General features: G+C 42.5%; 6 protein-coding genes, 3 long non-coding RNA genes and 2 other non-coding genes across 38 annotated transcripts; 6 read left to right on the plus strand and 5 right to left on the minus strand.

Moving 5' to 3' along the window:
* Positions 1-8,928: 8,928 nt before the first annotated feature.
* Positions 8,929-91,231, minus strand: MCCC1 (methylcrotonyl-CoA carboxylase subunit 1). 11 transcript variants are annotated; one of them, XM_045386562.3, is made up of 20 exons: positions 91,039-91,231; positions 89,503-89,520; positions 86,571-86,617; positions 84,400-84,536; positions 79,156-79,251; positions 64,790-64,911; positions 63,641-63,788; positions 63,430-63,551; positions 49,807-49,918; positions 44,971-45,052; positions 38,195-38,322; positions 34,349-34,532; positions 31,817-31,926; positions 30,007-30,223; positions 26,901-26,987; positions 18,622-18,671; positions 14,956-15,093; positions 12,674-12,781; positions 10,537-10,608; positions 8,929-9,259 (listed from the first exon to the last, which is right to left on the minus strand). In XM_045386562.3, exons 1-20 carry the CDS (start codon positions 91,125-91,127, stop codon positions 9,131-9,133), a joined length of 2,196 nt encoding a protein of 731 aa, XP_045242497.2. In that variant the 5' UTR covers positions 91,128-91,231; the 3' UTR covers positions 8,929-9,130. The 11 variants fall into 11 exon arrangements, 9 of the variants coding, with proteins under 9 accessions (XP_045242497.2, XP_005546543.3, XP_073887580.1 ...); XR_012430893.1 differs by lacking the exon at positions 18,622-18,671; XM_005546486.5 differs by lacking the exon at positions 89,503-89,520.
* A 13,559-nt stretch (positions 91,232-104,790) lies between these two features.
* On the minus strand, positions 104,791-164,874 carry LAMP3 (lysosomal associated membrane protein 3). Of its 4 annotated transcripts, none has more exons than XM_065540254.1 (6): positions 164,747-164,874; positions 155,497-156,206; positions 154,156-154,284; positions 142,064-142,121; positions 137,226-137,396; positions 104,791-105,068 (listed from the first exon to the last, which is right to left on the minus strand). In XM_065540254.1, exons 1-6 carry the CDS (start codon positions 164,793-164,795, stop codon positions 104,806-104,808), a joined length of 1,380 nt encoding a protein of 459 aa, XP_065396326.1. In that variant the 5' UTR covers positions 164,796-164,874; the 3' UTR covers positions 104,791-104,805. The 4 variants fall into 4 exon arrangements, with proteins under 4 accessions (XP_065396326.1, XP_005546546.3, XP_005546545.3 ...); XM_005546489.5 differs by lacking the exon at positions 104,791-105,068 and adding an exon at positions 109,386-109,813; XM_005546488.4 differs by lacking the exon at positions 104,791-105,068 and adding an exon at positions 122,354-124,400.
* LOC102118535 (non-histone chromosomal protein HMG-17) lies at positions 129,350-130,530 on the plus strand. The gene has a single exon (XM_045386560.3). It carries the CDS (start codon positions 129,437-129,439, stop codon positions 129,707-129,709), a length of 273 nt encoding a protein of 90 aa, XP_045242495.2. The 5' UTR covers positions 129,350-129,436; the 3' UTR covers positions 129,710-130,530.
* Positions 164,875-184,838: 19,964 nt separating the features above from the next.
* Positions 184,839-438,859, minus strand: MCF2L2 (MCF.2 cell line derived transforming sequence-like 2). 9 transcript variants are annotated; one of them, XR_012430895.1, is made up of 31 exons: positions 438,326-438,859; positions 399,343-399,426; positions 388,138-388,252; positions 341,712-341,802; positions 338,950-339,069; positions 325,438-325,554; positions 320,265-320,414; positions 313,445-313,569; positions 312,713-312,827; positions 311,498-311,617; positions 302,082-302,273; positions 299,087-299,278; positions 297,142-297,319; positions 290,920-291,020; positions 278,749-278,834; positions 236,283-236,349; positions 234,994-235,109; positions 233,611-233,680; positions 230,945-231,037; positions 230,171-230,263; positions 227,660-227,820; positions 226,310-226,378; positions 222,580-222,705; positions 213,960-214,175; positions 212,246-212,338; positions 211,994-212,072; positions 201,234-201,267; positions 199,016-199,113; positions 186,523-186,611; positions 186,050-186,165; positions 184,839-185,976 (listed from the first exon to the last, which is right to left on the minus strand). XR_012430895.1 is itself a non-coding variant. In XM_045386555.3 (30 exons), exons 1-30 carry the CDS (start codon positions 438,399-438,401, stop codon positions 185,853-185,855), a joined length of 3,345 nt encoding a protein of 1,114 aa, XP_045242490.2. In that variant the 5' UTR covers positions 438,402-438,859; the 3' UTR covers positions 184,839-185,852. The 9 variants fall into 9 exon arrangements, 6 of the variants coding, with proteins under 6 accessions (XP_045242490.2, XP_065396327.1, XP_065396328.1 ...); XM_045386555.3 differs by lacking the exon at positions 227,660-227,820; XM_065540255.2 differs by lacking the exons at positions 227,660-227,820; positions 320,265-320,414.
* Positions 254,588-275,266, plus strand: B3GNT5 (UDP-GlcNAc:betaGal beta-1,3-N-acetylglucosaminyltransferase 5). Of its 6 annotated transcripts, none has more exons than XM_005546492.5 (3): positions 254,588-254,843; positions 264,293-264,474; positions 271,379-275,266. In XM_005546492.5, the coding sequence occupies exon 3, from the start codon at positions 271,673-271,675 to the stop codon at positions 272,804-272,806; it is 1,134 nt and encodes a 377-aa protein (XP_005546549.1). In that variant the 5' UTR covers positions 254,588-254,843; positions 264,293-264,474; positions 271,379-271,672; the 3' UTR covers positions 272,807-275,266. The 6 variants fall into 6 exon arrangements, with proteins under 6 accessions (XP_005546549.1, XP_005546548.1, XP_065396330.1 ...); XM_065540258.2 differs by lacking the exon at positions 254,588-254,843 and adding an exon at positions 255,517-255,651; XM_005546491.5 differs by lacking the exon at positions 264,293-264,474.
* Positions 289,490-319,460, plus strand: LOC102118918 (uncharacterized). The gene is made up of 4 exons (XR_001488701.4): positions 289,490-289,639; positions 309,916-310,042; positions 316,332-316,461; positions 318,173-319,460. It is a non-coding gene; the product is annotated as an uncharacterized lncRNA (long non-coding RNA).
* On the minus strand, positions 405,235-410,244 carry LOC141409655 (uncharacterized). Its single transcript, XR_012430898.1, has 2 exons — positions 410,047-410,244; positions 405,235-406,038 (listed from the first exon to the last, which is right to left on the minus strand). It is a non-coding gene; the product is annotated as an uncharacterized lncRNA (long non-coding RNA).
* LOC141409654 (uncharacterized) lies at positions 438,519-439,774 on the minus strand. The gene is made up of 2 exons (XM_074031486.1): positions 438,897-439,774; positions 438,519-438,654 (listed from the first exon to the last, which is right to left on the minus strand). Exons 1-2 carry the CDS (start codon positions 439,535-439,537, stop codon positions 438,528-438,530), a joined length of 768 nt encoding a protein of 255 aa, XP_073887587.1. The 5' UTR covers positions 439,538-439,774; the 3' UTR covers positions 438,519-438,527.
* A 28,758-nt stretch (positions 439,775-468,532) lies between these two features.
* LOC102121452 (uncharacterized) lies at positions 468,533-478,956 on the plus strand. 2 transcript variants are annotated; one of them, XR_010585052.1, is made up of 4 exons: positions 468,533-468,720; positions 472,976-473,411; positions 475,174-475,255; positions 478,145-478,956. It is a non-coding gene; the product is annotated as an uncharacterized lncRNA (long non-coding RNA). The 2 variants fall into 2 exon arrangements; XR_010585051.1 differs by having other exon boundaries at positions 468,533-468,691.
* On the plus strand, positions 473,466-473,654 carry LOC123572119 (small nucleolar RNA SNORA81). Its single transcript, XR_006696452.1, has one exon. It is a non-coding gene; the product is annotated as a small nucleolar RNA SNORA81 (small nucleolar RNA).
* Positions 474,976-475,106, plus strand: LOC123572051 (small nucleolar RNA SNORA63). The gene has a single exon (XR_006696391.1). It is a non-coding gene; the product is annotated as a small nucleolar RNA SNORA63 (small nucleolar RNA).
* Positions 478,957-513,236: the final 34,280 nt, after the last annotated feature.

Genomic DNA, 513,236 nt, shown 5'->3' on the forward strand with positions numbered 1-513,236 from the left:
AGCCTGGGGGACAGAGTGAGACTATGTCTCAAAAAACAAAAACAAACAAAAAACAGAAAGCAAAGGACTCCTGGGGAAAGTGTCCAAGGGAGAGAAGGGAACTCTCATATGTAAATTAATTCTTATGAAAACCCCAGAAGTAAGTAATAGTGTTGTGGGAAAGGGGTCTCAATCCAGTCCCCAAGAGAGGGTTCTTGGATCTCACGCAAGAAAGAATTCAGGACGAATCTATAAAGTGAAAGCAAGTTTATTAAGAAAGTAAAGAAACAAAAGAACCACTACTCCATAGGCAGAGCAGCCTTGGCTTGCTTCTTTGTGAGGGTGACCCATGGAGGGGCAGCAAGGCTGGTGAATCATCTCCCCAGCTAGTTCCTCCAAGGCAGAGCTGCCGACCAAGGCCAACTTGGTTAGGCACACGGAATATTTACCATGAATCTAAGAGTTGGCCAAAATTTCAAAATCAGGAGATTTCACGCAAAAAGTTGGAAGATGTGACCGCCCTGAGCCCACATTCCCGCCTAGCCTGGCACTAGCTGGGTGGGGCTGAGGAGTAGCTGCTCTCCAAGGTCCAAAGCTCACCAAACCTCTCCTCCCCTTTACCCCATGCTGCCTCACTCACTGCTGTCTGTGTGCTTGTCCCTTTCCCATTTGCATTTGCAAAGCCTGTTCTAACCTAACGCGGTTTCCGTAGTGATCTTTAAACATTAAATTTGAAGCCAACAAGGAACAGTTTCCCCCAAAATACCCCAAGATGACTTTCTTGCCAATATTCCCTGAACTCTTTACGAAGGGGCTAGCAAGGCACCTCCCCAAGTGGAGTTAAACTACGTAAATGTACACAAAACGAATAAGATTAGAAATATTCAAAGGTTTATCTCCAGTGAAATAACTTTCCAGCCAGAAGCAGTAAGAAGCAGCTAAGCCTAACTAACTACAGATCTGATCTGTGGTTCTTGATTTTTCATATGTATAAAAATCTCTCCAGACGTCTTGCTCAGCCTCACCCGCGAGATTCTGATGCCGGAGATGTAGGGTGGGGCTGAGAATTTGCATTTCTAATAACTTCCCAGGTAGTGCTGCTGCTGCTGGCCCTGGACCACCTTTTGAGAATCACTGATGCATGTCCCTCAAAATGCAGTCCTCGGGCTGGGCGCGGTGGCTCATACTTGTAATCCTAGCATTTTGGGAGGCTGAGGCGGGCGGATTACCTGAGGTCGGGAGTTCGGACTGACCAACATGGAGAAACCCTGTCTCTACTAAAAATACAAAATCAGCTGGGGATGGTGGCGCATGCTTGTAATCCCAGCTACTCGGGAGGCTAAGGCAGCAGAATCGGTTAAACCTAGGAGGCGGAGGTTGCAGTGAGCCGAGATCACACCATTGCCCTCCAACCTGGGCAACAAGAGCAAAACTCCCTCTCAAAATAAAATAAACGCAGTCCTCGGGCTGCAAGCCTGGCAGCTTGTTAGAAATGGAGACTCTCTCAGCCCTTCTCCACACCAGTGGAATCGGTAGCTGCAGGTGATTAGTAGGAATGTTAAATTTTGAGATGCACTAGACCAACTCATTGTTCCCAAACCTTCCTGGTCAGAACAACTTGGGGCATTTGTTAAGTATACAGAATGCCAGGCCTTTCCCTTAGAGATTCTAATTCAGAAATCTACTTTTGGCAAGCACTCCAGGTGATTCCTGTCATCAGACAATTTTAGGGAAAACAGGCTAATGGTATTAATACATCTAAAGAAAGAATATGTCAACAAAATGGAGATGAGCAAGTGAAGGAGAAAAATGGGAACTCTGCAGGGAGAGAACTCCTAGCATGTATCTTCAACCTGTAGCCCCCGTATGCATTCCTTTTGTGGAGAGACATGTATCAAATTGTCATATCCTCTGCAGAACAAAACCATGCACCATCTTCCTTTTATTTGGGTCCCTGCTCATCAAGAAACCTCATCATTATAATTTGGCTTCCATCCTCTTTTCACTCAGGAGAAACACACAAGTCAGATCAATATAAATATTCTGATCTGAACGAGAGGTACATTTCTCGCTGTGAAGTCATAAAAAGGCCAGGCACAATGGCTCATGCCTGTAATCTCAACACTTTGGGAGTCCGAGGTGGGAGCATCGCTTGAGACCCAGAGTTCAAGACCAGCCTGGTCAAAAAAGTGAGACTACAAAAATAAATAATAAATAAATAAAAAATAGCTGGGCATGGTAGTGCATGCCTGTGGTTTCAGCTACTTGTGGGGCTGAGGTGGGAGGGCCACTTGAGCCCAGGAGGCTGAGGCTGATGTAAGCTGTGATGATGACCATTGCACTCTAGCCTGGGTGACAGAGCAAGATCCTGTCTAAAAATATATATATATAAAAGAAGAAATCATAACTAAAGTGTTGATACATTATACTGTTTGTTTTATTAGTGTATCTAAGAAATCAAGTCACTTTGTTTTAACAGCAACATGAAATTTCTGTTTGAGGAAGAGACAAATATTTCTGCTCATAAAGGAGTTTCCTAAATGTGGATTCCACTGTGCAGTTTTTAACTTCTTTAAACATTCACTTAAGCAAGTCAGATTTTTTTTTGGAAAGGAGAATTACATTAGCAAATAATAAAAATGTGCAAAAAATACAAGAATAAAAACATCTGAAAAAGCAGGGTTGATGATAAGAGTTTCTAAACTGGTATATTCTTTCAGTGTTTATAAATGTAATATTACCCTTGGTGAGTCACATCTTTCTCATTAATCCATCTCCCTGATGTTCTAGGAGGAGGGTGAAATTTTGTCCTTGTGTATATAAGACCTAAACTGTCACAGACCCCACCTCCTAAGTACATTTCTCCAAATTTCAGATACTTCCAAAGCCCTTTCATGAAATGCAAACCTCTGAATGTTGGCCCTCACTGCCTGTTTCTCTACTCACCACCTAATCCCAGAATTTTCATCTGGGAAGTTAACAAATTCCTCAGCAATGTTGAAACATATTATTTCTATTAAGGTTTCAAGTGATTAGTCGTCTTCTGTAAGTTAAGCAATCAGAGGATCAGTTAGTCTGGAGAAATGTTTTAATATAAACTCCCATTCTAAATAGATTTTTATTTATTTTTTTTTTTTTTGGCAGAGTTTCGCTCTGTCGCTCAGTGGCGCGATCACGGCTCACCGCAGCCTCAAACTCCTAAGTTCAGCCAATCCTCCTACTTCAGCTTCCCAAGTAGCTGATACCACAGGTGCCTGCCACTATGCTTAGTTAATTTTTTAAATTATTTGTAGGGATAGGGTCTCCCTACCAGGCTGGTCTCTAACTCCTGAACTCCTGGGCTCAAGCAATCCTCCTGCCTCCTCCTTCCAAAGTTCTGGGATTACAGGCGTGAGCCACTGCTCCTAGCCTGGCGGTTTCACCTTCTTATCATTTATGTGTTCACTGGAGTAGCACTTTTAACTGCCTGCTTTCAATAATGGAAAAAAACCATAATACTTTTATGACATAGTTGGTAATGATAAAGGAATAACTGGGAAGAGGGAGAAGTCCCAAATTACCCTGTTTTTGTTAGTGGATTTTTGTTTCTGGGGGAGGCTGGTTTTGGACTAAGAATTATGTCTAATCTAATCTAACAGTTTAGCAAAATGGTAATGAGGGGTGGTATACATACAGAGAATGCCATCAGCCATTCTTAGCAGGGAGGGAGCTGACGTCTGTGCTGTGGCTTGGAGGTGGCAGAGGAGAGTGCACACTTCACTTGGAACTCGCTGCAGGAGACTGAGCCAGTTAGAGGCACCAAGGCATTTTGAGTCCCCAGGGATCCAGCAAATGGGAGACAAATGTCAGGGTGACAAGGTAATCATCGGTATCAGGGGTATAATCTCCTCAAGGCCCAGGCACCATCCAGAAGGAATGGTGTCGCCAGGGACATTCCCAGGGGTTGGGGGAGGATGGGCAAGAGTGTTTCCACTCCGCCTGCGGCAGAGAGCTGAGAGCTGCGGGCAGGGCCTCTTGGGATGCCCTATACTCCCAGTCTGGTGGGGAAAAACTACTAACCTCTAGGGGCAGCACCCTGGGGTCAGCCCTCAGGGAACAGTGTTTTATTAGCAGGAGGAGACTGGTACCCTAAGGTTCTTTGTACTAAGCAAGGAGTAAAGCATCTGGGGACAGCCATCTCTTCTACCACACAGTTTAAATCGCATTTTCCTCTTCCGGGGTATTTTGAAGCCTAGTGTGAAAATCTAGAAGTGTGGTTTTTTTTTTTTTTTTTTTTTGAGACAAAGTCTTGCTCTGTCACCCAGGCTGGAGTGCAGTGGCACAACCTAGGCTCACGGCAACCTCCGCCTCCCAGGCTCAAGCAATTCTCCTGCCTCAGCCTCCCAAGTAGCTGGGACTACAGGCGCCCCCCCCCCCCCCCCCCGCCACCATGCCCGGCTAATTTTCGTATCTTTTTTTTAGTAGAGACAGGATTTCACCATATCAGCCAGGTTGGTCTCGAACTCCTGACCTCAGGTGAAACGCCCACCTTGGCCTCCCAAAGTGCTGGAATTACAGACGTGAGCCACCACTCCCCGCCTAGAAGTGCTTTTTTGAGATCTTCTGATGAAAGATGTAATAGACATGCAAACATTACTGTCAACACTGTAAATACTTTCATGACAACAGCAGAAGAGCCCTGGCTAGGCAGGGCACAGATGCACATTTCACCTTCTAATATTCCTAAGAGGACTAGTTGAGGGTTAACAGTAAGTGTGCAGGAGTGAGAAGTCGATTGTGGAGGAGGAAAAGGGGGAAAGAGTTCAGCTAAATGAAAGACCGCCCTACTCTGCTGCCCAGCAGCAAGTGTGATGCCTGCCCACACTGAGGCGCAAGCCAGACACAGGCTTCCTCTCCAGCACCAGCTACACACATGTGACAACTGATGGTGGCAGGTGGAGCAAGTCCAGACCCAGCCTTCATGCAAGTGAGTTGTTCCAAGTGAGTTGTTCCTCAGTTGACCCAGCCTTCATGCAAATGGGTGGGCTGCTGTCCCACCAGCACACAGTTCTACCTACTGACGGAGGCTTCCCCCGACAGTCCGGCAGCAACACAGTCTGTCAGTGGTTGACAGGTTCCTGGGTCACACTGGAGCAGGCTACAGCTGGGGAAGGGAGGGGAGAGAGGGGTCAGGGTGATGCATGTCCAAGCAGGATTTTTCACCATCCTGGGACCTGGGATTTTTCCTGGCAAGAGTAACCAGCTAGGCTGAATTTACGGCAGTTTCTTAATTGCTCCCTAGCAAGAACCAGAGTTGGCAATAACTACCAGGCAAGTATAAATGATTTTCCAGGTACAATGCTAAAGGCAACCTCTACATTTTCTCCTTTAATCTCCAAAACAAGCCTGTGAGGTAGTGCTGCCACCTCAGATTTTACAAATAAAGCTGAGAGAGGTTAAATGACTTGCCCAAGGCAATACAGCTAATTAGTGACAAAGCTAGGGTCTGAATGCAAGAATTTTAACTGCTGTATTTCAACTACAATGCTATGTGTTCTCCCCTGTGATCAAAAAGCAATCATTGGGGTTCTTAAATGTTGTTCTTCTCTTGGTTATTAAATATCTGAGCCACGCTGCTATCAAAGAGAAGGTAGTTAGCTGCTTTTTTCCAACCAATGACTGTTTTGGTCCATGCCTGTAATGGGTCTTATCCAAGGGAGAAGTACTTTTAAGTCACGATGTGCACCATAGTCTGTTTTCCCCACCCTGACCTGTACTTTTTCTTTTTCTTTTTGAGACAGGGTCTCACTCTATTGTCCAGGCTGGAGTGCAGTGACGTGTGATCATAGAGCAATGTAACCTCGAACTCCTGGGCTCACGCAATCCTCCCACCCCAGCCTCCCAAGTAGCTGGGACTACAGGGATGCGCCACCATGCCTAATTTTTAAATTTTTTGTAGAGACCTGGGGCAGGCGGTGTGGGGTTGGTCTCCAACTCCTGGTGTCAAGTGATCCTCCAGACTCTGCCTCCCAAAGTGCTGGGATTATAGGCTTGAGCCGCTGCAGCCAGCCTGGCCCACATACCTGGTGTCTGGGACTGTCTCCAGCCTCTCTTCACTTTCCAGCCTGTACTCCAGACTGTGGACATTATACAACTTGAAAAACTCAAGTTGGTTGAAAATCTCCAGCAGCTCCTCACTGCCTCCAGAATGAAGTCCTCTGGGACAAGAGAAGGCCTTTTACTGCTAGGCAGCTGCATCCTTTGCTTGCCCTTCTCTGCCTAGTGGCCTGAGCCATCCACTCTGTGCCCCCAACACGTTGCATGCCTTCATGCCTTACTGTCCTAGACCTTGTGAGTCCCTCTGCCTGCAACGGCCTGGACTCACCACCTTTCTCCATCTGGCAAACGGCTATCCTCCAAAGCCCAGTTCAAACATCACTGCCTCTCCCTCAGCCTCCTGACCCAAAGCAGAATTTAGTACCTCACTCACCTGACCGCACATGGCACCTAGTAGACAGGTATATTATACCACTTATTGTCAATTATATTACTTTTTTTTTTTGAGATGGAGTCTCACTCCATTGCCCAGGCTGGAGTGCAGTGGCACGATCTTGGCTCGCTGCCATCTCTGCCTCCAGGGTTCAAGCAATTCTCCTGCCTCAGCCTTCTGCGTAGCTGGGACCACAGGCATGTGCCACCATGCCCGACTAATTTTAGTAATTTTACTAAGGATGGGGTTTCACCATGTTGGCCAGGCTGGTCTCCAACTCCTGACCTCAGGTGATCCACCTGCCTCGGTCTCCCAAAGTGCTGGGATTACAGATGTGAGCCACCATGCCTGGCCTATATTACATTTTTCTATGCAGCTGGATCCTGTTTCCCATTAGATAGGGCAAGGGCAGAGGTCATTTATTACCATCTTTGTTTCCAGAGGCCCTAGTATACAGCAAATGCTCTGTAAGTGTCTGTAGCAGAAACAGATGCATTCATGTGCAAAACAACTCTGCTCACACAGCACCAGACCTGGCAAAGATCCTAAAGAAAGAATTCTACCAATATGTGGGTAATTGGGCAGGCTGGCTTCGAATTCCTTCAATACACATATCCCCAACACAGTCACTTAACAATGCAACAGTGAACTCAACCATGTTCCACTGAAGGATACAAACAGCATTCTCCAAAAGGGGGCAAACAGCAATGTGAAATTTCCATCACATCACCTTTGCTTTTCCGTCTTTTTTTTTGGAGACAGAGTCTCACTCTGTTACCAGGCTGGAGTGCAGTGGCACGATCTCAGCTCACTGCAACCTCCAACTCCCTGGTTCAAGCAATTCTCCTGCCTCAGCTTCCCGAGTAGCTGGGACTACAGGCGCGCACCATCATGCCCAGTTAATCTTTGTATTTTCAGTAGAGACGCGTTTCACCATGTTGGCCAGGATGGTCTCGATCTCTTGACCTCGTGATCTGCCCACCTCGGCCTCCCAAAGTGCTGGGATTACAAGCATGAGTCACTGTGCCCAGCCGCTTTTCTGTCTCTTAAACAGAGAAAATTTTGTTTGGAAAGGGGAAAAGGCTCCCTTGCTAAAACTGTAACTTCTGACATTGTCATGCTCTGTTTTGCATTGCTAAAACAGAGTATCACAGACTGGATAATTTATGAAGAAATTTATTTCTTACAGTTATGAAGTCTGGGAAGTTCAAGATCAAGGGACCAGTGTCTGCTGAGGGACTTTTTCCTGTGTCATAACATGGTATAGGGCATCACATGGCAAGAGGGCAAGAGCAAGCCAGCTCAGGTCTCTCTTTCTCTTTTAAAGCCACCAGTCCCATCATGGGGGCCCCACCCTGATGACCATATCCAATCCTAATTACTTCCCGAAGGTCCTACCTGTAATCAACACACGAACTTGGGGATTAAGTTTTTAACACGTGAAATATAGGGCACACATTCTCATCATAGCAGACATGATTATGTTTTACTTTCCCAATTATAGGCATCTTAAAGTACGGAGACCATCTTTTATATTTCTCTGTATTTTCCACAACATTTAGCATAGTCTTATGTATTCAACAAGAACTCAATTCAACAAATATTTAACACTTCAATGAATATATAAAAATGCAAAAGGCTGCACATCTGTTAGTAAAAGTAACACGGAATCTAGACAAAAGTAAACTGAATGGTTTTTCTTCATAATGAAAAAAGTATTTCTAAAAAAAAAGTATTCAGCAGGCTCAGGCTTTTAATTCTTATCTTTTTCTGTAAAATTATGCTTTTCAAATTTACCAAACATTTATATTAATATATTTTAGCATGTAATAGATATAAAATACATGTATTTTTATAAGCTTAGAAAGTACAATAAAGGCAGAGGCAACCTAGATAGAAACTTTCTAATCACAAACACTAGAAACAATATCCATGTCTTTCCTTATTTATATTTATATATTTGTTTTGAGATGGAGTCTCACTTTGTCACCCAGGTTGAAGTGCAGTGGTGCGGTCTTGACTTACCTCAACCTCTGCCTCCCAGGTTCAAGCGATTCTCCCGCCTCAGCCTCCCAAATAGCTGGGGCTACAGGTGTACACCACCACACCCGGCTTATTTTTTGTAGAGACGGGGTTTCACTATATTGGCCAGGCTGGTCTTGAACTCCTGAACTCAAGTGATCCGCCTGCCTCAGCCTCCCAAAGTGCTGGGATTACAGATGAAAGCCACTGTGCCCAGCTAATATCCATGTATTTTAAACTACCTAGTAAGTTACTTTTTGGCCAGACAAAACCTTAGTTGTTGAACTCCAGGGCATCTCTGAAACATGTTACTGCCCGTTTTCTTCATAACAGCAACTGGAAAGTAATTCATTTAATTAAATGTCCCTTTCTCTTCCTCCCTTCCTAAAAGAGACTACAGTGTATAAAATTTGAGGCAGAAATAAACATTGGTTTCCAATAAAAAAGAATAATTCAACTTTATTAGTATGAAATATTTTGAGATAATTTATTATATTTGTGATCCAAATGCATGATTCTCAAATATGAAAGGCATTCAGCACAAGCACACAATCATTTAGTAAAACTGCTTTTTATGAGACCCCGAGAAAAGCAGGAGGCACTTTCTCTTTTTGGTGGAGAGAGAAGACACTACTTAATTGGCCATTTCCTTGCTGGAGTTTATTCTGATTCCCTTTTGTCTGACTCTTCCTCCTCAAACTCCACTAAAGGAGTGTGTCTGTTGGCCTGAGCACCTTCTCTGTAGAACACTTTCTTTATTGTGCCATCCTTTGGAGCCTTTATGGTATGCTGCAGAGACACAAGACAGGACAAAAGACAGCTGCAATACTAATGAGGACAGTATACACCAAGTCAAGAAAGGGAGACCAAAAATGACAACTGTAGCCAACTTTGATGTTTTGTTGTCTCTCAGTGCTTTCCAACACTTTGTTGTTGTTGTTTTTATTTTTAACATCACAGCACACAGGGAGAACGGTAACAAGTTGAGAGGAATTAACACTAGGACACAGCAGTGACCATTCAACGATATGACTGGGAAGCTCTGGTGTAGCTCTCAGTTCTCAACTTGAGCTTCATGTTAGAATTGCACCTAGGAAGCTTTCAACAGTTGTTCTTGTTTTTTTTGTTGTTGTTGTTTGTTTTTTTAAATTGAGACAGAGTCTTGCTCTGTCACCCAGGCTGGAGTGCAGTGGCAAGATCTCAGCTCACTGCAACTTCTGCCTCCCAGGTTCAAGCAATTCTCCTGCCTCAGCCTCCCGAGTAGCTGGGATTACAGGCATGCACCACCATGCCCAGCTAATTTTTGTATTTTTAATAGAGATGGGGTCTCACCATGTTGGCCAAGCTGGTTGTGAACTCCTGACCTCAAATGATCCACCTGCCTCGGCCTCCCAAAGTGCTGGGATTACAGGCATGAGCCACTGTGCCCGGCCTTTCAAAAGTATTGATCCTTGGGCTTTATCCTGGAGATCGCAATTCAATGGGTCTGGGGAAGCAGTTTTTAAAATCTCCCCTGGTGACTGTACACATGCTCCTTGACTTACAATGGGGTCAGGTCCAGATAAATTCAATGTAAGTTGAGGAGTACATTCAACGTGTATGGTTTTACACTATTGTCAAGCTAAAAAATCCTTAATTGAACCACTCTAAGTTAAGGACTGCAACATTCAGCCTAAGAATCACTGACCTACCATTTGAACCGGCTAAAAACCTAAACAGCTAATTTAATTTGATTCAGGTTTTCACTTTGAAACTGATGCCTGGTATCCTTGATTCGGCCTTAGAAAACACCAACAGTTAACATTCAGTTGGGTTACTACCTGATTCCAAGCTATTGATAATTTCATTAATTTCAGAATCAGAAATGACAGGTACAATTTCACAAAATTAAAATAAAAATCTTTTTACAAGAAAGATAGTTTGGTTTTGTTTCCTACAATTAATGCTTTGTCAATTCATTGCTCTTCATATTTAAGGTGGTATTAAGTTACAAAATAAGCCAAAGGAACAATTAGGTCTGATTGCTCCCGAAGTCCTCTTAGCAACTGAACTCATAATTTCCTTACCTCCATCTTCATGGCGATCATAACCATGAGGGAATCTCCCGCTTTCACTTTGTCTCCAGCTTTGACAAACACCTTGAGATTCAGTGTGACAGGTTAATATTTGAAAACACAGAGGTCCTAGATATGTTAATCTGCTTCATTACAGTAACCATTTTACTGTCTATATGTACTCACAACATGTTGTAAACCACGAATATACACAATAATACATCAATTAAAAGAAAAAAAAAAAAAAACACACACAGAGGTCCTTTGTGGTCCATAGAGTTGTTATATAAACTTACAGGCAGAAGTAGTATGTGGTTGTGCTATCTGCCAAATGTACTGGTCGAATCAGAGGCCTACAGCCCAAATGTACTGGTCAAATCAAAGGCCTGCAGCCCAAATGTACTAGTCAAATCAGAGGCCTGCAGATCAAATGTACTGGTCAAATCAGAGGCCTGCAGGTCAAATGTACTGGTCAAATCAGAGGCCTGCAGGTCAAATGTACTGGTCAAATCAGAGGCCTGCAGGTCAAATGTACTGGTCAAATCAGAGGCCTACAGGTCAATGTGGCATTGCTGGCACTGTCGTTGACGGGTAGCACTGCTTAGTCCCCTGTCCCCACCCCCAAAACCACTTAGTTTTGCTTGAATCACATGAATATACTCCATATATTTTGATATCCTTTCATTTTTTTCAAGAATGTAGAAACAAGACACATTGCCTACTGTAGGGAAGGACTAATATACTTAAATGTCTTCACCAGACAGGGAAGAGGGATGAGGGTCTTGACTGGTTTTCTTGTTTTGGGGTTGTCTAGGGCCAAGTATAGTAAGTGTGTCTGAAGTCTTCAGAGTCCTGTGTAGTAAATGTGAAAACAACCTTCATGCAACAGAATTAAACTTATTAGCGACCCCAGAAAGCGATTTCTGTTTTCCTTTGTATACATATGAGTGGACTCATAGATCCTGTATGGTCTCACTTTCATTGTGGTTAACATGGCTACTAAGTGGGAGACTAACAGAGTTGTGCAGAGATGCCTACACTATGAGAGGCCATGGGAATGAAATCCAATGAGCTAACGGCAGATCCAGGTCTCCTAGCTCATACCCACTTGGGGTAAATATGTCCAAAGGAGAATGGTGGCTGAAATCACCCACGCTATTTAAGTAGTTATTTTCTTCTTCTTCTTTTTTTTGTTTCAAGCATATACAGTTGAGTTTTTATGACTTAAATGGATTTGAGGAGACTCTACTGTATTCAAGTATATAAAAGGAGACAACGGATACTGATCTATCACCAGTTGATGTTATATCAATACGTGCTACGGTATAAATGTCTATATCCCCCCAGAATTCATTTGTTGAAATCCTGACCTCCAGGATGATGGTATTTGGAGGTGGGGCCTTTAGAAGGTGATTAGGTCATGAGGGATCTGACCTCATGAATGACATTAGTGCCCTTATGAAAGAGGCCTGAAGAGAGGTCCCTTGTCCTTTCCACCACGTGAGGACACAGAGAAAAAATGGCTGTATATGAAATCGGTAAGTAGAATCTCACCAGACACCTAATCTGCTGGTGCTTTGATGGATTTCCCAGCCTCTAGCATCGTGAGAAATAAACTTCTATTGTTTAAAAGTCACCCAGTCTATGGTATTCTGTTCTAGCAGCCCGAACTGACTTAGACAGTATGGATTGCAACTGTGAATTATACACTGCATTCAACACAAAACCGTATCGTTCTTCACCGATACCAGCCTTTTACATTAACACAGATGCAACTATGTACACTAAAGAAAATGTCACTATTTCATGAAAAATTTGTTGCTATTAAATTTAACATTCAAAACCAGCTTTTTTGAATAATGCTTAATGAATGCTCAGTTTTAATCATAAAAAGACAATTTAGATTATTTGTACTTTGATGCAAATGCCTGCCTTCAAAAACAGCAGTCTTTTTCATAAATGAGGTAAATGGGTATTTTCAGAGAGGACTGTGATAAAACATTTGAATCTGTAATAGATCCTCTTGTTTTTGTGAAGTGGATGCTTGCCAGTGGGCAAGGTTTAGAAAGGGAAAAGGCCATAAATGACAAAGTTCAACAAAGCCACGTATTAAAACTTACTGAACACTCTACAGATGCTATGTCATTACCTTTTCAATGGTTCCAGTCATAGGAGCTAGGGGGCCTCCCTGAGTTCCTTCTGAGCTCACAGAAGATAAGTATTTGGGGACTGGAATGTCAATCTCAATACTTCCTTCCTAGAAACAGAAAACAAACTGAAAATGGAATCAAGATCCTATCACTATATTTTTACTAACATACCTGAGGTAATTGTTTCCCACTATTTGTTAAATATTAGTCATCATGGCTGGGCGCAGTGGCTCACACTTGTAATCCCAGCACTTTGGGAGGCCAAGGCAGGCAGATAGCTTGAGTCCAGGAGTTTGAGACAAGCCTGGGCAACATAGCAAAACCTCATCTCTACAAAAAATACAAAAATCAGCCCAGTGTGGTGGTACGCGCCTATAGTCCCAGCTATTCGGGAGCTGAGGCAGGAGGATCACTTGAACCTGGGAGGTAGAGGCTGTAGTGAGCTGAGACTACGCCACTACACTCCAGCCTGGGTGACAGAGACTCTGACTCACACATACACACACAAAAATTAGTCACCATTAATACCAGGGTTCTAATCTAGCTTTATGACCTTGAGCAAATTATTAAACCCCTCTCAGCCTTGGTTTCCAACTGTAAAGAGGTAACGGTATACATGCCTCACAGTATATTAAAAGATTTAGGCCAGGTGCCGTGGCTCACGCCTGTAATCCCAGCACTTTAGGAGGCCGAGGCGGGTGGATCATGAGGTCAGGAGATCAAGACTATCCTGGCTAACACGGTGAAACCCCGTCTCTACTAAAAAATACAAACAATTAGCCGGGCGACGTGGCAGGCGCCCGCAGTCTCAACTACTCGGGAGGCCGAGGCAGGAGAATGCAGTGAACCTGGGAGGTGGAGCTTGCAGTGAGCCGAGATTGCGCCACTGCACTCCAGCCTGGGTGTCAGAGCGAGACTCCATCTCAAAAAATAAAATAAAAATAAAGCATTAACTGTAGACAACAAGTAGCCACTGTCTGGTAGCCATTTTCAGTAGCACCCCCACTCTCAGATGCTCAGTATGCTAGAAATTGGTTTTAACACACATATATTATATCATTAATCATCACAACAACTCTATGAGGAAGGTACTATTATTAATATTTTTTAGAGGCAGGGTCTTGCTCTGCCACCCAGGCTGGAATACAGTGGCACAATCATAGCTCACTGCAACCTTGAACTCCTAAGCCTATTAATAATCCTGCATTAGCCTCCTGGGTAGCTAGGATTACAGGCACACACCACCACGCCTGGCTAATGTTTAAAATTTTTTGTAGAGATGGGGTCTCACTATGTTACCCAGACTGGTCTCAAACTCCTGGTCTCAAGCAATCTGCTTGCCGTGGCCTCCCAAAGTGTTGGGACTACAGGCACAAGCCACTGCAACTATTATTATTACTGTTATTGCTGTTATTATTACTGTTTATAGATAGGAGAACTAAAGCCCAGAGAGTTTAACAGCCAAGGTCACACGGCTGTTAAGTGGCAAGGCCAGGATTTGAACCAAAGCATCTTCACATTTTAGAACTGTGCTCTTCACCATTCCATTATACTGCCTCTATCATCATATAACTATAGCACAATTGGCTATGGAAAGGAATGCCTGGCAAAGTGGGATCATCCTCAACTCCATATATAGTAGTTTACTTACTAGACTACCAAAGGAATCTCATCACAAAGCACTGTGAGGCCACAGCATATTTGATAATGCATTATCCTCCTCTGCCCAGGCAGAAGGTTACAGACTCACTGGCCAGCAGGCTCCTAACCAAAACCATGCAAAGCCTGCCTTGGCTCTGACTGTCAAGAGACCACCACTAATGCCATCCACCTTCCTATTGTCCACCTTCCCCACAAGGAACATCTGGTCCACAGACTCCTCTCTCAGTGGTCACCTCCTCCAAAGTCACCAGGATTCCAGTTGTCAGGGTGATGGTGGGTGGGGAAAAGTGTTCAGACATCAAAGCCCTGAGACAATAACACCCACTGAGCAGGGAGATACTCTCTGACAAAGAAAATGTAAGGATTTGTTTCAGAATTCAGGAAGAAAATGGATATGTGTCTATCAATGAGCATCTGTGTGAATGAGAGAAGTGAATGGGAAACTAGAGAGGGCAGGAATTCGGCAAAGAAACACAGAATGGCGAGGGAAACTGAGGGAAAAGGGTCACAGCAATGGTCGAAGGAAGCTGGATCTTTCTAATCTCTTTCAGTGAAATGTCTCGGGCCAAACAGTTTTTTCCCATGCCCCAGGAGTGATATTATAAAGAAGACACATTACCTTGGAAAATAGGTAAATAGTGTTTTCCAGGATAATCAACTTAGCTTTACTAGCAACTCCATTAACAGAACATTTCAGGTAAGTGCAGTCTTCCTCGCTGTAAAGATCGCCAAGGACCTGGAAAGTTTTATCTTCAATCTGAAAAAAATGAAAATAAGATCTTTAAAATAAATGAACAACCCTACAGAATTAATAAGATCAGAATCAATTCTTCACTATTGGTAGTTTTAAAACATAAAATACGTCTTAAACATATATATATATTTTAAAAAGTCATGGAACTTTTCCCCTATTCCTAACCAAGATACTTCATATAGAAATGACAGGAAGATAATTAAAAGGGGAAAAAAAGTTATATAACTTATCCATAATGCTATAGATTAAGGTTCATGTAAATATATAAAGATAGCACTAAAAATATGAAACAAAAATACAAATCAAGTTATGCAAAATTATTAAAATTCATTTGCATATATTACGTTTGTAATACAAAATTATTTCTGAGTATTTGAAGTCAAATTTAGTTTTCCTGTGCCAAAGTCAGTCACCAAAAAAAAGCCAGAACCACATAATTAGATGATATTCTTTTATCAATACATAGGCCCAATTCATGGGTTTCAGTTATGATTTAAGAACATAAATTAGCTGGAGATTGGCCATAATTTTCTCACTTTAAGAGACCATACGCCAAAGAACAAAGTTCACAATGTTTCAAGGAAGCTGATAAAAGGACATGGAACCTTTCTGTTTTAAAATTTCCCTTAGGTAAAAACTCCATTTAAATCTTCTCTCTATAGTCTTCATTTCAATTCCCATAATGCTAGTGTAGAAGTTAAATGGCTATTCTTTTCAAATATATTACGTAGACTAAGGTGAAATAGGTCATACTGCAATATTTATACATTGGTTCTCATCTATCCTAAGTTAAATATGACATTTTACTATGCTTTGTAACCTACTAAAACAGCCATTTGAATGTTTGTGGAATTCTTAGGACAAAGGTTAGATTGGAAACTGTTTTGTTTAAAGATTCATGAAAACACATTTTAAAATTGTGAATGTAGTTCCATGAGCAGATAAGAACAAATTGGCAATCTACTTTACCAGCTACCATAGGACAAGAAATTATCTCAAACCAGAGGCATTAATATGAATTATAGCCCTTATACCCAAGTAGGCAGACTTTCCATGGTTTTTCTGAATCTCAGAGAAAGAAAATCTATGTGTCTCAAAGTGTTGGGAGGTCTAATACATATCACTGACAAATCTTTTTTTTTTTTTTTTTTTTTTTTTTTGAGATGGAGTCTCGCTCTGTCACCCAGGCTGGAGTGCAGTGGCCGGATCTCAGCTCACTGCAAGCTTCGCCTCCCAGGTTTACGCCATTCTCCTGCCTCAGCCTCCCGAGTAGCTGGGACTGCAGGCGCCCGCCACCTCGCCCGGCTAGTTTTTTTGTATTTTTTAGTAGAGACGGGGTTTCACGGGGTTAGCCAGGATGGTCTCGATCTCCTGACCTTATAATCTGCCCGTCTCGGCCTCCCAAAGTGCTGGGATTACAGGCTTGAGCCACCACGCCCGGCCTCATATCACTGACAAATCTATTCTGCAGGATTTGACATCTCTTAGCTCATATTAAAAATGAGTTATTCTATTTCCTGAAGTTGTACCTTACTATAGGAATTTGATTGAATTCCCACTTTTTAAAAACCATTTAAGCATTCCATTTTGCCAATGTAATGGTCTTCTTCTAATTGAGGATTACCATGAACTTTACACTAGAGGTTCTCAAAATATGACCTGTGTGTTCCTTGGGGTCCCTAATACCCTTTTAGGGCATCCACAAATCATAACAAGACTAAGAAGGCCAGGCGTGATGGCTCATGCCCATAATCCCAGCACTTTGGGAGGCGGAGGTGGGCGGATCACCTGAGAGGTTGGGAGTTCGAGACCAGCCTGACCAATATGGTGAAACCCTGTCTCTACTGAAAACACAAAACTAGCCAGGCATGGTGGCGCATGCCTGTTATCCCAGTTACTTGGGAGGCTGAGGCAGGAGAATCACTTGAACCCGGGAGGCAGGGGTGGTGGTGAGCTGAGATCACGCCATTGCACTCCAGCCTGGGCAACAAGAGCATAACTCCATCTCCAAAAAAAAAAAAAAAAAAGATTAAGGTATTGTTTTTTATAACCTCATTCTCTCATAAGTACACAACGGAATTTTCGAGAGGCTACTGAACGTGTGATAATGTTATCACTGTGATGGCTAATGGAATGTGTACTTGTGATTAGGTTTTAAATTTTTTTCGATTTATCCTACAACTCAACAACAACGATAAAACAACCAGATTAAGAAATTGGCAGAGGACTCGAATACAGATTTTTCTAACAAGATATACAAATGGCCAATAAGTACATGAAAAGATGCTCAACATCATTAGTCATTATGGAAATGCAAGTCAAAGTCACGGTGAGATACTACTACCTCACACTCATTAGTATTGCTATTATAAAACAAAAAAATAAAACCCCAGAAAATAATAAGTAGTGGCAAGGATGTGAAAAGACTGGAGCCACTGTGTACTGTTGATGGGACTGCAAACCGCTGCAGCTGCGATGGAAAACACTATGGTGGTTTCTCAAAGAATCAGAATCACCATATGATCTAGCAATTCCACTACTGGATATATACCCAAAAGGACAAAAAACAGAGTCTTAAAGAAGTATTTGTACACCCCTGTTCATAGCAGCATTATTCACAATAGCCAAAAGCTAGAAACAACCTGAATGTTCATTAATGGCTGAATGGATAATGAATATGTGGTATATACATACAACAGAGTATTTTTCAGCCTTAAAACAAAACAAAACAAAACAAAAAAACAGGAAATTCTCACATATGCTACACCATGGAAGAACCTTGAAGATACTGTACCAAGTGAAATAAGCCAGTTACAAAAGGACAAATACCACATTATTCCGCTTTTATCAGGTACCTAGAATAGTCAAATTCATAGAGACAGAGAGTAGAATCGTGGTTCTCAGGGGATGGGGGAAGAAGGAATGGAGTGTAACTGTTTAATCAGTGAGTACAGAATTCTAGTTTCACAAGAAGAAAGAAGTTCTGGAGATGGATGGTTGTGATGGTTACATAACAACTTGAATGCACTGAATGCAAATAGTTAAAATGGTAAATTCTATATTATGTGTATTTCACCACAATTAAAAACTAATAATAAATTAGTTCTTCTCAGTTAAATTGTCTAAATGGTAAATATCAAGAGATATAATTAACACAAACAAAAGTGCTCTGGTGGGTATTTTAAAGAGTGTACAGGGTTCCTGAGACAAAAAATTTGAGAGAACTGCTGCTTTTGATGTAAATACATGCACATACTTTAGGGGCTTGTGAATGTCTGATTCAAGCTTTTACTTTTTGCCAAGTTTTTATTCTTAAAGGAATAACAGCCCAACTGAGTAAACAATCAGTTAGAAACTGTATGGGGGTAATTTCCCCAAATTGGGTCTGAAATAAAAGCATAAGTTATTCTCGTAACTACAGTCATAATAGTCAAAGGCTTAAGAGAAACCAGAGAGTGAAAAAATACCCTATTCAGTATAAAAGAGGTCAGATTCAGCTCTGCACTGTAGAACAAAACCAATAAGGCTTACCTGCATGCTATAAGACCCATCATGGTTATACGTTACAGCTATGGCTACATCTTTACGGAAAAAGGGAAAAAAATGAAGAAAAATTAGAAAACATTCATTTATTTAATAACTGAGATATAACGAATCTTATGCTCAACCTGAAGACAACCAACTATTCAAAGGAAAGTCAATATCTTTGAACTTCTTGGAAATATTTTGTTAGAAAAGCATCTGTCAAATTAGTACCAATAAAGATGAATTTCAAACTTTTCTTTTTTAAAATGGAATTTCAGGGGTTTTATTTTCATTTTTATTTATTTTTTAAGACAGAGTCTCACTCTGGCTGGAGTGCAGTGGTATAATCACGGCTCACTGCAGCCTTAATCTCCTGGGGTCAGGTGATCCCCTCACCTCAGCCTCCCAAGTAGCTGGGACTACAGGCGTGCCACTATGCCTGGCTAATTTTTTGATTTTTTTTAGAGATGAGGTTTCACCATGTTGCCCAGGCTGGTCTTGAACTCCTGGACTCAAGTGATCCACCTGCCTGGGCCTCCCAAAGTGCTGGAATTACAGGCATGAGTCACCACATCCAGCCTTGAGTTTTAGATATTTTAAGGCTGTCAAATATTTTACGTATTTTTCCCTCAACAAAAAGGCTACAGTATTATAATTTTAAAAATGCAGGCCGGGTGTGGTGGCTCATGCCTGTAATCCCAGCACTTTGGGAGGCCGAGGCAGGGGGATCATGAGATCAGGTATTTAAGACCAGCCTGACCAACATGGTGAAACCCCATCTCTACTAAAAATACAAAAATGAGCCAGGCATGGTGGCACGCGCCTGTAATCCCAGCTACTCAGGAGGCTGAGGCAGGAGAATAGCTTGAACCCGCAAGGCGGAGGTTGCAGTAATCCAAGATCGCACCACTGCACTCCAGCCTGGGCGACAGAGCAAGACTCCATCTCAAGAAAAAAAAAAAAAAAAAAAAGCAATGAATTGGTAAAGAGAAGTTTTTGGTTGAGAATGGCATCTGCCACCTGATCACCTCTGTCATCTTGACTCACTAAATCTCTGAGCCTTGATTTTTCTGAGTCATTAAATGGGTATAAAATGTAATAATTATTAAATAAATGTGAAAATGCTTTATAAATGGTAAGACTATACACACCTAATAAATTATTCATGTTACAGGCCCATCTCACTTTATTGCACTCTGCAGACATTATGTTTTTTACATACTGAGTTTGTGGCAACACCATGTCAAGCATATTTTTCCATCAGCATGTGTTCACCTTGTGTCTCTAGATCACATTCTTGTAATTCTTACAATATTTAAAACTTTTAAATTATTATATCTGTTATGGTGATCTGTGATCTCTGATATTACTACTATATAATAGTTTTACGGTGCCTCAATCTGTGCCCATGTAAGATAAAGAACTTCCTCAATCAACATTGTGTGTATTCTTACTGCTCCATTGACCAGCCATTCCCCTGTCTCTCTCCCTCTCTATGGGTCTCCCTATTCCCCGAGACACTACAATATTGAAATTAGACTAATTAGTAACCCTACAATGGCCTATAAGTGGTCAAATGAAGAGTTACATGTCTCTAACTTTAAATCAAAAGCTAGAAGTGATTAAGCTTAGCAAGGAAAGAATGTCAAAAGCTGAGATAAGCCAAAAGTTAGGCTTCTGATGCCAAACCACCAAGTTGTGAATGCAAAGAAAAGTTCTTCAAGGAAGTTAAAAGTGCTACTCCAGTGAACACATGAATGATAAAAAGGTGAAACAGCTGGGCTGGGAGCAGTGACTCATGCCTGTAATCCCAGTGCTTTGGGAGGCCAAAGCAGGACTGCTTGAGCCTGGGAGTTTGAGACCACCCTAGGAAACATAGCAAGACCCCATCTCTAAAATAATAATAATGATAATAATAAATAGTGTGAAACAGCCTTGTTGCTGATATGGAGAAAGTTTTAGTGGTCTGGATAGAAGATCAAACCAGCCACAACATTCCCTTAAGCCAAAGTCAATCCAGAGCAAGGCCCTAACTCTCTTCAATTCAATTAAGGCCAAGAGAAGTGAGGAAGCTGCAGAAAAAATACTTGAAGCTAGCAGAGGCTGGTTCATGAGGTTCAAGATAAAGCAGAAAGTGCTGATGGAGGAGCTGCAGCAAGTTATCCAGGAGATCTAGCTAAGATAATTGATAAATGTGGCTACAAAAAACAATAGACTTTTAATGGAGACAAAACAGTCTTCTATTGGAAGAAGATGTCATCTAGGACTTTCATAGCTGGAGAGGAGAAGTCAATACCTGGTTTCAAAGCTTCAAAGGACAGGCTGACTCTCTTGCTAGGGGTTAATGCAGCCAGTGACTTTAAGTTGAATTAAATGCTCATTTACCATTCTGAAAATCGTAGGGCCTTTAAGAATGATGCTAAATCAACCTATGCCCTATAAATGGAACAACAAAGCCTGAATGACAGCACTTCTGTTTACATCATGGTTTACTGAATATTTTAAGCCCACTGTTGAGACCTACTCAATAGTGCTCAGATAAAAAAGATTCCTTTCAAAATATTATCACTCAGTGACAATGCACATAGTCACCACCCAACAGCTCTGATGGAGATATACAAGGAGATTAATGCTTTCATGCCTGCTAACACAACATCCTTTTTGCAGCCCATGGATCAAGGAGTAATTTCAACTTTCAAGTCTTGTTAAGAAATATATTTTGTAAGGCAATAGCTGCCATAGATTGTGAGTCTTCTGACGGATCTGGTCAAAGTAAATTGAAAACCTTCTAGATGCCATTAAGAACATTTGTGATTCATGGCAGGAGGTTGGATTATCAACATTAACAAGAGTTTGGAAGACGTTAATGACTCATGGATGACTTTCAGGGGTTTGAAACTTTAGCGGAGGAAGTAACTGCAGATGTGGTAGAAATAGCAAGGGACCTAGGATTAGAAGTGGAGCCTGAAGTTGTGACCGAATTGCTACATCTCAACAGTACTGCATGCTGCAGAGAAATCTTCATGAAAGGAAGTCACCTGAAGCAGCAAACCTCCTTGGTGTCTTATTTTACAAAATCTACTACAGTCACCCCAAACTTCAGCAACCACCACTCTAAATCAATCACAGTAATCAACACTAAGGCAAGAGCCTTCGCCAGCAACAAGATTACAACTCACTGGAGGCTTAGATAATCATTAGTATTTTTTTTAGCCATAAAGCATTTCTTAATTAAGGTATATACATTTTTTTTTAGACATAATGTTATTGGCACACAATAAACTAAAGTATAATATAAACATAACTTTTATATGCATGAGGAAACCAAAAACTTTGACTCACTTTATTGCAGTGGTCTGGAACCAAACCTGCAATAACTCCAGAGTATGCCTAGATTACATGAGTATGGAACTGGTTGACTATCCGAGGAGATGAAAATCTAAAGTTTTGTGGAGTAGAGTATATAGATCAAAATCAATTTGTCTGCTTCTGATACTTCAGTACTCATTTTGATGCTGCCAGCTCACATCTGTTTCCAGCCCCGACGTTTCTTCTCTAGGTGACCTCTGATTATTATTATCATTACCAGCTGGATGCTCCACTGACAACTTAAGATGAACACGGCGGGGCCAACCAATCTTCTCCCTCTACCTTCTTCTCCTCCAGACCTGTGAGCTCCCTGACTGGCACCCCGATGCTCCTTGTCATCCAGGCTTAAAACCTGTCATCCTTGCCTCCTCCTCCTTTGTTTTCCACATGCAACATCCTTGCCTCATCCTCTTTGCTTTCCACATGCAACAGTCTCCACTGCTGGGTTCTGTGAAACACAGCCTCTAGTAGCAAAGTAAGAATAGCTTGCAAGTCTTGAATACTTAAAATAGTTGGTCATTCTCACTGAGGTCACTGGAAGTTGCTTCTGCTTTAGACTCATAAATGCTTCTGGCATCTTATTTTTTTCCTTTTTAAAAATTTTCATTTTATAAATAGGGACAGTTACTACAATGCTGCCAAATTCTTCCCTGTCCTATGCATCTCTTCCTTCCATTCCTACTGCTCTACCCTGCCTCGGGCCCCACTGCTTCAGGCCTGGCTGAATCTGAGGAGGTCCTCTGGGGTCTTCCTGCTTCTCATCTCAACACTCAGAGCTGATGTCCTGACCCCATTCCAAATACTTCGCCTGATATTGGAGGCCCCAACCTCTCAGTCTTATTTCCTACCATTCTCCTCCATGGACGGCCTGATGCTCCACCCAAATGGGAAAGTGGGACAATTAACATTCCCTAGGCCGTGCACGGTGGCTCACACCTGTAATCCCAGTACTTTGGGAGGCCGAGGTGGGAGGATCGCCTGAGGTCAGGAATTGGAGACCAGCCTGGCCAACATGGTGAAACCCCATCTCTACTAAAAACACAAATATTAGCTGGGCGTGGTGGCACTCACCTATAGTCCCAGCTACTTGGGAGACTAAGGCAGGAGAATCGCTTGAACGCGGGAGGCAGAGATTGCAGTAAGCTGAGATCACACCACTGCACTCCTGCCTGGGCGACAGAGCGGGCCTCTGTCTCAGAAAAAAAACCCCAAAAAACCACACACACACAAAAACATTCCCCATGTATGCCCCCAGCTTTCCCTGCACTGTGGCTCTATGCTCACACTTCTCTTTCACTACGCTGCTGGTGCCCTGCCACAGCACAGAAACCTCACTGCCCATTCACATCAGGCTCACTGTCCTTGGGAAGAGTCAGCCTGGGCAGAGTAAATTCTCCCTCCTCTGAACATTTAGCCTTCTGCATACAAAACACCCACTATGATTCTCCTCTCATCCTGGTTTATAAAGAGTGATTTTCCTCTCTATCAGTTGTTCCAGAAAAATTATCAAAATTAAAATGTTCACAAAAGTCAAATACTAAAGTACAAGAACTCCAGGGCCCACACTCTTGACCACTATGCTCTCCATCTTCTCAACATACACACTTCCAAATGGCAAATTCCTTAACAGAAAAAAAGCAGGGACAAAGACATTTCCTTCTCTTCTCCACATCACTTGGCATATCTATTTTATCAAAAACTTTGTACTGAATGTATGAATGAATAAAACTTCTCCACCCTATATCACGTTGACAGGCTTTAACTCTTCTTATCACAAAGTGCCTCCAATTACACCACAGCCATTTTCTTTGAATTTATAAAATATGACATGTATTTAACTGGCACGAATGCCAACAGATCACAGTAAAGACACTACCAAAAAAAATCCTACCCTAGGTATCTCTTGTCACCTACAAGAGAACCTTAAACATCCTCTTATACATTTAATAAGGTATGCAAGTGTGGCACTTGCAGTATTCGGTCAGCACATGGATCCTGGAGTGTGGGTTCAAATCCCAACTCCACCAATTACTTTTGGTGTAACTTTTTGGAAAATTACTCATTTCTCTGAGCCTTGACGTTGGCTTAGAGAGATTAGTAATTTATAAAGTTCACACTAATAATAACACCAATCTCATTGGCCAGTTCTGAAAATGCAAATGAAATAATCTTTGGAAAGTGTTTAATACAGTAACTGACATATACCAAATACTCAATAAATTTTAGACATTATTATCATTGAGGTTGGGCAGGGTTCTGTGAAACATGGCCTCTAGTAGCAAAGTAAGAATAGCTTGCAAGTCTTGAATACTTAAAATAGTTGGTCATTCTCACTGAGTTCACTAGAAGGTGCTTCTGCTTTTGACTCATAAATGCTTCTGGTATCTTTTTGTTGTTGTTGTTGTTTTTTGAGATGGAGTCCTGCTCTTCTGGTATCTTTTTTTTCCCCCCTTTTTAAAAATTTTTATTTTATAAATAGGGGCAGGATCTCACTATGTCACCTAGGCTGATCTCGAACTCCTGCCCTCAAGCAATCCTCCCACCTTGGCCTCCCAAAGTGCTGAGATTACAGGTGTGAGCCACTGTGGCCAGCCTGGTCTCTTAAGCTTCCTATTTCATGCATTCCATTTAATTGTGGTCATGGCTTATTAGCATTTTTTTGAGACTTAGCAATATAACATTTTCTGAAAGCTGTTACATATAGACTTGGATTATTTTCATAGAATATTGCCAAAAGGATATAGTGAACAGCAATCATGTTGGCTTTTCAATTATGTACTCATTTTTTAATGAAAACATTTTTTAATTCCAAAAAACACAGCATACTTCCAATCAGTGCTTGCTGCTTTAGTGAAGAGCCATGCCAAATAACACAGTTGGCTTATATGAATTACAATCACACATGCAATTCTTCTGTTTAATTCAGGTTGAAGAAGCCAGTGAAACTTTACCACTTTTGATACTTGTATTTAGCATATAGGAGTCTAGAGTAAGATACTTCCAGATTTGGGGGGCTGTATTTCTTAGGATGAAATGAGCATAAATGGATGGGTTAACCATTTGCAGAATGCTACTATATAAAGGATGTTTGCAAATTTTCATTATAAAGGCTTGACAATATGCCCAAGGCACTTAAGGTAATGACCATCTAGGCTCAGAATTGAAAAATAACTGAAGAGCTATAACCCAATAAACTTGTGTGAACAAAATATTTGTTACTGGCCGGGCACGGTGGCTCATGCCTGTAATCTCAGCACTTTGGGAGGCTGAGGTGGGCGGATCACGAGGTCAAGAGATAGAGACCATCCTGGCTAACACAGTGAAACCCCGTATCTACTAAAAATACAAAAAATTAGCCGGGCGTGGTGGTGGGCACCTGTAGTCCCAGCTACTCTGGAGGCTGAGGCAGGAGAATGGTGTGAACCCGGGGGGCGGAGCTTGCAGTGAGCCGACATTGTGCCACTGCACTCCAGCCTGGGCAACAGAGACTCTGTGTCAAAAAACAAAACAAAAAAATTGTTACTGAGTTAGTGTCTTCATAGAGGTGAAGTGAAAAAGATTTTCCTCTGTCCAAGGAAGAGGATTCTGTCATCAGCTGACAAAAGTATTCTGCCCTACCTGGGAGGCATATTTTTATAACAGAACTGTCACAGTTCAATGACATCTCACATTCAAGGTTAGCCAGGACTCTGAGCTCTGACTCCACCCATTGGGCTTCCCACACAAACTGTCTTACAGCAGAAGGGATACAGTGACCAGCTATAGAATTCTGGTCCTGCTGCTACACTGCTCCAGCCAGAAGTTTATAAACTTCCTTCTGGCTTAAGCATCAGCCTCTTTCGACTTCAGTTAAAGAAAGTCAGTCCCTAAGTTGAGTCAACTCAAATTAGTTGACAATCAAAAATCAATTTTCTATTGGAAAACTGGTGGAAATAGCCTAAGAGTCAATGTCACAAAGAGTGGGTGTGAATCCTAGCTCGGCCACTCACTAGCCTTGACAAAATTACTTCACTTCTGTGCCTTATCATCCATGCTTTCATCATCCATACGTGGGTATAACAGTGACTCCCCCTCATTTATGTTGTGAAGATAAAAACTTACATGAGATAAGGCACTTAATAAATTATAGCTCTGCAGTGACCCACTTCCACTTGAACCCCTGAAACACTGCCTGGGCAGTGGGTAATCGTCCCTCTCTGACATAGTTTTGAAAACTGTTTTTCTTTTTTTTTTTGTGATGGAGTCTTGCTCTGTCGCCCAGGCTGGAGTGCAGTGGTGTGATCTCAGCTCATTGCAAGCTCCGCCTCCCTGGTTCACGCCATTCTCCTGCCTCAGCCTCCTGAGTAGCTGGGACTACAGGCACCCGCCACTACGCCCCACTAATCTTTTGTATTTTTAGTAGAGACAGGGTTTCACCATGTTAGCCAGGATGGTCTCAATCTCCTGACCTCGTGATCTGCCTGCCTCAGCCTCCCAAAGTGCTGGGACCAGAGGCGTGAGCCACCGCGCCCAGCTGAAAACTGTTTTTCTTATTTAAAAGTAATACACTCTCGCTGCAGAAGAATTGCAAAGCAAGAAAAAAAGTACAAAGGAATAGGGAAAAAGAGGTGGTTTTTTTTTTTGCATATTTCTAACATTCTGGCATATTTCATTTCAGCTGTTTTGCTACGTTTATTTTATGACATATTTTTAGAATATTTACAAAATATTTAAAAAGTGCAAAGAAGAAAAGCAAATATGATCAACTCTACTACCCAGAGCCAATCAATTCTATTATTTTGGCATATTTCCTTCCAATGTTTAGCCTAGGCATTTAAAAAACGTAACTGATCATGACCAGGCTGGAATCCTCTTTTTCAGACTAATGTGATACATTTGTATGACTCACATTTCTCTTTTAATGAAACATTACTTACTGTTTTTACCATCTTTAAGAGTCATGTTTCTGGTATAAGAGATATTCAGTCTTCTTCCACTGCTAGATGAAAATGGAGAGAATTGATCTAGAAAAAATTTAAAATTCAGTAACAAATTTATGAGCATCAAGCCTATGAAATTTACACCTTACAAAAGAAAACATAAAACGCAAGTCCTGGTCAGGCACGGTGGCTCACACCTGTAATTCCACCACTTTGGGAGGCCAAGGCAGGGAGATCATGAGGTCAGGAGATCGAGACCATCCTGGTTAACACAGTGAAACCCTGTCTCTACTAAAAATACAAAAAAATTAGCCGGGCATGGTGGTGGGCGCCTATAGTCCCAGCTCCCTGGGAGGTTGAGGCAAGAGAATGGCGTGAACCTGGGAGGCGGAGCTTGCAGTGAGCCAAGATTGTGCCACCATACTGGGTGACAGGGCGAGACTCCATCTCAAAAAAAAAAAAAAGAAAGAAAAAAAAACATGCAAGTCCTAAACTGGCAGCTCAGATGTGCTGTTTTTGTTCTTCTTGTTGTTTTAAGTTTAAAGGGATACTTTTGTTTACATCTTATGAAATTTCATATGAAAAATTCTAGCTTCTACTGAAGAATCTGACTATTTGCAACCTAAACTCTAATCCTACAGTGGCATAAACGTACCATGGTCACCCCCTTTTGATGGGGCAAATTCATTCCAGGTCACTAAAGTCTCTACTGCTCACTATTTTTCTTTCACCTGGCCTCTTTTACTCTTTTATGTTGTTGGCTCAGCCCTTATAGCCTTTTTTTTTTTCTTTTTGAGACGAGTCTCATTCTGTTGCCCAGGCTGGAGAGCAGTGGCATGATCTCAGCTCACTGCAACCTCCACCTCCTGGGTTCAAGTGATTCTCCTGCCTCAGCCTCCTGAGTAGCTGGGATTACAGGTGCATGCCACCATAGCCGGTTAATTTTGTATTTTTAGTGGAGACGGGGTTTCACCATGTTGGCCAGGCTGACTTAAGGTCAAACTCCTGACCTTAAGTGATCCACCTGCCCTGGGCCTCCCAAAGTGTTGGGATTACAGGCGTGAGCCACCGTGCCTGGCCCCTTATGGGCATTTGGGTGTATATCCTCTATTGGACAATATCCAGGTGCTTCAGCATAGCTAAGCTGATGCAATTTATTCTGAACCTCATATCTGTACCAATTATAAACTTTTAAAAGGAAGGTCACAGTAAGAGAACACTCCATTCTAAAAATGTTAAGTTCAGGCTCAGGAATACCACATGGGACATATTTAGATGCATTTTCATTCAATGTAAAAGGATAAAATGAGGATAGAGCACAAATCTTCTAAAGATGTAGTTTTCAGCACTTAAAACATGTTACATTTTAAGCTTTCAAAATAGCTATCTTGAATGAATCTAAATGATATAGAAATTAAAGATTCTAATGATAGGATCGTATAATAATATAGGTTCAGTATCACTTATCCAAAATGCTTGGGACCAGAAGTGTTTTGAATTTCAGATTTTTTTTTTTTTGGATTATTTGCATTATATTTAACTGGCTTAGCATCCCTGATCTAAATATCTGGAATCTGAAATGTTCCAATGAGCATTTCCTTTGAGCATCATGTTAGCGCTGAAAAAGCTTCCGATTCTGGAGCATTTTGGATTTGGGGATTTGGGATGCTCAAACTGTATAGGGTAATACAGTAATTACCAATAAAAGAGAAAAATAGATGAGATTTTTAAAAATTCTGTTTGCTCTGAAGGTCAGAGCTAGCCTGAAATGCAAAAAGTATGTGAGAGCTGAGATTCTGTATCAATTTAAAGGGCAGAATTTTTTTTTTTAATACTTTAAGTTCTAGGGTACATGTGCACAACGTGCAGGTTTGTTACATATGTATACATGTGCCATGTTTGTGTGCTGCACCCATTAACTTGTCATTTACATTAGGCATTTCTCCTAATGCTATCTCTTCCCCTTCCCCTTCCCCCAACCCCACAACAGGCCCTGGTGTGTGATGTTCCCCACCCTGTGTCCAAGTGTTCTCATTGTTCAATTCCCACCTATGAGTGAGAACATGCGGTGTTTGGTTTAAGGGCAGAACTTTCTAATGGAGAACTGACTGAAAGTATCAACTACCCGATGAAGTAATGAACTTTTAGTTTCCCAAGGTGTTAGGAAGAAGTTGGGCAACAGCTTAGTGGGTGTGCTGGGGTAGGGATGCAATGCATGTGTGTGGTAGCCAGGATGAACCCCTGTTATGGCCCTTCCTACGCTTGGATACTATGACACTATGAAGTCTCTAGGTAGACATCCAATCACAGGATGGAAAAAGAGGAAGAAGTAATTCGACAATAAGTCATGGGTAACCCAAGAGAATCTAAGTCTCTGGTGTTCTGTCTTGAGACTCTGGGACAAAGGGAGTTCCTGCAGGTACAAAGGACATAACAAAGTAGGGCCATGAGGAGTGGTGAACAAAAGAAGTGGTAAGAAATTAGCATAGGATGTGGGGAAAACAAGTGCTTGACTGAAAAGAGATCCATTTCTTTCTTTTTTTTTTTTTTCAAGATGGAGTCTTGCCCTCTTGCCCAGGCTGGCGTGATCTCGGTTCACTGCAACCTCCGCCTCCTGGGTTCAAGCGATTCTCTTGCCTCAGTCTCCCAAGTAGCTGGGACTACAGGCGTGTGCCACCACGCCCGGCTTATTTTTTGTATTTTTAGTAGAGATGGGGTTTCACTGTGTTAGCCAGGATGGTCTTGATCTCCTGACATCATGATCCACCTGCCCTGGCCTCCCAAAGTGCTGGGATTACAGACGTAAGCCACCGTGCTCACGTCTGTAAAATAAGAGATCCATTTCTACAATGTTAGGTGATTAGTTACACTCCAGTTAACGGGTTAAATAGTGTTTATGGGTGCATCCATGGCAAGTGAAGAGCTTTCCTTCATACTAAAAAACATGTCTGCAAACTTCATACTACAAAAGAAAGAATGCAAAGAATGATGTCAGTCACTGAGAGGAGAAAAGAGAGGCAAGGGTGCCATACAGAAAGAAAAGCATGTTCAGTGATGATTTGCAAAACTTGACAAGCAGAGGAAAGAGAAAAGCCGTCCGTACCATGTGCCCGAAGAGTGAAAGCGTCGGTCATGGCTTTCTCCTTGAGGATGAGACCCAGGGCTGCCTGGCATAAAGACTCTTTGGCTGCAGCCTTCCGACTAAGCAACAATTCTTTGTGGTGTTGAGGGATGAAATCAGTGTGCACGTTCCCAGCTTCAAACTCTGGGTGGCCAGACAGATTGAGTAAGAAGTCAATGTTGGTGTGCAGTCCAATAATCTAGGAAGAGAATAAAGCCCCAGTTCCTCCTGAGTGGGAAAAACAGTATGTTCAGAAAACCATCTGCTCTTTTTATCTAAGCATTTTCTACTGTGAACAACTCTTACGAAAAATAAAAAACCTACTAAGGTACCATGTGGCAACAGGACAACTCTCAGGAAAAAAAACCACAAAAAACCATCTCACTATCACTATGTCCATCCACTATTACTATATCCATCTGGACTTGACACTCAAAATTACATTTTAATATGACAAAGAGGATACTGGAAATACCGAGGCACTTACTTGACTCAGGTTAGGAACATAATAAATGTTAAGAAACATAAATGAAATTCATTTGCAAGGTATTGAAGACTTGCTGCTCAGAACGCTTCCACAGAATAGGAAGACTGCAAACAGCAAGCTGGATTGCTATACTGAGGAGAGGATAGGATTAAATGACCTCAAAAGAGCTTCCTTCCAACAATAAAATCCAAATTTTATATACTGATACAAAAATTTTAAAAGGTATAAAATTAACCCAAATACACCAATAAATGGGATCAAAAGTAAAACCAGCTATCTGAGCTTTGGGTTCATTCATTCACTCATCCATTCCTTCATTCATTTAACAGCCATTTCCTGAGCATCTCTTAAGTGACAGGCTCTGATCCAGGCACTGGGGATAGAGTGAGGAACAAAAGGTATGAAGTCCCTGCCTTCACAGTCTCTGCTGACATTCTAGGGCAACAAGTAACAATATCTGTAAACAGGTATTGAATATAATGTCACATGCTATGAAGAAAATGAAGGCTGGCTACAAGGATAAAGAATAACAAAAGGTCATACTTTAAATGCGGCAGCCTGGGAAAGGGTTCAGAGCAGGAGAGCGGGGTAGTCAGGAGGGAGCCCTGCAATCATGTAGGGGAAGAACATTCTGGAAGATTGGACAGGAATGCATGGCTGCATGCTGAGTGAGTCTCAGAAGCGGCAAGGCAGCCAGTGTGGTTGAAGCCACAGAAACCAGAGCTTTGATCAATTATTAACACAAAACAAGTTGAATAACTGGGTGAATAAATCCTTCTATGGGCCAAATCAATGTGATATGGGACTTTCTGCACCAAGGAAATTAATGTTCTACAGAAAAATAACAAACTCTATTAAAGGGATGAAACTGAACATAATTATTTTACTTTAGAGAAAGTAAACCCAGACTGCAGGCATACTGGGTAGCGAAAACAACATTCAGGAAAACATCTGCTTTTATTTCCTAAGTATTTTCTACTGTGGACAGCTCTTAGGAAAAATAAAAAACCTACTAAGGTACCATGTATAGCTAGATTTATCTACAGAGTGAATAGGATTTCACCGAAACATAGCACTGACACTAACAATTTTATTTCTGCAATCTTTCTTTTGTAACTGAAATGAAGAAGTCCTCAAACCCTGCTCTGGCCCTTGCAAAATTCTCCCATATGAAACTATTTTGTTTGGGCAATTGATGGAAATAGAGAATACGCTGACAAGACCAAGGCCTTGCCAAAGACAAAGGCTGAACTCTGGTGCTGAGCAAACACATCAAGGTCACTGGCACGGTCTCAGATCACTCACATTGTACTGACGAAGGCTGTACCTCAGTTTTGTCAATGCTGCCTGGCGATCTGCAGCCCACACGACCAGCTTTGCAATCATGGGGTCGTAATGCACGGAAACTTCATCTCCTGAAATTGAAAACCACGATAACCTCTTCAAGTCAAAACATAAAGGAATAAAATACAACAAGCAAGACGTTTTGTTACGTACATTTCACGCTTAATCCTCATAAACCCCTGCATGATAAATAACATCGACACAAATTTATTCATAAGGACCCTGAGGTTCAGAGGGCTTTGAAAACTTGCCAGGTGTAACAAGGGTGGGTCACCCAATAGCACCAGGCCCTAATGTGGTGATTCAATGGCACACAAGCTGGCTTTCCCTCTCCTATCTTCTTCTGAAGCTTCTTTTCCCTTTTCATTTTCAAAGTCAACACAATCTTCCTCCACCCTCTCACATTCCCCTTATTTCTGCCCTTAGCATTCCCCACCCTCCACTCCTTCAGTTTCCACACCAGTCAAGCAAGTTTAATAATTCCTCTGTCCTGCAGGGTTGCTGGGAGGAGTGATAATAAAGTGACAGGTGCCATACCTGGCAAAGCTGATAAACCAATGGCAGCTATCATCACTAGGATGGTTACAGTCCTAGAGAACAAGAATCTGAACCAGGGCGCATTCCACTAGTTAGAAATGGTTCAAGTAGAAAGGATGTAGCGTGTTGTAAAGAATGTTGTTGTAGGGTCTTTCCATGATTTTGGCAGGTCACTTGACCTCTTTGAACCCCAGAGTCCTCACTGGTAAGATTAGATGCCTACAGGTGGCTCACGCCAGTACTCCCAAGACATTGGGAGGCCAAGGTGGGCAGATCACAAGGTCAGGAGTTTGAGACCAGTCTGGCCAACATAGTGAAACCCCGTCTCTACTAAAAATACAAAAAATTAGCCGGGCATGGTGGTGGGTGCCTATAATTCCAGCTACTCAGGAGGCTGAGGAAGGAGAATAATTTGAACCTGGGAAGCAGAGGTTGCAGTGAGCCAAAATTGTGCCATTGCACTCCAGCCTGGTCGACAAGAGTGAAACTCTGTCTCAAAAAAAAAAAAAAAAAAAAAAAAAAGAAGGAACCAGTGGGGCAAGCAGAGTTAAGATGCTTTGCTAAGTTAAAGAGTCTACTAACTACCAAATCTTGCTGTGGCTTATCCAGAGCTCTCAAAATGCTACCAATTTATTTTTAAGAAGACCTAAATCCTCATTTTGGCTTTCAGGACACTAGGATTTGCCTTCAACCCATGTCTCCAGCCACATATTTTCTTACTATTCTTCGAACATACCTTTCTCTCTTTTCTTCACTCTTCATTATGTTGTTAAATCTACCTATCTAAATCTATTCCAGACATCCATTTAAAAACTTGTCCTGGCCAGGCACGGTGGTTCACCCCTGTAATCCCAGCACCTTGAGAGGCCGAGGCAGGCAGATCACTTGAGGCTAGGAGTTTGAGACCAGCCTAGCCAATATAGTGAAAATCTGTCTCTACTAAAAATATAAAAAACAAAAAAAAATTAGCCAGGCATGGTGGTATACACCTGTAATCCCAGCTACTCGGGAGGCTGAGGCCGAGAATCACTTAACTCAGGGAGATAAAGGTTGTAATGAGCCAAGATCACACCACTGTACTCCAGCCTGGCCACAGAGCGAGACCATCTCAAAAACAAAACAAAAACAAACAAAAAAACAAACAAAAAAATCTGTCCTGATTATATTAGTCTAGCGTGACCTCTTACCCCTGAAAATTGCTATATCCCATCACTGTATAACTTATTCCAGCAACTGAAATTAAGATGACAGGAGAGGCTCAGAGCACTGACTCTGGAGCTAGACTGTCTGGGTCTGAATCTTGGCTCCAAGGATGACCTTGGACAAGTCACTTAACTCTTCTGTGTTCCAGTTTCCTCATCTAGAAAACAGGGATGATAATAATGTCTACTCACAGGGTAGTTCTCATGGTGAAAGGAACACATGTAGAAAAATCACCTAGAGCAGTGCCTGTAAGTAGGAAGTCCTAAATAATCACTAGTTATGACCACTCTTATTAATCATATGCTGAACTGTGATAACTCTTCCACTGTTTCTTTACTGTAATTTTTTTATTATTGTTTAGCTTACACTAAGTTTATGTATTAATTCTCCAACTTATACTTTATGTACCTTGAAGGCAGTCTGCCTTGTGCATAGCAGATATCAGTCATCTTAAATCAGTTTTGTAATGAGGCAAGGTCAAAAACAGTACGCACAAAATATTTCCTGGTTAGGTTTGACCAAATACTGCTGAATTTCAAAGAAAAGGAGTTCACTGTTTAAAAATACTCGCTATTCTTTAAAAATAACAATTCCAGAGGGAAAAAGTAATGGTTACTGAGAAATCACTTAAATTCTTTATTTTAAAATATGCTAGACAGTTCCGTAAGACTCAGGGATCAGAATTTGTCCAAAAATAATAATGTACTAAAAACTTAAAAATTGAGTGAGACTTTTCATTTTCTTTGACTTTACCTTGCCGCACTCCAGTTTCAATCCTGGTGGAAGGATCTGCTCGAGGGGTAGAGAGGTGCACTAATGGGCCAGCCCCAGGCATGAAGTTATTACTAGGATCTTCTGCATATATTCTAGCTTCGAAGGCATGGCCCTGCAGAGTTATTTCTTCCTGGCTCAAAGGAATCTTCTCTCCTGCTGCAATCTGGTAACAGAATAGCGTTTCTTATGAAATCTACCATATAGCGGCTCCCAGACTTAGGAGATCAATGGTCTTGCTTTTTTTCGAGGTAAAACGTACATCTAGGTTTTGCAATGCAGCCAAATAAAAACTATTATTTTGTCTACTCATTTGAGTATTGGGCAAAACAAAAATAAATTAAAAAACAGATGCAGCTTGGCAACAGTCTATCATTTGGGCATCAGAGTTTTTAAATGGCAAAAGCAGGCAAAGTGATGGCTAACTTACTAATATAAAAATCAGTGTTTGTTCAATATAATCAAAACCAAAATTTCTTACTGGCAACATACTCTCAGTTTTCATTGAAAACATTAGCACTCAATTCCCAAATCAATTTTTTTAAAAAATAGTACATTATTAGTGTTTACGACTAGATTCACAGCCAAGCAAAAAGTGTGGCTGGCGTTGTCATCCTATGCTGTAATCTTCATCAGCAAGTGGGTGATAAAGCAAAACAGAAAGGGGAAAATTATGGTTTTTCAATTTTGTTATGCTGATGTGTACTGTATGATACCAGATTACAAACAGGGTGATCACCACAGTTTGTTGTTACTATAATTATTACTATTTTGGCTATTATGTACCAATACAACAAATCACTCTCTTCAATTAACTAGTATAAACTGGAAATGGCTATTGGAGGACACACTGCACTTTTCTCTATTTACTCTCAAGTTTTTTTCCAAGATGAGAAAATGACAACCTAAAAAAGCAATCTAGATACAGGAAAAAAGACTCTAAGTAACTTAGCATGACATTGAACTACACCGGTTAAGTATAAAACAGAGGCAAAAGTTTCATTTTTCTGAATCTGTAAATATGAAAGATCAGGATGCACGGCAGTTAAGAATGAAAGGAAACGGAACTAAGTTAAATGCCTTTATGGCAGTATATTTTGAAAATACCTCAGGTTCTGCAGCCAGATTGCCTAGGTTCAAATTTTGTCTCTATATTTACTTTGTCATGTAGACAAGTTTCTTAAGCCTTCCATGCTTCAGAGAAAAGTGTCTGGCACACAGTAAGCATTATGTTACCTATTATCATTCCATCCTTAGGATCTAGAACCAAAAATTCCATTTGACCCAGCAATCACATTACTGGGTATACACCCAAAGGATTATAAATCATTCTACTAAAAAGATGCATGCACACGTATGTTTATTGCAGCACTGTTCACAATAGACTTGGAACAAATTCTTTAATATTTTAATAAAGAATTCTGGGCCAGGCGCAGTGGCTCATGCCTGTAATCCTAGCAATTTGGGAGGCCGAGGCAGGTGGATCACCTGAGGTCAGTAGTTCAAGACCAGCGGCCAACATGGTAAAATCCCGTCTCTACTAAAAACACAAAAATTAGCTGGGCATGGTGGTGCACGCCTGTAATCCCAGCTACACGGGAGGCTGAGGCAGGAGAATAGCTTGAACCTGGGAGGTGGAGGTTGAGGTGAGCTGAGATCACGCCATTGCACTCTAGCACACTCCAGCCTGGGCAAAAAGAGCAAAACTCCGTCTCTTATGTTCACCTTGACTTGTCTTTGCCTGTCCATTTTCCTCCAAGCTTGGCATCCACTTGAGTGTCGCTGGGTCTTTGGAGATAGTGCCATTTGAGTTCTCTCAGGCTGACATTGGCTCTCTGGAACCCCTAACCTTGACATTTTCACCAGCTTTCCCTGAACACTGTTAACTATCTGTATCTGTAGCCTGAACCCGGGACACTCACATCAGTCACTGTTCAACCCTTGTTCTAGGAAGGCTTGACTACACAGGCAGGTCCTCAAGCTTGGACTCTTGACTTGTGAGCCCCTTTGTTTTACCTCTGTTTAAAGGCCAGATGCCAAATGCCTTGAACTGTATATAAACCAGGTCCAGCAGCTTCCCTGAGTTCTAGTGTCCCTCCCCAGATGATAAAAGCTGGCTTCTCTTTCCGAAGAGCCTTGACAAGCTCTTACAAAAAATAAATGTCTGTTGGTTTCCCTAATGCCCAAAAGCTTTCTCCTTCCTTAATCCTTAGAAATCTTTTTTTCTCTTATGATTTCCAAAGTCTAAACTCTCTTGATTTACTGCTTCAGAAAAATTGTCCTCCTTTTCCTTGAATTCTGGAAATATAAACACTCTTTCCAGAAGTTTCCAAAGCCATTACAGTTTTTCTTGACACTCACTAAAACTTACTAGCTTGCTGTGCCTGGTTTTCATTAGCGCCCTAGGATATACAGCCCCAGAAGAACCTTTTGGCTCAATTAAAACCACCAATCACCCCCAAGGAACCAACAAAAGGAGTATTATATTATTATTTACAGAAGTTCTGAAAAGATAAAATTATCAAAATAATCAAGACTTTAGCATCACACCATAAAAAAACAATTTAGATTCAGGATATATAAGGAACCGAGAATCCTACAGATATCAGGAATGTCTATATTACTTAACCAACTTTTTTCATGTTAAGAAAAAGAAGGCTAAAGTAAAATCTGTTGTTCTTACGAGAACAAAAACAGACTAAGCTATTATTAATATTTGAGAAGTATGTTTTGTGGAATTCTGGTTTATACCAGTGCTTCTCAAACTATCCACAGTAAAAGAACAGTTATAACCTTACGTGTTTGAAAAATACAGTAGACATGTCATAGCAATGCCAAAATGCTTTATAAGTTTCCAAACAATTACTCTGAATGAACATTTACTCATGGGCCAGCAATAGCCATAAATCCGCACTTTACTTGGATCATTCTAGACCATCTCCTTGGCTCTTCATTCCCAACTCTGCCTTAGCTCATTTCATCTTGTCTAGCATCTGCCCTGCCTCTAAAATCGAATGATGGCCTGGCCCAGAATGCTGAGGCTTTAGGTAGACCATGAGGCTTTTCCCTTGAGGTGATGTGGTTGTGAGCAAGCCTCTGTGACAGAATCTCACCTGCTGGCTGCCCATGCCTAAGGGGAAATGAATCTGAGTCCTTAATGTGCCAAAAAAAGCTACAGCATCAAATGTGGCTTCACTTTTTATGTCCCATCTTCCTGTCCTCATCACAACCACCAAGAACTGAACCCTGTCCAAAATGACACCTGCATTAGGAGGTCAGAAGGTAGTAACCTATTCTCAAGACTGTGTTGTTGCTGTTGTTGTTTTTGGATTTTGTAAATTATAGATTCAGGTGGAACACGTGAACGTTTGCTACACGGGTATTTTGCATAATGCTGGGGTTTGAGCTCCTGGTGCACCCATCATTCAAACAGTGAACATGGAACCATTTAGGTAGTTTTTCAACCCTCGCCTCCCTCCCATCAAGACTGATTATTTTTTCTTTTCTTTTATTAAGATGGAGTCTCACTCTGTCACCCAGGCTGGAATGCAGCAGTGTGATCTCGGCTCACTGCAACCTCTGCCTCCCCAGCTCAAGCGATTCTCCTGCCTCAGCCTCCTGAGTACCAGCGACTACAGGCACCTGGCACCACGCCCAGCTAATTTTTGTATTTTTAGTAGAGACAGGGTTTCACCATGTTGGCCAGGCTGGTATTGAACTTCTGACCTCAGGTGATCCACCTGCCTTGGCCTGCCAAAGTGTTGGGACTATAGGCGTGAGCCACCACACCCAGCCAAGGCTGATCTTTAATAGAAAAAATATTCGCACTCTAAGCTGCCACTCCACCAAGTCAGTTCCTGTGATCATCTCAGTAACAGGATGTTCCACTTGCAGCCTTGTATTCATCTCCATGAAATAGAAATTATGTTTCGAGTCCATAATAAACTCCACAGTCCCTAAAAGATAAAAAACAATGGTCATATTCAATAGTGTATAATCAATCAGTAGCAAACCAAAATCTCCCATGATGCATCACATCAAGTTTTACTGCTGCCTTCATTCAATGGTAACACTTTGCATTTCATGAAGAAAACATCTCACATTTGCAGCAGCATGAGTCTTAGTCAAAAATAGAGAGCTGTATGAAATTTGGCAACGAAAAGGTATATTCGGGGTTGTGAGCAAATGGTAAGCCCAAATTATGAATCCGTTTCAGCTGCTGTAACAGTGAGAACAAGGGTGGACCACATGTTACTGCCTCAGAGCACCAAGATCCTGGGAGCCTCATAGCATGACATCCCATCTCACCTTAACCCCATGGAGAAAAAGAAAACTTTTTTTCCATGATTGTGGGCTCCAGGAATTTCCTTTTAAAGTCCTTTGTCTGGTAACCCATTGAAAGATTGTTTGGCAACTAAACCTTATGTTAATATCTATTGGCATTCTATTAAGCTCTAAAAAATTTCCCCTAACTTTATTAAGGTTCAATTTTAGACAACAAACTGTAACTATTTGAAGTGTAAGTGTGTGATTTAGCAATTGAATACAATCATAGAACCACAATGAAACTATAGAACATTTCCATTATAAAAAAAGTTCCCTTGTTCCCATTTGGAATCAGTCCCTTCACTAAACCCTGGGATCCAGGAAACCACCAATCTGCTTTCTGTCACTATAGTTTTCCTAGAATTTTATATAAATGAAATCATATAGTTTGTAGTCTTCTGTGTTTCTGTGTTTGTGTGTTTTTCTCTTAGCTTAAAGTGAACACAATGTAAAATTGTTTTTAAAAGTGTGGTCACAACCCATTAGTGGATTTTAAAATCAATTCTTTTTTTTTTTTTAAAGACGGAATCTCACTCTGTCACCCAGGCTGGGGTGCAATGGCGCGATCTCGGCTCACTGCAACCTCTGCCTCCTGGGTTCAAGCAATTCTTCTACCTCACCCTCCCTGTACATGGGAACACAGGCGCACGCCACTATGTCCGGCTAATTTTTTGTATTTTTAGTAGAGATGGGGTTTCACCATGTTGGCCAGGCTGGTCTCGAACTCCTGACCTCAAGTGATCTGCCTGCCTTGGCCTCCCAAAGTGCTGGGGTTACAGGTGTGAGCCACTGTGCCCAGCTTAAAATCAATTTGAAGACTCTTGGCATCTGATCTGGCATCAAGGAGCTTAGAAGTTGCCACTCTGTCCTATCAAGTAAAAAGCTGAACAAGCTGAAAATCAACAATTTTTAAATTTGTCAGAGAAATCAGGTCACAGGGCAAGCTGCTTGTCCACAGAACCAGAGAGACAGACAACTGACAGGCAGATACAGAGATGCCATGAGGATAAGCCTGAGCTGTAATTGACAAATTCCTGGCAGCTCAGTGTGGACAACTCTGAGAGTTAAAAACTCCAAGGCGACCCAGTTACAGGAGGACCCCACACTTCCGTGAGTTTTACCTCTAGGAGCTCTGCCAGACCTTCACAGTGAATATCAGAGAAAAATCCTCCCATGCTTCCAGCATCAGAAGAAGGGAAATGCAACCAGTTTGAAGTACACCAAAACATTCAAGGTTTGCCCTTGAGAAAAACTATTTTATCAGAGCCTAAACGATTGGGATTTTATCAGAGCCTAACCTCACTGGGGGAGGAGAAATACTCAACCCCAGCCTTTGCCAGACATCCTGTCCAATCTAAGGGGTGGAGGAGAACAAAACAAAAACATACCGGGAAGCGCTGGTGAAGTTCACACACCAGGGGCACAGGCTCAGCAAGACTGACATCCAATCATGGGACAGTAGAACACGCCCCCTCCAGCCTTATCACATTACAAAAGGCCTGTTTAGCAAAATTCTCTTTACCCAGTACACCAGGTCCATCTTTCAACAAAAAATTACAAGGCATACTAAAAGGCAAAAAACACAGTTCGAAGAGACTGAAGAAGCATCAGGTATGGCAGGAATGTTAGAATTATCAGACACAGAAATTCTAAACTGTGATTAACAGGCTAAGGGCTTTAATGAAAAAAGTAGACAACATGCAAGAACAGATGGACAATGTAAGCAGAGAAGTGAAAATTCTAAGAAAGAATAAAAAGGAAATGCTAGAATTGAAAAAAAAAAAACACCAAAACCATAACCCTAATAGAAACGAAGCATGCTTTGTGGGGGGCTCATTAGCACATTGGGTATGGCAGGGGAAAGAACCTCTGAACTTGAGGATATGACAACAGAAACTTCCAATTCTGAAAAACAATGAGAAAAAAACCTTAAACAGAACAATACCTAGCACTGTAAGCCAACTACAAAAGGTATAACTACACAGAATGAGAAAACCAGAAGGAGAAGAAAGGAAGGAACGGAAGTAATATTTGAAACAATAATAATATGTTACTGCATACTGTAGGCAACTGTAATACAGTGGTAAGTATTTGTATATCTAAATATATCTAAACCTAAAAAAAGTAATGCATTGTACTATAATGTTGCAGTGGCCACAATGTCACTAGATAGGAATTTTTCAGCTGCATTTCAATCTTACGGAACCACTGTTATATTGAACAAAATGGTGTTATGCAGCATATGACCATACTTGATATGCTAAAACAGGAGAGGAAATTGGATCATATAAGATGCTCAATTAAAACCATGAAAGGCAGAAAAAGTCTGAAAGATAAAAATAGGAAAAAGGGGAATAAACAGAAAACAATAATAAATATGGTAAATATTAATCAAAGTATATTAACAATCACTTTAAATGTTGAGGTCTGAATATACCAATTAAAGGACAGAGGTTGTTCGAGCAGATAAAAAAGCAACAGACAAATATATGTTATCTACAAGAAATCCACTTTAAATATAAAGACTTGTAGATTTAAAGTAAAACAGAGAAAGATAGAATATGCTAACACCAAAGAGAGTGGGAGTAGCCATCTTAATTTTAGAGCAAATTTCAGAGCAGGAAAAGTTATCAGGGATGAGGGGTATTAAACAATGATAAAGGGGTAGACATAACAATTTTTAACATGCATGTACCTAACAACAGAGCATAAAATATATGTGGCAAAAAAGAATTGTAAGGAGAAATAGATTAATTCACTATTATAGTTAATTCACTATTATAGTTGGAGACTTTAACACCTATCTGTTATTAAATAAATATGGATGATCCAGCAGGCAGAAAGTCAATAAGGACATAGTTGAACTCAACAGCACCATCAATCAACTGGATACAACTGTCATCTATAGACTATTTCATCCAACAACAGCAGAACACATTCTCAAACTAGAAAGGAATATTCACCAGGATAGACCACATTCTGTAACATAAACCACGTCTTAACAAATTTAAAAGAATAGAAATCATACAGTGTCTGCACTCAGAACATAACAGAATTAAACTAGAAATCACTAACAGAAGGATATCCGGAAAATCCTAAGATATTTGGATATTAAACAACACACTTCTAAATGACACCTGAATCAATAAAGAAATCTCAAGAAAAAATTTAAAATATTTTGAATTAAATAAAAATACAACTTTCAAAATATGAAGAATGTATCAAAAGCAGTGCATAGTGGGAAATTTATAGCATTGAATGTATATATTAGAAAAGAAGAAAATACCAAAATCGATAATCTAAGCTTATATTTTAATTAATGAGAACAGCAAATTAAATCCAAAGTAAGCAGAAGGAATAATAAAAGTTAAAGCAAAAATTAATGAAATTGAAAATGGAAAATCAATAGAAAAAAATCACCAAAACCCAAATTGGTTCCTTGAAAAGATCAATAAAATCAATAACGTTGGCTGCGGTGGGCAGATCACGAGGTCAAGAGATCAAGACCATCCTGGCCAAGATGGTGAAACCCCGTTTCTACTAAAAATACAAAAACTGAGCTGGGTGTGGTGGTGCGCGCCTGTAGTCCCAGCTACTCAGGAGGCTGAGGCAGGAGAATCACTTGAACCCCAGTGGGTGGAGGTTGCAGTGAGCCAAGATCTCGCCACTGCACTCCAGCCTGGTGACAGAGTGAGAATCTGTTTCAAAAACAAAACAAAACAAAAACACAGTAACCTTTAGCCAGGTTAACCAAGAAAAAAAGAAGAGAGAAAACACAAATTGCTAGTAACGGAACAAAAAGAGAGCTATCACTACAGATCCCATGGACATTAAAATGATAATAAAGAAATACGAATAATTCTATGCCCACAAATGTGATAACCTAGATGAAATGAACTGATTCCTTCAAAGACACAATCTGTCAAAACTCATACAAGAAAGAGAGAACCTAGGGCCAGCTCATGTGTGTAATCCCAACACTTTGGGAGGCCAAGGTGGGAGGAATGCTTGAGCTCAGGGGTTTGAGACCAGCCTTGGCAATATGGGGGGACCCTGTCTCTACTAAAAGTTTAAAAATTAGCTGAGTGTTGTGGCACATGCCTGTAGTTCCAGCTACTTGGGAGGCTGAGGTGGGAAGACTGCTCGAGTTCAGGAAGTGGAGGTTGCAGTGAGGATAGGCCAGCATGGTGGCTCATGCCTATAATCCCAGCACTTTGGGAGGCTAAGGCAGGAGGATCTCTTGAGGCCAAGAGTCTAAGACCAGCCTGGGCAATATAATGAGACCCTGTCTCTATAAAGAGAAATAATCTGAATAGCTATGTTTATTAAAGAGATTGAATCAATAATTAATAACCTTTCAAAAGAGCACAAGGCCAGCCGAGTATAATATAACCTAGACAAGCTTGAATATGGTGATGACTTTTTATATACAACACCAAAGGCATGATCTACAAATAATTGATATGCTGGACTTCATTAAAACTTAAAACTTCTGCTCTGTGAAAAGAAAGTCAGCCGGGTGTGGTGGCTCATGCCTGTAATCCCAGCACTTTGGGAGGCCAAGGTGGGCGAATCACCTGAGGTCAAGAGTTCAAGATCAGCCTGGCTCACGTGGTGAAACTCTATCTCTACCTAAAATGCAAAAAAGTAGCTGGGTGTGTGATGGCGCATGCCCATAATCGCAGCTACTTGGGGGGCTGGGATAGGAGAATAGCTTGAACCTGGGAGATGGAGGTTGCAGTGAGCTGAGATCGCGCCACTACACTCCAGCCTGGGAGACAGAGTGAGACTCTCTCTCAAAAAAAAAAAAAAAAAAAAGAAAAGAAAAAAAAGAAAGGGAAAGTCAAGAGAAGTGAAGACAAGCCTCAGACGGACAGGTTTGAAAAGGCACATCTGATAAATAACTGTTATTCAAAATATACAAAGAACTCTTAAAACTCAACAATAGGAAAACAAACTACCTGATTAAAAATGGGTGAAAGACCTGAACAGACACTTTATTAAAGAAGATATACAGATGGCAAGTATGCATATGAAAATATGTTCAATATTGTATGTCATTAGCGAAATGCAAATTAAAACAATGAGATACCAAATGACCCGAATCCAAAACACTGACATCACCAAAAGCTGTTGAGGATTTGGAGCAACAGGAAACCTCTTTTGTAGCTGGTAGGAATGCAAAATAGTACAGTCACTCTAGAAGACAGTTTGTCAGTTTCTTCCAAAACTAAACATTCTCTCACCATATGACCCAGTAGCACGCTCCTTAGTATTCACCCAAATAAACTAAAAAATTATGTCCATACAAAAGCCTGTTTGTTTCCAGGGCGTTTATAGCAGCTTTATTCATAATTGCCAAAACTTGGAAGCAACCAACACGTCCTTCAGTAGCTGAATGGATAATAAACTCTGGGACATCGAGACAACAAAATATTATTCAGCATAAAAAAGAAATGAACTATCAAGCCGTGAAAAGACATGGAGGAAACTTAAATGCATATTATAAAGAAACCAATCTGAAAAGGCTAAATACTGTAGGATTCCAGCTATATGACATTCTTGAAAAGGCAAAACTAGGGAGGCAGTAAAAACATGAATGGCTGCCGGGGTTTAGGGGGAATGGAGGGATGAATAGACAGAGCACAGAGGATATTTAGGGCACTGAAACTATTCTATACCATAGTACAATGGCGGATACATTTCATTACATTTCATACATTTCATGTCAAAACTCACAGAATGTACACCACCAAGAGTGAGCCCTAATGTCAACTACGGACTTGGGTGATAATGATATGTCACTGTAGGGTCACTGACTTTAACAAACGTTACCACTCTGGTACAGGGATGCTGATACTGTGGGAGCTTGTGTGTTGGGAAGTGTCAGCGGGGGACGGGGGTATATGGGAACTCTCTGTACTTTTTGCTCAATTTTGCTGTAGGCTTAAAACTGCTCTAAAAAATAAAGTTTATTAACTATAAAGAAGTAAAAAAAAATCAATCAATCTAGTGATTTTAAAATAGAATACAAAATATCAAAACTCATATAATTAAGACAGGTACTGTTTAATGAAACATTTGTTTCAAATATATATGTATGTAAAAATAAACATTTATGTGTACATACCAGTCTCAATATCAAACGTATTTCTTACTGTGAATATGGTCAAAACAGCTTGAAAGCGACTGATTTAAAACTTGTGTTTCTCTTGCCTTCTAAAACATAAATTAATCACTGTTAATGTCTCTTCCATTAGAAGCAAATCTTAACATACCTGCTCCAACATAATTTACAGCTTTAGCAGCTCTGACTGCAGCTTCTCCCAGCTTTTTTCTTACTTCAGGTTTAATACCAGGCTATGAAAAAGATATTTAAATAAATCTCCATTAGTAGCTTGCCTTACTAGAAATTCCATTAAAATTCAATTCAGTCAGGTGTCACGTAATGATGTTTCTCAGTCAACGACAGATCACACATACAACAGTTGTCCCATAAGATTATAATGGAGCTGAAAAATCCCTATCACCTAGTGACACTGTAGGTGCCATAACATCACAGCACAGTCATTAGTCATGTGTTTTGTGGTGAGGCTGGTGTAAACAAAACGACTTCACTGCCAGTATACAAAAGTATAGCACATTCGGCCGGCCACAGTGGCTCACGCCTATAATCCCAGCACTTTGGGAGGTTGAGGCAGGCAGATCATGAGGTCAGGAGATCCAGACCATCCTGGCTAACACGGTGAAACCCTGTCTCTACTAAAAATACAAAGAAAATTAGCCGAGTGTGGTGGCGGGCGCCTGTTGTCCCAGCTACTCGGGAGGCTGAGGCAGGAAAATGATGTGAACCCAGGAGGTGGAGCTTGCAGTGAGCAGAGATCGTGCCACTGCATTCTAGCCTGGGTGACAGAGCGAGATTCCGTCTCAAAAAAAAAAAAAAAGTATAGCACAATGATGCGCTGCATATAATACTTTATAATACAACTACTTTTTTTTTTTTTAATTTACTATACTATACAATTCTAATAGTTACTTTAAAGTGTATCCCTTTTACTGAAAAAAATAAGTCACCTGTAAAACAGCCTCAGGCAGGTCCTTCAGGAGGTATTTCAGAAGGCGGCATTGTTATCATAGAATATGACAGCTCCAAAGATGTTATTGATCCTGAAAACTTTTAGTGGGACAAGATGTGGAGAAAAGAAAGTGACATTGATGATCCTGACTCTGTTTAGGTCTAATGGGTGTGATTGTGTCTTCATTTTTAATAGAAAAGTTTAAAAAGTTAAAACAGGCCAGGTGTGGTGGCTCACCCCTGTAATCCCAACATTTTGGGAGGCCGAGATGGGTGAAGCACTTGAGCCCAGGAGACTGATAACAGCCTGGCGAGAATCAAACCATAGAGCAACACGGTAAGCCCTCGTCTCTAAAAAATAAAAAAAATTGGCCAGGCATGATAGCACACCCCTATAGTTTCAGTCACTCAGGAGGCTGAGGTGGGAGGATCACTTGAGCCCAAGACGTCAGGGGTCTAGTGAGCCATGTTTGTGCCACTGCACTCCATCCAGCCTGGGTGACACAGCAAGACCCTGTCTTGAAAAAATTTAATTTAATTTAATTTAAAAATTTTAAAATAGGGGCCGGGTGCAGTGGCTTACGCCTGTAATCCCAGTACTTTGGGAGGCTGAGGTGGGCGGATCATGACGTCAAGAGTTCGAGACCAGCCTGGCCAACATAGTGAAACCCCGTATCTAATAAAAATACAAAAATTAGCCGGGTGTGATGGCCAGTGCCAGTAGTCCCAGCTACTCTGGAGGCTGAGGCACGAGAATCACTTGAACTCAGGAGGCAGAGGCTGCACTGAGTCAAGACTGTACCACTGCACTCCAGCCTAGGCTACAGAGTGAGACTCTGTCTCAAAAAAAAAAAAAAAAAAAATTAAAAAACAGGAAAAAGGTTATAGAATAAGGCTATAAATAATTTTTTTTTTTTTTTTTTTTTTTTTTTTTGAGATGGAGTCTCACTCTGTTGCCCAGGCTGGAGTGCAGTGGTGTGATCTCGGCTCATTGTAACCTCTGCCTCCTGGGTTTTTTAAAGCAATTCTGTCTCAGCCTCCTGAGCAGCTGGGATTACAGGTGCCTGCTACCACACCCAGATAATTCTTATATTTTTAGTAAATACAGGGTTTCAGCATGTTGGCCAGGCTGGTCTCAAACTCCTGACCTCAAGTGACCCACCCGTCTCAGCCTCCTAGAGCCCTGGGATTACAGGTATGAGCCACCACACCTAGCCAAGAAAGAATATTTTTGTATGTCTGTATAATGTGTTTGTGTTTTAAGCTAAGTATTATGAAAAAAGAGTCAGAAAGTGAAAAAAAAATTTGAAAGTTTATAAAGTAAAAAAGTTACAGTAAGTTAAGGCTAATTTATTAAATATTTTTTATAAATTTAATTGAGTGTAAGTGTACAGTGTTTACCAAGTGTACAGTGATGTACTAGGTCTTCACATTCACTCACTGTCCCACCCAGAGCAACTGAAAATCTTGCAGGCTCAATTCATGGTAAGTATTCCATACAGGTGTATCATTTTAATAATCTTTTATACTGTATTTTTACTGTACCTTTTCTATGTTTATATATGTTTAGATACACAAATACTTACCACTGTGTTACAACTGCCTACAGTATTCAGTACAGTAACATGCTGTATAGGTTTGTAACCTAGGAGCAATGGGCTCTACTAGCAGCCTAGGTGTGTGGTAGGCTTTGCTATTTAGGTTTAAATACACTCTATGATGTTCACACGATTACAAAATAACCTAAGGACGCATTTCTCAGAATGTATTCCTATTGTTAAGCAATGCATGACTGTATTATATTTCTATGTATCAAATTCTGCATGAAAAAGGATAAAAAGTTGGCCGGGTGCGGTGGCTCACGCCTGTAATCCCAGCACTTTGGGAGGTCAAGGTGGGTTGATCATGAGGTTAGGAGTTCAAGATCAGCCTGGCCAAGATGGTGAAACCCTGTCTCTATTAAAAAATACAAAACAAAAATTAGCCGAGTGTGGTGGTGGGTGCCTGTAATCCCAGCTACTTGGGAGGCTGAGGCAGAGAACTGCTTAAACCCACGAGGCGGAGGATGCAGTGAGCCAAGGTAGCGCCACTGCACTCCAGCCTGGGTGATAGAGCAAAACTCCGTCTCAAAAAAAAAAAAAAAAGAAGGATAAAAAGCTAATATTATATACTTCATCAAGAACTGTCCTATGCTAGTTTAACTATCAATATACCAAAGTTTAATGATTCTGCTACTAATTTCTATGCATTGCAGATATTACTCAGCATAATTACATATCTTTGTCCATTGTATCTACATGACAGCTTTTATAGCTATATGTCCACTTAAAATTATGTCTCAGGCTGAGCACAGTGGCTCGGGCCTGTAATCCAAGTGCTTGGGAGGCTGAGGTTAAAGGATCACTTGAAGCCAGAAGTTTGACACCAGCATGGTCAACACAGTAAGACCCCATCTCTACAATAAATTTAAAAAAAATTAGCCAGGCATGGTGGCATGCGCTTGTAGTCCCAAGTACTCTGGAGGCTGAGGGGAGGACAGCTTGAGCCCAGGAGTTGGAGACTGCAATAAGCTATGATCACGCCACTGCACTCCAGCCTGGATGACAAAGCCAGACCTTGTCTCAAAAAAACAAAACAAAACTATATGTATCAATATGGTAACTTTTAACAGTCCTTATTTTGTTTCAGGATGATAAGCAATCTGAGTGATGTGCCTAATGATTACCTTAAAATAATGGGAAACCTTGAGATTCCAAGTTAATAAGAAAGGTACATAAAAAGAAATATATGTCAAGAAGTAAACAAAGTTTTTAACTTTTTAAAAACAGTGCTATACAGATATAAATTTAAGTAATCACCACTTGAAAATAAGGCTTTACTGCAATTTCTATTGACATTTAATATGTCAATATTCATGGCACAACATATTCTGGTATAATATAGAATGGTATAATATATTCTACAACAGAAGTTAATATATTCTGCAACATAAATTAAAATTTGAATATGGTATAAGAATAATGTACTGATTAACCAGAAACCTCTGATCCCTGACTTTTTGGAAATAAATATATATTTAAAAAAACATCTATATAACATTGAACAAGAATCCATGGCAGTAGCAATCTCCACAGAAATGTAAATCCAAAATTAGGTAGTCCTAGTTGCAGGCTTTGACCCAGGTAATCACCTCAACCAATCAGGGGTAAGGCTCAAAGAGATGTAAACAAATAATGTTAAGCGAGCAAGCGCTGCCAAATGAGAGACCCTCTCATCTCTATAATATAACCAATAAGGCAGGAAAATCTCTCACATATTTTGGGAACATATAAAATGGTAATTAAAAAAGCCTTCTCCACAAAAAATACATTCAATTAACCAGACCATTCCATTGCAGTAAGTAATTCTAGTTCATTACGATTTTCTGTATTTTTTTTTTTTGAGACGGAGTTTTGCTCATTGCCCAGGCTGGAGTGCAATGGCGTGATCTCGGCTCACCGCAACCTCCGCCTCCCAGGTTCAAGCAATTCTCCTGCCTCAGCCTTCACGAGTAGCTGGGATTATAGGCACACGCCACCAAACCTGGCTAATTTTGTATTTTTAGTAGAGATGGGGGTTTCTCCATGTGGGTCTAGCTGGTCTTGAACTCCCGACCTCAGGTGATCCACGCACCTTGGCCTCCCAAAGTGCTGGGAATACAGGCGTGAGCCACCACACCCAGCCGTTCATTACAATTTAAAATGTGCACTGAAACCTCACTATACAGCTTTTCACTGTAAATCAGATAGGTGAATCAGAGTAGATTTTCCCATATTTTATCCAGAAGGAACACGGCCCTGTTGTGTCTATCCCCAGAACATCAGTCTCCTCCTCATCCCCAATACCGCAGGAGGTCTTTTCATTACACCGCTATTAGGAAACAGCTGTCCAGCAGGAGTTTGAGGGGTGAGAGACACCAGATTCGCAGACTTCTGATGTGAAAATCAGAGTAAGATTCACATTATAGAGAAGCTTAGAAATTTCTTTCCAAGGTGCTTACCGCTGGGGCCTCCTCAATGATCTTCTGATGTCGTCTCTGCACACTACAGTCTCTTTCAAACAAGTACACAGCATTGCCATGGTGGTCACCAAACACCTGGACTTCTACATGCCTATATAAAAGCAAACACATGTTAATATATTTGTTAGGGGTGATAAATATCACATTCGTTAAGCTAAACTGTTAGGTACAATCACCAGGATTTCTCCACTTTTATTTTATTTAAGTAAGATCTGATATTTTGACCTCAAATTAGAGGTTATAGACTTAGAAAAAAACCACAGGTCAAATGAGATGGCTTACGCCTGTAATCCCAGCACTTCAGTGCCAAGGCAGGCAGAATGCTCGAGCCCAGGAGTTCAAGATGAGCCTGGGCAACATGGTGAAACCCCAATCTCTACAAAAAAAAACTAGCCAGGCATGGTAGCACATGCCTGCAGTCCCAGCTACCCAGGAGGCTGCGGTGGGAGGATCATCTGAGCCCAGAAGGTTGTGGCTGCAGTAAGCTGAGATTGTGCCACAGCACTCCAACGTAGGTGACAGAGTGAGAGACCCTGTCAAAACAAAGAAACTGTAATCTTGTAAAACTCAGTGAAAACATTACCATTTGCAGGATGAATATTAAAGAGAAAAAAATCTCACTACATAAAATGGCAAATAATAAAAGACATTTCTCCAACCTGAAGGAGAATGAATAAATGAATGAATATTTTTAAAGGACAGAAAATAGAGACTAAAGTAGGGATACGTAACAAAAAGAACAAACTGTCAAAGAAAAGACTGATAAGTTTGACTACATTAATATTACAAATTATAGTCACTTCATATATTGTCAAAAGACCAATGAAAAATTTTTGTGACCTTTTGTTTTTAAGCAACTCTTACAGTTAAATTTTATGAAAATAGAAGACTGAAATTAAAATGGCTCATCCAGAAAAGTTAAATATATTAAATTAATATGGACCATTAGTATCTTAGAAACATACTAATAAAAAATCATAATAAAACCCAAAAAAGGGCCGGGCACAGTGCCTCACACTTATAAATCCCAGCACTTTGGGAGGCCGAGGCAGGAGGACTGCTTGAACCCAGGAGTTCAAGACCAGCCTGGGCAACATAGTGAGACTGTTTCTTAAAAAAATTTTTTAAAAAATAAATTAGCCAGGCATGGTGGTACATGCTTGTAGTCCTAGCCACTCAGGAGGCTCAGGCGGGAGGATTCCTCAAGCCCAGGAATTCAAGGCGGCAGTGAGCTACGATTGTGCCACTGCATTCCAGCCTGGCTGATAAAGTCAGACCCCATCTCTAAGGAAAAAACAACAACAACCAACAAAGGTACTTACATGTTGATTATAAAATAGTAAAATTATGATAAATCATATTAAGAGTGAATGTACATAACCTTTGTGGAAATAAGGCTAATACGGTCTATTTGGTGAACATGGAAGCATTCTTCTCGGTACATTTGTGATACGGTCACACTGTAGTTCACTTCACCTATTCACTATCATAATACAGGGGTGATCAGCAAATATGTTTTCCTGTTGATTTTTTAAAATAAAAACTGTCAAACATAGAAGAGGCAAAAAAAAAAAAAAAAAAAAAAAAAAAGGCCAGAAAGTCGTATAAATGTATTGCTTCAGTACAATAGGTCATTTCTATTCTTGTTTACTTCATGAAGTATGTTATTTAACCACTTCAAAGAATTTCTCTTCTTGTTGGGCACGGTTGGTGCACACTTGTAATCCCAGCACTTTGGGAAGCCAAGGCGGGCAGATCACCTGAGGCCAGGAGTTCGAGACCAGCTGGGCAACATGGTGAAATCCCGTCTCTACTAAAAATACAAAAATTAGCCAGGTGTGGTAGTGCACACCTGTAATCCCAGCTAATCAGGAGGCTGAGGCATGAGAATCACTTGAACCTGGGAGGTGGAGGCTGCAGAGGGCCGAAATCGTGCCATTGCACTCCAGTCTGGGTGACAGAGTAAAACTCTGTCTCAAAAATAAAAAAAAAATTTATCTTCTTGATATATCAACTTTTCTGAAAGTTCCCGTTTTGAATTTTCTAACCTGTCCAATACATTCTCTTAATAAAATTCTTGGAGCTGATTTTTTTGTTTTGGATTTCTTGCCTTGTTGACTTTTCCTCTTTATCCATAAGCTATATAATCACCAAATACATTGTTGCCATTATTTTGAACAAACTGTTATCTGTTAAATCCATTCAGAATAGGAAAATATTCCTATGTTAGAACAGGAAAATATTTTACTTCCACCTATTCCTTCTCTAATTCTTTTCTATTCTTTATGTAGCTCCAAGTTTCTGACCAAAAACATTTTATTTCACTCTAAAGAACATCTACTAATATGTCCTGCAAGGCAGGTCTACTGGTGACAAATTCTCTTAATTTCTGTTTGTCTAAGAAAGTCTTTATTGCTCCTTCATACTTGAAGCATAATTTCATTGGATACAGAAGACTAGCTTAGTTGTTTTTCTCTGAACACTTTATATGTCACTCCACTCTGTTCTTGCATGGTTTCTGGTAAGATTTCTTATCTTTATTCCTCTAGTATTGTCCTTCCTTGTGGTTTCTTTCAGTATTTTCTATTTGTCTTTCTTTTCCTGCATTTGAAGATGATGTGCATAGGTGTACATATCTTGGTATTTATTCTTCTTGGTGTCCTCTAAGCTTCCTGGTTCTGTAGTTTTGCATCTGTCACTAATTTTGGAAAATTCTTGGCCATTACTACTTTAAATATCTCTCCTGCTGCTAATTCTTGTGGTATTCAAATAACGTGTTACATCCTTTTAAATTGTCCCAGAGTTCTTGGACATTCTGTCCTTTTTACTTTCATTTTCGTTTCTCCTTGCATGTCCGTTTGGGAAAGTTCTATTTATCTATGTTCAGGATCACTGATTCTTTTTGTAGCTGTGTCTAATCCACTGATGAGCCCAACAAAGGCATTCTTCATTTCTATTACAGTGTTTTTTATTTCTAGCATTTTCTTTTGATTCATTTTCAGTGTTCCCATCTCTCTGCCTGCATTATGCATCTGTTCTTGCAGGTTGTCTATTTGTTCTATTACAGCTTTTAATATATTAATCAGTTACTTTAAATTCCTTATCTGATAATTCCTAAATTTGTATCATATCCGTCTAGTACTGCTTACTTTGTTTTAGTCCGTTTTTTTCCCTTGCCTTTTAGCATGCTTTGTAATTGCTAAAAGTAGAACATGATGTATTAGGTAATAGGATCTGAGGTAAACAGTCTTTTAAAGTGAGGCCTTAGGGCAATCTGGCTAGAAAGGAGGCTGTGTTTAATGTCTGCAGTAGTTGTAGATGCCAGATGTTTCCGTTTCCTCTAGTGTCCTTGTTGTGTTTTGTTTTTAATACCAGTGCCTCTGGTTTCCCTAAGAACTCCTTATTACATAGTTACAGCTCCTCCATTTGTAATCCATTGTTACTATATGGGAGTCTTGAAGACATGTGTCTTAGTCTTTTTATGCTGCTATAACAGAATACCTTAAATTGTGTAACTTATAAACAACAGAAAATTATGTCTTACAGTTTTCAGGCTGAGAAATCCAAGATCAAGGTACTGGCAGATTCAGTGTCTGGTGAGGGTCCGTTCCTCATAGATGGCATCATGTTGCTGTGTCCTCACATGGAGGAAGAGGGAAGGGGCAAATAGGTTCCTCAAGCTCTTTTATTGGGGGAACTAATTCCATTCATCAGGGCAGAACACTCAGGACCTAACACCCACCAAAGGCCCCACCTCTTAATACATTAGGGATGGGGGTTAGGTTTCAACATGTAAATTTTGGAGGGATACAAACATTTAGACCATTGCAACCTGGTAGTGGGGTGTGGGGCAGGGAAGCACTCTATAAACTTATGATTAAATCTCAAGTCTTTTAGTGGTTCTGTGTTTGTGCTGTGAAGTGTTTCTAAGTTGTTGTTTTTTTTTCCCTCCCCTTAGGTGAAATGGGAAGGCTAAATGTGGTTGGCTAACTACCTTCCCCCTGAACAAAAAAGGCTCTGGCAACATCTCCTTGGAGTTACGATTTCTTTTGTTATGGAGAATAGAATGCTCTATATCTCTTTCAGATTGGTTACTTTTCCCTTCTCAATGCTGTAAAACACGAGGGATTTTTTTTCTTCTTGGATTTTTACTGTGGGAAGCTGATGAGGTTCTTGGAGGCAAACCCCATGAAAGTAAGAGGTTCCTCTAAGACTGGGTCCCAAGGAGTTTCTCCCTTCCACACTGGCCCACACTTAGCCTCAGCCATTTTTCAAAATTCCCACGTAAGTGTTAGGGCTCCAGCAGCTTCTGCTCCAGGTAAACTGATCTGGCTGTGACTCACTGTACTTGCATGCTTGTCCAGATTTTAGAGTGAAGGCTTGTCCCATGGCCTCGATTCTCTGATGGTTCTAAAGCCACAGACTTTCATTTTGGTTAGCCTTTTTCTTGCTTTTTGGATGTGACTGATGACTTTCAAGCTCTTTACATGTTAGAGCTGAAATGTCTGTTTTTCTAATTCCAATTGTAAAATTCTACCATGATATGGTTTGGCTGTGTCCCCACGCAAATCTCATCTTGAATTGTAGCTCCCCATAATCCCCATGTGTGGTGGGTAGGACCTGGTGGGAGGTAACTGAATCATGGGGGTAGGTTTTTCCCATGTTGTTCTCGTGATAGTAAGTCTCATGAGATCTGATGGTTTTATAAATGGTAGTTTCCCTGCACAGGCTCTCTTGCTTGCTGTCATGTAAGACATGCCTTTGCTCCTCCTTTGCCTCCTGCCATGATTGTGAGGCCTCCCCAGCCATGTGGAACTGTGAGTCCATTAAACCTCTTTCCTTTAATAAATTACCCAGTCACAGGTATGTCTTTATAACAGCATGAGAACAGACTAACACATACCACTTCTGACTCTCCCTCATCTTTTAGCTGTTCCAGGTAAGAGGAAACACTACAGTAGGGATTCCAGGTTATGAAGGGAATGTGTGGGGGCCACATCAAGAGCACAGAGCAATTCTTGCCTGAGTTTTGTTTTGTTTTGTTTTGAGATGGAGTCTCACTCTGCTACCCAGGCTGGAGTGTAATGGTGCGATCTCGGCTCGCTGCAACCTCCACCTTCCAGGTTCAAGCGATTCTCCTGCCTCAGCCTTCCGAGTAGCTGGGACTACAAGCGCATGCCGCCATGCCTGGCTAATTTTTTGTATTTCAGTAGAGACGGGGTTTCACTGTGTTGCCCAGGCTGGTCTCGAACTCCTGAGCTCAGGCAATCCACCCTCCTTGAACTCCCAAAGTGCTGGGATTACAGGCATAAGCCATCGTGGTCAGCCTTGTCTGAGGTCTTAGAAGTTGGAAACACTTTTCCTTTGGCTGCTTATAAGGGAAGTTCAATGAAGATCTGTGTTCTGTTAAGATTTCTGTAGTTATTAAATCAGTCTTATTTACCTTTTTCTGATTGACCCTTTTCTGTGCAGCTTTATCTAACTTAGAGTTTCTGGAGCACAGCGTCTAGAAGTGTCTGAGAACCAGGCAGTGCATCAAATCCCAGCTGCCCTAATTCAGCCACTGTCAGAGTATGGCCAAAGAGACAGACAGATGCAGCTGAGTCCTATCATGAGCGCCTTGATATTTTCTAAGAGTCTTAACATTTTCATTTTCATATTTATTTTATTTATTTATTTATTTTTAAGACGGAGTCTTGCTCCGTCGCCCAGGCTATAGTGCAATGGTGTGATCTTGGCTCACTGAAAGCTCCGCCTCCTGGGTTCATGCCATTCTCCTGCCTCAGCCTCCCGAGTATCTGGGACTACACGTGCCCAACACCACACCTCGCTAATTTTTTGTATTTTTAGTAGAGACGGGGTTTCACTGTGTTAGCCAAGATGGTCTTGATCTCCTGACCTCGTGATCCGCCCACCTCGGCCTCCTGAAGTGCTGTGATTACAGGCGTAAGCCACCGTGCCTGGCCCCTATTTACATTTTTAATCCATCTAGAATATGTATTATATATGAACTGAGGAAGAAATCTGATTTCTGTTTTTTCTTCCCAAATAGTATACTTCAAAGGTGGTTTCTTATCCCAGTCTTTAAGATGTATTAAACAGTTTTGATAAGATTTGTGAAATATCTTGATATCACTCTTCTCCGTTATCAGCACCATTTTGACAATCTTCTGGCACTGCATTAGTTCAACAGGTAATTATTTAGCAGGACATAAAGGACACACGGTATGATTATCAGGATATTTAAATGTTATTACTAGAGGCTATTCTCTCTATGGAGTAGCCATTCTTTATTCCTTTACTTTCTTAATAAACTTGTTTTCACTTTACCGTATGAACTCACCCTGAATTCCTTCTTGTGTGAGAGCCAAGAATCCTCTCTTGGGGTCTGGATCAGGACCCCTGTCTGGTAACATCTTTCTGGTGACCACAGAAGGAACAATACTAAGGAAATCCTGACCCAAAGGCTAACTTTGGGTAAGTACTGGGGTCTGGTAACGTCTTTCTGATGAACCATGGAAGGGATGATACTGAGGAGACCCTCCAACCCAAAGACTGCAGCACTGATTGGCCAACTGTGGGTAAGTGGGGTGCATATACCTGGGTAAAGAATGGGATTGGGTTACAGGCTCAACTTAGTGGAGTTAAAGTCTCTCCTAAGACAGAGTGGGTTAAAGGCCCCTCTCAATAAAAGGCAAGGATGCTTGACTGAACTTGGGTTTGAAGCCCAACTTAGGAAGGTTAGATTCCTTCCTAAGATTTAGGGGGTTAGAGTCCCAACTTAGGAAGGTTAGATTCCTTCCTAAGATTTAGAGGGTTAGAGGCTCCTCTCAGTAAAATTTCTCTTGGCTAAGAATGGGTTTGGCACTACGGATGTTAACTGCTATTCTGTTTGTATTAATCTGCCTTGCACTCTTTGCTGATGGTGGTAGGTGACAGGATTAGGCATGTACAGGATGGTGGGATATGGGGAGCTTTTACCTCCCCAAAAGGAGAAACTTGAGAACTGAAGGAACTGCTAGAAAAGATCCCTTCTTAACTGACAAATGGCCACCTGAACTTTTGATTTAGTGTCAGTTGCAATGGGTGGGTCTTTCTCTGGCCTCTCTGAGCACCTTGCCTTTCCCGTCCTGCCACAAAGCAATGCTTTTCTTCTTTCCCTTCCCTTTCTCTTTCTGTGCAAACTGATTGAATGAATGGCAAAAATCACTGTTTATCTCCTCTGTAAAGTTTTGATTAATAAAAAAAGGATTTGTGAGGCTAGTCTTAAGCTGTAGTGAATCTGGTGTGCTTTGTGTGTCTTTCTGTATTGTTCTGTCATAGAGATGGGTACCTTAGGATAAAACACAGGCTTAGAGCCCCATAAGCCCACTGTTTAAGATGGCCCAGCAAACTAGTCAGTTATAAACTTTGCTGCAGGTCCCTGGGAAAAAAACTGGATGAGGTTTCCCTCTTGTCTTCTATGTCCTTGGGACATGTAACCATGTAACCATGTGGCCTAGCTTTGTCTTTTCACAATGGTGGTCTGGGTTCAGGGTTCAATTCCTGGCTTAGGGAATGAGTCCTTTTTTTCTGTTTGTCTTTGTATTTATATGTGTTGTATGTGTAATATGAAAGAGCTTTGATTAACTGGTTTAAAAATAAGTGCTTATATCAATTATTTTGTCAGAAAAGCAAAAAGTATAATGTCTTTTAGTTTACGTGATTTAAGTAATTTTTGAGAAATTGAAACAATTCTACACGTAAGGTGTGTATAGAAAGTGAAATGCGTTTTTGGTAAAAGATTATAAGAAGGCATAGGAATGTGGATTTTTTTTTTGTCTAGATTAAAAAGTTAAAGGATTGTTTTAAGTTAGATAAGATAAAGCTTAAGGTTTAAGCAAGTTGTGGAAGGTTTGCAAAAAATTAATCTTTGTAAAAGAAATTGTGTGTGTGAACATATTGTCTAAAGTTAAAGGGGTATTCAGGTTTTCTGTAAATTGAACATTGGAATAAAAGCACAACAGGTTTTTCTTAGAGCACTAATCTGCTCTTTAACAAAAATTTGTAAAGGGTTATAAAAGGTTTATGAGAACCTCACTTTATGGTCAAACATTAAAATTGGGTAGATATGTCTATAAGGTTTTATTGAAAATTGGGTTTAACATTAACAGTACAGTTATGTAAAGGTGAAATATGGCATAAAAGTCATACAGGAAGCAGTGTCAAATGTGAAACAGTGTTTAGCTTTCCTCGGGCTATATTTGTATAAATATGTTATTAGTATGTGTTCCAAAATAATGGGAAACTCCTATAATTCTGATATGACTTAGTGCACCTTATCAGTATAATTATAATTGTTACACAAAACCATTGTATGCAACAGAGGTAACCAAATTTCTTTGTCAATTGTGTTTTTAACTGTGGCTGTCCTAAAACTTTTTGTTATCCATAGACAATTATTTTGTTTTGATCCTCTTCAAAAGGAGATTATTATTATTATTATTATTATTATTATTATTATTATTTTGAGAGTGAGTCTCACTCTGTTGCCCAAGCTGGAATGCAGTGGTACAATCTCAGTTCACTGCAACCTCTGCCTCCCAGGTTCAAGCAATTCTCGTGCCTCAGCCTCCCAAGTAGCTGGGATTACAGGAGCGTGCCACCATGCCTGGCTAATTTTTGTGTTTTTATTAGAGACAGTGTTTCACCATGTTGGTCAGGCTCCTGACCTCAAGTGATCCACTTGCCTCAGTCTCCCAAAGTGCTGGGATTACAGGCATGAGCCACCAAGCCCCAAAAGGTGATTTATAATCAACTATACAACTCTAATAGGTGTTCTTGAATGCAGGTTTCATTTAACTTTGGAGATTGTGACATTAGAAAAGGGAAAGAGAAACTTTCAGGACTGTCATGGAAAGTTGAAATGTTCATGTATGTCAAGCAAAACAGAAGTTAACCATATGGACTAAACTAATAGAAGTCTGAAGTAACCTTTTTTGACTTGTTGCTTAAAACATTGCTGATCCTGTTTTGTTCTTCAGAGTCAAGGAAACTTTTAAGTTATTCACAGCTTTTTAAACAAGTAATGTACATACTCATAAACAAAATTTGGAGCATATTTGTTCCTCTCTGATTTCTCCAGAATTTGGAAATTACTTATGAGTATCTTAACTTATGGCAATATAGTTATTTGCATAAATGCAGTAAGAATCTGCTTTCCTTTGCAACGGGGCACAATTGGAGAAACTACTGGTTATTTTGCCAAGGCTTTGACTGGAATGGCATGCTTTCCTTTAAGGAATCAAACTTGACTTGTAAAGCTAATAAAAGCCCCTGGGGAAAACTGGCCTCGTACCTTGTCTACACAGTCTCTATACAGGGTTCCTAACCTGTAGTAAGTAAAGAATGTCACTTTCTGACAGACTCAGGAGCCCCAAGTTATCATGAGACCTCAAGAGGAGAGAAATTTACCCAACTCATAGGTATTTGAGGGTATAAATCCATGGCTGGGCTTGGCTTAAAAAAAAAAAAGGTCTTCTCTAAGGTTTCTTATGGAAGAGTTCTATCAAAACTAATTTTAAAAGCCTATATGGCAATTATTCTTGCTGCACTTTGTACAAATAATCAGGCCATGTATAATAAAGCAAATCAGCCTTACCATGATTTGTCTTTAGTAAAAATGGGAAACTGGAGAGAGAAAAATTGTGTTTCAAGAACTATGGTACATTTGTTATTGAATTCTGGTTTCATCAGTTGTTTTTGAGATTTCCTGCAATTTAGACTAACCCTGCTTATTCCTGTGGACCAACCAGTGATCTCTGGATGCTACTGAGAAGAAACAGGAGGGATTGGTAAAGCAAAAATCTGGATCAATATTCTAATCCTGGGCGTGTATTGGAATCACCTAGCAACCCCATATCAGCTTGGTTCCAATAGTTGCCCAGTTCGTGGAAAGTCTTCTAATTTAGTTAACTTGGGATAATCTTGCTTATTTTGCTTTACTGTTGTGGAATATATTACTGTTGTACTCTTTGTGTAGAAATGCAGGATAAGCTTACCAAATGTTTTTTTAAAAAACATGCATTAATCTTCCAGACATCACCTTTTGTTGGAACTCAAGAGTTATGAGTGGCTCTCGACATACTGATGCTTTCTAACTAAGCTCCTCTCTATCCTGAACACAAGAGATCCTAATAGTTAGGCAGGAATATCATCGCCCCATTCAGCCTGAAGAAGTTACAGAAGATGGATCTTTGTCCCTCTGCAACCCTTAGGATTAAGCGTTCTCTTACAAAAGGGAATGGGGAAATGTCAGAGGCATTTGAACTGGAGCAACTCCCATCTTGAATAGGAGCTGGGTAAAATAAGGCTAAGACCTGCTGGGCTGCATTCCCAGTGGCAAGTTAAGGCATTTTTAATCACAGAAAGAGATAGAAGGTCAGCAAAAGATACAGGTCATATGGACCTTGCAGATAAAACAGGTTGTGGTAAAGAAGTTGGTTAAATCCCACTAAAACCAAGATGGTAACGACAGTGACCTCTGGTCGTCTTCACTGCTACACTCCCACCAGCGCCATGACAGTTTACAAATGCCATGGCAACGTCAGGAAGGTACCCTATACGGTCTAAAAAGGGGAGGCATGAATACTCCACCCCTTGTTTCGCATATCATCAAGAAATAACCATAAAAATGGGCAACCAGCAGCCCTTGGGGCTCCTCTGTCTATGGAGTAGCCATTCTTTATTCCTTTACTTTCTTAATAAACTTGCTTTTAATTAAAAAAAATTATTAATAGAAATACAGAATAGAAATAGAGTCACACAATGTGCCACACAATGACATTCAGTCAATGCCAGACTGCATATATAATGGTGATTTCATAAGATTATGATGGAGCTGAAAAATTCCTATCATTTAGTGACATAATAGCACAATACATTACCTTTCCTATGTTTTGAGATGTTTAGATACATAAATACTTACCACTGTGTTACAAATGCCTACAGTATTCAATACAGAAACCTGTTGTACAGGTTTGTAGCTCAGGAGCAACAGGCTATACCACAGCTTAGGTGTGTAGTTGGCTATACTATCGCAGTTTGTGTAAGTACACTCTATGATGTATGCACAACAATGAAATTGCCTAACAATGCATTTCTCAGAATGTATCTTGTCATTAAGCAACATGACTGTATATAGAAATATTAATAATTATTAGGAGAATACAATTATGGGCTATTTTCCATCTTCTGCCTTTTCCAAAAGTTTGTAATGTATTCATATTATTTCTACAGTTCAAAAAATATTACTGATGCCTGTTACAAGGAAAGTGGTATGCCAGGCAATACATACAAAAAAGTAAAAATGTATATACTACCAGGTCTTTGATTCCCAGGGGCTTTCCAGCTATTGGGGAAATAAATTACAATGTGAGGCAATGTATGGCTAACATTTCATAAGTAAAGAACTTACATATTCAAAAAATGTTGCAGGCATTGAGTTACATAGTTACTGAAATAAGCTATTGATATCTCCACAATTCTAACTTAAGAGCATACTAATTTGGATGGCTAGCCTATTCCTTCTTGAAAGGAAGCCTTCAATTTACCTCAGAAATGCCTTTTTTTTGTCTTACTTCCCAATAACAGATGGCATAGGCTGTGTTCTCCTCATCAATTTACCCATTTTAAGACTGACTTCTTTTTTTTTTTTTTTTACTATCAAATTCTAATCGAATTTCATTTACTATGCCATGCTCAGGACAGTTCTCAGTTTTATAGGGCCTGAAACGAAAAACAATTTGGGGGTCTCCTTCAAGGAGAAGAATACAAAACTGCAAATACAAAATTAGGTCAGGGTCTTAGAAGAGGTTAATGCCAAAGAAGGGCCTGAAAGCTTCAAGTCTGTTACCTTTAAGGTAAATCTCTTTCCAGTCACGGTTCCCAAATGAATTATTCTTTTCATTTGACTTACAGGTCAAAAAAAAAAAAAAATATATATATATATATATATATATATATATATGAAATTTTTTTAACAACTGTCATAAAAATCTATGAAATAAGAAACTTTATAATCAGCATCTTAAACAACAAACATGAAAATAAAATTCCAGAAAAAAAAATAGGGATTCACATTGCATTTGCTATAGTGGTACCCAGAGAAGTAGCTTAGTGCAGTGGCTTAGATATGAACTCTGGAGTCAAACTGCCTGGGTTCAAATCTCAGCTTTACTACTTAACAGCTGAATGACCTCAGACAAGTAACACAACACAACTACTCTGTAGCTTAGTGTCCTCACCTGTAAAATGAAAACAGTACTTACCTAATGAGATTGTTGTAAGAATTATATTAGAATTATAAGGACAGCAAGATTATTTAGCATGTGTAAAATACTTAAAATCTGGCACATGGTAAGTGCAATATAAGTGTTAGCTCCTATTATTATTAGTATATCACTTATAATTCAATTTAGAAAATTACTTCCATTTCCTGAGCATCTCAACTGACAGAGTTCTATAAATATAGCTGAATTTATTACAATAATTTGCTAATATTGAAAAAACTCTAAATTTCATCAACAAGAAACATACTGAATGAATTAATGGTATATTAAGATCATAGAACCACTAGGTCACCAACAAAAAGAATGAGGCTGATCTATAATTACTGACATGGAAAGATGTCTGTGATAATAGTATTAGTAAATAATATTAGTGTATAAGATTCTATTCACTGGCCGGGCATGGTGGCTCACGCCTGTAATCTCAGCATTTTGGGAGGCTGAGGCAGGCAAATCACAAGGTCAGGAGTTTGAGACCTGCCTGACCAACATGGTAAAATCCCATCTCTACTAAAAACACACAAATTAGCCAGGCATGGTGGTGTGTGCCTGTGATTCCAGCTACTTAGGAGGTTGAGGCAGGATGACCACTTGAACTTGGGAGGCAGAGGTTGCAATGAGTCGAGATCATGCTACTGCACTCCAGCCTGGGCAACAGAATGAGAGACTCCATCTCAAAAAAAAAAAAAAAGAAAAAGAAAGATTCTATTCACTGTTCTCAAGTATGTATTTTGTTTGCTGTATGTGTATATATATATATATATAGGTTTCCTTTTTTTTTTTTTTTTTTGAGATGGAGTCTCCCTCTGTCGCCCAGGCTGGAGTGCAGTGGCCAGATCTCAGCTCACTGCAAGCTCCGCCTCCCGGGTTTACGCCATTCTCCTGCCTCAGCCTCCCGAGTAGCTGGGACTACAGGCGCCCGCCACCTCACCCGGCTAATTTTTTGTATTTTTTTTGATAGAGATGGGGTTTCACTGTGTTAGCCAGGATGGTCTCGATCTCCTGACCTCGTGATCCGCCCGTCTCGGCCTCCCAAAGTGCTGGGATTACAGGCTTGAGCCACTGTGCCCGGCCACTATAGGTTTCTATTCATATAGAAAATGCCTGGAAGAATGCATACCGTCCTACAATCAGTGGTTACATCACAGGACAGAACTGGGAAACTTATAATAATAATCTTATATACTATTATAGTTTTATATTTTATAGAACGTGCATGCATTATTTTTATAATTTAATTTTTCAACTCTGAGTCAGAAAAATAAGGTCAGCCCACCTCGGTGTGTCTACAAACTTCTCGATCAGCACAGCATCATCATTGAAAGACTTCTTAGCTTCTCTCCGCGCTGATTCTAACTGTTCTTGAAATTCTTGCTCCGATCTAACGATCCTCATTCCCTAAGAGAGAAAAGATGATTATGACCACAACATAAATAAAACAAAGAAGAGGAGCCTGAATTGGCAAACACAAGCATGCACAGTCTTACTTTTCCTCCTCCACCCCGGACGGCTTTAATCATGACAGGATAGCCAATTCTCCCGGCGTGTTCCTTCAGGCACTGATCTGATTGGTCCTCACCATGATAACCCTCCACAACAGGTACTCCAGCAGCAGCCATTATGGATTTGGATGTGCTTTAGAGTGGGAAAGCAAACAACATGCCCCAAATTCTATAAACTGTTTCATTCAAGAGAAACACAAATATAGCCCAGTCTATAAATTACGATGGAACCCTTTAAAGAAAACATCAAGTCTGAGATGACAAAATAATACAAATTCAAGATGTCTATTAGTTAGTTTCCCCCAATTCATGTGGTAGCTCATCTCACCCTATTTTTAATCCCAAAATACTAATATATTGATTAGAAACATTAAGTATTTTCTGTAACTCAATGGAATTTCCCTGTCGCAGATAAATAACTTACGCCTATGACAACAGAAGGGTAGAATTAAAATATCTATTATGGGTAAAACAAGCTATTTTTTTTTTTAAGAGACAGGGTCTCACAATGTTGCCCATGCCAGAGTGCAGTGGTGCAATTACACCTCACTACAGCCTTAAACTCCTGAGCTCAAGTGATCCTTCTGCCTCAGCCTCCTAAGCAGCTGGGACTACAGGTGTGTGTCACCACACCCAGCTGAAATCTTTTTTTTTTTTGAGATGGGGTCTTACTCTGTCGCCCAGACTGAAGTATGATGGTGTGATCACAGCTCACCGCAGCCTTGATTTCCTGGGCTCAACCAATCCTCCTACCTTAGCATCCCAAGATGTTGGACCCACAGGCATGTGCCACCAAGCCTGGAATTTTTAAAAAATGTTGTAGAGACAAGGTCTCCCTATGTTGCCCAGGCTGGTCTTAAACTTTTGGGCTCAAGCGATCCTCCCACCTTTTCCTCCCAAAGTGCTAGATTACAGGTGTGAGCCACTGTGCCCAGGCCTGGCTGAATTAAAAAAAAAAATTTAGAGACAAGGTCTCAATATGTTGCCCAGGCTGGTCTTGAATTCCTGGCCTCAAGCTATCCTCCTGCCTCAGTCTCCCAAAACACTGATATTACAGGCATAGCCACCATGCCTGGCCCAAACTATTTCAACTGACCTTTACACAGTTATATTTTAAAAGATATAAACTCATACCTCTTTATACCCATGTCTCTAATTGCAGATGGAGGAGGGCCTATAAAAATAATTCCTTCTTGCTTACAAAGTTCAGCAAATTCCATGTTTTCTGAAAGAAAACCATATCCTGGATGGATAGCCTAGAAATGAGAAATAAAATAAAAAACTTACTCATTAGTGCTCAACTGGCAACACCTTAATGCAGGTGAAGCTGTCTTCCTCTGGGAGGCCTCTCCCTACACTGCTAATAGTATGATTTCTATTAAAATCTGTTTCCAAAGAAATATCTGAAATATTCATGTGAAAGCTCTGAAGCCTTACCTAAACCAGATGAATCTATATTCTTTTTATTGTGATAATATATACATAGCAAAACATTGACCATTTTAGTTACTTTTAAGTATGTAATTCAGTGGCATTAAGTACGCTCACAATGTTGGGCAATTGTCATTACCATCCATCCTCAGGATGTTTTAATCTCCAAACATAATTCTCCGTTCCCTCCCTTTCCTTAGTGCCTGGTAACCAGCATTTTACTTTCTGTGTTTATGAATTTGTCTAGCCAAAGTACCTCATGTAAGTGGAAGTGTATAATAATTTGTCTGAGTTTGGCTTATTTCACCTGCATAATGTTTTCAAGGTTCATTCATGTAACATGTATCAGAATTCCATTTGTTTTTAAGGTCGAATAATATCCAGTTTGTATACATATTGTTTACCCATTCATCTCTTGATGGACATTGTTATTTCTACACATTGTGCATACTGCTGCTATGAAAAACAAGTATTGGTATACAAGTATCTGTTTGAGTCCCCGCTTTAAATTCTTCTAGTTGTATACCAAAAGTGGAATTGCTAGATCATATGGTACAGAAGTTTCTGTATACTTAAATTTAAAACAACACTGCAATTACGGTAGAATGTCAAGGAGTAAAGAGCTTCAGAGTGGTAAGGGAAATTTGTCTATTCTGTCTCTGTAAAACTGGCCTAGAATTAAAATCATGGCATCCAAAAATCCCAAAGAGAACACTAGCTCAATAAATACCTCACTTATCTTCAGGTCACTATCTATCAATGTCATCTTTCCAGAAAAAAGCTAAGAAGCAAATGAAAGTCATGTATTAAAGTCTATAGGAGTGCCCTTTATCCAGGGGGGATATATTCCAAGATCCCTAGTGGATGCCTGAAACTATGAATACTACAGAACTGGACTGATAACAATTGGACCATGATTCTGTTCATGTCTTCTAAACACAAATTTAATGCCTTTCCCATCTTAACTAAGCACTTGCCATGCACTGTGGCCGTAACTTTTGCAGTTTGAGGTGCAACAGGAAAATAACATGAATTTGTTTTTTCTTCTTCACAATTTCACAGATAGAAACTTGGTCCTTACCAAGAACCAAGAAATCTCAACATACATATATATATTTTTCTTTCCTTGAGAATGTTCACCTTTTCACTTAGAAGAAGCATTTTACGGCTTCTCTTTGGCATAAGTGAATTGCTACCATCATTACTCTTGCATTTTGAGGCCATGATTTAAATAAAATAAGGGTGGCTTGAACACAAGCATGGTGGTACCATGACAGTCGATTTGATAACCTAGATGGCTCCTGAGTGACTATGTTGGGGAGTGTAGACAGCGTGGAGACACCGGACAAAGGGACGATTCGCATCCTGGGAGGGACAAAGCAGACCGTGCAAGATCTCACTGTGCAATTCAGAATGGCGTGCAATTTAAAACTTATCAATTGTTGATTACTGGAATTTTCCATTTAATATTTTCAAACCATAGTAGACTGCAGGCAACTGAAACCACTCAAAGAGAAACCTTGGATAAAGGGGGACAACTGTATGTGTACTTTTAGTGAAAAGGGCATCCCTCAGACTTCAGCCTAGTTACTTCTAATGTACTCAGAATTTTAACGAACATACTTACTCGGTTGTTAGCCCACAGAACAGGAAATTCAGTAACTGAAGGACAGCAAGATTTCTAAGAGCAAACACACTGACAGCAAAAAGGGAAGAAACAGAAGAAGGCAAAAGGCAGAGTGGGCTTGGATGATTTCATGAGTGATGAAGTCACTCCCTCTCCAGTATCAGTAGCCCTGAGGGGATTTGTTCTTCTAACATGTATTATAATTATGACCAAAACAATATAAAAAGACAAACGCTTCGCCAATACTATTTGAAAATAGTTACACTCAAAGAACATTTCAAAATTAAAGGGGCAAGCTTCAGATATCTGGGAAACTCATACGAATAGAAAAACCCACATCCTAGTGACAGGAAACAATAAAATGCCAGATACAGATAAAATGCTGGATAGTCACAAGTTGCAGCCAGTGTGGAGTTTTATTTCTTTTAAACCAAAGTTCAATTTTATTTTATTAACTTTTATTTTAGGTTTGGGGTGCATGTGAAGATTACACAGGTGAATACATGTCACAGAGGTTTGTTGTACAGATTATTTCATCATCCAGGTATTAAGCCTAGTACTCAATAGTTATCTTTTCAGCTCCTCTCCCTCCCACCTTCCCCACTCAAGTATACCCTAATGTCTTTTGTTTCCTTCTTTGTGTTCATAACTTCTTACTATTCAGCTCCCACTTCTAAGTGAGAACATGCAGTATTTGATTTTCTTTTCCTGTGTGAGTTTGCTAAGGATAATAGCTTCCAGCTCCATCCATGTTCCTGCAAAAGATGTGATCTCATGCTTTATTATGGCTGCATAGTATTCCGTGGTGTTTATGTACCAACTTTTCTTTATCCAATCTGTCACTCATGGGCATTTAGGCTGATTCAATGACTTTGCTATTGTGAATGATGCAATGAACATACATGCACATGTGTCTTTATGGCAGAATGATTTACATTCCTCTGGGTATACAACCAGTAATGGGATTGCTGCATTGAACGGCAGTTTTGCTTTTAGCTCTCTGAGGTATCACCCTGCTGCTTTCCACAATGGTTGAACTAATTTACATTCCCACCAACAGCATATAAATGTTACCTTTTCTCCACAACCTCCTGGCATCTATTATTTTTCTGACTTCTTAATAATAGCCATTCTGACTGGTGTGAGATGGTATCTCACTGTGGTTTTGATTTGCATTTCTTAATGATCAGTGATATTGAGCTTTCTTTCATATGTTTGTTGGTTGCATGTATGTCTTCTTTTGAGAAGTGCCTGTTCATGTCCTTTGCCCACTTTTTTTTTTTTTTTTTTTTTTTAGACGGAGTCTTGCTCTGTTGCCCAGGCTGGAGTGCAGTGGCGTGATCTCAGCTCACTGCAACCTCCACCTCCCAGGTTCACGCCATTCTCCTGCCTCAGCCTCCCAAGTAGCTGGGACTACAGGCGCCCGCCACCACGCCCTGCTAATTTTTTTGTGTTTTTAGTAGAGACAGGGTTTCACCATGTCAGCCAGGATGGTCTCGATCTCCTGACCTTGTGATCCCCCTGCCTCAGCCTCCCAAAGTTATGGGATTACAGGCATGAGCCATCGTGCCCACCTGTCCTTTGCCCACTTTTTAATGGGGTTGTTTTTCTCTTGTACATCTGTTTAAGTTCCTTATAGATACTAGATATTAGACTTTTGTCAGATGCAAAGTTTGCAAATATTTTCTCTCACAATTTGGGTATTTTGTATAAAATGGTCAAACATCTACACTATGAAAACGAACAGGTCTATGTCCTAGTCCTCCCTGGTTTGGGTTTTCTTTTGAGATATGATTTATAATACATAGCATTCATTCATTTATAGTTTGGTGAATTTAGTAAATCTATACAATTGTGCAACTATCACTACAATCCAGTTTGAGAACACTTGCATCACTAGAAAAAGTTCCCATGTGCCCACCTGCAATCTGTTCCCACACCCAAGCAACAACTGAGTTGCTGTCTCTAAGGTTTTGCCTTTAAAAAAATTCATATAAACAGAATCATACAGTATTATGTGTCTGGCTTCTTCAACTGCACATAATTTTTCAAGGTTTATTCATGTTGTGGAGTGTGTCAGTAGATGATTTCTTTTTATAATATGGATTCTGTTATATGGATATACCACATTTTGTTTACCCATTCATTTGAATTGTTTTCCAGTTTGTGGTTATTATGAATAACGGTGTTATAAACATTCACAGACAAGTCTGTGTGAAAATATTTTTCATTTCTCTTGGGAAAATACCCAGGAGTGCAATTGTTTGTCATAATATGGTAAGAATACATTTAACTTTTCTAAAGGGATGATATTATTTTGCATTTCCACCAGCAATTTATGATGCTTTCAAGGATATCCATATCCCTGCCCACATATTGTATTGTCAGTCTTTTTGATTTTGGCCAATCTAGTGGGTGCATAGTGTTACTGCACTTTTTAAACATAGTTGTTGAGATACAATTCATATACCGTAAAACTCGGCCAACCCAATGATTTGTAGTATACTCATAGTTGCACAATTATCACTATAATCTAAAATACCAAGATCTAATAATGTAAGTTTTTAACACTGCAAAAAGAAATCCTGTGCCTATTAGCCATTTCTCATTCCCCATAAACCCCCAGCCCTAGGCAACTGTGAATCTACTTTCTGTCTCTATAGATTTACCTATATGAACATTTCATATAAATGGAATCATATAATATATGCAGTCTTTTGTGACCAGCTCTGTCACTGAACATAATGTTTTCAAGGTTCAGCCATTTTTTTTTTTAACACAAATCAGTAATCCATTCCTTTTTGATGGCAAAATAATACTCCATTGTATGGCTATGCTGCATTTTATTTATGCATTCATCAGTTGATAGACATTTGCGTTGCTCCTACTTTTTTGGCTACTATAAATAATGCTGCTATGAACGTTGAGGCATAAATTTCTGTGCGGATGTGTTTTCATTTCTTTTGGATACATACTGAAGAAGTAGAGTTACTAGTTCATAAAGTAACTCTACGTTTAACATTTTGAGAAACTGCAAAACTGTTTTCCAAAGTGGCTGCTCCAGGTTACATTCCCATCAATAACATAGAAGGGTTCCAATTTCTCTAAATCCTCACCAATACTTGTTATCATCTCTTTTTGATTATAGCATCCTAGTGAGTATGAAGTGGTATCTCATTGAGGTTTTGATTTGTATTTCCCTAACAGCTAATATGTTGAACATCTTTTAATGGGCTTTCTGGTAATTTGTGTACCTTCTTTGGTGCAGGATCTATTCAAATATTTTGTTCATTTTTTAAAAATTGGGTTTCTTAGCAACAGTTTCAAGCTTTGAAGTCAATTTACCATATTTTTTATTTCACGAACCTTTCTTATAGTATTATGTCTAAGAAATCTTTGCCTAATCAAGGTCTCAAAGATTTTCTCCTATGTTTTCGTCTAGAAGTTTTAGTTTTAGTTCTCACATTTAGGTCTATGATATATTGTAAGTTAATTTTTTTGTTTAAGATGTAAGAATCTAGGGCCTAGGCTTCAGGTTCATCTTTTTACAAAGAGATATCAAATTACTCCAGCAACATTTGTTTAAAAAACTCTCCTCTATTGAACTACTTTAGCATCTTTATTCAAAAATCAATTGACTACATATGTGTGAGTTTATTTTTGGATTTTCTATCCTGTTCTACTGACCTATGTTTTTATCCTTATACAAATACCACACTGTTTTGGTTATTGTAGATACATTTATTGATTGATTGATTGATTGATTGAGATAGAGCCTTGTTCTGTCACCCAGGCTGGAGTACAATGCCACGATCTTGGCTCACTGCAACCTCCATCTCCTGGGTTCCAGCAATTCTCCTGCCTCAGCTTCCCAAGTAGCTGGGATTACAGGCACCTGCTGCCATGCCTGGCTAATTTTTGTATTTTTAGTAGAGACAAGGTTTCACCATGTTGGCCAGGCTGGTCTTGAACTCCTGACCTCAAGTGATCTGCCCACCTTGGCCTCCCAAAATGCTGGGATTACAGGCATGAGCCACTGCACCCGGCATAATGAGTTCTGAGACAGTCTAAACCCTACAAATGAGTTAAGCTTTTCAAAAATTGTTTTAGGTATATATTAGGCTCTTGAGCTATTTTAGGATTAGCTTGTCAATTTCTACTTTAAAAAAAAAAGAAGCCTTCTGGGATTTTTATAAAGATTGCATTAAATATATAATGCCACCTGAATAATATTGAGTGTTCTGATGAAATATGTTTCTTTAGAATTTCTTTAGTATCTCTCAGCAATGTTTTACAGTTTTCAGTAAATATGTCTTGAACTGCTTTTGCTAACTTTTTTCCTAAGTATTTGATTGCTATTGTGAATGTAACCGTTTCCTTAATTTCATTTCCAGAGTATGTATTACTACTAGTCTCCTTTCTTTTTAACAGATACTGAATTCGATGGAATTTTTTGGTACACTAGATAAATGTTCTCCTTTCATAACTGTATTAGTCTGTTTTCACACTGCTGATAAAGACATATCCAAGACTGGGCAATTTATAAAAGAAAGAAGTTTATTGGACTCACAGTTCCACATGGCTGGGGAGGCCTCACAATCATGGCAGAAGGTAGGGAGGAGGAATTCATGTCTTACATGGATAGCGGCAGGCCAAGAGAGCTTGTGCAGGGAAACTCCCATTTTTAAAACCATCAGATCTCATGAGACTCATTCACTACTATGAGAACAGTGCAGGAAAGACCTGTCCCCATAATTCAATTACCTCCCACTGGGTTCCTCCCACGATACGTGGGAATTATAAGAGTTACAATTGAAGATGAGATGTGGGTGGGGACACAGAGCCAAACCATATCATTTTGCTCTGGGCCCCTCCCAAATCTCAAGTCTTCACATTTCAAAACCAATCATGCCTTCCCACAGCCCCCCAAAGTCTTAACTCATTTTAGCATTAACTCAAAAGTCCACAGTCCAACGTCTCATCTGAGACAAGGCAAGTCCCCTCCACTTAAGAGCCTGTAAAATCAAAAGCAAGCTATTTACTTCCCAGATACAATGGGGGTATAGGCATTGGGTAAATACAGCCATTCCACATGTGAGAAACTGGCTAAAACATAAGGGCTACAGGCTCCATGCCAGTCTGAAATCCAGCAGGGCAGTCAAATCTTAAAGCTCCAAAATGATCTCCTTTGATCCCATGTCTTGCATCTGGATCACATGGATGCAAGAGGTAGGTTCCCATGGTCTTGGGCAGCTCCACCCTGTGGCTTTGCAGGGTAGAGCCCCTCTCCTGGCTACTTTCACAGGCTGGTGTTGAGTGTCTGTGGCTTTTCCAGGTACATGGCGCAAGCTGTCAGTGGACCTACCATTCTGGGGTCTGGAGGATGGTGGACCTCTTCTCACAGCTCCACTAGGCAGTGCCCCAAAAGGGACTGTGTGTGGGAGCTCTGACCCCACATTTCCCTTCTGCACTGCCCTAACAGAGGTTCTCCATGAGGGATCCACTCCTGCAGCAAACTTCTGCCTGGACATCCTCTGAAATCTAGGCGGAGGTTCTCAAACCTCAATTCTTGACTTTTGTGCACCCACAGGCTCCACAACACGTGGAAGCTGCCAAGGCTTGGGGCTTTCACCCTCTGAAGCAACATCCCAAGTAATACCTTGGCCCTTTTTAGTCACAGCTGGAGCAGCTGGGACTGAGGGTACCAAATTCCTAGACTGCACACAGCAGTCTAGCCTGGCCCAAGGAACCATTTTTTCCCTCCTGGGCCTCCGGGCCTGTGATGGGAGGGGCTGCCACGAAGACCTCTGACATGCCCTGGAGACATTTTCCCCATTGTCTTGGGGATTAACATTTGGCTTTTTGTTACTTACGCAAATTTCTGCAGCCAGCTTGAATTTCTCCTCAAAAAATGGGATTTTCTTTTCTATCACATTGTCAGGCTGCACATTTTCTGAACTTTTATGCTCTGCTTCCCTTATAAAACTGAATCCCTTTAATAGCATCCAGTTGAATGCTTTGCTGCTTAGAAATTTCTTCTGCTAGATTCCCTAAATCATCTCTCTCAAGTTTGAAGGTCCACAAATCTCTAGGGCAGGAGCAAAATGCTGCCAGTCTCTTTGCTAAAACATAACAAGAGTCACCTTTGCTCCAGTTCCTAACAAGTTTCTCATCTCCGTCTGAGACCACCTCAGCCTGGACTTCACTGTCCACACTGCTATCAGCATTTTGGGCAAAGCCATTCAACAAGTCTCTAGGAAGTTCCAAACTTTACTACGTTTTCCTGTCTTCTTCTGAGCCCTCCAAACTGTTTCAATGTCTGCCTGTTACCCAGTTCCAAAGTCACTTGCACAGTTTTAAGTATCTTTTCAGCAGCACCCCACTCTACTAGAACCAATTTTCTGTATTAGTCTGTTTTCATGCTGCTGATAAAGATATACCTGACACTGGGCAATTTACAAAAGAAAGAGGTTTAGGCCTCACAACCATGGTGGAAAGGCAAGGAGGAGCAAGTCACAACTTACATGGATGGCGGCAGGCAAAGAGCTTGTGCAGGGAAACTCCTGTTTCTTAAAACCATCAGACCTCATGAGACTCATTCACTATCATGAGAACAGCACAGTAAAGATCCACCCCCATAATTTAATCACCTCCTACCGGGTTCCTCCCATGATATGTCAGAATTGTAGGAGTTGCAATTCAAGATGAGATTTGGGTGGGGACACAGCAAAACCATATCAATAACTAAAAACAAAAGGAGCTATCTCCTTGCGAAGATAAAATTCAGTCGTACACTCTGGGAACAGCCTTAAGAAGTTTAACTAATTTCTCTTAGGAAGAAAAATTTAATATACCCAAACCATGATGTTCTTGAGCATCTGAATGGATTAAAAGGGAAAACAACAGCACCACTACTATTACCAGTGGGCTAATTCCCTTGCTTCAGGCATGTATTGAGCTGCCACTTCACCCTGGTGGGTCACAGGATTGCAAACCTGTTGAGATTGTTCATTGCACAGTACTAACATGTCTTTATTAGTAAACACAGAAAACTATTATCTCTTGTCCTCCTTAAATCTCTGCCAAAATAATTTCTTCCAAACTTTTAGTTTGTATTTACTTTGCTCTGTAACTTGTTCAAGAAGACACATACAAGCAAAGTTGCTGGTTCTACCCTCAAGCAGAGTTTGCCAAAAACTTCAAGCAAAAATGAGAAGTGTCCTTTCCATGGTGAAGCGGACAAGTCATGGTCTTTAAATTCTTATTACCAAGTGTAAGGTACATGGATGTGCTCTGGTCAAGGAATAGGCTGAGGTGGATATCCAGGCCTGCATGACTCAGCAAATTTACAGCGCAGGCACATACTGCACTTGTTATATAACTGTTTGTGTAAGCTCATACTTGGCTTTATGCCACTATTGTCTGTAAAAGGTATAATTGCCTGGCTAACGCTGTTCAGGGGCTCTTGGGGCTCAGCTCGGCTCAACATGGCTTGACATGGTGGGAGTGTTGGCGCCCAGAGAGAGAGAGAGAGAGAGAGAGAGAGAGAGAGAGAGAGAGAGAGAGAGGGGGAGAGCCAAAGTTGTCCGTCTTGCAGCCGGACAGGTGGGAGCCAGGACACAGCTTGGCTTGCTCATGCCCAGAGAGAAAAAGAGTTAAGCTGCTGACCCTGAAGGCAAGGGAGAGCCAGCTATGCAGCAGCAAGCATGGGAGTGGCAGGAGCCACAGAGCCAGAGCAGACAGCTAAGATAAAGGTGAACAGTGTGAGAGAGCTGGTGTAACTAAGCTGCTAATAAGAGCCACTGCTGAATAAAACCATGTTCACCTGCCTATGGCCCCCTAAGTCTTTTTTCTGCTCATCCACCCACTCTCCTCAGACTTCAGCATGGGTTGGACAGACCCTGAGACCTGACACCAAGAATTTCCTACCTTCATCTGTGATACTTAAAACATATGGGCTTCCTTTTGGTCAACCACAGAGTACCTGTATTTAGTAAATAACTTGCTATATGCATTTAAGTTACTTGTCACCGATTTTCTAGTACCTGTAATAAAGTTCCTAACTCTTGGTAGCACAGAAAAAAAAAAATGGAGCACTTTTATAAAACATTCATGCTCAGGAGCTACTTCAGATAACTGAGGGGACTAAAGTATAATATACATATAGAAAACTGCATTTGCCTTAAGTGTACAGCTCTTATGTCCACAGTTTACTTAAACTGAATACACCTGTGCAGCCAGTACTCAGCTCAAGCATCAGAACATCACAAGCATTCCAGAGACCGCTTTATGCTCCTTTGCAGTTACTACAGACCTCTTCTACAAGGCAGTACAACAGTCTCTTTAAAAGCTCAGGTGGTTCTAACCTGCAGACAGGGTTAACTACGGCCTCTTTCCCAACCAGAGAAGACTGAAGACAACCGGCAATCGAGAGAACTAGTGTGGCCAGAGTGGTGGCTCACGTCGGTAACCCCAACACGTTGGGAGGCCAAGAGGGAAGGATCACTTGAGCCCAGGAGTTTGAGACCAGCCTGGGAAACATAGTGAGACTTTGTTTCAAAAACAAACAAATAAACAAAAAATTAGCTGGGCATAGTGACGTGTGCCTACAGTCCCATCACAGCTACTTGGGAGGCTGAGGTGGCAGGATCACTTGAATCTGTGAGTTCAAGGCTGCAGTGAGCCATGATCATAACACTGCACTCCAGCCTGGGAGACAGAGTGAGACATCATCTTAAAAAAAAAAAAAAAAAAAGCACTAGCCTAAAACATATTTACATCTTCTTGAGTTTCTCATTATAGCTATATCACCAGGCATCACCAGAAATTTAGCTGACTTGTAAACTTTAATTTCTATAAAAGTGCTTATGTCAAAATGGCCACATTAAGAACAATTCTAGAGTTTTAGAAAACTTCTTTCAAATCACTGTACAAGTGTTATTCAATGTCCTTTACTAGATGGCCAATAAGTTTCTTCTTTAAAGTCGACATTAAAGGAAGGTTTGCTCTCCTAATTGGCAAGTATCTTTTTATTAGAGGAGAACTTTGTAAATTATAACCCATCAAATTTCCTTTCTGATCAGGTCTGTCCCAAAGAGCTAAATAGCTTTACTTAGGCTAAATTTTCTGATTTAATTCCAATGTTCACTCACTCATGTTACTTGGCTTCTGTTCTTTTATCCTTTGTTTTCACCACTAATTTTTGCAAGACACTCCAAATCTTCAATATTCAGGCAAAATGAATATTTTTTGAAAATATTTTATTCTTTTAAAAATACTGTCTAAAAATATTTTATTATTTTTAAATATTCTTTGGAACATACTTCAAAATAAGTATTATTCCTTTCTCATTGTTTGTGTTATAGCAACTAACATGATACTATTCTAAATAGGTACAAGCTTGATAAAGTCCCTGGAATTAGAATATCATATATTTGCTAGAGGGTTGTTATTTAAACTAAAAAAATGGTCTCAGAAAAATGGCCATTAAAAAGAAAGTGGATTTTCAACTCTTGAGGAGGCAGCTTAGAAGAGAAAGCAATAATAAAATAAAAAGGAAGCTCACTGACCTACAAGAAGTAATTTTTAATTAATAAAAATTTCTAATTAAACAACACCTTCCCTTTTTCCAAAATGCTGGGCAAGAAAGTTCTACTGCTCAGTCTGGTCCAATGAATAGGGAATAGGGCTGGGAGTCAGAATACTCTTGTTTAATCCTTTTCTCTTTCAGTGATTAGACACGTTTTGATATCAGATCACTGGGGTATCTTGATAAAAATGCAAATTTTGCATAAAATGCAAATTACAGTGGGTTTAGGGTAGGACTTAAAGGCTGTTATTGTTTTTTATTTAGAGATGGGGTCTTGCTATCTTCTACCGGCTGGCCTCAAACTCCTGGGTTCAAGCAATCCTCCTGCCTCAGCCTTCTGAGTAGCTGGGATTACAGATGTGAGCCACTGTGCCCAGTTTAAAAGTCTGAATTTCCGACAAGTTCACGAGTAATGTCAAACCTGCTGTCCATGGACCACACTTTGACGCAAGATTTAGATGATCTGGAATAACATCATGCAACCTTCTGTGCATTAGATGTTATGCCCATAAGATGAAGGTAATAATACCATGGCATTTATGCTTAAACACATGATAAATACATAAAGTGATGTTTATGTTAAAGGGCCTGAATGCCTAAGGACATGTGAGAGAGATATATATATGTATCTCCATGTATTATTATCATCTTCTTACCCTCCTAAGGACCTTTTACTTCAAGCTATAACCAAAAAAGCTTTATAAACAAGCATATTTTAAATATGCATTTGTATAAATTAATACCTATTCAGTTTAAGAACTCTATTTTAAAGTAGAGAACACTGATTTAGGGACACATCAATACAAAACAACTATACATATTCACTAATTTGAGTTAAGGACTTGGCTGGGTGCAGTAGATTACACTTGTAATCCCAACACTTTGGGAGGCTGAGGTGGGAGGATGACTTGAGGCCAGGAGTTTGAGACCAGTCTGGGCAACATAGGGAGGCTCCATCTCTACAAAAATTTAAAAAATCAGCTGGGCATGGTGATGCAAGCCTGTAGCTCTAGTTACTTGGGGGGCTGAGGTGGGGGGATCGCTTGAACCCTCACTGCTGCACTCCAACCTGGATAAGTGAACCCCTGTCTTAAAAAACAAAAATAAAAACAAATTGAGGACTGTGTACAAGCTCACTGGGTTGCTAGGAGGTATGCTAAAAAAAACGGTGTAAGATATGAGTTCTTCCCTTAGGAGAGCACAAAGGAGTTATGGAGGAGCCAATATCTATATTAAACTTGTTAAACAAAGCACTAATTAAGTATAAATATGACTAGAACAGGAAATCAAATGCTGAATGATCAATGTGCTAGAGGAGACAACGAAGAATTTCTAAGGAGCAGGAATTCAGGTGAGGGTGATGGGCAACACTATAGCAATTTACTTTTAATTGTTTTGCCTTCTTTCAATGTTGCTGTCCCTACCTTTGCCCCCACTCCAATCATCCATTTCCCTGCCCAGAAGCCACAATGATTTTATTAAAAAGTAAAGCCGATGGCTTTACTCCTCAGCTTTAAAAAACCCCCCAATGGCTACTCAGAATGAAATACGAACTCCTTATCAAGACCTATAATGTTCTCACTTTGGGAGGCTGAGGCAGGCAGAACGCTTGAGCCCAGAAGTTCAAGACCAGCCTGGGCAACAGGCAGAAAGCCCATTCCCTATAAAAAATAAAAAATTAGCCAGGTGTGGTGGTGTGCACCTGTGGTCCCAGATACTTGGGAGGCTGAAGTGGGAGCCTGGGAGTTGGAAGCTGCAGTGAGCCATGATTGTGCCACTGCACTGCAGCCTGGGCAGCAGAGCAAAGACCCTGTCAAAAACAAGCAAACAACACTTGTAATGCTCTAAATGATGCTGCATCATCTCCTACCACTTTCTTCCTGTAAGCTGGTTCTCCCAGCTGCAAACCCAACCTTCTACCTGGTGCCTTGTGAAGGAGCTCTGCCTGTTTGCCAGTGGGCTTCCTGTTAGGTTTCGCCAGTAGGGGTCACTGTAGGCAAACCTGAACAAGGAAGCTTTCCTACTCCTTGACGCCAGGAAGCGGCGATTGGTTCCAGTCTTCAGGTTCTTTTGGAACTCCAAGAACTAGCCTCATTAAGCCCCCTGCAGCCAGGTAGGGCCCCTCCACAGATCTCAGAACAGCTGCAGAAGGTCCCTCCACCAGTCTCTCCTACAGCCCAAAGGGTGGTTGTCAATTTCTGTTATTATTATGGGGCAATTTCAACATCCCCGGCCTGCCTTCAGCTCTCTAACACTAGTGGAACTAATTCCTCAACTAAGTTCCTTCTGCTGAAATGTCAAATGGAATTTTGGTTTTACTGACTATACCTGAATGACACAGCCCCTTACTGCCTTCACTCCAACCACACTGAACACTTTTCTCCCTTGAACGCCAGCTTGTTTTCATCTCAGAGTCTTGGCAATTCCATTTGCCTGAACCGTCTTCCTTAAGTTCCCCATGTGGCCCTAGAATGAGACTGGGAAGTTGGGGTAGAAAAATATTTCTTTCTTGCTTATATTTTACCTTGTAATTTAGAGCCCTACCTACCTATTTCTCCCAAAGGATTTGAGCATGTAGTTTTGAAGACAGAAGAGCTGAATTCTCTCCTAATTTTAACTTATAATTTAGACCCTCTTTCCACCTATTTCCCAAAGTATCTAAAGTACACAGGAGCCAGTAAAAAGGCAGACTGGCTGAGAAATGAGATGGGACATACCTAGTTTACAATGATAATCCAATAATCAAATGTAAAGATCTTGCGAAGGGCTAAAAATAGAAAATTTCTATAAGTAACTGCATCAGTTGCACAAAACGTATTCCTTTTGCACTGCAAATCTCTTCACAACCCTCACCTGTGCAGCAGAGGTCTTGGCCACTTGAATGATTTTCTCCATAGATAGGTAGCTCTGCTGGGAGGGAGCAGGACCGATGGAATATGCTTCATCTGCCTGTTTAAGAAACATCACATGTTTAAAAGACTTTGTGGCTAGTACATACTCATACACTATACAGAACTGCTTTGGGGTCATTTTATTATTGTAAATAAAAATGCCACTCCCTCAAAAACAGTGCAAGAATTGAAAAACTGAAGTACCAGCATATGTCTATGCTATAAAAATAAGCCAGTCTTAGAATCTTTTGCAGGAAGAGGGTAACAAAACTTTGTTTTCATGCACAAGCCACACACTGGTGTGAAACTAAAGTGTCTCAGGATAGAAAGCAACAGACATTAGTCATGATATTATTACAAAAACAATAATAACCTTAAATGTATTCAATGCCAAAAATTTATATTTGGTAATAGAAACAAAATATGTGACAGATGTACACAAAGAAACAAGCTTACAAAGTTGATTAAAGTTTATATAATTATCAGAGTATGATGATAATGCTCCTTTCATACATCTGTGAATTATTTTATATCATTCCTTAAAACTTTCACATAATCATAGCATCCCTTGAAGTAGACCACTTACAGCACATCATTCATTCATCCCAAGACTTACTGAAGGCCTACTATGTGCCACACTTTGAGGTGGGAGCTGCCTGTACCATAGTGAACAAATGTCCCTGTCTAGGGAGAGAGACAGACATTAAACATACACTCACACACTTAATGACAACTGTGATGAACGTCATGGAGGAAAAACCAAGGGCATAAAGGCTACAGGAGGAATGCCTGATCTGGTCTGAAGGTGGTCAGGAAATGCCTAGGAGGGAAGTCAGGGGAGGCTCCTCAAGGATGATCAAGATTTTGCCTGGCAAACAGATCAAGAATGTGGAGTTGGGAACAGGAATGGAGCTGAGGTTGAGGCTCTCAGGCAGAGAAAACAACCTACAAAAAGGTGGGAGGAAAACTGGTCCATTTGAGCGACCGAAGAAAGGTTTGTGTGGCTGGAACACAATGAGCAAGGGGTCCAGAGGCCAGAGAGGATGCTGGACAGAAAGCTGGGCACAGGTTTCAAAGGGCCTATAAGACGTTAAAAAGCTTTGGGCTTTCTCCTAAGTAAGCACACAAAGAGACCATTTTAAATGTTTTTTTTGTTGTTGTTGCTGTTTTATGTTTTTTTTTTTTTTTTTTTTTTTGAGGTAAGTCTTGCTCTGTCGCCCAGGCTGGAGTGTAGTGGTGCAATCTCGGCTAACTGCAACCTCTGCCTCCCGGGTTCAAGTGATTCTCTTGCCTCAGCCTCCCGAGTAGCTGGGATTACAGGTGCATGCCACCACACCCAGTTAATTTTTGTATTTGTAGAGACAGAGCCTCACCATGTTAGCCACGACCTCAGGTGATCTGCCTGCCTGGGCCTCTCAAAGTGCTGGGATTACAGGCATGAGCCACGGCACCCAGCCTGTTTTTTACTTTTAACTCCACAAAACACAAATCTATTCTCATTCTAAAGAACGCGAATTATAATACAAATGCAAAGTAGCCCTTTTGTACTCCCCCCACTGCAGTCTCCTTCCAGATAGAACATCCACTATAATCAACTTGAGACATATTGTTCCATATCCATATTCCTAACTAGTCATATATGTTTATATAAACACATGCAGTTTTAGTTCTTGTTTTTACATAAATAGGATCATACTATATAATTATCTTCTGCAACTGCTTTTTCCATTAACAGTATGTCTTGGGAGCTCTTTTTCTTGCTAGTACACATGTCTATACCTTATTTTGTATAACATTTGCAAAATATTCCATAGTATGGCGGTATTACAGTTCATTTAATCATGTAGCTCTTAATGCGCACCTAGGTTATAACAGCAAAAAACTGGATGTGGGCAAGGCTAAAGCAGACATTCCCGTACACACTTCTCTTAGCACATATATGTGAGCATGCCTGAAGGACAGAAACCTACAAGAATGTTTGCAGGGTTGGGTTGAAGGATATGCATAGTTTAATAACTTCTGGTTAATCAGCCTTGAAATGGTTTTATCAATATATATATTTCCATCAACATACCAGTTTCTAACCACCCTCATCAACAATGAATATTATCCACCTTTTAAATTACTGATAAGCTGGTGGACCATATAAAGGTTTAAAGCATTTAAGAAGAGGAGTAACTTAAGTACATTTTTATTTCATACTCTCAGTCTGACTGAAAAGCAGAAAACAGATTGTTGGCTGGGGATGGGGGACAGTTAAGAGTGGAGGTAGAGAGGCTACTTAGGAGGCTGCAGCATTTGGTCAAGCAAGGGGTGATAAGTGGGGCCGGGCATGGTGGCTTATGCCTATAATCCCTATAATCCCAGCACTTTGGGACAACATAGTGAGACATTATCTCTACAAAAAAATTTTAAAAATTAGCCGGCCATGGTAGCAAGTGCCTGTAGTTCAAGCTACTCAGGAGGCTGAGGTGGGAGGATTGCTTGAGTCTGGGGGGTTGAGACTGCAGTGAGCTGTGATTGTGCCACTGCACTTCAGCCTAAGTGACAGAGTGAGACCCTGGCTCAAAAAAAAAGAAGGTGATTGTGGCTTTGAGTTAAGTTATAGGTGGGACAGGGTGGAAAGAAGTGGAAAGAAATGTTTGGGAAATACAATTAACAGTACTTGGTCATTTACTAGATGAGGGGGGAAGGATGTAGAGTGCAAAAGAAGACAGAAAAATGTTCAAAGACTTCTAGATCTTTGACATTATTGTTTTTATTAGCAATGGTGTTGTCCGCTACGGGGTTAGGGAATTCTGTAAGAAATGCAGGTTCAGTACAGGTGAAGGGTCATGAGTTCAATTTCAGTCACACTAGTTTGGTATCTGTGACAATAGCAAAGTGGAGATGTTGAATGGGCAGTTGGATATACATGTATCATGCTCAAAAGAAAGTCTGGGCTACAAATAGAAATTTGTTTCTCAAAGCGACAGGAGTATTTAAAATGATCCAGAATGAGAGTATACACTGAGAAAAGAGGGCCAAGGACCAAGTCCCAAGAAACTTCAACATAAGGTTCTGGTAGATGGGTAGGGTCCAGAGAAAGGATACTGAGAGAACACAAGAAGGCAAGAAGCTGAGAAAGCCATGAGAACTTATTTCTAAAAGAAGGGAGCAGTGTACAAGTTGTTAAATGCTGCTGAGGGGTAGAGTCAGCTCAGTCCTGGAGACTCCACTGGATTTTGGGACACGGATATTATCAGTCTAGTAGAGAGTGGTTGAAGACCCATCATTGAAAAATGGAAGATCCTTTTCTTTTTGACATAGGAATGTCTCCTTTTGCTTTATGTTTTATTAATACTGTTAATTGATAAATCATAATTGTATGCATTTATGGGGTACAATGTGATGTTTTGCCACATGCAATGTGGAATGATTGAATCAAGCCAATTAACCTAGCCATCATCTCACTTACCTACTATTTTTCACGGTAATACACTTAAAATTTACTCTCTTATTTTGGGAAATTTTTTTTCTTTGACATGGAGTTTCACTCTTGTTGCCCAGGCTGGAGTGCAATGATACGATCTCAGTTCACTGCAACCTCCGCCTCCCGGGTTCAAGCGATTCTCCTGCCTCAGCCTCCCAAGTAGCTGGGATTACAGGCATGTGACACCATGCCCAGCTAATTTTGTATTTTTAGTAGAGACGGGATTTCTCCATGTTGGTCAGGCTGGTCTCGAACTCCTGACCTCAGGTGATTCACCTGCCTTGGCTTCCCAAAGTGCTGGGATTACAGGCGTGAGCCACTGTGCCCAGCGGGGGAAATTCTTAAAAAGACAAGAGAAGGGATCCAGAGGGACTGACCTTCGATGGGAAAAGATGGATGCAGATGTAACTAAGTCAGCAGATTCTGTGTCAGGAAGCTCAATTTTATTTTCTCTGTGAAATCAAGATCATCTGCTGCAAGTAGGTGGGTGGAGGGAGAATTGGAGGTTGGAATGAAGAGAAACACGTTTGAAATACTCATTGGACAGAATGAGAAAAAAAGTGGCTAGAGAGCCACAAGGGCCTGCTGTACAGTGATAAAAGCCCGGGTGAGGCTGCTCATCATGAATTGATGCTAGTGCTTGGAGTCTTGCTGCAGGCATAATGAAGGCCAACAGTTGAATTCACCCATACTTGGAGTTATTTCTGGTGGATAAAAGCTAGTGATAGGCTGGGCGCAGCGGCTCACACCTGTAACTCAGCACTCTGGGAGGCCAAGGTGGGTGGATCATTTGAGGCCAGGAGTTCGAGACCATTTTGGCCAATGTGGCGAAATCCTGTCTCTACTAAAAATACAAAAAATTAGCCGGGCATGGTGGTGCATGTCTGTAATCCAGCTACTCAGGAGGCTGAGGCATGAGAATCACTTGAACCTGGGAGGTGGAGGTTGCAGTGAGCCAAGAACACCCCACTACACTCCAGCCTGGGCAATAGAGTGAGACTCTGTCAAAAACAAAAACAAAACGAAAAAAAACTAGTAATAACTCACTCATAACATTCACGAACTTCAGGGAGTTGGGTCTTTTTAGTTATAATTTTACAGATGAAGCAAAGCTGAGAAACATGAAGTGACTTGGCTAAGATCACTCAGCCAGTAAGTAGCAGTTGCTAAGAACAGAGCCTGGATTGGCCGGGTGTGGTGGCTCACGCCTGTAATCCCAGCACTTTGGGAGGCTGAGGCGGGCGGATCATGAGGTCAGCAGATCAAGACCATCCTGACTAACATGGTGAAATCCTGTCTCTACTAAAAATACAAAAAATTAGCTGGTCATGGTGGTGGGTGCCTATAGTCCCAGCTACTCAAGAGGTTGAGGCAGGAGAATGGAGGCAAGAGAATCGCTTGAACCTGAGAGGTGGAGCTTGCAGTGAGCTGAGATCAGGCCACTGCACTCCAGCCTGGGCAAAAGAGCAAGACTCAGTCACAAAAAAAAAAAAAAAAGGAATAGAGCCTGGATCTTTCTCCTTGTATATAGGGAATGTGGACATGAGCTACTCAAAGTGTAATCAGTGGATCATGTATCTGAAAAATGTTCCCAAGAATTATCAGTGAGAGTTTGAACTTACCTACTTCAACCCTGTTAACACTAGCAAATATCAACTGTCATCATAAAGAACTGAAATACTGACACAGTAAATGAATAAACGTAAGACGTGGCTTCCAATTTTTAACACATACCATATCTACATGCATGGAATTCCTGTCAGCCTCACTATAAACTGCCACAGACTGTACACCCAGTTTTCTGGCTGTGCGCATCACCCTGCAGGCAATTTCTCCTCTGTTTGCAATGAGGACCTTGGTAATGTTTCTTCCTGTTTAAAACACCATGAAAATCACACAGAAATGTTACTGGAGAGCAAAGAACGAGAATGAGAATACGATATTAACTGGCTAATAAGGACTCGAACTGGTAAGTTCAGACTTTTTGGTAAAACTAGTATAACTGAGCCCAAAATGACCATTTTAACTAATATTAAACAGTGCACTTCAACAGTACACTTCTTTTCACTGAAATTCAAGGTACTCATTAACATAAATTACTCAGCCTTTTTAACTTAAAATACAAAGCAACACAAAATAAAATTAAAAGATGCTTTGTTATGCCAAGGATCAAATTATAATAGTGCTAAAAAATATCATTAATAATAACGAATCTTTATTTTATTTATTTATTTATTTATTTATTTTTTATTTATTTTTGAGACAGTGTTTTGCTCTTGTCCCCCAGGCTGGAGTGCAATGGTGCGATCTTAGCTCACTGCAACCCCCACCTCCCAGGGTCAAGCAATTCTCCTGCTTCAGCCTCCTGAGTAGCTGAAATTACAAGTGCCCACCACCACGCCCAGCTAATTTTTATATTTTTAGTAGAGATAGGGTTTCACCATATTGGCCAGGCTGGTCTTGAACTCCTGACCTCAGGTGATCCACCCGCCTTGGCCTCCCAAAGTGCTGGGATTACAGGTGTGAGCCACCACACCCGGCCAATAATAACTAATCTTCAATAAGCACTTTCTGTGCCTCAGGTCCTGTGCTAAAGACTCAACATTGACTTAAATTTTTACAATAATCCTAATGAAATAGATACTATCATTGTTATCTCAATTTTAAAGATGAAGAAACTAATGCTAAAAGAGTTATTATTTTCCCAAAATTACACAGCTAAAGGAAGAATTCAGGATTTCAACCTAGATCTGCGTCACTCCAGAATTTAAGGTCTCAGTTACTCTGCTTCTCTGCCTCTACCCCTGTGTACACAGGTGTGTGTGGTTCTCCTGCAACACAAGTGACTCTTGTACCAGTCTACTGGCATGGCACCATAATGACAAGCTACTGCATATATAAAATGTACTTCTAATATCACACATGAAATAAATGTTCTTTGACAGTTCATAATAAAGTTATTTATTAAATAGAATCCATAGGCTCAACATAATAAAGTTATTTCTTCTTTAAAAAAAAAATAAGGTTGCACCTAATTCAAAAGTGTTTTTCCATGGGGCTCTATAGAGCCCAAGAGTTGTCACAGGGGCTGATAGATGACATATGTATGACTGTGGGCAGGGGAGGGAGAGCAGGGTAGGGAAAGGGTTATACCCAATCAGCTGGAAGTTATACTTTATTACACTTTTATATGTTTTATAGTTGGGAATTTCATGTTAAAGTTTATTTGGAAAAAAACGTTTTGCTACTTAAAACAGCTTTTCCAAAGCACTGCTTTAGACCATCGTAGTTATGATTTTCCAATGCAATACACTAAGAGGGTCAAACAGACAGAAAGAACAACACGAATATAAAATGTTCTCCATTATTGCCCTCTGTATTTTATTTATTTATTTATTTTACGTTTTTTTTTTGAGACGGAGTCTTGCACTGTCACCCAGGCTGGAATGCAGTGGCATGATCTTGGCTCACTGCAACTGACGCCTCCCGGGTTCAAGTGATTCTCCTGCCTCAGCCTCCCAAGTAGCTGGGATTACAGGCACCCCCCACCACACCTGGCTAATTTTTGTATTTTGTAGTAGACACAGGGTTTCGCCATGTTGTCCAGGCTGGTCTCGAACTCCTGACCTCAGGTGATCCACCCACCTCAGCCTCCCAAAGTGCTGGGATACAGGCATGAGCCACTGCACCCGGCTGCCCTCTGTATTTTAGACTTAAGAGCAAGAGAGATTTGATATAAAAGAGGTGAAAACCATGACTTAACACTTCCTAGAAAACTATCATGAAAATCCAAATTTTATGATAACTAATTCTACTATGCACATATTAAGGGATTAAACAGTTCCCTTTCTTAAACACTTCCAATCTGAAGCAAAATCAAATAGAACAACAAAGTCTGTCAGTACCTGTGGTTGTTGTGTACTTCATGGTTCTTTGCCTCCACACCCATGTCCTATAACATAAATCCACAAGGAATTATAATTAAACAGAATAGGCAACGCAATTGTTCTTTCAAAAGAATTTCAGTTTCTTAAAACACGAAACCTTAAGTCAACTAACAGTGCTTTAGTAAGGCTTTCTTAGTGGGTAGAAAACTAATCTAGAACTCAAGAGTTAGAGATCTGGCTGTTTTCCCTCGTACTACCTGTCCTTGAATGAGTCACCTAGCTGCTTGTTCCTGAAGCTGGCATAAGACCACAGAGTCAGAGATGATTAAACAACCAAGGTATACTAACATCATCTAGTTTAGTTTTTTTGAAACCTTTTTGGCTACTACTCACAATACAAACCACCAAGGACACACACTTAATGAAAACAGATGTTTTGTTAAAAATGACTTATTCTGCCTTTTGGCACTTTCAGTTGTATCCTATTTTATTAAAATACGTTGGTCAATCTACAGTTGGAAAAATACCAATCAAGTTGAAACATGAGACATGTTTAAAAAGTAAGACCAGAGAAATAAACGGAAGTTAAACAGGGGCAGCAGAAAGAATGTTGGCTGTGGGACCAGAAGAGCTGCGTTCTCATCCGAGTCCCTCCAATGACCAGCTTGCCCAGAGTCGAGTCACTTTACATCAGTGTTTCTCAAACTTTTTTTCATTATTACTCTCCTAATGAGAAAACTTGTAAAAGATTTTATTCCTTGCAGGAAGGGTGGGGTAAGGTTGAGCTTAGGTAAGCCGTAAACCATGAAAAAAATGTAAGATTTTCTGGCTCTCCCAAGAATCAATTTCTACCCTTCAGCGGTGATATCATCCCAGTTGAGGATGCAAGATTTAATATCTTAGGCTTCAGTGTTCTCACACACGAGATGAGACTGTAAGAGGTGATCTTGAAGGTACCTCTCAGTTCTACAAGGATTATACAATGCTATTCCAAGTCCTTGTACTAAAATGAAATGAAGAAATGGGGAGACAAGATGACTTGAGGTGTCTCAACGAGGTAGAAATCTCAACAATTTTTAAGTTTCATGATACCTGTTTATAAAATAAGGTAAAAATGAACCATTAACCAAGAGCTGACAGAAAACAGGCCAGATTCACTTTAGGAACAAAAAAGTATAACGTCTATTAAGTTTCAGCTAAAGAGGATAAGCGGGCTGGGCGCGGTGGCTCACGCCTGTAATCTCACCACTTTGGGAGGCTGAGGCTGGGGGATCACCTGAGGTCAGGAGTTCGAGACCAGCCTAGTCAATATGGTGAAACCCCATCTCTACTAACAACACAAAAATTAGCCAGGTGTGGTGGTGTGTGCCTGTAATCCCAGCTACTTGGGAGGCTGAGGTAGGAGAATCACTTGAACTTGGGAGGCAGGGGTTGCAGTGAGTGAAGATCACACCACTACACTCTAGCCTGGGCGACAGAGTTAGACTCTGTTTCAAAAATAAATAAATAAATAAAAATTTAAAAAATTTAAAAAAGCATAGGCAGGGAAACCAACAAATTACAGATGCAATTCCACCTATCTTTTTGTCTATACCTGGAAGATGTGGTTATAAAGGACTAACTAACCATTTTAGATTATTCACAAAGCACAAGATAAAAGCACAGCATGTGCATTAGAAACTATGTAACTAGGCAGTAGTATATACATACTATGTACATGACTATGTAGTTGAGCAGGACTAGTATTTCACTGGAGCCAAGATGTGGGAGACACCTACACATCTATATGCATCTATACACTCACTGCCCTACAATGCACACTTAGATGCTGCCATCCATGAGGAGCTGCTGGGAAGACCCACAGCTTTGGCAGGAGAGTTCCATGAGCTGGCTTCCTCAGGAGGCTGCTGCTTTCCCATAGCTTTCCATTTGAGCTGACCTTACTTTCTTGATCATGAAGGAGGGGGATCATCTTTTCTGATCTTTATGAGGTATTTTCTAGCTCATAGCATCATCTTCCCTTCACATTCTTCAGATAGGCTTCTGATACGTTTCAAGGCCTATTCTGGGCAGATTTATCTATTAAATCGTTGTTGGTTGGTAAAGGTAGCTTAAGACTGATTAAGTTTCAAGGCTACTGTTGACCTAAAGCTTTCTTTTGCAATCTTCTAGTGAAGACAGAAGAAGGGAGGCAGTGAGAAAGAGGGGGAGGGAGGGAGGAGGAGGGGGGTGGGAGAGAGAGAGAGAGAGAGAGAGAAAAAGAGAGAGAGAGAGAGAGAGAGAGAGAGCCCACTTAACTATTATCCTCTATCCCAACAATGTTCTGATCATCTATTCCATTTTTCACAATTATCTAAGTTGCAACTTAAAAACAATGGCTTAAACAAGATTAAGAAGCTGCTTCCCTGATTCAAGGTGGCTCTATACCAGCTTATTGTCATGTAATTCTGCCACTAGAAATTATTTTCTCTGAGCTACTAGAGATTCATAACATAAAAATAGTGTAAACTATCTGCACTATTAAGATTTTTTTTTTTTGAGATGGGATGTTACCCAGGATGGAGTACAGTGGTGTGATCATGGCTCGCTATGGCCTGGAACCCCTGGGCTCAAGCCATCCTTGCCCTCCTCATCTTCCCAAGTAGCTGTGGCTACAAGTGTGTGCCACTATGCCTGACTAATTTTTTAACGTTTTGTAGAGATGAAGCCTCACTATGTTGCCCAGGCTCGTCTTGAACTCTTGAGCTCAAGCAATCCTCCCACCTTGGATCTCACAGTGCTGAGAAAGTGCTAAGAATACAGGCATGAACCAACTCTCCTGGTGAAGAGTTTTACTTCTATAAGCCATTAACAACTCTAACACTCTCCACAGTGACATACTTGAGGACAGTTCTATAGACAATAGCTAAGCTTTGAAAGGGAAGAGAGAAAATGGGTCTATGGTACTAACCTGAAGAGCCCTGGAAACCTAAGAAAAGAAAAACCAGAAGAACAAGAACATTAACATTACTTTCACCAACTTTTTTGTTTGTTTGTTTGTTTTAGATGGAGTCTCACTCTGTCGCCCAGGCTGGAGTACAGTGGCGCGATCTCAGCTCACTGCAAGCTCCGCCTCCTGGGTTCACGCCATTCCCCTGCCTCAGCCTCCTGAGTAGCTGGGACTACAGGCGGGGCTACAGGACTACAGGCGCGCACCACCACGACCGGCTAATTTTTTTGTTTTTGTTTTTGTTTTTGTTTTTTTTAGTAGAGACGGGGTTTCACCGTGTTAGCCAGGATGGTCTTGATCTCCTGACCTTGTGATCTGCCCGTCTCGGCCTCCCAAAGTGCTGGGATTACAGGCGTGAGCCACTGCGCCCAGCCAACTTGCCACAACTTTCTTATGTTTCTCCTGAGCACTCCTAAAATTAAGTAACTAAAAAGGGTATCTACAATATTTCTGGAAAAAGCAAGCAAATGTTCATTTAAATGGTTGAGTTTGCGTTTATAGACTGATTTTATGTACGAGATTGTGCTTAAATCTCATTCCATGAGTTAATTCATTTAATTTTCACAACCCAAGGTACTAGTATCATCTCCAAGGTGAGAAAACTAAAGAAGAAATATTGAGTAACTTACCCAAAGTCACACACCTACTGAGTAGCTAACTAAGCTAAGACCCCAGCCTTGACTGCAGAGTCTGTGCCGTTGAACACTAAACTGTCAATCTTTCCAGAATGATGGAGGATGATAACCATGAAGCAAAAGAAGACAAAGAAGCAAGCTATCTACAAGCCTGAGGGTGTTTCCACTGCCAGAGTAATTGCCACCAAAGCTTAGAGCTCAAAATTTGAAACAGAGCTGGAGTCAGGTGAGCTAGACTGTGTCATCTAATAGTGTTGTTCAAACTTGGGTACAAGAGTTTTTGACAAAATAATTTCCCAGCTCTGTGGAAGGTACATTTGCTCTTCTTGACAACTTCATTCCTTCTAACAATGAGAATGAACTCCAAGAGTCTTTCTCTGAACTGGACACCTGATGGGGCACAACTGAACTGAAAAACGCTTTGAGGGCATCCTGGCCCCATTTCTTAATAGCTGTGTTCCACTGAGCAAGTCGTTGAGCCCTTCGGGCTTCCCCGGAACCGGATTATAACAACACTCCCACCTAAGAGGTGCTGCGAAAGCCCGATGCAAACGGCTACGAGCTGCAGCGACGGCGAGGTGAGCCTGGAGGATGGTGGGCCCAGTCCTCAGAAATGGAAAACCGAAGCCAACGGCGCGCTGAAGCGTGGATGTGCGGAAGCGGGGAGAAAGGGAAGGACTGGTGGGGATGTCTTCCTCCCGACGCCGTGACTGCCAGCAGACCCGCCCCCCGAAAGTGGCTGGGGTTTTTCTACCGTCCTCCCCACCCCGACCCTGGGTCCTGCCGCACCTCCCACCGCTCACTCGGGTCAGTGCACCCTCGCTCCCGCTTCTGCCCACTGCGCCACGGCCCCTCCACCCACCTCGGCGGCAGGAGCAGGCTCGGGAGACGATGCCACCGGTTCCTCTCCGCCGCCACCAGCAGCACCGACACCGCAGAGGCTGCCGCCATGTCCCTGGAGCCCGGCCGCGCAGCGACTCCCCAGCACAGAGGCGGCTGCGTCCCACAAGCCAAACCCTCCTCTTCACTCCGAAGCCTCGTGACCCCCACCGGCCACCGTCGGAGTCTGAGCCTAGCTTTGGGCTGATCCAAGAATGTGAGGGAGTCTCCAGGAACACCAATCAAAGACCAGAGCCCAGCTTCAGTAGCGACGATTGGACAGTCTGGCCACGTGCTCGTGGGGGTGTGGCCTTTATTTCTGCGCCCCGTGGGGCCTGGGCCGACTTAGGCAAGGGTGTTCACCGTCCTCCGCCTCCTGGTGCCCTGTCACTGTTTCTTACTGCAGCCCGTGTAGTTCTTTTCTCTCGTCAGCTTCTGGAAGAAGAACCCTGGGGAAGAAGCCAAATGCGGATGGAGAGCAGGATACACAATTCTCTAGTGCTCTCGGGGATGAAAAAATAAATAAATAAGCTAAAGTGAAAATCTTTAAACCACCTGAGCTTAAAACAGGTGTTCTAACGGACTATTGGGAAAAAAAGGACGTCAAAGAGCAAACTGAGGAATATCGAGAGAATAAAGAAACTGTAAACACTACATGCAGATGCTTCATGAGGAAAGCAGGAGGGAGAAATTAGGGAAGATAAATGAAGAAATAAATGAATTCAGGAAACCGATTTCAAAGGACTAGTAAACCCACAGGTTCACAAAAAATAAAATAGTTATCTAATCAGAAATAGAGAAAAATGTACATTTGACATGATTTAAAAAACATAAGCGGGGTAAAATCACAGACATAGAAAACAAATTATAGACTTGTAAGATGCTAATTTTGCTTAACTTCAAGTGAACTTAAAACTCTGGATGACCGAGGCGGGAGGATCACGAGATCAGGAGATCGAGACCATCCTGGCTAACATGGTGAAACCCCGTCTCTATTAAAAATACAAAAAATTAGCCGGGCTTGGTGGCAGGCGCCTGTAGTCCCAGCTACTCAGGAGGCTGAGGTGAGAGAATGGCGGGAACCCGGGAGGCGGAGCTTGCAGTGAGTCGAGATCGCGCCACTGCACTCCAGCCTGGGCGACAGAGCCAGACTCCGTCTCAAAAAAAAAAACAAGAGAAAAAGAAAAATAGGAAAAAAAAAACTCTGGATGAAATGGATGATGTTACAAGAAAATACAATTTATCGACCGGGCGCGGTGGTTCACGCCTGTAATCCCAGCACTTTGGGAGGCCAAGGGGGGTGGATCACGAGGTCAGGAGATCGAGACCATCCTGGTGAACACAGTGAAACCCCGTCTCTACTAAAAATACAAAAATTAGCCGGGCGTGGTGACGGGCGCCTATAGTCCCAGCTACTCGGGAGGCTGAGGCAGGAGAATGACCTGAACCCGGGAGGCAGAGGTTGCAGTGAGCCAAGATCGCGTCACTGCGCTCCAGCCTGGGCGACAGAGCCAGACTCCGTCTCAAAAAAATAAATAAATAAATAAATAAAATAAAAATACAATTTATCAAAATAGATCCTGGAAGAGACAAAATTTAAGCAAACCATTACCATAGAAAAAATAGAGAAGTTTATCAAAGAACTATCCTTGCTACCACCACGACCCACTTTCACTTTCACCTTCACCCCTAAAAGTTACAAAAGCCCTCCATGTCTTGCAAGAAAATTCCACACAAATGAGTAGTTGACTAAAATGCTATTAATTCTGTCAGAGCACAAAAAAGATGGAAGTCTTCCAAATTCTTTTAAAAAAGTAAACATAACTTTGATACCAAAATCAACAAAGATACCATGCACACACACACGACAGACCAGTTTCACTTGTAAGTATCAGTGGAAAAATTCTAAATAAAATATTAACTGCTCTGGGTGCTGTGGCTTATGTCTTGTAACCCCATCACTTTGGGAAGCCAAGGTGGGAGGACTGCTTAAGCCTAAGAGTTTGAGACCAGCCTGGGCAACATAGTGAGACCCCCATCTGTACAAGAAATTTTTTTAAAAACTGGGCGTGATGAGGCACACCTGTAGTCCCAGCTACTCGGGAGACTGAGGCAGGATCAATTGAGCCCAGGAGTTTGAAGCTGCAATGAGCTCTTATCATGCCACTATACTCCAGCCTGGGTAACAGAGTGAGAGAACATCTCTAAAAAAAAAGCAAAAAAATTAACTGAAGTATCCTGTAGCGTATGAAAAGAATAACACACTGTAAATAGGCAAGGTTTATTCCAGAAGTGTAAGGATGATTCACTATTAAGAAATCAATTAATAAAATGAATCATATTAATAGTTTAAAAGAGAAAAAAATCTTATTATATTCACAGATGCTTAACAGATCATTGACAAAATCCGACATTCATTCTAGATTTTAAAACTCAGTAACTCAAAAAGTGATTGGGACCAGTGATTAGCCCTTTGGGAAAAAAAGTTGGATCCCTACTCACTTCTTACGCCTAACACCAAAATACTCCAAGTGGATAAAAGATTAAATATAAAAGGTGAAAGCATAAAAGTGCTAGAAGACATTATGGGCGGTCTTAGAGCAGAGAAAGTTTTTCCTCTTCTTCTTCTTCTTTTTTTTTTTTTTTTTTTTTGAGAGTGTCGCCCAGGTTGGAGTGCAATGGCATGATCTCGGCTCTCTGCAACCTCCACCTCCCAAGTTCAAATCATTCTCCTGTCTCAGCCTCCCGAATAACTAGGATTACAGGCATCCGCCACCATGCCTAGCTAATTTTTTGTATTTTTAGTAGAGACGGGGTTTCACCATGTTGGCCAGGCTGGTCTCGAACTCCTGACTTCAAGTGATCCACCTGCCTTGGCCTCCCAAAGTGCTGGGATTACAGGCATGAGCCACTATGCCCAGCCAGAGAAAGCTTCTCTAAATATAACACAATACTCGGAGGCTATAATGGAAAAAAAAGGAAGGATAACTTCAACTACATGAAAAAGTTTTAAAATCTGCACAGCAAAACATACACATAAAGTCAAACAGCAAACAGAATAATTCTGCAACTCTTATCACAGATGAAAGGCTACTTTCCTTAATATATAAAGAACTATAAATCAATAAGAAAAAATCTATAATGAAAGAGAAAATGGTCAAAGAATATGAGGAATTCACAGAATAGAAAAAGTAAGTAAATATAAAACCCACTTAATCTCATACCATAAAAGAGAAATACAAAATAAAACTATAATGATACACCACACTTCACCTATCATATTAGCAGATAACATAAAGTTAAGCACACTGTAATTAGTGAGGGGTGTGGGAATATTATTACACTTTACTGTTGCAAGTAAAATTTGGCACAACCATTCTGCATAGCACTTTTACAATATTTATCAAAAATGCAAATTCACAAACTCTTTGATCTAGCAAAAGTATTTCTTGGAATTCACCTACAGTTATACCCATAGATGTTTGAAATGATATATGATTAAGGAAATTTTTTATAGCGTTGTTGGAAATAGCAAACTAATTAAAGAAACTAGTTACATAATGTATATGCAGGCCAGGCATAGTGGCTCACGCCTGTAATCCCAGCACTTTGGGAGGCTAAGGTAGGCGAATCACCTGAGGTCAGGAGTTCGAGACCATCCTGACCAACATGGAGAAACCCCATCTCTAGTAAAAATACAAAATTAGCTGGGCGTGGTGGCGCATGCCTGTAATCCCAGCTACTCGGGAGGCTGAGGCAGGAGAATTGCTTGAACTCGGGAGGCGAAAGTTGTGGTGAGGTGAGATCATGCCATTGCCCTCCAGCCTGGGCAACAAGAGCAAAATTCCATTTCAAAAAAAAAAAAGTACATGCAGAAAAACAATGAATTACTATGCAGTAATTGAAAAAGAATGAGAGAGCAATATGTACTCATAAAACACTGATGAGTGAAAAAAGCAAAATAAAAAACTGTGATTATTATTTCATCGTTTATGTAAAAGTAGGAGAAAGAAAATTCCCATATGCTTATACATGTGGAAATATCCTCTAGGCAAGAAAAGTTGTTGTCTTGAGGACAGAAATGATGGAGGTGAACATTTACTGTACACATTTTTGCATCTTTTGCATTTCGTACCTTAGGCCTGTATTAGCTATTGTGAAAGTTGTCATAATCAAAATGGAGTCACTAATGGTAAAAAGAAAAAAGAAAAAAAAAAAAAAAAAAAAAACTCTTACAAATAGAGCTGGGGAAGGCTACGAAGAGAGTGTTTTCATGCTTGTATTCCTGATAACAAAAAGTGTCACAAAAGACCGCCAAAACTGGCCTGGCGTGGTGGCTAACGCCTGTAATCCAAGCACTTTGGGAGTCTCAGGTAGGTGGATCACCTGAGGTCCGGAGTTCAAGACCAGCCTGACCAATATGGTGAAACCCTGTCTCTACTAAATACAAAAATTAGCCGGGTATGGTGACGGGTGCTCATAATCCCAGCTACTTGGGAGGTTGAGGCAGGAGAATAACTTGAACCTGGGAGGTGGAGGTTGCAGTGAGCTGAGATCGCGCCATTGCACTCCAGTCTGAGCAACAGAGTGAGACTCTGTCTCATTAAAAAAAAAAAAAAAAAAAAAAAAAGACTGCCAAAAACCACAACCTTGCACAAAGGCCATCACAACCTTACACAAAAATTACTTCTGCAAGAACATGTGTCCAGCAACTGCCTATGAAACCCTGGACTGGCATTACCCATGTTATTCATCTTTGTAGCCGAGGATAATTATTTCAAAACAATTACATAATACTCTTCATGTTTTCCTTTAAAACGCTTACTCCCATTGCAATGGCTTATTCCAAAATAAATCTTTTTCTTTTATAAAACCTCTCTCTGTTCCTTATTTAGGCTGATACTATAGAAAAATACATAATTTTAAAATGTTTTGTTTTGCTATAACTTCAAACTTACAGAAAAGCTGCAAGAATAGTACCCTTCACCTAGATTTCCCAAATGTTTCTTTTTTCTTTTCTTTCTTTTTTTTTTCGTTCGAAACAGAGTCTTGCTCTGTCGCCCAGGCTGGAGTGCAGTGGTGCAATCTCGGCTCACTGCAACCTCAGCCTCCCAAGTTCAAGCAATTCTCCTGCCTCAGCCTCCTGAGTAGCTGGGATTGCAGGCGAGTGCCACCATGCCAGGCTAAATTTTGTATTTTTAGTAGAGGTGGAGTTTCACCATGTTGGCCAGGCTGGTCTCGAACTCCTGACCTCAGGTGATCCACCCGCTGTAGCCTCCCAAAGTGCTGGGATTACAGGCGTGAGCCACCACGCCCAACCCAAATGTTTCTATTTTATCGCATTTGCTTTATCTTTCTCTCTCTCTCCCTCTCCTCATACAGATATATATATGTGTACATATACACACTCACACATGCATATACTCACATTTTCTTTTGGAACCATTTGAAAGCAAGCTGCAGACATGATGCCTTTTTTTTTTTTTTTTTTACCTCTAACTATGTCACTGCATATTTCCTAAAACAAGGAAATTTTATCATTTGCCTGCAGAATATTTTTGAAGATTGTGAAGTTAACACTGATACATACTATTATTTATTCTACAGACCTACTTCGACTTTCAACAATTGTTCCAAAAGAAAACATTGTAGTGGCTGGGTGCGGTGGCTCATGCCTGTAATCCCAGCACTTTGGGAGGCTGAGGCAGATGGATCATTTGAGGTCAGGAGTTTGAGACCAGCCTGGCCAACATGGTAAAATCCCATCTCTACTAAAAATACAAAAAAATAAAAAAGTAGCCTGGCATGGTGGCACTCACCTGTAGTCCCAGCCACTGGGGAGGCTGGGGCAGGAGAATCGCTTGAACCCAGGAGATGGAGGTTGCAGTGAGCTGAGATGGTGCCATTGCACTCCAGCCTAGGCAACAAGAGCGAAACTCCATCTCAAAAAAAAAAAAGAAAGAAAGAAAAAGAAAACACTGTAGTACATATTGCATTGACTCTTAGGTCACTTAATTTGGAATGATTCCTCTGTTTTGTTTTTATTATTATTATTATTATTTGTTGTTGTTGTTGTTGAAATGAAGTCTCACTGTGTCTCCCAGGCTGGAGTTCAGTGGCGTAATCTCGGCTTACTGCAACCTCTGCCTCCTGTATTCAAGTGATTCTCGTGCCTCAGCCTCTCGAGTAGCTGGGATTGCAGGCACACACCACCAAGCCTAGCTAATTTTTTTTTCTTTTCTTTTTTTTTTTTTTGTAGAAACGGGGGTTTCACCATGTTGGCCAGGCTGGTCTCAAACTCCTGACCTCAAGTGATCTACCCGCCTCAGCCTCCCAAAGTGCTGGGATTACAGATGTGAGTCACTGCACCCAGTCTGATTCCTTCGTTTTTAAAAAGATGCTCATGATGCTGACATTTTTTATGAGCACAGGCCGGTTGTTTTGTACAATATCCTTGAATTTGGGTTTGTCTAAAATAAAATCAGATCAAATTTAAATTTTTAAAAAGATTATTGAGCATACAAAACAACAGTTCCCCAACTAGAGAGCTCTGTGCAGCTTCCTAAATGAGGAAGTACATTGATCTCTGTTGTGCAAATAAAGCTGCATAAACTTGTTTGTATTGGCTTAATGTTATTATACTGACAAGGAGGAAAAAGTGTGTTATGGTTAGAGCTAGCATTTTCAGGGAAATTAGGATAGTTTAATTTTTGACTATACATGGCTGTGGGTTGTTGGCCTAGGGAAATATCCAAACTGTGGCCTCTAATTTTATTTTTCTTTAACAGGTTCATCTGGTATTTCTTCATGATTCGATTAGGTAATTAGATTCCTCCCTTTGGGCAGGAACACCACAGAAGTGACATCATACCCATTTCAGTGCATCGTATCTGGAGGTACATAATGTGAGTTTGTTCCATCACTGCTGATGTTCACTTTATCACTTGATTAAATTGGTGTCTGCCAGGTTTCCTCACTGTAAATATATATATATTTTTACATTCCATATGGTTTTGTCTCTGAGAGGTAGAATTGTGTTTCATTCTCTACCACTCCTTCTCAACATTACTTCTTAATAATCTTCTGCACTTTGCAAAGTTCCACAAGAAACAGACATGACTTTAATAACAAGTAATGTTTAAATCTGATTGAAGAAAATATTGGTGGGAAGGAAGCAGAAGTGGAGGTACAGAGTTAGAAGCTGGTGTGCTGTTCTCTCTATAACTCCACCCACTGGTCCTGTTTTAGAGCAAGTATGATTATTTCCAATTTCTGGGGCAAGGGCAGTGATATTAATCCGTCATCCTCACAATTGCTCCAACAGAAGTGTAGAACAGCCCGAGTAGCCTCTTGGGTGTTCAATAGGTGTATCTGGGATAAAACTAAAGCCCAAAGGAATAACCCATTATACCATCAGATGTATTGAAGGACTTTGCATGCTGTTTTTTTTTTTTTAATTTTTATTTTAGGTTTTGGGGTACACGTGCAAGTTTGCGGTTTTCTGTTTTGTTTTGCTTTGTTTTGTTTTGTTTTTTGAGACGAAGCTTCTCTCTTTGTTGCCCAGGCTGGAGTGCAGTGGTGCGATCTCTGCTCACTACAACCTCCGCCTCCTGGGTCCAAATGATTCTTCTGTCTCAGCTTCCCAAGTAGCTGGGATTACAGGCACTGGCCACCGTGCCCAGCTAATTTTTGTATTTTTAGTAGAGGCTGGGTTTCACCATTTTGTCCAGGCTGGTCTCGAACTCTTGACCTCAGGTGACCTGCCCGCCTCAGCCTCCCAAAGTGCTAGGATTACAGGCGTGAGCCACCGTGCTTGGCCACGTGTAGGTTTTTTATATGGGTATATTGCATGTTGCTGAGGTTTAGTGTACAAATGATCCCGTCACCCAAGTGAGCATAGTACCTGATAGTTCTTCAACTATTGCCTCCCTCCCACCATCTCTCCTCTAGTGGTACCCAGTGTCTATTGTTCTAATGTCTGTATAGATGTGTACTCAACGTTTACCTCCCACTTGTACATGAGAACATGTGGTATTTGGTTTTCTGTTCCTGTGTTAATTCGCTTAGGATAATGGCCTCTAGCTGCATCCATGTTGCTGCAAAGGACATGATTTCTTTCTTTTTTGATGGTTGTGTAGTATTCCATAGTATATGTGTATCACATTTTCTCTTCCAGTCCACTGTTGATGGGCATCTAGGTTGACTCCATGTCTTTGCTATTGTGAATAGTGCTATGATGAACATACTAGTGTGTGTGTCTCTTTGGTAGAATGATTTATATTCCTTTGGGTATATGCCCAGTAATGGGATTGGTGGGTCATATGGTAGTTCTGTTTTAAGTTCTTTGAGAAATCTCCAAACTGCTTTCCACAGTGGCTGAACTAATTTACATTTCCACTAGCAGTGTATAAACATTCTCTTTTCTCTACAACCTCACTGTCTGTTATGTTTTTGACTTTTTAATAATAGCCATTCTGATTGGTACAAGATGGATCTCATTGTGATTTTGATTTGTATTTCTCTAATGATTAGTGACATTGAGAATTTTTTTCATATGTTTGTTGGCTGCATGTATGTCCTCTTTTGAGAAGTGTCTGTTCATGTCCTTTGCCCATTTTTAATAGGATTATTTGTCTTTTGCTTGTTGAATTAAGTTCCCTATAGATTCTGGGTACTAGACCTTTGTCAGATGCATAATTTGCAAATATTTTCTCCCATTCTGTAGGTTATCTGTGCATTCTGTTGATGGTTTATTTTGCTGTGTGGAAGCTCTGTAGCTTAATTAGGTCCCAACTGTTGATTTTTGGTTTTGCTGCCATTGCTTTTGGAGACCTAGTCACAAATTTTTTACCAAGGCTGATGTTCAGAATGGTATTTTCTAGGTATTTTTCTAGGACTTTTAGGACTTTTATAGTTTTAGATCCCTTTAGTCACAATTTTTTTTTTTTTCTTTTTGAGACAGAGTCTCACTCTGTTGCCCAGGCTGGAGTGTAGTGCCACGATCTCGGCTCACTGCAAGCTCCTCCTACCAGGTTCACGCCATTCTCCTGCCTCAGCCTCCCGAGTAGCTGGGACAACAGGCTCCCGCCACCATGCCCGGCTAACTTTTTTGTATTTTTTAGTGTAGATGGGGTTTCACCGTGTTAACCAGGATGGTCTCGATCTCCTGACCTCGTGATGTACCTGCCTCAGCCTCCCAAAGTGTTGGGATTACAGGCGTGAGCCACGACACCCGGCATAGTCACAAATTTTTTGGCAAGGCTGATGTTCAGAATGGTATTTTCTAGGTAGTCTTCTAGGACTTTTATAGTTATAGATCTTATATTTAAGTTTTTAATCCATCTTGGGTTAATTTTTGTATATGGAGAAAGGTAGGGATCTAGTTTCAATCTTCTGCATCTGGCTAGCCGGTTATCAGCACCATTTATTGAATAGGGAGTTCTTTCCCCAATGCTTATTATTATCAACTCTGTTGAAGATCAGATGATTGTAGGTGTGTAGCTTTATTTCCAGATTCTCTATTCTGCTCCATTGGTCTATGCGTCTTGTTTTTGTACCAGTACCATTTGACATGCTTTTTAATGGTGATAAAGATGTTTACATATGTATTATATCACAGGACTGCTCTTTGCTTGTGTCTCTTTGGGAAAATTCCATAAAAGTTCCTTATTCTCCTGAAACAGGCAAACTCAGGACAGGATACACAGCATGGTAAGTCGAGTACAAGTCTGGATTTTGGCTTCCATCAACCCCCTCGGCTGGGAACCCCAGTGCAATAAGCAGCACCCTGTATTTCTGTTACCTCAAAGGGTCATTGTGAAGATTAAATAAGTTATGTCAAATGACCTTTTTTTTTCTTTTGAGATGGAGTCTCGCTCTGTCGCTCAGGCTGGAGTGCAGTGGCGTGATCTCGGTTCACTGCAAACTTTGCCTCCCAGGCTCAAGTGATTCTCCTGCCTCAGTCTCCCGAGTAGCTGGGATTATAGGTGCCTACCACCACGCCTGGCTAATTTTGGTATTTTTAGTAGAGACGGAGTTTTGCCATGTTGGCCAGGCTGGTTTTGAACTCCTGACCTCAGGTGATCTGCCCACCTTGGCATCTCAAAGTGCTAGGATTACAGGTGTGAGCCACCACGCCCGGCCTTCAAATGACCTTTGAAGACTGTAAAGTGATACATACATGTGAGTTATTCTTAGGCCTATTGCAGGAAAGACCAGGAGGTCCAGGAGGGCTGTCAACCCAGACTTTGCACTTAAAAAGGGTTTTAAATTTAAACCTTCTCCGAATGAAGTCATTCATGTAGTCCCAGCAACACAGTGATCAGACGGACAGAAATTTGAACCTGTGCCTCAGTGCGGGACCACACTCCCTACACTGTGCCATGAATTGATATTTTATTTTTGTCTTATAATTATCCTATGAATAGCCACAACTTTGCGTTGTAATTTTTGTGTTAAAATGTTATTTTGTTATATGTCAACATGTAAAATATACCATCATTTTTGAAACATTGTTTTGGCTTTCCTAAATTAAAAAAATACATTGCTCAATAAATGGAAGTGCTCCGAGTCTCTCCGGTCTTCTGAAAATCCATTTTGTAAAACAGAGCAAGGCTCAGTGGTTCTGAAAACAAATGTATGCCAGCTCAGCTTTCTAATACCTAAAAAGGGCCCAGGCGTTTTCCTTATCATCAATCTCATTATTTTAAATGAAACTCTATGACTCCGTTAGTCCTACAAATTTCTTGTTGTTCCCCATGTCAGTTAAGATGTTTTTGCCTGTAACTCACAGAACATCCAACTGAAAATGAGGGAAACTTATTTCACACAACAAGGATAGAAGGTAGGGTGTTTCCAGGACTGGTTAACTCAATAGCTCAATGTTATCACCAAGGATGTGGCCATGTGCTTTCTATCCTGCTCTGCCATTTTCAGCAAGTGTCAAAAGAAGGCTGCAGTGGCTCCTGCCATCACAGCAGACACAACATCAAGCAAAGAAAAGACATTTTCTCTCATGCATATGAGTTTTTCTCCCCCGGTTTAAAAAACCTTTTATTATGGAAAAGCTTTACTATTACAAGAGTGGGTAGAATTATAGAATTATATAATAAATCCCTGTACCCATTACACAATTTTAAAAATTATCAACTCACGATTAACCTTTTTCATCTATATCCCACCTATCACCACTTCCTATAGATCTTTCTGAGGCAAATTTCAACCATCATTTAATTTCATCCATAAATATTTCAGCATATATATATTCAAAAGTAATAACTCTTTAAAAAATAATCAAGGCTAGATATGGCTCACATCTGTAATCCTAGCACTTTGGGAAGCCAAGACAGGAGGATCACTTGAGGCCAGGAGTTCAAACCAGCCTGGACAACATAGTGAGACCCTGTCTCTACAAAAAATTTTTAAAGATTAGCCAGGTGTGGTGTTCACCTGTAATCCCAGTTACTAGGGAGGCTGAGGTGAGAGGATCACTTGAGCTCAAGAGGTCAAGGCTGCAGTGAACCATGATCACACAACTGCACTCCAGCCTGGGTGACAGAGTGAGACCCTGTCTCTAAAAAAAAAAAAAAAAAATCATAATCACACCTAAAAGTATTAACAATAATTGCTTAATATTATAAAATATACTTAGTTTTTGCATTTCCCTAATTGCCTTATGAATACTCTTTTTTAATTTATATATATATATATTTTTTGAGACAGAGTCTCACTCTATAGCCCAGGCTGGAAGGCAGTGGCATGATCATGGTACACTATAACCTGATGGTACACTTGATCCTGGGCTCAAGTGATCCTCCTCCATCAACCTCCCAAAGTATTGGAATTATCGGCATGAGCCACCCCAACTGGACTATTTTTTTCTTTCTTTTTAACTGTATAAAATGTATTATTTGCAGTTTCTTTGAACCGCCTTCCAAAAAAGTTTCAAACTTTACAGTCGGTGGGTGAATTTCTTGTGATTCTCCCAATCTATAGGTTCTTCTGTCTCATTTTCTTTTTTGAGACAGAGTCTTGCTCTGTTGCCCAAGCTGGAGTGCAGTGGCACGACCTTTGCTCACTGCAACCTCCATCTCCCAGGTTCAGGCGATTCTCCTGCCATAGCCTCCTGAGTAGCTGGGATTACAGGTGTGTGCCACCACACCCGGCTAATCTTTGTATTTTTAGTAGAGACAGGATTTCACCATGTTGACCAGGCTGGTCTCAAACTCCTGACCTCATGATCCCCCTGCCTCGGCCTCCCAAAGTGCTGGGATTACAGGTGTGAGCCACTGCACCCAGCTCTTCTATCTCTCTTTTAATTCCCTTGACTACTTTTTCTAAAGAATTTAAATTGTTCTCTAGTTCCCTGAAGTTCAGATTTTGCTACTGTCTCCTCTTGGTCTCTTTGAATATGATCATCTGTTCTTTGCATTTCCCATAAATTGGTGGTTGTACCAGCCAGCGCCTGCTGGGTCAGACTGCAGACGCATGAGTGCACCTGGCCAAGATCAGAAATACAGCCTTTGCTGGTTAACATTAGGTGTCAGCCTGACTAGATTAAAGAACACCTAGATAACTGGTAAAGCATTATGCATTAGTCAGGGTTCTCTAGAGGGACAGAACTAGTGGAATATACATATATTATAAATATGTATTTATATATATATAAAGGAAATTTTATTAAGTATTCACTCACATGGTCACAAGGTCCCACAAAAGTCTGTCTGTCTGTCTGTAGGCTGAGGAGCAAGGAGAGCCAGTCCGAGTTCCAAAACTGAAGAACTTGGAGTCTGATGTGCAAGGGCAGAAGCATCCAGCATGGGAGAAAGATGTAGGCTGGGAGGCTAAGCCAGTCTCTCTTTCCACATTTTTCTGCCTGCTTATATTCTAGCTGTGCTGGCAGCTGATTAGATGGTGCCCACCCATATTAAGGGTGGGTCTGCCTTTCCCAGCCCACAGACTCAAATGTTAATCTCCTTTGGCAACACCCTCACAGACACGCCCAGGATCAATATTTTGTACCCTTCAATCCAGTCAAGTTGACACTCAGTATTAGCCGTCACACATTATTTTGGGGTGTGTCTATGAGGGTGTTTCCAGAGGAGATTGGCATGTGGGTCTCAGTGGACTAAGTGAGGAAGATCCACCTCAACTATCCAATCCACCGGGAACCCAGAGAGAACAAAAACAGAGGAAAAGCTAGTTGGTCTCTCTTTCTCCTGGAGCTGGTATACACACTTCTCCTGCCCTGGGACATGAGAACTCCAGGCTCTCCTGTCTTTGGACTCGAGGACTTACATCAGTCTCCTCTCATCCCCTGCACTCTCGCCCTGGGCTCTTAGGCCTTTGGACTTGGACTGACCCATGCCATGAAGCATCCTGGGGTCCTCTCCAGCTTGCAGACAGACTGCCATGGGACTTGTCAGTCTCTATAATCACATGAGCCAATTTTAATAAATCCCTTCTCATATATCTATATATATCCTATTGGTTTTGTCTCTGGAGAACGCTGACTAATACATAACCTAGCAAACCCAGACCATATTGCTGACCGACAGAATCATGAACTGAATAAATAGCTGTTATTTTAAGCCACTAAGTTTTGGGGTGATTTGCTATACAGCAAAAGATAACTGATACACAGAATGAACTCTTTTGTGGTGGACTTGTTTAACTTAACATAACGTCTGAATTTTATTCATGTTTTTGTATTTGTTACATGAAAATACCACAATTGACCTGGCATGGTGACTCACGCCTGTAATCCCAGCACTTCGGGAGGCAAGGTGGGTGGATCACTTGAGGTTAGGAGTTTGAGATCGACCTGGCCAACATGGTGAACCCTAGTCTCGACTAAAAAAAAACTTAGCCAGCCATGGTGGTGGGCACCCATAATCCCAGCTACTTGGGAGGTTGAGGCAGGAGACTCATTTGAACCTGGGAGGCAGAGGTTGCAGTGAGCCAGATCACAGCACTTCACTCCACTCCAGCTTGGGTGACAGAACGAGACTTCGTCTAAAAAAAAAAAAGAAAAGAAAAAGAAAAGAAGAGAAAATACCATAATTTGTTCTCCTGATGATACACCTTTGGATTGCTTCCAGGTTTGGATGATTTTGAATAAAGCTACTATGAGTATTTTTTGCCTCCTTCTGTGAACATACGTACCCATTTATTGTGCATGTATACCTAGCTGTTGAATTTCTAGGTAAGAGAACAGCAAACTAGAGCTCATAGCCCAGCTACCTTCTTTTTTTTTTTTTTGAGATGGAGTCTCACTCTGTCACCCAGGCTGGAGTGCAGTGGCATGATCTCGGCTCACTGCAACCTCCGCCTCCCAGGTTCAAGCGATTCTCCTGCCTCAGCCTCCTGAGTAGCTGGGATTACAGGTGCGTGCCACCACGCCTGGGTAATTTTCGTATTTTTAGTAGAGATGGGGTTTCACCATGTTGGTCAGGCTGGTCTCGAACTCCTGACCTTGTGATCTGCCCGCCTCAGTCTCCCAAAGTGTTGGGATTACAGGCATGAGCCACTGCGCCCAGCCCACCTACCTATTTTTATAAATTAAGTTTTCTGAATATGGAATATAGACAAGCCTATATTTTTACTTGTTGTCTGTAGTTGCTTTTCATGCTACAACAGCTGAGTAGAATAGTTGCCATAGAAACCATCTGGCCCACAAAACCTAAAATGTTTACTATCTTTCCCTTTACAGGAAAGTGTTGGGACAGTTATATGTTTAAGTTTACAAGAAACTGCCAAAAACTTTTTCTATAATGATTGTATCTTTTTTCTACCAGCAATAAATAGCATTTCCTCATCAATACTTGGTATTGCCCGTCTTTTAAATTGTATCAATTTTGGAGGTTGTGGAATGATGTCTCACTGTGGTTTTAATTTGCAATAGCTAGACTGGCCTTGGCAAGTGGGAAGTCATGCCACCATGTTCACCTATTCACACGCGCATTGTGCAAACACTGTTGTCATTTATGACAAAGCCTAGCTAACTCACTGGCTGAGTTAATTTGTTGACTTGTTTAGGCCAAGTGTGGTGGCTCACACCTGTAATCTTGCACTTTGTCAGGCCAAGATGGGAGGATTACTCGAGTCCAGGATTTTGAGACCAGCCTGGGCAACACGGTAAGATCCCATCTCTACAAAATTAAAAAAATTAGATGGGGGCGGGCACAGTGGCTTATGCCTGTAATCCCAGCACTTTGGGAGGCAGAGATGGGCCAATCACCTGAGGTCAAGAGCTCAAGACCAGCCTGACCAACATGGTGAAACCCCATCTCTACTAAAAATACAAAAATTAGCCGGCATGGTGGTGGGTGCCTGTAATCCCAGCCACTTGGGAGGCTGAGGCAGAAGAATGGCTTGAACCTGGGAGGCAGAAGTTGCGGTGAGCTGAGATCACGCCACTGCACTCCAGCCTGAGCAACAGAGTGAGACTCCATCTCAAAACAAAACAAAACAAAACAAATTAGCCGGGTGTGGTGGTGCATGCCTGTGTGTGGTCACAGCTACTCAGGAGGCTGAGGCAGGAGGATCACTTCCATCCAGGAGTTTGAGGCTGCAGTAAGCTATATTCATACCATTGCACTCCAGCCTGGGTGACACAGTGAGAACTTGTCTCAAAAAAAAAAAAAATTGCTGACTTGTTTGTTCAGTGACTCTTTTATGGTGGATACTTTCTCGTGGACATTAACATGTGATGCAAAAATATTTACACTTTATAGCTGCCCTAATATGTCCATCCACATACCTCTACCCCAGACCTCCTTGTCTCTGATGTTCCAGTCTCTTTCTCCAGACCCTTGGCCAGATGACCAGGCCACAGCACTGTCCAAGAATTTGTGTCTTTTCTCATCCCGCGCCACTTTTCCTGCAGTGTCCTGCTTGCTACTCTGCCCATTGGGAAGATTTTCTTTCCCCACTGTGTTTCAGGGGCATCTCTGAATGTGACTGTAATACAGCTGCTGCCCACTTTTGGCTTATACCCACAAACCAAGCCAACTTGTGTGTAAACCAATGTGTGCTTTTCCTCCGTTTTCAACTTCTTACCTGTTCCCTCCTGCTGGCCCCTAATAAAATTGATGCAAGCTAGGGGAGGGGCACTGCTGGGTGACATGGGGGCTGGACTGCCTTCTCAAGAAACCTATTCATGCCCTCTGGTCCTGCATGTACTTGATACTGGATGTACCATTTCCTTCTCACAGTTGACTACTGCTGAACCCACCTGACTTTATTACTCAGTGGGTTTGACAGAATCTACCTCAAAACGGGCAGTGCTCCAGGACCCAGTCACATGTCAACAGCAATTTCTCAAAAGTATATATCTCTGTCTGCTACAAATGGCAGCATGGCCTCGACCTTGCTCAAAACATCTGGGGTCTGTGTTATGATTCTTCCGCTGGAGTTTGCCAAATATTCCATACTGCACCTTTTCTCACCACTGACACCTTCAACACTGTAAGGTCTGCCTACCTGGCTCAGGCAGCAGGGCTGACTGCACCGTGGCCTGGACCTGCTGTACTGCTCTTTCCTAACTCTGGCCACATCAAAAGTGGTAACTTTCTATGTCACCTGGTAAATGAACCAGAGGAATTTTCCCAGGTATGAAACGTAGCCTCCAGAGCCTAAAGAGGCCTACCATCCTCTGGTGCTTCCTTCCTTGTGGAAGGGATGCAAGATGCAAAAAATATGTACTTTAATTTTGGGGGGGATATTCTGGAAAGCCTCTGACCTCCTGGGCCCCTAAAAACATCACAGAAACAGTCAATCCCTGAATCTTCTACCTCCTGGAACATATGTATCTCACCAAGGCCTCCGGCATACTAACCACTTCTTCCTTATCTGTCCAGTTAGCATAATGTCAATGTCATGGATCAGAGTACTGTCCCTATGGGATGCCTGTGTGGTGCCAATCTCTTTGGACTATATGATAGAGGGCAGGAGAGTTAACAAAGCTCTGAGGCAAAACTGCAGATGAATACTGCTGTCCATTCCATGTGAATGAGAACTGGTTTTGATGCTTTTTTTAGCTGGAATGGAAAAGAGCATATTTTCTAAATCAATGGCTGCATACCATGTACCAGAGGCCTTCGTAATCTGCTCCAGCAATGATACCACATCAGACACAGCAGCTGCAATCAGTCTGCTATTTAAGTTTGTAGGAATCTACAAACTGAGATTCATCCTGTTTCCACAGGGCCTAGACTAATGAATATGGAGAGATGACTGAGAATTCTCTAGGTCTTTAATGGTGATACCGATTCCAACCATCGTGTTCCAGAATATTATATTATTTTTTCATTTACTGTCTTGGTGGAGACAAGGAAGAAGGCATTTCAGTGATTCCCACTTGGCCTTTCCTACAATAGTAGCTCTTACTCTACAGACTGGGCACCCAATATGAAGGTTACTCCAACTGCCAAATGTATTAATCCTTGTTGCTCATTGATACTGTGGAAATGACCACTGAATAGGTCCACGGAACCCATGGACCTATTCTTGGGGTCCAAGGAGCCCACTACGAGCCAGACTTTAGCCAGGACTCCGTTTTTTTCTTTTTCTTTCTTTTTTTTTTTGAGATGGAGTCTTGCTCTGGTGGCCAGGCTGGAGTGCAGTGGTGTGATCTCGGCTCACTGTAACCTCTGCCTCCCAGGTTCAAGCGATTCTCCTGCCTCAGCCTCCCGAGTAGCTGGGATTACAGGCACGCACCACTATGCCTGGTTAACTTTTGTATTTTTAGTAGAGATGGGGTTTCACCATGTTGGCAGTCTGGTCTGGAACTCCTGAACTCATGATCTACCCACCTCAGCCTCCCAAAGTACTGGGATTACAGGCGTGAGCCACTGTGCCTGGTCTGAGGACTCCATTTTCTACTTGGTTCCTATAAGCCCGGAATTTATCAGGAGTGTCATGATGACAGTTTGGGTCTCTGGGAATCAATGTCAGCTCAGACCCTGTATCCAATAGTGCCTGAAACACGTGGTTCTTTCCTTCTCCTGGTGTACCGTCAGTCAATAAATGGCCATAGGTCATGCAATACTGTGAAATATATATCACCCTTTGTCCCTGTTTCCTGGCATACAACTCCTGAAATCCTTAGGATCTCCACAGTGACAGTTTATTGTATGCTAATGAGCTGACTGATGGCTGGCCCCCGCTAGGTAGCTCCAGGATGGGGGCTGGTCACTGGAAGAACCGAGGCAGGATTAGAAGAAGGTCAGGACTTTGGGTCTCTCTTGCTTAGAGTTTCGATTAGCCTAATCGTGCCAACTCCCACAGGGGTACCCAAGAGGTTTCACAGTGACTCAATGGCCACTTAAGTGATTACGAATTCACAGTTTATTGCAAGTTTCACACACCAACAGTCATGCAAATATACTTGGCACACACACATGCAGTAATAACAGAGAGTGGGAGGAACCACAGCAAGTAGCTCAGGAGACCAGCAGGCTGACTTACAACGCTTGGGGCTGGTTTTTCTCAGAATGTCGCCAGGGTGGGGTCCATTGCCTCATGGAAAAGAGGCCTCAGAGTTCTCATCGGCAGAGCTTCTGCAGGCATCTTAGCCATGGTCAGTTTCTTTGCAGTTTTTATGGTCCTCCACAGGAGTGTCCTTAACTGTTAACTCAGCGGTCTTTTAGCTCCGCTTTCTTGTCAGGTCTCAGGGGTGCCTGGCCACACAGGCATCTTCACCTCAGAACACCATGCATATGCTTAGGGGTCAGCAGTTTCATGGTAGGCTGAGTAACCTGTCACAAGTGATTCCATTTTGAGACATTTAGAGTCACAAAACTTTATTATAAATCACAGTCCCACCCCGCAACCCCCAGGGAGGGAGGGGGCTGAAGGTTAAGCTGATCATCAATGGCCAATGTTAATTAATCATGTCTACACAAGAAAGTTTTTGTAAAAATACAACAGGGACAAGGTTTGGGAGCTTGCAGCTAGCCAAACATATACGGGCTTACGCATCTGTGTGCCCAGAGGGTGGTGCGCCCCAACTCCATGGAGACAAAAGCTCCTGCATTCTGGACCCTTCCGACTTTGCCCTATGTATCTCTTCATCTGTCTGTGTATTTGTATCCTTTAAAACATCCTTTGAAGGCTGGGCGCATTGGCTCACACCTGTAATCTCAGCACTTTGGGAGCTGAGACAGGAGGATTGCTTGAGACCAGAAGTTGGAGACCAGCCTGGCAATGTAGTGAGACCCCATCTTAAAAAAAAAAAAAAAAAAAAATTGGCCGGGCACGGTGGCTCACACCTGTAATCCCACCCCTTTGGGAGGCCAAGGGGGGCGAATCACGAGGTCCAGAGATAGAGACCATCCTGACTAAGATGGTGAAACTCCGTCTCTACTAAAAATACAAAAATTAGCCGGGCATGGTGGCAGGTGCCTGTAATCCCAGCTACTCAGGAGGCTGAGGCAGGAGAATCGCTTGAACCCAGAAGGGGAGGTTGCAGTGAGCCAAGATGGCGCCACTGCACTCCAACCTGGTGACAGAGTGAGACTCCGTCTAAAAAAATAAAAGAAAGAAAAAAATTAGCTGGGCTTAGTGGTGCGAGCCTATGGTTCCAGCTACTTAGAAAGCTGAGGTGGGGAAAAAAAAAAAAAAAAAGAATGAAAGCAAGCTGAGGTGGGAGGTTCCCTCGAGTCCAGGAGGTCAAGGCTGCAAGGAGCTGTGGTCACACCACTGTGGTCCAACCTGGATGACAGAAGAAGACTCTGTCTTTAAAAAAAAATGTCCTTTATAATAAACTGGTAAAAGTGTTTCCCTGAGTTCTGGAAGCCACTCTAGCAAATTAATAGAACCCGAGGAGGGAGGGAGTTGTGGAAACCCTGATTTTTAGCCGGTGGGTCAAAAGCATAGGCAAAATAGCCCAGGGCTTACAATTGGCATTGGAAGTGCAGAGAGGGTGGGGAGCAGTCTTGGGGAGTGAGTCCTCAACCCGTGGGATCTGATGCTGCCTCCAGGTAGTGTCAGAATTGAACTGAAGGAACCCATGTGGTGTCCACTGCAGAACAGATGGCTTGCTTGGTATTTGGGGGTGGGGAGAAACATACACATTTGGTCACAGCAGTTTTCCATGTTGATTGTTGTGGTGTAAAAGAAGACGTAAAACAGTTTTTTCCTCTCAAGTCCCTTTGGGGGAAGAAGGGGAAGAATCTTCATAGGCTCTTCCTCTTAGAGCCAAGCCACTTCTTCAGGCAGTGGGCTCCAGATCTAAAAATTGCCTTGGTTCTGGAAACCGAGCAAGGATTCGTGGTATTTTATTGGAGTGACCACCCTTAGCCTCCTGCCTCTCCACTGTCTGTTGTCATTGCTGTTGCTTTAGATGTTAAGCAGGACCCGTGCTGGCTGGCCCTCTATTTTGCTCCTTGGGATTCCCTACTCCATTAACCACATCCACGAACGCTGCAAACCGTGCTCCTTTGGATGTCCCTCTACCTTGCCAGTTGTTATGGTAATGACAGTCTCCCAGCTTGTGGTGGCTAAATCTGCCACCTGGCTTTGTTTCAGGGGACCCATAGTCCCAGCTTTGGGACCTCTCTCCTACCATCTGTGTTACAAAAGAGCCACACCAATGTGCTCAGGAATGCTGGCACCCCTCTGACGGCCTTAGTAAAAGATGTATCCTGAGCCCTCTCATGGAAAACAATCCTCTAGCGTGTCTTCTGACCTTATTAAAATACATCTACTCAACACTCTCCTCAACCTCCTTATTCCTTCCTCTGCTGTCTGCCAGGGCCACTCAGGCATCTCCGCTTTGCTTAGAATTGGATATCATTTCTTCCAGGCTTCTCAGAGCCATCTCATAGCAAGTGTCCATTCCCTGGAATACTTGCTGGGTGTTAAATACCATGTTCAAGAATCTACCCTCAGGTCAGTGAATTCTTGCTTACCCAGATTTACCTTCTGGCTCTATTGATCAAGCACCTTCAAAATCCAGCCCCAGGAGTATTCACCTGGGTCCAGCCTGTCCGTGCCAGCGGATTCTTGCCGTTTTGTGTGTGTGTAGTCTCTTTCCCCACTTATCATGTTACCAGATAGAAGGTCCTAAATGTGGCCAGGCAAAGTGGCCCATGCCCATAATACCAGCACTTTGGGAGGTCGAGGTGGGTGGATCACCTGAGGTCAGGAGTTCGAGACAAGCCTGGCCAACACGGTGAAACCCCGTCTCTACTAAAATTACAAAAATTAGCTGGACGTGGTGTGGGACACCTGTAATCCCAGCTACTCAAGAGGCTGAGGAAGAAGAATCGCTTGAACCCTGGAGGCGAAGGTTGCAGTGAGCTAAGATCGTGCCATTGCACTCCAGCCTAAGCGACAAGGATAAGACTCTATCTCAAAAAAAAAAAAAAAAAAAAAAAAAAAGTCCTAATTGTGATGTCCAGGTTCTTGGCATATTGGACAAAGAATTGAACACAACGCCACGGAGTGGGCACAGATTTATCGAAGACAATTCACAGAGTGGGAGCAGGCTTAAGCAAGCAGCTGCTGAAGAGCCCCCTCAGTTAGGGTTTTTATTCAGCTAGAAAGAACCCAGCAAAACCCCTAGGAAACCCTTAGAGGCCTCCAATTGGCCACATCCCATGAAGGACTGGCCGGTGGCCAATCGGGGGCTGAAGTGGCTTGTCACAGAGACAAGGATGTGACCTATATGCTGCACCTGCAGCTCTCCTGCTCATGCGCACTGGCTGCACCTGCTGCTCCCCTGCCCGTGCGGACTGGCTGCACCCGCTGTTCCCCTGCCCATGCTGACTGGCTGCACTTGCTGAAACCCTGCTAACCCCAGCTTCCCTATTCTCCTGCCTCAATCAGGCCAAGCATGTGTTCAGTTGCATTTTAATCCTAGTTCTCAGCCTGGCAAGGAGGAGAGGAGGGGGGTCACCTCTTGCCTTGTGAGAGAGGCTTCAGTAGCATCTTCCAGAAAACTGACTTGCTAGCACCAAGTAGGGAAGGCTGGGCTACATCTGAAATCCCAGATGTTCTGGGCTTTTGCAGAGTCAAATATCACTGGTGGAATCCATCTCAGTGCCCCTGCGCTGTGGTTCAGGATCCCAGATTTCCCCACCAGGGCCCTGCACTTTCTATACCGGACCTGCGTGCACCGGACACTCAAATCTCTTTGAAGCTCTGTAGACTTGCAATCTTTTTTTTTTTTTTTTGAGACAAGGTCTTGCTCTGTCAGCCAGGCTAGAGTGCAGTGGTGAGATCACTGCTCACTGCAGCCTTGACCTCCTGGGCTCAAGCTATCCTCCCATCCCAGCCTCCCGAATAGCTGGGACCATAGGTGAGCACGAGCATGCCCAGCTAATTTTTTAAATTTTTGTAGAGACAGGAGTCTCTCTATGTTGCCACACTGGTCTCAAACTCCTGGGCTCAAGCAGTCCTCCCACCTCGGCCACCCAAGGTGCTGGTATTACAGGCATGAGCCATCAAGCCCAGCTTGCAATTAGATTTTTGACCGGCTGTTAAAAACTGAGTCTATCTTGCCACTACGGAAGATAATGCCTGTTATGTAAGCTACCTCTAGGCTCTCCTACTCTCATACTTGGTGATTCACTGCTTGTTAACAGCCCTCAGTCTCTGTTATTCCCCTGAAGGGCTATCAACACAATTTAGTAGGACAGCCCATTTTGCTATGGTAGGCATTGTTCTCCCATATTGTTAAATGCTTGTGAAATCACACCTGCCACAACATTCCCCTCCAACAGCATCTTTTCTCAGGTCACCACCAATGAAATCTTTAGCAACTGAGCTGCCACCCAGGGCCAGGGACTATCTGTGCCTACCTATCAACCAGGACAACATCCCCTCTGTCTGCTGGGTGATGGGTGAGCCAGTTCCAAATCCCCTTCTTACTGCCTCTTTTCTTGGGCCACTTTCAGCACCACTTACGTTAGTCCGGGACTTTTAAGAAAAAGATGCCAAGATGGGATTAACCATACCAGATTTTATCAGGGGAAAAGTCTGTGGGAGAAAATGGCGAGGGAGCCAAGGTGCTGGAGAGTTTTTAGACCATGATGCCAGCTTGAATCTGCATGAAGGGGAAAGTGAAGGAGCACTGGGCAGAAGCATTTCTGTCGTGCAGTCTAAGGAAGGTCTGGCAGTTGAGAAGTCCTCAAGCCAAAGTCAGCTATCAGATCAGCTCTGTGTGTCCTGGGAATGGTTTCACCTTAGTATCCCTGCACGCTCAGTCCTTGTCTGGGAGCTGCCTGTGGAAGATGCTTGTGGCTTTGGGGCAAACGTGGCAATAGCTCTGTCTCTTTTTTTGAGATGGAGTCTTGCTCTGTCACCAAGGCTGGAGTGCAGTGGCACTATCTTGACTCACTGCAACCTCCGCCTCCCAGGTTCAAGCAATTCTCCTGCCTCAGCCTCCTGAGTAGCTAGGATTACAGGTGTGCACCACCATGCCTGGCTAATTTTATTTTATTTTATTATTTTTTTTTTTGAGATGGAGTCTCGCTCTGTCATCAGGCTGGAGTGCAGTGGTGCGATCTCAGCTCACTGCAACCTCTGCCTCCCGGGTTCAAGAGATTCTCCTGCCTCAGCCTCCCAAGTAGCTGGGACTACAGGCACACACCACCACACTTGGATAATTTTTGTATTTTTAGTAGTGATGGGGTTTCACCATGTTGGCCAGGCTGGTCTTGAACTCCTGACCTGGTGATCTGCCCACCTCGGCCTCCCAAAGTGCTGGGATTATAGGCGTGAGCCACTGTGGCTGGCCAGTAATAGCTTTCAAAGCACAGCAGCTGGGGCCTTTGGCCAATGACACGTCCTGTAGTTGGAGGTCTGTATGGCACATTCTCACAGCCACCACAGGCTGAAACATGCCACTCCCCTGTGCTGCCTCCATCTGCCCGTCATGAAACGTACAGGACAGTTGGGCGGCAGAAAAGAGACAAGATCCTTTCCATTAGGGATTGAGTGTATGATGAAAATGAGCAGGGTAGTAAGACAAGAGTGACCAGGCACACGGGGTGGGTCTACTTTAGGTAGGGAAACCCCAGAAAGCCTCTCTGTGTTGTCCCCTGAATGAAAAGGAGTGAGACGTAATATCTGGAGAAGTTAACGTCGAGGACCAGAAGCAAGTTGGCGTGGCTTGCCTGTGGTGAGTCAAGGGGAGGGAAGCAGGACCCACGAGGAGGGAGGAATATGGGGACCAGACAGGCGGGTCTCTGAAGGCCAAAGTAGGAGGCCATCAAAAGGGGTTTTACCAGAAGGGCAATGTGATCTGACCTATGTTTCAATGAGTGGACTCAGTGAGCCAGAAGAGAGGACTGCTAGCCTCCTGTAGCCTGGGAGAGAGGCTTTGACTGCAGCAGTAGTGGTAGAGATAGTAAGAAGTGATTGGTACGGCTGGGCATGGTGGCTCACGCCTGTAATCCCAGCACTTTGGGAGGCCGAGGCGGGTGGATCACGAGGTCAGGAGATCAAGACAATCCTGGCTAACATGACGAAACCCCGTCTCTACTAAAAATACAAAAAATTAGCTGGGCGTGATGGCGCATGCCTGTAATCCCAGCTACTCGGGAGGCTGAGGCAGGAGAATTGCTTGAACCAGGGAGGTGGAGGTTGCAGTGAGCCGAGATCATGCCACTGCACTCCAGCCTTCGTGACAGAGTAAGACTCCATTTCAAAAAAAAAAAAAAAGAAGTGATTGGATTCTGGTCTGGATATATTTTAAAGGCAACACTGACAAGACTTGCTGATGGACTGTGTACAGAAGGTGAGGGAAAGAGAAGGATCAAGGATACCTGCAAAGTTTTTGAAATCAAAACTAGAGGCTTGCCTAGCACAGTGGCTCACACCTTTAATCCCAGCTACTTGGGGAATCAGGAAGATCTCTGGAGACCAGCAGCTGGAGACCAACCTGGGCAATATAGCAAGACCTCGTCTCTAATAAAATGAGGGGAAAAGTAGCCAGGCATGGTGGCAAGTGCATGTAATCCCCGCTACTCGGGAAGGCTGAGGCAGGAGGATCACTTGAGCCCAGAAATTCCAGGCTTCAATGAACTATGATGGCACCACTGCATACCACTCCAGCCTGGGTGACAGAGGGAGGACTATCTCTAAAAAACAAAGCAATAGATTAGGCGTGGGGACTCATGACTGTAATCCCAGCACTTTGGGAGGTCGAGGTGGGCAGCCTGTTTGAGACCAGCCTGGCCAACATAGTGAAACCCCATCTCTACTAAAAATACAAAAAATTAGCCAGGCATTGTGGCACATGCCTGTAGTCCTAGCTACTCAGGAGGCTGAGGCAGGAGAATTGTTTGAACCCGGGAGACAGAGGTTGCAGCAAGCCAAGATAGCGCCTGGATGACAGAGCAAGACTCCATCTCAAAAAAAAAAAAAAAAAAAAAAAAAATATATATATATATATATATATATATATATATATATAAAACAAAGAAACAAAAAATCACAAGAGGCTTTGATATGGGAGGAAGGAGCTGATTTGAGGGTCTGGTGGGTGAAAGGTGGGGATTCATACTTTGTTTTCAGTTGGTTAGGTTTGAGATCTGTCTGCTCCACTTCCATGTGGGTCACGGAGGGAGAAGATTTTGAGAAAAAGTGGCTAAGGAGAGAATTAGGGGGAAAGTCTATGTTTTGTTTCCCCCAAAGCATGTGTAGTTTTATGTGTCAACTTGACTAGGCTATCGCATGCAGTTATTTAATCAAACACTATTTGAGGTGTTACTATGAAAATATTTTGTAGAAGCTGGGCGTGGTGGCTCACGCCTGAAATCCCAGCACTTTGGGAGGCTGGGGTGTGCAGATCACCTGAGGTCAGGAGTTCAACACCACCCTGGCCAACAGGGCGAAACCCCATCTCTACTAAAAAACACAAAAATTAGCCGAGCGTGGTGGCATGCACCTGTAATCCCAGCTACTGAGGAGGCCGAGGCAGGAGAATTGCTTGAACTTGTGAGGCGGAGGTTGCAGTGAGCTGAGATTGTGCCACTGGACTCCAGCCTGGACAATAGAGCGAGACTCCATCTCAAATTATATATATATATATATATGTTTTGTAGATGTGGTTAATATCTACAGTCGGTTGGCTTTAAGTAAAGGAGACTCTCCTTGATAAGGTGAATGGGCCTTGTCAAAATAAGTGAAGGCCTTAGAGCAAAACCGGAGGGTTTACAGAGAAAAGGTGATTCTACCTCAAGACTGCAATATTAATTCCTGCCGGAGATTCCAGACCTAATCACACACGCGCGCGCACGTGCACACACACACACACACACACATGTCTCCTATCGGTTCTGTTTCTCTGGAGAACCCTGAGTGCTACAGCCTATATTTAAGGAATCGGAGGAAAGCAGAAGAGCCAAGAAAGATGACAGCAGAGGAGGGCTGCGCAGTGCGAAGTGGAGACTTTGGAGTGTGATGGATCAGAGTTCATGGATAAGAGTTTCAAGAAAATATTTATTTATTTATTTATTGAGACAGAGTCTTGCTCTGTCGCCCAGGCTGGAGTGCAGTGGCGCTATCTTGGCTCATTGCAACCTCTGTCTCCCAGGTTCACGGGATTCTCCTGCCTCAGCCTCCTGAGTAGCCAGGACTACAAGCGTGTGCCACCATGCCAGGCTAATTTTTGTATTTTCAGTAGAGACAGGGTTTCGCCATGTCGTCCAGGCTCGTCTCAAACTCCTGACCTCAAGTGATCTACCTGCCTAAGCCTCTCAAAGTGCTGAGATTATAGGTTGAGCCACCACAGCCAGTTGAGTTTCAAGGAAATCTTAATAAACAGTTTCAAATCATAAGTCAAACAAGATGGAAAGTCTGATCTTAAAAAAATTCTGCATTCTGGCTAGGTGTGGTGTGGTTCACACCCGTGATCTCAGTGGTTTGGGAGGCCAAAGTGAGTGAATTGCTTGAGGACAGGAATTTAAGACCAGCCTGGGCAACACAGCAAGACCCTGTCCCTACAGAAAGAAAGCTGGGTGTGGTGGGGCATGCCTGTAGTTCCAACTACTTGGGAGGTTGAGATGGGAGGATCACTTGAGCCCAAGAATTCAAGGTTACAGTAAGCCATAAGCACGCCACTTTACTCCAGCCTGGGCAACAGGGCCACACCCCATCTTAAAACAAAATTCTGTATTCAAATATCTGCATATCATCTGGATATCTATTATTTACAACTCACCTATTTCTGGAAGAAAATTGGAGGTAATGTCTTTTTTTTTTTTTTTTTTTTTTTTTTTTTTTTTTTTTTTGAGATGGAGTCTTGCTCTGTCACCTAGGCTGGAGTGCAGTGGCTCAATCTTGGCTCACTGCAACCTCCACCTCCCGAGTTCAAGTTATTCTCCCGCCTCAGCCTTCCAAGCAGCTGAGATTATAGGTGCCCGCCACCATGCCTGGCTAATTTTTATATTTGTAGTAGAGACAGGGTCTCAACCATGTTGGCCAAGATGGTCTCGAACTCCTGACCTCAAATGATCCGCCATCCTCGGCCTCCCAAAGTGCTGGGGTTATAGGCGTGAGCCACTCTGCTCAGCCGGTAATGTCTTTTAAAACTGTCCAATTAAAAGTGTCCATCCAGTAGCTAGTGAAGCTACAGAGGCATGTCAATATAAAACAAGCTTACTATCAGAGCTGTCTTAACAGGAAGTGTGGGTAGGGACTCCTGGCAGGTGCTGAGAATAGATGGAGGCCAGGAGATCCTGCTGCCTTGAAAGATTCCTCTTGCAAATCTTGTGCTCAGGCCTAAAACCTCAAACATAAAGCTTTATGCCTTTGTTTTCGTTGTTGATGTTGTTTGAGACAGAGTCTCACTCTGTCACCCAGGCTGGAGTGCAGTGGTGCCATCTCAACTCACTGTAACCTCCGCCTCTTGGGTTCAAGCGATTCTCATGCCCCCCCATCCCGAGTAGCTGGGACTACAGGCGCGTGTCACCATGCCCAGCCAATTTTTGTATTTTTAGTAGAGATGGGGTTTTGCCATATTGGCCAGGCTGGTTTCGGACTCCTGGCCTCAAATGATCTGCCTGCGCTGGCCTCCCAAAGTGCTGGGATTACAGGTATGAGCCATTGCACCCAGCTGAAGCTTTATGCCTTTGGATTAAGGTAATGTCTTTTGACAAAATACATGTGGCTTTGGGAGAGATAAAAGACAACTCCACAATGGGTCACTAACACACGATAATGAGCCAGGAGTGGTGCTTCATGCTTGTAATCCCAGCACTTTGGGAGGCAGAGGTGAGTGGATCACTTGAGCCCAGAAATTTAGACCAACTGGGGCAACATAGCAAGACCCCATATGTATAGAAAAATAAAATAAAAATTAGTTGGGTGTGATAGCACACACCTATAGTCCTAGCTACCTTTGAGGCTGAAGTGGGAGGGTCACCGGAGCCTGGGAAGTTGAAGCTACAGTAAGCCATGATCACATCACCGCATTCCAGCGTGGGTGACAGAGGAAGACCCTGTCTCAAAAAAAAAAAAAAAAATGACTGGGTGCAGTGGCTCATGCTTGTAATCACAGCACGCTGCGAGGCTGAGGAGGGCGGGTCACGTGAGGTCAGGAGCTTGAAACTACCTTGGCCAATATGGAAAAACCCCATCTCCACAAAGAATACAAAATTAGCCGGGCATGGTGGTGCATGTGCAATCCCAGCAACTCGGGAGGCTGAGGCAGGAGAATTGCTTGAACCCAGGAGACAGAGGTTGCAGTGAGCCGAGACAGTGCCATTGCACTCCAGTCTGGGTGACAGAGTGAGACTCCGTTAAAAAAAAAAATGGTATTGAGTGAGTGAATAAAATTGCGGGGATCAGCTGAAGTATGTTGGGGTGGGGTGGTGGGGCTGGTGGAGATATGAGGAAGTTAGAATACATGAGCACTTAAGAAGAAAGTTTGCCAAGACAGCATGAGGGAATATCTGGAAAGCAAAAGAGATTTTAGAATTTTGACAACAGAATTTATTTCACAAATTTATCCATACTCAATCTTGGTTTTAATACAGAACTAGTTAAGTTAAAAACAAAATAAAACATCTTTTTTCTTTTCTTTTTTTTTTTTTTTGAGACAGAGTCTCACTCTGTTGCCCAGGCTAGAGTGCAGTGCTGCCATCTTGGCTCACTGCAACCTCTGCCTTCCAGGTTCAAATGATTCTCCTGCCTCAGCCTTCCAAATAGCTGGGATTACAGGCGCCCGCCACCATGTCTGGCTAATTTTTATATTTTTAGTAGAGATGGGGTTTCACGATATTGGCCAGGCTGGTCTCAAACTCCTGACCTCAGGTGATCCAACGGCCTCAGCCTCCCAAAGTGCTGGGATTACAGGTGTAAGCCATGGTGCCTAGCCTAAACATCTCTTCTTCATGCCTGCCAACACTTGACCAAAATTGGCATCTCTTGGAGGCACTAAGGTGGGGTGAAGGGACTTGTTGATGAGGGAGGGGTCGGAGTATTATAAAATGAAACTCTTTTTTCATTGGCAGAGATTCTTCTTCAATCCCTTTTTATCGTTTATACTTCTCTTACTTAGTGGGCAGAGGGAAACCTCACAGCAAATCATCCTAGAGAACCAAGTCCCGGGCCAGGAAGGAGTGGCTCATGTATTTGTGTCCTCAGACCTTCCTGGCCTTCAAGCTTAGAGCCCCAAACAGGAGTCCAGAGGAGGATCTAGGACCTTACAAAGCAAGAAAGTGTGAGAAGAACAAAGGTGGGGCAGATTGGGTAGGAGCTGGAGCCATCCTGGGTACTTGCTTTGAGGAAGGTGAAACCGTGACGTCAGTGCTATAGACAAATGGGTCAACACCAGCCCCTGTGGTCGATGGACCTTCATCACCAGGGTCGGGAGGCTGTGCTCCTGAGGAGGTGCTACACCTGGGGTAGGTTTGGAAGCAGGCTGGAAAGGGCCTTGCTCTCATCGTCCCTTGTATATGTTCCTATTAATCCACTTCTCTTAGTATGTATACTGGAATTAATTTACCCAAGTTCTCTCCAAAAAGTAAACCACTAATTCCACAATGTGCACCTTAACGGTAGGCACCTGGGGTAGGCAGCACCCACAATGCCTCCAGGAGTTCCTCCCTTTCCTGGCGCTGTGGTTTGCAGATGTCCCCTAAACCATATGTTGGAAACTTAATGTACAATTCAAAAGTGTGAATGAAACTTAATCTATGATGCGACAGTGTTGAGGAGTGGAACTTTTCAGAGGCAATGAGGTCATGACGGCTCTGCCCTCATGGATGGACTAATGCTATTATTACAAGTGTGGGCCCCTCTTGCTCTCTCTTCTGTGTCCTCGCATCATGTGATGCCTTAACCATCTTACAATGCAGCAAGAAGACGCACATCAGATTTGGCCCTTCCATCTTGGACTTCCCAGCCTCCAGAACCATGACCAAATCAACTTCTATTGCTTGTAAGTTATCCCAAAATCTGTGGTATTCTGTGATAACAGCACAAAATGGACTAAGAAATCTGGTATTCAAGCCCTTGTGTAGTCCCCTTCCAAAGCGTACCAGGGATGTTCTATGTGAACCATAAAAAAAACAGAGAAATGATAGTATGTTTCTTCTGTGATTAGGTTTTAAAGGATATGACAGCTTTCATCTTGGTCAGTCTCTCTCTCTCTCTCTCTCTCTCTCTCTCTTTTTTTTTTTTGAGACGGAGTCTTGCTCTGTCGCCCACGCTGGAGTGCAGTGGCAGAATCTCGGCCCACTGCAACCTCCACCTCCCGGGTTCAAGCGATTCTTCTGCCTCAGGCTCCCCAGTAGCTGGGACTACAGGGGCGCACCACCATGCCCAGCTAATTTGTTTGTATTTTTAATAGAGACAGAGTTTCACCATATTGGCCAGGCTGGTCTCAAACTCCTGACCTCGTGACCTGCCCGCCTTGGCCTCCCAAAGTGCTGGGATTACAAGCGTGAGCCACCGCGCCCGGCCCTCTCTCTCTCTTTCTCTCTGATCACTGTAGGTAACTAATACAGGACCTCTTACTCATCTCAGCTCCTACAAGAGTATCTGACATTTAGCAAATTCTTAATCAATGGTGATGAAATGAATGAATGAACAAATGTGGCTACACTTAAGTAAACTAGCAATGCAGTCAGTCTAAGCTAAGAGTTGAGACATTTCATATGTAACTTTAATGTGGTTTATCTTCTTAGGAATTCCTACCAAGTGATAATGTGGCAATGGAGAATAGAATAAACTATAGAAAGATGATTTAACTTATTGATCTGAGCAAAAATCTAAGATGATTGTAAACAAAATTTTATACAGCACAAAAATGAATCCTAAAAAATAAATGACATGCACAAATCTCCAAAGTAAGTTTTTATTACAAAAACTTTTAATACAATTCAATGTTTTATTAAGGTTAAAGTCAGGACCTTGACAACCTACTGAGTTGTAAGGAAACACATGAGGAAAGTCAACATGTCTCTAGGCTGACTTGAATTATTCCTTGACTAAAAATTCTAGGGTTATGTGGACTTTTCTGTTATCCTGACTTAACTCCTTTCTTTAACAGCAAAAAAAACCCAGCAGGAATAAAATTCTTGGCAGACTGCTCTACAGAATAAAGTGAACAACAGAAAATATAGATATGAAGTGCAGAAGCAGCAAGTTACCACAAGAGGGGGCTATACACTCAAGAAAGAATAGTTGGTTAGCGAAGTTTCTCTATTATCGGAAAAAATTAAAAATACTTTGAGAAGTTTATTCCATGCCTTCATCTTTATAGCCCAGCTAAATAATCCCACAAAAATGAGAAACTAATGTTTTACAAAGCCCCTCAGTCTCCTTCAAGAGAGTGGAGGATTTATTAAGGATAGGCTATTTTGTTGTCTGCAAAGCTCTCCTTTCATCTACCCTAATGCCTCAAGATGCAAAGCTCTCCTTTAATCTACTCTAAAGTCTCAAGATGCTGGATAAAGCCATTTCCCCGTAAGGTGAGCATATGCTTGCAGGCAGGTGTGAGCCTTCAGGCAGAGTGTGCTGTCATTGTTTTTGTAGGCAACTTGGTGTATTGAGAAGACCAAAGACCTTGGTGTCAGACCAACATGAGTTCAAGCTCTGGCTCTGCCATCAGTCAGGCAGGTGACATTTAAGTGATTTAGTTCCCTTCAGTCTCAGTTTACTCATTCACCTATAAGTTGTGAGAATGAAATGAGATGTAGGTAAAGTGCTTAGCCTAGAGTCTGGCGCTTATGTTAACAATTAAGGGCCATTATTATTGTCTCTTATTTATTATTTAGTTCTATCATCTGTAGCCACCTAATTCTTAGTCTAGCAATTGTGGAGCAGGAGTCATCAAGATAAAAAATGTAATCTGATTTGTTCTTTTTGTTGGTTTTACTAAAAAACCTTAGATAACCTGAGATATGTTGTTCTTTTTGATGATTAAAAAAAAAACATTTAAGGCCGGGCACGATGGCTCATGCCTATAATCCTAGCACTTTGGGAGCTGAGGTGGGTGGATCACCTGAGGTCAGGAGTTCAAGACCAGCCTGGCCAACATGGTGAAACCCCATCTCTACTAAAAACACAAAAATTAGCCAGGCACGGTGGGGTGTGCCTGTAGTCCCAGCTACTTGGGAAGTTGAAGCAGGAGAATCACTTGAACCTGGGAGGCAGAGGTTGCCGTGAGCCAAGATTGCACCATTGTACTCCAGCGTGGGTGACAAGAGTGAAACTCCGTCTCAAAAAACAAAAACAAAAAATGTAAAGTGGAAAAAGAGAGATAAGTGCTACACCAGGAATATGCATGTTACATGAAACCATAAAACACAGATAGTAAAAGCACTGAAAGTCCATTTGATAAACAAAGCAAGGGCATTTGTTTTAAGATCAAGGGTAAAATAAAATCTTCAATGCAAACACAGGTAATATTAGTTACAACTGACCCTTGGTTTATAATTTGAAGGCTTATTCTACTTTACATGTATTATGCTAATTCAACATACCTCAAATGTTGACTTTGAGTGGTTAAAATATTCTAAAGGAAACTAGAAAATAAACAGCTTACTACATCTTTCATAAAATAAACAAAAAGTATTTAGAAATTGATAGGCTGCCTGAACTTAAATCACACATGACTCACTTGGTTTGAGTAGAAGATGGTGGTTTACATTGTCTGAAGGACCCACACTCTAAGGGAACTTCCCAACATCCATCCTGGAAGTGATGAAATAATTCTCTAAATTCCATTATTTTCATTTCCCCTGGGCAACAATTAGATTCTCTGGTATCCAGATGATTGACACCTGAGGCGGATTTTATAGACACCCATACCCACAAGGCAGAGACCAACCACGATGGCCCCAATCACAGGAAGCACAATTGTGTAGTCAGACGAGCACTCATCCACTAAGAGAGAAAACAAATACAATACAGTGGGTAAGGTTTGGTGATGCAGTCCAGAAAGTAGGCTAGAGGGGAAAGAAGATGAGCTTTGGCATCAAACAAAGCTTGACTTTTAACTCCACCATTAACTAGCTTTGTGACCTTGGACAGGTAATTTACCTTTGCAATTTCCTAATTTATAAAGTCAGCAAATAATATGTAAGACTGTTAGAAGATTAAATAACCATATTTTCTCAGTAATTAACATTCAATAATCATAATCCTCATTTCCTGAACTGAGTAAGAAGTCACTCCAGGCATACTGCCTGCTAAGTGGGATATGCTTACAAAAAAGAGACCAGCTGGGCGCGGTGGCTCATGCCTGCAATCCCAGCACTTTGGGAGGCTGAGGTGGGCAGATCACCTGAGGTCAGGAGTTAGAGACCAGCCTGACCAACTTGGAGAAACCCCATCTCTACTAAGAATACAAAATTAGCCGGGCACGTGACACATGTGTAATCCCAGCTACTCGGGAGGCTGAGGCAGGAGAATCGCTTGAACCCGGGAGGCAGAGGTTGTGGTAAGCCGAGATCACACCATTGCACTCCAGCCTGGGCAACAAGAATGAAACTCCATCTCAAAAAAACAAAAACAAAAACAAAAAACAAAAACAAAACAAAGACCATTTGGTGACCAGTGACCAGATTACAGATGATCTCTTGAGAAACATGATTTTTATCCATTTTATAAAACAATTTTGTCACTCCTAAGGTTTTATTGTATTACTTTTAGCTAATATTAGAAAACAGATCAAATTATTTATGAGAGCTTAAAAGTGAGAGTTTACAAACTTATCAAAACTGTTTTTTCTTTATACCATTAGAAAGCGCTTACTCAATTCATCTAAATGTAATTGATTGAGTCAGAGACTAATAAATCTCAACTGAGGAAAGACGGAGGGGTCTGGGGAAAAGGGGGAAGTTGATAGAATAATGAAGAGACTGGGAGAAAAGGGCAAATAAATGAAGAACCATGTGTTAGTCATAGATAGCTAAAAAGATACATGTGTGAGGTCGTTGTATGAACCAACACTGAAATTATGTCCTGAACCAAGGATCGCCATCAACGCAATTCAGTGTACCTGAGATCCAAGAATAAAAGGATCAGAAGAGGTCAGAGAAGACAGAGTGGCAATCAGAGATTCCAGGAAAAAGAAAATTGGACAGGAAAGAAACTGTGCTTGTAGTACACTACTCGGCTTGACAGCAGCCAATATTTATAAAACTATAATAATGCATGCCTTAATACCTTACTGATTTAACCAAAAATAGTTGTGTAACCACAAATCTTTATGTGCCATAGCAGGAAGTCTAAAATGGATCAATTAGGAACTATCATGATAAACCTTTTACTTTTTAGAGTTATGGAGATGGCAATCAGAAGAAACTGTTAAAATTAGTTAAATGTATTTTGTATCTTGGGGCAGGGAGGCAGGGGGACAGAGATATGTTGCTTTCCATGATAAGACCTTTTGGAGTACATGAAACTTTGTTACTTATATATGCTTCTCTTTTTTTGCAGCCTGGAACTCCTGAGTTCAAGCCATCCTCCCACCCTGTCCTCCTGAGTAGCTGGGACTAGGGGTGTGTGCCACCATGCCGGGTTAATTTTTTATTTTTTAGAGATGAGGTCTTGCTATGTGGCCCAGGCTGGTTTCAAACTCCTGGGCTCACACAGTCCTTGACTTCCCAAAGTGCTGGGATTACAGGCATAAACCACCATGCCTGGCCTATATTTCTTAAATAAAAAAAGAACTTTGACAAGTTTTAAGGAATTAAAATGAGTGGGAAAAAATACAAAAAGTTAAAACAAAAGGTAAAGCACACAACTGTTGACCCAATAATTCCATCTCTAGGAAATTATCCCAAAGATATATTTGCACAACTATGCAAAGATATATTACAGCACTGCTCATTTTATGAGAGACAATTTAAATATACGTAAAAACTAAAATAGTGTTCAGACAATAGAAAATAATATGGCCATTAAAAAAGAACGTGGCAGGTCTCCGCGTTCTATAACAGAAGTTCCCTAAGATCCATGAAGCATCGTGTGAACCCAAACCCATGTGCTGGTGGGTCCGGTGTGCAAAGATACACCAAAAACTGGGAGGAGGACTGGGAGGGAAGTGGAGGGCAACTTTTACTGTCTATACAGTTTTGTTAAATGATTAAATTATTTAACATTGTTTAAACATTTCTAAAATGCAAAAGAGTACACAAAGAAAAGTAGTGACTGATCCAATCACCACATTTCTTCTATTTGAATCAATCACTATAAACCTTTTTGGGCATGTGGTTCCCCTGTGAATATGTGTGTGTGTGTGCGCGCGTGCACGCGCACATGTGCAAACTCACGTGCGTGCTTAAAGCAAAATCACTCTATTTTAAATAGTCTATGCTCATTATAACTAAAATAGTAGAGAAAATCACAAACAAAAAAGTGAAACCAGTTACCCCAGGGCCATCCACCCAGAAATGTCATTGCTAACATGGAGAAACATTATTTCAGGCATCTTTCTTTGAACTACAAGGATAGATAGGTTAGAAAAATAAATAGAAATACTTTTATTAAGATAGGATCATACAAGTACTATTTTAATACATTTGTTAATTTCAATTTTACTTGCACTTAATAGAAGAAAAAAACTTAAACTGAAGGAATTATCACACACCAATGTCATGGGAAATATTGGTTCATAAGGGGCCCCTTTAAAGTTGTAGAAAGAGATTCTGAAGTATGCATTAAACAATTATAAAAGACATTAAGAGGTTATGAAGTAAATTGGACTTGTGCTTGCTAAACCTTGTTTCCAGTTTAAACATTATCTATTGATACTGTTTTGAACGACTAGCACTAACAGATTCCCTTGCATCTCCCCTCTCTTCAACTCCAAAAAAAATTTTTTTTTTGAGACACAGTCTTGCTCTGTTGCCCAGGCTGGGGTGCAGTGGTATAATCATAGCTCACTGAAGCCTCAAACTCCTGAGGTCAGCCATCCTCCCACCTCAACTTCTCAAGTAACTAGTAGTACAGGCAAATGCCACCCCACTCAGCAAGTTTTTAAATTTTTTGGAGAGATGGGGTCTTACTATGTTGCCTAGGCTGGTCTTGAACTCCTGGCCTCAAGTGATCCTTCAACCTCAGCCTCCCAAAATTTCAGGCGTGAGACACTGTGCCCAGACAACTCCAAATTTTGAATAGTTATGTTACTGTTTTTAACATTGTCTGGGTTTGTTTCATTTTGTTTTATTTTTTTACAAAGTAAACTGATTTTATTGTGAAATTCTCACAGACAGAAAATTAAATCAAATATTTATTCTGTCCATTTCATTTTACAATAACCTTATCACTTATTTTTGTACCATGCATTTCAATTGCCTGCTAAGTAAAAAATGTTTTAAAAACTATTAATTTTTGAAGTTTTTAGCTTAAATTTTATCATCAAGAAGCCCACAATAAAATACGTTGCCAGCAGCCACCCACCAAGCCCCTGTGTGAAGAATGTTTTGGTTGCTATTTCAACTTAAGGAAACAATCTTTGACCTTGATCCATTGTATAGGTTTATAACACTTCAATTCTATTTGATAACTATCATTCCTGTAATCTTTAAAAATATGTTCTGACTGGCTGGGCATGGGCTCACGCTTGTAATCCCAGCACTTTGGGAGGCCGAGGTGGACGGATCATGAGATCAGGAAATCGAGACCATTCTGGCTAACATGGTGAAACCCCGTCTCTACTAAAAATACGAAATAAATAAATAAATAAATAACCAGGCCTGGTGGCGGGCACCTGTAGTCCCAGCTACTCGGGAGGCCGAGGCAGGAGAATGGCGTGAACCCGGGAGGGGGAGCTTGCAGTGAGCCGAGATTGTGCCACTGCACTCCAGCCTGGGCGACAGAGCAAGACTCTGTCTCAAAAAAAAAAAAAAAAAAAAAAAAAAAAGTGTTCTGACTATTTAACACATTCATATGATTTAAAAAGTCAAAATAATAAAAGATGCTGTACATTGAGAAGTTTCACTTCCACCCTTGCCCCTTCTTCTTAGTTCTTCCTGTCCCCTATTAGATAATTATTTTCCTTAGTTCTTGTTTATATTTCTGATGTTTCTTTGTGCAGATAGGACAATAATGAATATACTATTATGCACTATACTTTTTTGATATAATATATTTTGGAACTCTTTCCTTAAACATACATAGCATCCTCATTCTTCTTGAAGCTGTTTAAGGATTCCATTGTGGGATGAATCAGTTTTAAAATCTGGCCCCTACTGATGGACCCTTGGCTTGTTTTCATTTTTTTGCTATTACAAATAATGTTGTAATGAATAACCATGTACAAATATCATTTCATATATGAGAAAGTGTGTTTGTATTCCCAGACCCATAATTGTTTGGTACATTTTATATGTAAACGGATCCACTATTCACCAGCATCAGTCTTTTTTTTCCACTTATTTTATTTGTTGATTTAGAGACAGGGTCTCACTCTGTCACCCAGGCTGGAGTGCAGTGGCGATCGCAGCTCACTGCAGCCTGGACCTCCTAGGCTCGAGTCATCCTCCCATCTCAGCCTTCCAAGTAGTTTGGAACTACAGTCATGCACCACCATGCCCAGCTAATTTTTGTATTTTTTGTAGAGATGGGGTTTTGCTATGTTGCCTAGGCTGGTCTTAAACTCCTTGGCTCAAGCAATCCTCCTGCCTCAGTCTCCCAAAGAGTTGGGATTACAGGTATGAGCTGCTACACCAGGCCTACTGTGACTTTTCTATTCCTAAAGGCTGCTTATTTCCTTGTTTATATTGCGACTCATTTCCTCTCTCAGTGAATTTCATTGTCAAGCAATATTTTTTAGAAGGGCTTACTTGTGCTGTATCCTTTGAATTATTTCATAGTTAAGAATATCTAAGAAGAAGAGGCGAGAACGACCCCCGGACCGACCAAAGCCCGCGCGCGCTGCATCCCGCGTCCAGCACCTACGTCCCGCCGCCACCATGCCCAAGAGAAAGGCTGAAGGGGATGCTAAAGGAGATAAAGCCAAGGTGAAGGACGAACCACAGAGAAGATCCGCGAGGTTGTCTGCTAAACCTGCTCCTCCAAAGCTAGAGCCCAAGCCTAAAAAGGCCCCTGCAAAGAAGGGAGAGAAGGTACCCAAAGGGAAAAAGGGAAAAGCTGATGCTGGCAAGGAGGGGAATAACCCTGCAGAAAACGGAGATGCCAAAACAGACCAGGCACAGAAAGCTGAAGGTGCTGGAGATGCCAAGTGAAGTGTGTGCATTTTTGATAACTGTGTACTTCTGGTGACTGTACAGTTTGAAATACTATTTTTTATCAAGTTTTATAAAAATGCAGAATTTTATTTTACTTTTTTTTTTTTTTTTTTTTTTAAGCTATGTTGTTAGCACACAGAACACTTCATTGTTGTTTTTGGGGGAAGGGGCATATGTCACTAACAGAATGTCACTGAAGCTGGATTGATGTGGGGAAAACACCGTTCCTTCCTAGTTTTGAGAGACTTCCTCTTGGCTCCCAGGAGGAGGGAGTCCCTGACTTTGACACACATGGCCACCTTGGCACAAAAGCCTTGTGGTATGGAAAAACAAATTTGTTTTTATGTCCTCTTCTCCCTTTCCATCTTTCAGCATAGACTTAACTCCCTTAAGCCCAGACATCTGTTGGGACCTGACCCGTAGTCATTGGTTACCAGTGTGTCAGGCAATCTGGACTTTCCAGTGATGCCACTGAGATGGCACCTGTCAAAACAGCATTGGTTCCATTTCTAGATTGTGGATCTTCAGATAAATTCTGCCATTTTCATTTCACTTCCTGAAAGTCAGGGTCGGCTTGTGAAAAGTTGTTAAACAACATGCTAAATGTGAAATGTCAACCCTCACTCTAAACTTTCCCTGTTCAGAGCATCAGATGAAGACTTCATTGGGTTTTATAGTGGCTTTCTGATTTTTGGTAGTCCATTGAAGAAGGGAGTTTGAAAGTTGTTGTATACTGTTAACGATTGTCTGCCCATGTCCTGCCTGAAATACCATGATTGTTTATGGAAAGTATCTTTAATAAAGCTGGATACAGTTTGGCTTGGAAAAAAAAAAAAAAAAAAAGAATATCTGCCTGGTGACAGAGCAAGACTGTCTCAAAACAAACAAACAAACAAAAGAATATCTGCCTATTGTCTTTATACTTGATATTTTTGGGTCATACTTTTTTTTCTTAGATCATTGTAGAAATTATTTGCTGGTTTTAAATGTTGTTGTGAAGAAATTGGAGGTCAACTTTAACTTTCCTGTTTACAGGTGATTTTATTTTATTTTCCATAAAGGCCTAAAGACTTCTTTATGTTTGAAGTTTTATAGCTTGTTTCTGATATGTCCCAGTGTTAAACTTTTGGTATCAATTCTTTTTTGGGACATGCTCTTTTAATCCCAACTTCAATGATTTATCTCAAGGAAATGTCCTTAAATCTTCAAATATATTGTCATTCTATTTTTGAGGTCTCTATGTCAGAGTAGCTTGTATATCTAGTAGCTTCCCTGTAATGCTTTAATCATAAGGTTTATCTGTATTACCTGTAATGATCTCAGTCATTCTCTCTATGAAAATAATATAATTTCCTCCCTATTTATTCTGCCTCTTACTGTTTCTATACATTATGTAGTGTATTGCTTTGACATTCCTCTTGTTTTCTTACTCTTTCATTTTAACATCTTATCTTTAAACTCTGATTATCTGGAATTCACATTAAGTGATTCTCAGCATCAAGCAATTGTCAGGAATTTCTTTCTGTTCCTTGAATTATGTTTTCTTTGTATTTTACTATTTTCATTTCTAACTTTCTGTTATGGACTAAATTGTCTCCCCTCCCTTCCCCCAAATTTACATGGTGAAGTCCTAACTTCCAGGAGCACAGAACATGTATTAGGACACAGGGTGTCTCAAGAAGTCAATAAGTGAAAATGAGGTCAATAGGGTGGGCCTCTACCCAATATGAATGGTATCCTTACACAAAGAGGACACATGGATACAGACAGGTACAGAAGGAAGACCACATGAAGACACAGGCCATCTACAGCCAAGGAGAGAAGTTTCAGAAAAACCAATGCTGTGGACACCTTGACCTTGAATTTCTAGCCTCCAGAACTGTGGGAATACACATTTCTGTTATTTAAGGCATCCAGACTGTAGTATGTTCCTAAGATAGTCTTAGCAAACTAATACACCCTCACTCCTTTTCTTAATTTATTTATTTATTTATTTTTTGAGACAGAGTCTTGCTCTGTCGCCCAGGCTGGGGTGCAGTGGTCGGATCTCAGCTCACTGCAAGCTCCGCCTCCCGGGTTTAGACCATTCTCCTGCCTCAGCCTCCCGAGTAGCTGGGACTACAGGCGCCCGCCACCTCGCCCGGCTAGTTTTTTGTATTTTTTTAGTAGAGACGGGGTTTCACCGTGTTAGCCAGGATGGTCTCGATCTCCTGACCTCTTGATCCGCCCGTCTCGGCCTCCCAAAGTGCTGGGATTACAGGCTTGAGCCACCGCGCCCGGCCTCCTTTTCTTAATTTAATTTCATACTATTCTGATTTTGCTGCAGTATTTTGGCACAGTGACCATGCAGTTGGTTTTCATTTTGCTTATGCTTGAGCATGTCAGTCCAAATACTCCATTTCCTATGATGCCATTTGGGTGAATTACGGTCTTTCTTTCCATGGCATCTGACTTCAGTTGATGTTTCCCTTTGGGCTAGATATTTGGATTCTATTCTCTTTTTTGTAGCATGGAAACTAGCTGCAGCCTGGAGCGATCTTCAGCCCTGGGGTTGCTTCCCCAGTTCGCCGCCACCAGTCCCTACCTTTACTCTTCCCAGTCTTCCTGGGAGCCATTTTCACTATCCTAGGTTAGTAAAGGAAGAAGATAAAGCAACCCACTCTTTTTTTTTCCTCCAGATTTAGTAACGGAGGAGTTCACCGAATTTTTTTTCCCTCTCATCACAGGCTTCTTAGGGTGGATGTGTGAGTGGTAAGGAGGGGAGGCAGATGAGGAGCCCATCTCGGCTGCCCCTCTCCTCTCCACCTGGAAAGTGGGCAGGACTGTGAGTAAATCACACATCCAAGCGTTTATTTACTGGCCAGTCCAATGAAACCTTTGCTTTTTGTGTTACCAGAATGCCAATTCAAATTAATTCTACGAATAACTGGTACTGGGGTGGGGGGAATAGATAGCAGGAGTCCAAGCAGTGGCCATCATCCAAAAGAACTCCCTGAAGAAGGTAGGAAGGAAAATTAAATTTAAGTGAATGGTCATATCCCTCTACACTTGATTTTAAATTCTGCTTCTGTTTCATCTGCGAGGGGAGGGATTTCCACATGCTAGAAGGTAAATCTTACATTAATCATTCTGCAGAAGGGTGAGTGGCCGGTGAATAAACACCTTGTCCTCTGCCCTACAGAACTTTCAAGTGCCCTTAACACTGGACACAGGGGAGCCTGGAGCAGGAGACAGTTTAAAGGAGGAGGTGGAAGGAGATCGCAGCTCTCCAAAGCCAAGCTCTTGCTGTTAAGCCTGAGTCACTTGGGGGAACTCCTGGGTCCTCATATCAGATTGTCATCAACGTCTCCTGTTTTAAGAGGGCAACAGACATTTCCTGACACTCTGGATGTCTTCAGGGGCTCTTAGCGCTCTTTTGAAGCTGCGGTGTTCCCTCGCCCACAGCCCCACTTCTAAGAAAACAAGGAGAGCAAAAATGCCTCCTGGGGAGTCAGTACATTTCCCAAATAAGCAGTAGTTTTAGAGTTGTCAAATTTCATAAACGTCATGTTAAAAATAATGAATGGCACCTCTGGAAAATTTGGAAAAACAAGAAAACTTCCAGTCAGTAGAATCAATTAAGAACATTCCTCTCCCCTCTCTCTGAATCAATTAAGAACATTCCTCTCCCTTTTCTCTGAACCCCCATCAATGTAATAGGAAACCATGAATAACATCCTAAGCCATATTTTAATAGCATTTTTCCTCAGATATCAACCGTCCGCCATCAGGAATGTACTGCTTTTGGTGAATGTTTGCATAAAAGGGAAGTGAGTGATCCTGCAGGCGGGTCTACCTCTTCCTGCTTGCCATTCCGGATTGTTTCCCTGCTCTGCCTCCCTCCTCTCCTGCAATGGTCCAAATGGACACATTTACAAGAATAAAACAGCATCAAAGAAAAGCCGACAAACCAGGAAAAAAGTAGCTAAGAAGGCAGACAACACATGAAGCTGAAGGAACAGAAGAGCTAATATTTATTGAGCTCCTCCTTTTTTGCCATGATCTTTGATATGTGCTTCAAATTAAAAAAATGAAATAGGCAGTTACCTAATTTTTTAAACGGATAATACATTACCATAGAGTAGGATATGCTTTTTAAAAAAATAATAGTATACTAAGATCATCTATAATTTAAGTAAACCAAATGTTGGTAAAATCCAGGAGTTTAAAATCATTTTGTAACCAACTTTGAAATGCATTGATTTTTTTAAAAGTAATGTTTTTGAAAACTGAAAATCAGGACTCTTGAAAATGTCTAAGAAAAAATCAGTCAATTTGCAAATGTCTTCGCCACGATTCTCCCTCCAGGTTTTTGCTGCCTCCCTTCTCACAAGCACCCCGCTCATGTCTCTGCCTATTGCCTCTAATTCCGGAAGCCAGCACTGGTATATTCAGGTGTGGCAGAGGGTGTCAAGCACACCTGGCATGGCCTCCCCAAGGTAACAGGAGGAAGTGGGGAGGTGCCGTTTCCTAGCCCTGGGGTAGCCCTTTGGTGGGAAGTTAGGTTTCCTAATCAGCTCTGGAGGGTGCAACAAGCAACGAGACAGATCAATCCTTTCACTTCAGGCTGAATATGAGGCCGGAATTCCCAAGACCTTAACCTTGCACGTTTTGAAGAAAGTGGGGCTTTACATGCGTTCATATCCTCTACTGGGCCTCTTTCTGGCCACCAGACATGCGGTTAGCAAAATGACAAGCAGTCCTGTGATACTCAGGCCCATGGCCACAGGGATTTCTCTCCTGTTTCTGTCACTGAAGCATTCATCCGCTGTAATTGAAGTCAGAGTAACAAGTGTTACAGACTGGCCACAAATGCTGGGAAGTGGCACTGCCACATCTGCCTCAGCTTTGGAGAGGAGACTGAGGGAGAGATGGAGCTGCCGGGGCTCAGACCACAGTGGGTGAAAATGAGAGGGAAAGAGATCTTTCCTTCTCAGATCCTCTCAGAGCCACAGTGGCTCTGACATGTGTAGCACTGGTAATTAGTTAGGGAGCTTATTAAATTGCAGATCTCCAGACACATGCCCAGGAAATTATAATTCAGTGGTCTGAGCTGGGGCCGGTGGGATTCTGATGCTGCTTCCAGGCAGATCCAGCTTTGAGAAAATATGCTAGTTTGGCCTAGAGGGTTGTGATCAGAGTTATGTCTTGATTCTCAACTTAGAGTAATTCCTGGAGCCATATTGTCCAACTCTAGTAATAGTTTGAGACAGAGTCCCACTGTGTCACCCAGGCCAGAATGCAGTGACACAATCTCGGCTCACTGCAACCTCTGCCTCCTGGTTTCAAGTGATTCTCATCCCTCAGCCTCCCGAGTAGCTGGGATTACAGGCATATGCCACCATGCCGGGCTAATTTTTTGTATGTTTAGTAGAGATGGGGTTTTGCTATGTTGGCCAGGCTGGTCTCAAAGTCCTGGCCTCAAGTGATCTGCCTGCCTTGACCTCCCAAAGTGCTGGGATTACAGGAGTCAACCAACACACCTGGCCCTAACTCTGTGTTTCTTAAAGGGGCTGCTCAGATAGCTTGGGGCTGCTAAAACAGCATAATAAACAGCCAAAGGAAAGGACAGCAAAAACCCTAAAACTCAATAAACAAAAAACAATGTATGCAGGCTCCAGGATTTTAGGGAGGAGGGGATTTTAGGATTTAGGAGTCTACTGTTTGGGATGACCATTATCTTTTACAAGTCTCAGCTTTGACACTTGCTGGATTCCTCTCCAGTTCTTCAAGCCCCTGTTTAAAAATCGCCCATCAGTCAAGACTTCTTTAGTCCACCCTCTCATCAGCAATGCTGTCAATCACAGCTTCCTCTGGGCTCCCATAACCCTCTGCACATGTATCTTTTAAACACCATATGGTATGGTAACCTGCTCCTCTTTTCCCCCTTCTCTTACTCTCTGCTAGAAAATCCTATTTACAGAATGACATGCCTCTTTGCATTTGAGCATCTTTAGTGAAATTTGAAGTGCAAACACTAGGAAGATGGCATTGAGTTGACAGGGTGACAGTGGGAGAACAAGGGGAACATTTTGGAAGTGGAATTGTTAGGGCTTTGTGACTATTTGTATGAGAGGCTGCTGGAGGGAAAGGAGTTAAGGAGAACTCTGAAGTCTGTTGTTTGGAAAACTATCCAATTAATGATGCTTTTAAGGAAAAAAAATGTAAAGACAAGAGAGCTTTTCTATGCATCCCTGTGAACACTGCTAATAGGAGGCCAGGCACGTCCTGCTGAAAGGTTTTATTTCCCACCTCTGCCACTAAGAGATTTCCCAGACCTGATCACTTCCTGCTTCACAGAGCTTCTGAAGGGGAAGAAGAGCAAGTGTGTACCTTTTTTTTAGGATCACACGATTACAGAAGTTTTTCAAACCTTCATAATGATTGTAAAAGAAAGAAATAGTTTTCTAACACTAGAAGTTTTGAGAGTGGATGACAAATGGGGGCAACCCCTACTGGCAAATTTTCATATGACTGTGGGACTCCGACAAAGCCTACAGAAACCAGGGGACCCAAGGCAAGCAACGCCCAGTCCTTCCTCTGCCAAATGCCTCCCACTGAGTACCTGCGGAGAAGTTTTCTGCTACACGCATCTGCCATTTCATGATGGAACCCAAAGCAAAATCAGATTCATATTGTAGACATTTAAAAGATGGCTAAACTTCTAGCTAAATCTATTTTTGATAACTGGGAAGGTGTGAGCACATTTTTTAGTTATTATGAGAGGGATGTTTTAGAAATTGAAGTACATGACCCTCCTGGGCATATGTAGAAATCCTCGTAACACTGTGTTCCTGGGAGGGAGAAGAGGGCTGTTCTGGAAAGTCACCCTGGTCGGCTCCTGGCCCTGGCCCAGGGATCTGTTTTCCTCCAGGGCAGTCATCAGGCAAGCTCTGCCTGTGATGGTCAGAACTCAAAGCAGAATTTAGAGGGAAACTAAAACCAACTCTGAGGAAACACTGTTGGGTGCAACAGCTTGTAATTGAGATGAGGGGTTCCAACAGCTTGTAATTGAGAAGAGGGGGTTTCCTTCTATCTTGAATTGCTCCATTTTGCTCTTTTCCCTCTGCGGTGGGAAAGAAACTATCCTCAAATCTTGATTTTAGACATTACTGATACTGAGGATCTTTAAAGTGTTCTCCAAACATATCTGAATTTACACCCACCAGGACATAAAGGGAAGTCGTAGGTGGTATTTTCTGTTTTGATTGAGCGCATGAGTGTTTAAATGAATGAGAATGTGTGAGAGTCTAAGAGAATGTAATCTGCTGTAGGACAGCCGTGACTGGGTGGGTGCAGGTGCCTGATTCTGAGGTGGCCAGAGGAGCCTGGCCCTGTGAGCTGTGTGGAATCATACTGTCCCAGGAAGCTCATGACATGCTGGCTCCTTGGACATCTGCAGACAGAAAACCATTTGGATCTACCCTGGGGACTCTAAAGTGTATGTTTGCAACCCAATCCATCTTTAACTTACCATTTCCGAAGTGGTCATCTTCAAAATCAAAGGCTTGAAGTTGGACATTGGTTGTTTTCAGCTGCAGGTGGGCTGACAGCTGGAGGCTCTGTTCACTCACGCACTTGAAGGAATGCCCGACCACTGTCTGGAACATCACCACTGCATGCTTCATTCCTTGGTAAATTGTCTCTGAAAAGGTGACATATAGATTTCTTAAGAGTCCTGATAGGCATCCACCGAGCTCCAGCTGTGGCTGGGCTGCCCATGTGCAGCTAAATGGACTTCCTTCTGAGTGGCTCTCTGGGGGTTCTGCCACCTTCTCCCCATGAAAAAACACCCTGGTGCGGTTTGGAGACTTTTTCAGCTGCTCTGTTTGGGGTATAAGGGAGACACCTCACATAAACTGGAATGCGCAAACACTGAAATGAGAACTTTTGAGAATGTGTTCTTTGGTTATTTTAAATCACTGGGGACAGAGTGGGTGGGAACTAGTCAGTACTTGGGGGCTACAGAGAGGTGCCTCCAAAATTTTAGAGGTAAGAGAAGATTGCTTTCTGAGACTTAGAAAGTCACAGAACCCTTAATGAATCAGTGAAGGGACACACAGTCAGCAAATGCAGCACTTGCCTATCGCCAGGCTGAATGTATTAGACGAGCAGGGTCAAGAACTCATTAAGGGTCGGGCACAGTGGCTCTTGCCTGTAATCTCAGCACTTTGGGAGGCCGAGGCAGGCGGATCACCTAAGGTCGGGAGTTCAAGACCAGCCTGACCAACATGGAGAAACCCCGTCTCTACTAAGACTACAAAATTAGCCAGGCGTGGTGGCACATGCCTGTAATCCCAGCTACTTGGGAGGCTGACACAGGAGAATCGCTTGAACCCAGGAGGTGGAGGTTGTGGTGAGCCGAGATTGCGCCATCGCACTCCAGCCTGGGCAACAAGAGTGAAATTTCATCTCAAAAAAAAAAAAAAGAACTCATTAGGAGGAGTTGTTGCATCCATCCACAGAAACAGAGAGAAGGGAGAGGCCCATCTCTTCCCATCTGAGTGCCGTCTGGGTAGAGGAACCTGCTCAAGGACTGGCCCTGTCTTATGACAGGTACACCCTGCTCAAGGAAGTGGAGGCTTCATCAGCAGATGAAGTTAAACATTTTAATTATTGAGGCCAGGCATGGTGGTACGTGCCTGTGGTCCCAAGCACTTGGGAGGCTGAAGTGGGAGGATCATCTGAGCCCAGGAGTTCAAGGTTGCAATGACCTATGATTACGCCACTGCACTCCAGCCTGGGACACAGAGTAAGACTGTCTCTAAAATAAATAAATAAATAAATAAATAGGCTGGGCATGGTGGTTCACGCCTGTAATTCCAGCATTTTGGGAGGCTGAGCTGGGCAGATCACTTGAGGTCTGGAGTTTGAAACCAGTCTGGCCAACATGGTGAAACACTGTCTCTACTAAAAATACAAAAATTAGCCAGGCGTGGAAGTGGGTGCATGTAATCCCAGCTACTCAGGGAGGCTGAGGCAGGAGAATTGCTTGAACCCGAAAGGTGGAGGTTACAGTAAGGTGAGATCGTGCCACTGCACTCCAGCCTGGGCAATGGAGCGAGACTCTGTCTCAAAAATAAATAGATAATAATAATAAAAGAAAAATAATTAATCATACAATGAACTCCATTTTCTCTAATTCCATGCTTACTAAGCACTCTTCTGACTACACTATAGCTTCTTGAATGGTAGAAATTTCACTGGTCAGAGGACCCAACTGTCTGGTCCGCTTAGTAGTTACAGTAAGGAATAGTCCCAGGATGAATTAACAAGGTGGCATTAATGCCAGTGTCTGTACATGCAAATGCCCTAGACAACATACTGAATTCTCTGTGTACACGACCGTATCATGTGTTATATCCTGGGATAGTCTGCTACTACCATCCCCACTAACATTACAACTGTCACTACTGTAATTACAACTGATTACTATTCTTAATACCCCCATTAACATGAAAATCATCATTACTGTGACTCCTTAAGCTCCTGCTCAGCCATTAGGATCAGGACCTAGAATTGATTTTCCCACACCCTCAGCTCTAAATTAATTTTTGATCAGTCTTTCACTTCCCCTGTCTTTTTTTTTTTTTTTTTTTGAGACGGAGTCTCACTCTATTGCCCAGGCTGGAGTGCAGTGGTGCGATCTTGGATCACTGCGACCTCTGCCTTCTAGGTTCAAGCAATTCTTCTGCCTCAAACTCCTGAATAGCTGGGATTACAGGCGATCGCCATCACGCCCGGCTAATTTTTTTTGTATTTCTAGTAGAGACGGGATTTAGCCATGTTGGCCAGGCTGGTCTTGAACCCTGACCTCAGGTGATCTGCCTGCCTCAGCCTCCCAAAGTGCTAGTATTACAGGCGTGAACCCCTGCACCCAGCCTCCCTTGCCTCTTAAGAGATTGCTACTCTATTGCTGGCTAAAATCTGGTCCATACCTAGTGATAATATTAGCTAACTGATGTTAGCACTCACAATATTTATTCTCTATCCTAAATGAGACAGGTCTAAGTGAATTAACATATATGAAAATGAGTTGTCAACTATGCTATCTTACTTACATTTAACAATCATTGGCAAATCTCCCTGAACATACCAATACAATGTAGCTGATATTTTAAGTAGATATTACTCCACATTTTCAATTCTTGGCAAGTTTCTTCGGCATAAATTCCTTAACTGGTAAAATAATGTTTAAGCTAGTCAAAGGATAGAGCTTTGAAAAGGAGAAAACAGACATGAAAACTCTTAGTACAGTACCTGGCACAGGGGGATACAAGAAAATAAAAGTTATTTAACTTTGCAGGGAAACATTTGATGCCTCTGAGAGACATCTAGTGTGAGCGGGAGCTTTGCTTCTCTGGAAGTGAACACTGTAGGAGTTCTCTGAATTTACCCCACTAGAGTCATTGTCCATATAGCAACCAAAGTGAACCTTTATAAATGTAAATCTGAGGTATCATTTTCCTCTCTCCCCCAGACCCCCTGGTGGCATCCTTTCACACTTTAGAATACAGTCCAAAGTCCTGACCCTTGCCTTGCCCACTGGCCCTACATGCTCTGGCCTGGCTGTCTGTCCCTTGACCACATTTGCTGCTTGTTCTCTCTCCGGGCACACTGGCACCCTGCAGGTCCTTGAACACACTAGCCAGCTCACCCCTTAGGGCCTGTGCATCTGTTCTTCTGGCCATCTGGAAAGAGCTTCCCTAGGCCCAGATATCCCCAAAGAGGTGAATCTCTCTTCTCAAACTTCACCTCTTCAAAGGGCCTTTCTCCCCTGAGGGCTTCCCTAAGATATAAGGGATAGACTCACCTAAAATAGCTTTCAATTCCTCTCCACTCCTCCTGCTTGTGTTTGTTCATAGAATTTATCACTACTGGGCCGGGTGCAGTGGCTCATGCCTGTAATCCCAGCACTCTGGGAGGCCGAGGTGCATGGATCACCTGAGGTCAGGTGCTCGAAACCAGCCTGGCCAACGTGGAGAAACCCCATCTTTACTAAAAATACAAAAATTAGCCAGGTGTGGTGACAGGTGCCTGTAATCCCAGCTACTGAGGAGCCTGAAGCAGGAGAATCGCTTGAACCTGGGAGGCAGAGATTGCAGTGAGCCAAGACCAAGCCACTGCACTCCAGCCTGGGCAACAGAGCGAGACTGTCTCAAAAAAAAAAGAAATGATCACTACTTAACAGAGCACAGGAGTCCCCCTTATCCTTGGGGGATACATCCCAAGACCCCCAGTGTACCAGTGTATGCCTGAAGCCATGGATAGTACTGAACTCTAGATATACTATGTTTTTTCCTGCATATACATATATACCTGTGATGAAGTTTAATGTATAAATTGGTCACAGTAAGATATTAAAAACAATAACTAATGATAACATAGAAAAATTGTCACACCATAACAAAAGTGATGTGCATGCGATCTCTCTCTCTCAGAAACTCTAACTGTACTGTACTCACCTGTTTTTGCACCAACCATGAAAGGTGAAACCGTGAATAAGGTGGGGGGGGGGGTTACTGTATTATCATTTAACGTGTTGTTGCACTCTTCCTCTTCTAGAATGTAAACTCCATGAGGGTAAGATCTATTAGTCTGAAATATTATGGATCCGCAATGCCTAATACAGGGCTTAGCACCTAGCAGGCACTAACTACATTTTAGTAGAGTGAATGTATGATTCCCAGAGTATAGAATCAGCTGCACTATCAACAGCAGATCTGTCAAAAAGCCACTAAACTCTTTATTGTTGCCAATCATGATCTCTGACATCATACTAGTCTAGCCTCATTTACGAGCAGATGGGCAAATTACAAGCACACAGAGGCATAGTAAAGTCCCCCAAAATCACATTGCTGGCTGCTTTCTTAGCCTATTCCTTAAAAGCAGCATTGGCTGGGTGCAGTGGCTCACACTTGTAATCCCAGCACTGTGTGGGACCGAGGTGGACGAATCGCCTGAGGTCAGGAGTTGGAGACCAGTCTCGGCAATGTGGTGAAATCCCATCTCTACTAAAAATACAAAAATTACTGGGTGTGGTAGCACACATCTGTAATCCCAGCTACTTAGGAGGCTGAGACAGGATAATGGCTTGAACCCAGGAGGCAGAGGTTGTAGTGAGCCAAGATGGTGCCACTACACTCCAGCCTGAGAAATAGAGCAGACTCTATCTCAAAAAAAAAAAAAAAAAAAAAACAACAACAACAACAAAAAAGCAGCATCAAACATGAGCAGATTCAATAGCATGAAAGGTGAGCTAACCAGAAACAGTGTCATGGCTGGTAGAACGGGCATTCTGTAATTACTAACCTGGATCCGAGACAGTCAAACAGGCTCCCACTTCACTGATATAATATGATCCTTCATCCTGTAAAACAGCAGGGTGTTAACCTTTGGTTCATCTCTATTCATATGTTTACAATCTTGGTTTATAACCTTTGTTTAGGATTCCAGCTATTAAATCTAGATATAAGGGCTGGGGAGTTACTTGATACTGGGTCATAATTGTGTATAAAAATTCCAAAAAAGTAAACATACCACAAATAAATAAATAATAACTAACAGTTTTCCCCTGGCCCCAAATTTCCATACTGCATACTAGTTGCTAGGGCCTGATATTCAAATTCCACCAGTATAATCTGAGTCCCTTGGTTGGGCCAAATTTCTCCCTGTTACAATGCAAGTCCATCAGGAAGGTGGAGGAGCAGGAGCGTATAGTAAGCTTTTACTAGCAATTAATATCTAAGGGTAGGAATTCTTATCCTGAGACCACGCATCCTTTCCTTTTATTTTTAAGACCATCCATCTGGTTTAGAAGGCTCATCCTTAAGGATACCATGGGAGGACCTCCCGGGGTCCATAAACCCTCTGGGAAAAACAATGTATACAAAATGGTGTCTACATGTTCCTACATAGGGTGTCAATGGCTTTACACAGCTTAATGGGTCTATGTCTTCAAAATGGCTAAATGGGGCCACTGGGAGGGATTATGGGAAGAAATGCCTTACCCTGAGATCCTGGGTATCCTCTAGAAGAGAACCCCAAGTGGTTGTATTTAAACACAAAGCAGTACCCCCACATTTCATCTAGGAATTATCTTTCCAGAAAAACAAAAACAAACTACAAAACAGCCCTATAAAAACGAAGGGCATGAAACCTTCTAGGGAACTGAATTGGGGTATAGAAGGGTAAGTTGAAAAGGGAGTTTCCATTTTTTAATTGAGGTGATCCACAGTGTTCTCAGTTTTAAACATCCCTTAGAAAACCATCTATAAGTAAGAGGTGCAAAAATGGCAGAGCAACCCAAATCAGAACATGAAATTGAATTACTTTTAGAGGTTTCAAATATAGTCATTAGAGAAACTTAACAATACTAATCTTGACCACATTATAGTTCATTTGTGTATTGTTAGTGGATAAAATGTTGATTCATTATACAATAAAAGGGTTCCATAAATACAAACTGTTTTAGTAAGATCATTGATACTGATACACTGAGCCCTAGATCCTACAATTCATTGAATAGCACCTGCCACACAATAGCTTCCTACCCTGTGTCAGGCACTGTCGCGGGCACTTCCATGCACTTGCCTTATTTAATCCTCACCATAATCATGAGGGAAAATGAGGCTGGGTGACTTGCTCCATGTCACAGTCCTAAGAGGTGGCAGGGGAAGATACGACCTCCAGCTCTGCTTGCCTCCAAGTCTAGTCTTTAGCGTCTCTTTCATACCCACTCCATGCCGGGGACTGTTCTAGGTCATGGGAGAGGACCTGGTTGCCTCCGTCAAGGTGCTCAGTCTCTTGGGTCTTGAAGGCAAGTTGAACAATGCCCTTAGACCATCCATTTGCCTTAGGGAGAAATGTCTCTTTTAAAAAGACACCAACTTGGCCAGCCGCGGTGGCTCAAGCCTGTAATCCCAGCACTTTGGGAGGCCGAGACGGGCGGATCACAAGGTCAGGAGATCGAGAGCATCCTGGCTAACACGGTGAAACCCCGTCTCTACTAAAAAATACAAAAACAAAAACTAGCCGGGTGAGGTGGTGGGCGCCTGTAGTCCCAGCTACTCGGGAGGCTGAGGCAGGAGAATGGCGTAAACCTGGGAGGCGGAGCTTGCAGTGAGCTGAGATCAAGCCACTGCACTCCAGTCCAGGTGACAGAGCCAGACTCCATCTCAAAAAAAAAAAAAAAAAAAAAGAAGACACCAACTATGTGTTGCTTTTATATACCATTTATTCCGGGCATTTTTAAAATTTGGAGCCTCTTTTAATCTAAGAGAGACTTATATTTCAGGGTCCACAGTCAGGGTTACAAGACCCCCGCCCCATCCCTAAGGGCAAAGAGGGCCCATTGAAGGGTTTTAAGCAGGGCAGTGACATGAGCATAGCTTTGATTTTGGAAATGGCTCGGGCTGCACTGTGAGACTGATTTGAGGAGCAGCAGAATAGTAATGAGGTCAGCTCAGACTCCTCAGAGGCCTCTTGGAATCTTCCCTTTGGTGTCTGACCTGTCCACCTAAGGAAAGAATGCGTGGCATTTCTGTGAGAGTTTCACCATTTGCCACATGCATGTTTTCACTGACATTGCCTCACTTGATCCTTACAATGACCCCCTGAGACCAGAATCGATATTATCAGACCATTTTACAGCTGAGAACAAAGAGGCTCTGAAGAGTTAAGCATCTACCGCAGATGCACATAGCTTGTAGGTGAGACAAAGCAAGATCCTGCCCTGCGTTTTCCTCCATGGGATGTGTGGGTATAGGACAAAAATTCATTATGTGAGAATTTACTTTCACATTCCCTGAAAGGCAGCTGAAACCTATAACCATTGATGGGAAGCAGGACTGGCTACATAATGAATTTTTGGGGCTCAGTAAAAAATGAAAGTGTGGGGCCACGTGTTCAAAACTCAAGAATTTCATGGGGCAACAGCAAAGCATGAAAACAAGCCTGAGCCCTTCCAGATGCACAAGCGGAACACCTGGGAACCCGTTCCTGATGGGCAGGGCCACTGCCGCTCCACAAGAATCCACGCTTTCTAGGACTAATCAAAACCTGAGGCCTTCCACAAGCAGAGTGCTTACATTCACTGTGAGTTCATCTTAAGGGCACAACAGGACAGAGTCTGGAAACTGTACTCAGATTTCTTTCCATTTTGACTGAATCAAGATTAGTCAAACGTTGACTAGGACTAAGCTGATGTCTAGCTTTTTTTTTTTTTTTTTGAGTCGGGGTCTCCCTCTGTTGCCCAGGCTGGTGTGCAGTGGCAAGATCTTGGCTCACTGCAGCCTCAACCTGCCAGGCTCAAGTGAGCCTCCTGCCTGAGCATCCCAAGTAGCTGGAACTAGAAGCACGTGCCACCACAGCCAGCATTTTTTTTTTTAATTTTATAGAGATGGGATCTCACTATGATGCCCAGGCTAGTCTTCAACTCCAGGCCTCAAGAGATCCTCCCTACTTGGCCTCTCAAAGTGTTAGGATTACAAGGAATGAGGCTTGAGGTATGAGCTACTATGCCTAGCCATGATGTCTATCTTTAGGGTAAAGGAAAAGTATCTGTTAGGTGGATTCATGTCAACAAAAGGGCAAGGGGATATTTAGTTTTCTTAAGATTCCAAGTTTGACTTGACATGATCATACTTCAATCGTCCTGCACATCTCTTCTGACTCACCCTTTCCATATGGTATTTAAGCCCCGGGCCTCAGGGTTAATGGCATGGGGATATACCATCTTGTCTCTCCACCATTCAAGACAGACATGGCTTCTGTTCATACATCCCTATTCAGTATTTCTTTTCAAGAAAAAAAAAAGATTCCAAGTTTTACATAATTTATGCTCTGGAATGAGGCTTAGTTAGACAATTGTGCCACTTTATTTTGTAGAGTTATAGTGTTACTGGATATTCTTAAAGGAAACAAAATCATCTTTGGTAAACTTTTTTCCAGAAATATTTTAGGCTCTGTGGTCCTTTGTTAATCCGTCAAGAATCTTAACATCCTCCTTAGCAAAACTGAGGGTCCACCAACATGTCTACCTTTGTACAGACATACGGGGGTCTGGCACCAACCAGCCAATTCATCCTGCCCAGGACGCCAGCATGCCAATAACCGCGGGGCCCTAAGGTTCCCCCGTCCACTTCAGCAAAACACACCATGGAAGCTTCACAGTCCCTAGCTGTTCAGGATGTGGATTTTGTCTTCAGCATCGATCACGTCTTTTTTGCTCAGCACTGTTGTGACTAAATCAAGAAAGTTTTGTTCTGGACATAGCAAAAGGAACCTGTGATCTACTTTTTGGCACTTTGACCCAGAGTTCTCTGCAAAATTTAGATTTTCTCCTTCATTGATTCATTTGTTTATCAAATGTTTGCTAAAGATACACTATAGATGAAGTCCGGGAGGGTACTAGGGAAGAGAAGTGAAGGAGCCATAGACTTTGCCTTGGGGATGGTGAAATGTGTGACCAGTGCATTGATGAAGTTTGGGGAACAATGACTAGAGATTCAGGGAACTAAGAAGAGGAAGTCTCTCATTTTACCTGAAACGGAAGTGGGGAAGGGGGAATTTCACAGGATGATGATATTTGAGTTATTTTAAGGATGGATGCTAAAGGAGCTGAGGGGTGGGAAGGGCCTTCCAGGCAGAGGGAAAAGTACCAGGGGAAACAGGGTGTGGAAAGTACAGGTTACCTGGGGGGTTCTAAGCGGTGCACTGTGAGGGTGTTAACATTTGAACATTGGTCACGGTCCTCAGAAGCCCAGCTCGTAGGCCAAGAGGGTTCCAAATGCCCCTCAAAGGCTCTGGAGAACAGTTTGAGCAACATAATTAAAACCCATCTCTACAAAAAATAAAAATAAAAAAAAATTAGCTGGTGGCATGTACCTGTAGTCCCAGCTACTCAGGAGACTGAGGCATGGAAGGATCACTTGAGTCCAGGAGGCCGAGGCTGCAGTGAGCTATGATCGTGCTACCACACTTCAGCCTGGGTGACAGAGGGAGCCCTTTCTTAAAAAAAAAAAAAAAGAGCTGGAAACTGGAAACACCAGAACACCAGGTGGGTCTGCAGCATTGATTCCAAGACCTCAGTTGGCCAGTGCACTGCCTGACCCTGGCACCTCTCCTCTCTTGATGGTTAATTTCACTATGTCGAGAGCCAGGGCTGGAGACCTAGAGCTGCCCGGCCAAAGGGGTGGAGGAGAAAGGGATAGTCCTGCGCACAGAACAAAGTTACTGAAGGATGTTTTAAAAGCAACTATCCCACCAGGAAGGATGTTGTAGGGAGGTGGGGGGAGAGACGTACGTGATCTTGAACTTGAAGAGTCTGAACAAGTTTCAGCCTGTCACTCTAACCAAATGAGACACTGACAGGGAAAGTTTTTCAGTTTTTCAAAAAATGAAACTGAGGGAAAAAAAAGAAAGGAAATCCACCTCTCCTGACCCCACTAGGGGCCAAATACCGCGCTGAGCACTTTTACATTCTTTAGCTCAGCACACTCTCACAGCAGCCCCGCAAAATAAGCACTGGTTGGCTCCATCTTATAGAAGAGGAGCTGAGGCTCAGAGATCATGAGCAGCCTGTCCATGATCACGAAGTGAATGATATGGATAATTTGCCTTGAGTGAACGACGAGGTTAAGTGACTGATTTTTCTTTATGTTATAGTCATTGGTAGTATTTCAATTTTAAAAACTACAAATTGGGCTGGGCACAGTGGCTCACACCTGTAATCCCAGCACTTTGGGAGGCCGAGGCAGGTGGGTCACCTGAGGTCAGGACTTCAAGATCAGCCTGGCCAACATGGCGAAACCCCGTCTCTACTAAAAAATACAAAAATTAGCCAGGTGTGGTGGTGCGCACCTGTAATCCCAGCTACTCTAGAGGCTGAGGCAGGAGAATCACTTGAACCTAGGAGGTAGAGTTTGCAGTGAGCCAAAATCATGCCATTGCACTCCAGCCTGGGTGACAAGAGCAAAACCTCATCTCGAAAGCAAACAAACAAACAAAATCCTACAAATTGAAAGCTGGAACTATAGCCTATATTTCTGTTATTTTTCTTTCATAGCCAAGCTCATTGTTAGGGACAAAGTAAGTGCTTAGTAAATTCTTACTAATAAACGAGTTGATAAATCAGGCCTAATCAACATCCATTTATCATTCTACAACCTAGCTCCCATAACATCTATTATATTATAATGAATAAACTCACATTTTCTAAGGTTCTCTTTTTCTCTAGAGCCATGGTTTTCAACCACAGATGATTTTTGCCTCCCAGGAGACATTTGACAATGTCTGGAGACATTTCGAGTTGTCAGACTGGGGTGGGCAGTTGCTCCTGGCGTCTTGTAGACAGAGGCCAGAAATGCTGCTAACCATTTTTCAAGGCACAAGGTAGTCCCACACAAAGACTTACCTGGTCTCAAATGTTAATACTGTTGCTGTTGAGAAGTGCTCGTTTAGAAAGCAGCAACATTTCAAAAGTGATCGACTGAATAGTTGAGTCTATTTCTCTTTTGAAAAAATCTAGAAAGCTTTCTTACCTAAATACACTTCATACAACACACCCATTAGGGCAGAAGTCACAGCATCAGAATCTACAGGCCAAATCTGGCCTTACGTTATAGGTTTTTTGGCCAGCATGGTGTTTTTTTTTTTTTTTTTTTTGAGACGGAGTTTCACTCTTGTTGCCCAGGCTGGAGTGCAGTGCCACAATCTCGGCCCACTGCAACCTCCGCCTCCTGGGTTCAAGCGATTCTCCTGCCTCAGCCTCCCAAGTAGCTGGGATTATAGGTGCCTGCCACCACGCCCAGCTAATTTTTGTATTTTTAGTAGAGACAGGGTCTTGCCATGTTGGCCAGGTTGGTCTTGAACTCCTGGCCCCGGGTGATCCACCCACCTTGGCCTCCAAAGTGCTGGGATTACAGGCGTGAGCCACCACACCCGGCCCTCAAAATTTTAAAAATATATTGCCAACATTAAAAAAATCATGTGCTTTTCTAGAAAGATCTAGATTTCTGCCTTATCTTGAACAATCAGAAGATCTGGCATTACCACCCTCACCTTACCACCTGATTGACGGGACATGTAAAATATTGAGCAACTGCGCCTGTAATTCCAGCACTTTTGGAGGCCAAGGCGGGTGGATCATGAGGTCAGGAGATCGAGACCATCCTGGCTAACATAGTGAAACCCCATCTCTACTAAAAATACAAAAAATTAGCTGGGCGTGGTGGCGCACGCCTATAGTCCCAGCTACTTGGGAGGCTGAGGCAGGAGAATTGCTTGAACCCAAGATGCGGAGGTTGCAGTTAGTCAAGATTGTGTCACCGCACTCCAGCCTGGGCAACAAAGCAAGACTCCATCTAAAAAAAAAGAAAAAAAATATTGAACAACTAGTATAGAAGGTAAGCCACTCAGAATGGACATTGGAGCATCCCAAATAAATGCCATAAAGGATAGTGATAATCCTCGGGGCTAGACACCAGCCCTGCCATTTGCACCATCTGCAGAACTAACTCCTAGGGAGATGAACACTCTCCTGCCCCTCCCTTTTGTCTCCTAATTTCTGAGTCCTTGTCAGTTGCCTCATTACTTTGTGCTTACTTCAACATTTTTTCTTATTAGATTGAATGGAAATTGAAAGCTTTCTTGTCTTTAATTTTTGATGAAGACCTATTTTGATCTTTATCAAAACTGGTAAAATAAAAATTTAGGACTGCTTGTTTCAATGAAAACAATTTTTTTTTTTTAAACTAGCTTGCTTCGCTCATTAAGTTATATGCCTAGCACCTGTAATTCTCGAATTCAGGGTCCCTGTTTTGGCTTAAACAAGTTCCTATTGATTGATGTTTTTTAGAAAGAGTCTCACTCTATCACCCGGGCTGGAGTGCAATGGCACAATCACAGCTCATTGCAGCCTTGACCTCCTAGGTTCAAGCAATCATCCCACCTCAGCCTGCGTGTGGTAGCTAGGACCACAGGTACACGTCACCATGACTAGCTAATTTTTAAATTTTTTGTAGAGATAGTGTCTTGCTACGTTGCCCAGGCTGATCTCAAACCCCTGGGCTCATGCAATCATTCCACTTCGGCTTCTGACAGTCCTGGGATTACAGGTGTGCCAGCCAAATTCTTTTTTAAAATGCAGAAATTCAAAGGTGCCAAGAACATACATTGAGGAAAGGACAGTCTCTTTAATAAATGGTGCTGGGAAAACCGGGTATCTATAGGCAGAACAATGCAGCTAGACTTCTGTCTCTTGCCGTGTACAGCAATCACATCCAAATGGATTAAGGACTTAAATCTGAGGTATCAAACTTTGAAACTACTAAAAGAAAACACTGGGGAAACTCTTCAGGGCAAAGACTCCTTGAGTAATACCCCAAACCACAGGCAACCAAAGCAAAAATGGACAAATGGGATTACACCAAGTTAAAATGCGTCTGCACAGCAAAGGAAACAATCAACAAAGTGAAGAGACAACCCACAGAATGAGAGAAAATGTTTGCAAACTATCCATCCGGCAAGGGATTAATAAGCAGAACATATAAGAAGCTCAAACAACTTAACAGTAAAACATCTAATAATTTGATTTAAAAAATCTAATAATTTGATTTTTAAAATTCAGTGCAAAAGATCTGAGTAGACATTTCTCAAAAGAAGACATAAAATGGCAAACAGGTCTATGAAAAGGTGCTCAGTATCACTGATCATAAGATAAATGCAAATCAAAACTACAATGAGATATCGTCTCACCCCAGTTAAAATGGCTCTTATTCAAAAGACAGGCAATAACAAATGCTGGTGAGGATGTGGAGAAAAGGGAACCCTCGTACACTGCTGGCGAGAATGTAAATTAGTAGAACCAAGATGGAGAACAGTTTGGATCCTCAAAAACCTTAAAAGAGAGCCACTATATGATCTGGCAATCCCACTGTAAAATATATACCCCAAAGAAAGAAAATCAGTATATCGAAGAGATCTGCTCTCCCACATCCGTTCTAGCACTGTTCACAACAGCTAAGGTTTGCAAGCAACCAAAGTGGCCATCAACAAATGAGTGGATAAGAAAACACAGTACATATACACAATTCAGCTGTGAAAAAGAATGAGATCCAGTCATCTGCAACAACGTGGATGGAACTGGAGGTAATTATATTAAGTGAAATAAGCCAGGCACAGAAAGACAAACTTTCTACCTTCTCACTTATTTGTGGAAGCTAAAACTCGAAACAATTGAACTCATGGAGATTGAGAGTAGAATGATGGTTACCAGAGGCTGGGAAGGGTAATGGGTGGGGTGAGGAAAAAGGGAATGGTTAATGGGTAAAAAAAATATAGACAGAATGGGCCAGGCGCGGTGGCTCACACCTGTAATCCCAGCACTTTGGGAGGCTAAAGTGGGCGGATCACAAGGTCAAGAGATCGAGACCGTCCTGGCCACCATGGTGAGACCCTGTCTCTACTAAAAATACAAAAATTAGCCAGACATGGTGGTGCACGGCTATAGTCCCAACTACTTGGGAGGCTGAGGCAGGGGAATTGCTTGAACCTGAGAGGCGGAGGTTGCAGTGAGCCAAGATCGCACCACTGCACTCCAGCCTGGGCGACAGAGCGAGATTGTCTCAAAAAAAAAAAAAATAATATGTATGTGTGTGTATATATATATATATATATAGAGAGAGAGAGAGACAGAATGAATAAGATCTGATACTTGATAGCACAACAGAGTAACTGAAGTCAAAAATAATTTGTTGTACATTTTAAAATAACTGAAAGTATATTTAGATTTTTTGTAACACAAAGGATAAATGCTTCAGGTGATGAACAATCCATTTACCCTCATGTGATTATTACACACTGTATGCCTATATCAAAATATCTCATGTAGCCCATAAATATATACACCTATTATGTACCCACAAACATTTAAAAATAAAATAAAAAGTCAAAATAAATTTAATAAAAAATAAATGCATAAGTTTCTGGGATAACTAAGGCCGGCGGGAATTTTCACGTTCCGTGAGCCTCTCTGCTCTCCTCCTGGCGGAGGCCAGCTACTTTGGGAATTTGTGCTGGGGAATGGAACGAATAAGGTGCATGTGGCTGGTGAAATTCAAGCAAAGCAGCTATTGCAACACTCAGGGCCATGGGCTGAGAGTGTCCCATTTTGCCCCTTCCTGAAGGTGGGTGAATGGAGGGAGAGGAGGACGACCTGCTGGTGCTTCTGGCTCTTTCTGGACACCCATTTTCTGCCCCTACCCTTGGAAGAACAGATAATTTGGGACCTCAAAGGATTTTCAGAAAGGCAGGGACTCAACACTTGGGTGGAATTTGGTCAGAGACCAGCCTGAAGGAATAGGAAAGGCAGGGTTGGAGCATCAGGAGAAGAAGAAAGCAACAAAAAGAGAGGTTGAAAGTGTCAAAGAAATCACTGTCTGCAGGTCTGCCTAAGGCCTGATAGCAGCTGCCCTTGTGTGCCACAAATGCTGGAGTTTGCCAATGTCTTCCATTAGTCAGTCAGTCACATGGGCAGTGGGGAGTGGTCTGGGTGGAACTGAGCCCTGAACCAAAGCGTAAAATGTTTATGTCTTTATCTTCTGCTATTTTGCTGAAGTAACTTTTTTTTTTTGGAGAGCAGTGATGCAATCATTGAATCATTACTCACTGCAGCCTTGACCTCCTGGGCTCAAGCAATCCTCCCACTTCAGCCTCCTGACTAGCTAGGGCTACAAGCATGCGCTTCCAAGACCAGCTAATTTTATTTTGTTTTCTTTGGCAGGGACAGGGTCTTGCTATATATTTCCCAGGCTGGTCTCAAATTCCTGGCCTCGAGTGATTCTTGAGCCACTGTATCCAGCCCAGGGACTTTTAAAGAAATTCTTGTCATCTCTATAGTTTAACTTCAATTTTCCAGGGATAGAGCAGTTATTCTACCCTGAATGTCTTCCCCATTTGCTGTGAGGAGTTAGGTATGAAGGACTGTCTTTCCCACTTGGTCGCAAAAGGAAACCACTGACTTCTCAAGTGCAACTCTACCTTAGTACGCTCCAGGAGAATAAAGCCTTTGAGACCAAGTTAATAATGACAACAATCATAACCACCCTTCACTGAACACTGTTATCTACTGTGCTAGACGGTTTACATACCCCATTCCTAATATTCCCAAGGGTCTTACTAGGTACATGTGATTATTTCCGTTTTACAGGTTGGGAAACAAGCCCCAACTCCCCTGAGATCATGCAGCTAATCCCAGCTGCAAGGGGCCTCTCAGTGCCTCCTGCCAGCTCTTACTGGGGCAATTTGAAGGACACTCTGGGGCAAGAGGGGGCAAGTCTCTCCCTGGGGAGTGGGCTGACCAGCCCCTTCTGGTCTGCGAGACATTTGCCCGTTTCAGTCACTGCAATTGCAGCTGCCGGCTCTTGAGCATCTGCCACTTCCCATGCATGGGGCATGCTTTTTTTTTTTTTTTTAATTGAGACAGAGTTTTGCTCCTGTTGCCCAGGCTGGAGTGCAATGGCGCAATCTCGGCTCACTGCAACCTCCACCTCCCAGGTTCAAGTGATTCTCCTGCCTCAGCCTCCTAAGCAGCTGGAATTACAGGCACACACCACCACGGCTGGCTAATTTTTGTATTTTAGTAGAGATGGGGTTTCACCGCGTTGGCCAGGCTGGTCTCGAACTCCCGACCTCAGGTGATCTGCCTGCCTTGGCCTCCCAAAGTTCTGGGATTACAGGTGTGAGCCACCGCGTCTGGCTGGGGCATGCTCTTTACAGAGGCCATCTCTAAGTCCTTTCTTCCATTTTTCAAATGATAAAGCCCAGACAGGTTAAGTTGCCTGTCCAAAGTCACCAGGAGAGCAAGGGACAGAGTCAAATCCACAGTGAGACTCTCTGACCTCGATCTGTGACTGCTCTGTCCACATTACTTCCGTCTGCCCCTTCCAGGGTATGGTTTGGGAAACCCAGTGCCTGCTCGGGCCCTGAATTTTGCCTGCTGTGGTTGGAAAGAACCTGTTCTGACATTTGATTTTGGTTTTAAAATAATCCTGTTCCTCTGAATAATCCTGTTCCTCTGGTGTCCACTGGGAATTTCTATAGGTTTCCTCATCTGTACAACTTCCTCCTTTGGCTGGTTTGCAAAGGGCAGGGGTGGTTAGATTCCCCAGAGGTCAAGTCTCCCCAAGAGGCCCTGAAGCCCTTTTTGGGCTGCACAGAAGGAGGCTGAAGGGGGAAGAAGACAAACATAAGATGTTGACACTTCCTCCTCTCCATCCCCAAACCCCTCATTCTTATCAGCAAAGATCTCAAACTGAAGTGTGAGGTTGCACCACCGGGCCCCAGGATGAGGGAGAGGGAAAGCTGTACCAGATGCGGTTTGTGCAAAGGAGCTCAGGCCTCACCTTGGTAAATGTGAGATTCACAAATCCTCCCTGAAAATTCAACAGAAGGTTGGAGTTTCGGGTGCCACAGTTCCCAGAGGCTTGGGTTGCGTTGGGGTCGAGGTTGAAGTATCTCCGAGGTGAAAAAACCTAAACCAAGTAAGACAGATCAGCTAAATGAGAGGTGGAAGAAAACTCTAGCTAAGGAACCAGAGGCATAGGCTAGTTTGTGAGCCTGAAACTTAAGGCTGAGGATTCACTGGAGAACTGCAAAGTCCCCAGACGGCATCTCTCGTTTCCAAACTGTTATGTTCAAAAGCTTTCTTAAAAAGGAGTTCTCTCACAGAGGAGTTCCTTTGTAAATAATTGATGGCAGGTATATTCCTGATAAGCTGCGTGGAATTTATGTTAAGTTAAACATGTTAAATGATACTAGAGGGAAGGGTTTGCTCTGTAAGGTACCTCTGTCACAAATGGCAACCTGGATGTAGAAGTTTTATTTGAAATCATTGAAGTTTGCAGAAAAAGAAAATATTGATGGCTGGGCACAGTGGCTCATGCCTGTAATCCCAGCACTTTGGGAGGCCGAGGCGGGTGGATCACAAGGTCAGGAGCTCGAGACCAGCCTGGCCAACATAGTGAAACCCCGTCTCTACTAAAAATACAAAAATTAGCCAGGTGCGATGGCAGGCACCTGTCATCCCAGCTACTCGGGAGGCTGAGGCAGGAACATCCCTTGAACCAGGGAGGCAGAGATTGCAGTGAGCCAAGATTATGCCACTGCACTCCAGCCTGAGCAACAGAGCGATACTCTGTCTAAAAAAAAAAAAACAAAAACAAACAAACAACAACAAAAAAAAAACCAAAGAAAGAGAAAATATTGTTTTAGTGATTCCTTTAGTACATTAAGTAATCACAACCCCTCTCCCTCAGTTTTCTCGTTAATATGGATTTCCATATTAATGTCACAACTGTCTAGAACCATAGAGACCATCTGTCTTAATCTCTCATTTCACAGGAAAGGATATAAGGCTTGTAAGTCTTCTGGAGTGGCAGGGAGGGGCTGAGATCAGCACTGAACATTCCACGACACTCTGCCCATGTTTGCTAAAAGTGAGGGGTATGAATATTTAAATTTTTGTTTGCCTTCCTCTCTCCAAACAGTTGCTATTAGTTTCTATTTTCATGTGTATCCTCAAACATAATCACCTTTTAAGGGAGCACCTTGGAGAGAGATGAGCTCACAGCTATTGGTTTCATTTAAAGTAAAGATACGGGATGTAGGGAATGATCATTCCCAGCAAGCCAACCTCCACTCAGACTCTTTGAAGATAGTGTTATAGTCCTGTGGCCCCAACTTACCGATTCCTTGTCTTGAACAATCAGCTGTATCCCCATCTCTGCTTTTATACAGAGTCTGCTTCCATTTAGAACTTGATAAATTCCAGTCTTGATTGAAGATGGCTGAGGTGCAAGGGTGGACCCAGGAACCGTGGAGGCAGGTGCGGCTGTTCGGGTGGTATTGTGGGCAGCTGCCGTTGTTCCTGGGGCATGGGTGGGTTGAACGGGCTTCTGACCAGTTGTGCTTTTGTGTGGTGCTATGGATAAAGTTGCTGGAAGGGTGGTCTGGTTACTGGGTTGAGTGGCATTCCCAGTTGTGTGGTTGACGGTTGATGAACTGGTTCCAGTTGTATGAGCTGGTGGTGTGATGGTGGGTGGCAGTGAATAAGGGGCTAAGCTGGGGCCGACTGTAACTTTAGTAAGTGGAGGAGCTGTGTGTGAGTTGTTGGATGTGGCCTGGGTTGTGACCAGGGTGTAGATAATTGGGCTGGTGGTTGGAGTGTTTTTTGTAGTTACTGGAGTAGTTGTTGGAGTTTTTATTGTAGCCGCTGTTTGAAAGGTGATGTGACCATCCATTAATCTTGCTGCTAAAGTTTGGTGAGGTGCTTGGTTAGCTGGTTGCTGGACAGGTTTTGCTATGTCCTGTCCTGTTGCTGCTGCAGTAGGTTGAGAATAATCTCTGGTGTTTGGAAATGCTTTTGCTCTCATTTGACTGCCATCGTGCAAAATTACTGAAAATTAGGAAACAAACGTGTTAAAAACACTAACCAATTGCTTACAAGGTCCCTCTCCCATCCCCATCTTGATGTTTGTTCATAAAAAACCTAACATGCAAATTTTTATATTGGGAGGAAATTTACAAGGGTATAACAATGAAGCAAACATCATCAAAGATTCTACCCCTAGGCCACAAATGTAATGTTCTGGTTGTATCCATGTCTTTTACAGGGTTATGACAGTTCCACAGCACCCAGCCCCTTTGCCTGTGTGCGGTGTGGTACTAATACACACCAAAGCGATCGTGCTTAGCTAGATATCTAAGTGTCAATGCCTCTTCATTCTCCACCTTCAAATGTGAATCCGAACAGCTGACATAAAAAAGTGTTCCTGGGTGCACAGCTGCTATATGAACTGATAGAGCTGGGGCAGCATGAATGATGGCAACAAAGCTTTACAGAGTTATACAGTTTTCACAGAATCACATAATCCCAGGTTTGAAAGGGGTCTTAAAGGTCATCTAGTCCAAACCCCAGTCTTTTTTTTTTTTTTTTTTTTTTTTTGAGACAGAGTCTTGCTCTGTCACCCAGGCTGGAGTTGCAGTGGTGCAATCTCAGCTCACTGCAATCTCTACCTCCCAAGTTCAAGCGATTCTCCAGCCTCAGCCTATTGAGCAGCTGGGATTACAGGCACCCGCTACCATGCCCGGCTAATTTGTGCGTTTTTAGTAGAGACGGGGTTTCACCATGTTGTCCGGGCTGGTCTCGAGCTCCTGATCTCGTGATCCACCTGCCTCAACCTTTCAAAGTGCTGGGATTACAAGCGTGAGCCACCGTGCCCAGTCCCGAACCCTAATCTGATGTCTGAGTTACACCTACAGATCTTTGCCATGTGTTCATCCAATCTAGACTTAACTGTTCCCAATGACAGGAGACTCATCTCTTCACAATATAGTCCTTTCCATTGTTTATCTTGTTCTTTGTTGTTTTCTCAATATAGACAAATTCCTGTCATTTTCTTACGTAACTTTTGGAGTGGCCCAGCCTTTCTCAACCAAGGAAGAGAAGTCATAACTGCTCTGATATTTCAGGTGGGCTGTCCTTCGTGTTCTGGCTTTCATGGCAGCTCCTCAGAGCATCTTCCTTGTCCTCCTTATATAAAATAGTTCCCCATATCCATGCTTCTCCACTGCAGTGTTAAATTCATTGCTTTCACTGCATTAATTACAACTTGTAATTATGTATGGGGACGGTATTCAAATATTTAACAATCAGCCTGGCCAGTATGTACTAGCCAAATATTTTCCTGATTAAATGTTTGCTTTTGGTTTATTTGTTGGTTGTGGATCTTTCCCAGTAGATTAACAGCACCCCGAAGGTGGGAACTGTGTGCACCGTTTTCACCAGCAGTGCCTGCGCATAGACAGTGTTCAGTAAATATAGGTCGAGTGAAAAACTGACTGAATGTGTTAATGAGGACAATAGCATTGTAGGCCTTTTAGGATTATTGTAAGGCTCAAATGAGTTGGTTTAAGTAAAACTCTTCATGGACCATTAAGCACACAGAGGGTGTCTCCTGTTGTCACAGGTTCTCTCCAGAGGTCATCCTTAAGGGCAGAGGGCCTCTGGTTCTTTTCCAACTAGAATAGGTCTATCCTTGTCTCCTTCCAGGCACATAGGGATCCAGAAAAGTGGACAAAACACAGATGATGGGCCGGGCACGGTGGCTCACACCTGTAATCCCAACACTTTGGGAGGCCAAGGTGGGCGGATGACCTGAGGTCAGGAGTTCAAGACCAGCCTGGCCAACATGGTGAAATCCCGTCTCTACTAAAAATACAAAAATTAGCTGGGTGTGGTGACACAGTGCCAGTAATTGCAGCTACTTGGGAGGCCCAGGCAGGAGAATCACTTGAACCCGGGAGGCTGAGGTTGCAGTGTGTTGAGAACACACCATTGCACTCCAGCCTGGGCAATAAGAGCAAAACTCCGCCTCCAAAACAACAACAACAACAAACGGATGATGTCTTTAGGAGTCTGTGTCAGGCACATGAGAGATGCCTGTGTCCCTTCAATTTTGTGGTTTCTCTGTGTTTACCCACAGACTCTCAGGACAGCTGGAGCTGTCCTGTGTTGGGCTGAGACTTGGGAGAACATGCAGAAAGGGAAAGGAGATCTTGCTATGCTAGTATTTACAAAGTCCTAAAGTTCATACCCAATAAAAATAATTCATATATGCCTTTTCTATCTCCCTCCTCCATTCAATACACTTCTAAGAGGTTACTTTTCTCATATTAATAACAATAAAAATTCCAGGTTACTGGACATTTACTACATAGAAGGCCTTAGGTCAAGGGCCATCTTTTACCAACTTCTCTCAAAAACCCTTTGGTGGGTACTACTTTATCCGTCTTTCAAATGAGGAAACTCAGGCTTGGAAAATTTCAGCCATTTGACCATAATGACACAACTGATCGAAGTTGAGGCAGAGACTTGAATCTGAATCAAAGCTTGCCCTTGGGTTTGAGGGGTGGTGGAGGTGGGGTGTCGCTGGGAAGAATGGTGAGAGAAGACACAAAAGCAGAGGAGAGAGGAACAGGAGGGTGCCCTCCAGTGACCCCAATTCATGAAAACTTCATAATGATGATCCTTGGTGAGAGTTTCAAAATTTCATGTGCTGAAAAGGGGATTATTTTCCAGAAGAAAAGTTCTAACTTTAAGTCCAGTAGTAAGACCCATGAATTATTTCTGTACAACTGGTTTGCAAAATAGGAAAGACAAAAGCATCAGTTCAAATTGTCTTTATAACCTTATAAAAAGATCGACGATTATTAATGACATGAAGTTATTTGAGATCATTCTTTAAGAGTCTTTTTTTTTTTTTAAATCTAAAATATCCATTTGGATAAGTTATATGCATGATACTTGAGAGTTGTAGGTTTGATGGGGTACAGGTTTACCTACAAACTTTTGTAAAATCCCTACACGTAGAACTTTTATGCCCATGTCATGGAACTTGGAGAAAGATTTTTCACTTCGAGATTATAATGGAGATTGAGTGTTGTTGAAGATTTATTTTAGCAATTCGTTTGGGTAAAACCCACATTGCTGGTTCTCTGGTCAAACACCAGTGAGAGCCCCATTAGATTCATACTATTATGATGGAGAAAGAGAATTCACTCTCAAATGTGGTTTCCAGGAATATCTTGTGGTGAAGAGTAAAGATTGCTACAGAGACCTCCAGGAGACTAGAAACCACTTGCCAGTCATTCTCTTGGGAAAGTGATTATATCCTTGCTAAAATCCTACTGTGTATGGCTGGTGTCTATAAGCTAAAGAGAATCTTCTCAACTGAGTACAATTTCCTAAACTGAGTAATGCACCCTTAAAAAAAAAAAAAAAAAAAAAAAAGCCTTCCTCAAGATGCAACTAGAGCTCTTCTCTCAGTGGTAATGAATGAACGCAAATAAATAAAAAAAAGGACTTAGTTGTTCACAAATGAACAGCATCCTAAACAAGCCAAGAAGATATATGGTACTTGGTCAAGGTGTGCTTGCTATGTAGGAAGCCTGTTGAGATGTCTTGATACGGTGTGTAGGTGTAGGTGTGTCTCTGGGTGGTGGACAGAAGGGTGGGCTAGCAGATGGCTCAACCAAAAGTGCCAAGTTTATGGATGTTACAGATCAAACCTGTCAGAGAAGTATAGTTCTCACCCCTTCTCCTTCCCTCTTCTGGCCCTCTCACTGCCCCTCCTCTCCCTGTAGGAGTGTGGTGCATAAAGGATAGGCAGGTGATTCGACTGGGGTAGGTATGCTCTGCATTGTAAAGTAGCTCAGAAAGACCATATGAGCTACTTTATAATGTATATGACCACACACATGGTCTATGTATATGACCACACATATATGACTCATTTCTGTAAAAACTGGGTCACAGGTTTTAAATGGGATGTTTGGCCCTGTAGAGGTTTAGTCAAGGTCACAGGTTTGTCTGAGGCCTAGAAAGAGGGCAGTGGGGGATGGGCACGATGGCTCACACCTGTAATCCCAGCACTTTGGGAGGCCGAGGCGGGCAGATCACGAGGTCAGGAGATCGAGACCATCCTGGCTAACATGTTAAAACCCGGTCTGTACTGAAAAAAAAAAAAAAAAATACAAAGACTAGCCAGGCGTGGTGGCAGGCGCCTGTAGTCCCAGCTACTCCAGAGGCTGAGGCAGGAGAATGGCATGAACCCGGGAGGCGGAGCTTGTAGTGAGTCAAGATCACACCACTGCACTCCAGCCTGGGCGACAGAGCGAGACTACATCTCAAAAAAATAAAAATAAAAATAAATAAATAAATAAAAGAGGGCAGTGGGCAGAAGCAAGGGCAGGTATAGACCAGACTTTGTCTTGACCCTCCCTCTATTCACAGAACATAGCTCTGGTGTTCACACACTCATCTGCCCACCGCCACCCCAGCCTCTCCTCTCCAGAATTCAGGAGACTTCGCAAACAAGCACCCCAGGCCCTTGATCCATTGCTTGGACTCCACTAGATGGAAATTCGCATGAAGAGGTGTTAGAAGGTTTTGGTTCCCCTACAACCAGTGGGTGTGAGATGAGTCATTGCCCAGTCCCCTGGGAAAGTCAATGATTTCACAAGAGATCTTTTCTAGGTATTTTCCTGACAGTCAGTCCCTTCCCAGACAGCATTTGGTTGGTTTCCCTGCCGCACCACTCAACAGTATGTAGGGGTCTCCTCTCAGGCAGGCCACACCAGACACCGGGGGTAGGTCTTTGTTCTCAGGGGCACTGTGAGGCAGACACATGAGTAGACCATACTCCTCAGTGTGACTTGTTTTTTGTTTTTGTTTTTGTTTTTATTTTCTCCTTGAGACTGGGTCTCACTCTGTCACCCAGGTTAGAGTGCAATGGCATTCTCAGGGCTCACTGTAGCCTCAGTTTCCTAGGTTCAAGCGATCCTCCCACCTCAGCCTCCCTAGTAGCTGGGACTACAGGCATGTGCCACCATGCCAAGCTAATTTTTGCATTTTTTGTACAGGGTCTCACCATGTTGCCCAGGCTGGTTTCAAACTCCTAGGATTAAGTGATCCGCCTACCTCAGACTCCCAAAGTGCTGGGATTACAGGTATGGGCCACTGTGCCCGACTGACAAGTGTCTTTATCAAATCCTCAGATACTATGAGAGTGTGGGTAGGGTGGGAATCCAAAACAAGGATACATTCTTCAGGCAGACAAGGGAGGAGATGGTTTCCAGACAGGAGGAAGAGGATGTGTAAAGGCATAGAGGCTTCAGAAGTCTTGTACGTCTGGAGAACATGACCAGAACACAGGGATGGTATGGGAAGGGAGGGGTGAGGAGGGGAGACCAGCAGGGAGGAGGCCTGGCAGGACTTGGAGACTATACTCTGTCTGCAGAGCTCTGAGGAGCACAGTCAGGGAGTCATTGGAGCCCCACGGCCATGTCCAGGTTCAGGGAATCATAGTTTAGTCCCCAGCACCTTTTCTGGCACCTCTAGGGGCAGCAGAAGTGGCTCCAGCAGGGTGCAGCAGAGAGAATCAAGGAAACCCTAGAGCAGAAGGGGCACTAGCCCTGTGACAGACTGCTGGCTGACTGTTCCAAAATCCAGTCTCTCCTTTCTAACAGAACCTCAAGTTTCAGCTGAGCACTTGTTGCCTGGAATAAAGAGCTCTGTGTCTAAGCCTCCTTTCTAGCTGGGTGGGAGCATATGACTGAGTTTTAGTGAAAGAAGAGAAGTATCAAGATCATGTGGACCTTCTGGGAAGGCTGGGTGAAGGCAGCTCAATCACCTGTGTGGCCTGCCTTTCTACAGCCCTTCTGTTTTTCCCCCTTTGACCAACCTGCAACTTGTATGTGATGGCTGAAGCTCCAGCCGACATGTGGAACCATGAGGAGGCCTTGAGGGTAGAAGTCACATACCTATATGTCGGATCCTAATGACAGATCCCCAGTGAAGCACCCCCACACTAGAACTGACCTGAATTTCTCTGGACATATTTTCACATGAAAGAATAACAAGCAACTATTTTGTTTAATCTACTGTTATTTTGGCTTGTCTCTTACGTGTAACTGAACCTAAACTTAACTAATATGAACTTAAATCCCCCATTTTCTGGAGGGAAAATTTGAGATCAGGGAAGCATGTTGACTGGATAAAGATTACTCAGAGAGTTTACCCAAAAGCTCTGTCTCTCCTAGCAAAACTTTCTGATGATTTTTGCTCATTTCCAATTCAACAAGGATTTCTTGAGCCTATGCATGCAAGGCCATGTAGTACAGTAGTGTAGAGCCTGAACCCCAAGGCCAGACTTCGTTTTTGTTTTGTTTTGTTTGAGACACAGTCCACTATGTTGTCCAGGCTGGTCTCAAACTCCTGGCCTCAAGCGACCTTCCACCTCAGGATCGCAAAGTGCTAGGATTACAGGTGTGAATCACTGCGCCCAGCCCAAACCAGATGTCTTGAATGCCAGTCTCAGGAATGCTACTCACTAAATGGGATACCATGAACAATTCTTTAACCTGCCTCTGCCTCAGTACCCTCATCGTAAAATAGGGATAAGAATAGCATCTACTTTTCAGGGTTCTTATGAGACTAAATAAGTTATAGGTAAGTAGATGTATGAATAAAGCACATAGGTTAGCTGCTATGGGCACAGGCTCTGGTTCAAAGCTTGACTCTGTCACCAGCTAGCTATGTGATCATGGGCAAGCTATTTAACCTCTTTGTGCTTCTATTTCCTCACAAGTAAAATGCAGATGATAAAAGTACTTACAAAGCTGTTTTGTGGATTAAAGCACTGAGAACAGTGCCTGGCATGCAGAAAGTGCCAGGAAGCCATGGCCATCATTGTTATTACCATGTGCTGATGAGCCCTGTACTGAGTGAAGAAGGGGCTCACGGTCAGGTTGTGAGGTGAATGGGAAAGGGACTGGAGAGACAAACAGGAGATACGGATTAACATCACTGAACAAAATCACTGCAGTAATTGCTTTCCAGGCGCTACCTCATTTGTTTCCCCAGTACTTCTGGCAGAGGATATTATTCTCCCCATTTTTTAGTGACGAAACTGAGCACCTGAAAGGTTGGGTGATGTGAACAAGGCCTCCCTGCTGGTAAGGGTCAGGGCAAGGGTTTGAATCCAGCTCCGTGCCACCCCTCAAAGGCCATGCAACACTCCACTTCTGAGGAAGAAACCTCTCATGCATCCTTCACCTAGCTTACCTCTGAGAATTTGTAGCTCAGAAAGGAATGGGTAATGTGGGCATTTTCTCTCCACTTGCCCTTGAATTCGTCAATACTCACTGTGTCTTTATTTATTTATTTTTGAGACAGAGTCTCACTCTGTTACCTAGGTTGGAGTGGAGTGGTACCATCTTGGCTCACTGCAACCTCCGCCTCTTGGGTTCAAGCAATTTTCCTGCCTCAGCCTCCCGAGTACCTGGGATTACAGGTGCACACCACCATGCCCGGCTAATTTTTGTATTTTTAGTAGAGGCGGGGTTTCACCGTTGGCCAGGCTAGTCTCGAAATCTTGACCTCAAGTGATCCACCAGCCTCGGCCTCCCAAAGTGCTGGGATTGCAGGCGTGAGCCACCGCCCCCGGCCTGTCAATATCATTGTGTTTCTGAGTCTATCCATCCATTCAAGGAGCGCTCACATACAGGTCACTGTGGGTTACCGGTAGGCTGAGATTGTTTCGCTTTTTTAATAGCTTGCCCTGAGAAGAATAATGATGATTTCCTCTCCTGTCCCCTAAAAGAACCTGTAACTGTAAGTCTGAAAGCGTGGCACAGGGAGAACTGCCTAGGTGAGGGCAGCTGGCACGACCCTTCCCACTGCTTTCCTAACATTCCTAGCATTCATGTCACAAGCAAAGGCCACCGTGCCCCCTGCTTGAGCATACTAGCCGGGCGGTGGGGACGGAGGCAGTGCTCTCATGATGTTCGATTAACCAGTAAACTTCATCACAGGAACAGCACTACAGCACCCAAGAGGACTCAATGTCTAGGGGGAAAAGCTTTGGAGAAAGTGGAGGGTCGGAACATAAAATAATCATAAACTCGGCGTCCCAGACGGCATCTGGGATGGGAAGTACAATGATCATTAAAAAAAAAAAAAAAAAAAGTCTTGGACACTCTGTCCTACACCTTTCTGAAATGGCACAATCTGTCAGACCACATCTGATGCAAGGAAGAGCAAGACATGAGCGCTTTTCCCGGATAACAAAGCCAAGACTCCCATTCCTAAGCCCTGGCTCAGGTCTCCAACTCTTAAATCCAAGTGACCTCTACAAACTCTCCCAGAGAAGGTGCCCAGAACCCTTTTGGAAGCGAGGGACAGCGTTACTGTCTTTGGGGATGACACCTGCTCTGAGTAACTCATGGAAAACAAGTTCCAGCCGGGAAGCCCTTGGACGCGCCACACCTCCCTACCCGCAGCCCGTCCTGTGGCGCGCGGGACTCCAGAGTGCGTTTAGATGACAGGGGACCGACACGGCAGGGCCACCGCGGGAAGCCCTGCGCGCCACTCACCGGCCAGGGAAGCGAAGAGCACGGCCGCCGCGCTGAGCTGCCGGGGCATGGTGGGCGCTGGGCGAGGCTCTGCAGTGCGCGGCGAGGTCCGGGCAGGCCCCTAACCGGTGCCGGAGAAACCTACCTGTGCCGGAGAGACGAAGCCACCTGTTTATGAGAAGCCGCCGAAAAGCCCGCCCAGAGCCGCTGGGCGTGGAGGGAAACTCCGCCGGCCCCCTCCTCCCCTTACGGAGCCGGGAGGGGCGGGGACGCGGCGCGGCGGCCGGGGCCGGGCCTCTGGGACCCTTTACCGCACGCGCGTGGTCCCGGCAGCGCCGGCCTCCTGCGCTCATACCCTGGGTCTCCTCTTTTCTTTTTCTTTTCTTTTTGAGATGAAGTCTCGCTCTGTCGCCCAGAGAGTGCAGTGGCGCGATCTCGGTTCACCACAACCTCCGCCTCCCGAGTTCAAGCGATTCTCCTGCCTCAGCCTCCGCAGTAGCTGGGATTACAGGCATGTGCCACCAGGCCCGGCTAATTTTTTGTATTTTTAGTAGAGATGGGGTTTCACCGTGTTGGCCAAGCTGGTCTCAAACTCCTGACGCCAGGTGATCCGCCCGCCTCGGCTTCCCAAAGAGCTGGGATTACAGGCATTAGCCACTGTGCCTGGCCTCAGGTGGTTTTACAGACCAGAAATTCCTGGAACAAAAAATACGCAATATCTTTTTTTTTTTTTTTTTTTTTTTTTTTTTTTTTTTTTTTTTTTGTGAGTCAGGGTCTCGCTCTATCACCCAGGCTGGAGTGCAGTGGCGTGATCTCGGCTCCCTGCAACTTCCACCTCCTGGCCTCAAGCGAGTCTCTCACCTCAGCCTCCTGAGTAGCTGGGACCAAAGGCACGTGCCACCACGCCCAGCTATTTTATTTTATTTTATTTTATTTTTATTATTTTATTTTATTAAGCTTATGTAGAGAGGAGGTCTTGCTGTGTTGCTCAGGCTGGTCTCGAGTTCCTGGCTTCAAACGATTCTCCCGCGTTAGCCAACCATTGGGATTAAGGCGTGAGCCAGGGCCCACGGCTCAACATCGCTGACAGGCAACCTTTTAATGTCTTATCTCCCTCCTCTATTAATTGTATTGTCTGTCAAAACAACGATGTTTTGACAGGGCTTGAGTCCCAGTGGGGAATACACATTTAAGCAATATATTAGGAGACCCTCCTTATCACTGGATTGAGGGCTTTCAGCCTAGCCTCAAATTATTTTCTGAAAAATAACTTTGGCTACCACTATTTTATCATACTATGTTGCTCCAAACACTCTAATCAAGTACACTTAACCAAAGCTTGCAGTGCGTTTCAGAATGGAATTTTTATGGTGAAAGGTGAGGGTTAACTTGTGCCAGTCAACCTAATTTCAGCGACTACCTGCTTTCTGATCTTTGAGACCGTTTATTCAAAAGACAGTAAGTGGGTATAGACTGTGTGCCAGGCACTCTTCTTATTCCATTTAAGTGCGGTAGCCACTCCGTGTGGACACGGTTGTTATTACTGCTGCCCCATTTCGCAGATGGAGAAACTAAGCACAGAGAAGGGAGTTGCCCAGAGTCCCTTAGATAATAAATACAGAAACTGGGCCATAAATCCTATCTGCCTTGAGAGTGTAGGATTTTAAGCACTATGCCGTTGTAACTGAAGAGGTGTTCACAACTAGAATATAATATATGCTTTTAAGTTGCTTACTGCCTAGTTGAGAGAAATTTATTAATATACAACAATATCTAGAGAGTGACTGATCAATTATTTACTACTCAGAGCCACACTAGATGAGGAATGGGATAGTGAAGGAGATGACTTCGTGGTGGTTTGCTCTCCAATCTTCTTCTTCTTCAACATTGTTTTCACTATTCTAAGTTCTCTGTATTTCCGTATTAATTTTAGAATCGTTTTACTAATTTCTACCAAAAATCCAACTGAGATTTTTATTAGGATTGCATTAAATCTGTAGGTAAATTCAAGAAGATTTGACATTGCAACAATATTGAGTCTTCTGATTATAAACATGGTATATCTCTCCATTTTTTTAGGTCTTCTGTATTTTTTTCCCAGATTTCTCAAATACTGTTTCAAGTTTGGCCCTAAGTATTTCATATTTTTGATGCTATTATAAGTGGCATTAAAATTGTTTTAAATTTCTGATTTTGCAGTACTAGTACAGTCATAGGTAGTTTAACAACAGGAATATGTTCTGAGAAATGTGTCATTTAGTGAGTTCATTGTTGCGTGAACAAACAAACTTAGATGACATCGCCTGCTACACACCTAGGGTATATGGGAAGGCCTATCACTGCTGGCTACAAATCTGTACAACATGGTACTGTACTGAATGCTACAGGTAATTGGAAGATAATAGTCTTTGTATATCTAAACAGGTCTAAACATAGAAAAGTTTCAGTAAAAATACAGTATAAAAGATAGAAAGTGGCACACTTAATAAAGGGCACGTACCATGAATGGAGCTTGCAGGGCTGGAAGTTGCTGTGGGTGAGTCAGTGAGTGGTGAGTGAATATAAAGGCCTAGGACACTACTGTACACTACTACAGGATTTATAAATACTGTACACTTAGGCTACACTACATTTACTTTAAAAATTTTCCTTCAATAATTAATTAACCTCCACTTACTATAATTTTTGACTTTATAAACTTTTTAATTTTTAAAAGACTTTTTGATTCTTTTATAACAACACAGCTTAAAAGACAAGCACATTGTATGGCTGTATAACAATATTTTCTTTCTCTATATCCTTATTCTGTAAGTTTTTTTCCATTTTAACAATTTTTTTAAACTTTTACAACTTTTTTTTTTTTTTTTGAGATGGAGTCTCGCTCTGTCGCCAGGCTGGTGTACAGTGGCACCATCTCGGCTCACTGCAACATCTGCTTCCTGGGTTCAAGGGATTCTCCTGCCTCAGCCCCCTGAGTAGCTGGGACTTCAGGCACATGCCACCATGCCCACCTAGTTTTTGTATTTTTAGTAGAGACGGGGGTTCACCATGTTGGCCAGGATGGTCTCGATCTCTTGATCTCGTGATCCACCTGCCTCGGCCTCCCAAAGAGCTGGGATTACAGGCATGAGCCACCACGCCCGGCCACAGTTTTTTTTGTTGTTAAAAATGAAGACACACACACACGCCTAAGCCTACACAGGGTCAGGATTGTCAATATCACTGTCTTCCACCTCTACATCTTGTCCCAGTGGAAGGTCTTCAAGGGCAGTAACATCCACAGAGCGGTCATCTCCTGTGATAAAAATGCTTTCTTCTGGTATATCTCCTGAAGGACCTGCCTGAGACTGTTTTACAGTTAATTTTTTTTGTAAGTAGAAGGAATACACTCAAAGTAATGACAAAACATAATATAGTAAATATAGACACCAGTAACATAGTTGTTTATCAAGTATTATGTACTGTATATAATTGTATGTGCTACACTTTTATACGACTGGCAGTACAATCTTAGTTTCTCACCACAAGTGATGCCCTCTCCACTTTGACATCATGACGGCTACAACATCAGTAGGTGATAGAAATTTTTCAGCCCCATTATAATCTTATCAAACCACCATTATACATGTGGTCAGTCATTGACTATAATATGGTTATGTGATACATGACTGTATATGTATACATACAATTTATTTTTGCATGCTAATCTCATATCCTGCAATCTTGCTAAACTCACTTTTTAGTTCTAGTCATTTTTCCTGGTAAACTCCACTGGATTTTCTATATAGTCTATTATATCTATGAATAAAGACAGTTTTACTCTTTACTTTCCAATTTGGACGTTCTTATTTCTTTTCTTGTCGAAAAGCCTTCTGTTGAGGCTTGAACCTCCAGGACATTGTGAAATAGCAGCCATGAGAGGAGAAATAGCAGCCATGAGAGGAGAAATGTGTTTTGTTCCTGATTTGAGGAGGAAAGCATACTTTGGCTATTAAGTGTGATGTTAGCACTAGGTATTTCATAGATGCTATTTATCAGGTTGATAATGTTCCTCCTATTCCTAAATTTCTGAGAATTTTTCAAGAAAGGGATGTTAGATTTTATTTAATTTTTTTCTGTATATATTGGGATGATTACATGGTTTTTCATTTTGATCTGTTAATATTGTGACTCGTATTAATTTTTAAATATGAAATCAACCTGCATTTCGGGGAGAATACCACTCATTCATGATTTAGGGTCATTTTTATATATTGCTGGACTGTTTTTGTAAAATTGTGTTATGAATTTTTGTATATGTGCTTGTGACTGACATTCATCTGTCATGTTCCTTCTTTTTTAACAGCTTTGTCTGGAAGTAATACTGACCTCAGGAATTAATTGGAAAGTACTTCTTACTCTTCAATTTTATTTTATTTTATTTTATTTATTTTTATTATTATTATACTTTAAGTTCTAGGGTACATGTGCATAACGTGCAGGTTTGTTACATATGTATACTTGTGCCATGTTGGTGTGCTGCACGCTCTTCAATTTTTTTAGAGGGATATGCCAAAATTTGTATTACTTCCTAAATGTTTTATAAAATTCCTTTGTGAAAACGTGTAGGTCTCGGGGGTTGGGGGCGGGTTTCTTTGTGGGAAGATTTTAAGTATAAATTCAATGTATTTAATAGATATAGGGCTATTGAGGTTATCCATTTCTCCTTGAGTGAGCTTTGCTAGGTGTATGAGATAGGAAGAAAACTGTTTCTCCCACTCTTACCCTCAAGACTCAATACAAAATATATGTCTTCTGGTCACCAAGATGCGTGGGATTTCTTTCCACCAACAACCAGTTCTATAGTGAACACCAATTAGGTATCCCATAATTCAATTCAATTCTGACACTATTTACCTGGAGTTAGAGTTTGATCCCACAAGTTAAGGGCTCCACCCCACAAGACTGCCTGTCACTTCAGACACCAATTGAAAGTAGCAGGTTGTCACCTATACTTCTGACTGACTGGCTACAGATTGGGATTCCCACTATACCCTCCTTGGGTTCTATTAATTTGCTAGGAAGGCTTACAGAACTCAGGGCAACACTTACTTACATTTGCTGGTTTATTATGAAGGATAATACAAAAAATACAGATGAACAGCCAGATGGAAGAGACACACAGAGCAAGGTATAAGAGAAGGGGTAAGGCGCTTCCATGCCCCCGCTGGGATCGTCACCTTCCCAGTACCTCCACATGCTCAGCAACCCAGAAGCTCTCTAAACGTGTCCTTTTGGGTTTTAATGGGGCTTCCTTATGTAGGGATGACTGATTAAATCACTGGCCATTGGTTATCTACTTAACCTTCAGCCCCTCTTCCCTCCCCGGAGGTAGTGGGGAGGGGCTGAAAGTTCCAACCCTCTAATTACATGTTTGGTTCCCCTAGCAACCAATTCCCATCCTGAGGCAATCCAGGGTCCCACCAAGAATATCCTCATTAGGACAAAAGGTACGCCTCTTACCCTGGAAATTCCAAGAGATTTAGGAACTCTGTTTCAGGAACCAGGGTCAAAGACCAAATATTAAAACAAAAGATTATCCTAGAACTCTTATATATAAGGATTTTAGGAGCTGTGTCTTAGAAACTGGGACAGAGACCAAAGAAATATTATTGTATCACACTATCACAGTTTATTATTTTCAAAAAAAGTTGTTTTCTGGCTGGTACAGTGGCTCATGCCTATAATCCAAGCACTTTGGGAGGCCAAGGTGGGAGGGTCACTTGAGGCCAGAAGTTCAAGTCCAGCCTGGACAACACAGGGAGACCCTATCACTATTAAAATTTCTTAAAAATTAGCTGGGCATGGTGGCACATGCCTGTAGTCCCAGCTACTTGGGAGGCTGAAGCAGAAGGATTGCTTGAGCCTGGGAGGTCGAGACTGTAGTGAGCTGCGATCACGCCACAGCACTCTAGCCTGGGTGACAAAGCCAGACCCTGTGTCTAAAAAAAAGAAAAGAAGGCAGGGTGCGGTGACTCACGCCTGTAATCCCAGCACTTTGGGAGGCCGAAGCGGGTGGACCACGAGGTCAGGAGATCGAGACCATCCTGGCTAACATGGTGAAACCTCATCTCTACTAAAAAAATGCAAAAAAATTAGCCGGCATGGTGGTGGGGACCTGTAGTCCCAGCTGCTTGGGAGGCTGAGGCAGGAGAATGATGTGAACCTGGGAGGCAGAGCTTGCAGTGAGCTGAGATCGCGCCACTGCATTCCAGCCTGGGCAACAGAGTGAGACTCCGTCTCTAAAAAAAAAAAAAAGAAGAGAAAAAATAAGTTTTTTCTTTCAACTAAGTTGTTGGATTTATTAGCATAAAGCTGTTCATAACAATCCCTTATTTGTCTTACAATATCTGTAGTATAGGTAGTGATGTCACTTCTTTTATTACTAATGTTAATAATTTGTATTTTCTCTCTTATTTCCCTGATAATATTAATAATTTGTGTTTTCTCTCTTTTTTCCCTGATAAGTCTGGTTGGAGGTTAATCAATTCTATTCATGTTTTCAAAAACAACAAAATTTCATTTCATCGAGTTCCTTCATTGTTCTTATATTTTCTGTTTTATTCATTTCTACTTGATCTTTATTATTTTCTTCCTTCTACTTAACTTGTGTTTTATTTGCTCCTCTTTTAACAGTTTTTAAAGGTGGAAGTTGCCTGCATAATCCCAGCACTTTAGGAGGCCGAGGTGAGAGGGTCACCTGAGGTCAGGAGCTTGAGATTAGCCTGGCCAACATGGTGAAACCCCGTCTGTACTAAAAATACAAAAATTAGCCAGATGTGGTGGTAGGCACCTGTAATCCCAGCTACTTGGGAGGCTGAGGCAGGAGAATCGCTTGAACCCGGGAGGTGGAGGTTGCAGTGACCTGAGATTGCGCCATTGCACTACAGCCTGGGCAACAGAGTGAGATTCTATCCTGAAAAAAAAAAAAAAGAAAAGAAAAAGAAAGATGGAAGTTGAGGCCAGTGGTTTAAAATCTTTCTTCCTCTCTAATAAACAGGTTTACTGTTATGAACTTTCCTCTAATTACTACTTTAGCTGGATCCCACAAGTTTTAATATGTTTTCATTTTCACATAATTAGAAATACTTCCTAATTGCCTTCTGCTATCTCCTTGACTCATGGTTATTTAAAATAGCATTATTTCATTTTCAAACACATAGTTTTCTAGATATCTTTCTTTTATTGATTTTTAATTCCACTGTGGTTGAAAACATAATTATAGGATTTAGCTCTTATAAATTTATTGAGATTTGTTTTTTGACCAAGACTGTGGTTGGTTACATTAGTTTCCAGAACTGATGTAATGAAGTGCCACAGACTGGGTAGCTTAAACCACAGACATTTGCTTTCTTATAATTCTGGAGACTAGACATGTGACATCAAAGTGTCAGCTGGGTTGGTTATTTCTTTCCTTTTTTTTTTTTTTTTTTTTTTTTTGAGACAGTCTCTTTCTGTCACCCAGGCTGGGGTGCAGTGGTGCAATCTCGGCTCATTGCAACTTCCACCTCCCAGGCTCAAGCGATTCTCCTGCCTCAGCCTCCCGAGTAGCTGGGATTACAGGTGCCATCACTGCACCTGGCTAATTTTTGTATTTTTAGTAGAGACGGGGGTTTCACCATGTTGGCCAGGTTGATCTCGAACTCCTGACCTCAGGTAATCTGCCCACCTTGGCCTCCCGAAGTACTGGGATTATAGGCATGAGCCACTATGCCCGGCCCAGGTTAGTTCTTTCTAAGGCCTCTCTCCTTGGCTAGTAGACACCTTTGTCTCACATGGTCATCCCTCTGTGCATGCCTGTCTGTCCTCATCTCCTCTTCTTATAAGGACATTAGTCATGTAGGATTAGTGTCTACTCTTTGAACTCATTTTACCTCTTAAAGACCCTATCTCCAAATATAGTCATATTCTGAGATACTTGGGGTTAAGACTTGTATTAGTTCATTTTCATGCTGCTGATAAAGACATACCTGAGACTGGGAAGAAAAAGAGGTTTAATTGGACGTACAATTCCACATGGCTGGGGAGGCCTCAGAATCATGGTGGGAGGCGAAAGGGACTTTTTACATGGTGGTGGCAAGAGAAAATGAGGAAGAAGCAAAAGTGGAAACCCCTGATAAACCCATCAGATCTCATGAGACTTATTCCCTATCATAAGAATAGCACGGGAAAGACCATGAATAAATTACCTCTCCCTGTGTTCCCCCAACAATATGTGGAGATTCTGGGAGATACAATTCGAATTGAGATTTGGGTGGGAACACAGCCAAACCATATCATTCTGCCCCTGGTCCCTCCAAATCTCCTGTCCTCACATTTCAAAACCAATCATGTCTTTCCAACAGTCCCCCAAAGTCTTAACTCATTTCAGCATTAACCTAAAAGTCCACAGTCCAAAGTCTCATCTGAGACAAGGCCTTCTGCCTATGAGCCTGTGAAATCAAAAGCAAGCTAGTTACTTCCTAGATACAGTGGAGGTACAGGTATTGGGTAAATAAAGCCATTCCAAATGGGAGAAATTGGCCAAAGCAAAGGGGTTGCAGGGCCCATGCAAGTCTGAAATCCAGTGAGACAGTCAAATTTTAAAGCTCCGAAATGATCTCCTTTGACTCCAGGTCTCACATCCAGGTCACGCTGATGCAAAAGGTAGGTTTCCATGGTCTTGGGCAGCTCCACCCCTGTGGAGGTACAGCCTCCCTCCAGGCTGCTTTCATGGACTGGTGTTGAGTGCAGCTTTTCCAGGTGCACAGTGCAAGCTATCAGTGGATCTACCATTCTGGGGTTTGGAGGACGATGGCCCTCTTTTCACAGCTGCACTAGGCAGTGCCCCGATAGGGACTCTGTGTGGGGGTTTTGATCCCACATTTCCCTTCTACACTGCCCTAAGAGGTTCTCCATGAGGGCCCCGCCTTTGCAGCAAACTTTTGCCTGGGCATCCAGGCATTTCCATACATCTTCTGAAATCTAGGCAGAGGTTCCCAAACCTTAATTTTTGACTTCTGTGCACCCGCAGGCTCAACACCACATGGAAGCTGCCAAGACTTGGGGCTTTCACCCTCTGAAGCCACAGCCCAAGCTATACAATGGCCCCTTTCGGCCATAGCTGGAGCAGCTGGGACACAGAGCACCAAGTCCCTAGGCTGCGCACAGCACGGGGACCCTGGGCCTGGCCCACAAAACCCCTTTTTCCTCCTGGGCCTCCAGGCCTGTGATGGGACAGGCTGCAGTGAAGGTCTCTGACATGGCCTGGAGACATTTCCCCATGGTCTTGGGGATTCACATTAGGCTTCTTGCTACTTATACAAATTTCTGCAGCCAGCTTGAATTTCTCCCCAGAAAATGGGTTTTTCTTTTCTGTCACATAATGAGGCTGCAAATAACTTTTATGCTCTGCTTCTGTCATAAAACTGAATGCCTTTAACAGCACCCAAATCACCTCTTGAATGTTTTGCTGCTTAGAAATTTTTTCCGCCAGATACCCTAAATCATCTCGCAAGTTCAAAGTTCCACAAGTTTCTAGGGTAGGGGCAAAATGCTGCCAGTCTCTTTGCTAAAACGTAACAAGAGGCACCTTTGCTCCAGTTCCCAAGAAGTTCCTCGTCTCCATCTGAGACCACCTCAGCCTGGATCTTAATGTCCATATTGCTATCAGCATTTTGGGCAAAACCATTCAACAAGTCTCTAGGAAGTTCCAAACTTTCCCACATTTTCCTGTCTTCTTCTGAGCCCTTCAAACTGTTTCAATCTCTGCCTGTTACCCGATTCCAAAGTTGTTCCACATTTTCAGGTATCTTCACAAAATCCCACTCTACTGGTAGCAGTTTACTGTATTAGTCCATTTTCACACTGTGGATAAAGACATACCTGAGACTGGGAAGGAAAAGAGGTTTAATTGGGTTTACAGTTCCACATGGCTGGGGAGGCCTCAGAATCATGGCGAGAGGTGAAAGGCACTTCTTACATGGTGGTGGCAAGAGAAAATGAGGAAGAAGCAAAAGCGGAAACCCCTGATAAACCCATCAGATCTCATGAGACTTATTCACTATCACGAGAATAGCATGGGAAAGACTGGCCCCCATGATTCAATTACCTACCCCTGGGTCCCTCCCATAACACATGGGAATTCTGGGAGATACAATTTAAGTTGAGATTTGGGTAGAGACACAGTCAAACCATATCAAGACTTCTACATATGAATTTTGGAGGGACACAATTTAACTCATAATAGTGGGCTGTTTTGTTAAATATCTGTGTGCATTTGAGAAGAATGTGTGTATTCTTTCATTGTTGGATTCAGGGACCTATAAATGTTAATTAGGTTAAACTAATTGATAGTATGGTTCAAGAACAAATGGTATCAACTTAGGATGGTTTAACTTATGATTTTTCAACTTTACGATGTTGTGAAGTCTGTATGCATTCAGTAGAAACTATACTTTGAATTTTTCTCTTTTCCCAAGTTACTACTATGAGATCAGATACTCTCTCACGATTCTGGGCAGTGGCAGCAAGCCTCAGCTTCCAGTCAGCCACTCAATCCCAGGGGTAAACGACTGATACAGCCATTCTGTTTTTCATTTTTAGCAAAGTACTCAATATATTACATGATGCACTCAACACTTTATTATAAAACAAGTTTTGTATTAGATGATTTGCCCAGCTGTAGGCTAACGTAAGTGTTCCGAGCACATTTAAGGTAGGTTATACTATGCTATGATGTTTGGTAGGTAAGGTAAATTTAATGCATTTTCGACTTAGAATATTTTCAGCCTCCCAAATAGCTGGGACCACGGGTGTGTGACACCATGTGTGGCTAATTTTTTGTAGAGACAAGATCTCACTATGTTGCCCAAGTTGCCCTCAAAATCCTGACCTCAAGTGATCCTTCCACTTTGGTCTCCCAAAGTGCGATTACAGGTGTGACTCACCACACCCGGCCGTGTTGTCATACATTTTAATTCTTTATAAATTAGAAACTTCATAACATATTGTTCTTATTTAAAATTTAAAAAATTATCTTTAAATATACATAATATATATAAATATGTATATAATCTATAAATATATAATATAGTAATATATAACATAAATATATAATGTGTTATATTATATATATAATATATATAAATTATTTATATATATAAAATATATATAACATATATTTATGTTATATATTACTATATTATATATTTATGTTATATATTTATATAATATTTATTTATATATAAATATATAAACATATATAAATATATAAACATATATTTATATATTATATTTATATATATTTATTATATATTTATATATAATATGTATTTATATAATATAATAAATATATAATATCTATTATATATTATATATTTATTATATTATAATAGATATTATATATTTATTATATAATATATATTTATAATATATAATGTATAAATATATAATATATAAATATATAAAATATATATTTATAAATATATGATATATAAGTCATATGTATATGTTAATATAAATATATAACATATAGTTCTATATAAATATATATTTATATGTTATATATATTTATATATTTTTATATAATATAAATATAAATATATAATACATATAAATATATATATGGGAGAAAAGCTTTTATACTTACGTGATTACCCTTTCTTGCAGTCTTTATTACTTTGTTTAGATCCTTGGGATTTTTGTTGCTATGGTGACCTTAAGTATACCAGGCACTTCAAATCTTACCTTGTGTTTAGGATACGGACTTGTTTGCCCAGGGGTTTTCCCTAATGTCTGCTCCATCTTCAATTTTGGGTCTTCTCTGCTGTCTGTCAGTTTCTCTCTCCATACACTTGTAGCTCTCCCAGGAGTATTCCATCGTTAATCGTTAGTCAGTGCTTGTTAGCGGGGCGGTGGGGACAGAGAGGTGAGGTGCTTGGTTGTGATTCTCAGTTCTGATTCCTGCAGGTACTGTGTCCCTGGGTCTTGAAGGGTATGACCAAGTGTCTCTGTCCCTCCCCACAACAGCAGTTTTGGGCTCAGCACATATTCCTGCCCCTTCCCCAGAATCAGAGGGATTTTGTTGTTGTTGTTGTTTTAGTTTTTAAGTTTTTGTTACTTTTCTCCAGCTGTGTTGGATGTACCAGCCCCCTGGAGTGGCAGTGTTTGTTACCCTTCCTCTAGGCTTTTAAGGCCTTTGTAGGAGAGATGGGGCAATAGCATTTGAAAGTGGTTTTGTGTCTCTCTTGTAGCAACTGATATTCTCCGCCCCCAGATCTATGCCCGGAAGGATGCTTTCTCAGGACTTTTGTTGGTCTTTTTTTTTTGTTAGTGCTCAGTGAGATACTTTGAGAAAAGTCTGCAAGTGGATGCAAATTTTCCTTATTATCTGTGGCTCTTGGGGTTTCTATTTTCTCTTGCAAACCTACACCAGACCATTAAAGATTTTAGCTTAATTCTTCCTTCCAGTAGTATGGCTGTACCTGCCACAGGTAAGCAAGTGCTTGAGTCTCATCTCTCTGTGAATGGGAATCTCTCATCTCTCTGAGAATGGGAATTGATTCTCATCTCTCCAAGAATGGGAATTCTCACACTTGCAAGGTGCTTTCTAGCTTTCTACATCTCAAGCAGAAGATACGATTTTTAACAATGCATAAAGTTCCATTGTGCGTCAGTACAGTACTAGCCAGCTTTTTATTATTTGATATTATATTTGTGATCTATTATTGCTTAGCAAACTATCCCTAAACTCAGCAGCTTAAAACAATTATTATCTCATAGTCCTCTGGTAATGAATTCAAGAGTGTCTTAGCTGGGGTGTTCTGACTCTGGGTCTCTCATGAGGCTTCAGTGAAGATATCAGCTGGAGTCGAAATCATGTGAAGACTTGACTAGCGCTGGAGAATCCACTTTCAAGCTGGCTCATTCACATGGCTGTTGGCAGGAGGCTTCAGTTCCTGCCACGTGGGTCTCTCCATAGTATTGCTTGAGCGTCCTCTCAACATGGCAACTGGCTTATTCCCCAGTGAGTAATCCAGGAGAGAGAACAAGGAGGAAGTCAAAACACCTTTTATAACCCAGTCTTAAAAGTCTGTTGGCATCACTTCCACTATATTCTTCCTATTTGTTAGAATCACACTTATAGGGCAGGTAATTTGACTCTCCTTTTTGAAGGGAGGAGTATCAATTTGAGGATAAATTTTGATACTACCACAGACATTTAAGTTGCACCCCCAAACTTGTTTTTCTATGGAAAAGTAATGTTAAAATGAACACCTGTACATACATATTTTTGTTCATTTGTATACCATTAAAATATGTTTCTAGAAGTGAAATCATTAGATCAAACTATAAACATATTTTAAAATTTTGATAGTATTGAAAATTTTCTTCTAAAAAGCTAACACTAATTTATACTCTCACCAACAGTGTATAATAGTTCTGGTTTTTCTTTTTTAAAAAAATTTATTTATTATGTTTTTTGAGACGGAGTTTCACTCTTGTAGCCCAGGCTGGAGTGCAGTGGCGTGATCTCTGCTCACTGCAACCTCCGCCTCCCAGATTCAAGTGATTCTCCTGCCTCAGCCTCTCAAGTGGCTGGGATTATAGGCATTCACCACCACGCCCCGCTAATTTTTGTATTTTTAGTAGAGACAGGGTTTCACTATTTTGGCCAGGCTGGTCTCAAACTCCTGACCTCAGAGGATCCACCCATCTCAGCCTCCCAAAGTGCTGGGATTACAGGTGTGAGCCACTGCACCCAGCTTGGTTTTTCTTTTTAATTAAAATTTTTATTTACTTATTTATTTTTTTTGTAGAGACTAGATCTTGCTATGTTGCCTAGGCTGGTCTCAAACTCCCAGCCTCAAGCAATCCTCCCAGCTTGGTCTCTCAAAGTGCTGGAATGACAGGCATGAGCCACCATGCCCAACCTCAGTTCTAGTTTTTCTATATTCTCTTCAATGCTGTGTATTATCAATTTTAAATATTGTACAATCAGATAGTGAAAAAGATACCTCATTGTTTTCATATGTTTATTGGATTTCGAATTTCTTTTCCTGTATATAGTCATGTCTTGCCCATTTAAAAATTGTTATTGATTCGTAACAGTTATTTATATTTCAAGGAAATTAGTCTATTGTCATATGTTTTGAAAATGTATCTTTTGAATTTTTACATGTTTTTTCTTCCTATATGTAAGATTTTGCTTCTGACATACCTTACTTATTAAGATTTTCCTTTGTAGCTTCTGGTTTTAGTTTTTGCTTGGAAAGATTTTTCTCAAGATTAATTTTTAAATGTTTTGACGTTCATAATTTCTTTAAGTCACATCTTTAAATAACATGAATTATCTTAAGGGCTGCGGTAAAACCTATTCTTATCATTTTCAATACTGCTAGCCAGTGGTCCTCAAACCATTTTCATGTATAATTTATCTTTTTTATTCAGAACTAATTTGAAATGTATTTTTTTGTACTCTAAATTCTGAGATGTATTTGGGTCCATTTAAAGATTCTCTGTTCCTTTTATGTTTGTTTATCCCTATAATATGTGTCTTCTGGAAAATTAAAAAATTGTATAAATCTGTAATTTTTGCTACTTTAATAGCCATATATGAAAGTTTCTTTATATGTAAAATCTGCTGTCAGATTAAAGATGCAAGTGATACATATTTTATAGATAATTTGTGAAACTATGTTTTATAAAGCTTTCTGTCTTCACATTATGACATGGAACCAGAACTCAAGAGGTACTTGATACATATAGGCTGAGTAAGCAAATGCTAGTGTGATGCTGATACTGGCCCAGGAGTTGGAAGACCTGGATTCCAGTCGCCGCCTTCCTGCAGGCTGGCTGGGTGACACTGATACATGGTAATAAAGTTTAGGTAGGGCAATGTCCTCCTAGCTAGGTTCCCAACTCCCTTATGGGTTAGCATGGCCATGCAACAAAGCTTTCACCAAAAGAGTAGAAGAGAAGGTGTTATGTACCATGTGCAGGATGGGCTTTAAAACTTTGCTTATGCAAACTTCCAAACTCTTTCCCATTCTTCACAGCTGGTAATCAGATATTTCTGAGATGTACTTTTGACTGTGGCCAATGTTGATTAGAGACAAAGACAGCGTTCTAGGGCAGTGGAAAATGAAATGCAAGGAACCTGGGACCCCAAATGGCTGTGCAAAGCAGAGCAGCCTGCATACCCAGCCTGGACTGACTTACAAGACAGAAATATTCTTTAAATCACTGTATTATTGGATCTCTTTGTTATAGCACCTTAGCCTTTTCCCTTAGGAATACACATGGGACATTATATTCCACAAACAGAAAGGTTCTGTGGCCAAATACGTTTAGGAAATGGTGAGTTTAATAAAACGATACAGGCTTCCTTTTTGTAGAAGTTTTCAGATTCTTTAATCTACTAATTGAGATCGACCAAGAGAGGGACAGAATATGTGGTATTTAAAAGTGCATTTGCAGCCATGTGCAGTGGCTCACACCTGTAATCCCAGCACTTTGGGAGGCCGAGGCAGGCGGATCATGAGGTCAGGAGTTCGCGACCATCCTGGCCAACATGATGAAGTCCCATCTACTAAAAATACAAAAATTAGCCAGGTGTGGTGGCGTGCACCTGTAGTCCCAGCTACTCGGAAGACTGGGGCAGAAGAATCGCTTGAACCTGGGAGGCGGAGGTTGCAGTGAGCCAAGATCATACCACTGCACTCCAACCTGGCGACAGAGCAAGACTCTATTCAAAAAAAAAAAAGCATTTGCTCTTAATTTTTTTTTCTGCTTGGCATGTTATGGGGTTAATTCATTGAACTCTTACACTCTTCTGCATATTCTGCAAAATATACTCTGGGAAGGCTGGTTTAGAGGATCTCTAACTTTTCTAATATTTCATAATGCATGGCTGATGTTTAATATGAACTCAGACTCCCACCAGATGTTACAGATCTGGGTCTGCTTTTAGTTCAAATGCTTCAGCCAGGGCACTTTATCCTGAGGCTACAGCATTTCCCAATCGTCAGCAATATTGTGAAATCTGAGTTCCTCTGGTGGACAACAGGCAACATCATATAGCCATGGAGTATCTGAACAACTTCTAAGTGTGAGGGATTTCATCTGGTGGTTTTGGATTCTCTTCCATTTATACTTAAATAAGGTGACATAAATTTCACTCAGAGAAAAGCCACTCTTTTTTCCCCCGTTTTTAAGAAGTCTAAAAATGCACAACTATTTCCTGAATGAGCAGTGCAACCAGGTGTAGAATAGGGAACGTCGTGTCTGCTGGGAACAGACGGTTCCTGGCACAGCTTTATGAAAATTATCCCACGATTCCTGTCCCACCATGGGCTCAGTGGGGAGTCTGATTCTCTGAGCCCCAAAGGGTAGCTTTTTCCCAGACGACACCAGCAAGCAGAGCAGCAGCTCGGGGCTTTGACATGGAGGCTGGAGTGAAAGGTCAAATTGGACCATCCTGGATCACTGGAGGACAATAGCCCAGGAACCTCCGGCAAAGACTGGCATTGGAATGACTCCCCTGGTCACCCACCTGTGGCATGACATTTGCAAACAGGGTCTTCCTATGAGGCTTGTGAGGTTTGGCCCAATTTGCATTCTGCTAGAATTATTAAGTGTGGACATCTTCATAGATTCAGAAAAGGGCTGAGATCCAAAGGACTGAGAATGCTTTGGGGGGTGTTTCCATAGTGAGTGGCTGGCTATTCAACAGACAAATGTTTGAGAGGATACAATGATGTGTTTCCTGAGGCAAGTGGTCAGAACCCAACAGACTCTTCTGTTCAGCTAAGATGTGAAACCATCTGAGTTCTTACATGTTCTCACAGAGAAATGGATTATCATAGGGAAATGGATATATTGTGATAGACACGATAAACAGAGAACTCTGCTGGGAAACACACACACACACATCAAGACGGAATGCATGGACGTGTATTATAAAAAGCATAAAAATACACAACTACAGATTGTGTAGGACTATATTTTCTTTCGACTTGAGACATATGTTTATTGCTATGAATGCTGCGAAGGGCTCTACGTGCTTCAAAAAATCCCAATCTGTTGCATTCGTAAGCCTGGGTTGGATCTAAAGCAGCTTCCCACTTTGGGAAAGGCATCCCCACGACCTTTCCATGGCTGCTGAATGCAGCTGGAGGCAGTCACAGTTAGTGATGTCCGGAGCCCACTCCCCACTGTGCTGGTCTGCAGAACTTCTGCATGCCATTCCTGCAAGCAGGTCTCTGCCCCGCTCTCCTCCACCTGCCTGCTCTCCTCCACCTCCCTGCTTTCCTCTACCTCCCTTGTCAGTTGAAGTCTGTGCTTCACAGCTTTCTGGTCTCAACCTTCCTCCATCCCTACAGTTATTTAAGAAGCAGGAATCAAAAGGTGAAGGAGAGGGCACAACTCACCTCCGATGGACAAGTGTAAAGTGAGAGATGGATAAAACCAAGAAGGAGCTTAAGATATCCAGAAATGTACACTGCGTTTGGAAAAGTAAGGTCAGGAGAAGCATGGGACTCCTGAGGTTGCTCCCTACTATCTTGCAGACTTGCTGCAGGACCAAATGAAGCAGGATCTGTCAAGCACCAGGTCAGCCCTTAAGCTTAGTGCCTTTCTGAACCTGTGACCCAGCAGTCCCCATCAACTTGTCCCACCTGCCATGCACAGCTCCTCCATGCCCCTGCACCTGAGCTCATGCTGTTCCCTCCACCAGGGTGCCCTTCTCCTTCTCCACTGGGAGAAGACACTTGCCTGTAAGACCCAGTTCCAATGTCACCCCTTCCTGACTGTATCAGGAAGAGTCAGTGATGGTGTTCTGTGCTCCCAGAGAATTTGCCACATCGTGTTGTGATTCTGTTTCCACATCTGTCTCCCCAACTGGACTGAAAGCTTCACTCATCTTCATACCTCCCTGGTATCTACCTGGTGCCAGACCCATCCTCAGGGCACAGGAGTGCTCAAGAAATAGGCGTTGAATAAAACGAGTGTATCCATCCATCCATGCATCCATCCATCCATCCATCCAGACGTACATACATATGTAAACATTCTGATGGTCAAATGGAACAATGTGGGCTGAAGAATAATGCAGGTAGAAGAACCTAAGATTACAGATTCTCGATTTGGGAGGAACTTTATTTTATTGTGCAAACAGTCTACGCATTTGAAACACATTCTATCAAGAAAAACACTGTGTTCTTAGGAAAGGAGTGGGAGACGGTGGTCCCACAAAACAGCGTAAAGTTCTAAAGAATTTGAGAGGAACACTCTGTGGGATCCTGTTCCATGGGCACCTTTCTAAGAGTCTGTCCCTCAGGCTCTGCCCCTTTTTGGCCACGTCATCAAAGGGCTTCTTTATGAACAAAGTGAGACACATTATTTTTGTTTTCTTGAATTCTAAAGTGATTGTCTTGTGTCTCCTGGGGGAGACTTCTGTGAGGCGTGGCCCACTCTATTCCAGAAACAAACCAGGAGACTCATCCCAATCCCATATCCCGAGAAAATGTGAAATCAAATCACCCCTAACAATTCCAAAACTAACGGAATCCTAACGTAACTCTAACTCTATGTAACTCTAAAGCTGAGTGTGCTGGTAATTAAGCTTCCAGCCCACCCTTCCGTGATGCAGGACTACCACGGGCTCCTTCCTGTGTGCACCCCACCCCCGCCCCCACCGTCAGCATCCCGTCTCCACTCTGAGAGTGACAGCTGGTTCTAGCAGAGGCAGTTGGTTCCAGCTTGCTATTTTCCCAGCACTCCCATAACCGGCCTGATGATGCCCACTCAGAGACAGCAGCATGGGCTGGCCATGTCCCCTCCCCAGAATTCTGCATCCAGCTCCTGGACCTTGGGCTCTGAGCCCTTGGGCCACATGTACCATTGGTAGTGCCTCCTCCTCAGAGGACTAACCCCCAGCCCTAGGGCTATGTTCACATTTCTGAGTTTTGATATTTTCAACCTCTTCTCTTTATTGTATGAGTCCTTGGGCTGGGAGCTTGTAGTCAAAATCTTCATGATATCTCATTATCACTACTTTTTTTTTTTTTTTTTTTATCTCTGCTAGCTGGATAACAATTATTTATATTAAATTCTCTCTGTTGAAATAACTGATATAGTGTCTCTTGATTGAAACCTGACTAGTAGATTAAGAATTCTAACTCTAAATAATTCTGAGGGCCGGGTGCGGTGGCTCACGCCTGTAATCCTAGTACTTTGGGAGGCCAGCGCAGGTGGATCACCTGAGGTCAGGAGTTGGAGACCAGCCTGGCCAACATGGCGAAACCGGGTCAGGAGATCGAGACCATCCTGGCTAACATGGTGAAATCCCGTCTTTACTAAAAAACAAAACAAAACCAAACAAAATTAGCCAGACGTAATGGCGGGCGCCTGTAGTCCCCCAGCTATTCCAGAGGCTGAGGCAGGAGAATGGCGTAAACCCGGGAGGCGGAGCTTGCAGTGAGCTGAGATTGCACCACTGCACTCCAGCCTGGGCGACAGAGAGAGACTCTGTCTCAAAAATAAATAAATAAATAAATAAGTAAATAAATAAATAAATAAATAATTAGCCGGGCATGATGGCACACTCCTGTAATCCCAGCTACTTGGGAGGCTGAGGTAGGAGAACTGCTTGAACGCAGGAGGCGGAGGTTGCAGTGAGCCAAGATTGCGCCACTGTACTCCAGCCTGGGTGACAAGAGCAAAACTCCATCAAAAAAAAAAAAAGAAAAAAATCTGAAAATTAAATAAAAATAAAGAACAGAAAAAATTTGAATGGCAAATACAAAACTGAAATAACTGAGAACAAACAACTCTGAAAATAGCTCAAAAACTAAATATCTCAAAAACTCTTTAAAAATTCAGAAAATATAATTTTCAGATATGAAGTAATGCTGAAAATGAAATAACTAAAAACCAAATAACTTGGAAAAAAGAACATAAAAATAAACAACTCAAATATAAAATAACTGAAAATAAATACCTGTGAACATAAACAACTCTAAAACTAGATAACTAGGGGAAAACCCTTAATTAAAACATTTCAATCTGAAAATAAATAACTCTACAGTAGTTCAAAAACTTCCAGTGAGTTTTTAATAGTCAAATTAGTTACTGTAAAAATAAATAACTCAAAAACTCCAATAAGTTAAAGTGAAATAACTATGAAGGTAAATAACTCAGATAATAATTGTAAAGATGATGAAAAATAAATTCCAAGCAAATTAATTTGAACATCTATAACTCCTAAAACAAAATGGCTACATATAAATAACTGAAAATGAACAACTCGAAAACTAAATAACTTTGAAAATAAAGTAACTATAAACCAGTAACTGAAACTATAAAATTAAATAACTAGAAAGCTACAAAAAATTAAAATCAACCAATAAAACTAAAAATAAAATACAATTGAAAATAACAAAACTCATTTAAAAACTAATAAATCGATATATAAAATATCTCAGAAAGTAACCTGGAATGAAGTGTCTCTGCAACGAAGCAATCTTGGCACTAACACGAACACCCCATGAATGCTCGCAGGGATTCTGGGAGGGGGACCTGGAGCTCTCAGTCTGCGGCCCCCGCCGGGTTTGAGCAGCTCCGGCTCCGCCAAGGCTCAGGCTAAGCGGTTCTCAACCGATTCCCACCCCGCCCTGGAGAAATGTGGGCGTGTCTGCAGGCATTTTTGATTGTCACAATTTGGGGGTGGGGTGGAGGATGGGGTGGCGCATTCCTGGACCCTAGCGGGTAGAGGCTAGTGATGCTGCTAAACATCCTACCGTGGGAGCACAGAGAAACCCACACAACAAAGAATTGCCCGGCTCGGAATGTCAAAGTGTGCGGTTGAGAAGGCGTGGGCTGTGGGCTCTGCAAGCGCCTTAGAGCAGCTCCGAAGTCCCCCGTGCGGAGCCAGGCGCTCACTCAGGGCACCCCTCGGGCTCCCGGAAGGCGGCCCTGCGTCCCGTTTCTGCCGCCGCCGAGGCCCCGGCTGCTTTCTGCGTAGCTGGGCAGGGCCCGGGCCCCCACACCGCCTCTCCTGGGAATGCGGGCGCTCTGGAGCCGAGGAGCGGGGACGTCCGCAGGGAGGTCAGCTCTCCGGGGCGGAGGTCCTCGGGCGCCGTGCCCGCGCCTGGAAACCAGCCGTCGCCCCCGCAGGAGCCAGCCGGCCCGTGGACGCCCCAGCGCGCTCCTCCTCGGTGCTGCGAGTCGCCCTGCAATTCCGAGAAGAAAGTCAGAGACGCCGTGGCCCAAAAAGACGCTTAGTCTTTCCTCGTTCACACTCACGTTTCCTCCTCATCGCGTTCTTCTTTTTCTCCCTGGGTGCTTTCTCCCCTCTCCAGGAAAGCAGATTTGGAAGAACAGGTTTCGTGACTGTCGTCCGACTGGAAAAGGCCTGCGAGCTGGAAGGGAGGGGACGGGTGCACCCTGAGTTATTGCTGGAGGCTGTGGCCAGGCCGGGCAAGGTGGTGACTCCCGCTGGCAGGCTGCGGCCCACCCCAATCCTCCCACCTGGGCCACGGGGCTCCCAGCAGGAGCCCCAGTTATGACCGGACACCAGCGCACCGCCAAGGAGACAGCCACGTGGGGACGTGCCAGGCTAGGAGGGTCTAGTGACCTCGGCTCCCTGGCTTAACCAGGTCCTTATGGGTGAGAATCCTGAGGAGGGGGGGAGGGATGGAGGCGAGGGACAGGAGGCAGGAGGAGCTGATGAACAGGAAGGAGGAAGAAGATGAAAGAAACAAGAGGGAAGTAATTACACTCAGAGCGCTGCTCTCCTTTTGCATGTCTTCTGCACCTTCACAGTCTTCAAAGGTGTCCATGGAGCTAAACTCCCTGCTGGAGCAGCCTTCGGGAGAGAAAGAGAAGGATGGGGCCTCTGTGGGGTGGGAAGACAGCCCCTCTGCCTATGGCAGGGTGTAGCAGGCAGTGCCTGTTGCAGGCACGGTCCTCCCCATCTCTAACTCCTGATCTCCCAGGGCCTGCACTGCGCTGGGCTGTGAGGGCGTCTGTGATCTCCAGGCTGCGTTTCCAGCTCTGAAATGTCATACTTCACAGAGAAGACCGTCCACATGCTGTTCATGGCCCTACCTCCCTGTTCCTCCAAGAAAACAGTCATTATTTTTTGTGTTTGCCAGTCTTCTAACCATGCCTCCTTCCCTTCCTCCTCCCCTGTCTCTTTCTCACCCTCCTCTCCTTGCCTCCTTTTCTCTCCCCTAATTAATGTCCATTTCCCATCTCCCTGGCAGCCTCTGCCAAGTGTCACTGCTCCCCATAAGGGAAGATCAGAGGAACAAGCGAGTGCGTCCATCCTGCCTGTCTCCCCAGTGAACTGATAAACTCATCAGTCTTGTCCATGGTGCACCTGTTACATCCCCGGGAAGTGTTGGACACTGTGGGGAAGAGCAGCCACTGCCAAATACTGAGCAACTGCCCTGTGCCTGGTGGTATGTTAGGCGTTTGTCAAAGTTTAAGCCTCACAACCCTGTAAGGGTCTCAGCCCCCTTTACAGTTGGGGAAACAGACAGCAGTGGTCACTTGGCCAAATCCTCTTGGCCTGTGGCAGGGCAGCTGGCTTCTCCAGCACTCCTGCTCTTTACTCCACTCTGAGTGAGATGGAGTCTCTGCCCCACATGGCTCACGGGCGAGGGTAGGGAGCCGAGCATCTGCAGAAAGGTCCCAGCACAGGGCAGCCCCAGACTGAGGCTCAGCTGAGTAATCCCTGTGGCGGAAATTGTGCAGGAGAGTGTCTGCTCAGGCGAGAATTCAGGGAGGTTTGGGCAGGGCTTCAGGGGTGGGCAGGACTGGAGAGGGAGGGCATTCTGGGCAGAGGCATGGCCGGAGGGCGGTAGGCGGCAGTGGAGGGAGCTGCAGTTATCTGGGTGAGCAGGCAATGAACAAGTGGTGTCTCCTGGGCTGCTGTCCCAGGTCCCCAACAAGCCATGTTCTGGGCCCCGGCCCCCAGAGCAGATCAGTGGGGGCTGTGTGAGTAACACGGGGGGGCAGCTGGGCAGCACCTCCCAGGAGGCCCCTCTGAAATCCCCCTGATGGTGGCAGGCTCTGAGGAGGCTGGACACTCTCCTCTCAGGTTGAAGCAAGTCCTGGTTAAGTTCCTAGCCCCTGGAGGTGGGAGAGGCGAGGGGTGGGGGGCAGAGGAGAAACTGCCTCAAGGATGTGCTCCCCACCTTCATCCTCCAGATGGGACTTGGGAGCATCTGAGGAAATCCCAAGACTCCTCTTTAGAGAAGTCCTCTAGCCCTGGGGTCTCCTTACGCCAGGAGCAAGCAGTGAGAATGGAAGAATGATCGTCTTGCTGAAAGCTCTGTGAGGGAGGGATAGAGGGACAAACGGAGCCATGCTCTTGACCATCCCCTGCGTGAATAGCAAGGGCTGTGTCTCCAGGGTCCATGGCCTCTGTGCCCCGGATGATGCCGGGGCTGCCAGGGACCACAGAGCCACCCACTGGGAGGTTGGGGGTTGGCCTGGCTCAGGGGCCTTCGTCAGCCATACACACCCACAACCTGGTGTGGGCAGGGCTGGGAGGCGACACAAGAACTGAAAAACCTGACAGGCTCCAGCCCCTCCGGAGGGTAAGTGGCATCTCCAGGTAAAACGATTAGCTGGTTCCAGCCCCTCCTCAGGGTAAGTGGCACCTGGGGTAAAATGACTGCCTGGAGCTGGCAGCTGCTTTCCCTGCTCTCGCAGGCCCTGCAGGGAAGCGTGGGAAGGGGAGGGGGCACAGCGCTGGGCACAAAGGGGCTATCAGACCCTGGACTGAACTGTTTCAGGGGTCATCTAGCCCATTCCCTGCCTCCAGGCAAGGATTTGCCTGAGCCTGGAAAGAGGAAGGATCCTCCCAGTGCTGTCAAGCCCCAGATTCCACCTCCCTGTGGGGGGACTGTCAGCGCAGGCCCTGACAATGCAGAGAAAGACAGAGGACCCACGTGGGCCTTTGACAGCAGGAACGCCGGGTGCCACATGTGAGGCTGGGGATGCCTGGAGCACCATGGGGGATCTGGTTTAGTCTAGAGCCAGGTTTTCCATACTCAGAGTGCAACCTCAGGGAGACGCAAATTTTACCCCCTAACACAGCATACACGCAGAAATACATTTATACAATTCAAACACAAGCAGACGAAACAATGTTTACCCTTACAGTGTGTGAAGTCCTCATCTGTCCCACTACATCCTATCATGCTCTCTTCTATCCTAGGAGACAAAGCAGGAGGGGGGCTGCGGAGGTGGGGGAATCTCATCCAGGCCCTTGGGCGACATCTCTCCTGAGCAAACTGCAGCTGCTCTGGGTGTGCCCTCGCCTTGTCTCCCCCCAGGCCCCGGGTTCCTGGCAGCAGAGACAGTAACCTATTGACCAGGTATCCCCCAGGGCTCCTGGAAGAAACCCAGAATTCTCAGAACCAGAAAACCTTAGAGAGCATCCTGCAGGCAAAGCCCCTGGTTCTCTGGGGAGGAAAGTGCAGCTCACGGGGGCGCCCTGCCGGGAATGGTAACTGACCACCCGGTGGGGACTGACACAAGGCCCTGTGGGAGCTGAATCAGGGCCAGGACCTGGGTGTCCTGACTCCTAGGGACCATGTTCCCTTCCTCACCCAGGCCTTCCAGCCCCAGCCCTGGGCTTTTATTTATTTATTTTGGAGACAGGGTCTGGCTTGTCACCCAGGCTGCAGTGCAGTGGTGTGATCACGGCTCACTGAAGCCTTGACTTCCTGGGTTGAACGGATCCTCCCACATCAGCCTCCTGAGTAGCTGGGACCACAGGCACATGCCACCACACCCAGCTAATTTTTGTATTTTTTGGTAGAGATGGGGTTTCACCACATTGGCCAGGCTGGTCTTGAACTCCTGAGCTCAACTGATCCGCCCGCCTAGGCCTCCCACAGTGCTGGGATTACAGGTGTGAGCCATCGCACCCAGCCCGTGGGCTGACTTTTGCTGTCGTACATCATCTGCATATTTAATCCCCTGCTGGATTCACTGGTCATGGGCTCTGAGGTCCTAAGAGTCTTAGGCACTAAGGAGCTGGCAGCGCTGAAGAGACCCCAAAATCTCAGACTCAGGGTCTGGCCAGTCACAGGTGCGTGATGGAACAACTGGGAGGCCCATTGCCCCACGGCAGGAGAAGGTGCTCTGGAGTCAGTCAGACCTGAGGGCAGTCAGACCTGATTCTCACTCTGTCACTCACTAGCTGTGTGATCTTGGATACATCACTTAACCTCTTGAGCATCAGCTTCCTTATCTCTATACTGGAGATAATAACATCGATTTTGCAGTCTTGACATGAGGATTAGCAAAACTTCTGATAAAGAAAAATGCCTGGTACACGACAGGAATTCAACAAATAGTACCTGTTATGATTACTGTGCATAGCAATTACAACAATACTAAAGAGAGGGTCTCAAAACAGCTCTGGGCACTCCAGGTGTGCTATTATTACTTACATTTGGGGGAGGTTTGTCTGCCATTGTCTCGTCCTCATAAACACTCAGGGAAGGAAACAGATTATAAGGATAATAAATGGTTTTAAAAAGAAACAGAGCAAACACACACACATACACCCACACACCCCTCAGAAAAAACCATGCCAAACACACAGGCTCTTGACAAATATTCAATTTGATTATAGCAAAACCGTTGGGTTTTTTTGGTTTTGGTTTTGTTTTTTTTTTGAGACGTGGGTCTCACTCTGTCACCCAGGCTGGAGTGCAGTGGCGTGATCTTGGCTCACTGCAACCTCCACCTCCCGGGTTCAAGCAATTCTCCTGTCTCAGCCTCCTGAGTAGCTGGGATTACAGGCACACGCCACTACACCCGGCTAATTTTTGTATTTTCAGTAGAGACAGGGTTTTGCCATATTGGTCAGGCTGGTCTCGAACTCCTAACCTCGGGTGATCCACCCACCTCGGCCTCCCAAAGTGCTGAGATTACAGGCATGAGCCACCATGCCCAGTTGATTACAGCAAAATTTTAAGTGATAGTTGCAGTCTTGGAAAATGAATAGAACGACTTTTGTCCCAGCCAAGATCTAGTGGTGTGTTGGGGCAGATACACCCTGAGTCTCTGGGGCACTCTCAGTCTATGTATCAGATAAGCATAAGGAGTATTGGTGGAGAAGGACAAGAAGAATGGGAAAGATGGGCGATGAGAATTCCTGCAGATAAGGACTGGTGAGTATTCTCTTTCGAAACCCTTAGTTGACCATCTTTCTAGTGCACATCACATAAGCTGAATGGTTTTTTTATTTTGCTTAAACAAACAGAATGAAATTTATTAACAATGAACCTAGTAGTGAGCTGAAATTATTCTCACCAGCATACATATTTTTGATAAATTATAGACTTTGAAGACAAAATCATGGTGTTTCCCTTACTGTCCACTGGATGGCACAAACAGACCATTATAGATCCTCCTGGTTCAGCAGTAGCTCTCACCTGATAGACATTAAATGGGCAAATTCTATTTTTATTGTCTTTCAAACTAGATTTTTCTCTATGCACATTTTTTTTTTTTTTTTACTTTTTTTTTTGAGATGGAGTCTCGCTCTGTCGCCAGGCTGGAGTGCAGTGGCACGGTCTCGGCTCACTGCAACCTCTGCCTCCTGGGTTCAAGTGATTATCCTGCCTCAGCCTCCCGAGTAGCTGGGACTACAGTAGCGGGCCACCATGCCCAGTTAATATTTTTGTAATTTTAGTAAAGACAGGGTTTCACCATGTTGGCCAGGATGGTCTTGATCTCCTGACCTCTTGATCCGTCCATCTTGGCCTCCCAAAGTGCTGGGATTACAGGCGTGAGCCACCGTGCTTGGCACAACTTTTAAAGGACCATCTCTATCACATGAACTAAAGGATATCATTTTCACTTTGGGGTGGGAGGTGGTGAGCTGCTTAGAAGCAATGCCTAAACCCCCTGGGCTTTCCTTTCTTTCACTTGGAAGAACCAGGAGGTAACTAACTGCTAACAATTCCATGCTATCAGAGTCAGAGATCTAGCTGCTAGCCTAAGGGCTGCATCTCATTTAATCCTCACGGCAAGACTATACAATATTATATCCATTTTGTAAAACAAATGATAAAAAGAACTTAAGCACAGAGAGGCTATAGAATCCATCCAAAGAGATGAAGCGGGACTTGAGGCTGGGTCTTTGAGACCTGAGTTTGAGCCCTTCATCATTATGTTGTGCGTGCTGCTAACCAATTTCCCTCTCTGTCTTCTAGAACTTAATACATGGGGGTCACATTCTGTCTAATCCATCCCGGTAGCTCTCCAGAGCTCACAACAGGAGAGAGTTCCAAAATGTTTCCAGGGGTACTAGGCTCAGTTACAATCTTTTGCTTGGTGGCCCAGAGTATAAATGTGGATATCTTAGGCTGGCCTATAGCTGAAGTGTCTATTTCATTTGCAAGCCTATCTTTGGCCAAGAGGAAGTGAATCATTCTTGAGAGCATCTAATTAATTGCTTTCAGATTCCACATGTTGGCATTCTCAGGGCACATTTTTTTTTTTCTGTGCATTTCTGTTGTCAAAGTCCCTGCCAGCATCTAAGGCAGTCTGAGCTGACTGTCTTTAGATTTTCAGAGCTGCTGGAAGCTGCGGGGGAGGTGGATCAAAGAAACTTTATAACCTAGCTTTGCCTGCCAGCTCAGCCACCAGCTGCCCTCAAATGTTCTGGATTGGAATAAGCCCAAAGATGAGTAGCAGGAGGGAAGGGCAAGCCAATATGTCTAGGTTGGTTCAGTCAGAGTCTTGTCTATTTCATCAGAATTTTAATGGAAAATTTCCAATAAGATTAAAATATAAAGTCACCCCAATTTTAGTATGGCTCAATTTTTTTTAAAAAAATCATGCATATCTTTGTTTTGCAACGGGGTCTTACTCTTGCCCAGGAGGAGTGTGGTGGTACAATCATGGCTCACAGCAGCCTCAACCTCCTGAGCTCAAGCAATCCTTTCACCTCAGCCTGCCAAGTAGCTAGGATTACAGACACCCACCACCATGCCCAGCTACTTAAAAAAAATTTTTTTTTATACTCCAGTGCAGTGGCTCATGCCTGTAAATCCCAGAACTTTGGGAGGCTGAGGCAGGCGGATCACCTGAGGTCAGGAGTTTGAGACCAGTCTGGCCTCAATGGTGAAACCCCCGTCTCTACTGAAAATACAAAAATTAGCGAGGTGTGATGGTGGGCACCTGTAATCCCAGCTACTCGGGAGACTGAGGCAGGAGAATTACTTGAACCCGGGAGGTGGAGGTTGCAGTGAGCCAAGTACACGCCATTGCACTCCAGCCTGGGCAACAAGAGTTTTTGTAGAGATGGGGTCTTGTGATATTGCCCAGGCTGGTCTCAAACTCTTGGATATCAAGTGATCTTCCTGCTTTGGCCTCCCAAAGTGTTGGGATTACAGGCATGAGCCACCACAACTGACCAAATCATGCATTTCTATAGACAACGTCTGCAAGAAGAAGATAATGGTGATTATATCTGGTTATGTCGGATTTGTATTTTTCTTTGTACTTTCCTGTATTTTCTAAATTTCTGACAATCTACATGTGTATTCCTTTTATAATCAGAAAAGGAAACAAAATAGTTAAAACTCAGATATCTAAAATAACCCATCATCTCTCCAGAGGGGGCAGTTTGCTAGAACTTATAGTAAATAAGTATAGTGTGTATATATACACACTATACTATAGTATATATATACTATATACTATAGTTTTTTTCTGTGCATTTCTGTGTGTGTGTATATATATACTATAGTATAGTATATATATAAAAGTGTAGTGTATATATACTATAGTATATATAGTATAGTATATGTATAAGTATAGTATATATGTATAGTATACTATAAATAAATATAGTAAATAAGTAAAAAAAAATGATTACAATGAAGTAATCATTGAAATACTAGAGTGCCCCAATAAGTTTGAATAACAAAAAAAAGTAATGATAATGAAAGTAACTAAATTATCTAGGCCCGAAAGGAAATGCCACAAAAATTAGCAAAGAAACAACCATTACATGCTATACTGGATAGCTCCTAGGTCACCTTGGAGACCTTGAGGGACCCGACAAGGGACGTATAGTAAGGCCGCAGACAGGTTCTTCCTCTGTTAGCTCTGAGGTAGAACAGTTATTCTCATTTTTTTGTCTTTCACATGGCCAGGACTTTGCAAATCAGGGACAAAGTGAATTCAGAATTAAAAATTTTCAGCACCACCCAAGCTAGTAAAACAGTATTAGCTTACATCCTTTATTTTCACCGTAAGCTGCCAGAAAGAGGCTGGTTAACCAACATCACTCAAAACAGCACACCCACCTGTCTGCTGACTGTCCCATCCAGAAATTGTGTAGGTCCTTAGGTGAATCTTACCTTCTTCCCTTCCCCTAGCCAGACCCCATCCCAGATGGCACGAGGAATCCTTTCCCTTTCGCCGCCTGTCTGTAGACCAGCAGGCAAAGAGAGCAGTTACCATACTGGAAGGAGAAACGGGTCCTGGTCGTCGTGAGGAGGTGGGGCTGCTGCTTAACAGAGGCAGAGAGGGACATGTCTGATGCTCAGGTGATCCACTAAGACATCTCGGAATACTCCCATGCCCAGCTGTAACTATGATGGCCAAGTCCAAGAACCATAGCCTGATAAAAGTCTAGGACCCTCACTCTGCATGCCACCAGCAGAAGTGCCAGATGGGGAGAGGGGTGTCTAGAATGAGTAGGAGGGAGAGAATGGCTACAAGGCACAGCCAAGGACCAACTGCAGCAGCAGGTGGCAGCCATAGATCGAGTTAAGTAGGATTCTTGCTGTGTTCCCTAGTGGAAGTGTCTCCCTTGTCGAGACCCACTGAGGTTAAAGTTGGAGACATGAGGAGAAAAAAGTGTCCCCATGTGCATCACTGGAGTCATCATGGGCAAGATCACAACTCATTTGACTTCTTGACTCCAGATTCATATACTCTGCCTCCTGGGGGCATGACACCATAAAACAGCCATTGGTTCAGTTGTATGCTGCATCCTGAGGGACAGCACTCCATCCCCACAGTGCCACATCCAAACTCCCGCCCCACCTCACTTTCAAGAGGCTGTCCCACTACTATCAGGCTGCCAGCTTCAGAATGCGAGGGTAAGACTGTGTCCTGTGATCACATGTCCATAGCTGATTCTCTTTTGCCATACTGAGTCCCCTGATCAAAGCAATGTTATACAGCCGGGCGCGGTGGCTCACACCTGTGATCCCAGCACTTTGGGAGGTCGAGGTGGATGGATCACTGGAGGTCAGGAGTTCAAGACCAGCCTGGTCAACATGGTGAAATCCTGTCTTCTCTACTAAAAATACAAAAATTAGCTGGATGTGGTGGCATGAGCCTGTAATCTCAGCTACTTAGAAAGCTGAGGCAGGAGAATCACTTGAACCCAGGAGGTGGAGGTTGCAGTGATCCCTGATGGCGCCATTGCACTCCAGCTCCAGCGACAAGAGTGAAATGCTATCTCAAAAAAAAAAAAAAAAAAAAAAAGTAACGCTATATGGTTGGTCACACATTGTACTTTCTAGCTTGAAGGGGTCCGATAAAATCAACTTGTCTCCTCAAGGGACAGTACCAAACTGGGGGCTCAGCACTGACCTCTGCTGGCAAGTTGGACATTTAACAGTGGTAGCGGTAGCAGCTAGCGCAGTCTTGAAGACATGGAGCCCTCGCTGCTGGGGCCGAGCACAGAGGTTCAATTCTACTACCAAGGCTTCTCCATTTCCGAGCCCGTGGTGCAGGCACTGGGGTGCCTAAGAGGAAGTGGACTAACTGGACTTCTGCTATGCACCTTCTTTAGTGGGCATTAAAGCACAGTTCAAAGATTCTCACATTTTGAGTTCACCCCCACAGGCCTGTGTGCCCCTTCTCCAGTCAGGTCATGTTGTCATTTGATCCTAGTGGTTGTTCTGGAATGGTTCAGGAAGGGAGGCGGGGACAGATCTTCAGAAGGGCAAACATTGCCTTGTATGCCTCATCTGAGGCTTCTGCATAGTCTTAGGGGACAGGGAACAATCTTAGGTGAATCTCAGCTTCTCCCTTTCCCCTAGCCAGGCCCTAGCCCTACTGGCATGAGGAATCCTATCTCTTTGTCCTCATGCCAGGAGACCAACAGGCAAAGAGAGCAGTTACCACACTGGAAGGAGAAATGGGTCCTGGTCATCAGGAGGAGGTACTCCTTAAGGGACAGGACCCAAGGGAGACAGTTCCACTAGGGAACACAGCAAGAATCCTACTTAACTAAATCTATGGCTGCCACCTGCTGCTACAGTTGGTCCTTGGCTGTACTTTGTAGTATAAGGCGGAGTAGGCCACTGCTGCCAGCCGGGGAGGTCAAGGGCATTTACCCAGATGTCCTCATTCCCAGTTTTTCGGTCCCTTATCTTCCCTCTCAGGATCTGACTTTGCCTGCTCATCTACTGGCACTAGGAATCCAAAATATTCAGATGGCAGACTTGCCTAGACTGAGCATTTTTCCTTCTCTCAAATTCTGCCACTTTTACCAGCCCAGTCTGCCTCTGCTATAGGAGATGAGAGGCTAAATGTTGGCAGGGAGGCCCCCTGATTCTGATCCTGTGTTTTAAATTGGTAATTAGTCTGACCCTGTTACTTTCTCTCTTCAGTGCATCAACGGGAGGCTCTTAGCAACAGCCTCCCAACTCTACCTTCCTGATAGATAATATTTTCCTGAAAGCTCTCAAATGTTAGAGACATTGCACCAGCTGGCATATCCCCATCCACCTGTATCTGATCCCAGGTCACCACAGATGAAGGTCTGAGCAATTGAACTGATACAGCAGGCCAAGGCCCCAGGACTCTCAACACTCCACTTAACACCAATAATGAGGTCCTCGTGGCCATTTGGACTGCAGTAAGCCAACACCAGAATCCCATCCATTCTGGGACCCCTCCTGGTACTAACGGTCTTCAGTCAGGTTCCCAGAAGCAGACTATGCAAGTGTGTTATTGACAAAGGGCTTTCAGATGAAACCTGGAAGACAGTGAGGCCGAAGCTAGGGCAGGGAAGAAGCCAGGCACAGACGTGGGCTTAGTGGAAGTCTAGCATCAGCCTGATCCCCTGGGCAGTGCTGGAGCATGGATGGCACCGCAGGTTACCATCTTGAGACAGAAGGACTGGCTTCTGTACCCTGAATCAGTAAGCATTGGTGGGCCATAAGCCACCCTTAGGGGAGGACATAATCTCACAGGCATTTCCTGGCTGGACAGCCCTGGGCAGCGGAGGGCAACTGTCTGGAGGGCACGGCTGTGAGCCATTGTCAGCTAACCTCATAGCAGCGGAGACATGGGGCCAACAGCCTGTAAAGAGGGTCTGGGCAGGCTGTCAGTACTCTCTACTATAATACTGTATATGTGGTTTATTTTAAAACCTTTTTTAGAAGACTTTATTTATTTTATTTTTTGAGAAGGAGTTTCACCCTTGTTGCCCAGGCTGGAGTGCAATGGTGCGATCTTGACTCACCACAACCTCTGCCTCCTGGGTTCAAGCGACTCTCCTGCCACAGCCTCCCGAGTTGATGGGATTAAGGCATGTGCCACCATGCCCAGCTAATTTTGTGTATTTTTAGTTTCATCATGTTGGCCAGGCTGGTCTTCAACTCCTGACCTCAGGTGATCTGCCCACCTCGGCCTCCCAAAGTGTTGGGATTACAGGCGTGAGCCACCGCACCCAACTGACTTTATTTTTTTAGAGCAGTTTTAGGTTCACAGAAAAACTGAGAGGAAAGTATGAAGATTTCCCATATATCCCCTGTGCTCACACATGCATGGCCTCCCTGACTATCACCATTCCCCACCAGAGAGGCACATTTGTTACAATGGATGAACCTATACCCTGAATATATCATATTCACCCAAAGTCCGTAGCTCACATCATGGTTCACTCTGGGGTGTTGTACATTCCTTGGGTTTGGACATATTTATAATGACATGTACAGTAGTCCCCCTTTATCCTCAGGGGCTACTTCTAAGATCCCCAGTGGATGCCTGAAACCCCAGAGAGTGCCAAACTTGACTGCCATTAGTGGGAGCATGTTTCTATTTGCCTTCCACCCCCACAGATTTAACGCCTTTTTCATCTTAGTACTGCTGCTGTAAACTTTGGCAGTTTGACATGAGACAGCAAAACGAGTACAAGTTTCTTTCTCCTTTTTCACAATGTCGTGGATAGATGATTCCTTCTTACCATAGATCTTAGCAACTTCGGCATGTGATTTTTTTCTTTCTCGTTAAATCAAGAACTTTTACCTTTTCACTTACAGGAAGCATCTGACGGCTTCTCTTTGGCATATCTGAATTTCCAGCATCACGACTGTGCTTTGGGGCCATTGTTTATTTTATTTATTTATTTACTTATTTTTTTTCAGACAGAGTCTCGCTCTGTCGGCCAGGCTGGAGTGCAGTGGCACCATCTCGGCTCACTACAACCTCCACCTCCCAGGTTCAAGCAATTCTCTGCCTCAACCTCCTGAGTAGCTAGAATTACAGGCACATACCACCACGCCTGGCTAATTTTTGTATTTTTAGTAGAAACGAGGTTTCACCATCTTGGCCAGGCTGGTCTTGAACTCCTGACCTCAGGTGATCCACCCACCTTGGCCTCCCAAAGTGCTGGGATTGCAGGTGTGAGCCACTGCGCCTGGCCTGGGGCCATTATGAAGTAAAGTAAGAGTGACTTGAACACAAGCACTATGATCCTAACAGTCGATTTAATCACCAAGATGGTTATAAGTGACCAAGGCTGGCGGGGTGGGGAGCACAGACAGTAGGGACACCCTGGGCAAGGGGATAATTCATGTCCCAAGCAAGACACAGCAGAAGGCACCAGATTTCATCGCACTACTCAGAATGGCGTATCATTTAAAACTCACCGATTGTTTATTTCTGTAATTTTCCATTAGATATTTGGACAGCAGTTGACTAACAGTAACTAAAACCTGGAAAGTGAAACTGTGGATAAGGGGGTGCATCTACCTTCTCAACGTGAGGCATTTGCCTTCATGTTAATTCTGGCCCCATTTGTTCTACACAAATGAATAGCAGGAAATCGATTTTAAACCACATGGTGGTAAAATGCTTTCTTTTTTCTCCCTCATTTAACTAAAGAAGGGCTGGGCCCTAGGTGATGTCTTCCTTAGCATCTAAGCAGCTGGTATCACCCCACTGCTTCTGTGCTCCACTCTCCCACAGGACCCTCCCTACCTTTAATCCCTCCTGGGCTGGAGGCTGGGTCTTCTTTGCTAGTGGTAGCTCTTTCCATGTTTTCAATCCATGGTCCGCATCCCGCTCCATTGCCTTTGCTTTTAGAGAAATAAACATGAACATTGAGTCACTGGAAGGAATAACACATGCATCCCTCCCCCACCAGTTGGAGTAGCACTGGCTCACCTAGTGTATCTCTGGTCTAGGTCTCGAGGACCTGCTGCTCCTCCCTTACCTGTAGTTGAAGGCCTGCCTCAGCTCGGTAGGTGATATGCAGTAAGGAAATGTCCAAAGGACACGTCTTGTTGGATTACACAGCAAACATCTAATTGGCTGCAAATCTTTTTTCTTTCTTTCTTTTATTTATTTATTTATTTATTTTGAGACAGAGTCTCGCTCTGTTGCCCAGGCTAGAGTACAGTGGCGCGATCTCTGCTCACCGCAAGCTCTGCCTCCTGGGTTGACACCTTCTCCTGCCTCAGCCTCCCGAGTAGCTGGGACTACATGCATGTGCCACTACATCCAGCTAATTTTTGTGTTTTTAGTAGACACGGGGTTTCACCATGTTGGCCAGGATGGTCTCGATCTCTTGACCTTGTGATCCACCCACCTTGGCCTCCCAAAGTGCTGGGATTACATGGCTACAAATCTTAAAGAGGGGAGAGGTGAGGAGGAAGAATCACCTTTGTCTTCTCAAAAGTGTTTTCACTGGCTCACTACAGCTCCCTCCTTCCTCTTTATTGACCCGAAATGCCAACTATGATAGTAACTCTTTTGCGTTAGACGAATCCAGTGAATAAACACCTACTAAGCATTGGAGGTCCAAGAGGAATAAGATATGCCTGAGCTAAACCTCCGGCCTTGCTTGCAGAGTGGTTTGCTGGCCTTGTCTGATTATTCAATGAGTGCTTTCATTTGTTTATTCACTAAATATTTACTGAGCACCTACAAAAGTGCCTGGCACTGGTAGATGAGGCCTGAGGGAAGCTAAAACTAATAAGACAACCTCCATGCCCTAAAGGAATTCATGATCTAGTAGGGAGAAAATGTAAACACACAATAAAATTATAGCATATTAAACGCTGCAATAGAGTACTCTGTAAGAGTGTGGGGGCAAAGAGGAGGGGTAGAAACAGCTGCTTTCTAGAGCCCTCACCTTTTCCACTTCTCTCATCTTTTTGGGTTAGGGTCTGGGTGGGTTCCACAAGGATCGGGCCAAATGAGCTTAGAAAAACTAAGCAGACTCCTGTATCAGAACTGGATCACAGTAGACAGGTGTTTTCAACAAACATATTGAGTATCCCTGAGTGCTTTGGGCAGGAAGAGGAATTATAGACGAAGAGGTTTGTAAGCCACAGTAATAGATGGGGCAAGGAGCACCAGTGAGAACTTAACCGTGAAAGAAGTCTGAGCACACCTTCCTCCCAGACAAGGGGGAATAAAGAAAGGAAGATGATCAGGAGAGTTCTGAGTGGAGAGGGGAAAGCCGGGGGAGGTAACATCAGAGGGTGCGTTGGCCCACTCAGCAAAGTAGGAGGCAGGGCAGCCTTGTGAAAATAGGAATGGAATAGAAAACTCAAGCAAACAGCCAAAAGCAAGGACAATTAGGGAAGGTTTTGAACTGGCAGATCTACCTCAACTGGCAATACAGCAAGTGTGCACCAGAAAAGATATCCTAGCTAGCAGTGGGGTTGGGAATTGATTTAATATCCTAGGCTAGCAGTGGGGTTGGGAACTGATTTATTGTTTAATGTTTTATATTTATTTACATATATATGTACTTATTTATTTATTTTTGAGATAGGCTCTTGCTCTGTCACCCAGGCTAGAGAGCAGTGATGTGATCTAGGCTTACTGCAGCTTTGACCTCCTGGGCTCAAGTGATCCTCCCACCTCAGCCTCCCGAGTAACTGGGACTAAAATTGCGCCACCACCCTAGGCTAATTTTTGTATTTTTTTGTTAGAGACAGGGTTTCACCATGTTGCCCAGGCTGGTCTCAAACTCCTGGGCTCAAGCAATCCATCTGTCTTGGCCTCCCAAAGTGCTGGGATTACAGGCATGAGACACTGCACCCGGCCAGTATTTTTTAAAAATTGGAAATCCCTTGTAATAAGCCAAGTGTTGGGGGAAGAAAAGCAATAAAAGCAATGACATGGACTCAATATGAAACATCCAAAGCATCTGACACGTCTTTAAAATAAAAAAATCAGTACTCACCTTGTGCTTATTTCAAACTGTGGATTTCCTTGGTCTAAAATTTAAAAAAACAAAAAACAGCACTCTCAACTTTAAGCTAATTTGAATTGATTTTACATATTGATTTTTAAATACACATATATGCATACAGAGAATACTATAAAAATATATAAAGGTGTGTAGGTCTTGATCTTATTTTCCCAGGAATTCAGAAAACGTTGCTGCAGTCCCTGGGCTCACGTGGTCCTGGCATCCTCCCCCACGTCTCTAGCCCATCCTGCTGAGTTTCCTGCATGCATTGATTCTGGGTCCATCCAAGTTTCTACAGTTAGCTCCATTAATACTGAATTAAAGAATAAACAGTGTACCCATCAAATGCTGATTTTTTTCCATGTGAGCCCAAATTCTGTGACTTGATGAGGGAAAAAATCATGAGTCCCTGGGAGAGCGATAAGAGTCACATTCTTTACTAAAGTGTTGTCCCAGGTATGAGCATAACACCAGATCTCAACCTCCAGAGGCCCCCCACTGCCTCCCATGGCATAAAAGCCAAATTTCTTGGCCTGATATTTGAGGCCATCTCAGTCTTTTTCCTTCCACCCTATTCCTGACTGTCCCAGGCTAGGCTCCAGATCATCACTGAATGTGCTCACTTCAAGGCAGCTCTGTGATTTTCAAGGTTCCTGGGCCTACCTTTTACTACCGATGTGACTGGCAACGTGTTGCCCAGTTGCTAGGATGGGATCATAGCCTTGATTTCTGCCAGGACTGGGGCTTTGCCTTGTATCCCACCCACAGCACTACCTGCTCCTGCACCCTTCCGGGTGGGGCCTGACCTTTCCCCGCAGTCTCCCTACACCTCCCGATCATAGGTAGTCATGCCACAGCTGAGGAGCTTGTCCCAAACCTCAGTGCCTGCCTCCCTCCTCAGCTTCTTGTGCTGCTGTATCTCACCCATCAGTGACACGCTTCTCTTCCCTGCCCAAGCCCTAGCTGACTCCATAACACCTGGGTACAATGTCCTCTTCTGCCTGGTTATCTCTGAGAGGCCCTCTCTCTAAATCCCTCATTGGCTCCCACTGTCCTTCCTCTCACCCATGGCCCTGAGGTCACTCTATGCTTTGGCCAGTGTATAGGGTTATTATGCTTAACAATCCACAAAGGTTGAAAGGTGTTGTAGGATGGTGTAAAAATGAATCTAGGAGATAATGTTTATATGTCAGAGCTTTGTAAAGTGCTCAGCAGGCATAAGGTACTGACAGTCCTGATATTCCTGATCTTGGAACCTGGGACACCATCTTCTCAACATTGCTTGGATACCCTCAAGGGTATCCAGAGAGCCTGAGTCTGCATTCTGCTCCTGGTTCAGCCCAGGGCCCTGGTTCCCACTCACTCACCATCCACTGTGGGCCCTCTCTGAATTCTTAGAGCCCTTGCCATTTGCATCACTCACAGAGACATTTCATCAGACCCTACTTGGTGTACTAGGCTCAGGAGACTCCGTTCTGCTGCGGATAAGTTGTGTAAAATTGACCCTCTGCTTGCACATCTGTAAAAGGAAGGGGCTGGTACAACACCACTGGGCCTTTCAGTTCAGTAGTGTTTTTCTTTTTATCTAAACTACAGGCTAGGGCCTGGTTTTGCTTCTTATCTAGATTTTTGCATTCCTGTCACAACCTAGAGAGCACAGTGCAGGTCTTAAGGAGGGCTTGAGAAATCTCTTTCTGAATTGTCAACTGAATAAATGTCATATCTTCATAACAAACTTGTCTTTTTCTGCAGGGCCAGGAAGGCAGCAGGGGAGTCAGTTAGAATTTAAATTTTAGATTAAGCTTAATATTGTTAAGAAGTCAATTCTCACCAAATTGGTCTAGAGGTTTTACATAATCCTAATCAAAATCTCAATTAGTTTTTTTGAGAAGTTGACAAGCAGATTCTAAAATATATATAGAAGTATAAAGGACAGAGAATAATCAAAACAACTTTAAAAAGGAAGAACAAAATTAGAGGACTCTAACTACCTCATTTTAAGACTTATTAGAAAGCAGCAGTAACCAAGATAGTGAGGGACTGATGTCAAGGACTTATCAGAAAGCAGCAGTAACCAAGATAGTGAGGGACTGATGTCAAGGTAGACAAATAAATCAATGGAAATGAATCAGGCATCCAGAAATAGATGCACCTACATAAATAGTCAGTTGGAGAAAGAATAGTGTTTTTAACAACTGGCAATGGAAAAACTAGAACATCAATATGCAAAGGACTGAACTTTGATCCATACCTCACACCACATACAAATCAAAAACAGAAACAAACAAACAAACAAACCAACACCCAAAATGGATCAGCGACCTAAATGTAAAACTATAAAACTTCTGGAAGAAAACATAGGGAGGAAATCTTTATGGCATTTGGATAGTGATTTCTTAGGCAGGACACCAAAAGCATGCTCCATACAATTTTAAAATTAAATATTATAAGAATTAAAGTCTTTTGCTCTTCAAAAGTTACTCTTAGGAGAAAAATATGCCACACACTAAAAGAAAATATTTACAAAGCATTAAAAGGACATGTATCTAGGATATACATAAAAATTCTCAAAACTCAATAATAAGAAAACAATGAGCAAAAGATTTGAACAGACACTTCACCAAAGAAGATATAAAGATGGCAAAGCAGCACATAAAGAGATGCTCAACCATTAGTTACTAGAGAAAAGCAAATTAAAACCTTAATGACATGCCACTATGCCCCTATTAGAAATCTGAAAATTTTAAAGACTGACAATACCAAGAATTGGTGAGGACATGGCACAAGTGGAATTCTCATACATTACTATGGGAATGGAAGATGGTATAATCACTTTGGAAAGTAATTAGAAATTTCCTAAAAATTAAACATACACCTACCATATGGCCAAACCATTATACTCTTAGGTATTTACCTAAGAGAAATAAAAACACATGTCCACAGGAAGACTTGTACTTGCATGTTCATAGCAGCATTATTCAAAATGGCCCCAAAGCAGACACAAATCGGATGTTCATTAACAAGTAAATAGATAAAGAAAATGGGGTCTAGCCAAACAATGAAATACTACTCAGCAACAACCAAAATATGTACTATTGTTTACAAAATGCAACATAGACGAATCTCAGAATAAATATGCCAAGGAGAGAAGCCAGACCAAAAAAAAGTACATACTGTATTATCTCTTATGAAATTCTAGAAAATGCAAACTAACCTCTAGTGATAGAAAGGAGATCGGTCATCACCTGGGGTGGGTGAGGGAGGGGCAGGAGGAAGGGAATGCAAAGGAGTGTGAACAAACCTTTGCGGATGATAGGCATGTTCATTATCCTGACTGTGGTGATGCCTTACAGATATATACAGATGTCAAAACTTATCAAATTGTACACTTTAAATATGTGTGGTTTATCGTGTCATTATACCTCAGTAAAGGAGTTTTAAAAATTATAGTAAAAAGTCTCTACCTAGAAACCTTAATAAGCTAAAATGTATGTCCCCAGGACTAACCCTAGCTATTCTATAGTTCTGGGGTGGAACCAGAAATCTGCATTTGTAGCAAGCCCTTCAAATAATTTGAATGCAGGTGGTCCTTAAACTACCGTTTGAGAAACACTGACTTAGTGAGTAAGGATTTCTAAACAAGCTTGTGACTAGAATGTTGTTTCTGCAGGAAACAAGTAATTTTTTCTACTAGTGTTACCATATCATTCCGTATTAAGCCTCTAGGACACTCCTATTCAATTACCACAACATATATTTAACATAATATTAATAGTTGTAAAACAAAAGCAAATCATAGTTTTTCCCATCTTATTTTTATACAAAGTAAAATCAATGATATAATCTTGTTACTGGTTCTTGGCAGTTACCTACAGTTTAAATCAAGAGCTTATGTTGCTTGGTTTTTGTGACAGAAAACTGATGTGGTGGCTTCCCAGTTACACTACTTGGTTTATCTTTTCCCTTATCTTATGATGCACACCCCTTGCACATTCCTGAGCAGCTGATGATCACAGAAGACCTAGAAAAAGTGTGAGCTAGTTGCATTCCTGCTATCTCTAAAGACAAAGGTTATCTTTTCATTTTTATGTGATTTTTCTTACCCAAAATGCAAACCACTGCCAGTATAAATGATGGAAGATAGACTTTCCACATGAGACTGACATTTCTTCACCCTAGTAACATTACCTGAGAGGAACATCAGAACTCAATTGATAAAGTTTGCTGTGGATTTTCCCACCAAATATCCCTACTATTATGAGAATTGGTTCAAAAACAAAACAAAACAAAAAAACAAAATGAAAGGATAAAGCCTACTTAAAGATGATTTTTGCTTGCTGAAAGGAGTACAGCATGTGACATCAGTCAAAATGGTGGAGAAAAAAACCCTCCCCAAATTCTCTTCTTTGTGAAAGCATGGAAAAAACTGGCCAAAAATGGTCAGAAAATTTATTTTCAGAACACTGGAAAATTTTTTTCCTTTTTAAAAATTTTTTATTATACTTTAAGTTCTAGCGTACATGTGGACAATGTGCAGGTTTGTTACATGTGTATACATGTGCCATGTTGGTGTGCTGCACCCATCAACTCATCATTTACATTAGGTATATCTCCTAATGCTATCCCTTCCACTTCCCCCTAACCCACGACAGGCCCCAGTGTGTGATGTTCCCCTTCCTGTGTCCAATTGTTCTCATTATTCAATTCCCACCTACGAGTGAGAACATGCGGTGTTTGGTTTTCTGTTCTTGCGATAGTTGGTTCAGAATGATGGTTTCCAACTTCATCCATGTCCCTACAAAGGACACGAACTCATCCTTTTTTATGGCTGCATAGTATTCCATGGTGTATATGTGCCACATTTTCTTAATCCAGTCTATCATTGATAGGCATTTGGGTTGGTTCTAAGTCTTTGCTATTGTGAATAGTGCCACAATAAACATATGTGTGCATGTGTCTTTACAGCAGCATGATTTATAATCCTTTGGGCATATACCCAGTAATGGGATGGCTGGGTCAAATGGTATTTCTAGTTCTAGATCCTGGAGGAATGGCCACACTGTCTTCTACAATGGTTGAACTAGTTTACACTCCCACCACCAATGTAAGAGTGCTCCTATTTCTCCACATCCTCTCCAGCACCTGTTGTTTCCTGACTTTAATGATTGCCATTCTAACTGGTGTGAGATGGTATCTCATAGCGGTTTTGATTTGCATTTCTCTTGGCGAGTGATGATGAGCATTTTTTCATGTGTCTGTTGGCTGCATAAATGTCTTCTTTTGAGAAGTGTCTGTTCATATCCTTCGCCTACTTTTTGATAGGGTTGTTTGATTTTTTTGTTGTAAATTTATTTAAGTTCTTTGTAGATTCTGGATGTTAGCTCTTTGTCAGATGGGTAGATTGTAAAAATTTTCTCCCATTCTGTAGGTTGCCTGTTCACTCTGATGGTAGTTTCTTTTGCTGTGCAGAAGCTCTTTAGTTTAATTAGATCTCATTTGTCAATTTTGGCTTTTGTTGCCATTGCTTTTGGTGTTTTAGTCATGAAGTCCTTGCCCATGCCTCTGTCCTGAATGATATTGCCTAGGTTTTCTTCTAGGGTTTTTGTGGTTTCAGGTCTAACACTTAAGTCTTTAATCCATCTTGACTTAATTTTTGTATAAGGTGTAAGGAAGGGATCCAGTTTCAGCTTTCTACATATGGCTAGCCAGTTTTTCCAGCACCATTTATTAAATAGGGAATCCTTTCCCCATTTCTTGTTGTTGTCAGGTTTGTCAAAGATCAGATGGCTGTAGATATGTGGTATTATTTCTGAGGGCTCTGTTCTGTTCCATTGGTCTATATCTCTGTTTTGGTACCAGTACCATGCTGTTTTGGTTACTGTAGCCTTGTAGTATAGTTTGAAGTCAGGTAGTGTGATGCCTCCAGCTTTGTTCTTTTGGCTTAGGATTGTCTTGGCAATGCGGGCTCTTTTTTGGTTCTATATGAACTTTAAAGTTCTGTGAAGAAAGTCTTTGGTAGCTTGATGGGGATGGCACTGAATCTATAAATTACCTTGGGCAGTATGGCCATTTTCACAATACTGATTCTTCCTATCCATGAGCATGGAATATTCTTCCATTTGTTTGTGTCCTCTTTTATTTCACTGAGCAGTGGTTTGTAGTTCTCCTTGAAGAGGTCCTTCACATCCCTTGTAAGTTGGATTCCTAGTTATTTTATTCCCTTTGAAGCTATTGTGAATGGGAGTTCACTCATTATTTGGCTCTCTGTTTATCTGTTATTGTTGTATAGGAATGCTTGTGATTTTTGCACATTGATTTTGTATCCTGAGACTTTGCTGAAGTTGCTTATCAGCTTAAGGAGATTTTGGACTGAGATGATGGGGTTTGCTAAATATACAATCATGTCATCTGCAAACAGGGACAAATTGACTTCCTCTTTTCCTAATTGAATACCCTTTATTTCTTTCTCCTGCCTGATTGCCTTGGCCAGAACTTCCAACACTATGTTGAATAGGAGTGGTGAGAGAGGGCATCCCTGTCTTGTGCCAGTTTTCAAAGGGAATGCTTCCAGTTTTTGCCCGTTCAGTATGACATTGGCTGTGGGTTTGTCATAAATAGTTCTTATTATTTTGAGATATGTTCCATCAATACCTAGTTTATTGAGAGTTTTTAGCATGAAGTGCTGTTGAATTTTGTCAAAGGCCTTTTCTGCATCTATTGAGATAATCACGTGGTTTTTATCTTTAGAGAACACTGGAAATTAAATGATGGCTTGCAGCAATCTGGAGAGCATTTGTTCAAGGAAAATGGCTGTGTCTCAGTATGAACAGTGAGCTTTTTAACTTGCCCTATTTCTATCCTCCCCTTCCTTGGGGGTAGCCTTAGAAATGAACAGCCTGCAATGATGGTGAAAATCAGCAGTCTGGCAGCCATGGGAGGGGCAGAACAGGAATGGGGGACCTATGGAGCCTCAGTCTTATAGAATTATCATTATTTGACCTGTCCAGGGGTTTCTAGGAATACCCCACCTGCAAGACTGTCTTTATTAGGCCTGACTCAGAACTTGCCCAATGTGAAAAGTCTTTTCCCCAAAGGCCTTTGTAGAAAATGATTACAGGCAATTGTTTAACTTCTTGGTTGCTTGAGGTATTGGCTAACAGTGGGGCAAACATGGGCTAATCAAGAAATTTAAAAGGGAAAGCTCAGGAATAAGATGCTCATAGAGGCTTGTAAAGGCTCCAAAATATTTGTGAGACTCTAGAAGACCATGCACACATTTCCTGTGAATATGTTCAGGACAGATCTGAGAAGGCCCCATGATCTTACCTCTGGCTGATCTTGATGATCTGCACACACAGAAAGTGAAGGCTAGGCTAGAACTGTCAAGTGCCAGGCTGAGTGAGAAGGTGTGCCCTAATGTGCACACAGAGCCCCTTGGCAAAGACTAGAAGACTTATTGGTTTCAGGTGTTTAAAGAAATCTCTGTCGGGTCATTAGTATTTAAATCACTAAGCTAACTGAGCACAGGCTTCAAGGGCTGCACATAAATATAGACTTCACAGAATTCGTTTAGAAAAGTCACTAAAACAAACAACAATAAACAGTAACAACAACAAACAGGAGAGGTGGGAAAGTCCAATTTCCAGAGTTGCTACATTATGTTATTTAAAATGTCTAATTTTAACAGAAAATTATGAGACATATAAAGAAATAAGAAAATGCAGTCTATACCCAGGGAAAAAGCAAAACCAGTCAATAGAAACTGTTCTGAGGCTGGGTGCTGTGGTTCATGCCTATAATCCCAGCACTTCAGGAGGCTGAGGCAGGCGGATCACCTGAGGTCTGGAGTTCAAGACCAGCCTGACCAACATGGTGAAACCCCATCTATACAAAAACAAAACAAAACAAAACAAAACCCAAAAATTAGCTGGGCATGGTGGTGTGCACCTGTAATCCCAGCTACTTGGGAGGCTGAGGCAGAAGAATCACTTGAACCCAGGAGGCAGAGGTAGCAGTGAGCCAAGATTGCACCACTGCGCTCTAGTCTGGGCTACAGAGCAAGGCTCTGTCTCAAAAAAGAAAGAAAAAAAGAGAAAGAACAAAAGAAAGAAAGAAAGAAAGAGAGAAAGAAAGAAAGAAAATAACTCTTCCTGAGGAAGCCAAGATACTGACCTTACTAGACCAATACTTTAAATGAACTATTTTTACATGTTCAAGAAGTGAAAGGAAATCAAATATGAAGACTAAAGGAAAGTAAAAGAACAAATCCTCATTAAATAGAGAATATAAATATTTGTTTTAAAGGACCAAACAGAAATTCTAGATTTCAAAAGTATAATAATTGAATGAGAAATTCACTAGAGTGGCTAGATAGCAGATCTGAGTAGGCAGAAGAAAGTATGAGAGAACTTAGATATAGGTTAATTGAAGCTATCCAGTCTGAGGAAGAGAAAGAAAGAGGAATGAAGGAAAAATGAATAGAGCCTCAGGGACTGCGAGATACCTTCAAGCATGCTAATAATGCATAATGGCAATCTCAGAAAGAGAGAGGGGTAAATGGGCTAAAATAATATTTAAAGAAACAATGGCTGAACATTTCCCAAATTTGATGAAAAACATTAATCTTTACCTTCAAGAAAGTCTATAAACCCCAAAAAATATAAATTCAAAGAGATCAAGATCCACACCTAGACATATCATAATCAAACTGTCAACAAAGACAATGAAAGAATCTTGAAAGCAGCAAGCATACAGAAGGACTCTTCAATAAGATTAACAGCTGATTTCTATCAGAAATCACAGAATCCAGAGGGCAATGGCATGACATATTCAAAGTGCTTAGAAAAAAAAGAGTGTCAACAAAGAATTCTATACCTAAAGGCAATTTATTTCCAACAATGATGCCAAGACCATTCAAAGTGGGCAAAGAATAGTCTTTTCAATCAATGGTTCTGGGACAATGGATATCCACATTTAAAAAAATGAACTTGGGTCCCTAATTCACATCATATACAAAAATTAACTTGGAATGAATCAAAGACTTAACTGTAAGAGTTAGAACTATAAACTCTTTGCAAAGAACACTGTCAAGAGAGTAAAAAGACAATGCACAGTATGGGAAAAAATACTTGCAAATAATATATCTGATAAAAGTCCAGTATCCAGAATAACCATAAAATGACAAGCTAATTAAAAAACATACAAAGGAGTTAATAGACATTTCTACAAAGAAGATACACCAATGACCAATATGCATGTTAAAAGATGCTCAACATCACTAGCCATGAGGGAAATGTAAATCAAAATCACAATGAGATACCAGTACATGCCCACTAGGATGGCAATAATAATGATAATAATAAGGTTATTATAATGAACAATAAAAGTGTTAGTAAGGAAATGGAGAAAATTGAACCCAACTATTATATTGCTGGTGTGAATGTGAAATGGTGGTATTGTTTTGAAAGATGATTTGGAAGTTCCTCAGAAAGTTAACAAAAGTTACCATATGGTCTGGCAATTCCACATACATACACTCAAGAAAATTGGAAATAAAGATTCATACAAAAATCTGTACACAAATATCCATAGCAGCTTTACTTACAGTATCCAAAAAGGGGAAAAAACCCAAATCTTCATCAACTAATGAATGGATAAACAAAGATGGTATATCCATACAATGGACTGTTATTCAGCCATAAAAATGTATGAAGTACTGATAGATACTACAACATAAATGAAACTTAAAAAAATATGCCAAGTGAAAGAAGCTAGACAGAAAGGGCTATATATGTAATGTGTAGAGGAAAATCCAATAGAGATAGGAAATACATTAGTGATTGCCAGGGGCTGGGGGAAGAGGAAAGATGGAGAATGATTGCTAATTGGTACTGAATTTTTTTGTTGGGAGAGAGTTATGAAAATATTTTGGAAGTAGAATTAGAATTAGGTTGTTAAATACTTTAAAACAAAAAACAGACGGGCGTGGTGGCTCACGCCTGTAATCCCAGCACTTTGGGAGGCCGAGGCGGGTGGATCACGAGGTCAGGAGATCAAGACCATCCTGCCCAACATGGTGAAAACCTGTCTCTACTAGAAATACAAAAATTAGCCAGACGTGGTGGCGCACCTGTAGTCCCAGCTACTCGGGAGGCTGAGGCAGGAGAATCACTTGAACCTGGAAGGCAGAGGTTGCAGTGAGCCTAGATGGCGCCACTGCACTCCAGCCTGGGCGACAAGAGAAAAAACTCCGTCTCAAAACAAAACAAAAGACAAAAGTAAAAAGTAAAAAAAATAGAATTAGACTAGGGATGGTTACTGAGCCTTGTGAATAGTCTAAAACCCACTGAATTGTGTACTTTAAGACAGTAAATTTTATGGTATGTTAATTATATCTTGATGTTTTAAAAAAGTAGTACAGTGTCTGAAAGGTAGTATTGGCCATTTGAATCTCTGTTAACATTTTCTTGGGTGGCCTTCAGATTTTTGATTAAGAAGTTGACCTTGGCAATTAGGTGGTGGGGGGAACACAACCAAAAGGGACAAACCAGCACAACCACACACAATCACACAACCCCTCCACCTCCACCACAGTCAAAAGCGAGCACAGGTGCTTCCAGGGACTGTGAAAATGTGGCCACATTTGTTTTCCCAGCAAACCATTTTCTTTAACAATATCCCCAATTTGCATATCCCCCACTGAGCTGAAATCAGTATAACTCTACAGGCGAAAGTCAGCAGGGGTAACCTACCTGTAATATTATTTTGTTGTTCCATCAATAATTTACTTATTTCTGAAAACCAACAGTCTCTGATTTCTTTTGAAGCTGCCTGCAATTACACATAAGAAAACACCATGAGTATAAGACTACCCTGAGTATTAATTGCAGAGTTTTTATTCTCCCAGTGACCGTTAGCATAATGAGATAGAAAACACTCGTCGAGTTATGGGAACACAATGAGGAAAGAGTAGAGGAGACCCATGGGGAAGGCATGAGCTTTACCTGCAGGATGTATTTCTCAAGTCCATTTCGACTGGCAATTTCAAACTTTCTATGGCTCCCCCTTCCAAGCTGGCGAATTGAAAGTGTCGTCAACTATTATAAAGAGGGAAGAGAAATGTTCTATACCATCGTTTTCTGGTTTTAAAATAGTCCCTGTCAATCACTCTAATCCTTTCTGTCCCTGACAGCTCTCTTCTTTCATCTTCCTTTCAAGTTTTTGCTTTCCTCTCTTAATGACCCCAAGACAGCATAAAACACAATCTGGTACAGTGTCTTCTGTCTCATCTGCTTCAGAAGGTAACACAGACTGTTAACTTTCCACTGTATCTTTCTGCAGGAGGCGCTGCAGCCCTCAGCCTTTCAGTGAAGAGACCATTTCTCCTTCAACACCTATTTTACAACTTTCTTTTTTTTTTTTTTTTTTTGAGACGGAGTCCCGCTGTGTCGCCCAGGGTGGAGTGCAGTGGCCAGATCTCGGCTCACTGCAAGCTCCGCCTCCCGGGTTTTTACGCCATTCTCCTGCCTCAGCCTCCCGAGTAGCTGGGACTACAGGTGCCCGCCACCTCGCCCGGCTAGTTTTTTGTATTATTTAGTAGAGACAGGGTTTCACCGTGTTAGCCAGGATGGTCTCGAACTCCTGACCTCGTGATCCGCCCGTCTCGGCCTCCCAAAGTGCTGGGATTACAGGCTTGAGCCACCGCGCCCGGCCACAACTTTCTACATAATAGTAACTGAACAAGGATCCATTAAGAAACATAAGCAACAAGGCCGGGTGTGGTGGCTCATGCCCCTGTAATCAGTCCTGTAATTCCAGCACTTTGAGAGGCCTAGGTAGGTGGATCACCTGAGGTCAGGAGTTCGAGACCAGCCTGACCGACTCGGTGAAACTCTGTCTCTACTAAAAATACAAAATTAGCTGGGTGTGTTGGTGCGCACCTGTAATCCCAGCTACTCGGGAGGCTGAGGTAAGAGAATTGCTTGAACCTGGGAGGCAGAGGTTGCAGTTAGCCAAGATCATGCCATTGCACTCCTGCCTGGGCAACAAGAGCAAAACTCTGTCTCAAAAAAAAAAAGAAAAAGAAAAAAGAAACATAAATAACAAAGGCTACTATGAACAAATTAACAGCTTTAATCACAAGAGCATAAATGTATAGGTGTGTGACTCCTGTATGTGTGTGTGTGTGTGTGTGTGTGTGTGTGTGTGTGTGTACCTGATAGCTAACTGGCTATACAGATAGCTAAACAGTTTCTAAACAGGCGAGAAAACAATGCTTGGTGTGGGCCTGGGTCCCTTAGACCCCAAGGTCAGGACAATGCCTGCACTTAGACACAAAGATGCACCGTTGAGAAGGGCAAATCTAAGATGAAATCCAGCCCATGTTCTCACCACTATGCCTTTCACCTCTCTTTCACCTCTTTGCCTGGAGGAAAGAGGGTACTTTTACTAATTAGTTTGTCCAGACCGGCTACCATACAGTCTTTTTTCTCTAGTACAAAGGCATCTCCTATGCCAGCCCTGGCCCTGTCTAGAGACTGATCGTAAGCTCTGACCCTGGAGTCAGACAGACCTGGGTACGGATTCTAGCCGTGTGGGGTGGTATTTGGCAAGTTAACTTCACCTCTCTGCACTGCAGCTTCCTCATCTGTAAAATAAGGAAACAATCTCTCTCTTTCTGCACAGGGCAACTCCCAGATGCAATAGGACTCCCTTTACCTTCATGGCCTTCTTGAAGCTGTAATGAGGAGACAATCCCTGGTCCCCAGGCTCCATTCGTATCTTACAGAACACTATTCCCCTTTCAAATAGGTAGATTTGCCTCTGGCTGGGCTTAAATCGAATCAAATCCTTCATTTTATAACGATCCTTGTGAATTGTCCAGACGCTGAAAGGGCCGTGCAGCAACAGCTTGCCTAGTTTTCCAATGTCATCCTTTTGGAAACACACATACAGGAAAAGAAGCTGTAAAATTACTTGACAGAGAAAGAAGCCTTTGTGGCCTGTTTTCAAATTTTAGAAAGCATGCTTCTTTGAAGTTTACAATTCTAACAGTGCTATTCAGGCTGATCTGTCACTAAATCAAAACTACAATTTTGTGAGCTTCACTGAGTGCGGCACCGTTTAGTTATACAAGGAAATCAATTCAGCTATGAAAGGTAATGCTACACGTAAAGAATGCTAGAAATACTTGAGCTAGAGATAGGGGACTGTGATATTTTTGACTCAGTTAATTTTTAACTAGCAGAATTCAATTTCCTCTGCACTATGTTTGATACGTGACAGTCTCCTTCAAAGGGACAAGAAATTAACATTTCAATTATGTCCAGGAGAGACAGAATTTTGGCTGCATTATGGACCCATGAGCATCTGTGTGTTCCATCTGCATCCTAACTTCTGCTTCAGGTATATGAGAATCTGAGAACATGAAGCTTTTTCTGAAAAGAGAAAGTTTAGTATGATCTAATCTTCATAACATTGTAATGGAAACATTAACTGCATTCAGCTCTGGGTTTTTCAGAGTGAGTCAACAGTGCCAAGATAATACCAAATGACAGGTAAAAGTCTGTTTGACTCTAGGTATATACTGAGTTGCCTCTCTCTCCACCAGCAAGGCCGCCTTTGTCACATGTCTGGTTGAAAGTCCAAATGAGATGACCCTGCCTTCTCTGAGCTCTCTTCAAAAGACAGTGGACTAAGACGAGCTGGGAGCGAGACATTTTATCTGGTATTTTTCAAAACTTTGATTGCTTAAAGCAGGTAAGAATTCATTTCCCTGAATAAAAACACCAAAAGGAACAAATTATTTGAAGGGGACAAAGACAAAGAAATCTCCCTAAGTGACCTCTAGCTGAGATCAATCCTTATGATTCCTGAGTTAATACCGGAAATACGTACTCCATTCATAATTCATTGGGCATTTTTATAATTTATAGTTTATATGTTAGGCAAACTTTAGGTTTGTTTTTTTTTTTTTTTAAAGAATTGACTTAACTTCTGAAACATTAAAAGAAAAACTTCAAGAGCAATAAACTCTAGTCATTTCTATGGTGTCTATGGCATTATTTTCTATGTTAATTTTTTATTTTCTTCTTTGGAAAATTTATATATGTCGACTGCGGTGAATAAAACCCTCAAACGTCCAGGAACGAGGCCTTCTTTCCTAAAAGCCAGTGCTCCTGTTCTGTGTTAACAGTTCACCACATTCCAAAACAGAAGGGTGGATAGGCCCATGAGGACCCTGGATAACTTTTTCACTCTATCTGCATCCATCAAGGACCTACTCAAATGTGATCACTACAGATCTTAGTGATTGCTTTTTCCTTTAAACGCATTCAGTTCGTACTCAATATCGACATAAATAGTGCAGGAAGTATGTTTTCGTAAAAGCAACTGGTAGAAGCAGATACTTAATATTCGCTGCATAAACACATGTCATCGGCACAGGTTGAGCATCCATAATTTAAAAAATCTGAAATCCTCCAACATCTGGAACTTTCTGAGAACCAGTATGACACTGGAAGCGAAAAATTCCATACCTGCCCACATGTGATGGGTGGCAGTCAAAACACAGTCAAAATTTTGCTTCACGCACCAAATTATTTTTTATTTATTTATTTTTTTGAAATGGAGTCTTGCTCTGTTGCCCAGGCTGGAGTGCAGTGGCACAACCTTGGCTCACTGCAACCTCCGTATCCTGAGTTCAAGGGACTCTCCTGCCTCAGCCTCCCGAGTAGCTGGGATTACAGGCGTGCATCACCATGCCCGGCTAATTTTTGTATTTTTAGTAGAGCTGGGGTTTCGGCATGTTGGCCAGGCTGGTCTCGAACCCCTGATCTCTGGTGATCTGCCCGCCTTGGCCTCCCAAAGTGCTTGGATTACAGGTATGACCAACTGCACCCAGCCTTCATGCACAAAATTATTTAAAACATGTAAAATTACCTTCAGTCTAACTGTATAAGGTATACATGAAACATAAATGAATTTCGTGTTTAGACTTGGGTTCCATCCCCAACATAACTCAATATGTATATGCAAATATTCCAATCCTCCCCTAAAAAAAAAAAAAGTCCAAAACACTTTTGGTCTCAAGCATTTTGGCTAAGGGATATTCAAACTTGTAGTTTCTATCTTACAATGTATTCACTCTCTACCTCACTTTAAACATTTGACACATCTTAGAGAAATACATACAGTATAGGCAGATAGAAAATAACTGAGAGAATTAGGGTGAAGAAAAAGCAAAGAAGTTGGGAGGTTGGCGCCTGCCTGTAGTCGCAACTACTTGGGAGGCTGAGGCAGGAGGATCACTCGAGTCCATGAGTTGGAGACCAGTCTGGGAAACATAGGGAGATCCCCATCCCTAAAAATAAAGATAATAAATCAGAAGAACTGTTCCAGAAGGTGTAGAAGATGAAAGAAAAGATGAAGAGGTTATATGTAAAATGCATATAATAAAGTCATTTAAACTTGCTGCAGACTTGGCTCTGACTTTCTAATAGCAATACAGAGGGAAACATGGTGAGTGATATGATTTATTGTGTCTGAAGACATACACAAACAAGTTGTTCAGGAAAAGCACAGCTATTCCTGTTAAGCTATAAGAAACATTTCTCCCAATGATATGTTGTCACTGAGCAACATCCTCAACCACGCTCTACGTTAGAAAGAGGAACATGTTTTAGGTAAAGCTGCTCGTAAGAACACATGCGGTCAGTGTGGAGGCTCAACTGTCAAAGTAATTCTAGAAGAGGCTAGGATGATGGGGGAAGGGGCATAAGTCCAGGTGTCCTCTCTTTAATGACTTGTGGAAGATGGGGTGACGTGAGTTAAGGCATCCGCAAGGCTACAGACTATTACTGTAGAGGAAACAGCCCCAACCAGAAATGCTGAAGAGGCAGCCTCAGGCAGCTAGGTTTGTGCTTTATTACCTCTGAACCCTCCTTCTCACCCCATCCATAGCCATGCTGCTGTACCTTCATAGGCAAGTTTTGAGGTTCTCATGAGATTTTGGGGGAACACTCTTCAACTCAGTACAGGGGCATCACTGAACAAACTCCTTGGATGAATCAGTATTCCCTCAGAGTGATGAGTATTTTGCTTCCTGTCCCGTACTCCCAAGCACCACTAAATGCCAATAAATAAATACTAGGGAATGCCAATAAATAAATACATAAATACCAGGGAACATGTATCTGAAAGAGGTTGTGCAACGTGGCCTCTGACCTTGAGATCAATTACAGTCTAGTTGGAAAGAAAAGGTACACATGACGGAAAAGGTCATTCTTGCTCCTACTCAGGGATGTGAATTCAGAGAGGCACCAGCAGCTGACCATAGGGCCCCCAGCATAAAACAATGTGCCAGGGGTTGGAAGTGGCAATGTGGTATCTCCCTGAACTGAAGAAAACAGGAGGATGCGGTGACCAGCAGGAGATGGGGCTGTGAGATGCTTTAGGGGAAAGCAGGCAGCAGAATAAACAAAAAGGAAACGATTATGAAGAAGGTGAGTCATTAGAAATTATGAGGAAGAGGAAGACACTGACGGAAGGGAAAAAAACAGTCAGTAGGTGGCAAGAGGAGGGGCGAGCAGGCATGTAGGTGCACTTGACACATACAGGCAGGGCACACGGGTAAGAACCCCGGCTCCCTCCCCAGGCCCAGGCCCCAGAGCTGCTGTGGATCCCAGGTTTGTTCAGTTCCCATCTCCATGAGCCTGGCTTTGCCACTGTGACTTCTTGAGACGCCGCAGGTCAGCTTTCCAGTAAGCCTATTATCACCGGAAGTGACTGGAGAGAGTCGCTGGGTCTTTCAAGTCTGGCAGAAACATATGGGCACATATCCTCTGGGTCATATTGCACAATGGTTCTCAGACCACACATATGACAGGATCGCCCATCTCCACGCCCAAGGTCCAATCTCCAGCGGGTGAGCACATGCCCTACCCGGTGCTGATGAAGAGCAGGCACACACGCTTCACCGTCATCACGGTGTGTGCTGTGTGGAGCTACTCCACCTCCAACAGGAAGCTGCAGGGACATTCCCTGAGCAGGAGCAAGAATGACCTTTTCCATCATGTGTACCTTTTCTTTCCAACTAGACTGTAATTGATCTCAAGGTCAGAGGCCACGTTGCACAACCTCTTTCAGATACGTGTTCCCTGGTATTTATTTATTTATTGGCATTCCCTCGTATTTATTTATTGGCATTTAGTGGTGCTTGGGAGTAGGGGACAGGAAGCAAAAGACTCATCACTGTGAGGGAATACTGATTCATCCAAGGAGTTCATTCAGTGATGCGTCTGTACTGGGTTGAAGAGTGTTGCCCCAAAATCTCATGTCTATGAGAACCTCAAAATATGACCTTATTAGGAAAGAGGGTCTTTGCGGATATAATTGGTTAAGATGGGGTTGCACTTGGTTAGGATGTGTCCAAATCCAATGACCAGTGTCCTTATCAAAAGAGAAAACAAAGAAATGGAGACGCACGCTGAAGGAACAGCCATGCGAGGGCAGAGGCAGAAATTGGAGTGGGGCAGCTCTCAGTCAAGGAACTCCAAGAATTGCCGGCAGTCACCGGAAGCTCTGAAGAGGTAAGGAAGGATTCTTCCTGAGAGCCTTCAGAGGGAATGTGGGCCTGCTCACACCTTGACTTTGGACGTCTAGCCTTCAAAACTGTGAGAGAATAAATTTCTGTTGTTTGAAGTCAAGTAGTTTGTGGTTCTTTGTGACATCAGCCCTAGGAAACGAATATACTCCCAACTGTTTTCCACTAGTAACAAGTGTGGCCATATCACACGGTGTGTGGAAGAACCTGATGGTTGTGAACTCAGAGATGGAATATAGGGGCTACCTCAAACGAGTAAGTGATAAGTTAGATGGCCTCCTCTGTACAAGAAGTGATAGCAAAATCAATTAGTAAATGCTACCATTTTCATGCCTGGGCATTCTGTAGGTCAGAGCCCCGATACAAGGATTTCAAATGTGACTACATTGGCCAAATGAAGAGTCTGGCTGAGAGACTGAATCTAGGGAAGCTGGCCTCAGGAAGAGCTTCTTTTGGGTGCCCACGTTTCCATTCCTGGTAGTAAGAGTTAATGTGACTGTCACAAACTTATTGCACAAAGAAGCAGGAAACATCTGTATAAATGGATCCACACAGAGCCTGAGTCCAGAAATGAAAAGCAGAAGCTGTTGGAGCCTGTGATTACAATAGTCAGGGGCAAAAAGGTTTCTTCCTTTCCAGCCTGAGCAGGTCCCCATATAACTTACCACTAGGGCTGTTTATTCAGCATCTGCTGGGCGCCAGACACAGTGCTTGGTGCCTTACCCATCATTTAATCCTCATTTACTGCCGGCAACCACCTGCAATACAGGTGTTATGGAGGGGGCGGAGGGTGGAATGAACAAGATACTTTGCCTGGGTCACTAGGATTATTTACTCAGCCCTATCTCTGCAGGTAACACTGGGGTAAGGAAAGAGGAAACTGCAATAGAAATAAAATCCTGGCCCTAGCCCACAACGAACTTCTAATACAAATACATCCTTTAGTGGTTTATATAGATTTGTTCCAAAAAGGAAGACTGTTCCATTCAATCTTTACAATTCAACTTTGGAACTTGTCCCTGGCAAGTCAGAATTTAAATGCATCTCTATTTTGCATTGGATTTGAAAAAAACTTTTTTTTTTTTTTTTGCAAATGCATAGAAGAAAATTATATCTCAGTGTTCCACAAAACAAACTTGTTTGGAAAAGAATTTTAAACTTCTGTGATTAAGTTAGACCCAGGACTAATTGAATATGCATAAAAAGGAGAAAATATAAATATCAGAAGGGATTTTTTTTCTAGTTGTTTTCTAGTTGTTTAATTGTGATAATTTAATTATCACATTCAATTTCTTTCCTTTATAAAACCAGGTTAATATTAAATTTCAAGCAGAGAAACTAAGAGGTTAAACTCTGGATTCAGCCATGCATATAGCATGTGATTATAAACACCTGTAATAAAACTCTACAAAATGGAGACAGAGTCTCAGAATCATTTGAGCTGAGTTAGAGGTAGTTGTTAGTCAACTCTAATCAGAATCAGATAAAGAGTGGAATAGCACCCTGGATAGGGAATGAACAAAAAATAGTCCAAACTGACAGCCATGTAATCTTGAGTGAGTTAACTCTTCTTCCATGGATCTTCTTTTGAATCAGAAGGTTGAAAATTCCAATGCCTACTCCTCCATAATTCAACAGGATTATACAAAACTGTCAGGAGAAATCAGCTAATGTATTAGATGTAAAAGTAAGTTAAGTCTTAGTAGAAAAGGCACCAAAAAGCATCTGGCAAAGGCACAGTTCTGAGGACACATGGTCAAAAAAGGTCCTTTGCTTTGCGTGTAAAATCTCCAAATTCTATAAGCTGGTACATCCTATTTGCATGCAAACTAGCTTGGAATGAAATTAAGGCAGAATATTATTTCCTCATGTTTTAACCATTCTTTTCTCACAGCCTCCTCCTCCTATGTTATTTACACTAAGAGTTTCCTGCTCTGTGTATCATTTCCAGGACATTCATTAGATTCAGGGAAATGAAATTTAATAGGGGTGGCTAACACATGATTCAAGATTAAAGAAAGAACAGAAAGATGCCCCAAATTGACCTAACAAATTGTTCCCTTGACTTTCCTTAGCCGAAGAAGGAAGAATTATTACCAAGAAAATGATCCTTACACACAACATAACCCTACTCTGCAGTTTATGCATATCCTCTTGAATCATGCATCAGTCATGAGCAGAGGCACCTTGGAGTCCCAGGGGACAGTAACAGCATCATGGCTGGGATCACAGGGTTTGTGGGACTAAGTTTCTGAGATCCAGGCCCAAGAAATACCAGCATGGGAAGTAAAAACATCTCATTTTTCGGACCTTAATAACTTTCATGGTTTGACTTATGACAAGGAAAGAAAAGTCATTTCCTCTACCAAGACCTCATACATGGTATGTTCAAAACCAGACAAAAATGAAAAGAAAAAAAAAAGGAAAAAGTATAATATAATCACAAGTGACAAAAAAGCAGAAGAAGGGGTCACAGAGATGTGATGTAAGAAGAACTTGGCCTGGCACAGTGGCTCTTGCCTGTAATCCCAGCACTTTGGGAGGTGGAGACAGGTGGAACATGAGGTCAGGAGTTCGAGACCAGGTTGACCAACATGGAGAAGTCCCGTTTCTACTAAAAATACACACACACACACAAAAATTAGCTGGGCATGGTGATGGGCGCCTGTAATCCCAGCTACTCAGGAGGCTGGGGCAGGAGAATCGCTTGAACCTGGTGGGCAGAGGTTGCAGTGAGTCAAGATTGTGCCATTGCACTCCAGCCTGGGCGACAGAGCAAGACTCTGTCTCAAAAAAAAAAAGAAGAACTCAACCTGCCTGCCATTGCTGGCTATGAAGCCATGAGCCACGGAGCGTGGGTGGCCTTTTTAAGCTGGAAAACTCAATGAGACAGATGCTAGTCTCCACAAAGGAAAGGAAACACCTTAATTTTAGCCCATGAGACTGTGTTGAACTTCTGACCCTGGAACTTCAAAATAATAATAATAATGAATTTATGCTGCTCTAAGCCACCAAACTTACGGTAATTTATTATGACAGTGAAATAAAACAAATACATCTGAATCAAAATCTAGAGTACTTCAAAGTAAAAAACAAAACAAGTCGAATATTAACTATGCTCCAGTCTCAAAGAGATCATACAGTTATAGGGGATGTTTTGCCTGGAATGCCTGGAACCAGCCTGCTCCAGATTAACACTGATGCTGGAGCTCAGCTCCCCAGTGTTGGCCTCTAAATGCATCTCTTGGGTTTTCATTAGACCATTTGGATTAAGGCATGTACACTGTATATTTTTGGGGCCTCTTCTGGGATCTGTGATATAAAATTGGAGCAAGAATATAGGACCTGTTTCCAAAATACTTTTCTCAGAGAAACTCTGAAACAAGAAGACAAATCTTTCACTATTTTAACAATGCCACAAGTTAGAAAATCAATTGCTCCTCCAGGACTTTTCCTCTGCCCATTTATGTTATGGCCCTTGACTTTCTGGTTTGTCCAGACAGTGGGTCAATCCCACATTCAGAACCCTGAGGAATAAACCCAAGATTCCTGAAGATGCCAAGGGACTGCTTGGAATCTCGTAGCCTGGGTTTACTAAGCGATTTAGGTGACTTTCCTCAGAGTTCAATTTCTTTACCATAGACGATCTCTCTGACTTTGCCAGAGCATTTCCTTGCTGTGTAGTATTGCACCTGCCTTTTGTGTGAGATGCTCTAACGCTGCTATGGAACATACCGGACATTCAGTCACTGCTGCTAGGTCCACAGCCAACTCACAGGACTTGATCAAATCCTCTATCACTGCCAAAGCTTGTTGTAGTTCAGCTGAGAATGCTGAAGCCTTGGTTCTCTTTGGCCCATCCTGTGGAAAACAAATGCCTTGTTGGAAATCAAAAGTATACAATCTGGAAAGCAAAGAAGGAAAACAGGACAGAGATGAGGAGCCGGGGATCCAGTCAACCCTGACTGAGAATGGTGGATATTGATCTGTCTCCCTGCTCCAAAAGCATGGTGGCTAAAGATGCTTGTGGTTTAGGTATATGATATAGAGACAAGCAAAATCATCTACTTCTGTGCATTGTACTAGTGAAGAATGGAGTTCATAAATCATGGAAATTATATTCCTGCTACATAAGAAACATATAGAACTCAGCTTTTTTTTTTTTTTTTTTTGAGAGAGAGTTTCACTCTGTTGCCCAGGCTGGAGTGCAGAGGCACGAACTTGGCTCACTGCAACCTCTGCCTCCTGGGTTCAAGCAATTCTCCTGTCTCAGCCTCTCAAGTAGCTGGGATTACAGGTGAGCACCACCATGCCTGGCTAATTTTTGTATTTTTAGTAGAGACCGGGTTTTGCAATGTTGACCAGGCTGGTCTCGAACTCCTAACCTCAGGTGATCCGCCCCTCTTGGCCTCCCAAAGTGCTGGAATTACAGGCATGAGCCACTGTGCCTGGCCAGAATTCAGCTTTTTTAAAGCATGGAAAAACCTAGCTCCTTTTAAATAGGTTCCTCTCTCTTTTATACCCCTATTCCCTGGGGCTAATTGAAAAAAAAAAAAAAAAAAAAAAACCATATGGCCGGGCACAGTGGCTCACGCCTGTAATCTCAGCACTTTGGGAGACTGAGACAGTCAGAGCACTTGAGGTCAGGAGTTTGAGACCAGCCTGACCAACATGGTGAAACTCCATCTCTACTAAAAATACGAAAATTAGCTTAGTGTGGTGGCGGGCACCTGTAATCCCAGCTACTTGGGAGGCTGAGACAGGAGAACTACCTGAACCCAGGAGGCAGAGGTTGCAGTGAGCCCAGATTGTACCATTGCACTCCAGCCTGGGTAACAAGAGTGAAACCTTGTCTCAAAATAAAAAAAAAAAATAAGAAAAAGAAAATTAAAAAAAATTGGCTGGGTGTGGTGGTGCGTGCCTATAATCCCAGCTACTCAGGAGGCTGAGGCAGGAGAATTGCTTGAACCCGGGAGGCAGAGTTTGCAGAGAGCCAAGATTGCACCAGTGTACTCCAGCCTGGGCAACAAAGTGAGACCTTGTCTCACCAAAAAAAAAAAAAAAAAAAAAAAAAAGGCAAATAAAAAGAGTACAATCTGAGTATCATATTCCTGTATTTAATGTGAAAGCTTTATTCCTATGGGTAAAATTATACTTAAAATCATCCCAGAGGAGGACATTTGTAAACTCCTATAGAGACAAAGAACTCCACAGAGGCTGCTATGTGAAAATTTACTAATGATTTACATGTAAAAGCCATAACATCATATTTGCACACTGAATCTCCCCCGACTCTGTTCTTCCTTCCTCCACTGTCCCTGGCCCTCCCCATACTGCACCCCATTACAGATGCCAAAGAGATAAGCCAGCGCTCTGTACCTCCCAAACATAGAGACTCAGCATTCAGCGGAAAAGCAGTAACTAATTAAAGAGATCAATGTTCCAATTATAACCACAGTGACATTTAGGATGTGATTGGGATGATTGTTTCAGCTCAAAAGGCTTTTGCATGGGTTTGCGGTATTTTATCTCCCTGCTACTGACATGCTGTATTTATCTGTTACCTGGTAAATACACATAAAAAATTTTTTGGTTTATTCAATGTATTTTTTTAACATCTCAATTTCTACAACAAAGAACAGCTAGCCCCTTTGCTGCTCCCCAACTAGCCCTGACTCCTTTTGTGCTCTACAGCACAATGTAGTCAAAGGGTTTAATATTTTCTCAATCTATGGAGAAGCACTGGGTTTTTGCATCTTTGGATGAGAGACATGAGTGACAGGGCTGGTGAATGGAACAGATCATGCTGCTGCCTCTGAACAACGTACCATGGATTCGTCGCTTCTCATTCATAATAAAGAAGCTTCACTTCTTGGTAAGACTACAGACTCTCACCTGAATTTATTTTAACATCATCAATAAGGGATTAAGAGTTCTTGGCAGGGTGCAGTGGCTCATGCCTGTAATCCCAGCACTTTGGGAGGCCGAGAGTGGTGGATCACGAGGTCAGGAGTTCAAGACCAGCCTGGCCAACGTCATGAAATCCCATCTCTACTAAAAATACAAAAATTATCCAGGTGTAGTGGCGGGTGCCTGTAATCCCAGCTACTCAGGAGGCTGAGGCAGGATAATAGCTTGAACCCGGGAGGTCTCCACCTCTGCAGTGAGCTGAGACCATGCCATTGCACTCTAGCCTGGGTGACAGAGTGAGACTCTGTCTCAAAAAAATAAACAAATAAACAAATTTTTTAAAAAAGTTCTTATACCAGGCATCTTTCTCCTTACCTAACACTGAATGCTCAGTTTCCTTTCAGATCCTCACATGCTCCTATCCTCCTTCCTTCCACTAACCCTTCTTCACAAAACATGAGGTGGCTAGGGTTTTGAATTATATAATATAGGTTTCAGAAAAATCCTTGAAAACATTATTAAACTCCTCTAACTAGGGGTAGCTCCTCTTGCTCCCGGCTGTAAAAATACTACCTGTGTCCTGAGCTGCTTCTGTTTTCAAGGGGTCCTTGTCATCCATTCTGAGCAGAAAGGGCATGCAAATGACTGACCCATGAGACATGTCTTAAGTGTTTATTGCTAAAACTAGAATATTCTATAGAAAATGGAAGAGAAACCCCACTGCTAAACCACAGATTTCTTTCCAACCTGATGTGGTCACAGTCACCATTTCTTCTAAGGGAACTTTGGCAGATTCTTAGAGTTCACACACACACACACACACACACACACACACACACACACACACACACAGAGAGAGAGAGAGGAGAACAAGACATAACACATACAAATTAGATACACTAAGAGGTACAAAGAAGAAAACATAATCCTACCATTCAGGAAAACCATAGCAGACATTTTATCATATTTATTTACTTCCAGTCTTTTATGTATGCATTTTACGTATTTGCTTAATTTTGTTCCCATTAAAATTTTTTTTGGCTGGGCGCAGTGGCTCACGCCTGTAATCCCAGCACTTTGGAGGCCGAGGCGGGTGGATCACCTGAAGTCAAGAGTTAGAGACCAGTCTGGCTAACATGGCGAAACTCCGTCTCTACTAAAAATAAAAAAATTAGCTGGGCATGGTGGTGGGCACCTGTAATCCCAGCTACTTGGGAGGCTGAGGCAGGAGAATCGCTTGAACCCGGGAGGTGGAGGTTGCAGTGAGTCAAGATTGCACCATTGCACTCCAGCCTGGGCAACAGAGTGAGATTCTGTCTGAAAAAAAAAAAATTATGTGGAAGGAAGAAAATACATTACCACTTCCCTTTGGGCTGCAAATCCCTACTTTAAAATTGCCTTTGATTTTTTTCTTGACTATGAGTTATAGGATACATACAGTTTTAGGAAATCTAGACAATAAAGATCACCAAGTAAAATTGCTGTAAATCCTCTGACCCATAGACAAACACCATTAACAATCAGTTATATAAATGTAATATTTAATATCCAGTACCTTAGCCGAGCCTCCTAGTTCACCTGGGTCTAGCTCCATATCTTCTGGAGACTCGAAATCCAGCAGACCCTGCATTAACCCAAAAGTCTTGTTGAAAATTAAAACGTAGATTGCCATCAAAATGTAGATTGTCAACAAAATCTACTGTGCAAACTATCTGTCACCAGTGCTAAGCTGACTGAGAACGTGTGTAAATGTGTAAGAGGGAAAGAATAAATGATGTATTTGGCACAGGGTTCTTTCCACAAACCTAGAATCATGTTGTACACCCTATTTTGTAGACTGCTTTTTCTCATTCAACAATATCTCATGAATATTTTCCCCTTATATTTTTCTAAAACATGGGCTTTGATTGTGGTAGCGTGTTATATTTTATAGATAAACCATAATTGAATTATAGTCCCCCTTATCATTAAACATTTAGGTTTAACAATATTTTTTACTATAATAATGATAATAACTTTTGTGCATTTTTCTTAAAGCTAAATTCCTAGAGTGGAATTGTAAATGTTAATAGTTTTGAGGCATATTTCCAAGTTCTTCACAGAAGGACTGTGTTCCTGCCAGCTATATAGGAAAGCTTGTCTCACCAGCTCCTAGCCTACAAGGGGTAGTACCATTTAATAAAAAATCTTTAACAATTGAATGAAAAGAGAAATCCTACCTCACTGTTGTTTTATTTTGACTTCCTTAGATAACTAGAGGTGTAGAACTTTTTAAAAAAATGTTTGCTACTAGCGGTGTTTATTATGCAAACTGCTATGTCCTTTGCACATCTTTTTATTATAATTTCCAAGAGCACATGATTCATTAAGCATACTGACCATCTGTTACATATTTTGTTCACGTTTTCCCCAACGTTTCATGAGTCTTTGTCTTTAATGGTATAAGCTATCACTGATCACCCTCTCCCCAAGACCCCATGATCCTTTCTAAAGCAATCAGTCCAACATTCATGCTCTGTCAAGCCAGCTCATATGTGGCAGAAGCAAAATAAGCTCCGCCCCTGGGGATAGAGAAGGTCCTAGACAGGACTACAAGGTCTTTCCTTTCTTTGCAGGCATGCGATGGCCTGAGCTGGTTTCACAGGCACCAGCAAGCTTAGCTGTGGGGACGCTGCTCTGGTCTGCCTTGGGTAGCCCCCACAATTCCTCACAGACCCCCTGCGAAATATGTTGTAGTAATTCTATCTCTTGTTTCTTCAGTGAAAGGCAGCTAACAAAACCTTCTAAGTGCTTTTAACCTGTATTGTCTCATTTAATGCTCCCAACAAGCATTCCAGGAAAATACTATTATTATCTTAATTCTACGGGTGAGAAATCTGAGGCTGAGAGAGGTTAAGTAACTTGCCTGAGTTCACGCATCCTGGAAGGGTCAGAGCCTGGATTCAGACCCAGGTTGTTAAACTCTCGAGTCTGTGTTTCCAGTGACGATGTCCCACAGCCCTCTGCGTCTGGTACGAACCTAGCTCGTGTGTAAATGTCACCTCTGTGGGAAAGCTGGAGCCTAGGCTGAAGGAGGGAGGACCATCACTTACATCCTGCTCACTCCTCACTGGGCCCAGAGGTTGGACTTCTAGAATAGGAATGACAGTGACAATGGGACATGCAGAGGAGCATGAAGCCTTGAGTGAGTGCTGTGTCAAACATGCTCCGAGGTGCTGCTCGCTGAAGGAAGCAGATCATTATCCTCATTTCTGTGGTGGTGTGACAGTCTCGGTGTCTAAGATAACAGCTACGCATCATGCAGAGCTTCCTGGGCTGTGCCAAGCCCTCCGCATGTGCTAATCATCTGCTTCATAACGATCTTACAGAGGAGGTTCTAGTACCCTCATTTTACATAGAGGAAAACTAAGGCCCAAGAGGTCAAGGTCTCATAACTGACAAATGGCAGAGTATGCTGAGGCTAAAACTGCTAATGGAAAGCTTGAAACGAGTAACTTTGAAAAAAAAATTTTTTTTTTTGAGACAGAATGTTGCTCTGTTGCCTAGGCTGGAGTGCAGTGGCGCAATCTCGGCTCACTGCAAGCTCCGCCTCCCAGGTTCACGCAATTCTCCTGCCTCAGCCTCCCGAGTAGCTGGGACTACAGGCACCCACCACCACGCCTGGCTAATTTTTTTTATTTTTAGTAGAGACGGGATTTCACCTTGTTAGCCAGGATGGTCTCGATCTCCTGACCTCATGATCTGCGCACCTTGGCCTCCCAAAGTGCTAGGATTACAGGTGTGAGCCACCACACTGGGCCTTAAATTATTTTTACAGATGAGGTCTCGCTATGTTGCCCAGGTTAGCCTTGAACTCCTGGACTCAGGGATGCTCCTGCCTCTGCCTCGCAAGTAGCTGGGACTACAGGTGTGTGTCATCATGTCTGGCCTGAAAGGGGTAACTTTTTCCGAGGGGAGATTGTTGGGCAATGAGCTTAACCTTCCTGAGCCTCAGTTTTTTCACAGTCCAGAGCATGGCTGGTATGTCTGATTGTGGGGATTAAATAAGAAATACTGTAATCCGGCCGGGCGCGGTGGCTCAAGCCTGTAATCCCAGCACTTTGGGAGGCCGAGATGGGCGGATCACGAGGTCAGGAGATCGAGACCATCCTGGCTAACACGGTGAAACCCCGTCTCTACTAAGAAATACAAAAAATAGCTGGGCGAGGTGGCAGTGCCTGTAGTCCCAGCTACTCGGGAGGCTGAGGCCGGAGAATGGCGTGAACCCGGGAGGCGGAGCTTGCAGTGAGCTGAGATCCGGCCACTGCACTCCAGCCTGGGCTACAGAGCGAGACTCCGTCTCAAAAAAAAAAAAAGAAAAAAAAAAGAAATACTGTAATCCCAGCACTTTGGGAGGCTGAGGTGGGTGGATCACAAGGTCAGGAGTTCAAGACCAGCCTGACCAACATGATGAAACTCTGTCTCTACTAAAAATACAAAAATTAGCCAGGCATGGTGGCATGCCTGTAATCCCAGCTACTCGGGAGGCTGAGGCAGGAGAATTGCTTGAACCTGGGAGGCAGAGGTTGCAGTGAGCTGATATTGCGCCACTGTACTCCAGCCTGGGCAGAGTCACACTCTATCTCAAAACAAAACAAAACAAAACAAAAAAAGAAATACACATGGGGAAGCACCCAGTAAACAGTAGGTGCTTGTTTTTGTTTGTTTTTTTTTATTAAGAGACAGTGGCCACTGGGCAAGAGCTACCTAAATGCCTCATAGAGGTTAATTCAACAGACAACGTACCGCGGTGGCCCAAACCTTTCCCTCAAGCTCACACATGGAAAACCAGCCATGATAGGCCCTCAAATCCTGTTTGGGGTGTCTGAGAATGCTTGCCTGCAGATGTGCTAGTGTCAATGACTTATCACTAAGGAGGGGCAAAGGTCAGAGAGACAGAGAGAGACAGAACCACTTAGGGGTTCAGGGTTCAGATATAGCAAAGTTCATTCTGTTAGGCTGCTCTCAGGGTAAGATCCTAAATCTAAGAATGGAGGTCAGCGCTGCAAAAGGAGAGAAGACTTCAGTTTTGTCTTCTCCCTTCCATAAGTTAAAATGCCCATAAAACAGTAACTTTGTGGAAAATCACACTCTCGCTCCCAAAGAGCTCTCCTCCCCTAAGCCAGGCTCCTTAGTGATTCATGCCCTGAGCTACACATTAGACTAGTGAGGCCCTCAGGTGCCCTCCAACTCTATGATTCTTTGGTCTTACTCCACCTTGAAGAGGGCTGATTTAGAGTTGGAGGAAAAGAAAAAGCCGGCAGGATGGACACATCTTCAGCCTTAGAAGACCAAGGCACAGCTCTACATGCATAACGACAAGGGCACCATAGTGCAGGCGCCTGGTTTCCCACAATGGAAGTCTCATTGATTTTACCTTCAACAGCATCTGGTATTTTATAAGTCTCTGGCTTGGTCCTTTAAGATACTTAAAAAGAGGGAGATTGTGATCCAGTTGGCGCTGGCATACCTTTAAAAGCCAAATAGAAACAACATAAAACAAACAATACACACAGAATAAAAGTGGCAGCATTTAGGTACAAAACACAGAATTGCTTTTCCTGGACAATAGGGGCAGCTGTCGAGCAGCTCCATAAGGCTGTGGGGTTGTTCTGTCCCCTAGGAACAGTGCGTGAAATAAGAGAAAGAGGAAAGAGGACGGTTTGGCTAAGATTTTTACAGGCATCTAGGGAAGCAGAACCATTTATTTCTTTTAGAAAGCAAGTTCACTAGAAAACAGTGGGGCATTTCAAGTCCTTCTGAAAAGAAGGCTGCCTGTCTTCAAGCTGGGGGCTGCCAGAGTCTATTCAGGCCATCTGGAGCCTGAAGGATACAGATGGTTTGTAGATATCATTCCAGGTAGCCCAAAGTGTGATATTTTTGACTTAGTTTCATTTTAAAAACCCATCCTAGAAGAAGACACTGGTTTTCTCACCAGATATAGGTGCTCCTCACAGGCCTATCCCATAGAGACCAAAGACTGTGTCGAAACTTTTCATGTGTAATTTCAAAGTATGGGACAATTTAAGTAAACATAAATCCCAATGTCTAATTCCTCTCCCTAGTCCCACTTTTGATTTCTTTAACAACTTGATGCATAGAAACATTTTCCAGGAACAATCTGTGGGAGACTCTGTCTTCTCAACATTACCCCAAAGTAGGCGCAGTCTTGACACTCTTGCCAGATTGCCCTAGCTCGGGGCAGATTCTTATGGTATTTAAAATATATCTGAAGATCTTCTTTCTAGGTGGGAAAAAATTAGAACAAATTAATCAGGTAGCATTTTTCAGTAAGTGGACAGGATAACACAGTTTATTCATTCATTCAACAAGCCAGAGTACTCTAATGTGTAAGGAATTGGGGGTGCACAGTAAGTAATCTTATGTTGGGATGCGTGTGTGATGGAGAGAGAAACAGAAGGCTATAAACAACCATAACTACTGGACATAGATGGGCACAGAGTGCTCTGGGAACATCTACAAGGGCTATTGGTAAATACATAAGTAGACTCACAAACAGGAATTGGTTTTTATCTTTATCATTCTTTTCCTGCCCTTTGTCCAGGACATCGACATCTCCCCACAACAGGTCTGCAATGAGTAGTAAAACTGACAGAAAAGAGGCTGGTGGTTGATGGCCCCCTCTTTTCTCTCCCCACCCGTTCCTTGTGGTCATCGTGACACCAACCCTACAAAGAAGCCCAAGAAACAACCAAAAGATGGAAACATGCCAGAGGGGAGATGTGGTAGATTGGGCAACCAATATGGATCTCAGTGATTTGGGCAACCCTCAAAGTGACAGGCTCTGCCTCAAACATCACTTTCAACCTGCAGCACAAGACTCTGAGACAGGAAATGTTATGTGACTGTTTCGGAGCTGGAGAGCAAGGAGGACTCAAGGTGCTGCTCAACCTGTATTCTCATGGTATCAAAGACGCTGAGAGGTAGGCACACATCTGCCAATATCCCAGAGAGAGAGCACACTTCAAGCCTCTGGAGTCAGCCTGCCAGCTTCACTTGCTCTATCAGGGAGCCTGGCCCACAGCGGCTGTGCTGGCCACAGATCCCATGCCACTCTGCTGGAGAAGCCCATGCAGCCACCTCCTTGCCGAAGTCTGTGTCCCTGTCCTGCTCAGCCCAACTCTGGACTTCCATCATATGCCAACACAGATGATTTCTTCCCTCGCAGCTTCAATGATGCCTGTTCGACTCCCAAATACATTGCTATGGTGAATGACTTCCATTTCTATAGCTCTTGCTTTGTCCCAAGAGGTTGTAAGTGGTCACTTTAAGCATAAGAACTACAGCAACCGTCCTTTGCTATTCCCTCCAGGAAAAAAATGACACACACACTTAAGACAGATGGCCCTTGAAAAATGTTCAGACCGGTTAAGGAGCTAGAACAGTTACTCAGAGCTTAACACCTATGATGAGGTGACATGGAAAGCCATATGGGGCCACCAAAGGGCTCTGAGCATTGAAGATTCCTTCTCTCCATTAATGTCAAATATCTTGAAACCTGGGGGCTTTGTTTTCTTCCAGTTATCATAAGTATTGCTCTCAGCCTCAGTCATAATATGAGTTGCTTACAACTTTAAGTTGTTTGATCTGTTGCCTTGAGTTCACAAAAAGAAAAATAAGAAAGAGAATGAGAAGGACTAGTTGAGAAAGAGAGGAGAAACGAGAACCATTTAGAAGGCACGGGGCATCAGGATCATCTCTACAGTCGCGTCCTAGAAAGCACTTGGTGGGGAATGGTGTTGGGTGAAACATTTCTCTTTGGCAGCTCCCACTGGCCCAGACAGCCTATTTGTTGCCCAAAACAGGATGGAGAAACAGGGAAAGAAGGAAGAAGTATGGGAGGTGGGAAGAAGGGGTAGTTGGAGGTATGTTGTAGGCCAAGACATTCACAAATTGAGTACTAAGCCTAAAAGAGGTTGTAGTTTAAAATTTTCTAATCATCCTCTATGTTGTAAAAAATAGAATGGAAATAAAATGTATTTTCTGAGATTTTTAGTTTAACACCAATGCTTCTCCTCTTGAGAGCATTAATACAGCTTTATTGTGGGACTCTAATCTCACTGTATGATTCTTGTTTTAAAACACAGTTGAGTCATTCAGAAGAGTAACCTCTGCTTTGGGGACAATGGGTGGCCAGCCTTCCATTTCATGGGGCTATGCAGGAAGCCAGGCTTGCAGTTACTCCCGCATATCAGTGTGAGCTCAGTCAAATTGTACTCATTCTCACCTTGGATAAAGTCAAATAAAGTTGGGAGGCCAACTCATGTTTTCCATTCAAAGGGCAGATACAAGATATACTGTCTTGGCAAATTTCAAGTATACAGTGCAGTATTATTCCATGATAGTCGCCATGCTGTGCATTACATCTTCAGAACTTGCTCATCTCATAACTGCAAGTTTGCACCCTGTGACCAACATCTCCCTACTTCCTTTAGACTTCAGCCCCTGGAAACCACCCTTCTACTTCAATGATATAAAATCAACTTTTTTAGATTTTTTATATATATATATATATGTATTATATATATATATACATACACACACACAATGGTAATGAATGTATTCATTAACTTGATTGTGGTAATCATTTCACAGGGTGTAAGTATATCAAACCATCAAGTTGTATAGTTTGAATATATGCGATTTTTATTTGCCAATTATATTTCAGTAAAGCTTGGAGTGGGGGGGAAGCAGATATGTTTTTAGACCATTGGTGTTTCCATTTGTCCTTACCTCTTAATACAGAAAAGTAAGGCCTGACTTTAACATGGTTATTTACTGGGAGCACAGACTTACTCTCTTGAGAAAGCAATGTGCCAGAAGTTCAGGGTTCTCAGCACACTTTTCCAACTCTTTTAGAAAAGTCCTGGAAAAATAAAAGTATACAAGTAAGAATGTTTTGATTTTTACATGCAGATAATTATTTTTTTAAGTACAATCACATAAGGTTTTAAGAGGTGCCTACAAAAATGTTCTCCAGGCCTTCTTGCTCTTACCTTGTCTTCTACACATTGATTCAGAAAGAAAAAGCTGTATTCTGAGGCATTACTACAATTACCCTGAAATCACTCACAACTTTAATTTGTTTGATCTGTTGCCTTAGGTTCACAAAAAGAAAACTAAGAAAGAGAATGAGAAGGACTAGTTGAGAAAGAGAGGAGAAATGAGAACTACTTAGAAGGCACAGCGGGTCAGGATCATCTCAAATTATCAGAACACAGCTGTTCTGGTAATTCTAAGCACTAGTCATAGACAGACTGGATACACTCACTGATGCTCCCTGTTACATGAAAACAACGTTCATAAGAACTGTTGCTGCTGCTGTTGCTATTACTAATATCATTGAGAGCTTACTATAAGCCAGGCATAAGCTAAGTGCTCCTCAAATAATATCTCATTTAATCCTCAACCAAACCCTGCAAGATAGGGTTTCATAAATATAAAACCTGGGGCTCAAAGACGCTACATAACTTCTCTGGGGAAATTAGCGGAAGTGGGTTTCCATTTTAATTTTGTGTCTGACCAATGGACGAGGGATGGGGTTAGGAAACAACTGTGGTTCAATTCACCAAGCAGCTTTTCTCCCTCTGTGAATTAGGTGTGCAATCTTGGGGTCATCATAGCAAATAAAGAGAGTCAACATGTTACCATTCCCACATGTGTAACATGAAAGTGTTTGAAGATGATTTCCAAAGTCCCTTATTCCTGCAATTCTCTAGAACTCAGTATCTAAGCAGCCCTGGGTTAAAAGTACAACTTGTTTGAGCAGTCAGCATTTTCTAACAGCCTAGTTCCCAGCATCCCCTTATGATAATGGTATGTAGATGTGTATCTTGGTCATCTTTGTATTCTCAATGCTGATCACAGCGCCTGGCATAGAACAGGTACTCAAAAAATGCTGATGCATAAATAAATAAACAAAGGAACACTCAACTGCATACAATATGGATGTCTGACACCAGGTGCATGCTCCTTTGATGCCTCTTCCCTTCCTCCCCAGGGATCCTGTGGGGCTTCTCCTCCCCTTTCACTCCAACCCACCCCAATCCAATCCACTGACTCCAAACCACTAGCTTAAACCTGAAAACATCTAAGCATTTTCATCCCCCAGTTCCATCAGTCTCATTTCCACCCTTCTCTTACTCTCCATTCTTTCTGATAACATGAATTATTATATACCTGTTGTGAAATTCGTAAAGTTCGCTAATATTCCCAAAGAGAAAGTCCTTGTTATTCTGAAGAACATCTGGAATTAGATGCTTTAGCCAGATAAAATCCATTGGAGTGATATATCCCTGCAGAGGTGGAAACAAGGTAGGTGTTACAAACAGGAACATACCAGAGATCATCTGAATTAGCTACTCCAAAAACCAAAACTTTAGTGAAATAATTGAAGAATATAGCACACTTGTTTCTTGAAAGCTATTGTATCGAGTACTTTCTTTTGATATCATTTTCCTCATGTGCCCACTTTCAGAAGGAGATGGCTTAATGGCAATGATAATAAAATGGCATTTTTGTGGGAAGAGCAAATACATTTAAAAATGTTTGTGTTACACAGGTTTAATGTAAAAGAAGGGAAAATGTACCCATTGTTTTGTGACCTGATACAATTGCTATGACTATTATGATTATTATTATTTTTGAGACGAAGTTTTGCTCTTCTTGCCCAGGCTAGAGGGCAATGGCGTGGTCTCGGCTCACTGCAACCTCCATCTCCCGTGTTCAAGTGATTCTCCTGTTTCAGACTCCCAAGTAGCTGGAATTACAGGCATGTACCACCACACATGGCTAATTTTTGTATTTTCAGTAGAGACGGGGTTTCACCATGTTGGCCAGGCTGGTCTCGAACTTCTGATCTCAGGCGATCCACCTGCCTCGGCCTCCCAAAGTGTTGGGATTACAGGTGTGAGCCACTGCGCCCAGCCCAATAATAATTGTTTAATATCTGAATAATGTTTATTCAGCATATATATCATAATTTACTAAACATTCCCTTTTTATTGGACATTTGGGTTGCTTCTAATATTTTATTGTAAAAATGTGATTATAAATAATTGTGTACATATAATTTTTTCCTTAAGACTATTCCCTTAGGAAAATAGGGGAAACATGCATTTTTACTCTTAAGAAAAAAGGCTACTTAAAAAAAAAACAAGAAATAATCTTCCCTTATTAAAGTATCAGGAACACTTATAATATCCTTTGTAGGCAAGAAGATGGTAAACCTATTTGGGCATTGCTGGAATCAGTGTGAACTGGCATAATTCTTTGGAAACTATTTGGCTACACGGATCAAGAAACCACAGGAATGCTCTTATTCCTACTGGAGACACTTGTAATATTTTAAGACCTGAAACCTTGGTGGGAATTCTGGAGACTTATGGCAACTATTTTGAGTCTTTTTGTACAACAAAATGTCTGCAGTTTGAATATATGCTTGATACCCACTCCCCCAATCTACTTACATCAATTATGCTTTTAATCTCTTTTATATACATCTCTTCAGTCTCAAGCAAGTCATGTATAATGCGCCTGAATCGCAGCAGCAGGTGGGAGGGTGAAAGAGAGAGAGACAGGGAGGGGAGAGGGTTCTTTTAGAATTCTGTTAGACTAATGCTCATCAATACAGTTTCCCTTTAGTGGCTCACCTACTTAGTTTCTGGTCAGTTCATTCTGTTCTATTGAACACCCAAGGTCAGCATCTCACAAACGCATACTGTGATCACACTGGTACCAAGAAGAAACAGCAAGGTTAGAGAACTCAAAATCCTTTAGGCAGCCAGTGAATGACCTGTCCTCTGGGTGGGCCATACAGTGTGGGGGTCAAGAAGGGAGATGTTGGAGTCAGAAATACCAGGTTTGGATCCTTAGTCAAGGAAGGTCTGCCTGACCCTGTCCCCACCCCCTACATTGTATACGTTGTATAAGCGGTTTCCTAGATTTTCTCTCCAGCTTTCTGCTCACATCAAGATTTTTTTCCTTTTAAGAGATAGGGTCTTGCCCTGTTGCCCAGTACGGTGAGTACAGTGGTATGATCATGGCTCACTGTAGCCTCAAACTGCTGGGCTCCAACAACCCTTCCACCTCAGCCTCCCAAGTAGCTAGGGCTACAGATGTGCACCACTACGCCCAGCTAATGCCTTTTTTTTAGGTCTTGCTATGTTACCCAGGCTGGTCTCAAACTACTACTTTCAAGCAATCCTCCTGCCTTGGCTTCCCAAACTGCTGAGACTATAGGTGTGAGACAGTGTGCGAGGCCCTCACATCCAGATCTTTGACCCATATGGATGTATTTTGTTGTACATGGTGTTAGATGGATGCTAGCTCCTTCCTCTGGCATTGGATGTTTCACCATGATTTCCTAAGGCAAAAGGTATGAGTTCTGTCTGCTTCTGTCAAGGAAGGCAGGTGGAACATGTGGTGGGCAGAATTAAAGACGGTCCCCAAGACTTCTGGCCCCACTGCACATACACCTCTTCCAATCAAACACTAATTTAGGGGCTGCTGTGGAAGGCTTTTACGGTTCATTTGATAGGTAATCCACTTGGGCTTGTCCTAATCACATGAACTCAGTTTTGGGTCTAGAGGTCAGAGATTGGAAGCACAAAAAGGATTCAACACAAAGGAGATTCCCCTTTGCTGACTTTTGAGATGGAGGGGGCCAGATGGAATGGAATGTGGGCAGCCATAGGAACTGAGAGTGGCTCCCAGCTGACAGGCAGCAAGGAAGGGAAATCAGTCCTATAGTTGCAAGGAACCAAGTCCTGCCACAACCACATGAACTTAGAAGAGGATCCAGAGCTTCACGTGAAAACACAGCCAACACCTTGACTTTAGCCTTGTGGGACTCCTGTCCCAGGGAAACTGTGAGTCTCCTAAGTTTGTGGTCAGTTTTTATAGAGCAATAGAAAACCAGTAGAAAGAGTGAGGCCAGTCCCCACATCTATCCCAGACAGACTTTCTTTCTCTCCTTAGGCTACGTGGCCATATTTATTATTTCTTTTAGGGGTCCAAGTAGATGAGTGTTTATACATGTGTCCTTGTGTAGAATATATGTATTTATTCCTGTGAACTACTGATGGATTATCTATTAAATGGCAGCCTCTCCTAGAAAATGATTTGTTTTTCTTTCATAAAAATGAATGTGGCAAGACACAAATGATCCAAAAGAAAAAAATGGGAAGGGACACAAAATAGGAGATTCACACAAATATTCAAATGGCTATTAGGCTTGTGGAAAAAATACTCAGTACATACATTCAATAAAGGCATATCTTAAAAAAGCAACAATTTTCATCTATTAGAATATTAAACATTTCAAACCTCAAAGAAAGACTGGTAAATGAGGGTGTGGAAAAACCTTCAGACAATATTGGTAAAATGTATAAATTTGTGCAAGCTCTTTGGAAGGTAATTTGGAAACATCTCATGGAAATGTAAAACACGTGCTCCTTGGTTCAGTAATTTCACTTCTAGGAATATTCATTGTTTGCAATTAGGACAATATAACTTCAACGACAACCAGATATAAACTGGTTACTTAAATGCTCATCAAAAAATTATGGTATGTAGGCCGGGCATGGTGGTTCACACCTGTAATCCCAGCACTCTGGGAGGCCGAGGCGGGTGGATTACTTGAGGCCAGGAATTCGAGACCAGCCTGCCCAACATGGTGAAACCCTGTCTCTACTAAAAATACAAAAAATTAGATGAGTGTGGTGGTGCATGCTTGTAATCCCAGCTACTTGGGAGGATGAAGCAGGATAATCACTTGAACCCAGGAGGTGGAGACTACAGTGAGCCAAGATCACACCATTGTGCTCCAGTCTGGGGGACAAGAGTGAAACTCCATCTCAAAAAAAAAAAAAGAAAAAAAGTATATATATATATATATATATATATATATATGGAACACACACATAATGAAATACCACGCAATTATTAAAAAGAATGAGGCTGACTGAAACATTGATATGACAGAGGCCAGGTATTTTCAGTGAAAAAACAAAGCAAGAAGTAGACAAGTAAGCATAGCATGACTATTTGTGTAAAAAATGAGTACGTAGAAATATACGTAAAATTGTATATGCTCAGAAAATTTATGCAAAGAAACTTAACACGTGATTGCTTTTGGAGAGTGGTACTGAAAGCTAAAGTATGAAGAATTTCTACATCTTACTCTATACCCTTCTACAATGTTTTTTTAAGTGAAACATTTACTGCTTTTATAATGGAAAAATAGGGTTTATATAATATTTTAAAATGAATGTTACTGGAGGTAATGATAAGTAAACCCTATTTGATAGATATAAATTAATACAATTCACATATTTTACAGTTCATTATTCTTTCTTATAATCATTTTTGTGTCTATTTATAAATACTTGTTATAAGACAAGACTGATAAACGAGATGCACCACAGAGGATGTAATTTCCAGAAGTCTAAAACTCCCAAAAAGTTACTTTAACATCATACTTTACTAAGTCACTGAGAAAGAGGTTCCTGTGCCTTTTATAAATCACCCTGAAACAACGACGGTTTCTACGTCAGAAGGAAGTACAGGTCTCGACACCAATATGTTTCTATGAGCCACGGCATCCAGGGGGACTACAGCAACAGTTAAGCATTCATGGAAAACTTGAGTACAATCAGCCTCTTATGCCTTCATGAAGCATTGGGCTTAAGCAACTTGGCAAGTTGGCTTCAGGATGCATTGACGATTAAAGGAAGTCAGAAGGCAGAAATAACCAGGAGGTGGGCAGAAGTCAAGGTTATTATCCAAAGATGATCTATGAACTTAAGAGACTCTTAGGAGCTTTTAGGACTCTAATACAGGAAAATATTCACATCTCTGAAGGAAAAGAAATCCCTTGGTCATATTCTGCATTATAGTTTGGAAAATAGTCTAGAAATCTTATCCAACTGCTTCATTTTACCTGTTGGAGTGCAACAGATAAAATGCCAATGACAGGAATTCCACTGAAGAATGTAGGCAAATCAATATTCATTCAATACATTCAAATTAATATATAACTTTAAAAAGAGCCCTCACACCACAGTTAGGCCATTGTTTTTGCTTTCTTCTCCTGTTTGCCTTTCAGCTACCTTTATAAAACAGGAGAAAATGTATGACTCTTACTGATGATTCCCTGCTTTATTATTCTAAAGCAAGCTCGTACGACCTGCGGCCTGTGGGCCACATGTGGCCCAACACAAATTTGTAAACTTTCTTAAAACGTTATGAGATTTTTTTCGTGATTTTTTTTAAAGCTCATCAACTATCGTTAGTGTTAATGTTTTTGTTTGTTTGTTTGTTTGTTTGTTTGAGATGAGTCTTGCTTTGTTGCCAGGCTGGAGTGCAGTGGCACAATCTCGGCTCATTGCCCCCTCTGCCTCCCAGGTTCGAGCAATTCCCCTGCCTCAGACTCCTGAGTAGCTGGGACTACAGGTGTGCGCCAACATGCCCAGCTAACTTTTTGTATTTTAGTAGAGATGGGGTTTTACCATGTTGGCCAGGATGGTCTTGATCTCCTGACCTCGTGATCCACCCTCCTTGGTCTTCCAAAGTGCTGGGATTACAGGTGTGAGCCACCGTGCCTGGCCAGTGTTAATGTATTTTATGTGTGGCCCAAGACAATTCTTCTTCCAGTGTGGCCCAGGAAAGCCAAAAGATTGGACAACCCTATTCCAAAGCATGTAACTTTATTCACAGAAAAGACTCTCAAGGATTTACCACCTAAAGTCATCAAGTGTATATCATGCAGATGAACAACAGAAAACACTGGAGTATTCAAGTAATTAAAAAACCTTTCAGCACCAACAGCAATTTCTGTCCTGATGGCAATCTACTCAGAGCTAGAGGACTGCACTTAGGATATCAAAGGGAGATTAGGATGCAAGAGCAGCCTGCACTAAGGTACTCTGCGTTAGTTTACTTTGTTTTACATTTCAAAATAGATGCTGCCCTTAGCTCATTAAAGGGGAAACGCAGGCAAAATGTGTTTTAAAGGAATGTTTCTTCTCTGAAGCCATATTTCAGGGTAGCATGAAAATGGAGCTTTGGTTATCTGGTTCCATTCTACATGACACCTCATGCTTGTTTCAAATGACACCACAACCAAGGGGCAGGAATGAAAGGAATATGCTTTAAAAAAATGCAATCCTCTTTAGCAAGAGAGATCATTAAAATAGATGCATGTTAGGATTTCCTGATAAGTTTCTTCTTTGTTCATGTGCCCTCCTCTGCTCCCGCTTTGAACTACTGCCCCGTCACACACACACCCCCTCCTCGGTTCTCAGTTCTCCAATAGAAGAGTATCCTTTGGGATTCCCGTCCACGAGAGGTCTATTTTTGCTCATTATTGTCAACACAGTTTGCCTTCAAGAGTTTCCAGTTCCTCCTGCTATCCTATCATCACATTATGCATGTCAGAAAGCATTACAGATTTTTACTTTTTAAGAATCTGAACTCAGATTTCCAGGCTTCTGTCCTTCCTGTCCCATGCTGTTGACTCTCCCACATCTTTGTCTTCCTCCCAGACCTTTGGTCATTCTTGAGGCCACGCTGCCAATGGGCTATATCATTTTCACCTGGATGCCTCCCAGACACCGCAGTCACATCAAGTTGAAATAGAACTAATCAGACAGAAGTAGCATGTGTATCAGTGGAACTGACATTTTTCTACGGTCCCTAAAACACAGTTGTCGTTTCAAAATTCCCCCTCCATCATTCTTATATCTCCCTTATATTCTGTCACCCAGGCTCCTTATATCATCTCTCAACATGCTTCCTGGGTGACTACTGACTCTCCACTTCTGGTGACACCCTGCAGTGCAAGCTTTCAATTCCTGCCATTTAAACACTTTAGTGCACTCATAGAAGCTCACCCTTACTTCTGAGATTTCTCTTCCCCCAGTCTATTTTGCAGACCACCAGACTATGCCCTTCCAAAAGCTCCTTTGAGAGAGAGTTTCATCCTTGTTGCCCAGGCTGGAGTGCAATGGCAAGATCTTGGCTCACTGCAACCTCCACCTCTCAGGTTTAAGCAATCCTCGTGCCTCAGCCTTCCCAGTAGCTGGGGTTAAAGGTGCCTGCCACCATACCTGGCTAAATTTTGTATTTCTAGTAGAGATGGGGTTTTACCATGTTGGCCAGGCTGGTCTCGAACTCCTGACCTCAGGTGATCTGCCACCTAGGCCTCCCAAAGTGCTGGGACTACAGGTGTGAGGAACCATGCCCAGTCCCCCAAAGCTCCATTTTTATCCTGTCATCATTCTCTTTCTTCAAGAACTTGCCCAGAGCTGCCAGAGTTCCTTCTAGGAGTTTAAGGCTCTCTGTTCATGTGCTAAGAATCTTCTTAAGGAGCTTCCTTTAAAGGTAAAACCAGATTTACACAACTAGATTTACACATCAGAATGGAGAGTGGTGGGTGGGAGCTAAGATGGAACCTGTAGTTTTCACAAGCGCCCTGGATGATTCTACTGCAGATGGTCCCCTATTCAACTAAATAGCACTCATCTGTCCCACTCCTTTTAGACCCCACTTTTCTTAAGCCAACGTTATCACTATTTTCCACTTTCTTTAAAGTGCCAATCATCCTTAAAAACTCCAGCAGCTTCAGTTGAAATCAGTACCACACTCTCGTCCTTGTTTCCCACCCAAAAACCATTACATTAATTGACCAGACACGTATTGATGCCCTACTATGAGCCTGGCTCCATGATAGGCACTTGGGATAGAGAAATGTACCATAATCCTGACCTTAATAAATTCAGAGTCTAATGGAAGAGATAAGAAAATCAATGATTCCAATAAGTGTGATAAGGTAAGGGTAGTCAGAAAAGTCAGGTGCAGAGGAGGGGCAACTAATTAAACCAGGGGTTGGGGGAGACACTGCTAACTCTGTGTTGAGTGAAGTTTAAGCAGAGGTTTTTCTTTAAGTAAAAAATCAGTTTTTTAAAATAAAAAGTTTTTTAAAAAGTAAGGGGGAATAGAAGAAGGATGTTTGTCCCAGACTAAGGGGAACAGTGTGGAGGATGAGAGGAGGTGAAAGTGTATGCTGTTCTGTGTACTGGCAAATTCTTTGGTGGGTGATATGGTTTGACTCTGTGTCCCCACCCAAATCTCACCTTGAATTGTAATAATCTCCACATATCATGGGAGGGACCCAGTGGAAAGTAATTGAATCGTGGGGGCAGGTTTTTCCTGTGCTGTTCTCATGATAGTGAATAGGTCTCAGGAGATCTGATGATTTTATAAAGGGCGGTTTCCTTGCACATGCTCTCTTGCCTGCCACCATGTAAGACATGCTTTTGCTCCTCCTTTGCCTTCCACCATGATTGTGAGGCCTCTCCAGCTATGTGGAACTGTGAGCCCATTAAACCTCTTTCCTTTATAAATTACCCAGTCTCAGGTATATCTTTATCAGGAGCAGGAGAATGGACTAATACAGTAAATTGGAACTGGCAGAGTGGGATGCTGCAGTATCTGAAAATGTGGAAGTAACTTTGGAACTGGGTAACAGGCAGAGGTTGAAACAGTTTGGAGGGCTCAAAAGACAGGAAGATGTGGGAAAATTTGGAACTTCCTAGAGACTTGTTGAATGACTTTGACCAAAATGCTGACAGTGATATGGGCAATAAAGTCCAGGCTGAGTTGGTCTCAGATGGAGATGAGGAACTTGTTGGGAACTGGAGCAAAGGAGACTCTTGCTATGTTTTAGCAAAGAGCCTGGCAGCATTTTGCCCCTGCCCTAGAGATTTGTGGAAATTTGAACTTGAGAGAGATGATTCAGGGCATCTGGCAGGAGAAATTTCTAAGCAGCAAAGCATTCAAGAGGTGACTTGAGTGCTGTTAAAAGCATTCAGTTTTATGTGCTCACAAAGATATGGTTTGGAATTGGAACTTATGTTCAAAAGGGAAGAAGAGCATAAAAGTTCAGAAAATTGGCAGCCTGATGATGCAATAGAAAAGAAAAACCCATTTTCTGAGAAGAAATTCAAGCCTGCTGCAGAAATTTGCATAAATAATGAGGAGCCAAATGTTAATCACCAAGACAGTGGGGAAAATGTCTTCAGGGCATGTCAGAGACCTTTGTGGTGGCCCCTCCCATCACAGAATCAGGCTTAGGAGGAAAAAGTGGTTTTGTGGGCCTGGCCCAGGGACCCCTGCTCTGTGCAGTCTAGGGACTTGGTGCCCTACATCCCAGCCACTCCAGTCATGGTTGAAAGGGGCCAAGGTACAGCTCAGGCCATTGGTTCAGAGGTGCAAGCCCCAAGCCTTGGTGGCTTACACGTAGTGTTGGGCCTGTGGGTTCACAGAAGTCAATTGAGATGGACGTATAGAAATGCCTGGATGTCCAGGCAGAAGTTTGGGGCCCTCATGGAGAATCTCTGCTAGGGGAGTATGGAAGGGAAATGTGGGGTTAGAGTCACCACACAGAGTGCCCACTGGGGCACTGCCTGGTGGAGCTGTGAGAAGAAGGACACCATCCTCCAGACTCCAGAATGGTTGATCCACCAACAGCTTGCACCATGTGCTTGGAAAAGCTGCAGACACTCAACACCAGCCCATGAAAGCAACCACAAGGGGGGCTGTACCCTGTAAAGCCACAGGGGCAGAGTTGCCCAAGGTTGTAGTAGGAACCCACCTCTTGAATCAGCATACCCTGGATATGAGACATGGAGTCAAAGGAGATCATTTTGGAACTTCAAGCTTTAATGACTGCTTTATTGGATTTCAGACTTGCATGAGGCTGATTGCCCCTTTGTTTTGGACAATTTCTCCCATTTGGAACAGGTATATTTACCCAATGTCTATACCCCCATTTTATCTGTGAAATAGCTAACTTGCTTTTGATTTTACAGGCTCATAAGTGGAAGGGACTTGCCTTGTTTCAGAGGAGACTTTGAACTGTGGACTTTTGAGTTAATGCTGAAATGAGTTAAGACTTCAGGGGACTGTTGGGAAGGCATGATTTGTTTTTAAATGTGAGGACATGAGATTTGGGAGGGGCCGGGGTGAAATGATATGGTTTGTCCCTGTGTCCCTATCTTCATCAGGATCCTCCCACACATCCCCATTCTAAGTTGCAGGGTCCCATTCTTTTCCAATCAATGCCCTCATTTTAACAGTAGACACCTGGCAAGGCTGTGCATGCACCTTTCATTGCAGGTCAGCCACTCCCATGATAAGAGCTTGTATATGATTTTCCACAATTTCAACTCTTTCTCTACAAGAGATAAGACTCTCACTCCAGACAATCTTAGAAGGTTTGAGGCTCAGTGTATGCTTCTGGAGCCAAGAGTCAGAATCCCTAAGTTCCTCATTTTCTTCCATCACTTTGTCCAGTGAACTTAGGAGCAACCAACCAACTTCATTATATTCCTTGGTCCTCTACATATGGTCAAAGGTATTATGTATAGAGTCATTAAACTCCTTGCCTCTCATGAGTGGTGAATCAGGAGTATTGAATGCATTTCTGTTGCATAACTCTTTAAACAGTTTGTGCCAAGGACTATCAGTGTTCTCCACACAATTAGAAGTAGAGTCCTTAGCATTTTGGGGTCTAATCATATTAAGCAACCAACTCCAGAAACCTCAAAAACCAACTAAAGAAATCCAGCCTTAAAACTCTGTTCCTCTAGAACCATTCCCAGTACCAAAATCTGATAAAATAAATAAATAAAATAAACAAATAAATGCAGGCAAAGGAAGGTGGAAGGACTAGATCTTTCTCCAGTGCTAGATGCTTCCTGCCCTGGAACATCAGACTCCAAGTTCTTCAGCTTTTGGACTCTTGGACTTACACCAGTGATTTGCCAGGGGCTCTCTGGCATTTGGCCACAGACTGCAGGCTGCACTATCAGCTTCCCTATTTTTGAGGTTTTGGGACTCAGACTGGCTTCCTGGCTCCTCAGCTTGCAGATGCCTTATTGTGGGACTTGGCATCTTGTGATTGTGTGAGTCAATTTTCCTAATAAACTCCCCTTCATATATTCATCTATCCTATTAGTTCTGTACCTTTACAGAACTCTAACTAATGCAGTGGGGTTAAGCCAATCGTCTAGTAGGTTCATAAAATGCTACAAGCAGATATAAACTTAAAAACGATCCAGCTCATCTCTTCATTTTACAGACGTAAAAACAGAAGTAGAAATAGAATTGGAACCCCAGTTTCTTGAAACCCAGTGTTTTTATAACACCATGCTAATTTCATCCTAATTTGTGTTTTATTTAATATCAGGAAACAGTTCAAATAGAGGCCCAGGGCTCTGAAACAACTTGCCCAAGGTCTATGGCTTTTGCAAAGCAAGTACTGTTTCTGCTACTTTACCTAGTTCCTCTTGGCTATGTTTGGGGTGCATCTAAAGAACCGTTTGCTGATTATTAAATAAAACACAAATTAGAATGAAATTAGCATGGTGTTATAAAAACACAGGGTTTCAAGAAACTAGGTTTCCAATTCTATTTCTACCTCTAGGATACAGGGTAAGTCACTTCCTTTCTCAGAATCTGTTTCTTTGTATGTTAAAGGGCTGGATTAGATAAACTTGACTTCCCCTCTTGGCCCTCATACATCATTCTACAAATGTGTTATCACTTCTAATACATCACTGTTTGATGTGATCTTTTGTCTAATGGTCCCTGCTTTTCACTTTTCCCAAGAAATGAAACAAAGGTCACAAGACTTTCAATTCATTTGCAACCGTGATTAACTAATAGTTAATGTGTAACTGGAGTGCTACATAGGAACAGAAAGGAGAAGGGGAATGGATTGGGTTGGAGAAGGTGAAGTCTGACCTATCCTCTACAAGAGGTACAGGGCTTGTCCAGGAAGACAGGAGTTCCAGGAGGAGTAAACTCCAGCAGGGGCTGGAGTCATGGCCACACACAGGGCCTTAGAGGATCCAGGCTGCCAGGGCAGAGTTTGGATGGGGGCTAGTAGGGGGAGGCTGGGGGAGCTGGCTGAGGAGATGGTTGTCATGCCAGGCCACGAGTGTGGACAATTGCAGGCCAGGGGAGGTACAGGAGATTGATGGGGCCGTGGCAAGCAGGGCAGATACCCTTCCAGGAACCTGTTTATTAAACACAGAATACAGTCCTGAGGGCTCGGTCTCAGGAAAACATGTTCTTAAGTTTTAGATCCTTCTTCTGTTTTGATTAGGTGTTTCCTAATTATAAAATAAATTCCTAGAACTGTTAATGGTAACAACACAAAGCACTATAGACCCATACAAGGATCATATTGAAACTAATGACATTTTAAGAACAAAAGGTCTGATTAATATGAACAATTCCCTGGTTCCTAGGAGGATAACAGTTGAGTTTTGCTTAGGTGACCTGCCTTCTCTTCCTTCTTCTCTGCTTTGCATCTCAGTTTCTATATTTTGTCTTATATTAGTAGGATTTGGTCTCATTACCCTGATGATTTTAGAGTAAACTACCTCAAATTCTTTTTGGAAGAAGATGGGATATAAATTATTATTAAAGTTTATCTGAATAGATGTTCTTCAACATCACACAATAAATAATGATAATGTAATTTTATGCATATAGCACTTTAAGAGATTGATCATAAACAGTCCCATTAATCTTAATTCAACTTAACAATGCTTGCATTTGTATGGCATTTTAGGTATTATAAAGTTTTTTTAAATTGTGGTAAGATATGCATAAAATTTACTATTTAAACCTTTTTTTAAGTGTATAGTTGAGTAGTGTTAAGTACATTCACGATGTTATATAACCATCACCGCTACCCATTTCCAGACTTTTTCAGCATCCCAAACTGAATCTCTGTACCTATTAAACATGACCTCATTCTCCACCTCCCCACAGCTCCTAGGAACCTCTATTCTACTTTCTGTATGAATTTTCCTATTCTAGGTGTCTCATATAAGTGGAATCATACAATATTCATCCTTTGGTGTCTGACTTATTTCACGTAGCATAATGCTTTCAAGGTTCATCCATGTTGTAGCATTTATCAAAATCTGATTCGTTTTTAAGGCTGAATATCTTCCATTTTATGCATCCACTACATTTTGCTTATCCATTCTTCTGTTGACGAATACCTGGGTTCTTTTCACCTTTTGGCTATTGTGAATAATGCTGCTATGAACCTTGATGTGCAAGTACCTGTTTGAGTCTTTGCTTTCAATTTTGGGCATATACCTAGAAGTGGGATTCCTGGATCATAGGATCATTCTATTTTTAACTTTTTTGAGGAATTGCCATACACCCTCCACAGCAGCTGCACCTTTTATATTGCCAACAGTGCACAAAGGTTCTAATTGCTCCACATTCTGGTCAACATTTAGATTATCATTCTTTTTTTTTTTTGAAAAAAGAAAAAAATATAATAGCTAACCCAATGGGCACGAAATAAGGTTGTTTTTGTTTTTTTGTTTTTAATGTGTTCATTATCTTACTTGATCCATTAAATCCCTAACAAGAGCTCCTCTAGGGCAGATGTCCTATCTTATTCATCCTTGGCCCCAGTGCCTTGCAAGCAAGTGAATTCTCAATAAGTGTTAATTGAATGGATGGTTGATAGATTTATAGGATGCATGCCAATTCTGTGGACAAGAGTAGGTACTAATTGTTATTTTCATTTCACAGAAGAGCAAATCAGGGCTCTGAGCACTGACTTGGTTGAGGTCAAACTGCCTGCAAGTTTTATCTAACAGTGACAGGGGAACTGATGTGTCGAGCATGAATGTCAGTCCATTGAAACAGTGCCCACTTTTCTGACTCGTCTCCTTGAGAGACAGGGCCTGTACAGCAAGGACACAGAGAAGCAGGTTACAGAAAAAGGGCTGGCTCAGACCATTATCTATGTATGCCTGGGATTTGAGGAATGTGGCTGAAATCTCAATCCTCTGGTTCAGAAGCACATCTGCAATCAAATATAACAAGACGTGGTGTCAGAGATGTCTGGCACAGCAAGGAGATTCCTAGAATACAGCTGATAGGAAAACCTCATTACTTCAATTCCCAAGAAAGAGTACTACTGGTAGTAATCCCAACAGGAGTATCCAAGTAACTCAGTAATCTTCAGTAAAGAAAAGAAATTGTGAAACAATTATAGTCAGTCCTCCGTCTCTATAGGTTCCACATCTGTGGATTAAACACCCCTCATATTGAAAATATTAATAGGCCGGGCGTGGTGGCTCACGCCTGTAATCCCAGCACTTTGGGAGGCCGAGGTGGGCGGATCACAAGGTCAGGAGATCGAGACCATGGTGAAACCCCGTCTCTACTAAAAATAGAAAAAATTAGCCGGGCGCAGGGGCGGGCGCCTGTAGTCCCAGCTACTCGGGAGGCTGAGGCAGGAGAATGGCGTGAACCCGGGAGGCGGAGCTTGCAGTGAGCCGAGATTGCGCCACTGCACTCCAGCCTGGGCGACAGAGCGAGACTCCGTCTCAAAAAAAAAAAAAAAAAAGAAAATATTAATAAATAAATAATAACACTATAACAATTAAAATAATACAAATTTTAAAAACAATACAGTATAACAATTATTTACATAGTATTTATATTATATTAGGTATTATAAGTAATCCAGAGATTATTTGAAGTATATGGGAGACTGTGCATAGGTTATATGCGAATACTACACCATTTTACATAAGAGACTTGGGCATCTGTGGACTTTGTTATTTACAAGGGTCCCAGAACCAATTCCCCATGGATACCAAGGGTCAACTGCACCCAGAGCTTCTACCTCATGAAAACAAAAGGAAATCTACTGCAAAAAGGAAATTCCCAAAGATAAAAAGCATGCCTATGAAACAGTCAAAGAGCCGAAAATGTTGAGAAGACACATGCTACTTTCCCTGCCCTGTGCCCCTTTTTCCCTCCCCGTGCCTCTTTTTGCCCCTGTGCAAAAAGACACAGATCTATTTGCGTCTTTATCTAGCAGCAGATATTCTATTATTCTAATAGATCCCTGTTTTTCCCAAGAGGGTTCACTTATTTATTAAGTATGATGCCAACATCTCTCTCAGAGGAATTCCTCTCAGAGGAATCCTAGAAATCTTTCCTAGGATTCCTTAGCCCTAAATCTGCAGAGCCAATTAGGTATTAATATTGGGCTTTACAACTTTGGACCATCAGACCACCAAGACTGATTCATGAAATGTATATGGTTTCAGATCACATGAATTTATCATGGACTTTAGAATTGTCTTTTTAGAAGTACTGCTATAAGGAAAATCCCAGGATAGCAAGTTTTATCTAATAGTCTACTTATATTAAAGACTACTCAATGTAAACCCTAGGAAGACTTTTAACTGCCTTTTGGAAATTGGTTGAGTGGGATTTGAACCACGTACTCTCTGTAAAGCAGGAAATTAGCACTTAGTAATTACTAAGTATTTAAAAATGGGAAATGGAAAATTACATTTTAGACCTGGTGCAGTGGCTCACACCTGTAATCCTAACACTTTGGTAGGCAGAGGTGGGTGGATCGCTTAAGCCCAGGAATTCAAGACCAGCCCGGGCAACATAGTGAGCAATCCCATTTCTACTAAAAATAAAAAAATTAGCTGGGTGTGATGATGTGCACCTGTAGTCCCCATTACTCAGGAGGCTGAGGCAGGAAGATTGCTTGAGCCTAGAAGGTCAAGCTTGTAGTGAGCCGTGACCAGCCATTGCATTCCAGCCTGAGCAACAGAGCGAGACCCTGTCTCAGAAAAAAATGTATATTTTTTTAAAAAGAAAATTACATTTTAGTTGTTCCTTAAATATTAGTACAACCAAACCTAAGTGCAAAATTCCCAACACAAATGATTGCCTCTGGAACCTGCACAGAACCCTGTATGCTCCCGGGAGTGTGGAGCGTGTGTCTGATCTGCTGCTGGGAAAAGGAGAAGACACGCTGACAGACTCACTGCCAGGGACTGGTATCAGGCCATTTTCACAGGGGCTGTCGGAGGGTTGACAGCACAGCTCTACTGGACCAGGGAGGGTCCCAGCCAGCAGGGCCTGCCCCTCCAAGACTATCCCTGTCCCTGTGTCTGAGAGGTCCCACCGAGTGTTAGATGGCACATAAGAGATTTCCTTATGTGTTGGTGTGAAGGAGCTGATCAGTCCCAGGAGACCCCTCCCCCAAGCAGAGGAGAAGAAAATGGAAGAAACTGGGTTCTCAGAATGGCCTGCAGGTGAGTGCCTCCTTGTGCTGTCAGTTTGCTTCATCTTCCAGTTCTGGGTGTACCTAGTACGATTTCATCAAACTGCAGAGGCCCGGGAATTGAGGGAGGTTGCTGAAGGGCGCCAGGCCACAGAAGCAGTAGCAAGAACTGCAGGAAAGGGCTAGTGTGCCTCCAGGGTCAGCTTTTGGGCCTTGGTGGCATCAAAGGAGAAGTACACAGGGCCACTGTACTACGGATGGGATTCTTGGAACAGAAGTTTGAATAACTGATGAGTGTGGAAGTGCTATGCAAAAATTCAATTCAACCTGCAGTTACCAGGCATTCATTCTGTGATAGGAATTGTTGTGGGAGTGGCAAGGAGATGGGGGGGGGTCTTTGAGGGACTCAGAGAAGAGCAGGACATGGTGTTCACCCACAAGAGATCTGAAGACTTTCAAAGTAGTTGGCAAAACAGACATACAACTTTTTTCCCCTCCCCGCAGCCAGTTGAGGCAAAAGACATATAACTTATACAGTGACAAAATACTGCCAACTGTTACTGACACATAACACCCTGGGCTGGGTCACTGGTGAGAAGAAGGAGGATTCTGGCTTTCGGGGCATTCAAGTCCTGTCCATTAACCATTTCCCAATCCCGTATTTATACATCCCATTTTAGACATATTAAGCTAAAGACTGATGTGACATACCCAAAGGCACTTAAGTTTGAAGCTGAGAATCTGGGTTAGAAATATAAATCAGGGTGGGCTGGGAGTGGTGGCTCATGCCTGTACTCCCAGCACTTTGGGAGGCTGAGGCAGGCGGATCACTTGAAATCAGGAGTTCGAGACCAGCCTGGCCAACATGGTGAAACCCCATCTCTACCAAAAATATAAAAAATTAGCCAGGTGTGGTGGCACACAACTGTAATCCCAGCTACTCAGGAGGCTAAGGCAGGAGAGTCACTTGAACCTGGGAGGCAGAGGTTGCAGTGAACTGAGATCGTGCCACAGCACTCCAACCTGGGTGACAGAGTGAGACGTAGTTTCAAAAAAAGAAAAAAAAAAAAAAAAAGAAAGAAGTGTAAGTCAAGATTAAAGACAATGGGTGAGATCAGCAAGGAGCAAGTGTGGAGAGAAAAGAACACCAAGAAAGGCTGTGTGTGGTGGGAGGTGGCCGGTGAGCAGCGAAAGAGGAAGCGGACCCAAGGAGATAGAGCGTTGTTTGAATGATGATGCTGTATCAACAGAAATGAAATTCCCAGAGGTGTGAAACACAGCAGATCCTTTACAGCACGATGATAGGACACAGCATGAGCCCACCTCTGCCAGGTGAGAGGAGCTTTCTGCAGCCTGTGGTGGGCTTGAGGATGCCGACCATTCATCCACCCCATCGAGATAGCCCAGGCTCTGAGCTCAGCACTCCCCCCATCACTATGATTGCACTAATCCTCACCCACCCTTGCAGGCAGGCATTACTGTGGGCACACAGAAGTTTGGTAACTTGCCAGCTCCTGTGTAGGAAGCCAGGTCAGGATCCAGCCAGAGTCTCTCTAACAGCCCAGGCCTTGAATGAACACTGGCCTGCTTCAGAATACATGGCCCGCGCTGTGTTCAAATTCACAGGACAGGTTCCCTATAGGGCCTGTGAGGAAATCTGGTCTAAGAGAATCCGGAAAGACAAATTTCGTGAAACAGGTCAAGCCTGACACTGTGCTGCTATGCTTCAGTTGTGTTAAGCCACTCAGTGATCAGACCTGCTTCTCCTTTCATGATTTTAGTAACACTAGTCTCTTCCTTGGGCCCCTCCCTGTTGCTCCCACCATCTCCCAGGTTCTCTTGCACTCAGGTTTAGTCTTCCCTCTCCACTACTGATGATGCATGTATTGCCTTACTCTCCGATCCCCTTTCCTAAATCTGCTACTCCTCTGCTCTTTCTGTGCCTTATCTATCCCTGCTGAGTCTAACATGCAGATTTTGGTCATTCCAAAGTCATGTATAGATCTAATCACAGGGCTCTCTGCTTACCAGCTGCTACTTGGATAAGGAAAGCATGCCAACACGGTCCTCCTTCTTCCTGATGGCCAAGTCAGCATCATTATTACCTAAGTTTATTTCTAACACATCTCAACATCTTCATGTATTCCCTCTTGATAAAAGTAACTGAGCATAACACCATCAATACCATCAAATCTGTCATTCTCTTCCCCTCTCTCTGGGTGGGACAGGAAGCCATGCTGCTCTAGGAAATCTTTCCAAACAAGCAAAGGGGACTTCCCTGTCCCCTCCCATGTGTGACCTGAGCTTGTGTGGATCCCAGGGTGGGCATTCGGGACTACTTGACCTTGCCCATCTCTCCTTCACACCCTCTCATCTCTCCCTACCACCAAAAAGCTTGCATTGTATCTCCAATTTCCAGACATACTTTTGAAACCATTTATCTATCTGGTATGTTTATCTGTATCTAGTATGACATGAATATGTGATTTTTATGTGTGTCTATCACGGTTTTGGTCAGTTTGTATTTCTCGTGGGTACAGTTCTATGTGCTCATGTATGTGGAACATATGTATCCTGACACATGGACCTAGTTCCAAATGATCTGAAAGGAATATAATTGTAATTGAATATTTGCACAGATATCCAACATACACTTGTGATGGCTGGGGGAAATGCATGTGGGATTTTAGTCAGCATTTTATTACAGAAGGTATGTGATTAGTGCTGTATTAATAATGAATCAGCTTATTTGTGGGTCACTGTCAGTGACTCCTTTGCAAATCACATATGTAAATATTTCTGTCTATGGTCTGACGTACATGCAGTGCCACAGTCTGGGAGGTGCTGAGCCATGCCCTCTGTAGGTAGCATATGAAAAGAACTGCATGATTTAAAAGATGCTGACCGGCTTAAGGAAAGCAATTTAAAAACTTTCTAAAAATCTAGTTTGAATGAACAAGTACAATGTTTACAGTTTTCATTGTGTGTGTGTGTGTTTTCTTTTAGAGACGGGGTCTTGCTGTGTTGGCCAGGCTGGTCTCTAACTCCTGGGATCAAGCAATCCTTCTGCGGCTCAGCCTCCCAAAGTGCTGGGATTACAAGTGTGAGCCACCGTGCCTGCTGGCCCCACTGTTTTAAACCCTGATTCAACAGTCATACATTTAACTCATTACCTGTCTTCTTCCTCTTATGACAAACTCAAAGCTTTTATTTTACTAAAGTATTTGGATTAATCTTTTGCTTTTCTATCATGTTCTGAAATAGGTACAATAACAGAATCGCTCAAAATATTATCTCTGTTAAATGTTTTGTAGCTTTAGGGAGATGTCTAACAACATGCGGGGAACAAGAAACCAAGCGCATACAGGATTCATTCATAATCTCTCTCCCTGAGTAGAAGCCCGCATCTCTCGATATTGTCTGGTTACCTGCAGGAAGTATTCTGAAGTTCAAAGAGGACATTCATGTGCACTCTGGCTTCCAGTTGGCCATTTAAGTAAGTGATCGCAATTAACTGAAGAGCGGCAGGGAAACACTTCCTGGAATTCTCATCCACAGACAAGTACAAACTGGGGCGGGGCCCATTACCTTCACCTACGCGCCGGGAGGGTGGCGGTCTGGCGGGCTGGGCCAGGTTCGGGCCGTGACGCCGAGAGGTGCGGGGCGCACGGCTAGGAGCCTAGCGCCCCCGCCCGGGCCGGCCCCCATTCCGCCCGCATCCAGCCCGCATCCCGCCGGGGAAGCGAGCCCAGTCCAGCGCTGCCCGTCCAGTCTTCGCCCAAGATTTAAAGCCCGCAAGTTTTGTTCTTGAGACCAGCGACTTTTGCTCCGATGCAGGAAGGAAAGCCGACCTCAGATTTGGACATTTAAAGAGCTGGGCTTGGACTTGGTGAGTTTCGCTCTAAACTGCCCTTGAAATGAAGCTAGACTTGGAGGTAAAGTCACTGGGAAGCTGGCCTGGGGCGGGGTTTCCCCCTCCTCTCGTATTTTAGAAACGGATCGCAGCAGTGCAGCCCTAGTTTGCTGTAAGTTTCCTTCCTTTGTTACTGAGGCCCCCAGAGCTCCAGGCATAAGTGGTGTGACCAGAAACCTTTTAACAAGACCCGCTTGAGAGCCTGCCTTAGAGCTCCCGCTCGGAAACGAAAAGACCACCCTAATCCGCTGCGCGGCAGAACCAGTGTCCTGTGTGGGAGGAACCGCGGCGTGCCCTGGGCTCAGGACCCGCGAGGCCGACACAGTCCGCCTCTTGGCGGAGCGCCCCGGGCCGGTGGTTCCGCGCGGAGTTAGTCTGTGGTCAGTTACGTGGTGAAAACACTGCCGTGCCGCGGCCGCATCTTTCCGCGGGCCGAGGCTTCTCTGGGTGGGAATGTTGACTTCCCTTCCGGATCGCTAAATGGGGAAAGTTCTGGCCGCTCAGCGGGATACGTCTCCAGGCCCCGGATGGTTCGTTCTCCGTGCCGCGGCCCCGAGCTGGGCTCCCTGGGTCTCCCGCGCGGGCTCCCGGCACTGGGGCTGCGGGCCGCCCCCTCCGCCCCGCCCCCGCCCGCCGCGCCTTCTCGGCCGAGCGGTTCGCGGTCTCCGGCGCGGGAGGCTCCGAGTCTGCCCACTCCGGACCGAGCGAGGTCTCCGGGGGGGAAGAGTGGCTAGGAGGTGAGGACACGCTGGTCCTCGCCCGGCGCGTGGCGCCAGGACTTCAGGTGGGAACGCGCGCTCGGGCCGGGGGCGCGCGGCTGGCGTGGACACGGGCTCGGGGCCCGCCGCCCTGGCCCGGACCGCGCACCGCCCAGCGCCGGGAAGCCGGGAAGTCGGGGAGGCCTCTCCCACCGCGGGCCCCGGCAGCCCGCCCTCCGAAAGCGCGGCGGGGAAGGAGGCTCGCCCCCTCCCCGGAGCGCCTTTGTTCCCTCCGGCCTGCCCGCGCGGGTGGCCAGCGGCTGGGACCCAGGCCGGGCCGCCGCCCAGGTGCGGCAGGTAGGCTCGGGGGCCGGGCAGCTCCGGTTGGGGTGGCTTCCCGGGGCCGGCGCAGTCCCATTCCCTGAGGAGCTCCGGCTCCTCGGTGGCGGGACCGGCCCGGGCGCGGGAGCCGCGAGGCGAACGCCGCGCCCACCAATTCAGTTGCCGGCCGGGGGCCCCAGGCTTGCGGCCACCCGCCTCCGGCGGCAGGGCTGAATTCGAGTCGACAGCCCGCGTCGGGCTGGAAAGAAGAAACCGCCAGCCTGGTAACGCTTTCGGCGAGTTACTGGCAGGGGGAAATGGGGACAGGGAAGTGGGCAGGCGGGGAGACTGGAGCCGTAGATCTTTCTGGCGGGGAGGTCGTGGCCGCTGTTTCCTTTGACTCTGCCTAATTTCATTTTGAATCCTGATGTGACAGAGGCAATTGCTTGCTTGGATACCATATAGGTAAAAGTAACAGTTTTCAACTCGGCTCTTGACTACACCCTGTACATTCTTGGCCAGTGTGGGTTTTCTTAGGTTACGGATCTTGTTAAAGGGACACTGATGTGGAAACCGCACAGTGGCTGGTGGTGGCCTGAGGCTCATATTTATGGTAATTATCTGATGAAAGTACATCCATCAGAACTGGATTTGTTCCTCTGTGCCTTTATTTTGGGAAACCTTGCCTGGTCCCTGTGGGGGATGGGAGAGGAATGTGAAAAGCTGAAGTTGACCCAGAAAAGGAAGATTGAAGGTAGTTGTATTAAGTGGTGGCACTGAAATGATCCCAACCTGAACTTGCTGAAAGGGTGATTAGTGATCAGCAGCTGATGTTATAACTTTCTCAGAAATTTATGGTAGATTTTCTATCTGGTCACAAGTGAGGAGGTGAAAGCTGCTTTCTCGGACCAACTCTTTGCTTTTAAAGCAAGCTAAATGCAATACCCGAAATGTTTTCCATTCAGTACTTAACCTGCTTGTCCTTCTCTCTCTTCCTTCTCCTCCTGCACACGCTCTGAGCATTGACTGAGCACTCTCTGAGGAGGAGGCTGACTCAGGCTGACCCTTCCCCGCCCTGCAAGGCTCCCTGTGGCACCTTAAGGTAGAACCAGTGTTATCACAGGAAAGGCCCAAGCCAAAGCTCAGAGCAGCTGTTCCAGAGAAAGTGGGAGATGAGGATGAGTAGGAGGTAGAGATGCTTATAACTGCTCTGCCCAGAGAAAACTCAGAAGGTGCAGAAGAATTTTCAAAATAAAGTACAGGCCCCATCAAGTAGAAAATGAAATATTGTATTTCATTAAAGTGGAGATCAGTTTTCTCTTTTAATAAAAGACATTCAAATGGTGAGATTGTAAAAAACAAACAAACAAAAATAAAACTTTCTAATTCTCAAAAATAGAACAGCTTGAATAATAACTCATGGGTTTTGAAATGGGTCATCTTTTAAAATGGGTCACTTTGGCTAGAATCATTGCACTTGGTGACTCACATTGTAAAGGGTCAAGTTCTTTCTGAGGCCCAATTGCACTAGAATCTGCATTTCAGAACACAGGTGTCAGGAAGAAACGGGGAGAAATTCAGAAGGAAATGGTCTCTTCTCAGAATAACAAAATGTACCCTATTTGGGGGGATTTTATATATGCTGAAGTAAATAGGTCTCAGCTTTGCATTTTTATAATACATTATGCCTTTTCTAAAATATTTCCATAGCCATTATTTTAATTCATTGTTAGAATAACCTTGTAAGGAGAGGAATTCATTATGTCCGTGTTCCAGAAACTGAGGCACAGTAAATTATTACAAGAGCTCTACCCTTTGATATGGAATCTCTGTGAGCAAAGATGTAGCCAGAACAGTGTAAATCTAGAATTAAATACCTTCCTTACAGTATGCAATATCTAACTAATATGTATCAGTTTACATATATATAGGGGATGTAAGAATCTTTATATTTAAAGGATAAGAAACTTGATCAGGTGAGATACGAGATTTGAATGAAAAAGCGATTTTTTTAAAAAAACATTTTAATTCTACAAATTCAGATGCTGGCTTTGATATGTAACTTACTCAGATTTCTCTTCCATAGAAGGTTTTAACACTAGAAGCCAGTTCTCCACAAAAGAGAATGTTCTACCAAGTGTGTAGGCAACAAAGCCCAAAAGTTCAAGTTCAAAAGCCTAAGATCCACCTAATATTTCAGATTTGACTCTTTTGCTCCTTTCCTATAACTTTCTATAACTTTTTCATAGTGCTCTAAGCAAAATAAGTTCAAGGATGGACTCACCTCAGGTTTCCTTCTCTTACTTTAGAGGACCGTATAATCTTATACCTGTGTCATCCTAATTGAAATGTATTTTAAGTGCTTGTGGGAACCATGTTATTTCCTGTCAAGAATAATGGAAGACCATTATTCTATTAATGGAATAATGGGGAACATGAGAAGGACCATATTCAGTCAATTAGGGGCGATACTTCTGCCTCACAGTATTTGCGATGTGTTAAATGGCCCTTAGCCATCAGATCAGTATTTTAAAAAACTCCTACCTAATTAATGTTTTTTGATAAGAAGCATATTATGAGTATAGCTTAGTACTCTAAAAAGAAAAAAACCTGAAAAAAAAAAAATCAGCCATCCATGAACTAACCCTGGTAAAGCTACACGAACAGATTCTAGAGAAAGGAAAATTGCACAGATGGAACATCTAATCTGGACTGACATTGTCAATAAGTTATCTCAAATGATCCTCAGAAAACACTGTCTGGTACATGGTTTAGACACAAGTCGAGCTCATGTGACCAGTAAATGGAGAGGCACAGTATACATCTACTTTTGTTTGCATTTAAACACTCTTGGCTTTTTTACTCTCTTTCACTTCCATCAGGTCCAGATTCCAGCTTGCACTGGAATATTTACTGACCCTTTGATAGAAGATCTACACCTGAAACATCTCTGAAGTCTTTTGAGCATCCTGTCCATGGCCTACTACACAGTATAAGTTAATATTTGTTGAATTAGTTAAATATAGGTATTAACCTACTTTCAGGGCTGCCCGCTGTAATGCCTAGAACAGGGCAGGCACTTAATAAATGGTAGTTAACTTAGACTAAACATTGATCCACCAAGACAGAAACATGTTACACATACCTCTTGTTTTATACCATCTTCTGCTTTTTGTACCTCTGTGTTATAAACCCTCTATCAAGTGCTGTTTCTAAAGACAATGTCCAGAATGGAACACAGGAACTGCCACTGGACAACAGGCAGACACTGGGTTATATCATCACCCTGTTTCTGAATCCTGGTTTTTCTTATGATTCAACCATGGCTAACCTTTCTGATCTCCTTTTTTCCGTCTTTTCCCTTTACCCTAACTTCTAGCCAAACTAAGTGATTTGACATTTCCCCATTCAAGCCACAACTTTTTCTCTTACGTGCTTAAAAAAATTCCTGCGTAGTCTCTCTTGGAATGTCTTATTCCCTGCTCCCTCCACTTCACCTTTTTTTTTGTTTTAGACAGAGTCTCGCTCTGTCGCCAGGCTGGAGTGCAATGGAGCCATCTCGGCTCACCGCAACCTCCGCCTCCTGGGTTCAAGCGATTCTCCTGCCTCAGCCTCCCGAGTAGCTGAGATTACAGGCATGCTCCACCACACCCAGCTAATTTTTGTGTTTTTAGTAGAGACAAAAATTAACACGGTTTCACCATGTTAGCCAGGATAGTCTCCATCTCCTGACCTCCTGATACGCCCACCTCAGCCTCCCAAAGTGCTGGGATTACAGGCGTGAACCCCCACACCCAGCCCACTTCACCCTTTTAAGCCAGCTGAAATGCTCCCTGCCGTATTCCTCCCTTCACCTTTCTTTCTCCCATCCAAGTACTAACCAGGCCCAGCCCTGCTTTAGCTTCTGAGATCAGCCAGGATCAGGCGCATTCAGGGTGGTATGGCTGTGGACTTCTTCTCTTTCTGAGCTGTCTTCCTCCTTTCCTCCGCAAACCCACATTTGAATTCTGTTCTAGCTCCTGCTCATTTGCCACCTCTCCCACAAAGCCTTCCCCAATTTCCATCTTCTCCCTGCTTCCCTCATCTCAGAGGAAAGCTCTTCATCCACAGAGCACCTGGTCTGGGGTCCATAGTTTGTTGTCCCTCGGTATCCTTGGGGAATTAGTCCCAGGACACCCCCCCATATCCATGCATGCTCAAGTCCCTTATATAAAATGGTATATCATTTGTATATAACCTATGCAATATTCTCATGTACTTTTTTTTTCTTTTTATGCTTTTAGAGATGGGGTCTCACTCTGTTGCCCAGGCTGGAGTGCAGAGGCATATAGCCTTGAGCTCCTGAGCTCAAATGATCCTCCTGCCTCAGCCTCCCAAGTAGTTGGGATTATAAGTGTGAGCTACCACACCTGGCCCATGTACTTTAAATAATCTCTAGATTACTTATAATACCTAATGCAATGTAAATGCTATGTAAACAATTGTTACACAGTATCATTTAGTGCATAATGACAAGAAAAACATGTCTGTGCATGTTCAGTACAGACACAACCATACAGTTTTTTTAAGAATGTTTTTGATCTGTAGTTGGTTGAATCTGAGGATGCGGAACCCATGAATGTACAGGGCCAACTGCATATGGGTTTCTAATAACAGATTCGTGGATGAAGGCAACCCACACAATGCAACATTTCAAATGTATTTTAGTTTTTCTGGGACAAAGCCAGCCTAACAAATCTCAAGAATGTTTGAAAAATTCTAGCTTGAGTGAACGTTGTTCTTCTGGTGACTCAAATAAAGCAGTCATTGTGTCTGAGGAGTCCTAGTGGGGTGGCAGGGGTGGGGTTGGGAGTAGTGGCTATTTGTAGCATGTTTTATGTCACATTAAAGGGATGGGTATGCATTTTAGGCAATAATTCTTACTCTTACTGATAGGTGAACTTGTATTTTTTATTCATCTACCTTATGATGGATAACTGGTTTACATCTCTTCATCAGGTTTACTTCTTATGTGTCATTTTATGAGCTGACTTCGAATATATCTTCACATTTTCCGTGCCTTTACACATGAAAACGGTTTTGATACAGCTTTTTCATTAGAGAATGACAGCTTTTCCAGGCCATGGTGTCTGTGTCTGACTCCTTGCCTTTCATTTTACCCAATACTTGCGTAAAACATCCTCCCTGACTCTGGTACTTTTTTGCCTCCTCTCCTTCCTTCCTCCCCACCTCTTTTTCTCCCCCTCCTGCGACTTTGGATCTCCGTCCTTGGAGTCCCTGAATCTTTTTTGTGGATGAAAGACTACACTCAAAGGACACAGACTGATGAGGTCAGTTCTGCCCACTGCCTCATACTACTGAGACCAAGAAGAAGAAGGAGGGAAAACTGAAATGGAAGGTTTGAAAAAGAGTATGTTAGTAAAAGAAGTAAGAACAATGCTAACAAAATGCAGCAAAACAGAAATGACTTCAAACTTCTGGCAGTGAAGCAAATTCTCATCCCTCTGGGGTTGCTTCTCTTGACCCTGCCCACCTGCTCCCCTGCCCTCCCCTCCTGATGAGAACTGCAGGAAAACCTGTGCCCATGCCAGGGAGAAAGGGCAGGTGAGGAACACAGGGATGGGGCTGGGACTGACAAGCTGCTCTAAGCTGCCACAGGGTCTGGAGTTTGTTGATGTTACATGGTTAACTCGGTATCTCGGTGCCTCAGTATCTTTTGCAACATGGGGAGGGAGATCCTTTCTTCCTCAAAGGCTGTTGTCAGGCTTCAAGAGCTACCATATTTGTAAGGCATTTGGAACAGGGCGTGGTGTACAGTAGACATACCCATTATACACCAAATTAAAGTATAAAACAATACTGATTCTTACTAAGGATTAGTATTGGTTTATGATAATTATATACACTAAGGGTTAGTCTTGTTTTTTGATACTTTAGGTTGGTATACATACATATACTAAGAATGCAGGCATGTCCATGGAAGTCAGCAATATTCAGCCCCCAGCAGGTCCCAGTCAGCAGGACAGGGATTAGGGGAGTCAGGTGAGGCAGGGCTGTGTAAGTGCAGGGTTGGAGCCTGTCTTGGTTGCTAGACTGGGTAAAAGGAGAAGTTTGTTTCTTAAGTAGGCAAGAAAGAAACTGACAAGAGTTATATTTAAAAGAGCAAGCACCCCTGTCAACCCAAACAACTGTGTTGCAAGAAGGAGCACAGAGGGCCAAGCTCAGAAAAGCAAGTGTTTGACCTCTCTGAGACCTCCTTTATATGTCAGCTTTTTAAAATTTGTTTCAAATTTTGCATAATCAAACTGGTTACTGGGAATTATTGATTTCATATAACGTCCCTAAAATAGAAGAATAATCTATAATCACATGCCACAAGTCCCGTTAATAAAGACTTAGGGTGTGTCTTTACCCAGTTGTTCATTTGAAATTTCCCTGTCTTTACTTCCCCCATAACCAGCAAACAAATCTACACCCATGTTTAACTTATAAAGAAAGATATAGCTTAGTTAACATAGGTGGAGATCTTGTACCTGGATTCACATTGAAGGTTTTATTATCCAGCTTTCCCCTCTGTCCCAGAGCCATGATTGCTAAAGTGGAATTTAAAGTCTCTTTGGACTAACACTGAATCAAGAACTAACTCTATAAATGTATTCTCTGCAGAAGGATAAGAATTCCAAATGGCTTCTAATTTTTGCCTATGGCTTGAAATAAAGTTTCATATAGCTAAAGTCCCAGCACAAAAACACTCGAAGACAGCCATTAGGTAGAATTTTTTTCTTTTTTAGAGGTCTTATATTGGAAATATAACAGTTGCAAAGATATCTAATGTTTCACCTTAAAATGTGAGTTATAAATTCAGAGTTCACATTGCCTCCTTCCTTCTTGAGCAAATAGACTAGGCAATTAGTACCAAATAGTAACTAGTTATATTTCTTAACACCAATTATTGTAACTAATTTATTAAGAAGAAATCTATGCAGATCAAATTATAGCTTTTCCAGGAAGTGCGGGGCTTTTTATTCCTGATCGCTCTCAACGAGGTAATTTGGCTTCTGAAGATTGGTCCTAGCTATACTTAATAGGAAACAGATGACAAGAAGCAGCCAGGAAAAAAAAACTTGGAATGTAGAACAAAATGCAGCATAAAGATGGTACAGAAGATTTTATCTTTCTTTCCTTTCGTTATGTCTGGACAGGAACTAAAAACTCTCCCACATGGGACTTAATTATTAAGTAATAAAAGTTTAAATGTAAAAGATATAAAGGCATGAGAATATAAAGGAATTTTTTAAAAATCTGCGACTCACTGGAGGAGCCTCATCTAGTCCTGCTTTATAAGCATGTCACTTTGAAAGGGATCATTATATTTTCATGACTCATGGGGATATTCCAAATATTAAGTTGATTTTTAAAATGAAAATTATCAGTTCAGTCTTGTTTTCTATATAGGTTTCACTACAATATTTTATTTCCCCAGCAAGGAAAAAACCAGAACTAGAACAGAATGATTAAATTTCTTAGTTTTCTTCTAATCCGTTAGTATTTCCATCGAATTATACTGCCTTCTTATATAGAATTTCTGGGTTTGTTCTTGTTTTGGCAACAATTGAAGTAAGAGAGGATGATTTTATGGTAGAGGTTTGATTCGATTCTAGATTGGTGTTTTTCGGCTATGTAGAACACAATCTATTCATGGTTCAGACAACCGTTTTAGGAGGTTTTCATGTCCAGCATTTAAAAAAAATAGGAATAGAAGTGGGCATTCATATATATATATATATGTATATATATGAATATTAAGTAATAAAAGTATAAAATATATAAAGGAATGAGGAATGTATATATATTATATATATACACACACACACACCAAATTAAAGTATAAAACAATACGAATTCTTACTAAGGATTAGTTCTTACTAAGGATTAGTATTCTTACTAAGGATTAGTATTGTTTTTTGATACTTTAGGTTGGTATACATACATATACTAAGAATGCAAGCATCTCCATGGAAGTCAGCAATATTCAGCCCCCAGCAGGTCCCAGTCAGCAGGACAGGGATTAGGGGAGTCAGGTGAAGCAGGGCTGTGTAAGTACAGGGTTGGAGCCTGTCTTGGTTTACAGTTTTGACATTTTGTTCATTGTGGATTTTTTGCAGTAACTTTGATTTTTAAAAAATACCGCATCAAAGTATTATACTGACTACTGAGTTATTATACTGACTACTTAAATTGTACACCTAAAGTAAGTGGCTCCCTTGTCTCCCTCTAGTCCTGGCCCCGATCAGTATGGTTTACAGAGGGAATGGTTAGTGTTGGGGAACTAGGGAGCCTGTGAGGAGGCGGCCCACAAGGGGAGGAGGAGCTGATGGTGTGTCTGATGTCTCCTCCTTTCTCTAGGAAGCAGACAGGAGGTGAAGTCTTCGGAGTGAGGGGACAGAGCCTGGGAGGGGAGATTTAGCATGGCCGCTGAAGAGACCAGGAAAGGGAGAAGGTCTGGGACAAGTGCAAGAACAGTCACACGGCACTGAAAACTTTGCCCAAAGCTAGATAGTGCCATTTGTGGTGACGCTGCCTGCCTGGTAAGTTCCGTTTCCACTGCATCCCTGGAGGTGTCGTAGGAACAGGAAGATGGGAGGGTGGCGCTGGGGTCTGGGGTTGTTGGGGTGGGAGGGCAAAGGTGTCCGATGATGATTCTGCATCTGAGACAGGGGAGGTGCGTGAGGAAGAAAGGTCAGGAGACTGCTGGGCGTGGTGGGGTGGCAGAAGGTTCTGGATGAATATTTAGAAGTTGCAGCTAGGAGTGAGCATACTATAGAATGAGTATCCTGGAATTTGAAGTCTCAGAAGAAATGCAGTTCTTGGTGAAGCCATGTAAACAACTTCCTGGCTGCTAAGCTGTCTTGAGTGTTGGGAGACAACATGAACAAAATGGTCTACACATCATAAGGTTTCCTTAAACTTGAGTGTGTTGTATGTCTCCTAAGTAAAATGCAGAAATACAGTTCACTGTTGCTTCTCTTCCTGGAAATTGCCCTCCCCAACCTCAAACCAGCCCCCAAGTGGGGCAGGGTCCATCTTTAGACCCTCCCGTAGCACCCAGCATAACCCTAATTACATGGTCAGTGTCTCTCTTCCCCACTTAGAGCTCCAAGACCAGGGCCTTGTTTGTCCTGCTTACCCACTCTACCCATTTGTTAACCCCATCTTAATTTTCTGATGAACGAGACCTTTTTTCATTGACTCCTCCTTTTTCTCCTTCTCCGGAGTTTATTTTTCCTTCAGGCCCATTGCTCTCTCTCCACCTAGAGAGCTTATCCACATTCATGAAATTAGTCATCTTCATGCTGAGAGTACCCACCTGGATCTCCCCAGTCTTGTCTAGCTTGTCTTAGATTATTACCCTCTGGACATCTGTACCTTATTGTCTCTCCATCACCCTCGAACTCAACGCAAGTCTAAAATCAAATGCAATCCCCTTCGCTCCTAACTCAGGAAACAGTTTTCCCTCCCTTGTCGGTAATGCTTGAAATTAGCTCTCACTTCTCCTCTTCCTCCTTTACTCCCCATCCCAGGTCATTCATCAGGACCTGCTAGGTCTTTTTCTTGAAAGGGCCTTCTTTATGCCTTCCTTTCCTCCCCACTTCCACTACCCTTGACTAGGCCTTCCTCACCTCATCCGGCATCAGTACGAGCCCCTGAGAAACCAGCGTCCTGATCTTCAGGCATTCTGCATTTCACCCTGCACCACCATTGCCAGTTTAATCCCTCTTGCTCAAACTTAATAAATACTGAGCAAGGGAGTTACCATGACAAACAAAACCTGAAATTTCTATGACTTCCTGCTGCTGTCTGTACCCTCTAAGACTCCTCTACCTGATTTTTAAGGTTCTCCATAAGTAGGTTCCCACCTCTCTGCTTTCAAATCAATGGCTCTTTCTCAAATATCTGCCATATGCAGTTCTTGTCTGAAACAAAGGTTGCTCCTACTCCTGCAGCCACCTAAATCCTAGTCATCCTCAGGCCCTCCTAAAATCCTGACTAATCCAGCCCCCACTGATTTCTCTACTAGTCCCAGAGACTTTCCTCTTGCGCCTGGGGTTGGTATCATGCAGATTAGTGCTGACACACTGTACCTTACCAGGATTTGTCCATTGTTGTCTGTGGGAACTATGCTTTCATGTGGGAACTATGAGTCTTGTCACAAATAGACTGTAAATGCTTTGAGATTGGAGACTGTAAAATACTTATTCATGGTCTCCCACTGTGACTGGTATAAGAACTCGCAGAGTAAATACTCATATACTTACAGGATTAATTGAAACACTGGAGACTGAGGTTGTTTAACTTGTACTTAAAAGTGTGGACCTCCCCATCTTGATTAAAACTTCAAAATGGATAGCAGGTTTTACATATTATCTCAGCATCACAAAAGTAGACTCCACAAAGAAATGAGTTGATAGCAGGGGTAAGGTTTAAAAAAATCAGGGATTATTGCAGGGAAACTTGTAACCTTTGGGTGTGCTAACTAGTTTCTTCCCAAAAAGTTTAAAGAGCTCTCTTGTGAAAGAATATTCCTATGAGTAACTGAGGGGTACGGCTCCCAGACTGAAAAGTATTTGGGGTCTGTCACCTCTTTTCTGATGTTCCTACTTCTATTCTTTATTCTTCTGACTACCTCTATTAGGAAAGATAATACTAAGAATACCTGTCCCTTCTTCTCAGTCCAAATAGAAGCAAACCCAGGTTGTATTTGAGATATCTGCATATTTTCTTCCAAGCAATTCTTTGTCCTCTTCTCTCCCATGCTTTTCTATTTCCTATTTTCAGCAGGCTCTGAAGTCATCTATAATTTTTACTGCCCCTCAGTGACATTACATGGATATTCATCCCCGATTTGCAGATTAAAGCACTGAATCAGAGTGAGGTGAGGGTTGCCCAAGGTTACACAATAAATCTGGCCCCAAACAGGGGTAACCCTTGAGTTTCTAGCCTGTTGATTGGCCACTGACCCGTGCTGCAGGCACACAAAGGAAGCTGCACCCACAGCAGTCTGTTGTGGATGGTTGCTGAGCTTCGCATTCGGCATTGGGCTTGCTTTGTTTCCTGCCAGGCCCAGCATTTTCTTCTACCAGATCGGCAGGCTTTGTGGGCGTCTTCCTAGGGCCCTCCCCTGCACTCTGAATAGGAAAGCTGGAAGCTGTGCTTTAGAGAAGCTTTAAGACGCTGTAAGAAACCAGAAGAGTGAGTGCCAGTTGTATGTGCGTGGTCTCCATCCGCAGAGCCGGAGCTGGGCGCAACAGTGTTGACTTGTAATTGATGAATTTAGATCGGGGGCAGGCCGGGGGAGGGCAGTGCTTTTGATTTAGGCTGGGAAAGGCCTCCTAGTGACTATGTTCAATTTGGAGGAATTCAGATGTTCTTTTGTGATACAAGTGAAGCTGTGTAATACAAATGAGGAGTTTTACCTTCCCTAAATCTTCCCCTTATCATTCCCGTATTATCAGTGAGATCTGGTTACGATTTATGTAAATGGTGGCTAAAAAATTCAAACGACTGAGGGGGAGAATTCTCATTTTAGAACTTCACATGCTGTGCTGAATAAGTAGCGTGGGATGTTGGCTTTGTGACAGGTCTTTTGTCATTTTTCAGAAAGCATTTTGACTTGTTAATGTCAATTTGGAACAGTTGAAAAAATACAGGAAAATAAGGTAAATAACATACATATTGAGGGTGGGGACAAAATGAATGTTCTGAACCAGCTGCCAGCTTACAGTAGCCATATAAGCAGTAGCAGCAACGCACCAACCTGGTGAGTAATAGGCCTGATTCACTGGAGAGATAGTAGCGCCTTTAATGAGTCAGATGGATGCACACTGGGTGTGGGAGCAGTTGGACTTGTGGGCAGAAAGTCTAGCAAGAAGCTCAGACTTGCAAACAACTCTAGGACATGCAAAGCAAGCTGGCATTGGAGCTTGCTGGACACAGCTGCTCAGGAATAGGCAGCTGGTTTTCCCTTTGATCCCTGAGATTCCAAAGGTTACTTTCCTCTTTGTTCCCTTCCCAGGGTCAATTAGAGTAGAAACTGCAGATGCTTTTCAGTTGAGAATTTTCCTAGATTTCTTAAAAATGTGTATGCTGGCTTCAAATCTGCCATCAAGAATTCCATTACCTTACTTTAAGCCTCCAGTTCCTTCAAGATGTATTGTGGAGGAGACCAGAGGGCCCTTGCTTTGAGGCTTCAGAGGATGGTCATTATCTGGGTGAGCACTGTGGATAAAGGCTGCGAGAGCAACTGAAAGAAAGTGGGCCCCTGAATGAAAGTGATTTTGCAAAGTTTAGGCAGATGCCACCATCAGAAACTGATATTTTCTGATGTCTTTCTCACCTTCCTCTAGAGCATTCAGTCCAGAAATGACCAGCCTGTCCAAGGAGGAAATTACTGATATTGATCTGTTCCTTAGAGCAGTGTTTCAGCCTTTTTTTTTTTTTTTTTTTTTTTTGAGACGGAATCTCATTCTGTTACCCAGGCTGGAGTGCAGTGGCATGATCTCAGCTCATTGTAACCTCCACCTTCCTGGTTCAAGCGATTCTCCTGCCTCAGCCTCCTTAGTAGCTGGAATTACAGGTGTGCACCACCACACCCAGCTAATTTTTGTATTTTTGATAGAGATGGGGTTTCACCATGTTGCCAAGCTGGTCTCAAACTCCTGACCTCAAGTGATCCTCCTGCCTCGGCCTCCCAGAGTGCTGGGATTACAGGCATGAGCCACCACGCCCGGCCTTCAGCCTTTGTGATGGTAAAGCACAGTAACACATTTCTCATTACACCCCTGGACGCACACACACATAAAACCCAAAAGTTTCACAAAATGATTCTTGCTCTTACTACTTTCAGTACACTCTGCATTTAAAAAAAAGAGAATGCTGGCTGTGGCTTCCTAAGTGGTACGTGCAGTTTTCACATCAGTGCCCTTAGCAATAAAATGTGTCCTATACTGATTATCTCTGGACAAAGTCTGAATGGGGCTTGGCTCTAATCTCTAGTCCTCACTGGACATTTTACATACCTGGCCTTTGCCTCTACCCTGATGTGGAATGATCATGGGGGTGGGAAATACAGCTGGATCCGAAAGCTCTGAAGTGGGGATGGAGGTGTCACAGCTGAGGCTAGGCCCATTCTGCAGGGCACTCAGTGTGTGCAGTTGGTTTTCTATCAGGGGTCAACTGGCAGGGGGACTTGAGGACAGATCTCTGGGCATGAAGCAGGGCCTTTGCCTGGGGCTTGCTATGTGGCTCAGCCTACACAGCTCTCTCCCTGTCAGTCCTGTCCAAAGCCCAGGAAACTAATGTACCACCCCTGAGGAAGACAGCCTACCTCTCCATCCAAGGAAGTGTTTTACCTGTGGTAAGCACTGGGGACAGAATCCTTGAGAAAGGAGGGTGCTATGTCCCAGTGGTGGAAGAAAAGAGAGGACCTGGGGTAAGCAGCCATGGCATGGACCTCATCTGAGGTGGCACCTGGCTAGGCGTCCTGACCCCCAATCTTTCCCCAGTAACCATCACTTTGAGTAAACAGTGGCTCCACCCCCAGCATGGTTCTTTGCACCAACATTTGGGGAATGCCTACCAGGGGTCACACACTGACCTGGATGCTGAGTGTAGGGTGTCTACAACATCGTGCCTAAAAAGTCTCTGTATGGGGTATAAGAAGGTGCTGGTGCAATACAGATGAGATGAGAAGCATCTTTCAGGGAATGGGTTGATCCCAATTCAGGCTTCCCAGAGAAGGATGTCTATAGACTTGATATTAGCAAGGGAGGTAGGGTAACCAGGCCACAGGACTGCTGGTGTAAAGACCAGGGCATATGAAATGGCAAGTGTGATTGTGCTTTCAGCCAGTAATTTGGTATTGTCAAATGATGTGACCAAATAGCTGGAGAGGCAGATCCTAAAGGGTCCTGTGAGCCAGGCTAGACTTCATCTTGTCACTAACTAGTGGAGAGGCTCTGAAGGAGATAAAAAAGCTCAGTTCGTCTCGTGATTAAATCCAAGTTTTACAAAGTCACTCTGACTGTAAGTGGAAGGTGGGTTGGCCAGGGGATCATCTAGTCTGGGTGAGAGGGGATAACATGAAGGGGTGAAGAGAGATTTTGAAGTGATTCACAGGATTAAATATTTAAATAACGGAAGTGGAGGAGATGGGGCGGGGGGTGTTCCAGATTTCAGGCACAAAAGAAAGAAGTGCAGTAAGCACAAATAAAGAGAAATAGGAACAGCAGGTTTTAGGGGAGAAGATAACAGAATGGGTTAGAAATGACACTTGAGGCCGGGCGTGGTGGCTCACGCCTGTAATCCCAGCACTTTGGGAGGCTGAGATGGGTAGATCACAAGGTCAGGAGATTGAGAACATCCTGGCTAACACAGTGAAACCCCGTCTCTACTAAAAATACAAAAAATTAGCCTGGCATGGTGGCGGGTGCCTGTAGTACCAGCTATTCGCTACTCGGGAGGCTGAGGCAGGAGAATGGCGTGAACCCAGGAGGCGGAGCACTCCAGCCTGGGAGACAGTGAGACTCCGTCTCAAAAAAATAAAAAGAAATGACACTTGAGTACCCTAGTGTGCTAGGTAATGATCTGTCTTCTGTCTGCTTCCCTTCATTTATCATGTATATTCCCATTTAATTTGCACAAAGACTTTGAGTTAAATGGTCTTACCCCAATTTGTCAAATTTCTGTGTTAGATGCATGATATGGTACAAGAAACCATAAGTGGCTGAGGCAGCATTGGTGTTCAAATTGCCTGACTACAAAGACAGTGCTTGTTGGCTACATTCTGTTGCTTCCCAGTTTAGAACATTTTACATTGATGCGCCTGTTGCATTTCCAAATAAAAAAGTGCAGAAAGAAGGTGGCTGTATAAATCTGGGGCTCACAAACTAATTTTCATTATTGAGAGTTTGCTTTCAAGGAGCAAATTGTGACTCCTTGATTATGAACCTTAATTAAAAAAAATAATAATAATAAGTCTTATTCCTGTCTTGTCTGGGGCAAGCCTTAATGGATTTTTACTGCTGTGAATTTTCTTTTCATTGAAGATTTTGCCTTCATCTATGTATCTACTTTCCTCCTGACCATATTCAAGGCAGTTTATTCATGAATATACCCATTTGTGAAATTTGAACTTAAGTATACAAGATTATAGCTGTTTGGGAAGCTTTTTTTTATTTTTTTAAGAGTGGGAGTAGAAAAAGGTCTCTGTATTCTGAATGGGAAGACAGTGTAAAGCAATTTTTTCCCTTTTCCTGTCCTCCTTAAAAAAAAAAAATAAACAGCCATATGCCTCTGCCAAATACTAACTGCCTCATCACCTTTTGTCCAGATCGGGCAGCTTACATTTGGTTTTAAGAAATTAGGAATATGTGTCTTTCTGGCACCTCAGTAACCCACGTGATTGTGATTCTTTTCTCTTCTTGACTCTGATAGGTGGCATGGAATGTTCACATGGGAGAGCCACATGAGGCCGCCCACCACGCTTCCTGAAGGATGCCCGGGTGGAAGAATTTTGACGTGCCAGTGTCCTCGTTCTACAGGGTGTTCCATTCTTTCACAATCTCAGAAAAATGGGATTAAAAGAAACTATTTTGTGAAATAAGAAAACTGTTTTCCATTTTTAATGACCAACATGTATTAAGATGGACACCTACTCTACGAAATACGAAGTTCTATGGTCCCGAAGAAGCCAGTGCCTATCCTAAATAAAAACAGACTTGAGTGGATATGAGAATGTTGATTAGTGGCAGAAGAGTCAAAAAATGGCAGTTTATTCAGTTATTTGCAACTTGTTTTATAGGGAGCCTCATGTTTTTTTGGGAACCGATCGATAATCACATTGTGAGCCATATGAAGTCATATTCTTACAGATACCTCATAAATAGCTATGACTTTGTGAACGATACCCTGTCTCTTAAGCACACCTCAGCGGGGCCTCGCTACCAGTACTTGATTAACCACAAGGAAAAGTGTCAAGCTCAAGACGTCCTCCTTTTACTGTTTGTAAAAACCGCTCCTGAAAACTACGATCGACGTTCCGCAATTAGAAAGACGTGGGGCAATGAGAATTACGTTCGGTCTCAGCTGAATGCCAACATCAAAACTCTGTTTGCCTTAGGAACTCCTAGTCCACTGGAGGGAGAAGAACTACAAAGAAAACTGGTTTGGGAAGATCAAATGTACAATGATGTAATTCAGCAAGACTTTGTTGATTCTTTCTACAATCTTACTCTGAAATTACTTATGCAGTTCAGTTGGGCAAATACCTATTGTCCACATGCCAAATTTCTTATGACTGCTGATGATGACATATTTATTCACATGCCAAATCTGATTGAATACCTTCAAAGTTTAGAACAAATTGGTGTTCAAGACTTTTGGATTGGTCGTGTCCATCGTGGTGCCCCTCCCATTAGACATAAAAGCAGCAAATACTATGTGTCCTATGAAATGTACCAGTGGCCAGCTTACCCTGACTATACAGCTGGAGCTGCCTATGTAATCTCGGGTGATGTAGCTGCCAAAGTCTATGAGGCGTCACAGACACTTAATTCTAGTCTTTACATAGACGATGTGTTCATGGGCCTCTGTGCCAATAAAATAGGGATAGTACCACAGTACCATGTGTTTTTTTCTGGAGAGGGTAAAACTCCTTATCATCCCTGCATCTACGAAAAAATGATGACATCTCATGGACATTTACAAGATCTCCAGGACCTTTGGAAGAATGCTACAGATCCTAAAGTAAAAACCATTTCAAAAGGTTTTTTTGGTCAAATATACTGCAGATTAATGAAGATAATTCTCCTTTGTAAAATTAGCTATGTGGACACATATCCTTGTAGGGCTGCGTTTATCTAATAGTACTTGAATGTTGTATGTTTTCACTGTCAGTGAGTCAAACCTGGATGAAAAAAAACCTTTAAATGTTTGTCTATGCCCTAAGTAAAATGAGCATGAAAGACAAATATTTTGAAAGCCTAGTCCATCAGAATGTTTCTTTGATTCTAGAAGCTGTTTAATATCACTTATCTATTTCATTGCCTAAATTCATTTCAAAGAATTCATATTTAGAAAAGGTTTATATTATTAGTGAAAACAAAACTAAAGGGAAGTTCAAGTTCTCATGTAATGCCACATTATATACTTGAGGCGTAGAGACGTTATTAAGAAGTCTTGATGTTAGAATAATTGCTTTTGGAAAATACCAAATGAACGTATAGTACAACATTTCAAGGAAATGAATATATTGTTAGACCAGGTAAACAAGTTTATTTTTGTTAAACAGCACTTGGTGGAGGTAGTAGGGGCAGGGAAAGGTCAGCATAGGAGAGAAAGTACATGAATCTGGTAAAAGAAAGTCTCTTGTTCTTACGAGGAGATGTAGAAAAATATGTACAATGTTATTATAAACAGACACATCACTTCTTACCACATCCATGTAGCTATTGGTGATAGAGTCATTAAAATACCTTTTTTTTTTTTTGGTATCTTTTTTCAAAGTTTAATGAGAACTTTGAGAAAAGTGAGTAATGCTGCCCTAATACTTTGTATGTTTTTAATGGATTTTTTTTAAGTATTAGAAAATGACACATAACATGGGCAGTTGGTTGCTCATAGGGTCCTTCTGTAGGGAGAAACCATTGTTAATTCAAATAAGCTGATTTTAATGAAGTTTTCAACTGGTTTTTAAATATTCAATATTGATCTGTGTTTAAGGTTGTTATTTGAATGTAGTTTACATAGAGGAATATAATAATGGAGAGACTTCAAATGGAAAGAGAGAACATTACAAGCCAAATTTATCCATAATTTTATAAAATGAAATCTTAGTGTCTAAATCATTGTACTGATTACTAAAATTAACCCACTCCTCCCCGATGAGGTCTTATAAACCACAGCACTTTGTTCCAAGTTCAGAGTTTTAAATTGAGAGCATTAAACATCAAAGTTATAATATCTAAAACAATTTATTTTTCATCAAATAGCTGTCAGAGGTGATCTTTATTTTCTAAATAATTCAAACTTGAAAACAGTAAAAAAGTGATGGAAAAGTTGCCAGTTTGGGGTTTAAACCATTTTTAAAGCTGCATGTTCCTTGCAATCAGAGAGATGTGTCTGAGATCTAATAAAGTAAGTTACATTTATTTTACAAAGCGGGATAAAAATGTGGCTATAATACACTACCTCCCTTCACTACAGAAAGAATTAGGTGGTGTCTACTGCTAGGGAGATTATATGAAGGCCAAAACAATGACTTCAGCAACAGTGGCTGAACTCACTCTAAGACCTTTGACAGCAGAGGCACCTGTTAGGGAAAATAAGATGTCTCATATAATAAGGTAATGTCTAAAAACATGCAAAACAAAACTAAAAAAGATTTATCAGTATACACAACTGGATGATGATACTTAACAATTTTTAGCAGGTAGCTTTTTAATGTTTACAGAAATTTTAATTTTTTTCTATTTTGAAATTTGAGGCTTGTTTACATTGCTTAGATAATTTAGTATTTTTAACTAATGTCAAAACTACAATGTCAAACATTCTAGGTTGTAGTTACTTTCAGAGTAGATGCAGGGTTTTAGATCATCACAGTTTAAGTTTTCTGACCAATTTTTAAAAACGTAGAGAACAAAAGCATATTTGACCAAGCAACAGGCTTATAATTAATTTTTATTAGTTGATTCTTTAATGATATATTGCCTTTTGGCCATATATACCCTGTGTATCTATACTTGGAAGTGTTTAAAGTTGCCATTGGTTGAAAACATCAGTGTCTCTGGCCATCAAAGTGATCTTGTTTACAGCAGTGCTTTTGTGAAACTATTATTTATTTGCTAAAAGAACTCTTCTGAACCGTGTCCTTTTTATTTTTGCTTAGAATAGAATGGAGCAGGTTTAAATTTCAAGGAAATATGAAGGCACTTCCTTTTTTTTCTAAGAAGGAAGTTGCTAGATGATTCCCTCATCACACTTAAAGTACTGAGAAGAGTATTTGTAAATAAAAGGGTTCCAACCTTTTAAAAAAGAAGGAAAAAACTTTTTGGTGCTCTAAATGCAGGGCTATCTTTTTTAAAAATGTCAACAAAGGGAAAATAAACTATCAGCTTGGATGGTCACTTGAATAGAAGATGGTTATACACAGTGTTATTGTTAAAAATTTTTTTACCTTTTGGTTGGTTTGCATCTTTTTTCCATATTGTTAATTTTATACCAAAATGTTAAATATTTGTATTTGACTTTTGCTCTTGTATGACAAAATAATTAGTGGGTTTAAAAAAAAAAATCTATGATTTCCAATAAACAACTGAAAAATTATCAGGAGATGTGTATTTAAACTTTTTCATGAACATTGCTTATATAATCATTCATTCTGTTTTAATGTCCTACATGGTCTTAGCCCTATTCCTATAGGATGATCATGTTCTCTGCATTATAGGGCCACCTAAGATGCTACTGTTTGTCAAATGACTCACGCTGGAATGTCTGGATGGGGAGATGTTCTTTCCTAATGTAGTCATGTGCCACAAAATGACGTTTCGGTTAACAATGGACCATATATATGACGACAGTCCCATGAAATTGTAATGGAGCTGCCCTACACAGGTGTACCATTTTTTATCTTTTATTTCAGATTTTTACTGTACCTTTTGTACATTTAGATATATTTAGATACATAAATACTTTCCATTGTCTTACAGTTGCCTGCAGTATTCAGTAACATGCTGTACAGGTTTGTAGCCCAGGAGCAATAGGCTCTACCATATAGCTAGGTGTCTAGTAGGCTATTCCATCTAGGTTCTCGTATGTATACCCTGGGATGTTTGCATGTCCATGTGGTCACCTAAAGATACATTTCTTGGCTGGGCGCAGTGGTTCACGCCTGTAATCCCAGCACTTTGGGAGGCCGAGGCAGGTGGACCACCTGAGGTCAGGAGTTTGAGACCAGCCTGGCCAACATGGTGAAACCCTGTCTCTATTAAAAATACAAAAATTAGCCGGGTGTGGTGGCACACACCAGTAATCCCAGCTACTCGGGAGGCTCAGGCAGGAGAATTGCATGAACCTGGGAGAGGGAGGTTGCAGTGAGCCGAGATTGTGCCACTGCACTCCAACCTGGACGACAGAGCAAGACTCTGTCTCAAAAAAAAAAAAAAAAAAAAAAAAAAAAAGCATTTCTCAGAATTTATCCTCATTGTTAAGCAATGCATGACTATAATCTGTTGAGAGAGGGAAGAAATCACCTCTAGTTACAGTGCCTTAAGATACCATTTGCAAAAGTTACGTTTTCCTTTTCTTTGATACTGTTAGCTGTCTGAAATACAGTCAGTTTTAACCCTAATCTCTTAATATCAGGAATGCCCTTACACCTACTTCGGAGTGTTTGGTGCTTCGATATATTTGCATGTAGTGTGCTCTCATCTGTTTTTTACCAGATTCCTGCTCAGTTCTTCACATAGCATATTGTGTAACTCAATATATATTTAAAACTTGTAAGCATCTGAATTATTTGGTTATGGTAGAACTTTTTACTTGCAAGGCATGGTAGGAGTGTTTGTAGTTGGTACTAAAATGTGATGACTTGGAAGAATTAATTAATGACCTATATTTGGGGACTTTAATTGGATGCTATAGCTGCAACGAGAATAGAACCAGAGAACTCTTGATATGCAAGGTTATTCATTCTGCGATAATAATGGGAGGAATATTCGATGTCTCTTTGAGCCCATTTTCCTTCCAATCACTTCTACATTCTGCAGTGATACAGTCCTTAATAATAGCTTTCATTACAATATTCCTTTACTCCAGACCTCAAAGACTCCTTACTGCCTCCAGCATCAAATCTAAACTCTTTTACCTGGTTTTCAAGGCCCTCTGTAATCTTTTCCTCCTTCAAGATAAAAAGCTTGGTTTTTATCACTGCCACTATTATCTATCATAATGTCATTCGTGACCCTACCTTGCTTAAGTTGGTTTCCCTTGCCAAGAACACCGCTTTTTCTATACCTGCTGAAATTTTGGAAACCCAGTTCTACCTTCTCTCTTCCCTTAAGCATCTCTTCCTTCCCTCCTCCCCAAATTTATACTTAGTCACATATATTATTGTACTACCTACTAATCATTCCATGCGTGTTTTTACTAGCTATAAGTTCTGAAGGCAACCATGCCTTGCACAGTGTCCACTTAGGATTCTGAATAATAAATCATCTCCCAAAAATCTGAAAGCTTTCTATATACCAAGCACATTTGTATTAGTTATGCAGCAAAACTCAAATCTATAGAATCAAAAAGGAATAAGGAAATACAGATTAAACAGTTGCAGCAAAGACTGGTGATCTTAAGGTATTTATTCAAAGCTGGTGGTAGAACAAAAACAGTCTTACAGATTCTACCTCTTGATTAACTCAGTGGCTAATTTTGCCTTTTCTCGAAGTTCTTTTGCAAGAAGGTAAAGATATTTTTGTTTCATTAGTTAAGTGCTGTAACTTTATTCCTTTGTGTTTCTCATAAGAAGTATGATTTGGCAGTCTGCCATAAGTTTTTTGGTTTTTTTCTTCCTCTTTGAGACAGGGTCTTGCTCTGTCACCCAGGCTGCAGCGCAGCTGTGTGATCACAGTTTAGCTTACTGCAGACTTAGCCTCCTGGGCTCAAGTAATCTTCTCACCTCAGTCTCCTGAGTAGCTGAGACTACAGGTGCACCCCACCACACCCCGGTAAGTGTTTTAACTTCTTGTGGAGATGGGGTCTCACTATGTTGCTCAGGCTGGTCTCAAGCTCTTGGGCCCGAGCAATCCTCCTACCTCAGTCTCCCAAAGTGTTGGAAAGTGTTGGGATTACAGACACGAGCCACCACACCTGGCCTGTTATAAGTTAATACAATAATTCATCAACTAACTTAAAGAACACTAAGACTCTTATAAAAGTAGGTATGAGTTTTAGTAAAAGTATTAAAAGATAAACTGTCACTTAAGGAAAACTAGAGAACATATCAATGCCAAATGGTGTTTTTCAGAGGTGATACCATTCAACACTCACATGTTGAACTGGGCCATTCGTTATAACTCCAGGACACATGTCAATCAGTAAGAGCCCACATGTTTCTCTGAATACACCGTAAGCGAAAGAATATAAAGTAGTCTAGTTAACATTATGTTTAATCAAGAAGCACGTTCCTAAAGATGTTTGTTCATTCATTCTACAGACATTTTTCAGAGGCCTGCTAAGAGTCAAGCATTATGATAGACACCATGGATAAAAGCAGCTTACAACTCAAACAGTGTGGGTATAAATAATGTGACTAGCACTAGAACAGGTGTCATGATGGGGATTCTGAGTATAAATATTTTTTTAAAAATAAATTTTCCTGTATATTTTTGGCTTTTACCTCCTTAATTTAGGCTTTCTGAATGGCACAGCATTTCTGAGGATGCAAACACCTTTCTACAGAGCAAAAACAGCATTTGTATAAATTGTGTCTTTGGGGAACCAAGAGACTTTAAATGTGTTTAAACCAATAATTCAGTCAATATCAACATTAGCTTACATGTAATATTCTCTTAATAGCCCAATTTTTTAAAACACCGTATTCTTAGAAGTTTGGTTTCTAAGATGTCACTTTAAGCTCTTTTGCTTGTTGCTTTTGTGGGATTCACAAGGTTTGTTCTCAGGTACATAAATGAAGGTTAGTATAGAGGATAAATATTATGATTCTCATCTGGGAAAGACAGGTGCTGAGATGTAAAAGAGAGGATCCTCGCCACCCGTGCCCCCACCCCGCACCCACGGATCTGCAGTCTTACCTGCGGGGAGAAAGGTCTCCGAGCCTGGCCTGCTGCTCCAGCTCAGGGTTCCCCCTTTCATGACGGCTTGCAAAGATTTCTTCATTCTGAAGTGAAAGAAATTTTGTTAAGATTTGATATTGTGGGGACCTCCTAACCTATATTTTTCTCTCTCCCAATTTCTGTGTTTGATTTTGGTTTTGATTCCCTCGATAAGCAAAATAACCAGTTTCTCATGCCGCTCTTCCTTGGGTTTTTCCCAGCCGCTCTGTGGATCCATTATGGTTTTGCCCTTTTTGGCTTCCTTTAGGCACACTAAAAACTCATTCCCAAAAGCAGGTATCGGCCGGGCATGGTGGCGGGTGCCTGTAATCCTAGCTACTTGGGAGGCTGAGGCAGGAGAATTGCTTGAACCTGGGAGGTGGAGGTTGCAGTGAGCTGAGATGGCGCCACTGCACTCCAGCCTCAGCAACAGAGCGAGACGCCATATCAAAAAAAGAAAAAAATAAAAAAACAAAAAACAGGTGTCCTTTCCCCTTAATCATGAAGGGCTATTCACACTGTACTCATAAGTGATTCATAAGAGGACAGTAAAGCGATCATTGCATTCAGCATCTCCTTTTTTTTTTTTCTCGTAAGAAATCAAGGTCTGGAAAAGTTGCACTCGTCCTAAGACCAGAAAGTGCTGGAGGCAGAGATGAGGTAAGCCCAGTGTAGGCTTTCACAGAGGTGTGATAACAAGTCTAACTAAAGACGTGCCTGGGGTACTAGTTTTGCCAATTCAGCTCTAAAACAATATGGCAATCTTATATTCCAAGTGTGTGTGTGTGTGTGTGTGTATGTGTATATATGTGTGTGTGTGTATATATGTGTGTGTATATATATATGTGTGTGTGTGTATATATATACACACGTTTTCCTTTTAAAATAGGATGCCACTCCCATAAGAATCTAAATTTTAGTTCCTTCTATTATATATATCTGGCCAGGGACCAGATAATATTTTTCATGTGTCAATATATAAAAGTTGGCCGGGTGCAGTGGCTCATGCCTGTAATCCCAGCACTTTAGAAGGTGGAGGTCAGTGGATCATTTGAGGTCAGGGGTTCAAGACCAGCCTAGCCAACATGGTGAAACCCCGTCTCTATTAAAAATACAAAAATTAGCCAGGCATGGTGGCAGGCACTGGTAATCCAGCTATTTGGGAGGCTAAGGCAGGAGAATCACTTGAGCCTGGGAGGCGGAGGTTGCAATGAGCCGAGATTGTACCACTGCACTCCAGTCTGGGCAACAGAGTGAGACCTTGTCTCAAAAGAAAAAGAAAAAAAAAAAAATATATATATATATATATGTGTGTATATATATATGTGTATATATATATGTGTATTTTATATATGTGTGTGTGTGTGTGTATATATATATATAAGTCCCAGGATTCAAATTCGAACCAGTTCCAGGATTCAAATTCAGTCTAATTATTTTCACCACACTACCAAAAAGTCTTTCTTCACATTTTCTATATAAAGTTGAACTAATTAATATAGCAGTGAATGTTACATTGTATCCTTTTGCAGTTTCTCATCTATGACATTACTATGCCCAAACTCCCTACTGAACTTTGAACTCAGTCTTACTCATCTTTGGATCACCAGCGTGTAATACAGGCCCTTCATAAAGGGTGACCATTATTACTAACAAAATTTCCTCTCACTGTGAAACCTGCTCCCAATTATAAAATGAATTGTGCTCTTTCGAACTCTGTTGATCTATTGTATGTGGGGTGGATTGTAGAGTCTTATTTCATAATAACCTAATGATGGAAAAATAACAATGATTCAGGTGTAGGTAATGGACCTTGTCATCTTTTACATTGAATGATGACATCTCCCTAATTTATAGATTTTGTCATGCATGAGATGCCCTCAGGAGCTTGCAGGAATGCCTTGGCACGTTGCTCTTGCTGACATGTGTCAGACGGTTGGTGTGGGGGTAGAGGGAGTCTCCTCTGCCAAGCAAGTCTAATGGAATATAACACTGGTGCCATTGAGGATGCAATGGGAAGGACCCACAGCAGATCCAGAGACTGCATTCATGAAAGCTGCACTGTATACCAATGTTTTACTAAGGTGTAGACAGATTAGTTGTGTTCTAGCATAGTGGCTTTCAGCCTGACCACAACTCACAAGAAGTACATCATAACACACACACACACATACACACACATAAACATTTTTTCATTTACATCGTAACTGATGAGATATCTTTTATTTTTATGTTTAATTTTAATTTTATTTTATTTTATTGAGATGAAAGGTGAATTGTAGCCAAATTACTTTTAGGAAATTTTAAAATTATACATTTTGAAAGATCTAGGAGGAAGAGAGCATATTCAAGTAAAAGCTTTCTTTTATTCAAATAGTAGACAAAAATATTGACCATAGAAACTCAGCAATTGCTGCTGTATTTCTTAGTGAGGGATTCCTTATGAGCTCCATTGAATGATAAAAGGATACTCTTCTAAAGCAGAGCAACAATCGTTTTTTGTGACACTGCATCCTTTTTCCCTTCCTTCACCCTGAATTTCCCCTAGGGTATACCTAGGAGACGGAGGGCTGGCAGCCAGCTGGTGCTGTGAAAGGGAAGTCACTCATGCCTGCCCTGTCTGGAGGCCAATCAGGCGGAACAGCCCCTCTCCCCTTATGGTCATTTTATCCTGAAGAAAAAGGGTGGCAAAAAGATGGCAAAGAAGATTGCTGATCACAGATCACTGTTACAAATATAACAGCTGGCCGGGCGCGGTGGCTCACGCCTGGAATCCCAACACTTTGGGAGGTCGAGGCGAGCGGATCACGAGGTCAGGAGTTCAAGACCAGCCTGACCAACAAGGTGAAAACCCGTCTCTACTAAAAACACAAAAATTAGCCGGGCATAGTGGCGCATGCCTGTGGTCCCAGCTACTCAGGAGGCTGAGGCAGGAGAATCACTTGAACCCAGAGGTGGAGGTTGAGTGAGCTGAGATTGTGCCACTGCACTCCAGCCTGGGTAACAGAGCAAGATTCCATCTCAAAAAGGTTGGGGCGGGGGTGGCAATGAAGGCAGGGAACTGCTCTGGGTCCAACTCCCCTCACATACACCCAACCCCCATATCCACCCCACAAACCTCCACCTCCCCACTTCCAGCCTCTCTCCAGTTTCAAAGTGACGCCAACCAACACACAGGCTCTCCAGGAGCACCTTGAATGGTAACTTCTTACATTTTCTCATTACACTTATAATCTAATTGTTTTCTCCCCTATATTTTTAAGAAATACATGCTCTCAAAATTGAATTTTGAGGAATTTCATAAAAAAAAAAAAAGTTTTGTTTTCAGTTTCTCTAAAGGACACAGAAACCTTTTTCAAACTCATACTGTGAAAAGTCCCAATAGCTAATTTTCAATCGATTATTGAAATTGTTTTTTTTCTTCACTAAAGGGGAGATAGCAACTTTGAACGAAATTAAATTAACTTTTTCCCAAAGTTAAATGATTTTACTTTGTGATTTTAGGAATGTGTAGAAAGCGATTTCAGTTCCAACTCTTAAAGTAAGGCTATCTGGGCTGGGCGCGGTGGCTCACACCTGTAATCCCAGTGCTTTGGGAGGCCGAGGTGGGCAGATCACCTGAGGTCAGGAGTTTGAGACCAGCCCGGCCAACATGGTGAAACCCTGTCTCTACTACAAATACAAAATTAGCTGGCATAGTGATGCGCGCCTATACTCCCAGCTACTCAGGAGGCTGAGGCAGGAGAATCGCTTGAACCCAGGAGGCGGAGGTTGCAGTGAGCTGAGATCGTGCCACCACACTCTAGTCTGGGCAGCAGAGTAAGACTCTGTTAAAAACAAAACAAAACAAAACAAAACAAACAAAAAAAACCAAGGGTATCTGGTAATTTAAGGTAAAAGTATTATTCACTATTATGATCACTTTCCTTAAAAACAGGAGCTATTGGCCGGGCGTGGTGGCTCACGCCTGCAATCCCCGCACTTTGGGAGGCCGAGGCAGGCGGATCACAAGGTCAGGAGATCGAGACCACGGTGAAACCCCGTCTCTACTAAAAATACAAAAAATTAGCCAGGTGCGGTGGCAGGCGCCTGTAGTCCCAGCTACTCAGGAGGCTGAGGCAGGAGAATGGCATGAACCCGGGAGGCGGAGCTTGCAGTGAGCCAAGATTGTGCCACTGCACTCCAGCCTGGGTGACAGAGTGAGACTGTCTCAAAAAAAAAACAAAAACAAAAAACAAACAAAAAAAAAAGAAAAACAGGAGCTATTAGGCCCAATTCTGAGGAGAGAATAAAAAGTAGATTTCAAGCACCCGTACCACCTTCTTCATTTAAAGAATGACAATAAAATGTTAAAGGTTTAGCATTTTCTGGCATTGTAAATTTAATTAATTAATTATGTAAATTATGGAAATGAGAAATAAAATGAAAAGGTATGTCACGTAAGAATCAATAATTATCAAAATGTTCTCTACCAAATGGGATGCAGGAGAGGATAGTGAGAAAAAGGAAAGGAAAAGGAAGGGAAGGAAATAAAGGCAAAGGTATTTACCCACAGCCTGAGTCCAGGGTGTTCTACACCATGCAGCCCCAGAGTGAAAAATACTAGCCTCAGGAATGAGTGGCTCTGTCTTCCTCTCCACAGCTGATGGGAAAAAGAGGGGAACCCTCAACTGTTTGTTTTGAGATTCACTGGGTTTTGATATGGAGAACAGGAAGAGACTCTATCCTAGCAGTGCATTCACAGCTGGTTTGTCTGCCCTATTTGCTCTACCCTAGCACTTCTTTTCCTACTTTCCATTTTCACTGCCTGCAAAAGCCACTGCAATATTACTTTGGAAAACTGGGCAGTCTGTCCCTTTTTTAAAACCGCAACTATTTCCAGGAGAGTTAAAGGGCTTTCAGACTGCCCATCATTCATGCATTGTGGTGAACTAGCTCAGATTGCCTCTACCTTTAGTCCAGATCAGCTGTCTTGGGAGGGGGGCTTCCTGGAGGAAAGGACGAGGAGAGGAAGGTTTTAGGACATTGTATAGACTGAATCCCCTTTGGAGGGGAACGGCAGACTTGAGGAACAAGCCTCAGTGTTCCTGAGGCTTTGTGGAAATGAGAAATGAATAGAGAAAGGTAAGAGACTGGATCCTAAATGCAATTTTGCCTATTTCAAAATTTTCAGATGGTCTTTTTTTTTTTTAGACAAGGTCTTGCTCTGTTACCCAGGCTGAAGGAGAGTGGTGTGATCATAGCTTCCTGAAGCTTGCAGCCTCAAACTCCTGAGCTCAAGCGATCATCCTGCTTCAGCCTCCCAAAGCACTGGGATTACAGGCGTGAGCCACCACCCCCAGCTTCAGGGTCTTTTTAATCCGAGATCTTAAATTTCCCAGCTACCATTGTTAGTAATTAATTCAATTCACTTGCTGGTTAAATTGGCTTTTATAGACTGGACTAATACTCTAAACACTATTGGTAATAGTTTGTTTTCAGGAAAAACATCTTATAAAACTGACTGCAAATGTTTTAACAATGATTTGCAAATATGTAATTCTGTTTAAAATATCAGGAAGTGAGAAACATGTTATGTGATAATTTTTGCCCATTCCCAAACCAAGAAAATGTAAAGGAAGTAAGTGTGCCAAGGCCACTGAAAAGAAGCTGCCCATACATCTTGAATCTTCTCAGGCTGTTTGGTTTCATCTGATTTTAAGCTCCATGGATAAATTTCATTGTAACAATTTTTATGTCTGTAAATCTTAACCTATAAATAAAATCACAAATCAGAAAAGTACTTTATTAGGCCAGTCTTTGTCCCAGCAAATTTGGTCCAAAGCTAGTTTACAAATAATTGCCACACAGCTACAAGGCCAGTGGGTTGACTATCCTAGCATCAATGGTGTGGGCAGGGCTGCAGCCTCTGGGGCAGCATTAGCCCCACTGACAGAGGGTATAGGGTGCTCTTATCAATCTATGAGACCCCAGCCCCAACCTGGACTCAGCTGTCATAAGCCTTTACTTCTTACTGTTCCTCCTAAGTACTTTATCCAGCCAACAAATTCATCCCATGAGGAATCCAAGATGGAAACCTCGAAGCTGTCTTTAATATCATGCTTCCTCCCCCTACCTTCTCTGCCTTGATCCGTTCCTTCATTCTACACATTTCCTCCAATAGTCGTGTTCTAGGCACTAGAGAGAACGTTTCAGTCAATGGGTATAATTTCTGCTCATCTCTTTTTGCCACGGCTACTAGTAAGCTCTCACCACTGATGTCTCAGCCAACTGTGACAACTGCCAGAGGCTGGTCAGCCTGCCTGCCTTCATCTAACCTGCTCTTCAGTGTCTACCAGAGTCAGCTTCCTAAAACACAGGTGCCCTCCTCCTCCTGTCAACATTCCTCAACGACAGCCTCAGTAAACTGTCTCTTATCTACCTTCCCAGCATTCTTGAGCCATTCCCAGGACAGCCTAGGCCCTTTAGACCTCTGAGATGTTATACCCTTCCTCATTCTGGAATGCCCTTCTCTGTCTTACCCACCTTTCAGAGTTCTAGTTATTCTTTTTTTTTTTTTTTTTTTTGAGACGGAGTCTCGCTCTGTCACCTAGGCTGGAGAGCAGTGGCGCCATCTTGGCTCACTGCAACCTCTGCCTCCCGGGCTCAAGTGATTCTCCTGCCTCAGCCTCCCAAGTAGCTGGGATTACAAGTGCCTGCTGCCATGCCCAGCTAATTTTTGTATTTTTAGTAGAGACAGGGTTTCACCATGTTGGTCAGGCTGGTCTCAAACTCCTCACCTCAGGTGATCCACCTGCTTCAGCCTCCCAAAGTGCTGGGATTATAGGTGCAAGCCACCACCCTATTTATTCTTTAGAGTTGAATTCAAATGCCACCTCCTTTGAAAGCCATCCTTGATGTCCTTGTGAGGAATTGCTTTCTCTACCACCTTATATATTCCTTTTACTGTAGAAATGTCATTCTGCTATATATTATAAATTATTAGAAATATGTTGTTTCCCCCATGAAAGTTTCAAGTTTCCTGAGTTTAGGCCTGATGATACAATCATTTTCATATAACCCATAGCAATTGCCTTAATATATATTAAATTGAGCTGAATAAGCCATGTACCCAGTTGGACCCACCAAATATTTCAGTGATGTCATTTTTTTATTGGTGAAAGAGCAAGGCCAATGGTGATCTTAATGTTATTCTCTCTTTCATCTTATTCAGCTCCCTCAACAAAAATACATTTCCTAGCTTAATGTAATCACCACCTCACTCCCCTGAACTTCAGACCCTATGCTAGCCTGAGAAATCCAGATCAAACATAATGAGTTCTCCTTTATCCCAAGTCCTCATGGCCTATAAATGTAACCTCTAGGACAATGTTACAAAAAGTGAGATCTTTATACCACCTGCATTCTTGTCACCAAACGTGTAAGTTAAAAATTCAGATTCTGAGTGCAGTGGCTCACGCCTGTAATCCCAGCACTTTGGGAGGCTGAGCCAGGGGATCACCTGAGGTCAGGAGTTCAAGACCAGCCTGGGCAACATGGTGAAACCCTGCCTCTACCAGAAATACAAAAATTAGCCAGGCGTGGTGATGGGCCTCTGTAATCCCAGCTACTCTGGAGACTGAGGCAGGAGAATCAATTGAACCTGGCTGAGATCACTCCATGGCACTCCAGCCTGGGCAACAAAGTGAGACTCCGTCTCAAAAAAAAAAAAAAAAATCAGATTCCGGGACCCAACCCTACACTTCCCTAATTAGAATCTCAGAGAGTGGGGCCCTGGGAATCTACATAATTCATAAGCTTCTCAGAGCTGTGGTACACAGGAAACCATGAGAATCCTTGTTCTGGAAACTTCAGAGAACTTGGCTGGGGGCTACCCCAGGATTTGGTAGAGTCCCTAAATCTCCTGTTAGCTCTGACACTGACTAGACTTCAAATATCATAGAAGGCAAGCACTGAAATGTGTTTATAATTCTACAGTTTTCTTGTTGAGAATCAGAAATATTAATAAAAACTTCTGGAAGTCAAAGTAATAAGAAGACAAGGAACTGAATTTAGTCCTTGATCTGTTATCATTTGGCAGTAAGGTACATATTCAACAACAGGATCATTCTGTATAAGCCCCAAATCTGACCTTCTTTCACCTTCTTTTCATCTTTCACACTGACCATTCTGTCTTTTAAACACAGGATTAAATGAGGAACTAAAATTCACCAAGAACCTGCTAGGTATCAGGTACAGTGCAAGTTGCTTTCCACACATTTCTCATTTAATCAGCCACCTGTGAAATTGCTATGATTTATCACCATTTGGCAGAAAAGGACATTTAGGGCACAAGAGATTAAATAAGCTGCTGGTTGGGTACATTAAGTATTAATAAATAATCAGATAGATAAGTTAGGTAGTTAAGTAAGCTGCCAGATTAGTAAACAGCTAGTTTCAAATCCCACCTACAACATTTACTAGTTGCATGACCCTTGGGGAAACTCAGCCTCTGAGTCTCGTGGCACTGCTGATAAAACGGAAAACATCATCCTCACAAGGTCTGAGGACTAGAGATGGACTCAGGTACACACAGCACCCAGTACAATGTCTGGCCTTCAGTCAATGATAGCAACCCTCCACTCACCTCTCCATTCCCTTCCAGCTCCTGCATTCAAAAACTTTCATTTATTTATTTTTAATTTAGGAGGCTCTTTGCTCAGAATCCTGAAAAGGCTTCTGTTACTTTACTTTTTTTTTTCAACCTCTGGGAGCACAGAATAGGCTTCTGCTCCTTTAAATAACTTTAACAGGCACCAAGGAACACTGTTAGCTCTTTCTTAATTCTGTAGGTACACATTTAGGAAAAAGAAATTGTTAGCCTCTGACTTATTTCCAGCTTACAAAAAGGCTGTGATGTTGGCAGCCCGGGAAAAGTAGTTCCCGTGAGTCATGCTTTCAGCTTCCAGCCAGTGAAGAACAGGAAATAGTTACATCACTATCGCCAAAAAGCACAGCGAATCGCTTCCACCACAGGGCTTTCCCAGATGACGTCAGTGAGCTGAGCACAGGGCATCACTCTTGCCAGATGGCCCCGGAAGAGTCTCAGCTGCCCTGTCAAGTTTAGCTTCTCAAGTTCCCCAGAACCAGCACGGCAAGGATCATCCCTCCAGAAAAGGAAATGATTTCTCTGATCGTGATCAAACCATGTCATGATTTCAGTTGTAGGTGGTGAGTATCAGTGACTGTATTATACATGGTTTTGGTTCACAGCTACTTTTTTTCTCTGCGTACTTACTCTCAAGGGCAAAGGGGTGGCATTTATCACAATGTTATGATTCACTCTGCTAGACTGGCTGTGTTTCATTTCATCTTTGAGTTCTAGACCTAAGGCCAAAGGATGTCAGAATTGCCACCCAGAGTTAGATGCATGCTCTATGCATCCTGGTCATCTCTCTTGGACAGCGGCCACTAAACACAAGCTGCAATGATTATTGTTGATGTAGTCAACTGATTTGTCCCCCTTTTAATAATCCATGATCCACACAGACATGAATCTAAACCTTTTTTTTTTGAACCTATCTTTTTCTTACTAGTTTTCTTATGTATTTTGGAATAACAATTTCTCTGGTTATAATACACAATGTGTGACACACTAACTGCATTTATTGGTCCTAAATTCATTCCTAAGTCTAGGATTTGGGGATTTAGTGCACAAATCCACTTTCTTCCTGCTCATGTTGTTCATGACTTTATGGATTCTGCTTACATTTCCTTCCATAGCCTTGGTCTTTCTAAGCAGAAATCTGACCAGCCTCTGTTCCTACTCTGCTTCCTCCACCACCTTGACTGTTAACATATGCTGTTGTGGGAAACGCTTTTCATTAAATATGCAACAAATCAACAATGAGGAAGAAAACAACTAAAGCACAGAAGGATGATTTCAACATGGACTTGTGCTTGTTTAACAGTACCCATACTGTTTGGTGAGTTGCCTAAATACAGAGGGAGATGGCATCTTAACAGGATGGGTTTGGAGTCTGAATTAAATAAACAACATGGCAAAAGAAGGAAGAAACCAAAAGTTGGGTGACCAGGGCTTCTTGGATTCTACTCAACACTTTCCACACCAACAGGCCTCCGATTCTATCCCCACTGCTGCTCCTACACTGTCTATGTTTTTCTTTTACAACAACAACAAAAAACCATAGAACTTGTTTACTGTTCACAATAATTGAAATAAATCACTCTAATTTGGATTCCTTTATATGAGAACTTCCATATGCTTAAAACTCCCGTAGCATCTTTATAGTGTGCAGGTCATAAATATGTTGTCTGAATATGGGCAAAGTAGGTCATAGAGATACGAAGTGAGTTCATGTCATGTTGTGAGTCAGTGGCAACAGAATATGAGCTCAGGGGCCAAATCTGAGCTCTGATCATGTGACACAGTCCTCACCTTCAGAGATGACACTCTCCCAGAAGTCCAGGGTGCAGAAATGGAGAGGCTGATGTTCACTTTTGAAGAGGACCACAATGAAACCCTTTTAACATTACTTAATGATTCCACAGACCTCCTGGGTGTTAAATCAGGTGAATCTATTTTTAAAAATTGCTATTTACTTTTTTAGGTGGCTGATCAAGACAGTATGAAATTTCATACAGTTTCCTAACTTGAGAAAACATGGTGATGCAATTCCTCCAACCAGAAGGGATTTATGGACAGCAGTGGCTAGGTCCTAATCTGCCCTGAATACAGGATGACTGCACAGATTCGCAGATGGACGCAGCTTTCTCTCTAAGAAAAGTCTGCTGAGAACCCTCGTTCCCGCTCTGTTTCTGCCTCCAAGAAGAAAAGCCTAAAACTCACTTTCTTCCAGACTCTTTAAAGGTCAGTGGAGTTCCCGTGGGGTTCATATTCAGACGCTTTGGGGATTGATGATGGATCATAAATGTTGCTGAAGCTCATTTGAGCCCCTGGCCTCATGGTTTCAGAACCAGTCAGCCAGTCAAATATTTAATTTTCAGGGAGGCAGGGGAAGGGAACCCCTCCAGGGGTTGCTATGCAGCAACATATATTCACAATTCACAATTAATTATACTTCAGTTTCTCAATGTATGTTACTTTAAAATTATACAGTGCTTAGCAATTTTCAAATTTTCATTTCATGCTCAAAATATTTTCAGGACGTAGCTATTGTTATACCCATTTGTACAAGCAAGAAACTGAGGTTTCAAGAGGTTATGTTGCTTAAACCCAGATCTGCCTGATTCCAAACCTTATGCTTTTTTTAAACTTCTATTTTGAAATAATTATATTAAGTCACATGAGGTTGCAAAGAAATGGAAAGTCTCATGTCCCCTTTCTCCAAACCTCCTCCAATATTAACATCTAAGAAACTGACACTGGCACAATCCACAGAGCCTATTAAGCGTTCACCAGTTATTCACGCACTTGTGTGTGTGCATGTATGTGTGCAGCTCTATGCAATTTTGTCATGCTCTTTTTTTTTTTTTTTTGAGACGTGGTTTCGCCCTGTTGAACAGGCTGGAGTGCAGCAGCACAATCTTGGCTCACCATAACTGCCACTTTCCAGTTTCAAGTGATTCTCCTGCCTCAGCCTCCCAAGTAGCTGGGACTACAGGCGTCCGCCACCACGCTCATCTAATTTTTGTATTTTTAGTAGAGATGGGGTTTCCCCATGTTTGCCGGATGGTCTCAAACTCCTGACTTCGTGATCCGCCCGCCTCGGCCTCCCAAAGTGCTGGGATTACAGGTGTGAACCATCGCGCTCAGCCTGTCATGCTCTTTTTATACATGAACCATATACTGTTCTACCAATTTTAAATATGAAGTCAGATTACAGAAATAAATAAAATGATTTTTCTTTTACTACAACAGTACCTACCGATAATTACATACACAACCAAATTTCATTTCTAGCTGTCATTAAGAAGAAAGAAAAGGATGAAAAGAAAAAAAATCCTATAAACCCCAGTTCTTGAAAGCATTAGTCTGTGCTATGTGCCTTGATGGGCTTATCTTCTGGAGGTGACAATAGGTACAGATTAAGGAAATATGGAAATATGATTTGTTGATTTATTGATAATTATGACAGCAATCTTCTCTCTTGTCAGAAAGTTCCATAAGTAAAATAAAGGTAATTTTACCTTGACTTCAAATTTAGTCTCATCGTCTTCCTTTCTCCGGGAGTTCAACTCTGTCTCTGTATAAGGTTCCTCAGACGTTCTCAGAGGAGGAGCTAGAGGGACTAAGAAAACCTGCCATTAATTTGGTTATTTGACTTATAAATTATAACTCAGAGCACTTTGTCTGACTTGGACAAATAGCTGGACCATGTCAATGTGGTTAACTAAAAAAGCTCAGTTGAGCTGCTGCACTGATTTCCCAGGTGGTGGATGAAATTGGAGGTGAAGGAGAGACACAGAAAAGAAATAGAATCCTTGACTCCAGGGACTTGACATTTCAGCAGAAGAGAAAAAAGTCACACCCAGCACCGTACGAAACATCAAACTACAATAAATCTATAAATCTAGTAATGTGGTAAAGAACAGTAGATTTTCTGTCATTCCCATTTTTAAGACTCAGCTAAAAGGTCACTTTCGGCTGGGTTTGGTGGCTCACACCTGTAATCCCAGCACTTTCGGAGGCCGAGGTGGGCACATCACCTGAGGTCAGGAGTTCGAGACCAGCCTGGCCAACATGGTGAAATCCCGTCTCTACTAAAAATACAAAAATTATCTGGGCACAGTGGCATGTGCCTGTAATCCCAGCTACTTGGGAGGCTGAGGCAGGAGAATCACTAGAACCTGGGAGGCAGAGGTTGTGGTGAGCTGAAATCGTGCCACTGCACTCCAACCTGGGCAACAGAGCTAGGCTCCATCTCAAACAAACAAACAAACAAACAGGACACTTTCCTCATGAAGTCTTCCTTATTACAAACTTTATGGATTCCTTTATGCACTGCTGCTTAGGCATGCATCATGTGTACAGCATAATGTTGCACTTGATGTTGGTCTTTGATTCGAAGACTAAATTCTAGGTACTGCATTGTACTGAATATATTTTCCATTATAAAGGTAATTAATTTTTGCTTATTATAGAAAATCTGAAAAACACTAAAATCTTAACATTGAAGCATAGTCACTTAGTATATTTCCTTATAGTCTTCTTTCAAATGCTCTCCCTCATTTTACCCACATACATGTATACACACAATCATACTATGATTGTACTGTAAGAGGATGGCCATGCTTGCGATAGCCAGCAGTTGTTGCAGGTAATCTGATGGTATAATTGTTGCATTCCAGAACTGATGGACCCACATTTATCAGTGAATGGGAGGACTGTGAGAATCAGTTGGCTGAGTCAGGAAGAAATTGGGCTGTCTTACTCTTGCTCTTTTCTCTCGGTCACTCTATCTCCCTTCTCCCCTTCCCACAAGGTCCTAGACACCTGGGAAATATCCTTTCTTTAAGCTCCATGGCCATTTGGTAGTAAAATTGGGACTTGGAGAGGAGAAGCCCTGGTTAGGCCTCAAGGCTTCCTAACCCACCTTACCAGCTTTACCAAGCATTGTGGGTGATGGCCACAAGGCTAATAGATAAGAGGTACTTTGAATTCTTATTTGTCACAGTCGCCACCCTTGTATATGCTGGTCCCTTGGGAAACTCACAGGAGATGTGATTAATCCCAGGCAGGATTTGAGCATTTCTTTTTTTCTTTTCTTTTCTTTTTTTTTTTTTTGAGATGAAGTCTCGCTCTGTTGCCAGGCTGGAGTGCAGTGGTGTGATCTCAGCTCACTGCAACCTCCACCTCCCAGGTTCAAGTGATTCTTCTGCCTCAACCTTCCAAGTAGCTGGGACTACAGGCACGCACCACTATGCCCAACTAATTTTTGTATTCTTAGTAAAGACGGAGTTTTACCATGTTGGCCAGGATGGTCTTGATCTCTTGACCTCATGATCTGCCTGCCTCAGCCTCCTAAAGTGCTGGGATTACAGGCGTGAGCCACCGCGCCTGGCCGATTTTAGCATTTACAGGTCCCAAGACCAAAATGCCATTCATCAAACGCCACCAATATATCACCCTGATTCTTAGCTATGATAGACTTGAGGGAGGTTGACATCTGACCTCCAGAGGCTCCTCCCAACCCTTTCATTCTGTGAGCCAACTGGAAGCAGCTTGGGCTTTCTATGGGTTTTTCATAGATGTTATGTTGAAAATGGTAGGAAAGTACACTGCTGCCCCAGGTTATATATATGACCATTAATGCTGCTTTGTAATAACAGACAATCCTTTGGGCTCCTCCCTCTCTGTGGGCTCTCTATAAAGTGAGTGATTCCAGGCACAATAACTAGATGCTAGAAATGGATGCACTATAATTGGTGACACCATGACTGAGAAGTGCCTGTCCTTGACACTGTAAGTAGAGTGAAGCAGTGAAAGGTAGGGCCACAGAAGCCACACTGCTGGTGTTCAAGCCTTGCTCTTCCATGCACGAGGCACACATGATTACAGTCACCTCTGTGCCTTACCTTTTTCATCTGTAAAGTAGGGAAAAATGAGAAATCCTATAGTAAAGGCTGTGATGAGGCTTTAATGAGTTCATTTGTGAAGAATGTGGATCATATACAATGCATAACATATTTTAGCTATTATAGTCACATGGCATTAAAAAGTTTTTTCACATTCCTTATGAACTTCAGAGGTGTTAAAAGTTGTAGCCAACGCATCCAGCTAACAAGAGTCAGAGCTGAAATTCCAGCTCTTAAGCCCTTCCACCCATCTTCTTTACACTGTGAAATACCATTGCTTATCTTGGCACAGACTCAGCTACTAAGGAATCACACAAAAATGTTTGAAAAGCCTTTTAGTGACTTGCTAGAGTCCACACTCAGTAGATACTTGCCAAAAACAAAAGTGCAGGATTGTTCTGCAAAACGAGCTAGTTGTTTGACTTAGGTCAATGACAACCTGTTCAGACTTGACAAAGACCTATTTATTCTGGAAAGGAGTGTTATCTATTATGAAATCTTGTATTTGAAAAGCCGAGAAACAAATCTCTAATTCTTGCTTTATTTACTTGAAACAAACATATGTTCCTTGAAACAACAAATGAAGCCAAGTCATAGACATGAACATGGTTTAGCTTGAGGGAAGATGAAAGGTCAAGAAAACAAAGTTCTGTTTCCAATCATCTAAGAAGGATGTGTCTGTGTATGTTTGGGTATGTCTGTGGTATGTGTATGCAAGTGTGTTAGAGTGTGTACGTGGATGTGTGTGTGTATTTGCAGATAAAATTCAGGAAATAAATACACTACATGTTATCAGGCTTACTTCTAAAAAGTAGGATACATGGTGGAAGACGAGGCACTGTAAATTGTACTAAATGGAGAATTACCAAAACACACCACAATTTTCAGATAAACAAAAACTGAAAGAATGTATTGCTAACAGGCCAGGCACAGTGGCTCACAACTGTAATCCCAGCCCTTAGGGAGGCAGAGGCGGGAGGATAGCTTGAGCCCAGGAGTTCGAAACCTGCCCGGACAGTATAGCAAGACTCCGTTCTCCACAAAAAGGAAAAAATAAAGACAAGAAAAGAATTTGTTGCCAGTAGACTCCCCAACAATAAATACTAACAGAAGCTCTTTATTCTGAAGAGAAATGACGTAAGATAGTAACTCAAATCTATAATAAGGAATGAAGAACCCCAGAAATGGTGAATAAGGGGGTATGTATACACACACACACACACACACACACACATATGTATTTGTCTTAATTTGATATATGACTATTGAAAGCAAAGATTGTAATACCATAGTGGGGGTTTAACATATATAGATGTAATATTTATGATAAGAATAGCACAGAGGATGGATGGGGAGCATATGGAAGTATGATGTTGTAGATTTCCTATATTTTGCATAGAGTGGTATGAAACTAACTCAACAGATCATGACAAGTTAAGATGCATATGGTAATCCCTAGTCTGGGTGAAAAACAGTGCAAAGAGATATGATAACAAGCCAATAGAGGAATTAAAACAAAATATTAAAAAATATTTACTAACCCAAAAGAAAGCAGGAAAGGAGGAAAAGAGGAATAGAAAGTATGTGAGACATAAAGGATAACAAAACAGGACCTCTAAATCCAACTATATCAATAATGATGATGGATGTAAACATAAAAATCTAATCACTCCAATTACAAGGCAGAGGTTGCAGTGTATAAAAAGGCAAGGCCCAACTATATGCTGCCTACAACAAATATACTTTAAATACAAAGAAGAATAGAAAACAAAAAAAAAATACGTTGTGCAAACACTAAGCACGAGAAAACAGGAATGGCTGTGACAATATCACACAAGATAGACTTTAAGAGTATTTCTAGAGATAAGGAGCAAAGGAGAGACGTTTCATCATTATAAAAGGGCTAATATATCTGCAAGACATAAAAACCATGAATATATATGTGCTTAATGACAGAGCGCCACAATACACAACACAAACAAATGACATGTACATCCCGCCCAAGGACAGTTTATTCCGAGAATGTACAGTTGTTTTCACATTTGAAAATAAATCATTGTAATTTACCATATTAACAAATAAAGAAGAAAAACCATATCATTATCTCAATACATGGACCAAATAAGCATTTGAAAAACTCAATAATCATTCATGATAAAAATTCTCAAAAAAAATAGAAATAGAAGGGAATTCCCTCAATCTGATAAAAGACATCTGTGGAAAACCTATAGCTTACATCATACTTAAAGGTGAAACTTCAACTTTTTTCCTAATATTGGGAAAACACACGGATGTCTGCTCTCACCATTTCTATTTGACATTGTAGTGGAGGTCCCAGTCATTATAATATGACCAGAAAAAAAAGTACAAAGATTGAAACAGAAAAAGTAAAAGTATCCCAATTCACAGATGATAGGATTATATCTCTATATAGAAATCTATTCCTATTCTTAAATACGGTTAATTCCATTCATTATAGGGTTAAAAAAAAGTGAAATGCCTAAGGCCTTTACACTCAAAACTACTGCATTGTTGAGAGAAATTAAAGACCTAAAAAACATAAGTTATAACATATTCAGGAATTGGAAAAGTCAATACTGGTAAGATAATAGTTCTCTCCAAATTGGCTCATATATCCAGTGTAATCCCTATCATAATCCCAGCAGAAATTGAAAGGTGATTCTAAAACTTATGGAAAAACGAAAAGGACCTAAAATAGCCAAAACAACCTTGAAAAAGAACAACGTTGGAACACTGCATGACTTGATCTTAAATGCTAACTAATAAGCTATAGTAATCAGGACCATATGGGATTGGCATAAGAACTTACCTATTTTTTAAATCTCTGCTCAAAGAACCAATTTTACTACACCATTGCTAATAAAACGTGGGCCTTTTAAAGGTCCTGAATGGAGTCTATTGTATGCTGTTATTATTACGTTGTTATTATTATGATGCATTTGTTGTTGCTGTTGTTGTCGAGATGGAGTTTTGCTCTTGTCACCCAGGCTGGAGTGCAATGGCACAATCTCGGCTCACTGCAAACTGCCTCCCGGGTTCAAGCAATTCTTCTGCCTCAGCCTCCTGAGTAGCTGGGATTACAGGCACCCACCACCATGCCCAGCTAATTTATATATATATATATATAAATAAATTTTTTCTTTTTTTTTTTTTGAGATGGAGTCTCGCTTTGTCGCCCAGGATGGAGTGCAGTGGCGCCATCTCAGCTCACTGCAAGCTCTGCCTCCCGGGTTCACGCCATTCTCCTACCTCAGCCTCCTGAGAAGCTAGGACTACAGCCACCCGTGGCCACGCCGGGCTCATTTTTTGTATTTTTAGTAGAGATGGGGTTTCACTGTGTTAGCCAGGATGGTCTCTATCTCCTGACCTTGTCATCTGCCCCCCTCAGCCTCCCAAAGTGCTGGGATTATGGGTGTGAGCCACCACACCCAGCCTAATTTTTATATTTTTAGTAGAGACGGGGTTTCACCATGTTGGCCAGGCTGGTCTCGAACTCCTGACCTCAGATTATTCACCCGCCAAGGCCTCCCAAGGTGCTGGATTACAGGCGCGAGCCACCGCGCCCAGCCTTTATGATGCATTTTTTTTTTTTTTTACTTCTTCAGTAGATTGTGTGTTTCTCCTTACATCCAGGCACTTGGTGTTATCTAAGTGTTTATGTCTTCCATGTCTGCGCTATGGCATATCTGTAGTCTGTTTTAAAAAGTATCTGTTAAAACAGTGACCATTATCCATTGTAGACCACCAGTCTCAGTCCTTATGTTGCTGGAGAAACACAAAAGCCACAAAGCTTCTTTTCCTCAAATAACCTACCCGAGGTGGAGGGCTGGCTGGTTTTCGATGACACCCATTTTGGTGAAGACTCAGGATGTGGGGCCACAGGTTGCACTGGACGAGTCTGTTTGGCTGCCAGTTTCATCAGACTCACTTGCCTCTTGTGAAATATTTCCTGGACATCATCCAGCCTCTGCAAAACTTTCTGAGCTTTGGCCTGCAGTAACAAAAGCAAATCATGATGAACAGGTCTCTCTGTATACAGCCTGAGGACACGAAGCATTCCCTTTCTCCCAGCTTCCCCTACTCCCCCCATCCCTACCTCCCTCAGGTGACCCCCTCTGGGCATCACTATGCAAGTCGTTGTAGGTCCTGCCATGCTCCAGAATTGTGCATCTAAGGATCAGCCTCTCCTACTTGAGACCCTTGAGGGCAATGACTACATCCTTGCACGATGGCATCTCCAGTGCCTGGAACACCCTGGCACAGGAGTTTGAGACCAGCCTGGTCAACATGGTGAAACCCCATCTCTACTAAAAAAACAAACATTAGCTGGGTGTGGTGGCTGGCACCTGTCATCCCAGCTACTTGGGAAGCTGAGGCAGGAGAATCGCTTGAACCCAAGAGGCGGAGGTTGCAGTGAGCCGAGATCATGTCAATGCACTCAAACCTGGGCGACAGAGCTAGACTCCGTATCAGAAATAAATACATAAACAAACAAACAATTAGAATACAATGTGGTTTGTGTCATGTTAGACAAAGCAAAGATTTTGGCCTGAGTCCATGGATGGACTTCAGGGCATTCCCCAGAATTACATGAACAGTTAGACAGGCTGGATATAATCTGTTTGTTCCTCCACCGCGTCTTCTCTTCCCTGCTGTGTGCCCAGGAAGCTGACTTAAAGAAGCTCTTAAACCAGAGGTGCAGACAAGGTAATGTGGCTCTCAGAGGAAGGTGTGCTATCTACAACCCTGCTGGCTTCATGGAAGAATGCGCTTCTCAAATGCAAATCCAATCAAGTTATCCCCTGCTTAAATCCAAACTCTTTCATGTGGCCCACAAAGCCTACCTTGCCTGCCAATCTCTAACCTCACCCAAAACACACTTCCATTGCTCTCCAGGTTCTAGCACCCTGACCTTTTGGTCTGCACTGTGCCAGGCTCCCTCCAGCCCTAAAGCCTTTGCACATGCTATTCCTCCTGTCCGGAAAGGCTCTCCCATCTTGTCTACTCATTCTCCAGGCTTTAGCTCAAATGACTCTTCCCGAGAGCCTTCTCTGACCCCAGTCCAGGTCAAGTTCCTCTGTCACATGCCTGACCCTGAATCCCTCCTTGACAGCACTTATATCAGCTTGTAATACATTTTTGGGTGATTATTTTGTTAATGTCAGCCTCTCCCACGAAACTGTAAGCTCAGTGAGGGATAGAAGCATGCCTATTTATTTCTTTTTTTTATTTGAGACGGAGTCTCACTCTGTCGCCCAGGCTGGAGTGCAGTGGCGCGATCTTGGCTCAATGCAAGCTCCACCTCCCGGGTTCACGCCATTCTCCTGCCTCAGCCTCCCGAGTAGCTGGGACTACAGGCACCCACCACCACGCCTGGCTAATTTTTTCTATTTTTAGTAGAGATGGGGTTTCACCAAGTTAGCCAGGATGGTCTCGATCTCCTGACCTCGTGATCCGCCCGCCTCGGCCTATTTCTAATCATCATGGTATCCTCAGCATTCAGCACAGTGTGTGGTACATCAGGAATGCTCATAAGCATTAATAGAGAAATGACTGATTTGAGTCAGATGAAGCGTCAGTATGCCAGGATGTTCAGGCCAGGAGTCTAAGAGGCCACCAGAGGGCTTTGGAATCGGTGAGCCCACTCAATACAGCCTGCTCAGTACACCCTGCGTGCACTTTATCAGGAAGAAGATACAGTCCCTCCCTCCCCTATCCATTTCCCAACCACAGGATCAAAATAACCCGGAAGCATTACCTTTGCATCGAGGGTGAGCAGCAACTCAAACTCACTGTAAAACTCCTTAGGGCTGAGCAATGGGTACTCCTTGGCTGTGCCCAGGAATGTTGCAATGTCATTCAAGGCGATGTCAACCCCCTCTCGAGACTGGCACTTGTCTACAGCTTGGGAAGCCAAGAGGTAGATTCCTGCCTCACACCACTGGCTGACCTTCGGAAAGAAACAGTGCCTTGTGCACTTTGACTGACCACAACTCAGAGCCACCATAATCCTCAGCAGGTCTGAGCTTGTCTACAAGGATTCTGAGACAATGGAAAATTGTCATGGGACGGCATAAAGTTTAAGGGGTCTAACCACTGTAAATTATACTATGAGGTGGATAAACCCTAACCAATCTACACCTGTCCACTTCTCAGGGAGGTCACTTGGTCAGCAAAATGAGTCATATAATGTTCTTCTCTCTTCCACTGACGGGAATTGCTACATCTCCAGGAGAAGACAGGTAAATATGTATTTAATTTGAGACAGCGTTTCACTCTGTTGCCCAGGCTGGAGTGTAGTAGTGCAATCATGGCTTAATGCAGCCTGGAGAGGTCTACCCCAGGCTCAGGTGATCTTTCCATCTTAGCCTCCCAAGTAGCTGGGACTACAGATGTGCGCCACCACACCAGGCTAATTTTTCTTTCCTTTTTTTTTTTTTTTTTTTTAAGAGACAGGTTTTGGCCATGTTGCCCAGGCTGGTCTCAAACTCCTGGGCTCAAGCAATCTTCCCGCCTCAGCCTTCCAAAGTGCTGGGATTACAGGCATGTGGCACTGCACCACTCAGTCTTAGCGCTAAATATCTCTTAGGCTGGTCTAACCATAGAGAAATGTAATCAATGGCTTTCGGGGTTTACCTGCATCCAAATTGGTTACGAGAACACAGAGTGATTAATGAGACATTGGACCCGGCCCTTACATTTCCTGGGAGAAAGGAGTGTCCCTTTTAACAAAAACACAACTTTCCTCTTTGGATTCCCAGGCCATCCCTATTTGCATTTACTGGCATTTGTGTTTCCTAAGGAAGCAAGAATGTAAAGCTTTGTAACTCAGCACAGCAATACTCAAAGTTTTTGGATGCTGGGAGGACGTCAGATAGGTGATGAATTCTAAGTATTCAGATTTTTTAAAAGACTCATTTTCTTTGCTCTTCTGAACTCCACTGAGACACCTGAACAGAAAGACAGGGGACCCTTATGCTACCTGAAGAGTTATATGAAAATAAGCTTCCAGTGCCAGTACCTCTGCATTTCCATTTACCATGTGACCTGAAAAGCAATATAAAATAACTATACAGAGAAAAAAAGATCAAAATGGAACACTCCAAAGCGGCTGCCTTTCTAAGTGGGAAAATGATAGGCAACTTAAATGTTTGTCTCACTTTTTCCCTAGATAATCTAGGCAAATGAATGTAGCACAGTGAATATATGCTACATTTAGAATAATAAAAATAAAGATATTTCAGAATTAATAATTACCATTATGTAGGGGTGGGGGGTAGTAGGATATGTACATGCACATGAGTAACCTTTTTCTTCCTACATTTTTGGATTTCCACAATAATATGAACTCATGCTTTGATATATGCTGTGAAAACTTTCTCTTTACACATCATGCCTAGATCTGTAAAAAGCATTAGGCTGGGATTTTCTGCAGAGTTCCTATGGCTACTTGCTTTCTCTCACTCTCTCTCTCTCTCTCTGTCTCCCACTCTCCGTCTCATACCCATGTGTGTGTGCATGTGCGCGCGCACACACACACACACACACACCACTCTGGAGCAAAAATGGAGTTGGCAAAACAGCGGCTGATCCTGCAGCGAGCTCAGCACACAGAGAAGGCTGCGCACCAGCCCCTTCTGAGCCACTTGCTTCTGGAACAACTGTATTTCATTGACATTAAAATCCCTTTGGCAATGGGATGAGGTAAGCAACCGGGTGGGTGCCCCTGGCATGCAAGAGGAACAGCTGTGGGGATGGAGCATGCTGACTCATTGCCATCAGTCACATGCTGCCTGGGACCAATTGACAGGGAAGACTCCAGAAACCACTGCTCCTGCTGACTGGGAACATACCCTAGAGGTCACCTCCAAAGGGCACCAGGCTCTGCACACCCCTCTCCCTGTGGGCCCCTGGCATGCAGGCTTGCTGTCTATCCTGTGAAGCCTCGGTGTGGAATCTGGCAGGCCTGACTTCAATTCTGGCTTCCCCTGTTTGCACCACGTGTGGTCTTGGGCAGTCACTTCCCCAGGGCTTCTTGGTGTCATTCCTGCACCACCTGCACCAGAATCATTTGGGCGCTTTAGTAAAATACTAGTTCCTGGGCAGTATTCCAGACCTACTGACGCTGAGTCTCCAGCCCTGGTGCATAAGGGAATCTGCCATATAACAGCTCACCAGGTGATTCTTGTGTGCTACATTTTGAGAACTAGCAGAGTATCAGTTTCTGCCTCTGCACAATGAGGCCATTAATACCTTCCTCAGAGGTTGTCTTGAGGATTATAAATAGATGACATAATTATGTTCCTGGTAGAAATAGAGTAGGTGCTCGATAAATGCTAGGGCATATAAAATAGTCATTATTACTTAAGCTTCTCCAAAAAGAATCAAAACCCTTTGCCTTTATATGAGGGAAGCACTCTGCAAATATAGTGCTTGGTTCTCTGTACACCTGAAAGGGAATCAAGAAGTGTTCCCACAGGGCCAGGCCAAAACACACTCTTAAAGTCTGGCTCCACACAGATAGAAATGGCCTTTAGTTAATTGAATGGGATGTGGTGGGATGGCCAGAGCACTTTTTACCTTCAGTACCTCTTCAATCTAGGATGTGCACACTTTGAATGCCTCTTGAACATCTTTTCACATAAAGCACTCGAGCCTGTCAGCAATCACACAAGGAAGGGAGGACGAGTATAATGGAAGCTTCTTCACAGAAAATCTTGCAGACATCACGTTCTTGGCTGTGTTTTGCTCACCTTGTCCAGCTGTCTATGAAACTCTAAGGACTTTCCTAAAATGTCCCATTTTTTCTTGTTTCCATTGATGAAATCGTCACAGAGGCGCCTGAGCTCCACACACCGGGGCCTGATGGTGTCTGCTGCATAATGGTGGCTTTGGATGAGCTGGTCCCCAACCAGTGCCAGCAGCTGGGCCTTTTCCAGGGGTTCCTGCAAAGTGAACATGCACAGCCAGGCATCAGAAGTCAGGGCATCGTGAGGCTGAGAGCTGCCTGGTACTGTGTGCTCCAAGCCTGGAGGGAGGCTGGGGAGATGCTGACCCAGGACGAAGACTGGAGAACCTGAGAAAGCTCTGAATGGTTCCAGGTCCAGGAAGTTGACCCTGGCCTGGAGTTGTCCATACTCTAAACAATAGCAGTCATTCTATTGTTGGGTTCTGGGCTAGACATTGAGGATATAGTGCTGACAAGCCAAAAATCTTCAGATTAATGGAGAATTAAGATATTAACTAAATTGCACAAATTGTTAACTTATTATAATTGCAATAAATTCTAGGGCAGAAAAGCATGGAGTACACATAATAAGAGATTTTGAATACCCCTATTAACTAAAGGAACAAGAAGAGGAACTGACACTTGTCTTTGAGGAGAGTGGGGGGTGAGCTGAAGTTGAGACACTGGTGAAAATTGGGTTTGGACAACTCAAAGGTGGTCATGACACTTAAGAAATATGCTTGTCTAGGCTGGGCGTAGTGGCTCACACCTGTAATGCCAGCACTTTGGGAGGCTGAGGTGGGCGGATCACTTGAGGTCAGGAGTTCCAGACGAGCCTGACCAACACGGCAAAACCCTATCTCTACTAAATACAAAAATTAGATGGGCGTGGTGGTAGGTGTCTGTAATCCCAACTACTCAGGAGGCTGAGACAAGAGAATCGCTTGAACCCGGGAGGCGGAGATTGCAGTGAGCTGAGATTGTGCCACTGCACTCCAGCCTGGGTGACAGAGCAAGACTCCATCTCAAAAAAGAAAGAAAAAAAAAGAAATATGCTTGTCTAAACCCTTTCCCAAAGCCTGTAAGGGCTCTGTATGCACTGGCCCTGTCTGCTCAATCACATTTCCTACCTCTTTCTGCATGACACTTCACTCTAACCACACGTGCCAAGTTTTCCTGATTTTTTAAGCATTCCTTCATTCATCCATCTCATATTATTGAGAACCTACTATGTGCCAAACACTGTCATAGGTGCTGGGGGTTCATTGGTAAAGAAAGCAGGTAAAAATCCCCACCTCATGAAATGAAGCTTACATTTTAGTGGGAGACACGGGCAATAAATAATTGCATGTGTGGATTATATGGTATCTTCGACAGCGACGAGTATATGGAGAAAAATTAGATGATGGGGAGGGCAGGGAGTGCTGGAGCTAGTATTTTAAATCGGATGGTGAGAAGGTCTCCCTGAGCAGCAGTACTCAAGCTATGCAGAAAAGACTTCACATAGAAAGGCTGAGACTAGGCCGGGTGTGGTGGCTCATGCCTGTAATCCTAGCACTTGGGGAGGCCGAAGCGGATTGCCTGAGCTCAGGAGTTCGAGACCAGCCTGGGCAACACAGTGAAACCCCACCTCTACTAAAATACAAAAATTAGCCAGGCATGGCAGCATGTGCCTACAGTCCCAGCTACTCTGGAAGCTGAGGCAGAGAATTGCTTGAACCTGGGAGACGGAGGTTGCAGTGAGCCAAGATTGCGCCACTGCACTCCAGCCTGGGCGACAGAGCTAGGCTCCATCTCCAAAAAAAAAAAGAAAAAAGCTTGAGACTACAGCCTTAGAAAGAAAGACCCAATTGTAAGATTGGCCCTTTGTTGGCACCTAGGAACTTAGATTTTGGGAAGGTTCCCTCCATTCCCTGATGTGAATAGCTCACGATGCCTGAACCGCTTGTGCAAACAGTATGGTTTATGGTGATTACCTGCTTTTCTTTTGGGAGTCTGAAATCTTGGTTCTTGCCAGACAGAAGCTGCCGACATGACCAGCCACCAATAAAACCTCTGGGCGTTGAGTCTCTAATGAGCTTCCCTGGTAGACAACATTTCACACATGTTGTCACAACCCACAGATGGGGGCAAGAAGTATGTCCTGTGAGACTCCCACAGGAGAGGATTCTAAGAAGCTTGTGCCTGGTTTCCTCCAGACTTCACCTCGCCTTTCCCCTTTGCTAATTTTGCTTAGTACTTTTTCATCGTTATAGATTGTAACTCTAATACAGCTACATGCAGAGTCCTAGCGAATCTTCGAAGAAATGTGTGCATGGTCTTGGGAGCGCTCTGCACACAAGCCGAGACCTGAAGTCAGGCACAAGCCACGCAGTACTTGGCTGGGAGGTGAAGGTGTGTTTGACAAGTTCCGGTAGCAGGAAGGAGGCCAGTGTGGCTGCAGCAGAGGGAGCAAGCAGGAAATGAGTGGAAGACGTAACCAGAGGAAAGTGGGCGTTCCATGGCGGGGGCCTTGCTGCCCTTGTAAGCACTTTGGCTTTTTCTAATTGTGAGAGGAAAGTCCCTGGGTTTGTAGGGAGGATCTTGAACATGTTTTTGGAAGGCTCCAGGTACAGTGTCCAGAATAAGAGGAAATGCAGGGAGGCCTGTTAAAGGGCTGCTGCAGGAATCCAGCTGAGAGATACGGCTTACAGCTGATCACCAACCTAGCTCCTGACTCGGCCCTTCTCTGGATTGCTCTTCCCTGGGTCATGCAGAACTCAGTTTCTGGGTCACCTCCTCACAGGGCTTCCCCGGCGACTATATCTGAAGTCATTCTCTACAATCCATTCACCCACTCATCTAGGCCCTCTCCCTCACTTTATTCTTTAACAGCACTCACCTCTATCTAAAAACTATTTTCTTTATTTACTTTAATGTAGAATTCTTGCCTCCTGGCTGGGCGTGGTGGCTCACACCTGTAATCCCAGCACTTTGGGAGGCTGAGGTGGGCAGATCATGAGGTCAGGAGATCGAGACCATCCTGGCCAACATGGTGAAACACCGTCTACTAAAAAGACAAAAAATTAACCAGGCATGGTGGCGTGCACCTGTAGTCCCAGCTACTCAAGAGGCTGAGGCAGGAAAATCGCTTGAACCTGGGAGGCGGAGGTTGCAGTGAGCCGAGATTGCACCACTGCACTCCAGCCTGGGCAACAGAATGAGACTCTGTCTCAAAAAAAAAAAAAAAAAAAGAAAGAAAAAAAGAATTCCTCCCTCCTCCACTCACTCCCACCAAAATGTCAGTTCCATGAGAGTATTTAGTAGACATGCAATAAATATTTGATCAACAAATTAAATGAATGAGCCAGTGAGCTACATGATGTAGTGATCTGCTTGGCTGGAACTCTGTGAAACAACCTTGACTTTGGCATCAGCACAGATGACTGCCACATTCCGAAAGGTCTCTAGGAGCAGAGAGCCCATGAGCCCCCTTGCCAGCCACGCTAAGCATCCAATGCATCATTTTCTGCTCTGCTTTAGCTGTTTACAGTAACATGAGGAGTCACCGTAACTCCAGGTATGTACAACTTGCCCCTCTCTTAACTTGCACTGGTTTATCGTTTCAACAATTTCCAAACCCCTTTCCTCCTACCCTCCCAGTCATTCAAGAAGCCCTGCAGGGGCCATTGCCTTCTTAATGCTTTTCAAGTTCTGACCCCATCTCTGCCACCTCCTTGCCACTGTCTGCTCAGGCCTCATGGTTTCTCATGGGGACAGCTGGTCTCCCTGCTTTTCTTCGGGCTCTCCTTCAACTCACGCTCCAGACTGCTGACAAAGCAGCGATTCCAACACATCTTATTGTGTCTACATCACTTCCAAGCTTCAAGCCCTTTTCTGGGTCCCCAGGGTCTTCAGGAGCAAGCTTAAACTCTTGAGCAATGCACACGGGACCTTTCGTTATCTAGCTTATACCTGGGTGTGCCTCTTACCAAGTCCTCCTCCACTTCCTCAACACCATTCTCTGCTGCAACCATACTAATTATCCATTTGTTGTTCCCCAAATATTCAGGCAGCTTTAGGCCTCCATCCCTTCTCTACCTGCTGTCTGCCTAGAAAGCCCATCCTTCCCTACTCCCCCTCACCCATCCTCTACCACACCCGTACTCCTCTGGGGCCAGCTCAATCTAAATTACATTTTAGACTTCACCTTCTCCAGAAAACTTTCTCTGTGCTTTCTTGATCAGAGCACCTGCTTCATTATGTTGTGACCACTTATCTGCTGCCTGCACTATGCCACAGACCCCTATGGTCCAGAACCAGCTCTTATTCAACTGAAAACAGGGCATGGTGCATCTGAGATACTTACAAACAAATGCTGCACAAAACAAAGAGGAGTACTGGTATAGAAACGAGTGACACAAATCAAGCAGTGGCTAGTTAAAAGGACTGAGGGGAAAATACCCAGAGCACTTGTTCTAAACAGCAAAGGCCCAGGTACACTGGTTACAAGACGACTGCAATACTCATTCCCTGGGCAGTGATTTTTGACTCTCTGGTTCACTGCTGTGTCCTCAGAACTTAAACAGTACCTGGCATGGTAGGAGATGAATAAATATTTGCAGAATAAATGTCAAATGAATGACAGACCTTTACTAGCACTGCTCAGCTACTGCAGACTGAACCTAGGACATGTTCCATAGCACAGAATTTATCCCTCTACCTCTGTAATATTAATAACAACAGCTGACATCTACTGAGAGCTTACTACGTGCCAGGCACCGTTCTGAATGCTTTACATTTGCTTATTTCTTTAACTCTTCACAACAAAACCTTTGATACAGGTACTGTTTTACCAAAGGGAAGTGGAGGCACAATGGCCCAAGGTGACCCAGGTAGGAAAGAGAAGAGCCAGGCTTCAAACCCAGGCAGTCTGGCTCCAGGATCTGGCTCAGAGCAACATACACAGAGAAAAATGACTGCACTTATTCTGCCTAAGCTTAGAGACCTCATTTGGTTGCTCAAACTTGTCTGACTTTAGTCAAATGTAGAAACATGAGACTTGGCAAGAAAGTCTCTGTTGACATTTTTTTAAAGTCCAGCTGCCTAATTTATTAAGAACAGGGCAGAATTTTCTGGGTCCAGGGAAATTCACCACAAGATACTTCCAAATCGCCCTGTGGTGATCAGAGCCTGCCCTTCCCTTGGCATATAGTATTTCACCCTTCAGAACTGTCCAGAAGACATTTGAGATGTTAGAGGAAAGATGTGAGTAACAGGTCCAAATGTGTCTAGGGAAAAACACCCATAAAGGCAACTGAGGAGGCCGGGCGCGGTGGGTCACGCCTGTAATCCCAGCACTTTGAGAAGCCAAGGCCGGCGGATCACAAGGTCAGGAGTTAGAGACCAGCCTTACCAACATGGTGAAACCCCATCTCTACTAAAAATACAAAAATTAGCCGGGCGTGGTGGCAGGCACCTGTAATCCCAGCTACTCAGGAGGCTGAGGCAGAAGAATCGCTTGAACCTGGGAGGTGGAGGTTGCAGTGAGCCGAGATTGTGCCACTGCACTCCAGCCTGGACAGCAAGAGTGAAATTCCGTCTCAAAACAAAAAGGGAAACTAAGGAGCAACCCGGATTCAGCCACCATATGGTTGGAAGGTCACTATTACAGAATTGAAAGGACAACAATAGTTTCTGACCACTGAATATTGACCACTGACCACTGACCACATTGCAGGCCGACCACATGAAGTCCCTACCACACATCTAACTCATTTAATCTTCACAGGGTCTCTGTGAGGTAGGAATTATTATCTCTGTTTTACAGATGAGGGGTGCCATATTCAGAAAGGCTAAGAAATGTGACTAGGGTCATACAGCTGGTACTTGTTAGAGCCAAGATTTTAATCCATCCCTATCTGACTCTAAAGCCTATGTTCTTGTCACCTTCCAACCACCTGGCCTCTCCACATGTGCTATGAAATCCTCCTGGTGCCTGCAAAGAAATTTACAGTGAAACCTCCAAATTGAAGCTTATTTTTTTAGTTTATATACCTCCCGCTCAAGATAAATAGTCATCAAAATCTCCAAAGTAAAAAAGAAAGCGTGAGGGAAAAATGGCTAAAATCCGGTACTCTGATCACAAGCCCATCTGGGATCTTTCAGATGCCGAAAATTCCAGAAGGCTAGATAGTCAAGTTGCAGCTTAGAAGTTGCGATTCAGAAATCTTTATTGAAATAACAGTTTATTCCCCGCCGAGGACTCTACTGGTATAACAGATGAGAGATGAGAGTGCCTACTAGGGAAGAAAATAGCAAGAAAGCGAGTGATGTTACTCTATCAGGGAATCTAGAACAAACCCACAGATGATCCATAGGGATGGAGTGTGTGTATGGGGAGGTGGGCCAGATGAAACAAGAAAGGCAGAAAGTTAATGGTTGTTGAAATTGAATGACGGACACTTGGAGTTCATTGTGCCAGTCTGTCTACTTCTGTGTGTGTTTGAAAATCTCACACATGTACACAAAGCTATGACCCTCCAACTAGATGACATCCTTAGATGTTAATGGCCTGGGTTCCACGCCTTCTTAGACACAGCACCCTTATAGGGAGAGGTCAAGGCTGAAATCTGGTGGTTCCTCCACCCTATCCTGGTGTGTTCCCTGCTGGCCTCTCAGCAAGGGTCTCAGTATGCTCCCACAGTCAAAACCTGGCTGCAAATTCTGCTTTTATAGAAGACCTTCTATAAATGGTTGAAACTACTGTTTTTCAGAATCAGGAAGGAGCATTCAAAACACTGCTAAACCCTCAAACTAGAACAAGAGAAAGAACAGGCTGAATCAGCATGCGACAGGAGCCTGGTTAGTGAGCTGACTCTGAGGTTACTTGTGAGGATGATGTCACTGTGTGGAATAAGGAAGCTGGCAACGCCCCAGAGCCAGTGTGCGGCTGTGCTGGGAGGGAGGTGGCCCCTTGGTGCCGAGGAAAGGACAAACCCCAAGCAGATATTTGTCAGACTGTGGCCAGACACAGTCTTGTTCCTTTAACACTTTAAAGGACAAATGGAAAGATGAGCCAAGCCCTAATCATCTGAAGAAGCCATGCCTCTGAGAAGTCTGAGGGAAGATATATTGAAAACGACCTCAGTTATGGTGAGACAGCTTTGTTTGATTGACCCAAAGGCAGAGACACAGGTGTACTGCATCCTTCAGGAAGCAAGTTTAGAAACAAGATCTGCAAGTCACAGGATGTGACAGGTCTGCAAATCCTGCAAGTCACAGGTCATCCACAGTGGGCTAGTCTAGCTGCTTCCAGAATGTTGCCCATGAAAGGTGGGTCATGGGTTCGCAGAGCATTCCTGTGTTGCATAGCCATAGGTTTCATCCCTAGCTCAGGTCAGCAACTTTTGAAGTATATACCAAGGACCACAAGTTCAAGGAGGTGGGCAGAAGACAGAATGTGATGCAGTCATGCAGATCCATCACTACTATTCAAAACACAGTCCAGAGTGCCTTCCAAGGGCTTTCTGTTCCACTGAGAATAAAATTCAAATCCTCACAAAAGATCTCAGGGTGCAACAGGACACCTGGCCTCTGCTCATCTCTGTCCCCTCATTTCCTCCTGGCCCACCTGCTCTAGCAATGTTCCTTGAACTCACCAAGCTCATTCCCGCTTTAAGACCTTTGCACCCGCAGCTCCCTAAGTCTTTGCATGATTACACAGATCAAACAGATCTCAGATCAAAGGTCGTCTTCTCAGGCCTTTCCAGACCATGCTAGCTAAAGTAGCATCCCCAGTCACTTTCTATTATATTTTGTTTTCTTTTTTATATCACTTGTTACTATCTGATGTTATTATTAATTTGATTGCTTTTTAGTGAACCATCTCTCTCCAGTAGAATGTAAGCTCCATGAGGGCAGAATCTGGACTGTCTGGCTCACCGCCGCATCCATGGAACCCAGGATAAGGAATACCTGTTGATGAATAAATAACCCTCCGGATAGGTCAGTAGCCACTTTCATATATATACGAAGGCATTTTATTGATGAGGCACTTTTTCTTAATATATGAATAAGCAAAAAATATAGTACTTATATTCAGTAAAAAATTCTTTTGAAAAAACTAAAATGTTATAAGATTGGGGCTGTCCTGAAGAATCTAAGACATATAGTCATCATAGATATGAAATTCACCTTTTCCGTTGTTTGAGAAATGTTCCTGATGACTCGTGTGTCTTCGGCACTAGTCTATCTGACAAATGGTCACTGGTAAGAGAAAGAGCACTCGCTAGGGAGGGACGGGATTCCTGAATGGGGATCTGGATACACAGGTGGGTTTGTGTGTTCATGCATGTGCACAAGCACCTGCAGCTCAGAATCTATAACCGACAGCTCTTAGAGTCAGTGTGGCCTTAGTATACTTTGTTTCGTATCCTTTAGGGGTGTGTGTCTCCAACTGTAATATACAAGTCAATCACCTGGGGATCCTCTTAAAATGCAGATTCCAATTCCAGGGTGGGGTCTGAGATTTTATATTTCTAATTAGCACTTACTCAGGTGACATCTGTGCTGCTGGCCAGAGGCTCACACTTTGGCACATCTCTAGTACTGCAAAATTGCCATCTGAGAAACATGCCTCCAGATTAGCTAAGAAAGGAAGCGCTAACCATAGGGTACTTGGTTCCCAAGACCCAAAAATATAAAGAACCTAATTTTAAACAAGCAGAAAGGAACTTCTATGGAAAGAGATGACTCCGCTTTCTTCATTTGTAATAAAACAAATTTGTAAACACTTAAAATGTAATCACTTCTAAATGCTGACTTCTGTGCAGATCTGGGACACTGTTTAATTCCAGTATGGGACTGTAAAATACATATTCTTATACAAGTTTCATATTTACAACTCCTGGGACATGAGAAAGGAGAAAGCTTTGCCAATTCTGTGTAGCAATGGAACTAATGTGGACCAGTTTCCCCCGTCTAACTGTCTTGCTCCAGGTATAAAACTAGTTGTTGTTTTTTTTCCTGGTTTCCCCTTTGAAAGTTTCCCGTCTACTACCAACCCCACAACCCCCAGTCCCCTAGTCCAGGCTCCAGGGAGGAGCTCAAGCTGATTGGTGAGACTCTGAGATAATTGTTCTGGTGAGTGATGAACCTGCTGTGATCTTCTCCCACTTGGTTGCTGACCACGTAAGAGGGCAGGGCTGGTCCAGAGTCCTCACCCCACCTGAGCGTCCAACCGCAACTGTATGTTCGGCGGCTTTAATAGGACTCTGTGCTGCCCGTATTATTCATAGCAGTTGTTAATGTGCAACTCTCCTTGGGATCCTGGGGTGACTGAAGGGCAGGATTGGGCATTCCTGTGTCCTTTAGCAACCTTCCAATAGCAATGACTGGATGTGATCCATCACCGTCCACAGCAACCTCCTTCCCAGTACACAAAAATGTTAGAAAGCAAACCTGGCTTTTTTCCTCCAGTTTTTTGTGTTCCTTAAGAAGCTGCTCCACATGCATCACGCTGTCTCCAATGCCTGTAAACTCTGCTTGTTCTTCCAGCAAATTATCCAGGGTAAGCTTAGCCTACAAGAAACATTAGAACAGTCCAGAAGTAAACCAACACTCACTCACCTGAAGGTATAGGTTTGTTATGCTTCAAGAAAACTCAAAATTCCAAAGAGGATTCAAGACTTGTATATATCTACATATGTTAAAAAATTGTTTTTTGCAGCTCACTAACTTTCAAATTAAGCTGGGGGTGCAGAATTCACCTGTAGTTGAACTATTAGAACTATATTCAACCAATTATCAATCAAAAAGGAAGATAGTTGGGTCCAGTGGCTCATGCCTATAATCCCAGCACTTTGGGAGGCTGAGGCAGGAGGATTGTTTGTGCTTAGAAGTTTGAGGCCAGCCTGGGCAACATAGGGAGACCTCGTCTCTGCAAAAATATTAAAATATTATCTGGGCCAGGCACGGTGGCTCACGCCTATAATCCCAGCACTTCGGGAGGCCGAGGCGGGCAGATCACAGAGGTCAGGAGATCAAGACCATCATGGCTAACATGGTGAAACCCCATCTCTCCTAAAAATACAAAAATTAGCTGAGTGTAGTGGCGGGCACCTGTAGTCCCAGCTACTCGGGAGGCTGAGGCAGGAGAATCGCTTGAACCAGGGAGGCGGAGGTTACAGTGAGCTGAGATTGCGCCACTGTACGCCAGCCTGGGTAACAGAGTGAGACTCCATCTCAAAAAAAAAAAAAAAAAATTATCTAGTGTGATGGTGGGGCATTGCCTGTAGTTCCAGCTACTTGGGAGGCTGAGGTGGGAGGACAGCTTGAGCCCAAAGATCAAAGCTGCAGTGAGCCATGGTCGCACCACTGCACTCCGGCCGGAGTGACAGAATAAGACCCTGTTTCAAAAAAAAAAAAAAAAAAAAAAAAGCAAGATAAACCATCGCTGAAATGCCATGTACCGCAACAGGAAAATGGGATTCTAGAACACCTTCACTGAAAAAGTGAGAAGGGGGTTGGAGGGGGTGGTCTGTAAAGAACCAAGGAGATAAGGAGAAAGCTGGATTAGGGAAAAGAGGGAAACCCCATACCAAAGAGTGAGGAGGGAGAGAAAACCAGAGGTCACAGTAGCAGAAAAGAAAGTTATATTAAACAAGAAAAGAATACCTTACAAAAATCGTGCTCAAAATGCTGTAGTTGTAGGCATTGGTTAAGCTTCAAATGATGACTGGACCAAAACTGACTAAAGGCTTTTTCTGTTTCATCCAGTTGAATTAATAACCTTTCAGGAAAGAATGAGAAAGTGGTGTTAGGTTAGCATTCATTTCCACAGGCATCCATATAGGCCTATGGATAGAACACCTGTGTCTTCGGTCAGTGGTATCAATTGCAACCATCTCCTTATTATGAAAGCATGTGTCACCTATGCCTTTCTTCTGGCTCAGCGGGCTTTGCACCTTTCATTTTCCAATCAGGACACCCACAGTGCAGGCAGCAACTTCACTTCAGATGCAGCTGCTGTGCTTTAGAATGTGCTCCAGCTGATCTTACCTTCATGCCTTCTTTCTTTCTACCTGAGACACACGAATATAAAGCACAGCTCCAAGCCAAACTGTTATTTGGAAATGAAGCCCAATAAATACTACCCTCTCCCTCAAAATCCTAGGGTGGGAGCATGTCATAGACATTGAAGAGCGGGGAATGGAATGCTCATAAAAAGATCTCCATACGTGGATGCCAGATGGATGTGATCTTTTTTCCTTTGTTGTCTCAAATGTTCTTCTTCCTTGGCCCCACCAAGACCCAATATTGGCTGTTCCAATCTGTTCTTGGTTGCTCCAGAACATCTAGCTCTATATATTTTCTCCTGAAAAGGCAGATTCCACCTCACTCACTCACCTTTCCATGGTAGTTACATTCTCAAGTTGATTGAGATTGAGTGTGCTGTTGGGACATTTGGTGGCTGGTTCTTGGATGCATGACAGCAATGTGGCCCCCTGTTTTCCAAGTAATTTCAGCTCATCCTAGAATAAAAGTAGTCTCTCTTAGAAGGAATTAGAAAAAACAAATTCTTGGTAGAATTGGGGTGAAGAGGTAGATCAGTACATTTTTCATTTAGGAAATTAAACGCTGATGAAGTCAAGATGCAGCTTTAAAATTAATCAGTTAACTTATCCTTGATAGGTAACGCACCGACATGATACAAAATTCAAAATATCTGAAAGGGTATACACCAAAAAAAGTATATTTTTCCTCTTCAAAATCAACATCTGCTTTTTGTATATCTCAAGCTACTATTGTAAATTAAAAGCAAAACTAGTTAATACAACCTAGTTTTAATCCAAGACAGTGACCAGAAACAAGAAAATGATAGATATTGAATGTTGAATGCTAGAAACTACCAAGCAATAATAACGTAATAACTGCTAATTGATCATAAAAATACTTCGGTTGGTCTCATCAATAAACACCTGCTCTCCCTCCACCTGCCAACCAACTGTGGCCTTGTTTAATTATTTAAGTTTGGCAGATATGGGCAGCAATTTCAGTTTAACATGGAAAGATTCGTACTTCCAAGCCAACCCCCCATTCTGCTTTTTTAACACAAAGACTTAGTGCTATGCAGTTGTGGAAGGTTACTTCCTTCAGCCAACAGCTGTAGTCCTTTCCTTGGACAGTGCAGGTCATCTCTCATTGCCCTGAGCCTTACCCATAAAGAAAGCCTGGGCTGCAAAACAAAAGTGGCAGAGCCTGACCTAGAATTTTGTGCTTGGGAATTATGGGTTTGGTTCCTGGGTCAGAGAAGGCTGGTTTGGTATGCCCTTGAGCATTAGAACAGGCCCATAGTTCTAAAACAAACCAAGAGATCACCTCTGCACACATAAACACTGAATCACTTCCTCTAGGCCCAGCCACCTCTGTGGTCTTCACACAGCCTAGAGCTCATTCCCTGTGGGAAGAGTTTTAGACTTCCCCACTCTGATCACACAGAAGTCCTGGACCCTCTCAAGCTCATACTTTTGTTGTGTCCCATCCTACTCCAGAATTTCCCCTGGAAGGGTTACATGGCCATACCCATCCTCAAACCTGGCCCTGGATCTGGCTGATGATGGACTTGGCTTCTGTGAGCTAGCCCTTCAGGGTTCTTTGGACACCTCCTCTGGCTCTGCCCACTCCAAATAGTGCCCCACATTAGCCACATGGTTGGCACTCTCGCCTGGGAATCAGGCATATCTCTTCTTTTCCATTCTCATGTGTCAGCCCTCATTTCTTATCTCATCAATGCTCATTAAATATTTGTAGGTTGGATAAATTAATAACAGCCTAAAAGAAGTCAGGTTGCAGATGGATAAAGACAAATTAGATATGATGGAAAAAATGTACTCCTGACTCAGTGTCTTAGCCATTCCCTCATCCCACCCACTAAAGAGGGTCGTGGCTTTTCCCACTCATTTTCTTAACTGCTGCTGAGCTTCCAGCAACACACACACACACACACACACACACACACACACACACACACACACACATCCATATATGAAGAAGAGTTGGGAAGAAAGGTAGAGAGGCTAAAGGAAAAGCGCCATATTGTTGTGGCAGAAGGAGACACTGGAGGGGGAAGCTGGGAGGAGGGATACACCCGAAGTGTGGCAGAGCATGAAGAAAGTGTGTGAGACAGGGAAGGTGAATCTTCACAAGTGATGTCACACGCTGTATATCCCCTTTACACTGTTTAAAAAGGATACAAGCAAAAATTGTGACCAAGTGACTGCTTTGGGATTCAACCCCATGGTCAACTTGAGTAGGGTTACAAAAATCTGTCATGAACACAGATGGAAAGATGGAGCAACTATGGTACTTGGAAAGGGTAAGGGGAAGTTGCTCAGCCTAAAACTGGAGTTTCAGTTTCCATGGAAAGAAAATAATCTTTTCAGGTATTTAATTTTTTTACTGCCTGCACTCAGGCTGGAGGAGGAACTCAGGGCACTGTCTTCCAGAACATGTGTTTAAGTTCATACTCCCTTTTGTAGAGTCTCCTTTTCCCTGTGCTGACAGGATCCTGCTGGTGGCAGGGTGAGGACTGCTCGTAAACTGAGAGATAGCTCATTGCCTACCAAAGTTCCCTTTCCTCAGAAAATGGGAGCCCCACCACCACCTTGGAACAGGATCCAATTGGCAGACGAGGTGGAGGTGCCGTTGTGCATGCGCTCTGAGCACTTGCTCGCACTCTCCTTGATGGGTGGAAAGGCACACAGCAGAAACCATGGGTAGCTGAGTCCTGTTTGCTTGTCTCATTCATCCGGAGCTCAGCTCTCCCAGGGAAGGCTAAAGCTGCTTGTGTTTACAAGACTTGCTCTTCCTTTCTGTCCCTCAGATGAGAGAGAAATCACAGAGAAAATAAGGTTTCAAATTTAGTATGAAGCCCAAGGTGCCCACAATTTGGACAGAAAATAGCACTTACTGAAGTCGGGAGCACTCTCTGATTGTAAGAATAGATTAAGGCCCAAACTGTGGCTCAGGCTGGGGGAAAGAATTTATGTTTCTGGGGAAGAGCCTTTTGTAAAGTCATCAGTTTGCTTAAAAGTTTGATACGATTGTTCCACTGTGGATGTTTTGAGATTTTTTTCTGTGTGAACTGATTGGCTTAATATACCGAAGGGCCAAAAGAAAAGAGGTTCTACTGGAAGACTATTTTGAACAAAATAGTAACAACTCCCTAGAGAAATAGCAAGTGAGACTGAAAACCTCTCCAACTCAATAGCTCTCCTATTCTGTTTGATTGTAGAGGCGACCAGACGCGTATACCTAAGATCTCTCTTAAAGATCCAGGAGAAAGGAATTCAAGACATCAAGCCAAATCCCCGAAGCTGTGCTAGCTGTTTAGGAAAAAACCCTCTCCAGGCTGGGAGAAAACGGTAAATCACATGCTACAACTTTTATAGCTATTTAAATAGCTATAAAAGTTCACTGTACTGAAGAATGGATCTTACAATAGTTTTTCACTCTTCTAGCTGGAAAAGAAATTATTTAATGACATATAGAATCTTTGATTAAAAGGTAGGTAAAAGACCAATAAGGGTAAAATAAAATATGCATAAATAACCACAAAAACTACTAAGTTATTAATACAAGTTTAAACAGTATCTCTTTTTTTCTTTTCTTTCTTTTTTTTTTTTTTGAGACGGAATTTCACTCTCATTGCCCAGGCTGGAGTGCAGTGGTGTGATCTCAGCTCACTGCAACCGCCACCTCCCAGGTTCAAGCGATTCTCCTGCCTCAGCCTCCCGAGTAGCTGGGATTACGGCATGCACCACCATGCCCGGGTAATTTTGTATTTTTAGTAGAGATGGGGTTTCTCCATGTTGGTCAGGCTGGTCTCAAACTCTTGACCTCACGTGATCCACCCACCTTGGCCTCCCAAAGTGCTGGTATTACAAGTGTGAGCCACTGTGCCCGGCCAGTACCTCTTTTTTTCTAATATAAACCATTTCTCTCTTTAAGTCACTTTTGGATAAGAAAGAGGAAAAATGTAACTCTAGTTTAATGATTTTGGTATTCATGCTTCTAAGCTACAAGATAAGGAATCAAATTTGAATTGGGACAATAATCAGTAATCACCAAAAGGCCTTAAGAAATTATCTGTATTTTTTGTTTGTTTGGTTTTTTGGTTTTTTGTTTTGTTTTGTTTTTGAGACGGAGTTTCACTCTTGTTGCCTAGGCTGGAGTGTAATGGAGTGATTTTGGCTCACCGCAACCTCTGCCTCCCAAGTTCAAGTGATCCTCCTGTCTTACCCTCCCGAGTAGCTGGGATTACAGGCGCCAGCCACCATGCCCGGCTAATTTTTGTATTTTTAGTACAGACAGGGGTTCACCATGTTAGCAAGGCTGGTCTCGAACTCCTGACCTCAGGTGATCCACCCCCAATCGGCCTCCCAAAGTGCTGGGATTATAGGCTTGAGCCACTGTGCCCAGCCTGTGTTGTGTTTTAAAGGATGTTAATTAATATTACTTGGTAAAATAAAGATGATAATATTTTAAATCCAAATTCACTTAATATTCTTAATCGAGGTAAACACTTGGACAAATTAAATCACTTTCAGAATTTTGTCTTAAAATAATTTTAGGTCTTCACCATGATTTTAGGGTAGCATGGAATATAAATGCAAGCATTTCTTTTACTAAAAGGCCAATTAAATGGAACCTTCTAATTTCCTTTCACTTGTCTTACAGCTTGGATAGGGAGTGTTTAACCAAATTAACATAATAGAGTATAAATGTCAAATAATACTTCTAACTATGTGGCCTCCAAGGTTACTCCACCCCATAACCTGAGAGAAGTCTTAGCCGCCTTTGCTCAGAGCTGCCTGTTCTAATTCTGAGAACAGCTGGTTAGCATGCATAAGGATATCCCCTTACTCCATCCTGGAAACTGGTTCTTTCCCACCTGTTTACCTCTGCAGAACTCTTTGCCTGTGTAGAGAAATATAGAACACCCACTCATCTGCCTTCCCTGTCCCCACCCCTCTGCCTTGCCACCAGCACATACGGCAAGACCTGACTGGCTGGTTTTCACCCCCCAGTAATGTGTCCTTATCTAAAATCCAAATGTTTTAACCTTTTCTCCAGAGACCTTCCTGACTGATCACGTTGTCATCCTGGTGATTCTGCTCTTCGACCTCTCCACACCCTTCAGGGATTGAGGCAAAGAACGCACTGTGCTCATGAGCCCTAGGCACAGAGCTCAGTTTCACAGTCCTTGCTGCGCTGGGCGCCCTTCCCATGACACCCCTTTGTATCAACAGGACCACTCTGCAGACTCCTCTTGGTCAGGGATCACCTTAGGGCCTGTGCAACTGCAAACTCCTTCCTAGCACACTTCACAGAGGCACCTAGGCCCTGCTTTCTGCAACTCGCACCTCCTAAGAATCATGTGAACTTAAGCCAGTAGGTTTAGAAAAGCAAAGGCCAAGCTTCTCAGAGGCATTTTCAGGGAAAATTTTCAGGATGTCATCAGGATTTTACAATTTCAGTCCAGATTTTGGTTTGTTTTGTTTTTTTGTTTGTTTGTTTGTTTTTTGAGACAGTCTCACTCTGTCACCCAGGCTGGAGTGGCGTGCCATGACCTCGGCTCACCGAAACCTCTGCCTCCTGGGTTCAAGTGATTCTCCTGCCTCAGCCTTCCGAGTAGCTGGGATAATAGGCGCCTGCCACCAAGCCCAGCTACTTTTTGTGTTTTTAGTAGAGTTTTAGTTTCACCATGTTGTCCAGGCTGGTCTCGAATTCCTGAGCTCAGGTGATATGCCCACCTCAGCCTCCCAAAGTGCTGGGATTACAGGTGTGAGCCACTGGGCCCAGCGCAGTCCAGATATTTTGATTATTCACAGTAATCTTTGGAATATATTTTTCTCTTTCATTGTTGTTGTTGTTTTGAGATGGAGTCTCGCTCTGTCGCCCAGGACAGAGTGCAGTGGCAAGATCTCGGCTCACTGCAACCTCCGCCTCCCAGGTTCAAGCAATTCGCTCACCTCAGCCTCCTGAGTAGCTGGGATTACAGGCGCCCACCATCAAGCCTGGCTAATTTTTATGTTTTTAGTAGAGACGGGGTTTCACCATGTTGGCCAGGCTGGTCTCGAACTCCTGACCTCAGGTGATCCACCCACCTTGGCCTCCCAAAGTGCTGAGATTACAGATGTGAGCCACCACTCCCGGTCATCTCTTTTTGAATAACAACCTCCTTAAAGACTGAATTTAACAGTGTTCCCTGGCACATGGAAACATTAATTTGCCTCGATTACTAGACTCTGAGACTCTCCTAAGTAGACTATGTGTTCGCTGAGGTTGCCTTTTTGGTTCTCCTGGCAAGTAGTGGTGGGTGCTCAATAAATGTTGAATAAATGAACAAATCAACCATCTAGCAAAGTGTTTTTGCAACTTTTTGGTCACAGATACAACAGTTCAACTCTTCCCAAGTTCCATGAGGCCAAGACACATACACTGACCGTCCAATCCTCATTTTGCTGCCCTATTGAAAACTGGGCTTCTCTGAAATAATGGGATTGGTCTGTGCTTCTCAAGGTAGAAAGGTGCCAACACTCATCCAGGGAGAAGCCCCAGGAAGATTTCCCTGTACTGCATGACTAAAAGAACCTGCCAAGCTCCCTTTCCTCAGCAGGTTCTGACGTGCTTTTATGAATCATTTAATAGGTGCCTCTCCTTCAACCCAGGTCAGGGCACCTTCCATAGTCCTTTTTCTCAAATTCATCCCCAAATAAAAAGACACACTTCTGAGAAAGTGAAGCAGTAAGTCAGCTTATTAGTCTGCCCCAAAACTTTACAACCACTGCTGGAAAGCTTGTATTTCAAAAGCCAGCCCCTACCCCCTGCAATTTTAGCATGTTCTGTCTTGCTCTGTCCTGAGCAGGATCACAGGAGTGCAACCCTTGAAAGGGTGCTCACATGCCTCAGCTCACCCAGACAAAGCTAGAAAAGCCCTTCTCTGTGCTGCTTCCCACCATCCTTCACTCACCACTCAGTCTCAAGATACTTCTTTCATTACAAACTGCCTGTCTGGAAGGTTTAAGATGATCAGTGGTTTCCAAGTCACTAAAGAAGAAGGAAAATGAGAGCTTAACTGTTAATTTTGCTCCCAGCTCTCTCCAAGAGGCAGGTATACCTGCTGGCACAGACGCTAGCCTCTGAGAGGCCACTGACCGCTCACCTGCAGCTTGTCCCGCTGCCTTGTGTGGGACATGAGAAGGTCTTCGGTGGATAGCATGCTTCTGGGCAGCTCTGTTGTGGCCAGGCAGGCCCCAAATGTCTGCAGCATCTGGGCAGTGGTCTTCAAGGTCAAGGCAAAGTTTTCGATGGCCTGGAAGGTCAGATAATTGTAACAATGTGGAGAGCTTAACATTCACCAACATGCTCTCTTGATGGAAAGACAACAGATTTAGTTGACAAAATGAGTGAATTACCTGACTTTGGAAATGGTATAGAGGACCTGATCCTGATAGGGAGATTAAAAAGAGGCTGGTTTTAGTCTCAGTGCTGCTACTAGTTGACCAAATGACTTTGGATAAGTCACCTCTTTACATTGAATGTCAGTTTATTTATCTATAAAATAAAGTGATTGAGCCACATGATCTTTAAGATTCCTTTGAGTTCTAACTTTCTGAGTCTCTCGTTCAAAGAGGTGACACCCATAAAATGCACTGTCACACACAAAAGAATCTATATACCTCACTTATAAAACAATATGTACTGTACATGTGTGGTTATATTATTCCTAGTTATATATACAGGCAAATCTCAGAGATATTGTGGGTTTGGTTCTAGGCTACTGCAATGAAGCAAATGTTACAATAAAGTGAGTCACAAAAATTCTTTTGTGTCCCAGTGCAAAGGGAAATTATGTTTACAGTATACTGTAGTCTATTAAGTGTGCAATAGCATTATGTCAGAAATTCTACATACCTGAATTTAAAAATACTTTATTGTTAAAAAATTGCTAACAATCTTCTGGGCCTTCATCAAATCACAATCTTTTTGCCACTGGAGGGTCTTGCCTCAATATGGAGGGCTGCTGACTGATCAGGGTGATGGTTGCTGAAGGCTGGAATGGCAGTGGCAATTTCTTAAAATAAGACAACAATGAAGTTGTCACATGAATTGACTTCCTTTCATGATTTCTCTGTAGCATGCAATACTGTTTGATAGCAGTTCACCCATGATAGAACTTCTTTCAAAATTGGAGTTAATCCTCTCAAACTCTGCCACTGCTTTGTAGACTAAGTTTATGGAATATTCTAAATCCTTTGTTGTCATTTCAACAGTGTTCACATCATCATCCCCAGAAAGATGAAGAAATCACTTTTTTTGCTCATCCGTAAAAAACAGCACCTCATTCATTCAAGCTTTATCATGAGGTTGCAGTAATGCAGTCACATCTTCAGACTCCACTTCTAATTCTAGTTCTCTTGCTGTTTCCACCACACCTGCAGTTACCTCCCCCACTAAATTCTGGAACCCCTCAAAGTCATCCATGAGGGTGGGAATCAGCTTTTCTCAAACTCCTGTTAATATTGATAGTTTGACTTCCTCCCATGAATCACTAATGTTCTTAAAGGCATCCAGAATGATGAATCCTTTCCAGAAGGTTTGCAATTTGCTGTACTCACACTAATCAGAGGAATCACTATACATGGCAGGTATAGCTTCACAAAATGTATTTCTTAAATAGTAAAACTGAAAGTTGAAATTGCTCTTTGATCCATAAGCTGCAGAATCAATGTTGTGTTAGCAGGCATGAAAACAACATTCAACTCCTTGTACATCTCCATCAGAGCTCTCAGGTGACCAGGTGCATCGCCAAAAAGCAGTAATATTTTGAAAGGATCTTTTTGTCTAAGCAGTAGGTCTCAAAAGGTGGCTTAAAATATGCAGTTAACCATGCTGTAAACAGAAGTGCTGCCATCCAGGCTCTGTTGTTCTAGTTCTAGGGCACAGGCAGAGTAGATTTAGCATCATTCTTAAGGGCCCTAGGATTTTTGGAGTGGTAAATGAGCATTGGCTTCCATTTAAGGTCACCAGCTGCATTAGCCCCTAACAAGAGAGTCAGCCTGTCCTTTTAAGCTTTGAAGCCAGGCATTCACTTCTCTTCTTTAGTTATGGAAGTCTTAGATGGCATCTTCTTCCAATAGAAAGCTGTTTCATTTACATTGAAAATCTGTTGTTGAGTGTAGCCATTTTTTCTTGTTTTTGTTTTTGTTTTGTTTTGTTTTTTGAGATGGAGTTTTGCTCTTGTTGCTCAGGCTAGAGTGCAATGGCGTGATCTCAGCTCACTGCAACCTCTGCCTGCTGGGTTCAAGCGATTCTCCTGCCTCAGCCTCCTGAGTAGCTGGGATTACAGGCAACCGCCACCACGCCCAGCTAATTTTTCATACATTTAGTAGAGACAGGGTTTCACCATGTTGTCCAGGCTGGTCTTGAATTCCTGAGCTCAGGTGATCTGCCTGCCTCAGCCTCCCAAAGTGCTGGGATTACAGGCGTGAGCCACCGCGCCCAGCCGAGTGTAGCCACTTTCATCAATGATCTTAGCTAGATCTTCTGGATAACTTGCTGCAGCTTCTCTATCAGCACCTTGCACTTGTATGTTACAGAGAAGAATTCCTCCCTCAAACCTCACAAACCAACCCCTGCTAGCTTCAGGCTTTTCTTCTGCAGCTTCTTCACCTCTCTCAACCTTAATAGAATTGAAGAGAGTTAGGGCCTTGCTCCGGATTAGGTTTTGGCTTAAAGAAATGTTGTGGGTGGTTTGATACTCTATCCAGGCCCAGACCACTAAAACTTTCTCTGTATCAGCAAAGAAGGCTATTTGCTTTCTTATCGTTCATGTATTCGCTGGAGTAGCATTTTTAGTTTCCTTCAAGAACTTTATCTTTGCATTCACAACTAGGCGAACTGGCTAGGCTAAGAGGCCTAGCTTTCTGCCCATCTCAACTTTTGACATGCCTTCCTCATTAAGGTTAATCATTACAAGCTTTTGATTGAAAGTGAGACACACCATTCTTCCTTTCACTTGAATACTTAGAGGTCATTGTAAGGTAATTAATTGGCCTAATTGCAATATTGTTCTGTCTTAGAGAGTGGGGAGGCCCAGGAGAGGGAGAAAGACAGCTGAGGACCAGTTGGTGGAGCAGTCAGAACACACACAACATATATCCATTAAGTTCACTGTCTTATATGAATGCAGTTTTCGGCACCCCAAAACAATTACAATAGTAACACCAAAGATTGCTGACCACAAGTCACTGTTACAAATATAACAATTGGCCGGGCATGGTGGCTCACGCCTGTAATCCCAGAACTTTGGGAGGCTGAGGTGGGCAGATCACTTGAGGTCAGGAGTTCGAGACCAGCCTGGCCAACATGGTGAAACCTTGTCTCTACTTAAAATACAAAAATTAGCTGGGCATGGTAGCACATGCCTGTAATCCCAGTTACTCAGGAGGCTGAAGCAGGAGAATTGCTTGAACCCAGGAGTCTGAGGTTGCAGTGAGCTGAGATCGCACCATTGTACTCCAGTCTGGGTGACAGAGCAAGACTCTGTCTCAAAAAAAGAAAAAGAAAAAGAAACAAATATAACAATAATAGTAAACTTTGAAATATTGCAAGAATTGCCAAAATTTGTCAGAGAGGCAGGAAGTGAGCACATACTGTTGGAAAAATGGTGCTGATAGAGTTGTTCAACACAAAGTTGCCACGAAACTTCAATTTTAAAAAACTGCAAATCTGCGAAGCCCATTAATGTGAAGCATAATAAAATGAGACATGACTGTATATGTGTGTATATAAAATATATACACAGAACATGTAAAAGGCATGTAAAGAATATCTCTGGTCTTTCAATACTAGTTGTATTTTTTAAAGTTCACTAAAAAATGTTTAGCACATGCACAACCACAAACCATGGCTACATACTAGGCCAGGGATGGCCTATAACAAAAACAAATGGGTAATTTATAAGCAACAGAAATTGATTTCTCACAGTTACAGTTCTGGAAGTTGGGAAGTTCAAGATCAAGGCCCCAACAGATTTGGTGTCTGGTAGAGGTCTGTTTCTCATAAAAGATGGCTTCTGTGCCCTCACAGGGCAGAGGGGGCATGACAACTCCCTTTAATCTCTTTGCAAGGGCACTAACTCCATTTATGATGGCACAGCCTTCATGACTTAATACGTCCCAAAAGGCCCCTCCTCTTAATGCTATCACATTGGGTTCCGACATGTGAATTTTTAGGGGACACCAACATTCAAGCCATGACAATGAATTTTGATCTCACGTTTATCTCAATATTACTGAAACTCCTAACTTAGCATAACAATCACCAATATCAGTAGGTAGGGAAAAGTAAAATACTATATAGCAGGTGCTTTCACAGATAATACATCACTTATTCCCCACATCAAACTATCAGGAGGCTTTTGTTAGTCCGGGGTTTCTCAGCATTGGCTCTTCACACTTTGGGCCAGATGATGCTTTGTTGTGGGAGGCTGTCTTGAGCATTGTAAGGTGTTCAGCACAGTCCCTGACGACCCACTAGATACCAGTTAACTTTCCCCACTAAGTTATGACTACAAAAAGTCGAAAGATATTGACAAATGTAGGGGGCAGGCAAAATTATCCCCTGTAGAGCAATACTGTGTTAGTCCCATTTTAACAGAGGAAGAAAAAAGCTCAGAAATGCTTAGAAACTCACCTGACATAGACTATGTGTTATCGTGACAATTTTTTAAAACTGGTTTCATCTTTGACTTTGACTTTAGATCCGGGGTACACGTGCAGGTTTGTTACATGGGTATACTGCATGATGCCGAGGTTTGGGGTACAGTTGATCCTGTTACCCAGATAGTGAGCATCATACCCAGTAGTTCTACAATCCTTGTCCCCCTCCCACCTCTCACCTACAGTAGTCACTGAGGGGTGATAATATTTAAATGTAGCTTCTTCTGACTTCATGGGTGTCAATATGTCTGTACCTTAGAATCATCTGGGGAGTTCTGTGGCAGGCTAAGACCCATCCCAGATGAAGTAAATTAGTTTCTCTGAGGTATAACAGGCTATTGGTGTTTCTGGAAACTTCCCAGGTACATTCGAAGGTAAGTGTCCCAAAACCCCCACACCAAGAGATGCAATAGGGTAACGCAGTCAACAGGAGAAACCCCAGCCTTTGCCCTTCCACGCTCCTTCTTCCCCAGCCTGTGCCTGAGAAATCCCAACCACCCCAAGGTCAGGCAGTCACAGGGTGACCTCCCAGCAGTCGATGTTTAACTCTGCCACTCCATCCTCCGGAAAACAAGGAGAGATAGTGAAAAGCACGTGTAAGCTGGTACTCACGGTGCGGTGATTTACCCACTGTCCGTGGCGATATTCCAAAGTCCCCCCTAATTCCCGGGTCAGTTGGCTTTTGTCGATGTAGCCATGAAGGTCAGAGACAGAGTTTACCATGATAATCTGTAAGGTAAAAGGATAATTAAACATATTCCTCATTGATCACTAAATAAGAGTTCATTAGGTTCTATTCTTATAATTATATCTTATATTCTATTATTATTTAAATGATACTTCAGCCTTGCCTTATCAGGCATTTATGTTTAAAAATGGTTACAGCCAAGCACAGTGGCTCATGCCTGTAATCTCAGCACTTTGCAAGGCGGAGGTGGGAGAATCATTTGAGGCCTGGAGTTTGAGACCAGCCAGAGCAACATAGCAAGACCCCATCACCAGAAAAATTAAAAAAAAAAAAAAATTAGCCAGGCATGGTGGCATGCACCTGTGGCCCCAGCTACTCAGGTGGCTAAGTCAGGAGGATTGCTTGGGCCTGGGAGGTTAAGGTTGCAGTGAGCTGTGATCGCACCATGGCACTCCAGCCTGGGTGACAGAACAAGACCCTATCTCAAAAAAAAAGTTACTATATCCAGCAGGGAAATATTTTAAAGTCTCTTCCATTTTTCCCTTTTGAATGAGAAATACTAAAGTGTGGTATAGCCTGTGATGAAATGTTGACTTGGCTCAGGAAGCGCAGTTCCAGGCTACCTAGAAGTCACGCCTCACTTTATGTGAATTTTCAGTCAAAAGTTCCCAAGCTAAGGTACTTTCAGCCCCCAAAATCAAGTGTTGTGCTATGGCCTGAAAGTCTACCATGAGAAGCCCAATCAAAGGTGGTTGGGTAAATGTCAAAATATAATTAGAATACAGGGAAACACACAGAGTATGCATCAAAAAGACTCACTACACTAATGCACCCCGATGAAGAATATTGATGTGCCCCTACTTTAGCTTGCACAGGGGGGATCTGGAGGTAACAGGGCGTTGGGGTTTATAAAACAGCAGTTCTGCTTATGAGCAAATACCCACACATGCAGAGAAAGCTGACGCATCCCAAATTGCCCCTTTCTATTCCTTGGTAGTAGTTCTGGCCTGGGTGTGGTTCTGGCTCACTCAGTGACTGTATCACACCCTCTACTCACTCCTGAGCGGGACAAGCACTCCTCCTCATTCCTATCTCTGAAACACATCTTTGAAACCTTTAATTGTGACATTATATTTTTTCACTCCCTGTTGATTATTTTGAAAATTAACTCTCGGTCGGAGGACATAAGAATATGGACTTTCTTCTATTATTATAAAGTATTAGTCAAGGAATGAATTCAGTCTGGAATGAGAATATAAATTAGAGCCCAGCCAGGTGCAGTGGTTTGCACTTGTAATCCCAGCTACTCAGGAGGCTGAGGCAGGAGGACTCCTTGGGCCCAGGAATTTGAGGCTCCAATGAGCTGTGATCGCATCACTGCACTCCAGACTGGGTGATAAAGCGAGACCCCATCTCTTAAAAAAAAAAAAAAATCGTGGCCCAAAGATTCCAGGTCAACATTATGCAATAAAACTGATTTATTCTTTTAACAGATATGTATTGAACTACTAAAAAAAGTGCCAGGTACTGAGGGATAATACTGTAAACAAGACAGACCCTGGTCTGGAGAGACTCAGGCTCCGTGGGATTTGATTACTACCTATCACCACCTTAACCTTGTCAGGCCCCATGTCTTGCTCCTCCACTTCTGAAAACAGTTCGGGGCTTTTAAAATTTATCTTTATAATATGAGAATGGATAAAAACCTGAATCTATCTGTGCCTTTCCTGCCTAAAAATTTTAAACCACTTATGGGAGTTTTTAAAAGGTTTTTATTCTTTCTAAAATTAGAAATTTTAGGACAGGTCGTTAGAAATTATCAAGCTAAAAATGTACTTTGCTTCTTGGAATATGAGTTACTACGATAATAATCGACATTTTAAAAAATACCCAATGTGCAACATTGTATTAGGCAAAAGTAACCTTGCACAGGGTCGGGAGTTTCAGAAACCTATCCTGCTAGGCTGCATATTTTCTGTACCTTTAGGGAGGTGTGATATCCCACACTTGCCAAAACTGTGCTTTCTCATCTTAAGTTTTAGATGACCAAGAGGAATTTTAAGTTGAAAGCGAAAAGTGAAAATTAAAAACAAAGGATTATATTAGAAGAATCAATATTGTTAAGTATTGATCTGTAGAGTCAAAGCAATTCCATAATCAAAATCCCAGCCGACATTTTATAGAAATTAACAAACTGATTCTAAAATTCATATAGAAATGGGAGGCCGAGACGGGCGCATCAAGAGGTCAGGAGACGGAGACCACCCTGGCTAACCCGGTGAAACCCTGTCTCTACTAAAAAATACAAAAAAACTAGCCGGGCGAGGTTGCGGGCGCCTGTAGTCCCAGGTACACCGGAGGCTGAGGCAGGAGAATGGTGTGAACCCGGGAGGCAGAGCTTGCAGTGAGCCGAGATCCGGCCACTGCACTCCAGCCTGGGCGACAGAGCGAGACTCTGTCTCAAAAGAAAAGAAAAAGAAAAAGAAAAAGAAATGCAAAAGACACAGAATAGGTAAAACAATTTTGTAAAAGAGGAAAAAAGTTCGATGATTCACGTGTTTTGTCAACTTCAAAACTTATAAAATTACAGTAAAGAAGAGTGTGGTAATGGCCAAGGATGAACAAATAGATCAATGGAAAAAAAAATAGAAAGTCCTGATAGACCCACACAAATAGGATCAATTGATTTTTTTAACTTTTTATCCTGTGAGGAGGCTGGGCACAGTGACTCACGCCTGTAATCCCAGCACTTTTGAGAGGCGGAGGCGGGCGGATCACCTGTGGTCAAGAGTTTGAGACTAGCCTGGCCAACATGGCAAAACCCCGTCTCTACTAAAAATACAAAAATTAGCCAGGCGTGGTGGCGGGCGCCTTTAATGCCAGCTGCTTGGGAGGCTGAGGCAGAAGAATCGCTTGAATTCGGGAAGTGGAGGTTGCAGTGAGCCAAGATTACACCATTGTACTCCAGCCTAGGCAATGAGAGTGAAACTCTGTCTCAAAAAACAAACAAACAAAACAAACCACAAACCTTTTTATCCTGTGAAGTAATTATAGATTCACAGGAAGTTGCATAGATAATTATAGATTAATAGGAAGTTACGAAGGCAGTACAGAGAGGTCCTAGGCACCTTCCACCCTCAATGGTTACATCTTACATAATTACAGTACAATACCAAGACCAGGAATTTGATATGCTTATAACGTGTGTGTAGCTCTGTCATTTTCCCACATATGTTGTTTCCTGTACCCACCAGGACAAGCAAGATGCAAAACTGTCCATCGCCACAAAGACCTCCCTTGTGCCTCACCTTTCGGTCAATTCCCACCCCCAACATCCCTCCGTGAACTCCGGCAAACACTAATCTGATTTTTTCACAAAGGTGCAAAGGTAATTCAATGGAGAAATAATTCTATTTAGACAAATGGTGCTGAAACAATCGGACATTCATATGTAAAAATAAGAACCTTCATCCATACCTATGAAAGTAGCCAGAATCAAAACAGAGTCACTAGTATTAAAAAATAAATAAATAGACCGGGCACAGTAGCTCATGCCTGTAATCCCAGCATTTTGGGAGGCCGAGGCGGGCAGATCACGAGGTCAGGAGTTCCAGATCAGCCTGACCAACATGGTGAAACCCTGTCTCTACTAAAAATACAAAAATTAGCAGGGCGTGGTGGCACATGCCTGTAATCCCATCTACTCGGGAGGCTGAAGCAGGAGAATCGCTTGAACCCAGGAGGCGGAGGTTGCAGTGAGCCAAGACCACACCATTGCGCTCCAACCTGGGTGACAAGAGTCTAAAAAATAAATAAATAATAAACCTAACAAATAGGCCAGGGAAAACTGCAAAGAAAGGGTTCTCACACTTGTATGCCTGATAACAAAACTATCACAAAAGACTTCAAAAACCACAGCCTTGCACACAGGCCATTGCAACATTTAACTGCCTGTCCAATTTCCGATTGGCATCTCTCTTGTTATTGATCTTTGTAGCCAGAAATAATGATCTCAAAACAATTATGTAATGCTCCTCAAGTTCCCTTTAAAAACCTTTGTCTCACTCTACCTTCCTGAATAAGCACATAGTTTACTATGACACACACATTCCCATTTCAATGCCCTATTCCTGAATAAATATTGTTTTCTTTTAGACAGCCTCTCCCTGTCTGTTATTTAGGCTGACATATCTCACATCTTATATGAAAATTAACTCAAAATGGATCATAGATGTAAACATGAAACATTAAACTTGGAAGAAAATGTAGAAGAAAACTGTGGTATAATAAGAAATTTATTTAGACTTTATCCCTGGTTCCTGGTACAGAGTTCCTAAAATCCTTATAACGTCTTAAGTGATAGGAGTATCTTTTGTTGTTTATAAGGGGCCCGTTTGGTCACACCTGAGTTTACACTAATGAGGTGACTCAGGCTGGGAACCCTAGATAACTGCTGGGCAGAGCTGGTTTCCAGAAAAAAACAAGTGATTATAGTTTGGAATTTTCAGCCCCACTCACTGACCTCTAGGAAGGAGAGGATTAAGCTCTATAAAAACTCTAGAACGAGGAGATTTGAGGAGCTCCCATGTTGTTGAATACACCAAGGTATTGGAAGGGTGGTGTGCTGGAGAGAGCTGGGAAGCTCTGTGCACCCCACACACCTTGCCATATGCATCTCATTCATCTGGCTGTTCCTGAGTTGTATCCTTTATAATAAACCAGTAAACATAAGTAAAGTGTTTCCCTAAGTTCTGTGAGTCATTCTAGCAAATTATAGAACCCCAGGAAGAGGCTGTCGGAACCCCCCCAATCCATAGCTGGTAGGTCAGAAGTATAGGACGCCCAGACTTAAAATTAGCATTAGCATCTGAAGTGGGGACAGTCTTGAGGGAATGAGCCCTTAACTTGTGGGATCTGATGATAACTTCAGTGTCTGAATTGAGTTGTAGAACACCTGATTGGTGTCTAGACAGTTGGAGAACTGCTTGGTGTGGGGAAAAAAAAAAAAAAAACAACAAAACCCACACATTAGGTGTCAGAAGTGTTGTCTGAGTAGAGAAAGTGTTTTCTCAGAGAAATTTTAGGAGAAATCTTTGGGTTAGGCAAAGAGTTCTGTGATATCACACCAAAAGCACAACCCATAAAAGAAAAGCTGATAAGCTGGACTTCATCCAAATTAAACATTTGCTCTGCAAAAGACACTGTTTAGAGAACGAAAATCCAACCTAAAAACTCAGAGAAAATATTTGCAAGTCATATATCTGACAGTGACTTATATCCAGAACATATAAAGAACTCTCAAAACCCAACAATGAGAAAAAAAAAACCCAATTATAAAGGGCAAAGGATTTGAACAGAAGCATCACCAAAGAACATATACAGATGGAAAATAAACACATGAAAAGAGACTCAATATCATGAATCATTAGGAAATAGCAAATTAAAACCACAGTGAGATACCACAACATGCCTACTAAATGACTAATTAGAAAAAAATACCCTTGTTTTTGAAAAGGTGGTAAGAGTATGAAGTAGCTGGAATTCACATACATTGCTGGTAGGAATGCAAAATGATAGAGCCACTTCGCCAAAACGGTTTGGCAGTTTCTTTTAAAGTTAAACATAAACCTACTCTGTGGCCCAGCAAAAACATGTATGTGAATGTTTATAGCAGCTTTATTCTTTTTTTTTTTTTTTTTTTTTGAGATGGCATCTTGCTCTGTCACCCAGGCTAGAGTGCAGTGGGCATGATCTCAGCTCACTGCAACCTCCACCTCAGCAATTCTCCTGCCTCAGCCTCCAAAGTAGCCAGGACTACATCCACCCCTCACCATGCTCAGCTAATTTTTGTATTTTTAGTAGAGATGGGGTTTCACCAATTTGGCCAGGCTGGTCTCAAACTCCTGACTCAAGTGATCCACCCACCTCAGCCTCTCAAAGTTTTGGGATTACAGGTGTGAGCCACCATGTTTGGCTGCAGCTTTATTCTTAATCCCTAAAAACTAGAAACAACTCAACTGTTTTTTCCTGGTGAATGGTGAATGGATAAACTGGCACCTCTACAATGTGAGATAATATTCAGCAATGAAAGGAACGAACTATAGACATACCAAGCAACATGGATGAACCCCAGCTGTTTTACGCTACGTGAAAGAACTTAGACTCCAAGGCTACTCAGTATGCACAGTCATATGTCACTTAATGATAGAGATCAATTCTGAGAAAATCGCCATTAGGCAATTTCGTTGCTGCACAGTCGTAAAGTGCACTTCCACAAACCCAGATGGTACAGCCTGCTACACGCCTGGGCTAACTGCTTGTACAGCATGTTACTGCACTGAATACTGTAGGCAAGTATAACACAATGGGAAGTATTTCTGCATCTAAACATATCTAAACATAGAAAAGGGGCCAGGGGCGGTGGCTCATGTGTGTAATCCCAACACTTTGGGAGGCTGATACAGGAGGATCGTTTGAGCCCAGGAGTTTAAGGCCAGCGTGGGCAATACAGGGAAACCCCTGCCTCTACAAAAAATAAATTAAAAAAAAAAATCAGCTGGGCATGGTGGTGTGCACCTGTAGTCCCAGCTACTCAAGAGGCTGAGGTGGGAGGATAGCTTCAGCCCCAGAGTTTGAGGTTACAGTGAGTCATGATCACGCCACTGCACTCCTGCCCAGGTGACAGAGCAAGACCCTGTCCCAAAAAAAAAAAAAAAAGGGAGGCCGAGGTGGGTGAATCACTAGGTCAGGAGATTGAGACCATCCTGGCTAACATGGTGAAACCCTGTTTCTACTAAAAATACAAAAAGAAATTAGCCGGGCGTGGTGGCGGGTGCCTGTAGTCCCAGCTACTCGGGAGGCTGAGGCAGGAGAATGGCGTGAATCCGGAGGCGGAGCTTGCAGTGAGCTGAGATGAGGCCACTGCACTCCAGCCTGGGCGACACAGTGAGACTGCCTCAAAAAAAAAAAAAAAAAAAAAATTTTTGTTAAAGTACAGTAAAAATACAGTTTTATAATTTTATGGGACCATCGTTGTATATGTGGTCCATTGTTGACCAAAACGTTGTTATGCAGCACATGGCTGGAATTGCATTTGTATCACTCTCTGCAAAAAGTAAAACTATAAGGATGGAGAGCCAATCAGTGGCTGCCAGGGATTAGGGATGGGGAGAGGGGCTGGCTACAAAGCGGCACAGTGAGGAAGTTTTGCGTGGTGATGGGACCGTTCTGTATCTTGATTGTGGTGACTGAATAACGCCGTGCATTTGTCAAACTTCATAGAACTGTACACCAAAGAGAGTGAATTTTACCTGATGTAAATTTAAAAATTTCAAAAATAAACGAGAGGCAGTTTCCCCACATATTTTTTTCTTCTTTTAATCTTTACAGGATAGAAATTTTTAGAAAGTTTTTATATTCTATATAGTGAAGAAAAAAAGCAGAATAATTCTAATCATCAAACCCACAGGACACACTGAGCATGTAAAACTGACCTTAAAACATTTTTTCTGTGTTTTCTTGGATTCTGTTTTTGTCTATCTGGCATCCTGTCATCACAGGTCAATTACATGAGCCACATTTTCTTATTTTCTGTACTCTTGAGGCTCCGGCATTTGTGGCCTCCATGATTAGGAAGAGACTGCCCCACCCCCCCCACCCCAGGGCTAACCACTTCTTAGAGACTGTGAAGGGGTTAGCTGGGAGCAGGTCTTTCATATGCAAAACAACCAGTCTCAAATCCAAATCCCCAACCACCGCCTTATCAAACTCACACACCAGGCCAATGTTCACCTTGTCCTAAGTCATCCCAGGGCCAGGTACCAAGTAACAAAGGGACAACCCTTATACCCCAAAGACTGCAGGAGTTATTCTAACTAGTCCGTACTAAATCCTGCCTTGCTTTGCCTGCAGAAACTCCAGTAAACACTCTGGCCTAGACTTTCCTCTGCCTCCTTCTTCTGCCTCCTGACCAAAGCTTGGTGCTTCCCCAGTGGCCCATGTGGTGTGAGGTGACCCCGACCTCTGGGACATGTGAATATAATAAACTTCTTCCTTCCAAACCTGTCTCTTCATGTGGCCCCACCAACTTTACCATACATGCATATTCTTGGAACAATTGTTAAAAGCTAAAAATGTCGTGTTTCTTTTCCTTTTCTGCATACATTTGTGTTCTTATCTATAGATGCTTAAAACCGTTATTTCAAAGAAACACATGGTTTTTTAACTGCACAAGAAGCATTTCCTGTATTCTGACACAAACTTCATTTTAAGCAACCAGTTTCCACGATCATAGCCTCTTCAGGAGTTTTACAAGACTGCCTTGGTGACTTCACATTAACTGTTTTGTGGGGCTGCTATGAGTACAGCTGTTCCAGAATAGGGAAGTGCCTGGCCAGCAACAGGGACTCAGAAACCATCTACTGGGAGGCCAAGGTGGGAGGATGACTTGAGCCCAGGAGGTGGAGGCTGCAGTGAGTCCTGACGGTGCCACTGCACTCCAGCCTGGGTGACAGAGCAAGACACTGTCTCAAACAAAACGAAACAAAAACCAAAACCATTTACTACATCAAAGTACTTCGCCTCCATAGATAAAGGTAGAGGGAGGATGTCACTTGACTACAATTACATCCTTGGCCCACCTGATTCCTACACCAGTCAGGCAAAATAAACTCCTTTCCCCACAACACGTGAAAATATAATTATCTATCTAGAAATGACCAGGAAGATGTTATAATATAAGAGAGGCCAGGAAGCTACAAAGTAAAGTGCTAATATCACAACCACGTTTTAAAATAAAGAAGACAAACTGACAGTTTGAACTGTCATTGAGAAGGCAACACGTATTTCGAAGTTAGATTTCATCAAGCTTGGTGACTTCAGACTCTGCCGTTTCTGGAGCATCAGCGCTACCACGGAGTGTGACCTTGTGCGTCAGGTGAAATGGTAACTTACGGGGTGAACTTGCATTAAAGAATGCCCTACTCAATGTACCCAGGGTTTGGGTGACTGAGAGCATTTTCAAAAAGCATTTTAAGTTTGATTTTAAACTTAAAATCAAAAGCAGGACACGTAGGGAATCAACCTACACTACCACAAATAGAGGTAGCTAAAGTCAGAGTATCGAGATAAAGTAGATGTTCAGTCCCGCCTAGGATAGATGCACCATGTGAAAAGGAGGGCATAAGTGACAAATGTATCTGTGTACATATAAGCATGCCTAGATCATATGTATAATACGTATAAAACACATGTGTTTTATGTGCAATCAGGGAAATATGCATGACGTTTGGTCAAATGCTCAGTTCCAATTCCAAACGTTTTTGAGTGGCAAGAAGAATTGATGACTCTTCATTTCTGAAGGGGAGGCACGAAGGGACTCATGAGGATGATGACAAGTCATTGGCTTCTTGTTGGTCTCCATCTCTTTCCAAACATCAACAGTTACTCAAGTTAGGAAAACTGAGCAAAGAACTCAGGCCTTACATTTTCCTTAAACACTCAAGTATTTTAAAAATGAGTATTTAAAATAGAATGGGAAATTCATTTTGAGTTTGGCTAATCCCCAAAGTAGAAAAGAAATGATTTTCAGAAATCTGATTATTAATATAAGACAGAACCCAAACAAGGAAAATAAGAGTGGGAAAGGAGAGAGAAAAATGAGAAAAATTCCTTGTCTAAGATGGCAAGTCTTCACTGAGATGGGTTAACCATTCTTTCAGAGTAATTTTATTTATTTATTTATTTATTTATTCATTTATTTATTTATTTATTGGGACAGGCTCTTGCTCTGTCGCCCAGGTTGGAGTGCAGTGGTGCGATCTTGGCTCACTGCAACCTCTGCCTCCTGGGTTCAAGCAATTCTCCTGCCTCAGCCCCCCCAAGTAGCTGGGACTACAGGTGCATGCCACCACGCCCGACTAATTTTTGTATTTTTAGTAGAGACAGGGTTTTGCCATGTTGGCTAGGCTGGTCTTGGACTCCTGACCTCAGATGATCTGCCCACCTCAGCCACCCAAAATGTTGGGATTATAGGCGTGAGCCATGGTGTCCGGCCCTCTTTCAGAGTAATTTTAATTAAAGCTATTTTTTGTTAATTTTGAATGGATAATATTTATAGATAGTAATAAATTTGAACAGAAAAAGTCTATCTAAATAGAAAAATCCTCCCCCTTCCCACTTACCCCCAGCCATCTAGGTGGAGATCTAGAAGGCAACCAGTTTAACCAGCTTCTTGTATATCTTGTGTATCCTTCTCAAGATGATCTATGCACAATCATATATATGGCCCTCTTATTTTATCCGAATGGGAATCGGAATGGGATATACTGTTCTCCCCTTGACTTTACCCTCACTTAAATACACATCTTACATGGACTGAAATTTAAGGTATCAGTATGAACTTGTGATTTCTAGAATATTTGTAATTACAAATATGTACATGTATATGTGCATATACATGCATATATTTACAGCTGCTGTCTGCTGAAAGAGCCTACAAACAAAGATACCAAGTAGTAATAGCACATCTTGCATCCAGATCTTGGACTCTAATACTTTTCAACACCAAAAGGAACCAGGGCTCTTGAGAGAAATGGCTGGTAACAAAGCTGGATCAGAGCATGCCTGAGAGGGGCCTAGATGATCACATTAGGCCAGAAAGTAAGGAAGTGCCAAAAAAAACATGATAGGGACATGTCACAAGGACACAAGAGTCAGCTTGAAGGGGTTCCCGCTGGCCAAATCTGGGACAGCCGGAGCACCACAATAATTGAGAGCAGCAATGAATTACAAACCACTGAAAAACTAAGAATCCAAAACTATAATATACAAATAGGGGAGAAGGGAAAGCTGTAGCTTACAGTAAAATACCATCATTTACTGATTAGTAAATGATAAGAGTGCTGGAGTTGAAAAACCATTATTCTGCAACCAATAAATAAAGGTTGTTTCAGGCAAGAATCTTCAATGGATATTAAAGAGAGATTGGACTTTTTAGAGGAGCAGATATTTGCATGATCTTAAAGCGTCTCTGCAAAGATTATTAGTTGCGAGGGAAAGAATCTATTTAATATTTGGGAAAGTGGACAACACTTTGACTAGGGGATCAAAATTCACATCACCAATAGGGGACAGACGAGCACCGTGGGCTTCCAGGCAATACTCCGAGAAGGACATGTATCACTTAAGTAGCATAAAAGACGAAGAAAGGGCTGGATGCAGTGGCTCACGCTTGTAATCCCAGCACTTTGGGAGGCCAAGGTGGTTGGATCACCTGAGGTCAGGAGTTCGAGACCAGCCTGACCAACATGGTGAAACCCCGTCTCCACTAAAAAAAAATACAAAAATTATCCGGGCGTAATGGCAGGCGCCTGTAATCCCAGCTACCCAGGAGGCTGAGGCAGGAGAATCACTTGAACTTGGGGGGCAGAGGTTGCAGTGAGCCAAGATCACGCCATTGCACTCCAGCCTGGGCAACAGAGCAAAACTCCATCTCAAAAAAAAAGATATGGAACACTTCCTAGAAAGTTCCTTTTGTCTCCTTCCAACTAGTCTCCACCACCCTCATCCCTAACAGCAGCCACTGTTTTGATTTTCTATCACAACATAGTTTTGCCTATTCTTGAACTTTTCCTAAAAGGAATCATAATCATACTGCTTAATGTCTAGCTTCTTTCTCTCAAGAGAATATGTTTGAAATGTATCCATGTTGTTGAACGTATCAGTGCTTCACTCCTTTTTATTGCTTAATAATATTACATTATATAAATGTGCCACAACTTATATACACTTTTCCGTTGACCAGCTGATGGACATTCCTGTGTATGTCCTTTTGTGAATTTGTGTTTTCATTTCTCCTGGTTGGGTCATAGGTTAGGTGTATGTTTACTTTTAAAGAAACTATCAGTCGGGCACAGTGGCTCACGCCTGTAATCCTAGCACTTTGGGAGGCTGAAGCGGGTGGATTACTTGAGGTCAGAAGTTCAAGACCGGCCTGGCCAACATGGTAAAACCACATCTCTACTGAAAATACAAAAATTAGCTGGGCGTGGTGGTGGGCACCTGTAATCCCAGCTATTTGGGAGGCTGAGGCAGGAGAATGACTTGAACACAGGAGGTGGAGGTTGCAGTGAGCTGAAATTGCACCACTGCACTCCAGCCTGGGCAACAGAGCAAGACTCCATCTCAAAAAAAAAAAAAAAAAAAAAAAGGAAGAAAAAAAGAAACTATCAGCTGTTTCCATTGTGGTTGTACCATAACTTACCACTTTTATTGGCTACAAAGTACACTGATTGGGTAGATAATTATTTATTTAACCAGTCCCCTATTGTCAAGTATTAAGTTATTCTCAATCTTTTACCTTTATAAACAGCTTAATAATGAACATTGCTGTCTAAGCAGCTTTGTCCAGATGTGTGAAAATATCTATAGAATAACTTTACAGGTGGGTGAAAGAGGGTGTACATTTGAATTTTCTATAAATACTGATAATTAATCCTTCACATTGCTCATTACCAACTCCATTCCTACCAGCAAATTATAAGAGTGCTTGTTTTCTCATATCTGTTTGCCAAAGTTATAGGTAAAATTTTGAATCTTCTAGTTTTGTTTTTTTCTTCTGAGAATCACAATGTTGACTTTTTACTTTAGTTTCCTGTATTTATGTCACCCCTATATTTCAGATCTGTGTTTTGTTTCACCTGTACAATTTAGCTTCCTCACAAGTCCCTTTCTATCATTTTAGACACCACCTTCAGACGAATTTTACCATGTCACTCCCCAGGTAGAAAACCTTCCCTGGCGCCTGGTGTGGTGGCTCACACTTGTAATCCCAACACTTTGGGAGGTCGAGGTGGGTGGATCACCCAAGGTCAGGAGTTCAAGACCAGCCTGACCAACATGGTAAAACCCTGTCTCTACTAAAAATACAAAAATTAGCCAAGTGTGGTAGCGCATGCCTGTCATCCCAGCTACTAGAGAGGCTTAGGCAGGAGAATCACTTGAACTCAGGAGGCGGAGGTTATGGTGAGCTGAGATTGCATCATTGTACTCCAGCCCGGGTGACAAGAGAGAAACTCTGTCTCAAAAAAAAACCCAAAAAAACAAAAAAAGAAAAAGAAAACCTTCCCTAGATCCCCACTGTCTACTGAATAAAATCCAAACCCTGCATCCTCACACTGAAGATCTAGTCCATGTTTCTTACTCTTTCCTCCAAAAGATTATTGTTTACGTGCTCCAACACAAATGAAGCTTCCCATGGGCCTCCGTCCAGTGTGTACTTCCCGCCTTTATGCCTTCACACATATGGTTCCCTCAGCCCAGAAAACCCTTTTCTCCCTCTCTACCTGTTGAATCTTACCTTGCCCAGAAACCCTGCCCAAATGCCATCTTCGCCAGACGCCCTAACCAAATGAGACAAGATGAAAGCTCAAGCTTACCGGCACTTTCTTTTTCAATTCATTTCGATAGTATTTAATGCCAATGTCAGTAAACGTCCTCTGGATAAAGCGAGATGGACGAAGGATGAATATAAGCTGTAAATTTCCTGGAAATGCCACCTGCAAGCATCAGGAAAAGTGTCAGGAGGAGAGAGAAAATGTCATATCCATTACCAGGGTCTACATTGGTCTCCCCTTACCCAAGATCAAGACCACTGAAGGAAAAGTTAAAATGAATGCCATGATGTAAATCTCACCAGATTTCAGGGCTGGAAGAGACCTTAGAGGTCAGATAAGCCTAACGCCTCCTGAAAAACCAAAGCTAACCAAACGAGCAAGCAAAAATGTTTTCTGATTATAAAAATGATTCATATTATTTATAGAAAAATTGGGAAATTAATAAAAGTATAAATTAGAAAGTGAAAACTCACCCATGGGTTTTCACAGCCATACTTAATATTTCCATCTGTTTACTTATAGGATGTTTTCTTTGTTTAAATATCTTTATCATGGCTCATATTATTAAAATATTTTGTAACTGGCCTTTTCACTTAATGTTATACCATAGGCTTTTATTCCTGTTATTAATAAATTCTTTGGAAATATTATTCTTTATGGGTGTACAATTTATTTAACCAATCCCTTATTGTTAATCATTTAGGCTGTTTGATAATTTTACTATTGTAAATAATGCTGATATGAACATCTTTATCCACATCTTGGAATATTTTCTGAGGCTAGAATCGTAGAATAATTACTGAATCAAAGAGTTAGTATTTTAAGTATTCTTGATGTATATTATTGCTAAGTTGCTTTCAGAAAGTATTGCCCTCATCTTAAGGCAAGGTTCTGAGCAATGTGATAGCCCAGGTTCATATAATTGCTTAGGGGCAAACCTAGGAACCCAGGTCTCCATGGGAACTGCCACGGCTTTCCATTCTTCCAGTGGTTCCCCCAAAGCAACCTCCTATGGCGCCTTTTTTTTTTTTTTTTTTTAATCTAAATCAGGTCTTTACTCCAGACTATTTTGATTCACTAGGACTGGGATGAAATCTAGGTATCAGTATTTTCAACGAGCACGTGAAGAGGTTCTGGCAGGTAGCCAGATTTGGGGATCCCTGCACTATAGCATGTTTTACATATAAAATGATCAACGTAATTCTGGAACAAATTAGGCTCAGATACTAGATTACTCATGTGTTATGTATGGACCCTGGAAAGCCAGAACTCTCTAGAGGCCAGACTGGAATAGTCATGGGCATCAATCATGGCTGCAGTTATCACAAAGATAAATCCTGTATCCAAAACTAAACTAAAGGGAGAAAACAATCCATGCAGTGATGGGAGGACTCCCTTCCCCATCTTTGAATGCAAGCTCCTAACAGAAGAACCTCGCGCTTTGTTGTCCCAAGACGGAAAGTATTGGCTGAGGCATAATTTGTGAATTTGGATGAGGCTCTAGAGCAATCTGACAGGGACTCCGTGTGTGTGCATGTTTGCATGTGTGACTCCTTCTGCAAGCAGGTTTAAGTGAGGTTTCAAATGTCCCTCTCCTGTCCTGCTTTACCACACTACCACATCCATCCTCTTTAGCCAGTCCCAACTGCTCCAGAGGGGCTATGCTCAGGTAAAAATGTTGACTTAGCTGGCCCTAAGGTGTCTCTGCTTGTGGCAGAGTTCACAAGTCTGAGGTCCCTACAGAGGAAGGACACATCTACTTGCTGAAAACAACAAATAGGGTTCAAAAGCAGACTATAAGCAAAAGGAGGCCAATCCAAGGTGATATAATTTAATGCAAATGCAAGCACACCTCCCACCACGCTACTTAAATATCATTGGGTCTGTTTTTGCCATTGTCTTTCTAATATATGAATAAATAATTTGGCTAGGTGCAGTGGCTCAAGCCTGTAATCCTAACACTTTGGGAGGCCGAGGTCCACAGATCACTTGAGGTCAGGAGTTCGAGACCAGCCTGGCCAACATGGTGAAACCCTGTCTCTACTAAAAATACAAAAACTAGCCAAGCGTGGTGGTGCATGCCTGTAATCCCAGCTGCTTGGGAGGCTGAGGCAGGAGAATCACTTGAACCCGGGAGGCAGAGGTTGCAGTCAGCTGAGATCGCACCACTGCACTCCAGCCTGGTTGACACAGTGAGACACTGTCTTAATAATAATAATAATAATAATACTGAAATAAAGACTGTCTTAAATTGAATTGCCCCCAAAGCAAATCCTCGGACACGGATTGGTGCAGGTATTTTGTCGGGGAAGTGATTCCAGGAAGCTCGAATGAGGGAATGCTAAGGAAGACAACAATGAATAGAGTGGCAATGTCTCAATGAGGTGGTTACTACTGTAGGCAAAGGGGGCTGAGACTCTCTGGGATACTGTGTGGAACACACCTCAGAATTGCCCCACTGCGGGTCTGGAAGCTGGGGTGTTTATCTTCCAAATCCTCTAACTCAATGGTCGCAGGTTACCCCTGGGGCACTAACTTTCCAGTACTCCCCACCTGCCCCTCTTCAGTGACCAGAGAAGTCAGTAGGTAGAGAGACTTAGGAAGTCTTTGACATGCTCAGAATTGTGTGCAGGTGACCTGCAGATGGCAGAGGAGATAGGGATGTGACATAACAGCACCTGTTACAAAGATCTTCCCAAAATTTGACATAAAATAATTGCCTTTTCCCTAGGACTTTGATATGAAATAGTTGAACAGACAACTTAAATGACTTTTATAATAAAAGCACAAAAATAAATATTTACGGCTATTCGTGTCAAGGACGCCTTTACAGAGCTCCACTTGTCTCTTCGTCTGTCGATAACAACAACGAATCCAATGCTGGCAGCCTCCACACTGCAAAGAAGGGTGGTCAGTGTCAGAGATTAGACCCATATGCTCCATGTGGCTCCCACAGCAGAATACACCCTGGAGCCTCCACAGCACTCCAGGCTCACCGTGTAAACACCCTGCACAGCACAACCAACTCCCTCTCCCGGTCTGAGCCTGGGAATCTTAACAAAATGGATACTTTGTCTATCAGACCCACTTAAGGACTGCCTTTCTGGCTGGCAAATGCATGAAACACCAAAGGAACACATGTGTTCAAGCCCAAAGGAATATGCACGTGTCAGGTGAGCATCACATATCCCCAGTGTAGGCAGAGGACCTCGAGGTTGAGCTCTGCCATCCTTCCACTCCCAAAGCAAACATTCATAGAGCTATCAGTACAGTAACATGCTCAGCTATGAGGCTCGAGAGCAATCTGAGAGGGAGTAAAGAGAGAGGTGTTCGGAATTAATACATGTCAGTGGGAAAAGCAACCCCGTCGCAGTGCCTGGCTATAAATAGGTCAAGACACCATATGCTTGAGAAGACATCATTATCACTAAGACCAAAAGGAAGCTGTTTGGTCCCCTCTCAAGTCCTCATGAAATTCTGACAGAATCCTTCGAAAGTAGAATTCTAAAAGTGAAAACATTTTTCTTATCTCCTTTGGGAAGAAGAATGGTACAGAGAAAAGAGCAAGGGCTTTGGAGCCTGGTTCAAACCCTAGTGTTGCCACTTACTAGCAGTGACTTACTGGCAGAGTTCACCTAACTCTGCTAAAATTCGATGCTCTTCTCTGTAAATGACAATCATATGACCAGTAATAAGACGGTTAAAAGCACAGATTCTGGAACCAACTTGACTAGATTTGAATTCTGAATTCTATTGTGTGTGCTTTTGGGGGGTTGAGTGGTAGTTACTTAACCCCTGTAGTTTCTCGGACTCTTCGTTTGTAAGGCAGAAATAATAAAATAGTATCTATCTATGAGGTTGATACGAGGATTAAATGTGTGTGTGTGTGTGTGTGTGTACACATATATGTACAAACATGCAAAATGCTCAGAACAATGCCCGACACTTGGTAATGCTGTATAAGAACTAGCTATTATTCTTTCTTTCTTTTCTCCACTTCTATTATGTCTTATGTGCTTGTCACAGAGATAAAAAGAGATATAGTACATGATAAGTAGTTGGCCTAGAGTAAACCTTCAGTAACTCTCTAATATTGGGTGAAAGGTGGGCTCTACCCTACAAAAGTGTGTACATGTGAATGAGGCAGAAGGTCTAAGCAAAACCTGCAAGAAAACATAAGTAGCTAATCTCAGTTAAGCATCACTGGGTTAATCGATTCTCACAGCCCCATACTGACCCAGGTTAGCTTGCTGAAAACTCATTTTAAAAGTGAAAGTGAAATAAGGACATTTGCAGGCAACTAGAGGTGAGAGAATTTATTGTCATTAGACATACACTTGAAGAAATATAGATTCAGCTGATGTTTAGGAAAATTTTCACTCCTACCAAAAACAAACAAAACACTGGTGAAGTTAAAAGCTCATATTTTTCCTTAAACATGGGAGAACTCTGAAGACAAAGAAATATAAATGAACAAATTCCAGAGAGACTTAAGACCTTCCATAGAGAGCAAATACTAAAGGAGACCTTTACATAAAGTGGTGGTTGCCTATTCTGGGAATAGGCAGGCAAATGAATGAATCTGAAGGGAAATAATCCAACATGATAACCTGATTTTCTTTTTTTTTTTTTGAGACGAGTCTCACTTTGTCACCCAGGCTGGAGTGTAGTGGCACCATCTTGGCTCACTGCAAACTCCACCTCCCAGGTGCAAGTGATTCTCCTGCCTCAGCCTCCTGAGTAGCTGGGATTACAGGCATGCACCATGACACCCGGCTAATTTTCCTATTTTTAGTAGAGACAGGTTTCACCATGTTGTTTAGGCTGGTCTCAAACTCCTGACCTCAAGCAATCCACCCACCTCAGCCTCCCAAAGTGCAGGGATTACAGGCGTGAGCCACCGCACCTGGCCCAGCATAGTAACTTGAATCTGCAAGAGGGAATGAAGAGTTATGTAAACGTTAAATATGTGAATATATAGTGTATACATAGTATTATCAACTATTTTTTTATTTCTCTGAAGACTACTGACTAATCAAAGTAAAAGTAACAAAGTATTATTATAAAATAAATGACGTCACAACAATAGCATGAAGAATGGAATGGAGTAAGTAAAATTACTTTTACTTATTATTAGCCAGGTGCAGTAGTTCACACCTATAATCCCAGCAACTTAGGAGGCCAAGGCGGGAGGATCGCTTGGGCTCAGGAGTTCAAGGCCAGCCTGAGCAATATAGCAAGACACTACCTCCACTAAAATTTAAAAAATTAGCCAGGCATGGTGGCATGTACCCATAGTCTCAGTTCCTCAGTAGGCTGTTGTGGGAGGATTGCTTGAGCCCAACAGATAGACTGGGCTCAAAACAAAAACAAAAACAAAACCCCCCAAAAACAAAGTACTATTAAAACTAGCATTGGGTGAAATTAAACTATACTATTTATGTTGTATATAAAGTGGTATGAAATTAATCCCAGGTAGATTGTGCTAATTTAAAAACACATACTGTGACATTAGGAAATAATTGCTAAAAACTCAATAAAGGAGATAAACAGAATACTGAAAATATTTGAATAATTCAAAAGAAAGCAGGAAAGGAGAAATAAGGGAACAAGTCAGAGATGGGTAGATTAAAACCCAACCATCTTAATAATCACATTAATTGGAAATTGCCTATAACACTCCATTTAAAATGCAAATAGCCAATGCAAAAACATACCAAAATGTAAAGACCATCGACACTATGAAGAAACTGCATCAACTAACATGCAAAATAACCAGCTAGCATCAGAATGACAGGATCAAATTCACACATAACAATATTAACCTTAAACATAAATGGGCTAAATGCCCCAATTAAAAGACACAGACTGGCAAATTGGATAAAAAGTCAAGACCCATTGGTGTGCTCTATTCAGGACACCCATCTCACGTGCAAAGACACACATAGGCTCAAAAAAAGGGATGGAGTAATATTTACCACGCAAATGGAAAGAAAAAAAAGGCAGGGGTTGCAATCCTAGTCTCTGATAAAACAGACTTTAAACCAACTAAGATCAAAAAAGACAAAGAAGGGCATTGCATAGTGGTAAAGGGATCAATGCAACAAGAAGAGCTAACTATCCTAAATATATATGCACCCAATACAGGTGCACCCAGATTCATAAAGCAAGTCCTTAGAGACTTACAAAGAGACTTAGACTCCCAAACAATAATACTGAGAGACTTTAACACCCTACTGTCAATATTAGATGGAGACAGAAAATTAACAAGGATATTCAGACTTGAACTCAGCTCTGGACCAAGCAGACCTAATAGACATCTACAGAACTCTCCACCCCAAATCAACAGAATATACATTCTTCTCAGCACCACATAGCACTTATTCTAAAATTGACCACATAATTGGAAGTAAAACACTCCTCAGCAAATGTAACAGAATGGAAATCATAACAAATAGTCTCTCACACCACAGTGCAATCAAATTAGAACTCAAGATTAAGAAACTCACGCAAAACTGCACAACTACATGGAATTTGAACAGTCTGCTCCTGAATGACTACTGGGTACATAAAGAAATGAAGGCAGAAATAAAGATGTTCTTTGAAACCAAAGAGAACAAAGACACAATGTACCAGAATCTCTGGGACACAGCTAAAGCAGTATTTAGACGGAAATTTGTAGCATTAAATGCCCACACAAGAAAGCAGGAAAGATATAAAATCAACACCCTAACATCACAATTAAAAGAACTAGAGAAGCAAGAGCAAACAAATTCAAAAGTTAGCAGAAGACAAGAAATAACTAAGATCAGAGCAGAACTGAAGGAGATAGAGACCTGAAGAACCCTTCAAGAAATCAATGAACCCAGAAGTTGGTTTTGTGAAAAGATTAACAAAATAGATAGACTGCTAGCCAGACTAATAAAGAAGAAAAGAGAGAAGAATCAAGTAGACACAATAAAAAGTGATAAAGGGGATATCACCACTGATCCCAAAGAAATACAAACTACCATCAGAGAATACTATAAACAACTCTATGCAAATAAACTAGAAAATCTAGAAGAAATGGATAAATTCCTGCACACAAACACCCTCCCAAGACTAAACCAGGAAGAAGTCGAATCCCTGAATAGATCAATAACAAGCTCTAAAATTGAGGCAGTAATTAATAGACTACCAACCAAAAGAAGCCCAGGACCAGATAGATTCACAGCCAAATTCTACCAGAGGTACAAAGAGGAGCTAGTACCATTCCTTCTGAAACTATTCCAAACGATAGAAAAAGAGGGACTCTTCCCTAGCTCATTTTATGAGGCCAGCATCATCCTGATACCAAAATCTGGCAGAGACACAACAAAAAAAGAAAATTTCAGGCCAATATCCCTGATGAACATCAATGTAAAAATCCTCAATAAAACACTGGCAATCGAAACCCAGCAGCACATGAAAAACGTATCCACCACGATCAAGTCGGCTTCATCCCTGGGATGCGTTCAACATATACAAATCAATAAATGTAATCCATCACATAAACAGAACCAAAGACAAAAACCACATGATTATCTCAATAGATGCAGAAAAGGCCTTCAATAAAATTCAATACCCTTCATGCTAAAAACACTCAATAAACTAGGTATTGATGGAACATATCTCAAAATAATAAGAGCTATTTATGACAAACCCACAGCCAATATCATACCAAATGGGCAAAGCTGGAAGCATTCCCTTTGAAAACCGGCACAAGACAAGGACGCCCTCTCTCACCACTCCTATTCAACATAGTATTGGAAGTTCTCGCCAGGGCAATGAGGCAAGAGAAAGAAATAGAGTGTATTCAAATAGGAAGAGAGGACATCAAATTGTCTCTGTTTGCAGATGACATGATTGTATATTTAGAAAACTCCATCGTCTCTGCCCAAAAGCCCCTTAAGCTGATAAGCAACTTCAGCAAAGTCTCAGGATACAAAATCAGTGTGCAAAAATCATAAGCATTTCTATTCACCAATAATAGACAGAGAGCCAAATCACGAGTGAACTCCCATTCACAATTGCTACAAAGAGAATAAAGCACCTAGAAATACAATTTATAAGGGATGTGAAGGACCTCTTCAAGGAGAACTACAAACCACGGCTCAAGGAAATAAGAGAGGACACAAACAAATGGAAAAACATTCCATGCTCATGAATAGGAAGACTTAATATCATGAAAATGGCCATACTGCCCAAAGTAATTTATAGATTCAATGCTATTCCCATCAAGCTACCATTGACTTTCTTCACAGAATTAGAAAAAATTACTTTATATTTCATATGGAACCAAAAAAGAGCCTATAGAGCTAAGACAATCCTAGCCAAAACAAAGTTGAAGGCATCATGCTACCTGACTTCAAACTATATTACAAGGCTACAGTAACCAAAACAGCATGGTACTAGTACTACAATAGATACATAGACCAATGGAACAGAACAGAGGCCTCAGAAATAATGCTACACATCTACAACCATCTGATCTTTGACAAACCTAACAAAAACAAAGCAATGGGGAAAGGATTCTCTATTTAATAAATGATGTTGAGAAAACTAGCTAGCCATATGCAGAAAACTGAAACTGGACCCCTTCCTTATGCCTTATACAAAAAAATAACCCAAGGTGGATTAAAGGCTTAAACAGAAGACCTAAAACCATAAAAACCCTGGAAGAAAACCTAGGCAATGCCATTCAGGACATAGGCATGGGCAAGGACTTCATGACGAAAATACCAAAAGCAATTGCAACAAAAGCCAAAACTGACAAATGGGATCTAATTAAACTAAACAGCTTCAGCACAGCAAAAGAAACTACCATCAGAGTGAAGAGGCAACCCACAGAATGGGAGAAAATTTTTGCAATCTATCCATCTGACAAAGGGCTAATATCCAGAATCTACAAGGAACTTAAACAAATTTACAAGAAAAAAACAACCGCATCAAAAAGTGGGTGAAGGATATGAACAGACACTTCTCAAAAGAAGACATTTATGTGGCCAACAAACATATGAAAAAATGCTAATCATCACTGGTCATTAGAGAAATGCAAATCAAATCCACAATGAGATACCATCTCACACCAGTTAGAATGGCAATCATTAAAAAGTCAGGAAACAACAGATGCTGGAGAGGATGTGGAGAAAGAGGAGCGCTTTTACACTGTTGGTAGGAGTGTAAATTTGTTCAACCATTGTGGAAGACAGTGTGGCAACTCCTCAAGAATCTAGAACCAGAAATACCATTTGACCTAGCAATCCCATTACCGGGTATACACCCAAAGGATTATAAATCATTCTACTATAAAGACACATGCACACATATGTTTACTGCAGCACTGTTACAATAGTAAAGATTTGGAACCAACCGAAATGCCCATCAATGATAGACTGGATAAAGAAAACGTGGTACATATATACCATAGAACACTATGCAGCCATGAAAAAGAATGAGTTCATGGTCCTTGCAAGGATATAGATGGAGCTGGAAACCATCATTCTCAGCAAATTAACACAGGAACAGAAAACCAAACACCGCATGTTCTCACTCATAAATGGGGGTTGAACAATGAGAGCACATAGACACAGGGAGGGGAACATCACACAGTGGGACCTATCAGCAGGTGGGGGGGTGAGGAGAGGGAGAGAATTAGGACAAATACCTAGTGTAGATGATGGGTTGATGGGTGTAGCAAACCACCATGGCACATGTATACCTATGGAAAAAACCTGCTCGTTCTGCACATGTATCCCAAAACTTAAAGTATAATAAATAAATAAATAAATATTTAAAAAGGCAAATAGAGACAGAGTAAATACACTGCTTACAAAAGATACACTTTTGTGTATCAGGACAGAGTTAGATTGAAAGAACAGGGTAGTAAAACATACACCATGCTATCACTAGTCATAAGAAAGCCAATGTGGCTATGTTAATATTTTTCAAAGTAGTATTTATGACAAGGAGTATTGGCAGAGATAAATTATTCATAAATATAAAAGGGCCAATTTATCAGGAACACATAAAAATCCTAAATGTCTAAGCGTGCAATAACATTGCCCCAAAGACACTAAGCAAAAATGGGTAGAACTAAAAGAAAAACAGATAAATCCACAAAGTTTGAGATTCTAGTATTCCTCTCTCAGTAACTGATAGAACAAGCAGTCAAAAATTAGTAAGAACATAGCCCTGACTTGGAAGAACGCAACATCTAGCAACGCAGAAGATATTCTTTTCAAATGCTCATGGAATGTTTAACAAAATAGACCATTGTCTGGGTCATAAAGCAAGTATCAACACTTTTTTTTTTTTTTTTTTTTTTTTTTGACGAGAACGAGACATTTATTTCAAGATTTCAGGGGAGACCACCAGGTATCTAAGGCTAGGCCCCAGAAGAGAGACAGCAGGGTGAGCTGGGAGCCCTGGATTCAAGCTCTGGCCTGCTGTTTCTGTGTGCCACATCTCAGGACAGGTCATGCATCCCTTTGAGTCTCTTATTGTTATTATTATTATTATACTTTAAGTTCTAGGATACATGTGCACAACGTGCAGGTTTGTTACATATGTATACATGTGCCATGTTGATGTGCTGCATCCATTAACTCATCATTTACATTAGGTGTATCTCCTAATGCTATCCCTCCCCTCTCTTCACTCCCACAATAGGCCCTTGTGTGTGAGGTTCCCCTTCGTGTGTCCAAGTGATCTTGTTGTTCAATTCCCACCTATGAGTGAGAACATGCGGTGTTTGGTTTTCTGTTCTTGAGATAGTTTGCTGAGAATGATGGTTTCCAGCTGCATCCATGTCCCTGCAAAGGACACGAACTCGTCCTTTTTTACGGCTGCATAGTATTCCATGGTGTATATATCCCACATTTTCTTAATCTAGTCTGTCACTGATGGACATTTGGGTTGGTTCCAAGTCTTTGCTATTGTGAATAGTGCCACAATAAACATACGTGTGCATGTTTCTTTATAGCAGCATGATTTATAATCCTTTGGGTATATACCCAGTAATGGGATGGCTGGGTCAAATGGTATTTCTAGTTCTAGATCCTTGAGGAATCGCTACACTGTCTTCCACAATGGTTGAACTAGTTTACAGTCCCACCAACAGTGTAAAAGTGTTCCTATTTCTCCACATCTTCTCCAGCACCTGTTGTTTCCTGACTTTTTAATGATTGCCATTCTAACTGGTGTGAGATGTTATCTCATAGCGGTTTTGATTTGCATTTCTCTGATGGCAAGTCATGATGAGCATTTTTTCATGTGTCTGTTGGTTGCATAAATGTCTTCTTTTGAGAAGTGTCTGTTCATATCCTTTGCCCACTTTTTGATGGGGTTGTTTGGTTTTTTCTTGTAAATTTGTTTGAGTTCTTTGTAGGTTTTGGATATTAGCCCTTTGTCAGATGAGTAGATTGCAAAAATTTTCTCCCATTCTGTAGGTTGCCTGTTCACTCTGATGGTAGTTTCTTTTGCTGCGCAGAAGCTCTTTAGTTTAATTAGATCTCATTTGTCAATTTTGGCTTTTGTTGCCATTGCTTTTGGTGTTTTAGACATGAAGTCCTTGCCCATGCCTATGTCCTAAACGGTATTTCCTAGGTTTTCTTCTAGGGTTTTCATGGTTTTAGGTCTAACATTTAAGTCTCTAATCCATCTTGAATTAATTTTCATATAAGGAGTAAGGAAAGGATCCAGTTTCAGCTTTCTACTTATGGCTAGCCAATTTTCCCAGCACCATTTATTAAATAGGGAATCCTTTCCCCATTGTTTTTGTCAGGTTTGTCAAAGATCAGATGACTGTAGATGTGTGGTATTATTTCTGAGGGCTCTGCTCTGTTCCATTGGTCTATATCTCTGTTTTGGTACCAGTACCATGCTGTTTTGGTTACTGTAGCCTTGTAGTATAGTTTGAAGTCAGGTAGCATGATGCCTCCAGCTTTGTTCTTTTGGCTTAGGACTGTCTTGGCAATGCGGGCTCTTTCTTGGTGCCATATGAACTTTAAAGTAGTTTTTTTCCAATTCTGTGAAGAAAGTCATTGGTAGCTTAATGGGGATGGCACTGAATCTATAAATTACCCTGGGCAGTATGGCCATTTTCACGATATTGATTCTTCCTATCCATGAGCATGGTATGTTTTTCCATTTGTTTGTGTCCTCTTTCATTTCACTGAGCAGTGGTTTGTAGTTCTCCTTGAAGAGGTCCTTCACATCCCTTGTAAGTTGGATTTCTAGGTATTTTATTCTCTTTGAAGCAATTGTGAATGGGAGTTCATTCATGATTTGGCTCTCTGTTTCTCTGTTATTGGTGTATAAGAATGCTTGTGACTTTTGCACATTGATTTTGTATCCTGAGACTTTGCTGAAGTTGCTTATCAGCTTAAGGAGATTTTGGACTGAGATGATGGGGTTTGCTAAATATACAATCATGTCATCTGCAAACAAGGACAAATTGACTTCCTCTTTTCCTAATTGAATACCCTTTATTTCTTTCTCCTGCCTGATTGCCTTGGCCAGAACTTCCAACACTATGTTGAATAGGAGTGGTGAGAGAGGGCATCCCTGTCTTGTGCCAGTTTTCAAAGGGAATGCTTCCAGTTTTTGCCCGTTCAGTATGACATTGGCTGTGGGTTTGTCATAAATAGTTCTTATTATTTTGAGATATGTTCCATCAATACCTAGTTTATTGAGAGTTTTTAGCATGAAGTGCTGTTGAATTTTGTCAAAGGCCTTTTCTGCATCTATTGAGATAATCACGTGGTTTTTATCTTTAGAGAACACTGGAAATTAAATGATGGCTTGCAGCAATCTGGAGAGCATTTGTTCAAGGAAAATGGCTGTGTCTCAGTATGCACAGTGAGCTTTTTAACTTGCCCTATTTCTATCCTCCCCTTCCTTGGGGGTAGCCTTAGAAATGAACAGCCTGCAATGATGGTGAAAATCAGCAGTCTGGCAGCCATGGGAGGGGCAGAACAGGAATGGGGGACCTACGGAGCCTCAGTCTTATAGAATTATCATTATTTGACCTGTCCAGGGGTTTCTAGGAATACCCCACCTGCAAGGCTGTCTTTATTAGGCCTGACTCAGAACTTGCCCAATGTGAAAAGTCTTTTCCCCAAAGGCCTTTGTAGAAAATGATTACAGGCAATTGTTTAACTTCTTGGTTGCTTGAGGTATTGGCTAACAGTGGGGCAAACATGGGCTAATCAAGAAATTTAAAAGGGAAAGCTCAGGAATAAGATGCTCATAGAGGCTTGTAAAGGCTCCAAAATATTTGTGAGACTCTAGAAGACCATGCACACATTTCCTGTGAATATGTTCAGGACAGATCTGAGAAGGCCCCATGATCTTACCTCTGGCTGATCTTGATGATCTGCACACACAGAAAGTGAAGGCTTTGATGTTCCATCAATACCAAATTTATTTAGAGTGTTTAGCACAAAGGGTTGTTGAATTTTGTCAAAGGCCTTTTCTGCATCTATTGAGATAATCATGTGGTTTTTGTCTTTGGTTCTGTTTATATGCTGGATTACATTTATTGATTTGCATATATTGAACCAGCCTTGCATCCCAGGGATGAAGTCCACTTGATCATGGTGGATAACCTTTTTGATGTGCTGCTGGATTCACTTTGCCAGTATTTTATTGAGGATTTTTGTATTGATGTTCATCAGGGATATTGGTCGAAAATTCTCTTTTTGTTGTGTCTCTGCCAGGCTTTGGTATCAGGATGATGTTGGCCTCATAAAATGAGTTAGGGAGGATTCCCTCTTTTTCTATTGATTGGAATAGTTTCAGAAGGAATGGTATCAGTTCCTCCTTGTACCTTTGGTAGAATTCGGCTGTGAATCCATCTGGTCCTGGACTTTTATTGGTTGGTAGGCTATTAATTATTGCCTCAATTTCAGAGCCTACTATTGGTCTATTCAGGGATTCAACTTCTTCCTGGTTTAGTCCAGGAATTTATCCATTTCTTCTAGATTTTCTAGTTTATTCGCATAGAGGTGTTTATAGTATTCTCTGATGGTAGTTTGTACTTCTGTGGGGTCGGTGGTGATATCTCCTTTATCATTTTTTACTGCATCTATTTGATTCTTCTCTCTTTTCTTCTTTATTAGTCTGGCTAGCAGTCTATCAATTTTGTTGATCTTTTCAAAAAACCAGCTCCTGGATTCATTGATTTTTTTGAAGGGTTTTTTGCGTCTCTATCTCCTTCAGTTCTGCTATGATCTTAGTTATTTCTTGCCTTCTGCTAGCTTTTGAATGTGTTTGCTCTTGCTTCTCTAGTTCTTTTAATTGTGATGTTAGGGTGTCAATTTTAGATCCTTTTTGCTTTCACTTGTGGGCATTTAGTGGTATAAATTTCCCTCTATACACTGCTTTAAATGTGTCTCAGAGATTCTGGTATGTTGTAGCTTTGTTCTCATTGGTTTCAAAGAACATCTTTATTTCTGCCTTCATTTCGTTATGTACCCAGTAGTCATTCAGGAGCAGACTGTTCAAATTCCATGTAGTTGGGCGGTTTTGATTGAGTTTCTTAGTCCTGAGTTCTAGTTTGATTGCACTGTGGTCTGAGAGACAGTTTGTTATAATTTCTGTTCTTTTACATTTGCTGAGGAGTGCTTTACTTCCAACTATGTTGTCAATTTTGGAATAACTGTGATGTGGTGCTGAGAAGAATGTATATTCTGTTGATTTGGGGTTCAGAGTTCTGTAGATGTCTATTAGGTCTGCTTGGTGAGTTCAATTCCTGGATATCCTTGTTAATTTTCTGTCTCGTTGATCTGTCTAATGTTGACAGTGGTGTGTTAAAGTCTCCCATTATTATTGTATGGGAGTCTAAATCTCTTTGTAAGTCTCTAAGGGCTTGCTTTCTGTATCTGGGTGCTCCTGTATTGGGTACATATATATTTAGGACAGTTAGCTCTTCTTGTTGAATTGATTCCTTTACCATTATGTAGTGGCCTTCTTTGTCTCTTTTGATCTTTGTTGGTTTAAAATCTGTTTTATCAGAGACGAGGATTGCAACCCCTGCTTTTTTTTGTTTTCCATTTGCTTGGTAGATCTTCCTCCATCCCTTTATTTTGAGCCTATGTGTGTCTCTGCATGTGAGATGGGTCTCCTGAATACAGCAGACTGATGGGTCTTGACTCTTTATCCAATTTGCCAGTCTGTGTCTTTTAATTGAACCATTTAGTCCATTTACATTTAAGGTTAATACTGTTATGTGTGAACTTGATCCTGTCATTATGATATTAGCTGGTTATTTTGCTCGTTAGTTGATGCAGTTTCCTCCTAGCATCGATAGTCTTTACATTTTAGCATGTTTTTGCAGTGGCTGGTACCAGTTGTTCCTTTCCATGTTTAGTGCTTCCTTCAGGATCTCTTGTAGGGCAGGCCTGGTGGTGACAAAATCTCTAAGCATTTGCTTGTCTGTAAAGGATTTTATTTCTCCTTCACTTACGAAACTTAGTTTGGCTGGATATGAAATTCTGGGTTGAAAATTCTTTTCTTTAAGAATGTTGACTATTGGCCCCCACTCTCTTCTGGTTTTTAGAGTTTCTGCCAAGAATCTGCTGTTACTCTGATGGGCTTCCCTTTGTATGTAACCCAACCTTTCTCTCTGGCTGCCCTTAACATTTTTTCCTTCATTTCAACTTTGGTGAATCTGACAATTATGTGTCTTGGAGTTGCTCTTCTCAAGGAGTATCTTTGTGGCATTCTCTGTATTTCCTGAATTTGAATGTTGGCCTGCCTTGCTAGGTTGGGGAAGTTCTCCTGTATAATATCCTGCAGAGTGTTTTCCAACTTGGTTCCATTCTCCCTGTCACTTTCAGGCACACCAATCAGGCGTAGATTTGGTCTTTTCACATAATCCCATATTTCTTGGAGGCTTTGTTCATTTCTTTTTATTCTTTCTTCTCTCAACTTTTCTTCTTACTTCCTTTCATTCATTTGATCTTCAATCACTGATACTCTTTCTTCCAGTTGATCAAGTCAGTTACTGAAGCTTGTACATTTGTCATGTAGTTCTCATGTCATGGTTTTCATCTCTATCAGTTCGTTTATGGTCTTCTCTGCATTGGTTATTCTAGTTATCCATTCTTCCATTCTTTTTTCAACGTTTTTAGTTTCTTTGCACTGGGTACGTAGTTCCTCCTTTAGCTCTGAGAAGTCTGATCAACTGAAGCCTTCTCTCAACTCGTCATAGTCATTCTCCGTCCAGCTTTGTTTCGTTGCTGGCGATGAGCTGCGTTCCTTTGGAGGGGGAGATGTGCTCTGATTTTTTGAATTTCCAGCTTTTCTGCACTGCTTTCCCCCCATCTTTGTGGTTTTATCTGCCTTTGGTCTTTGATGATGGTGACGTACTGATGGGGTTTTGGTGTGGGTGTCCTTTCTGTTTGTTAGTTTTCCTTCTAACAGTCAGGACCCTCAGCTACAGGTCTGTTGGAGTTTGCTTGAAGTCCACTCCAGACCTTGTTTGCCTGGGTATCAGCTGTGGAGCCTGCAGAAGATAGAATATTGCTGAACAGCAAGTGTTGCTGTCTGATTCTTGCTCTGGAAGCTTTGTCTCAGAGGTGTATCCAGCCGTGTGAAGTGTGAGGTGTCAGTCTGTACCTAGTGAGGGATGTCTCCCAGTTAGGCTCCTCAGGGGTCAGGGACCCACTTGAGCAGGCAGTCTCTCTGTTCTCAGATCTCAAGCTCCGTACTAGGAGAACCACTGCTCTCTTCAAAGCTGTCAGACAGGGACATTTACATCTGCAGAGGTTTCTGCTGCTTTTTGTTTAGCTATACCCTGTCCCCAGAGGTGGAGTCTACAGAGGCAGGCAGGCCTCCTAGAGCTGTGGGAGCTTCCCGGTAGCTTTGTTTACCTACTTAAGCCTCAGCAATGGTGGGCGCCCCCCCACCCCCAGCCTCACTGCCACCTTGCAATTAGATCTCAGACTTTTGTGCTAGCAATGAGGGAGGCTCCATGGGCGTGGGACCCTCCGGGCCAGGTGTGGGATATAATCTCCTGGTGTGCTATTTGCTAAGACCCTTGGTAAAGCACAGTATTAGTGTGGGAGTTACCCGATTTTCCAGGTGTTGTGTGTCTCAGTTTCCCTTGGCTAGGAAAAGGAATTCCCTTCCCCCTTGCACTTTCCAGGTAAGGCAATGCCTCGCCCTACTTCAGCTCTTGCTGGTTGGGCTGCATCCGCTGACCAGCACTGACAGTCCGACATGCCGCAGTGAGATGAACCTGGTACCTCAGTTGAAAATGCAGAAATCACTCATCTTCTGTGTCGCTCACGCTGGGAGCTGAGGGCTGGAGCTTTTCCTATTCAGCCATCTTGGGCACCCCCTCAACAAATTTTAAATGATTCTAAACACAGAGGGTGCACTTCTGATCACCATGGAATTAAACTGGAACTCTAGTATTCTTCTCTTTTCTATTTCATTTATCTTTGGTTCTTTTTATTTTCCTTTACAATTTCCTTCCTTCTCTTTTCTTTGGGTTTATTATTCTCTTTTCTGACTTCTTAAGGGGAAGATTAGAGGACTGACTTTAAGCCTTTCTTCTTCTCCAATATAAGTATTTCAAGTTACAATTTCTTCTGAAGCACTACTTTTACCTGTATCACATGAAAGTTGACATATTGTTTTTGTTATTGCTCAGTAAAAATGTTTTCTCACTTCCTTTGTGATTTCTTCGATTCATAGGTTACATAGAGGTGGTTGCTTAGCTTCTGAATGTCACTGGGCACTGATCATAGGGGATATAGAGTGAGCAAAACAGTTCTGCTGCACTAGCAAAAACATGTGAACGTCAAACACAACAACACTCATTCTAGATAGTCATAGCTGCTATTTATTGAGTTCTACCATTTGTCAGACTTATTTTTTTTTTGTCTCACTTAACCTAATGAAATAGATGTTATCGCCATTTAACAGAGGAAGAAACCAAGGCTGATAGAACAGAATAACTTGCCTGACATCACACTAGCAAGCCTGGCTTTCAGACTCAGGGCTCTCTGATACTGATGCTCTTCACCCTATTCCATTTCTCCCCTTCCACTGTTTTTTCACAGCAAACCTGCTTGTACCTTGTGGCAGCTTGATTTTGTATATTTTACTGCTCCTTTTCCTTTCTTTTTTTTTTCTTTTCTACTTAAACCATGTAATCACTGAAGGAAGTTCTTTTTTTTTTTTTTTTTTTTTTTTGACACGGAGTCTCGCTCTGTCGCCCAGGCTGGAGTGCAGTGGCCGGATCTCAGCTCACTGCAAGCTCCGCCTCCCGGGTTCACGCCATTCTCCTGCCTCAGCCTCCCGAGTAGCTGGGACTACAGGCGCCCGCCACCTCGCCCGGCTAGTTTTTTTTTTTGTATTTTTTAGTAGAGACGGGGTTTCACCGTGTTAGCCAGGATGGTCTCGATCTCCTGACCTCGTGATCCGCCCGTCTCGGCCTCCCAAAGTGCTGGGATTACAGGCTTGAGCCACCGCGCCCGGCCCACTGAAGGAAGTTCTAAGGGAGGCACCAGGACTCTTAAACAAGGTGAAGCTGGGAGAGGCTCAGCAAATATTAGATCGTTCATAAACACAGGCTATTCTTTCACCTATGAAATAAGCAGCTGCTGGCATATATGGTCTCCCCGGCCAAACTGAGGACAAGTGTTCCTTGGAACAAGACTTCTCTTCACTCCACACAGACTAAGACCCAACCAGAGCATCTGGGTAAATGGAGTGTGGGATCTGCTGGAAAAATACCTGTGAACAGAAAGGACTGTGTCTCCTGACATAATTGTGTATAGGCCACAGTTCAGAAAGAGACAATGAATCATGACAATGACTTTAAATCATCCTCCCATAAGGTATACATGTTAGACAACACTCAGAAATGACTGCTGTGATGGGATTTTTTTTTTCACCCCCTCTTATTCAACAAAGGCATGAAAACTTCAACTAAACCAAATGCATGGGAAATGGGGTTTCTAGCCAATGTATTTCTTTAGGTAACACTTAGTTTTTACCCCTCTTGTTCCTTTTAACACTAAAGCCCTATGATGTGTCAGACACCTGCACAAATACTCTTTGATATGATTCTCATATTCACTCTGTGAGGCTGGTGATAACAATTCCATTTTATAGACAAGGAAACTAATCCTCAAGAATGTTTCAAAAAATAACTTGTGAAAGTCACATCCTATATGCAGAGTTAAGAGTCATTAGAAGTCTTCAGACTCCAAGACCAATGCTCATGCCACAAAATTCATTATGTCTTATTATAGAAAATATTGTAACTCTATACTCCTTCATTTTCCAACCTTAGTAACTCCTTTGTCACAAATATAATTGAATTATTGATGAGTCACACCTGATATTCTGAAAATCACTAAATATGAATATGTAAGTATAAGAGATTGAGGTAAATATGTTCTGACCCCAAAATAGCAAAGAAGCATTGTGGTGGGTGTGGTATTTACTTTCTTAAGTTTATATATATATATATACACACATATGTATATATCAGAACCCCAGGGCTCAAGCAATCCTCCCATCTCAGCCTCCCAAGTAGCTGGGACTACAGGTCATACCACTGTGCCAGGAAAGCTCTGATGTTAATATATTTTCCTATGATTTGCCTTTTTGGGTAAGCAAGGTATAGAAAATATTTTGGTCAACTGAAATTTTAATGCATTGTCATCAGAACGGAGTCAAATGTAGGGTGACAAACCATCCTGTTTGTCCGGCACTGAGAAGTTCCTGGGACACATTATTTTCAGTGCTAAAAACAACAGTCTCAGGAAAATCAGGACAATTGGAAACCCTGATTCAAATACCTAATTCCAAGCATGAATATGATTGTCACAGATATACTGCATATGGGGCTTCTTACTGGAAGAAATCAAACTACTCTTCAGGACTGTCTATGTTTGCCGATGGTTACACTGTAAATTTAAGCAAATTTAGGAATTCCCTTTTGAATGGCAGTGCCCAGAGTTGATCCTGGTATAGGGGATAAGATGATTAGCCTATGTCTTTTTAAATTTATTATTCTAATTCAGAAATAAAGTATCCATTATGCCTTCTAGTCTTGTGACATTCTTTTGGCACCTTCATCTGCAAAATGGTGGGGACTAACAGAAGCTCATCTCAAACCATCCTTCCAATTTTAACATTGTATGATTCACTGATTCTGCATAGTGACTTCAAGTCCCTAGGGACCGTGGATATGCTTCTACAAATTCAGTTGGATTGGGCTGATCATTTTTATAGGGTTTGGAAGATATTATGAGATACAACCAAATTAAGAATGGAAGACACACGGGATGATTTTGTTGATCTCTCAAGTACCTCAGCATCTTCATCATACTTTCTCTCTCATCTCACCTCACCTTATCTCTTGCTATTTTCTTCAGTGCCTCATCCTGAGTGGAAAGTCACTCTCCATGTTCTATGTAGGAGAACTAGCATCTTCACTTAGAATGGACTAAAGGCGAGGCTGGGTGCGGTGGCTCACGCCTGTAATCCCAACACTTTGGGAGGCTGAGGCGGGCAGACATCTGAGGTCAGGAGTTCAAGACCAGCCTCGTCAACATGGCAAAACCCCATCTCTATTAAAAATACAAAAATTAGCTGGGAGTGATGGTGCGTGCCTGTAATCCCAGCTACTTGGGAGGCTGAAGCAGGAGAATTGCTTGTACCCCAGAGGCAGAGGTTGCAGTGAGCTGAGATTGTGCCACTGCACTCCAGCCTGGGTGATAGAGAGAAACTCCAACTCAAAAAAAAAAAAAAAAAAAAAGAATGGACTAAAGGCTGTGACTCTAGCATTCTCCTTGATATAATGGCAAGTCCCTGCCCAAGCCAATGGAAAGAAACAGATGTGCTCCTTCTGCACAGGAAAGCCAGCAAAGAACAGTGCTTTGAGGGACATTAATAGCTCTTGAGTAAAAGGAGAGAGAATATGCAGAGCGACCAATGGCAGGGTATGCCCCTGCTCACTTCTTTTCTGGATCCTGATTTCAACTAACTTATTAGTTAGTTGAAGATATATAATTGGAGATATATGAAAAACGACTGAACTATTTGGTTATATTAAAGTATATTTTGTGATGTGATGATTGTATTATTATGTTTGAAAAAGACCTCTGTCTTGTAGAAATGCATGCTGAAATATTTACAGGCAAAATGATACATTATCTGCTTCAAGGTAACGATGAGAAGGAACATGGGAGGAGATACACACAAAACAAATTGTCCATGAGTTGGTTAATTGTTGAAGCTGGGTGATAGAAAGGTAGGTGTTTATTATACTAGTCTGTTGGCTTTTGCAAATGTTTAAATTTTTCTGTACTTTCCATTTAAAAAATTTAAAGATTAAAAAAAAAAACCAAAGCCTCTTACGTGATTCATGAATAAACAATCTAGAGTTATAGAAAACTGAAGCTTTAGGAATCAGCTACACTCATTCATAGAAAATACCATATTTAGAGGCTACTTCCTGTTTATAGGAGGAAGGAACATGGTCAATGACTTAGTTCCGTGCTTTAATAATGAAGGAATCCCCTTCCATATCCTTGCAAGATGCCCACTCAGTTCCACCAGACACATCCAGTAATAGGATGTATTAGCCCGTTCCCGCACTGCTATAAAAAAAAAAAAAAAAATCTGAGGCTGGGTAATTTATTTTTTAAAAACAGTTTTAATTGGTTCATGGTTCTGCAGGCTGTATGGGAAGCATGGCTGGGGAGGCTTCAGGAAACTTACAATCACAGTGGAAGGCAAAGGGGAAATGGGCATCTCTTATCGTGGCTGGAGCAGGAGGAAGAGAGTGAGGGAGGAGGTGCCACACAATTTTAAACAACCAGATCTTGTGAGAACTCTATGACAAGAACAGCACCAAAGGGGAAATCTGACCCCATGATCCATTCATCTCCCACCAGGCCCCACCTCCAACACGGGATTACAACTTGACCTGAGATTTGGGCAGGGACATAAATCCAAACCATATCCAGGGCCTCCATTGCCTCCAAGCCAACATAATTCTCTACTAGGCTGTCCAGAAAAGGAGGTAGCCCTTTCCCCATATTCAGTCAACTATTCCTTTCTATAGAGCTTCCACATGTCAAATTCTATCCTCTCACCACACTTTTATTTTAATAGGAAGAGAAGTGTAAACCAAAAATAAAATTACAAGCTCCCCAACCAATTGAATGGACCCCTCTTCTTGGACAAGTGGATTTCAAAGAAACCTAAAAAACTAGTTCAGGCCATAACAGGAAGTGGGGTCAGAGATGCCTCATTATACCCTCTTCCCTTTGGAATGCAGGCTCAACTGTCCAGCATTAACATTAAAAGAGATCTTAAGACTAACACAACAGATTATTTATAACAATAAGATGCCAAGTTCCAACCGGACTCTAGTATAGCGTCACATGACAGCAGGCCCTGAAGGAAACAATTATTTTTTCTGCAAAATATATTTCTTTGCCAAATTTTGAAATGATCCTGCAAAGCTGTCTCTTGTGGGGAAAATCTACATTCTGCAGAGAATCCCCTTCCCTTTCCAGGTCTTTTCCTGATCCAGGAGAGATTTAACTGAGAGTCTGGTAACTTTTAAGGTCTCATAAGAGACATTTACCATCTATTCTCTCTAAAGCCTGCTACAGATCAAGAACTTTGGCTTCCACAACCCTCACCCTCCCACCCCACCCCGCTTATCTTAACCGCAAGCATTCCATTCTGCTGACTTCTACTCTTTAGATAATAACTTAACTCTACCAACCAATTACCAATCAGAAAATGTTTGAATCCACCTATGATCTCTCACCCAATGGTTCAAGTTTTCAAGTTTGGTCTCACCTTTCTGGACCAAACCAATGTACATCTTACATGTATTGATTGATGTTTGCCTGTAACTCCTGTCTCCCTAAAATGTATAAAATCAAGCTATTACCCGATCACCTTGGGCACATGTTTTCAGGATCTCCTGAGAATGTGTCATGGTGTTGTGGTCCCTACATTTGGTTCAGAATAAAGTTCTTCAAATATTTTACAGAGTCTGGCCCTTTAGGGTCAACACAGGTATGTTACTGATCAATAACGTAGTCTCTATAAGCATGCAAAGGGAATAACCATCATGAATTAATGAATAAATACAGAAATAAATATAAGAATTAAAGCATATTTCCAGGTCTTTGTACTGTGTGAAGTGATATAAAATAGTTGTTTAAAGCATTGGCAAAAAATGCTTCTAGGAAGTCTAACGGACCCCATCCCCTCCACACACTCCACCACAACTTTCTTTACATGATATTGATTTCTAGAATTTACATTAAATGTTTGAAAATGAAAAAAACTAGGGGATTCTAAGGGGGAAGCAAGAGATAGGTAACATCCCTAGAAAAGGATCAGATCTTGTTGCTTGTGGATATGAATGAATTCCTCTTTCTAAGGATATTGACCTTAGAAAATGGAGGGGGAAATGCTTGAAGGCCTCTTAGTGGCAACTCCAAGACAGTCTTACTCTTTCAGTAGAGTGGGGCAGAAAGCAGGAATAGCAGAATAATTACTTAGATACCATAATCAACAATGCTCCTTCCTTTCCTCCCTAGCTCCCTCCCTCCCTCCCTCCTCTCTCTCTCTCTCTCTCTCTCTCTCTCTCTCTCTCTCTTTCTCTCTTTCTGACGGAGTCTCACTCTGTCGCCCAGGCTCGAATGCAGTGGCGCGATCTCGGCTCACTGCAAGCTCTGCCTCCCGGGTTCACGCCATTCTCCTGCCTCAGCCTACTAAGTAGTTGGGACTACAGGGGCCCGCCACCACGCCCGGGTATTATTTTTTTTTCTATTTTTAGTAGAGACAGGGTTTCACTGTGTTAGCCAGGATGGTCTCGATCTCCTGATCTCGTGATCCGCCCGCCTTGGCCTCCCAAAGTGCTGGGATTACAGGCATTAGCCACCACGCCCGGCCATCAACGCTATTCAAGTCCACACCAGTCACCCGAGGGTCCTGTTAAACATACCAATTTCAAGTCATGAAGTTGGGGGTGATGCCCCAGATTCTGCATTTCTGACAAGTTTGCAGGTGATGTTCATTCTGGGGCCTCACTTGGAGTGACTAGGACAGTGGGTCCCTCCTTCTCCACTCCCCACCCCCTTGTGAATAAAGAGCAGCTGGCTGTAGCATTTGCCCCATCTGTAGCCTTGCAAACCTCTTCCTTTGCAAAGTAGATTTGCCAGGACAGTGCCTAGGCTATAGGAGTTGAAGCTAAGGAGAAGGAAGAGCAGCACTTGAAGAAACTTCAGACCATATGCATGAAAGACTCAAAAGGAGAATACAAAGAGCAGGTCTTTCTAGAAATAAAATTGACTTAAAAACAAAACAAAACAAAACAAAACACCTCTGCTCTGGAGCAAAGTATTCTTCATTATAAAAAATAAAAGTATTGCAGAGCGTGGTGGCTCACGCCTGTAATCCCAGCACTTTGGGAGGCTGAGGCAGGCTGATAAAGACGTCAAGAGATCAAGACCATCCTGGCCAACATGAAACCCTGTCTTTACTAAAAATATAAAAATTAGCTGGGTGTGGTGGCACGCACCTGTAGTCCCAGCTACTCAGGAGGTTGAAGCAGGAGAATCGCTTGAACCCGAGAGGCAGAGGTTGCAGTGAGTCGAGATTGCGTCACTGCACTCCAGCCTGGCAACAGAGCGAGACTCCGTCTCAAAATAAATAAATAAATAAATAATAAAAATAAAAGTATTGCCTGTTCCTAATCAAGCATCCCTAAAGGAAAATCTATTTATAGGACCCACTCACTGTTGCAGAGTCTACTGACCTCAATTTCCTCCCATTCAAGTACAAGTACTTTGGTTAAACAGATCTACCCAATTGCAAAGGAAATCCAAGCCAGATAATTATATTAACAACATAACCCTTCGAAAATATAAAAAGGCAACCAAAGATCTCCTGAATTGAATAAAAGCAAAGCATCAAAGAGAAAGATTGAGGTGAACAAACGGAACAGCCAATCTAGAAACAACGAAAACAACTACAAGAAAAGTTTATATTTTTTCTAGTCAGTAATCTCAGACTCTTGAAAGAATACTCCATCCATAAAACAAGAACACACTCTTATGAAAAGGGAGCAAGGGGAGAATAAGAAATAGTTCTCAGAAATTAAACATATGATGTTAGAACCTAAAAATGTATAGAAGAGTTTTTTAAAAATGCACATGGCTGATAACAAAATCAGTGATCTGAGATTACTGATTAGTCATCTAGTAATGAAATCATTAGTGATCTGAAATCAGTGATTTGAAGTTTATCAAAAACAAAACAGAGGGACTTCTGGGTAGCTGAGCAGAATCTGAATTGTCACGTATCCTCTCAGAACTATGCAGATAAACCAAAAGAATAAATAGAGCCACACAAATCCCATGCCTTGCGAATAACTAGAAGATTAAGAACACTACAAACTTCAAGCTACTTATAAACATTTTTTAAAAAACAATCAAGATACTAATTTTCAACAGAACTATTTCTTGAGCTCCTGCTCCTAGCTTCTGCAGAGAGCTAAGGAGTGCCAAGAGAAGAGGCCATTGAGATAAAACCACTCACAGGAAAAACAAAACAAAAAAGAGTCCACTTTAAGCGCAAAGATACAGGTCAATCATCCTTAATCCAAAAATCCAAAATCCAAAATGCCCCCAAATCTGAAACTTTTTGAGCACTGACGTGATGCCAAAAGTGGAAAAACCCAACACCTGACTTCATGTAACAAGTTGCAGTTAAAACGCAAGCATAGACACACCGTTTATTCAGCATCCTCAAGGGGATAAAGACTCTCCCAGCCCTGTTCAGCTGCAGTGTATCTTTTCCATGCACATCCTGACTCCCCTGTGCAAGCACACCCATGACGGGTAATAAAATGGCATGTGTACAGGCCAGATGCATCAGTGGCAGGTTCCCCATGATGCTCTGCATGGGACCAAGACCTACGAGTATTACTCACTGTGGTTTTCTGCTTATTCTCTTCTCCATGATGTAAAGATATTTTTCGAAATGTCCAAAAAAAAAAAAAAAGGCCAGCAGACACCCCTATGAGTAACAGTGATAAGAAAAAGAGGAAGCTTATGTTTATCTATAGCACAGAAATTCAAGCAGTTGGAGAAACTGGACAGCAGCATAAGTAAGAAACATCTTACAGAAGAGTATGGTATTAGTGGCTGGGCGCTGTGGCTCACACCTATAATCCCAGCACTTTAGGAGGCTGAGAAGGGTGGATCACCTAAGGTCAGGAGTTCAAGACCAGCCTGGCCAAGATGGTGAAACCCCTTCTCTACTAAAAAATACAAAAAATTAGCTGGGTGTGGTGGCAGGCTGCTGTAATCCCAGCTACTTGGGAGGCTGAGGTAGGAGAATTGCTTGAACCTGGGAGGGACAGAGGTTGCAGTGAGCCAAGATCGTGCCATTGCACTCCAGCCTGAGCAACGAGAGTGAAACTCTGTCACAAAAGAAAAAAAGAAGAAGAAGAAGAGTGTGGTGTTAGAATGCATACCATATATGACCTAAAGATATAGAATGATAAATTGTTGATGCTCCATGCAAAAAGTGATGAACAGAAATGAACAAAAAAATACAAAAACACAACATAAAGGTAAAAATGAAGCTCTTGATCATGTAGTGAAAGAGTAGATCCATCAGCACTGCAGTGAACTTGTGCAACTTAATGGTATGCTGCTTATGAAACAAGCAAAAATCTATCACAATGAACTGAAAATTGAAAGGAAGTGTGAATATTCAACAGGCTGGTTACAGAAAATTTGTTGTTAAGAAACAGGATCTCATTCTGTCCCTCAGGCTGGAGTACAGTGGCTTGATCACAGCTCACTGCAACCTCGAACTCCAGGGCTCAAGCAGTTCTCCTACCTCAGCCTCTTGAGTAACTGGGACTACAGGCACGTGCCACCACCTCCAGTGGAAAAGTTCATTGGGGTTTTTTTTGTTTGTTTGTTTGTTTTTCTGTTTTTCTTAAATTCTAAATCTTTACTGAAGCAATGGAGAAATTCATTGACAAGTTTGCCAAGGTCACTACTGATGAAAATTTGACACCCGAATAAGCCTGGGATGCTGATGAAACATCACTGTTTTGTCTATTCCCCCAAAAAGACATTGACTGCAGTGATAAGACAGCCCCTACAGGCCTGTAGTCCTAGCTACTTGGGAGGCTGAAATAGGAGGATTGCTTGAGCCCAGGAGTTCAAGGCTGCAGTTAGCTATGATCATGCATGCCACTGCACTCCAGCCTGGGTGATAGAATGAGAAGCTGTCTCAAAAAATAAATAAATAAATAAATAAATAAATAAATAAATAAGCCAGAATGCCTCCTCCTCCTCATCCCTAGAGGACCCACTTCTTCCTGTTTCTTCAACTACTTCTGATGTTTCTTCTCACCTAGAAAAATAACATATAGTGTACTAGGCCAGGCGTGGTGGCTCACTCCTATAATCCCAGCACTTTGGGAGGCTGAGGTGGGTAGATCACCTGAGGTCAGGAGTTTGAGACCAGCCTGGCCAACACAGTGAAACCTCGTCTCTACTAAAAATAGAAAATTAACTGGGTGTGTTGGTGCATGCCTGTAATCCCAGCTACTCATGAGGTTGAGACAGGAGAATCTCTTGAATCTGGGAGGCAGAGGTTGCAGTGAGCTGACATAGCACCATTGCACTCCAGCCTGGGCAAGAAGAGTGAAATTCCATCAGAAGGAAGGCAAGGTGAGGGGAGGAGAAGGGAGGGGAAGGGAGGGGAAGGGAGGGGAAGGGAGGGGAAGGGAGGGGAGGGGAGGGGAGGGGAAGGGAGGGGAAGGGAGGGGAAGGGAGGGGAGGGGAGGGGAGGGGAAGGGAGGGGAAGGCAGGGGAAGGGAGGGGAGGGGAGGGGAGGGGAAGGGAAGGGAGGGGAGGGGAGGGGAAGGGAGGGGAAGGGAGGGGAAGGGAGGGGAAGGGAAGGGAGGGGAGGGGAAGGGAAGGGAGGGGAGGGGAGGGAAAGGAAGGGGAGAGAGAGAGCGAGAGAAAGAAAAAGGAAGGAAGGAAGGAAGGGAGGGAAGGGAGGAAAGAAAGAAGGAAGGAAGGGAGAGAATAAGAAGGAGAAAAAGAAGGAGGGAAGGGAAGGGAGAGAGAGAGAGAGAGAAAGAAAGGAAATAAAGAAAGAAAGAGAGAGAGAGAAAGAGAAAGAAAGAAAACACATAATGTACAATAACCTTTTAATCAACACATGGCATTGTAGGTGGAAACTGAAAGCCTGCTGTTGTTTGTCCTTGTTGCTGTTGTTTAACAGCAGATGCAAGAATGCTGGTAATGCTACTGTACTGCTTAGTTACTGATATGGTTTGGCTCTGTGTTCCCACCTAAATCTCACGTTGAATTGTAATCCCCAATGTGGAGGGAGGAATCTGGTAGGAGGTGATTAGATCATGGGGGCAGATTTCCCCCTTGCTGTTCTCATGATAGTCAGTGAGTTCTCATGAGATCTGATGGTTTAAAAGTGTGTGGCACTTCCCCTATCACTCTGTCTCTCTCCGGCCACCATGGTAAGACATGCTTACTTCCCCTTCACCTTCCACCATGATTGTAAGTTTCCTGAGGCCTCCCAGCCATGCTTCCTGTACAACCTGTGGAAATGTGAGTCAATTAAACTTCCTTTCTTCATAAATTAACCAGTCTCAGGTAGTGCTTCATAGCAGTGTGAGAATGGACAAATACAGTTACCCTGAACACATTATTTGTTTTTGCTATAATAATGGTATGTCTTATTATTTACTATTAAATACTTAAGTGTGAATAAGTATAAGATAATAGTTGTTTATCAGTAGCATGAAAGTTCAGATTCAAGGATAACAGTGATGCCAAACCACCACAGACTGTCCACATGGGTGGCTGAGAGAGTGACATCTTTGCTTTCTGATGGATCAATGCATACGAACTGTTTCATGCACAAAATTATTTAAAATATTGCATAAAATTACCTTCAGGATATGTGTATGTGAAATATAAGTCAATTTTGTGCTTAGACTTGGGTTGCATCCCAAGATATCTCATTAGGTATACACAAATATTCCAAAATCTGAAAACATCTGAAATACTTCTTGTCTCAAGAAATTTTTTTTTGAGATGGAGTCTTGCTCTATCACCCAGGCTAGAGTGCAGTGGCACAATCTCAGCTCACAGCAACCTCCACTTCCTGGGTTCAAGTAATTCTCCTGCCTCAGCCTCCTGAGCAGCTGGGACTACAGGCACACGCCACCATGCCCGGTTAATTTTCGTATTTTTAGTAGAGATGGGCTTTCACCACCTTGGCCAGGCTGATCTCGAACTCCTGACCTCGTGATCCACCCGCCTCAACCTCACAAAGTGCTGGGATTACAGGCATGAGCCACCACACCCAGCCTCTTGTCTCAAGAACTTTGGAGAAGAGATAATCTGTACTGAAAAAGAGTTCCGGAGCATCAGGGCACTGACAAGAGAAGGAATCAAAGAGGCAGTCTTGGAAAGGCACAGCTTCTGGGAGAGAAAATGAAAAGAAAGGCAAGACAGTGGCTGTGTGGTAAAGGCAAAAAGAACAGGTAAAATTTAGCATCTTACAAGATTTAAAAAAAAAAAAAAAAAAGACAAGGATACAAATCCCTTTCCTTAATCTCGAAAAAAAAAGGTTTTAAGGCCATCTATCAAAGAAACTACATTTAGATATACTAACAGAAGATGATGTTCTTGAACTAGAAATCTTGTAAACCACCCCAAACCACCAAAGCTGTCAATTAAATGGAAGATGCAAGCAGTAGTTATCTACATAAGACTACTATAAGGAGGAAAAAGAGAAAATAAGAATAAAAATGTTTACTTTCAATAGAATGAGAAGATAAGACACATTTCTTTATATCTTTATATCTTATAAAGAAATGTTACCTAAAATATCCAAAGAACTGTTGAAACTCAACAATAAGAAAATGAACAACCCAATTTAAAAATGAGCAAAAGACCTGAACAGACACCTCACTAAAGAATATTTACAGATGACAAATAAACATATGAAAAGGTGTTCAACATCATATGTCTTTGGGGAATTACAAATTAAAACAATAATGAGATACTATCATATATATTAGAAAGATCAAAATCCTAAACATTGACAACACTAAATGCTGGCAAAGAGCAACAGGAACTCCCATTCACTGCTGGTGGGAATGCAAAATGGCACAGCCACTTTAGAAGACAGTTGGGCAGTTTCTTACAAAACTATGCATACTCTTACCATAAGATCCATTAATTCTGCTCTTTAGTATCTACCCAAATGAGCCAGAGATGCACATCTACACAAAAACCTGCACACAGATGTTTATAGAAGCTTTATTCATAATCGCCAAAACCTGAAAATAACCATGATGCAGGTGAATGGAAAAATAAACTGTGGCATACCCAGACACTGGAATATTATTTAGGACTAAAAAGAAATGAGCTTTAAGCCATGAGAAGACTTGTGAAAGTCTGCTGAAAGATGCCAATCTGAAAAGCCTACATATTGTATAAGTCCAACTGTATAACATTCTGGAAGAGGCAAAACTATGGAAACAGTAAAAGGATCAGTGACTGCTAGGGACTGGGACACGGAAGATGAATAGGTGGAGCACAGAGGGTTTTCAGGGCAGTGAAACTATTTTGTATATTACTACAATTATAGTAGACACATGTCATTACACATTTGTCAAAACTCATGGCATGTATTGTACCCAGAGTGAACCATATGTAAACGATGGACTTCAGGTAACAATGATGTATCAGTGCAGCTTCTTCAACTGTGACAAATGTACTACTCTGGTGGGGAACATTAATGGCCAAGATTGTGCATGTGTGTGGAACAGGGGTATATAGGGACTCTCTGTACTTTCCATTCAATTTTGCTGAAAACTGTTATAAAATAAAGTATATCTTTAAATAAACTTTTTAGATAATGAAAATTGCTCCCAAAAATATAGTCATTAAGCAGAAAAAAATATAGCTTTCCAAATTGAATTACATATCTTCAAACAAACATCTGGAGACAGAGGGAGTGGGTGGCACTTTAAATAAGAAACTCAAAAAACAAGAACAGAAGTAAACTTCTTAATATATAAAAAGAGAAGAAGTGAAATCAGAGTTAATGAAGACAGAAAAATAAAAGGAAAAGACAACCTCATATGAGAAAAGCAGTCTAAATTACAAGAAACCTAAGGGATATCATATTTGAACAAAAACTTTAATAAAAGGCAGTGAATAACATTGAGAAAACAAACAAGAATGAATGAAAATGAAAAAAACAAAATTTTAAATGAAAAAAGTCAGAAAGAAAGTGGATGAAATAGAAGCCTGACAGAAAAGAACCAATGTGCTTATAATTGGAGTCTCTAAAAACTAAAAACAACAGAAATAATATTTCAAATATAAGTAATATAATCCAAGAAACTTTCAAAAAACACAAAAAACTTGAATCTACATATACCTAAAAGGGCCCAGCAGGCACCTGGAAAAATCTACCTGAAACAATAAACTGTAAGACATATCTTAGTAAACTGTTTGGCTTTAAAGATAAAATAAAAATTCTCAACACCTTCAGGGAAAAAATGAAATGATTTATCGGGATAAGAGAAACAGGAAGACATCATACTTCTCAAAGCAACATACAATTCATGGCAAGAATGTAATAGCATTCTAGGACAACTCATGAGCAAAAAGTGTGAAACAAGAATTTTATATCAAGACAAGCTGGCCTTCAACTATTGAGGCAATAGAAAAACAGTTATAAACATGCAAAAACTCAGGGAATTTTGTAGCTATAAGCCCGTCTTGAAGAATCTAGTAAAGGTTGGTCTTCATCCAATCAAAAGATAACTTGGGGGAGCTTCAGCAAAAGGATATATTTAATATATTTAATGGTAGGTCTAATATCAGACATAGTAGAATAAAAACATATACAAGTAATGCAAGTTTAAAAATGGAAGAAGAAAAGAGGGGAGAAGAGAAAAGAATAAGCTCATTGATTCTTGTACAGGCAATAGGTGGGAGTCAGAGAATATTATTAAAAACTGACAAACTAGACAGCAAAAGATTACCTTTAAAAATAGAGACTAAGAACATTTTTAAAAGGTATAAATACAAGAACAAAATTCCAAATCTTCTTAAATACCAAAAGAAGTTAAAAATAAAGAAGAGCAAAGAAAATATGTATATAAAAATATAGTAAATATAATCCACCTAGCGCCGGGCGCGGTGGCTCAAGCCTGTAATCCCAGCACTTTGGGAGGCCGAGACGGGCGGATCACGAGGTCAGGAGATCGAGACCATCCTGGCTAACACGGTGAAACCCCGTCTCTACTAAAAATACAAAAAACTAGCCAGGCGAGGTGGCGGGCGCCTGTAGTCCCAGCTACTCCGGAGGCTGAGGCAGGAGAATGGCATAAACCCGGGAGGCGGAGCTTGCAGTGAGCTGAGATCTGGCCACTGCACTCCAGCCCGGGCTACAGAGCAAGACTCCGTCTCAAAAAAAAAAAAAAAAAAAAAATCTATATATATATATAGATATAATCCACCTAGCAGTTATAAAATGATGACAAAATTGACACCCAACAAATCATTCCTATCAATATATATGAATGGACTTAATTCACTTTTTCTAAGAAAAATATTTTCAATTTAACTCACAAAGAAAGAACCAACTACAGATGCTCCTTGACTTACAATGGGTTACATCTTGACAAAACCATCTTAAGTTGAAAATATCCTAAGTCAAAGATGCATTTAATACACCTAACCTACTGAACATTATAACTTACCCTAGCCTACCTTAAATGTGTTAAGAACACTTACATTAGCCTACAGTTGAGCAAAATCATCTAACACAAAAGCTTATTTTATAAGAAAGTATTGAATATCTCATGTAATTTATTAAATACTGTACTGACAGTGGAAAACAGAATGGTTGTATGGGTACCATCATAAAGTTAAAAAAATCACAGGTTGAACCATCGTAAGTCAGGGATTATCAGTATACAAAGTCTATAAGAGGAAGACCCAGAGCAAAGTTATTAATTTCCCTACTATATCAAATTCCTATGAAGTAAACCAATTCCTATAAAGGAAGTGAGCTGGGCGCGATGACTTGAGCCTGTAATCCCCATTCTTTGGGAGGCTGAGAAAGGAGTATTCCTCAGCACAGGAGTTTGAGACCAGTGTGGGCAACACAGGGAGACCCCATCTCTACAAAAATATAAATAATTATCCAGGCATGGTGGTGCATGTCTGCAGACCCAGCTACTTGGGAGGCTGAAGTGAGAGAATCGCTTGAGCTCAGGAAGGTCAAGGCTGTAGAGAGCCATGATCACACCACTGCACTCCAGCCTGGGTGACAGGGCGAGACCCTGTCTCAAAAGCAGGTAGAGAGAAATATACTTTAAACAGGAGATTTTAATACACTGCTTTCAGTACAAGATAGAGCAAATAGACAACATAACAATAAAGTTATAAAAGACCTACATGACATAATCAATAAGGGAAATATAATGACTATGTCTTAAGCTTTACATCCTGATAATAGAGGACTCACCATCTTCTAAAGTACACATGGAACATCCACAGAAATTGATCACGATGTAAGTCAACAAAGAAAACACTTGAAAATTTTAAAACTTTACTATTAATAACTCTTTGGTGAAGGGAAAATGTAAAGTAAAATTTCAGAATTTCTAAAATATAATGACAAAACACTACATATCAGAATGTATGGGTTTGTTTAAAGCAGTAAATGGAGACAATTCATAGCCTTAAACATTTATATCATCAAGATAAAAGAATCAAAGTAAATTATCAACTCAAAAAATGAAAGAAAATGAAGCAAACCAAAAGGAAGAACAGAAAGGCAATATTAAAGATAAAGGCAGAAATGAATAAGGTAGAGAATGGAAAAAACAATAGATCTAATTAGTAAATCAAAGTCCCACTTTTAAAATTAGCAAAATAAATCAGTCACTAGCTAACTTAAGGAGAAAAAAGAGGAGGGGAGGAAGGGGAAAGCACAGGTACACAAAATGAGAAATGGCAAAAGAAACTGAAACAAAACATTAAAAATCCCTAAGAAACAACCTTGCACACCCCTATGCAAAAAAATTTGAAAACCTGGATATAAATAAGCAATTTCCTAGAAAAATATATGTTACTTAAGTTAACCTTATCAGAAATATAAAACTTAAACAGGACCAATTTAGCTGAAAGAAAAAGTTATCAAGGCCCAGATGGTTTCACAGGGGAATTCTACAAAATCAATGACTATATACATGTAGTCTCAATGTCACAAAATTGTTCCAGAGCTTTAAAAAATGAAAGAAGACTTTAAAATACTATGTATAAAGCAAGCGTAACATTGATATCTAAACTTAATAAAGACAGTACAAAAAGTAAAATTATTAGTTAAAGGATATAATGGTAGATAGATCCCATTTACAATAGCAACAAGAGATCAAAAACTTAATAAAATTACAAATCTATACCAGAAAAAAAAAATGTAAACATTCCTGAAAGACACAAAAGTAGACTTGAACAAACAGAAAGACACTTCTTTTTGATAGGATGATTTTAACACAAGAAAAATTTCACTTTTACCTACATTGATTTGTAAATATAACACAGTCCCAATGACAAGACCAACAAGCTTTTCTTTTCCTTCTTATGAAATTAGAGAAATAGACAGAAAACAGGAAAGAACAGTTAGGAAAACATTGGAAAAGAAGGCAAAGCTTAAGGGATGGGGAGAAGTGATTAATCTCACTAGATATTAAACAACTTAAATCCTCTATAATTAAAAGTTTATTGCTCATTTATGAATAGGCAGACACACCAATTAATTCTCAAGTCACTGAGGCAAAGATGGACTTTTAAAATTAATAGTGTTCAGGTAACTGAATAGACATTTCAAGAAAGATAAACTTGGATCTATACTTCATACCAACCACAAACAATCTCATCAGAGCTGACAGTAAAAACAGAAAGCATACTATATTACAGGAAAGCCTGGATGAATTGCTCTATAACGTAGATTTAGGAACACTTTCTAACAATGACTCAAAATTTAGATACAATAAAAGAAAAATCAATATATTTGATGACATAAAAATTCCGCATGGAAAAAAGCATCCTAAGCAAAGACAAAGGACAAATTAAGAAGTGAGAGAAAAATGTTTGCAATATACATCACAGATAAAGGGCTAATATACCAATTACATAAATAATTCTTAAAAATTGAGAGAAAAATAAAAATCAAAAACTCAATAGAAGAAGAATGCAAAAACATGAATAGACATTTCAGTACATACATATATATATAAGTAAAAAGTAAACTGATAAAGAGATGAAAAATAGAAACAGAAACAGAAAATAGAGTTGGAGGGGAGAAATACTCAAAGAAACAATAGTGAAAAGAATTCTAAGTCTAAGAAAGACTTTACTCAGGTTTGAAGGCCCAGGAGAGAAGGAAAAAGGTTTGAAATTTCAAACCTACAACAAAATAAACAGTTTACCTACAAAGAAATGAGATTGATCTTTGTGCGAAGGATTAGCATTGTTATCAGTAACACTGGATGCTACAAACCAATGGGTCAATGTTATTTACATTAAAAACTCCATTCCCAGCCAAACTACTAATCAAATACGAGGACAAATATAGTCATTTTCAAATGTTCAAGGTACTGTTAAGATTTATTTACCGGCCGGGCGCTGTGGCTCACATCTGTAATCCCAGCACTTTGGGAGGCCGAGGCGGGCAGATCACCTGAGGTCAGAAGTTCCAGACCAGCCTGGCCAACATGGCGAAAATCTGTCCCTACTTAAAATACAAAACTTAGCTAGGCATGGTGGCGTGTGCCAGTAATCCCAGCTACGCGAGAGGCTGAGGCAGGAGAATCGCCAGAACCCGGTGGGCAGAGGCTGCAGTGAGCTGAGATTGCACCACTGCAGCCTGGGCAACAGAGCAAGACTCCATCTCGAAAAAAAAAAATTATTTACCATACATGCTTTTGGAAGATAAAATAATTTTTTAAGTGTTTCAATGAAAATGAAATTCAAAACAGAGGGCACTTTCCCAGAGACACAATGTAAAACACTCCCAGGTTGACAGCTTGCAGTAGATCTAGACAGCAACAACCCTGAATTATAAGAGCAGACCAGAGGGCCTCAAAAGAATATCTTCAAGAAGTAAGTGTATGCATTACACACTCTATAATAAAGAATCTGCAAGATATTAATAATGCAATAAAGATATACGCCACTTCTATAAAATAGGGAAAAAAGAAGGGCAATTAGAAATGCCAGGTGAAAATGCACATAAAAAAGTCATTGTCTGAATCTGAAATAAATTAAATTACGGAATGATTTTGAGTAGCTGATGGGGTATAAGGAAAGACAACCCATTTTACTTTACCATTTGTGCTTCCTCCTTTCAGTGATACAGGTTTAATGACATAGGATTACATCTGTCCCTTGAGAGAGGTCCAATCTATTATGTATATATAATGTATATCACAGAATGCATATAAATGCATTTTACTTATTTCTTTTCTTTTTTTTTTTTTTTTTTTTGAGATGGAGTTTCTTTCTTGTTGCCCAGGCTGGAGTGCAGTGGCACAGTCTTGGTTCACTGCAACCTCTGCCTCCTGGGTTCAAGCGATTCTCCTGCCTCAGCCTCCCAAGTAGCTGGGGATTACAGGTGCCCACCACCACACCTGGCTACTTTTTTTGTATTTTTAGCAGAGACGGGATTTGGCCAGCCTAAAATAGGCCCGGTGCAGTGGCTTACGCCTGTAATCCCAGCACTTTGGGAGGCCGAGGCAGGCAAATCACTCGAGGTCAGGAGTTCAAGACCAGCCTGGCCAACATGGTGAAACCCCATCTCTACTAAAAATATAAAAATTAGCCAGGCTTGGTCCACGTGCCTGTAATCCCACCTACTGAGGAGGCTGAGGCAAGAGACTTGCTTGAACCCAGGAAGCAGAGGTTGCAGTGAGCCGAGATTGTGCTACTGCACTCCAGTCTGGGCGACAGAGCAAACAAAATAAAACAAAACAAATTTGACCATGTTGGCCAGGCTGGTCTCGAGCTCCTGACCTCAAGTGATTCACCCACCTCAGCCTCCAAAGTGCAGGGATTACAGGCGTGAGCCACTGTGCCCGGCCTACTGATTTCTATTATTTAAAATCAACCTATAGTCAGAGAAAAAAAAATCGACTTGTAGAATAAATGTAAATACACTCTAAATCTTAGCAACAGTATATAATAGTTAGAAGAACATGAAGGACGAGCATAAAGAAAGATGGAAACACGTGGTAGAAAATCAACAGATACTATCTAAGTTAGCTGGATCACCAAAAAGAAGTTAAGTATGTTGTTTCAATCTAGATCACTGGTATGTGATCTAAAAATAACAATGTAACTAACAAAAATTAGAGAATGAGAGGGAATGAGGAGAGAGAAAGCATCATAATATGCAAAACTCATTTTTCACAGTAAAGAAACACAAGATATTGTCTAAAGTTGATGAATCAAGAAATACAGACATAAATATGCAAGTTAGTATCATGGAGCTAACCACCATTATATCATTTGAAAACTGCATGACATGGTGGAACAGCACTGAGCCAGGGGCCAGAAAATCTAAATCCTAATCAAGCCCTAAGTTTTTCCTTTACCAGCTTGTGAGTTTACCCAACTCCTTTGTTCATGGTCTTAGTGTCCACCTCTGTAAATGAGCTTGGACTAGACCAGCAGTTCACAAAGTGTGTTCCCCAGACCAGCAGCATCAGCATCTCTTGGGAACTTGTTTGAAATGCAAATTATTTGACCCTACCCCTAGACTTACTGAATGAGAAATCTCAGGTTGGGACCAGCAATTTGTGTCTTAAAAAGTCCTCCAAGTGATTCTATTGTGTCCTAATGTATGAGAACCACAAATCTAGACCACTGGCCAACAAACTACCATCTGTCTGCCAAATCCACCCCACTCTCGTCTTTGTAAATAAAGTTTAATTGGAACACAGCCATAGTCATTAAAGTATTGTCTATGGTTGCTTTTGAGCTACAACAGTTGAGTTCAGTATTTGAGGTAGCGACACTATGGTTCAAAAAGCCTAAAATAGGCCCAGTGCAGTGGCTTATGCCTGTAATCCCAGCACTTTGGGAGGCTGAGGAGGGGCAAATCACTTGAGGTCATGAGTTCAAGACCAGCCTGGCCAACATGGTGAAACCCTGTCTCTACTAAAAATACAAAAATTAGCCAGGCTTGGTCCATGTGCCTGTAATCCCAGCTACTCAGGAGGCTGAGGCAGAATTGCTTGAACCCAGGAGGTGGAGGTTACAGTGAGCTGAGATTGTGCCACTGCACTCCAGCCTGGGCAACAGAGCAAACAAAACAAAACAAAACAAAAGCCAAAAATATTTCCCTCTCTGGTTCTTTACGGAAGAAGTTTGCTGACCTCTAACCTGGACTATTCTGATTGATAATATTGAATGTACATCATTACTAAATTTGACGCCACGTTTATCATCTCCATGAGGATGATAATCTTTATGAACCCATGGAATTCATAAAGATTATTCAATCAGAAAGGTATTTATGCAAATGCCTAGACTCCTTTAAAAGTGGGTGGACTAATTCTGGCAATGGTACTAGAATCCTTCCCCATATTCCTGACACAATAGAATAGTAAATAATAAATAGCAAAAAGTCACTTAATAAATAGTGTAAGCTGAAAATAAAATTCTAAGTCCCCCAATTGACCAAATGGACCATCTCTTAACCAAGGGAATCTCAGAATAACCTTGAAAACTGAGTTCCAGGCCATGATGGAATGGAGAGTCTTACATGCCTCATTACCCACCTGCCTCGCTAACCACAATTAGGCTTTCTTCCCTAAGGCTTTCACAGAAACTAGCCCTTTCCAAAGACTCTACCACTGATATTAACCAACCACCCAACACTGCTTCTCCTTTTTTGCCTGATAAGAGGTCACTGATCACAGAGTGGTTCTGGTCAGTCTATGGAGAATGTGCAGTAAGGGTTTGCGTGTCTTCTGCTTCCCTTTTTGACATCAGAGGGCCAAAAATTCCACTCTCAGATCATGCTAATGCTGCCATTTTTTTGTACATGGGACCCATGAAGGGGCAAGAAGCTCAATTGTGTGTGTGCACATTTTTCCTTGTATAAATATTCAGACTCTTCCTATAGCTTATTGAACATGTACATTTGGCCACCCTGCTCAGCATAAATTCCTGTTCCCTCTGGCCCCTCTCTTGAAGAGTCCATTTCCAGCTTCTGGCAGGAGACTATGCTTCCCAGCCTATCAGAATGGTCACCCTGTAGACTGGAACTCTTTATGAGAAATAAAGTTCTCCTTTCCAAATTTACGAACCTCCTCATTCTTTAGTTGACAATAGTAAATAAATAGTAAAAAGTCAAGCCCTCTTTGGCTCACAGTCTTGGAAAACTTTCTTGATCGCATAATGAATGTTAGAGGGTGTGGCAAACAGTTGTCTACTCTACACCCAAAGTTTGATTTTAAAAAGGCAACATTCACAAATTTTATAGCTAATCCCTCACCCGCTAAATTCTCGAACTTCATCTCAATTCCTCAGACCACCCCTTCACTATAACAACCCATATCACATAATAAATAGGAGAGGAGGCTGCTTGTTATGGTAGGTGGCTATCATCTTTATAATTGATAATGAGTGGCAGGAGGCAGCCAAATGGCCAGGCAGATACGGTCAGGTCCCTGGTGAAACCCCACCTCCAAGCTGAAGATCGTTTAAAGCCCAAAAGCCAAGCTACAGGTTAAATCCTCAGACCCGATTGAGAACTTGTCTTCCCATTTGTCAAGCTTTCCTGTGATGGACCCCCACCCCTCACCTATTTTACGTATACCTACCCTTTCCTAACTGTTCTTCTGCCCTGTGGAACCAGCAGATGCGGATACAAGCTATAACACAGGTGAGCTAGGGCTCAGTAGTGTGGCCGAGTAAGGCCCAGGTGGGGCATCGCTGGCCCGGGGCCTCCAGCTTGCCAAGTGACCAAGAAGAAAAATCCTGCATCAATAATTCCACTAAGACCAAATTCCAGATATTCACAATCATTAGTACTCACAAATTCAAGCAAAAGTTGTGTTTTGAATTTCTGAAGCAATCTAAATCGAAATGTCGAAAGATGGAAAGTGGGTTTCTATCTGAACAGAACAGAATAGAGGACACAAAGGCATGACAGCATAGAGGTATTCTGAAACAATCACCCAGGCAAATGAACAAAGAAAAGCCATTATACACACATGAGGTCATTCTACTGGGAAGAAGTACCATCAGACCCTTAGTTTTTAAATAGAGAAGGACAAGAACCTGGCATATTAACTTTGTTTCCTGCCCTTTAGTACAGTTTACTTAAATTTCCGTGACATGTAAGACATACTTGCCAGTGCCACCATTTATTCCTAATAAACCCATGGAGTGCCTAATTTCAGGCCTCAGTTGAGTGCCCAAAATCTAGCCTCTCCGGTAACCTCCCTGGGGGCTCTGAAGCAAATCTACCCTCCTTGGGCAACACAGTCACCCACATGACTGTACACTCTGGATTCCTATCCTGACGAGTCAGATGAATGAATTCATCTCCCTGACCCTTTGGGACACAGTTCCACAGCCAGTCCAGTGAAAACCGTACCTCACTCCAGCTACTCCATCAAAGCAGCACTTTTGCTCGTTAATGTTGTTTAGACACTTGAAAAACAGTATTTTCCACTGCCTTCTGTGAACCCAAAAGTATCTGAGACAGGTCTCAATCAAGTTAGAAAGTTTACTTAGCCAAGGGTAAGGTCGCACTCCTGACACAGCCTCAGGAGGTCCTGACACAGCCTCAGGAGGTCCTGACAACACGTGCCCAGGGTGCTCGAGGCACAGCTTGCTTTTATACATTTTAAGGAGATGTGAGACATCAATCTATACATGTCAGATGTCCATTAGTCATTCCGGAAAGGCAGGACAACTCGACGGGTGAGGGGGGCTTCCAGTTCATAGGTAGATAAGACACAAAAGGTTGCATTCTTTTGAGTCTCTGATAAGCCTTGTTTTGTTTTGTTTTGTTTTGAGACAGAGTCTCACTCTGTCACCCAGGCTGGAGTGCAGTGGCGCAATCTCAGCTCACTGCAAGCTCCACCTCCCAGGTTCACACCATTCTCCTGCCTCAGCCTCCCGAGTAGCTGGGACTACAGGCGCCTGCCACCACGCCTGGCTAATTTTTTGTATTTTCAGTAGAGACGGGGTTTCACCGTGTTAGCCAGGATGGTCTCGATCTCCTGACTTCGTGATCTGCCCGCCTTGGCCTCCCAAAGTGCTGGGATTACAGGCGTGAGCCATCGCGCCCAGTCTTTTTTTTTTTTTTTTTTTTTTTGAGACAGAATCTCACTGTGTCTCCCAGGCTGTAGTGCAGTAGCTCACTGCAACCTCCACCTCCTGGGTCCAAGCAATTCTCCTGCATCAGCCTCCCAAGTAGCTGGGATTACAGGCGCCGTGCCACCACACCTGGCTAATTTTTGTTTTTTTTTTTTTTTTTTTTTTAGTAGAGATGGGGTTTTACCCTGTTGGCCAGGCTGGTCTTGAACTCCTGACCTCAAGTGTTTTGCCCACCTCAGCCTCCCAAAGTGCTGGGATTACAGGTGTGAGCCACCACACCCAGCCTCTGATTAGCCTTATATGCCGTACACAATTTACATGTGAGAAGAGGATAAAGGAATAGTCACTTAGGCCTCAGTTTGGCTTCATGAAACAGGAGGGCAGAGGAAGCAATCAGATAGGCATCTGTCTCACATGGGCAGAGGGATAACTCTGAGTTCCATCCGTCTTTTTTCCATAAGGAACTCCCTTGTGGGCAAATTGTGAGGGAGGTATATAGTCTTAATCTTTGTAGTTATCTTCTTTAGGAATAAAATGAGAGGCAGGTTTGCCTGATGCACCTCCCAGCTTCACTTCCCTTTGGCTTAATGATTTGGGGGTCCCTAGGTTTATTCTCCCTTCACACTCCACAATATTAAGAAGCCCCGATTGCACTCGCTTCTCTGGTGAGGCTGGTTTCTAAAGCTGAGAAGTTGTTATAATCCCACTGAGTCTTTCAATACAAAGGAGTAAGTCTCATCACAATTCACAGGCCAAATAACACTGTTCTTCTCCTATTCCTTCCTAGAGTACAAATATCAGACCGCATTTTAGGTCACTTTACTTAAAAGAGGACACAACTAACTCCAAAAACTATTCATCACACTGTATGTGAGGAAAATGAATGTAGAAAAATTATTCTAACTTAAATAGGTCCCTCAATAGATTCATTATAGAAAAGTCCTTTAGAAATAGAAACAACCCCAGCCTGGCCAACATGGTGAAACCCTGTCTCTACTGAAAATACAAAAATTAGCCGGGCATGATGTCATCTGCCTGTGTAGTCTCAGCTACTCGGGAGGTTGAAGCAGGAGAATTGCTTGAACCCAGGAGGTAGAGGTTGCAGTGAGCCGAGATCACGCTGCTGCACTCCAGCCTGGGTGACAGAGTGAGACTTGGTCTCAAAAAAAAAGAAAAGAAAAGAAAAGAAATAGAAACAATCACAAAATTAACCACTGATATGAAATACTGCTCTTGCACCATCTAATAAAAGTACTTTCTCCAATCCATTCTAATAATGCACCCAGAATTGAAAGTTAAAATAAGGAAACTGAGTAGAGAAACAGAGTGATAAATATCCATGCTTAGTTATACAAATATTGATTGCAGGACCAACAACTGTGACGGAAAAGTAGTTAACTGTACCTTCCTTCAAGGACATCTTGTTACGCAGGAGCCTAGGAGACCGAGGGTGACCCAAGTTCAGCTCCATCTCTGTGGCTCAGAATATTTTACTAATGCCTTTTCAGACCACTTGGCTCCACTCTGTAGCCACAGGTGACATGTTTTAAACGATAATGTCTTGCATTCTGAGAAACTGACCACTAGGATTTACTATGCTATTGTTATAAGCTGGACTGTGAAAACCACTAGTAGTACAATTTATAAAGCAGATGGCACCTGATAGGCTAAACCTCGCCCTCAGCTGTTTTTGGATACAGAATGGTGATGGGGTAATGATTTCTGTGTATTTTTTAGTATTTATTTATTTTAATACCATAAGATTCATGTGGGAAGGTTTGTAATTCAATAGTTCCTTATGTACAGTACTATACATAATTCACAAAGAAATTCCAGGGTCACAGAAGCTCAAGAAATTGAATCTTTTTATATATTGCTTTTAAGGAAAGAAATACAGAACCATGATAGCAAAAGTAAAGGACATGGGAACAGCCCTCCCTCCGACTTTCAACTTCTGCACATTCACTACCACCTCACTTTATCTGAAAGCTAAGTCTGATTCCAAGTTCTCTTCTTCACGCCCCTCAAATGTCTGTTCCGTCTCACCACAGCTTCTCCCTATCCACTCCTAGTACAGCACTCTCACCCCTGGCTGCAATGGGGATCACCAGGGAGATGAGATACCACTGAAACCCAGGTTTCATCCCCAGAAATCCTGATTTAATTCATCTGAATTATGGTCTGGACATCGTGAATTAAAATCTCCCTAGGCAATCCTAAAATGCAGTTGAGGTTGAGAACCATTATCTTAGCATGGCTTTGATAAGAAAAAGTTTTAAAATAAATCATGATGAGACCATCAAAACCAAAATGAGGCCTGAATTCCACACCTCCAACTCCACACAACCAGACTTAGAGTAATAGGATACAATTGTAAGGCTCCTAAAACCAAGCGTCTTCCATAGCTTCTCCCTCTTCCTCCTTCCCAACCTCCACCAGTCCCCAATGCCTGTCTTCTTGTCCATCCCTTCCTATCCAGTTCTCAGGCCATCATCCCTCTTCATTTTGCACCTGTCTTAATGTAGAAGCCCCTAACTGGTGTCCCTGCCTCCTTTTCCTGCTCCCTCCAATCTATCCTGCACACCATCACCAGATAAATCTGCTCCTCACTCTCCTCCTCAAACCCTCTTGCAGGAAAATGGCCTCTTCCTACTCCCTGTGCCTCAACTCCTTCACTTGGGGGTAAAGGCCTTGCCCAGTCTGTTTCCAACTCTTTCCAGCTCTCGTTTCTCAATACCATCTGAAAAACAGCCTCACTCTCTTCTGGTCAAACCGGATGCTCTGTAATTCCCCAAAGACGCTCTGTTGAAAACTTGAGACCCTGCGTTAGATAGAAATAGGAGCCAGATTGGCCAGGCGCAGTGGCGCATGCCTGTAATCCCAGCACTTTGGGAGGCTGAGGCGGATGGATCACGAGGTCAAGAGATTGAGACCATCCTGGCCAACATGGTGAAACTCTGTCTCTCCTAAAAATATAAAAATTAGCTGGGTGTGGTGGCACGTGTCTGTAATCCTGCTACTTGGGAGGATGAGGTAGGAGAATCACTTCAACCCGGGAGGCGGAGGTTGCAGTGAGCTGAGATCGTGCCACTGCACTCTAGTCTGGGCAACAAGAGGGAAACTCCATCTCAAAAAAAAAAAAAGAAAGAAAGAAAGAAATATAAGCCAGGTCATTTGCCGCAGACCACCTAGCTAGTGAGCAATAGGATCTGGATTTCAATCCAGGTTTGGGCTGTGTTCAAAGCTCTTCAACACTATCCTATTCTCTCTCTGGAATACTCCCTTCTATATCTATCTGTAGAAACTGTACCATCCCTTCAAGGACATTTTGTTAGGGAGGCAGGAACCGAGGACAGCAAAGGTGACAGAGTTTTAAGTTCAGCTCTGTCTTGAGACTAACAAGGCACATTCCTTGCCAACCATGACCCATGGTCATAAGATGTTTATGGTTGAGAAAACAGCCTAAGGCTACTACAACAACAGAAAGTCCAGATGTCCCAATACCATAACAACAAATGTTTTCAAAAAATTATAGTTATGCTTTGATGTTCTCACACACTAAAATGTCAAGGATAGTTTTCTTTAAATCAATAGAATAATAAGTTTTGTCACACTGTCTGCTCATCCGCACATAGGCACAGCTTAGTTTAATCTTTATATAGACAAGACCCCAATATAAGAAAAACTTAAAGTCGATGCGTTCCTCCTTTTGCTTTCTGAGGGCGCCCTACTCTGTAACAGAGTAGTTTCTAACAAGCTTGCTTGTTTCACTGCATTTTGTGACTCACCTTGACTTCTTTCCCACATAAGATCCAAGAACCTTCTCTTAGGGGTCTGGATTGAAACGCCCTTTTCTCCTAAAGTTTTCCTTTTTTTTCTTGTCGAAGTGACTTTCTGTCTTCTGAGCTCCTATAACACTTTATTTACACATTTCACAAAATATATTGATAACAGAGTCATGTGATAAGTTTCCTGTGGTCTCAGACATTGTCTTGAGGTTTTTCAGTCCTTTACAGCATGGTACACAGCACCCTACATGCTGTGGGCTCTCACAGAGGTCTGCTGAAGAATGAGTTACTGTGGGAAGCCTTTCTGTACCTGCCCAACCCTCTCACAACGCGAGATCCTAATTAATTTCAGGCACAAAGATAACACTTCCCAAACCCAAGTATCCTGCCATTTTCCTATTCTAGCATATCAATTCTTTTTTTATTCCATCCACGAGCCCTCTGCCACCTGTCTATACAACATTTTGCAATTGGGAAGGACTCTGGTACTGGATAACTATGTAACATATAAAAAGATGCAAATCATGACAAATAGGAGTCACAAAATGAACAAGGGTGGTTACATTCTTTGAAATCCAAAATGGAAATTAGACATAGGTCCAGGTCAAGTTGCCCTTTCAGGCCTTCTCACCCTTTGTCTCCATTTTTTGTGGAAAGGAACAAGGGGAGGGGCAGCAAGCAGTGTGAGCAAAAGCGGAAGAAGAAAGGGGAATAACTGGCCAGACAGCCACTCTTTCCCGAAAGACAAACAGCATTCTAGGAAAGGAAAATATTCCCTAGGTCACAAGCAATTGTGCAAGGAGCCTACAGCAGAACAAGGAAATCCAAAACAGTAGCCCCTGTTTGATCTTCTCATCTCCATCTGTAAGATAGGGGATGATAACCCTGCCTGCTTCTCACCACACAGTCCAGGGGCACTCCCTAAGCTGTCTTCAGCATGATTTGGAAAAGGCTGCAAACGCAAGATGAAAATCCTCCATTTAACTTAGCATTTGACTGTATCCCTGGGGATTAAGTAAAATTAGACATTGAACTTAAAACAAATATAAGGAGAATGGGGACAGGGGACACTCCTCCTATTGTCTACCTCCCTGTTCACCCTCTTCCCTGCCGCTCCCACGGAAGAAGAAGTTGCTAAACTGACGGTATGTTGTCCTGAAATGCCACTGGGCCAAAGACAGAGTTCAAGTTCAACTTCTTAAAACCCAAGTTGATAACAGCTGGGGTTCCCCTCTCTGTCAGGGTCCCCCTTCTCACTATAGGAATGGAAAAACTTCACCTCTATTGTTTTAGGGTCCTGGCTGGGTCCAAGAGTTAAATCAACAAAACATAGATTAACATGAGAAAAGCATAGAAATTTATTCATAAGTGTTTTACATGGCACAGCAGCCCTCATAAAGAAATGAAGACCAAAGAATCAGTCAGAGTCAGTTACTTATATATTGGATTGAATAAAGAATAGTAAACTGTGAAAATGTGACAAATTATGTGGGGAAGCTTAAAAAATAAGAGTTTCTAACAAGGCCTGTGCAATATTCTCTAAGTTACCTTTCCTTCTAGTCCCTAGAGAGTGTCTTTCACATAGGAATTCCATCTTCTTCTCTTAAGAAACAGCACAAAAGTCGAAGTGATCTTCTTGTACCTGCTGTTTTTCAAGTGCTTTTAACTTAAATAGTCAATATGCCAGAATGGCATTTTTTAAATTTTACTTTAAGTTCTGGGATACGTGTACAGAACGTGCAGGTTTGTTACATAGGTATACATGTGCCGTGGTGGTTTGGAGCACCTATCAACCCATCATCTAGGTTTTAAGCCCTGCATGCATTAGGTATTTGTCTTAATATTCTCCCTCCCCTCACCCCCGACCTGCCAACAGGCCCCGGTGCCTGATGTTCCCCTCCTTGTGTCCATGTGTTCTCATTGTTCAACTCCTACTTCTGAGTGAGTACATACGGTGTTTGGTTTTCTGTTCCTGTGTTTGTTTGCTGAGGATGATGGCTTCCAGCTTCATCCATGTCCCTGCAAAGGACACGAACTCATTCTTTTTTATGGCGCATAGTACAGAATAGCATATTTTAACCCCTTCATCACCCCACAACAAATACCATTTGGAATGAATCATTATCAAAACTGAAAACTCTACCAACATTAGTTCTGAGAACCAACCATACACTGGGCACTGGACTAGGGCTGCAGATTTTGAAAAAGAAAGAGAAGAAAAGCAAAGCATTTGCCCCTACTCTTAAGAAGTTCACAGTCTACTGGAAGAGGCAGAAATAATTTCCATAGACAAGTAATTTCCATAGGCAAAGGTAAACCCTGGGGTTCTGTGGAAATTTAAAAGATTCTGTGAAAACAGAACTGGGGTGAGGGAAGGTTTCATCAAAGGGATGAGGTCAGAGTTGAGGGCTGATGAATGAGTAAGAATCAGGCCTAAAAGAGAGGCAGAGGTGTCCCGCAGAGAAACACTGGAGCAAAGCCGTGAGACAGGTGTGGTGTGTTTCCCTCACAGCAACAAAGGATTTCCCACATCCTTATATCTGCATTAATAAATGGCATATGACCGTGGCAGGGAGGAGGAAAGGGGGAAATCAGTGAAATATATTTAAGTACTAACTTTGAAGAAATGCATTCAAAATAAATCCACAACTTTCTCTGAAGAAATAAGATGGGTAAAAGAAAAAACTAAAGAAAAAGGTGTAAAAGAAAAAACATGTTTTTCAAGCAGGTTTGGTTAAAGCAATCAACTTCCTAATCTCCACAAGTGGTATCAGACTCCAGGCGGCCTCTCAGTCACAAAGCTGCTGTTTACCTCTAAATCATAAAAGGCAGATGGCAAGCAAGCAAAATACCACACACCTGGTCACTGTGTACATTCTAAACCACACCATAGTCAAGGGAGGGGTGGGGGCTCATCAGCAATGCAAACCCATGGAGGGAAGGCCTTTCCCAACCAAGTCTTCTCGGCTAAAGGTGGACACAGCACTGCCTAAGGACAGCATTTGGACCCCGCTCTGCCCCTGTCTGTGAAATGGTGGTAACCAATGTGGACTCTGCCCACACTCCATCCCCTTGAAGACCTGGGCGCATACTGATTTAAGCGGCATAAAGAGTTGAGGCCCAGGCTGGAGAGGGTGGAAGGAGAAGATGCCAGAAAGCATTTCTATCGTGGGCTTGGCTACAAGCACAGTTTTTTTCCCCTGGCCTTGTAGTTTCCTTGCTCTGTGCCTTAGTTTCTCCATCTGACAATGACAATCACAACAATCTGCCCCTAATTTTCTTATTTAGGAGCGATAAATAACTCCTGACACAGTTTGAGGTCCTTAAACAAGGGTCCTGTGTCCTAGACAACATGACCCAGGAAGCCAGAATAGCCTCGGCTGGGCACGGTGGCTCAAGCCTGTAATCCCAGCACTTTGGGAGGCCGAGGCAGGGGGATCATTTGAGGTCAGGGGTTCGAGACCAGCCTGGCCAACATGGTGACACCCCTCTCTGCTAAAAAAAAAAAAAAAAAAAAAAAAGATTAGCTGGAAATTGCTCGAACCCAGGAGGCGGAGGTTGTAGTGAGCCAAGATCGTGCCACTGCACTCCAGCCTGGGCAACAAAGCAAGACTCCATCTCAAAAATAAAAAATAAAAATAAAGTAATAGCCTAAGGAACAAAGGCAACACAGCTGCTCAATCAGTTTTCCATCCACTCGACACTGTTTACTCTGTCCCTCCGGTGTGCAAACAGAGTCAAAACTGAGAATTGTTTGTCATTGTTTTCCAGTCCCTGTCCACATTCCTTGTTCGTGACTGATGGGTGACAGAAGCCAGCTGGGTTATTATGCATACCAGGGTAAACTGTGCTCATGGAAGTCTATATCTCAACCCAGCCCTGCCACATGGGAAGGGTGGAATAAAGCCAGTGCCTAAGGCGGCAGGAGACTGTACTCAGCTCACCTGGGGATGCTAGTCAGGTAGGTCATGACATTCAGGAAGTCTTCATCTGGGATGTGTTTGAACCCCGAAAACTCTGGGAACGTGATGATGGGGGCGCCGTCCTCCCCTCGGCCTCCTGTAACAAAAACAGGTGGTCAAGATGTTAGCAAAATGCTGTCATGTCGCGCCTCTGCAGGAAAGTTGGGTGAAAGAATATCAGTCACCTCTTTTCCTATCTATATTATCTCAGACTAGAATTTGGGAGAAGTTAACACAGTTATTTTGAGCAAGTCTCTCTTCTCATTCATGCTGGCTCCATGGCATTGTAAGAACTCAATTTTTGAATCGTTTGAAGAGAGTTACTGTGTAAAAGGTAATACTGATTTAATTATTCAGCATAGGTAGAATAGTAAATAATGCCAACACAAATATGTAATATTGCTCTTCATTTTTGTAGTCGGTAAATGTCAAAAGTAATATTGCATGCTGGTTAAGAGAGTTAACGCTAAAATCAGACAGCCTGGTTCAAATCTGCTTTGCAACATTGTTGCTATATGATTTTGGCCAAGATACTTAATGTGTTTCTTTCATATTTATATATATATATCTAGGTATATACATAGATATAGATGTCCCATCATTTTATTATATAGGAATAATGTTTGTACCTATGTGGTAAGGTATTGTGAGAATTAAGTGACAGCACAAAGGAGAAGCACCTTAGCAGGGTGCTTATTATATAAAACTGCTCAAAAAATGGTGACCATTATTATAATTATTATTATTACAAGGAAGCAATAATCAGCTTCCCTTCAAGAATTTATAAATAGCAATTTAAGATATCCCTGTGAAAGTAAAAATATGAAAATTAACATTTAATTCAGAGCAGAGACCACCAAATTCAATAGATTCTATTTCCCAGTCCCCTTGCAGTTACATGGAGCCATTTGACTAAGTTCTAGCCCCGCAATCCCCAAACTGTGTCATAGGTACCCAGGGAACCACAGTAAACTCATAGGAGCGCTGTGACTATTTTAAATTTTTGAGGGAAACCCAGTGATAGTTGACATCTGTTGGACACCATATGTACTACTACTAGCTAGAGGTAACTCCCAATTTCTTTTTTCTTTTTTTGAGACAGAGTCTCGCGCTGTCACCCAGGCTTGAGTGCAGTGATGCAATCTCGGCTCACTGCAACCTCTGACTCACAGGTTCAAGCGATTCTCCTGCCTCAGCCTCCTGAGTAGCTGGGATTACAGGCATGCACCACCACACCCAGCTAATTTTTGTATTTTTAGTAGGGGCAGGGTTTCACCATGTTGGCCAGGCTGGTGTTGAACTCCCGACTTTAGGTGATCCACCCGCCTCGGCCTCCCAAAGTGCTGGAATTACAGGCATGAGCCACCACGCCCGGCCCCAGTAATTCCCAATTTCAACATCAAATTGCATTATATTCTTGTAGATGGTGTTGCATCTTTAAAAAGCTGGGGGTTTGGTACTTGCTGGAATAAAAAGCAAAAACAGTATGAAAATCAATGTGGAACAAGACATAAAGGTGGTGGTATCTGGTTTGATTGCAAGGTTTAAGATAGTTGTAGTTATTTAAGAATAAAATTGAGAGAAAAAATAATATTTTAATTTATATGTATTATTTTTTCAAACAGCTACTAAGTTGTTAGGACATAGATACATATTAAGTTGTTTGAAATGCTAGTTATTGCTTTTGGCCTTGGGGGGCCATGAAAGAAAGACTGAGATACTAAGGCGCAGAGAATTGAGAGGGTTTGGGAACCTCTGCCCTAGCCAGTGGCATAGGAGCTTAAGTTGCATGCACCTTCCAAGTGATGTCCTTGAAGAGAAACCACTTGAAGAGGAATCATGGCTCTCAAGGCAAGGCCAACTACAAATGACTGAATGTATTTAACATATCTGAGAAAGACATATCAGTGTGGGGTGTGATTAGTGGGGACTGTGTGGTTAATGAGGATGTGTGGTCAACAAAGAAACTACAGAAGAGGAGGACTCAAAGGAGCAAAGGCGGGCGGTGTACAGCTAAGGAGAGAGGGCCAGCCCACCCTGAGAGTCCAATCCATGTTACCAGTCTATCTGATGACACCACTGTAAGATCGTTCGGCCAACTCTCTGGTGCTGACTCCAAGCCTGATAAGAATCTTCTGTTTATAATCTCATTTTCCACATAAATTTGTTTCAAGAAAAGGAATGCGTCATTGAGCAAACATAAGTATATTACGTAAAGAGTAAGTTAGTGCTGTGGTTTTTCTGCACAAGTCTCTTGTGGGTGTTGTTAATATGGGTCTTAGGTGCTCAGAAACCAATTGCTGTGGAATGAAACCATGTGAGATTTGTCTGGATGGTCAGTCATCCGTCCCCAAGAGGTACCTCTTTATTAATCCTATATGTTTACTCTAAATTTCCAAAAATGAAATCTATAGATTAGATGTTTACCAAGACAAGTATGTTAAACTACCTCATTACAGTGACTGATAAGGATATTAACAGCTTTCATCTAATAATATTCTTCCTCTTTGCAGTTTCACAACTATGGGAAGTTTCAGAGAAACGTGCATTCAGAGAATTTGTGTCTTTAAAAAGCTAAATTTAGATGCATTATAACACTGTAGTAATTGCATAATCAACATTTGCTGAGGGAATGGCTAAAACATTTCAAGGAACTGAAACACGCTAAAATATTCACTAGAATGTGATTATGCCATTTAATTTTACCTTTTATTTATTATTATTATTATTAGATGGAATCTTGCTCTGTCGCCCAGGCTAGACTGCAGTGGTGCGATCTCCGCTCACTGCAACCTCCACCTCCCAGGTTCAAGCGATTCTCGTGCCTTAGCCTACCGAGTAGCTAGGATTACAGGCACACGCCACCACGCCCGGCTAATTTTTGTATTTTTAGTAGAGACGGGGTTTCACCATGTTGGCCAGGCTGGTCTCGAACTCCTGACCTCAAATGATCCATCTGCCTCGGCCTCCCAAAGTGCTGGGATTATAGGCATGAGCCACTGCACCTGGTCAATTTTACCTTTTTATAGTTGACTGTATTAAAGTTAACCCCACCTAAATGAAAAAAGGCGACATTTTCTTCTATCTTAGTTACTACCAATACTGAACAGCAGAGAGGCCCTAAGGTTAACTGTGGACACCCACCTATTGTTGAATATTAGTCTTAAGAGGCAGAAGCATCAAGGAAACACAGCTAGATTTACCACCACGGGGCAACCCACAACATGGCATCTAGTGCCACCTTCTGAGGAAACGCGGTAATGCAATAGGAAGAAAGTGATCATTCCGAAGTCCCATTCAAGGAATACAAAAAACCCCGAGTTGGCCGGGCGCGGTGGCTCAAGCCTGTAATCCCAGCACTTTGGGAGGCCGAGACGGGCGGATCACGAGGTCAGGAGATCGAGACCATCCTGGCTAACACGGTGAAACCCCGTCTCTACTAAAAAGTACAAAAAAACTAGCCGGGCGAGGTGGCGAGCGCCTGTAGTCCCAGCTACTCGGGAGGCTGAGCCAGGAGAATGGTGTAAACCCGGGAGGCGGAGCTTGCAGTGAGCAGAGATCCGGCCACCGCACCCCAGCCTGGGTGACAGAGCAAGACTCCGTCTCAAAAAAAAAAAAAAAAAACAAAAAAAAAAACAAAAAAAAAAACACCCCGAATTATTTGGTACTAAGTAAAATGATAACCTAAACTACTCCTCCTACTATGATTTTGTACCTTTTCATTAAGTGAAAAACATCTAGTTTTATTGCAGAAAACATTAAGCGCTTGGGGAACATAAGGGGATTGCTGAAAGGGCCCTGGGGATAGTTGGCAAGAAGGCTTCATACAGAGGTGAATTGAGAATACGGGAAATCCTATAGGAAGATGGCAAAGATCAATGATGGGGAAGGGTGCAAAGCATCTTCCTACTGCTCTTTGCCTTCCAATATCTGTTTTCCCTTTCTCCTCCACACAAGGTTTTCACTGGGGAAATGGCAGAACCATTCCCTGGGAGGCACTTTGGAAATCTCAGGGCCTGGAATACTAAATGACCCATTCTCCGTAATAAAACAAAGAATTGCCCCACATGCTGCATGACTTCCAAATGTCTTACTAGAGGCTTAATTTAAGTGAAAAATCCATTTAAAATGCTCTGAACCTAGCCTCTAACTCTGTTTTTACAGATACTCATAAAGAATTTTTATTTTATTTATTTTATTTTATTTTATTTATTTATTTATTTATTTATTTATTTATTTATTTATTTTTGAGATGGAGTTTCACTCTTGTTGCCCAGGCTGGAGTGCAATGGCATGATCTCGGCTCACCACAACTTCCGCCTCTCGGGTTCAAGCGATTCTCCTGCCTCAGCCTCCCGAGTAGCTGGGATTACAAGCATGTGTCACCATGCCCAGCTGATTTTGTATTTTTAGTAGAGATAGAGTTTCTCCATGTTGGTCAGGCTGGTCTCTAACTCCTGACCTCAGGTGATCCCCCCACCTCAGCCTCCCAAACTGCTGGGATTGATTACAGGCGTGAGCCACCACACCCGGCCAAAAATTTTTTTTCTTTTAATCTTAATAAAGTCACTGCAGGTATCCGATCACCCCATCACACCCCAGCATTTGCACCCATCACATTTATGGTGACTCCAAATTGAGGAGCAAGCATCTCATTTATTATTCTCATGTAGCTAGACATGTATGTGGAAATACGTGCTATTGAAAGATATGTTACTTTACTATAATTAGTTTCCTTTGATTTCTCCTTTACATTGCAGTTCCTTATATTTTATTTTTTAATTTTTAAGAATATGAGCATAGGTAGGGGCGGCTATTCACCTAAGTTTACCCTTCCTGGGCACACAGCTACACTACATTTCCCAGATCCCATGCTGTTATGTTTGTTCAAATGACTGTGACAAGTTCAAGTCAATGGAATGTGCTGTATGCTATCTCGGAGCTGAGAATTTTAAGAAGCACTATGCTCCTTCCATGTTCTGTTAGCCTGTCTGCTCCCCGGACACACGTAAGAAGAAGGCTGCAATATGCATAACAACAGTAAGCACCAAAAACTCAAAGGAGCCTTCATTCCTGAACCTCCACATGGAGAAAAGTTGTCTGCTGACCAGGAACATACATGCAGAAGTGGTAAAAGAGTAAGCACTTGGGCCGGGCGCGGTGGCTCAAGCCTGTAATCCCAGCACTTTGGGAGGCCGAGGCGGGCGGATCACGAGGTCAGGAGATCGAGACCATCCTGGCTAACACAATGAAACCCCGTCTCCACTAAAAATACAAAAAAATTAGCCAGGCGTGGTGGCGGCGCCTGTAGTCCCAGCTACTCGGGAGGCTGAGGCAGGAGAATGGCGGGAACCCGGGAGGCGGAGCTTGCAGTGAGCCGAGATCGCGCCACTGCACTCCAGCCTGGGCGACAGAGCGAGACTCCGCCTCAAAAAAAAAAAAAAAGAGTAAGCACTTGGGTGCTGACGAGTTGATGGGTGCAGCACGCCAACATGGCACAGGTATACATATGTAACAAACCTGCACGTTATCCACATGTACCCTAGAACTTAAAGTATTAAAAAAAAAAAAGAGTAAGAACTTAATTTCTGTTATGTGTGTTTTGAAACAGCCTTCGCAAAATCATGACTGAGACAGTGAAAGAGATCTAACTTAATCCACTCCATCTTGCTTCTAACCTCCAAGCTGTCCTTGTTTATTCCTGGGCGTAGGCTGAACTAAGTTTGGGAGAAATTTAGTTTATAGTTTAAACAAAGACGGTAACAGCCCTTTCCCAAAGCAGACCCCCTTCTTGCCTGGGGATTAGATTGCCTTTGTAGGACTAACATTAGCCACAAGATTAAAACTTACGGTTTAGGAGTCCTGCAGCTGGGGGCTACAAGGTTCTGACCCTCCCTGAACTGCTCCTAAGATCAGTGCTTGAGATATTTTGCAGACCCTGCACTTGATGGATCAGCTGGCACCACCCAGATCAATAAATTGGCTCATCTGATCTTGTGGCCCCCACCCAGGAACTGACTAAACACAAGAAGACAGGTCCAACTCCCTGTGATTTCATCTCTGGCCAATCAGCACTCCTGGCTCACTGGCTTTCCCCCACCCACCAAGTTATCCTTAAAAACTCTGCTCCCTGAATGCTCGGGGAGACTGATTTGAGTAATAACAAACCTCCAGTCTCCCACACAACCGGCTCTGCATGAATTACTCTTTCTCTATTGCAATTCCCCTGGCTCTGTCTGGGCAGCAGGCAAGGTCAACCCCTTGGGTGGTTACAGTTGGAGCCCTATACCCTTTGGAGTCTGTTTGTTGTAGTTGTTGAGCCCACCCTTGCAGATACAAGTTATAGTATGTATAAATTTCATGTTAGGATGGCAGAGGGCAATACAAATCTTTTGTTATAAAAAGGAGATATTCAGTCAAACATGACTGAGAACCTTCCCTCTCACCTGCACTACCGAATCCAACAGCCGCTAGACACATGTGACTATGAAGCACCTGAAATGTAACCAGTCCAAACTGAGATATGCTGTAAGTATATAATGCGAACTAGATTTCAAAGATTTAGAATAAAAAAGGTAAAATCTCAATAATGTTAAATATTGAGTACATGTGAAAATATTATTTCAGATATGGGTAATTTTAAAATATATTATTAAAATTCATTGTATCCATTTATTTTAACCTTTTTAATATGGTTACTATAAAATTTTAAAGTACACGTGTGGGCCACACTGTATGTCTATTAAACAGTCCTGCTCTAGATATCACCCTTGGTTCTCATCGCCCAGGTTTCAAGTCACTAGCTCCATAGGTAAGTTAGGAGTTGGGGCTCTGATCTCTTCCTTGGTTTGACATTCTCCATTGTTTCAGGTAGGAGTCCCCCACTCACCCCTGGGAGCCCTACCCGCCACCAAACCTGGGGTTCATTGGTGTGTATGAGGGGAAACTGGGGACTCTACAAGCCTAAGAGTATTGAGCAGTTGATTTCTTCATCAATTACTTTCAAAAGGATTCAAGCTGCCACAAGACAGAGGCAGAGAAAGGGAGCAAAGAGGGAGAGAAAGTGAAAGAGAGAGATTCAGACACAGTAATTCCAAGTGGGAAACAACCATCAAGATAAAGCTAAAAGGACAATTCCTTATAATTAAAGGAAAGGAGCTGTGGCAATGTTGATAAATGGCTAATTCACTCCCAATCCCCTTTTCCCTGACCACCATCTCCTGTGGCAGTTAGAAAGCTAAATGCTTGCCTTCTGAGATTCTCTTGCTGCCAGGGAATGGCTGTGTGACATAATTCTAGAATAAGACATAAGCAGAAGGCAGCCAAGAGTTTCTACAAACGGAACTGAAGAAGCCAGCATTTTCCTTCTCCTTCTTCCTGCTTTGGACACTGACCTGATGTCTGGAATTGCAGCAGCCACCTTGAATCAAGAGTTGACAAGTAAGAAGAAAACATCAAGAGAATCATAAAGATGTCAACCTTAATGTCATTGAGCCTCTGATCCAATACCAAGAGTTTCTATCTTCAGACCTCGTTATGCAGTTTAAAAAACAAACCAACAAGTCTCAGAGGTTAAGTTCCCTGGTAGTCAGATACCATGCTGAGCACTTTTCTTCTTACAGATGAAAAACCGAGGTTCGGAGCCACCTACTGGTTGTGTTGGAATGTGAACCCAGAATTGTCTGAGTCCAAAGCCCAGAACGTTTCCACCACACTAACCAGGTTATACTCTCGTTTCCTAGCTAAGCCCTGAATTTAGAAATATCCCAAGTTCACTGTGAACATGCAGGTGTCTTCCAATGTCAGAGCCCCCAGAGGCCCCAGCCCCGGTCAATATCCAATTCCCGCTGGTGGCCCTGCCCACAGGCTTCAAGGCTGCAAACCATTGGGCCACAAATCTGGGTCAGGCTTCATGTAATGAGCCTCTGCTCTTCTACCAGCCGTGGGAACACATGCACAGTTCAGCAGACTAGGCAGCTAGAGCTGCATTGAGGAAAAGGCTCTATCTTCTCCACAGCTTTGCTGGTTGACAGGGCCTCTGGCTCCTTCCAGAGATCAATGAAATTGGTAGAAAATTTTGTAGGGAAAATATTTACCTTACTTGCCTGAATCAGGAAAAGGAAACTGCTGCGAGTTGGGGCTGAGACTGCAGCTCTTAGGCTACCACAGCCATGGGAAAAGACCTAATTAGAGAGATTTCTGTTTTACAACAACTGTACTGGCCCCCACAACAGCCTCCTTGCTGACACCTGCTGTTTCTGCCAGAAAAAGAGAGATGGTTAAAGATGAAAAGCAGGCCTCTGATTCCAAACAAAGTGCTGACTCAGAGAGACCCACGGCTGCCGCTATTCCTGCAGGCTTGCAAGGCTGTAATTACTATCACAGCGAATCCATGCTTCTCCTTCATAAGAAAGGCAAATTTGGGCTGGACGTGCTGGCTCACGCCTGTAATCCCAGCACTTTGGGAGACTGAGATGGAAAGATTGTTTGAGCCCAGGAGTTCCAGACCAGCCTGGGCAACATGGCAAAACCCCATCTCTTCAAAAAATTTAAAAATTAGCTGGGCATGATGGTGTGCGCCAGTGCCTGCCTGTAGTCTCAGTTACTCAGGAGGCTGAGGTAGGAGGATCACTTGAGCCTGAGAGGTCAAGGCTGCAGTGAGCCAAGACTGTGCCGCTGCACCCCAGCCTGGGCAATAAAGCGAGACCATGTCTCAAAAAAAAAAAAAAAAAAAAAAAAGGAAAAGAGAAGAAAAAAAGAAGACAAACTTAAATGACAAAAGAAACTCAGAAACGAAGGGTTATCTTTATTATGGTCAAAGTAACTTCCTAAAGCAGAAGTGTATTCTGTGCCCAGTGTGTGTTTCCACAGTTCTCTGTTCTACGTTAAGGAGTGACAATCCTCTCTATTCCTAATCAATGGTGGCATTGTATACCATAGTTATGTGAGCATGACTTCAGTTCCTTATAAAAACTATCTTACTTGTAATAGAACTCCAAAATAAACATTTTATAGAACTATAAAAATGTATTAGCAAAAAAGAGAAACACTTATTTAGCACTATAAAAGATATCGGAAAAAAAGAGAAACACTTATTTAGCAGTTGCAATACTAAGCATTTTTCATACATTATGTCATTTAATCCTCAAAATTACTGGCTGGGTGCGGTGGCTCACGCCTGTAATCCCAGCGCTTTAAGAGGCTGAGGCAGGTGGACCACCTGAGGTCAGGAGTTCAGGACCGGCCTGGCCAACATGGTGAAACCCCGTCTCTACAAAAACACAAAAATTAGCCAGGCATGATGGCGGGTCCCTATAATCCCAGCAGCTCAGGAGGCTGAGGCAGGATAATCACTTGAACCTGGGAGGTGGAGGTTGCAGTGAGCTGAGATTATCCTATTGCACTCCAGCCTGGATGACAGAGCAAGACTACGTTTCAAAAAAAAAAAAGTTACAATAATCCCATCATACAGATAAGAAAACTGAGGCTTAGAGAAGTAAGCTGCCCAAGGTGACGCTGCTAGTAAGTACAGAATCCAAATTCATATCTGGAGCTGTCTGATACCAGTTCATGTTTTTTCTATATTGCCTCTAAGTCATAAGAACAGAAAGAAATGCCTCAATAATACTCAAAGGAGATAAATTTGGATCATAAATGTATTAATTAATCAGTCACTAGACTGATTCCTGAGATGAGCCATTGCATAATTATATAGGCCAGAATCATGCATTGAGGCCTTAGAGCTTTAGTCTGAGGCTCTAGGAATCTACCCAACCCCAGCCCACCCTGTCATCCATTCCAGACCTTGAGCTGCATGGTGGTCTTGGAGCCTTCTGTGGTAGGGCCACAGCAACAGCTTCCAGGAACCCAGAGGACAGACCCCATTCTGCCTTTTGTCTTGCGCAAGCCTAGACTCATAGTGGGAAGCTATGAGCCTTCAGGAGGCTGGTTATGTCCTCCCACAGGGACCAATGGTGCCTAACTAGGCATTTGGGGAGCAGGGAGACCACGGGCCTCACAGAATAGACCACAGGGACTTGGATATTTTTGTACTGAGCACCTTTTATGTTCTAGTCTCTGATCTAAGTATTGGCAATACAGACAGAAAGAAGAAAAAGGAGGACCCTGTATTTATGGAGCTTTCAGTGACTATGTGAGCAGTGACTAATGTGAAGACCAGAGAATTCCCCCAGAATGTCCTGGATTATGTAAGATGTTGCCACCCAGGAGGCAATGCTGGGGTTGGGAGAAGTATCCCAATAGTAACTGAGTTCGCATCTCCTTCAAATCAGTGGTATGAGGAGCCTGGAGCAGATTAAGTGTGATTTGGAGAAAAGAAAGAGATGGGACTTTTTTTTTTACATCCCATGTTGTAGAATAAAATTCACGCCAACTACATATTCTCTCTGTGATGTAACTAAGATGGCTTTGTTGTTTTTTTCAGAAGAGATGTAAAAGTTGAAAATAGTAACTTGCCACTTTATCCCTCCATGTTATATACTAAGGACATCTAATGTCACCACTTCATTCTCTAAGTTGGGTCTAACTACAATTTGGGGTTTGGCATCTACTTCTAGTTTTAGTAATTAAAGTCATGTCACCCTTAGCTAGGCGAATAAGAAAGAACAATATTCAAGTCATGACAGCCTTTCAGGGTTGTGTCTAGGCTCAAAAAATGCTAGACTTTTAGTCAGAACAGTTTCTCTTCATTCCCAATTAAATGCTTAATGGAAATCCCCTTAAATGAGCTAAGAATAAAAGACAGTTCTCCCAGAGAACAAATAACCTCAGCAACATTTGGGAACCCTTAGAACTTAGGCCTTTTTAAGGAGGAATCTTGGAAGAACATCCAACAGGAACATTGGAAGAACATCATGGTGGCAGCTGATGTCAGTAGTTATCTCTTTTTCTTTCCTCAAAATCTTTTCAGCTCTGTTATTTACAACCACAAAGAAATGTGCTCCTTTGGGAAAGATCAGATTGCACTGAACAGCAAAGGTAATAATATATATGAGATCCCACCCTCTTCTGGCAGGATAGGCCTCAGCCTGTTCTAGTCCTGGGTGAGGCCTAAGGGGTGAGTAAGATTTGAGTATAATATTCCTCAAGGTTCAAGAGGTTGGGCCTTCCCATCAAGACCCTCCACCCCCATCAAAATCTGGAAATGCAAATGAATGTCCTCCTTACCTGAAAGAATGGCAAATTGTCTGTGAAGTTGTTCTATTATCTCCACCGCCATCAAGGGCCTGACTTCCTGCTGCATAATTTCATCTGCACAAATGAAATACAAAGGGGGTTAAATATGTGCAAATTACAAGAAGAAATTAAAAAGAAACAAAGGCAAGTTGTACTACTGGGAAATCTGGGACTTATCAAGAGATGGTTCTGGCACATCATTCCCTTGAGAACTTAATTCCTGAGACCCAGGGCTGTATCTGGGTTTGTGTGCTTTGGAGTTTATGCATCTGAGCGGGGAACACATTTCTAGAGCCCCTACCAAGGCTTTGGGAGGGACCAATACAAGGAAAGAACCCTGAAGTTTAAGCTTCAGTAGCTTCACAGGAAACCTGCTGGATGATCTGATTACGAAAGCAGGTATTTGCCTACAACTTTGGGTCTGCAGAAGGACACCTTAAACACAAACAACATAAGTTACTAGAGCTCCTTTCAAAACAGGTCATAAAATCAATCTGGGATTCATGAGGGTTCTTTAATTTTTATTTTCCTCCCTACCTCACTTCCTTCCTCCCCACCTTATCTCCATTCCTTTTTTCCCCCCTCCCAGAATACTTTAAGGGGCCTCTTCCTACTGCTAAATGTATATAAGGAGGCACTTTTTCAGTTTTCTATTTAAAGATTCTCCTAACTGAATAATAAGTTATAGGTTTCCAATGCAAAAAATCCAATCCTTTCAAGCACAAATCTACAAAGGTCCTCTAATCCTAGAAAATGACTTATAAGCCCTGTGATTTGCCCTCATATCCATTTGGGGAAAGCGAATTAGAGAGAGGGGAAGACTGCCTAGAATCCTTCAACCTGGGCTGAAGAGAGGAAGGCATTTTCATGTTCTGTCTGCCTAATAAGATATTATCTTCATTTAACTATTTCCCAGGGAATCTTAAAGAATAAACTGGTAGCTGGGTACTGAGGCCCAGGCAGGAGGACTGCTTGAGGCCAGAAGTTTGAGACCAGCCTGGTCAACAGAGTAAGATCTTGTCTCCACAAAAAATTAACAAATTAGCCAGACATGCTGGTGTATGCCCGTGGTCCCAGCTACTTGGGAGGCTGAGGCAGGAGGATCTCTTGAGTCTAGCAGTTTGAGGCTGCTGTTAGCCATGATTGTGCCACTGCACTACAGCCTGGGTAACAGATGGAGACCCTGTCTCAAAACAAACAAAACAAAAAACCAAACAACAATAAACAATGAATGAACTGGTTATTGTTGCTACAGGAGTTAAACATCTGGTTAGATTAAGGCATGAACCCAATAACCTATGCTCTGATGCTAGGGGGGAATTTCCTATTGATTCAGTATGGGGAATTTCCTATTGTTTCAGTAACATTATGATATTCTAGGGTTGACCAATCAGAAGTTAATATTTGGGAAGGTCCTCCTTGAGCCTTGGTTTCTACTCTCAGCTTTTTGGTGTGGAGGTTAAAGGAGATAATATATATGGAGATGTACACAAAGGGTGCTGAGCAAATGCTAGTTATATCCATTGTTCTGAACAGACAGGTCTTTTCCAAATTTGCTTTCTGAAAGTCTTGTAAGGGGTGGGCCAAGTGACAGCTTAAGCCCCAAGATCCCCTTCAATGAATTCCCCCATTGTTTTGGGTAAAGGGGATAAATCCAGACCAGGGCTTCTTCATCCCAATACCACTTCCACCCTGAATTCACTAAAAGTTCAAAGAACTCCTTCGTCACTGTTAATTCAGTGGGTGTAATAATGGCATGGTAGTCATATTTTATACAAAGGGGGGCCTTCTCTGTTAGAAACACAAATTGAAGCATTTAACAGTGAAATGATATGAAGTCTGAGATTTGCTTACAAATACTCCAGCCACTCCCCTTTGCCAAAAGTATGCATGGGGTGGAAGTGGGGGGTAGATGAAACATGATTGACAAAATGTAGATAATTGTTGAAGCTGGTTGATGGGTCCACAGGGGTTTGTTACATAATTCTCTTGCTACATTTCAAATTTTCTGTAATAAAATGTAAAACACAAGTAGACAACAACATAGAGAATTTCAGCAGAAACAGAAGTTATGTAATTAAAGAGTTCTTCAGAGTAAAATCTCCCAGCATTCTAGGAAAGTGGCATACTCAGAAATAGAGCTTCCTTATCATTTGTTCATACCTGGGCATTTTTTTATTTTTATTTTTTTAATATGTAGGATCTTGCTCTGTCACCCAGACTAGAGTGCAGTGGCATAATCATAGCTCACTGCAGACTTGACCTCCTGTGCCCAAGCAGTCCTCCTGCCTTGGGCTCCCAAAGTGCTAGAATCAGAGGCGCAAGCCACCACGCCTGGCCAAGCAAGCATATTTAAGAGATGATGAACTCAGAGAAAAACAAAAATCATAAGGTGTAATTTACTGTTCTTGTATGTTAATATTTGAGGTGTGCTTTAAACATTTTAAAGATGTAAGATCTGAAAGGGGAACAGACATTAGCGAAGTCAGCCATCCCCACACCATCTCATTTTTCAAACAACAACATGGAGACCCAGAGAGTTCCTGAACTTGCCTGTGGTTATGCAACAAATAACTGTAGAGCCCGGATCACCTGACTCTAAGAGGGCCAACTTCAGCCACGCTTGGTAGAATTCCCAGACCTTTGCTTGGCCTTGAGTTGCAAAGGCTCCTGCAACCCTGAAAGGCTGACTAGTGTCGTGGGAATCTGAGGTTTGCCCATCCCTCCATCCCCCGACAGAGACCTTTCTCACCAGCCTCCTGTGGCTATCAAATGAACAGGACTAAAATTCATAATTTGTTTTTCTAAGAATAGCAATGAGCTGCTTTGCTTTGAGTACAGGTTTTGCTGAGAGTGCTTGGTCTCCAGCCAGGAAGTGACATGGTTATCCTTGAAGTCTTCCCAGCAAAGGAGCCACATGGACCAACCTGGCCCGCTGCAACAGATCATGAGGCTTTCTTGGACTCATCCTCTGACTCATGATGGAGATGACTGCAGATACACCCAGTCTTCAGTTGCCTGACACTGTGGGCCTGTTGGAATAGGGCATGCTCTGTTCTGCCCCCAGTAAGGCACACTTATGCTCTATACCAAAACAGAAAGACCGCCCTGCGGCTGGCAGGCCCTGCCTCCCACTCCTGTATAGGTAGGTAGGGGAGGAAGTGCAAGAACTGTTTCGTTCTAAAAGAACACCTCCACTGCAGTGGGAAAGGACCTGCTTCAGATTCAGACAGACTTGCATGCAAAGGCACTTTCTGCCACCTTCTAGATAGGTGATCAGGGCAAGTACACTCTGAGTCTTAGTGTTCTCACCAGTAAAAGGGTTTTTCCTTCTCCCAGGAAAAGGTGAGCAGAACCGTGACCCACCAAGGCGCTGGTGCCTGTTACACATCTGCCCCGGCCTCACAGAAGTCTGTGGAGGCTTCCCGCTTGTTCTTTGCCATTTTTGGCTTGCTTAGATTAGGGAGAAACTTGTCTTTTTTTTTTTTTTTTTTTTTTTTTTTTGAGGCGGAGTTTCGCTTTTGTTGCCCAGGATGGAGTGCAATGGTGCAATCTCGGCTCACTGCAACCTCCACCTCCCGGGTTCAAGCGATTCTCCTGCCTCAGCCTCCCGAGTAGCTGGGATTACAGGCATGCACCACCATGCCCGGCTAATTTTGTATTTTTAGTAGAGACAGGGTTTCTCCATGTTGGTCAGGCTGGTCTCCAACTTCCGCCTCGGCCTCCCAAAGTGCTGGGATTACAGGTGTGAGCCATCATGCCTGGCAGAAACTTGCCTCTGTTACCCACATAAGGCAAAGGGAAGTGATAATTCAATTTCAACACAATTTCTATCCTGGGCAAACAAATACACTAGGGAAAAACTTGTCTCTTTTCTATCCTTGATAAGTACACAGAAGTGTGACTCTATTTTACCCTGGCCCCACAATTCCAGAAATACAGATGGTATCAAAGGCCACACACAGCCTCCAGACTCAGGCAATGAAATAATAGTCCAGCATGTCCCACGGGAATTCCACTGCAGCCAGCAAGCAATATCCCTGTGTTGCCCACTTCCCAGGCTGAGAGAGCAGCATGTGCTCTGGGGCCAGGACCTTTGCTAATGATTGGAGTCATCCTCCTTACAACAGAGGGCAGGAAACAGGGCTGATGACATCTCAACACTGATTGCTGCAATGGATAAGGGATAAAGGGCAGTGAAACCCTTAGCCCCCCACTCTTGCTCTTCTGAAATTTCTGTCACACTGTGATTTAAAAGATTCAAGTATGCCCAGGAGGCAGAGTTTGTAGTGAGCCGAGATCGCGCTACTGCACTCCAGCCTGGGTGACAGAGCAAGACTCCGTCTCAAAAAAAAAAAAAAAAAAAAAAAAAAAAAAAAAAAAAAAAGATTCAAGTATGATCTGAGGGGGAAAAAAAAGAACTAAATAAATAAATACCTAGGTTAAGGGGGAAAAGGTATGGTCTGGAGCAGAGAACAGCTCCCCCAAGTTTGGCAGACCCTGTGACATCACTGTTTTGCCCAGAGAATCAAGGGGACAGAAGGAACAGAAGCGTCTGCCAGTTCATCAAACTAGATCCCAACAACTGAGTCTGCAATAACACGTAACAAGCCACGAACCAGGATCTCCGCTCTCAGGCGCTGTGTAAAGACTGTACCTGTTAATAACATGAATAGGGCACCAGCTGTGAGCTCGACACTAACTTTGCATGCCACAGATAAACTAGTTGAATTTATTGCACAATAACAGAAAAGGGATGTGCCCTAACACTCAAATGAACATCTTCCAGCCTGCCCCACCCTCCTACGTCCACAACTAGACTAGACTTGACCACTGAGGAAACTCTGGACCAGAGGCTCAGAGACACCAGTTGCTGGGCTGGTACAAAAGGCCAGCCCATGAGGCATAATGCATTTCACCACTCTGTTTTATTGGCCAGGTCAGAAATAACACAGACATATTTCCTTCTTTTACTGGCTCCTGTGCTATAGCGATGCTTAACCTGCCCTATAATAGTGACTTTTGTCTTATTCATAACAAATAATGAAGTAAAGGCTTTTGAAAGACAGAATAATTGTTTAGAAGGAAATTTAAAGATTTTAAAAATCAAGAACACTAGAACATGTCCAACTTCCTAGTTGTCAACAAATGAAACTTAAACAGCAATAGAATATCTCATTTCATCCATAAAATAATTGAGATTCTAATACACAATGCTGGGGTTACAATGGAAAATCAGTGCTTCTGCATAACCTCAGGGAGTGAAGCAGGTAGCATCCTTATGAAAAGTAGTTTCTCAATCTTTTATCTGGTGATCTCTGAGCACTTATGTGGTTGATTCCATACCAGATACTTTATATATGTGACCTCATTTAATCCTCAAAACAACTCTAAGGGTGATATTGAACTAGATTTGAAGTAGCTTGTCCAAGATCATGCAGATCCAGAACTTGAACCCAGCTCATTCTGACCTCCAAAGCCCAATGTCTTAACCATTACAGTCATTAAAATCTCCATAATATTTTATGCACTCATCCTATATCTGAAAATATATCACGAGAACATAATAAAAACTTTATATGTAACAGTGTAGACTGTAATATTTTTACCAGAGTGAAAAAATGGAAGCAATCATTACACAAGTATAAAGACTGCATCCATCAAAAAATATTTAAGATACAATGTCAAGGACACAAAAATCCTACAAATGGTGAGATTATAGCCAGATTTTTAAAAAGAAAGAAAAAACCAAGTGTGTGATATGTTTATGCACTTATGTGTGGGTGTATGAGAAAAGAATATATGAAACAGTTGTGTTAAAGTGATGGCATTATATGTGGTTACCCCTTTAGTTTACTTACAGAAAAGTATGCACTGGTAGCCTTTATTTTTTACGCTATTGGTACTTTATTGAAGTATAATTTACATGCAATACAGTGCACAAAGCCTTAAGCATACATTGAGGAATTTTGACAAATATACACTGATGTAACCATCAAACAGATCAAGAAATGGAATATTTGGCAGGGTGCAGTGGCTTATGCCTGTAATCCCAACACTTTGGGAGGCCGAGGTGGGAGGATCACCTGAGGTCAGGAGTTTGAGACCAGCCTGGCCAACATGGTGAAACTCCACTAAAAATACAAAAATTAGCCAGCGTCGTGGCACGTGCGTGTAATCCCAGCTACTCAGGAGGCTGAGGCAGGAGAATCACTTGAACCTGGGAGGCGGAGGTTGCAGTGAGCTGTGATCATGCCACTGCACTCCAGCCTGGGCAACAGAGCAAGATGTCATCTCAGGAAAAAAAAAAAAAGAAAAGAAAAAGGAATGGAATATTTCCCTCCCACCACCTCCAGAGAGTTCCTTGTGGCACCCCCTGCCCAGACCCTCACTTTGGAGGGCTCAGCATCTCACACCCTACCCCCATGAACATATGTATTAAAGAACACTTGGCTGCCCCGGGCACTCATGGTCCAGTGCTCAGTGCTGGCAGGTGCACATAGCCCTGGAAATCTACTCTTTGAACGCTGCTCAGACCCAGGGAAATACTTCACAGCTCTTGGTCTATGTCCTCAAAAGAAAATGCGACTGCATCCAAATGCTAGGGTGGTTTGTGGGTTGCGCCACTGCTGACATCAGGGACACACACTGCTTCAGAGTGCAGGGAGGATTTGAACTGCGGAAGTGCTTAGATAAGAGAAAAAACAAATGAATTAACTTGAGAAATCCCTCCTCTCTCATAGCATGATAATGTAGATTCTTTGGTAATTATATATCCAGTCCAATAGAACCAAGCATCAATGCTCTTACTTTTCTTTTTGTAATTCATCATGCAAATATACTCAAAGTTTGAACTTGTTAAACACAATTACATTTTACTTAGATCACATTGACTTTAGATCACTATTCTCAACAGTTCACTGTTTTTGCTGACATGAAGACAAGAAAAAACATATTTTATGGAATAATGACTTAGGGATTATGTATATATTTATTATTAATTCACATATCACTGGCCCATAACCAGTGAAACCTATTGATTGGAAACAGTGTGTGGACAAAACAATAATAATTATTATCATTACTGTATATTCAGTATAATACAATAATATGATATAGTATAATGAGATGAGAAAGGAGATTAGACAGAGAAACAGAAGGAGACAGAAACACAGAGAAAACCATGTGAAGAAGGAGGCAGATATCAGAATGATGCAACCACAAGCCAAGAAATAGCCAGAGCTCCCAGAAGCCAGAAGAGACAAGAAACGGAATCATCCCCAGAGCTTCTAGAGAGTGGCCCTACCAGCACCTTGAGTGTGGACTTGTGGCCTCTAGGACTGTGAAAAAAATTAATTTCTGTTGTTGTAAGCCATCAAGTTTTGTGGTCATTTGTTACAGCAGACACAGGAAACTAATATAATAGGCACAGACTGGAAACAGACAATTGATAGAAGAAATATAGCCAATAAATTTATATCAAAACATGTTTAACCACATGTCTTAGTCTGTTCTTGCTGCTATAACAAAATACTTCCACTGAGTAATTTACAAATGTAGAAATTTTATTTCTCACAGTTCTGGAGACTGGGAAGTCTAAGGTCAAGGCACCAGCAGATTCAGTGTCTGGCAAGGACTTCCCTCTGCTTCCAAGATAGTGCATTCTTGCTGCATCCTCACATGGTGGAAGGGTGAAAGGGATGTATGCTGAGTCCTCACATGGCAGGAGAGATGGAAGAGGGAGGCAGCTGTCTGAAGCTTCTTTTATAAGGGCACTAATTCCATTCACAAAGGTGGATTCCTCATGACCTGTCCACCTCCCAGAGGCCCCACTTTCTAATACCGTCACCTTGGGGGTTAGGTTTCAACATATGAATTTTGGAGGGACACATACATTCAAACCATGGATAAAGAAATGTAAATTAAAACAAAATGAGATATTTTCTGCCTGATGGATTAGTGATTATCTTAACAATGAATAAGATTGGGTTGGTAAGAGCGTAGGCAGATTATCTATGGGTGAAAGTATAAATAGGTACAATCTTTCCATTGATTAATTTAAAAATAACTGTCAAAATATTAAATATGCAGCATTTTAGCCAAGAAATTCCATGTCTAGGGATTTCTAAGGTAATACTAACATGAGTACAAAGTAAATGGGTTCAAAGATGTTTATTATAGCTTGTTCTTTTGTTGCAAATGACCATTAATAGAGGATTGGTTAAATAAATGATGATAAAGCCATATAACAGAATACAATGGAGGCATTAAATAAAATCAGATATATCTATGCTACTGACAGGAAAGGAGGTTTAAAATATATTAAGTTTTTTAAAAAGAAAGTGAGATACAGAACAGAATGTTGTTTATATTTTTATATATGTATGTATAGAGGTACTGCTTAAGTTGAATTGCAATGAGCTATTGAAGCAGAGATAGCTCGCTGCCCATCAAAATGTCACAGATCCTCTTCCATACGGTAGCTTTACCACTGAAAGGCAGTTGCCTAGCCAGGACCTCAATCTCCCACCCACCCCTTTACCTTCAGTTATGGTCATGTGACTGAATGCCAATGGGAGGTAAGCAAAAATGATGTTTCACTTCTAAGCTGGGGTATTTAAAAAACAAGTTTGCTTTGGCCACTCTCTCTTCCCTCTCCCAGGCTGCAAGGTGACACCTCCAAGTATAGCAAATGGCAGACCCACAAGATAGAGGCAGCCAGGGTCCCTAAAACACTGAGAGAAAACAGCTCTCTGACGGAGGACAGTGTGTTGGAATCTATTAATCCGTTGAAATTTGGGTGTTTGTTACAGCAGCTGGTGCTACTCTTAGAAGCATTCATTTTATAATATTAATATAATATAATAATATATATTATAAATATACTTTTTTCTTTAAAAAGAGAAAAAAGGGAGGGGGGACAGTCAGTGGAAAAGCAAACCTCCAGTTGCTAACCCTCCTTGACCCCCGAACAATTACATAAACTATGGGTCTTTATTAACGCATATTTCTATCAGCGTGTTATCTCTAGTTTCATTCCCCTAATCCCAAGGAATCAGTGTTACTTTAGTCCGAAAAGGCAACTGACAGTATCTCATGAACATAATGCTGCAGTAATGTCAGAAAGGTCTTTCAGATACTCACAAAACTTACATTAACATACTCAACCTTTCATTGTTGTCTTGAGTCACAGAATAAAATGACTGACAGCTAAAGAATACAGGTGAACATTTCATAATCTTCTTTAGTAGGGAAAAAAATAAGGCATATATAGTGCTGTGAGCTTAGGATTTGGCAATTCTTATTCTTCTTTCAAATTATTTCCTCTCCTCACTACTAACAGAGTTGGAAAGCCCTTGTAATAATTTAATTTTCATAAAATCAGAGCAATCATATACACTTCAATTCAAGCCTTGTAAGGATTTGTATGCATGCATAGGTGAGCACACATGTTTAAATATGGAAAGCAAAACCTATTTAACAAGTTGTCCTTATCTAAGTAGCAAATATATCATAGCCATTGCCTTTGAGAATATAATTTATGCATTACATACTAAATATGTATATGGTATATAACTATGAATCATGTCTCAATCAGAAAGTATACTGCAACAATGATTATTTTTAAAGCACACTTCATTTAATAACTTCCCACTCTTGAAGAAACAGGTTCCAAGTATAAAGGGTAATGAGAGAGCCTAAGACATTTGCTTTAATCACCTTTTCTAGCCTGTGATCCAAAGGGAATAAATGTATTATAAACATTTTCAAGGCAAACAAACAAACAAACAAAAGGTGGGAGCATGCCACTAAGTGCATTTCTAAAAGAAGCAGTCTTAGAAACAAGTAGTTGCTTCAGCTTTGAGAACATCTGTCCTGCTGGCTTCCAAGTACACAGAAAGCACACTTAGAAATGATGTTTCTTCTCACCAGCCCACTGAAGGGAAGCGCTTTTCTTTTTCTACTCTGAGACCATCAGTCTGTTATCAGTTCATGCATCTAACATGAAGCCTTTCAGACTCAACATTTTTCTCCAGGAATATGAATTTCATAACCTGGATTCTTATTTTCACTTTCATTTCATAGAAGAAATATAGAAATATTGAAATGGTAAAGGTTCAGATCCTGAGATGGGATGTAGAGCATCTCCTGAACTCCTGAAGATCAGGTGCAAGTACAATCTGACTCTCAAATGAAGGATATTCTTTGCTGCCATGAAGTGACCAAGATCCTACTTACTACCACTTGGAAAAAAAGCAAGATATGTTGGTAATTTTAAAAAATAGAAAATACAACCAAACAAAATTAAGTAAAACGTATTCCTTTAACCAAAATTAACCAGTTATCTCATTGTTATACAATACTCAGTGCATGTATATGTATGTGCAGACATATGTAGGCTTTCAAAACAAGCTCACACACATTCCATATTACAACCTAATTTTTCAGAAAATTGTATCTTTTTATTACGAATCTACCTATGAACATATCAATAAATGACCATCTACAATATTGTAATAGCTAATTAATGCTTTTTTAAAAAGTCATTTTAGAAATTCTTCACAAAAAACTTGAGACAGTACTGCAAAATACAATTTTTTTAATGTAAAATTTCTTACTTTTAAATCATTGTGCTAACAATGAGGAGAAATGAAACACATACATAAAACACATGCATCATTGCTTCCACACTACCTTTTTTTGCCACATATTCTAGCCTGATGCAACTTCCTACTAAACGGTGATAGGCCCTCATCTCTGCCTCTGTTATCCGCACCAAGGTGTAAGGTGAGTATCTAGGATCTTGCTGCTCACACTTCGTGCACCAGACCACCACTGGATTCCAGGAAACGGTGCCACCTCGCTCGCTCTCCATTTCTCTCTAGGCACTGCACTCACACAGAAATGTTCAATCCTCTCTCCCAGTTAATCTCCCTGAAGTTCACTCAAGGTCATTTCATGGCTGAGAGCTGATCCTTTTGATTGGTGAGTGCTCACAGGTTTACAGCCCCAGCAGATTATCAAACGTACTCATTTAGAAACAAAAGGAAAACTGGGGGATGACAAAGAGGGACATCCTAGCTTCAGTGAGAATCAGAATTTTTTTAGAAGTATCACATCATCACATCATGGGACACAAATCAGGCCACCAGATATTTAAAATAAAATGATAAGGATAAACTTTTTAAAGGATGTTCTAAAAAAACAAACAAACAAAACAAAACAAAAAACTTATTCCAGGCCACAATTCTACCCTCCTCTTCTAACCTCTCTAGGCTGCCAGTAATAAAATCCAGAGGCTTAACGCTGCAGCCAGTAAGATTCACTATCTGAGCAGGCACCTTAGATTGACATGGCAAACGGTAAAGGTTCAGATCCTGAGACAGGATGTACAGCGTCTCCTGGACTCCTCCTGAAGATCAGGTGCAAGTATAATCTGATTCTCAAACGAAGGATATTCTTTGCCTGTCATAATGTGATCAAGATTCTACTTACTACCACTTGGGGAAAAGTGAGTTCACCTTTCAAACTGTGCCATGCAGAGAGTATGATATACTGAGAGAGAGGCTGCCTTTCCCTGATGCATTTTATTTTGGTTCTTCATGCTTAATGGTATTTATTAATAATGTGCTTCCATATTTAAAGAAAGAGTACAATGCAAAATAGCCAATCAGCAAGTAATAAATGTTTTTACACAAACCTCTCATCTTTATTTGTATCATTCAAGCTAAAATTTCAGAGTAAGCCTTGCAATTGGCCAAGGAGAAACTGGAAGACTTTTTTTTTTTTTTTTTAATTGAAAAAGGTTTTTAACTTTATTTGGGGGAGGGATAAAAATGTACAAATATTAAACTATACATTTCAATGAGCTTCGACAAAAGAATACATCCATGTAACCCATACCTCTTTCAAGATGTAGAACATTTCCATAGCCCCAGAAGACACCTTCAAGTCCCTTCCCAGTCAACCCTGGTTCCCAGGCAACCACCATTGTGACTTTTTTTGAGAGAGACTAGTATTGCCTGTTCCAAAACATCATATGGTATAATACTACAGTATTGATTCTTTTGTGTCTAGCTTCTTTCTCTCAGGATAATGCATTTGAGATTCATCCACAGTGCGTATCAGTAGTTCGTTCATTTTCATTGCTGGGTTATATGTCATCATATGGACAGCTATTGCTTGTTCATTCTCCTACTGACGGACATTCAGGTTTTTCCCCAACTTGGACTGTTTTAAATGAAGTTGCTATGAACCTTCATGTAAAGGCCTGTGTGTAGACATGTTTAGCTTTCTCTCAGACAAATATCGAGAAATGGTATTGATGAGTCAAAGGGTAGGGGTATATTTAACTTACAAGAAAACTTGTCAAATGTTTTCCCAAAGCAGTTGTACTAGAAAGCACTTTAAGATTAGAGACTACTCTGTTGATTAATTAGAGCTAGTTCTTTGTTGTTGTTAAAATTACAGTAAGTTTGTGGAGATGAGGGGAATTAATGAAATCATTATCAAGTTTATCTGAAAGAATATAAAAGGCTAGAAGGGTTAAGAAAATGTTTTTTTGGCCAGGCACAGTGGCTCATACCTGTAATCCTAGCACACTGAGAGGCCGAGGCAGGAGATCACTGTAGCCCAGGAGTTTGAGACAAGCCTAGGCAACATAAGGAAACCATGTCTCAAAACAAAAGGTTTTTAAAAAAAGCAAATGCTAGATAAAGAGAATTTCTCCTGGCAGATATTTTAAAGTTATTATGTTAGCACTAATAAAATACAAAGAATGAAACAAGACCCAGGAATAGATTATAAATTAAAAAATAACAATATGTAAAGAATGCGGCATTGCCAATCAATGAAGAAATACTTAACAAATACTACTGAGAAAATTACAAAAAATATATATCAGAAATTTAAAAGTTGTGTAAAAAAAATAAAACCACTAAAAGATACTTTAAAACAAACAAACAAACAAACAAAAAACCCTGATGATTATTTACTTATTCTTTACTTGAGGAAGGATATAAAAGCAACAGAAGAGGCCAGGCGCAGTGGCTCATCCCTGTAATCTCAGCACTTTGGGAGGCTGAGGCGGGCGGATCACCTGAGGTCAGGAGTTCAAGACCAGCCTGGCCAAAATGGTGAAACCCCGTCTCTACTAAAAATATAAAAATTAGTTGGGTGTGGTGGGCACCTGTAATCCCAGATACTTAGGAGGCTGAGGCAGGAGAATTGCTTGAACCCGGGAGGCATAGGTTGCAATGAGCCGAGATCGCACCATTGCACTCCAGTCTGGGTGACAGTGAGACTCCGTCTCAAAATAAATAAAATAAAATAAAATAAGCAATATAAGAAATTGTAACCTGCAAAAGGGTCTTGCCGCTCACCGCTTCTCAAAATAAGTCAAAAATAATGACGAGTTGTGATAAGAGAGAGCAAGATTGTATTATCCATGCTAGCATGGGAAGAGTAGAAAGCAATTCCACTCTTAAATTTGTGGAGGGAACACACGGGTTTTTAAACAAAGGGCTCGGAAAGTAGAAGAGGCAAATGGGGCTACGAGATTCCAGGTGGCATGACTTGCTCAGGTGGCTCTGGTGGCCCTCGAATTATTGTCTCATTTGGTGAAGGGGCTGGCACCTTCGTGGATCCTGCCAGGTTGTAAATTAGTCTTCAGCTGGGTGTGGGTTCCATCCTTGAAGGAATCTTTTGTTGAAGAGAGAATTCTGGAGGTGCCTGGTCCCTATTAGGATCTGACTCCTGAAGCTTCTAACAAAAAATATGACCAGATAAGACCACATGGTCTGTGCTTAATAAGCATTAGGCAAATAAATGTTCATAAGGCATGAGAGTATAGTATGGGAAAGGAAAGGGAGTGGAGGTTCGCAGCACATTCCATTGCTGTCTTTTAAGATGAGAGGCACATACATGCAGTTTGTCTCAAAGTTATATCTTGAAACTGACAGGGGTAAGAGGAAAAGGGAAAGAAGAAAAAAATGTTTAAAAAGTGGTTTGAGGCTCAGCTAAGCTGATGGTTACAAAATAACAAAATAAAAGATCTATAGATTTGACTACATACAATTTTAAACCTTTGTATGTTAAAAGACATCAAAAACAAAATTATAAACAGCAAACTGGAGAACAAAAAACCTTCTATAAACTTAAGAAAGGCTTAATAGCTTTAACATTTAAAAAATTTATGCACAAATGCCTTGGTCCCAAGCCAAATATTAACAAGTCACAGAGCAAAAAGTAAAACAGCTAATAAAATATTAAAATCATTAGAGTTCATTCATAATTTTTTAAAATTCAATTAAAATGAATACAAAAACACATTTATCAAACAAGCAAAAATTCAAATAAGAAAATAAAAATATGCATCACTAGAAGACTAACATTACAGATACTGCATCATTCCCTTCACATGCATTCTTTTAAAACAACCCTGCAAGTAAGTTCTGTCATTAGCTCATATGTCATACAAAATCATAAGTGCTGATAAACAGATCAAGTGAAAGCAAGAACCCCCACATCCTGTTGATGGGTATAAGTTTCCCAGAAGGCAATCTGACCAAAACATATTTAAAAACTTAACACTTACACTCTCTAATGCAATATTTTCTAGAACTCTACTTGTAAAACAACAATATGGGCCGGGCACGGTGGCTCACGCCTGTAATCCCAATACTTTGGGAGGCTGAGATGGGTGGATCACGAGGTCAGGCGTTCGAGACCAGCCTGGCAAACATGGTGAAAGCCCGTCTCTACTACAAATACAAAAAAATTAGCCGGGCATGCTTGTGGGCGCCTATAATCCCAGCTACTCAGAAGCCTGAGGCAGGAGAATCACTTGAACCTGGGAGGCGGAGGTTGCAGTGAACCGAAATCTCGCCACTGCACTCCAGCCCGAGTGACAGTGCGAGACTCCATCTCAAAAAAAGAAAAAAAAAAATCTGAAATGTGTGCAAAAATTTCTGACTAAAGATGCTCCTTGCATCTTAAAAATAACATTGGGAAACTGGGAATAACCTATATGAACAACATAATTTATGGTAAAATCATGTAGCAAAAAAATTATAAAGCATTAAAATATTATCTATGGAGATGTCTGAATAGAATTTACAATATAATTGAATGTATAGTATAGTTTTCAAAAGCAGAATATAATCTATATAATTCTATCTGTAATATGTATGATACATGTAAAGAAAGCTAGATCATATCATCTTAACTATGTAAAAATGCCAAAGGAACGAAAAGCTAATGGGATATAGCTCAAAAGGTAACTGTGATTATTATTAGAAAATGGGATTATAGACTTTCTTTCTTGTACTTTTCTGTATTTTCCAAATATTGAACAATGAGCATGTATTATTTTTTCTGTATTATTTTTCTTTGCTAATTCTTCTTAAAATTGTTTTTTTAACCAATAGTATAAGTCACTCTTTTGGGGATACAGTTCTATGAGTTTTGACAAATGCATAGAGTTGTTTAAGCATCAACACAATCAGGATACAGTATAGTTGATCGCCCCTGTGTAGTCAAACCACTCACCCACCCTTAACCCCTGGCAATCACTGCACTCCTATAGTTTTACCTTTTCCCAAAATCATAGAAAGATCAGTATGTACCTTTTGATTCTGACATCTTTATCTTAGCATAATACATTTCAGATGTATTTACATTATCATCTGTATCAATAAATCATTTCTTTTTATTATTGAATATTCCACTGGGCAGATGTACCACAGTTGATCACTTCCCCAGTGAGGGACACTTGGGTTGCTTCCAGTTTTGTTTTTTTAGACAGGGTCTCGCTCTGTCGTCCAGGCTGCAGTACAGTGGCATGATCTCGGCTCACCACAACCTCTGCCTCCCAGGTTCAATCAATCCTCATGCCTCAGCCTCCTGAGTAGCTGGGATTACAGGCGCGAGCCACCAGGCCCAGCTAATTTTTGTATTTTTAGTAGAGACAGGGTTTCAACATGTTGGCCAGGCTGGTCTCGAACTCCTGACCTCAAGTGATCCGCCCGCCTCAGCCTCCCAAAGTGCTGGGATTACAGGCATGAGCCACCAATGCACCTGGCCCTGCTTCTAGGTTTTAGTGATTAAGAATAAAACTGCTATAGATATTCATGAACAGATTTTTAAGTGACCGTGAGTTTTCGTTTTCTTGGGTTGCGATTACTGAGTCATATATTAAGTGTATGTTTAACTTTATAAGAAATTGCCAACTGTTTTCCAACATGGCTGTACCATTTAACATTCCCACCAACAGTGCATGTAAGATATCCAGTCCCTTGTCATCTTCACCATGACTTGGTATTGTCATTTTTTTTAGTCACTCTAACAGGTACGCAATTTCACTGATGACTACTGATATTGAGCATATTTTCATGTGTTTTTTACTATCTGTATATCTTGTATCTTCCTTGATAAAGTATCCATTCAAATCTTTTGCCCATTTTTAAATTGGGTCATTTGAGTTTTTTTATTATTGAATTTGAGAGTTCTTTTTATACATTCTGGATCAAGTCCTTTGTCATATATGCTATTCACAAGTCTTTTTTCTTTTTTTGAGACAGAGTTTCGCTCTTGTTGTCCAGGCTGGAGTGCAGTGGTGTGATCTCGGCTCACTACAACCTCCGCCTCCCAGGTTCAAGCCATTCTTCTGCCCCAGCCTCCCCAGTAGCTGGGACTACAGGTGTGCACCACCATGCCCGGCTAATTTTTGTATTTTTAGTAGAGACGGGGTTTCACCACGTTGACCAGGCTGGTCTCAAACTCCTGACCTCAGGTGATCTGCCCACCTTGGCCTCCCAAAGTGCTGGGATTACAGGCGTGAGCCACCATGCCCGGCCTATTCACAAATCTTTTTTCCCCAGTTGGTGGGTTGTCTTTTCATTCTCTAAACAGTATATTTTGCAGAGAAAAAAAAAAAAATGTCAATGTTACCAAAATCTAACTTAAATCAAATTTCCTTATGAATCAGACTTTTGGTCTTGGTGACCAACTAAGGTCACAAAGATTTCCTCCTATGTTTTCTAACAGATTTCTAATTAGCTCTTACATTTAGGTCCATGATCCACTTTGAGTTAATTTTTCTATATGGGGTGAGGTATAGGTAAGGGTTCAATTGTTTTGCACATAGATGTCTAATTGTTCCAGCACCATTTGTTGAAATTGCCATTGCATCATACTCCATTGAACTGCCTTTATACCTCTGACAAAAATCATTTGGCCATATTTGTATGGTACTATTCTGGATTATCTACTCTGCTCCATTGATCTACATGTCTATCCTTTTGCCAGTACCACACTGTTGTGATTACTTTGCTTTAAAGTAAGTTTTAAAGTTAGGTAATGTGAATCCTCCAAATTTGCTCTTTTAAAAAAAATTGTTATTATAGTTCTTTTTGCCTACTATAGTATCTCTTAGCTGATTCTCAATTTCTACAAAAATACATAATAGATTTTTGATTGAAGTTGTGTTTAATTTATAGATCAATTTGGGAAGAATTGACATCTTGAGTCTTCCAAACCTTAAATACGAATGATATATTAGTTTTATAAACAGTTTTTAAAGCCCTTATGAAATATCACATAATGCTCATTCTCCTCCCTCTTTCTTCTGCTTATTTTTTAGATTCTACTGCAAAGCCCACAGAAAATGACCAGAAAACATGATCTTTCTTTTTAAAATCTGGGTCAGTTTTCCCAAGGCACTGAGGGAGAAAATGGCCACCTCACATATGAGGTTTGTGTAGTGGAATTTTCCTTCTCATTTCTGCACCATATGTCAAGGTCTAAAATCCCATTTCACAGCCTGCAGGCTTGTTCCTCCTTTGCAAGCAAGGCTAGAGGTATAAATACTGCAATAGAAATAAGATGGAATGAAGAATAGGAGGCTGAGAATGCAAGAGTTCATTAGGCCTGTCATTCTAGTCTAGGTCCTGCACCAAACCCTCTTCATGGTGGGGGAGAAAAATGAGGAAAGAGAAAGGTGCCATGGGGTATGGGAGGTGCCAGTAAATTGGTGACGGTAAGGGCTGTGAAACCCTGAGGTGCTAGCGTGGCCAGAGGACACTTTCAACACAAAGATGCCTCTGGCTCCATTTCAAAGTGCCTGTGTTGCTAGACACAGGCTCTGTTTGCTCTGTTTGCTCCCCACCTTTGGAAAGTTATCTTGCAACCCCCGATCTTCTGTGTGCATGATTTTTGAGACACTGGGAGAAAGAGCTGGATTGCACAACTGAACCAACCAAGTGCAAAAGAAAGGCAGTCACTGAAAACTGGAGCCCAGAGCAAAGAGGCCAGGAGACCACAAGATCAGCCCAATGATGAAAGAGAACCTGGGAGGCTTGGGACTCCACGAGCGACCTGGGAATGATGGCTGACTTTGCCTAAATACTGTCTTATGTTTGCTTAAGGTCTACCTCCCCATTAGACTGCAGGCTCCAGAAGGACAGTCATTCATTCATTCATTCCTCCAGGCCCCCTACCTGAGGAGCTGGGCAGGATGCTGCAGCTGCAGCAGTGGAGGCCATGGCCTGGTTCTGGCCCTCAGAGGCCTATGGCCATGGGCAGGGGTTATCCCCACTCCTTCATACCCCATCCTCAGCCCTGGCCCAGTGCCCAGTTCCCACAGGCCTTTAGGAAATGTGGTTAGTCTTTTTTTTTTTTTTTTTTTTTTTTTTTTGTGACGGAGTCTCGCTCTGTTGCCCATTCTGGAGTGCAGTGGCGCCATCTCGGCTCACTGCAAGCTTCGCCTCCTGGGTTCATGCCATTCTCTTGCCTCAGCCTCCCAAGTAGCTAGGACTGCAGGCGCCACCACCACGTCCGGCTAATTTTTTGTATTTTTAGTAGAGATGGGGTTTCACCGTGTTAGCCAGGATGATCTCCATCTCCTGACCTCGCGATCCACCCGCCTCGGCCTCCCAAAGTGCTGGGATTACAGGCGTGAGCCACCGCGCCCGGCCGTGGTTAGTCCTAAATTGGGGATTAAAGAGGAGAAACAGGCTGAAGGACCTCTTTCCCCGCAGCAATTTAATTAATTCTAGCTTCCCAGGGTATAGAAAGAGAAAGCTAAAATGAATGTGAACTGATCTGACAATAGGTAGAAAAAAACAGACACATAATCCAAACCCTGGGCTGGACAGGGGCTAAGCTCAGATAACTGAACAAAGAAATCCAGAGGCAACTCTTCTAAGCCTCTGTGCTCAAACATTTTGAACACCTGTAGTTTGTCCACATGTATACCGTTTGTACTTACAACCCCCTCATAGTAAAGTCCTCTAAATACAAAGAGTCTTCTATACTAAATAAAAGTGCATAGTGGTGCTGCCACCTTGCCATGATAATGAGAGGTTATAACTTTATTAGATTATTAGACTTTTTGCTTAAGACTCTAGTGCTTAGCATGGGAAGTGCAATTAGGCAACACTCCTAAACATTTCTTTCTTAACAGGCTTATCCTTATTTAAGAATTATGTGTTTATTACTTCTGCATGTTTAGACTACAAAGTAAATTCTCTAGCTTTAGTTAACAGTTTTTCTTTGGAAGAAAGTGACTATTAATAAGTCAGCTTTTCAAGGGACTCATAAAATACTTAAATTCAGGGATTAATGCTTTCATTTTCTATTCTATTTTTTCAAAAGATTTTTCAAAACTCAGTAATAGCACTTCTGTCATTTGCTGGTTTATATATCACTTTGTCAGGTGAAATTAAACCAAATATGAGCATTCAAAGGCCTTGAAGCCAGCCAGACCTGACTTTCAATTCTGACATTTCCTCTTGCTATGACCTTGGGCAAGCTTCCTAACCTGCTTAAGCCTCAAATTTCTCCTCCATATAAATAGACTGCATTTACCATTAAACTTAATTAAATAAACAATGTACATTTAAAAAGCACAACTTGTGACACTAAAAGGCAGGAAATAAATGGTAGCTAAAATAACATCTTTTTTTTTTTTTTGAGATGGAGTTTTTGCTCTGTTGCCCAGGCTGGAGTGCAATGGTGCAATCTTGGCTCACTGCAACCTCCACTTCCTGGGTTCAAGTGATTCTCCTGCCTCAGTCTCCTGAGTAGCTGCGATTACAGGTGCCCACCACCATGCCTGGCTAATTTTTGTATTTTTTAGTAGAGACTCGAGGTTTCACCATGTTGGTCAGGCTGGTCTCGAACTCTTAACCTCAGGTTATCCACCCACCTTGGCTTCCCAAAGTGCTAGGATTACAAGCATGAGCCACCGCACCCAGCCAATAGCATCATTTTAAATGTTATTTCCATATCCTCTAGCCTTTCCAATCTCTTACTCCTAGAAAAGGATCTATATGAGGAAGGAAAAACAATGAGACACCATAGATCTGCCTTCAAGCTTGAGGTCATTCTTTCTTTCAAGGCAAAGCTCACTATTGAGCTTTGTTGTCCAGGGAAGGGTTATTGACCATGGAGGCCTAGGCAGAGACTACAATAAATTGGACAACTAGTGCAGAAAGACCAATGCAATTTCTAAAAGTGGCTGTTCCCCTTATCTTGCCAATTAAATAGCTTTTCCCCTGCATCTGCCTAAATCTTTTCCTTCCTTCAAGATCAGCTCAAGTCACATCTCATATGAAGCTTTCTCCAATCACTGAAGCTCACAATAACTTCTGCCTCCAAACTCTCACACCACTATCTATACTGGCAATTGATCAAGCATCAACTTGTGACTTTCTGCAGTCTTTCTTAATATACCTATCAGATTGGGCCTTGAACTCCCCTCCAGTCCAGTGGCCTACAAGTGTCCTCTCCAAACCCCTCAGATCCTTTGTTATCTGGATAAAGCAGGGACCCATGGGTGACTCAGCTGGTATTAAGAGCTCAGGCCCTCAGATTCCCCATAATTCTCTCCCCATGACAGCTTGTGGGCCATATGCCTGGCCCACTGCCTTCGTCGTGGTGGGTGCTGTCTAAATACCATCCATTCATTGACCAGTGACATCTTAATGTAGTTATGGTGCCCAAGCACCTAGGCAGTCACATAGGGGAGGTAGCACACTGAATATAGGGCAAGGTTCCTATTTTTCCCAGGGCCAGCCCGTAAAACTGCCTAAGTATTTTACATTCTTAATGATTCTAAAAGTTGAAAGCATAAGGCCAGCACTTCCCAGGTTATTAGATTTGTTTTAGGATGACTCTTCACCTCAAAGCCCTCTTCCCTGAGGACTTCTACCCCCATGCCAACACCCAGCCACTCTCTAAATCCACAGCTGAATAAAGAGCTGATCTGCAGAGAAAAGCAGACGAATGGTATAGACACAGGAGGGAAGCAGAGCACAGTGACCAGATGACACCAGAGAGAGAACAGCTGTCTTAGCTCCTGACTGTACACCTTGCTGATGAGGCCCAGGGGGACCTCCTGCTCTGAGGTTCTGTGAGATACTCCATAGCCTGGAGAGCACTCAGCATGGAACAGCAGTGGTCAGGAGCTCAGACTCTGAAGCCAAGGCCTCCTGGGTTCAAATCCTGGTCCTGCCACTTACCAGCAAGATGCTCCAAAAGGAGCTAATTTTTTTTTTTTTTTTGCTTTGTTAATTTGAATTAAATATTCATGTCTTTGGTAATGTCAGTGTGTTAAATTCCAAAATCTCTTAAGTTTATTATAATAATTATTGCCTGCCAGTATGAACTAAGTGCTTTAATTTCACAAGTCCATGACAATGAGATAGTCTTCCTTTTCAGACTCATTAAAATCAATCAATTGCCATTTCTCACAATAAGCAGAAAGAGCACTTACACTCATTTGGGAAGAGCTGGCCCATGGTGCCAGATTTGGGCTCAGAGGCCCTCTGGCTGGGTCATATTCACTAACACCCAAAGGGAAGCCAATGTGATAATAGCCTCACCCTTCAAAGAAAAATTCCAAAACCAGCAGGACCATTTCCATTTTGATCCTCAGTGATTTCAAGTATCTGGCAAAGATTTTTAAATTAGCCATGTTAATTAAGTGTAATTTTTTGCAGAAATGTTAGGCTACTTGAAGCATTTTTTTTTTTTTTTTTAATAAGGAACACACATGAGCTTTTGGAACACAAAGGATGGCCTGTGGCCATAGCTGAGAAGTACAGGAAGCCCTGATAAGAGGCCAGCTACCCAGACTCCCTAACATCAGAGGTCCTTGCCTTAGTTGGTTCCTGGATAACAAATGATAGGAAGTATGTTCATCAAGCTTAGCATCCTTGAAAATGAACTACAGTTGTTTTAACATTCAAGATCCTTGACATCTGGCTAAACACAGAGAAAAACTTTGAGACCCAGTTTTCTGGTATAGCTTGCAAATGTTGTAGTATGGCAAACACTGTAACATGCTGGAAAATGCCATGATGAAGGAAGGCCGTGTACATGAATTATGTTTTCTCTGTGAAATGCACGGAAGGTTAAAAAGCCAAGGAGATGTTCTGCTTCCACTAGAAGCCAGAATGCTAGAAGGAGGCTCAATACTACCCTAACGACAACGACAAAAAAAAAAAACCCAGATAAACTACAAAATCATAACTTTTCTTAAATGCATATAAGCAAATAAGAAGCAATCCCCTAAAAGTTTTAAATTAATTGTATAAGACTGAGTGAGACTAGACTAATGGGAGCATACTGAGCCCCTAGGAGTCACCGCAAAGGGAATTCACAGCTACTTGCAGGCTCTTCTCTAATTGTGTTTGTTTGTTTGGTTGTTGTTGTTGTTGTTGTTGTTGTTGTTGTTTGAGACAAAGTCTCCCTCTGTCATCCAGGCTGGAGTGCAGTGGTACGATCTCAGCTCACTGCAACCTCCACCTCCCAGGTTAAAGCAATTCTCCTGCCTCAGCCTCCTAAGTAGCCGGGATTACAGGCAACCACCAGCCACCAAGTCCAGCTGATTTTTGTATTTTTAGTAGAGGCGGGGTTTCACCATGTTGGCCAGCCTGGTCTCCAACTCCTGACCTCAAGTGATCTACCCACCTCAGCCTCCCAAAGTGCTGGGATTACAGGCGTAAGCCACCATGCCTGGCTTTCTCTAATAGTATTTTTAGTGGATTCCTTAGGATTTTCTATATACAAGATCATGTCATCTGCAAATACAGATAGTTTTACTCCCTTTCCAATCTGTATGTCTTTTCTTTCTTCTTTTTTTTTTTTTTTTTTTTTGCCTGACTGCTCTGGCTAGAACATCCAGTACAATGTTAAATAGAAGTGGTGAGGATGGACATCCTTGTCTTGTTCCTGATCTTTGGGGGAAAGCATTCAGTCATTCAACACTAACTATGACGTTAACTGTGGGCTTTTCATAAACACCCTTTATCAGGTTGAGGAAACTTCCTTCTACTCCTAGAAGTGTTTGTTTATTTTTTATCAAGATAGGGTGTTGAATCTTGTCAAATGACCTTTCGGCCTCTACTGAGATGCTTATGTGGGTTTTCCCCTTTATTCTATTGATATATGTATTATATTGATTGTTTTTTGGATGTTAAACCAACCTTAAATTCCTAGGAAAAATCCCACTTGATCATGGTGTATAATCTTTTTTGTATGTTGCTGGATTTGGTGCCAGAACTTTGTTGAGGCTTTTTGTGTCTATAGTTGACCTTTGAACAATGTGGGAGCTGGGGTGCCAAACTCCCTCAAAGTTGAAAATACCTGTATAACTTTTGGCTCCCCCAAAACTTAACTACTAATGCCTACTGTTGACTGGAAGCCTTACCAATAACATTAACAGTTGATTAACACAAATTTTGTATGTTATATGTATTATAAACTGTATTCTTATAATAAACCTAGAGAAAAGAAAATGTTTTAAGAAAATCATGAGGGAAAATATTGTTAGGGTCACCCCAACCAGGCTATTCCCCTCCCTTCCCATGGGTCTTACGATGCAGTCCTTTGTGACCTCCGCATAGCTCCCTCAGGGCTAAAGACAAAACCCCCCACGTCACTGACCCCTCCAGTAACTGTCCAGGCAGTTACAGGATGCAGTTAACATGTCTGCTCACCTTGCAAAACAAAGCTGGCAAAAACATCTCCAGGATGCGGTCAAGACGCCTGCACCCCCGACTCAGCTCCCCTACCCTGGCCCAGTTCCTCGCCCTGCAAAGCCCTGCTGTAGTCTGTCAGTGGGGCTGCCTCCTCTGCTTTTGTCAGGAGGTAGCCCGGCAGGACTGACAATAAATCAGCTTGCCTGAACTTGGGTCTGTTGGCCTCATTCCTTCCTCAGCTGTCCTTCCAATTATCCCTTACAAATATATTTACTATTCATTAAGTGTAAATGGATCGCCATAAAGGTCTTTATCCTCCTTGTCTTCACCTTAAGTGGGCTGAGGAGGAGGAAGAAGAGGAGGGTTGGTCTTGCTATCTCTGGGTGGCAGAGGAGAAAGAAAACCCACGTATAAGTGGACCTGTACACTTCAAACCTATGTTGTTCAAGGGTCAACTGTATATTCATAAGAGATTTAGCCCATAGTTTGCTTTTCTGTTGCATTTTTGTCTAGTTTTGGTATTAAGGTGATACTGACCTCATAAAATGAGTTGTGGAGTATTCTCACTTCTTCTATTTTTCGGAAGAGTTTGTGAACAATTGGTACTAATTCTTTTTTAAATGGCTGGTAGAATTCACCATGAAGCCATCTGGTTCTGAACTTTTTTGTGTGGGTGGGTAAGTTTTCAAAAAATTACTAGTTTTAAAGTTTTTTTAAAAAAAATTACTTCTTATAGGTCTAGTCAGATTTTCTATTTCTTGAGTCATTTTTGGTAGTTTGTATAGTTTTAGGAATTTGTCCATTTCATCTAGGTTATCTTATTTGTTGCCATATAGTTATCCACATTATTCCTTTACAAGTCTTTTTACTTATGTAAGGATGATAGAAATGCCCCTCTTTCATTCAAGTCATTTAAGTCTTCTCTTTTTTCTCTTGTTACTCTATAGCTAAAGGTTTATCAATTCTGTTTATTTTTCAATTAATCAATTTCTGATTTTGTTGATTTTCTGTATTGCTTTTCTATTCTACATTTCATTAATTTCCTCTAATCTTCACTATTTTCTTCCTCCTACTTTATATTTAGGTTGCTCTTCTTTTCCTAGTGTCTTTTTTTTTTTTTTTTTTTTTGAGATAGAGTCTCACTCTGTCACCTAGGCTGGAGTGCAGTGGCACAATCTCAGCTCACTGCAAGCTCCGCCTCCAGGGTTCACACCATTCTCCTGCCTCGGCCTCCCGAGTAGCTGGGACTTCAGGCGCTCGCCACCACACCTGGCTAATTTTTTGTATTTTTCAATAGAGACAGGGTTTCACCATGTTAGCCAGGATGGTCTCGATCTCCTCACCTTGTGATCTGCCCACCTTGGCCTCCCAAAGTGCTGGGATTACAGGCGTGAGCCACCGCGCCCGGCTAGTGTCTTAAATGTGGAAGATTGGGTTATTGATTTGAGATCTTTCTTCTTTTTTAATGTAAGCATTTGCAGCTATAAATTTCCCTCTCAGCACTGCTCCCATTGCAACCTCTAAGTTTGAGTATGTTGTGTCTTGATTCTCACTCATCTTAAAGTATTTCCCTTGTGAGTTCTTGTTTGACTCATTGCTCTTTATATGCATGCTACTTAACTTTCACATTTTTGTGAATTTTTCACATTTCCTTCTGTTGTTGATTTCTAATTTCATTCCATATTGATTAAAGAACATACTTTGTATAATTTCAATCATTTTACATTTATTGAGGCTGTTTTAGAGTCTAGAATATGGTCTGTCCTGGAGAATGTTCCATGTTCCTTGGAACACTTGAGAATGTTCCAAATGTATATTCTGCTGTTGCTGAATGGAGTTATTCTGTGTTGGGCCTGGTTGATTTATAGTGTTGTGTAGGTTTTCCATTTCCTTGTTGATCTTCTGCCTGTTGGTTCTACACATTACTGAAAGTGACATACTGAAGTTTCCAACTATTATATTTAATAGTTGAATTGAATTTTTTGTTGTTGTTGAGACGGAGTCTTATTCTGTTGCCCAGGCTGGAGTGCCGTGGTGCAGTCTCTGCTCATTGCGACCTTTGCCTCCCGGGTTCAGCCGATTCTCCTGCCTCAGCCTCCCGAGTAGCTGGGATTACAGGTGCCCGCCACCACACCCGACTAATTTTTGTATTTTTAGTAGAGACAGGGTTTCACCATGTTGGCCAGGCTGGTCTCAAACTCCCGACCTCAAGTGATCCACCCACCTCGGCCTCCCAAAGTGCTGGGATTATAGGCGTCAGCCACCGCAGCCAGCCAATAGTTGAATTTTCTATGTCTCCTTTCAATTCTGTCAGTGTTTGCTTCATGTGTTTTCGAGCTCTGTTTTTAGGTGTTTGTAATTATTATATCTTGCTGATAGATTAACCCTTTTGTCACTATAAAATATCCTTGTTTATCTCTAGTGACTTTTTTTGTTTTAAGTCTACTTTATCTGATAATACTATCATCATTATAACATACATCATCATGTATAGTTACAATTTGTATCATACATCTTTTCCCATCCTTTTACTTTTATATATCTTTGAATATACTAATTATATCTTTGAATATAAAGTGTGTCTCCAGGAGACACCATATAGTTGGCTCTTACTTTTCAAATCTAGCCTGACAATTTCTGCCTTTTGACTGGATCATTTATCCATTTGCACTTAATATTATCGATATAGTGGGATCCATGTCTGTCATTTTAAGTTTTGTTTTCTCTGTATCTCAATTTTTTTCACTTACTGCTTTCTTTTGCATTAAATAAAAATTTATAGTGTAGCATTTTAATTCCTTTGATAATATTTTCATTATATATTTTAAGTTATTTTATTAGTGGTTATTCTACAGTTTATCATATACATCTTATCAAAATCTACTTCAGATTTATACTAACTTAATTAAACCTGAAATACAGAAATGTTACTTCTATATAGTGCTAATCCCTCTTCCCACTTTGCTATTATACATAGTATATCTACATATGTTATAAATCCAACAATACATTGTTATAATTACTATGTTACATAATTTTATGTTTAGTATAGAATCTGAGACAAGAAAGGAGAACAGTGTATATTTATAGAGTTTATAACATTAACCTTATTTACTATTCCTGGTTCTCTTCATTTGTTCCTATGGATTTGAGCTACCCTCTGGAGTCATTTCTTTATTCCAAATGCAGCTTTTCTCCTACCCACTTCCCCTGTTCTCTTGTTAAATATATTATGTTACTGAATATTATAGACCCAACAGTACATTATATGCAGATGCTCCTCAACTTACAATGGGGTTATGTCTTGATAAAGCCATCATAGGTCAAAATAATTGTAAGTCAAAAATGCACTTAATGCTGGCAACACAGCAGACAATCCCTAATTTACGATGGCTTGATTTATGATTTTTCAACTTTATAATGGTGCAAAAGCAATATAGTTGGCCCTCTGTATCTGTGGGCTCTGTGTCCATGAATTCAACCAACTGAAGATCAAAAATATTCAAAGAAATAAAAAACAATACAACAATAAAAAAATACAAATTCTAAATATAAAGTACAGCAACTATTTACATAGCATTTATATTGTATTAAGTATTATAAGTAATTTAGAAATCAGGCTGGGAGTGGTGGGTCACACCTGTAATCCTAGCACTTTGGGAGGCCGAGGCGGGCAGACCTTGAGGTCAGGAGATCGAGACTATCCTGACCAACATGGTGAAACCCCATCTCTACTAAAAATTTTTTTAAAAATTTAGCTGGGCGTGGTAGTGCGTGCCTGTAATCCCAGCTACTCGGGAGGCTGAGGCAGGAGAATCATTTGAACCAGGGAGTCAGAGGTTGCAGCGAGCCAAGATCGCGCCACATCACTACATTCCAGCCGGACAACAGAGTGAGACTCTATCTCAAAAAAAAAAAAAAGAAAGAAAGAAAGGTAATTTAGAGATAATTTAGAGTATACAAGAGGATGTGCATAGGTTAACCATTTATATCATTTTATAAAAGGAACTTGAGCATCCAAAGATTTTGGTATGCGCTAGGGGGTACTGGAACCAATCCCCCTTGGATACCAAGGAATGGCTGTATTCATTCAGTAGAAACTGTAACCCCATCTTAAGTTGTAAGAAGCTCTTCAACTTATGATGAAGTTACATCCTGATAAACCCATTGTTCAGTCAAAAATTTGTAAGTTGAATCATTGTAAGCTGGGGACCACCTGTACTTTTATTTAACATAATTGCTTTTTAAATCAGTTACGAGAACAAAGAAGAAATATGCATTTACAGTGTCTTTCATAATCACATAATTACCTTTACTGATGCTTTGTTTTCCATATAGATTTGAATTATCACCTGGGGTCTCTTGCTTTCAGCCTGAATAACTTCCTTTAGTATTTCTTAAAAGGTGGATCTGTTAGCAGTTAATTATCTGTTTTTGTTTATCCAGGAATGTCTTTATTTTGCCTACATTTCTTAAAGAGACTGCATTAGTCATTTTCACACTACTATAAAGATACTACCTGAAACTGTATAATTTATAAAGGAAAGAGGTTAAATTTACTCACAGTTCCACATGGCTAGGCAGGCCTCAGCAAACCCACAATCATGGTGGAAGGTGAAAGGGAAGCAAAGCATATGTTTAAAAGATGGCAGGAAAGAGAGAGTGTGCAGTGGAAACTGCCACTTTTAAAACCATCAAATCCTGTGGCCAGGCCTGTAATCTCAGCACTCTGAGAGGCTGAGATGGGCAGATCACCTGAGGTCAGGAGTTCGAGACCAGCCTGGCCAGCATGGCAAAACCCCGTCTGTACTAAAAATACAAAAAGTTGCTGGGTGTGGTGGTGCACACCTATAGTCCCAGCTACTTGGGAGGCTGAGGCAGGAGAATCACTTGGACCCAGGAGGCAGAGGAGGCAGAGGTTGCAGTAAGCTGAGATCATGCCACTCCACTACAGCCTGGGTGACAGAGTGAGACGCCATCTCAAAAAATTAAATTAATAAATAAAACTGTCAGATCTTGTGAGAACTCCCTCACTATCATGAGAACAGCATGGAAAAACCACCCCATGATCCAATCACCTCCTACCAGTTCCTTCCCTCAACATGTGGGGATTCCAATTCAAGATGAAGTTTGGATGGGGACACAGAGCCAAACCATATTATTCCACCCCTGGCTCCTCCCAAATCTCATGTCCTTTTCACATTTCAAAACCAATCATGCCTTCCCAATAGTCCCCCAAAGTCTTAACTCATTTTAGCATTAACTCAAAAGTGCAAGTCCAAAGTCTTATCTGAGACAAAGCAAGTCCCTTCTGCCTATAAGCCTGTAAAATCAAAAACAAATTAGTTACTTCCAAGATAAAGGATGGTGCACACATTGGGTAAATGTTCCCATTCTAAATTAGAGACATTGGCGAAAACAAACGGGCTACAGGCCTCACGCAAGTCTGAAATCCAGTAGGACAGTCATTAAATATTAAAGCTCCAAAATGATCTCCTTTGACTTCATGTCTCACATCCAGGGTAAACTGATGTGAGGGATGGGCTCCCAAGGCCTTGGGCATCTCTATCCCTGAGGCTCTGCAGGGTACAGCCACCGCAGCTGCTTTCACAGGCTTGTGTTGAGTGCCGGCAGCTTTTCCGGGCACACAGTGCAAGATGTCAGTGGATCTATCATTCTGGGGTCTGGAGGATGATGGCCCTCTTCTCACAGCTTCACTAGGTAGTTCCCCAGTGGGGACTCTATTTTTCCTCCACACTGCCCTAGCAGAGGTTCTCCATGAGGGCTCTGCCCCTGCAGCAGACTACTGCCTGGACATCCAGGCATTTCCATATATCCTCTGAAATACAGGAAGTTTCCCAAACTTCACCTCTTGTTTTGCGCACCTACAGGCTCAACACCACACGGAAGCTGCCAAAGCCTGGGGTTTGCGCCCTCTGAAGCAATGGCCTGAGCTGTACCTTGGCCCCTTTTAGCCACAGCTGCAGCTGGAGTGACTGGGATGCAGGACACCATGTCGCAAGGCTACACAGAGCACTGGACCCCTGGGCCTGGCACATACGACCATCTTTTCCTCCTAGGCCTCTGGGACTGTGATGGGTGGGGCTGCCATGAAGGTCTCTGACATGCCCTGGAGACATTTTCCCCATTGTCTTGGGTATTAACATTCAGCTCCTCATTATTATGCAAATCTCTGCAGCCAGCTTGAATTCCTCCCCAGAAAATGGGTTTTTCTTTGCCACCACATGGTCAGGTAGGCTGCAAAATTTCCAAACCTTTATGCTCTGCTTCCCTTTTCAACATAAATTCCAATTTCAAACCATCTCTTTGTGAAAGCATATAACTGAACACTTTCAGAATAAGCCTTGAATGCTTTACTGTGGCCGGGCATGGTGGTTCATGCCTATAATCCCAGCACTTTGGGAGGCCAAGGTGAGTGCATCATTTGAGGTCAGAAGTTTGGGACCAGCCTGACCAACATGGTGAAACCTCATCTCTACTAAAATTACAAAAATTAGCTAGCCATGGTGGCATGCACCTGTAGTCCCAGCTACTCAGGAGGCTGAGACATGAGAATCACTTGAACCTGGTGGGCAGAGGTTGCGGTGAGCTGAGATCATGCCACTGCATACCAGCCTGGGCAACAGAATGAGACTCTGTCTCAGAAAAAAGAAAAAAAAAAGAAAGAAAAAGAATGCTTTGCTGCTTAGAAATTTCTTCTGCCATATACCCTAAATTATCTCTCTCAAGTTCAAAGTTCCACAGATCTCTAGGGCAGGGGCAAAATGCCACCAGTTTCTTTGCTAAAGCATAGCATGAGTGACCTTTACTCCAGTTCCCAAAAAGTTCCTCATCTCCATCTGAGACCACCTCAGCCTGGACTTCATTGTGCATATCATTATCAACAATTTTGTCAAAACCATTCAACAAGTCTCTAGGAAGTTTCAAACTTTCCCACATCTTCCTCTCTTCTTTGGAGTCCTCCAAATTGTTCCAACCTCTGCCTGTTACCCAGTTCCAATATCACTTCCACATTTTCAGGTTATCTTTACAGCAGCACCCGCACTCTTAGTACCAATTCTCTGTATTAGTCTGTTTTCACACTGCTATGAAGATACAACCACACCAGGCGCAGTGGCTCATGCCTGTAATCCCAGCACTTTGGGAGGCCAAGGCGGGTGGATCACAAGGTCAGGAGTTCAAGACCAGCCTGACCAATATGGTGAAACTCTGTCTCTACTAAAATACAAAAATTAGCTGGGTGTTGTAGCGGGCACCTGTAATCCCAGCTAATTGGGAGGCTGAGGCAGAAGAATCACTTGAACCCCAGGAGGGGGAGGTTGCAGTGATCCTGGGCAACAGAGCAAGACTCCGTCTCAAAAAAAGAAAAAAGATACAACCTAAGATGGTGTAATTTATAAAGGAAAGAAGTTTAACTGACTCACAGTTCCACCTGGCTGGGGAAGCCTCAGGAGACTTATAATGATGACAGAAGGCAAAGGGGAAGCAAGGCACGTCTTCACAAGGCAGCAGGAGAGAGAGTGCTCATGCAGGGGAAACTCCCACTTTTAAAACCATCAGACCCTGTGAGAGCTCCCTCACTGTCAAAAGAATAGCCTGGGGAAAACCACTCCTATTATCCAATCACCCCCCAAATAGGTCCCTCCCTTAACATGTGGGGATTACAATTCAAGGTGAGATTTGGGTACGGACACAGAGTCAAACTATATCAGATAGTTTTGCTGAATACAAGATTCTTGGTTGATAATTTTCTTTCTTTAGCACTCTGAATATGTCATACCACTGCTTTCTGGCATCTATCGTTTCTGATGAGAGTTGGTTGTTATCCTTATTAAAGTTTCTTTGTATGTGATGAGTCATTTTTCTCTTCTTTCAAAATTGTCTCATCCTTCAATTTCAGCATTTTTACAATAATGTGTTTGGGTGTGGATCTCTTTGCCTTCATCCTACTTGAACATCATTGAGCTTCTTTGATGTACAAGGTTTTTCATCAATCTGGGGAATTTTTTAAATCATTATTTCTTCTGATACTTTTTCTGCTCCTCCTCTAGCTCCTCTCTTTACATTTCATGTATATTGGTGCACTTAATAGTGTCTCACATTTTTCTAAGACTATTCATTTTTCTCTCTTCTTCACATTGCATAATCTTTATCAGTCTATCTTCAGTTCCTTGAGTCTTTGTTCTTCCAGTTCCAATCCACTGTTAAGATTCTCTAGTAAATTTTTAATTTCAGTTATTTTAGTTTTTTATAGAGACAAGGTTTTACTATGTTGCTCTGGTTGGTCTTGAACTCCTGGCCTCAAGTGATCCTCCTGCCTGGGTCTGGGATTGCAGGTATAAGCCACCACACCTGACCTCTTTGAACATATTTATTGTGGCTGTATTGAAGTTTTTGCTAAATCTGACATCTGGGCTTTCTCACAGGCAGTTTCTGATGCCTGCTTTTTGTTTATATAAGAGTCACACTTTCCTGTTTGTTTGAAGGTCTCATAAGTTTTGATTCAAAACTGGACATTTGAGGTAACATACTATAGCAACCACGAATACCAATTCCTCTTCTGCCCATCTCTGGGGCTTGTTTTTGTTTGTTTGCTTGTTTAGTGACATAGCTAGACTGTTTCAATGAAGTATATTTCCCTTGAAGTATAAAGACACTCATGTCCCTCCTCAGACAGTGTTGCTTTGGTTGTGCCCATCGTCTGTGTGGGTTTAACAGAGTTGTACTGCCTGTCTCCCTTTCGGATCTCTCTGCTGTCTGCCTTTGTTGATATCATACTCAGCTGTTCAACTCCACCTACCTACTGTTTGCTCTATGGTTTTCAACAATGCCCTGGGGCATACAATTGCTCCAGTCTTATTCAATTAAATTCAGGCAAAGATATTTTTTAAGGCCAATCTTTAGGTTCCTTATAATTCTAGTAAGGTTCTTCTTAGCTGCCTCTTTCCCTGGTTCAGAGTCTCTGATAAACAAGCTGGCCTATAGTTTAGCTTGTTGCTCTCACAAAGCTACCAGGCTCCTCTTAATTTCTTGCTCTCAAAATCTCCATTGTATTCAAGAATGCCTTTAGACTTGAGCTTTCCCATACTCTGTTTTAGCTAAAGTCAATTATTTTGGGGAGAGCTTCAAACCTTCTATTCTTCTAGACTGTCTCTACTTCTAGGCAAAATCTCGGCCAGGGTAGTAGACTGGTCTTGGCTTGCCTCTCTCAATGTTGAACCTCCATTTTATGAGGGAGCTGGGGCAAAAGCAACCAGGTCTCCGTATTCTCAGCCTTCTGCACCTGGGATAAGGCTTCTGTCCCATGAATGGGGGCTAGGTGGAATGAAGTAGACCCTGACCTGTCAGCTGGAGGCTCTCCAGGAACTTGGCCTCAGTAACTTGGAGTTAGAGAAGAGAAATGCTGGACACCTGCCCCTCCTGGCAAGGGACTATATCCCTTCACTGAAAGCTGAGGAGAGAGGAGCTGGGAGGGATGAGAAGAGAGCAGGTCATGCTCAGGTACCATAGACACTCACTATTCTTACCAAGATTTAGTAGATTTTCTTGAATAAATGTATTTTTTTTCATTTGCTGCATGCCCTTCAAACAACTTCCAGAGGCTTTAGAAGGTTGGCTTTTAAAATAATTTTCACCAAGTACGGTTGCTTCACTGAGGAATTGTGACTCTTCGCACTGGCATTTCTAGAAATGGAATTCCAACTCCACAACTGTTTCTTTTTAAATGTAACAAAATGTTAAGGGCAAGAGAGCTTTTGTAGACATTTAAACATTTCTTAAATTTTATTTTGCACTTTTAAATTTGTCGATCAATTTTTTTTAGGGTTCAAACATTTTTAGTAGGCCTTGAAGAGTCTGTGAACACTAGGCACAGTGTCTACAGAGCCCAATCGAAAAAGAGCCCAAGTGTAGCCAGATGGGGAAACATGTCCAGCCATCCCCACTGGGCACATTCCCACCTGAGTAGCAGATACCCTACTCTAATTAGACTCTTCTTTCAGTACTAACAGCTGAGGCATGGACCCTAGACATTTCAGCTGCTAACAACATTGTTTAATAATGAGCCATGGGCTGAATTCCTCAGTTTAGTATTCTTCTGGCTGCATGTTATCAATGCTGACTCCGTCCCAGAAGTAGCAACCTGGGTTACAGATCAGTTTCCTAGAGCCTCTGTCACCAAAAGAGCCACCAATCCGATCTCCAATTATATAAGGAATGTTTCAAAAGATATTCTTTTCTGCTTCACAGGTAATTGGATGTAGCCAAACGTATGAAGTCATTTTAGAACAATGATAAGATCAAAATGTAAAATAATCACTTCTAATATGAGGTAGCAAGGTGGAAAGTGAGCCAGGATGGAAATGCAAAACCTCTATGGGGGGTTACTGACACGGACCATTTTTTAAATTTTATTTATTTATTTATTTATTTATTTTGAGACGGGATCTTGCTCTGTCACCTAGGCTGGAGTGCAATGGCACGATCTCGGCGCACTGCAACCTCCGTCTCCCGGGTTCAAGCGATTCTCCTGCTTCAGCCTCCCAAGTAGCTGGGATGACAGGCATGCATCACCATGCCTGGCTAATTTTGTATTTTTAGTAGAGACAGGGTTTCTCCATGTTGGTCAGCCTGAACTCCCGACCTCAGGTGATCTGCCTGCCTCAGCCTTCCAAAGTGCTGGGATTACAGGTGTGAGCCACCGTGCCCGGTGACATGGCCCATCTTGATGACTATGGGTTTCCAGTGATTGGAAGCCCCCGTGTGAGCCATATGTGCCCTGTCTATCAAAATCCTAGAGCAATTTCAGATGCATTCATAGATAGTGCACGTTACTTTGACAGCACCTCCACATATAAACAGCAGTACAGCAAAAGTTGCAGATATTTCAACAGCTGAAAGGGACAGGATGGGGAAAATCAACCAACACTTTTCTGACACTGGAATTCCGTAAACCAATGTGACTCTATGGTCCAGAATCAAGGGGAAAGGATGGTCCTACATTTGTCCTGCATGGATAAAAACACATCTAGACATGTGTTCACATGTGAACTACACATTTTATAAGAGTTCCTGACAAATGGACAAAATCCAAAGAAGGAGGACCCTAGAGTGAAGCACACCACATGAGGAACACACAAAGGGCTTCACATTTCCTTTCAAATGGGGGTTTGGAAACAAAATAGTTATCTTCAAATATTTTATAGCTGTCCTTAAAAGTGTAAAAACTGCCTGGTACTCCAGCTCCATTCCAAAACACAATCATTCATTCATCTATTCAGCAAACATTTATTCTGCATCTCCTCAGAGTGAGGCCCTGTGTTAAGTGGCTATCTAGGGGTACATAAGACTCTTCGTAAGTAATGAAGAGTCTAGAAGCAGAGAGGGTTAAACAAGCATGCGAATAACCCAGTAACCATAATACAGGGGAGAGTATGATAGGCATCATGTGAGCAGAACAAAGCTTACTTTGGAATTCAGAGTCAGGAGTTATCATGTCCCACTAGCAAGATCAGAAACGACACCATGAAAGAGATGGCATTGCACTGGGTTTCAAAGATGTGTACTATTTCTGTGAGGAGAAATATACTAAAGACTTATTCCAGGTTGGAGGTAAAAGTGCAAATACTTAGAGGTGAGAAAAGGGCTGGAAAACATAATGGGACAGAGCCAAAGAACTGATGAGTTCAAGTTGACCAACCACAGGTATAGAAATCTCAAGTATTAGGGGACAAAGCTAGAACTTTATAGGCCCAACAGTGAAGAGCTTGTATCTTAGGCTGCAGAGAATGACTAGGTGCAGGTATTATTAAAAGCTTTGTAATATAGAGTGTCGTGTTTGTTTGACTCCTAGCATAGATCAGAGGCAGACACAGAGAGACAGGAGGTTTGCACAATGGCTAGGTAGAAGGAAATGAAGTCCTGAAGTAGGATTGAGGCAGGTAGCAGTGGGGATGGACATGAGGGAAAAAAGCTGTGAGGTATTTCAGAAACTGAATCAACAGCAGCCAAGACACTTCTGGAAATATGGGAGTGGGTGAGGAGGGATAACTCAGTTATCAAGTCTAAGGGACGCAGAAAGAGCAGAAACCCCTGCTGGAGGAGAAACTGACTCAGGGTCAGAGCAGGCTGAGTGAATATGGAAGACAGTGTGGCTACCCTGGAAAGTGGCTAGGATAGGACCAGGAGAATGTTCTAACCCAAAGCCTTGCTCTAAGCACCTCTCAAACCTTCCCCAACTCATGATCACCCCCTCAGAAGCTACTTGATAAGGAAATACCTGAAAAGAACAGGCAAGGATAGAGCCAATCCATCCTTGAGAAGCGCCACTGGCTACCCAAGGCGACCCTCTGTGAAGGCAGAGGCTGTTGCAGGGTTAGAGAAACGCCCCCCTCCACCTTGAGGTCCCCCAACAGGGGATATAAAGAGCAACCTTCCGGCCCTGAGTCTGCCACTCACTCCCCCTGAAACCTTAAAAGATGATCTTCTCTCACTTTGGGAGGCTGAGGTGGGCGGATCACTCGCAGTCAGGAGTTGGAGACCAAACCTGACCAACATGGAGAAACCCCATCTCTACTAAAAATACAAAAAAATTAGCTGGGCATGGTAGCACATGCCTGTAATCCCAGCTACTCAGGAGGCTGAGGTAGGAGAATCACTTGAACCCAGGAGGCAGAGGTTGGGGTGAGCCGATATCATGCCATTGCACTCCAGCCTGGGCAACAAGAGTGAAACTCCATCTCAAAAAAAAAAAAAGATGATCCTCTCTGAGTCAATTCCTTCATTTGTAAGATAGGGGTAGTAATGAGTACCCCACCCATTTCACAGGTTTTATTAGATTAAGTATGAGGAGACAGAATCTTGCAAAGCACACAAAAGCCAAGGGTCATTAGAAGTTGAGAGCAGAAACTACAACAAATTCCTATGTGTATCCTGTATGGAGCTGTCTATGGAAGGAGGGAGGGAGCAAGGTAGGCAAGAAAATACCATAGCCTGGGGGCCACAGGCAGCTGTTAGTCAAAGAATACTGCCTGCCAGATTTCAAGAACAGCCTGCTCCAGAGAAATAGGAGGGACAGTTAAAATCAACCAGGTCATCCCTCTTGTTTAACAGATGGGAGGCTTCGCCCTGAGACAGGCCCAGTAACCTACCAAAGATCTCTAGTGGTGTGATAGAGGGACCAGGGATATGTCCAATAACTGGAATGTCTGTATAATCACAGTGTACACAGTATTTCTACACACATTATCTTACTTATCTTCACAAATAGCCTTTGAGCTGAGTGGGAAAGTATTATTAAAATTTCGGCCGGGCTTGGTGGCTCAAGCCTGTAATCCCAGCACTTTGGGAGGCCGAGACGGGCGGATCACGAGGTCAGGAGATCGAGACCATCCTGGCGAACACGGTGAAACCCCGTCTTTACTAAAAAATACAAAAAAATTAGCCGGGCGAGGTGGCGGGCGCCTGTAGTCCCAGCTACTCGGGAGGCTGAGGCGGAAGAATGGCGTAAACCCGGGAGGCGGAGCTTGCAGTGAGCTGAGATCCGGCCACTGCACTCCAGCCTGGGCGACAGAGCCAGACTCCATCTGAAAAAAAAAAAAAAAAAAAAAAAAATTCCTGTTTTTCAACCTGAGGTTAAATGACTTGTCCAGGGAAGGATTCAAATCCAGACAGTCATACCCCCAGCCCACTGCTCTTTCTCTATACCACAACTTCATGCCTGCGCTGGGTTTTAGCACAATCATTTCAGCTTTCATCATATTTCAGATTCCAAATTCTGTTTCATTACAAGTTCTTTTTCCTCTTATTTCACACTGCCTTCAGCAATATTTCACATTCAACCTTACCTGGTAGGATCCTACCGATCTCTTGTCTTAAAAGTTCAGTGCCCACATTTGGCACCAGAAACTCTTTTCTAAACCTGAATTATGAAAACTGGGCCTTCCCATATAAATCATCTTTACAAAGTCTGTCCTCACAAGTGTATCATTTGAGATGTGCATGATTATTACAGCAAACACATTGGACTAATTGAGGCAATATTTAACATGCAAGTACCAAGAAAGCAGCTTTCACAAATGTGTAGAAAACGAAGGCAAATAGTTCCTGGCTTTATCAATAAAAGCTGATTTGCATTCATGGGAGGACCTCCAAGTGCAGTCAGCAACAGAAAATGATCCCGATAATTCCAGTAGCCCACATCCAAAGGTTCTGAACCTGAATGTGTGTCTTTATTGAGGGAGGTCCAGGGAAGACCTAGGGGAAGAAAGTGCTGAGATAAAACTGGGAACTGTCTCAATGTCCTCTTTCCCTTAGTCTGTGGGGCCTGACGTTCCATCACGAACCTTATTTCAGGAGTAAGCAATGAATGTTTTGCTCCTCTTTTCAACTCAGGGAAGAGGATTAATATTGCTCAGTCTCCTTGGCTTGCAGAGGTTTCTCGTGGGGATCATCAGGGGTGTGCTGACGCCTCCAGGCAGCACAGTAACAGGCTTAGGGGCCGGGCTGCGCAGGGGCGCTCCCATCTAACCTGTCTCTCCCTGCACTTTCTTATAAACAAGCCTTCAGTGGCGTGGCAGTCATTTCTGCTGGAAAATACTGGCATTCGTTCCTCTTATGCCCTCTCCTTCCTCACTATCCCCAGAACCAGAACATAACTTCCCACCCACCCCACTCCCGTCAGAAGCAGCTAACGGATGGTAACAGCTCAGCAGCCCTCGGTTTGGAGCTCAACGGACATGGCAACCACCTGGTGAAGGCACCAGCCTCGGCCCCCCGACCCCCCCCAGCGGCGCGCCCCAGGGATGCCCCCGGCTGGGCACCGCAGGCAGGACCCAGAGCAGCGAGGCCCAGACGCCGGGCAAGCCCCCAGGGAGCGCGCTGCCCCGGGTGAGGCCGGGAGTCAGACTAAGCCCAGAGACCATCCCCACCCGCCATTAATAAAACGCAGGAAAAATTAAAGCTTTGTTTACCGACATGAGTGATCACTGTGGCCAGTCGCCGGGTGAGCTCCTGGGGGGGCATCTCTTCTTTTAAGCAAGACAGCATTTCACTGAAAAACCACTCCGTATAAATAAAGTCAAACAAAACTGTTTCTACCGCTGCTGTGGATGATTTTTTAAAGGCATCTCCTCCCGAGGATGCTCTGCCCTCGCCCTCTTCCTGGCTCTCCAGTCAAGGATCGAGAGTCCCTCGCAGCCGCTGCCAGCTCTCCCTCGCCACGCCTCGCGGGGGCTCCTGTGACAGACCAAGTCTGGCGCTTTCCCAGCGTCGCAGCTGGACCGAGAGGGGAGCGGCCGCTCTCCAAAAGGAAGCAAGTTGCCAGTCTCGCCAGAACCGCGTCCCGGCTCCTCCGGCTGGGCGAGGGCAAGGGCTTCCAGAATCGCGGTCCTGGCCGCCGGGTTTCCGGCGCCGCCTCCAGGGACTGTGAGGTGAGGGATGCTTCGCCGGGTGCAGGGGAGGCGGCAGGTGGCTGCGGCTCCTCTGCGCCGCCCGCCCCACGGCCCACGCCCCACGCCCCACGCCCCACTCCCCGGAGCCCACCTCTTCCCGCCCGCAGGCGGCGCCCGGGGCTCTCGGGGAGGCGCGCACGCGCCCAAGCGCCGCTTGTTTGGGGGTCGGGAACGCTGCGCCCCTTTCCCTGCTGGGAGCCAGCGCTCCAGCCCCTGGAGTGGGGGCGACTCACGGTCCCTACTCGGAACCGTGGGGCAGGGAGACAGCGACTGAGGCGCTCCAGCCGCACCGGGGTCGGGATCACCAGACGCGCGCCGGCTTGGTCTCCGCCCCTCCTTCTTCCCGGCGCGGTGTCTGCGGAGGAGCAGCGGAGAGAAGGGGGCTGACCGGAAGAGATGCCGCCATCCGGCAGGACCCGGAGCGGGAGGCTGGGTGAGGCGCCGCTGCTTGCCCCACCTTCTGACCTGGGGGGCGGCTGGCGTGTGTTTTCCCCCCTTGAGGTTGTTCCACGCAGTTCTTGGCCTCCGCTGGCCACACCTGCACTGGAAGCCCAGCGCCTGGGCTGCGCTCCAACATGACTGGGCACGCATGGGCGCGCTCACCCCCTGTGTGGGCTTTTTCCTTGGTGCAGCTGCGCCCTTGCCACTGCTCCGTCTGTCACCAGTCAGGCGCGCCAGTGCTACGTTCTGGAGAGGCTGTGGCACATCTTCCATGCCGGTCCTCCTCCCCATCAGCCCATTATCCCGTGGTTTCCCTAGTTGGGCCCAGACACTTTCTGACTGGCAGCAAAAGACTAACCCCAGTTCAGCAGAGCGCCATGGGAAACACCTGAGCAAATGCGAATTCGGTCAGGTTGTCCCCCAATCCTTTCTACAGCGGGAGTCCCTGAATACTCAGCCGGTGGCGTGGCGGGACCACCCATGAGGATGTTCTCAGCCATCTCTTTCCTCTTCGATATGTAAAAAGCCAAGCCGCAAACACCCTGGATCCAAATTCTAGGAGTAGTCCCCCATCCCAGGGGGCGGAGGTTATTTTTAATGCTCTCTCTAGCAATTGTGGGCTGTAGTTGAGAAGCGACGTTAGTTCACCTGTGTCATGAGATTTGGCGAGAGGAGGTTCTTCCCGCTGTGAAGTTTGGCACTTTGCACGCTGCCTGCAAAACAGAGCAAGGATTTTCTTTTTCTTTCTTTTTTTTTTTTTTTCTTTTTTTTTTTTTCGTTTTTAGAGACGGAGTTTCACCATGTTGCCCAGGCTGGTCTCAAACTCCTGGGCTCGAGTGATCATGCCCGGCCACAGAGCAACCATTTTCACAACCACCTTTTGCAAGAGATTAAAAAAAGGGTTAAAAGTCCGGGCATAGTGGCCCACGCCTGTAATCCCAGCACTTTGGGAGGCCGAGGTGAGGAGATCACAAGGTCAGGCGTTCAAGACCAGCCTGGCCGACATAGCGAAACCTCGTCTCTACTGAAAATACAAAAATTAGCCGGGTATGGTGTCACGCGCCTGTAATCCCAGCTACTGGGGAGGCTGCGGCAGGAAAATTGCTTGAACCTGGAAGGTGAAGGTTGCAGTGAGCCAAGACCGTGCCATTGCACTCCAGCCTGGGCAACAGAATGAGACTCCATCTAAAAAAAAAAAAGTTAAAGATCCACAGGAGGGAGGCAGCTTTTGAATTATATTTCCACGGTGGTTTCTGGCTATTCAGGGGTCACAAGTGTTTTCAAGGAACCAAATGAGATGTTTCCTACTGATAGTAGTCAGAACCCTGGTGCCCAGTCAGAGCCAATTGTGAGTTTTGGTCAGCGGAAACCAATGCTTTGTAAAGAACACAATGATGTAGGGTATGTTGGACTGGGAGCATCAGAGCCACTTTGAAGATCCAATAACCTCAATTTCCCAGCTTAGGCCGGGTCCTTATGGGTGAGAATCATGAAAAGGAAGAAGAGAAGGAATGGAGGAGAGGAAAAGGAGGGAGGAGAAGCTTATGATTAAGAATGAGAAGAAAAAGAAAAGAGATACAAAGGAAATAAATCACACTCAGAGTGCTGCCCACATCTTTGGTACTTTCACAGTCCTCAAAGGTTTCCATGGAGATAAATGAGCTCCAGTTATGGTGAGATGTAGCAGGCAGCGCCTATTCTCAGAAACTAATTTTGCTCTTGTCTCTGACACTTGCTCTCTCAGGGCCTTCACTGCTTCCCCTGGGCAGTAAGGAAGTGGCTCTGTGATCTCCAAGTTCCCTTTTCCAGCTCTGAAATCCTATAACTGGAATTAAGAAGAAATGATCGGCCGGCTGCGTTGTCTCACACCTGTAATCCCAGCACTTTGGGAGGCTGAGGTGGGTGGATTACCTGAGATTAGGAGTTCGAAACCAGCCTGGCCAACATGGTGAAACCCCATCTCTACTAAAAATAACAAAAATCAACCGGGTGCATTGGTGGGCACCTGTAATCCCAGCTACTTGGGAGGCTGAGGCAGGAGAATCGCTTGAACCTGGGAGGCGGAGGTTGCAGTGAACTGAGATAGTGCCACTGCACTACAGCCCAGGTGACAGTGTGAGATTCCATCTCAAAGAAAAGAAGAGGAAGAGGAAGAAGGAAGAAGGAAGAAGAAGAAGAAGAAGGAAGAAGGAAGAAGGAAGAAGGAGAAGGAGAAGGAGAAGGAGAAGGAGAAGAAGAAGAATAAGAAGAAGAAGAAGAAGAAGAAGAAGAAAGAAGAAGAAATAATGACCATATAGTGTTCAATATCTCATACCTCCTTGTTCTTCCAAGAAAATGGTCATTGTCTCCATTGTTCTCATGAACATTGACATCCTTTCTGTCTTCTTTCTTCCCACCCTCCCACCTTCCCTGCCTGTTTTTCTCCTTCCTAATTATGATCTCTTATATTATGCCTCCTTGTGTTCATTAATGAGGACAAAGCCCTCATGAACTAATCACCTCTTGAAGGTCTTCTTTCTCAGTGCTGTTGCATTGAGGATCGAGTTTCCAATGCATGAACTTTGGAGAACACATTGAAACCACAGCACAAAGAGGCATCTCATCACCCATGTGATGCCTTCCACTATGTTATGATGCCGCATGAAGGCTTTCACCAGATACAGCCCCTCGATCTTAGACTTCCCAGCCTCCAAAACCATAAGCCAAAGCAATTTCTGTTCATTTTAAATTGCCCAGTCCTTGGTTTTCTGTTACGGCAGCACAAAACAGACTAAGACATCTTGGCTGGCAAAATCAGAGAAACAAGCTAGAAAAGCCTGCTTCCTTCTCCAGTGAACCAATTAACAATCACTCACATCTACTGAACATCTGCTATGGTTGTGATAGGCAGTGTCAGGTACAACTACCACCACCATATAGCAAGTGACTGTTCTGTGTCTAGTATGATGTTAGACATTTTGCAAACACCTTTGAGGCCTCGCAACAGCACTCTAAAGGCTTTAGCCTCATTTTGCAGATGCCATTGTAAAGGACCAAACTGTGTAGTCAAAACCTAGACCATTCTCTCCCTTCAGTAAAGACCTGCTCAAGCTGGTCAGACACGGTGGCCCACACCTGTAATCCCAGCACTTTGGGAGGCTGAGGTGGGAGGATCACCTGAGGTCAGGAGTTCGAGACCAGCCTGACCAACATGGAGAAGCCCTGTCTCTACTAAAAATACAAAATTACCTGACTGTGGTGGCGCATGCCTGTAATTCTAGCTACTCAGAAGGCTGAGGCAGGACAATCACTTGGACCCAGGAAGCAGAGGTTGCGGTGAGCTGAGATGACGCCACTGCACTCCAGCCTGGGCAACAAGAGTGAAACTCCATCTCAAAAAATAATAATAATAATTGCTCAAGCTCCAAGTCCCTGTAGATTGCACCTCCCTATGGGTGAACTGTCAGTGCAACTTCTGGCAAAGGAAAGACAGACAAAGGACCTACCTTGGAGAGCAGTGGCTGGCACTACAGCCTCCTCAGCTCCTGGTGCTACAGGTGAGGGTGGACATTCCTGGGGTACCAAGGAGGCCACCAGTTTCATCTACATCTGTGGTTCCCAAACTTTAGCAGCATCACCTGGGAATAGAAGTAATTTTTATAAAAACACAAATTTCTGGGCCCTACCTCCAGGATTCTGGTTTAGTAGTCTGGATTGGTACCCAAGAATCTGCATTTCTAACAAGTCCCCAGGAAAACTGACGGTACTAGTCCTGGGATTACCCTTTGAGCACCACTGGCCTGGATGAGCGCTCTTTAAAATTCTTAGATTGCACATCTTAGTATGATTGTGCCATTAGAAAGAGATTTGGTCTTTGCCCCAAGGTCCTGGCATAGAGCTCCTAAGCCTCTTGGAATTTCATGAATAGTAGTGTGATAGGAGTGTCTTTTGTTCTAATGAAGAGACTCTTAGCAGACCCCTAGATAGCTTCAGAACACAGCCTGTTCACCAGAAAGACCAAGCCTTGGTTAGAAGGTTGAAACTCTCAGCCTTATCCCTCAACCTCTAGGAAGGGGGAAAATGCTGCAGATTGAGTTAACGACCAACCAATGATTTAATCAATTGTGCTTACAGAGCAGAGCCTCCATAAAAATCCCCAAATGAAGCCGGGCATGGTGGCTCACGCCTATAAATCACAGCAATTTGGAAAGCCAAGGAAGGCAGATTGCTTGAGCTCAGGAATTCGAGACCAGCCTGGGCAACATGATGAAACCCAATCTTTACAAAAAAATCAAAAAATTAGCCAGGCATGGTGGCACATGCCTGTGGTTCCAACTACTTGGAGGGCTGAGGAGGGAGGATCCCTTGAGCCCAGGAGGCTGAGGCTGCAGTGATCCAAGATCACATCACTGCCCTACAGCCTGTGTGACAAAATGAGACTGTCTCCAAAAAAAAAAAAATCCCTAAATGATTGTGTCAGAGCTTCTGGATTGGTGGACACATCAAGTGCTGGGAGGATGGTACACCTGGAGAGGGCATGGAAGCTTTGCAGACCACCACCTCCCATACTTTGCCCTATGCACCTCTTCCGCTTGGCTTTTCCTGAGTTGTATCCCTTACAGTAAACTGGTAACAATAAGTAAAGCACTTCCCTGAGTTCTGTGAGTCATTCTAGCAAATTATCAAACCTCAGGAGGAAGTCAGGGAAACTCTCAATTTATAGCCAACCAGAAGTATGGAAGGCTGGGGATTTGTAATTGGTGTCTGAATTGAAGGGCAGTCTTATGGGACTGTGCTCTTAACCTGTGGTGTCTATTCTAACGCCAGATAGTTAAAATCAGATTTGAATTGAATTGCTGGACACCCAGTTTGTGCCAGAGAATGAAAAGTGGCATTGGAAAAGATCCCACTTACTCCACAGCTGATTGAATAGACGAACCTAAGAAGTGACATGACACCGGGCACAGTGGCTCACACCTGTAATCACAGCATTTTGGGAGGCCGAGTTGGGCGGATCACCTGAGATCAGGAGTTCAAGACCAGCCTGACCAACATGGAGAAACCCTGACTCTACTAAAAATACAAAATTAGCCAGGCATGGTGGCGCATGCCTGTAATCCCAGCTACTTGGGAGGTTGAGGCAGGAGAATCGCTTGAACCTGGGAGGCAGAGGTTGCGATGAGCCGAGATAGCACCTTTGCACTCTAGCCTGGACAACAAGAGCAAAACTCCGTCTTGAAAAAAAGAAAAAAGAAGAAGAAGTGACATGTTACTTGAGCTCACACCATCCTAACAGTCATTCCACTGCCATCTTTTTGTTTTCTGAAATCAACCTGCCACCCTAGCATAGGGGTGTATGTGTGCATGCATGTGCATACATGGGGGGGTGGGGCAGCACATCTACCTCTACCTCTACGCTGCCACTGTCTCTTCCCATGTGTTTCCCTGTGTGGTTTTGTCTCATCCCACAAGTGACTGAATTACAACACACATTTTGTGTGTGTAAATGCTGAGGACATTTTGCCCCTAAATTCTTAGGAGTCTTATTTGCCAGTAGAAGTATCCTCCTCAGTGCCATCTGAGGGATTAACCCTGCATTCCCAGAGGAAACTGTGATGGCATCCCCTGGGTCAGTTGCCTTTGCAAAACAACGCTGATTCTCTTCAGGATCCACCCATACCCACCCTTCTTTGCTTCTAGACCTATAACTAGACTCAAGTCCCAGCAGGCCCCCTGTAACTCACCCAGCAGGCGAGTTACAAAGTATGCCCCATGCACGGGTATATTACAAAAGAATTACTTGAGTTTTCTAATTTATACAGACAGAAATCTGGGGAACATATGTGGAAATGAATATTAAGGGCATGAGATATTGACATAAAGAACATAAAGCTGGATCAGGCTGAATTTATTGATATGGACCCACAAAGCAGAGATTCTGCCTTTAACAATGCAGCTTAGAGTTAGAAGGGATTCTAACAGTCTATTTGGTTAGTTGACTGATGCATGGACAGAAAGGTGGCTCATGCATTCAACATATGTTTATATGTTGAAATCCTAATTCCAAAATGAGTTATGAATCCCTGACCTGCCTTGGTTTCATGTAGAGGAAGGGATTCAAAGGCTTAGGGAAATTGGATTGTTAGAGCAGATTCGTCATTTAAGACCTACTCACCCACCTTGGCAGGGTACATACCCTTTTCATCACAACCGTGAGAAATGTCTGAGGGGAGCCCTGGCATTCTTAGAGCTCTGTGATCTTTCTTTGCTGTGGGCCAGGCCTTACAGTGGTAACTACAGTCACTGAATTGGGAAACTTCAATGTAATAGGAGTAATTGGATCTCAGGTTGGCAGGGACTAAGTGGCAGCACTCAATCATCAAAGGTGAGGTGAATGTGATTACCACAAGGGACAGCAAAGTCAAAGCAGGAACTGAAATAGTCTGACTCTTGCAGACCTCAGCATTTGCTGGCTGATCATGATCTTTCCAAAAGTGGAATAGACAGGAGGCCTACTAAATTCTTATTTGATTTGTATCGGCAGAAAGGTTTCTAGGTCAAGTGAACAAAAGTCTAACTTGAATCATAAAATGGAGAGTCACAACCCCTCATTCAATTCCAGGATTTGAGCCAGTTTACAGTCCCAGAACCCCTTGAATTAAGATAAAATTGAGTGCCCTTTTGGAAAGAACCCCATATCAACCAAAATTTTTTGTACTGTTAATCTTTCTCCCAGCCTTCCCCAAAGGATGTGTGGCATTTTACTCAGGTAGCTGTACATTAGGGAACAGGAAATAATGAGACTTTGGGGGATTATAGGACTCTGAACTGACACTAATCCCAGGACACCAAAAACATCATTGTGGCCCACTAGTCAGAATAGGGGCTAATGGAGATCGGGTGATCACTGAAGTTTGCTATAGTCTGAATGTTTGTGTCATATGTTGAAATCATAACCCCCAAAGTGATAGTATTAGGAGGTGGAGGCTTTGGGGTATGATTAGTTCATAATGGTAGAACCCTCATGAATGGGATTAGTGCCTTTATAAAAGAGGCCTGAGGGGAGCATGGTTTCCCCCTCTGCCACATGAGGACACAGCGAGAAGTTGGCATTTTGCAACCTGGAAGAGGGCCTTTGCCAAAACCTGGCCGTGCTGGCACCCTGATCTTGTACTTCCCAGCCTCCAGAAGTGTAAGAATAAATTTCTGTTGTTTATAAGCCACCAAGTCTAAGGTATCTTGTTACAGCAGCCCAAATAGACTAAGAGTTTTAACTCAAGTATGTCCTACAGCAGGCCCAATGGGGCCTCTGACCCCATCCTGTGGTTACTTCCCCAGTTCCAGAATGTATAATTGGAATAGATACACTCAGCAGCTGGCAGAATCCTCATATATGTTTCCTAACCTGTGAAGTGAAGGCCGTTATGGTGGAAAGGTCAAGTGGAAGCCACTGGAATTGCTTCTACTTAGGGAAATAGAAGTAATATTGCATCCCTGGAGGAATGCAGTAATATTGCATCCAAAAGTAATATTGCATCCCTGGAGGAATGCAGTATTCCTGCAGAGCTTGGAGCCACTATTAAGAACTTGAAAGATGCAGGGGTGGTGTTTCCCACCATATGCCCCATCAACTTGCCTATCTGGTCTGTGCAGAAGACAGATGGATCTTAGAGAATGACAGTGGATTATCAGAAGCTTAACCAGATTATGATTCCAATTGCAGCTGCTGCCAAGACCAGCTCGGCTGGGGAGACCCTAACCCAGTGGCACTAGAGGAATTAAAGACACAGACACAGAAATATAGAGATGTGAAGTGGGAAATCAGGAGTCTCACAGCCTTCAGAGCTGACAGCCCCAAAGAGAGATTTACCCACATAATTATTAACAGCAAACCAGTCATTAGCATTGTTTCTATAGATATTCAATTAACTAAAAGATTCCCTTATGGGAAACGAAGGGATGGGCCAAATTAGAGGAATAGATTGGGCTAGTTAACTGCAGCAGGAACACGTCCTTAAGGCAGACATCACTCATGCTATTGTTTGTGGCTTAAGAATGCCTTTAAGCAGTTTTCTGCCCTGGGTGGGCCAGGTATTCCTTGCCCTCATTCCCATAAACCCACAACCTTCCGGTGCAGGCGTTAGGGCCATTATGAGCATATTACAGTGCTGCAGAGATTTTGTTTATGGCCAGTCTTGGGGCCAGTTTATGACCAGATTTGGGGACTTGCTCCCAACATGTCCCCCTTCTCTGATTTGCAAAGAGATAAAAGCAAGGGCAGCTTTGTCATGGTGAGCTACTTCTCATAGGAGTTGGGATCCGCATCTGCAGACTATACAAAGACAAACAACATAGATTAAAAGCACAGTCATCATTGAAATCACAGAGTTTCCAAGTGTTTTTATTCATTTTAATGGGTTACTAGCTGCTAATTTGTCTGCAGTTCCTTTAAGCACTACAGTTCCTGGTATTAAGGTCAGGTGTGCCTGGGATGCTTTAAATATTTGTTCTTTTAATTTTGCTACATCCAAAAACAAGTTTGTAGAGTGTCCTTCTAGATGCTTTTTTATTCTTTCCCAAATTTTGATCTTATTAAGAGCATTTAATAGTTTCCACAAATCCTTACATTAAGCTCCTAGAGCAGGCCATATCATTTGAGGTTGAAGTGCCACTATACTGCCATGGTTCCAGATAATAGGAACTTTTGCCATACTTCTTAATATATCTACCATCTGACCATTTTGTTCAGATCAGCTGAGCATAGTATGACCATGGCACACAGACTGAGAGGTGCAATTCAAGCTAAACATCCCCTTAAGGGACCAATTAATAATGATTCCATAGGAATCATGGAATCATTGTGCAGCACCTCTGCCTGTTCTGCAAAGCAATCTTTCAAACAAGTACGTTCATTTTTTCTGACTGGGTCCAATCCTGTTTACAAATAGGTTTTTGAGGGCAGTATGCCTCAATTATAGGAGCAGATTTATTATGGTAAATACCAAGATCAGAAAGCATGTGTAACTGTGTCATAGAGTGATTGCATCCAGGCATTATTACCAGTGCTTATTGAAGGAATACTCATGGCAGTGGTGATAACCATTATCATAGCTACCATTAAATTATTCATTGTGACTGGTTATCCCACTTTCCTCAGGTTTTCTTCAGCCATCTGTGACAGCTTCTTGATCTGTCCCCAGGTGGGTGGCTGTGTTCTGTGGGTGTTGCACGTGACAGTTGGGGTCCTCCTCAGCATCAGTCTCGACATGGCTGCAACCGGGGAGTCCTCAGGATCCTCCCGGAGTCTCTTCCTTCGCATCTGGCTCATGATAAGGTTTCAGGTGCCTTGATGGTATCCAAATTGGCTGTTGATTTTGGCCTGGAGAAATAAAAGCATAACCTCTACACCAAGTTATTATTTTACCTATTTCCCAACTTTTTATTATTGGATTTCTCCACCAAATCAGTTTCTCTGTTTCTGTCTTTGCAGCTGGTTTCTGTAGATGCTATTCAGCTGCTGATAACATCTGACCTTTGGACAGGCTAAAAAAATTTAAAGTTAATAATGCTAGGTTCAGTTGCATCTGTGGGGTTCCACATTCTCTGTCTCCCTTCTGCTTTTGCAACTGCTGTTTTAGGGAGAGATTCATTCTTTCCACTATGGCTTGTCCTTGAGAATTGTATGGGATACCAGTAATGTGTTTAATATTCCACATAGAGAAAAAGGCAGCTAGAGCTTGGCTAGTATAGCCTGGGGCATTATCTGTTTTAATAGAAGCTGGAATGCCCATCACCGCAAAACACTGCAAAAGGTGACATTTAACACAGGCAGAAGCCTCTCCTGTTTGGCATGTAGCCCAGACAAAGTGAGAAAAGGTATCCACACATACATGTACATAAGCTAGTCTCCCAAACGAGGGAACATATGTGACTCCATTTGCCAAATAGAGTTAGGTTCCAGTCCTCGAGGATTAACTCCTCCTGTGAAAGATGAGGAATGTACCATTTGGCAAGTTGGGCATCGCTGGATAATAGCTTTAGCTTCTTTCCAGGTAATGTTGTATCTGCAATTGAGACCAGAGGCATTAACATGGGTTAAATTGTGAAAGTGTCTAGCATTAGATATTGCAGTAGCAACTAGGCGATCAGCCATTTGATTCCCTTCAGTCAAAGGTCCTGGAAAAGACTTTTGGTTTTTGGTTGTATAACTGAATTGAGCTCTAATGATGTAAAAAGGATGCATTCTACTGCTGTTTGCAATTGGGTAAATAAAGTCATCAGTTGTTTATCTGTATGAAATAATAACTGAGCATTTTCAATTAACTGTGTGGAATGAACCACGTATGAAGAATCAGAAATCACATTAATAGGCATATCAAAAGCAGTCAATACCTCAATTACAAGTTCTGCTTTTTGAGCTGAAGTATAGGACGTCTGGAAAACTTTACTTTTTGAGCCAAAATAAGAAGCTTTACCATTATTAGACCCATCTGTAAAAACATTCTCAGCACCTTCAATTGGTTTAAATTTAGTTATTTTAGGGAGAATCCAATTAATTAATTTCAAAAACTGAAACAGCTTCATTTTAGGAAAATGATTATCGAGAATACCCATAAAGTCAGCTAAATGGGTTTGCCAAGTAAGACTATTTATAAAAGCTTGCTGTATTTGTGCCTTCTTGAAAGGGACAATAATTTTTCCAGGATCATACCCATGTAATTTAACAATCCAAGTTCTCTCAATCCCTATCATAGTAGCGATTTGATCTAAATAAGGAGTTCGAGTCCATGAATTAGTATGTGGAAGAAAAAGCCTCTCTACTAAGTCCTGTTCTTAGACAATAGCACCAGTAGGTGAATTCTGAGTTGAAAAAATTAGTAAATCTACAGTCTTCTTTGCATCTATTCTATTTATCTGAGCTTTGTGGACTTGCTTTTCAATCAGCTCTAACTCGACCTCAGCTTCCTTTGTTAATTGCTGAGGGCTAGTGAGACTAGGATTTCCTTTAAGGATAGAAAACAGATTACTCATGGCATAGGTAGGAATACCTAGAGCAGGTTGTATCCAATTAATATCCCCTAGTAATTTTTGAAAGTCATTTGATGTTTTCAGTTGATCCCTACATATGGTTACTTTGTGTGGCACAATGGTAGTGTCATTTACCAAGGTCCCCAAGTAGAAGTAAGGAGTAGTAGTCTGAATTTTGTCAGGAGCTATAATTAAATCAGCGTGAGAAATCGAATTTTGCAAGTGATCATAACATTGGAGTAATATTTCTTGAATGGGGGCAGCACAAAGTATATCATCCATATAGTGAATAATGTAACACTGTGAAAATTTTTTACGAGTAGGTTCAATTGCTTGCCCCACATACATCTGGCAAAATGTGGGACTGTTTAACATGCCCTGTGGCAACACTTTCCATTGATAACGCTTAGCAGGCTGCAGGTTGTTTACTGCAGGAATCGTAAATGCAAACCATTCACAGTCTCACTCAGCTAAAGGGATAGTAAAGAAACAGTCTTTTAAATCTATGACTATTAAAGGCCAATTTTTTGGAATTATAGCAGGAGAAGACAATCCTGACTGTAATGTCCCCATTGGTTGTATAACTGAATTGATGGCTCTTAAGTCAGTTAACATTCTCCATTTACCTGATTTTTTCTTAACTACAAAAACTGGAGAATTCCAAGTAGAAAATGTTGGAGCTATGTGCCCATTTTCTAATTGTTCAGTAACTAATTTCTCTAAAGCCTCCAGTTTTTCTTTACTTAGTGGCCACTGTTCTATCCAAATTGGCCATTTTAAAGGTATGGGTTCTGGAGGCTTAATAATGGCCGCCATCAAAAATTATTTCCTAATCTTTGGGGGGAACTTTGTTTCTCCGCTTGAAGTGGTTCTTTCAAAGCTTGCAAATTTTGTTCTAGTCCCATACCAGGGACATACCCCATATCATGCATTGTATGTTGACTTTGAGGGCTATATAATTGTTCTGGAATTAGAACTTGTGCTCCCCATTGTTGTAATAAACCTCTTCCCCATAAATTTAGAGCTACAGAAGTTACAATTGGTTGAATAATCCCAGGTTGTCCATCGGGCCCCTCACAATGCAAAATATAACTACTTTGATATACTTCAGTGGCTTTACTAACTCCAGCTATGTTAAATTGAGCAGGTTGAATTGTCCATGTGGACAGCCAGTGCTGTAGAGAAATGATTGAAATGTCTGCTCCTGTATCTACCAAGTCTTTAAATTTCTTTCCTTGAATAGTTATTTCACAGGTAGGACATTTATCAGTAATTTGATTTACCCAATAAGCTGCTTTGCCTTATTTATTTGTGCTTCCAAATCCTCCTGTTCATTTAATTTCACTTTTTCCCATTCCTACATATGGCACAATCAGGAGCTGTGCTATGCACTCTCCTGGCTCTGCTTTCCAGGGAATGGAAGTAGATATAACAATTTGAATTTCCCCATTGTAATCTGAATCAGTGACTCCTGTGTGTATTTGTACCCCTTTTAAACTCAAACTAGACCTTCCTAAAAGTAATCCTATTGTCCCTGCTGGCAAGGGTCCACAGACTCCTGTTGGGACCTTTTGGGGGAGTTCCCCAAGCAGAAGGTTCACAGCTTTTGTGCAGCATAAATCTACTGTGGCACTACCAGCTGTGGTGGGAGATAGACATCGTACAGGGGTGAGGGAATGGCCTGAGCTGGAAATGCTCTGGTTTAGAACAGGGCCCAGGATGGGCCCCTCATGGCGTTTCCCTAAATCGGGTTCCCATCTTTATCAAACTTAGATGACACTGACTAGCCCAGTGTTTTCCTTTTTCACATTTTGGACAAATTTCAGGATCAGCAGTTTTCTTTTTTCCCCTATCTGGTGGCCAGACTTGCTGATTTTTTTGACATTCTTTTTGAGTATGACCATGCTTCCCACAGTTAAAACAAGCTCCAGGAAATGGAGTATTTCCTTGATCTACTCTCAGTCCTGCCATTGCCTGTACCAACAAGGTAGCTTTATGCAGATTACCTCCGATACATCACAGGCCTTGAAATAATCGATTAAATGTGCTTTCCCTCTAATAGGTTGCAGAGCAGCCTGGCAATCAGGATTAGCATGGTCAAAAGCTAATAACAACAGCACTATATCCTGAGGAGCTGAATCTGCAATCATCTTTTTAAGAGACTCCTGTAACCGAGCTATAAAATCAAAGTATGGTTCCCTTGGTCCCTGTTTTATAGCACTAAAGGAAGGGTATTGTTCCCCAACTGAAGTGATATTTTTTCCCAAGCTCTAATGCACACTCCTCTAACCTGTTCTATGGCATCATCCTGCATGACCAGTTGTGCATCTGAATCAGCCCAGCCGCCAACCCCCAAAAGTTGGTCTGCAGTTATATTAATTTGAGGTTGGGCCTGGGCATTGCAAGCAGCCTGAATGGAAGCTTCATCTGCCCACCAAGTTTTAAATTGTAAGAACTGAGCAGGAGTTAGACAAGCTCGAATAAGAGCATCCCAGTCAGTAGGAATCATCCAACTGGAAACAGTAACATTCTTTAACAGTCCCATTACAAAAGAAGAACCTGGTCCATACACATTTATAGCTTGTTTTAATTCTTTGAGTAATTTAAAAGGAAAAGGCTCAAATGTAGCTGTAATATTTCCCTGTTGATCTGCGGGGTGTATTATAACAGGGAACTGCCTAGCCTCTAAATCACCCTCTTGTCTAGCTTGCTGAATTCCTGCCTGAATAGAACTAAGAGCAGTTGCTCGAGCACTGCTCGAACAGTCACCGGGGCAACTACTTTTCCCCCAGTGTCCTCCAGAAAAGAAAGATATGGGGGATCATTTTCTTCAAAATAATAATGAGGGGGTGCAGAAGGGTAGCGATGAACCTCTTCTTCCTTTGTTGCTCTGGCTTTAGCTGGTAAATAAACATGCTCTGTAACCTCTTCTGTTACTTTGCTATACTCTTGTTCCTCCTCATTATCAGTGTGAAAACGTTCCAAGGTGAAATGAACTGTTATGCCCAGACCGTTTGTTCCCCAAAGAAGACCACCAGAGTCCAGAGTCAAAGCCAAGCGGCAAGGATCTTTACTACAAGTTCGAACTTGGTCCCTCCATTCCACAGCGTACAAGAGGGCCCCGAACGATGTGAGTGCTTGCTTTTTATAGCCCGATGTAAACAGGATATGTAAAGTTACAGGGGAACAAGGTAATTCTCTCAGTTACAGCACATTTAGCATTTTTTATTGGTTCCTGCTGTGTCCTTATCGGGGATTTCCTAGGTGGTGTTTTTCTGAAGTTTGAGAGAAATATGGAGGAATGTGTGCTGGGCTCAGGAAGTTGGGAGACATATGGGGGATGTGCCTCATTCCTTTCATTCCCCCCTTCTTTTCAGGTAACTCTAGAGCCAATCTTGGGTCTTATAAGTCTGACTCTGTATCAGCGTTTACAGGTTGGTATTGGGCTCTGAGGACCATGAGCTGAACGGTGTCAAACCTTTCTCTGACAAACTGCAAAATTCTGTTAACAACACAAGGTCCTACGGTTAGCAGAAATAGTAGACTTAGCAGGGGTCCAAGGAAGGGGGCTAACAGAGAAAACATAGAGGAATTCCACCGTTGGTCTGCAGCTGAAGCAAACTGCCGTGTTTTTACTTCAGTGCTTAACTTGCGTATCTGTTGGACCCGGTCTTCTACAAGCCCTGATTCATTTATGTAGAAACAACAGTCCTCTTTCAGAAACATACATGTACCACCTTTTTTAGCAGTGAGTAGGTCAGTAGGTCTAGGGCCCTCCGGTTCTGCAAGGTTACCTGGGCTAGGGACGTGAGCTGCCGCTGAAGGGAGGCAAGGGACTCAGCTGACTCCTTCATAGCAACGGCAAATTGTTGGTACAACTTGTTGCTTTCTATGAGGGTGTGACCTAGGGCTCCCCCCCCGCCATCCCGGCCACAATGAGGGATGCGGTGAGGGAGATTCCTGCAATGCGGGGGAGAAATATGGCTCGTGCAGGTCTCGGTCTAGGGACTGGGTGAATAGCAGTACTAGTCCAGTTACCGGTGTACCCTAGGAACTCGCCAACAGTTAGTAGAGTCGACCGGGGAACTAATAGGACAGGAAGACACAGTAGGTTGGTAACAGAGGGACTAGATAGGTCCTTAGATAATGTCCTATTACACCAGAAGAGTATGCCCAGCGGAGCCCTTAGGGTGATATTAGGGGGCACTGCAGTGATGCTGCAGAGGCCGGAATTGGTTCCTGAGAAACAGTAGGGAAACTTCTCCTGACTGGGGTTTAGGTATAGGGGCCACAGTCCACGTGGCCGGTGCTTTAGCCGCTGCCGTGATTGGTCCCAGAAGGTCGGAGGTTGGGTCCACTGGCTTGACGTGGGTGTAGTGGATCCACGACGCAATGCCTTCTACCTTTAGGGCGGTGGGTGTGGTCAGGAGTACCTGGAGTGGTCCCTTCCACCTGGGTTCTAGGGTCTCTTGTCGGTGTCGCTTTACCAGGACCCAGTCTCCCGGCTGGTACGGATGGGGTGTTGGTGGGGGACCGGTCTCATATAGTTCCTTCAGCTTGGGCCAGATTTCTTGATGAATTTTCTGCAAGGCTTGTAGGGAAGATAAGAATTCAGAGACATTTTCTGTTTCAGACTCAAGCAGATCATCTTTTAAGCTGGGAACCAGGGGTGGAGGTCTGCCATACATGATTTCGTAAGGGGGTAAGGCCCAGTCTGTAAGGGGTATTACGGGCCCAGAACAGAGTGTAGGGGAGAAGGACCACCCAATTAGCGCCAGTCTCCATAGTCAATTTAGTTAAGGTCTCTTTTAAGGTCCGATTCATCCTTTCTACCTGTCCTGAACTCTGGGGCCTGTAAGCGCAATGTAGTTTCCAATTTGCCCCAAGGATGGAAGCCAAATCCTGACTTACCTTAGTGACGAAGGCGGGCCCATTATCTGACCCTATCTGGACGGGGAAGCCATACCTGGGAAGGATATCTTCCAGAATTTTCTTTGCTACGACCTGAGCAGTTTCTCTTTTGGTTGGGAATGCTTCAGTCCACCCTGAAAAAGTATCTACAAAGACAATTAAGTACCGATACCCATACTTTCCTGGCTTTATTTCAGTAAAATCTACTTCCCAGTAGATACCGGGCCTGGTTCCCCTAAGCCTTGTTCCCACTGCAGCCTGGGACTGGGGGTAGGCGTTGTTAAGCTGGCAGACTTTGCAACTTGTCACGATGCTGCTGGCCGTCTCGGCTGTGTGTCTGAATTTGAGCTTAGAGCATCTGATCAGGTCTATCATCCGCCAAGCACCCAGGTGGGTGGTTCGGTGGATGTGTTCTAACACTTGTTGTCCTAATTTTTCTGGTAGGATGGTTTGGTCATTAGTATCAGTCCACCACCCATTCTGGATCTGTTTCAGGGGAAGCTTGTCAATCCACTGGAGATCTTGTTCTGAATAATCAGGGAAATATGGCAAGTCCCGGGGGCCCGGGTCAGGGAGCTGGAGTGCAAGGAGTTGGCTGGGAGCCTTTGCCACATATCTTGCAGTTTGGTCTGCCAGAAAGTTGCCTTGAGCAGTTGGAGTGGTTGGTTTCTGATGCCCTGGGCAATGCACAATGGCTAACTTTTCTGGCTTCCATAGCGCTGTTAACAGGGCTAGGATCTCTTGCTTGTTTTTTTTATCTCTTTTCCTTCAGCCGTTAGTAACCTTTGCTCCCTGTAAATGGCCCCATGTATGTGCGCCGTAGCAAAAGCATATCGGCTGTCTGTATATACTGTCAGCTTTTTCCCTGCCCCTAAGGTAAGAGCTTGGGTGAGCGCTATCAGTTTGGCCTTCTGGGCCGATGTCCCCGGGGGCAGGGGTTCCGCCCAGAAAAGAATACCTCAGTCTCTGAAGTCACTGCCACTCCAGCATACCTCTGGCCTTGATGCATGAAGCTGCTCCTATCAGTGAACCAGACGAGGTCAGCGTTAGGGAGGGGGCGGTCCTGCAGGTCCTCTCGAACTCCGTGCACCTGAGCTAGTATCTTGGTGCAATCATGGAGTGGGGTGTCCAGGTCCGGGTTGGGCAGCAGCGAGGCAGGGTTTAAGGTCGTTGGGGGCAGGAAAGTTATCCTGAGAGGATTTAGTAGTAGTCTTTGGTAGTGGGTGAGCCGGGCATTACTTATCCATCGATTAGGTGGCTGTTTGAGTACACCCTCGATGGCATATGGGGTAACGACCTGCAACTCTTGACCCATGACAAGTCTATCAGCATCTTGTACCATCAGAGCCGTGGCCGCAATCATTCGGAGACAAGGGGGCCACCCGGCAGCCACTGGGTCTAACTTCTTTGACAGGTAGGCAACCGGCCTCCGCCAGGGGCCTAAGTTCTGAGTTATTACCGCCTTGGCGACACCCTTACTCTCGTCCACGTATAAGTGGAAGGGCTTGGTGACATCAGGTAGTTCCAGTGCAGGCGCAGAGAGTAGGGCGGTTTTGATCTGTTGGAAAGCCGACTCGGCTTCGTCTGTCCAATTAAATGGCTGCTGCCCCCGTGTTGCCTGATACAAGGGTTTAGCCAGTTCTGCGAACCCAGGTATCCATAGTCTACAAAATCTTGCCGACCCCAGGAATTCCCTCACTTGTCGGGTGGATTGTGGCCTGGGGATCTGCAGAACAGTCTGCTTCCGGGCGTCTGTTAACAAGCGCTGCCCTCCTTTTAGCAGGTACCCCAGATATGTTGCTTCTGGCTTACAGATTTGAGGTTTTCTTTGCCAAGGCTCGGTAGCCTAGATTTTCCAGAGCTTGTAAGAGACTCTTGGTCTCTTGAATACAAGCTTCTTGGGTCTCAGCAGCAATCAGGAGGTCATCAACATACGAAAGACATTACAACAGCTGCCTGACTTCCTGGAGCCTCTGGGTCTATGGGGGTGTACTGTCTAAAAGCTTCCATTAATCTTTCTAAGTAGGTAGCTGGGCTCTCTGTCTTTCCCTGCAGAACAGAGTATACTTTAGCCAAATTAGTGGGCTTGAGAGCAGCTGCCCGGAGACTCGCCATTAGAGTCTGGCGATAAAGGTGTAGCCGTCCCCTACCTTCTGCCGTGTTGTAGTCCCACGCCGGCCTGGTCAGAGGAAAGGTCGCGTTTATGAGGTCGGGGTTGGCAGTCGGTTGACCGTCGTCCCCCGGGACCAGCTTTCTAGCTTCTACCTGTATTCTCTCTCGCTCCTCCATTGTGAACAAGATTCGGAGGAGCTGCTGACAATCATCCCAGGTGGGCTGGTGGGTGAACATAACACTATCCAGTAAAGCCAGTAAATCTTTGGGGTTGTCTGAAAACTGAGCACTCTGGGTCTTCCAGTTATACAGATCATTGGTAGAGAATGGCCAGTACTAGAGCCTGGGGATTCCCGTGTCATCTGGGGGTCCTATTTCCCAAAGGGGTAAAGCCACCGTGGAGTCAGGCGGCTGGGGGGGCCTAGCCCGCAAAGTGCGCCTTCGCGTCCGCCCCCCTGGCCCTTCAAAGTTACTTTTCCTTTCAGCGGGCCCGTGTGTGCCGGCCGCCTCCCGTCCGCCTGTTCCCTCCCGCAGCTTAGCCCTGGGGGCTGGGGCCTGGGGCCCGGAGGGGTACAGAGGGGGTTCTGTGAACAGTGGGTCCCCGCTATCAGGTAGAACAGGATGGGGGGGGCAGTTGGTTGCTTGGATTTTAGTGGTCGAGCAACCAGTGCCTTACAGGGTTCAGGGGCTAATTGGAAAGGGGACAGCCAAGGAGGCGGGTTCTCAACAAGGTCCTGCCATATGAGGATATATGGGATTTGATCTAAGTGGCCCGCACGCCCAGGTAGGAAAATCTTGGACTTTATCCTAGTGATGACAGCAAGTCGGAACGTCCCTTCGGGTGGCCACCTCACATCAAAGGCAGGCCATTCGGAGCGGCACAGAGTAATTAGCTTTCCCTTCCTGATTTTCAAACTAAGATCATGGCCCCTTGCTCTTACATCTTTGAAATTACTTGTAACGAGAGATAGGGGAGTGCTCTGGGTATTACCCATCCTGTACTAATTTGTAGTCTCTTCCTGTAAAGGAATATGGGTTAGAATCCCTGTAAAGGAAATCTGGCTTATTAGTAATATCTAGTCGCAAGCGCACTCTGGCAGCCCGGGTCAGAATCAGCTGCTCAGATCGCAAGCGCTCCTGAAGCTCGGGTCCGAGTCAGCTGCTCGGATTGCAACCGCGCTCCGGCAGCACAGATCGCAAGCGGCTCTGGTAGCACAGATTGCAAGCACGCTCCGGTAGCCCGGGTCAGAGTTAGCTGCTCGGGTCGCAACCGCGCTCCGGCAGCACAGATCACAAGTGCTCCGGAAGCACAGATCGCAAGTGCGCTCTGGTAGCCCGGGTCAGAGTTAGCTGCTTGGGTCGCAACCGCGCTCTGGCAGCACAGATCGTAAGCGGCTCCGGTAGCACAGATCGCAAGCGGCTCCGGTAGCACAGATCGCAAACGCGCTCCGGTAGCCCGGGTCAGAGTTAGCTGCTCGGGTCGCAACCACGCTCCGGCAGCACAGATCACAAGTGCTCCGGAAGCCCGGGTCCGAGTCAGCTGCTCGGATCGCAACCGCGCTCCAGCAGCCCAGATTGCAAGCGCGCACCGGTAGCCCGGGTCAGAGTTAGCTGCTCGGATCGCGATCGCGCTCCGGCAGCCCAGATCGCAATTTAGATCAGACGAGAGCCAGGGGACGTCTCCCACCGGTCTCCGCTGGCTGTCCTATAGCGCATCCGCCAGGACGGCGCCAGCTCCAGTTTCAGACCTCACGAGTCACAGATTCAGATTCAGAACAGACACAGACAGACAAACGCAGACGAGCCGGCTCACCTATCAGTAGATCGATCCTAGTAGATCCCTTGACCAGGGGTCTGGTGGGCTTGGGGAATCCTGGACGAGCCCCCAGATGTTATGCCCAGACCGTTTGTTCCCCAAAGAAGACCACCAGAGTCCAGAGTCAAAGCCAAGCGGCAAGGATCTTTACTACAAGTTCGAACTTGGTCCCTCCATTCCACAGCATACAAGAGGGCCCCGAACGATGCGAGTGCTTGCTTTTTATAGCCCGATGTAAACAGGATATGTAAAGTTACAGGGGAACAAGGTAATTCTCTCGGTTACAGCACATTTAGCATTTTTTATTGGTTCCCGCTGTGTCCTTATCGGGGATTTCCTAGGTGGTGTTTTTCTGAAGTTTGAGAGAAATATGGAGGAATGTGTTTGTGCTGGGCTCAGGAAGTTGGGAGATATATGGGGGATGTGCCTCATTCCTTTCAGAACCAGACCCCATACCTGTCCCATTGTTACCCTGATGCTTCCGAGCTCCCCTTCTTACTCACCACGGGGATTGCTTTAAGAGTACTCAGGTGTCCTCCAGCTAGTTTTCCATTCCAATCGTCCCTCTGGCGACCCTTCAACCTGCATTCAAGCCCCAAGTTGGGTGCCACTTGCTGAGACCAGCTCGGTCAGGGAGATCGTAACCCAGCGGCGCTATTGGAATTAAAGACACACACAGAAATATAGAGGTGTAGGCCAGGCGCAGTGGCTCACGCCTGTAATCCTAGCACTTTGGGAGGCCAAGGCGGGTGGATCACGAGGTCAGGAGATCGAGACCATCCTGGCTAACATGGTGAAACCCTATCTTTACTAAAAATACAAAAATTATCCAGGCATGGTGGTGGGCACCTGTAGTCCCAGCTACTCAGGAGGCTGAGGCAGGAGAATGGTGTGAACCTGGGAGGCAGAGCTTGCAGTGAGCCGAGATCGCACCACTGCACTCCAGCCCGGGCGACAGAGGGAGACTCTGTCTCAAAAAGAAAGAAAGAAATATAGAAGTGTAAAGTGGGAAATCAGGGATCTCACAGCCTTCAGAGCTGAGAGCCCTGAACTGTGATTTACCCATGTATTTATTAACAGCAAACCAGTCATTAGCATTGTTTCTATAGATATTCAATTAACTAAAAGTATCCCTTGTGGGAAACGAAGGGATGGGCCGAATTAAAGGAATAGGTTGGGCGAGTTAACTGCAGCAGGAACACGCCCTTAAGGCACAAATCGCTCATGCTATTGTTTGTGGCTTAAGAATGCCTTTAAGTGTTTTTCTGACCTGGGTGGGCCAGGTGTTCCTTGCCCTCATTCCCGTAAACCCACAATCTTCCAGTGTGGGCTTTAGGGCCATTATGAACATGTTACAGTGCTGCAGAGATTTTGTTTATGGCCAGTCTTGGGGCCAGTTTATGGCCAGATTTTAGGGGGCTTGCTCCCAACAAGCTGCTGTACCAGATGTGGTTTCCTTGCTTGAGCAAACTAACACATCGTCTACTACCCAGTGTGTGGCTATTGATCTGACAAATGCTTTCTTCTCTATATCTGTTAATGAAGACCACCAGCAGTGGTTTGCTTTCAGCTAGCAAGGCCAACAATACCTCTTCACTCTCCTACCTAAGGGGTACATTGACTTTCCAGCCCTATATCATTATTTAACTCACAGTGATCTTTTTTTTTTTTTTTGAGACGGAGTCTCGCTTTGTCGCCCAGGCTGGAGTGCAGTGGCCGGATCTCAGCTCACTACAAGCTCCGCCTCCCGGGTTTATGCCATTCTCCTGCCTCAGCCTCCCGAGTAGCTGGGACTGACTGTCTTTCTCTTCCTCAAGATATCATGCTGGTCTATTACATTGATGGTGTTATGCTGAAGAGACTTAGTGAGCAAAAAGTAGCAACTTGCCTAAATTTATTGGGAAGACATTTGCATGTCAGAAGGCGGGAAATAGATTTAACTAAAATTCGGATACCTTCTATACCAGTGAAATTTCTATGGGTCTTAGTGTACAGCATGCCAAGATATTCCTTCTAAGGTAAAGAGTAAGTTGTTGCATCTGGCCCACAACCAAAACAGAGGCACAACACCTAGTGGGCCTCTTTGAATTTTGAAAGCAACATATTCCTCATTTGGGTGTGTTACTCCAACTCATTTACCAAGTGACCTAAAAAGCTGCTAGTTTCAAGTGGGGCCCAGAATAAGAGAAGGCTCTGCAACAGGTCCAGGCTGCTGTGAAAGCTGTTCTGCCACTTGAGCCACATGATTCAGCAGATCCAAATGGTGCTAGAAATGTCAGCCACAGATAGGGATGTTGTTTGGAGGCTTCAGCAGGCCCCTATGTGAATTGCAGCACAGGCCCATAGGATTTTTTTTAGCAAAGCTCTGCCACTCTCTGCAAATAACTACACTCGTTTTGAGAAACAACTTTTGGCATGCTATTGACTCAATGGCTAACCACAGACAACCAAGTTACCATGCAACCTGAGCTGCCCAACATCAACTGGGTGTTATCTGACCCACCAAGCCGTACAGTTGGGTATGAACAGCAGCACTCCATCATCAAATGAAAGTTATACAGATGTGATCAGGTCTGAGCTATGAAGGCACAGGTTAGTTACAAGAAGAAGGGCTCAAATGCTCATTGTACCCTGCTACACTCTCTCCTGTCTCCCAGCCTGCACATATGGCCTCACGTGAAGTTCCCTATGATCAGCTGACAGGAAGAGAAAACTTGGGCCTGCTTTACAGATGCAGCACTATATGCAGGCATCATCTGAAAGTGAACAGATGCAGCTCTGCATCCCCTTTTGAGACATTCTTGAAGGACAGTAGTGAAGGGAAATCGCCCCTACTGCAATGGGCAGAACTTTGCACGTGGTTGTTCACTTTGTTTTGAAGGAGAATGTCCAGATATGTGATTATATAGCAATTTATGAGCTGTAGCCAATGGTTTGGCTGAATGGTCAGAAACTTGGAAGGGACATGATTGAAAAAGCAAGGAAATTTTGGAAAAAGGTATATGGATAGACCTCTCTGAATAGGCAAAAATGTGAAGATGTTTGTGTCCCATGTGAATGCTCACAAAAAGGTGATAGCAGAGGAGGAATTTAATAGTAAATAACAAGTAAATAACTTGTTTTGTGGCTATCAGCCAGCCTCTTCCTCAGCCACTCCTGTCATTGCCCAATGGGCTCATGAACCAAGTGGCCATGGTGAAAGAGACAGAAAGTATGCATGGGCTGAGCAACATGAACCTCCATTCACCCAACCTGCAATTGGCAGAGTGCCCAATGTGCCAGCAGCAGAGACCAACACTGATAAGATTCCATCCCCTGAAGAGATCAGCCAGCTACCTGGTGGCAGGTTGATTATATTGGACTCTACTTCCATCATGGAAGGGGCAGCAGCATTTTTTGATTTCTGGACTAGGCACTCTCAATACAGATCTGCCTTCCATGCACACAATGCTTCTGCTAAAACTACCATCCATGGACTTAAAGAATGCCTCATCTACTGCCATCATATTCCACACAGCATTTCTTCTCATCAGGGAGCTCACTTAACAGCAAATAAAGTGTGGAATGACCCATGATCATAGAATTTACTGATCTTCTGTTCCCCAGCATCCTGGAGCAGCTGGCTTGATAGAACAGTGGAATCGCTTCTTGAAGACTCAGTTATAGCACCAACAAGGCGGTGATACCTTGTAGGGCTGGGGCAAGATATGCATATGCTCTGAATTAACATTCAAAATACGATATTCTTTCTCCCATAGACAGGATTCATGGGTCCAGGAAACAAGAGGTGAAAATGGGAATGCTTATACCCTGCTGGTGGGGATGTAAATTAGTTCAGCCATTGTGAAAAGCAGTGTGGCAATTCCTGATATAACTTAAATCAGAATTACCATTTGATACAATAATCCCATTGTTGGGTATATGCCCAAAGTAATATAAATCATTCTACCACAAAGACACATGCACCCTGTATGTTTATTGCAACACTATTCACAACAGCAAAGACATGGAATCAAGCTAAATGCCCATGAATAGTAGACTGGATAAAGAAAATACGGTACATACACACCATGGAAAACCACACAGCCATAAAAAAGAATGAGATCATGTCCTTTGCAGCAACATGGATGGAGCTGAAGGAGATATCCTGAGCAAACTAACACAGGAACAGAAAACCAAATACCACATATTCTCACTTATAAATGGGAGCTAAACAATGAAAACGCATGGACACAAAGGGGAACAGACACCATGGCCTACTTGAGGATGAATGGTGGGAAAAGGGAGAAAATAAAAAAAACTACTCTCATGTTAGGTACATACACATTAAGGATTGTTATGCCTTTGTGAAGAATTGAGCCCTTTATCATTACATAATACTCCTCTTTATGGCTGATAATTTTACTTGCTCTGAAGTTTGCTTTATCTAAAATTAATATAGCTACTTCAGCCTTCTTTTGATTAATGTCAACATGGCTTATCTTTGTCTAGTTCTTTACTTTTATTCTATATGTCTTTATATTTAAAGTGGGTTTCTTGTAGACAACATATAGTTGGATCTTGTGGGTTTTCTTTAATCCATTCTAATAGTCTTGTTCTTTTAATTGTGTATTTAAACAATTTAGATTTAAAATGATAATATAGTTAATATCCACCATATCTATAACTTTTTAATTTGTTGCTTATATTCTATTTTTTTTTTTTTTTTTGGTCTTTCATTCTTTTTCTGCCTTCTCTGGTTTTAATTCAGCATTTTATATGATTCCACTTTCTCTCCTCTGTTGGCATATTGTAGGAAACCAGAATATGTCACCCCAAAATGTGCCTCATTGGCATAAGGATTACTTTGAGCTGATCATTTTGAGAAACAACAGACACAAGACAACCTCTGAAAACAAGAGTAAAATTTACCCTCTTGTGTTATGCCATTCTTGTGTTGCTATAAAGGAATACCTGGGACTGAGTAATTCATAAAGAAAAGAGGTTTAATCAGCTCAGAGTTCTGCAGACTTTACAGGAAGCATAGTGCTGGCATCTGCTTCTGCTAAGGGCTTCAGAAGCTTAGAATAATGGTAGAAGGCAAAGGGAGAGCAGGCAGTGTCACCTAGAGAGGGAGCAAGAAAAAGAGGAAGGAGGTGCCACACATTTTTTTTGTTTTGTTTTGTTTTGTTTAAGAGACAGAGTTTCGCTCTTGTTGCCCAGGCTGGAGTGCAATGGCACAATCTCGGCTCACTGCAACCTCCACCTACTGGGTTCAAGCGATTCTTCTGCCTCGGCCTCCCGAGTAGCTGGGATTACAGGCATGCACCATCACACTTGGCAAATTTTGCATTTTTAGAAGAGACAGGGTTTCTCCATGTTAGTTAGGCTGGTCTTGAACTCCTGACCTCAGGTGATCCATCTGCCTCGACCTCCCAAAGTGCTGGGATTACAGGCGTGAGTCACCACACCCGGTCGGTGCCACACACTTTTGAAAAACCAGACCTCACGAGAATTCACTCACTTTTGCAAGGACAGCACCAGGCCATTCATGAGAGATCTGCCCCTATGATTGACCCAAACACCTCCCACCAGGCCACACCTGTAATACTGGCGATTACATCTCAATATGAGACTGGAGGGGACAAAGATCCAAACTGTATCACCTCTTGGAAGGGCAATTCACACTTACAAAGAACAATCTCCATTTGTAAGGGTGTCTTCCTTCTCTGAACCAGGAAGACAAGGATAATTAAATCATTAAAAAACAAAACTTCTCATTGATGGAAAAGGTATCAACTTAAATCTGCATAACAGACCTTACTCTTGTTTGCCATACTTTTCCTGATCACCTCTCTATAACTGGCCTCCCCGACACCATTCTTTTTTTATTTCAGCTGAAGATGGTATTTAAGCTTGAATTCTAAGCAAGGAGGGAGGTGCCACACACTTTTAAACAACCAGATTTCATGAGAACTCAATCACTATTGCAAGGACAGCACCAAACCAAGTAACTCTCTTTGAGAGTTACTCATTTTTCCCTGGATATCTCCCACATATAGACTAGGATACATATGTCATAAGACAAAATTACAACAAATTTAGTTTAAAGATCTTAATTAGCTTTTATTTGCAATTCCAGAATCAGGCAACATTTCAATCTATAAAATAGAATGGATGTTCTGATGAACTGAGCAGAAGGAGCTGGTTTTATAGGAAGAAATGTTGGTTTTCCTCTGTTTCTAAGGAACGCAGAAACAGAGAACAAAAAAATGGATTGATCATTTCAAAGTTAAAGGTTAAAGCAGAAGAGACTTTTTTTTTTATCATGGTAGCTAAAACTGGCCTGTTTGGGAATTTGGCTATTTCTCTCTCTCTCCCTCTCTCTCTCTCTCTCTCTCTGTCTCTCTCCCCCCCCACCCCCTCCCTCTCTCTCTCCCCCCTCCCTCTCTCTCTCCCCCTCCCTCCCTCCTGCCTCTCCCCTACCCCCTTTTTCTCTCTTGATTTCTCAAAAAGTCAGATAAACAACTTAGTTTCAGCTTGGTAGCATGGAACTTGAGTGTGATTTCATTTTGGTTTGGTCTATTGGGCATAGCGAAGAAGCTCAATTTAAATCAGTCACCTCCTATAAATTTTATTTAACACACGTTATGTTAATAAACTTCTGTTTGTTTTTCTATGGTTAATCTTCTTTTGTTACAAGGGGTCCCACCTAAGAAGTATGAAGGGGCTGGGCACGGTGGCTCACACCTGTAATCCCAGCACTTTGGGAGGCCGAGGCGGGTGGATCATGAGGTCAGGAGATTGAGACCATCCTGGCTAACACGATGAAACCCTGTCTCTACTAAAAATACAAAAAATTAGCTGGACATGGTGGCGGGCACCTATAGTCCCAGCTACTCAGGAGGCCGAGGCAGGAGAATGGCGTGAACCCGGGAGGCGGAGGTTGTAGTGAGCCGAGATCGAGCCACTGCACTCCAGCCTGGGCAACAGAGGAAGACTCCATCTCTGTCGGAGTAAGAAGTATGAAGGATAGAGGAAAACTCTAGGACATCACTAACTTTTTTTTAAAAGATATATAATTGAAACTATAGGGGAGAAAAAGGTTTTGGGTATTGCTTTATAAAATTTCCTGTGCTACAGAATGTATCAGGATTTAATGAAGTACACTTATACTTCGTTTTTTCCATTTACTCTTTATCTGGAATTTATTTTGATGTGAGGTATGAGTTTGAGTTGGGATCCAACTTTACTTTTTCTAGACGGCTACCTAGTTGTGTCAGCATCATTTGCTGAATTTTAAAAGTTTTTTTAAAAAATCAAGAATGTATGTTGAATTTTATCAAACACCTTTTTTGCATTTTGGAAATGACAAATTTTTCTTTTTCTTTATAATGATATTTAGAGACAGGAGGTCTCACTACATTGCCCAGGCTGGCCTCAAACTCCTGGGCTCAAGGGATCCTCCCATTTCAGCCTCGCAAGTAGCTGGGACTACAGGCACAAGCCACTGTACCCGGCTATTTCTAGTAAAATAGAAATACTTTATTATAATTTTTATTTGATTTAGGATTTTTCCAGTAATATTCATGAGTACGAATTTTTTTTATTTTTATTTTTTAGATATGGAGTCTTGCTCTGTCTCCCAGGCTGGAGTGCAGTGGTGTGATCTTGGCTCACTGCAGCCTCCACCTCCCGGGTTCCAGCGATTCTCCTGCTTCAGCCTCCCGGGTAGCTGAGATTACAGGCACACACCACCATGCCTGGCTAATTTTTGTATTTTTAGTAGAGACAGGGTTTCACCATGTTGGCCAAGATAGTCCTGAACTCCTGACCTCAGGTGATCTGTCCGCCTTGGCCTCCCAAAGTGCTAGCATTACAGGCGTTAGCCACCACGCTCAGCCATGAGTAAGAATTTCTATGGTCAGTGTATATGTATATGCTAGATGGGTGTTTTATGAGATTTTGGTATAAGTGTTACGCTCACTTCATAAATAGAATTTGAAATGCTTCCTTTTTTTTTTTTTTTTCTGTGCTTAAGGCAGAATCAACAGCAACCAACAGCAACCAACTCTCTGTTCCTTAAATTTTCACAGTAGAATTATCCTATGAAATAATTTGGGCCTGGTGCTTCTGTGGATTTAGCTATGGAGATACGCAGTTCTCTAACAACATCTATTTCTTTTTTTTTTTTTTTTCTTGTTTTTTGAGACTAGTTTCGCTCTTGTTGCCCAGGCTGGAGTGCAATGGCACAATCTCGGCTCACAGCAACCTCCGTCTCCCGGGTTCAACCGATTCTCCTGACTCAGCCTCCCGAGTAGCTAGGATTACAGGCATGTGCCACGACGCTCGGCTAATTTTGTATTTTTAGTAGAGGCAGGGTTTCTCCATGTTGGTCAGGCTGGTTTCGAACTCCTGACCTCGGGTGATCTGCCCACCTCCGCCTCTCAAAATGCTGGGATTACAGGCATGAGCCACCGCGCCCGGCCAACATCTATTTCTTCCATGGTAATTGGTCTACTTAGAATTTCTATCTCTAGAATGTTTTGGTAAATTATATTTTCTTGGAATTTTGTCCATTTCATTCAAGTTTTCAAATTTATTACACAGAACTGACTGATCATGCAATTCTTTTAAGTTTTCCTGTATCTATGGTTATTTCTCCTTTATCATTTTGTATTTTGAGATGCTCCTCTTTCTTTCTTGAGCCAACCACCCTATTGTTGCCTTTTTCAAATCTCTTGCTTATTAGTATTCCCATTCCCATTTCTACTTTTTATTTTCTTCTTTTATTCTTACGAATTCCTTCTTTCTGCTTCTCTTAGGTTTACCTTGCTATTTTTTTCTAAATTATTTAATTTACTTTTATTTTGAATTTTTAAAAGCACTGCATTGGTATATCCCACAGGTACTACTAATATGCAGCGCTTTCTCTCTCTCTTTTTTTTTTTTTTTTGTTCATTTTTAAGATATTCAGTGATTTCAGTTTTGAGACGGTTAAGAGGATTTCTTCATGCTTTTTTTTTTTTTTTTAACATTTCGAAAATGTTACACAATTTTGCATTGTTTTATTCTCCACTCCTTTGTATCCTACGACAGTCTCCCGCCCCTTTCTTCACCTCAGTGCTCTAAAGATCGAAGGTCAAGAAGAGAGTTTCTTGTCCTGGAGCCTGCGAGAGGGTGGGCCCTTGCAGTTCTTGCGCGGAAACAGCGATAGGGACATCCAGGGCCTGAGGAGGCTGGGGACAGAGCAGATCCTCCCAGCCCCTAACACCGCCCGGGAGTAGATGCAAACCCCCAGGGCCCCCGGGGCCGGGACCACACCCCGCGGGCACGAGTCCGATTGGCAGATTGTAGCCGAGTGGTTTCAACGGTGACGCCCCCACCCGAATGCCTCGCTGGGATTGGCTCATTTCTTGGTTCAGACCTGGACGGTGGCCAGAGGAGGACAAGAGGCTTTCACACAGAACGGAGGTGATGTGGACGACAGCGGAGACGCAGCCGCACTTGAACAAGCGACCGGGCCCCGGGGACATGGCGGCAGCCTCTGCACCGTCAGTGTTGCTCGCGGCTGCAAGAAACTGGTGGCGGCACTGCCTGAGCCCGCTGCTGTTGCCAAGGTGACGGGGCATAAAGCGGCGGTCGATCGGTGCGTGGGGGCGGGGGAGGGGTGAAGGGAGAACGAGGCTCGAGCGGGAGGGCAGGACGGCATCAGCTTGTCAGGGGATTCGGCTTCCAGTCCCCCTTCCAGAGGGCGTCGTTCTGCAGCCAGGCCTCTGTCTTTCCCCCGCCCTTACAGGGCACGAGCTACAGAATGTTTTTTTGTTTCTATTTTTTTAAAGTAAGGAAGCACTTTCCTTTCTCCTCCGTTTATTCATTTGTTTACTTCTGGTTCCCGTGTCCTTTTAACATGTCCCCGTCATTCCCTGTTTAAGGGCACAGGATGTTCCAGGCTCATCTTGTACTTAGCTCCTGCCTTGGAATCAGACGTTTCTCCAAAGAATCCTGATTCCTTTTTTTGGAGAATGTTATTTTATAGCCGTATCTGGGTTGTAGGTTGTGTTCGTTGCTACTAGGATGCCATTACTTCTAGACTGTCTCAGCAGACAAACGCTAGGAAACTTTATGTGTATATTTATATGTGTGTATATACATATATATGCACACACACGTTATGTGTATATGTGTGTGTATGTACATATGTATACATATATATGTACACGCACTCTCCCCACACACATCCATACACGCATCAATCCAGGTACATCTATATCTGTTTTATATCTATCTACATGTATGTTTAAAAAAACAGCTGAGTTCATACTGTTACCTCAGTTCCAGTGCATCATCTCAGGGTTCAATCAGATCTGCCCTTTCTGTAATTGTTACTGTTTTCTGAGAGTGAGAAAGCTGGTTGTCCTTATCCACAAGATATTCACTTTGCTCAATCGTGTACAAAAAGTTGATTCAAAATCGCTAACCCGTACCACTGTGAAAAACAGACCAACTAGCCAGAGTTCAATATTGGTTTACAGTTATTTTTGTCTTTAGTTTCTGTAATTAAAACTGTATTATACAGGTTATGAAGGCAGTCATAGAGGTGTTATGACTATAGAGGTTACAAAGTCTCTGTAATTAAGACGTGGAACTAGTGTGTGAATAATAGAAAAAGACAAGTAGAATAGAATAGAAAATCCAGAAGTAACCCCAAGTGCACATGGAAAGTTAAAGGTGGTATCACATATCATTGGAGCAGAGTTGGGCTTTGTGATACACAGAGCTGGGCCAACTGGTTGGCCATTTGGAAAAAGATAAAATTAGATCTACACCTCATAGCATAACAAAAATAAAGTCTAAATGGATCAGGGATCTAAATGTGAAAAATGAAATAATACAAGTACTGAAAGAAAAAGGCTTTCTAACTATGACTCAAAAACCCATAAGCAATAAAATAAAAAGTTGATAAATTTGACCACATAAAACAAATGGCATGACAAATACATCATAAAGTCAGAAGACAACTGAAAAAACACTGGATTGGGAGAAAATAATCTGTAGCACGTATCACGGGGTAAAGGATGAATGTCTTTCATATTTAAATTTGAATTTTAAAAATTTTCCAAATCAGTTTTCTCTGTTTACATTCAGCAGTGGCAAAGTGACTTTATCTTTTACATCAGAATATGTCAAAAAAGTAGTAAGTTACACTGCTTTTAAAGATAAGAGTCATCCGTTTAAAAAATACTTATTATATCATGTGTCTTAGGGTCCCAGAAGTAAACCCTAAGACAGGAATTCCTGTGCAAATAATTAGAAAGTTTCCAGGAAAAAATCGCAGGGAAATAGGGAAATAGAATAGAAAGGGAAGGAAGGCCACAGAGCAAGCTGCTCTAAGCCTGTTCCCCTCGAGGTAACTCAATCCTGTTGAACTCTAAGTCAGGGTACATGGTCAATCCTTGGAATTGTCCTTACCAGAGAACCAGCAAGCTGGTGTGTACGTCTCTACCTAGTCACTGGTTAAGGTCTGCCCTCAGGGAGACCCGACTTCCCAGATACTTTTGGTTTTATAAAAATATAAAACTTTATACTTAAGACTTAGTATAAAGTCATCCATTCAGAACCTTCTTGTTAACTATTGGACTTGCATAGAGGGAGTTTTTGTTTCAAATTAAACAGAAACTAGGGTTGCAGGTATGTTTTGTAGGTCTGTATCTCAACCAATTGACAAACTGAAGCTTTCTTTCTGGGTAGACTAGGATCCATGCCTTTTCTGTTCACTATTGTCAAGTTTAAATGCAGTGTGCAACATGAAAACCGCAGTGATGTGTTATGAGTTGGGAATCTTTGTCATTTGTGATATGTGCATGCTACCTGTTTTCAAAGCTCACTGCTATATTAGCTATGAAGTAAAGCTTGTTTTAACAAAGCGATAGGCTTCATTAAGATCATGGCTATATAAGTCATGGTTTCCTATTGGAAAGATAATTATCTTTAAAGTGAATGATAACCAGTGAATAGTGAATACATATCAGAACAACTTGCCCTGGAGATGTAAATGCAGAGCTTATTCACTATTTATACATCTTAAACACAGAAGAATAATGTAGAAAATGTCTATTTTGATTTTTCCTAGGACATTTTTTTAGCTAGTGATGTTTAGGGTATGGGAGGGAAAATAACCTAATGAAGCAAGTTGCTACACATGAATATCTAGAAATGATACTAAGACTTTTGAAAAATAGAGTTTATTTTATTTTTTAAATGGCTTTAGGTTTCCAGAAAAAAGTTACAGGTTTACAGAGAAGATAGTACAAAGAGTTCCCATATACCTTGGATGCTATTATATGTTATTAACATTTTACGTTAGTATGGTAAATTTGTGGTGTAATTATATTATGGTTAGTATGCTACAATTTTTTTTTTTTTTTTTTTTTTTTTTTTTTTTTTTTTTTGAGATGGAGGCATTCTCTGTTGCCCAGGCTGGAGTGCAGTGGCACGATCTCGGCTCACTGCAACCTCCGCCTCCTGGGTTCAAGCGATTCTCCTGCCTTAGCCTCCCGAGAAGCTGGGACTACAGATGTGTGCCACCATGGCCAACTAGTTTTTGTATTTTAAGTAGAGACAGGGTTTCGCCATATTGGCCAGGCTGCTCTTGAACTCCTGACCTTGTGATCTACCTGCCTTGGCCTCCCAAAGTGCTGGGATTACAGGCGTGAGCCACTGCACCCAACCAGTATGATACAATTAATGAACCAACATTGATGGGTTATTATGAACTAAAGTCCACAATTTATTCATGTTTTCTTAGTTTTTATGTAAAGTACTTTTTCTGTTCCAGAATCTTATCCAGGATACCACATTCCATTTTGCTGTCATGTCTCTTTAGACCCCTCTAGGCTGTGACAGTTTCTCAGATTTTTCCTATTTTTGGTGACCTTGACGGTTTGGAGGAGGAGTATTCAGGTATTTTGTAGGATATCTTTCTGTTAGAATTGACTGATGTTTTCCTCTGGATTAGACTTGAATTTGGGGCTTTGGGAAAGAGAACCACAGATGTAAAGTGTGATTCTCTCTCTCTCTCTTTTTTTTTTTTTTTTTTTTGAGATGGAGTTTCGCTCTTGTTGCCCAGGCTGGAGTGCAATGGTGCAATCTTGGCTCACTGCAACCTCCACCTCGTGGGTTCAAGCAATTCTCCTGCCTCAGCCTCCTGAGTAGCTGGGGCACATGCCTGGCTAATTTTGTAATTTTAGTGTGGGGTTTCTCCGTGTTGGTCAGGCTGGTCTCGAACTCCCGACCTCAGGTGATCCGCCTGCCTCGGCCTCCCAAAGCGTTGGGATTACAGGCGTGAGCCACCGCACCCGGCCTAATGTGTGATTCTCGTCACATCAGATTGAGAGTTATGATGGTTGCTGTTGACCTTAATTACATGGCTGAGGTAGCACTGGAAAGGGTTCTGTGCTGGAAAGTTACTCTTCCACCCTCCTTCCACACTGTACTATTAGAAAGGAAATCACAAGGTCCAACTCACACTTAAGTGAAACATTTTCTTCTAACTTTTCAAAAGGATCAGGTTGTTTTGGATGAAGCAGATAAAAATGTTGAACCAAGGAATTAAGGATCAAATCCATGAGATTTACTAGAAATTAAATACAAGTACTCTTGTGCACATGAGTTTTCTCCAGCTGGCAGGTTGGATTCATTGTTACAACATAGCTGTGAAGTGCTATGTTGTCCTTGTTCCCTGCTGAAAGCAATTGTTTCCCACAATCTCTGTCTCACTCAGTTCTATAGTAAGACATGGACGCTTGGTCTCAAACATTATTTCTCTAAGTATTGTTATGAAACTATTACATCTGCTTAATTGATTTGTCAACATAATTAGTCATTGTCGTTTTTTTTTTCAGAGTCTCACTTCATCGCCCAGGCTGGAGTGCAGCAGCACTATCTGAGATCACTACAATCTCCGCCACTCGGATTCAAGCGATTATCTTGCCTCAGCCTCCCGAGTAGTAGCTGGGAGTACAGGCGTGTGCTACCATGCCCAGCTAATTTTTGTATTTTTGGTAGAGACCTGGTTTTGCCTTGTTGGCCAGGCTGGTCTCGAACTTCTGACCTCAAGTGATCCACCTGCCTCGGCCTTCTAAAGTGCTGGGATTACAGGCGTGAACCACTTAGCCTGGTCAGTTACTGTCTCTTTTTAAAGATTGTGTTGCTTTCTGCCTCAATATTAATATGTTGGAAATTACCAAGAAGTTCATGACAGATCTATTTCACATTCTGGTGAAGAAGGAAGAATTGGCCCTTGAAGGAGTCAATGTTTTACAATAATTTTGAAAGAGGGTAATGTTTTTCTAATTGATATACATAAAAACCATAGCCAGGGATTTAAAATTTACCTTCTTGTTTAAGCTCTCTACTAAAATTCCAGAAACTAGTATCATGTCTTAGCATTTGTAATAAAGCTATCAGAGAAAACCCAAGAAGAAAAAAGAACTGTACCAAAGAGAAAAATTGAGTTGAACCTTTTTTTTTAGACGGAGTCTCACTCTGTCACCCAGGCTGGAGTGTAGTGGCGCAATCTCAGCTCACTGCAGTCTCCACCTCCCAGGTTCAAGTGATTCTCCTGCCTCAGCCTCCCGAGTAGCTGGGCTCACAGGTGCCCACCACCATGCCTGGCTAATTTTTTGTATTTTTAGTAGAGACAGGGTTTCACCATGTTGGCCAGGCTGGCCTCGAACTCCTAAACTCAGCTGATCTGCCCACCTTGGCCTCCCGAAGTGCTGGGATTACAGGCGTGAGCCACCATGCCCAGCCTGAGTTGAACCTCTTTTTTAAAACAGGGTACTTTGTTATAAGATCTGGTACAGTAATATCTATATTTAGGCAGAATTAGTAAAATCAATGAATAACTATTCTCTTCCAGTGGTAGGGATGAGGTGTAGAAATCAAATGACTTTTTATTCCAACTCTGACATGAATTAACATTTTCCTCTTGGAAATACTGTAAGGAAAGAAATTGTATGCTCTTAATGACGAGAGATTGACCAGTCAGGTTGTTCCTTGTAGAACACAGAGTGAAAGGTATCCTGGCTTCTAAGAAAAAGCATGCCAGTTTCTGGTGTGGTAAGAGCTGCTCTTCCTTAGTATTGCTAATTAGGATGCTATTAATATCTGATTATAGTTGAGCCTTGAACAACCTGATTAGGGGTACCAGCCCCGATACAGTCAAAAATCTGCAGATAATTTTTGACTCCCCAAAAACTTTACGACTAACAGCTTAATATTGACCAGAAGCCCTACTAATAACAGTTGATTAAACACATATTTTGTATGTTATATGTATGATATACTGTATTCTTTTTTTTTTTTTTTGAGACGGAGTCTCGCTCTGTCGCCCAGGCTGGAGTACAGTGGCCAGATCTCAGCTCACTGCAGGCTCCGCCTCCCAGGTTTACGCCATTCTCCTGCCTCAGCCTCCCAAGTAGCTGGGACTACAGGCGCTGCCACCTCGCCCGGCTAGTTTTTTGTATTTTTTAGTAGAGACGGGGTTTCACCATGTTAGCCAGGATGGTCTCGATCTCCTGACCTCGTGATCCACCCATCTCGGCCTCCCAAAGTGGATATACTGTATTCTTATAATAAAGTAAGCTAGAGAAAAGAAAATGTTATTAAGAAAACCATAAGGAAGAGAAAATACATTTACTCTTCATTAGGTGGAAGTGGATCACCATAAAGGCCTTCATCTTCCTCATGTTCATGTCAAGTAGGCTAAGGAGGAGGAGAGAGAGGAGAGTTAGTCTTGCTGTCTAAAGGGTGGCAGGGGCAGAAGAGAAGCCACTTAAGTGGTCCTGCCCAGTTCAGACCCATTTCCTTCAAGGGTCCACTGTATTTTCTTAGTAAACTGAGGCAGGATCTAGTTACATTGTAGCTGTGAAGTGCTGCATTGTCTTTGACCCCTGCTCAAAATAAAACTGTTACCTTTCAAGCCCTGTCTGCCATGGTGCTCTAGCTGCAGGGATGTCTGGTCTCATACATGTTCACCTGTTTAAGTACTGACTTGACAAATGACTCTTGAGAATGAGGGGTTGGTGGTGTTTTGCAGGTAGTGACAGAAGGAAGAAAACATTGTCAGGAGGAAATTCAGATAAAGGACAAACCATATTTTGACTGCTACTGACTTGTTGGTAAGTATTCTAATTCCTTATTTAATGACAGTATCTCTCTAGCAAAAGTTGGTTTAGGGGGAAAGTTTATAGTAGACTTTGCCAGCTGAAGTTGTAGGGGCATGAAGATCACACTCCACAGTGAACTGTGCTGTTATATATAGGTCATTACTCTTGTGGCCTAGAAGAGTGTGCAGCAGTTGCTTTTTGAAACATAATTTATATACTATCATATCTGAGGCTCTTGATTTTTATGTTTAGTAGTGTGTATACTGATCATCAACTGTGATCTGCCCACTGCTTGTGAAAACTATATTCTCATTTGATTATTTGACATCTTTGAATTCCTTGTTTTTATTCTGGTGAAATAAATTCATACACAGTTATGTGTCACTAAACAACTGGGATGTGTGTTCTGACAGATCACAGAGTGTACTTACACAAACGTAGATGGTGTAGCCTACTACAAACCTAGGCTATGTGGTATAGCCTGTTGCTCCTCTGTACTGAGTACTGTAGGCAGTTGTAGCACAATGGTATCTGTATATCTAGACATAGAAAAGTTAGAGTAAAACTACATCATAAATGATAAAAACAGCACCCTTGTATAGGGCACTTACAGGGGTGAGGCTTGCAGGACTGGAAGTTGCTCTGCGTGAGTCAGTGAGTGAGTGGTGAGTGGATGTGAATGGCTAGAACGTTACTGTATACTACAGTAGACTTTATATATAAACACTCTGCACATAGGCTATACTACATTTATTTTTAAAATAAAGTAATTGCCAGGCGCAGTGGCTCACACCTGTAATCCCAGCACTTTGGGAGGCCGAGGCAGGCGGATCACCTGAAGTCAGGAGTTCGAGACCAGCCTGATCAACATGGAGAAACCCTGTCTCTACTAAAAATACAAAATTAGCTGGGCGTGGTGGTGCATGCCTGTAATCCCAGCTACTTGGGAGGCTGAGGCAGGAGAATCGCTTGAGACGGAGGTTGTGGTGAGCCAAGATTGTGCCATTGCACTCCAGCCTGGGCAACAAGAGCGAAAATCAGTCACAAAAACAAAACAAAACAATAAAAATAAAGTAACTAGGCTATAACTTTACGATGGCTATGAAGTCACTAGGTGACAAGAATTTCTCAGCTCCATTATAATCTTAAGGCATCACCATCGTATATGCAATTTGTAGTTGACCAAAATGTCATTATCCAGCGCATGACTGTATTGTTTTTCAAGGTGATTTTGTCAGCCAGGCAAATGTATCAGGATAATAATTTTATCACCTCGTAACATGATATTTAAATTGTACCTGGGAGGACTCATGGTTGGACAGAACACAGTGGAAAGCAAATGTGAAATGTTCCTCAGATTTTGGACTTTATATACCGTTGATATTTCAGGGAAAAATCAATAATGCTATTAGATTTTGTTGTCTTTAACTCACCTATGAGTCTGTCTTAAAGTCGTGTTTGCTCATAGCTTGTGCTTTCTTGATGATTCCTCTATAGTTGGAATTTTCTCAGCATTTTTTGGTCACAGTTTATATTGATCCTAGCCTAGTTATATTGACTTTGTCACTAAATAAATTGAACTATGCCTTGTTACCAATAAAAATGAGTTACTATATTTTTTTTAATGTAGTAGTTCATAGGAGTAGGTAACAAGTGGTGGTCAGAAATGCCATGGGCCTGATTTCGGACATAGATTTATAAGTGAAACAGCAGGTCGTTTGGATAAAGAAGGAATCAGTATTTCCATGTGTGGTTTTCTCTTGTTCTGATTATTTGATATTTTAAGTTCCTACAGCAAGAACACTTTTGATTGGTTGTGTGATCCATTTTAGTAGAGAACTGTAGTGGCAAACATATTTTGGTCATTTGTGTTAGAGTCTGTGACATGAACTGAGCAGAAAGGAGTGATAAATATGGGTTACCAGAATACATTTTTTCAAGATTTCCCTCTACTGGTAAAAGTTTCCCAATAGAACTACCCAATAGAACTTTCTGTGGTGATGGAAATGTTCTCTATTTGTACTGTCCAATACAAGAGTGGCAGATAACATGTGACTATTGGAATGCGCTTAATGCAACTTTTTTTTTTTTTTTTTTTTTTTGAGATGGAGTTTTGTTCTTGTCACCCAGGCGGGAGTGCAGTGGCGCAATCCCGGCTCACTACAACCTCCGCCTCCTGGGTTCAAACGATTCTCCTGCCTCAGCCTCCCGAGTAGCTGGGATTACAGGTGCCCACCACCACTCCTGGCTAATTTTCATATTTTTAGTAGAGACAGGGTTTCACCGTATTGGCCAGGCTGTTCTCGAACTCCTGACCTCAAGTGATCCACCCGCCTTGGCCTCCCACAGTGCTGGAATTACAGGTGTGAGCCACTGTGCCCAGCCTATTTCATTTAATTTTAATTAATTTAAATTTAAATAGCCATATGTGGCTAGTGACTGTTTATTGGACAGCATAGTCGTAAACAACAGTGAACATTTCAGAGCTGACATCTGTAGTTAATTCTGAAAGTGTATCAGAATGGATTCATAACTGTTCCTTTTGTTTTGTGCCTGTTCACATCTGTCCCAGACTGACATGACACCCACTCTTGGCTGGCCCACTTTGGTAGGGGCTTTAATTTTACTACCCTAAACCCAATACTTTCATCCTCTTTATAAGTAATAATGTTCATTTCGCAGCCAGATGAGCCTTAACTCCTTTTGTACTAACTTTGCAAAAAAACCTTTTCTTTTTCTCTAGATATTTTGATCAGTATCTTGTATTCCATTTAGAAGCACTCTACATATAATTCTGGCAAATAAACAGCCACCGATGATTAACTAGTAGCTCAGATTGTTCAGTAGTTCATGTAGTACTTGCTGAATAATATTCTGATTCATATTTTTTCTGTTGTTCAGAACTGGCAGTAGGGGTCAACTTGGGAAGACAGCTGTGACCATAAATATTAAAGAAGACAAAAGGATTCTTTGTGACACTGAGACCTTCTGCAGTACTACAGTGGGGAAATGCCGGTGTACACAGCTGGCCTCATGTAATTCCTGGGATGAGATCGTTTGGGATGCAGTGCTGGCTGTTGCTGAGCAGGCGATCACAGTGCGTACTGTGTTTCTTTCCTTGAGAATATTTGAATCTCGCCTGAGTACTCATAACAGATGAGAAACACAGGTTTTGATAGCATAGATTCACACTATCATTAGTCATGAGCTCTTGAGAGCAAAGTAATTGGTTTTGTCCTCTTTAGAGTTAGACCCTGTGGTTGGGTATGAAAGATGAGTGTCTGTAAAAATCTGTCTTAGAAATGTATTTCCAAGACTCTGTCTCAAAAAAAAAAAAAATGATTTCCTAGTTCTGTAAAAGTCGCTATATTGAGTGTTCTCTATCACTTAATAATATACTTACTTTGTTATTAAGTGGACTTAAAGATACGCGGTGTATAAAATCAGCTAATTATGTTAAACCATGGTGTCTCCCTTTATTGTGTTAGGCTGAATAGAACAAACTTTAAAATAATTTTTTAAAGAAAATATTTGAATTCATTTTGTTTGGTGTTATGTTTTTATTCAGAAAAGCATTTTATTAGTGCTAGGTGTGAACCGGAGCCTTTTGCTAAATACCAGCAGCAATCATGTCCTAGAGTTAAATCCCAGAAAATTTGCCATATTGTATATTAAAGGTTCAATAAATTACAATAAAGTATTCTTTCTTTAAAGTGATTTGGTTCTTATTCCTTAAAAATCATACTTTTTGCCATAATTCCATATTTTCAAAGGAAGAAGATGAAATGAAATAGTACTCTGTAGTAAATATTTTATTCCAGTTACAAAATTACACACAAATGTGGCTTTTTATAAAAAGGTTTAATAAAAAATTGGGCTGGGTGTGGTGGCTCACAGGCCGGGCATGGAGGCTCATGTCTGTAATCCCAGCACTTTGGGTGGCCCAGGCAGGCAGATCACTTGAGGTCAGGAGTTCGAGACCAGCCTGACCAACATGTCTACTAAAAATACAAAATTAGCCGGGCATGGTGGTGCGTGCCTGTAATCCCAGCTACTCGGGAGGCTGAGGCAGGAGCATTACTTCAACCTGGGAGGCAGAAGTTGCAGTGAGCCAAGATCACACCACAGCACTCCAAGCCTGGGTGACAGAGCAACACTTTGTCTCAAAACAACAACAACTAAAGTTCCAAGTTAGCTGCTGCTTGGCAGTAGCACAAAGACTGATCAGTGAGGTTGTTCATTAGCACCATCTGCCAAACATTGTCTGCTGCTTATGAGAAAAAGGAAGCATTTGAACATGAGATTTCTCCCTCTTCTGGTGTGGCAAAAATCTTCTGGTACACGCAAAGTAGTTACATGACAGCAAGGTTCTCTATGTTAATGGACTAATATTAATCAGTAGAGTTTTTTTCCCATAACAGTAACACGGAGTGTATATAATGGGTCCTATAACAGAAAAATGGACATCGAATGTGATCTTTTTTTAAAAAAAAATAGGCTTTATTATTTAGAGTCATTTCAGGCCAACAGAAACACTGAGCAGAAAGTACAAAGAATTCCCATACACTCCCTGTTCTCACACACCCACGGTCTCCCACACTTCAACATCCCACACCAGAATGGTACATGGGTTACAATCACTGAACCTCTATTGACATGTCATTATCACTCAAAGTCATAGCTTAGGGTTCATTCTTGGTGTTGTACATTCTATGGGTTTAGAGAAATTTATGATGACATTTGTCCACCATTATAGCATCATACAGAGTATTTTCACTGCCCTGAAAATCCTCTGCTCTACCGATTTCATCCCTCCCCACAACCCCTGGCAACCACTGATTTTCTTTTTTTGTTTTTTTTGGTTTTCTTTGAGACGGAGTCTCACTCTGTCACCTAGGCTGGAGTGCCGTGGCGTGATCTCGGCTCACTGCAAGCTCCGCCTCCCAGGTTCAAGCGATTCTTCTGCCTCAGCCTCCCAAGTAGCTGGGACTACAGGTGCCCGCCACCACGCCTGGCTAATTTTTGTATTTTTGGTAAAGACGGGGTTTCACCATGTTAGCCAGGATGGTCTCAATCTCCTGACCTCGTGATCCATCCGCCTCAGCCTCCCAAAGTGCTGGGATTACAGGCATGAGCCACTGTGCCCGGCTGACCACTGATCTTTTTACTGTCTCTGTGGTTTTCCCTTTTCCAGAATGTCTTATAGTTGGAATCCTACAGTATATAGCCTTTTCAGATTGGCATCTTTCACTTATATCACTTAAGCTTCCTCCATGTCTTTTCATAACTTCAAAGCTCATTTCTTTTTAACATTGAATAATACTGCATTGCTTGAATGTACTACAGTTTATCCATTTGGCTACTGAAAGACATCTATGTTGCTTCCAAGCTTTGGCAACTATGAATAAAGCTGCTATAAACATCAACGCACAGGTTTTTGTGCAGACATAACTTTTCGGTTCCAGTGGGTAAAAACCAAGGAGTGTGATGGCTGGATCATATGGTAAGAATATGCTTCGTTTTGTAAGAAACTGCCAAACTGTCCTCCAGCTTGGCTGTGCTATTATATTCCCACAAGCAGTGGACCAGAGTCCTGTTGCTGCACACCTCTCCAGCATTTGGTGGTGTCATGTTTTGATGACAGACATCAGATTCTTATTTTTTCTCCCTCAAATTATTTATCAAGGGCCAGGTGTGGTGGCTCACACCTGTAATCCCAACACTTTGGGAGGTTGAGGCAGGTGGATCACTTGAAGTCAGCAGTTCAACACCAACCTGGCTAACATGGTAAAACCCCATCTCTACTAAAAATACAAAAATTAGCCAGGTGTGGTGGCTCGCGCCTGTAGTACCAGCTACTTGGGAGGCTGAGGCAGGAGAATTGCTTGAACTGGGGAGGCAGAGTTTGCAGTGAGCTGAGATTGTACCACTGTACTCCAGCCTGGGCTACAGAGCGAGACTCCATCTCAAAAAAAAAAAAAAAAAATTATCAAGCTTTGTCTTGACCATAGTTTATAATTTGTTAAAAGAACTTGTCTGACATGCAATGAATGTTTTACCAAATAGTATCGCCTAGAAAATAATATGTTAATGAATTTCGGGAAAGAGTCCTTGTCCTTTCTCAGTCCCAGTATTGATGCCTGCCATTTTCTTCACCATAAAACTGCTGCTGTGGCAAGGTAAATGCTAGACTCCTTGGAAGTATCATATCAATTAAAAGTTATCACTGCCTTCAGTCAATAAATGTGCAAAAGGAGATCCAATGAATAAGCTGCAGGAAATGGCATCTACCCTGAAGTCCATTCCCTACAAAGTATAGGAGACAGGTGGAGAGAGCTGCATAAAGACGAGCCAAAAAATCAAAACAGGCCAGGCATGGTGGCTCTTGCCTGTCATCCCAGCACTTTGGGAGGCCAAGGCAGGTGGATCACCTGAGGTCGGGAGTTTGAGACCAGCCTGACCAACATGGAGAAACCTTGTTTCTACTAAAAATAAAAAATTAATCAGCCGTGGTGGTGGGTGACTGTAATCCCAGCTACTCAGGAGGGTGAGGCAGGACAATCACTTGAACCCGGGAGGCAGAGGTTGCGGTGAGCCACTCCATCCTGGGCAATAAGAGTGAAACTCTGCCTCAAAAAAAAAAAAAATCAAAATTAAACAAAACCAGCAAACAAACCCTAACATGTTGTATTAGGAAAAGGTATAAGTACATAATTTACTAAGTAGCCTTTACAGCCCTGTGTCTTAGTGTGTTCGGGCTACTGTAACAGATTACCATAGACTGGATGGCTTACAAACAATAGATATTTATTCTCACAGTTCTGGAGGCTGAGAAGTCTAGGATCAAGTCACTAGCAGATTTAGTGTCTGGTGAGGACCCACTTCCTGGTTCATAGATGGCCACCTTCTTCCTGTGTTCTCGCATAATGAAAGGGACAAGGGAGCTCTCCCGGGTCTCTTTTATAAGGGCACTGATCACATTCATTAGGGTACAACCCTCATGACCTAATCATCCCCCCAAAGTCCCACCTCCTAATAACCCTCACATTGAGGGTTAGAATTTTAACATATAAATTCGGAGGGTCAGGGGAAACAAACATTCAGGCTACAGCATTCCACCCCGGCCACAGCAAATTCGTGTCCTTCTCACACGCAAAGTATATTGATTACATCCTAACAGCCCCAAAATCTTAACTCATTCCATAGTATGATCTTAAGATCAACTCTATGGTCTAAAATCTAAAGTCCTATCTAAATAGCTAGATCAGATATGGGAGAGACTCAAAGTACAATTCATGCTGAGGCAAATTGCTTTCTAACTCTGAACCTGTAAAACCTTGAAACAAGCTATGTGCTTCCAAAACACAATAATAGGACAGGCATAGGATGGACATCTCCATTCCACAAAGAGAAATAGGAAAGAGGAAAGTTATAACAGGCCTCAAGGATGTCCAAACTGTAAGGCAAACTCTAGGCTCAAGAATAACTCTCTTTGGCTTGATGCTCTGCCCTCCAGGTCCACTGGGGAGAAGGTCTTGCCATTCAGTCCCACTGAGGTGGTGGTTCTGCCCTCACAACTCTACTTGGCAGGGATTGTGTCCCCAGACCACTAGGTAGCTGGCACAGGTTTGGGCAGAGGCAATCTGGCCTAGCAATCTGGCCTATCAAAAGCAAGCCAATGATCCCCCTTTTGAGACCAAGAAGGCAGCTCTGATGGTCCCTGAATTGCCTTTGGGACCATTCTTCCCTTGTCTTGAAGAATAGTGCACATTCCTAGCCAAATGGTCCCATTTGGCTATCCAAGAAGTCTGACAGCCTTCCTTCATTACTTCCCATCTCCTTCCCCTCCACACACTCTTCTTAGGTGTCAGTTCAACTGCTAATTTTTCTCCTGGCGTGACTAATTAAATTCATGATTCACTTCCATTCTAATCTCCCTCTCAAATGGTTGCTTGGCATTTCTCATTTTTTGCAATATGGATAGCTGGGAATTTTCCAACTGTTTAAATTCTGCTTGCTTTTTGCTTAAGAATTCTGTCTTTAAGTCATTTCTCTCTTCTGGCATTTTATTATAAGTAGTCAGGAGGAGCCAGGCCACACCTTCAACACTTTGCCTATAGATTTCCTCAGTCAAATATCCAGTTTCATTGCTCTCAAGTTCTACCTTCCGCAAAACAGTAGAACATGAACCCAATTCAGTCCAATTCTTTGCCATTTTATACTACAGACCACCTTTCCTCAAGTTTCCAGTAACATATTTCTCATTTCCATTTGATACCTCACCAGAATGACCTGCGCCATCCATCTTTCTACCAAAAATTTGTTCATGTTTATCTAGTGCATTAGCCCATTCACACTTTGATATAAATAACTACCTGAGACTGGGTAGTTAATAAAGAAGAGAGATTTAATTGACTCACAGTTATGCAGGCTGTACAGGCCTCAGGAAACTTACAATCATGGTGGAAGTGGGAGAGGAAGCAAGCACATCTTCACATGGCAACAGGAGAGGAGTGAAAGGGGAAGTGTCATACACTTTTTTTTTTTAATTATACTTTAAGTTCTAGGGTTCATGTGCACAACGTGCAGGTTTGTTACATATGTATACTTGTGCCATGTTGGTGTGCTGCACCCATCAACTCATCAGCATCCATCAACTCATCATTTACATCAGGTATAACTCCCAATGCAATCCCTCCCTGCTCCCCCCTCCCCATAATAGGCCCTGGTGTGTGATGTTCCCCTTCCCGAGTCCAGGAGATCTCATTGTTCAGTTCCCACCTATGAGTGAGAACATGCAGTGTTTGGTTTTCTGTTCTTGCTATAGTTTGCTGAGAATGATGGTTTCCAGCTGCATCCATGTCCCTACAAAGGACATAAACACATCCTTTTTCATGGCTGCATAGTATTCCATGGTGTATATGGTGCCACACACTTTTAAACCATCAGATCTCATGAGAACTCACTCACTATCACTAGAACGGCAAGGGGGAAACTACCCCCATGATCTAACTACCTCCCACCAGGTCCCTCCCCCAACACTGGAAATTACAATTAAACAAGAGATTCGGATGGGGACACAAAGCCAAACCATATCACCTAGGTATCTATAAGAATATGGAGGCCGTCTCTCCAGCAATCCTTGCTTCCTTTTGAGCCCTCACCAGAATCACCTTTACCAGTCACTTAATGGGTCTATCAGCTTTTTCTTTTCCTTTTTTTTTTTTTTTTGCTTTGTAAACAATATAGTTTTATACAAACATAAAATTATGTACCTTCAAAGGCATGACTACAGTAAACAAAACATCTTAAAATGTTTTAACAATTTACAAATACATTCATAAAATAATTAATTTTATTAATTATGAATAATGTATTTTATGAATGAGTTGTGATAAATAATCAGTTGTGAGAAAAACTCTGCCAGTTGAACTGAAGGGGAAGGAGATGAGAAGAAACGAACGAAGGCTGTCAGGCATCTTGGATTTTATAGGATGGGACCATAGAGCTATTTGGCTAAGAATGTGCACCACTCTTCAAAACAAGGGAAGAATGGTTTCAAAGACTCCAACAGAGTTTATAGTACCTGTAATACAATCTGCAGGTGCCTACAGTGGTTTATAGGTTGGTTTAGTTTGAAATTATATGTATTTCTTTGTTTAAAAGAAGTCATTGGCCAGGCTTAGTGGCTCATGCCTGTAATCCCAGCACTTTGGGAGGCCAAGGCAGGCGGATCACGAGGTCAGGAGTTCGAGAGACCAGCCTGGCCAATATGGTGAAACCCCATCTCTACTAAAAATTCAAAAATTAGCCAAGCATGGTGGCACATGCCTGTAGTCCCGGCTACTCAGGAGGCAGAGGCAGAAGAATTGCTTGAACCCAGGAAGCAGAAGTTGAAGTGAGCCGAAATCACGCCACTGCACTCCAGCCTGGGCAACAGAGCAAGACTTCTTCTCAAAAAAAAAAAAAAAAAAGAAGAAGTCATTAATGCAAATGCATGATTTACAATGTCCCCATTACAGCAAGAAAAAAATAGATTCATAAAATAAAATGTATGTTAGACATTTATTAGGTCAAGTATTTAATGATTATTCTCAATATAACATTAGAATAATACTCTTTTAGTGGTAAAAGATTTCTTTAGACCAAGGACCACTGAGGAGCTTCCTTAAGTTCCAAGAAGTAAAATCTTGCTATCCAGTCCATAAAATAAATAGAAGAGCAGAAATCTCTGAGTTTCCCTTAAACTATGAAGATTCTGTTTCCATTAATTGGGCCTTAAGAAAAAGATTTGTTACAAATAAAAATAAATAAAATTTTAGCAACTAGTTAACACCACTGGCCTGAATTTGGTTTTTACTTGCTTGTGAATCTCTAGGATGAGAAATTTCACCATGAAGTACATATTAAGTTGTAAAATTAACAATTATTTCTAAGTTCTACATAAGCCAAAGTGCTCACTTTTATTATGGAAACAAACCTTTCTTCTGAAAATGATGTACAGAAATAATAAGTAAACACATAGAACTTTGAGGTAGGTTAAGAACATTTGTCTATGTTCTACAGATCAAAATGATGCAAAGGTCTCCATTACATATGTTTATGAACACAAACATTTTTATTAATTTGGGATATATGGACATTATGTAAGTATATGCATACATATGCACACCATAAAATACATTTTAATAATGTTTCCAGCTGCATCATGCTTTCAAGCCTCAACTGTTAGAAAAAAAAAGCAAACTTAGTATGAACACTGCTTTTCCTTTTTTAAAATAAAAATTGTCAGTGGAAAGACAAATCCAACCTCTTTGCAGCATGTACTGAACTCTAAAAGGCTCAGAGTCAAGAATCTTGTTAGTTGCTCCCTGATGTAACAGAACATGTATTATGTTTTCTCTTTCTACTCAGGAAGTTTGATTATCTCCAATATTTTGTCCTATGAACTTTCCAAGATAAGACATAGCCATGCTGGTAAAATTCTTTCTGCTGCCCACTTTACACCTGATGTAGCCAGATAGCTTGGCACCTCATTGCACCATACCTCTGATGATCACTGCCAACCACTGCACTCTGAAATGGAACAGAGCATCAAAGGAGAATATCACCCACAGCACTGAATAGACTTATGATAAGCCCCAACCAGAAGATGATGTTGCCTCTGGGACAGTTTTATTCTCTTGAGGGGATGCCTTCCTAACCTTCCTGGACTCAAATATCCAATGGCTCATTCCACCAACGCAGGCCAACCATTAGTCTACCTGTGACATTACATTGCAACATCAATATCAACTTTTTCTAGCAGGTACTGCAAAACTCTTCCAGCCCCTACCCCTTACCCAGATCCAAAACTGCTTCTACATTTTCAGATATTTGTTACAGCAACATCCCCACTTCTTGGTCCCAATTTCTTAGTTCTTCTGGGCCGAGAAGTTCAAGATCAAGGCACTGGCAGATTCCATGTCTGACTTCCTCATAGATGGATATTTTCTCCCCTGTCCTCTATGGCAGAAAGGACAAGGGAGCTCTCCAAGGTATTTTTTCCTAAGGTAACTTATCTAATTTATGAGGGCTCCACCCTTATACATAATCACCTCCCAAAGTCTCCACATCCCAATCACATCACAGTGGAGGTTAGGATTTCAGTATGTGAATGTGTGGGGTGGGGGATGGGGCACAAATATTTAGCCTATAGTACCTGCTAATTAATGTGGATTTTATTTAGCAAGGGTGGGGATCATTCATTATCTCCATTCAAGGACACCTTTGGTACTTTCTTGAACTTTGTAGCACAAGGCACTCTTTCCTCCTCCACATTTCCCCTTCCAAGGGCCCCATTCCCACTTTCTTCCTCCCACCTCTCTAACTCCCAAGCCTCCTTTCGCATGCCATTAAATGTGACCCTCTGCTATCCTCTCCACACTCTTCTTTTTTTTTTTTTTTTTGTAAGACAGAGTCTCACTCTGTAGCCCAGGTTGGAGTGCAGTGGTGCAGTGAGCTCAGCCCACTGCAACCTCTGTCTCCTGGGTCCAAGCAATTCCCCTGCCTCAGCCTCCCGAGTAGCTAGGACTACAGGTGCATGCCATCACACCCAACTAATTTTTGTATTATTAGTAAAGACAGGGTTTCACTATGTTTGTTGGTCAGGCTGGTCTCGAACTCCTGACCTCGTAATTTACCTGCCTCAGCCTCCCAAAGTGCTGGGATTACAGGTGTGAGCCACCACGCCCGGCTCTCTCCACACTCTTCTTAGGTGTCCTGTCTGTTCCTCCAAGCATCAGACCAATGTTCCCTAGGTGTGTTCAGTCAGATGACCTGCTGGCACCTCAACATGTTCAAAGTTGAACCTACCAGCTTGCCACACTGCTACTAATCTCATTACCTTGAACCTCTTCTCTGATCTAGACTTCAGCAAACATATCCAAACTTTTCCTACCTTTGGGTTTGTTTTATCCACTCCATTTACTATGCAGCCCCCAGGGTACAGAAACAGCTGGGTTGTTACATCATAGTGTTTGCCTTATTTGAACACAGTTCAAATAGTTGGCAACCTTTGGCCGAAATTCAGTGATTGGTACAAGAGTAGATTACCATCTGTTTACATATCCAGTTAGGTGACATGTACGGAGAACCCTTTAGACTGAACTTAAAATATGTAAGGAGGCAGCTTTAGGCTAAACTTAATTTAACAGGTGGTAGCAGAGATTCTAAGGAGGGAGATTCTTCATTCAACAAGCGGGGAACCCTACACGGGAGGGACGACACGGCGGCACCCAGGCTTGGGCTCCCTCCTGTTTCCCAGCTCATCCTTGTAATAAATGTTTTTCACCATCAGGACATACCTCTTGTTTATATATGACCTTTAGCAGAATACGTTCATGTATATATATGGTATGAAACAGGATGATTGCCAAGTAGCAATTTTAACTGCTACAATACAGTTTATCAACTCTCATATATCTACCTGTTTGAAAATGCTTATCCTGGCCAGGTGCAGGGGCTCACACCTGTAATCCCAGCACTTTGGGATGCCAAGGCAGGCAAATCACCTGAGGTTAGGAGTTCAAGACCAGCCTGACCAACATGCTGAAATCCTATCTCTACAAAAAATACAAAAATTAGCCAGGTGTGGTGGCAGTCACCTGTAATCCCAGCTACTTGGGAGGCTGAGGCAGAATTGCCTGAGCCTAGGAGGTGGAGGTTGCAGCGAGCCAAGGCAGAGGTTGCAGTGAGCCAAGATCATGCCACAGCACTCCAACCTGGGCAACAGAGCAACACTCTGTCTCAAAAAAAGAAAAAAGAAAGAAAAGAAGGAAGGAAGGAAGGAAGGAAGGGAGGGAGGGAGGGAGGGAGGGAGGGAGGGAGGGAGGGAGAGAGGGAGGGAGGGAAAGAAAGAGAAAAGAAAGAGAAGAGAAAAGAAAGAGAAGAGAAAAGAAAAGAAAATGCTTATCCCTTTACTGAAATGAAATACCTTTTCCTACTTGTCCTGCGTGGCAAATTCCCACTCATCAAAAAGGTTTTTTTTTTTTGTTTTTTTTTTTTTGAGACAGAGTCTCACTCTGTCATCCAGACCTGAGTGCAGAGGCCCGATCTCAGCTCACTGCAAGCTCCGCCTCCTGGGTTCACGCCATTCTCCTGCCTCAGCCACCATGCCCGGCTACTTTTTTGTATTTTTAGTAGAGATGAGGTTTCACCGTGTTAGCCAGGATGGTCTCAATCTCCTGACCTTGTGATCTGCCCACCTCAGCCTCCCAAAGTGCTGAGATCACAGGTGTGAGCCACTGCGCCTGGCCATAAAAAAGGTTTTAAGTGCTCCTATGAGTTCCCTGATATGCCCAGGACATGTTTGTATTACACTGTATCAGAGGGTGACCCAGTTTTAGAGAGCCAACCTGGAACACAGTCAAACTCGACAAAAAGGACAGAAAATAAAGTAACATAAAACAAATATATGCGTGTGTTTACTTTAACATAAAAATATGAAAAAGGGAGTTTATTTGAAATTGCATATTATTCTGTATTGTTTAGTTTTCTGTTACATAAATGCGATTATTTAAGCAAAAGAACAATAAGATAAATTATCAGTGACATTTAGTAGTAGCAAATACTAGTACTGATTAAACAAATAATATGTGAGAAAAATATAACAATATTTTATAATGTTTCTATTCTCTGATATAGCAATTTATTTTAATTCTCTGTTGCATAAATTTAGCAGACTATTATTATGTGTTCTTAAAATGAACACTTTTTAAAAACAGAACATGAATACAATTGGGCCAAACAGTTTATGACCTACATTTAATTTAAAATAACGTGTTTTTTTTTTTTTTTTTTTTTTTGTCCCATGATACAGAATACTTTTTCTGTTTCCTTTTCTGATAATATTCTCTAACTACTTGCAGTGTGTTTAGGGCATCTGTCTTGTCTTTTACATAGTAATAAAACTGAATACTTTCTAGTGTGAAAATTCACTTTGCCTTACTGCGGTGCTCTTGTACAACCCCCATTACACTGATTCCTGGTGCCAGTCCACGAGGACATCAAGCTCAGTATCCTCTCAACAAAAGTATTTGAGCATGGAATACTTGGGATTTACTTAGGAGCAAGAGCAGGTTTTTAGACTTGCAGGAATTTGTTTTCAGCTCTCCAAGGGTGCCCACTCGCTTTGTAGCCACAGGCTTGTTTTGATTGATCAGCTGTTTGTCAGTCAGGTCCTTTGCTTCTATTAACATATGACTGGCAACAATGATAGCCGTCTTGTAGGCACAATCTAAGGAAGCGGTCTCCTTCCATTTTTACAATGTCCAAATTTCATTAAGTAATTCTGCACATTTTGAGAACATTGAAAAACGACCAAAACCTTCATTGTGAAAACCCTCAGTATCACGGTAAGCAAATCACAACCACTCCTGCCTTTTTTGTTGTTGTTGTTGTTGAGACAGTCTCACTCTGTCACTAGGCTGGAGTGCAGTGGCGCGATCTCGGCTCACTGCAACCTCCGCCTCCCGGGTTCAAGTAATTCTCCTAATTTTTGTATTTTTAGTAGAGGCAGGGTTTCGCCATGTTGGCCAGGATGGTCTTGATCGCTTGACCTTGTGATCCACCCACCTTGGCCTCCCAAATCACACCCCTTTTTAACAGTGTTATGTGTACAGGATACGCAGGATTTTTCGCAGGTAAGATCTTTGCATTCTGTCAAGAAATTCATAAACAGAATCGAGTTTGCCAAAATTATATGTACTATCTGCCAAATATATGCAGAGACAGTCAAAGTCCAGTTCGTATTTATTGGGATAAGATAGGAACATTTGTTTTCTTCCATTTTATGAAAAATTTCATAGAAATAAAGAAGATAATTTCAAACTGCATTTTTCAAACCAAGTACCTACAAACGAGGGAGAACATTTTGTTGTTGCTGCTGCTGCAATTTGATGTACTGCTTGATACAGTGTAGAAAACCCCTGTAGTAATATCTGACAGATGCTGTTCTCCACTGTAAGGGGCCAATATATCCATTATCAAAATTTTCCTCTGGCCTGGGAGTGGTGGCTCATGCCTGTAAGTCCACCACTTTGAGAGGCCAAGGCAGAAGAACTGCGTAAGGTCAGGAGTTCAAGATTAGCCAGGGCAACATAGCAAGACCCCTGTCTCTACTAAAAATTTTAAAATGAGCCAAATATGGAGGCTCATACCTATAGTCCTAGCTTCTGGGGAGGCTAAGGCAGGAGGATCACTTGAACCCAGGATCAAGGCTGTGGTAAGCTATGATCATGCTGCTGCACTCTAGCCTGGTAACAGAGCAAAACTCTGTCCAAAAAAAAAAAAAAAAAAATCCCTTTTGTTGACTCTCGGGAGATTTTAGTTGAAACCTGAATCAGTCACCTGAATGTGATTTTATTGGGTCTCACAAAGCAATCAAAGAAATGATAACGTATGGTCATTCACCTGTTCTGCCCAAACTAATTTAGCAGCTGCTATTTTCAACCTGTATCTGTCTTTGGGAGGGGATGAAATTTGTTATTGATTTAGAAGGACTTGCCTGTCTGAGGTTGGACTTGTGAGATTCAGTCTTCATATATGCTTTCCCATTCCCTTCTTCACCACTCTTAATCCCAAATGCTTTTCTGTCTAGTATGCAGAATGTACTGTCTTGTTTATTTACCTTCGTTATCCAGTTGCATGTGTCCTTCCATCCATCATTCAAATAACAGCTATTTAACTTTCTTTTGTGATGATGTTTACATCATGCTAGCTTTGGTACTATAATCCTTCTCATTTTCATTTCCTGAACTCTTAGAAAATATGATCACATTATGGCCAGGCATGGTGGCTCATGCCTGTAATCCCAGTACTTTGGGAGGCCTAGGCGGGTGGATCACAAGGTCAGGAGATCGAGACCATCCTGGCGAACACGGGGAAACCCCATCTCTACAAAAACCACAAAAAATTAGCCAGGCATGGTGGCGCGTGCCTGTAGTCCCAGCTACTTGGGAGGCTGAGTCAGGAGAATGATGTGAACCCGGGAGGTGGAGCTTACAGTGAGCAGAGATTGAGCCACTGCACTCCAGCCTGGGTGACAGAGCGAGACTCCATCTCAAAAAAAAGAAAAGAAAAGAAAAGAAAAAGAATAAGAAAAAAGAAAATATGAGCACATTACTCACTGTGTTAAAATTAAACTAGCACTATCTCAATACAAAACACAATAGAGAATCCACAGGCCAAATCAAACATGAGCTGTTGACACTCACACTTAGAATGCACTTAGTGAGTTTAAGTGATGCATGAGTTTAAGTTGCATCACTTAGAATAATGCACATATGGATTGCATCACTTAGAGTAATGCTCAAATTACTTAGAGTAATGCACAAATCAATTATTGCAAACTGCCAACCATAATGGCCTACCTCAATAATCAGGAGGGAAAAAAAGACCGTAGCAACTCTGGAAATCAGTTAATCTATGCTGTATCTGTTCACCACTAAAAACAGTGTTGCGTTTGGGCACGGTGGCTCACTCCTGTAATCCTAGCACTTTGGGAGGCCAAGGCGGGTGGATCATCTGAGGTCAGGAGTTCGAAACCAGCCTGGCCAACGGCGAAACCCAGTCTCTACAAAACAATTAGCCTGGCGTGGTGGCACATGCCTATACTTCCAACTACTTGGGAGGCTGAGGCAGGAGAATCGCTTGAACCCAGGAGACGGAGGTTGCAGTGAGCCAAGATCGCACCATTGCACTCCAGCCTGGGGAACGAGAGTAAAACTCTGTCTCAAAAACAAAATAAAACAAAACAAACAAAAAAACCAGTGTTGGTTTCAGGCCTATGGGGGCGGGGCTGCCATCTGGATTTATACGTTTTCCCCAACTTTCCACGCCCATTGCTTAAAACTGGGACTGTTCATATACTGGGAAGGGTTTCCTGGGGACCCTGCGGCCTCACTGGGCACACCCTGGTCTCCACCCTGCTTACTGCAGCTACCTGGATACTGAAGGTTTCTGACTGAAAGGTGCTCTTGATTGTGCATTCATAGATACATAACTGAAACAAAGTTGCACCAAACAATGTTTACTCTTGCTGTATGTGATACATATTTTCCTGCTTCGTTTTTTCAGATCTGTTGGTAACTCACAATTCCGTGAAACACAGTGGAAACCTGCAATTTGAAGAGAACACCAGTAGGGGGAGCAAAAGTTATAGCCAAATGTAAAGTGATCCTAACACTTGATCATTGCCAAAACAAAAATAAACCCCATGGTGAAACCCCATCTCTACTAAAAATACAAAAATAAGCCAAGCGTGGTGGGCGCCTGTAATCCCAGCTACTCAGGAAGCTAAGGCAGGAGAATCACTTGAACCCGGGAGGTGAAGGTTGCAGCCAACCGAGATCGCACCACTATGCTCCAGCCCGGGTGGCAGAGCAAGACTCCGTCTGAAGTAAATAAATAAATAAATAAACCCCAAAGTTCATGTAAGTAGGTAACACTATTCAAAAGAAAAACTAGTGGACTGTAATCAGGGGATATTCTATAACTATCAGAAAAAAATTAATTCATTTAATCATTCCGTTCTGACTCCAGTTTTCTCTCTTTGATGAGGAAATAAGGAAATAATGAAACCTGCTCTTCCGAATGTTTCTTTTCTTTTCTTTTTTTTTTTCTTTTGAGACTGAGTCTCGTTCTGGCACCCAGGCTGGAGTGCAGTGGTGCAATCTTGGCTCACTGCACCCTTCACCTCCTGAGTTCAAGCGATTCTCCTGCCTCAGCCTCGCGAGGAGCTGGGGACTACAGGCACCCGCCACCATGCCTGGCTAATTTTTGTATTTTTAGTAGAGATGAAGTTTCACCATATTGACCAGGCAGATTTCAAACTCCTGACCTTGTGATCCACCTGCCTTGGCTTCCCAAAGTGCCGGGATTACAGGCATGAGTCACCGCACCCGGCCTTCTCTGTATTCTTTATGGAAAATACACTCAAATTTTAGATCTGTTGTTCTATTCTGAACAGGCTTATATGATTTAGGAAATGGGACTGGCGTTCTAATTAAAAACCAATCTGATACTCAAAATGTTCCATGAGTCACATTAGTATTAAAGATGAAACTGACAGGCTTAAAAGTCATGATCATATCACCTGAGGTCAGAAGTTCGAGACCAGCTTGGCCAACATGGCAAAACCCCGTCTCTACTAAAAATTAGCTGGGCACGGTGGAAGGTGCCTGTAATACCAGCTACTCGGGAGGCTGAGGCAGAATTGCTTGATCCTGGGAGGCAGAGGTTGCGGTGAGCTGAGATCACACCACGGCACTCTAGCCTGGGCGACAGAGTGAGACTCCATCTCAAAAAAAAGAAAAAGAAAAGAAAAGAAAGATAAAACTACCTGTAAATTCTTTGTTACATCAATTTCTTCATTTTAAGTATTTTTTTTCTTTAGTTTGTTGTGGTGATCTATTCCTTTTTAAACAAATATGCCCCTGCTAAAACTAGTCCAAGAGCCATACTGACATGTTTTTAAAAATCACAAATCACTCAGTAGTTACTGAAAAGCTTGTCATTTCAACTTCATAGATTTTTCTTAGTAAATCCATTGTAGTAACTGACATTGGGAAGCACAAATGGTTACCATTTAGTAGTAGTGACTTATCCTGTCCACCTAAGAAAGAAGGGAACAACCTAAAGTTTGCATTTATAACCCACATTTTAAGTGTGGAAAATGGTATATTCTCTCAGTTGTTGTATCATTTATTAATTCAATTTGAGAGCTTCCAATTTGTTTGAACAGAAAAGATAAAATTCTACTCAGTAGCTGTCTTGGGGTATTTGGTGGCTGTGACTTGAGCCAGGAAACTTTAGCTCAAGTCATAGGAAAAGATTAGGGGCCATTTGGAGCTATTGCCCCTCTACACACACACACACACACACACACACACACACACACACACACAGCATTTGCATTAGAATTAGCTCTTGATTTAACATTAGTTGAAAGACTTTAATTCCAACTGAGCATGGATGTGGGGCAGAGGGAAACTCTGGATTACTTTATTCTCTCTCGCTGCTGGCAACGTAAGACTTACTGTCTAAATTCAACAACAAGGTCCCCACCTGCTGCTGAAAGATATAAACTGTTATTTCTTTCCTCACAAGTTAAACATGGGTGTAGATTTCTGTTCAATGGCATGAAAAAATAAAAGCAGGGAAATGCCAAGTGAACAAACAGGCAAAGATGAGCCCTGAATCTTCACTGGGGAAGCTGATAACACAGAGATTATAGTGTTATCGAATTCTAAAGGAGTTACGCTTTAAAATTCCCGGTAACTAATCTGATTACACAGAATTCAAAACTCATTAAAAAGGCTGAAATATAAAGTAGGGCTCAGAGAAGTCAAACATTTGCTTTTCTTAATTGGCCCTGAGTATTTATTCTTGGGACACTGTTGTTTTGCTGACATCTGCTTCCTTTTCTAAATATAATTCTTGTCAGTGCTTTTTCTTGCCCACTTAGGAAACAAAGTTCTTCTTTTTCGGGTTATTTTCATGTTGACATAATTTGGATATTTGTTCCTGCCAAATCTCACACTGAATTGCAATCCCCAGGGCTGGAGGTGGGGCCTGGTGGGAGGTGTTTGGCTCATGAGGGCAGATCCCTCATGAATGGTTTAGTGCTGTCCTCACGATGGTCAATGGATTCTCATGAGATCTGGTCATTTAAAAAGTGTGTGGCCCCTCCCCTCCCACACTCTCTTGCTCCTGCTCTGGCCATGTGAAATGCCTGCTCCCGCTTCACCTTCCACCATTTGTAAAAGCTTCCTGAGGTCCCCCAGAAGCAGATGCTGGAGCTGTGCTTCCTGGAAAGCCTGCAGAACCATGAGCCAATCAAACCTCTTTTCTTATAAATTACCCAGTCTCAGGTATTTCTTTATAGCAGTTCAAGAACAGCCTAACACATGTATGTTTATCATACAACAGGCACTGTTATGAATGCTTAACATATATAGTAGCTCTTTAAGCCTCACAACAACCTATGTGGGGGAAAAGAGCTCCCCGTTTTGCAGAAGAAGAAACTGAGGCACAGAGATACCAGGCTAACACATAATGTTTATAAATTTCGGACAGACCCCATGGCAGCTCAGAACAGCTAGCTGGTCAGCCCAGGTCCCATCCCTCCTCACCTACCTTTCCTCCCCAACGCTGCACAGGTCATCCCAAGTTCCCATTGGGAGGGAAGGGCAGGGAGCACGTGGGTGGGGTCAAGAGAAGCAATCCAAGAAGGAAGAGCATTTGCTTCACTGTCTGAAGTTTGGAATCATTTATGTTTTGCTACCACCTGCATTTTGCTCTTTCTTGTCCCTCCCTCCCTCCCTCCCTCCCTCCCTCCCTTCCTTTCTTTCTTTTATGGAGTTTCACTCTTGTTGCCCAGGCTTGAGTGCAATGGCAGGATCTCAGCTCACTGCAACCTCCGACTCCCAGGTTCAAGGGATTCTCCTGCCTCAGCCTCTCGAGTAGCTGGGATTACAGGAGTGTACCACCATGCCTGGCTAATTTTTTGTGTTATTAGTAGAGACAGGGTTTCACCATGTTAGCTAGGCTGGTCTAGAACTCCTGACCTCAGGTGATCTACACGCCTCAGCCTCCCAAAGTGTTGGGATTATAGGTGTGAGCCACCATACTTGGCCGCTTGTTCTCATTTTCTTTGTAATGTAACCTTTTCCTAGCCCTCCATCTTCACGTTTCTAAATAGCACTGCTTTGCTAGAAAAAGAGTCAACCACCCTCCTTTATGTACCTACAGATTTCCCCAGAAAGAAAGTTAAAGGACGAGAGGAAGGGACCTGAGGTGGCAATTGCTGCTATCAGCAATTTGATTCTTTTACACTAGGAAACAAGATCAAGGCTGTGGTACTGATTTTGGCTGCATTTGTTAAAGGGACTGCTTTATGGAACTGAACATTTAAGGATGGTTAGAGGCATGAAAAACAATAATATAACACTGGTTTAACTCAGAGGGCAGAACACTTTTTCTGTAAAGGGCTAGATAGTAAACACTTTAGGCTCTAGGGGTCATATAGTCTCATCACAATGACTCATGACTCAATTCTGCTCTTTTTTTTTTTTTTTTTTTTTTTTGAGACAGAGTCTTGCTCTGTTGCCCAGGCTGGAGTGCAGTGGCGCCATCTCGGCTCACTGCAACTTCCGCCCCCCAGGTTCAAGCAATTCTCCTGCCTCAGCCTCCCAAGTAGCTGGGATTACAGGCACCACCATCACGCCCAGCTAATTTTTGTATTTTTAGTAGAGACGGGGTTTCACCATGTTGGCCAGGCTGGTCTTGAACTCCTGACTTCAGGTGATCCACCCACCTGGGCCTCCCAAATGCAACTCCTGGGATCACAGGTGTGAGCCAACATGCCCAGCCTTCAATTCTACTCTTGTAACACAAAAGCAGTCATAGACAGTAAGAAAACAAATGGGCATGGGTGTGTTCCAACACAACTTACAGACACTGAGATTTAAATTTCGTATAATTTTCATGTATCAATGAAATAGTATTATCTTCTGATGTTTTCAGCCATTTAAAAATGTAGGCTGGGCATCGTGGCTCACATCTGTAATCCCAGCACTTTGGGAGGCTGAGGCAGGCAGACCACCTGAGGTCAGGAGTTTGAGTCCAGACCAGCCAACATGGTGAAATCCCGTTTCTACTAAAAGTACAAAAATTTGCCGGGTGTGGTGGCAGACGCCTGTAATCCTAGTTACTAGAGAGGCTGAGGCAGGAGAATTGCTTTAACCCGGGAGGTGGAGGTTGCAGTGAGCTGAGATTGCTCCACTGTACTTCCAGCCTGGGTGACGGAGTGAGACTCTGTCTCAAAACAAAACAAAAACAAACAGTAAACAAACAGTAAATACCATTCTTAGCTGTGGACCACACAAAACAGACATTTGGTCCACAGGCTGTATTTTCTGACCCCTGAAGCAGCAAATAGAAAGAGGGCAGGGCGATTCAGAGTGCTGCAGAGGGCAATCTTTTCTTATTTGTAGAAATGATGTGTTAAAAAAGAAAGGCAGAATGAAATGAAAAAGAAAAAAAGAAAGAAGAAACCAGACAAACTTAGAGAAATAAATCATGAAAAAACTAGGCCATGTACAGCTCTGTAGACCTTTTTGAGAACCTTTGCTTTAAGGGAAATGGTTGTGATTAGAAGGATTTGAGCAGAGAAATGCTATGATCTGATTTATGTTTTGAAAGGATCATGAGGTCCAAATTTAACCTGGTTTTGGAAGAGGAAGTAGTTGAAACTGAGTGTATGAATTCACAAATGAAACACCAAGGGGAAATTCTCTTCTAATACTTAATCATTCTCCCCGTTGTGTGTGCTCAGTTAGTTCACGGCTTAGCTAAATCACAGGATTTAACTAAATCAAAGGGGAATACTTTCAACCAGAGTAAAGTTTTTTCCCTCCATGTGTCCAAAGACTTTTCTCTATTGAATCCGATGCATGATAAAAAGACATTTGGATTCCATTTAGATCCTTATTGGTCAGAAACAAGCTCCAAAGTTTGGATATTCATGCTGAACAAATTATTTTTCTTTTTGAAACCAGTTTGTATAATTCAGCAATGCAGCTGGGTGCGGTGGCTCACACCTGTAATCTCAGCACTTTGGGAGTCCAAGGCAGGTGGATCACCTGAGGTCAGGAGTTCAAGACCAGCCTGGCCAACGTGGTGAAACCCCTTCTCTTCTGAACATACAAAAATTAGCCAGGCATGATGGCGGGCACCTGTAATCCCAGCTACTTGGGAGGCTGGAGAATGGCTTGAACCCAGGAGGCGGAGGTTGCAGTTAGCCGAGATCATGCCATTGCACTCCGGCCCGGGTGACAAGAGCAAAAGTCAGTCTCAAAAGAATAAATAAATAAAATAAAAAATAATTCAGCAATGGAAGCATTTTTAAAGCAAATCCTATATAGACTAGGACTATGGCTTATATTTCTGTGTTAGTCCCCACTTCCCTTGGCAGAATGTTGGCTACAGAGATAAGGCTGACTAAATAATCCTAGTGGCTCAATGCAATTGCCTTGTGCATCTTACTGTCTACAAGGTATCCACGTCAAGGGACAGTTGTCAGGAGTAAATGAGGATTAAGTGATAGGTAAGGCACCAAGCACCATGCCTCGTGCCCAATAGATGAATAAATGCACCCTGGTCCTGAGTTATATGGCAACCTGCTCTGGCCGGAAAGGAGAAGACAAACCCTTCTGCCTCTGGCTATTGTAATCATGGGTTCTCCCAGCTCCTGCTTTTTCTTTCTGGACCATGCTCTGCATTGATTCATTCATCCAGATGTTTCCTGCTTCTTTGCATAAGAAGTATATGATGGTCACATTAGCTCTCACTACCAGAGATGGAAACTCTGGCACCCAAAAGAGGTCTCTTGCTGGGACTAGCTTCCCTAGACTCAGACTCTCGGCCAGAATCTTCACTTGGCCAATGTAGTCACTTTGAAATTCTTCTATCAGAGCTCTTACCTACGAAATATCTATGCAACAAAATGACAGCTTTTAAACAAAATGCAAGAGACTCTTCATATAAAGCCTCCCTGTGCAGAATGAATGAGGAGAAGCTCATAGTCCAGCACCTGGCTTAGGTAAACTTCCTCTTATACTGTTTGGTCCTCCAAGATGAGAGAAAAGCCCCTGAGGGTTAGGCTGTCAAACAGGGAAATGGCAGCCTCCATTCTTGTGCTAGAAAGGGTCCTTTAAAAGCTGTGCATAAATGGTTTACCTTTCTTTTCTGAAAGGAGAAGAAGAATGTAGATGGAAGCAAAACAAAAATAGAGTTTCCTCATTATTTTAGATTTTTCTTTTCTTTTTGTTGATACCTAATCAATGTACATATTTTCTGGGTACATGTGATAATCTGATACAGTCATATGATCAAATCAGGGTAACTGGGATACTCATTACCTTAAATATTTGTCTTTTCTTTCTTCTCTTTCTTTCGCTCCCTCCCTTCCCTCCCTCCCTCCCTCCCTCCCTCCCTCCCTCCCTCTCTCTCTCTCTCTCTGCCTCACTCTGTCACCCAGGCTGGAGTGTAGTGGCCCAATCACAGTTCACTGCAGCCTCAAACTTCCCAGGCTCAGGTGATCTTCTCACCTCAGCCTCCCGAGTAGCTGGGACCATAGGTGTGCAACACCATGGCTAATTTTTGTATTTTTAGTAGAGACAGGGTTTCACCATGTTGCTCAGGCTGGTCTCAAATTTCTGGGCTCAAGCAATCTGCCCGCCTTGGCCTCCCAAAGTGCTGAGATTACAGGCATGAGCCACCCCACCCAGCCTTGTCTTTTCTTTATGCTAAGAACATTTGAATTATTTCCTTCTAACTACTTTCCTTATTTGAAACCTGTGTGGGAAGAGCAGCCTCTGCAGGTAGGATCTGTGAGGTCCCATTCCTCATAGTGAACAAGCAGGGAGATGCCATATTTAGAGCAAAAGCATTGATCTTCTCACAATTTTGTTTTCAAACTATATAATTTAACAAAAAAATGTATTTTTTGATCAGGATAATTTAAATTCTCTGTTAGGTTCACTTGTTAAGAGATCTCATTCAATTAGTGAAAGTAAAACAGCAATTCTAGATAAAAGAGTAAGCCCCAAAATTGAATTTCCCATGTCATTTAATGTTTACACAGTATGAGCTATGAAGATGTCCTCTGAGAAGAGACAGTCCTTACCCTGATTTTCCCAACCTTTCCCACTTGTCTTGTCCTTACCTATCCACGCACTTTGGGTGTGCTCTGATATGTGGACCGGGAGTGTTCCAGAGAATGGGGATGTCTTCCCAGCATACCACAGGATCTCGGCTGGGACCAGAATCATTCTGTTCATTTTCCAAGGATCCAACTATCACCTGTAACCGAGGTGAACGCTTGGCAAGAGCCTGTGTCTTGGGTTGGGTTTTAAGCAAGGTGTTTTCCTTCTCTTCTATTATTAAGGCTGTTCATAACCTACATAATCTGCTTTCTCCCCTATGTGCTTATGAAAATTTTCTTTTTGTCTAGGATGAAAACCATGGCAGCCAAATCTCCTCCAAAACTAAGTAATAGCATACCTGCCGTACCCACAGTACTTTTGAGATCCTCCAGTTAGTATTATTGTAATTTATTATTGTCATTATTATCAACAGTAATCATCACAGGTGCTATTTTTTCTTTTTTTCTTTCTTTTTTTTTTTTTTTTTGAGACAGAGTCTCACTGTCACCCAGGCTGGAGGGCAGTGGCGTGATCTCCACTCACTGCAATTTGCATCTCCTGGGTTCAAGTGATTCTCCTGCCTCCACCTCCCAAGTAGCTGGGGGTACAGGTGCCCATCATGCCCGGCTATTTTTTTTTTTTTTTTTAAGTAGAGACAGGGTTTCACCATGTTGGCCAGGCTAGTCTTGAACTCCTGACCTCAAGTGACCCACCCACCTCAGCCTCCCAAAGTGCTGGGATTACATGCATGAGCCACTGCACTGGCCAACAAGTGCTATTTTTTAGTTCCCATTATGTGCCATGTACTGCACATCATACACATTTTTGCTAATCCTCACACTAACCCTACAAAATAGATATTTTTTATCCTAATGTTAGAGATAAGGAAACCGATGCTCAGAGAGCTTAAGTGACATATGCAAGATCACACAGCTAGTGAGTGACAGTGAGAATCAGGTCTGACTGCTCTCAGGTCTGACAGACTCCAAAGTGCCGCCTCCTGCCACGGGGCAGTGGGCCTCTCAGTTGTTCCCTCACACGCCTGTGACTGGCCAGACCCTGAGTCTGAGATTCTGGGTTCCCCTCCATGCTGCCAGCTCCTTAGTCCCTAAGACTCTCAGGACCACAGAGCCCATGGCCAGTGAGTCCAGCAGGGGAATAAATATGCAGATGATGTAGGACAGCAAAAGTCAGCCCAGGGCTGGGGCTGGAAGGCTTGGGTGAGGAATGGAACATGGTCTCTAGGAGTCAGGACACCCCAGTCCTGGCCCTGACTCAGCTCCCACAGGGCCTTGAGCCAGTCCCCACAGGGCCCGCAGCCTGGTGGTCAATTACCATCCCTGGTGGGCCGCCCCGTGAGCCACACTTAGACATGTCGCCCAAGGGCCGGGATGAGACTCCTCCACCTCCACAGCTCCCCTATCCCCCGCTTTGTCTCCTAGGATAGAACAGAGCATGATAGGATGGGGTAGGACAGATGAGGACTTCACACACTGTAAGGGTAAACATTGTTTCGTCTGCTTGTGTTTGAATTGTATAAATGTATTTCTGCGTGTATGCTGTGTTGGGGTAAAATTTGCATCTCCCTGAGGTTGCACTCTAAGGAGTATGGAAAACCTGGCTCTAGACTAACCGGACTCCCGGGATGCTCCAGGCATCCCCAGCCTCACCTGTGGCACCCAGAGCTCCTGCTGTCACCGGCCCAGCGGGATCCTGTGTCTGTCTCTGCGTTGTGAGGGCCTGCGCTGACAGTCCCCCCACAGAGAGGTGGAATCTGGGGCTTGACGGCGCTGGGAGGATCCTTCCTCTTTCCAGCCTCAGGCAAATCCTCGTCTGGAGGCGGGGAATGGGCTAGATGACCCCTGAAACAGTTCAGTCCAGGTCTGAGAGCCCCTCTGTGCCCAGCGCTGTACCCCCTTCCCTTCCCACGCTTCCCTGCAGGACCCGCGAGAGCAGGGAAAGCAGCTGCCAGCTCCAGGCCGTCATTTTACCCCAGGTGCCACTTACCCAGTGGAGGGGCTGGAACCAGCTAATCATTTTACCTGGAGGTGCCACTTACCCTGCAGAGGGGCTGGAACCAGCTAATCATTTTATCTGGAGTTGTCATTTACCCTGTGGAGGGGCTGGAACCAGCTCATCATTTTACGTGGAGTTGTCATTTACCCTGAGGAGGGGCTGGAACCAGCTAATCATTTTACCTGGAGTTGTCATTTACCCTGCGGAGGGGCTGGAGCTTGTCAGGTTTTTCAGTTCCTGTGTTGCCTCCCAGCCTTGCCAACCCCAGGCTGTGGGTGTTTATGGCTGACGAAGGCCCCTGAGCCAGGCCAACCCCCAGCTTCCCAGTGGGTGGCTCTGTGATCCCTGGCAGCCCTGGCATCATCCAGGGCACAGAGGACATGGACCCTGGAGGCACAGCCCTTCCTATTCATCCAGGGGATGGTCAAGGACGCAGCTCCTTCCATTCCTCCGTTCCTCCCTCACAGAGCTTCCGGTAAAATAGATGGTCATTCTCCTGTCCTCCCGGTTTGCTCCTGGCATAAGCGGACCTGAGGGCTGGATGACTTCCCTAAAGAGGAGTCTCTCCGGGTTTCCTCAGATGCTCTGAAGTCCTGTCTGGAGGATGAAAGTGGGGGGCACATCCCTGAGGCAGTTTCCCCCCTGCCCTCCCTCCACCCTTCACCGATTCACCATGTATTAGTTTTCTACAGCTATGTAATAAATTTCCCAAACCTTAGTAGCTTGAAGCAACAAACATTTATTATCTCACAGTTTCTGAGGGGCAGGTTAGCTGGGTGGCTCTAGCTCAGGGTCTCATATGAGTAGCTTTCAGCCAGGGCTGCAGTTCTCAAAAGCCTTGAGGATTAGAGAATCTGCTTCCAAGAAAGCCTCATATTTTCTTGCAAGGTAACAAATAAGTGCTGTAGATCACCTAAGGAAACAGTGCTGTATTACGCTTTGTTACCGAGAACCCACAAAAGGACGGCCTCGATTATGCTAAACAATGCAAGAGAAGTGTAGGGCAAATGGCCAAATCCCTGACAGTAGGGGACAAATTCCAAAGCAAAGAAAAGCTAGCAGGACCAATTCATGAACTGTGCAAGCCTAACATTAAGGCATTGTACCATTTTTCCTGCCATAGGATCACCTATCTTGCAATCAATGGCTTCTAAGACTCAATAATCCAAGGATAGGACCAGCCACAGTCACTCTAAGAGCTCCCTCTGGGAGGGGAGGCCTGGCAGGGAACCGTGAGGACAGAACAGAGCTCTAGGGCTGGCAGTTCAGACAGGAGCTTCTTTCCTTTTAGGAAAATTACTCCAGGCTGTCCTTGGCTGCACCCCATTACTAGGAGTGTAACGAGCTTGTGGTCATCTTTTGCCCCCTGGTGGACACTTTTAAAAGTGCAGCCTGGCCCTGTAATCTCAGCACTTTGGGACGCGGAGGCGGGAGAATCACGAGTTCAAGAGATCAGGACCATGCTGGCCAACATGGTGAACCCCCATCTCCACTAAAAATACAAAAATTAGCCAGCCGTGGTGGCACGTGCCTGTAGTCCCAGCTACTTGAGAGGCTGAGGCAGGAGAATCGCTTGAACCTGGGAGGCGGAGGTTGTAGTGAGTTGAGATCACGCCACTGCACTACAGTGTGGGGACAGAGCGAGACTCCGTCACACACACACACAGACACACACAAATTTAAAAAATTAAAAAATTAAAAAAGTGCAGCCTTTTCTCCCGTATATAAGTCTGTTAGGGTGGAAGTAAACTCAGAAGTCACCTTCAACCACTAGGGGGTTTTATGGCACAGGTCCCTGGCCTTGCACAGATCACAGAGTGAGTTAGTAGTAAGTATTTCCGGATTTTTTTCATGGTGACTCTAAAGCTGTGACATGCTTGATCTAAAATCTTTGCATCATAGAACCATGGACTTAGATGAGACCCGCGACATCACCTCACCTTAAGGCATTCCATATACCTGCTCCCTGCAAGCAGCAATGGGCAGAGCAGAAGCATTGTCAGCCTTGGAGACTGACACACCTGCGTTCAGTCTTGACTCTGGGAAGTCTCTGAGGCTCAGTTTTCTCATCTATATAGCATTAATTGACTTCACAGAGTTCATGCAAGAATTAAACAAAATGGTGTATGTCAGAGGCTGCAAACTCAAATGTCTTCGGGACCAAGCAGGTCAGTGAACACTGGCAAACCAGACTTACAAGCCCTTTTTTTTTTTTTTTTTGGGATGGTGTTTCACTCTTGTTGCCCAGGCTGCAATGCAATGACGTGATCATGGCATGCCCAGAATTGGTGGGTTCTTGGTCTCACTGACTTTAAGAATGAAACCATGGACCCTGTGGACCCTCACAGTGAGTGTTACAGATGGTGTGTCCAGAGTTTGTTCCTTCTGGTATTTGGACGTGTTCAGAGTTTCTTCCTTCCAATGGGTTTGTTGTCTCGGTGGCTTCAGGAGTGAGGCTGCAAACCTTCTTGGTGAGTGTTGCAGCTCATAAAGGTAGCGTGGACCTCAACAGCGCAACAGCAAGATTTATTGCAAAGACCAAAAGAACACTGCCTCCACAACATGGAAGGGAACCTGAGCAGCTTGCCACTGCTGGCTGGGGCAGCCTGCGTTTATTCCCTTATCTGACCCCACCCACATCCTGCTGATTGGTCCATTTTACAGAGAGCTGATTGGTCCCTTTTGACAGAGTGCTGATTGGTGCATTTACAATCCCTCAGCTAGACACAGAGTGCAGATTGGTGCATTTACAATACTTTAGCTAGACACAGAAGTTCTCCAAGTCCCCACTAGATTAGCTAGACACAGAGCACTGATTGGTGCATTTACAAACCTTGAGCTAGATACAGAGTGCTGATTGGCGCATTTACAATCCTTTAGGTAGACATAAAAGTTCTCCAAGTCCCCACCAGACTCAGAAGCCCAGTTGGCTTTCTAGTGGATCCCGCACCAGGGCTGCCGCGGAGCTGTCCGCCAGTCCCGCGCCGGGCGCCCGCACTCCTCAGCCCCTGGGCGGTCGATGGGACCAGGCACCGCCCAACAGGGGGCGGTGCCCGTCGGGGAGGCTGGGGCCTCAAGTGGAAGGGGGGCGGGGGCTGGGGCATGGCGTGGTGCAGGTCTCTAGCCCTGCCCCGCGGGGAGGTAGCTGAGGCCCAGCGAGAATTCGAGCGCAGCGCAGGGGGGCCGGCACTGCCAGGAAACCCAGCGCACCCTCCACAGCTGCTGGCCGGGGTGCTAAGCCCCTCACTGCACCAGCCGGCCGCTCTGAGTGCGGGGCGCGAGGAGCCCGTGCCCACCCGGAATTCGCTCTGGCCCGCGAGCGCCTTGCGCAGCCTTGGTTCCCGCTCGCGCCTCTCTCCCTCCACACCTCCCCGCAAGCAGAGGGAGCAGACTCCAGCCTCGGCCAGCCTAGAGAGGGGCTCCCACAGTGCAGCAGTGGGCTGAAGGGCTCCTCAAGCGCGGCCAGAGTGGGCGCTGAGGCCGAGGTGCCCAGAGCAAGCGAGGGCTGCCAGCATGCTGTCACCTCTCATTGGCTCACTGCAACCTTCGGCTCCTGCATTCAAGCATTCTCCCGCCTCAGCCTCCAGAGTAGCTGGGATTACAGGCATACGCCATCACCCCTGGCTAATTTTGTATTTTTTTGTGGAGATGGGGTTTCACCATGTTGGTCAGGCTGGTCTTGAACTCCTGACAGATGATCTGCCAGACTGGGCCACCCAAAGTGCTGGGATTATAAGCATGAGCCACCGCCCCTGGCTTACAAGCCCTTTTCCTTTTTTTTTTTTTTTTTTTTTTTTGAGAGAGTCTCACTCTGTCGCGAAGGCTGGAGTGCAATGGCGCGATCTCAGCTCACTGCAAGCTCTGCCTTCTGGGTTCACGCCATTCTCCTGCCTCAGCCTCCCGAGTAGCTGGGACTACAGGCGCCCGCCACCACGCCCGGCTAATTTTTTGTATTTTTGGTAGAGACGGGGTTTCACTGTGTTAGCCAGGATGGTCTCAATCTCCTGACCTCGTGATCTGCCTGCCTCGGCCTCCCAAAGTGCTGCGATTACAGGCGTGAGCCACCGCGCCCAGCCTACAGGTGTTTTAAATAGTTTGTTGGTTTGCATTTAGCCATTGAAATTTTTATTAGTTTATTTTTTAATGTGCTGAATTTTAGGCTGCCAACAAGATCTTTTCAAAAATTAACTGGGCTTCCTGGAACTCACTAACTTAAGAGTTCTGGCTTTTGTCCCCTTTTTCCCACCCCGACTAACACCAGCACTGATGTTCCCATTGCCACCAGGATGCTGAATGGATAAGCGGTCACATGATCAGAGTGCTGCCTTCCACCTACACCGGGAATGAGTAGGGGATGGTAGCTCCTGGAGAGGCTTCCCCAACAACCCTAGGGTATGTGACTAGGCAGTTTGGGAAGCCAGCCCCAGCCCACCATAATATGAATGCCCAGGACAGGACCATGCCCAAGACAGAGCATGGATTTGGAGAACAAACTCAATATACATTGGGTTCATAAAAACATTGGGCTCAGGGTGGCAATTCCTTGCTGTTAAGCACCTGCGAACATAGCTGACGTGGATTTGCAAGTCACAAGCTTGGGTGTGGAACGTTTGTGAGTCTCTAGCATTTCTGAACTTGTCTTAAGAGCTATCACCTTACTCTGATGACATTCAAAGTGCTTACAGAGGCTTCTGAGACTCCCTACCATGGCTCTGAATTTACTCTGGCTACACAGGCCTCTTGACTGTTCCTTATTTATTTATTTTTTTGAGACGGAGTTTCACTCTGTCACCCAGGCTGGAATGCAGTGGCGCAATCTCAGCTCACTGCAAGCTCCACCTCCCAGGTTCAAGCGATCCTCCTGCTTCAGCCTCTTGAGTAGCTGGGGCTACAGGTGCGCCACCATGACCAGCTAAATTTTTTTGTATTTTTAGTAGAGACAGGGTTTCACCATGTTGGCCAGGCTGGTCTCGCCTCCTGACCTCAAATGATCCGCCCACCTTGGCCTGCCAAAGTGCTAGGATTACAGGCGTGAGCCACCGTGCCCAGCCATGACTGTTCCTTAAATACACAGAAGCCTCCCGCCTCAGAGCCTCATTAGCTCTTCCCTCCATCTGGAGTAAGCTTCCCTGGATACTCTCAGGCCTCTCACGAGAGGCTCTCTTCACTCAAGTCTCTGTTTAAGTGTCTCTATCAGAAAGGATGACTCTGTTCATCCTAGCTCAAGTAGCATGCATCGCCCTTGCCCTGAGTTACTTTCTTTGGACCTTTATCTCTACTTATCATTATATTTTGTGCTTGTTTGATTCTTGCCTGTCTCTCTACTAGAATGTTAGCTCATGCGAGTAGGGGCTTTGTTTTGTTCACAAATGGACAGAAATCATGCCTGGCACATACTAGGCGCTCAATGAATATTTGTTGCATTGTTTCACAAAGACTCACCCCATCCTTTTTTTCACTAATGTCTGCTTAGGACTCAGAACAAAATCTAAGGCATCATTTTTCCTCCAGATTCCTTCAGTGACCTTTTCCGGGAATGTGACATTCTACCAGAATGTACTTTGACAATTAAAAACCTCAGCATTTCTACCTAGACTAATTTTGTCACTGTCCTAATCTTCTTTTTTTTCTATTTCTGGCTTGGTCTCATGTTTCTTGGAATTACTCAATAGATGCTCCTATTACTACATTTTTGTTATGAAAGAATAGAATTTTGGCCAGGTGGGGTGGCTCATGCCTGTAATCCCAGCACTTAAGGAGGCCAAGCCAGGTGGATCACCTGAGGCCAGGAGTTTGAGACCAGCCTGACCAACATGGCAAAACCCCGTCTCTACTATCTCTACTAAAAATACAAAAATTAACTGGGCATAGTGGCGGGTGCCTGTAATCCCCACTACTCAGGAGGCCGAGGCAGGAAAATTGCTTGAATCCAGGAGGTGAAGGTTGCAGTGAGCTGAGATCTCACCATTGCACTCCAGCCTGGGCAACAGAGTGATACTCCGTCTCAAACAAACAAACAAACAAACAAAAAACAGAATAGAATTTCACTGACAAAAAATCCTTTTTATCTAAGGTCAGACTTACAGATTGCTCTGCACAGTCAGGTTTTCCTTCTGCCTTCTATGTATTGGCACTTTCCTAAATCAAGGTGATATGGTTTGGCTGTGTCCCCACCCAAATCTCATCTTGAATTGTAGCTCCATAATCCTCATGTGTCGTGGGAGGGACCCAGTGGGAAGAATTGAATAATGGGGTTAGGTTTTTCCCATGCTGTTCTCGTGATAGTAAGTCTCACGAGATCTGATGGTTTTATAAAGGGCAGTTCCCCTGCACAGGCACTCTTGCTTGCTGCCATGTAAGACATGCCTTTGCTCCTCCTTCACTCCTGCCATGATTGTGAGGCCTCCCCAGCCATGTGGAACTGTGAGTCCATTAAACCTCTTTTCTTTATAAATTACCTGGCCTATAGTATTTCTTCATAGCATATAAAAATGGACTAATACACGAGGCTTTGCCAGCCTCATCTCCCCTCGCCCCTGCCCTGTCTGCCCAAGTCAGTGCCCTCCAGTCTTGTACCTTTCAGATATGGGTTGTGACTTGGGACCCATTAGTGGGTGATGTAATTAATTTGGTGGCTTGTGAACAGCATTTTAAGAAAAAGTTGAATAGGAAATACAGAAAATGTGTTTCTTATTGTGATACATGTTCAAGACAGTTTGAAAGCACTGCTCTGGCCTGTATGGGTCAAAGAAGCTTTAGTACTATTTTTCTCTTTAGTTGCCTTCAGCAGATTCTAGAGGGAGGGGTTTCGGCACTCCTGGCCTCGCACAGTGGGCCCATGGTGGGTTGCAGAAAACGGTCAGTTCTCTTTTAAAATGCCGCCAACGGCAGCACAGGTGGTGGGCACACCTGTTCTTTTAACTGTATCTGTTTCATAAGGCAAGTATACCTGGGACACTGAAACTCTCAGCACCAACACTCCACTCACACCCTGCGCTCAGAGACTTCACCAAACCATCGCATGGCTTCTAGCAGTCTAAGGCCACGTCCCTGGGATGGGCCAGCCCTCTTTTGAGTTGCTGTCTGGAAAAGCTTAAGGGTGTCAAAAGAATTTAGTTTGTTCCACCAACACCTGACAATAGGCTCCTGACCTCTCTTTTTTAGAACATTTACTAAAAAAGGAGGCTTACCATTGTGAATCCTTCCTCTGTCCCTTTGAGCTACTTTGTATGTGTCGCCTACAGCTCAGGAGTGTCTTTCTCAAGGACCCGAAAGCCATTCCCCTCAACGTAATTATCAGGAAGGAGAGAGCCTCTGATTCCCAGGCTCTGTTGGGGGAGAGGATCCTAGCTTCGAGAACTGCCAGCTAGCAGACACAGCTGGCCTCAACACATTGACTCTGCCCAACACTTTGTCATTTTTCACTTCCCTGACTCTAACTGAACCTGCTCACTGCACCTCCTGGCTCCCTTATTCTCCCTTTAAAAGACCCAGTCAGCATCTCTGCACAAATCAGAATAGAGCTCAGCTCTTTCCCCTACTGTCAGCAGTTACTGAAGAGAATCTATTTTCACTGCTTTAACTAATGTCCTGCTTGTTTATTTTTATTTTTAAACCATGTATGTACACATGCATATGCGCGCACACACACACACACACACACACACGTCTTCTCAAGACAAACGCTGCTTCTCAGAGACAGCTGATTCTTGTCATCCTCATAATCTAGAGTATTTTTCCCTTCCTGTGTTTATCCCCTGTGTCATCTCTAAGTCATAGGTAAAGTTTTACTTAACTGTTCCAGCCTGGTCTTTGATGTTCCTTGGGAAATTAAATGAAGAGTTGTGTACAGGACTCTTTCCTTACAGGGAAGAGTTGGGGCTATGAGTTCCAACTTTCCGTGCCCACTAGGAGCTTCTCCTACTGTCAAATGTGGAGGGATCAGGATTTGTGTTATGAAAGAGATTTCCAGTTGTCTTACACATCAAAGACCACCCCTTTTCCCTCTACCCAGCTTTAACTTTCCTAAAGAATTTATAGCCAGGAAGTCTCATATTCTGTATCCAGACAGATGAGTAGAGATGGTTGGGCATGGGTTTCAAGGCAGCGCTTCATGTGGGAATCAATAACAAAGCAGACATCCGAATGTGCAAAAGCAAAAGGAAAATCCCTAGGCACCAGTAAACAAACATGGAAGTGAAAAACAGAGTGACTGGTAAGCAGCCACGCTGATGGTGGGGAGCCTGGGGAGGGTGGGACCGGACCTGGATTCATCCCCAGCACCAAGAGTCTTCAGTTGTGGCCACATGCAGCAACGGAATATGAGGCATGGGGCTACAGAGGGCGGGAGAGAACTGAGTCCTGTATGCAGGCTGCATGTCCAGGGAAAAGGAACTGGTCCAGGAGATGCTATACACCAGCAGGGAGCAGCAGGTGCAGGGGGAGGCGCTAAGAAAAGCTGGGCAGATGCCTGGCCCTGGCCAAACTGCCCAGACTTGAGATGATCACTTAGACCCAGTGGAGAAATTGGAAGGCTCAGCAGCAAAGTTAAGGTCAAAACTCCGTTTGACTCACAGCTGGTGCAGTGGCAGTCAGACCCAGGGCCCAAGATCACTCCAGAACACTCCCCACCAGTGAGGGAGCTGGGTCTGTGATTTCCAAGGGTTTCCACCAAGAGCTCCTAAGGCAGAACATCTACTTCTGGGGAGGCCCAGAGGGAAAGGTCTGAAGCTATTCATGGGACCCCAGATTTCTTTAAAGGCTTCAGTTTTCCTTTTCAAATACATAGGACTCTTGCATTATAACCAAAACAAACTAAACTGATAACAGGGTTTCCCGTGATTAGAGGGAAGTCTCATACCCCAAGTTACATGCGCCCCAATTTGAGAAGCAAAGGCCAGGGAGGGCTTCAGAGACAACACAGGAACAATGGTGGAGGCGGGCTAAGAGGTCAGGCCTGTAATCAAAAACCTAGAAGGGGGTCTCCTGTATGAAGAGATGAGGCCAGGCAAGAGGAGAGTCATGCAGTTTGCATGTGGGTTGGTAAAAGCTTGCTCAGCAAGGCAATGCATCTTTAGGGAGGGAAAAACTGTCTACCGTTTGACATTCCATAAATCAAACCTGGTGAATTTTAACCTATGAACTTATCTAAAGTCCCATGAACCAACTGAAAGGTTTTAAATTTCCACCTTCTAAATTAATTTCTGTTCAGACACCACTTATTTATATAAACCAAAAACAGCAAAAAAAAAAAAAAAAAATCACTTCATGATTGTATATAACACATTTGCATCTGTTCTGTGCATATTTTATTGAATAAATAAAAACTTAATTGGTTTGGTTTTTAAAACCTATAAACAATATCCTTAGTTTGATCACTGAAAATATACAACTTTATGTAACCAAAATGCTTAAAGGATTTTGTTCACCGAGTGTTGGCTATTTATACCTATACATATGAAAATCTGACCTGTCAAAACTGGTTTTGCAGTAGCCATATTTGAGATATATGTGGATTTCTATAAAGGTTGACTCTTCAAATTATGAGATCTAATACAACACCCAGGTATTAAGGGAAAAAAATGATTTTGCAACTCCAAGTTGGGACTTACATAAGAAATCACTGTGGTGTTATCAACCTTAAAAATTCTATTGAGTGCTTTCATTTTTCAAAATAAAACAGGACAAGTAAATAACAACAATACCTCAAAAACTTCTATAAATAGCTAAGCTATACTATTTTACAGCTACAAGAACATGATATTTGTATTTCCCTGAGAGCATAGTTTGCTTTGAGTTCAATGACACAGTGTATGTGTATGTGTGTGTTTTCCAAAGCCATTGAGACCAGAATAGATGAAAGCTAAGAAGAGAACATGAATCTGCTGGTGTTCTGATAAGCTTAGCACCCTGCCTGTTTCAGATCAACCTTGGCAACTGGAGTCCCTCAACCTCATCTACAGATTCCGCTTCACCAAAGACTCTGGGCCACCTTCCCTCTAGGACAGGAGACACAGCTGAGCAGCTCAGAGGCCCCACAGCAAGTTGGCCCAAATGCTGTGCCTGCTCTAACTCGTGCCTCTGCTCTAAGAAGTGGGTTCCTTCCTTATTTCCTTGCCAGGAATTCTCCCTTACCCTTATTCTCCCTTACCCTTCTTGGGACTAGAGTCAAGCTCACAAACTCCAGGGCCTCCGATATCATTTTCCAGACCCGCACCCTTGGAACCTGACCTCCTCCTACCCCATCTTCTTCCCAGCCAGGGGTGCTCTGTCCACTCGCAGGCCCTGCCTCAATCTCCAGTCTGCTGAGCCAGAACATCCTGCCATGTCCTGCCTGAGTCCGAGGGTTGTCCCTGGGTTAATTCTCGGCTTGGTTTTCCCCCTACTGATTGTGTGGGTTATAACAGTTACCTTCCTGCAAATGTGTTTGTCTTTATTTCTTAGAATGAATTTTAGATTTTAGAAGCTCTCATCCCTGGCTAGTGGCTAGAAGCTAAAATCCTGATGACTATACTTAAGTTTACCCCGAATGACTTGAACTTTCTTTCTCGAAGAGCTACAGACTGGCAGCTTCAAATACAGAACCCTCAATCTTCTAACAAGGTGTATCTGTTCCCTACCCCATGTCATTATTACGACTCCCCATTTCCTGAGTGTCAGCTACATGAAATTTTCCACAATTCACCTGCATATCTGGTGTTGTAAAAAATCATAAAGAGTGCTTCCATGAT

Source organism: Macaca fascicularis, chromosome 2 (genome assembly GCF_037993035.2).
Source record: "Macaca fascicularis isolate 582-1 chromosome 2, T2T-MFA8v1.1".
In the NCBI taxonomy this organism is placed as follows: domain Eukaryota; kingdom Metazoa; phylum Chordata; class Mammalia; order Primates; family Cercopithecidae; genus Macaca; species Macaca fascicularis.

What these genes read in the sequence shown, in the direction of transcription:
- MCCC1 (XM_045386562.3), bottom strand. Translation starts at nt 91,127, where the DNA reads ATGGCGGCAGCCTCTGCGGTGTCGGTGCTGCTGGTGGCGGCGGAGAGG. An exon ending in TGGTGGAGTGGCAGCTTAGA is followed by an intron (nt 34,533 to 38,194) that starts GTGCGAATATTT and finishes TTCTGTTACCAG; the next exon opens with ATTGCAGCAGGAGAGAAGAT. An exon ending in TGACTGGAACCATTGAAAAG is followed by an intron (nt 10,609 to 12,673) that starts GTAATGACATAG and finishes CTGAATCTCAAG; the next exon opens with GTGTTTGTCAAAGCTGGAGA.
- LOC102118535 (XM_045386560.3), top strand. Translation starts at nt 129,437, where the DNA reads ATGCCCAAGAGAAAGGCTGAAGGGGATGCTAAAGGAGATAAAGCCAAG.
- LAMP3 (XM_065540254.1), bottom strand. Translation starts at nt 164,795, where the DNA reads ATGCCCCGGCAGCTCAGCGCGGCGGCCGTGCTCTTCGCTTCCCTGGCC. An exon ending in TTTGACTGTCTCGGATCCAG is followed by an intron (nt 137,397 to 142,063) that starts GTTAGTAATTAC and finishes TCACCTTTTCAG; the next exon opens with AGACAATTTACCAAGGAATG. An exon ending in AGATGACCACTTCGGAAATG is followed by an intron (nt 105,069 to 137,225) that starts GTAAGTTAAAGA and finishes TTTTTTTTTTAG; the next exon opens with ACGAAGTCTCGTTCTGTCAC.
- B3GNT5 (XM_005546492.5), top strand. Translation starts at nt 271,673, where the DNA reads ATGAGAATGTTGATTAGTGGCAGAAGAGTCAAAAAATGGCAGTTTATT.
- MCF2L2 (XM_045386555.3), bottom strand. Translation starts at nt 438,401, where the DNA reads ATGCTGTCTTGCTTAAAAGAAGAGATGCCCCCCCAGGAGCTCACCCGG. An exon ending in CACAGTGATCACTCATGTCG is followed by an intron (nt 399,427 to 438,325) that starts GTAAACAAAGCT and finishes TCATTTGTGCAG; the next exon opens with ATGAAATTATGCAGCAGGAA. An exon ending in TTCATAGACAGCTGGACAAG is followed by an intron (nt 299,279 to 302,081) that starts GTGAGCAAAACA and finishes TTCTTTCCGAAG; the next exon opens with GTCAGCCAGTGGTGTGAGGC.
- LOC141409654 (XM_074031486.1), bottom strand. Translation starts at nt 439,537, where the DNA reads ATGGGGAGGAGGACCGGCATGGAAGATGTGCCACAGCCTCTCCAGAAC. An exon ending in CCGCCTGCGGGCGGGAAGAG is followed by an intron (nt 438,655 to 438,896) that starts GTGGGCTCCGGG and finishes TTCCTTTTGGAG; the next exon opens with AGCGGCCGCTCCCCTCTCGG.